This window comes from Coturnix japonica, chromosome 16 (genome assembly GCF_054131305.1).
Source record: "Coturnix japonica strain WE chromosome 16, WE-NBRP24, whole genome shotgun sequence".
Taxonomy (NCBI): Eukaryota; Metazoa; Chordata; class Aves; order Galliformes; family Phasianidae; genus Coturnix; species Coturnix japonica.
In genome coordinates, this window is record NC_140678.1 from 7,670,139 (window position 1) to 8,157,725 (window position 487,587).

Genomic DNA, 487,587 nt, shown 5'->3' on the forward strand with positions numbered 1-487,587 from the left:
GATGCTTCAGAGCCCAATGATGAGCTACAAACTGGGGTTTAACCAATGCAACACATGGAGGGAAAATCTGTCTTGAGCATAAAGAAGAAAGAGAAAGGTATCCAAAAGGACTAACCAAGAAATGCCCAAACTGCCCATGAAGCATTTCTTCCCGTGGTGCAAAATACCACAAGAGGATTTATTTGCTCTTTCAGTTAAACATAAAATGAACCTTTAGGGTAGCTGATGTCTTGTCTTAGGCTGCTCAGCATGTGGATGTTCCCTGATCTTCATATTCACACTTGTGAATAATGAGACTTCTCTTATTTCCCTGGGAAGTAATGCCCACTTTTTTACTTTGACAGAGCTCCTTCCCATCCTAGAAGGGAAAATATCAAGTCAGATCTCCATTAGTCCTTCCATCTCTGCACTCAGCAAAGGGAGCCTTCAGATCTATGCTTAATTCACCCACTCCCCTAGAATTAATGGAACTGTGCTTACTGGAACATATGCTGAAGCTTAAGCACAGTGCAGTGTTTTCAACATGAAGGAATGGCTATAGAACATGCATAAATTCTGGCTGACCTATGACAGCTTAAAGCACTGCGGAGGACTGTTAACAAGCCTGTTTGGACATCACCTTGAATAAATGACGTTATCCCCAAGTAAGGGAAGGAACAGCTGAGCACCAGGGAGGTACACAAAGTGCCAGAGCAAATTCTCACACTGTCAGGTGCAAAGAAAACTGAGATTTCACCCCAAAAACCCAGTTCACAACAAGGCTACAAAATCCCGGCTGAGAATTTCTGTGTTAGACTTGAAGCTCAAGACTGTACTGTAGTTCAACCAACAATATTTTGTGCAGCATGACCTAAAAAGTTCACAATAAAACCAAAACAAACTTCAATTTCAACTTGATAAATGAACTCAGGACATAATAACAAAGAGTGCTGATCTGGGCAAATAAAAGAGCATAAAGAAAAGAGAGCAGTGAAAAAGCTATCAAGGAAAAGCTCAGACTCGCATCCCTTGGAAGTGAAATTAAAGGCTCTCATTCATTTCCAGAGAAGTCAGAAAGGAAAATACCATTACATGCCATACCTTGAACCACTTGACGTCCATGTTGGGCCTGGACAGCTCACACTCAAATGTGACCTTGTCCTTCTCAATGACGCTACTGTCTGCCAATGGTTTGCTGATTTTCACAGGCAATTCTGAGAAGGAGAAAGAAGAATGTGGATTTAGTTGGGAACTTAGTTTTGTTCATAACCAGGTCCATGGGTGCTGTTAAATGGATCCTTCCAGATGGAAAAAACATTTCAGGTGGCCTCCTAGATTTTACCCCTTTTTGTGTTGCACGCAAGACTGAAAAAAAAAATTACTTCTGCAAAGTTCTTCTTGTCATAAGGAAACAAATATTTGGGGAATGGCAGAACCAGGTAAAATTTTCCTTCACGTCAAGAAAGTATAAATTTCACTCTCATGCTCTTGGTGTGGTTTCTGCTATGATTATTTGGACTAATTAAGCTTCTCCCTGATGAAAGCCTAGAAGTATATCACAAGAAGGACCAACTTACCCGTGACCTTTTATTTGTCTTACTCAAGCATCTCCTCCTGACCAAAACTGACAATAAAAGATTCAGCCAGACTGCAGGTTTGAGCAGCTGAGTTGTTTCTAGGATCTCCTGCAATCTCAAGCTTGGAACACACACTTGTCTTTTGACTAAGTGTCTCTTATAGTGCAGTAAAACAACAGGTTTTCACACAGCGATTCCTCATTTACCTTGATCTGAAATCATTCTCAAACCATGTGGGATCAGTCCAGGGAGAAGGGGAGGAGAGGGGAAGGGAAAGGGGAAGTCCACAGTCCTCTAAAATCAGGCTTCTTAGCCTAAAGCTCAACAGCAAATAGCAGTCCACTTCCCCACATTGCTAGACTCCGAGCATTTAAAGAACATCAGCTGACCTCATTATGAGCTCTAACATAGCCAAAGGAATTCATATATTCAAATATTCTCTTGAGTGATGAGAAATATGGAGCATAACTTCAGACTTCTGCTGTTAAACTCTCACTTCTATCATAAACCAGAGTAAGAGTTCAATGCTGTTTTAGATGGAGGACTCATATTTTAAATAACTCATCTCATTAAGGCTTGGATTCCCTACTACAATTAGTTAAATTCCAGTTTGGATCATGCTTCACCTTGGATCACTTAGGGCTTCAGCCACTTATTGGAACTAACTCAATTTGTCTACAGAGAAGCTGTTTTCTATAGCAACAATAAGCTGTGATTGCAACTGGATGTCGGGAGAGCACAAATCCCGCAGTTATCCTGTACCAACATCCTCTCCTTCCATCAGAACAGCAAGTTTTTAAACCAGACTCATGCAAGCTTGCATGACACACCTTGTGTAAAACTGTTGGCAGCCATCAGGACAGCCAGTTGCTTCCTGTATAGACACTGTTCCATCAGTTTTGGTTTTTTGTCTCGCTAGAACAACAGCCAGTGTCTGAAAACTCCCACAACTGAAGCAACCACGCTGATATACCGCAGTCACTGGAGGTGCTCAAGAGCCACGGGTATGTGGCACTGGGGACGTGGTTAGTAAGTCCAGTGAGGGTGGGCTGGGTTGGACTCAGCTATCTCAGTGGTCTTTTCCAGCCTTGGGTGCAACTTGTAAGAGGGAATGAAGCAGCAAACTGCCCAGCACTGAGCTGCATTCTTCTGACACATGGTATCAGTGAACTGCTGTATTTCCCTATCTTCTCTGGAGCTATTGATCTAACCTAACTGAAAAAGTAAGCCTGAACCTAGATATAAATCAGGATCATAGTCACCCATGGTTGCTTATATATTCAGAAAGACACTCCAGAGGGTAATTCAGCGCATCTAGAAATTAAAGTAGAAGTTCCTTAGTCAAAAATATTCCACAGCCAGATTTTCACCTCGCTACCACTACATTAAAAAGGAGAATCCAACTTGTGGTGTGGGTCATTGATGTTGTTCCGGGGGGAATTGTGGCTGTTCCATGCCCACAGGGTAGAAGACAGCCAGTCTTCCTCTAAGCCACATAAAAAGCTGCTTAGTGCTCCCAAAGCGAATGCTCACCAGTTGTTTCCAACTTGAAGGTCATCTTCTGGCCAGCAGCCTCGCAGATGTATTCTCCAGCATCTTTCTTCTCCAGCTGCTCCACAACCAGACGCCGTGTTTTGCCCACAGATTCCATTCTGAACTTTCTGGAGGAGGCAAGCAGTCTTCCATCCTTGTACCATTTTACTTCTGTTGGATCCTGTGCTACTTCACAGCTGAGGGAGGCACTTGCTGCCAGGGCAGCACTCACCTCTTTCTGCACCTGCTCCTGGTTTATAAACACAGGTTTTGGCTCTGAGGGAAGAAAAGAAAAAGTATTGACTGAGGGACCGAAATGAGACCAACTTGCAGGTTTGTATGTACAGGTTGGAACAGGTTTAGGTTACCACTTGTGCCCAAACTAATAGCCTTCACTAGAGAATATCAGCTCTTCTGTTGAAACAAAGTGTCAAATCTAGGCAAGAAAGAACCTAGGAACTGAAGGAACCAAGAGGGTCCTTGAACACCAGTCCCATGGTTGCAAGTCACTATGCAAACATATTGAACCCAAAAGAACATCTGTCCTGCAGGCAACCAAAACCTGAGTTCCTTTTACTTAAGACCCACTGTGAAACATCAAAACACATAAACATGTGATAGTCAAACCACTGGCTGCCTTTTCATGACCCAGAACAGTACTCCTGGCTTCCTGAACAGACTCCTCATGGCCTCTACCATTGCCACAACTGTGACTGTCAAAGGCACAAAGGAAATATGCTCACCAACGCAGTCCTTTCTTCTTTGTGTGTGATTTGCAGATATCTATCTTACTTTGAGCTCTGGCAATAGTCAGCTCTACCAGGTCTCTTACTGTGAGTAGCAGACTCACCTATCCAGATGCAGCCTCCAACATAAAGGCATAGTAAAAAGGCAGTGTACTACTAGGAGAAGTTCCTGCTTCTCCTGCCATGAAAGGCTGCACGTAGAACATGCACTCCAGCCTCACTGCACATACTTATCTTAGTCAAATGTTTAGGTGAACAAGAATTACAGTTTGGGATCTCAGGCACAGGAGAGATTTGAATAATATCTTGAATATTGCTTCCACTGTACATATATTACTAATTATTGCTCTACAGACAGACTGAAACAGGCCTTCGTGTCATACTGAAACCAAATACTTTCTACAAACCCAGGCAATCAAGTCTAGGGAAAAAACCTCAGCACAGACTACAGTGATCCAGGTGCAGTATAATAGAAACTAGATTTTACTTTACTGTTCTCTGCTGTATTTCATACAACACCTGTCTTACCTGTGACATGAATCTTGAAGGTGAGTTTCTGGCCAGCAGCCTCGCAGCTGTACTCCCCTGCATCTTTCTTCTCCACCTGGCTCACCACCAGCCGACGCTGTTTGCCCTCTGACTCTACCTTGAACTTCTTGCTCGAGGTGATCAGTTTCCCCTCCTTTTATCACTTGACCTCTGTGATAAAATGTTTGCTCATTAAGACCGGGATGTGGTAGCATTGTGGTGGAGTGCTTGTTCATTAGGACCGGGATATAATGGTGGAATATGGAGGCCACAAAGGTTGCAGAACACTCTAATTTTATGGGTAGATTGTGTACTCTGCGTAGTTACAGGCAAAGCGCGCCCCGATGGATACAAAGTTCCACGGAAGGACCAACCAAGGAACGACACACCAAGTCGCACGATCACAACCGACCAATTAAAGGACAATACGCTCGGGATGGACAATACAAAAGAAGTTGCAAGGGACGGGACGGCGTGGCAGTTGGAGGAACAATAATCCCCCTGTCGCCCAGCGCTGAATTGCCTTTTAGTTTTACCCGCTACAATTAATAAAAGTTTATAATTGGAACATTATTGGCTCATTGCTTATAAATTGATGACAACCTCCATCTTCTCCTGGGCCACCTCGCAGCTCAGCGTGGCATTTTTCTGTTGTTGCAGCCTTCACCACCTTCTGTACCTTCTCCTTGTTTGTAAATACAAATTCTGGCTCTGAAAAGAGAGAGATACATTAGTTTGGCCTCTTGAAAGAAGAGCAGGCTTTGGGGAAGGAGTCAGAAAAATGAATCAGTTCTCCCAGTCTGATGCCCCAAGAGAATGATGTGGAGAGAAGTTGTCCAATTTATGGATGCCCCATCCCTGAAAACATTCAAGTCTAGGCTGGATGGGTGTTAGAGCAACCTAGTCTCAAAGAATGTGTTCCTTTCCAGGACAGAGATTGGAACTGGATGATCCTCCAGGTCCCTTCCAACAAAAGGCATTCTGTGATGCTTCTTGTATGACTCTCATGACTCTTTCGTCCCCTAGCTGCCATTTACTTATGTCTTCAAAACATCAACTTATACAAAACATTCCTGTAGTATTCTCTCCCATGCTAAATGAGCCCTTCCAAGACAAAAACATGTTACATAGAGCACACCCCCTAGTGCTTGACACAAAGCCCCTGTTCTGAAACTTCCTGAGACGCAGCTGCATTGCAGAGTTGTTCTAGTGGTACAGGCACGTGGGAATGGAGAAGTGCAATCAGAACTTTCTTGTCTGTGGCCTCATTCCCACAGCAAAAGGAAATTCCTGAAGATTTTAAAAGATGGAGCTGCCTCACAACTGTATTTAGAATAATTTGTTCAATTTCCTCATCAGAAATTAACCACCCCAAAGTTCAGCTCCAAAAATTTTAAGCATAGCAGGGAAAACTTACAAACTAATGACCGTTTTCTAAAACATTCTAGAATGAAAGGCCAAAATGTGTTCTCTCTCACCTGTGACATGAATCTTGAAGGTGAGTTTCTGGCCAGCAGCCTCGCAGCTGTACTCCCCTGCATCTTTCTTCTCTACCTGGATCACCACCAGCCGACACTGTTTGCCCTCTGACTCCACCTTGAACTTCTTGCTCGAGGTGATCAGTTTCCCCTCCTTGTACCACTTCACCTCCATCTTCTCCTGGGCCACCTCGCAGCTCAGCGTGGCATTTTGAGTCAGTGCAGCCTTCACCTCCTTTTGTACCTTGTCCTTGTTTGTAAACACGTCTTCTTTCTCTGCAGGGACATCACAACAGTCACACCATTTTGCTGTAGTCTGCTGCAGAGCTTACTCCAGTTCCCCATTTTCATTATACTTGCCCTTCACAGGGACCATCATGATGCCTCATTAAGACAGGAAAATACTTTCCCCTCTATTTTGCCTTGGGAAATGAATAGGCATATCATTTCATATCATATCATAAATCTAAACATTTCGCAGTCTGATAGCAGATTTGGACATGAGATTTAGAACACCTGCATGCACTGCTGAACCTCCTCCCTTCTCTTTGTTTCTTCTGATGTCTCTCTACATTTCCAGTAAATCAGAAGGGAATGGCCCCCTAGAACAGGTTGCCCAAGGAGACTGTGGATGCTCCATCCCTGCAGGCATTCAAGGCCAGGCTGGATGTGGTTCTGGGCAGCCTGGGCTGCTGGATGGCAACCCTGCACATAGGAAGAAGGGGGTTGGAACTGGATGAGCACTGTGGGCCTTTGCAACCCAGGCCATTTATGAGTCTGATTAGTGGCACTTTCCACCTCATTGTGTCATTCAAATTTTGTAACCAGATCTCATCAAACACCTCCCCTTTTCTCACTCCTTGCATGCCTGGTGTGCTCTTGCACTGTAACCCTGCAGACACCAGCTGACTACAAGAGCTGCACAAGTTACCCTCCTTGCCTATTGTTTGTTGCAGTAATTCATTCCTGGATGGAAAAGCACATGTAGAAAAGTGTTGCTATGACACTAGATGACAAAGAAAGTCCTATAGCCAAAATGTTTTGCACCAGAGAGGCTGTAAGTTGATCCTCCAAATGCAAGACACACAAAATGAAGTGTTCCTTTATCTCTGGGATTCCAAGCATTTTCTCACCTCTGACTTTCACTTGGAATGTTGCTTTGTCATCTTTTGTTTCACAGCTGTAGCTCCCTTGGTCTTGCAGGGTCACATTTTTGACCATGAGCTTGCGGTGCGTCCCCTGGGAGATGATGGTTGTCCTCTGGTCCTGCTTCACCTCTATTTGATCTTTCTTCTATACGACAGCTCCGCTTGCAGCTGACACCTCACACACCAGCTCCAGGTCTTCAGAAGGACTGACTGATATTTCTGGAGTCGTTTTGGACTTGCTGACAAAATTAATGGCTTCATCTGAAGAAAAAAAGAGAAAGTGGTTTACATCCTGACTCAGGCTTATTCAGCACAGCATTAAGATACAGTTAGAACTGATTGTAATGTCTCTGCTCATTACATCTGGGGGATCAAGTTTCACCTCTGGAGGTACTCACATACAAACGTGTGCTTGATTCTCCTGTGTAAGGAAAGAGTAAGTTCTATGCAGACAGTTCTTATTTCTTTTAATCAATTCTGTATTCTGCACATGTTCTTCTGAAGCTAAAATGAAGGCAGCTAAGTAACCTGTTTGCAATACATGAACAAACCAATTCAACACCTTGTCTCTAAGCTAACAAGCAGCGTTTGATGAGCACATCAGTATTTCATGCCCTTCATTCCATCCAGACTGTATTGGCAATAACTATGCTGGTATTAACAAGGATAGCAATTACAAGCAAAATGGTAGAAATACAGAAGATATAAGGAAAAGGGAACTCACCAGAGCTGAGGCGATCCTCCCTGGTGAGCGATCTCCAAGAGATGCTGCCTCAGTGAGGGTCAGCCCTTAAATGAGGTCTCAGAGGAGGTGGAGTCGAACTCCACCCCTCCAGGGAGCACAGCTACATAACTTTCACCTGTGCTCCCACAGCTGACCCCACACTTGCCTCAGCTGATCAATCAGTGGTTCACATTGTGATCTCCCATACACTCCACCCCTTCACAACGTGAACCAATGATTAGGTGAGTTCCCCTTATTACAGAGACCCAATCACGACGCTGATACAATCTCCCGTCGCATTAGATGTTGATATTATTCAAATGATGATGATTGGATGGGTGTTTATGATCTTCCATGGGCCAGTGCTTGATAGATGTTACCGGAGACAAATCATCTTGAAGTGCAGGTCCGTCTGCGTTTCATCAGTCCAGAGTAATGGTCCTAGAGGCTTAGAATCAATCTTAAGGGGAGTAATATAGATGTTTCAAGGGTACTAGGAGGGGAAGATCCGCCCTCCAGGGCAAGATACAGGCCGTATTCTTATCTTGGGTCAATACTTCTGCTTGTACTGGATTATGTCCCGGCCTCCGATACCATACCCTCTGGCCAGATATCTGTGGCTGTATAACTATATCTGGCACCAGAGGAGGAGTCTTGATCTGCCATAGGGACATAATAGGTGTTCCTTTAGCAATAAAGGCCGGAGTATTGACCACGATGTCAGTAGGCCATTTACCTATCACCGAGGGGGTGACTGAACCTCCCACCTCCAATAATCTCCCCCAAGGTGCAAGTAGGCCACACCATTTGGGTCCTACCTGCACCTTCCAAGGCCAATTTATCTTATGGATTCCCGGTTCTAAATTCTCAGGGGCAGGGAGCAGAAGATTATTTTCAGTACCAACCTGCGGTTTTACCTTATTATCGGTGCCTGTAATTTGGATCCTAAGAGGGGAGGCCCATATAGTTTGTAACATTTTCAGGGCACTGGGTCTGCCATCCCGAGGTCTTTCATTCAGGTCCCGCACGGTTTCATATAATCTTTTTGTCCACCCCTGCAGGGACTGAGAGTCTGTTTTCAGGGCAGCCTTAAGGATACCATTATAACGTTCAATAAGGCCTGCCCCTCTTGGGTTATATGGCAGGTGGAATCGCCATTCAATGTTGTTTTCTTCTGCCCAGCGCTGTATCATCGCTCCAGTGAAGTGAGTCCCTTGGTCACTCTCGATAACTTGAGGTGTCCCGTATGCAGACATCAGTTTAGTAAGTGCCTTAATTGTGTATGCTTGATTTGCCTTTGGTACAGGATAGGCTTGCAGCAGTCCACTTACAGTGTCAACGCAGGTCAGGGCATATCTCGCCCCCTCAGACCGAGGGAGGGGCCCAATGTAGTCGACCTGCCATCTCTGAAGAGGACTATATCCTCTAGCAATGTGGGATGTTGTTTCAGGCAACGGTCTCGGTCTCATCTTTGAGCAAGCATCGCAATCCTGACATGCTTGAACGATATCAGATAGTTGTACAGGCAGCCCCCATGCTTTAGCAGCTGCCCACATTATCTTCTGTCCAGCATGCCGTAGCTTCTGATGTAACCAACGGGCAATATTTTCAGATTGTGAATTCTCAATCCATCGGATTCGGGCCAGTGTGTCAGCTTCATCATTTCCTGGTGACTGCAAGGGTTGATGACCAGAGACATGGTAGACACATACTGTCCTGTGTTTGACCGTATTCCAAATGTCTACCCACATGTCTTTACCCCAAATCGGTCGGGCGTGGATAGTCCATTCCTGGGTAGCCCATTGCGTAATCCACAGAGTGAGCCCCCGGTACACGCCCAACTATCTGTACAGATGTTCAGGACGCCGTCACCAGGTTCTTTAGTTATAACCATCCACACGGCTCGCAATTCTGCCCATTGGCTGCTTTGACCATCCCCCTCATCAAACCAGATGGTCTCAGTAGAGGGATGGTATGCTATTGCTCGCCACTTGCTCGGGTTGCCTCTGCTGGACCCATCCGTATACCAGGCATCTTCAGGAATAGGATATCTTCCTTCCTGAACGGGACTCTTCTCTGGTGGAGCAACCATCGGTTCTTTTGATGTATCACTGTGATACGTCACTGGGCCTAGGATCTTCTGTAGTTCTTCTTTAAGTGGAGATGAAGACAGACTGCTTCTCTGGCTTAGATAGGCGACCCATCGTGCCACCGTTTGTGCTTGGGCCACCCCCGTCTTAGGAAGGTGAGTCAAATCTCTCACCCACCCCTGGATTGGTAATGAAGTCTTAACTATGACCTCTGCTGTTTGCGTTATCGGCTCTACTGCTTGTAATGCCGAATAGGCAGCCAATAACTGTTTCTCAATCATGCTATATCGTTCTTCTGCTCCGTGCCAAACCTGAGACCAGAATCCAATGGGGGTTCGAACAGAACTCTGGCGTTGCCACAGGCCCCAGCCAAAACCATCTTGAGTAACATGAACATCTAGTTCAGCTGGGAGGGTCGGATCAAATATACCCAACGCCTGAGCTTGTTTAACTGCCAGTTTTGCCTGTTGGAAAGCATCCTGTTCTATCTTTCCCCAATTCCATGATTGACCCTTCTTTGTAAGCTTGTATAATGGCCTTAATAGCTGAGCTAAATGAGGTATAAAGGAGCGCCAATACCCCAATATACCCAAACATTCTTGCAATTGTTTTGATGTTGTAGGGACTGGAAACGCTTGGACTTTATCTACTACCGCACTGGGTAGTACTTTGGTTTTCCCGGACCAAATTACTCCCAGGAATTTTACAGATAGCCCCGGACCTTGCACCTTCTGTGGGTTTATAGCCCACCCTCTTTTCTGCAGGTAAGCTATCAACAAATCTGCTGCTTGTCTCACCGCCTCTAACGAATCAGATGTTAACAGGAGGTCATCAATATAATGATATAAATTGACATTATTTGGCTTTTCCCACTTAGCCAGATCACGTGCCACTAAATTATGACAAAAAGTGGGCGAATGTACGTACCCTTGGGGTAGGACCTGGAAAGTCCATTGCCTCCCTTCCCATGTAAATGCAAACTGATCTTGCGATTCTTCACTGATTGGAATACTGAAGAATGCATTCGCCAAATCCAAGACACAGTGATATGTTTTGATTTCCCTGCTTAGTGTGTCCATTAGGGAGGCAATATTGGGTACAGCCGCATGAACAGGTGGCGTGACCTTATTTAATTCCCTATAGTCTACTGTCATCCTCCATGTTCCATCCGGTTTTCGCACTGGCCATATTGGGGAGTTATATGGGCTATGTGCAGGCCTTATAATACCCACTCTTTCTAATTCCTGCACCGTCTTTGTTATTTCATCCTGCCCACCCGGGAGTCTGTACTGTTTCACATTAGTAATCCGGCGTGGCTTCGGCAAACAAATAGGCTCATGTTTTGCATGGCCTCTCAATATTGTCTGGATTGCCCGGATACTAATGCATCTCTGCCGCAATCGGAACTCTCCCACTGTTGTATGGAGAGCCAGACCCCACAGGATATCAATTCCTAATATATACTCTGGAATTGGGGCAATGGATACCTTGTACTCCCGTGGTGGAAGACGCCCGACCCCCAGTTTTACCCAGGTTTGGGTGACCGGAATGGTTTGTCCCCCAAAACCTCCAATCATCACTCTATTACCTTTAAATTTAGTTGGGTCTCCATATATTATAGATGTCTCTGCCCCGGTATCAACTAGGGCCATAACCTTCTGTATATTCTTTCGGGACCAGTATATCGTCAGTTCCACATAGGGCCTCCGGTCCCGTCTAGAGGCCCTAGGAGGACTGACATCCCTCGTCAAGCCATGAACTGAGCCAGATTCAAGTCTTTTACCTCCGATACCTCCGGTGTCATAACCCGAGGCACCTGAGGTGGCTTCTTTTTCCTATTTGGAACTATAAAATCTTCTAAATTCCATGTTGTTGTTGGTCGCCGCTCTATAAATCTTATCCCTGGCCTTTTGGGTTTATTCTGAAATTTTTGTTCATCCTTCAGTTGCTTCCACAACTGAAGGAGAACCTGATTGGGCTGCCCATCAATTTTTGAAAACTGAACGCCTGCCCGGAGCAGATCATTAAACATTTGTTTCCGGGATACCCTAACAGGTCCTGCCCGAGAAGTTCGCGGGGCCGATCTTCTGGCTCGCACTATTGGAAAAGCCTCGGCATCCTCAATCACCCTGATATTGCGCTTAGCTCGTAAACACTCAGTTTCTCCAAGGTCTGCTACCAATTGGGCGGCTTGTTGGACTACTGCCTCTGCGGATACTACTGGATTAAGTATGGAAACCAAGGTTCCATACATATGAGAGGGTGCTTACTGTAAAATTAGGTCCCTCATTCCCGCAGAAAATTTAACCATATCAGGGCTATCGAATGTGTCTTCGTGGATAGCCTCTCTCATATCTAATTCGCGTATATAATTTTGAAGGTCTTCCATAGAAGACCACATCCCTGTGTTTACTGGCATGTCAGTTTTATTTGTCCACACCATGCGGCAAGCAGCCATTATCCATTCTACAATTGAATGGTTTTCTTCAGGGAATTGAGTCCCAGCATACAGTCTCTGCCGAAGGGCAGGATGTACTGTTATTGTGGCCAACTTAGATACTTCGGGGCCACTAACCAGTACACTATCTGCCCCTGAATCCCATAACCGTAATAACCAAGCCGGAACACTTTCCCTTGGCCTTTGCCTAAATCGTTGCACTAGGTCCATGAGTTCAGTAGGCGTATATGGACGGGCTGTTACATGTAAAACAGATTCGGCAGGGGGCCATTGATCAGGAGGCACTCCTGCTGGTCGATCTTGAATTTTCTTTGTTTTTTGAGTTATTACTGGACGGACTTCTAGCGAGTCCGTCTCAGATGGTTTTTCTAGATCAGATTTAGTGATCTTATTTTGATTCATTTCTTCAGGATCTTGATCGTCATTAAATGAAATGTATCTAATTTGAGGGTTGGAGGAAGAAAATGACGGTTTTTTTCCTGTCAATAGATTGATCTCACCCTCCAATTTTTCAATACGGGCCTTTAACAATTCATTTTCATGTGCAATGTTGTTTGATTTTATCTCTGCCCGATTTAAAGCATTTAATAATGGCCAGGCTGCCATAGATGCAGCCATTCGCTTTTCTTTTGTAATTAAGATATCTTTTTGTAGTCCTAGAAAGTAATCAGTTAGACAATAGGCGTCCATGTTATTTGGTACTCTTAAAGGGCCCCATTGTTCAATAATTGTTGCTAATTGGTAATATGGGGACGCCTCAAAACCTGGAATTTGTCCAGGAAGGCATGTCCCTAAGGGGGTGGTCTTCTCCCCCTTGTACCAATTAAAGATTTTCCACACAAAGGACATTTTTTTTTTTCCTTATATTTCTAGATGCCAAGTCAGTGGCTCCTGCCTGGCTTGCCAAATGTATTGGCAATAACTATGCTGGTATTAACAAGGATAGCAATTACAAGTAAAATGGTAGAAATACAGAAGATATAAGGAAAAGGGAACTCACCAGAGCTGAGGTGATCCTCCCTGGTGAGCAATCTCCAAGAGATGCTGCCTCAGTGAGGGTCAGCCCTTAAATGAGGTCTCAGAGGAGGTGGAGTCGAACTCCACCCCTCCAGGGAGCACAGCTACATAACTTTCACCTGTGCTCCCACAGCTGACCCCACACTTGCCTCAGCTGATCAATCAGTGGTTCACATTGTGATCTCCCATACACAGACAGAACCTGCCTGAGGAGCAAGCTGATGGCTGTCAGCTACAGGCAGACCTAGCTTTGTACTGCATTTCTTAGAGCAACAACTGTTGCTTTCAGTCACTGAATATACCAAGGCCAATTACTATGCCAGGAACATTTATGGCATCAGTGAACAAAAAATGCGTTAAAAATTGTAATAGACAGGAGCCATTTATTCTTTTATAACTAGGTGACCAAAGAACAACAGTCCTTCTAGAGTCAAGCTGTTAAGAACTAATAGCATCAATCAGTATCACATAGATAGATTACTTCCCTGCCCTAAGACCATCTTGCGACCATTTGGTGCTCCTAATTAAGCCCTCTTGATGGCATTTTGTCTGAGCCATGCGACATTTTGTGATAGGAGTTACTGCTAGTGTTCCCTTAACCCTACACCAAAGTAGGAGGTATCCATTCTCAGGGAATCATGCAGGCTTCCTCTGTATTTGATGCTCAGAGACAGCCCCAGAACTTTTTAAATCTTAGCTTAGCTCTCATCCAATAATGTTCATCAAACAGTGCAACTTGTCCTTTGGGGATGCCTTTGTTCTGCATCAACCAGTTCCAATGGAGTCTTCTTGGCTTGTTTTAGATCAGTTTTTCAACAGATAAAGCCAGGGTCTTTGAATTACAAAGTGAAATTGCAGAATGCATGATTCTCAACCAAACAGAACAGCAGGTGGGATGCAGGGTGAATACCTGAACCAACACCACCTGCAAGCAATCCTTCAATATCTTAGGAATCTCTAGCCACCCCAAATCCAGTGTTGTGCTTGATCTATCATCTCTGCTGAGTTTTTAGCTAAGCTGATGGTGAGCATCACGGTGGTGATGGGTGAGCAGTCAGACTAGAGGGTCTTAATCAACCGTAAGGATCCTGTGATCAGAGGAACGTGAATGTGCTGTTAAAGGTCACAAGCGCTGCACTGCAGCATGAGCATACACAGCGAAAGGCTTTCAGTAGAGCTTCAGTTCATAAATGAGGACTGGGTTATGGAAAATAGGCTCAAGATATAAAACAGAAAACAGATCTTAACGCCAGGTTCTGTGAATGCAACCAGCTGAATTTCACAGATATTGAATTTCAATGACAATTTCTTGTGTTATTTTACCCTCCAGCTCCACCCTGAACAGGAACATGTCAGTGACAAGCATTACTCCTCCAGGCTTGACCTAACAGTGCTTTACTTGCACTATGAGCTAATGGCTGTGCTTACAGCACCTCAGGGAGACACCTCAGAGATCACAATGTCCTTCGGGTACAGCAGGAGACACTCAACTCTCCAAATGTGGAGTTTAATTTGTCCAAAGAGGAGACAGGATTCCCATGCTAATAACTTAGGACCATTTCAGTCATAGGTTTAAAGATGATGTAAGTGCTGAGGCAATACATGAACTAGATGAATGAAGCCCAGATGTCAGGGCTCAAGTCGTGACTCCAGCCCCAGCTGGAGCTAAGGCTGTCTTGAATTCATCACAACACAGTTACATTATTTGCTCATACTGTGGATTTGCATAGGGACAACAGGAAGGTCAGAATTGCTTCAATAGAGCTATGCAATCTTTGTCCTAAATACTGGAAACCCACAGCGTTGGACAAATAAAATGAATTAAGTCTGAAGTGCTTTACATGGATTGTGATCCTATGTTTGCCTCACAAACTTACCTGAGACTTTCCAATCAAAAATCAGAGTGTCATCTCCAATTGTGTAGATGTATGTTCCCTCGTCTTCTTTCGTTACAGCTGAAGCCACAAGCTTATGCAGTTTCCCTTTATCTTCCATTGTGAATTTCTTACTGGTCTTGATTTCTTTGCCATTTTTGTACCACTTCACCATGACATTGGCTTCAGAGGTCTCAGAAACAAATTCAGCTTGTTTTCCAGCAACGGCCCTGATTACTCCTCCACTTGTCTCTTTGATTACGAAGTTTGCCAGTGCTGAAACAAAATATGAAGACACAAAATACATATGATGGTAAAGAACTGCAGGGACATTGGTGACCATGAGGCATTCATTTATCATAAGATCAAACGTGCACGTTTAATCCTAGTTCTAATTGCTAGATTCTAATTCAGAAGCTGGCAAATTGGCAGCTTTTATAAACCACGTACCAGATTACCTTATCTCCACAAGTTGAAGGACGTACACTGTACAGGGGACAGAGCCAAAGGAAGAAGCCCAAGGCTTCAAGAAAATGTCTAAAATAGGAAAACTGAGGAAAGAATTGGAACAAGCAAACTAGAAGGAAATCAATGGAGGGGGTATCTATTACTGCACTGTAACCCCCTGGCAAACAAATCAAGCCTAAAAGATAGAGATATCACTTAGGACTGAAAAGAAAAAAGAAAAAAAAGAATTCCTTTATGGAAATTAATTGGAGTGCAAAAGTTAGATGATAAAACTGGCCCCTATTAACACACAGTGGAATAATTGACTTCAAAGATTCAAAATCTCACCACTGTCTTAGCCAAAAGTTTAAGCCTAAGGCCATGGTCCTATTTTACTGAGGGTAATTGAGCTTGTTTTCCAACTTCTTGTTAACATATCATTTCAAAACAGCGCACACAGCTGAGTTGGGTCTGTTGAGACAGCGCAGTCAGAGCTGCTAAAATCAAAGTCTGGATTATGCATGCATTTGTTCTGCAGTTCCAAGAACACGCATGTATAATACAAATTCAACAACGTTCTACAGAATGCCTGTATTTAGGAGCTCGAGAGCCAGCTGATGGACACTGGGATGACTGAGATCCTGTCAATACATTTAACTCCATCCTATCATACAGTCAAATTTCATTCATTTTTTCAGGAACTGTCTCTTATCATTGTAGTCCCATCACCACTGCAGGATGTGAGCCCAACCACACAAAAGCAGCTGCTGGTTTTCACTGCAGATACTGCAGTAAGGAGAAACAGCCTCCAGACTGGACCAGCTGAGCGTGGCCCTACCAGGATTTGCTCCAAAGGTCTTATTACCAGTAGTGCTTCCCGATGAAATACATGGGGGTCCTCCTTTGATTCCAACCCCAACCCACCCCACCATGCCCCCTGATAACATCCATCAGGGCCACATCTCGACAGCTCCTGAACACCTCCAGGGATCCCACCACCTACCTGGGCAGCCTGTGCCAGTTAATTCTATGGGCAGACCTGCCAGTATGAAATATTATGCTAACATGACAAAGAGAGAGAAGAAAAGCAAAATTAAGACTAGCTGACAAGCCTTGGCAGGAAGTTCTGCTCTCCATCAATTTAGTCCCTGTGACTCTTCACAGGTGTTTTCTACATTTGGGATCACTGCTACAAAAAGAGATGTTGACATCATCTCTTGTGGCCACCCTGACAGAAGAGCAGGAAGGCTGGGATGCTCTTTTTCCTGTCTTTCCCTTGATTTCCTCTATATCTTAGGGACGAATCACAGGACAGAACACAGAAATCAAATGGCTCTACAAAGCAGATTGGCCAGTTCAAGTCAAAACAGCCACTGAAAACACCCCAGATGCTGTCTGACAACAGCTGGACTGTCGGGGAGTCAGGTGAATGCAGTCTGCTGGCCCTGGGCAGGAAGAGGACAGCCCAGACTGTCACATACCTTTCACTGAAAGCTGATAGAGCATTTTATCCCCCTCACAGATGCACTGATAACTTGCAGCATCATCCATTGAGTCGTTGTGAATTTTCAGGGTGTGTTTCTTCCCCACAATTTGCAGTTCATAATTTTCACTGGCCTTGAGCTCCTTCCCATCCTTCATCCACTCCACAGTAGCGCCTGTGTCTGAAAGCTCAGCCTGCAGTTTGGCTTCCTCACGCAGCCAAGCGCAGATCTTTTCTACATCTTTGCTCTTCTTGGTAAATCTCACTGCAGCACCTGTCAGGAGCAAAGGCCGCGTTATTTCAATTTATATCAGGCTAACGTGGTCAATGTTTGCTGCAACATCTCTGAAAAAGTATCACCTTCTGTTCCTGCACTCATCATTGTGTCAGTGCTGAGCAATTCACGATATTTCATTTGGTCTTCTTGCTGGATTTACTAAGTAAAAATCAACCAAACATCTCCTTCTACTGATTAATAATGCTCTAAACATGCTTCTGCAGAGGTTTCCACCCAATGACAAACAGGTCCTCCCATCATGAATGTTTATTTGTTCTACTTTGTCATGCAAAGCTGATTGATAGAGATATTATTGGAATGATTGCTCCCCTACTTCTAAACTATTCCAGTGCAATCAGAAAGGCTGTCTGAACCTGCAGCTGAAAGTACTGCTCTATGGTCATGCAGTGGTAAACCTGGTGACTGAATGCACTGGCCAATAGCTGTGAACTGCAGACATTCATCAGCTGGCATGCTTGCACGTTGTTGTAAGGTCAATAGTAAACATGGCATCCCCTCCAGGTACAGCTTCACCAGTTGTTAGGGGGGATTTCACAGCCAGGACTGGGTCTGAGGAAGAACATGTATGTCTTAATGCTCTTTAGATGCAAGTCTGGTATCTCATTTAGAGATGGAAGATTAAATCATAGGTACATTTCTACTTCTCCCTTTGCATGAGTGCTAGAAGAAGCACTTCTGTGCTTAAGATCTGTTACAGAAAGTTCTGCCTCTTGCACATGTGAGATATCAAAAGATAAGGATATTCATGTCTCTGTCACAGAAACAACTCGTATCACTTTAGTGGTAGCTGGAGGTTGATAGGAGATAGGAGAACTAGGAATAAAGGAAAGCCTTTGGTGTGTTAATGCACTGCTAACCTTAAAGTCAAAGGAAGCATCTTTAGGGAACCAACACAGCTGCTCAGCACACACTGACCCATTTCCATTGGGGTTTTTGTGCTTACCAAGGTGCACGCTCCCTGGGAATTCCAGAGACGGGCTCTGTCCATGCGCATTGACTGCAGACACTCGGAACTGATCATCAGCCTCTTCAGACAGATTGCTCACCGTGAACTCTGGGACGGGGACATGAGACTCGTGGCACCTCACCCAGGTGAAGCCAGTTAGTTTCTTGCATTCCACAATGTAGCCATCGACTGGAATGGGGCGGTGCATCTTCGGAGGGGACCATGCCAGCGTCACTGAGGTTTCTGTTTTATTTTTCACCACGGGGTCAGTTGGGGGCTGGGTGGGAGGTTTTCTGGGAGCTGAACAGAAATAAATTTCAGAAATATTAGCATAAGGTCATGTAGGCTGGAAAAGACCTTCAAAAGACCTTCAAAATCAGCAGACTCAACTTTCAGCATGACATACTGAGTCCCACCATTAACTACTGTGGTACCTGAGGACATACATGACAAGCTTATTCCTGCAGGTATTTACATAGTGAATATATTCACCCTCTGGTTGCTTTGGAACATTTTAGAGGTTAAAATCCCATCAGACTTTTTCACTGTGTGCAGCCACTGATACAGGCAGGAGGCTGGGAATTACCTGATGGGCTCTAGTTACAGACTACTGACACAGTAAAGGATTGATTTCATTTAATTTTGGCCATCAGAAAGTTTGGTGTCTGGTTTCAGTCACCCATCTGGACTCCAATTATAATCATATGGAGAACAGCACATTCAGGAGAACTCATCTCAATAAACCTGAATGAAATCACAGAATCATAGGATCATGGGAGGGCTTGGGTTGGAAGAAACCTTCAAGATCATTAAGTGCTAGATGCCAAAGGTCCCACTAACACAGTATTAAGCCAAAAGCTAGATGCTGGAATCAGATCTCCTGACCTTACCATCAGAAACTGAGATGTCATATTTTGCTCAGAGGTGCCTGCTTGTAGGAGGGACAGCTTCCGAGCTTTTTCTGCTCCAGGAACCAGCTCGAGCTTCAGAATTTAAACAGCAGTCAGAAATTAAACTGAGCTTTGTCACCTCCATCAAATAGAAGGAGTGGTTGGGTGGTACAGCTTTCCAAATCGCTTAGAAACTGTCACAACAATCAGATGCCTACCTTTTCTTTTTTAACTTGTTAATACATAGAGCTTAATAGCATCAGAATGCCCCAAGCACTTCAGACAACAGGACAGCTGTAAACCCTTCTTTAAGGATTCCTTTGTTTAACCACTGAGTAACTGTAATTCAGTGGTGCTGGTAGGAGAAGGGAAGTCCTAATCTTCCCAGATGGTGAACAGAGTTGATGTTCACATGCAGACTGGTGCTGCAGCAGAGCCAGAAACCACTCATTTGGGAAACACAGCACCAAGAAAATAATGGGAATAGCTTCATAAAATCAGGAGCTTCACTCAAATTTCATGTCAGATCTATAATTCTTCCTATTTTCAGGAAGAAATGATTTCCCTTTTTCTTGTAGTTTTATTTTCTTTTCCTTTCCAGCAAGCAGCTTTGTAGCTTACAAATTGTTTTCTAATCACCTCCTGGTGTGGACAAATCACACAGGTCTGACTCCATGTTTTACATAGTTAGCATATTATATTTGTTCCACTATGGAACTGTACAGTCATAGAATGGCCTGGGTTGAAAAGGATCCCAAAAATCATCCAGTTCCAACCCCCTGCTATGTGCAGGGACGCCATCCACCAGACCAGGCTGCCCAGAGCCACATCCAGCCTGGCCTTGAATGCCTGCAGGGATGGGGCATCCACAGCCTCCTTGGGCAACCTGTTCCAGTGCGTCACCACCCTCTGAGTGAAAAACATCTTCCTAAGATCCAACCTGATCCACAACCCCTACACACCCTCAGAGCCCCCTAGAGCCCCTAGTCCTCCTATTGCCCACCACAGCCCCATATGCCCACTAGAGTCCCCCTCAACTCTCTTTACAGGCCCTGCACAGCTCTATATAACAGTCTTATAGAACTACCTCTAGTAGAAGCAATCTCCACACAGAGATCCTTTCCCAGCACACTGCGCCACGGGGGGAGCAAAACGGGGGGGGGGCACATACACACACAGCGCCGGGGGGGCCCGTAACCGACCCCCACCCATCCTTTAAAGGGGTGGGGGGTCCGTTTTAATGGGGGGGGGGGCGAGATCACCTTCACCCCCCACCCCCCCATCCCCACCCCATCCTTTAAAAGGGGGGTGTCCATTTTGGTGTTGGGGGGCAGTGACAATCCGCCCCCCCACCCCATCGTTTAAAGGAGGGGGGGTCCGAGACCACCCCCCCCACCCCATCTTTTAAGGGGGGGGGGTCAGGGGCTCATGGGGGGCAGCACACCGTGCACAACATTGTGGGGGGGGGGGGCTTTAAAAGGGGGGGGTTACAAAAAGCATAGCTCTCAACTATAGATGGGATTGGGGGGGGCTCAATCGATGGGGGGGGGCCCTTCATGCAGGGGGGGCACAGCGTAAGTCAGCGGCTTTGAGGGGGGGTGTTGGGGCTGTTTGGCCTTTGGGGGGGTTATTGTGTGCCCCACCCCCACCACCCCCACACACAATGGGGTGTTAATGTGGGGGGGGGGGGCTTAGATTAGTTGCGTTCCCTATAGCACTGCCCCCCCCCGTCATTAACCCCCCCGCTTTATCCTTACGGCTGAGCCCCCCCCCGACAGCGCCCCATTCATCTTGATGGGGTGGGGGGTTTGTCACACGACCCCGGCGCGGCTTACGGCACATCGTCGACCCCACCCCACCCCCCATAACCCCACCCGGGGGGGGAGGGGGCGATGTGGTGAGTGGGGGGGGGGTTCCGGAGGTGGGGGTGAGCAAAGCGCAATATGGGGGGGGGGGTCCTATAACTGGAGGGCAGCGGCTGCACAAAGAGCCCGCGGGGGTCGGAGAGCAGCCCTTTGGCTGGGGGGGGTCCACGGGGTCCGGGGGTAATGCTGCCCCACCCCCTCCCCCCCCCCCCACTGCCGACCCCCCCCCCGCGTTGCCCCCCCGCCCCAACGTCAGCTCCTGCGGCAGCTCCTCGTCGCTCTCCTCCTCCTCTTCCTCGTCTGGGGGGTCAATATGTGGGGGGGGGGTCCCATCGGGCAGCGGCAGCTCCGCCGGCTCCGATTGGCTGAGCCGCAGTGCGCGGGAGCGGCTGTTGTGTGCCGGTCGGTGGAGGGGAGGCTCTTCATGGAGCTGCCCCGCAGCCAACAACAGCCTGAATGAGATCCTGGAGTCCCAGACGCTGGAGGATGAGCTGGGAAAGAGCAGAGGCTCCCCACAGAAGGGCAAATCACGTCTGATAACGTGAGTGTGGAGCACAGCCAGCCCCTTCCTCACATGTGTGGGGCTTCCATGTTCCTCTGTGCCCATTGCAATGTGCCACCCCAATCCTGCTGCCCAGCCAGGAGTGGATGGGATGAGCAGGTTGGGATGCACAGAGCAGTGCTCAGACATTGCTGGGACATTTGTGCACTGCTGTTGAGCTTCCCTTTGTGCAGCAGGGGAGAGGATGGAGGTTTACAGGTGGATGGTTGTTATTTCTATGGCATTGCACAGGTGGTAGAACCATGTCCATTCCCAAACTTATTCCAGGGCATGCGGGAATTTGTGCAGTTGTAGTTCCTGAATTGTGCTATTTAAAACCCTCCTGTAAATGGGGATGTTTTGTAATGCCTGATGGGGCTGCAGGCAGCATTGCCTTCCTCCTTAGGGGGCAGGTTTAATCACAAGCCTCCCTATTTCCTATCACAAACGTCCTACAAACCATGTCTGGGCATTGCTGTCTCGGCCTGGATCTCAGCTCCTGAGACTGTCAGATGTGAAGCAGCAGCAGCTGGGACAGGGCTGGCTCTGTGTGCCCTCTCTGGGTCTGTGGGCACAGAGTGGGGCAGAGGGATGACTGTGAGAGGGAGGAATTGCCCAGCCACAAGAAAGAGGAAATCAGCTGAAAAGGGGAGATTTGAGAAGCACTGAGGCTGTGGCTGCTTTGACAGTAAGAAGAAACCAAGCTGTCACTGTGCAGATGGGAACTCCAGTAGGAGAGCTGTGGTGGCTTTACAGATGGCAGACAGCAGCTGGAGTGTAGAGCCAAGGGTAGGGGGGGGATCTTCCTCTTAGCAATGCCATGCAAAGAATGATGCAGACTCCTGCAGGGTCGGCTTTGCTGTGTGACCCTGGGTGGAAGCAGCTGGAAGGTCTCAGCCCTTCTGCATTATCCCAGGAACTGGGGCAGTGCTCGGTCTCATCCCACCTCTGCTAATAGCAAATGCAGAATCCCTTATCTGAGTGCCCTTTTCTCTCATGTAGAGTCACCAACCCTGGGAAGTTCACAAAAAGTTTGGGTGTTGTGTTGAGGGATGTGATTTAACTGGGAAGTATTGGTGATGGTTGGACTGGATGATCATAAGATCATCCAGATCATAAGATCTGAGATCATAAGATCATAAGATCATCCAGGTCTTTTCCAACCTTGAAAATTCTATGGAGTTGTAGCAGATTGTGGGGGTGTAGGTGTGGTATATATATGTACACAGATGGGAATATCCGTATGGAAAAGATAGATCCATGTGTGTTCTGGGCTGCACTGAAAAAGGGGTGGCCAGCAGGAGAGGGAGGTGATTGTCCACTCCTGCTCAGCTCTTGTGAGGCCATATTTGCAGCACTGTGTCCAGGCCTGGGAAGGATGTGGAGCTGTTGGGGGGGGTCCAGAGGAGGGCCACTGTGATGATCAGAGGGCTGGAGCAGCTCTCCTATGAGGAAAGGTGGAGGGATCTGGGCTTGTTTAGCCTGGAGAATGGAAGGCTGTGGGGAGACCTCATTGTGGCCTTTGAGTACTTGAAGGGAGCGTATAAACAGGAGGGGGAATGGCTGTTTATGAGGGTGGATAATGATAGGACAAGGGGGGATGGTTTAAAACTGAGACTGGGGAGGTATAGGTTGGATCTTAGGTAGATGTTTTTTGCTCAGAGGGTGGTGACACACTGGAACAGGTTGCCCAAGGAGGCTGTGGATGCCCCATTCAAGGCCTGCAGGCATTCAAGGCCAGGTTGGATGGGCTCTGTCCATGAGCATTGACTGCAGACACTTGGAACTGATCATCACCCTCTGCAGACAGATTTACAGCCCCTGCACAGCTCTATATAACAGTCTTATAGAACTACCTCTAGTAGAAGCAATCTCCACACAGAGATCTTTTCCCAGCGCCCCTTTGTGACATCATAATGCCCCTTTGTGACATCATAACACCCTCTGTGACATCATAATGCACCTTTCTGATGTCATAATGCCCCTTTCTGACGTCATAATGACCCATTGTGATGTCTTAATGCCCCTTTGTGACGTCATAATGCCCTTTGTGATGTCATAATGCCCTTTGTGACGTCTTAATTCCCCTTTGTGATGTCTTAATGCTCTTTTGTGATGTCACAATACCCCTTTGTGATGTCATAACACCCCTTTGTGACATCATAATGCCCCTTTCAGACGTCATAATGACCCTTTTTGATGTCATAATTCCCCTTTGTGATGTCATAATGCTTCTTTGTGGTGTCATAACGCCCTTTGTGACGTCATAATGCCCTTTGAGACGTCATAATGCTCCTTTGTGATGTCATAATGCTCCTTTGTGATTCATAATGCCCTTTGTGATGTCATAATGCCCTTTCTGACGTCATAATGCCCCTTTGTGGTGTCATAATGCTTCTTTGTGAGGTATCTGTGGTGCCATTGATAATGAAGTGTGATGAACTGGAAGGCTTTCAGTAGAATTGCAGCCCTAACATAAACAATGACTTGAACTCTGGAATTCTGTGTAAAATCATTAGCTAGCTTGTGGTCCGGGTCTTCAAACCAAAGGCTGTGAGGTGCTGCTCTTGTTGACGCAGGCTGTGAAAGATGACTTGAGCTCTAAGAGTCATTTCCCTTCTGCTCTTTATATGAACGTCAAATCCACAATTAGAATATTAAGAAGATAATATAAAATTTTGTGCTGCTGGACTGAGGACTTCCATTAGCTGTTAGCCATAGTTTGGAACTTGCAAAGCAATCATATTGGAGCCTTGCTGGGCAACCTGCTCCAGTGTCTCACCACACCCACAGTAAAGCATTTCTTCCTAATATCCAATCCTAATCTACCTTCTTCCCATGTAAAGCCATTTCCCCTCATTCTGTTGCTACCTGCCCTTATGAAAAGTCCCTCCCCAGCCTTCCCTGTAGGCCCTCTTCAGATACTGGAAGGCCACTCTAAGGTCTCCTTGGAGTCTTCTCCAGGCTGAAGAGCCCCATCTCTCTCAGCCTGTGCACATAGTAGAGGTGCTTTCAGCCCTCTCTGATCACCTTCATGGCCCTCCTCTGGACCTGCCTGAACATCTCCAAGTCCTTCTTGTGTTGAGGGCTCCAGAACTGCGTGCAGTGCTCCAGATGGGGTTTCAATGAGAGGAGTGTGGAGGGGCAGCACCACCTCCCTCGACCTGCTGGTCATGCTTCTGTGCTTTAAGCTTATGCTTTAAGGTCCTATATGCTTTAAGGTTTAGATAGTGCAGTCGCCTCACCTCTTCAGGTTTATCTGTGAAGGTCCCTTCCAAGTGAACCGTGCTGATCCAGACAGTTCGGATTGCTCATTAAAGTGTTTTAGTAAGTTGGGCTGGTCCTACGAAGCAGTATGACTGCAGTAAGCAGTGTACATGGTGCGCTGTGAGTACTGCACACATTCCTCTTGGCAGCTTGTGGAACAGAAACTGTGCATTGTTTGGATTGTGTAAGTATTCCTGTTGGTCTCTTGTGATGCTTACCTTCTTAGAGCACCTTTCCTCGTTTGGCTCTACATATTTTGGTACCTTACTTGTTCTGTTTGGCTTAGCAGGGAAGGTCTTCTTCTGAAGCATCCTCAGTCTTGGTCTGGGCAGCATACTTAGAAATGACATGGACGTTACATGAGTGGGTGGTCAAAGGGGGGAAGAACTCACCTTTCTGATCTGTTTCCTTTTAGAACACAGTCCTGGAGAGGATTTGCTTTCCTTGTTTCCTGGAGACTTGGATTCTTAGATGGTTTTGACTGCAGCTATTTCTGATGTTAATTCCTTTTTCTGTACTTTAGTAGCCAAGTGCAAGTGGAGTGCTTTGGGAATTGTCTGAAGTTGCCAGGTTGCGTGTGATCACATATGTAACGTGGAGTTATGTGTGGTGCCAGTGATAATTAAGTGTGATGAACTTGAAGGCTTTCAGTACAATTTCAGCCCTAATGTAAACAGTGACTTGAACTCTGGAATTCTGTGTAAAATCATTAGCTAGCTTGTGGTCCAGGTCTTGAAACCAAAGGCTATGAGGTGCTGCTCTTGTTGACGCAGGCTGTGAAAGATGACTTGAGCTCTAAGAGTAATTTCCCTTCTGCTCTTTATATGAACGTCATATCAACAATTAGAATATTAAGAACATAATATAAAAGTTGTTGCTGCTGGCCTGTGGACTTCCATTAGCTGTTAGCCATAGTTTGGAACTTGCAAACCAATCTTATTTAGACTTTAGTGGTGAAATCTTCTGATGAAATCTTCCTTCTAATTCTGCAAAAGAATCTCGGTGGAACATTTCTGTCTGAAAAGGCTCTGGCATATGAAGATGTGCCAGACTGCAGCCATGTGCCAGATGCGTTTGGATCCATGGAATTTTCTGATGTAGCTTCAGTGTTTGAAGAATCTCCACTCGATCTAAATACTCAGAAAACAAAGCAGGTGTGTGAAGATGTACAGCTAGTTTCTTACAGAAAAAATACAGCTCTTAATCTAGAAATCTGCTTCTCATTGTATCTAGTGCTTACTCCATATTTAAGTATCTAGTGGACCTTGACCAAAGGAAGATAAAGATAGAGCAAAGAAGTATGTTAAGCATAAATTTTGTTGCCTTCTACCTGTAGGCCATGGTTGGTTTGACGTGATCCCTAACTCCAGTGTTTGGTTTGCACAGAAACAGCAAGCAAGGGAACAAGTAAAGGAGTCAGTGAGGATTTTAAAACACAATGGGAAGCGATAAGGCACAGTTAATAAGATTCTGGAGTTAGGCTGGAGGTAGGCAGAGGTTGAAAGGTACCGAAAGAAATTCAATCTTACTGTGTTGGACAACAAAATCCACTGTGATATTATTCAAATTTTTAACTAAACCAAGTGATAATTCATATTTATGTTTAGATAAGCTGGTGAGGGTTAATCCTCAATGGAGAATTGAGATGAACAAATAAAAAAATGGTGTTTGACAGTCTATAAGAAACGAACTTATTCTAGGAGAGAATCAGAGTTTTCAACTGTTTTGTTCAATAGCCAAATAATGTATGATATTTTTATAAGCATTGTGTCTGACCTTCTCAGCTGTTAGAATTTCTTTGACAGTAACTTCTCCGGCTGTGATCAGAAAACCTTTTGTTCCGTCTCTGGCACCATTCGAGGCATGATACTCAACTGGGTGATATGGAATTCACACTGTCAACTCCAGTGACAAGAAAAGTGGCATCTAAGAAGCGTGCAAACACAGAGAATGTTGATGCAGAGTCAGTGTTAAGAAATGAGCTGCCCTTTGCATTTCCTGCTCCAAAGGCCTTCTTTTCGAAGAGCCAGACAGAGAAGCAAGTAGAAGGCATATCTTTTTAGGCGCCTACTTCCAAAGGTATGTTGTATCTAACAAATGGAAACCTAGAACATGTGTAGCTTAGGAATTTTTTACTTTTAATATGAATGCAGTACTTGTAGGTCCTTGTCATGGTTTTGTAATTTTGTAATTTTTCTATCAGTATTCCACATCATAACATCATGTCAAGTATGGATACTTCTGTTGAATGTGCAGTCCACAGAAGAAGACTACATATCCCAGAGAACAACAGGAGTAACAATAAGTCACGGGACCAGGACTCTATATAATCTCGTTCCCAGGCTGGAGTGCCCTCCTTCTTCTCTCGAACTTCTCGGGGAGTGGGAAGCGTTCCAGCCGTGTCGCCTAGAGTTCACAGTAGGCCTCTCGGTTTTCGGAGACTCTCTCTCTCTCTGTTTCGTTCGATTTTGTTAGCCTTAATTATATTATATTGTGTTATCTTGTATTTCGATATCATATTTAGTAAAATAAGTTTTTCCTCCTTAGATTGTCGCTGTTTTATCCCACTCCCCTTTTCCCCCTCCTTTCCGGGCCCCGGGGGGGGGGGCGTGGGGTGGCTTCCCCTGTCACGGGCATAGGTAAATCTAAGTAACCCGTGACAGTCCTAAAATTCTGAAAGGTTTCAGTGTGGGGTTTATTTGGTCACAGCACATACAGCTGCCATCCTGTACATCTGACAGTGCACTGCAAGCGGTTTAACCATATATCAGGGCATGGTACACGTCTGTTAATGATAGAAGTTCTCACAGTTTCACAAGGAGCATGCCTTGAGATGCATTCAGATAATGAGATAAGTGCTGTGTTCCTAAAACTAGCATGTGTCTCCACTCTCCATCGAGATTTAGTAGATAATTTCTTTAACAATTATGATGATAGTTTTGTTTTGTTTTTATTTTTTTCTGGGCTATTATTTTGAGTGAAAGAAAAGGGTATGCTTTTATTTAAGCGAGCTTTTGATTGCATCATGCTTCTAAATTAAATGTAACCTACTGAATTCCTCATGATAGCATACGAGTACTTGCGTGTATCTGTTCTCCCTAATAGAGGGAGAAGAGACTCAGTGAACCTGGACAGTGTTACCCAGGGTTGTGAGAACAGCTAAATGATTGTTGAGAACTGGTCAACTCGTGAGCCTGAGACCTGGGATCCTCCATCCTACGGTGGAACTTTACTGGAGCACGTGGGTGCCACAGCAACAAAAGGACTGTGTACAATAGACTGAGAGTTTGCTGAGTTTCTTGGTTTACAGAAAGCACAACTAACTCAGCAGCAAGTGACGTATTTGGGATAGGAGATGACAGCTGGACTTTGAACCTTAAGGACTGCCAAGAAAGAAGCCATCTGCTCAACCCCTGAGCTGCAAACTGCCAAGGAACTCCATACGTTGCCAGGAATGACAGGAGGGTGCCAACCATGGATACACAGCTACGGACTGATGGTAAACTTGAAACAGCTTGAAGTGAGTAAGGGATATCCAGGGTGCACTGGTGCTCAATATTCAAGAAGCCCATCAATCTACACTGGGCCAAAGGATACCAGTTTTAATATCTCATGCAGTGTTTACTGTATTGGAGGCAAAAGGGGGACATTGGCTTTCACCCTACAGAATCACAGAATCACAGAATTACCCGGGTTGGAAGGGACCTCAAGGATCATGTAGTTCCAACCCCCCTGCCTAGCAGGGCCACCAAACATACGCCTTTACTAGATCAGGTTGCCCAGGGCCCCGTCCAACCTGGTCTTGAACACCTCCAAGGACGGGGCATCCACAACCTCACTGGGCAGCCTGTTCCAGGACCTAACCACCCTTCTAGTAAAGAACTTTCCCCTAACATCCAACCTAAATCTTCCCTCCTTCAACTTAAAACCATTTCCCCTAGTCCTGCTATTATCAGCCCTTTCGAAGAGTTTACTCCCCTCCTGGGAGTAAGTTCCCTTCAGGTATTGAAAGGCTGCAATGAGGTCACCCCGCAACCTTCTCTTCTCCAGGCTGAACAAACCCAACTCCCTCAGCCTGTCCTCATAGGGGAGGTGCTCCAGCCCCCTGATCATCTTCCTGTCCCTCCTCTGGACCCTTTCCAAAATCTCCATATCTTTTTTGTACTGAGGGCTCCGCACCTGGACACAGTACTCCAGATGGGGCCTCACAAGAGCAGAGTAGAGAGGGACGATCACCTCCCTATCCCTGCTGACCACCCCTCTCCTGATGGAGCCCAGGATCCCATTTGCTTTCCGGGCTGCCAGAGCGCACTGCTGGCTCATGTTAAGTTTCTCATCTATCAGGACCCCTAGGTCTTTTTCAGCCGAGCTGCTCTCAAGGACAACTCCTCCCAGCCTGTACAGGTGCCTGGGGTTCTTCCGGCCCAAGTGCAAAACCTTGCACTTTGCTGTGTTGAACCTCATTAGGTTCACCCGAGCCCAGCTTTCCAGCCTGTCAAGGTCCCTCTGAATGGCATCTGTTCACCCCAAAGATTCCCGAAATACCAGGCCATCCTGGTAGAGCAGGGTGATATAGAAATAATTGTAACTACTATTGCCAACCCAGTATCTTTCCTTAGCGGAACTCCCCTGGTGGAGAACCAGGATGACATCACTGCTTTGAAACAACTGATGCTGCACATTACATCCAGTCGGTCGGAGCTGAAGGACGAACCCTTAGAAGATGCAGAAGACGCCTGGTTTACCAGCAGCTGCAGTTTTGTGAGACAAGGAGGCTGTAAGGCAGGACATGCAGTAACTGCTACTGAGCAGGGAATGGAAGCACAACCATCAGCCGTGGGGACTACCCCTCAGAAGGCTGAAATAACTGCCTTGACGAGAGCCTTAATGATATGGACAGATGCTAACTATGTGTTTGGGGTGTCACACGCTCATAGTACCATCTGAAAAGAGCAAGGATTGCTCACACACAAGGAAAAGAGCATGATGTAAATGTACCTATGTTGTAGGGCACAGTTCTCTATCCAGGCCCAAGTCTGTGTGGGTGTCTCCTCTATCCACAAAGCTGCTCACACTGCAGGAGGCACAGGCTGAGAGGAGAGGCCAGAGCAGCTCTCCCACTGTGACACGGAGCAGCAGGATACAAGTAAAGGAAGGCCCCGCAGCGGTACTGGGAAGGTTCCACACAGTCATCAATTTTTCATCTGAAAGGTAAAGAGGAATTCCCTTTTCTGCCCCTATCATCATTGGTCGGGTGAGTAGCAATGATGCCCGGTGTGCTTCCATCAATGGAGCAGAATAGGCGGAAGGCTGGGGTGCAGGCTTTCCTCTGCTGAGGTGAGTGGGGGCTCAGGGTGTTGCTCAGTGGTAGATTTGTTCACACTGAGTTCTAACAGGAAACTTGCTCAACATCGAAGGCCTTGCAAAAGTCTGGCTGAGTGATGTCAGTTGCTTTTCCTTTCCCTACTGATGCTGTCACTCCACTGTAGAAGGCCACCAAAGCGACCAGGCTGCATGTCTCCGTTTCCGCTGTTTCTCCATTTCCTTCTTGTTGCTCCCTGTAACCAGCAGGTTCAGCCATGCTGCTTTCCTGCCTCCTCTGCTGTGTTTCGTGTGGTCGGGATGGAGCTCAGAGCTCCAGCTCTGAGAAAGGTTTTCTGAGAAAGTTACCATCTCTTTTCCATTCCTTTACCCCTAAAAACAGTTTTCCAGTGTCTCTCATGCAAGAATTCTTTGAACAGCCTGCAGCTGACTCTCCTGAAGCTCAGGGTCCTGACTTTGCTTTTTGCCAGGCACACATTCCTTGAGATGAGGAACTCTAGGAGGGCATGGTCACTACAGCCCTGACCACCTCCAGTCTTAACCCCTGCTGTTCAGCATGTCCAGTAATGCTTCCCTTCTGCTTGGTGTGCTTAATGCTTGGCCCACAAAGTTATTGTCAGTGCACTCCAGCAGGCTCTCAGACAGTTTGCAGCAACTGGGATTGGTGCTGGGTGGTTGCTGGGAGGTGTCTCAGCAGAAAAGCTGGGCTGGGGTGGGCGTGCTGTGTCAGTCCTCATCGCAGCTGGCAGAGAGAGTTAGAGGAGGGTGATGGGTGCTGCCTGCTCTCAATGCTGCTGCACTGAATTTGGGGCACAGCAGCACACTGGTGAGTGAGCTGGGAGGGAGACGGACTGCTGCTGTGCATGGCTAGGCCAGAGCTGGAGGATTGTCAAACACGTGAGTCATGCTGGTGCAGCCATTGCAGCTGCAGCAGGAGTAGAAGACAAAGAGGTTTTGTAGAGGACAGAGGGTGGTGACTCATGGTTTGATGTCCAGGTGGAGGCCGATAACAAGTGGTGTCATCCAGGAGTCTGTCTTGGGACCAGTGCTTTTTTACATGGTTATCAGAGACACCAATGATGCAATGGAGTGCACCTTCTGCTGTTTGCTGAGTGGTGCGGCTGACGCAGTGGAAGGAAGGGATGCCATTCAGAGGGAGCTCAACCGAGAGGTTGGCCTACGTGAATCTAATGAGGTTCAACACAGCAAAGTGCAAGGTTTTGCACTTGGGCTGGAGGAATCCCAGGCATTTCTACAGACTGGGAGGAGCAGTCCTTAAGAGAAGCCCCGCAGAGAAGGACCTGGGGGTCCTGGTGGATGAAAAACAGAACGTGAGCCATCAGCGTGCTCTTGCAGCTCAGAGAGCAAATGGTCCCCTGGGCTCCATCAGAAGAGGGGATGGCCAGCAGGGACAGGGAGGTGATTGATCTTCATGATCCTTGAGGTCCCTTCCAACCCGGGCCATTCTATGATTCTGTGATTACACTCGCTGTCAGAAATAACGGCAGCTGTACAGATGTTGGATATATTTTGGGACAGTTCTTGTAACCAGCTGATTTTAAGACCTTGCCCAAGTCAAGAGTCTAAATTGAGTGTCAGAAGAAAGCTGGTAAAGTGGCTATTGCTCATTCTTTTTCATTTGCTGATTCTTTCATTCGGGTTCCTTTTCCAAAGGAGATTCTGGTGATGGAAGCAATTGAAGAAAGAACCAAAGCAGCTCTTGCCAAGAGTGCTTGAAGTCCCTGTGGAGAGAAGCAAAGAACTTGGGCTTCCTCTGGGATGCGCCCCACCATGTCTCAGGAAGGAGACAACTGCTGTTCCACTTTCTGCTTTGTGTGTGGAAAGGTACGTCTGGGTTTTCTTCTACTTGTTTTTCTTTCTTTTTCTGGCTTTGAAGGAGAAGGGGTGGAGCAAGGGGAGACCCACTGGTCATTTGTTAACTCAAGAGCAGGATGGATTCTGCATTGACTGTGAAAAACCTGGGCTAGTAGCATGGGCATGTTTCAGGCTGGACTTTTCCTTCTTGGTTTCCTTTTGGCTACAGGGAGACAGCTGTCTAAAGGTGTGTTTTCAAACCCACTCTCCAAAACCATGTTTCATTGTTGCAGGTGGTTCAGTGTGCTCTTGCAGGGTAGATGTGTTTGCTGTAGAATCTGAATGGTTTCTGTTCCTAGGGAAGGACAGGGAGGAGGTAGTGAGAAGAGAATTCAATGCCTGAGGTGTATCTTAGTGAGAAATGTTGGCATGAGGTGCTGAAAGTCTTGAGTTGTCAAAGGCCAGTGAGGCTCAGACTCCTTAACCTGCTGGAGCAGGGTGGAAGCAAGGAGTGGGCACTGCCGTCACACAAGCTGCACTTGGTTCTGGTCTGCCAGGTCTGTGCTGGCCTGGATTTCTTCTGAGAAGTTTGTTGGAGCTGCTTGGAGTAGTGAAGGGTGGGGAAGAAGTGCTGCTCCAGAGCTATGAGACGTGCAGCTCCTTCTGAAATGCTCCTGAGAAGGACGGAGCGCATTTGCTGCAGCTTTCTCTGCAGATGTGCTCCTCACCTTGAAATCCTCGTGGTTTGTCCTCAGCTCCTGACCACGGCCTGTTCTCTGTTTTGCAGGCTGATAACATGCAGAAGCCGCAGCTGGTGCGTGCTATGTCATCTTTAAACGTACCAGCATTTGCGGCAGCCCATGTTATTAAGAGCCACGTCGCCCAGGGGCCAGATGAGCTCTCTCTGGAGGTAAGCAGTTCCAGGCGTTCCGTGTTGTCGTGCATAGAAGAGGGCAGTCCTTTCTGCTTTGTTTTCCTACCAGATTTGCTGAATCTGGGATTGATGTTTCAATCTCTTTCAGGTCGGAGATCTGGTGAGCATTGTTGATATGAGGACATATCAACAGGCTGAGCCCCTGGTGGAGAGGCAAGCGTGGCTTTGAGGTAGGCACACGTTTTTGACTAGAGAGCACAACTTCAGTAGAGTTGGGAATCTCAGCTTGGAGCTGCTCTGCCTGCACAGGATGGCTGCTGGATGCAAACAGTTGCCCTGTGTCACTGTCAGTGGACCTTCCCTTTGGCTCTGGGCTCGGGCTAATGCTCACCTGTCTTTTTGTTCTAATTACAGGTTGGGCTTTTCCCTGGTGAGTGCATGGAACTCATCAGCGGAAAAGTTCCCGATTCCCTCCTCAATTCATTGCCAAAGCCAGGTGCGTAATTTACATTTGACAATGCGAGTTAGTCAAATAGGGTCAGAACGTTACTTTCAGGGGGTTTGTTTATGCCCAAGTTCAGCAAGCTTAGAAAGAGAACTACAGTAATCTCCTTGGGCACCTCCAGGGATGGGGAAAATCCATTCTTGCGTGTCCTTGTTGGGAATGTTCTTCCCGTTGTTACATGCTCTGTCGAATGCATTGCGCTCAGCTTCGTCCAACCGAGCCAGGCCTGAAATGAACTGGTTTCTTTGTTTTGTTGCGCAGAGCCAAAGAAATGGGGCAAGCTCATCAACCGCCTTTGTTCCCTGGTGAAGGTCAGCCCTGGGAGAGCAAAGCAGCCTGAGCCTCCGACATTCTCCGGATCCATGTCCTTGCTTGACATCGTTGAGAGGTATTTAGCCTTCAGGACTTGAGGGCTGAGCTGTAGGAATGGAAGCATCCTCTGCTGTTTGAAACAGAGGGCGTTTCTAAGCTGTGTTTCAGCAGAAAGCAGGCAGTGCCCAGAACAGGCAACTTTTGGCCAGGGCTCGGTGCAGCTCTTCCATCACCCTGCACCACGTCTGACAGCATGCTCTGTTTTCTCTGCAGAATGAGTTCTCCCAGGAAGAGGGCAGAGTCAGCAGCTGGCAGTTGGTGTTCCTGCTTCTGCCTGGGCAAACCATCCCCTGTGGCCAAACACCAACTGCAGAACAGTGCCAGGGAGCCCTCTGAAGCAGAAGTCTTGGTCCTGGCAGGTAAGGGTGCAAGTCCAGCTTACAAAACACTGCTTGTCAGCAACACAGGTAGAATTCATGCTTTCAGTGGGCTTGTACCTCCTTCTGGCGTTCAAGCCCGTGCCTGACATCTTCAGTTGATCCCTGTCTTTCCCAAATGAGTCTCTTGTCAACACAAGAGCTGGACCTGCACGTGGATCACTTTCAAGACAGTGACACTGTTGCTAGAAGCCTATTTGCTTCTGCCCACCACCACTACATAGCCAAATGTCAAGAATCTCCATGGTTCATCTTGCGAACGTTCGACACTAACTGCTGTACATCTGCTCCTTCCTAGGTGACCCGAGCCCTTGTATATCCCCAAGACGCAGGGCATGTTACGATGACGCATCTTCCATCAATGAAGAGTTGTTACTAAGCACAGAATGCTGCAGTTCAGATGAAAGCCTTCCGTATAACATCAGCTATCAAGAGAAGAAGGTCATCATCGTTGAAGCCTTCATTCATCCCATCCCTACTGAAGCTGCTGACCTGAGCCCACCAGACACCTCAGGCACCAGCCTGGACTCAATGTCTCTGCAGTGCAGCCCAGCCCAAGCACAGCCTGAGTGCCCCGACAGCAGCACCACCATGCAGGCTCAGGTCAGCATCACCGAGGAGAAGCTGAGCATCTCGCAGGGGGGCACAGAATCAGGACACGAGTCCCAGGCTCCGGGCAACAGCACGGTCTCTGAGCAGCTCTCATGATTACAAGAGAGGATGACTCCCATCTTTCCTCCAGACCTCACACCCCCTCCTTTCTCCTATTGAATAAAGGCACGCTCGTGCTCAATCAATGCCTTGACTGAATTCCGAGTTTTCATTCGCAGAGATTGGGATGAGTGCAAGAAACTGCAAGGCAGCTCAGCTTACAACACTCTGGCTGTGGGGTTTGTGCGGCCGAGCTCTGGGTGTGTTCCCATTTTGCCTGACTTTGGGATGCCTGCAGCGAGAGCTCTGCTGCCGTTGTGTATGGCAGCAAATAGTCTCTAGCATCCTGGATGCTGCTCATGAAAACCCCAAGCTTCCTGGCTGTGGCTGTGATGCTTTTCAGGGCCTTTTGATGCTCTTTGATGCCGTGGCTGCTCCCTAACACCTCTGTCCTCCCGCCGTGTCCATTCCTGGCTCCCACCTGTGAGCTGTCCCTGCAGATCATCTCTAGCCCTGCCATCATCGCGCTGCAGCAGGAGGAGCTCGCCCTGACCAACATCAGGCAGTGCTGCCTGCCTCTCTCACTCTCTAGACCAAGTGTAACTACGCTGTCATGGAGACAAATGCTTTCTGTCACATCCTCCATCCCTGCAGACATTTACCGGTAGGTGGCTCTTGCAGAAGAAGATTCAAGCAGCAGAACCTTTTGCTCAGCTACAGCACACAAATGCTACAAAAGCAGGAATAACCCGCAAGCTCTGGGTCTGTTTGTCTTGCACAGGCATGCACTAACTGCGTTTGATGGTACCCCCCATCCTTGATTTCCTTCCCTGCTTCTTGTCTGATGACGCTGCTGAGCCAGGAACAAGCTGCCCAGTGTGGCAGAGCATGGTGCAGGGCTGTGCTGGGACCTCCTCCCCTTCATCTGCTGCAGATCAGTGCCACACACGTGCCATCGAGATGCTCTGGCACGGGATGTGCCTCCAACCCAAAGCTCCTTCCCACCTCCCAAGGAAAAGCAAAGCAACCCAAGCATCTCCAGCAAAGCTGCCCAGCAGACAGCAGGGAATGCAAACAGCTTCTGGCTGCTCCCCTGCACTCCTGTCCTAAGTAATAGACCCCATGAGGACTGGCTGGGTAATCAGTGCATGACACATGTGAGTGTGCACAGGATTGTGCAAAGCAGTGGGGTTCCATGAGTTTGTGTGTGTGTGTATCTCGGCTGTTATGAAAGCATGGGAAGACTGCCTTACTGAGTCCCAGATAATTACTTATCCTCAAATGATTTTTCCTGGCCAAATTTAAAGCCTCTTACAGGTAATCGAGACCAACAGGCTGTTGTTGCACAATCAACAGGCACAAACTAGATGAATAGCTGAGGAAAATAAAGCATCATGCCAAGGGTACTAGATAAGTGAGCAGCTTGAGATCTGCACATTTATGTGATACTCATGGTCTTAGACAATATTTGCTTAGTGAGGTCACATAGAATGAAAGTAAAATAGAAGAAGTGCAATTGGTCTCAGTTCACACAGCTGGCTGGTTTGTCTCAGGCTAATCCTGAACTGCCTCAAGCGACTGCTTTGGTGCTCTACAGAACAGCAACTTCAGAGATCTCTTTCTATTACTAAGTTTTTGAAAGAGCAATTTGCTCTGTTAATTATCCATCATTTTTGTGCAGTCTGTTTTGTCAGACTTGTCTTTAGCTTCCAAGTTGTATGTGAAGAATTGTTTCCGTTGTAATGCACAATGTACTAAAAATTGAGAGATGAAAATGTGAAGAGTTTTTCCAGCTTTGATTTCATGTCTGGAATTTTGGAACCCACTACATGCAGTTGTTAATCTGTCCAAACTGGTCTGGTTTGGAATGCCCTCATCCTTCTTGAATCGCTGTTAAAGGCGGAGCAATTCCTACAAGTGCCATGGCCCCACTGTTGTTCTAATTCTTGTTTCTTTGTTTTCCACACGCTGCTTTTCAAGCCTCCTTTTTCTTTACAGTCAAAGTGAGAACTGCACTGTGAGGTGTCTGAACCTTGTTGTGCCTCTACATAAAGAGAACAGCAGCAAAGCCAGACAGGTGACTGTGCTGACAGCTCTCGTAGCCAGTAACACGTAACTGTGCTAAATCCCTTGTGACGGCTTTGATTTCATTTTTGCCAGTGAAATCCTTGTAAAAGGAACTGCAGCAGTGTGATGAGCTAAGGTGAAGATGCTGGTTTTAGTAGTGCTCTAAGCTGAGTGAAAGGGCAATTGAATGAGGGTTATATGCTTTCTCTGGGACGATAAGGTTTTTTTTCCTGAGGGAAAGAGCCAGCTTTTCATGGGCTATATGTGGGCTTTGGCAAGGGCAGACAATCCAGTCTGTCAGGAAGCCATTTGAGGTGCTTCAGGTTTGTAAGCTTGTCTTTTTGTTTTTCAGGCGGATATTTGGAGCATGGGTGTAGTGCTGTATGCTCTGCTGTGTGGGTTTTCCCTTTGGATGATGACAATATGATGGCACTCTACAGGAGGATACCAGTGGGTATCAGTGGTGCTAGAATACACTGAGAAGGGAAATAGCTGAGCTTGACAAGAGGCCTTGCTTTTCGGATGGCAGAACATGCTGAGCTGTGAGTAGAAAGGCCTGTCTGCTGAATATTGTCCCTGTTTTTGCTGCTTTGTCTACCAGTATTTAGTGGAATTGGTTCTACGCTTGGTTGGCCTATGTGGCACTGTAGCCTAATTCTGTACCATGATAGCATACAGAATTTAAGGAGAAGTATTTTCTTGCCAATGGTCTGGATTTTTTGTATCTGGTTCTTCAACTGGCTGCTCCCTATACTATCTGTAGTAAAAATACAGACACATCATTTGATTTCCCTGAAATGAATGTTCCTAAATGCCAGCTCTTCTCATGTCTACAAAGATCAAAGTTCTGCATTTGCTATTAGAATTTCCTCTTCCAGAATCAGGAGGTAATGTAGGACCCCACAGATTGCCTTCAGAATCCAGCAGTTAGTTCTGTTTCCTTTCGGAGTGCATAACAACCTGAGCAAATGAATTGAATGACGTGGCTTATTAGTCTGGTACAAACTCTGCTGTACACTGAAACTTGGTCCATTTGTAAGCAGGACTTTTTCCATCTCTGCAGGACAGCAGAAAACCCTTTGTGCTAATCATGATGCCAAGAAGCAGAATGCGGCAGATGATCCAACTGCTTCAGGTGTTCATTTCCTTAAAACTGAATAGTTTTGGACTGAGAGTTTGTAAGCAGAACGGAGCTCTTAAAGCTGTCAGAGACTATTTCTGCACTGTTCAATTCTATCTGCACAACATACACAGGATCTCAGAACTGCGTTGCTTGAATTGGTGGAACTTGTTGAAGTGAACTGGGATGAGCAAGTTTTAGAACTTAGTCAGAATGCAGTAAAAAATGGATAATCTCATGAGTATTAAGGTACAGGCTTGCTATTTCTGCACTGAATTTGTTTTTATTTTACATGGCTGTGATCTGAAAGTTGCTTGAAACGCAGGCACCTAGGCACTGTTGTGTAACTGAATTTCACACGATAGGTCCTGAAATATCCTGGAATCAAAAACTCTGACTTGTTTTAAGTCTGCTGCTTGAGTCTAATCAGGGTCATAGTGTCTGTGTGCAGTGTTTCTTTCCCTGTAATGCTCCACATCATTTCATTTTGGGAATATTGAAGGAAATGGACTATGTGCCATAACTGTTGTTAGAACAAAGTATGTCTGGTGTGATCTTATGCATAGGTTCTGTAACTGCTCTTCACAGTTCAGGTGTTTGACCTTCCTTTTGGTGAAGTGATGAAATACTGCTGGTTTCTATTTGTGCTTCTAGGCACCTTGAAGCTCTTAGGAATAGAACAATTGTCTCCAGTTCTTTTCAATGATATCAGTAACAGCTCGAGTGTTGCTGCCCACTAGGTAGACCCAAAGAAGCAGATTACAGTGAAACAACACACGAGCTGGACCTGAATGAGGATCACTTTCAAGACAGTGGCTATGCTGCTTCAAGCCTACTTGCTTCTTCCTGCCGCCACTCTATTACCAAGTATCAACAACCTTTCATGATTCAACTTGCAAATGTTTGAAACTAACCCTTGTGTTTCTATGCCTTCCTAGGTGATTCGAGCCCTTGTCAACCCCAAAGATCCAAACCAAGCAGTGTCTTTCCATCAATGGAGAGTTCTTATTAAGCATGAATCGCTGCAATTCGGATGACAGCCTTCCACATGGTAACAGTGATGGACACAAGGGGCTCATCCACGTTCATGCTCTCATATCTCCTGGCTCTGCTGAAGCTCCTGACCTGAGCCTGCCAGACACAGCAGTCACCTGCCTGGATTGTGACCCAGCGCCTTTGCAGTGCTGCCCATCCCAAGCACAGCCCGAGTGTCCCAGCAGCAGCACCACCATGCAGGAGCAGGTCAGCATCAGTGAGGTGAAGCTGAGCATCTTAGATGGGGACTTAGAGTCAGGCTGCCAGTCCCAGGCACCAGGCAGCAGCACCAGCTCTGAGCCACTCTCATCTTGACAAGAGGAGTCCCATCTTCACCCTTGACCTCTCAAGCCCTCCTGTCTTTTATTGAATAAAGTCACTCTCATGCTCAGTCATCGCCTCGACTGCATTCTGAGTCTTCAATCACAGGGATTGGGATGAATGCAACAAACAGCAAGGCAGCTCAGCTTGCAATGCTATGGCTGTGGGGTTCGTGCAGGCAGAGCTCTGGGTTCCCATTTTGCCTGGCTTTGGGATGTCTGCAGCAAGATCTCTACCATTTTGTATGGGAGCAAATAATCTCTAGCATCCAGGTTGCTGCTCATGATATATCCCAGTCTTCCTGGCTGTCACTTTGTGATACTTTTCAAAGCCTTTTGATACTCTTTGATGCCTTGGCTGCTCCCTAACACCTCTGTCCTCCTGCCATGTTGACTCACTTTTAAGCTGGCTTTGCAGATCATCTCCAGCCCTGTCATCATCACGCTGCAGCAGGAGGTGCTCACCTGGCCCAATGTCTGGCAGTACTGCTTGTTCTGCAGATGAGCAGCTGCCTCCTCATCTCTTCAGCTACAGTAGTTTTTCTCAGGGCAGTTAGATGCAGTCATGCTCCTCTGGATTTGGTGTGTTAAATCCATGCTGCATGGCAGCAGTCAGTGCAATACAAAGGTGTTCTGTGTGCCATAGCATTTCTCCAGGGGCTGCCAAAGGTAGAAGCACAACACAGCACCATCCTTCTGACAGTAATGTCTGTGAGTGTTAGACATGTGAGCACTGCATCATCCCCAGCGTGTCAGTGCTTTTCCACACCAACCTGACTCTCACACTCTGCACTGAATGTAACTCTGCTCTTGTGGAGACAAATGCTTTCTGTCACATCCTCCATCCCTGCAACCATTTGCCGGTAGGCAGCTCTTGCAGAAGAATCAAGCAGCAGAACCTTGTGCTCACCCTACAGCATGCAAATGCTATGAAAGCAGAAATAACCTGGCATGCTCTGGGTCTGCAAGGCTGCACAGATGGGAGAGGTAGATTGTGTTTTTGCAGTGGAAGTTTCCAGTATTTTCAGTACATAGTGTAGGCCCTACCTGAATGTATAACCCTCTTGTAAAACAGCTGTATAAGTAGTTTTTCCACCAAGAAAGTTGCTGAACAGAATTAAGTTCAGACTGGGGGCATTCTGACATGGGGAGAATTGAGACAAGCACAAGATAAATACAGGGTGGGTAGAGCCCAGCACAGGACAGAATGAATGTACTGACTTTTGGAAACATTGCCCTTCTCTGTCCGCAGAAAAGTACAAGGCAGACCTAAAAACAAGAGGTTGGTAATTGACCTTCTATGGAAATAAATCCTAGCCACAGTCTCGAGGAGTCTGTGAGCCTGAGATGCTCAACCAATGAGAGCCATGAGAGCATCACCTGCAGTGGGTTTAGGGCACAGAACAGAATTGATTTCACTGACTGGTGTGCAGTTTCTCCCTTGCCAATAGGGGATGTGCGCGCAGTATTGCAATAATGAATAAGCACTGCTGCTATCGCTGCCATCTTTGCCTAACTAGAAATCTTTGACTTTGAGAGTTTCTCACACAAGGGGAGAGGGTAAGAAAGTAAAGAGGCACAGAAAACTAAGGGAAACTGCTCTTCTTTATCTTATCTATAAAAATTGATAAGATGCTGTTGTGCATTTTTTTTAATTTTATTTTTAATTTTTTGCTAATGTCAGTTAGATTGTTTTAAAATATCCACACACCAAAATCTGACTACCAAGCAAATGTAATGAAAATGAAATGAAGGTGAGTTAGTGGAAAGCACAAGGCCATATTATATTAGGCTCCAGCAAATTTACAGGCAGTCACTGCATGAAGAGGTAGATCTGAGTTGCACATTATATGATTCCCACAAAGATTAAGGAAATCTGAAGCTTTCAATATATTTTTTTAATTCTTTTTTCATTTCATTTTTAAACACCTGACCCAGACCCCAACCCTCACAGGAGCTGTAAAGATAACAGCATTAACCAGCAATGTAACTCTAATCCTAACCCTTACCCTGAATCTAAAATCGTCCCTAACTCCAAATGCAACAACAAAAATGATGCTAGAAGTTTGTAGCAAAAGGAACCTTAACCCTGATCATAATCCAAAAAAAAAATCATTATGGTAACAATAATCTTTACCTTAAGAGTAATATTAATCAGAGCCCAGATGATGCCTGCATCCAATCAGAAGCATGCTTTGCATTATTTAAGAGTTGTATTTTTTCCAATGAACTCTCTCTATTATCACGTTTATAAAGTAACAGAGTCTGTTCTTTTTCTCCTGACACTGTGCCTTACTCCTGACATCCCCTGGAAATGACCCAGATAGGGCACCATCAAAGTAATGCTAATAGTAATGTCAATCCTAAGGGTATCTCTAGCCTCAGTGTTAATGGGACGCTAACAACAATCCCAACAGCCTTAAACATTCTGGTGGTGTGAAAGAGGTGCTGCCTTGCACATGCTGGGCAGACCCATTGCCTGTTAAATGCAGGCGGCAGCGTAGAAACATGATGCCCGTGGTCAGAATGCCCTGTGGCAGATCCTGGCACCGGAGAACTGACCGGAGAACCATGAGAGAACTGACAACAAATCACGCGACATCAGAACCGACCCAGTGGTTATTTACAAGCCTTGGGAGACCCAGACAGGATCTCAGAGTGGTGAATGTAGGTACAGAAGTTGTTACTACTCTGTTTTCTTCTAAAAGAAGTGTTTTTTTTTCATCTCAGAAGTTTGGGGGGGGGGGGGGGGGGGGGCGGGAAAGGGATATCACTTTAATTACTAATTAATTTATTGACAGACATTCACGTTTGCTACGTTTGGAGAAGTTTTTATTTGTTTGCTGTGGTTTGATTTTTTTTTTTTCTTTTTTTTTTCCCCCTTCCCTCCTCTTCCATCTTTGTGTTCTTCCCCTATAATCAAAAGAACGGATCCCCAGGGTCTGTCCCGCAGACGTTCTTTCCGTGGTCTCTGCTGCCACCTGCTGGCCAATAAGCAGAACTGCCACTGTTGGGCGTTTGGTGCCGCAGGAAGCACAACGCAGATCTGAGTTCTGACCGGTCTACGCAGCAAATCCGCCAATCTTTATTGCGATAAGCCCTCCAGACAAGAGCATAAAGTCATTGCCTGAGGGCAGGGTTAGTAGTAATGGATGTCAGTTTTGAAATTTCCAGTCCATTCACCATAGCACTTTCTGCCTCCATGTCCCATAACCAAAGCAGCTATGCTGGCATGCTCTCTTGGTTTCTGTCTAAACCACTGTACTATATCCATCAGTTCAGCTGCTGTATTATGGGCAGCAGGGTTTGGGGGGTGGACACTGGTCAGGGCACTCCCACCAGCCTATCCTGCATTTTTTTTTTTTTTTTTTTTCATTTTTGGGTTACAATCAGTCAGATCTCAAATAGATCTAGTCCAAATGGAACCTCAAAATCTGACCTTTTAGTGCCTTCATTTACAGAGTCCATTTTATACAGATTCCCTTGTACAGGGCCCCCATGGTCCTCCAGACAGTTGTTCCTGATCTTCCATAGGAGAATGATTGAATTAGGTTTTTTCCCATCAAAACTGCCACCTGTCTTTCCAATTTTTCAACACTATCATTCAATAGCTGATTTGCATCAGCCTGAGCCTCTTCAGTTATGTTCAGACAGTTCAAGGCCATTAAAAGTGGCCATGCCACCATGAACACAGCTAACTGTCATTCTCAAGTTGTAAGTATGTCTTTGCTAAGACCATGGAAATACTCAGTCAGGTGGGCCAGGGACTCATGGACCCTCCCTCCGTCCCACACAGGGCCCCATTTTTCAGTGACAGAAGCAGTGCTGCATTTTGAGGATCCTAGGAATCCCAGGACATGCCCTGACAAAAGGTCATTCAAAGGGGTAGTCTTTCCCCATCCAAACAACTCCATGATATTCACAGAATCACAGAATTGTAGGGGTTGGAAGGGACCTCCAGAGACCACTGAGTCCAGTCCCCCTGCCAAAGCAGGTTCCCTACACCACAAAAGAGGTACGAAGAGGTAGATCTGAGTTGCACATTATATGATTCCCACAAAGATTAAGGAAATCTGAAGCTTTCAATATATTTTTTTAATTCTTTTTTCATTTCATTTTTTAAACACCTGAACCAGACCCCAACCCTCACAGGAGCTGTAAAGATAACAGCATTAACCTGCAATGTAACTCTAATCCTAACCCTTACCCTGATTCTACAGGGGACTGTCTGAAACGGACATCAATTCAATTACTCATTTATTTATTGACAGACATTCAAGTTTGCTACGTTTGGAGAAGTTTTTATTTGTTTGCTGTGGTTTGGTTTTTTCTTTTTTTCTTTTTTTTTTCCCCCTTCCCTCCTCTTCCATCTTTGTGTTCTTCCCCTATAATCAAAAGTGAACGGATCCCCAGGGTCTGTCCCGCAGACGTTCTTTCCCTGGTCTCTGCTGCCACCTGCTGGCTAATACACGGAACTGCCACTGTTGGGCGTTTGGTGCCACAGGAAGTACAACGCAGATCTGAGTTCTGACCGGTCTACGCAGCAAATCCGCCAATCTTTATTGTGATAAGCCCTCCACATGGCATTGCGCATGCACTCGAACACGCAACAGGCATAGATTTCTCTTAACTCCTTGAGGAGCAGGCAAGCAGAACAACTGAGCGCACCACTGCTTGTGATTGGGCCACCCCCATCATAGAGATGTGTGTTAGATCTTTTACCCACCCCTGGACTGGCCTTGTTGTTTAACGATAACCTGTGAAATCTGAGCTACTGGTTCTACCACCTGTAGTGTAGAATAGGTAGCCAATAAATGCTTTTCAACTGTGATGTATCTTTATTCTGCTCCATGCCAAACCTGTGGCCAAAACCTCATAGGGGTTCACAAAGAACTCTGGCTCTGCCAGAGCCCCCATCCAGACCCTTCTTGAGTTACATTCACATCTAGTTTGGCTGAAAAGGTTGGACTATAAATACTCAGTGCTTGGGCCTGTTTAACAGATATTTTTTCCTGATTATGCTGTCCATCGATCTTTTTAAACTGAACTCCTGCTCTAATCTGGTCTTTAAACATTTGTTGTCTCAAGACCCTAATGGGTCCAGACTGGATTACCTTAGGGGCTGGACGCCTAAGTCATGGCAGCAGATGGTTCTCTGCCTTTCTCAGACCTTTCCACCACCATTCAGAGCCTGCATCTGGCCGTAGGCACTCTTGTCTCCCCATCAATTGGGCAGCCTGTTGTATTACAGCACCTGAGGGCCACTGGGGGGTTCAGTATGGATAACATAGACCCATACTGATGTAAAGGTGATGGCTGTAGGATGAGATCCCTCGTTCCTGATGAAAAATTTATTGACTGGGCTCTCAAAATCATCTTCATAGATTGCCTCTTTCATGCCTAATTCTCTAATATAATTTTGTTAGTCCTCCATAGAGGACCACAGGCTGATATTTAATGGTATGTCATTCTTATTTGGCCATGTTATATGACACACAGCCATAAATCATTCACTGATCAAATGGCTATCCTCATTATGTTGGACAGAGCATACAGTCTTTGCCTGAGGGCAGGGTGAGTAGTAATGGATGTCAGTTTTGAAATTTCCAGTCCATTCACCACAGCGCTTTCTGCCTCCATATCCCATAACCAGAGCAGCTATGCTGGCATGCTCTCTTGGTTTCTGTCTAAACCACTGTACTATATCCATCAGTTCAGCTGCTGTATTATGGGCAGCAGGGTTTGGGGGGTTGGATACTGGTCAGGGCACTCCCACCAGCCTATCCTGCATTTTTTTTTTTTTTTTTTTCATTTTTGGGTTACAATCAGTCAGATCTCAAATAGATCTAGTCCAAATGGAACCTCAAAATCTGACCTTTTAGTGCCTTCATTTACAGAGTCCATTTTATACAGATTCCCTTGTACAGGGTCCCCATGGTCTTCCAGAGAGATGTTCCTGATCTTCCATAGGAGAATGATTGAATTAGGTTTTTTCCCCATCAAAACTGCCACCTGTCTTTCCAGTTTTTCAACACTATCATTCAATAGCTGATTTGCATCAGCCTGAGCCTCTTCAGTTATGTTCAGACAGTTCAAGGCCATTAAAAGTGGCCATGCCACCATGAACACAGCTAACTGTCATTCTCAAGTTGTAAGTATGTCTTTGCTAAGACCATGGAAATACTCAGTCAGGTGGGCCAGGGACTCATGGACCCTCCCTCCGTCCCACACAGGGCCCCATTTTTCAGTGACAGAAGCAGTGCTGCATTTTGAGGATCCTAGGAATCCCAGGACATGCCCTGACAAAAGGTCATTCAAAGGGGTAGTCTTTCCCCATCCAAACAACTCCATGATATTCACAGAATCACAGAATTGTAGGGGTTGGAAGGGACCTCCAGAGACCACTGAGTCCAGCCCCCTGCCAAAGCAGGTTCCCTACACCACGTTGCACAGCTCAGCATCCAGGCAGGTCTTGAATATCTCCAGAGAAGGAGATTCCACAACCACCCTAGGCAGCCTGTTCCAGTGCTCTGTCACTCTCACCGTAAAGAAGTTATTGCACACATTAGTGCAGAACTTCCTATGGTGCAGTTTCTGTCTGTTTCCCCTTGTCCCGTCTCCACACACTGCTGAAAAGAGTCTGGCCTCAACACTTTGCCCCCCACACCTCAAATATTTATAGACCTGGATCCTGTCCCCTCTCAGCCTTCTTTTCTCAAGGCTAAACAGACCCAGTTCCCTAAGTCTCTCCTCATTGGGGAGATGCTCCAGGCCCTTCACCATCTTAGTGGCCCTCTGCTGGACTCTTTCTAAGAGATCCCTGTCTTTTTTTTACTGGGGAGCCCAGAACTGGACACAATATTCCAGATGAGGCCTCACCAGGGCAGAGTAGAGGGGGAGGATCACCTCCTTCGACCTGCTGGACACGCTCTTTTTAATGCACCCCAGGATGCCATTGGCTTTTTTGGCTACAAGGGCACACTGCTGGCTCATGGTTAATCTGTCGTCCACCAGGACGCCCAGATCCCTCTCAGCAGAGCTCCTCCCCAGCAGCTCTTCCCCCAGCCTGTACCGGTGCATGCAATTATTTCTCCCTAGGTGCAAGACTCTACACTTGCTTTTGTTAAACCTCATCCGGTTTCTTACTGCCCGGCTCTCCAGCCTGTCCAGGTCTCGCTGAATGGCAGCACAGCCTTCAGGTGTGTCAGCCAATCCTCCCAACTTCGTGTCATCAGCAAACTTGCTGAGGGTGGTCATTGATGAAGATGTTGAACAAGACCGGACTGAGCACAGACCCCTGGGGGATGCCGCTCGTTACAGGCCCTCAGCCAGACACTGCACCGCCAACGACAACACTCTGCACTCTGCCAGTCAGCCAATTCTCGACCCACTTCACTGTCCAATCACCTATCCCATACTTCCTCAGCTTTGTTATAAGGATGTCATGGGAGACTGTATCAGTTATAGAGGTTATAGAGTTAAATTCCTGTAGTCAATTTGGCGGCCCAGGTGGGACCAGCTCTGTTCGCTGCAGGACCAGCTGAGAGGGAGACACTTTTGGCGCACCCTGAGATTTCTCTGAAGGACTCCCTTCCTCACCTGATCACTGCAGGGACAGACAAGGACCACCCATAGGTGGACCAGGTATGTGTATGGTAAGTGGAGCCCATATGTCTTGAGGAGACATCCTACACAGTTTACAGCCATACGTGCTGCTCCCAGGGAGGTGAGCTCATGGCTTTGGTTGCCAGCTGGGGTAGGAAGACTCCTTGGGTGAGTTCCTATGAAAGGGAACTGTATGTCATATGAATGGAAACAAGAACAAGTACTCTCTCCCAGGTGGGTGACAATAGGAGGGACCTAGGTTGGTCTCTCCTACGGGTATGGGATATAGTGGATAGCCTGTCAAATGGTAGCCTGGGTTCTCCAAGTTGTAATCACGGGGGTTATAGGTTGTATGTTCAATATTATCATCTGCTTTAAGTGTTTGGTACCGTGTGTCAAGCCGACTCTGGGAAAAACATTAACGTTTGCAACTGGTCGACCAGAGTATGAGTGTTATTAAGATTCCAGCTAGAAAACGTTGTCAGCATTGTGTAGTATGAATAAACCATGGTTTTTGATCTAAATGTCAGAGTGAGTGTGGTGTGAGTGAGACACAGAACAGCTGCAGGGTGAGTGCCAAGTCCCGATCCATGTTTCCTTCCTCCTGTGAGGGAAATGGCCAGACACGGACAAAGTGAAAGACTGTGTTGTCTGTCCACTCATAAGTACTTTCTGCTTGTATGTAAGAAGACAGGAGTTTGTACTCTGTAGATTAGTAAGATTGTCCTGAGGAGAGGTGTACATTCCACCCGACCAATGAGTGTCAACCCATTTATGTAATACTATGTACTGCTTGCGAGGAAGTGTGTGAGGGAGGTGGTTCAATCAGTGCTGGTTCTGTGGCACAGTGTTTATAACTGAAGAATACAGACTGTATTAAGGGAGTTTATGTGAACTGAAGAACTGTACGTTTTGACAAACTGTTTTGATGGTATAAGAAAGTGTAATTGTTAATGACATATGAAAGTGTAGTTGAGGGAATGTGGAAGTGTATCTGAGCATAGAAATAGAGGAAGCATTTACAGAGGAAAAAGGATTAAAGTGAGTTTACCTGCATTGACATGAGAGCAACACCCTGCCAGACCGCTGCCCAGTGAGCTGAGCAGAGCAGAGCAGAGACACAGTCCCCATGTATCAGGTAGTGTTATTCTGCTTACCAAAAGAATGAGTTCACTACAGAAGAGGCAAATCTTCCCCTCTGCTCCATCTGTGGCATACTCTGGAGTTCAAGGCATTGCAAAGCTATGGCACATCTACTTTCTTTCAATGATGAAAACTTAGTGTGCTCTGGGCTCTCATTTCAATTGCATCTAAAGAAGTCTAGGGTCATGCCAGCTGACAGGAAGCTGGCAAATGTTGTCTCATTGTAAGGAAGAGCAAGAAAGATGACATGGGCAATTATGGACCTGTCAGTCCAGAGCCTGGTAAAATTATGGAGAAAATGATGGTGGGAGTTATGGAAAAACAGCTGAAGGACAATTCTGTCATTGGTCGCAGCCAACACAAGTTTGTGAGGCAAAAATCCTGTTTAATTTAAGCTCATTTTGTGACACAGTTATCCGTTTAGTTGACCAAGGGAAGCCAGTTGATGTAATCCTTGAGGATTTCAGTGGAGATTTTGATACTGTTTCTCACAACAACCTTCTGGACAGAATGTTCTGCATATGGCTAGACAGAAACACAATGTGGTGGGTGAGCAGTTGGCCAGTAGGTCAGTCCCAAAGGATTATAGTCAGTTTTTTCCATCAGGCTGGTAGATGGTCACTGTCGGGGTCCCCAGGGTTCCATTTTGGGGCCACTTTCCTTTCATGTTTATGCAGATGACTTGAATGCAGGACTAGAAGACGTTCTGAGCAAGTTTGCTGATGAGACCAGATGAGGAGGTGCTGTTGCCTCCACTGAGGGTGGAGAGGACTTGCAGAGAGATGTGGACAAGTCAGAGAAGTGGGTACCAGTTGGTACTAAGCACCAAGTGCATAACGTATAACAAGAACAAGTGCCTGATTGTGCACCTGGGTAGGGGCAATGCTGGACATACACACTGACTGGATATGGGACACTGGAGAGGATTCTGACTGGAAAGGGTTGGGGTGCTGGTCATCATACAAAATTCCAACACATTGCCCCAGGAAATGCCCAGAGCCAACATGACATACAGGACCTCTCTACCACTGGTCTTGCAATCAGGGCTTGACCTGTCTGCTTTGTAAGGCAAAGGAGAAGTTTCTTAGCATGCCAGTGCCTTTGCCTGCCTGTAGTCATGGCTTCCAGTTATCTTCTCTAACAAGTCCCTTGGGAAGCTTACTTGGTAATGTTCCTCAGTGGGCCCATTAATACTCCAAGAAACTTCACTGTTACTTCCGACTTTGTCTTGTTGAGCACTTTGTGCAAACTTCTCTCTGCACTAGAGGCTGATGAACTCAGCATCAAATGCACCCTGGGACCATTATAACCTAAAGAATCTCCTGTGCCTTATGCCATCTTGTTATCTTCTTCAGGTTATCAGAACTTGTTCAGCAAAAAGGAGGGATATCTGGAGAGAGCTTAAAGAATCCAGTATAAATTTATTGTCTATTTATTTATAGTTGGGTTTAAAGAAGACATTAAAGCAGCACTGTGCAACTGATACCAATCCAGGATGTCCCAATGAGTTCTGTACTGTTACTGTGTTGACAAAGGTCCTTCTCAACCTCCCCACCCAATTTCTGCTCACAATGGACCTATGGGACTTGCATCACTTTTCTTCACATCACTCTTCTCCTCTGCATTCATCCGCTCAGTGTTAAAACTGCTTTGCACCAACTCCCACTGGCTTTCCTCAGAGAACCAGCTACACATGGAAAAGGAAAGATTTCTCTTTTTTATCTGGCCAGCAAATGGAAAGAAAGGTGATGCAATTGAATGAACAGTAAAACACAGTGATCAACTGCATGCCATGTTCAAGCTGCATCTATTGAAGTTTGTCTTTCATATGGAATACTTTTAAAAGAAATGATTTATTCTGAGGTAGGATAGGATAGATTGAATCACAGTGAAGTAGTTGACAACAGAGGCCATCAGACTCTGGTAGATAGAGCAAATTCCAGTAATCTCCCTGGGATAGATCAGCCAGGTAGTTAAGAGGTATCAACTTAAAATTGATCAGGACTTGTGAGTATTTCACACATTGAGACGGGTTAACACATTCTCACTGATTCTCAGACTTTGGGGAGATGGAACAAATTCCAGTAATCCCCCTGAAAGTCAGAAATCAGACAGATAATTGGGAGGTATCTGACTGAACAAAGAGCAAGGGATGGAGAAATCTGGAGGGCAGTGGGAGTAGTTTGTGCCCAAATGGCCTGCTGAAAACATGCCCTTAACCATGGCCATTTATTTAGGAGAGCTGAAAAAACTTGGAGGATGAGACACATCAAATAGGCAGCAGGGAAGAGTAGTGCTGGGCACCGGGCTATAGTCACAGGGCATTGGCACTGGCACCACTGTCTGTGTCTCTGAATCTGAAGACATTTGTGTCCAGCGAACACAGTTCTGGAAAACATTGTAGTTTCAGTAAAAGAAAAAAAAAAAGACATCAAATCACCTCAAAGATTCATATTTACAACTTAAAATGGAACAAGACTCATGAGAATTTTTCATGTTGAGAAGGGTTAACACAATTTCAATGATTTCCATCTTTGTCTTCAATTATTTGTTTCAGTTTTATTGACATTTATGATCAACTATTAAGCTTACAGCCTCAAAATAAATAAAAAGAGATACATTTGCATCTTGCACGTGGCCTGATGCCCCTTTCACCTTCACAGTTCCCACAAGTCCTTCCATGCCGGAGAGTATGAGATCCAGCAGAGCACCTCTCCTCTTTGGTTCCTCCACTGCTTGGTCAAGAAGCTGCCATCTGTGCTCTCCAGAGATCTGCTGGATGCCACATGCCCTGCTGTGCTGTCCCTGCTGCAGATAATGGAGTGACAAAGGCCACCAAATGGGACAAGGGACAGACAACATCAGATTCCCATCTGTCTGCAGAGGGCACCTTCCATTTACTCTCCCTGATCAGGAAGACAGGAAAAGACACTGATGGTCTCCTCTGTTTGCCATTTCCATTAGCTCTGACCTGTCTGCTCTTCCATCCCCAGGCAGAGCTCAGTGCACTCTCACAGAGGGCATTCACCCTTCTTTATCTCCTCGCCCATCCATCCTAAAGACTCGGTATCCCCCTTGTGCTACAGTGCAGTTGTGGAAGCCATTAAACTGTGTCCCCATGGTCCAAACAGGAGCTCAGGCCTGCAGCTCTATCAAGATTTCTAGCTTCTTGTGTGTTGGTGTTTGCATTAGTGCAAAACCACAGAAGTAAACATCCTAATTGGAAAGCATCACTGGACATAGCCTGACTGGATAGCTAATCTATGGTATCAGTGTGCAGAAGGTGGCACACAAACATTAGACTGATCGTGGGCCTTGGAGTTGACACAGCAACATGGTCACACCATGGGCATGGCTTTCCTGAAGGCCCTGTGCTGCTCTTGCAGCTGTGAGTGAATTCACCGGACAGCCGGTGCTATCCCCTCTCTGGCCCTCGGCTGATGCCCAGGAAGGAGCTGTCTATCTCAGGGATTTCCCACATGGTTTACAAGCACTGGCACACATCAGGAGCAGCCCAGGCACCTTGGGCATCACCCAGTGTCTGTGTGTGAGCAGCTGCCTCCCAGCTGAAGGTCCGAGGACTCAGAGCAGGAGCTCACATGCAGGCAACTCCTTGTGCTCTTCTGAACTGAACCAGAGGAATACCAGCTCCTGTGGGTGTGTAGGGAGCTGAATCCCATTTCAGCTCCAGGATTTCTGTCAAGGGATGAGACTCCTGCACTGCCTCAGCTGGATCACTGCCCTGCACAGAGAAAGTCCAAACCTTGCCTTCCTTGTCTGGTTGCCCTTATTGTTTCATCAAACGATCTCTGGGAGCACTCCCCATATGTCTCCAATCAGTCACTGACCACTGGACATGTGGTGGTTAATTGAGCGAATTTCAAAGCACAGTCATGATGCTGTTGTCTTTCAGGAGCTGTTGGCCATGAGGACCCAGGGACATGTCAGGGGAGACAAGTCGGAAAGATAAAAATGACATAATCTGCTGCTTGCCTGTCCAGGCTCCTGGGACACAGGGAGCTCATAAAAGTGTGCAGGGCTGCAGAGAGACAGCTGTGCCCAGGAGCAGCTCTTGTGCACAGCACAGCCTGCAGGTGACAGAAGGAGAGGAGAGAAACTGAAGAGAGCTTGCAGGATGTGTGTGGTGTGAGCGGGCTGTGAGCTCACTGCAGGAGCATTGCTCACAGACCATGACAGGGTAAGTCTCACTGCAGACCATGAGCTGCTTTTCATAGAGGGTCAACTTAATTTGGGACATCCCATAGGAGATCTGGATGCAGGCACTGCATGTTTCTTTACTGTGGAAAAAGCCTTCTGCTCCAGCTGAGGGCTTCCATACTGCAGTATGAAATCACAGCCCTGAGGGCTGCATGTCCCAGCACGGCTGCAGGCTGTGCAGCCGGGGCTGCAGGCGGGTGCCCAGGGCTGTCCTGCAGAGCAGGGTCCCTGCTGTGCCCCAGGGGCTGTGTGCCGGGTATGGGACTCTGCCGCCTGCCAGGCTCAGCACTCAGCCTGCCCGGGGAGCTGCCCAGGGTGCTGCAGGGAGACGGGTGGGGGGAAGGAGCCCCCCGGCAGGGCTTGTGCTGCCACAGCTGCTGCCTGGGGCAGGGGATCACAACTCCACTGCACAACGGAATGTTTCTGAGGGCACTTTGCAAGAGGAGAGCCAAGGCAGGGGGTTTCCATTTCCTGTTCTGAGGCAAAGAGGTTTGGAGTCAGAAATCTAAAAGGGGCAATAAGAGTTCTGAGAATTTTTCATCAATCAATTGCTTGTTTTGTGAACACTCACACATGATGTGCTTTCAGTCTCCCCTTTCTCGAAGGATGGAATTATCATCATTTTCTGTAGGCATGAATAATTCACTTATCCTAGAAACAGGCAGCATTTTCTAACTGAAACTGAATGCCACAGAAGCTCGGGTAGGGGGCTCTAAGAGCACTTGGGGTAAAGATATGAGACATGAAACAGATGAAAATATCCAGGGAGAAGGCATAAGAAAATAAAAGGAAGGTTAGAGCTCCATATGCTGCTTCTGCTTAAGGAATGCTGAAATACATGAAATTAAATGCAAGTAATGGTGCTAAATGTACACTGTTGTAAGAGAATAAAAACATTTCATATTATAGCAGGAGGAGTGTGTCTGAGAATGGTCTGGACTTGTCATTATCTTCTGCACTCTGAGCAGGACTCCAAGCCCAACAACAGCAGATGTCCAACAGCAGCTCCATCAGTGAGTTCCTCCTGCTGCCGTTGGCAGACACGCGGCAGCTGCAGCTCCTGCACTTCTGGCTCTTCCTGGGCATCTACCTGGCTGCCCTCCTTGGCAACGGCCTCATCAGCACAGCCGTAGCCTGCGACCGGCGCCTGCACACCCCCATGTACTTCTTCCTCCTCAACCTGGCCCTCCTCGACCTGGGCTGCATCTCCACCACTCTCCCCAAAGCCATGGCCAACGCCCTCTGGGACACCAGGGCCATCTCCTACACAGGATGTGCTGCACAGCTCTTTTTCTTTTCCTTCTTCCTCTCAGCAGAGTATTCCCTTCTCACAATCATGTCCTATGACCGCTACGTTGCCATCTGCAAGCCCCTGCACTACGGGACCTTGATGGACAGCAGAGCTTGTGCCACCATGGCAGCAGCTGCCTGGGGCACTGGGGTTCTCTATTCCCTGCTGCACACTGCCAGTACGTTTTCACTGCCTCTCTGCCAAGGCAATGTTGTCAACCAGTTTTTCTGTGAAATCCCACAGATCCTCAAGCTCTCCTGCTCTGGCTCCTACCTCATGGAATTTGTATTTCTCTTTTTTGGTGTCAGTTTAGGCTTTGGTTGCTTTGTTTTCATAGTTGTGTCCTATGTGCACATCTTCATGGCTGTGCTGAGGATGCCCTCTGAGCAGGGACGGCACAAAGCCTTCTCCATGTGCCTCCCTCACCTGGCTGTGGTCTCCCTGTTTCTCAGCACTGGTGCTTTTGCCTACCTGAAGCCCCCGTCCATTTCCTCCCCACTCCTGGATCTGACAGTGGCACTTCTGTATGCAGTGGTTCCTCCAACACTAAACCCTATTATCTACAGCATGAGGAACAGGGAGATCAAGCACGCTTTCAGGAATGTGTTGCAATAAGCACTATTCCAGCTACAATAAAATGCACAACTTCCTCAATAGGATTCCCAGTGGTGGTCCTTTATGTTTTATGCATCTTTGTCTGTTTGATTATGTGAGATATAGGAATGTGCAAAAAAAAAATGTTATTGAACTTATAAATAAAAATGTATTTAAATTCTTTCCTACCTAATTTCCATTTTCTCACTCCAAGAACTCATGTAAACATGGAACCAGATTCCCTGAATATGTTATAAGATACCTAAAAAGCTTTCAAAATAGACTTACTTAGATTTTCTTTCTTCCTACTTTGCCTGGATTTGGGGAGGTACAGCCACAGACAGCAGCTCAACGTGCTCTTTTCATTCATGTGCTCTTACCAGTGCTGCAGTGCTCTTGAGTCCTCTCATTTGTGCAGTCCTGAAGGTCTTGTGTGTCTCACAACAGTCCTGTTGCCTCTACAGCAGCAATCCAGGGCTGCAGTCAGTAGCCGGCAATATGAACAGGTCTGTCAGAGCTGGTCTCCTTGCTGGCACTGCCATAACAAGAGGGCCCCTTTAGAGCAGGACCAGAGAACTGGAGGGAGGCCTCTTCCAAAGCTGGTGTAAGGAATATACCTCAGGAGCTGCTCCCTGAGAAAACCTTGAGATCTTCAGGTGCTCTTCACTGTGTGACCAGATCAGATTGAATAGTCCCAAGGAGATCCGTAAGCATCTCAAGGCAGTGCTGTGGTTTAAGGTTTATGGGTTGAGACAAAGAGAAAAAGAAAAGGATAATAATTATGACAAATGTATTTATACATATATAATATATTTAGTGTATTTTCACACATATACAACATAAGCAGTTGCAAACATATATGAACTAATCCCTATGCGCATCTGTCTGCAAGTCCAGGATTAGTTGCAGGGGTTTTAACAGCCACAGGGTTCACTGTAGGAGCTGAAGTGGCTGTTGGGCTGTTGCAGGAGTTGAAGTGACCTCAGAGTTCATTGCCAGAGCTGGAACCACCACAGGACCTGTGACTATGTTGGAGCAGCCACTGGGCTCATTGGAGGGGTTAGAGCCACCGCAGGGCTGTACTTCCTCCCTTGGGAGGAATTTGTACCATTTTCTTATTACCATACTTGGAACAGCTACAGGACCCGTAGCAGGAGTAACTGCAGAGCTCATTATGAGGGGTGGAGTGACAGAGGGATCTGCCCAGAGCTTGGAGCAACTGCAGGACGTGTAGCAAAACCTTGGAGCTGCTGCATGGTCTGTGCCAGGAGTTGCAGAGGCTGCAGCACTGTCAGCAGATCCAGCTCTCTGGATCTGGCACACTGCAGTCATTTGTGCCTCTTGGGGGTTACCAGTGCCACAGCAGACCTGCCCCCAATATTCTACCAGTTTATCAGGATCCTGCAGTTGCTCGGAGATGAAGTTCCAAAGCCCTGGGGGTGCCCACCACTCCAGGCAGCTGCCCAGACCGTCCCACACCCTCTGCCATGCAGAGCCTTCTCACCTTGGGGCAGATCTCTCACTGATATTCCTGAATAATTGTTTAACCTCAATCATAGATTCATAGAATCACCAAGGTTGGAAAAGGCCTGAAAGATCATCCAGTCCAACCGTTCACCTATTACCTATAGCTCCCACTAAACCATGTCCCTCAACACAATATCCAGTACACCCCCGGACTCACAGAGGCGACAATGTAAATTGTGTAATTCCTAATCATATGGACAATATTACTTCCAAAACCCAAAGATGACCGCAGAGCTGAATGTGCACAAAACTTCACTTTGTCAGCTGCCAATTTTATCGTGGTACAAACTGAGGTCAAACAGCATAGCAAAATAAATACCCTAATGCAGCATCCAAGCACCAAGTAAGGAGCTGTGCAGTGAAGCTTCATGAGAAGACTCAACAAGCTCCACACATAGGGAGCACATCCATACATATCAGCACCATGGCCTGCACTTCTCCAGCTCCCACAAAGCCCTGTCCGCACTGGACAGATGTGCTGCTATCTCAACCCTTGGAGCCTCACATCAGGCACCAAAATGACAGTGGTTGTTGAACCCAACATGTGGCTCAGCAGCACACAGTGCTTTGTGCACTGCCCAATTCCCAGTGGGATGGGGATGAGAACTGGGAAAAAGAGTACAACTTCTGGGATGTAACAAAGCAGTTTACTAAGAGAGATAAAAGAAGTGGAGTAATAGTTATCACTATATATCCGTTGATATGGAATTGTATGTAACAACTGATGCACAAGCACTTGCTCAGCACCACCAGACTGATGCTCAGCTGGACCCTGGGCAGTGAAGAGACTGAGATGAACTCCCACCCCTTTCAATACAATTTCTGCTTGCTGTCAGCTGATAGAGAACGTCCCTTTGGCCACTATCAGTCAGCTGTCCTCACTCTGTTCCCTCCCAGCTCCATGTGCCCTCCACTGACCATGGCCTTGGCTCTGTACAACACTGCTTAGCAGCAGCTGTAAACATCAGAGTGTTATCAATGGTTTTCTCCTAGAACCAAAACACTGCACCACAGCAGACAGTCTGAAGAAAACAATTCCATCCCAGCTGTAACTCAGATTCCTGCCTGTCCCCTCTTCTTGTTCTTCCTGATCAGGAAGCAAGGAACAGAATCTGCCGCTCTCCTCTCTGAGCCCTTTCCATCAGTTCTCAGCTGGCTCCTCTGCCATCCCCAGGCAGAGCTCAGTGCCCTCTCATGGATGGCAGCAGCCTTTTCTCTTCTTCCTTGCCCATCCGTCATGCAGAATCTGTACCCCATTTGCTACAGTACAGAGCTGAGAATCAACCCACCATGTCTCTGTGAACCAAACAAGACCCTAGGCCTGCAAAGGCACAGAGATTTGGAGTTCGCTGAGTGAATGTTTGTGGTCCTCTCATTAGTGTAACGACTCTTCAGAAAGGATCCCCTTCCAGAAGCATGTTTTGATTTTGCCTGGCTGGGCCTTGCATCTACACCGTGCTACTGGTGTTCAGAAGATGGCACACAGGTACGAGACCCATTGTGGGGCTCACAGTTGTCCAGTGAACATTGTCACTACCCAGGGCATGTCTTTCCTAAAGGTCCTCAGTGGCATTTGCCAGCTGGCTGGGGGTGTGCTGGAGACCCCAGGGAACTGCCATTCTGTTGTAATACAAGAAGAATTTTACAGAGCAGCAGCCATGGATCAAGATAAGCACTTTACAGAGCAGCAGCTGCAGAGCAGGATAAACAGCATGAGAACCAAGGACACCTCTAGCAAAAGAGTGAAAGGCTCGTGGCTTTGAAGCGGGGTTTTAGGGTTCTTATTGCAGAAGCTTTCTTCCAATTAGTACGTGTGATTTTTGAACACCCTTGTTTGTTTGCTATAAAAGTACGGCTCTTCAGGCAATAGATGGACACAGCTATATTTAACTATATTGGTGTGTGGTTGTTTGTCCTAGAACGCTGACTTTTGCCTTCAGGTTCGCCAACACATGGGGGCCCGCAATGTCATGGGATTTAACTCTTGAACACCTGTGGGATCCCGAGAAACTAAGCCAGTATTTGAGTCAGGGATGGCGCAGCCTAGATAGATCTAAGGGGGTATGACTTATTTGGGGCTTGGCTTGTGCTTACTGTGCTCTATATAACACTGTTCCGAAAAGAGAGAATTTCCGAGCTGAGGTTCTAGCCAAAAAGGGAAATCCCCAAGTCAATTTTGATCAGTCACAGGAGGCACCAGTAACAATATCAGTTGCCCTTGTGGAAGGCAAGAAATGGAAATGGGTGTCCTCACGTCTAGAACGGAAAAAAGAAGTGGAGGAGGAGGCAACAGAAGATCCAGGTGACAGGTCTGGATAAGTACCGAGAAAGGAAAAAGGAAAAGTGTCATGAAGAAGAGAGTGATGAGGAGGAAATCTCTGTTACTGTTTGTCGATCCCTGAAGATGACTGAAATCGAAGGCGTAAGAAAGGAGTTCACACGGCACCAGAATGAATCTCTTGTTACCTGGTTGCTTCGCTGTTGGGACAGCTGGGACGGTAGCTTGTTGTGATGTGACAGGCCCTTCCCCATATTCTGGAAGAATCTTAGTGTAATACAGTGGGTGTAGACAAAAAGGCGTAGGTTATATAAGGATGTGTCTGTTTCAATAAATCGCCATTTTGCCACTTCATCTCCTTGGTGTCACTTGGTAATTGGCCTAGCTGCTGCTTCAGTTGAAGGCGAGAGATCGTAAAGAAATTAACGACCATAAAGCCTTCATGTGTATCATTAAAATTCTCAGCTATTAGACACAAGCGCTTTCCAGATTGAGCAAGGAACAACAGTAAATTGCACTGTGTGTTTCCTTGTGGTGTTACCTACGTGACCACAGAGAAGACACGAGGAAGTGGCATGACCAGCCTACTCCTGTACTATGAGCACGGGTGAGGGAACTACAAAACAGTCCAACCACCAGTATGGCTGCTCCAGTTATCACAGGTAACCAATAGAGGGGCCCTGCCCTCATTCAAGGGAGTGGAAGGGATAATAGAGTTTATTGGACTGTGTGGATTTGATGGCCTAGCACATCAGAACCACAGAAATATAAGGCACTGGTGGATACTGGTGCACAGTGCACCCTAATGCCCTCCAGTCATGAAGGGACAGAATCAATCCATATTTCTGGATATCTCTCAAGAATTGACTGTGTTGGAGGCTGAAATAAGCCTCACTGGTAAAGACTGGAAAAAACATCCTATGTGAGTGGTCCAGGGTTTCCGTTCATACTTGGTATTGAGGATACCTCAGAAGAGGGCATTTCAAGGATACTAAGGGGTATCACTGGGCCTTTGGAATCGCTGCTGTAGATATGGACAACATTAAGCAGCTGTCTGTTTTGCCTGGCCTGTCAGAGGACCCGTCTGTTGTGAGGCTGCTACGAGTAAAAATAAAAGAGCAGCAGGTACCGATTGCTACAAAGACAGTGCACAGACGGCAGTATCGCACCAACAGGGATTCCTTGCTCCCCATTCATGATTTGATTCGCCAGTTGGAGAATCAGGGAGTGATCAGTAAAACTCACTCACCTTTTAACAGCTCCATATGGCCAGTGCGTAAAGCCAGTGGAGAATGGAGGCTGACAGTAGACTACCGTGGCCTGAATGAGGTCACACCCCCACTGAGTGCTGCTGTGCTGGAGAGCAAATAATTCAAATTCTTCTATGAGCCAGTTTTGCTATTAAGTGAAGCAAAGTAAAAGGGCCTGCCCAGGAAATTCAGTTCTTAGGTATAAAGTGGCAGGATGGATGTCATCACATCCCAACAGTGATTGACAAAATCACTGCCATGTCTCCACCAACTAGCAAGAAAGAGACACAATCTTTCCTGGGTGCAGTGGGCTTTTGGAGGATGCACATTCCAAACTACAGCCTCATTGTAAGCCCCCTTTATCAGGTGATGCAGAAGAAGAATGATTTTGCATAGGGCCCAGAGCAGCAGCAGGCTTTTGAACAGATTAAACAGGAGATAGCCTGTGCCATGGACCTGGGGCCAGTACGGACTGGACAGGATGTAAAGAACATCCTCTATACTGCTGCTGGAGAGAAAGGTCCCACTTGGAGTTTGTGGCAAAGAGCCTCAGGAGGGACCCAAGGCCGACCCCTGGGATTCTGGAGCTGAGCGTACAAGGGGTCTGAAGAGTGCTACACTCCAACTGAGAAGGAGATCTTAGCCGCGTATGAGGGGGCTCGGGCTGCTTCCGAAGTAGCTGGTACTGAAATGCAGCTCTTTCTGGCACCTCGACTGTCAATGATGAACCGGATGTTGAAAGGGGAGGTTCTCTCCACCCATCATGCTACCGATGCCACCTGGAGCAAGTGGATTGCACTGATTAGACAACAAGCGCGGATGGGGAACCTCAATCGTCCAGGAATTTTAGAAGTGATCATGAACTGGACTGAAGATAAAAAGTTTGGAACATCACCAGGAGAAGAGGTGTCATGTGCTAAAGCGGCCCCACCATACATCGAACTACCAGAAAATGAAAAGAAATATGCTCTTTTCACTGATGGATCATTTCATATTGTAGGGAAGCATCGGAGATGGAAAGCTGCTGTTTGGAGCCCCACACGACAGGTCGCAGAGGCCACTGAAGGTAAAGGAGAATCAAGTCAGTTTGCAGAGGTAAAAGCTGTCCAGCTGACCTTAGATGTGGCTGAACGGGAGAGGTGGCCAATGCTTTATCTTTATACTGACTCATGGATGGTGGCAAATGCCTTATGGGGGTTGTTACAGCAGTGGGAACAAAATAACTGGCAACGGAGGTGTAAACCTATTTGGGCTGCTGAACTGTAGAAAAACATAACTGCTCAAAAAAAAGATATGATTGTAAAGGTGTGTCACGTGGATGCACACTTGCCCAAGAGTCGGGCTATTGCAGAACAACAAAACAACCATCAGGTAGGTCGAGCTGCCAGAATTGAGGTGGCTCAAATAGACTTGGACTGGCAGAACAAGAGTGAATTATTTCAAGCTTGATGGTTCCATGAGACCTCAGGCCATCAAGGAATGGACATAACATATAATTGAGCTAGAGACTGAGGGGTGGACTTAACTATGGATGCTATTGCACTGGTTATTCATGACTGTGAATCATGTGCCATAATTAAACAAGCCAAGAATATGAAGCCTCTCTGGGGGGAAGGCCAAGGCAAAAGTATAAATATGGGGAGGAGTGACAGGTGAATGATGTCACCTTGCCAGGATCTCATAATGATAAGCGTTTTGTGCTTACCATGGTGGAAGCAACCACTGGGTGGCTTGAAACATACGCAGTACCCCATGCTACTGCCAGAAACACAATATTGGGTTGTTAGAAACAAGTCCTATAGAGACATGACACCTCAGAAAGAACTGAGTCTCATAATGGGACACATTTCAAAAATTCCCTTAATAAATACTTGGGCCAAAGTTCATGGCGTTGAGTGGATTTATCATATCCCCTACCATGCACCAGCTTCTGGTAAAATTAAAAGATACAATGGGGTGTTGAAAACTATGTTGAAAGCAATGGGTGGTGGAACACTGAAGCACTGGGAAAAGCATTTGCATGTGGTGCAAGGATGCTGTTAAAGTTCATATCCCACATGTGCCCTGTGTCTCATCACAGGATGTGGGGTGTGAGAAGGGCCCAGTCTGAACAAGCAGTCAATCCCAGTGAAACTCTGAACTTCAGATCTCTCAGTTCCAGTGCCCTCCTGTGCACACTCTCCCATAGTTTGATGTTCTTTATGTTCTGCATTGCCCAGAAGTGCACCCAGTGCTCCAGGTGAGGCAGTAGCAATGCAGAGCAAAGAGGGACAAACCTTTCTCCCACCCAGCTGGCAATAAATTGCTTGATGCACTTTAGGGGACTGTTGGCCTTCTTGGCTGGCTGGGCACACTGCTGACTCACTTAAAATTTTATGTTGAGCAGGACCCCCAATCCTTTTCAGTCAGACGTCTCTCATGTGTCCAATATACAGACAGTGTTTATGTCCAGGGTTGCCCATACCCAGGTGCACAATCAGGCACTTGTTCTTGTTATACTTTATGCACTTGGTGCTTAGTACCAACTGGTACCCACTTCTCTGACTTGTCCACATCTCTCTGCAAGTCCTCTCCACCCTAAGTGGAGGCAACAACACCTCCTCATCTGGTCTCATCAGCAAACTTGCTCAGAACATCTTCTAGTCCTGCATGCAAGTCATCTGCATAAACATGAAAGGAAAGTGGCCCTAAAATGGAACCCTGGGGAGCTCTGACAGTGACCATCTACCAGCCCAATGGAACCCACTGACTATAATCCTTTGGGACAGAACTACTGGCCAACTGCTCAACCACCACTGCTGGTGAACCTGAAAGGCAAAATGTCAGCGTGCTGGGTCAAACAGAGAAACACCAATATAGTTACATATAGCTGCATCAATTTATTGCCCGAAAGCCAGACTTTTATAGGAGACAGACAAGGGTGTCCAAAAATCACACACGCTAATTGGAGGAAAGCTACTGCAATAACAACCCTATAACCCCCCTTCAAAGCCACGAGCCATTCATTCTTTTCCTAGAGATGTCCTTTGTTCTCATGCTGTTTATCCTGCTCCGCAGCTGCTGCTCTGTGAACTCCTTATCTCAATCCATGGCTGCTGCTCTGTAAAATTCTTCTTGTATTACAACACACCACGTTCTGTTTCTGTCTAGCTGTATGCAGGAATTTCTGTCCAGAAGGGTGCTGGAGAAATAGTATCAAAAGCTCTACTGAAATCCTCAAGGATTACATCAACTGCCTTCCCTTGTTCAGCTCAATGGATAAAGGTGTCATAAAAAGACCTGAAATTAAATAGGACCTTCCCCTCTGTATCTTGTGTTGTCTGTGACCTGTCCTTCAGTTGTTTTTCCATAACTCCCACCATCATTTTCTCCATAATTTTACCAAGCACTGTAGTGAGACTGACAGGTCCATAGTTGCCCGTGTCATCTTTCTTGCTCTTCCTTACAATGAGACAACATTTGCCAGCTTCCTGTCAACAGGTATGACCCTAGATTTATTAGATGCCATTGAAATGCGAGCCCAGAGCATGCTAAAGTGTCATCAGTGCAAGAACGTAGATGTGCCATAGCTTTGCAATGCCTTGAAATCCAGACTATGCCACAGATGGAGCAGAGAGGAAGATCTGCCTCTTCTGTTCTGAGCTCATCCTTTTGATAAGCTGAATATCACTACATACTCCATGGGGTCAGGTGCAAAAGACACAATGGGTGCCCTAAGCACGTGGCTGAGGTGGTATTTAGGATGGCCAAGAATACCTCCCTTCTGGCCCTCAGCTGATGCTCCAGAAGGAGGTGTCTATCTCATAGATTTTCCGTCACAGTTTACAAGCACTAGCACAAAACTAGGATCACCCAAGGCACCTTGGGCATCACTGAGAGACTGTGTATGAGTAGTGCAGTCCCTGTGGAATAAAAACCAAGGATTCAGATGAGGGACTCACACACAGACACCTCACTGTGCACATCTGAACTCAGCTAGGTGAACTTGTAGCTCCTGTGGTTCTTTGAAAAACTGATCCCAATTCAGCCCCAGGGTTTCCATCTGAGGATGAGATGCCTAACGCTAGAATAAGGATGGGATGGTCTGTTGATAACAGGACAAATGGAAACGGATTTAAATTAAAAAGGGGAGACATAGGTTAGATGTGAGGAACCTATATTTTTACACAGCAACACTGGAAAAAGTTGCCCTCAGAGGCTGTGCATGCCCAATGGATGGGATCCTGGGTTTACTCTGGGTTTACCCTCACGTCAGTCCATGTTTCTACTCATACTTTTGTCTAGGTGAACTCTCACTTTACTCAAGGTTTTACTCACAGTTTACCATCAGGGAGTGTGATCGGGAGATGGGCTGGTGGAGTGACTTGCTGGCATCCCCGAGGGAAGGCTGCCAGGCAGATACCCCCAGAAAAGTGGTTGACTCCCTGCCCTGTCACAGTCAGACAGACCTGACTGATGAGAAGGGTTGGAAGAGAGTCCCAACTCAACATCACAGGAGCCCCCCCATGCCTGCCTAGCCCTCGACCCCTGATCCATCTAAGCAACAGGTTTGACACTCTGAAATCTGAAGGAGATAAGAATGGGGAGGCAATGGAGGATCTGCCTAGGAGGAAACCTAATGCAAGGCAGTCACTACCAAGCCTTGTGACTTCCTCTGCCATGAAAGAAAGAAGGGTGGCCGTGGTGGGTGACTCCCTTCTCAGAGGAATAGAGGGCCCCATTTGCAGACTGGACCCCAGTTGTCAGTAAGTCTGCTGCCTTCTTGGTTTCAGGTCAGGGACATAATGAGGAAACTCCCAATGCTGGTTAGGTCCACTGATTATTTTCCACTACTCATAGTTTAGGTGGGCAGTGATGAAATTTCTTAGATAAGACTACAAACTATAAAAAGAGATTTCAGGAATTTAGGCCATTTAGTTCACAAAGTGGGAGATCAAGTGATTTTTTGTTCTATACCTTCAGTGGCAGTGAGGGACACGGAGCAGGCTTGGAAAGCAAAGCAATGAACAATTGTCTCAGAGGTTGGTACTGAGCCAGAAACTTTGAGTTCTTTGATCACAGGACAGTTTACTTGGCCCATGGTCTGTTATCCATGAATGGAACCCAACTGTCTCAAAGGGGGAAGTGAATCCTAGCATAGACGGTAGCGGGGCTTATCGAAAGAGCTTTAAACTAGCTACGATGGGGGAGTGGACAAAACAGGGCTTACCAGAGATAAGCCTAGGGAAATGCTGTTTGAGCTGGGAGAGAGGCAGATGCCTCAGCTGAAGTGCGTCTACACCAACGCACGCAGCTTGGTCAACAAGCAAGAGGAGCTGGAAGCAACTGTGCATCTGACAAACCATGACCTAGTTGCTATTCCCGACCCATGGTGGGACCACTGCCATGACTGGAGTGCTGTGATGGATGGTTACAAGCTCTTCAGAAGGGATAGAGGAGGAAGGAAGGGTGGTGGTGTGGCCCTTTATATTAAAGAGAGTTTTGATGTTGAAGAGCTTGGGCTTCAGAATGAAGTGCATGTTTGTAAGGGAAAGGCCTGTAAGTGTGACATCTTGCTAAAGGTTTCTTATAGACCGCCTAATTGATGGGTGAGGCATTCTATGAGCAGCTTACTGAAGTCGCAAGATTGCCAGCACTCATTTTCTTGGGAGACTACAACTTCTCTGATATATGCTGGGAATATAATAAATAGCAGAGGAATCAGTCCAAGAGGTTTATAGATTGCATGCAAGACAGCTTCCTTACACAGCTGGTATGAAGTCCTACCAGGGGTGGTTCCTTGCTAGACCTGCTCTTCACTAACAGTGAAGGACTGGTAGGAGTTGAGAAGGTTGGGGACTGTCTTGGGCAGAGTGGCCATGAAATGGTAGAATTCTCTATTCTTGGAGATGTCAGAAGGGTGACTAGCAAAACTACTATCCTGAACTTCTAGAGGGCGGACTTTGACCTGTTCAGGACACTTGTAGCACAGGTCCCTTGGGAGTCGCTCCTTATGGGTAAAGGGGTCCAGGAAGCCTGGACACTCCTCAAGATGGAAATCTTAAAGGCACGAGATCAGGCTGTCCCTGAATGCCATAAGGTGAGCCATAGGGGAAGAAGACCAGTGCAGATGAACTGGGAAAAACTATTGAGACTCAGGAAGAAGAAGAGAATCTCCGTCCTCTGGAAGAAGGGGCTGGGTACTTGGGGAGATTACAAGGAAGTTGCTAAGGCATGCAGGGAGGAAGTTAGGAAGGCACATTAATTCCCTGTCCCTTAATCCATGCCCAGAGCTTCTCAGCCATGTCACTGCCAACTGTAAGCTCCATGCAGAGTTCAAGTGGGACACAGAGGGCACAGCCTTCTGCTGGGTGGATGCAAGTGTTGGTGGAACCAGATGGGACAAAGCCCTCCCACCATGCCCTCCTGGGAAAATGGCCACCCCAAGAATGGCAGTCTGCCTCCTCCATGACCCCATCTGAAATGCTCCTGCACTGATTGATTATAGGGCTTTAAACCAGGTCCAAATGGGGAAGGGTGGGGAATTGGATGTGACAGAGAAGGGCTGAGGGATATTGTTGCTGTTGGAGATTGAATGGAAAGCCTCTGAGTTGTTCTATAGGATTGTGTGAGGATTCCTCAGAGAAAGTCTTGTTGCCAATACCCCGTCCTAAATCTTACTGTGTACCCTCTGGGGGTAACCCCAACCTACTGCTGCCCTAAAGTGCCTGTAGACCAGTGCGGGTAGCATGGGAAATAAACGGGACAAATCAAGAGAAAACCACAGAGCTTTTCCTTTCATGCAGGCTGCTGATTCTGAGCAAGGCCCTGAACATCAGTACCACAGTGTAGATGCAAGACCCAGACAGGCTAAATCAAAGCATGCTTCTGGAAGGGGATGCTTTCTGAAGAATCCTTACACTAATGAGAGGACCACAAACATTCATTCAGCGAACTCCAAATCTCTGTGCCTTTGCAGGCCTAGGGTCTTGTTTGGTTCACAGAGACACGGTGGGTTGATTCTCAGCTCTGTACTGTAGCAAATGGGGTACAGATTCTGCATGACGGATGGGCAAGGAAGAAGAGAAAAGGCTGCTGCCATCCATGAGAGGGCACTGAGCTCTGCCTGGGGATGGCAGAGGAGCCAGCTGAGAACTGATGGAAAGGGCTCAGAGAGGAGAGCGGCAGATTCTGTTCCTTGCTTCCTGATCAGGAAGAACAAGAAGAGGGGACAGGCAGGAATCTGAGTTACAGCTGGGATGGAATTGTTTTCTTCAGACTGTCTGCTGTGGTGCAGTGTTTTGGTTCTAGGAGAAAACCATTGATAACACTCTGATGTTTACAGCTGCTGCTAAGCAGTGTTGTACAGAGCCAAGGCCATGGTCAGTGGAGGGCACATGGAGCTGGGAGGGAACAGAGTGAGGACAGCTGACTGATAGTGGCCAAAGGGACGTTCTCTATCAGCTGACAGCAAGCAGAAATTGTATTGAAAGGGGTGGGAGTTCATCTCAGTCTCTTCACTGCTCAGGGCCCAGCTGTGCATCAGTCTGGTGGTGCTGAGCAAGTGCTTGTGCATCAGTTGTTACATACGATTCTATATCAACGGATATATAGTGATTACTATTACTCCTCTCCTTTTATCTCTCTTAGTAAACTGCTTTGTTACATCCCAGAAGTTGTACTCTTTTTCCCAGTTCTCATCCCCATCCCACTGGGAATTGGGCAGTGCACAAAGCACTGTGAGCTGCTGAGCCACATGTTGGGTTCAACAACCACAGTCATTTTGGTGCCTGATGTGAGGCTCCAAGGGTTGTGGTAACAGCACATCTGTCCAGAGTGGACAGGGCTTTGTGGGAGTTGGAGATGTGCAGGCCATGGTGCTGATAGTTTCCCTATTTGTGAAGCTTGCTGAGTCTTCTCATGAAGCTGCATTTCACAGCTCCTTGCTTGCTGCTTGTTTTCCCTGCTGCATCATTTGTCAACTCTGGATGCTGGATTAGGGTATTTATTTTGCTATGCTGTTTGACCTTGGTTTGTACCACGATAAAATTGGCAAAGTGAAGTTTTGTGCACATTCAGCTCTTTGGACATCTTTGGGTTTTGGAAGTAATATTGTTGGTATGATTAGGAATTACACATTTTACACTGTCGTCTCTGGGAGACCAGGGGTATTCAAGGAGAGACTGGATATTGTGTTGAGGGACATGGTTAAGTGGGAGCTATTGGTAATAGGTGAACGGTTGGATTGGATGATCTTTCAGGCCTTTTCCAGCCTTGGTGATTCTATGATTCTAGGATTGAGGTTAAACAATTATTCAGGAATATCAGTGAGAGATCTGCCCCAAGGTGAGAAGGCTCTGCATGGCAGGGGGTGTGGGACAGTCTGGGCAGCTGCCTGGAGTGGTGGGCACCCCCAGGGCTTTGGAACTTCATCTCCGAGCAACTGCAGGATCCTGAGAAACTGGTAGAATATTGGGGGAAGGTCTGCTGTGACACTGGTAATCCTAAACAGGCACAAATGACTGCAGTGTGCCAGGGCCTGGCCCACACCTACTGAGCTGTGTTCAACACTATTCAGCATCTTCAAGGGGAAGAGAGCTGGATCTGCTGACATTGCTGCAGCCTCTGCAACTCCTGGCACAGTCCCTGCAATAGCTCCAAGTTTTTGCTACACATCCTGCAGTTGCTCCAAGCTCTGGACAGATCCCACTGTCACTCCACCCCTCATAAGGAGCTCTGCGGTCACTTATGCTACAGGTCCTGTAGCTGTTCCAAGTATTGAGATAAGAAAATTAAGCAAACCACTGAGTGCTGCTGTAGAGACGACGGGACTGCTGTGAGACACACAAGACCTTCAGGCCTGTAGAAATGAGAGGACTCGAATCCTCTGTGCACTGTATCAGTGTAAAGAGAGGAGGAATGAAAAGAACTAGTTGTGCTTCTATCTGTGGCTGTACCTTCCCCAAATCCAGACAAAGTTGGATAAGATAAGAGCTAAGGAAAAGCGTATTTTGAATGCTATTTATTTATCTCTTAACCTATTCGGGGAATCTGGTTCCATGTTTACATGAGCTCTTGGAGTGAGAATATGGATAGTAGGTGTGAAAGAAGTGAAACAAATTTTTATTTATAAGTTCAATAACATTTTTTTGCACGTTGCTATATCTCACATAATCAATCAATCAAAGATGCATAAAAGATGAAGAACCATCACTGGGAATCATGCGATGAAGATGTGCACTTTATTGAAGCGGGAATAGTGAGTATTGCAACACCTTCCTGAGAGCGTGCTTGATCTCCCTGTTCCTCATGCTGTAGATAATAGGGTTCAGTGTTGGAGGAACCACTGAGTACAGAAGTGCCACTGTCAGATCCAGGAGTGGGGAGGGAATGGAGGGGGGCTTCAGGTAGGCAAAAGCACCAGTGCTGAGAAACAGGGAGACCACGGCCAGGTGAGGGAGGCACGTGGAGAAGGCTTTGCGCCGTCCCTGCTCAGAGGGCATCCTCAGCACAGCCACGAAGATCTGCACATAGGACACAACTATGAAAACATAGCAGCCTACGTCTAAACTGATAGTAAAAATGAGAAACACAACTTCCCTGAGATTTGATTCTGAGCAGGAGAGCTTGAGGATCTGGGGAATTTCACAGAAAAACTGGTTGACAACATTGCCTTGGCAGAGAGGCAGTGAAAACGTACTGGCAGTGTGCAGCAGGGAATTGAGAACCCCAGTGCCCCAGGCAGCTGCTGCCATGGTGGCACAAGCTCTGCTGTCCATCAAGGTCCCGTAGTGCAGGGGCTTGCAGATGGCAACATAGCGGTCATAGGACATGATGGTGAGAAGGGAATACTCTGCTGAGAGGAAGAAGGTAAAGAAAAAGAGCTGTGCAGCACATCCTGTGTAGGAGATGGCCCTGTTGTCCCAGAGGGCGTTGGGCATGGCTTTGGGGAGAGTGGTGGAGATGCTGCCCAGGTCGAGGAGGGCCAGGTTGAGGAGGAAGAAGTACATGGGGGTGTGCAGGCGGCGGTCGCAGGCTACGGCTGTGCTGATGAGGCCGTTGCCCAGGAGGGCAGCCAGGTAGATGCCCAGGAAGAGCCAGAAGTGCAGGAGCTGCAGCTGCCGCGTGTCTGCCAACGGCAGCAGGAGGAACTCACTGATGGAGCTGCTGTTGGGCATCTGCTGTTGTTGGGCTTGGAGTCCTGCTCAGAGTGCAGAAGATAATGACAAGTCCAGACCATTCTCAGAGGCACTACTCCTGCTATACTATGAAATGTTTTAATTCTCCTACAACAGTGTACATTTAGCACCATTACTTGCATTTAATTTCATGTAGATCAGCATTCCTTAAGCAGAAGCAGCATATGGAGCTCTAACCTTCCTCTTATTTTCTTATCCCTTCTCCCTGGATATTTTCATCTGTTTCATGTCTCATATCTTTACCCCAAGTGCTCTTAGAGCCCCCTACCCGAGCTTCTGTGGCATTCAGTTTCAGTTAGAAAATGCTGCCTGTTAGTAGGATAAGTGAATTATTCATGCCTACAGAAAATGATGATAATTCCATCCTTCGAGAAAGGGGAGACTGAAAGCACATCATGTGTGAGTGTTCACAAAACAAGCAATTGATTGATGAAAAATTCTCAGAACTCTTATTGCCCCTTTTAGATTTCTGACTCCAAACCTCTTTGCCTCAGAACAGGAAATGGAAACCCCCTGCCTTGGCTCTCCTCTTGCAAAGTGCCCTCAGAAACATTCAGTTGTGCAGTGGAGCTGTGATCCCCTGCCCCAGGCAGCAGCTGTGGCAGCACAAACCCTGCCGGGGGCTCCTTACCCCACACGTCTCCCCGCAGCGCCCTGGGCAGCTCCCCGGGCAGGCTGAGTGCTGAGCCTGGCAGGCGGCAGAGTCCCATACCCGGCACACAGCCCCTGGGGCACAGCAGGGACCCTGCTCTGCAGGACAGCCCTGGGCACCCGTCTCAGCTGGAGCAGAAAGCTTTATCCACAGTAAAGAAACATGCAGTGCCTGCAGTCAGATCTCCTATGGGATGTCCCAAATTAAGTTGACCCTCTATGAAAAGCAGCTCATGGTCTGCAGTGAGACTTACCCTGTCATGGTCTGTGAGCAATGCTCCTGCAGTGAGCTCACAGCCCGCTCACACCACACACATCCTGCAAGCTCTCTTCAGTTTCTCTCCTCTCCTTCTGTCACCTGCAGGCTGTGCTGTGCACGAGATCTGCTCCTGGGCACAGCTGTCTCTCTGCAGCTCTGCCCACTTTTATGAGCTCCCTGTGTCCCAGGAGCCTGGACAGGCAAGCAGCAGATTATGTCATTTTTATCTTTCCGACTTGTCTCCCCTGACATGTCCCTGGGTCCTCATGGCCAACAGCTCCTGAAAGACAACAGCATCATTACTGTGCTTTGAAATCCACTCAATTAACCACCACATGTCCAGTGGTCAATGACTGATTGGAGACATATGGGGAGTGCTCCCAGAGATCGTTTGATGAAACAATAAGGGCAACCAGACAAGGAAGGCGAGGTTTGGACTTTCCCTGTGCAGGGCAGTGATCCAGCTGAGGCAGCGCAGGAGTCTCATCCCTTGACAGAAATCCTGGAGCTGAAATGGGATTCGGCTCCCCACAGAACCACAGGAGCTGGGATTTCTCTGGTTCAGTTCAGAAGTGCACAAGGAGTTGCCTGCATGTGAGCTCCTGCTCTGAGTCCTCGGTCCTTCAGCTGGGAGGCAGCAGCTCACACACAGACACTGGGTGATGCCCAAGGTGCCTGGGCTGCTCCTGATGTTTGCAAGTGCTTGTAAACCGTGTGGGAAATCCCTGAGATAGACAGCTCCTTCCTGGGCATCAGCTGAGGGCCAGAGAGGGGATAGCACCGGCTGTCCGGTGAATTCACTCACAGCTACAAGAGCAGCACAGGGCCTTCAGGAAAGCCATGCCCATGGTGTGTCCGTGCTGCTACGTCACCTCCAAGACCCACGATCGGTCTAATGTTTGTGTGCCACCTTCTGCACACTGATTCTATAGATGAGCTATCCAGTCAGGCAATGTCCAGTGATGCTTTTCAATTAGGATATTTACTTCTGTGCTTTTGCACTAATGCAAACACCAACACACAAGAAGCTAGAAATCTTGGTAGAGCTGCAGGCCTGAGCTCCTGTTTGGACCATGGGGACACAGTTTAATGGTTTCCACAACTGCACTGTAGCACAAGGGGGATACCGAGTCTTTAGGATGGATGGGCGAGGAGACAAAGAAGGGCGACTGCCCTCTGTGAGAGTGCACTGAGCTCTGCCTGGGGATGGAAGAGCAGACAGGTCAGAGCTAATGGAAATGGCAAACAGAGGAGACCATCAGTGTCTTTTCCTGTCTTCCTGATCAGGGAGAGTAAATGGAAGGTGCCCTCTGCAGACAGATGGGAATCTGATGTTGTCTGTCCCTTGTCCCATTTGGTGGCCTTTGTCACTCCATTATCTGTGGCAGGGACAGCACAGCAGGGCATGTGGCATCCAGCAGATCCATGGAGAGCACAGATGGCAGCTTCTTGACCAAGCAGTGGAGGAACCAAAGAGGAGAGGTGCTCTGCTGGATCTCATACTCTCCGGCATGGAAGGACTTGTGGGAACTGTGAAAGGTGAAAGGGGCATCAGGCCATGTGCAAGATGCAAATGTATCTCTTTTAATTTATTTATTTATTTTGAGGCTGTAAGCTTAATAGTTGATCATAAATGTCAATAAAACTGAAACAAATAATTGAAGACAAAGATGGATATCAATGAAAATGTGTTAACCCTTCTCAACATGAAAAATTCTCATGAGTCTTGTTCCATTTTAAGTTGTAAATATGAATCTTTGAGGTGATTTGATGTCTTTTTTTTTCTTTTACTGAAACTACAATGTTTTCCAGAACTGTGTTCGCTGGACACAAATGCCTTCAGGTTCAGAGACACAGACAGCAGTGCCAGTGCCAATGCCCTGTGACTGTAGCCTGGTGCCCAGCACTACTCTTCCCTGCTGCCTATTTGATGTGCCTCATCCTCCAAGTTTTTTCAGCTCTCCTAAAGAAAGTGCCATGGTTAAGGGCATGTTTTCAGCAGGCCATTTGGGCACACACTACTCCCACTGCCCTCCAGATTTCTCCATCCCTTGCTCTTTGTTCAGTCAGATACCTCCCAATTATCTGTCTGATTTCTGACTTTCAGGGGGATTACTGGAATTTGTTCCATCTCCCCAAAGTCTGATGGAATGTGTTGTCAACTCCTTCACTGTGATTTGATCTATCCCTTCCTATCTATTCTTTTTCTTTTTCTTCTTATACTTTTTCTTTTTCTCAATCACTGTCTCTTTTTTATTAAGGCACGAAGTCTGAAAGATGTTCATTAATGTCAGTAAAAGTGAAAAACAGAGTTGGAGACAAAGATATAAATCAATGAGAATGTGTTAACCCATCTCAATGTGTGAAATACTCACAAGTCCTGATCAGTTTTAAGTTGATACCTCTCAACTACCTGGCTGATCTATCCCAGGAAGATTACTGGAATTTGCTCCATCTCTCAGAGTCTGATGGCCTCTGTTGTCAACTACTTCACTGTGATTCAATCTATCCTATCCTACCTCAGAATAAATCATTTCTTTTAAACATATTCCATATGAAAGACAAACTTCAATAGATGCCGCTTGAACATGGCATGCAGTTGATCACTGTGTTTTACTGTTCATTCAATTGCATCACCTTTCTTTCCATTTGCTGGCCAGATAAAAAAGAGAAATCTTTCCTTTTCCATGTGTAGCTGGTTCTCTGAGGAAAGCCAGTGGGAGTTGGTGCAAAGCAGTTTTAACACTGAGCGGATGAATGCAGAGGAGAAGAGTGATGTGAAGAAAAGTGATGCAAGTCCCATAGGTCCATTGTGAGCAGAAATTGGGTGGGGAGGTTGAGAAGGACCTTTGTCAACACAGTAACAGTACAGAACTCATTGGGACATCCTGGATTGGTATCAGTTGCACAGTGCTGCTTTAATGTCTTCTTTAAACCCAACTATAAATAAATAGACAATAAATTTATACTGGATTCTTTAAGCTCTCTCCAGATATCCCTCCTTTTTGCTGAACAAGTTCTGATAACCTGAAGAAGATAACAAGATGGCATAAGGCACAGGAGATTCTTTAGGTTATAATGGGCCCCAGGGTGCATTTGATGCTGAGTTCATCAGCCTCTAGTGCAGAGAGAAGTTTGCACAAAGTGCTCAACAAGACAAAGTCAGAAGTAACAGTGAAGTTTCTTGGAGTATTAATGGGCCCGCTGAGGAACATTACCAAGTAAGCTTCCCAAGGGACTTGTTAGAGAAGATAACTGGAAGCCATGACTACAGGCAGGCAAAGGCACTGGCATGCTAAGAAACCTCTCCTTTGCCTTACGAAGCAGACAGGTCAAGCCCTGATTGCAAGACCAGTGGTAGAGAGATCCTGTCTCTCATGTTGGCTCCTGGCATTTCCTGGGGCAATGGGTTGGAGGTCCGTATGATGTTAAATGAAAGACATGGGGACAGAAGATCCCAGGCTCTACATGTGGTGCAAGGACGCTGTGAGGTTCATGTCCCATATGAGACCTATGTTTCATTGCAGGATGTGAGAAGGGATGTGAGAAGGGTCCAGTCTGAACAAGCAGTCAATCCCTGTGAAACTCTGAACTTCAGATCTCTCAGTTCCAGTGCCCTCGTTTGCACATTCTCCCAGAGTTTGAAGTCCTTTATGTTCTGCGGTGCACAATCAGGCACTTGTTCTTGTTATGCGTTATGCACTTGGTGCTTAGTACCAACTGGTACCCACTTCTCTGACTTGTCCACATCTCTCTGCAAGTCCTCTCCACCCTCAGTGGAGGCAACAGCACCTCCTCATCTGGTCTCATCAGCAAACTTGCTCAGAACGTCTTCTAGTCCTGCATTCAAGTCATCTGCATAAACATGAAAGGAAAGTGGCCCCAAAATGGAACCCTGGGGACCCCGGCAGTGACCATCTACCAGCCTGATGGAAAAAACTGACTATAATCCTTTGGGACTGACCTACTGGCCAACTGCTCACCCACCACATTGTGTTTCTGTCTAGCCATATGCAGAACATTCTGTCCAGAAGGTTGTTGTGAGAAACAGTATCAAAATCTCCACTGAAATCCTCAAGGATTACATCAACTGGCTTCCCTTGGTCAACTAAACGGATAACTGTGTCACAGAATGAGCTTAAATTAAACAGGACCTTCGCCTCACAAACTTGTGTTGGCTGCAACCAATGACAGAATTGTCCTTCAGCTGTTTTTCCATAACTCCCACCATCATTTTCTCCATAATTTTACCAGGCTCTGGACTGACAGGTCCATAATTGCCCATGTCATCTTTCTTGCTCTTCCTTACAATGAGACAACATTTGCCAGCTTCCTGTCAGCTGGCATGACCCTAGACTTCTTTAGATGCAATTGAAATGACAGCCCAGAGCATACTAAGGCGTCATCATTGAAAGAAAGTAGATGTGCCATAGCTTTGCAATGTCTTGAACTCCAGAGTATGCCACAAATGGAGCAGAGGGGAAGATTTGCCTCTTCTGTAGTGAACTCATTCATTTGGTAAGCAGAATAACACTACCTGATACATGAGGACTGTGTCTCTGCTCTGCTCTGCTCAGCTCACAGGGCAGAGGTTCAGGGTGTTGCTCTCATGTCAGTGCAGGTAAACTCACTTTAATCCTTTTTCCTCTGTAAATGCTTCCTCTATTTCTATGCTCAGATACACTTCCACATTCCCTCAAGTACACTTCCATATATCATTAACAATTACACTTTCTTATACCATCAAAACAGTTTGTCAAAACGTACAGTTCTTCAGTTCACATAAACTCCCTTAATACAGTCTGTATTCTTCAGTTATAAACACTGTGCCACAGAACCAGCACTGATCGAACCACCTCCCTCACACACTTCCTCGCAAGCAGTACATAGTATTACATAAATGGGTTGACACTCATTGGTCGGGTGGAATGTACACCTCTCCTCAGGACAATCTTACTAATCTACAGAGTACAAACTCCTGTCTTCTTACATACAAGCAGAAAGTACTTATGAGTGGACACACAACACAGTCTTTCACTTTGTCCGTGTCTGGCCATTTCCCTCACAGGAGGAAGGAAACATGGATCGGGACTCGGCACTCACCCTGCAGCTGTTCTGTGTCTCACTCACACCACACTCACTCTGACATTTAGATCAAAAACCATGGTTTATTCATACTACACAATGCTGACAACGTTTTCTAGCTGGAATCTTAATAACACTCATACTCTGGTCGACCAGTTGCAAACGTTAATGTTTTTCCCAGAGTCGGCTTGACACACGGTACCAAACACTTAAAGCAGATGATAATATTGAACATACAACCTATAACCCCCGTGATTACAACTTGGAGAACCCAGGCTACCATTTGACAGGCTATCCACTATATCCCATACCCGTAGGAGAGACCAACCTAGGTCCCTCCTATTGTCAACTACCTGGGAGAGAGTATTTGTTCTTGTTTCCATTCATATGACATACAGTTCCCTTTCATAGGAACTCACCCAAGGAGTCTTCCTACCCCAGCTGGCAACCAAAGCCATGAGCTCACCTCCCTGGGAGCAGCACGTATGGCTGTAAACTGTGTAGGATGTCTCCTCAAGACATATGGGCTCCACTTACCATACACATACCTGGTCCACCTATGGGTGGTCCTTGTCTGTCCCTGCAGTGATCAGGTGAGGAAGGGAGTCCTTCAGAGAAATCTCAGGGTGCGCCAAAAGTGTCTCCCTCTCAGCTGGTCCTGCAGCGAACAGAGCTGGTCCCACCTGGGCCGCCAAATTGACTACAGGAATTGAACTCTATAACCTCTATAACTGATACAGTCTCCCATGACATACTTATACCAAAGCTGAGGAAGTATGGGATAGGTGATTGGACAGTGAAGTGGGTCGAGAACTGGCTGACTGGCAGAGTGCAGAGGGTTGTCGTTGGCGGTGCAGTGTCTGGCTGCAGGGCTGTAACTAGCAGCGTCCCCCAGGGGTCTTGCTGGGTCCGGTCTTGTTCAACATCTTCATCAACGACCTTGATGAGGGGATAGTGACCACCCTCAGCAAGTTTGCTGATGACACGAAGTTGGGAGGATTGGCTGACACACCTGAAGGCTGTGCTGCCATTCAGCGAGACCTGGACAGGCTGGAGAGCTGGGCAGTAAGACACCGGATGAGGTTTAACAAAAGCAAGTGTAGAGTCTTGCACCTGGGTAGAAATAATTGCATGCACCAGTACAGGCTGGGGGAAGAGCTGCTGGAGAGGAGCTCTGCTGACAGGGATCTGGGCGTCCTGGTGGACGACAGATTGACCATGAGCCAGCAGTGTGCCCTTGTAGCCAAAAAAGCCAATGGCATCCTGGGGTGCATTAAAAAGAGCGTGTCCAGCAGGTCGAAGGAGGTGATCCTCCCCCTCTACTCTGCCCTGGTGAGGCCTCATCTGGAATATTGTGTCCAGTTCTGGGCTCCCCAGTACAAAAAAGACAGGGATCTCTTGGAAAGAGTCCAGTGGAGGACCACAAAGATGGTGAAGGGCCTGGAGCATCTCCCCTATGAGGAGAGACTTAGGGAACTGGGTCTGTTTAGCCTTGAGAAAAGAAGGCTGAGAGGGGACCTGATCCAGGTCTATAAATATTTGAGGTGTGGGGGGCAAAGAGGTGAGGCCAGACTCTTTTCAGCAGTGTGTGGAGGAGGGACAAGGGGAAACAGACAGAAACTGCACCATAGGAAATTCTGCACTAATGTGTGCAATAACTTCTTTATGGTGAGAGTGACAGAGCACTGGAACAGGCTGCCTAGGGTGGTTGTGGAATCTCCTTCTCTGGAGATATTCAAGACCTGCCTGGATGCTGAGCTGTGCAACGTGGTGTAGGGAACCTGCTTTGGCAGGGGGCTGGACTCAGTGGTCTCTGGAGGTCCCTTCCAACCCCTACAATTCTGTGATTCTGTGAATATCATGGAGTTGTTTGGATGGGGAAAGACTACCCCTTTGAATGACCTTTTGTCAGGGCATGTCCTGGGATTCCTAGGATCCTCAAAATGCAGCACTGCTTCTGTCACTGAAAAATGGGGCCCTGTGTGGGACGGAGGGAGGGTCCATGAGTCCCTTGCCCACCTGACTGAGTATTTCCATGGTCTTAGCAAAGACATACTTACAACTTGAGAATGACAGTTAGCTGTGTTCATGGTGGCATGGCCACTTTTAATGGCCTTGAACTGTCTGAACATAACTGAAGAGGCTCAGGCTGATGCAAATCAGCTATTGAATGATAGTGTTGAAAAATTGGAAAGACAGGTGGCAGTTTTGATGGGAAAAAACCTAATTCAATCATTCTCCTATGGAAGATCAGTAACAACTGTCTGGAGGACCATGGGGGCCCTGTACAAGGGAATCTGTATAAAATGGACTCTGTAAATGAAGGCACTAAAAGGTCAGATTTTGAGGTTCCATTTGGACTAGATCTATTTGAGATCTGACTGATTGTAACCCAAAAATGAAAAAAAAAAAAAAAAAAAAAATGCAGGATAGGCTGGTGGGAGTGCCCTGACCAGTGTCCACCCCCCAAACCCTGCTGCCCATAATACAGCAGCTGAACTGATGGATATAGTACAGTGGTTTAGACAGAAACCAAGAGAGCATGCCAGCATAGCTGCTCTGGTTATGGGACATGGAGGCAGAAAGTGCTATGGTGAATGGACTGGAAATTTCAAAACTGACATCCATTACTACTAACCCTGCCCTCAGGCAAAGATTTTATGCTCTTGTCTGGAGGGCTTATCGCAATAAAGACTGGCGGATTTGCTGCGTAGACCGGTCAGAACTCAGATCTGCGTTGTGCTTCCTGCGGCACCAAACGCCCAACAGTGGCAGTTCCGCTTATTGGCCAGCAGGTGGCAGCAGAGACCACGATAAGAACGTCTGCGGGACAGACCCTGGGGATCCGTTCTTTTGATTATAGGGGAAGAACACAAAGATGGAAGAGGAGGGAAGGGGGAAAAAAAAAAGAAAAAAAAAAAATCAAACCACAGCAAACAAATAAAAACTTCTCCAAACGTAGCAAACGTGAATGTCTGTCAATAAATTAATGAGTAATTAAATTGATATCCCTTTCCCACCCCCCCACCCCCCCACCCCCAACTTCTGAGATGAAAAAAAAACACTTCTTTTAGAAGAAAACAGAGTAGTAACAACTTCTGTACCTACATTCACCACTCTGAGATCCTGTCTGGGTCTCCCAAGGCTTGTAAATAACCACTGGGTCGGTTCTGATGTCGCGTGATTTGTTGTCAGTTCTCTCATGGTTCTCCGGTCAGTTCTCCGGTGCCAGGATCTGCCATAGGGCATTCTGACCACGGGCATCATGTTTCTACGCTGCCGCCTGCATTTAACAGGCAATGGGACTGCCCAGCATGTGCAAGGCAGCACCTCTTTCACACCACCAGAATGTTTAAGGCTGTTGGGATTGTTGTTAGCGTCCCATTAACACTGAGGCTAGAGATACCCTTAGGATTGACATTACTATTAGCATTACTTTGATGGTGCCCTATCTGGGTCATTTCCAGGGGATGTCAGGAGTAAGGCACAGTGTCAGGAGAAAAAGAACAGACTCTGTTACTTTATAAACGTGATAATAGAGAGAGTTCATTGGAAAAAATACAACTCTTAAATAATGCAAAGCATGCTTCTGATTGGATGCAGGCATCATCTGGGCTCTGATTAATATTACTCTTAAGGTAAAGATTATTGTTACCATAATGATTTTTTTTTTGGATTATGATCAGGGTTAAGGTTCCTTTTGCTACAAACTTCTAGCATCATTTTTGTTGTTGCATTTGGAGTTAGGGACGATTTTAGAATCAGGGTAAGGGTTAGGATTAGAGTTACATTGCTGGTTAATGCTGTTATCTTTACAGCTCCTGTGAGGGTTGGGGTCTGGGTCAGGTGTTTAAAAATGAAATGAAAAAAGAATTAAAAAAATATATTGAAAGCTTCAGATTTCCTTAATCTTTGTGGGAATCATATAATGTGCAACTCAGATCTACCTCTTCGTGCAGTGACTGCCTGTAAATTTGCTGGAGCCTAATATAATATGGCCTTGTGCTTTCCACTAACTCACCTTCATTTCATTTTCATTACATTTGCTTGGTAGTCAGATTTTGGTGTGTGGATATTTTAAAACAATGTAACTGACATTAGCAAAAAATTAAAAATAAAATTAAAAAAAATGCACAACAGCATCGTATCAATTTTTATAGATAAGATAAAGAAGAGCAGTTTCCCTTAGTTTTCTGTGCCTCTTTACTTTCTTACCCTCTCCCCTTGTGTGAGAAACTCTCAAAGTCAAAGATTTCTAGTTAGGCAAAGATGGCAGCGATAGCAGCAGTACTTATTCATTATTGCAATACTGCGCGCACATCCCCTATTGGCAAGGGAGAAACTGCACACCAGTCAGTGAAATCAATTCTGTTCTGTGCCCTAAACCCACTGCAGGTGATGCTCTCATGGCTCTCATTGGTTGAGCATCTCAGGCTCACAGACTCCTCGAGACTGTGGCTAGGATTCATTTCCATAGAAGGTCAATTACCAACCTCTTGTTTTTAGGTCTGCCTTGTACTTTTCTGCGGACAGAGAAGGGCAATGTTTCCAAAAGTCAGTACATTCATTCTGTCCTGTGCTGGGCTCTACCCACCCTGTATTTATCTTGTGCTTGTCTCAATTCTCCCCATGTCAGAATGCCCCCAGTCTGAACTTAATTCTGTTCAGCAACTTTCTTGGTGGAAAAACTACTTATACAGCTGTTTTACAAGAGGGTTATACATTCAGTTAGTGCCTACACTATGTACTGAAAATACTGGAAACTTCCACTGCAAAAACACAATCTACCTCTCCCATCTGTGCAGCCTTGCAGACCCAGAGCATGCCAGGTTATTTCTGCTTTCATAGCATTTGCATGCTGTAGGGTGAGCACAAGGTTCTGCTGCTTGATTCTTCTGCAAGAGCTGCCTACCGGCAAATGGTTGCAGGGATGGAGGATGTGACAGAAAGCATTTGTCTCCACAAGAGCAGAGTTACATTCAGTGCAGAGTGTGAGAGTCAGGTTGGTGTGGAAAAGCACTGACACGCTGGGGATGATGCAGTGCTCACATGTCTAACACTCACAGACATTACTGTCAGAAGGATGGTGCTGTGTTGTGCTTCTACCTTTGGCAGCCCCTGGAGAAATGCTATGGCACACAGAACACCTTTGTATTGCACTGACTGCTGCCATGCAGCATGGATTTAACACACCAAATCCAGAGGAGCATGACTGCATCTAACTGCCCTGAGAAAAACTACTGTAGCTGAAGAGATGAGGAGGCAGCTGCTCATCTGCAGAACAAGAAGTACTGCCAGACATTGGGCCAGGTGAGCACCTCCTGCTGCAGTGTGATGATGACAGGGCTGGAGATGATCTGCAAAGCCAGCTTAAAAGTGGGAGACGTGAGTCAACATGGCAGGAGGACAGAGGTGTTAGGGAGCAGCCAAGGCATCAAAGAGTATCAAAAGGCTTTGAAAAGTATCACAAAGTGACAGCCAGGAAGACTGGGATATATTATGAGCAGCAACCTGGATGCTAGAGATTATTTGCTCCCATACAAAATGGTAGAGATCTTGCTGCAGACATCCCAAAGCCAGGCAAAATGGGAACCCAGAGCTCTGCCTGCACGAACCCCACAGCCATAGCATTGCAAGCTGAGCTGCCTTGCTGTTTGTTGCATTCATCCCAATCCCTGTGATTGAAGACTCAGAATGCAGTCGAGGCGATGACTGAGCATGAGAGTGACTTTATTCAATAAAAGACAGGAGGGCTTGAGAGGTCAAGGGTGAAGATGGGACTCCTCTTGTCAAGATGAGAGTGGCTCAGAGCTGGTGCTGCTGCCTGGTGCCTGGGACTGGCAGCCTGACTCTAAGTCCCCATCTAAGATGCTCAGCTTCACCTCACTGATGCTGCCCTGCTCCTGCATGGTGGTGCTGCTGCTGGGACACTCGGGCTGTGCTTGGGATGGGCAGCACTGCAAAGGCGCTGGGTCACAATCCAGGCAGGTGACTGCTGTGTCTGGCAGGCTCAGGTCAGGAGCTTCAGCAGAGCCAGGAGATATGAGAGCATGAACGTGGATGAGCCCCTTGTGTCCATCACTGTTACCATGTGGAAGGCTGTCATCCGAATTGCAGCGATTCATGCTTAATAAGAACTCTCCATTGATGGAAAGACACTGCTTGGTTTGGATCTTTGGGGTTGACAAGGGCTCGAATCACCTAGGAAGGCATAGAAACACAAGGGTTAGTTTCAAACATTTGCAAGTTGAATCATGAAAGGTTGTTGATACTTGGTAATAGAGTGGCGGCAGGAAGAAGCAAGTAGGCTTGAAGCAGCATAGCCACTGTCTTGAAAGTGATCCTCATGCAGGTCCAGCTCGTGTGTTGTTTCACTGTAATCTGCTTCTTTGAGTCTACCTAGTGGGCAGCAACACTCGAGCTGTTACTGATATCATTGAAAAGAACTGGAGACAATTGTTCTATTCCTAAGAGCTTCAAGGTGCCTAGAAGCACAAATAGAAACCAGCAGTATTTCATCACTTCACCAAAAGGAAGGTCAAACACCTGAGCTGTGAAGAGCAGTTACAGAACCTATGCATAAGATCACACCAGACATACTTTGTTCTAACAACAGTTATGGCACATAGTCCATTTCCTTCAATATTCCCAAAATGAAATGATGTGGAGCATTACAGGGAAAGAAACACTGCACACAGACACTATGACCCTGATTAGACTCAAGCAGCAGACTTAAAACAAGTCAGAGTTTTTGATTCCAGGATATTTCAGGACCTATCGTGTGAAATTCAGTTACACAACAGTGCCTAGGTGCCTGCGTTTCAAGCAACTTTCAGATCACAGCCATGTAAAATAAAAACAAATTCAGTGCAGAAATAGCAAGCCTGTACCTTAATACTCATGAGATTATCCATTTTTTACTGCATTCTGACTAAGTTCTAAAACTTGCTCATCCCAGTTCACTTCAACAAGTTCCACCAATTCAAGCAACGCAGTTCTGAGATCCTGTGTATGTTGTGCAGATAGAATTGAACAGTGCAGAAATAGTCTCTGACAGCTTTAAGAGCTCCGTTCTGCTTACAAACTCTCAGTCCAAAACTATTCACAGTTTTAAGGAAATGAACACCTGAAGCAGTTGGATCATCTGCCATTTGCCGCATTCTGCTTCTTGGCATCATGATTAGCACAAAGGGTTTTCTGCTGTCCTGCAGAGATGGACAAAGTCCTGCTTACAAATGGACCAGGTTTCAGTGTACAGCAGAGTTTGTACCAGACTAACAAGCCACGTCATTCAATTCATGTGCTCAGGTTGTTATGCACTCCGAAAGGAAACAGAACTAACTGTTGGATTCTGAAGGCAATCTGTGGGGTCCTACATTACCTCCTGATTCTGGAAGAGGAAATTCTAATAGCAAATGCAGAACTTTGATCTTTGTAGACATGAGAAGAGCTGGCATTTAGGAACATTCATTTCAGGGAAATCAAATGATGTGTCTATATTTTTACTACAGATAGTATAGGGAGCAGCCAGTTGAAGAACCAGATACAAAAAAATCCAGCCCATTGGCAGGAAAATACTTCTCCTTAAATTCTGTATGCTATCATGGTACAGAATTAGGCTACAGTGCCACATAGGCCAACCAAGCGTAGAACCAAATCCACAAAATACTGGTAGACAAAGCAGCAAAAACAGGGACAATATTCAGCAGACTGTGCTGTGGCCTTTCTACCCACAGCTCAGCATGTTCTGCCATCCGAAAAGCAAGGCCTCTTGTCAAGCTCAGCTATTTCCCTTCTCAGTGTATTCTAGCACCACTGATACCCACTGGTATCCTCCTGTAGAGTGCCATCATATTGTCATCATCCAAAGGAAAAACCCACACAGCAGAGCATACAGCAGTACACCCATGCTCCAAATATCCGCCTGAAAAACAAAAAGACAAGCTTACAAACCTGAAGCACCTCAAATGGCTTCCTGACAGACTGGATTGTCTGCCCTTGCCAAAGCCCACATATAGCCCATGAAAAGCTGGCTCTTTCCCTCAGGAAATAAAACCTTATCGTCCCAGAGAAAGCATATAACCCTCATTCAATTGCCCTTTCACTCAGCTTAGAGCACTACTAAAACCAGCATCTTCACCTTAGCTCATCACACTGCTGCAGTTCCTTTTACAAGGATTTCACTGGCAAAAATGAAATCAAAGCCGTCACAAGGGATTTAGCACAGTTACGTGTTACTGGCTACGAGAGCTGTCAGCACAGTCACCTGTCTGGCTTTGCTGCTGTTCGGTTCTCTTTATGTAGAGGCACAACAAGGTTCAGACACCTCACAGTGCAGTTCTCACTTTGACTGTAAAGAAAAAGGAGGCTTGAAAAGCAGCGTGTGGAAAACAAAGAAACAAGAATTAGAACAACAGTGGGGCCATGGCACTTGTAGGAATTGCTCCGCCTTTAACAGCGATTCAAGAAGGATGAGGGCATCCCAAACCAGACCAGTTTGGACAGATTAACAACTGCAAGTAGTGGGTTCCAAAATTCCAGACATGAAATCAAAGCTGGAAAAACTCTTCACGTTTTCATCTCTCAATTTTTAGTTCATTGTGCATTACAACGGAAACAATTCTTCACATACAACTTGGAAGCTAAAGACAAGTCTGACAAAACAGACTGCACAGAAATGATGGATAATTAACAGAGCAAATTGCTCTTTCAAACACTTAGTAATAGAAAGAGATCTCTGAAGTTGCTGTTCTGTAGAGCCCCAAAGCAGTCGCTTGAGGCAGTTCAGGATTAGCCAGAGACAAACCAGCCAGCTGTGTGAACTGAGACCAATTGCACTTTTCTAGTCTGTGGCCACTGACAGCTTCTGAGAGCTACCAAGCGATGCAACCTAGCAGAATTCAGAAGGGAAACCAAGAGAGCCTACCTGAGCTCCACTGCCTTTAAATGCTCTGTGGAGAGGGAAGGGAAAGAGGGGAAAACAAACACCGCTCTACATCCCTCTGAGCCAATAGACACTTTGCCCTGGATTAGCTCTGGTGCTGCATAAGCTGGGCTTCCACAGCATGTGTTCAGGCGGTAATCAAGGCCTGCCTGGAATAACACAAAAAATAGAGAGAAACGTTTGCTTTAACAGAGTTTATGTCTTCTGGTCATAACACTTGAGAAGCCTCAGAGGCTTCTTCTCCTGTGCATATTTTCATTCATCTTAGAGTTTGCTTTCATTCAATGTGACCTCTCTAGGCAAATATTGTCTAAGACCATGAGCATCACATAAATGTGCAGATCTCAAGCTGCTCACTTATCTAGTACCCTTCGCATGATGCTTTATTTTCCTCAGCTGATCATCTAGATTGTGTCTGTTGATTGTGCAACAACAGCCTGTTGATCTCGATTACCTGTGAGAGGCTCTAACTTTGGCCAGGAAAAATCATTTGAGGATAAGTAATTATCTGGGACTCAGTAAGGCAGTCTTCCCATGCTTTCATAACAGCAGAGATACACACACACACAAACTCGTGGAACCCCACTGCTTTGCACAATCCTGTGCACACTCACGTGTGTCATGCACTGATTTCCCAGCCAGTCCTCATAGGGTCTCTTACTTAGGACGGGAGTGTAGGGGAGCAGCCAGAAGCTGTTTGCATTCCCTGCTGTCTGCTGGGCAGCTTTGCTGGAGATGCTTGGGTTGCTTTGTTTTTCCTTGGGAGGTGGGAAGGAGCTTTGGGTTGGAGGCACATCCCGTGCCAGAGCATCCCAATGGCACGTGTGGGGCACTGATCTGCAGCAGATGAAGGGGAGGAGGTCCCAGCACAGCTCTGCACCATGCTCTGCCACACTGGGCAGCTTGTTCCTGGCTCAGCAGCGTCATCAGACAAGAAGCAGGGAAGGAAATCAAGGATGGGGGGTACCATCAAACGCAGTTAGTGCATGCCTGTGCAAGACAAACAGACCCAGAGCTTGCAGGTTGTTCCTGCTTTTGTAGCATTTGTGTGCTGTAGCTGAGCAAAAGGTTCTGCTGCTTGAATCTTCTTCTGCAAGAGCCACCTACCGGTAAATGTCTGCGGGGATGTAGTCGGTGTGCACGTCTGAAGCCATTTGAGAACCTAGTCGTTCTTGCTGCAGGACCCCTGTCTTCTGTTAAAAGCTGAACGGTCCCCAGAGCACCTGTTTCCATCAGCTACCACCATCCAAAGCAGCCAGCCTTCTTACAGTCACCTGGCCCAAACATCCCTTTTGCTCTACACTTGATTCCTGCAAGAGATGGGAGCTCGGCACGCACACCATCCTTCCAACACCCCATCCCTGCAGCAAGGGATCACAGCGCTGGCACAGCTGAAACAAAAAGGGTGTGCGAGTTTCCTGTTAGCACTCAGTGTGAACCAATCTACCACTGAGCAACACCGTGAGTCCCCACTCACCTCAGCACAGGTCAACCTGTAACCCCAACCTTCCCCTATCCATGTGCACACGCACACCCATTCACCACCCTGCCTGCTTTGCACACCCCCATGCACACTCTGCATCGTGTGCCCTCCTTTGCATTCACAGACGTGTGCAAACCATCCCTGGGAACACCTACGTGCCTACACCTTCCACAAACACCCCTTTGTGTGCACCTGTGTGCAACCCAACTCCTCAGCACACGCACGCGTTTGTGCCACCCTGTCCACGCACTCACCACGTGCCCTCCAGCAACCAAGGATTGCAGAGATGCTCCAGACTGTGCCAGAGATGGAATCTCAGAGTGCTGGGACATTATTGATCACTAAGGAAAACACTTGGAAGCATATTCAATCTGCAGAAGCTGTAATTACTGGGCACAGTTAGCTTTCCTATGGCTCAGCTGGAGGAGGCGGGTGCTCTCATACATCTGAGACACTCGCACAATGTTGGGATCATTCTGATGGAAACTATGTCTTCAGATATCATGGTTAAAACCATCCAAGATGATCATGCAGAGCCTTAGCTCTTGAGCAGCACTTCCTCCCCACCCTTCACTACTCCAAGCAGCTCCAACAAACTTCTCAGAAGAAATCCAGGCCAGCACAGACCTGGCAGACCAGAACCAAGTGCAGCTTGTGGGACGGCAGTGCCCACTCCTTGCTTCCACCCTGCTCCAGCAGGTTAAGGAGTCTGAGCCTCACTGGCCTTTGACAACTCAAGACTTTCAGCACCTCATGCCAACATTTCTCACTAAGATACACCTAAGGCATTGAATTCTCTTCTCACTACCTCCTCCCAGTCCTCCCCTAGGAACAGAAACAATTCAGATTCTACAGCAAACTACAGCATCTGCACTGCAAGAGCACACTGAACCACCTGCAACAATGAAACATGGTTTTGGAGAGTGGGTATGAAAACACACCTTTAGACAGCTGTCTCCCTGTAGCCAAAAGGAAACCAAGAAGGAAAAGTCCAGCCTGAAACATGCCCATGCTACTAGCCCAGGTTTTTCACAGTCAATGCAGAATCCATCCTGTTCTTGAGGTAACAAACGACCAGTGAGTCTCCCGTTGCTCCACCCCTTCTCCTTCAAAGCCTGAAAAAGAAAGAATAAACAAGCAGAAGAAACCCAGACGTACCTTTCCACACACAGAGCAGAAAGTGGAACAGCAGTTGTCTCCTTCCTGAGACATGGTGGGGAGCATCCCAGAGGAAGCCCAAGTTCTTTGCTTCTCTCCACAGGGACTTCAAGCACTCTTGGCAAGAGCTGCTTTGGTTCTTTCTTCAATTGCTTCCATCACCAGAATCTCCTTTGGAAAAGGAACCCGAATGAAAGAATCAGCAAATGAGAAAGAATGAGCAATAGCCACTTTACCAGCTTTCTTCTGACACTCAATTTAGACTCTTGACTCGGGCAAGGTCTTAAAATCAACTGGTTACAAGAACTGTCCCAAAATATATCCAGCTTCCGTACAGCTGCCATTCTTTCTGACAGCGAGTGTAATCACAGAATCATAGAATGGCCCGGGTTGGAAGGGACCTCAAGGATCATGAAGATCAATCACCTCCCTGTCCCTGCTGGCCATCCCCTCTTCTGATGGAGCCCAGGGGACCATTTGCTCTCTGAGCTGCAAGAGCACGCTGATGGCTCACGTTCTGTTTTTCATCCACCAGGACCCCCAGGTCCTTCTCTGCGGGGCTTCTCTTAAGGACTGCTCCTCCCAGTCTGTAGAAATGCCTGGGATTCCTCCAGCCCAAGTGCAAAACCTTGCACTTTGCTGTGTTCAACCTCATTAGATTCACGTAGGCCAACCTCTCGGTTGAGCTCCCTCTGAATGGCATCCCTTCCTTCCACTGCGTCAGCCGCACCACTCAGCAAACAGCAGAAGGTGCACTCCATTGCATCATTGGTGTCTCTGATAACCATGTAAAAAAGCACTGGTCCCAAGACAGACTCCTGGATGACACCACTTGTTATCGGCCTCCACCTGGACATAGAACCATGAATCACCACCCTCTGTCTGTGGCCTTTCAACCAATCCCTTATCCACCAGGTGGTCCACCTGTCAAATCCACATCCCTCCAGTTTAGAGATAAGGATGTGGTGGAGGGCAATGTCAAAGATCTTGCTCAAGTCCAGGTCAATGACATCTGTTACCTTCCTTTTGTCCACAAATGCCGTCACTCCATCATAGAAGGCCACCAGACTGGTTAGGCATGGCCTTCCCCTGCTAAAGCCACGCTGCCTGTCTTGGATCACATGCTCATTTCTTATGTGATCAAGCATGTCTTTGAGGCAGATCTGTTCTTCACCATCTACATCAGTTACACATTTGAATCAAATAATTGGTGTTCCTGTCACCAAGAAAACCTCTTTGTCTTCTACTCCTGCTGCACTTCTGTGCTTTCATCAGAAGCAAAGGAAGAGACCACCTCCTAGATCCAAATTTTAAGAAACCAACACCCAATAGGTGTCATCTGAAGTAAAATAGCAGAGAAATTAAGATGACTCTTCTGCATCCAGCTTGGATCACTCCCTCACTCAGGCACACCACCATCAGATCAAGGAGATGCTGCCTTCAGCTTAGAGACTGTATGGGAAATCACAGCTTGAACCTCTGATTAATCAGCTGAGGCAAGTATTGGGTCAGCTGCGGGAGCACAGGTGAGAGTAATCTAGCTGTGCTCCCAGAAGGGGTGGACCTCGACTCAACCTCCTCTGAGACCTCATTTAAAGGCTGACCACCACTGAGACAGCATGTCTTAGAGATTGCTCCCTAGTTGAGGCTGCCTCAGCTTTCTAGTCAAGGTATCGATATTGGTGAGTTTCCCTTTGCTAATAACCTTAGGCTATTTACCACCATCTTGGTTAATATCTTTTTATTAACCACCCTTACAGAGACCATAAGGGTTTGGGCTTCCAAACTCTCAGCAAGCATTTGGATCAGCCAGCTTCCTGCCGAGGAGCCCCCTGCATCACTGCTGCCTATTCTGGTACCAGACCCGCAGATGCTTCAGAGCTCATTAGCATGGACTTCCTTCCTCCCCTCAGCAGCTGCTCCTGCACTCACCTTCATTCCTACTCAGATACCGGCCGCTTCCAGCACCAGCTGACCTGCAAGACACAGAAAGGAAAGGTGGGAGTCATGCAAACGCACAAGCCCAAGGCTGTGTCACCACCACACATGGCAGCCTCGGGAAGTCAGCTGAAACTACAGCCTTTGTCAGAATGGAAACAGGCACCGTCAATTAAGTGTGACCTCTGAACTCATTGCCACCATCAGAAATAGGCACTGAAATCGCTCACTTCACTGCAGCTGGTTAACTCCAAATTCTTTTGCTTTTGGGAAAATGCGGACACGGAATTGAAGGACACCAGAAAAACGACATCTACTTCATTGTAGGTGGTTAAGCTTGGAAGCAGGACTTGAGCAAGAAATGCTTCTCAGCTCCTTGAAAGGCACTAATCCTGACCTCTGCCACAGGTGGCTGAGTGACACAAAAGTTGAGCTGCCCATTCAGAAGCACATGGAGCAGGCCATCGAGCGGTTACATACCAACACATGAACAGGCACTTTCCCATTGGAAGGGAAATCCCTTCTCCCTGCCATGCCATGCCCACACCGCTCCTCAGGGCTGCACTGACAGCACAGACAGAATTGAAACATCTTTTGTCATCATTGTGGTTTTTCACAGACCCAGACAATGAGATACTGGGTTGCTGTGTGGGTTCCCAGGCGGCACTGCCATTTCCAAGCCATTGCTTCCTAGGGGCACAGAAAGGAAAACGCCTGAACAAAATTTCACCCAGAGATTGCTATTTTACCATTCTTCCATGCAAAACAGGAGGACAGTACAGCGGATTTGTGCAGCTGCATCAACACCCTGGGTGCTAAAGGAATGCAAAGACAGAAATATCAAAACTACAAGGAGGGAAGCTATGTTTAGTAATATCTTTTCTCATTTACAACAGGCAGTTGGCACTACTAAAGGAAAATCCCAGGCCTCAGGTTCTGACAGTGCGACAATCTGGCACGGACTCAGATGTGAGTGATCCAAATGGTTTATTCCAGGTTCTAATACCACTTCTGTGAATTCACACGTTTTCTCTCTTAACTTTCCCACAGCCTTCACATGTCCACAGAACATCCCACAAACTCTCCTTTACGGCGCACGTAGGCACTCATCCCACCAGAGCCATCAGTCATTCCTAGCCATGTGCTTCTCCTCCAGTCACGGACAGTATCACACGGCCATAATGCATCTTAAATGACTTAGTTTTTCTGTTCTTTCTGGAGGTGTCCTTGGTTCCTAGCCTTACCTTCTCATGCCGTTCATCTTCCTCTGCAGCTCCTGCTCTGAAGAGTCTTCTTATGTTCCCACATGACAGGAAGAAAATGAAGACACAACCCCTGCCACCAAGGTCAGCTCTGCAGCACACGTTACCTGAGGAGCACTTGGCTACTCATGCAAACTGCACAGTGCCAGGAAGATTGTTACATGTTGCACTTCTTCTTCTCCTGGCTCAGAAATTAAATTTTCTACCTAGAAAATGGAAAACAAACAAACAAGCAAACAAAAAACAACAACAACAAAAAACACCTCACCTGACATAAAGGAGACATGATTGTTACTATGGAATTCCGGAGGGCAAGGTATTTGCCCTCTCTATGAAGAAGCTGACTGCAAAGGACTAAGAACAGCCACGATCACGTTGAGAACTTGCGGGTAAAATTCGGGACTGAACCAATAATGGGCTTCTGGAGGTGAGGGTCTGCTCCAGGCCGCCTGGTCAAGGGAGCCTGTTGATGGGCCCTGCTTACTGCAGCTACCAGAAGCACCGCGCTCACTGACTCTCAACTTGATGGGGGATTCCAGTCAGGCTGGGAAATCAGCATGGCTGGCTGCAAGCTGTCTGAGAGACTGCTGGACTGCACTGGGAATAACTTTGTGGGCCAAGCATTAAGCACACCAAGCAGAAGGGAAGGTATTGGACAGACCGACCAGAGGTCAAGCGTTGCTGGACCTGCTGCTCACCAACGCTGAGGAGATCATCAAAGGCGTCAAGGTTGGAGGCTGCCTGGGCTCCAGCGATCATGCCCTGGTTGAGTTTGTGATCTCAAGCGATGTGGGCCTGGCAAAGAGCAGGACCAGGATGCTCAACTTTAGAAGAGCAGACTTCAAGCTACTCAATGGAATGCTGGCCAAGATCCCCTGGCGCGCTGCCCTCAAAGATAAGGACGTTGAGGAGAGCTGGCTACTGTTCAAGGATGCCCTCCTGGCAGCACAAGAGGTCTCCATTCCCCTGATTAAGAAAGTGGGCAGGAGAGGTAGAAAACCGGCATGGCTCAGCAAGGACCTGCTAAGAGAACTGAGGGTGAAGAAAGGGGTGTACAAGCTCTGGAAACAAGGCTGTGTCACCCGGGAAGAATACAGGGATGCCGTCCGAACTTGCAGATGTGGGATCAGGAAAGCCAAGGCTCAGGCAGAACTGAACTTGGCGAGGGATGTGAAAAACAACAAGAAAACCTTCTACAGGTACATTGGCCAGAAGAGACAGGCCAAAATGGGCGTGCCTACTCTGGTAAATTTAAAAGGAGAAATGGCTTCAACAGATGAAGAGAAAGCTGAGGTGCTGAATGAGTTCTTCACCTCGGTCTTCACTGGTGGCCAGGATTCTAGTCTTTTTCACGTCCCTAAGTCTTGCACCCCCATACCTCCATGTGGGGACCAAGGAGGTAAATCCCTCCCCACTGTAAGGGTAGAGCAAGTCCGAGAGTGCCTCCTTAGACTGAATGAGTATAAGTCTATGGGGCCAGATGGCGTGCATCCCAGGGTCCTGAAGGAGCTGGCTGAGGTGGTTGCTGAGCCGCTCTCCATCATATTTGAGAAGTCGTGGCTGTCAGGTGAGGTCCCGGATGATTGGAGGAAGGGTCACGTCACTCCCATTTACAAGAAGGGGAGCAGGGACGACCCGGGTAACTACAGGCCGGTGAGTCTCACCTCTGTGCCTGGGAAGATTATGGAACAGATCCTCCTGGACAACATGCTTGATCGCATAAAGAACAAGCATGTGACCCGAGACAGCCAGCATGGCTTCACCAGGGGAAGGTCATGCTTAACTAATCTTGTGGCCTTCTATGATGGAGTGACAGCGTTGGTGGATGAAGGGAAGGCGACCGATGTCATTTACCTGGACCTGAGCAAGGCCTTTGACATGGTCCCCCATCACATCCTCATCTCCAAATTGGAGGGAGGTGGATTTGATGGGTGGACAACTCGATGGATAAGCAATTGGTTGAAAGGCCGCAGACAGAGGGTGGTGGTCAATGGCTCTATGTCCAGGTGGAGGCCGGTAACGAGCGGCGTCCCTCAAGGGTCTGTCTTGGGACCGGTGCTCTTTAACATCTTTATTAATGACATCGATGAGGGAATGGAGTGCACCCTCAGCAAGTTTGCTGATGACACCAAGCTGAGTGGTGCAGTCGATACGGTGGAGGGAACAGATGCCATTCAGAGGGACCTTGACAGGCTGGAAAGCTGGGCTCGGGTGAACCTAATGAGGTTCAACACGGCAAAGTGCAAGGTTTTGCACTTGGGCCGGAAGAACCCCAGGCACCTGTACAGGCTGGGAGGAGTTGTCCTTGAGAGCAGCTCGGCTGAAAAAGACCTAGGGGTCCTGATAGATGAGAAACTTAACATGAGCCAGCAGTGCGCTCTGGCAGCCCGGAAAGCAAATGGGATCCGGGGCTCCATCAGGAGAGGGGTGGTCAGCAGGGATAGGGAGGTGATCGTCCCTCTCTACTCTGCTCTTGTGAGGCCCCATCTGGAGTACTGTGTCCAGGTGTGGAGCCCTCAGTACAAAAAAGATATGGAAATTTTGGAAAGGGTCCAGAGGAGGGCCACAAAGATGATCAGGGGGCTGGAGCACCTCCCCTATGAGGACAGGCTGAGGGAGTTGGGTTTGTTCAGCCTGGAGAAGAGAAGGTTGCGAGGTGACCTCATTGCAGCCTTTCAATACCTGAAGGGAACTTACTCCCAGGAGGGGAGTAAACTCTTCGAAAGGGCTGATAATAGCAGGACTAGGGGAAATGGTTTTAAGTTGAAGGAGGGAAGATTTAGGTTGGATGTTAGGGGAAAGTTCTTTACTAGAAGGGTGGTTAGGTCCTGGAACAGGCTGCCCAGTGAGGTTGTGGATGCCCCGTCCTTGGAGGTGTTCAAGACCAGGTTGGACAGGGCCCTGGGCAACCTGATCTAGTAAATGTGTATGTTTGGTGGCCCTGCTAGGCAGGGGGGTTGGAACTACATGATCCTTGAGGTCCCTTCCAACCCGGGTAATTCTGTGATTCTGTGAAGGGAAGCATTACTGGACATGCTGCACAGCAGGGGTTAAGACTGGAGGTGGTCAGGGCTGTAGTGACCATGCCCTCCTAGAGTTCCTCATCTCAAGGAATGCGGGCCTGGCAAAAAGCAAAGTCAGGACCCTGAGCTTCAGGAGAGTCAGCTGCAGGCTGTTCAAAGAATTCTTGGACGAGGGACACTGGAAAACTGTTCTTAGGGGCAAAGGGTTCAAACATCCCTTTGTGTGCACCTGTGTGCAGCCCAACTCCTCAGCACAGCCCTGTGCAAGCACACATTTGTGCCACCGCATCCACGCACTATCTATGTGCTCACACACACTCACACAACCACATCCCTTAGTGCAGCCCTGTGCGCACACACACTCACACATGTGTAACCCCTTCCTTTCACTCCCAAAGTGCACGCACACACCGGTACCACAATGTCCTTGTGCAGCTCCAACACTCTGCACACCCCTGTGCACGTACATATATGTGCATGCTCGTCCTTGCACACATACCCACAGACCTACACACACCTGAGCAACACCACTGGTTTGTACACTCATGGACACAAATGTGTGTACAACACCATCCATGCACAAATACACACACACACACACATGGATCCCCACTGCTTTGCACAATGCTGTGCACACTCACGTGTGTCATGCACTGATGTCCCATCCAGTCCTCGAGGGGTCACTTACTTAGGACAGGAGTGCAGGGGAGCAGCCAGAAGCTGTTTGCATTCCCTGCTGTCTGCTGGGCAGCTTTGCTGGAGATGCTTGAGTTGCTTTGCTTTTCCTTGGGAGGTGGGAAGGAGCTTTAAATTTGAGGCACATCCCGTGCCAGAGCATCCCGATGGCACAAGGGGGATCAGGGCCCCTCTATTGGTTACCTCGGTGGCTTGCAGCAACTGGAACTTTTTGCCTATTGAGAAAGCTAAAAAGTGTGAGTTCCTCCTGACCCATATCAACAAAAATCTCAACCATAAAAAAGAGACGTCTTCGTATTCAAGCAAATGACAACAGTAAGACCATGCATGTTGTTTTGTTGTATTTCCTCTGTAATCATGGGGAGGATATGAAGAAGTGGTATAATTCATCCACTTCTGCACTTCAGGCACAAGTTCCTTAGAATTGGAAGAGACCCTTAAAGGCCATCTAGCCCAGCTCCCCTGCAATAAAAAGGGACATTCACAGCTAGATCAGGTTGCTCACAGCCTGGTCATTAGTCATCCCAGAGGCAAAACACACACTGAATGATCTCTCCTTCAGTCATAAATCCTTGGAGACAACAGCATTGACACTGCATGTTACTGAAGCAGTAAAAGAAATTGCTCCTGTAACTCTCCTTGTGTTAAGTAAAATGATGATAAAAAGCAATGGAATGCTTTGGCAGGACACCAAAACCATCCTCCTTCCTTGATATCTGCTGCAATGGAACCTTCCACTGGAAGAAAGCCTCTGATGACTTGTCACCCCAGAGAGGTCAGCTTTAGAAGCAGGACTGCTGCACAATAGAATGAACTGGAGCTCCTTAGCATCTCTTACATCCAGGAGGGGTGTGATCAGACCCACCTATCACCTTCAGGTGCGCTTTCTGACACCTTGTCTGACTTCACTGTCACTGTGCCAGCATCCTCAGGCTTAACCTGCTTCATTGTCAGTGTGCAGCAATTGCCAACGTTCTTGATGTCATTGTAATTGTTGGTGTAAAGGAGGTTGCCATTCAGGAACCATTCCACGTCCTCGTCATTATGGGACAGCTCGCAGGAGAAGACAGCAGAGCTCTCTTCTTCAATTTCTACATCCTGCAGGTGCTTCGTTACTTCTACATTGCGGGCTGTGGGGAAACAAGGTGAACTGTTACCACTGTTACTATAAATCATACTGGGATGTGGTAGAATGGTTGGACTAGATGATCTTTGTGTAATCATCTATGTGAAGATAATACATGTATAAAGTTAGCAGGAGAGAACGGCAGAAGTCAACCTCAAGAAGAGAAATCTGAGGTGAAATAGGACATGGAAGAGGCCACCCTCCCTGCTCATACCTTCAGCTGTCAGCGTGGCCTCAGTCTCTGCAATTCCTGCCTTGCACTTGTACACACCAGCATCATCGGGCTTCAGCTTCAGAATTCTGAGCTCTACTGAATGCTTATCCCTCTTGATCTTGTACTTCTCAGAGGGCTCGATGGGTGTGCGGCCCTTGAACCATTTCACAACCTTTGGAGAAGGCCTGAAGTCACAGGACAGGATGACAGAATGACGTTCCAAAGCTGTCTTGTCCTCCAACTTCCTGGTGATTTCTATATGGTAATCTGCAAAGCAGGGGTGGAAGAGAAGAAAGGATGAGGACAATTGGAAGAAGAGGAAAGTCTCTTGCGTGTATTCCATTCCAATTAATGTCAAGTTCACAATGGTTCTTTGAACGACTCTAAAGATAAAACAAACGATTGTCTATAGGGAATGCCATTGACTACATTTCTATGAAGTAATACTGTACAGTATCTACCAAATGCAAGGTCCAGCTCTTGTTCTGTGCTTATTAAATTGCTCCCAATTGTTGAGGCTTTTATTCAAATAAGAGTGAGTTGAAAATATAACAAGTACTTTAGGATGTGAATGGATAATCTTACGCTGGGGACAACAGCAGATAAAAAGCCTGCAAGTTTCTTTCAGATGAAATCAATGACAAACCGCACCAAATTTAGGTGCTACCAAACTTAACCTTGTCTAGTTCAGAAATACAATTAATTTCACCTGATTTGACTTCTTTGCTATAGCCAAGGACAAAACCTCAGCTCTGTAAATCTGAATAGTAAGCACATCACAGCTATTCAAACACATCTTTTACTGAGATGCAGCTGTCTCATTTAGTGTCCAACGACTTTGAACTGGAAATGGAGCAGACCAAAGCAGAATCTAAACATGGCTTCTACAAGGACTGATCAAATGCGGCCACCGTCAAATTCAAAGTATCTGATACAGAAGGATCACACTCACAGTCAGACAAAACCTCTTTGGAGAGGTGAACTGACTGCCCTGTTCACCCCCACTTTGGAAATAACTGCACTCATTTCCTACCTGCTCCCAGCAGTGTGGGATGGTGGGATAGCATCACACTTCCCACACTAAGCATCCCACCATGTCACTTGTTCCACCTAAACCTCAGTCCCAAAACAAAAGGGGAACTCGCTTCTGAACCCTCTTCACTTCATTTCAGATGTCTTATATGCTTGATCTCCAACCCACCCCCCACTCAGGAGAAAGACCCCCCGCTTACACCCTACCATCTTGTTGCATTCTGATGTTGTCATCAGCCTTCAGCTTGTTGTCCTCTTTGTACCACTGGGTCTGAACCTCATCGTGTGAAATCTCACAGACAAAAGATGCACTCCCATATTCATTCACTTCCACATCTTCCAGTGCTTTAACAATCTTGATATCTCCAGCTGTGAAACAGTAGAGATATATTTGTCAGGGTATTTCCAGAACTGAGTGCAGCATCTTTTCCTTACACATATTTGCATAGAAAATAAGTAGGATTATGTTTTATTCTAAACCATCATCCATTCCTGAGTCATTTCTCTCTTCAACACAGTCAATGCATTATTGCCCTTGAACTTAAAGACAGACCTACTAGCTACAATGGAGCTCCCTGCAAACAGTTTTCATGGAAACCAGAATCTCATTTATTCTAAAACCTTTCAAGCAAAATTAAGGGTAGAAAAACAATAGAACTGACTGAATCTTTAAGGTCATTTAGTTCCAGTCCCCCTGCTATAGGCAGGGACACCTCCCTCCACACCAACTCTTCTCCTCAGGGTCAAGGCTTCTCTCAAATCATTCTCCTCTAAGCCTGTGCCTGTGCTTGGGATTGCCCTGACCCAGGTGCAGGGCCTTGTACTTGGCCATACTCAAGTTCATGAGGCTGCCAAGGGCCCACCTCTCCAGCCTGTCCAGGTCCCTCTGAGTAGCATCCCTTCCCTCTAGCACATCAACAGCACCGCTCAGCTTGGTGTCATCTGCAAACTTGCTGAGGCTGCATTTGATTCCACTCTCCATGTTGCCTACAAAAATGTTAAATAACACTGGTCCCAACACCACCCTCCACCTGGACACTGAGCTATTGACTGCAGCTCTCTGAGTGTGACCATCCAGACAGTTCCCTATCCTGCAACTGGTCCATCCATCAAAATCATTTTTCTCCAGTTTGGTGACCAGGATGTCATGCAGGACGGGATCAAATGCTCTGCACAAGTCCAAGTAGATGATGTCAGTTGCTCTCCCATTATCCACTGATGCTGTTACTCCATCATGAAAGGCCACCAAGTTTGTCAGACATGGCTTGACCTTGATGAAGCCATATTGGTTACCACCAATTACCTCATCTTTATTTTCCAAACTATGCCAAGGAGAACTAGACAGAACTCTACAGTGTTGTGTCACTACAAACCTGTCTGAACCATTGGCTTCTCTGCATGCTCATCACTAGTCTCTCCTTAGCTTGTGTGCCTACAAACAATGTATGGGGAATGTCAGCCACAAATCTTACCTAGGGGACATCTTTGCTTCAAAATCCTTTGAACATCACACAATCCCTTTTAACTCTCCAGGTCTGCATTTAGTTATGTCAGAATCAGACCATATTTCTGTGCTGCTATATCCCTTTCCTTCTGAAGGGCCTGGATACAACTTGGATTAACCTCAGGAGAAGAGTTCCTGCATAGAATCATAGATTTACCCAGGTTGGAAAAGACATTGAAGATCATCAAGTCCAACCGCAGCCTAACCAGTACCCTAACTCTAAAAACCCTACACTAAATCATATCCCTGAGTACCACATCCAAAAGGCTCTTAAACACAACCAGGGATGGTGATTCAACCACCTTTCTGGGGAGCCTATTCCAGTACCTAAAATCTCTAGTATCTAAATCTCTCTAAAAGAGCACAGGTATTAATCTGACCAGAAAGGTTCCTGTTTGTTCATAAAATGAGCCTTTTCCGCTCCATCTTGCATAGGCCACTGGGCACAGGGTAGCTGGGAGACCACAGAAAAAGTGGTTCTGTGAGCAATAGGGAAACTACTGCCTAATCCAACTCCTCCAATCTCTGCGCTCTGCCAGCATGTCTAAATAGGGTGGCAGATACACACAGGAGATAAATATTTCCACTTCCCTCAGCCAACACTGCTCTGAATTTCTATGGGACACACAGTTAGATGAAAAGGCATTTGACAAAGAAGGAAATGAAAGAGTTTAATCTGCTGTGTCATTCTCTCGGTAGCCAGAATAACTAACCCTCGCCAGTGTTAGTTCAAAGAATAGGCAGATTTTATCTCCTGACATGAGCAGTAATTCAAAGAAGCTGGTATATGATCCAGTATCCTGCATATTCACTGCAGGCAGGAAAAGACATTATGAGATAAGGGAGATCTACACATCACTTGTTATGAACACCTCATAAAGATAAAACCACACACAAGAGGAGAGTTTAGGAAGAGGACCACTCTTGGACTACTTTCCAAGAGGCATCAATTAGTAACTCTCTTCGCTCATTTTTCACACTACTCCACAGTGTCCTCCTGAGCCCCCTTACTCCTGTTGCCAACTGCTGATGCAGGGAATCCTGAGGAACCAAGGATTCATAGTTGTTCCATCAGTAGTCCTTGGTCAGCTCTCCCTCCCTGCCCCTTCTGTTTTGATCCCACTAACCAAATTTTAGTTAGTCTGAAAAGAGGATGGAAACCTCCGCAGCAATTAGTTTCTAAATATCTTGCAATGGGCAGCTTGTAGGAGCCCCATCTCAATGCCCACAGCACAGGAGGCAGGACTGCTTAGCCCATGCACTAGTGCATTTACCAGCACAGATGTAAGCCCAGATCTATGCACACCAAATACAGGCTCTCAGTTTGCACAAGGAGGCATCCATGGAGCTGAAGTATTAGGCAGATATTGTGGTGGGGCAGCAGTTATTGAGACGCCAGACAGAAAGGACACAGATAACGTGGCAACTCAGCTTTACCATTATGACTGATGATGGAACATCTAATTTCACTGCTCAAAAGAGAACTTCCGTATAACTGGAAAGAATGAAATTCACAGGGGAAACCACACACAGACACACACAAAAGCAATACAAAGGAGATGAAGGATGGTTCACATACTAGTGATTCACTCTGAGACGCAAGCAAATGAAAGAGTATCCCCAACCATTTGCCTCCTGAAATGCTAAGTATATAAACTCATTGCTGTGATAACTCTGCCAGACGTGAGTCATACACTGTAAAACCTTATGGGGTCAATCAGTTTAACTTCATAAATTCATTACACCAACAAAAACAGACCATCGTGTCCAGGCTGGTTCATTTCAGCTCTTCAAAGCTGTTGGTAAAACTGCCTGAGAGCTGAAATGCTTACCAGCAAAAGCTAAAAACTGTAAATCAAATGTAATAGGCTGGCTTTGTCTACTGTATAGAAATGATGCCTGAAAAAAAGAAAATAAAAAAGAACGTAAACCAGAACAAATGGAATGGCTACATAAAACAGCCAGTACTGAAACAGCAACCCAACCTGGTTGCAGAATGAGAGAGAAAATGAGAGTTCACCAAAGTCATGGGACAGGACACATGTTCATGTTCATGCTAACACTGAACCCAAGTGGCCACATGAGGACAGCATCTAGTAGGAAATCAGAAAAAAGCATCCTTTCATACGTCCCTTGGGAAGGTGGCATCTACCAGGGCACAGCAGACCCATGTGTTCAGTAACAAGTCTGATGCTTCAGAGCCCAATGATGAGCTACAAACTGGGGTTTAACCAATGCAACACATGGAGGGAAAATCTGTCTTGAGCATAAAGAAGAAAGAGAAAGGTATCCAAAAGGACTAACCAAGAAATGCCCAAACTGCCCATGAAGCATTTCTTCCCGTGGTGCAAAATACCACAAGAGGATTTATTTGCTCTTTCAGTTAAACATAAAATGAACCTTTAGGGTAGCTGATGTCTTGTCTTAGGCTGCTCAGCATGTGGATGTTCCCTGATCTTCATATTCACACTTGTGAATAATGAGACTTCTCTTATTTCCCTGGGAAGTAATGCCCACTTTTTTACTTTGACAGAGCTCCTTCCCATCCTAGAAGGGAAAATATCAAGTCAGATCTCCATTAGTCCTTCCATCTCTGCACTCAGCAAAGGGAGCCTTCAGATCTATGCTTAATTCACCCACTCCCCTAGAATTAATGGAACTGTGCTTACTGGAACATATGCTGAAGCTTAAGCACAGTGCAGTGTTTTCAACATGAAGGAATGGCTATAGAACATGCATAAATTCTGGCTGACCTATGACAGCTTAAAGCACTGCGGAGGACTGTTAACAAGCCTGTTTGGACATCACCTTGAATAAATGACGTTATCCCCAAGTAAGGGAAGGAACAGCTGAGCACCGGGGAGGTACACAAAGTGCCAGAGCAAATTCTCACACTGTCAGGTGCAAAGAAAACTGAGATTTCACCCCAAAAACCCAGTTCACAACAAGGCTACAAAATCCCGGCTGAGAATTTCTGTGTTAGACTTGAAGCTCAAGACTGTACTGTAGTTCAACCAACAATATTTTGTGCAGCATGACCTAAAAAGTTCACAATAAAACCAAAACAAACTTCAATTTCAACTTGATAAATGAACTCAGGACATAATAACAAAGAGTGCTGATCTGGGCAAATAAAAGAGCATAAAGAAAAGAGAGCAGTGAAAAAGCTATCAAGAAAAAGCTCAGACTCGCATCCCTTGGAAGTGAAATTAAAGGCTCTCATTCATTTCCAGAGAAGTCAGAAAGGAAAATACCATTACATGCCATACCTTGAACCACTTGACGTCCATGTTGGGCCTGGACAGCTCACACTCAAATGTGACCTTGTCCTTCTCAATGACGCTACTGTCTGCCAATGGTTTGCTGATTTTCACAGGCAATTCTGAGAAGGAGAAAGAAGAATGTGGATTTAGTTGGGAACTTAGTTTTGTTCATAACCAGGTCCATGGGTGCTGTTAAATGGATCCTTCCAGATGGAAAAAACATTTCAGGTGGCCTCCTAGATTTTACCCCTTTTTGTGTTGCACGCAAGACTGAAAAAAAAAATTACTTCTGCAAAGTTCTTCTTGTCATAAGGAAACAAATATTTGGGGAATGGCAGAACCAGGTAAAATTTTCCTTCACGTCAAGAAAGTATAAATTTCACTCTCATGCTCTTGGTGTGGTTTCTGCTATGATTATTTGGACTAATTAAGCTTCTCCCTGATGAAAGCCTAGAAGTATATCACAAGAAGGACCAACTTACCCGTGACCTTTTATTTGTCTTACTCAAGCATCTCCTCCTGACCAAAACTGACAATAAAAGATTCAGCCAGACTGCAGGTTTGAGCAGCTGAGTTGTTTCTAGGATCTCCTGCAATCTCAAGCTTGGAACACACACTTGTCTTTTGACTAAGTGTCTCTTATAGTGCAGTAAAACAACAGGTTTTCACACAGCGATTCCTCATTTACCTTGATCTGAAATCATTCTCAAACCATGTGGGATCAGTCCAGGGAGAAGGGGAGGAGAGGGGAAGGGAAAGGGGAAGTCCACAGTCCTCTAAAATCAGGCTTCTTAGCCTAAAGCTCAACAGCAAATAGCAGTCCACTTCCCCACATTGCTAGACTCCGAGCATTTAAAGAACATCAGCTGACCTCATTATGAGCTCTAACATAGCCAAAGGAATTCATATATTCAAATATTCTCTTGAGTGATGAGAAATATGGAGCATAACTTCAGACTTCTGCTGTTAAACTCTCACTTCTATCATAAACCAGAGTAAGAGTTCAATGCTGTTTTAGATGGAGGACTCATATTTTAAATAACTCATCTCATTAAGGCTTGGATTCCCTACTACAATTAGTTAAATTCCAGTTTGGATCATGCTTCACCTTGGATCACTTAGGGCTTCAGCCACTTATTGGAACTAACTCAATTTGTCTACAGAGAAGCTGTTTTCTATAGCAACAATAAGCTGTGATTGCAACTGGATGTCGGGAGAGCACAAATCCCGCAGTTATCCTGTACCAACATCCTCTCCTTCCATCAGAACAGCAAGTTTTTAAACCAGACTCATGCAAGCTTGCATGACACACCTTGTGTAAAACTGTTGGCAGCCATCAGGACAGCCAGTTGCTTCCTGTATAGACACTGTTCCATCAGTTTTGGTTTTTTGTCTCGCTAGAACAACAGCCAGTGTCTGAAAACTCCCACAACTGAAGCAACCACGCTGATATACCGCAGTCACTGGAGGTGCTCAAGAGCCACGGGTATGTGGCACTGGGGACGTGGTTAGTAAGTCCAGTGAGGGTGGGCTGGGTTGGACTCAGCTATCTCAGTGGTCTTTTCCAGCCTTGGGTGCAACTTGTAAGAGGGAATGAAGCAGCAAACTGCCCAGCACTGAGCTGCATTCTTCTGACACATGGTATCAGTGAACTGCTGTATTTCCCTATCTTCTCTGGAGCTATTGATCTAACCTAACTGAAAAAGTAAGCCTGAACCTAGATATAAATCAGGATCATAGTCACCCATGGTTGCTTATATACTCAGAAAGACACTCCAGAGGGTAATTCAGCGCATCTAGAAATTAAAGTAGAAGTTCCTTAGTCAAAAATATTCCACAGCCAGATTTTCACCTCGCTACCACTACATTAAAAAGGAGAATCCAACTTGTGGTGTGGGTCATTGATGTTGTTCCGGGGGGAATTGTGGCTGTTCCATGCCCACAGTGTGATAAAATGTTTGCTCATTAAGACCGGGATGTGGTAGCATTGTGGTGGAGTGCTTGTTCATTAGGACCGGGATGTGATGGTGGAATATGGAGGCCACAAGGGTTGCAGAGCACTCTAATTTTATGGGTAGATTGTGTACTCTGCATAGTTACAGGCAAAGCGCGCCCCGATGGATACAAAGTTTCACAGAAGGACCAACCAAGGAATGACACACCAAGTGGCACGATCACGACCGACCAATTAAAGGACAATACACTCGGGATGGACCTTACAAAAGAAGTTGCAAGGGACGGGAAGGTGCGGCAGTTGGAGGAACGAGGATTCCCCTGTCGCCCAGCGCTGAATTGCCTTTTTGTTTTACCCGCTACAATTAATAAAAGTTTCTAATTGGAACATTATCGGCTCATTGCTTATAAATTGATGACAATTTGGTGCCGTGACTCGGATGGGAATACTGGTGTAGGAATGAGCCTGAGGGGGCGCCCCGCCTAAATAGGCGGCCTCGGCTCCTATCCTCCCGCCCTACTCCCGCCGACGATCCGAAATTTAAAACACAAAGGCAAGGAAAAACCGGTTAACCCTTTAAATTTCGTGCACGAAAGTCCGGACGAAGACGCAGGACAGGTGAGTATAGTCCGGTCTGGGTTGGGAATCCGGCGTGTGTCGAGTGTTGTGTGCTTGTGAGGGGGGGCCGGCAGCCGGCACTAACCCAAGCGAGTGTGGACCCCACAGTAGTGCGGTTCCCATTGCCCGCGAGGGCGTGGGCCACGACCTGGGGGAAGCGAGTGAATGCAACACTGAGTGAGGGCACGCCGAAGGGTGGGTACAGGGTATAAGCGGGACCCTTTCACCACCACAACCCCTAGGGCTACGGGCTCTATGGAGGGTTATTCTTTGGTATTCCCCTAGAGCTACGGGCACTAGGGATGATTATTATTTAGGTGTTCCCCTAGAGCTACGGGCACTAGGGATGATTATTATTATTTAGGTGTTCCCCTAGAGCTACGGGCACTAGGGATGATTATTATTATTTAGGTGTTCCCCTAGAGCTACGGGCACTAGGGATGATTATTATTTAGGTGTTCCCCTAGAGCTACGGGCACTAGGGGGAGCTACAGACGTTGAATAAAACAAGAGAGCAAGAAGTAAAGAACGAGATGGGGCAGTGTAAAACTAAACCACCCACCCCTTCTAAACGACCATCCATTCCTAAGGACTCACCTCTAGGGTTCATGCTAATTGCCTGGACGCACTATCCAGGAACAAGAAATAAAGATAAAGCAAAGATGATTTATTATTGTATAGAAATTTGGAGCGGACAACAAATTGGCCCGGCAGTATGGTGGCCTAAGTATGGTTCTAATGAAGATTGGGTACAACAGCAATTAAATTTTTGGGTAAACTCCAAAACCCCTTTCAATCAAGAAGAAAGTGACTATGCAGCAGTATGGGTCACTCGCCCAGAGGGTTTAGGAGTCCCCATTTTTAATTTGACACGAAAAGAAAAAGATGTCGAAAAACGTAAACCTCGAAGGGAAGAGGAGGTTTTAGTGGGACCCCCACCATATGCTTTACCACCAGCAATTCCCCTACCTTCTCCTCCTCAGTTGGATCATGGGCAGATGGATTCGAGAGAGGGAGAAGTACAAAAGATAGAAGGGGGAGGGCCTGTGACACGGGCAAAGGCACGACAAAATAACCTCTACCCTTTAAGAGAAATGCCCATGGGAGGTCCACAACCTCAGATGGGGTTTATATCAGTGCCCTTAAATTCAGGGGATGTTAGAGATTTTAAGAAGGAAATGGGTAATATACTAGAAGATCCCCTGGGGGTGGCAGACAGAGTAGATCAGTTCTTAGGGCCAAATGTTTATACCTGGGAGGAACTACAATCTATTCTAAGTATACTGTTCACAGCAGAAGAGAGAGGTATGATTAGGCGTGCAGGGATGCGCATTTGGGATGCTCAACATGCCCACGGGCCCGCTGCGGATATTAAATGGCCCTTACAGAATCCGCAATGGGACCATCAAAATCAACATCATAGGACTCACATGCAGGACCTGCGAACTATCATTATCCAGGGCATTAGGGAGGCAGTCCCAAGAGGTCAGAATATAAATAAAGCTTTCAATGAAAGACAAAAGAAGGAGGAAACACCCACTGAATGGCTAGAAAGGTTACGCAAGAATTTACAACTATATTCAGGATTGGATCCCGATACACCGATAGGCCAGGCTCTGCTCAAAACACAGTTCGTAGCTAAGGCTTGGGAAGATATCCGCAAGAAACTAGAAAAGATAGAAAATTGGCAGGATCGGGGGCTTGATGAACTTTTGAGGGAAGCTCAGAAGGTATATGTAAGAAGGGAGGAAGAAAGACATAATAGGCAGGTTAGGATGATGGTAGCAGCGGTCAGAGAAAGTAGGGAATTGGAAAGGAAAATGGGGGGATGGACGCAAAATCGAATTCCAGGACAGCAAAAATTTAGGAAGCCTGAAAACAGGGAGGAGGAGAGAATATGCTATTATTGCAGGAAAAAGGGACACATGAAGAGGGACTGCAGGGTTAGAATGAGAGACGAAAAGTCCTTCCAAGAAGACTAGGGGTGTCAGGGGCTCTATATATTGGGGACCCAGAAACAACAGGAGCCCTTGATAAAATTGAAAATTGGTCCCCAAGCTGAGGAGGTAGAGTTTCTAGTAGATTCAGGAGCAGAAAGGTCTACTATACAACAGATCCCCCTCGGATGCAAACCTTCCCGGGAAACTACCAAAGTAATAGGAGCAAAGGGAGAACCTTTTACAGTAGGAATAGTTAAAAATGTAATGATAGAAGCAGAGTCCAAAGTGGGGTTGGGTGATTTCTTGATACTGCCTGAAGCGGAGTTCAATTTGTTAGGACGGGATCTGATTATTGCATTAGGCATAGGACTAGAAGTAGAGAATAAAGAATTGAGAATCAAACTCTGCCCTCTTAGGGTAGAGGATGAACAAGAGATCAATTCTGATGTCTGGTATACCCCCGAGAGTGTGGGACAACTAAAAATACCCCCTTTCACGGTAAAAATCAAGAATCCTGAAATCCCAGTAAAAATAAAACAATATCCTATTTCCCTGGAAGGAAGGAGGGGTCTCAAACCAGAAATAGATAGATTAGTGAGCAAAGGATTACTGGAACCCTGTATGTCCCCATTTAATACCCCTATATTACCGGTAAAGAAACCTGATGGAACATATCGGTTGGTTCATGATCTGAGGGAAATTAACAAGCGCACTGTATCTAGGTTCCCAGTTGTAGCTAATCCCTATACATTGCTAAGTAAATTAGGGCCCAACAACTTGTGGTATAGTGTCATAGACTTAAAAGATGCTTTTTGGGCTTGCCCTTTAGATGAGACATGCCGCGATTTTTTTGCATTTGAGTGGGAAGACCCAGATACTAACAGAAAACAGCAATTAAGGTGGACTGTACTCCCCCAAGGCTTCACAGAATCCCCTAATTTGTTTGGGCAAGCCCTAGAACAGATCCTGCAAGAGTATCAGCTAGATCCTGATACCAAATTAATACAGTATGTAGATGATCTATTAATTGCTGGAGAGGATGAGGGAAAGGTTCGGAAAGAAAGTATTAAATTGCTGAACTTTTTGGGACTGAAAGGACTTAAAGTATCAAAAAGGAAATTGCAATTTGTGGAAGAGGAGGTTAGATATCTAGGGCATTACCTGAGTAAAGGAGAAAAGAAGATAGATCCTGAAAGGATACAAGGAATATTGTCCCTGAAGTCGCCAAACAATAAGAGACAAATAAGACAATTGCTGGGATTAGTGGGATATTGTAGACAATGGATTGAAAATTATAGCAGTAAAGTAAAGTTTCTATATCAAAAGCTCAGTACCGATGGATTAATAAAGTGGGATAGACAAGATGAAGAGAATCTACAAAAGCTGAAGGAGGATCTCATCAATGCCCCTGTCTTGAGCCTGCCTGACTTAAAAAGACCCTTTTATTTATTCGTTAACATAGACAGTGGTACAGCGTATGGGGTTTTAACACAGGATTGGGCAGGGAAGAAGAAACCCGTTGGATATTTGTCAAAATTATTAGACCCTGTGAGCCGAGGATGGCCCACATGCTTACAAGCAATTGTTGGGTGTGCGTTATTGGTAGAAGAAGCCAGGAAAATTACCTTTAACAGCAATATAAAGGTACTATCTCCCCACAATATTAGAAATGTGCTCCAACAAAAAGCTGAAAAATGGATATCTGATTCTCGTCTTCTAAAGTATGAGGGTATCTTACTGGAAGCCCCTAACTTAACCCTGGAGACCACAAGTCTCCAGAATCCTGCAGAATTCTTATATGGAAAACCCGAAAATGTGGGACTCATTCATAACTGTTTACATACGATAGAAGAACAAACAAAAATCAGACCAGATTTAGAAGAAGAAGAATTAAGAGAAGGGGAAAAATTATTTGTGGATGGATCCTCTAGAGTAGTGGAGGGAAAGAGAAGATCAGGTTATGCAATAGTAGATGGAAAGACCCTCCGGGTATTGGAATCAGGACCCTTGAGTAACACTTGGTCAGCTCAAGCTTGCGAGCTGTATGCTGTTTTACAGGCACTAAAAAGATTACAGGGAAAAGAGGGCACTATCTATACCGATTCCAAATATAGTTATGGGGTAATACATACCTTTGGGAAGATTTGGGAAGAAAGGGGATTGATAAATTCCCAAGGAAAGGACTTAATACATCAAGAATTAATAAAGCAACTCTTAGTGGCCCTACGAAAACCAAAGAAGATAGCGGTGGTACACCTTAGAGGACACCAACAGGGGACCGATTACAAGACTAGAGGAAATAATGCAGCAGACCTAGAAGCTAAGCAAGCTGCCCTCAGGGAATTGGTCCTGAGGCAGGAGAGGCAGGAAGAATTGACACATGATGAGGCCCCTTCGTTTACACCGAAGGAAGAACAAAAACTGAATCAAATGGGAATAACTAAAAACACAGAAGGGAGGTGGTATCTAGCTGACGGGAGAGAGGTACTGCCTAAGTCAATAGCATCTCAGGTGCTGACCCAGTTGCACGAACGGACCCACTGGGGAAGCCAAGCTTTAATAGATCATTTTGCCACTAAGTACATGTGTATAGGCCTACATAATTTAGCTAGACATATTACTCAAGGATGTATTACGTGCTTAAAGATAAACAGAGCCGTACAAAGAAAACTGCCTATGGGGGGAAGACCCTTGGCCACTAGGCCATTTTCTAGAGTCCAAATTGACTTTACCGAATTTCCTAAAGTAGGAAGATATAAATATGTATTAGTCATAATAGACCACCTCACACATTATGTAGAGGCATTCCCCACAACTAAAGCAACAGCTCAGGTAGTAACAAAAATATTACTCGAGCAAATCATCCCTAGGTATGGGGTAACAGAAGTAATAGATTCAGATCAAGGACCACACTTTACATCAAGAATCACTAGAAATATAGCTGAAGCCTTGGGAATAAAATGGGAAGAACATACTCCCTGGCACCCACAGAGTTCAGGGCGAGTAGAGAGAATGAATGGGGAACTAAAAAAGCAATTGGCCAAATTAACACTAGAAACTAAGCTCTCATGGATAAAATGCATTCCCCTTGCCCTCTTAAACCTTAGGGCCCAGCCCCGGGCTGACATAGGAATATCTCCCTTCGAAATGTTATACGGAATGCCATATGATGCAGGAACCCCTAAAGATCACCCGGGGGTGGTAGATCAGAACATTCAAGCTTATATCACGGAATTAATGAAGTATAAACAGGAATTGTGGAAAAAGGGACAATTGACTCAAAGACCCCCTCTGGACATTACCCTCCATCGAATAAAGCCTGGAGATTGGGTTCTGATAAAGACCTGGAGAGAAACCACACTGCAGCCTCGCTGGGAAGGTCCCTATCTGGTGTTATTGACTACCAATACTGCCATCAGAACTGCTGAAAAAGGATGGACACATGCTAGTCGTGTTAAGGGTCCAGTACAAAATCACGAATGGAGAGTCACTAGTCCAGCGGGTGATTTGAAAGTAAAACTGTCACGAAACCCTCCGTCAAGGAAAATGAGAACATGAATTAACAATGATTGTATAAACGTATCAGTATAGAATTTAATGTAGAAGGGAATATTTTGACTATTGTGAATGCAACTGTTGGGATATGTTTTAGAAAGGTAGTGGACCCACTGCGGAAACAGGGATACACAAATTGGTTATTAGCCTTCAGAGTGGCCGTGGAAATTTTAATAGAAGGGGGTAAACCTGGGGGTGAATTTAGATCCTTACCAGCATCACTTAAGTGTATAACCAGTGGGAAAAAGAATAGGGTGCAGTACCCCAAAGACCCACTTAAAAGGGAAGCAAAACCAGCCCCTCCTGAAGAATACTCTTGCTGCCGAGAAGATTATACACCCCATGGCTCGAGGCAACCGAGTCGATGGGCGAGGCAGAGGAGATAAAACATGTGGAGGGGTCTGCTCCATTATGAATGAATCCAAAGATTTAGAATCCAGAAGATACCCCAAGACTGGAAATAACTCCCCCGAACAATTAAAGACTCACTACTGCAGTGGGAAAACTGCCTATCTAAAACTAGCTCAATTGATAATAATATTAAGTCTCATTAATGAGGGTTGGGGTACAGAGGTACAGACACATGAGCCATTTAAGTGGTCCCATCAGAAATAGTGTTACAAAATAGAAGGGGGTTGGATCTTCTCCTATTGCAGCAAGGGGGACTATGTGTGGCTCTTAAAGAACAATGTTGCACCTACGTTGATCAAACGGGGGTAGCAATAGATACAATGCCTGAACTAAGAAAACAGTTAGAACAAAGAAAAAGAGCCCAGGAGTCGACAAGAACTAAAACGGTTTAATGAGCAAAACAAAATAGTACAATAAAAGAAAAGGGGGGACTGTGATAAAATGTTTGCTCATTAAGACCGGGATGTGGTAGCATTGTGGTGGAGTGCTTGTTCATTAGGACCGGGATGTGATGGTGGAATATGGAGGCCACAAGGGTTGCAGAGCACTCTAATTTTATGGGTAGATTGTGTACTCTGCATAGTTACAGGCAAAGCGCGCCCCGATGGATACAAAGTTTCACAGAAGGACCAACCAAGGAATGACACACCAAGTGGCACGATCACGACCGACCAATTAAAGGACAATACACTCGGGATGGACCTTACAAAAGAAGTTGCAAGGGACGGGAAGGTGCGGCAGTTGGAGGAACGAGGATTCCCCTGTCGCCCAGCGCTGAATTGCCTTTTTGTTTTACCCGCTACAATTAATAAAAGTTTCTAATTGGAACATTATCGGCTCATTGCTTATAAATTGATGACACACAGGGTAGAAGACAGCCAGTCTTCCTCTAAGCCACATAAAAAGCTGCTTAGTGCTCCCAAAGCGAATGCTCACCAGTTCTTTCCAACTTGAAGGTCATCTTCTGGCCAGCAGCCTCGCAGATGTATTCTCCAGCATCTTTCTTCTCCAGCTGCTCCACAACCAGACGCCGTGTTTTGCCCACAGATTCCATTCTGAACTTTCTGGAGGAGGCAAGCAGTCTTCCATCCTTGTACCATTTTACTTCGGTTGGATCCTGTGCTACTTCACAGCTGAGGGAGGCACTTGCTGCCAGGGCAGCACGCACCTCTTTCTGCACCTGCTCCTGGTTTATAAACACAGGTTTTGGCTCTGAGGGAAGAAAAGAAAAAGTATTGACTGAGGGACCGAAATGAGACCAACTTGCAGGTTTGTATGTACAGGTTGGAACAGGTTTAGGTTACCACTTGTGCCCAAACTAATAGCCTTCACTAGAGAATATCAGCTCTTCTGTTGAAACAAAGTGTCAAATCTAGGCAAGAAAGAACCTAGGAACTGAAGGAACCAAGAGGGTCCTTGAACACCAGTCCCATGGTTGCAAGTCACTATGCAAACATATTGAACCCAAAAGAACATCTGTCCTGCAGGCAACCAAAACCTGAGTTCCTTTTACTTAAGACCCACTGTGAAACATCAAAACACATAAACATGTGATAGTCAAACCACTGGCTGCCTTTTCATGACCCAGAACAGTACTCCTGGCTTCCTGAACAGACTCCTCATGGCCTCTACCATTGCCACAACTGTGACTGTCAAAGGCACAAAGGAAATATGCTCACCAACGCAGTCCTTTCTTCTTTGTGTGTGATTTGCAGATATCTATCTTACTTTGAGCTCTGGCAATAGTCAGCTCTACCAGGTCTCTTACTGTGAGTAGCAGACTCACCTATCCAGATGCAGCCTCCAACATAAAGGCATAGTAAAAAGGCAGTGTACTACTAGGAGAAGTTCCTGCTTCTCCTGCCATGAAAGGCTGCACGTAGAACATGCACTCCAGCCTCACTGCACATACTTATCTTAGTCAAATGTTTAGGTGAACAAGAATTACAGTTTGGGATCTCAGGCACAGGAGAGATTTGAATAATATCTTGAATATTGCTTCCACTGTACATATATTACTAATTATTGCTCTACAGACAGACTGAAACAGGTCTTTGTGTCATACTGAAACCAAATACTTTCTACAAACCCAGGCAATCAAGTCTAGGGAAAAAACCTCAGCACAGACTACAGTGATCCAGGTGCAGTATAATAGAAACTAGATTTTACTTTACTGTTCTCTGCTGTATTTCATACAACACCTGTCTTACCTGTGACATGAATCTTGAAGGTGAGTTTCTGGCCAGCAGCCTCGCAGCTGTACTCCCCTGCATCTTTCTTCTCCACCTGGCTCACCACCAGCCGACGCTGTTTGCCCACTGACTCTACCTTGAACTTCTTGCTCGAGGTGATCAGTTTCCCCTCCTTTTATCACTTGACCTCTGTGATAAAATGTTTGCTCATTAAGACCGGGATGTGGTAGCATTGTGGTGGAGTGCTTGTTCATTAGGACCGGGATATAATGGTGGAATATGGAGGCCACAAAGGTTGCAGAACACTCTAATTTTATGGGTAGATTGTGTACTCTGCGTAGTTACAGGCAAAGCGCGCCCCGATGGATACAAAGTTCCACGGAAGGACCAACCAAGGAACGACACACCAAGTCGCACGATCACAACCGACCAATTAAAGGACAATACGCTCGGGATGGACAATACAAAAGAAGTTGCAAGGGACGGGACGGCGCGGCAGTTGGAGGAACAATAATCCCCCTGTCGCCCAGCGCTGAATTGCCTTTTAGTTTTACCCGCTACAATTAATAAAAGTTTATAATTGGAACATTATTGGCTCATTGCTTATAAATTGATGACAACCTCCATCTTCTCCTGGGCCACCTCGCAGCTCAGCGTGGCATTTTTCTGTTGTTGCAGCCTTCACCACCTTCTGTACCTTCTCCTTGTTTGTAAATACAAATTCTGGCTCTGAAAAGAGAGAGATACATTAGTTTGGCCTCTTGAAAGAAGAGCAGGCTTTGGGGAAGGAGTCAGAAAAATGAATCAGTTCTCCCAGTCTGATGCCCCAAGAGAATGATGTGGAGAGAAGTTGTCCAATTTATGGATGCCCCATCCCTGAAAACATTCAAGTCTAGGCTGGATGGGTGTTAGAGCAACCTAGTCTCAAAGAATGTGTTCCTTTCCAGGACAGAGATTGGAACTGGATGATCCTCCAGGTCCCTTCCAACAAAAGGCATTCTGTGATGCTTCTTGTATGACTCTCATGACTCTTTCGTCCCCTAGCTGCCATTTACTTATGTCTTCAAAACATCAACTTATACAAAACATTCCTGTAGTATTCTCTCCCATGCTAAATGAGCCCTTCCAAGACAAAAACATGTTACATAGAGCACACCCCCTAGTGCTTGACACAAAGCCCCTGTTCTGAAACTTCCTGAGACGCAGCTGCATTGCAGAGTTGTTCTAGTGGTACAGGCACGTGGGAATGGAGAAGTGCAATCAGAACTTTCTTGTCTGTGGCCTCATTCCCACAGCAAAAGGAAATTCCTGAAGATTTTAAAAGATGGAGCTGCCTCACAACTGTATTTAGAATAATTTGTTCAATTTCCTCATCAGAAATTAACCACCCCAAAGTTCAGCTCCAAAAATTTTAAGCATAGCAGGGAAAACTTACAAACTAATGACCGTTTTCTAAAACATTCTAGAATGAAAGGCCAAAATGTGTTCTCTCTCACCTGTGACATGAATCTTGAAGGTGAGTTTCTGGCCAGCAGCCTCGCAGCTGTACTCCCCTGCATCTTTCTTCTCTACCTGGATCACCACCAGCCGACACTGTTTGCCCTCTGACTCCACCTTGAACTTCTTGCTCGAGGTGATCAGTTTCCCCTCCTTGTACCACTTCACCTCCATCTTCTCCTGGGCCACCTCGCAGCTCAGCGTGGCATTTTGAGTCAGTGCAGCCTTCACCTCCTTTTGTACCTTGTCCTTGTTTGTAAACACGTCTTCTTTCTCTGCAGGGACATCACAACAGTCACACCATTTTGCTGTAGTCTGCTGCAGAGCTTACTCCAGTTCCCCATTTTCATTATACTTGCCCTTCACAGGGACCATCATGATGCCTCATTAAGACAGGAAAATACTTTCCCCTCTATTTTGCCTTGGGAAATGAATAGGCATATCATTTCATATCATATCATAAATCTAAACATTTCGCAGTCTGATAGCAGATTTGGACATGAGATTTAGAACACCTGCATGCACTGCTGAACCTCCTCCCTTCTCTTTGTTTCTTCTGATGTCTCTCTACATTTCCAGTAAATCAGAAGGGAATGGCCCTCTAGAACAGGTTGCCCAAGGAGACTGTGGATGCTCCATCCCTGCAGGCATTCAAGGCCAGGCTGGATGTGGTTCTGGGCAGCCTGGGCTGCTGCTTGGCAACCCTGCACATAGGAAGAAGGGGGTTGGAACTGGATGAGCACTGTGGGCCTTTGCAACCCAGGCCATTTATGAGTCTGATTAGTGGCATTTTCCACCTCATTGTGTCATTCAAATTTTGTAACCAGATCTCATCAAACACCTCCCCTTTTCTCACTCCTTGCATGCCTGGTGTGCTCTTGCACTGTAACCCTGCAGACACCAGCTGACTACAAGAGCTGCACAAGTTACCCTCCTTGCCTATTGTTTGTTGCAGTAATTCATTCCTGGATGGAAAAGCACATGTAGAAAAGTGTTGCTATGACACTAGATGACAAAGAAAGTCCTATAGCCAAAATGTTTTGCACCAGAGAGGCTGTAAGTTGATCCTCCAAATGCAAGACACACAAAATGAAGTGTTCCTTTATCTCTGGGATTCCAAGCATTTTCTCACCTCTGACTTTCACTTGGAATGTTGCTTTGTCATCTTTTGTTTCACAGCTGTAGCTCCCTTGGTCTTTCAGGGTCACATTTTTGACCATGAGCTTGCGGTGCGTCCCCTGGGAGATGATGGTTGTCCTCTGGTCCTGCTTCACCTCTATTTGATCTTTCTTCTATACGACAGCTCCGCTTGCAGCTGACACCTCACACACCAGCTCCAGGTCTTCAGAAGGACTGACTGATATTTCTGGAGTCGTTTTGGACTTGCTGACAAAATTAATGGCTTCATCTGAAGAAAAAAAGAGAAAGTGGTTTACATCCTGACTCAGGCTTATTCAGCACAGCATTAAGATACAGTTAGAACTGATTGTAATGTCTCTGCTCATTACATCTGGGGGATCAAGTTTCACCTCTGGAGGTACTCACATACAAACGTGTGCTTGATTCTCCTGTGTAAGGAAAGAGTAAGTTCTATGCAGACAGTTCTTATTTCTTCTAATCAGTTCTGTATTCTGCACATGTTCTTCTGAAGCTAAAATGAAGGCAGCTAAGTAACCTGTTTGCAATACATGAACAAACCAATTCAACACCTTGTCTCTAAGCTAACAAGCAGCGTTTGATGAGCACATCAGTATTTCATGCCCTTCATTCCATCCAGACTGTATTGGCAATAACTATGCTGGTATTAACAAGGATAGCAATTACAAGCAAAATGGTAGAAATACAGAAGATATAAGGAAAAGGGAACTCACCAGAGCTGAGGCGATCCTCCCTGGTGAGCGATCTCCAAGAGATGCTGCCTCAGTGAGGGTCAGCCCTTAAATGAGGTCTCAGAGGAGGTGGAGTCGAACTCCACCCCTCCAGGGAGCACAGCTACATAACTTTCACCTGTGCTCCCACAGCTGACCCCACACTTGCCTCAGCTGATCAATCAGTGGTTCACATTGTGATCTCCCATACACTCCACCCCTTCACAACGTGAACCAATGATTAGGTGAGTTCCCCTTATTACAGAGACCCAATCACGACGCTGATACAATCTCCCGTCGCATTAGATGTTGATATTATTCAAATGATGATGATTGGATGGGTGTTTATGATCTTCCATGGGCCAGTGCTTGATAGATGTTACCGGAGACAAATCATCTTGAAGTGCAGGTCCGTCTGCGTTTCATCAGTCCAGAGTAATGGTCCTAGAGGCTTAGAATCAATCTTAAGGGGAGTAATATAGATGTTTCAAGGGTACTAGGAGGGGAAGATCCGCCCTCCAGGGCAAGATACAGGCCGTATTCTTATCTTGGGTCAATACTTCTGCTTGTACTGGATTATGTCCCGGCCTCCGATACCATACCCTCTGGCCAGATATCTGTGGCTGTATAACTATATCTGGCACCAGAGGAGGAGTCTTGATCTGCCATAGGGACATAATAGGTGTTCCTTTAGCAATAAAGGCCGGAGTATTGACCACGATGTCAGTAGGCCATGTACCTATCACCGAGGGGGTGACTGAACCTCCCACCTCCAATAATCTCCCCCAAGGTGCAAGTAGGCCACACCATTTGGGTCCTACCTGCACCTTCCAAGGCCAATTTATCTTATGGATTCCCGGTTCTAAATTCTCAGGGGCAGGGAGCAGAAGATTATTTTCAGTACCAACCTGCGGTTTTACCTTATTATCGGTGCCTGTAATTTGGATCCTAAGAGGGGAGGCCCATATAGTTTGTAACATTTTCAGGGCACTGGGTCTGCCATCCCGAGGTCTTTCATTCAGGTCCCGCACGGTTTCATATAATCTTTTTGTCCACCCCTGCAGGGACTGAGAGTCTGTTTTCAGGGCAGCCTTAAGGATACCATTATAACGTTCAATAAGGCCTGCCCCTCTTGGGTTATATGGCAGGTGGAATCGCCATTCAATGTTGTTTTCTTCTGCCCAGCGCTGTATCATCGCTCCAGTGAAGTGAGTCCCTTGGTCACTCTCGATAACTTGAGGTGTCCTGTATGCAGACATCAGTTTAGTAAGTGCCTTAATTGTGTATGCTTGATTTGCCTTTGGTACAGGATAGGCTTGCAGCAGTCCACTTACAGTGTCAACGCAGGTCAGGGCATATCTCGCCCCCTCAGACCGAGGGAGGGGCCCAATGTAGTCGACCTGCCATCTCTGAAGAGGACTATATCCTCTAGCAATGTGGGATGTTGTTTCAGGCAACGGTCTCGGTCTCATCTTTGAGCAAGCATCGCAATCCTGACATGCTTGAACGATATCAGATAGTTGTACAGGCAGCCCCCATGCTTTAGCAGCTGCCCACATTATCTTCTGTCCAGCATGCCGTAGCTTCTGATGTAACCAACGGGCAATATTTTCAGATTGTGAATTCTCAATCCATCGGATTCGGGCCAGTGTGTCAGCTTCATCATTTCCTGGTGACTGCAAGGGTTGATGACCAGAGACATGGTAGACACATACTGTCCTGTGTTTGACCGTATTCCAAATGTCTACCCACATGTCTTTACCCCAAATCGGTCGGGCGTGGATAGTCCATTCCTGGGTAGCCCATTGCGTAATCCACAGAGTGAGCCCCCGGTACACAGCCCAACTATCTGTACAGATGTTCAGGACGCCGTCACCAGGTTCTTTAGTTATAACCATCCACACAGCTCGCAATTCTGCCCATTGGCTGCTTTGACCATCCCCCTCATCAAACCAGATGGTCTCAGTAGAGGGATGGTATGCTATTGCTCGCCACTTGCTCGGGTTGCCTCTGCTGGACCCATCCGTATACCAGGCATCTTCAGGAATAGGATATCTTCCTTCCTGAACGGGACTCTTCTCTGGTGGAGCAACCATCGGTTCTTTTGATGTATCACTGTGATACGTCACTGGGCCTAGGATCTTCTGTAGTTCTTCTTTAAGTGGAGATGAAGACAGACTGCTTCTCTGGCTTAGATAGGCGACCCATCGTGCCACCGTTTGTGCTTGGGCCACCCCCGTCTTAGGAAGGTGAGTCAAATCTCTCACCCACCCCTGGATTGGTAATGAAGTCTTAACTATGACCTCTGCTGTTTGCGTTATCGGCTCTACTGCTTGTAATGCCGAATAGGCAGCCAATAACTGTTTCTCAATCATGCTATATCGTTCTTCTGCTCCGTGCCAAACCTGAGACCAGAATCCAATGGGGGTTCGAACAGAACTCTGGCGTTGCCACAGGCCCCAGCCAAAACCATCTTGAGTAACATGAACATCTAGTTCAGCTGGGAGGGTCGGATCAAATATACCCAACGCCTGAGCTTGTTTAACTGCCAGTTTTGCCTGTTGGAAAGCATCCTGTTCTATCTTTCCCCAATTCCATGATTGACCCTTCTTTGTAAGCTTGTATAATGGCCTTAATAGCTGAGCTAAATGAGGTATAAAGGAGCGCCAATACCCCAATATACCCAAACATTCTTGCAATTGTTTTGATGTTGTAGGGACTGGAAACGCTTGGACTTTATCTACTACCGCACTGGGTAGTACTTTGGTTTTCCCGGACCAAATTACTCCCAGGAATTTTACAGATAGCCCCGGACCTTGCACCTTCTGTGGGTTTATAGCCCACCCTCTTTTCTGCAGGTAAGCTATCAACAAATCTGCTGCTTGTCTCACCGCCTCTAACGAATCGGATGTTAACAGGAGGTCATCAATATAATGATATAAATTGACATTATTTGGCTTTTCCCACTTAGCCAGATCACGTGCCACTAAATTATGACAAAAAGTGGGCGAATGTACGTACCCTTGGGGTAGGACCTGGAAAGTCCATTGCCTCCCTTCCCATGTAAATGCAAACTGATCTTGCGATTCTTCACTGATTGGAATACTGAAGAATGCATTCGCCAAATCCAAGACACAGTGATATGTTTTGATTTCCCTGCTTAGTGTGTCCATTAGGGAGGCAATATTGGGTACAGCCGCATGAACAGGTGGCGTGACCTTATTTAATTCCCTATAGTCTACTGTCATCCTCCATGTTCCATCCGGTTTTCGCACTGGCCATATTGGGGAGTTATATGGGCTATGTGCAGGCCTTATAATACCCACTCTTTCTAATTCCTGCACCGTCTTTGTTATTTCATCCTGCCCACCCGGGAGTCTGTACTGTTTCACATTAGTAATCCGGCGTGGCTTCGGCAAACAAATAGGCTCATGTTTTGCATGGCCTCTCAATATTGTCTGGATTGCCCGGATACTAATGCATCTCTGCCGCAATCGGAACTCTCCCACTGTTGTATGGAGAGCCAGACCCCACAGGATATCAATTCCTAATATATACTCTGGAATTGGGGCAATGGATACCTTGTACTCCCGTGGTGGAAGACGCCCGACCCCCAGTTTTACCCAGGTTTGGGTGACCGGAATGGTTTGTCCCCCAAAACCTCCAATCATCACTCTATTACCTTTAAATTTAGTTGGGTCTCCATATATTATAGATGTCTCTGCCCCGGTATCAACTAGGGCCATAACCTTCTGTATATTCTTTCGGGACCAGTATATCGTCAGTTCCACATAGGGCCTCCGGTCCCGTCTAGAGGCCCTAGGAGGACTGACATCCCTCGTCAAGCCATGAACTGAGCCAGATTCAAGTCTTTTACCTCCGATACCTCCGGTGTCATAACCCGAGGCACCTGAGGTGGCTTCTTTTTCCTATTTGGAACTATAAAATCTTCTAAATTCCATGTTGTTGTTGGTCGCCGCTCTATAAATCTTATCCCTGGCCTTTTGGGTTTATTCTGAAATTTTTGTTCATCCTTCAGTTGCTTCCACAACTGAAGGAGAACCTGATTGGGCTGCCCATCAATTTTTGAAAACTGAACACCTGCCCGGAGCAGATCATTAAACATTTGTTTCCGGGATACCCTAACAGGTCCTGCCCGAGAAGTTCGCGGGGCCGATCTTCTGGCTCGCACTATTGGAAAAGCCTCGGCATCCTCAATCACCCTGATATTGCGCTTAGCTCGTAAACGCTCAGTTTCTCCGAGGTCTGCTACCAATTGGGCGGCTTGTTGGACTACTGCCTCTGCGGATACTACTGGATTAAGTATGGAAACCAAGGTTCCATACATATGAGAGGGTGCTTACTGTAAAATTAGGTCCCTCATTCCCGCAGAAAATTTAACCATATCAGGGCTATCGAATGTGTCTTCGTAGATAGCCTCTCTCATACCTAATTCGCGTATATAATTTTGAAGGTCTTCCATAGAAGACCACATCCCTGTGTTTACTGGCATGTCAGTTTTATTTGTCCACACCATGCGGCAAGCAGCCGTTATCCATTCTACAATTGAATGGTTTTCTTCAGGGAACTGAGTCCCAGCATACAGTCTCTGCCGAAGGGCAGGATGTACTGTTATTGTGGCCAACTTAGATACTTCGGGGCCACTAACCAGTACACTATCTGCCCCTGAATCCCATAACCGTAATAACCAAGCCGGAACACTTTCCCTTGGCCTTTGCCTAAATCGTTGCACTAGGTCCATGAGTTCAGTAGGCGTATATGGACGGGCTGTTACATGTAAAACAGATTCGGCAGGGGGCCATTGATCAGGAGGCACTCCTGCTGGTCGATCTTGAATTTTCTTTGTTTTTTGAGTTATTACTGGACGGACTTCTAGTGAGTCCATCTCAGATGGTTTTTCTAGATCAGATTTAGTGATCTTATTTTGATTCATTTCTTCAGGATCTTGATCGTCATTAAATGAAATGTATCTAATTTGAGGGTTGGAGGAAGAAAATGACGGTTTTTTTCCTGTCAATAGATTGATCTCACCCTCCAATTTTTCAATACGGGCCTTTAACAATTCATTTTCATGTGCAATGTTGTTTGATTTTATCTCTGCCCGATTTAAAGCATTTAATAATGGCCAGGCTGCCATAGATGCAGCCATTCGCTTTTCTTTTGTAATTAAGATATCTTTTTGTAGTCCTAGAAAGTAATCAGTTAGACAATAGGCGTCCATGTTATTTGGTACTCTTAAAGGGCCCCATTGTTCAATAATTGTTGCTAATTGGTAATATGGGGACGCCTCAAAACCTGGAATTTGTCCAGGAAGGCATGTCCCTAAGGGGGTGGTCTTCTCCCCCTTGTACCAATTAAAGATTTTCCACACAAAGGACATTTTTTTTTTCCTTATATTTCTAGATGCCAAGTCAGTGGCTCCTGCCTGGCTTGCCAAATGTATTGGCAATAACTATGCTGGTATTAACAAGGATAGCAATTACAAGTAAAATGGTAGAAATACAGAAGATATAAGGAAAAGGGAACTCACCAGAGCTGAGGTGATCCTCCCTGGTGAGCAATCTCCAAGAGATGCTGCCTCAGTGAGGGTCAGCCCTTAAATGAGGTCTCAGAGGAGGTGGAGTCGAACTCCACCCCTCCAGGGAGCACAGCTACATAACTTTCACCTGTGCTCCCACAGCTGACCCCACACTTGCCTCAGCTGATCAATCAGTGGTTCACATTGTGATCTCCCATACACAGACAGAACCTGCCTGAGGAGCAAGCTGATGGCTGTCAGCTACAGGCAGACCTAGCTTTGTACTGCATTTCTTAGAGCAACAACTGTTGCTTTCAGTCACTGAATATACCAAGGCCAATTACTATGCCAGGAACATTTATGGCATCAGTGAACAAAAAATGCGTTAAAAATTGTAATAGACAGGAGCCATTTATTCTTTTATAACTAGGTGACCAAAGAACAACAGTCCTTCTAGAGTCAAGCTGTTAAGAACTAATAGCATCAATCAATATCACATAGATAGATTACTTCCCTGCCCTAAGACCATCTTGCGACCATTTGGTGCTCCTAATTAAGCCCTCTTGATGGCATTTTGTCTGAGCCATGCGACATTTTGTGATAGGAGTTACTGCTAGTGTTCCCTTAACCCTACACCAAAGTAGGAGGTATCCATTCTCAGGGAATCATGCAGGCTTCCTCTGTATTTGATGCTCAGAGACAGCCCCAGAACTTTTTAAATCTTAGCTTAGCTCTCATCCAATAATGTTCATCAAACAGTGCAACTTGTCCTTTGGGGATGCCTTTGTTCTGCATCAACCAGTTCCAACGGAGTCTTCTTGGCTTGTTTTAGATCAGTTTTTCAACAGATAAAGCCAGGGTCTTTGAATTACAAAGTGAAATTGCAGAATGCATGATTCTCAACCAAACAGAACAGCAGGTGGGATGCAGGGTGAATACCTGAACCAACACCACCTGCAAGCAATCCTTCAATATCTTAGGAATCTCTAGCCACCCCAAATCCAGTGTTGTGCTTGATCTATCATCTCTGCTGAGTTTTAAGCTAAGCTGATGGTGAGCATCACGGTGGTGATGGGTGAGCAGTCAGACTAGAGGGTCTTAATCAACCGTAAGGATCCTGTGATCAGAGGAACGTGAATGTGCTGTTAAAGGTCACAAGCGCTGCACTGCAGCATGAGCATACACAGCGAAAGGCTTTCAGTAGAGCTTCAGTTCATAAATGAGGACTGGGTTATGGAAAATAGGCTCAAGATATAAAACAGAAAACAGATCTTAACGCCAGGTTCTGTGAATGCAACCAGCTGAATTTCACAGATATTGAATTTCAATGACAATTTCTTGTGTTATTTTACCCTCCAGCTCCACCCTGAACAGGAACATGTCAGTGACAAGCATTACTCCTCCAGGCTTGACCTAACAGTGCTTTACTTGCACTATGAGCTAATGGCTGTGCTTACAGCACCTCAGGGAGACACCTCAGAGATCACAATGTCCTTCGGGTACAGCAGGAGACACTCAACTCTCCAAATGTGGAGTTTAATTTGTCCAAAGAGGAGACAGGATTCCCATGCTAATAACTTAGGACCATTTCAGTCATAGGTTTAAAGATGATGTAAGTGCTGAGGCAATACATGAACTAGATGAATGAAGCCCAGATGTCAGGGCTCAAGTCGTGACTCCAGCCCCAGCTGGAGCTAAGGCTGTCTTGAATTCATCACAACACAGTTACATTATTTGCTCATACTGTGGATTTGCATAGGGACAACAGGAAGGTCAGAATTGCTTCAATAGAGCTATGCAATCTTTGTCCTAAATACTGGAAACCCACAGCATTGGACAAATAAAATGAATTAAGTCTGAAGTGCTTTACATGGATTGTGATCCTATGTTTGCCTCACAAACTTACCTGAGACTTTCCAATCAAAAATCAGAGTGTCATCTCCAATTGTGTAGATGTATGTTCCCTCGTCTTCTTTCGTTACAGCTGAAGCCACAAGCTTATGCAGTTTCCCTTTATCTTCCATTGTGAATTTCTTACTGGTCTTGATTTCTTTGCCATTTTTGTACCACTTCACCATGACATTGGCTTCAGAGGTCTCAGAAACAAATTCAGCTTGTTTTCCAGCAACGGCCCTGATTACTCCTCCACTTGTCTCTTTGATTACGAAGTTTGCCAGTGCTGAAACAAAATATGAAGACACAAAATACATATGATGGTAAAGAACTGCAGGGACATTGGTGACCATGAGGCATTCATTTATCATAAGATCAAACGTGCACGTTTAATCCTAGTTCTAATTGCTAGATTCTAATTCAGAAGCTGGCAAATTGGCAGCTTTTATAAACCACGTGCCAGATTACCTTATCTCCACAAGTTGAAGGACATACACTGGACAGGGGACAGAGCCAAAGGAAGAAGCCCAAGGCTTCAAGAAAATGTCTAAAATAGGAAAACTGAGGAAAGAATTGGAACAAGCAAACTAGAAGGAAATCAATGGAGGGGGTATCTATTACTGCACTGTAACCCCCTTGCAAACAAATCAAGCCTAAAAGATAGAGATATCACTTAGGACTGAAAAGAAAAACAGAATTCCTTTATGGAAATTAATTGGAGTGCAAAAGTTAGATGATAAAACTGGCCCCTATTAACACACAGTGGAATAATTGACTTCAAAGATTCAAAATCTCACCACTGTCTTAGCCAAAAGTTTAAGCCTAAGGCCATGGTCCTATTTTACTGAGGGTAATTGAGCTTGTTTTCCAACTTCTTGTTAACATATCATTTCAAAACAGCGCACACAGCTGAGTTGGGTCTGTTGAGACAGCGCAGTCAGAGCTGCTAAAATCAAAGTCTGGATTATGCATGCATTTGTTCTGCAGTTCCAAGAACACGCATGTATAATACAAATTCAACAACGTTCTACAGAATGCCTGTATTTAGGAGCTCGAGAGCCAGCTGATGGACACTGGGATGACTGAGATCCTGTCAATACATTTAACTCCATCCTATCATACAGTCAAATTTCATTCATTTTTTCAGGAACTGTCTCTTATCATTGTAGTCCCATCACCACTGCAGGATGTGAGCCCAACCACACAAAAGCAGCTGCTGGTTTTCACTGCAGATACTGCAGTAAGGAGAAACAGCCTCCAGACTGGACCAGCTGAGCGTGGCCCTACCAGGATTTGCTCCAAAGGTCTTATTACCAGTAGTGCTTCCCGATGAAATACATGGGGGTCCTCCTTTGATTCCAACCCCAACCCACCCCACCATGCCCCCTGATAACATCCATCAGGGCCACATCTCGACAGCTCCTGAACACCTCCAGGGATCCCACCACCTACCTGGGCAGCCTGTGCCAGTTAATTCTATGGGCAGACCTGCCAGTATGAAATATTATGCTAACATGACAAAGAGAGAGAAGAAAAGCAAAATTAAGACTAGCTGACAAGCCTTGGCAGGAAGTTCTGCTCTCCATCAATTTAGTCCCTGTGACTCTTCACAGGTGTTTTCTACATTTGGGATCACTGCTACAAAAAGAGATGTTGACATCATCTCTTGTGGCCACCCTGACAGAAGAGCAGGAAGGCTGGGATGCTCTTTTTCCTGTCTTTCCCTTGATTTCCTCTATATCTTAGGGACGAATCACAGGACAGAACACAGAAATCAAATGGCTCTACAAAGCAGATTGGCCAGTTCAAGTCAAAACAGCCACTGAAAACACCCCAGATGCTGTCTGACAACAGCTGGACTGTCGGGGAGTCAGGTGAATGCAGTCTGCTGGCCCTGGGCAGGAAGAGCACAGCCCAGACTGTCACATACCTTTCACTGAAAGCTGATAGAGCATTTTATCCCCCTCACAGATGCACTGATAACTTGCAGCATCATCCATTGAGTCGTTGTGAATTTTCAGGGTGTGTTTCTTCCCCACAATTTGCAGTTCATAATTTTCACTGGCCTTGAGCTCCTTCCCATCCTTCATCCACTCCACAGTAGCGCCTGTGTCTGAAAGCTCAGCCTGCAGTTTGGCTTCCTCACGCAGCCAAGCGCAGATCTTTTCTACATCTTTGCTCTTCTTGGTAAATCTCACTGCAGCACCTGTCAGGAGCAAAGTCCTCGTTATTTCAATTTATATCAGGCTAACGTGGTCAATGTTTGCTGCAACATCTCTGAAAAAGTATCACCTTCTGTTCCTGCACTCATCATTGTGTCAGTGCTGAGCAATTCACGATATTTCATTTGGTCTTCTTGCTGGATTTACTAAGTAAAAATCAACCAAACATCTCCTTCTACTGATTAATAATGCTCTAAACATGCTTCTGCAGAGGTTTCCACCCAATGACAAACAGGTCCTCCCATCATGAATGTTTATTTGTTCTACTTTGTCATGCAAAGCTGATTGATAGAGATATTATTGGAATGATTGCTCCCCTACTTTTAAACTATTCCAGTGCAATCAGAAAGGCTGTCTGAACCTGCAGCTGAAAGTACTGCTCTATGGTCATGCAGTGGTAAACCTGGTGACTGAATGCACTGGCCAATAGCTGTGAACTGCAGACATTCATCAGCTGGCATGCTTGCACGTTGTTGTAAGGTCAATAGTAAACATGGCATCCCCTCCAGGTACAGCTTCACCAGTTGTTATGGGGGATTTCACAGCCAGGACTGGGTCTGAGGAAGAACATGTATGTCTTAATGCTCTTTAGATGCAAGTCTGGTATCTCATTTAGAGATGGAAGATTAAATCATAGGTACATTTCTACTTCTCCCTTTGCATGAGTGCTAGAAGAAGCACTTCTGTGCTTAAGATCTGTTACAGAAAGTTCTGCCTCTTGCACATGTGAGATATCAAAAGATAAGGATATTCATGTCTCTGTCACAGAAACAACTCGTATCACTTTAGTGGTAGCTGGAGGTTGATAGGAGATAGGAGAACTAGGAATAAAGGAAAGCCTTTGGTGTGTTAATGCACTGCTAACCTTAAAGTCAAAGGAAGCATCTTTAGGGAACCAACACAGCTGCTCAGCACACACTGACCCATTTCCATTGGGGTTTTTGTGCTTACCAAGGTGCACGCTCCCTGGGAATTCCAGAGACGGGCTCTGTCCATGCGCATTGACTGCAGACACTCGGAACTGATCATCAGCCTCTTCAGACAGATTGCTCACCGTGAACTCTGGGACGGGGACATGAGACTCGTGGCACCTCACCCAGGTGAAGCCAGTTAGTTTCTTGGGTTCCACAATGTAGCCATCGATTGGAATGGGGCGGTGCATCTTCAGAGGGGACCATGCCAGCATTACTGAGCTTTCTGTTTTATTTTTCACCACGGGGTCAACTGGGGGCTGGGTGGGAGGTTTTCTGGGAGCTGAACAGAAATAAATTTCAGAAATATTAGCATAAGGTCATGTAGGCTGGAAAAGACCTTCAAGATCAGCAGACTCAACTTTCAGCATGACCTACTGAGTCCCACCATTAACTACTGTGCTACCTGAGGACATACATGACAAGCTTATTCCTGCAGGTATTTGCATAGTGAATATATTCACCCTCTGGTTGCTTTGGAACATTTTAGAGGTTAAAATCCCATCAGACTTTTTCACTGTGTGCAGCCACTGATACAGGCAGGAGGCTGGGAATTACCTGATGGGCTCTAGTTACAGACTACTGACACAGTAAAGGATTGAGTTCATTTCATTTTGGCCATCAGAAAGTTTGGTGGCTGGTTTAAGTCACCCATCTAGACTCCAATTATAAGCATATAGAGAACAGCACATTTAGGAGAACTCATCTCAATAAACCTGAATGAAATCACAGAATCATAGGATCACGGGAGGGCTTGGGTTGGAAGAAACCTTCAAGATCATTAAGTGCTAGATGCCAAAGGTCCCACTAACACAGCATGAAGCCGAAAGTGAGAAAGTTTCATGCAAGCAGCTTTGTAGCTTACAAATTGTTTTCTAATCACCTCCTGGCGTGGACAAATCACACAGGTTTGACTCTATGTTTTACATAGTTAGCCTTTTATATTTGTTCCAGTATGGAACTGTACAGTCATAGAATGGCCTGGTTTGAAAAGGATCTCAAAGATCATCCAGTTCCAACCCCCTGCGATGTGCAGGGTCGCCAACCACCAGACCAGGCTGCCCAGAGCCACATGCAGCCTTTCCTCACAGGAGAGCTGCTCCAGCCCTCTGATCATCACAGTGGCCCTCCTCTGGACCCACCCCAACAGCTCCACATCCTTCCCTGGCCTGGACACAGTGCTGCAAATGGGGCCTCACAAGAGCTGAGCTGGAGGGGACAATCCCCCTCTGCCCCCCCACAGCCCCACACCCCCCTGTCCTCCCCGCACTACCCATCAGCCCATCCCACCTCAGTGCTGCCTCTGTCTCTTCTCTCCTCTCCCCGTCCCAGCGCCGGCCTCCCCCGGCCTCCCATTGGGCAGCGGCAGCTCTGCCGGCTCCGATTGGCTGAGCCGCAGTGCGCGGGAGTGGCCGTTGTGGGGGGGGCAGAGGGGGATGTGGGGCTGCAATGTGTCAGCGTCAGGAGCACAGGTGAAGGCAGCTGAGCTGTGTGAGCAGTTGTGTTTGAGTCTGGCTGCAGCTCTCTTAGACCCCACTGAAGGGCTGAGTGCCACTGGGAAAGGATCTCAGTGTGGAGATTGCTTCTACTAGAGGTAGTTCTATCCGACTGTTCTATAGAGCTGTGCAGGGGCTGTAAAGGGAGTTGAGGGGGAATCTAGGGGGCATATGGGGCTGTGGTGGGCCATAGGAGGACTAGGGGCTCTAGGGGGCTCTGAGGGTGTGTAGGGGTTGTGGGGAGCTATTGGAGGATATGGGCAGGTCTGGGGCTTTAAGGGGTGGTGTATGGAGAGATAGAGGGTTGTGGGGGCCTTAGGGTGATATGGGGCTACTGGGGGCTGTTGGGGGAAAAAATGGGAAGGAATATGGAGGAGTACTGCTGCCCTGCAGCCAACAATAGCCTGAATGAGATCCTGGAGTCCCAGACGCTGGAGGATGAGCTGGGAAAGAGCAGAGGCTCCCCACAGAAGGGCAAATCACGTCTGATAACGTGAGTGTGGAGCACAGCCAGCCCCTTCCTCACATGTGTGGGGCTTCCATGTTCCTCTGTGCCCATTGCAATGTGCCACCCCAATCCTGCTGCCCAGCCAGGAGTGGATGGGATGAGCAGGTTGGGATGCACAGAGCAGTGCTCAGACATTGCTGGGACATTTGTGCACTGCTGTTGAGCTTCCCTTTGTGCAGCAGGGGAGAGGATGGAGGTTTACAGGTGGATGGTTGTTCTTTCTATGGCATTGCACAGGTGGTAGAACCATGTCCATTCCCAAACTTATTCCAGGGCATGCAGGACTTTGTGCAGTTGTAGTTCCTGAATTGTGCTATTTAAAACCCTCCTGTAAATGGGGATGTTTTGTAATGCCTGCTGGGGCTGCAGGCAGCATTGCCTTCCTCCTTAGGGGGCAGGTTTAATCACAAACCTCCCTATTTCCTATCACAAACGTCCTACAAACCATGTCTGGGCATTGCTGTCTCGGCCTGGATCTCAGCTCCTGAGACTGTCAGATGTGAAGCAGCAGCAGCTGGGACAGGGCTGGCTCTGTGTGCCCTCTGTGGGTCTGTGGGCATAGAGTGGGGCAGAGGGAGGACTGTGAGAGGGAGGAATTGCCCAGCCACTAGAAAGAGGAAATCAGCTGAAAAGGGGAGATTTTAGAAGCACTGAGCCTGTGGCTGCTTTGACAGTAAGAAGAAACCAAGCTGTCACTGTGCAGATGGGAACTCCAGTAGGAGAGCTGTGGTGGCTTTACAGATGGCAGACAGCAGCTGGAGTGTAGAGCCAAGGGTAGGGGGGGGATCTTCCTCTTAGCAATGCCATGCAAAGAATGATGCAGACTCCTGCAGGGTCGGCTTTGCTGTGTGACCCTGGGTGGAAGCAGCTGGAAGGTCTCAGCCCTTCTGCGTTATCCCAGGAGCTGGGGCAGTGCTCGGTCTCATCCCACCTCTGCTAATAGCAAATGCAGAATCCCTTATCTGTGTGCCCTTTTCTCTCATGGAGAGTCACTGACCCTGGGAAGTTCAAGAAAAGTTTGGATGTTGTGTTGAGGGATATGATTTAACTGGGAAGTATTGGTGATGGTTGGACTGGATGATCTTATAGGTCTTTTCCAACCTTGATAATTCTATGGAGTTGTAGCAGATTGTGGGGGTGTAGGTGTGGTATATACATGTACATCTATGGGAATATACGTATGAAAAAGATAGATCCATGCACATAGCAGGGGGTTGGAACTGGATGATCTTTGAGATCCTTTTCAAACCAGGCCATTCTATGACTGTACAGTTCCATACTGGAACAAATATAAAAGGCTAACTATGTAAAACATGGAGTCAAACCTGTGTGATTTGTCCACACCAGGAGGTGATTAGAAAACAATTTGTAAGCTACAAAGCTGCTTGCATGAAAGGAAAAGAAAATGATACTACAAGAAAAAGGGAAAATATTTCTTCCTGAAAATAGGAAGAATAATGGACCTGCCATGAAATTTGGGTGAAGCTGCCTGATTTTATGAAGCTATTCCCATTATTTTCTTGGTGCTGTGTGTCCCAAATGAGTGGTTTCTGGCTCTGCTGCAGCACCAGTCTGCATGTGAACATCAACTCTATTCACCGTCTGGGAAGATTAGGACTTCCCTTCTCCCACCAGCACCACTGAATTACAGTTACTCAGTGGTTAAACAAAGGAATCCTTAAAGAAGGGTTTACAGCTGTCGTGTTATCTGAAGTACTTGGGGCATTCTGATGCTATTAAGCTCTATGTATTAACAAGTTCAAAAAGAAAAAGTAGGCATCTGATTGTTGTGCCAGTTTCTAAGTTATTTGGAAAGCTGTACCACCCAACCACCCCTTCTATTTGATGGAGGTGACAAAGCTCAGTTTAATTTCTGACTGCTGTTTAAATTCTGAAGCTCGAGCTGGTTCCTGGAGCAGAAAAAGCTCGGAAGCTGTCCCTCCTACAAGCAGGCACCTCTGAGCAAAATATGACATCTCAGTTTCTGATGGTAAGGTCAGGAGATCTGATTCCAGCGTCTCACTTTCGGCTTCATGCTATGTTAGTGGGACCTTTGGCATCTAGCACTTAATGATCTTGAAGGTTTCTTCCAACCCAAGCCCTCCCGTGATCCTATGATTCTGTGATTTCATTCAGGTTTATTAGGATGAGATGAGTTCTCCTAAATGTGCTGTTCTCCATATGCTTATAATTGGAGTCTAGATGGGTGACTCAAACCAGCCACCAAACTTTCTGATGGCCAAAATGAAATGAACTCAATCCTTTACTGTGTCAGTAGTCTGTAACTAGAGCCCATCAGGTAATTCCCAGCCTCCTGCCTGTATCAGTGGCTGCACACAGTGAAAAAGTCTGATGGGATTTTAACCTCTAAAATGTTCCAAAGCAACCAGAGGGTGAATATATTCACTATGCAAATACCTGCAGGAATAAGCTTGTCATGTATGTCCTCAGGTAGCACAGTAGTTAATGGTGGGACTCAGTAGGTCATGCTGAAAGTTGAGTCTGCTGATCTTGAAGGTCTTTTCCAGCCTACATGACCTTATGCTAATATTTCTGAAATTTATTTCTGTTCAGCTCCCAGAAAACCTCCCACCCAGCCCCCAGTTGACCCCGTGGTGAAAAATAAAACAGAAAGCTCAGTAATGCTGGCATGGTCCCCTCTGAAGATGCACCGCCCCATTCCAATCGATGGCTACATTGTGGAACCCAAGAAACTAACTGGCTTCACCTGGGTGAGGTGCCACGAGTCTCATGTCCCCGTCCCAGAGTTCACGGTGAGCAATCTGTCTGAAGAGGCTGATGATCAGTTCCGAGTGTCTGCAGTCAATGCGCATGGACAGAGCCCGTCTCTGGAATTCCCAGGGAGCGTGCACCTTGGTAAGCACAAAAACCCCAGTGGAAATGGGTCAGTGTGTGCTGAGCAGCTGTGTTGGTTCCCTAAAGATGCTTCCTTTGACTTTAAGGATAGTAGTGCATTAACACACCAAAGGCTTTCCTTTATTCCTAGTTCTCCTATCTCCTATCAACCTCCAGCTACCACTAAAGTGATACAAGTTATGTTTCTGTGACAGAGACATGAATATCCTTATCTTTTGATATCTCACATGTGCAAGAGGCAGAACTTTCTGTAACAGATCTTAAGCATAGAAGTGCTTCTTCCAGCACTCATGCAAAGGGAGAAGTAGAAATGTACCTATGATTTAATCTTCCATCTCTAAATGAGATACCAGACTTGCATCTAAAGAGCATTAAGACATCCATGTTGTTCTTCCTCAGAACCAGTCCTGGCTGTGAAATCCCCCCTAACAACTGGTGAAGCTGTACCTGGAGGGGATGCCATGTTTACTATTGACCTTACAACAACGTGATGCGGCATTTGGTACCTCAATGGTAAAGTCTTACAGGAAAGCGAGACCTGCATCATCAAGAGAACCCAAACTACTCACAGCCTAATGATAAAGAACGTCACCAAGGGCGATGATGGAGCAGAAGAAGTGAAATTTGTTGCCAAAAATGTTGATGTCAGCACCAAGATGAGAGTGCGAGGTATTTGCTTTGATCCTTCTCCTTTCCTCTTACAGTCAAGGCATAGTTGCTGTGATCTGATGGTTAGAAGTGGGGCTGTAGGCATTCACTGACTGTACCAAATACCTGAAATTGCATCCCATGGACTGACGTGAGTCCCGGTAATGACCTAAACATGATAGCACTGAGTGTAGGGTAAGCCAATCTACCCAGCTGCTTGGTATCTGAACCAGATTGCTCCATGCCAGCTGATGAATGTCTGCAGTTCACAGCTCTTGGCCAGTGCATTCAGTCACCAGGTTTACCACTGCATCACCATAGGGCAGTACTTTCAGCTCCAGGTTCAGACAGCCTTTCTGATTGCACTGGAATAGTTTAGAAGTAGGGGAGCAATCATTCCAATAATATCTCTATCAATCAGCTTAGCATGACAAAGTAGAACAAATAAACATTCATTATGGGAGGAGCTGTTTGTCATTGGGTGGAAACCTCTGCAGAAGCATGTTTAGAGCATTATTAATCAGTAGAAGGAGATGTTTGGTTGATTTTTACTTAGTAAATCCGGCAAGTAGACCAAATGAAATATCTTGAATTGCTCAGCACTGACACAATGATGAGTGCAGGAACAGAAGGTGATACTTTTTCAGAGATGTTGCAGCAAACATTGACCACGTTAGCCTGATCTAAATTGAAATAACGAGGCCTTTGCTCCTGACAGGTGCTGCAGTGAGATTTACCAAGAAGAGCAAAGATGTAGAAAAGATCTGTGCTCGGCTGCGTGAGGAAGCCAAACTGCAGGCTGAGCTTTCAGACGCAGGTGCTACTGTGGAGTGGATGAAGGATGGGAAGGAGCTCAAGGCCAGTGGAAAATATGAACTGCACATTGTGGGGAAGAAACACACCCTGAAAATTCACAGCGTCTCAATGGATGCTGCTGGAAGTTGTCAGTGCATCTGTGAGGGGGATAAAATGCTCTATCAGCTTTCAGTGAAAGGTATGTGACAGTCTGGGCTGTGCTCTTCCGGCCCAGGGCCAGCAGACTGCATTCACCTGACTCCCCGACAGTCCAGCTGTTGTCAGACAGCATCTGGGGTGTTTTCAGTGGCTGTTTTGACTTGAACTGGCCAATCTGCTTTGTAGAGCCATTTGATTTCTGTGCTCTGTCCTGTGATTCGTCCCTAAGATATAGAGGAAGTCAAGGGAAAGATAGGAAAAAGAGCATCCCAGCCTTCCTGCTCTTCTGTCAGGGTGGCCACGAGAGATGATGTCAACAGCTCTTTTTGTAGCAGTGATCCCAAATGTAGAAGAGACCTGTGAAGTGTATACACTTTGGCATTGGAGAGCTTACTTAATTGCCTCTTCTCAAAGAACAAACTCCAGAGAGGCATGGAGACAGCTCCCAACAGAATTGAATAATGGGACTAAATTGATGGAGAGCAGAACTTCCTGCCAAGGCTTGTCAGCTAGTCTTAATTTTGCTTTTCTTCTCTTTCTTTGTCATGTTAGCATAATATTTCATACTGGCTGGTCTGCCCACAGAATTAACTGGCACAGGCTGCCCAGGGAGGTGGTGGGATCCCTGGAGGTGTTCAGGAGCTGTCGAGATATGGCACTGATGGATGTTATCAGGGGGCATGGTGGGGTGGGTTGAGGTTGGAATCAAAGGAGGACCCCCATGTATTTCATCAGGAAGCACTACTGGTAATAAGACCTTTGCAGCAAATCCTGGTAGGGCCACGCTCAGCTGGTCCAGTCCGGAGGCTGTTTCTCCTTACTGCAGTATCTGCAGTGAAAACCAGCAGCTGCGTTTGTGTGGCTGGGCTCACATCCAGCAGTGGTGAGGGGACTACAATGATAAGAGACAGTTCCTGAAAAAATGAATGAAATTTGACAGTATGATAGGATGGAGTTAAATGTATTGACAGGATCTCAGTCATCCCAGTGTCCATCAGCTGGCTCTCGAGCTCCTAAATACAGGCATTCTGTAGAGCGTTGTTGAATTTGTATTATACATGCGTGTTCTTGGAACTGCAGAACAAATGCATGCATAATCCAGACTTTGATTTTAGCAGCTCTGACTGCGCTGTCTCAACAGACCCAACTCAGTTGTGTGCGCTGTTTTAAAATGATATGTTAACAAGAAGTTGGAAAACAAGCTCAATTACCCTCAGTAAAATAGGACCGTGGCCATAGGCTTATACTTTTGACTAAGACAGTGGTGAGATTTTGAATCTTTGAAGTCAATTATTCCACTGTGTGTTAATAGGGGCCAGTTTTATCATCTAACTTTTGTACTCCAATTAATTTCCATAAAGGAATTCTGTTTTTCTTTTCAGTCCTAAGTGACATCTCCATCTTTTAGGCTCGATTTGTTTGCCAGGGGGTTACAGTGCAGTAATAGATACCCCCTCTATTGATTTCCTTCTAGTTTGCTTGTTCCAATTCTTTCCTCAGTTTTCCTATTTTAGACATTTTCTTGAAGCCTTGGGCTTCTTCCTTTGGCTCTGTCCCCTGTCCAGTGTATGTCCTTCAACTTGTGGAGATAAGGTAATCTGGTACGTGGTTTATAAAAGCTGCCAATTTGCCAGCTTCTGAATTAGAATCTAGCAATTAGAACTAGGATTAAACGTGCACGTTTGATCTTATGATAAATGAATGCCTCATGGTCACCAATGTCCCTGCAGTTCTTTACCATCATATGTATTTTGAGTGTCCATGTTTTGTTTCAGCACTGGCAGACTTCATAATCAAAGAGACAACTGGAGGAGTTATCAGGGCAGTTGCTGGAAAACACGCTGAAATTGTTTCTGAGACCTCTGAAGCCAATGTCATGGTGAAGTGGTACAAAAATGGCAAAGAAATCATGACCAGTAAGAAATTCACAATGGAAGATAAAGGGAAACTGCATAAGCTTGTGGCTTCAGCTGTAACGAAAGAAGACGAGGGAACATACATCTGCAAAATTGGAGATGACACTCTGATTTTTGATTGGAAAGTCTCAGGTAAGTTTGTGAGGCAAACATGGGATCACAATCCATGTAAAGCACTTCAGACTTAATTCATTTTATTTGTCCAGCCCTGTGGGTTTCCAGTATTTAGGACAAAGATTGCATAGCTCTGTTGAAGCAATTCTGACCTTACTGTTGTCCCTATGCAAATCCACAGGATGAGCAAATAATGTAACTGTGTTGTGATGAATTCAGGACAGCCTTAGCTCCAACTGACGGTGGAGTCACGACTTGAGCCCTGACATCTGGGCTTCATTCTTCCAGTTCATGAATTGCCTCAGCCGCTTACATCATCTTTAAACCTCTGACTGAAATGGTCCTAAGTTCTTAACATTGGAAACCTGTCTCCTCTTTAGACAAATTAAACTCCATATTTGGAGAGTTCAGTGTCTCCTGCTGTACCCGAACGATGCTGTGATCTCTGAGGTGTCTCCCTGAGGTGCTGTAAGCACAGCCATTAGCTCATAGTACAAGTAAAGCACTGTCAGGTCAAGCCTGGAGGAGTAATGCTTGTCACTGACATGTTCCTGTTCAGGGTGGAGCTGGAGGGTAAAATAACACAAGAAATTGTCATTGAAATTCAATATCAGTGAAATTCAGCTGGCTGCAGTCACAGAACCTGGCATTGAGATCTGTTTTCTGGTGTATATCTTGAGCCTATTTTCCATAACCCAGTCCTCATTTATGAACTGAAGCTCTACTGAAAGCCTTTCGCTGTGTATGCTCATGCTGCAGCGCAGCGCTTGTGACCTTTAACAGCACATTCACATTCCTCTGATCACAGGATCCTTAAGGTTGATTAAGACCCTCTAGTCCGACTGCTCACCCATCACCACCATGATGCTCACCATCAGCTTAGCTAAAAACTCAGCAGAGATGATAGATCAAGCACAACACTGGATATGGGATGGCTAGAGAATCCTAAGATACTGAAGGATTGCTTGCAGGTGGTGTTGGCTCAGGTATTCACCCTGCATCCCACCTCCCGTTCTGTTTGGTTGAGAATCATGCATTCTGCAATTTCACTTTGTAATTCAAAGACCCTGGCTTTATCTGTTGAAAAACTGATCTAAAACAAGCCAAGAAGACTCCTTTGGAACTGGTGGATGCAGAACAAAGGCATCCCCAAAGGACAAGTTGCACTGTTTGATGAACATTATTGGATGAGAGCTAAGCTAAGATTTAAAAAGTTCTGGGGCTGTCTCTGAGCATCAAATACAGAGGAAGCCTGCATGATTCCCTGAGAATGGATACCTCCTACTTTGGTGTAGGGTTAAGGGAACACTGGCAGTAACTCCTATCACAAAATGTCACATGGCTCAGACAAAAAAGCCATCAAGAGGGCTTAATTAGGAGCACCAAATGGTCGCAAGATGGTCTTAGGGCAGGGAAGTAATCTATCTATGTAATATTGGTTGGTGCTATTAGTTCTTCACAGCTTGACTCTAGAGGGACTGTTCTTCTTTGGTCACCTAGTTTTAAAACAATAGATGTCTCCTGTCTATTACAATTTTTAATGAATTATTTGTTCACTGATGCCATAAATGTGCCTGGCATAGTAATTGGCCTTGTTATATTCAGCGACTGAAAGCAACAGTTGTTGCTCTAAGAAATGCAATACTAAGCTAGGTCTGCCTGTAGCTGACAGCCATCAGCTTGCTCCTCAGGCAGGTTCTGTCTGGATGGAATGAAGGGCATGAAATACTGATGTGCTCATCAAATGCTGCTTGTTAGCTTAGAGATAAAGTGTTCAATAGGTTTATTCATGTATTGCAAACACGTTACTTAGCTGCCTTCATTTTAGATTCAGAAGAACATGTGCAGAATACAGAATTGATTAAAAGAAATAAGAACTGTCTGCATAGAACTTACTCTTTCCTTACACAGGAGAATCAAGCACACATTTGTATGTGAGTACCTCCAGAGGTGAAACTCGATCACCCAAATGTAATGAGCAGAGACATTACAATCAGTTCTAACTGTATCTTCATGCTGTGCTGAATAAGCCTGAGTCAGGATGTAAACCACTTTCTCTTTTTTTCTTCAGATGAAGCCATTAATTCTGTCAACAAGCCCAAAACGACTCCAGAAATATCAGTCAGTCCTTCTGAAGGCCTGGAGCTGGTGTGTGAGGTGTCAGCTGCAAGCGAAGCTGTCGTATGGAAGAAAGATCAAACAGAGGTGAAGCAGGACCAGAGGACAACCATCATCTCCCAGGGGACGCACCGCAAGCTCATGGTCAAAAATGTGACCCTGAAAGACCAAGGGAGCTACAGCTGTGAAACAAAAGATGACAAAGCAACATTCCAAGTGAAAGTCAGAGGTGAGAAAATGCTTGAAATCCCAGAGATAAAGGAACGCTTCATTTGGTGTGTCTTGCATTGGGAGGATCAAATTACAGCCTCTCTGGTGCAAAACACTTTGGCTATAGGACTTTCTTTGTCATCTAGTGTCATAGCTACACTTTTCTACACGTGCTTTTCCATCGAGGAATGAATTACTGCAACAAACAATAGGCAAGGAGGGTAACTTGTGCAGCTCTTGTAGTCAGCTGGTGTCTGCAGGGTTACAGTGCAAGAGCACACCAGGCATGCAAGGAGTGAGAAAAGGGGAGGTGTATGAAGAGATCTGGTTACAAAATTTGAATGACACAATGAGGTGGAAAATGCAAATAATCAGACTCATAAATGGCCTGGGTTGCAAAGCCCCACAGTGCTCATCCAGTTCCAAACCCCTCCTATGTGCAGGGTTGCCAACCAGCTGCCCAGGCTGCCCAGAACCACATCCAGCCTGGCCTTGAATGCCTGCAGGGATGGAGCATCCACAGTCTCCTTGGGCAACCTGTTCTAGAGGGCCGTTCCCTTCTGATTTACTGGAAATGTAGAGAGACATGAGAAGAAAAAAAGATAAGGGAGGAGGTTCAGCAGTGCATGCAGGTGTTCTAAATCTCATGTCCAAATCTGCTATCAGACTGCAAAATGTTTAGCTTTGTGATATGATGTGATATGATATGAAATGAAATGATATGCTTATCATTTCCCAAGGCAAAATAGAGGGGAAAGTATTTTCCTGTCTTAATGAGGCATCACGATGCTCCCTGTGAAGGGCAAGTATAGTGAAAACGGGGAACTGGAGTAAGCTCTGCAGCAGACTACAGCAAAACGGTGTGACTGTTGTGATGTCCCTGCAGAGAAAGAAGACCTGTTTACAAACAAGGACAAGGTACAAAAGGAGGTGAAGGCTGTACTGACTCAAAATGCCACGCTGAGCTGCGAGGTGGCCCAGGAGAAGATGGAGGTGAAGTGGTACAAGGAGGGGAAACTGATCACCTCGAGCAAGAAGTTCAAGGTGCAGTCAGAGGGCAAACAGCGTCGGCTGGTGGTGAGCCAGGTGGAGAAGAAAGATGCAGGGGAGTACAGCTGCGAGGCTGCTGGCCAGAAACTCACCTTCAAGATTCATGTAACTGGTAGGAAACACATTTTGGTTGATATTCTTTGATTATTCCATAGTCTGGCTGTGGAAACGTCTGTGTGAATGTGTCTCGATTCTGCCATGAAACTGTTTTGGGGAGGATGAAAAGAAATGCTTACAAACGTGCAGCTAAAATGATTATTTGTTTTTAACAGTGTTTCATCCAGCTCTTCCCCTACAACTACTTTATCATCAGCTGTCCATGGATGTCCAACTGTGATTTGTACAATGTGCAACACTGCTCTACCAGTTGATATTTCAACAGTAGTAGTTACAGTTCTCTACTGTGGCTGCACTGAGAAGGTTTGGTTGTCGGTGTCCTAAGAACTTTTAGTCAGAGGCATTGCACTTGCCTTTGGTTTGTTGAATCCCACGTTGACAACCATTCGTTCCATGTTCTGTAAATGTAATGACCAGTCATGAATCCATTGATACCTTTCTAATTGTACGTTTCTCATTAGTCTGAGAGTTTAGAACAGAGGCAGATCTCTCACTCCAGCTGCAGTAGAGATTGCTCTGGTGTCAGTATATTTTGCACAAGATCCAGTAAATTTTAACTTAGACTCCAGATAGCCATGGGCACATCAGCTGCATTCTGAGTGACCATTAGTGAGCTGGCTGATGACGAGGGTTTGTCTTCTGTTTTATTTGTAGCTGCACTCTACTGGTTTTTGCTCATAAGTCAACTTGTTCTCTGTTAACTTTACAGTTCTCGTCTTGTATTCTGAGCTGATCAGGACAGGGAATCTGTTTTCTCCTCTTCTTTCTTTTGGCAGTGAACACATTGGAGCTTAATCCTGGTCAAGGTTTGGCATTTGATCAGCTATGTGGAGGAGCAACTGTACTGGGAGTCTACTGCCTTTCTGCTCACGCAGACCTGGTGTCCTTGCAGGGCATAGCTTGCGTTCTGTTCCCTTGTAAAGGTTGCAGTCTTTGCTCTCTCCATCTTGGGGCATTCTGCTCCTTCAGTCCCTGGTGTGCAATATATCTCTGCTCCTGTAGTAGACAGTTTTGCTGCTGCCTGTGGTGTAGACTCTAAACTATCAGCTTTTACGTTTCCCACACCACGTGGATGTGATTCTGGGGCCTTTGGATCTGTTCCGTGAGTTGTGTAGCTCATGCTTTTGGCTCAGGAAACTGGCAGTTTCAGCAAAGAGTGGATTACAGACAGGGTAGATTTGGGAGGTATCTGTCAGAGAAAATGAAATATGAACGATTACAGAAAGACTATGGCAACAGCTGGAATCAACCAAGTTAATCCTCAGCAGCCAAAGCCAGCCCACGTCTTATTGCAGAGGTGTAGGGAGAAAACACAGCAATGTAGTGCTTTTACACTTGAATTTTGCTAGCTGAGGGCTATTATTAGCTGTTTGCCTCAGAAACCAAAGGTTTTCTGTTCTCTTTCAGACCGGATGAGCTCATGGCTGCACAGGGTAATGTAATACCTCCTCCTCTGCCATACGTGGAGAGTGCTTGCCTAGCTACCGTTGCTGTATTTCTCATGTGTACCACTGTAACATGACGTGCAAGTCCAGCCCTCACTGCAAAATGATGTGGTGTGAAAGTCAGGAGGGATTATGAGTACTCTTGGAGTGGCTGGCTCTTTCACTACAGAAATCCTCATCTTACTAGCTTCTCCCAAAGTGCAATGGCTTCCTGAGTCTTAATTTGTCCTCTCACCATTGCACTCAGAAAGATTTTCAGGGTTCCTCTACCCCAGGGTTCCACTGGTAGCACAGAACAATCCCATTTTAAGGACATGTTGAATGTTAGGTGCTGAGTGTTGAGCATTACGGGATGCAGATTAGACCTTCTTGCTTAAAAGAAACAAGTGCTGTACACCTTGGAAACCTATAGAAAACTAGACTAAAAAGGGCTGATTCTGCCATCTCATTATCTCAGTATTTGTGGTGCACGCTGAAATCCTTATTTGAAGTGGGCCAAAGCTCCATTGCATTTGTGAGAAGTTTTGCATCACCTGTTTGGTCTAGGCCATGTTTGTTGTCTTGCTAATAAGCAAGCCTTCTGATCTTCATCAAATCATTGTGGTTGGAAAAGACAACAAAGATCCCCACATCCAGCCTCAACCCATCCCACCATGCACACTGCCCACGTCCCTCAGTGCCACATCTCCATGGTTATTGAACACTCCCAGGGATGGTGACCCCACCACCTCCCTGCAAAGCTGTGCCACCACATCACCACTCCTCTTCAGAAGAAGTTTTTCTTAACATCCAACTTGAACCTTCCCTGAAAATCATCAGTCAGAACAGGGGCTGTTGAAGATGGGTGGAGAGAATGATGCTTCTGCAGTCAATACAAGCAGGGAGGTCAAATGTAGAGTGTATCAACTGCATTCTTGCATTGGCTTGCTGCCCTGCTCCCTCGCCTTCAGTGGACTGCAGTGCTGGTGGTAGAGCTGTGGTGTGAATCCTGGGATTGCACATACTGCAACGGTTAGCAGCACAGGAACTTGAGCTGAACTTACCCTCCTGGGCAGCTGCTGCCACTCAGAATTCAGACAGCATGCAGAGGAGAAAGTCATGAAGGAAGGGAAAGGGATGGCAGCAGAAGGCTTCACAGAGTGACAGCGGGGAGGAAGGAGATAGGGGACAGGTCATGGAAGGGTTTGCCATGACTGCTGGGGAGCAGGAGCCTTCCCGGTCACCTGAGCTGGGTATGCCTGAATATGCTTGCATGAATGATCTGAATGAGTGGTCTTCCATTTCTCCACTGCAAATAAAAGGCAATGTCAATCCCCCTCACACCTGCTAGTCCTGCATTCATGCTTGGAGCCTCTGTCTTGGTATCAGCATCAGGACCCTGGGATCTTTCCTGGGACCCAAACAAGCATAGGAAGCTTATTCAAAATTGCTCTGCTGTTAGAAGCTGGCTAGCACTAGAGAAGTCCATGATGTAAGTGCGTCAGAAATATTCTGCACTTCTACAGCCTTTTGTAGGGCAAACCATGGAATAGAAATGGAAGCCCATTTATTTAGGGTTTATCTGTTCTCCCACGCCTCAAATAGGAACTAGCATGAACGCTCTCAGCAACCAGTTGTTGGTAAAAGGAGAATCAGATAAAACAGTGATTAAAGTAATCAATAAAAGATTCAATGTATCAATCGATCCCACTTAGCAAAGTGATTAACTGAATCCCCTTAACTGAAGTGTGTATGCCTAACTAATTACACTTGCTATCTTTCTGATGCTAACTCCATTTGTTGACACAAAGGGTAAGGTGGGCTTTAAACACTTTCTTCTATATGTGTTAGGTATTAAGAGGAGATGACCTCAGCCAGTTCTCTGAAGAATCAGGGGTTGCTGTGAGTACAAAACCATGATTTATGCATAAAACTGAGCTACAAAATCTAATGTAGGCCAAATATTCACCATATTAAGGGCTATATCATTACCAAAGGGTAGAGTCAAAAGATGGTTTTCTGCTCTTAAATTTCTATGGTTTCCTGATTTTGAGGTCTTCATAATTGAGCTGTACTTGGCTGATATCCAGTGCAGAGTGGAGCAATATCAAAAAGACAGACAGATGAAGATCATTGTCTTCATTAGAAGAAATCTGAAAATTAGGAGTCCAAGCTGATAGTAAAGACTACCCAGAGGGATGGGATGACCATAGGGACTGAGCTGAGATGCATTATAATGTGTGATAAACACTGTGAAGCAGAGTTGCTCCAGGAAATGGTCCAATACAACATAGAAGCAACTTTTAATGTCTTCCAGTCACAAGTTGCTCATATCTAATGTATATTTTACCCAATGTTTTCCAGTTCCAGAAGGAGAGGATGCCTTTATCAACAAGCAGAAGGTGCAGAAGGAGGTGAAGGCTGCACCAACAGAAAATGCCATGCTGAGCTGCGAGGTGACCCAGGAGAAGACGGAGGTGAAGTGGTACAAGGAGGGGAAACTGATCACCTCGAGCAAGAAGTTCAAGGTGGAGTCAGAGGGCAAACAGCGTCGGCTGGTGGTGAGCCAGGTGGAGAAGAAAGATGCAGGGGAGTACAGCTGCGAGGCTGCTGGCCAGAAACTCACCTTCAAGATTCATGTCACAGATGAGAGAAATTGTTTCGACTGTATTGAACCCCCCAACAAAGAAGGAGGGGAAAGTTAAGTGGTTTGACACATTTAACCCCAGCATTCAGTGATGTAGACGGTGCTTAAATTCTGTTTAATTTGTGTACATTCCTGTTTGCCTTCTGAAGCTATGAACACAGAGGACTTGGGTAGCCTCAGCTTAAGACAGGCTGGAAATAATTTGGGAATTTCCCTGGGGATCTCAAGTAGATGCAATGATAGCAAAATGAGAAGTCAATAATTTCAGGGGAAATTAAAGAATATTAAAGATATCTTCAGGGCACAAGCACACCCCTGCAAATGCTTCTTCCTAAATAGTCTCAGAGACAGCATTTGGTCACAATGCTAGACGGCGGCATTGGTGGTTTCTATTAAATTAAAGAAACCTGCAATTAAAAAGGTTTTCCAGTATTTTCTTTTGTTTTCTTCTCTATAGCAGGTACAAAAGAAATGCTTAAAAATAGAAAGGCTTCAAGCTGGTGCTTTTCATTCCAAAATGGAGGAAGACAGGCGTTCTATTTATGAAGAGAGTCTGATAAGAAAGTGGAAAAAGGCTTTTTACCAGGGTCTGTAGCAACATAAGAAGGGGCAATGGTTTCAGAAGTGAAGAGGGTAGACTCAGTTTGGACATGAGAAAAGTTCTTTATGATGAGGGTGGTGATACACTGGAACAGATTGTCCAGTGCAGGTTGTGGGTGACTCATCATTGTAGTGTCCAAGGGCAGGCTGGATGGGGACCCTGGGCAGCCTCATTTAGTGAATGATGTCCCTGACCACGGCAAGAGGTTGGACTGGATGATCTTTAAAGCTTCCTTCTATACCCAAACCGTTCTATGATTCCATATGGGAAACCATTTTATTACTGCCTCTGAAAACTCAGGAGATATTAGAATTGTTTTCAGAAATAAGTAGGTGAGAAAAATACATTTCCTCACTATGACTTAATCACAAACAGAATTTAACCTTGACCCCTCACCTGGCTTTTGCTGGCAAAGCAACTTACAACTGTCAGCTTGTTTGGACAATTTAATCCCTGTCCCCTTGTATGAAACAGACTTTTCAATGACTGCGTATGCTGGTGTGCTGCTGGACAGTGGGGAAAGGGGTGTTTTTTAATTTTTGAAGATTTTGGAACATGATACTGGTGGAAATGAAAACAAGTTTACGGCTATCTAAGCTGTTTTGGTCTGGCAGGGAGGAAGTTCTTCACTGGCAATTGATATAGTTCAGATGTTGGCATTCAGTTCATAGCACTGTCAGGAAATGTGAGTGGGAAAGCTGTCCTCAACGGTACAGTCCAAAGACTAATTTGGGCATTTGGGGAAGGCTGTGTAGAAAAGATTCATGTCTTAAATGTGCCCATTTGCCTTCAATTCCAGAAGCAGAAGATGTTTTTATCAACAAGGAGAAGGTGCAGAAGTAGGTGAAGGCTGCACCAACAGAAAATGCCACGCTGAGCTGCGAGGTGGCCCAGGAGAAGACGGAGGTGAAGTGGTACAAGGAGGGGAAACTGATCACCTGGAGCAAGAAGTTCAAGGCTGAGTCAGAGGGCAAACAGCGTCGGCTGGTGGTGAGCCAGGTGGAGAAGAAAGATGCAGGGGAGTACAGCTGCGAGGCTGCTGGCCAGAAACTCACCTTCAAGATTCGTGTCACAGGTAAGACAGGTGTTGTCTGAAATACAGCAGAGAACAGTAAAGTAAAATCTAGTTTCTATTATACAGTGATCCAATTGCAGTAGTCTGTGCTGAGGTTTTTCCCCTATACTTGATTGCCTGGGTTTGTAGCAAGTATTTGGATTTAGTATGGCACAAAGACCTGTTTCAGTCTGTCTGTAGAATAATAATTACTGATATATGTACAGTGGAAGCAATATTCAAGATATTATTCAAATCTCTCCAGTGCCTGAGATCCCAAACTGTAATTCTTGTTCACCGAAACATTTGACTAAGATAAGTATGTGCAGTGAGGCTGGAGTGCATGTTCTACGTGCAGCCTTTCATGGCAGGAGAAGCAGGAACTTCTCCTAGTAGTACACTGCCTTTTTACTATGCCTTTATGTTGGAGGCTGCATCTGGATAGGTGAGTCTGCTACTCACAGTAAGAGACCTGGTAGAGCTGACTATTGCCAGAGCTCAAAGTAAGATAGATATCTGCAAATCACACACAAAGAACAAAGGACTGCGTTGGTGAGCATATTTCCTTTGTGCCTTTGACAGTCACAGTTGTGGCAATGGTAGAGGCCATGAGGAGTCTGTTCAGGAAGCCAGGAGTACTGTTCTGGGTCATGAAAAGGCAGCCAGTGGTTTGACTATCACATGTTTATGTGTTTTGATGTTTCACAGTGGGTCTTAAGCAAAAGGAACTCAGGTTTTGGTTGCCTGCAGGTCAGATGTTCTTTTGGGTTCAATATGTTTGCATAGTGACTTGCAACCATGGGACTGGTGTTCAAGGACCCTCTTGGTTCCTTCAGTTCCTAGGTTCTTTCTTGCCTAGATTTGACACTTTGTGAAGAGTGAGCAAAGCCTCAAAATGGTGGTAAGGTAACACTTTGCTACAGAAAGGGAAAGGGGAACTTCACAGAAACCAAGTCAAAGGGTAACTGTACATTTAAAAGTGCAGGGAAAGGTGGAATTACAGACACTTAGTCAAAATAAAGCCAGAGAAGAGGGCAATAAAGATAAGAAGAAACTGTCCGGAGACCTCTGACAAGAAGGATTAGATCCCCCGCGGGCAAGATGATGCCGACATGGGAGAACAATAACAGCAGATAACTCAAAGAAGAAAACAGAAGAAGAATTTCACCCCAAAACATCGGCAAGGGTCGCGTACAGTCTCAGTACCAGGAACAGGGCACAAGTGGGCCTCATGGGAGAGGGCCTTCCAGGGCAACAACGGCAAATTGAGTTCACAGAACTCCCAAGAAAAGGGGGGTACCACTGTATGAAAATTTCTGTAACCTTAGAAACAATTGAGGATGCTGCTGCAGATGCTTGATGAACAATCCAAAAGGAGATATCCTGTTTATCCAAAGATGCATTGCAACATGGAGTAGGCAGGGATAACACCGATTGGGGAATAGTTTTCTCTGGATCATGGGATAAACTTACTAGTTGCCAAATTTAGGATGACTAAAACAGCTTTTCTTAGCCTGCATCACCTTGCTACTCTTGGTGTGTTTTACTTGTGTTGTTATAAGATGTCTTTTGTGTCTGTACCAAGGTACTGGAAGGGAATACGAGGTTTGGAAGAGACATGAGCTGAGACAAAAGGTAGAGAGCGGAGCCTATTTTGAGACCCATTAAGAATCTAGCAGGTAAAAGCCTGCTAGATTAAAGAAAAGGGGGGAATTGAAGAGTGAGCAAAGCCTCAAAATGGTGGTAAGGTAACACTTTGCTACAGAAAGGGAAAGGGGAACTTCACAGAAACCAAGACAAAGGGTAACTGTACATTTAAAAGTGCAGGGAAAGGGGGAATTACAGACACTTAGTCAAAATAAAGCCAGAGAAGAGGGCAATAAAGATAAGAAGAAACTGTCCGGAGACCTCTGACAAGAAGGATTAGATCCCCCGCGGGCAAGATGATGCCGACATGGGAGAACAATAACAGCAGATAACTCAAAGAAGAAAACAGAAGAAGAATTTCACCCCAAAACATCGGCAAGGGTCGCGGGGAATGGGGTCAGGGGGAATGAGGGAATGGGGTCGCGGGGAATGGGGCCATAGGGAATGTAATGAATATGTAATCAAACTGAGGAGGAGACTATTGATTATGTATTAGCTTAACCTATATCTGTAACACACTTTTCTCTTTAGGGTGTGCAAGTTTGGAGGAGCTATCCCCCTTGCACCCGGCACTGCGCAACGCTGGAATAAACATACCTGCTTTATAACCCATCTCTGGATTATAGAGTTTGATTCCGCAAGTCATTTGTTTCAACAGAAGAGCTGATATTCTCTATGAAGGCTATTAGTTTGGGCACAAGTGGTAACCTAAACCTGTTCCAACCTGTACATACAAACCTGCAAGATGGTCTCATTTCAGTCCTTCTGTTTTTCTTTTCTTCCCTCAGAGCCAAAACCTGTGTTTATAAACCAGGAGCAGGTGCAGAAAGAGGTGAGTGCTGCCCTAGCAGCAAGTGCCTCCCTCAGCTGTGAAGTAGCACAGGATCCAACTGGAGTAAAATGGTTCAAGGATGGAAGACTGCTTGCTTCCTCCAGAAAGTTCCAAATGGAATCTGTGGGCAAAACACGGCGTCTAGTTGTGGAGCAGCTGGAGAAGAAAGATGCTGGAGAATACATCTGCCATGCTGCTGGCCAGAAGATGACCTTCGAGCTGGAAACAACTGGTGAGCATTCAGAAATTCTCAGCCAGGATTTTGTAGCCTTGTTGTGAACTGGGTTTTAGGGTGAAATCTCAGTTTTCTTTGCACCTGACAGTGTGAGAATTTGCTCTGGCCCTTTGTGTACCTCCCCGGTGCTCAGCTGTTCCTTTCCTTACTTGAGGATAACGTCATTTATTCAAGGTGATGTCCAAACGGGCTTGTTAACAGTCCTCTGCAGTGCTTTAAGCTGTCATATGTCAGCCAGAATTTATGCATGTTCTATAGCCATTCCTACATGTTGAAAACACTGCACTGTGCTTAAGCTTCAGCATATGTTCCAGTAAGTACTGTTCCATTAATTCTAGGGAATTGGGTGAATTAAGCATAGATCTGAAGGCTGCCTTTGCCCAGTGCAGAGATGGAAGGACTAATGTAGATTTGACTTGATATTTTCCCTTCTAGGATGGGAAGGAGCTCTGTCAAAGTAAAAAAGTGGGCATTACTTCCCAGGGAAATAAGAGAAGTCTCATTATTCACAGGCGGTGAACTCTCATTTTCTCTCTCAGTCTGCAACCAGGCTGGGTTGCTGTTTCAGTACTGGCTGTTTTATGCAGGAACTCTGCTCCTGAGGTTAATCCAAGTTGTATCCAGGCCCTTCAGAAGGAAAGGGAAATAGCAGCACAGAAGTATGGTCTGATTCTGACATAAATAAGTGCAGACCTAGAGAGTTAAAAGGGATTGTGTGATGTTCAAGGGACTTTGAAGCAAAGATGTCCCCTAGGTAAGATTTGTGGCTGACATTCCCCATACATTGTGGGCACACAAGCTAAGGAGAGACTAGTGATGAGCATGCAGAGAAGCCAATGGTTCAGACAGGTTTGTAGTGACACGACATTGTAGAGTTCTGTCTAGTTCTCCTTGGCATAGTTTGGAAAATAAAGATGAGGTAATTGGTGGTAACCAATATGGCTTCCTCAAGGTCAAGCCATGCCTGACAAACTTGGTGGCCTTTCATGATGGAGTAACAGCATCAGTGGATAATGGGAGAGCAACTGACATCATCTACTTGGACTTGTGCAGAGCATTTGATCCCATCCTGCATGACATCCTGGTCACCAAACTGGAGAAAAATGGTTTTGATGGATGGACCAGTTGCAGGATAGGGAACTGTCTGGATGGTCACACTCAGAGAGCTGCAGTCAATAGCTCAGTGTCCAGATGGAGGGTGGTGTTGGGACCAGTGTTATTTAACATTTTTGTAGGCAACATGGACAGTGGAATCAAATGAACCCTCAGCAAGTTTGCAGATGACACCAAGCTGAGCGGTGCTGTTGATGTGCTAGAGGGAAGGGATGCTACTCAGAGGGACCTGGACAGGCTGGAGAGGTGGGCCCTTGGCAGCCTCATGAACTTGAGTGTGGCCAAGTACAAGGCCCTGCACCTGGGTCAGGGCAATCCCAAGCACAGGCACAGGCTTAGAGGAGAATGATTTGAGAGAAGCCTTGACCCTGAGGAGAAGAGTTGGTGTGGAGGGAGGTGTCCCTGCCTATAGCAGGGGGACTGGAACTAAATGACCTTAAAGATTCAGTCAGTTCTATTGTTTTTCTACCCTTAATTTTGCTTGAAAGGTTTTAGAATAAATGAGATTCTGGTTTCCATGAAAACTGTTTGCAGGGAGCTCCATTGTAGCTAGTAAGTCTATCTTTAAGTTCAAGGGCAATAATGCATTGACTGTGTTGAAAAGGGAAATGACTCAGGAATGGATGATGGTTTAGAATAAAACATAATCCTACTTATTTTCTATGCAAATATGTGTAAGGAAAAGATGCTGCACTCAGTTCTGGAAATACCCTGACAAATATATCTCTAGTATTTCACAGCTGGAGATATCAAGATTGTTAAAGCACTGGAAGATGTGGAAGTGAATGAATATGGGAGTGCATCTTTTGTCTGTGAGATTTCACACGATGAGGTTCAGACCCAGTGGTTCTAAGATGACAACAAGCTGAAGGCTGATGACAACATTAGAATGCAGCAAGATGGTAGGGTGTATAGAGGGGGATCTTTCTCCTGAGTGGGGGGTGGGTTGGAGATCAAGCATATAAGACATCTGAAATGAAGTGAAGAGGGTTCAGAAGCGAGTTCCCCTTTTGTTTTGGGACTGAGGTTTAGGTGGAACAAGTGACATGGTGGGATGCTTAGTGTGGGAAGTGTGATGCTATCCCACCATCCCACACTGCTGGGAGCAGGTAGGAAATGAGTGCAGTTATTTCCAACGTGGGGGTGAACAGGGCAGTCAGTTCACCTCTCCAAAGAGGTTTTGTCTGACAGTGAGTGTGATCCTTCTGTATCAGGTACTTTGAAGGTGACGGCGGCCACATTTGGTCAGTCCTTGTAGAAGCCATGTTTAGATTCCACTTTCGTGGGGATGTGGATGTGGGGGAATGGGTGGTTTCACTGACATGAGAGAACAGGCAGTGATGCTGTGAAACCAGATGGATGATGCTCAGCCTGGCCATGTGCCTCAGAGCTCTTTGCTCAAGGAAGCCAAGTGTAGTTGTGGGTTTGCTCTCAAGAGCACAGTTTGGTAGGGATGAGCTGGCGGTTGGACTAGATGACCTTAGTGGTCTTTTCCAGCCTTAGTGACTCTGTGGTTCTCTGCTTCAGGAAAGACCTACTCGCTGACTTACACACGTGTCCAAGTCAATGATGCAGAAGAAATAAAATCTGTAGCAGAAAAGGCAGAATCTCGTGAATCTTGTGCCCATCTTACAGTTAAAGGTAGTTATGCTTCTGATGACGATTTTGATTAAATTATCTTATGTTATAAACGAGCTAACATCCTTTGCTTTAATGTCAAGGAAGTTAAACACCACCAGGACCTTTCACAGAAATAAAAACTCCTACCTACCTACCTTTCTGCCCACAAAATATCCAGCTTCTCTTTTGGAATTTACTTTTGCTAAGTAAAACAGATTATTTTCTTAGGAGGTTGATTTTCTACGTTTAGACTTCAGATTTGTGTTTGAACGTTGACGGATAAAAAACATAGCTTGACTTTTTCTTCATTTTCTCTTGCTGTTTGAAAAGAACACAGGGTTGTTTTTGTTTTTTTTTTTAATATATACAGTGTTAGGGTATATATATGATGTTAAGTGTGATAAAGAAAAGGGAGACATTTGAGTTAGCACACTACTCAAGAGTTCAGTCCCCAGCTTTGCCACTGTTACAATTATAAGGGCAAGAACTTCCTGGAAAATGAATTTCTCCTAAGTAGAGTCATTACATTTGAGCTACAGAGACCTTTACTAGGTGAAAACTTGTTGTTCAGAGCTAAGTTGCTGTATTTAACCAAAGTAATTGTCAATGTCCGTGTTTCATTGAACCTCTTTTCCATTTCGTAATGCGAGGAGTTTGATATTGGGATGGGAAGGTCATGGTTTGATTTAGATGTTGGACTGGGAATCAGAAGATCTGGGCTCTCTTCTGATTGTCAATCTTATTGTCTGACTTCTTAACAACATTCCTTTCTTTCTATTATTTTTTAATGATGTTTCAAGGCATTCTGAGCTGATAGGTGTAGTGTTCTTTTGCAGTAATGCTGACGTGAGTAAGTAGGGTGATAATGTAAGGGTTTTTTACATTCCTTCTAAATCTCTGCTTTCTCTTGTTCCATCCTTCTTAAAGAGCAATCCATTAATCTAGTAAAGGAGCTGTGTGATGAGGATGTGACTGAGCCTGAAGAAGCCAAATTTGAATGCGAGATATCCATTCCTTCTGTGAAACCTCCCAAGTGGTATCTACGTGGGGAAGTCTAACAGGCTGGCAGAAACTTGATTATGCAGCAAGAAGGCACCATCCACCAGCTGACCATACCGAAAACCACCACTGCTATGACAAGCACCATTCAGTTCTCAATTGGCAAATCAAAATCCACAGCCAATCTGCTTGTCAGAGGTAACATATCCTGGCTTGGTTTACATCATGAAGATGAAGAATTAATTAACGTACAGTCTTCCTTCACTGGGGTCTTTGAAATATTGTGTGTGTGTCTGGAGGGTCTGCTCCATTTCCAGTTCAAAGTCGTTGGACACTAAATGGGACAGCTGCATCTCAGTAAAAGATCTGTTTGAATAGTTGTGATGTGCTTACTATTCAGATCTACAGAGCTGAGGTTTTGTCCTTGGCTATACCAAAGAAGTAAAATCAGGTGAAATTAATTGTATTTCTGAACTAGACAAGGTTAAGTTTGGTAGCACCTAAATTTTATGCAGTTTGTCATTGATTTCATCTGAAAGAAACTTGCAGGCTTTTTATCTGCTGTTGTCCCCAGCATAAGAGTCTCCATTCACATCCTGAAGTATTTGTTATATTTTCAACTCACTCTTATTTGAATAAAAGCCTCAACAATTGGGAGCAATTTAATAAGCACAGAACAAGAGCTGGACCTTGCATTTGGTAGATAATATACAGTATTACTTTATAGAAATGTAGTCAATGGCATTCCCTATAGACAATCGTTTGTTTTATCTTTAGAGTCGTTCAAAGAACCATTGTGAACTTGACATTAATTGGAATGGAATACATGCAAGAGACTTTCCTCTTCTTCCAATTGTCCTCATCCTTTCTTCTCTTCCAGCCCTGCTTTGCAGATTACCATATAGAAATCACCAGGAAGTTGGAGGACAAGACAGCTTTGGAACATCATTCTGTCATCCTGTCCTGTGACTTCAGGCCTTCTCCAAAGGTTGTGAAATGGTTCAAAGGCCACACACTCATCAAGCCCTCTGAGAAGTACAAGATCAAGAGGGATAAGCATTCAGCAGAGCTCATGATTCTGAAGCTGAAGCCCGATGATGCTGGTGTGTACAAGTGCAAGGCAGGAATTGCAGAGACTGAGGCCACGCTGACAGCTGAAGGTATGAGCAGGGAGGGTGGCCTCTTCCATGTCCTATTTCACCTCAGATTTTTCTTCTTGAGGTTGATTTCTGCCGTTCTCTCCTGCTAACTTTATAAATGTATAATCTTCACTGAGAAGATTACACAAAGATCATCTAGTCCAACCATTCTACCACATCCCAGTATGATTTATAGTAACAGTGGTAACAGTTCACCTTGTTTCCCCACAGCCCGCAATGTAGAAGTAACGAAGCACCTGCAGGATGTGGAAATTGAAGAAGAGAGCTCTGCTGTCTTCTCCTGCGAGCTGTCCCATGATGACGAGGACGTGGAATGGTTCCTGAATGGCAACCTCCTTTACACCAACAATTACAATGACATCAAGAACGTTGGCAATTGCTGCACACTGACAATGAAGCAGGTTAAGCCTGAGGATGCTGGCACAGTGACAGTGAAGTCAGACAAGGTGTCAGAAAGCGCACCTGAAGGTGATAGGTGGGTCTGATCACACCCCTCCTGGATGTAAGAGATGCTAAGGAGCTCCAGTTCATTCTATTGTGCAGCAGTCCTGCTTCTAAAGCTGACCTATCTTGATTGACAAGTCATCAGAGGCTTTCTTCCAGTGGAAGGTTCCATTGCAGCAGATATCAACGAAGGAGGATGGTTTTGGTGTCCTGCCAAAGCATTCCATTGCTTTTTATCATCATTTTATTTAGCACAAGGAGAGTTACAAGAGCAGTTTCTTTTACTGCTTCAGTAACATGCAGTGTCAATGCTGTTGTCTCCAAGGATTTATGACTGAAGGAGAGATCATTCAGTGTGTGTTTTGCCTCTGGGATGACTAATGACCAGGCTGTGAGCAACCTGATCTAGCTGTGAATGTCCCTTTTTATTGCAGGGGAGCTGGGCTAGATGGCCTTTAAGGGTCTCTTCCAATTCTAAGGGTACTGTGATTCTAATCTGCTCTCCCCAGCAATTAAGCTCTTTTACTCTATGCGCTCAGAGTTTGAAGGATTTCCTCTTTCTCCTTTCTTTTGCATTTGGTGGAAGTTTTTTCCCCAGTATAAACATCTGATGTGTGAAATAGAAGATAGATAAAAGGAGTCAATAAAACAGGAAAATCAAAAGTGTTCAGCAGCTTATCCTCTTAATCCTGTGGCCTGCTGTATGAGCTCTGCTCCATGTGAGGGCAATGCCAGCTCTCCAGCTTTAGAAGAGCTGCATCCCAATTACTTCATATGATATCAGTCCCACCCACAGCAATGCAGGCTGTCCCTCCTGTTCCCTGTATTCTCCTACTGATTAGTTCAGAATTCCATAAAGTGCATTCAGTCAACACACATGAAACCGCTTTATGTTCTATATTGGTGTTGTCAGTGCTGGTAAAGATTTATTTATCCCTCTTTAAAAATCTGAAAGCAACTGGAAATGTCTCAACTTCTGTATCACATTGTTCTGTTTTGCCCTTTTATATGCAGAGAAGCCTGCTGTCTTCGTGAAGTCCTTGGATGATGTTTTTGGTGAGGAGCGGGGTGTGATTAAATTGGAATGCGAAGTCTCTAAAGAGAAGGTCAAACCAGTGTGGAAGAAGGACGGTGTTGTGCTCACTTCTGGCAACAAGTATGAGCTGGTACAGTCTGGGAAGACCCTATATCCCCTTATCCATGACTTCGAGAAGTCAGATGCAGGTTTCTATACCTGTGATATTGGCACTGATGTTGCCAAATCAAAGGTCGGCATTCAGGGTAAGTACTGTGGAAAGTAAAGGAGTGCTGAAAGCACATTCAGTGTGGTCACTATGTCTTACACCTATTCCCCCATGAGCCTTAATAGTTTCTACAATAGAAGTGTATTACTGCAATTTAGCACAGTGATGTCTGGAAAATTCCCATTGCTTTTGATGTAAATGTATCTCATTTTGCCATGAAAATCACCAAACACATCAAGAATGTCCTGGAAATATTTCCTTTCTAAACATCCCTAAAATGGAGAAATGGTTTGAACACCAGTAGGGGTAGGATGGTAACAAATTAGCTAATAGAAACATTTAATTTCTTGTCATAGGCAAAACCCTTTTTCTCACGCAGCATCCTAGAGTTGTTCTCTCTGTTAGGTTGTTCCCTCTGTAGCTCATTGAATCTTCATTCTGCTCCATGGACTGAGCTGCTCTAATTGTAGTTCTTCCAGAGCAAAGACAAGAGATTCACGTCTCTTTTTTTTTATAGCTTTCTGGTAATTCTGAGTGGAGAATGTCTTAGAGAATACATCAGTAAGGAACGCAGCCATGTTCTGCAAATCCTGAGTTAAAACACCAGTACTGCTACTCATGTCAGTCACAAATGCCTTTTCTCCATATAAACCTCATACTAACCTATCTCTTACCTTCCAGAGCTGAATAGTGGCATTACCAAACGGCTGAAAACCACTGAAATCCAGGAGGGAGAAGATTGTACTTTTGAATGCATTCCGTCCCATGAAAGCATTGATGAGTTCAACTGGACACTGACTGGAAGCAGAGTGGAAAGTGGTGGGCGATTTAAAGCTTCTAACGTGAGTCGGAAATATACTCTCATTATCAAAAGTGTGACTCCTACTGACGCTGGGGAAGTCGTTTTTTACTGCCCGTGGTCTAACCTCAAAGCCTCTCTGTCTGTGAAAGGTAATGAGATGGGAGAGATTCTGGGGTCTGATTCCTTCAACTGTCTTCTGATAAGATTGTCGTGAGAGCTAACTCATAATATGGTTAAAGTGAATAGCAACCTTCTACTTGAACCTCGAAGCACTGAGAATTTCTCTTAAAAATAAGTAAAAGGACAAAACATTTTACACAAATGTGAGAACTACCCAAAGCACTGGGGTAGTGTTGGAAATGGGCATCTCACTACAGCTTGTTCCATTAACAGTAAATCAGGAATGCTCTGTTGAGGGAACTGTGGGAGCAAATATCCTCTAAGTATAAGCTGAAGGGATGGCCTTCACACCATCTAGCTGTACAACAAATTCCTATCTAGAGCATGTGCATCTGAGAGCATCATCCGAGGCTCCCAGTGTGATGAGTGGAGAGAAGAGAGAGGCAGTTTTCAGACATGGTTCATCATCCTCAATTGGGTAGATTTAAGAGAGAATAAATGCTGCCTGGAATTCTATTGTCTGTACTTTGCAGATTACTGCTGGCTGTAGGATGGCGTCTGTTGCAAGTGCCTCTCTAACTTATCTCCAGCATGTAGATGCATGTATTTTGAGAGAGGCATCCTACCCTAAGTGTATGTTACTCAAAAAGCAATGTTTTCTTCCAGGAAAACCTACTGAGGTTTCAAAACAGCTGGAGGATAAGACAGCAGCAGCAGGGCAGGACATCAGCCTGAGCTGTGAGCTGTCAAAACCGGATTTGAACATCAGGTGGTACAAGGATGGCAAAGCAATCAGAAAAAGCCAGAAGTACGACTTGCAGCAGGAGGGAACTGGGGCCATTCTGATCATCCATGACTCTACTGCCAAGGACAGTGGGGGTACCCCTGTGAGACAGAGGACTCCATAACAAAAGCCAGGGTCACTGTGCAAGGTGAGTTGAAAAGCACACTGGGGATGGCATGTAGAGAAGTCGAGGTAAATATCTGCAGCCTGTGGGTGATGTTTTTCTCTTCTGTTTCCTTGAGCAGGATCAATTCTTAGTTTTCAGAAAATACGATGGATTAAAATCTTTTCCTTAAAATAATCTGGAAACCGAATGATTCTCCAGTGTGATGTGGATCTGGGCAGCCTGGTCTGGTGGTTGGTGGCCCCTTGACAGGGGGTTTAAAACTAGATGCTCTTTGAGGTCCTTTCCTACTCAGGCCACTCTATGATTCTGTGATCATTCTATGGTTCTATGATCTTGGTTGTTAGTGAGCCAAGAAAAGATGGCAATCTGAATTAGTCTATATTGAATATGTGTAATCAAAACTATATGCAGTTTATCAGATGAGATCCTACCAGCGCATGTATAATGGTATTGAACTTTCCAAGCCAACCAGCCAAATAAACAACAACAGACCCCAAAAGCCCAACAACCAGAAAACAAGAAATGTTCATATCCCAGTGTTTTTGTTAAGTTCAGTGCTCAAGCAAGCAGGAGGGAAGAGCTCCTTCCCCTCTACTCCACACTGGTGAGGCCGTATCTGAAGTAGTCTGCTTATGTCTTCTACTCCCCAGTACAAGAGAGACACAGAGCTGCTGCAGAGTCCACTGCAGGGCCACCAAGAAGATACAGAAGTTAGAGCAACTCTGCTATCAGGAGAGGCTGAGGGAGATAGGGGTGTCCAGCTGGAGAAGGGGAGGAAAGTTCAGATTTTGGAAACCACCACATCAGCTTTAACGGAGTGAACCAGTTCCAAAAGCTGTGTTCCAAAAGCACTGCTAAATAGCCCCTGTGACTCCTCGAGCTTACTACAATAAAAGAACAACACATGGGGTTGTTTAAACGTTGAGGCCAATGCATCCCATTCCTATGGGAGGTAGTGATATGTGGAGGAACTCAGTACAACAGGGTACCTTTGGAAAAGCATGTATAAAACATTAATTGCATCAATCAACAAAATGTATAAGTGAATAACTGTTCAAATCCATTTAGTGCATTTCTTACTTCTATCACGTTTTTAATTCTCATTATAATACCAATAGAAAAGAAGAAAAGCACTTTTTCAGCAGTCAGTTTACTACAAAAAGAAAATACTTCATTTAAAGCTTTTGCAGCTCCATCTTATCTGTTTCTTTCTCAAGGATTTGATCATGAATTATACATTCCAGCACAACATGAAATATTTAACTGATGCTCTTCAATTCCTTTTCAGCTTCCGAAACAAAGAAATGAGTTTGAGCACAGGAAAATTTGGGTATACAGCTGTGAATCCACTAACGTCCACAGTAGCTTTCCCCTGTTTAGTGTCCAGATCAATGGGACAGGAGCCTCAAAAGACTTCAGGTTGTCAGCACTGCTCTGTGTGCTGTAATTACAGGAGAAATGTGGATGGATTTTGCAAGTATGAATTTAGGCTTGATGCTCTGAAAATATTCCTGTAGATTTCTAAAGGCTAGGAGGGAAATATATGAGGAAAAAGGAGTGTAATGACTATTACTAATGCAGTGAAGCTATTCTCTTGTTCCAGAATTTCTTCATGCTGTCAGGAAGGTCACAGCACTGTAGTGGGACACCAAGCAGTCAGGGAGGCTACACTCTCAATGTCCTGGACTCCTTGCCCATACTGTGCTTCTACAATGCTAGTTAATCCCTAGTGCTGTGCTGAAGAGGTCTGACGTGAAGCAGAGATAATTCAGGTCAGGAGTTGTAAGTGATTGCATTCAATTTAATTTTAATAAGTGCGCATAAGATTATAACTGGATAGAAATAGAAGGTTGATACTATGTAGCTATATACAATATCATTAGCTCTGGCTGTCCAAAGTGCGGAACAGTTATTGATCAGCTGGTATTGCCTTTGAGGAAAAGGACAGAGATCTCTCCTAGATTTCATTTAAGGGCTGACCACTAAGGCAGCATCTCTTTCTGGAGATCGCTCCTTTGTGGCAAGACTCAACCTTTTCCATCTTGTCTGAAGGCCTCAGAGTTGATGAGTTTTTCCCATAGATAACATCTGATTATTTATTTACAACTGTTCTTGTGTTATTCCAACTGTACATTACTGTTCTTGTATTATTCTAACCATACATAACTATTCTTGCCTTATTCCAACTGTACATCTGACTGCACAGGGTTCAGTGTAAGTAATGCCCAGAAACCTGAACTTGAGGTACACTTGGGAATTCTCACTGAAATCCCAGCTGATTATTTTTTCCTCTGCAAGATTTCTTGGTATGTTCTTCTTCTTTTCATTCAGAGCCAGGAAGACTGAAGGAGCAAGCTCTTACCTTAGCTTTTGTTGACTTCCACATTTCTCCTCAGGTGGACCAGATTACAGTTAATGAAGAAAGTGACATTAAAACTTCCTCATAGCTTTCTCTGAACTAAATCCAAAGTGTATCTTGTGCAACAGTTGGCTTTACTTGACCTCTTTCTTCCTAACTATAGATATATTAAGAATGTGTCTGTTTGCATCTGCTTTCCAGCACATTTGTTTGCCTGGCTGTCAATACATTGCAGTTTAGATGGCTTGGAAGACATAAATTACTTATTTTGCCAGAAATAACAAGAAAGAAAATAGAGTAGATGTTGGATTTCTAGAGTACTAGCAATAACATTTCAGGCAACATCTATCTGACACCTGAAAAATGGGGATGTACTAATAATTTGTGAAAGGCCATTAATCTGCTGTGCTTGCAGGCAGTGGATTTTTGTGGGTGCAGTGCAGCACATCCTCTATGTACCATCTGTTCCTCAGAACAGGTTCACTATAAAGTGAGATGAAGTTGTTCTGGCATGGTGTTTCAAATACAGATGCTCTCAGAGGCAGCTGGGTAAAGGAGGAGGTTCCTATCAGCAATTAATTGGTTACATTAATCTTAGAAGGTATTCTGTCTTTTATGTGTGGAAGGGGGGTGGGGGATCATGGACTACAGTCTATGAATATACTACTGAAGCAGTGCGTTTCTATATGAACTCGGAGGACATCAAGTCAGGCCTTGTTTTGAGTTATACTTGGATGAGGTGATTGGGATAGTGCCTGATGTTATGAGTGTGTCATTCTCTGCAAATCTGTGGGTTCATTTCCAGGGGAAAGCTGAAAATCAAATGTAGCACCTCCTGATTGTGTACAGTGTAATGCTGACTTGTGCTGCATCTGTGTTTTCAGTAAGATAAATGCAATAGTTTTGCTGTTTGCTAGCTAGCATTTTAAAGATAATTCTGGATTTGGATACACCTTTTTTCAGATGTTCCATACAGAAATGCGCTAACAAATTTATTGAGCCATATCCAGTATAATTTGTTCAAATCTACTGACATGAGTGTAGCCATTCTCTTTCACTATTTTACTTACCTTCTACAGCAATTCTTCTTCTGTTAAAGAAAACGTATTCTTGTTGTTCTGGCTGTCTGTATGCATGGCAATTGCACTTCCTTCTGTTTTGGTTTGTTTGTTTGTTTTGCCCGAATGTCGCACATCTGAGAGCCTAATTGCAACAGTAAATCCTCTAACTAATGTGTTGTTTTTGTAATAACTCGTAGGCTTTCTGGTTGTAAATCTTTCCATTCCAAGGCAGTAATATTCCACAATACTCTTGGAAGTCTGTGAAACAGAGACTACCAAAACAGGTTTTAGTTTCTTGGCATAACTAAAGCGATGAGATACTTTTCTAGGTTTCCTCTAGCCTTCTAAATTGTTTTCTTCTGCAGATAAAGGGTGGGGGCAGTAGAGAGTTGGTTTAAATTAAACTGGATGTGATTTCAGTGATTTGACAGTTACCTTTTGAATAACAGAATTACAGCCGGATGGCAAAATGCCTCTTGGTGGCATCGCAGCTGTGATTATCCAGCTAACATAGCTGTCTATCCGAGGGAGTTCACAACAATTTGCCCTTGAGCCGAGCCGGGGCCGCCCGGGCAATGCGCAGCAGTGCCAGCAGATGGCACTCGTGGAGAGCAGCAGCTCCGGAGCTTCTTGCAAAGGAGAAGAAAATTCCGTCGCTCTGTGCCGGGCTCAGGGCTGGGCTCGGTTCACCGCTGGGAGAGAGTCGGGGTTCCCAGACGGTGCCAATGGCGTTAGGCCGTGTATTTTAATATAGATCGTCTGGTTCTGGGCAGATCGTCTGCCCGAGCAATGCCTTATCAGGCCTTTCTGAGAGTTCATAACATAGTGTGAGCAACTGAACAGGCTGGTAGCCCTTCCAACCAGTGGTTTTATGGTTCTCTTTACTACCTTAAGGAAATAAGGAGAGAACTGTTAGACTTTCATAGGCTATAACTACAAATGCTTGGTTTTGTGTACTCTCTGCTTTGATCTCATTTTCTTAAAATTTGCTTAATTAATACAAGATTTGTAGAATTTAAGTTATGAAATATAATAGTATATGAAGTTTAAGAATATGATTTACCTACAATTTATTTTTTATTATGAGAATTTCTGTTCTTTTCTTCCTAGAATAAACTTCAGGAAAAAAAACATTTATATTAAATGTAGATTCATTACTAAGTAGAATGTTTACAAGCATTTAAGGTTCATGGAGGATACTGATGTGATGATCCACAATTTAAAACCTATGCACACAATGACACAGAAGCCAGTTATTCCTATAGATACGAAAATAAGGCATGTTCTCTGTATAATTCAGGCTCTGCTAAAATATGCACAGTGTTCCTGAGAATTTTCTATAAGTAATGCCTATGAGAGACAATTGATAATCCTCCAGAAACAGGCTCTAGCTGAAAATTACAGGACCATTAGGAGTGTAGAATCCTGTGTTGAAAGTAGACACATCGGTCTTGCTCTTTGTAGATTAGCATAGTGCCTTTTAAGTCAACCATTAATACCTTATTAAAATATTTACTACTGTTTTGCACACATACTTGAGAGCATTTGTGTCTTTCCAATAACCAGCATTGTTTCTTTATGGATTTCTGTGCACAACAGCATAGGTCTGTTTTAATCCTGTTTTATGGATACAGGAGTTCAAGCTCAGATAAATGGGGAAAACCACTTGGCAGAAATGGGGACTGTGGGTGGCCCTTCTGAACACCAGCTCAGTACCAGGTGCAGTGTAAGTGACCAAAGGCCAGTGAGCTTTAATCCAACAGTGCTATCATCAACCAAGCCACCTCTTTGCTGTGGGAGAACAACCATAAGGATGCAGTGTGACAGACACTCCCAAGCCTTTTGCAGGGGCTCTGGGAGTTAAAAGGGTCCTTTGAGCCCAGGAGATACTGTGCTATTCCCACTGTGCCCTTTCATAGACTTATAGAATCACAAGGTTGGAAAGGACCTATAAAATGATCTTTCCAGTGGGAAAAGCTGTCAAGTTGAAGGTTTAACTGGAGAGCTCTGTCTGTCTTGTAGTTACTGTCTCCAAGGAATGTTTCTTACACATCTCCAAGACAGCAAGGTGCTGGGGCAGCAAGGCAAGCAGGGAAGAGAATGATGAGCAACACTGTGGTAGTAGAAAGGTCTGAGTATACGGTGTGGGAGAACAGCTTGTCCACTCCAGCATGGTGAAATGCAATGTCCAGTTGTTCCCTGTCTGTGAATACAGAGTTGTAGTTGACTACATAAAGTCATTTAATTTCATGTCCCCGTCCCAGGAATGTAGCTGTTCTGTCTGTACAAAATGTCCTTAGGTATCAAGATGTATTTGTGTCCCCCAGCTTCTGTTTATGTTCAGAGCTCATTCCCTTTTGGTAATTTGATGTTGTCAACTGTGCTTTTATTTGTGAATAGCATGATTTTTGAGAACACCAAAGGTATTAAAGAACAAAGTTCATGTGGTTATTATATTATGCTCATTTTTAGGCTATGGCTATGTTGCAGAAAAAGTCACCCCCTTCCATAGACTTCAAAGCTGAGCACATGTTCTACAGTGAAGATGCAGGTGCCCAAGTAAAAACCATCTTGGAGGGATGGAAGGCTACCCTCAGGTGGGAGCCTGATGGCAGTGTGGATGTCTGCTGCCCAGGTCCTGACCTGCTTGTGCCAGTTGTTGCCCAGGGCAGAGCTGAGGGCAAGTGCAGTGCTGGTTGCCTGGGAAATACCACTGTTACTGGCAAATTTGCTGTAAGGTCACTCTTTCAAAGTACCCTTTTTTTCTTCCAAACATAAGCTCATGGATTATCAAGATATTTTGTTTAAGTATTCCTCTCTCTTTCTGTTTCTCCCTCAAAAAAACAAACAACAACAACAACAAAAAAACAGCCTTCCTAGAACCAAATTCAAAACAATCAAATGGAATTGTTGAGTAGAAGTATCTCTTCCTGATGCATTTTGATGATGTATTTGTAAGGGTTCAGATTTGTTAGCAACTTTCAGTGGTATCTTAAAACTCATTTCCTTCAAAATCATTGCTTCTCAGTTAGACATGGTCATTTGTGTTGGTTGATATTTTAATTATTTTTATTTTTTTGTTTGTTTGTTTAATCTTTCTCACAGATGCATGAGGCTAATACTAAATCTTGTAGAACAGAATATAGTAACAGCCATGGTATAGAGCAATGCAGATGGAGTCCTGTCTCATGTTGCTGAAAATTAATCATTTATGGCTACTACTACTTGAGACTTGCATGAGATTGCTGTGAGACAGGCCAAGAACATTGGTTCAGCAGCTTCTCTTGGCCTGTTAACCAGTGATAAGCATGACAGGCACACCAGAGGCAGCAGGTTTGGTTGCAGCCTGGAGCAGCTGGTGATCCGGCTGGTAGGAGCCCAGCTGTGCCAGGCAGGGGCTGGGTGGCATGGCCTGGGGCTGACTCCTCCTGACCTGTGCTGGGGTGGGAACAGGGACGGGAATAGTTCAAGGGAGAATTTTAATCTGCATAAAATAGGGACTATTTTAAGAATAAGAACCTGTGTTCATAATTTCATTCCCATGAGTGCCTCTTTGCTCATAAATATCTCCTATTTGCATGGAATTGTTTATTGTAATAGCTCTGGTGTTTAGAAGGTACAAATAACATTTCCACTGGGAATAAAGAAGTGTCTTCTCTGACATCTCTAATATCTGCCTTGTCTACTTTTGAACTAAGGAGAAGTATTTTGAGAGTAATTTTTAAATAGTTTTCAACAGCTAATGGGAATTCAGGCTTTGATGTATGAGGGATCATCTCAGTGGTCCATTTGCAATATCAGCTTAGAAAAGATGATTCCCAGCACAGCACCCACCTCTGCTGTGGTGCAGCCCAGTCCCTTCCTCACACTTCTGGGGGCTGTGGCCTCTCCACTGGCCACTGGACTGTACGTGCTCTGTGCCCCCAGTGAGGGATAACTGTACTGAAAGGGGGAGGACAGAAACTCTGAGCCTTTGCTCAGCTGAATGGAGACTGCAGCAGCCTGTGCACAAAGAAGGCAGTGTGCAGGAGTTGTATTTGTGTGCTGTGAGGTGGACCAGAAGTGTTGCTGGGCACTGTTCAGGGTTGATTTGCATCATGATACCAGCTATTTGGCAGTTAGCTTCAATGAACCATTTCTCTGCTGTTGTCTGTTGGTTTAAACTGCAATACTGAATGAAGAAATTGTCTAGTAAATTTATTTATTAGGCCTTTCAAAGCCTAATAACAAAATATGTCAGGCATTAATTTACCTGGAAAGATAATCAGAGACCTTTCATCTGGAGCAGGCAGTCTGGACAGTGTAAAGTTAATGGGTTATGAAACGAGAAGCTAAGAGGCTGCACAGCTTCAGTCTCTCTAAGGTCCTCTTTGCTGTGAGCAGCACAAGTATGCTGTGTGCCTCTAGAAACACTGCCCAGCCTTCCCCCCTCCTCCATCCCCCACAGCCAGTGACAACTTCGGTGGCAGCAGAACTTTTGCTGGCCTGTACAAAGCGGGGGAATTTCCTGAGGTGCCTTTTAATCCACATGGCTCTGACATTTCTTGTCCAGTTTCTGAGCTGTGGGTCCCAGCTGGAGGAACACAGTGCAGTGTGAAGAAGAATTCAGGAGCTGGAGAGATGGGGGCATGGGGTGGCTACTAGGAGGTCAGGGTTCTTACTTCAGACGGGTGGGTGCAGTGTCCATGCAGCCCCAAGCACATAGTGCCCATTGCACTGCATAGCCATGGGGTTCACTGACAGAGCACCAAGGAGCATAGCTGCTGAGATGCATGAAGGCATGCAGTCTCCTCACAGCAAGGTTAAGTGGCACTATGCTTTAACTTCTTAACTTTACAGTCAGATTAGTGGCTCAGAGGCCCTTAGTGTTTGCTAGACAGAAGCAGAGATTTTTCAGGGCTGCTGTGTACCACACTGTATCCCTTAATGAGCAAAAGCTGCCTGAATCGTTTTGTATATGGGTCCTATCAGTTTAAATGCCACAAGAGTATCTCTGATGTCAGGATCATTGGATCCAGGACTTCTCCCTACAGCAACCCCAACTGCTCCAGCAGTGATATGCACTGTGTAGCCCCTGTTCTCCTGCCACCCCTATGTGTGGTGTCAGCCCCATCCCTGATAGCACCTCATGAGCCCAGATTGGCCATCACCTCCTGCCTCATCTGGGGCCTGTCCTCAGGGGAAGTGCTCTCACCCAGTGCCTTGCTAGGGATGCTCAGTGGTGCCATGACAATGGCTCTGGGCTTCAGTGCCAGCCTATTTAAGGAATGTATTATCTACTTTGGTAATTGGAAGTGTAATGTATTCACTCCCTGCACAGCACAGCTGATGGCTTCATTTGTCACATTCCTTTCTGTGGTTTACGCGGCTGTCACAGTGCAAATAAACCGATTACATTTCTTCAACATTGCTTTCACAAGGCTAGGCTGTGTGATGTGTAAATCAGTAAACAGAGGATGTCTGACTGCTCTCTTATCTTCTGTGGAGCCTCTTTTGATTAGTCTGGATACAGGAGCTAAAACAGGTGTGGAGGCTGTGAGTTGCGTGTGCTTTCTCTTGGAGGAAAAATAGCTGTGTAATGCTGTGGGTGTGCAGCATATGGGAAGAAGTGAAATATGTTGTGTTAAATGAGCCCTACTTCAGCTAGAGGAGATAGCCCAGTTCCAGCTGCTTCTTATGCCAAATCTAAAGGACACAAACATGACATTTTAAAATATGGAATATCTTAAAGAAACAGGAGCAAGATAATATAAAGTGAGGTAAAATAACATATAGATCAGGAACAACAATCCACAGGCCAGATGCAGCCCATGGAACATAGTATAACTATGGAGTTAGAGAAAAATTTCTGCTTTGTTCTGTGTGCTTATACCTCAGGAATGAGAGAAACACTCTGCCCAAGCGTTTGTTAGAAGCAGTGTATGACTGTGATGGAGCCTTCCATTAAGAGTGTTTCTGAAAATGTATTACCATCAGACCATTCTCTGTATTAAATCAATATTTAAACATTCTTTCTCCCTTCTCCAGAGAGTTTTCTCTATTTAAAAAACAAGCAAACAAACAAAAACAAACAAACAAAAAAAAACAAAAAACACCAATGGGAAATTAGTTGATAGTGATCTTATTTTATATGTTCATTTTTCTGTATCTGCAGCACATCAGAGAGCATGTAATGGGCAGCTTTGCTTTCCATTAGCAGTCTGATGAACCGTGTTTGCCAGATGTGTTAGGTCTGGCCTGCAGGTGAGTCCTGCACCCAGTGGGACCAAGCAGTGAGTAGTGCGTGGGCCAGGAGCTGTGCTTCTGTATGAAGTGTCTGCTCAGCCTTTCGCTTTGGAGTTACACTTTCTTTGTGGACGTTATTTCACCTTCACTGAAAGGTACACTGAAAGTAGTGATAGCTCTGCAGATATCATTGGAGTTAAAGCTTGAGACAGCTCTGCTGAGTTCAGTAAAAGCTGATCTATAATATTGAGAGGGGTATGTCACTTTCCTGCACTGCTCACAGTGCTTTTCTTTGATTACTGCTAAGACTCCTGGCTCCATTGTCCATTAGCTGACATGTTTGTTTCCTCCCATTTGTACTCTCACTTTGCTGAAGTCTGATCACTTTCTGCAAGCAGATGAACTTCTGAATACAGAGGTCTGATGAGATTTGAGCAGAATGATCTCAGAAACTGTTGCAATCAGAAATGTAAAAATTCTTTCTGCTCAATAAAATCTCATGGATATTGCCTAAAATCCTATAAAACCTGTGAGATTAAAAATGGGACTTCTCTGGCCTCTTCCCCTCTCTTGTAACCAGACTGGTCTGGGTGTGCCAGATCTGACTGCTGGTTCTCATGAGGATCTCAGATACCCCAACTCAGTCTCTTTTCACAGAATCACGGAATGACCCGGGTTGGAAGGGACCTCAAGGTTCATGAAGCTCCAACCCCCCTGCCTGGCAGGGCCACCAAACTTCCACATTTACTAGATCAGGTTGCCCAGGACCCCGTCCAAGCTGGCCTTGAACACCTCCAGGGACGGGGCATCAACAACCTCCCTGGGCAGCCTGTTCCAGGACCTCACCACTCTCCTAGTAAAGAACTTCCCCCTAACATCCAACCTGAATCTTCCCTCTTTTTCAACTTAAAACCATTTTCCCTTGTCCTGCTATTAGTGGTCCTTTCAAAGAGTTTACTCCCCTCCTGGTTACAGGTTCCCTTCAGGTATTGAAAGGCTGCAATGAGGTCACCCCGTAACCTTCTCTTCTCCAGGCTGAACAAACCCAACTCCCTCAGCCTGTCCTCATAGGGGAGGTGCTCCAGCCCCCTGATCATCTTCGTGGCCCTCCTCTGGACCCTTTCCAAAATCTCCATGTCTTTCTTGTACTGAGGGCTCCACACCTGGACACAGTACTCCAGATGGGGCCTCACATGAGCAGAGTAGAGAGAGATAATCACCTCCCTATCCCTGCTGACCACCCTTCTCCTGATGGAGCCCAGGATCCCATTTGCTTTCCAAGCTGCCAGAGCGCACTGCTGGCTCATGTTGAGTCTCTTGTCCATCAGGACCCCCAGGTCCTTCTCTGCCGAGCTGCTCTCAAGGACCACTCCTCCCAGCCTGTACAGGTGCCTGGGGTTCTTCTGGCCCTAGTGCAAAACGTTGCACTTTGCTGTGTTGAACCTCATTAGGTTCACCTGGGCCCACCTTTCAAGTCTGTCAAGGTCCCTCCAAATGGCATCCCTTCCTTCCTCCATGTCAACCGTACCACTCAGCTTGGTGTCTTTTGTGCTAATCCTGTACAGTCCATCTTTTTCTACTTGACTACCTGCCTCTGCATCCTGCCTGCATAGAGCATTGCTCTTGAGCACACAGTTCACGCTATAGAAGAGAGCTAGGTTCAGCTTGTGGGATTTGATGAATGCAGTCTGGAGAGATGCTGCAGTGCTTTCACGTGGCTCCTTGTGACTCTCCTTCTCTTCTCCAGCTGCCAAGGAAGCAATGAGTGGAGAGAGGAGTCCTAGAGTGCCTTGGCCCCCTGCTGGGTGCGAATTCCAGAAGGTGGGGATTGTTCCTCTTCCTTGTGCTCTTTGGTTACTTGTACCTCAGCATTCAGAACTTGAAGTGCCCCTCCCAGCAGATGAGGGGCGGTGCTACTCTGGCTGTGGGACTGTCTGCAGGGTTAGCAGCCTCCAGTGAAGTGCTGGGGTGTGTGAAGTTCTCTCAGTGAAAAAAATCAGCCTTCTGCACTTTTGTGCTGAATATTAACCACGTTTCTGATCACCATAGTTCTGAATCCTACATCTTGTCTCAAAATAAGAAAGCAACAAGTTATTGTTTAAACCTAAGTAAGTAAATAAAATAGAAGCTCTTGCTATGGAAAGAACACTTTTGTTCATTCTCCATAATGCATCTTTTCCTGCTAAGATTAAAAGGTTTTTATGTATCTTCTTCACTTTTCCTTGTGAATTGCCTTTCTCAGGGTCACAAGCTATTTACATATGTATATATATGGGAGGAGGGAAGCACCACTTGTTCTCCAGACATTCACTCTCTTCTCTCATTCCAGGAAATCTTAGCCATGCTTTGCATTTTAGGAACAACACCAGATTTCCAGGAATATTGCAGTGAGTAAAGAGTTTCTTACCACCATAGACTTTGAGGGCACTGGGTTGCCTATGGTCCTGCTCAGCCAGTATCCCATGCACTGGGTTGTTTTCTGTGACTTGGTTCTCCTTTTTGGAATCATAGAATCCTTAGAGTTGGAAAGGATTTCTGAAGGCCATCTAGTTCAACCCCCCCTGCAGTGAATGAGGAAATCCACAGCTAGATCAGGTTTCCCAGGGCTGTCTTCAGGGATGGGACATTTCCTATCCAGATCCTCTCATTTCCAGCCCCGAGGATTACTGCTCTGAGGCTGCACATCCCACTCATCTACCCATGTGGTATTTCTTCTGGCACATCACTCTTTGGGTTTTCCCTGAACCTGTGTCCTAAGTATGGTTCTCCTACCCCATGGACTCTGGGCATTGCTCTGTGTGCTCACATCCCAAGTGCTGTGTCTGCACATGCCCCAGAGCCCCCACTGCTCCTGGGCTCCCCTCCAGTGACAGGACAGTGGGGACTTGACTTTGCCATGGATGTGACTGCATCTCACAGGAAGAAGTCCATTCATGCTCCTGTCATGTACAGTGCTAAATAAATTTGGGAGTTGCTCAATAGCTCAACAGAATGACAGCCTTTTTCCTTAAAGATAGATATTGCCTTTAATCAGGTGCTCACTTGCTTTGCTTGAGTAAGCCAAACTCATTCCAAGAACAAAAGGGCTGCCATTGCAATAGCCTGGCTTTTCAATTTCAAACTATCTGCAGATTACAGAATAAATGAAATATTCAGTATACACAAATACTATACAGAATGATATGATACAGACCATTTCATTTTCTTTCATCCTTTTCTAGCTTACTGGCTTTTATGTAATGGGTAGACCTACATCAAAAGCCACGCTCAAGTAAGAACAAACAAATACTTAAAGCACACATTACACATGGCATTCCTAAGCCTTCTGTAAATGATACAGAGTTATTCTTTGAAGAATAGAGAGGCAGTCTAATAAACTTCTCTATGAGACCAGACCATGACACGGTGACAGAGCGGCATTTTTGAGTGCTTGGCATATGTAAGATACCAGCTGCCCTTGGGGGAGAATGTGTATTTGATAACAGAAATAAGGGCAGTCTTTGCTGCTAGGACCCTAGGACACAGTGCAATGTGCATCTTCCAACTCTTTTTAACCGTATCTGTCACTCCTTCAGTAAGGAGATGTGAGCTCCATCTCAGGCAGCACCGCACTGCCAACTTGTCAAGCAATCTCTCATGGTCCTCTTTTAGTATCCCTTACACCTGGGACATGTATTCAGTCTCTGAGGGACTACTTCATTGACTGTCTGTCTCTGCCTGAACATCTTTTCTGCCTGTCAGGGTGCTGGCAGTCTGGGGTATTTCCTGCTGTGACCATGAGATCCTGCTCATCTCCAGGTGGGGGCATATCACTGCAGTCTGACTGCGACCCACTTGCTCTGTGGGTCAGGAGCCAGACATGTATTTAGAGCAGTGTTTGGGAAAGACAGAAGCTCTGGTCAGAAGTGCTATGGGGGACAATACCAGGCCGACTCTCTGAGTATGGGATATACCCTGCAGCTGGAAAACTGACATTCATCCAGAAGGAAAACATCTGAGCAGTTTGCCCAGCCTGTGACACTGGAGGAATGTACACTGCTCAGTGCCTTTGGGACTCAAATGTGATCCATACTGAGTCTGACCAGTGGCTCATCGTGTTGACGCAGAAGCTCTTCTGTTCATATCTTCTGGCTCATTAAGTCCAGACAGTCACTGACTGCAGCCGTAACCCTTCTCTACTTTCATTCCTGTGGGAATCTCTTAGTCAAACATAAAATTTCAGCATTATACAACCAAACTTCATTGTTAGTAAGGCCTGTACAGTAATGCTTATGTTTTCTTAAAATATATGTATGAGTTCTCCCTTATATACACTCATTCCAGTCATTCATAGTTACTATTAATGATTCAGCATTTTTCTGTGGTTTCAGGCTTTCCATGCCACCCATGCTATTTGCCAAACTAAAGTCACTGCTACTTTTTGCACCAGAGACTATGCTACATGTGGCCAGCCCGCACTGCCATTTAGACCACCTGTTCTCAGTCTGTTCTAGAAGTTTCCCACAATGTCACAATTGCCAATATGAGAAGGATCTCTCTTACAGCACAGCAAAAACTTCAGAGTTTTTATTACAATATTTCAAATGTGAAACAAATCTCTCCAAGTGGGAAGTGACCTCATCCCCTGATGTGAGTCCCCTCTCCCTTGGCACATGGTGGTTCCCTGGGGCATGTCCTTGCCACCAAAGTTCAGCCGATCTTTCTGTATCTCCAGAGACTGTCCCAAAACTACTCATTGCACATTAGTATCAGCTCTCCTTCCAGCATCAAAGTGCAGATGAATCAGCCGGGCTCTTCCTAGGAACTCCCATCTCTCTTCTCACTTCTTAACCAAGTTGAATTTTAGTTCTGATCATGCTTCAGTGTCCACAAAAACGTGATGAAATATCGTTAAGCTGTCTGAAATTGAGTTTTATTTTGCTTTCAGAGGGTACTTTGGAAAATTTTTCTTTATCTTTGTCAGCCTTTGTAAGTAGTTGAATGACAGCTTTACCTGTCTCCTGTGATGCCTTGCAATGTGACATGCTCCCTGTGAAGTGCTTTTCTCAGAACTATTATCCTGTATGGTACAAATCACACACTTTATGCCCAGCACCTCCTCCTACTCATGCCATTTTCTCTTAATGCTAGCAGGTCAGACTGTGTCCTGGATGTTATACCTTGTCTGTTGTGTTCCTTCCACCCAAGATATCTGTTCTCATCTCTGATTCCAGGACCTCAGGTCCATTCTCCCTTGTTCCTGATCATCTGTCCAAAGCACAGCCATTTCTGTGTTTCTTACAGCCTGCATCCCCTCTTTAAATGTTGGGCAACAATATCCATCATCCATTCAGCTGATGTCCTCAGGAAATAATCATACATCTGTGGCCACTTCACATCATTTACCTTCTAACTTTCTAGATATCATTGCTAAATTCTCACTAATTCATTTCTTCTACCTTTGTGTAAAAGTGAACATACATATTACGGCATCTCCCTGCTCTTTCCCTTCCTTACCCCACCATTAATTTCATTTCCCTCAAGCCCAGAGGGAAATGCTGGAAGGATGCACCTTCCTGTGAATGTGCCCATGACTCTCCTAAAGCTTGCCTTGTACCAGTCTCAAGTCCTTCATTTCTTTCCTTTTCTCATTGCATCCTTACATTACTCCCTTAAGAGGGTCCTGGTCACCCAAGTCTCCACATTACGTCTTCACATTTCATCAGTCTTCTTTGATCTGTGCTAGCTGGCATCTAGCATTGTCAGTCCTTTCTGGTTTACTTCTTGTAGTCAGTCCTCCTCTTTTTTGGCTATGACATCTAATGGGTCACCCAGTCTGCTCTGATTTATGGTATCTCTCTCCATAAAAGGTTGTGGAAGTGGCACATAACTCCATAAGTAATCCCATTCATCAGAGCAGAGTCAGAATAATCACCTATTTATCTCCTATTCAATAGACTTGCTACAGCACACATTATGAATTCATTTAAACTGATGCACAGTGTCCCATTATGCACTAATGGTGATGAGAAACATGACAAAACAAATGCCATTTTAAAATTGGGAAATGAATCTGTTCAGCAAGATGTATAACTATGGCTACTCATGAATTCTTACTCTTGCAGTCTTCTGCAGCACACACCTTGTTGTCTCCTCATACCTGAGCTGTACCCTGCTATGATGCTTCTGGCAGAATCAAATCCCCCCCTGCCATGGCTACCAACACATGTTGCAGCTGCATGACTCCTGCATTCCTACAGCCCACCCCTCAGCACAGCCCCTGTGCAGAGCTCCCACTGTTGCAGTGCTTCTCTCATGACTCTGTAGCACCAGCACAGCCTGAGTCCTTGGTGCTGGGGCTGGGAATTGCCCAATGACTGTGGCCATGCTGAGCGCCCTGACTGTGCTGCACTGCACCATGCAGTCCTGGTATGGCTCTGAATGTTCTTCAGGTCTCTCCCCTGTTCTTATCTTCAGGAGGATGGACTTTGTAGGGCTGTTAAATCTTCCTCTGGCACACCTTTGAAGCCATTACTTCTCATCCTATCACTAGTTAGCTGCTTCTGCTGAATAGTTTTCCTAAGGCAGTGGTTCGGCTCTGTAATGTAGTGCTGCAACCTTCTGTAGAAACAGCCCAAAGGATCCCAGCCATGTGTATGACTGCCCAAGAAGCTGATGTCTGGAGCGGTAGGATGAGTCCAGGAGCTTGTGGAAATCCTTGCCTTGCCATGGAGCCATATGTTTGAAGACTTTGATCACAGCTTTGCGGGGAAAAAAAAAGCACACTGGGAGATGATGGCTAAAAGATTTCTTCAGAAAAAGAAGCATGTGTAGAACAACCCCTCCTCTCGTTATGTTGCTGATGCTCTGGGTGCCCCTGTTCATGCCGAATTGTTCTGGAGGTCAGCCCTGGATAGGAGTGTGTCAGAGGCCAGCAGACCCAGCTCTGCAAAGGGGGTTCAAGCCTCTGCCAACCTGGTACAGATAGTGGGGCTGCTAGAATGTGTGATCCCCCTTTCCCCACCCTTCTCTCCCCCCCCCCCCCCAGCCATGTCTAGGCTGTAGGAACAGCAGTGGAGTTGTTGTTGTACCTGTAATGATAGTTCTGACCCTGGATGTCCCACCGCTCACTGGCTGCAGCATCTCCTCTTCAAACTTCTGACTTCTAAGGGCTTTGGTTCATGTGGAAACTTCTCTCAGAGGTCTTGATGAGGAGCAAGTTGGATCCAGTCCCAGAATAGCACCACTAACAAAAGCTCTCACAAACAGCCAACCAAAATGCATCCTGAAGTGAGATCACAGAAATGATGCAAAGCAATCAGATGAGAGACATGGCCATAAAGAGCTGTTAGATTTTTAGAACAGAGCTTCCCTTTGCCTCAGAATAGCAAGAGGATTGCTTTACATGTGCATGTGGCCTTGTAAAATTCCAGTATCTGGGAGTTGTGTGTGTTTAAAACTGCACGAGCAATACAAGGCGCAGTGCCAGCTTTCAGCTGCATTAAATCAACAGGTGGGTGTGCAGTGCAGGGCCTCCCCAACTGGAACCACCTCCTCAGAGCCTGTCCTGAGCTGCTGTGTCTCCACCTGGAGCCCAGGGCAGGATCCTGTGCTCAGCCCTGCTCAGGAGGACTGTCCCCTTTGTTCACAGTACTTTGTCACAAAGCCCAGTGACCCATCCAAGCCCTCGTCCTCCAGCCCAGCACACTGTCTGTGTGATACAGACGTGCTCCTCGTGGCCATTCACAGAGGTTTGCTCCAAGTCCTCAGCTCCAAATGCAAATAAACAATTATAAGTCATCAATATGTCTGATATCATGGAATTCTTGGCTGGCAACAGCTATCCTGTGTTGTATAATTGAAAGAAATGCAATGGAGTGTTATTTAATAGGTAATCAATCAGTGCTGTACTTGTACACCTGAGCTAATCAATTACTGCAGGAATGCCAGTGCTGGCCACCTGCTGGGAAACCACCTGTGTACATCAGGGCACCAAAATGCTCCCCTGCTTGTTGTGGGTTCATTAACAAAATTTCATGAAGAAATCTTATGTTCATAGATGCCAGTCATCTAATAAATGTTGTAGAGTTGTTTCTCAATCTAAGCTTTTTAATTTTTATTATTCCATAGAAAGTCTGAAAATGTAATAAAAACAGTTTAATAATTCTAAACAAACAAATGAACAAACAAACAAACAAACAAAAAACCTAAAATGGTAATTCAATGTTCCTGACTTGCTTTAAAAAGATCCCAGATTTAAGAAGTAATTAAAAAGTGCAGGAGAAAAAAATACATCCTAGAAAGCCCATCTGTGCTTTGCAAAGTGGCCTCGTTGGTTCTGGGCTGTGTCCTTCAGCCCTGTGCTTTGGGTGCTGGGTGCCTGCCCAGAAGGTGTTCTACAGTCCACTACCTGCATCTCATCATGTGCATCCCACCTGAGCACTGGGATTCTACAGCCCTCTGTATTGCTATTTTATTTATAAAATGTTACCAATAAAGCCAGAAGCTTCAAACAGATTAGATTCATTCATCCAGCCTTCACACAACGTTGAATTACTCACACAAACCAGGCTGTCTGAGGCAACGACAACAATGTTTTCACAAATTGTTTAATTAGACAACTTCTGGGCAATTTCTTCCAATGGTTTCACTTCCCCTGCCCACAGATATTCTGGTGCTCACCACATCTGTCATAACAACCCTTCCTGGATGCTGGAGTTTTGGGGCCAAGCCCAAATTTTTTATTTATTTTTATTTTTATTTTTTGCTTTGAAGGACAAAAAGAAGCATAAACAGCAAAGAACCTTCTTTATTTTTTCCTTTTTTTTTCCCCCTTTTTCTTTTTCTTTTCCTTTTCTTTTTTTTCTTTTCCTTTTTTTTTCTTTTTCTTTTTTTCCTTTTTTCTTTTTCTTTTTCCTTTTCTTTTTCTTTTTCTTTTTCTTTTTCTTTTTCTTTTTCTTTTTCTTTTTCTTTTTCTTTTTCTTTTTCTTTTTCTTTTTCTTTTTTTTCCTTTTTTCTTTTTCTTTTTCTTTTTCTTTTTCTTTTTCTTTTTCTTTTTCTTTTTCTTTTTCTTTTTCTTTTTCTTTTTCTTTTTCTTCTTCTTTTTCTTTTTCCTTTTCTTTTTCTTTTTCTTTTTCTTTTTCTTTTTCTTTTTCTTTTTCTTTTTCTTTTTCTTTTTCTTTTTCTTTTTCCTTTTTTTTTCTTTTCCTTTTTTTTTCTTTTCCTTTTTTTTTTCTTTTCCTTTTTTTCCTTTTCTTTTTCTTTTCTTCTTCTTTTTTTAAGGAACAAATTATCATCATTTTGTTTGCTTAGCTGAGAACTCAACCAAGGTCTGGCGGGCAGCTCTGAGGGCACTGCAGGGGACTCCAGGCTCAGCTTCATCACCCCAGGCTCAACCAGAAATCCAAGGTCCCTCCTGCAGCCACAGCCATGAGTCACTGATGTCTTATGCAAGAAAATTCCTCTTCCCATTTTAAACTATGGATGAGAATTTCATCAGAGGGAAGCAGCTTTGGAACAGACGTTCTCACAAACTCATTCTTTGGCTCTATCTGTCTCCAATGAGGCTTTACAATCTGCCCTTCCAATAGTATTCCCATCTTGTTTGGTGGCTTTTATCCAAGTTGGTTAATAATTTCTGTTATCGTCCTTCGAGCCTGAACAATTTTAGCTCCTCCAAATCCCTTGTTGTTCCTTATTAAGACACTAGCTACTACTGGAGAAAGATGACTGATTGCAATAGCTGTAGGCAGAACTCATGCTGATTAACAAATCACTTGAAAATAATATGCTTTTTAGCCATTAGAGTTATTAATAGTATGTTTGCTCCCTTTCTTGGGGCATTTAATGCTCAAGGAATTAGCCAATCTGGAGAGTAAATCTTTTAGTTCATAGTGGACACCAAACTCAATCTGTCTAGCTGGAATGGGACTATACACTCATTTTCTTTTCAAGACTCCACAGAATTTGACATTTTAGTAGAAACTTAATAGCTTGCAGTAATTTTTTTTACTACCTGCAGCAAGATTAGCTGCTAAGATAAGGAGCTGATGGAGCTGGTGAGTGACAGGGCACGTTCACCTCATTTAAAATATGCATAGGGGAAGGGAAACACTTTGGTACAGAAGTGCTGCTGCTGCTTCCCAGGCATCCAACGACCCTCAAAAGACACTGCCGTCACACTGAACCTTGCCTATGGGAGCCTAGTCAGAGAGACAGCAGGTGTTTCTAAATGAAATCTCCATGCTGCCTGATTTTAATGGGTCCTTTACTTTGTAAAACCAAGAATTATTAATTAATATTTATACTTTGTTTACAAGTTAATGGGTAACTGGCTTGGGTAAGATCCCTGGATGATCTATCAGTTCACACTGGGAGTAACTGTCATGCAGAACAAGCAATGCTATTAATCAACACAAAGCAGAAGATCACATGGAGGATATTCTTTCTTGCTCTCTTTTTCAGTTTTTTGTCTCCCTCTTTGTTCTCTCCCTCTGTGCACTGTATCATAGAGTGATGGGTAAGACTGTATTTCAGCCTCTCTTGAGGAATGGTTTTGTGGTAAGGAGCCCAACAGCCTCTGGTGTCAATGCTGCTCAACAACCAAAGTTAGTTAATGTGTAGGAAGAAAACAAGTACTTCTGGCATAGATGTGGTCTCGCAGTGCAGAGCAATGTTCACAATAAAATGGCTGTCTGGGATAGAATGGGACTGTTCCCATATGATGAAACAAATATAGGTCTAACCTGGCATAAAAGTCTACAGCAATTAAACAAGTGGCTGTTCATTTTGGTCTTTTAAAGAATTTCATCGTATCCTGACGCTGTAAGCCTTACCAGGAAACTCAGTATGTGAAAACGGAGGAGTAATGCTTGATTTGATTTGATTTGACTTGATTTGATTTTTTTTTTATACTGATTACTGTGAATATCACTATGCATTTGAAATACCTATATTTGAATTGCATTAATCTGCAGAGTGTTTCTGAATCTTTTTAAAAATCTAGCAGTAAAATAATGTCTGCTTGGCATTTAATAATGGCAGATACAACAATAAATATTCACTTAGGATGACTGTTTTTTGCACTGTTCTGTCCATCAAAATATGAACAGAAAATGTGTCCCATTAGTGCAGAAAATGTCTGGAAAAGATACTCCCTGATTAAGGCAGATGTGTCTGCTGATGGTTTGATTTGGAACATGGATTGCTACAAATGAGTCACATTCCTGGGAAGGGGATTTAACGCTCAACAGGTTCAGGCTCCAGGCTTTCCTCTGGCTCAGTCTCACTGCTCTCTTTCTGCTTCACACTTCTTTCGTACACAACAATTCAGTTGTCCCTTATTAAGAGTGCTCCCTCTGTCAGTTCTTCCTCAAGTGCATAACCTTGCTACGCCCAATCATATTAAAGAGTGACTGAAATGGCTTTGCTTTCCATCACAAAAACAGCTGCTACATCAGTTGTAAAATCCTGTCATTTATCTTTTCCCATTTCTATCATCTTATTCAATGCATGAGACAGACACAAATGCTCTGTATTATAGATATTAATAAACCTCCAAATTCTGTGCTATTTCCATGCTGGTTAAACATGGAGTAATCCTTAAATGGAAAAATGAAGCAAGATAAATGCAACCAAAACTCAGAAAGCCAAGGTATACAGCTTTTGTCTATGTACAAGCAAATCTTCATCCAAATGGCTTAAAGGAAATAATGGTGATATGCACATTCCATGCAATCATCATAAAAAAGAAACTGTACAACAGAGCATTTGTCAGAAATCACTGTGAGTAAATGACGACTTTCAGGAAAATCAGAAACATTCTTTGCTATAGTCACTGTCTAAAACTGAGGAATAGAATGAGATGAAATGAAGCAAACCAAGAGATCTCCAATGGAAGTTTTAAAACATTACAGCTAAAAGCAGAAGCTGAAATAATAAAATGAAACTGGTCAAACCCTAGAATTAGAGATTATGTGATAGAAACACGTTTTGTTAGATTGTGGGTGACATGCAAGCCTGATTTCTTTTAGTTCTATTATAAGAAACATCACTGGATTCAAAATATCTTGGTGTGGTTTTCAATCATACTTCCATTTTACAGATAGATTTTCAGTTCAATACTCATGGTGTCCTTTGAGAAACGAGCAACTACATAGCTGATGTATACATATTTAGTATGCACATGGCAATCAATTCTGGAGGGGCTGGAATTACATGATCTTGAAAGGTCCCTCCAGACAACTGTTCTGTGATTCTATGATATATTCTAAGTATACAAATACACAATAATTAAATGTTTATATAACATGTGTAATATATACGTATATTTAAGAACAGCAAATCACACACAAAAAAAATGTTAGACAAATTTTGGAAGAATGCAATTCCAGTCCTCTGCTCAGATGTGGCCAGCCTGGAGGTTTGCTTCCACTGCAGACCTGGGCCAGTCCAGCTCCGACTCTGACTGGGGATGGAGAACCCACAGCTTCCTTGGTCTCCAGCAGAGTGCCTGGCCATCCTCTCGCCAATAGCGTCATCTTGTGCCTGCTCAAAATGTACCTCACTTCAGCTGTGCCCTCTGTCTCTTCTATGTCCTTCCATGTCCATCTGCCAAGGGCCTGGCATCCCAGAGGGCAACTGGATAGAGGAATAAAATACCCATTCTACACCTCTCACCCAGCTGCCAATACTCATTCACGCAGCATTGCTTCACTCCACCCATTGCCCATCATGCCTTGGTCTCTAAGTGCTACAAATTAGGAGGTTTTTGAAAATGCACAAGGGCATAGATGTTGAAAATATGTACCATCGCTTGGCTAGCAGAGCTCCAGTTAAGCCTTTTGTGTGTTTCTGTAATACACAGATTTTGTAAGGTAAAGGACGATTTGCACTTTCCCTAATAGCTTACTGGTAGTTTGTGTTCATGGCTAACACACACCACAAAGATCTCTCCAGCTGCTTGTCATATCTTTGCAGGCATTGTTTAAAGGATGAACTGTACTGAATAAGTTTCATTCTGCATACATTATTCATCAAAAAAATATTACTTCCATGAACTGCGATTAGTACAGTTGCTGTCCATAGACTTCAGTGTATTTTGCCATGAATTTTTCTATAGCTTTTCAAAGAATACACAGTTCCAGGGTTCTTTTTCTCTGTGCCTTTTTTAAACTTCCTTCAACAATCACTTGTAGCTGGTGATATGTTTCCATTGAAAACCATATTGTGATACAAAGCAGTGTGACAGCTGCAATTTTACACAACATGAAATATCAGCTGAGGAAATTACAAAGAGCATTTCCCTGAAACCACGATTTCAAGAACAAATCAATTACCTCAGTGAAGCTGCTGCTCAGAAATTAAACAACCCTGATTATCCTCAAGTAAAGTTCAGATCTGAGGAACTCACGCTGAGGCCCACTTGGAGTTAGCAGAAAATCGTTATTCTAGGGTAATTGCAAGGAAGGAAGGTTGCGATCCCACACATGTTGATAAGGAAAACCATTATTTATTACAGCTGTTTGTCTTGCTCCAATTCATAGGAAGGAGAGGAGGTTCTTTGATATATGTATACCTGACATGAGATTAAGAAACAAAGAGTTCAAATGGTGGTCCAACCAGCTTATTACAAATCTTAATCAGGGAGATGGGGAAGGGGAGGACTGGCAACTATTATGAATTAGGGTGATGGGGAAGGGAAAGTGGGCAATAGGAAATATAGGAAAGAAGCAAAAATTGCATAAAGCAGGGATAGTCACCACCAAGACCTAGCAGTGTTCTGTTGCATGCCATTGCAATGGCCCAAGGCAAAAGTGCAGGGAAGAGCGGCAGCAGAGTGGCCGGCCTTAGGCAGCAAGCAGGTAGAGACAGAGCAGGCCCAAGAGGAAGGGGCAAGTTTCAGGTAGCAGGCCCAGGAGAGTCTATCAGCATGCAGGAATCATGTTGTGAAGCACCTGATGTCATGTTTATTGGTCCCTTTTTTATCCTTCTTCTGCCAATGTGGCATTCCTGGGTACTTGGGTAAGAGCCATGTGCAGAACCCCCGAGATGGCATCTCCCTTGAGAAAAGACTGCTTCCCAGCCACTAAGCTGTGGCTTATCTCTTTCTCTATCGTTGCCCTTGGACTGCAAATCTTCAGACAAAATATTTCATCAACTCTGACTGTGATTTGCCTGGACTTGTCCATATGTGTCCCTAGGTTGGATATTAGGAAACATTTCTTTACAGAAAGGTTGTTAAATACTGGAATAGGCTCCCCAGGGAGGTGGTTGAATCGCCATCCCTGGATGTGTTTAAGAGCCATTTGGATGTGGTGCTCAGGGATATGATTTAGCAAAGGGTTGTTAGTGTTAGGATACTATTGTTAGGCTGCTGTTGGACTTGATCTTCAAGATCTTTTCCAACCTGGGTAATTCTATGATTCTATGATTTAGACAAAGGATTTCTCAACCCTTGACCAGGACTTGTCCATCTGTGTCCTCAGCAAACTTTGAGACAATGGTGTGAAAGAATAATCTCTTACACTGTTTTATAGAGGTCCTCAGATGAAACAATAACAGAAATGTATTAGTAGTCTTTGTGTTTAGTTATCCCTCAAGGCAGCCCTATGACTCCCTCATAGCAGCTCCTCATGTCAGAATGCAGCTCCATGGCAGCCTAAAGCTCCCCATGGCATCCCTACAGCTCCTCATGGCACCCTGCAGCTCCTCACAGAGAGTGGAGGGGTAGCACTGAGCTCTGCTCTCTGACAGCCACAGGGTCTGAGGGAACACATGGAGCTGTGTCAGGGGAGGGCAGGTGGGGGTGAGGGAAAGGCTGTGCCCCAGAGGGTGGTGGGCATGGCACAGCTTCCAGGGCAGCAGGCACAGCCCCGAGCTGCCGGAGCTCAGGGAGTGTTGGGACACCACTCTGACACCAGGTCTGGGTGGTGCTGTGTGATCCCTGTGGGTCCCTTCCAACTTGGAACCTTCTATGTCCTATGGTGACCCCACCACGCAGCTCCCCACGGTCCTGGCACAGTGGCTCTCTGTAGCACCTGCCCCTCAAAAAAGCTTTTCCAAATCTCTGATATTTTCATGGAAAGAAACCCACGCAGTTCTCAAGCACCTCTGTAACACGTTCCTCCTTATGCTGTTCTATCAGCCAGCTGCAGAAATCCCAGCTGCTGCGGATGCCTGTGCCAAACGATGACCATGCCAGTGATTGTAATCTGGAGTTTGGGCTGTGTTCTAGTCTTGCTTATTTTGCACTGAATACATGAAGGTATAGTCTGCTTCTGTCTTAATTAACATCAGAAAATTTACACTGTTCCCTTTTCACAAAAGGAGAAAGAGAATCACTTTTACCTAAGGTAAATTAGCATGACTTCAGTGAAGCTAATTAAGTTATCCCTAAATTATGTGCAGAAATCAAGGGAAGCGCTTTGTTCTCCCTAGAAGGCTGTCTGTAAAAACACACTGCTTTTTCTCTTTTCTTAGGCTTTCTGCAAAATTACTCCTGGGGAGCCCAAATGGCTCCAACTGCCAGGAGACAACCAGCACTGACAGCTCCTGCAGCACTGAAGGCAGCCATGCAGCCATGCAGAAATGCAGCCATGCAGAAATGCAGCACTGCTCCTTGGCCACTTTGTGTGAAGTGCTCAGGCACTGCCCCCGTCAAACACAGCTCTGTCTATGAGCTCAGCAGCCAGTGATGAAACTCTGGGAAGAGAAGCTGCCTAAGATCCCTTTTATATTCTTGGCAATCATATTTTGAATGTATGAATTTTCACTCAGTCAAAAGCACCGATACACGCTGCAGGTGTGTATCACAAACAGGTTGCTGTTTGTCTCCCAAACAGAAGGTTGTGTTGAGTTATGGAAGTAAAAAATACGTATATGGTACTGTATCCGGTTCTTGAGTACTGTATCCAGTTCTGGGCTGCCAGTACAAAACAGACAGGGATCGTCTGGAAAGAGTCCAGCTGAGGGCCACAAACATGATAAAGGGCCTGGAACATCTCTCCTATGAGGAAATGGGTGACCTGGGTCTGTGCAGCCTTGAGAAAAGAAGACTCAGAGGGGATCTGATTAATGTTTATAAGCATTTAAGTGTGGGAGATAAAGGCACATGGCCACCATCTTTTCATTTGTCTGTGTGGACAGGACAAGGGGAAATGGCCACAAACTGGAGCATAGGAAGTTCCACACCAATATACAAAGGAACTTCTTCACAGTGAGGGTGATGGAGCACTGGAACAGGCTGCCCAGGGGAGTTGTGGAGTCTCATTCTCTGGAGATATTCAAGACCCATCTGGATGCCAACCTGTGCAGCCTGCTGTAGAGTGCCTGCTTTGCAGGGGAGCTGGATTCGATGAGCTCTGCAGGTCCCTTCCAACCCCTACAATTCTGTCATTCTGTGACATCTGAAAATGGGGAAGGGGCTTACAAAAATGAAATAACGATTGCATCTTAGGGATGTAGTTGCTGGCTGATACAGCTAGAACACTGGTCATGATAATTCTACACACAATTCTACAAGTTAATTTTGTTCGTTGCTGTTCAGCATAAGTCTGGGAAGCTACCCATTTAAAAAAGATTCTGTGCCAAATGAAATAATCCTCCTTGGAATTGCAGCTGCTCTTTGAGAGTGTGACGTGAGTGGCATGGTGAGGGCTGCAGCAGGGCCGGAGCTGCTCTTGCAGGACCTGGGGCTGCCCCTGGGGGGTGTTGGAACCCTGGGTCCATTCACCTTAATTACTCCATCCCAACCACAATACAGTAAGACACAAACCAATGGCATACGGCTGTGTGTGATAGAGTTGTGCTGGATGATGTAGCACAACCAGTGACATCCCATAAATCCTAACAGTATTAAGCAGCCATGTATAATTTTGTACCTAAATTCTTTTTAAAATTTGGCTGTATGTTTGAACTAGGTAACTGTTCATCTTACTGATAAGACATGGGGATGCTGGGTGAGGGTGCTGCTTGCCTTCTGCACTTCTTATCTGAGCACTCACAGGAACAATACTAGGCCACAGACACTGTTCCTTACCTTGTTTGTTCTGGGTACGTATAATGACAGGACAATACAAAGGGAAAGTCAGTTAAAAAATGAGGGAACAGAGTAAGAAGAAGTGGCACAGTGGCACTAGAAGTGACACTGCAATGGGAAGAAATCTTTACAATAAGCAGTTTAAAAGGACATGAAAATAAAAAAAAATGTCCCCATCAGCAGAGTATAAATCACAAGTCAACCACTTTAACTCCAGGAACTGCTTAAATTGAAGTATATGTTTGAAAAGAGTTGTGAATCCTTGAAAGAAATTAGTTTACTGAGAGTACATACATTAAATAGTTGGCAAGAGACTGCTTAATGTGTTACACTTATAACCATAATTGCACATAATTCTGTAATTAATTTCATTGCGCGTGTGACACTATACATGCCAAACATAAGTGCTTTTGTGCAGATGCACACTGCTTATAACGTGGTCATTAATTCCCCCACTGTTGACAATCAGCTCATGGAAATAAACTGCCAAATCACAGTAGGACTCCAATGTGTCAGATGTGTTCCTTTCTTACTGCAGATCATATCCTGTGCTGAGTGCTGTGCTTCTGAGCAAGCAGAAAACAAAATTCTCATGAATTGAATGGTGTCACTTACTTCACAGCTAATTACACGTGGTTTTGTTCTGCTCTGGGTTAAGTGATCTGTTTGCAAAATTTATAATAGGAAGAAAAAAAGAAAGAAGAACATGGCTATTCCATAGAAGTCTGTAGTCCTGTGAACAGGATCCTGGCTCATCTAAGCCAGGGCTTGGTGACTTGTATTTACAAATGAGGGTGGTACCGCCTGTTGGTTTAGGACCCTTCACCAGTCTCTGGGTGTCTGTTGTTTCCTGCATTTGGCGGAGCCTTGCAGCCGGAGCTCCAGGCTGGTGCCTTCCAGTGCCAAGCAGTGCAACTACAATGGGGGGCAAGTGGGAAGCCAGTCATCATGGTAACACTGGAGCACTTCTGACATCCTCCTCTCCAGATCCTCCTCTCAGGCATGTTAAACTTGACTCTGTGCTTATCTCAGGTCACTGTGCTTAGCGAAGGCCTTTACCAAAACAGTGTTGGAAATGTCAGTGAAGCAGCTCCTCAAACTGTTTGTATCCTGTTCCCCTTCTGCAATCTGGTCAGCCTCCACATGTGAGGCTTTGCTGCTGCTGCTCAGAGAATCACCAATGTGGGTTCCTCTGTAGGCAAACCAGTCAAAGCCCCTTGCATTATGCATCTATCCAGTGCACCCTCAATAATTTTGCACATGACAGCAAGTTGTTAGGAAGTGCTGATCTGCCTTAGGGTAAACAGGCCCCACAGAGAGACCAGGACAGGCTGATCAATAGGCTGGGGCCAATGGGATGAGGTTCAACAAGAGCAAGTGCTGGGGTCACCACCCCTGAGTGAAAAATCTTACATGCTTGGAAGAGGCAGAACACAGCAAAGACCCATTCCATCTTTATTCTTGCAATCTGAGCTGTATTTTTCCTTATTGAAGAATCCACCTTTGCTGGATTAGGACTTTTCCTGAAGTCATTCTCTGAACTGCATAAAGGATGAGCCAATGTCTAAATCCATACTGCTAGCACAGGAAAAGCAGCAGTGCTAAATAAACACGGGAATATATTTCCACAGGTTGGAAATTCTGGGCAAAATCAGTGGATAGAAAACTAAAAAAGGTGAGACTAAAAAGGAAGGGAAATAAAAACATTCCATCCAAAAATGACATTTCACTGTCACCATTACTAGAGATATATTCTTGGGTGCTCTGCTTTATATATGAATCTTACTTTGATGTTAAAAGAATATCATAAAGGCAAGTATGAGACTCGGCTACCAACTAAGAGATTTCTTTGGCATTCGCCCACCAGGATCCGGCTCTGTCTGCATTCAGAGGCTGCAAGGCAGAGAACATGCAATGGTCCAGCCAGGGAAATCCCCCCGAGCACAGTGCCTCATGGACAGCCTCCCGTTCCACTCCTGCACGCTCCAGGCCCTGCAGGCACCCCCCAGAGTAAATGAATGAGCTCAGGAAGCCAGTGTGATGGTGGCAAGGCTGGGTGGTTGGTTACAAGTGCAGGCAGAAACTGGCAGCACTGCCCACTGACTCTGTCAGTGTCTCTTTGCTAAGTCCTTTGTTGTCAGTTTCTCTCATCCGCTTGTGGATGGACTCCTGTTCTGGGATTAAGAGGTATGAAGCCAAGCGGCATGTTGCATTTCATTCTTAAGGAGCATTTGTTGGGGTGAAAGCAGCAGAAGCAGAGATCCAGGCACCCTCTGTGCAGCCAGAACTGAGCTCCAAACCTGTAGGGCCATCCCCAACCTTGGGACTCTGGAAGCACTCAGCTGGCCACTGTCTTCTCCCCTCCCCATCCACATTAATGACTCCAGCAAGAAGCTGCTCCTCCCTGATCTCGCTAAACATCAAGTCATGACTCGGGGAACAAAAGAACCACAAGGAACACTTCAAAACTTCGAACAAAAGATGAAAGCTCCAACAATGTCAACCCAACCAGGTGTTGCTGTTTACCATGATGGCCTCATAATCCTCCAGATGAAAGGGGCCCTTTGCCACCCTTCAGGCAGTGAGACAGGGAGAGCAGCCGACATGATAAAAATGCTGTGATACATCCCTTTCATCAGCACTCCAAACAGTAAGTACGCAAAAATTATGGTTTGCATACAGCAATTTCTCTTTGCTTACACCATGCATTTCACTTAACTACAACCTATCCCACCGGGCAAACACATACAGAAATCCAGGAGCGCATTCACTGACTCCCATTTAAAGCTTGATTCAAACCAAAGAATGATCATTTAAAAGAGAGATGAAGGTTTCCAGCAAATGAAACTCACCATAGCAAATAAGGGGCCAAATACTGTCGTGAACACAACACAAAATCATGGGTGCTCTGATCTATTATTTTGGTGTTTCCTTGCTTGAAACCCTATAGGCAATCAGCACTGCATGGCAATGCTCCTATAACACAAAGCCTCTTCCTTTCATCTTTGCGGTGCCACCAGCGATGGAATTAGATGATCATTGTGGTACTGTTCAGCCCCAGCCATCCTATGAGTCTATGATGATGATTCTGTGATTCTCTAACTGCTCCTCAGTGATGCTACAGCAATGCAGCATCCCAAAGATCAGCATGGAAAGGAGCAGTGAGAGCACAGCAAAAAGCCTCCAGGTAACAGCAGGGACAGGAAATGCTGAATGGGACTCTCTCTTCTAAATGGTCCGAGACAATAGCTGTTAGAAGGCTTAGCACCAGGTCAGGTTTGATAGGAGGAACTGCAGCTCACTATCATATGAAATTTCTCCTCGTTCTGGTTGCAAATTGCTGGAAGGCAATTCATCTTATCTACCACCTGCTTTCAGCTATACCTTGGCAAGTCCCTGTCCATGTGGGATTGCTCTGTCCTTGCTACCTGCAGGCAGAACCCAGAGATATGTTCCATCTGCACAGGTAATAATCAGGTGGCAGGAGATGTGCAAGCCTCATCCACCTTTAGCACAAGGATTTACAAATCCTTCAGGAGCCCATGGACACAGAAGGGCAGAAAGTGCCATTTTTAACAGCAAACCTGTGCCAACCTCCCACTGATCACAGAGTTCTGTAGTATGTTGGGGTGCTAAGTTGTCTTTGCGAGGATTTATGAGTGCATACAGTAGTTCTGAGTAGATGGAGTGTTCTAGAATAGCTGAGTTAGGCCTGTAGGTTAAGAGTTAGTGGGCTGCGGGTTTAGGTAGGTGTGTGTATAGGTTCTCTTGCATGCATCGGGTTTTGCGTAGCGAGTGTACGTGTCTGCGCGGGATTTAGGATGGCATATAAGGTGTGTGACAGAGCAATATATTGAGAGAAGACATGATGGCATCCATGTTTGTGTCTCTCTCCCCGGGACAGTTGAAGTCCTGGGATAAGTCAGGTTAATTGGCGAATACGTCAGTAGTACCTCTCAGATTACTTTCAAGAAGCTGAATTTTTTACCTAATCCTCTCTCTAAAGTGGATTTTTCATCTCTCTTATTTACTGATAAACTTCCAGGGCTAAGCATCTACAGCACAAAACAGACCTGTGTAGTTCATCACCACGCTATATTTTTGGTCCAACATGATGAAAAAATGGAGCAGACATTTAGAAAGATGACAAGAAGATCCAGAGCAGAGCAGTTATAGTCATTGATGATTATATCAAAATATTGTTGAAGGAATATTAAAACCCCTGCTTCAGGGTATAAAATAATATATACATTTTTGTCAAACAGGTGGACAGAGTAATATATGTTTGTCCACTGTGCTGCATTTATATACCCTTCTGAAAGGTCTATCATTTTTATATATGTAAAGGTATATTATTTCTATATAATACTGCTATCGATGGACATGAGATCTGGTCCTAATGAACTATACAGGCCTTTATGCACCATTTGTATTCGTAAAGCATCTACCAGGATACGACCCCAAACAGGACACCCAGGGCAACACCAGCAGTATTTGGTTAAGAGCACATGAAAAGAAGCATATTGCAACAATAATCAGACAGCGATTTATGTCACCCATCATACAATCATGAAATGGCCGGGGTTGCAAAGGTCCACAGTGCTCATCCAGTCCCAACCCCCTGCTGTGTGCAGGGTCACCAACCAGCAGCCCAGGCTGCCCAGAGCCACATCCAGCCTGGCCTTGAATGCCTGCAGGGATGGGGCATCCACAGCCTCCTTGGGCAACCCGTTCCAGTGCGTCACCAGCCTCTGAGTGAAAAACTTCCTCCTAAGATCCAACCTAAACTTTCCCTGTCTGAATTTAAAGCCATTCCCCCTTGTCCTATCACTGCCCACCCTCACAATGTCATGGTTTTGTACATTTTTCTATTGGTATTCCACATCATAACATCATATAGAGCACAGAGAACAAGTACATGTCCCAGAGGGTCTCACAGTCAGAGAGGGAAACACATCACGGAAGTGATGCTGTCTCTCTCTCAAACTGCCTGGTAGCGAGTCTGGGTGTGCTTCCAAGCCGTGGCACCTTCAGTTTCAAAGTAGGCTTCTCGGTCTTCGGAAAACCTCTCTCTCTCTTTCCCTTTTATTTTACTTGGCTTATTAGCCTCAATTTCCATTAGATTGTAATTAGTAAAATAATAAGTTTTCCTCCTTAGATCGTTGCCACTTCTCTGTTTGTTTCCTTGAGTCCAGCTCCCATCTCCCTACCCCTTTCTTATTTTCCCTTCCTATACGCTGGGAGCCAGGGGGAACAGGAGCCTACTGCCCCTCCCCGTCACAGACATAGATTGATCTAGATAACACCGTGACACAGCAATTCCTCCTCTGTATACGCTCCCTTCAAGTACTGCAAGGCCACAACGAGATCTCCCCAGAGCCTTCTCTAAGCTAAACAAGCCCAGTTCCCTCAACCATTTCTCACAGGAGAGCTGCTCCAGCACCCTGACCATCTTAGTGGCCTCTATATTCTTTCAATATACGTACACACGACGGCGAGATTGAGACACAACAGGATATATAGTTTATAAGAGTTTATTAAAAGTTGTTGTTGTTTAGGGAAATGGGGAATGGAAGTCGGGTGATAGAAAAGAGATAGGAAATAAAAGCAAAGAGTCTTTGTAGAAAGCAAGAGAGAATTAGTCACCACTGGGTTTCCAGCATGACTCGTAGTTCAGATGTTGATCTTCAGTAGAGATGGTCGTCAGAGGGAGCAGGGAAGCATCTGTTTGCATCTTGCCTTCACAAGATACAATGGTTCCATCCCCAGATCTCCCATACCAAGATGGAGTCATTTGGTCACAGGCCGGATCTTCCACTGGTAAGCTCTCTCCAACGTGACACTGACTGCCACAAGGAAACAGCCACCTCTGGCCTCCTAAATAGGTCTCAGAGTCTTATTGCTCACAGGATGTGAGCTTGCAGCCAAAACAAGAGAAGGGTTCGGACAAAGGTCTCTCTCAGCGTCCGAACAGCAGCAGTCTGATGTAGCGATCTCTCAGCTCCCTGAACTCACGCAGCGCTATGGAGTGGGCGTCCGGGTCCTCCTCCAGGTGCTGGAAGAGGTTGAGCGGCTTGGCGGATCGGAAGGACTGCGGCAGGACAATCGTGCTGTGCACCGACTTGCTGCCAAGGAAGAAGTGGTTCAGGCATTTCTCATCCAGGCAGAAGCGCAGGTACCGCAGGAGATTCTCCATCCGATTCAGGAAATACTTCCTGCGCCACTTCTTCAAAGGGATGATGACCAAACTGTGGAGGACAAGAGTCTTGATGACATAGGTGGAAAAGCCCATGCCCACTAAGATGCTGGCAAGCAACGTCAGGCAGTGCAGGTGGGAGCTGTCCTGTCCGGTACTCCTGGCCGTGTGCTGGAAGAACTTCTTTTCTGCCACAGCACAGCTCTGTGGCCATGTTGTGCTGGGCGTAAAGCCGGCGTCTGTGTTCTGGCTGGTCAGGTAGATGTCCGAGTATTCTTGCTGCACCCCGAACAGCAGCTCGACGAGGACTTTTTCCCCGCTGTAGGCTTCTGTCAGCTGGAGCTTGCAGGAGCGTCTGGAAGGCAGCACCTTCAGGCTGTAGGCGTGCGCGTGGTGGGTGGTCTTCCAGATTGCTGCCACCTGTACGGTGAACCAGGTGACAGTTCTCTCCACATCCAGGTAGGAGTCAGTGCAGAGAGTCTGTAGCAGGCTGGGGTCCTGATTTTGGCTCAGCTCTTCCTCGTGGTGGTGGAGGAAGCACAGCACATTCCCCAGCTGCTTCTCCCTTTGGCACATGCACTGAAGCTCCACGCGGACGCGGGAGTTCCTTGCCAGCCCGTGCCCTTCATCTCCCAGCTCCAGGAGGAAGGTGTGCCCGGGGGGAGGCTCTATGGGCACGAGCAGGCAGTACACATTGTCCCACTCCTGGGGACTCCAGCCTTCAAAGGCACTGCCCACCCCAATGGCAGGCTGCAGCACCGGGAAGAAGCTGTTGGACCAGATGAATCTGAAGGTCTGCACGAGCTCGTTCATCAGCTCCTCCACTATAGGGCACCTGGTGGCCCTTCCTTCCACCTTTTCCAGGGCACGCCTTGTGAGAAATTTTGTCAGTGCTGAATCTTTGAAGTCTTCTTCCTCGTCATCCTCCTCTTCTTCCTGTTCCTCCTTTTCCACCAATTCCACCTGCTCCTGCTGTTCTACCTGCTCCTGCTGTCCGCCCTGTTCCACCTGCTCCTCCTGCACCTGCTGTTCCTCCTGTTCCACCTGTTCCTCCTGCACCCGTTCCTGTTCCTCCTGCACCTGCTGTTCCTCCTGTTCCACCTGTTCCTCTTCCTCCTGCACCTGCTGTTCCACCTGTTCCTCCTGATGTTCCTCCTGTTCCTCCTTTTCCACCTCTTCCTCTTCCTCTTCCTTCACTCCCGATGCCTCCTCCTTGCCACTGGAGCTGTCATTTTCACTGCTGCTTTCATCACGCTTTTTCATTTTTAGGGACTGCACCATGTTCCAAAAGAGCAACAGAATCAGTCCCATACTGAAACAGATCTTCCAGTGCTGCAGCAGAGCAAAGAGCAGAGATGACATGTCCACCCAGCTCTGCTGCTCATTCCTCTGCTCAATCTCGTGCTGCGGAGGTATCATGTGCTTTTGCAGATCAACCTCGCGCCGCTGCACGTTCTCGAGCATGAGCACATCAGTACTGACACTGACACTTAGCGCCCGCACCAACAATGCGAGAACAAACACCAAAGCCATGATCTGCAAGAGATGGGAGAGAGGGGCTCAGTGGGGCTGGGAGGGAGCGGGGCCAGGAGCCACATGGCCCTGTGCTCAGGTAGGAGCAGTGGGTACGAGGGAGCTGGGTGGCAGCAGGGACCGAGGCCAGCGCTGGCAGGGACAGTTCCAAGCACTGCCCGTGGTGCTCCCACAGGGGCCGCTGTTTGCACCACATCCCTCGTCCAGCCCGACCTTCCCCTGCTGCTGCACTCACCATTGGCCCAGGTCAAAAATGCAGCAGCGCTGCCTGCCTGTGGCCCTAAACCCATCCCCTGCATTGTGATGCAATGCATTCCTGCTGATGTCACAAATGGGCTGCCCGACTCCACCCTTCTCAGCTGCCCAGGGTGGGCACATGGCCACTGAGCCACGGCACTGCCTCAATTTGGAGGCATATCTCTGGACAGAGCTCCTGGGGACGCTCTTTACTAAGCAGGTGGGAGCTGCCCGGGCCTTTCTTTAAAATAAAATGGGGTGGTATTTCCCATGGATGCTGTGCTCCTCATGTGCCACCCCACAGGTTATGTTCCAAACACACTGTCCCTGGAAAATCATTTGGACAGAAATGGAAAATCAAAACTACTGCTCCTGAGGAAACATAAGAATTTGCAGCATATGCAGAAACTCATTTTAGTGCTGAAATGCCACAGAGGGAACAAAGCTGAAGATCAGTGCCGGTCATGTCAAAGTCTCAGCACCTGACATCACACAGCCCTTTGCTGATTGCTCCCTCAGCCACCGGTGGTCTGAACGTCCTCTGAGCAAAAGGCCAGATGGCTCGATCCAAGCAGCTCAAAGGGGCTCTAACAATGATGATTAGGATGCCCACATGTGCAGCAGCCTCTTCAGCTGCATGGGCTCTGGCTCCTTTGGGTGAGCTTATGCTGTAGAGAAAACAGCAGGAGCAACTGCTGTCTACCCCATGTTGCAAAATCACATGTGCACGAGGCAGGAATATTTCTCAAAGGCCAACAGAGAAAGGCTTGGCTGGGAGCCTGTGGGTGTTGAACCAAGGCAGCCCTGCAGGCACAGAGTGGTCTGGTAGGTAAGGAGACAGCCCTGTAGGACAGGAGCGTGATGGCAGCTGTCAGACCAGCTGTGCTTCACCTGCATACCTTGCTGCCTGCAGCACAAGGCTCCCAGCCATGGCTGTATTGACTTCTGGGAGGTAAGGCCAGAGTCACCTCCTGAAGCCAGGGGAGATCCCAGATCAACAGGGTTGGAAGTCATTTGAACCTCACGAGATCCCCTAGACCAAATCCCCTGCTACAGCAGGTTCCCTAGTGTAGGTTTCTCCACAGAAGATAATCGCTCTTCTTCTCTGTTTCCGGTAACAAGGATATCAATAAATATTATTAACCAACAGAAGCTGTGTAACCCAGTGAAACAGGACCTATTCTTTCCTGAATCTGAATTCAGCATTCAGATTTCTGTACTTCACCAGTCTCTGGGTGTCTGTTGTTTCCTGCATTTGGCGGAGCCTTGCAGCCGGAGCTCCAGGCTGGTGCCTTCCAGTGCCAAGCAGTGCAACTACAATGGGGGGCAAGTGGGAAGCCAGTCATCATGGTAACACTGGAGCACTTCTGACATCCTCCTCTCCAGATCCTCCTCTCAGGCATGTTAAACTTGACTCTGTGCTTATCTCAGGTCACTGTGCTTAGCGAAGGCCTTTACCAAAACAGTGTTGGAAATGTCAGTGAAGCAGCTCCTCAAACTGTTTGTATCCTGTTCCCCTTCTGCAATCTGGTCAGCCTCCACATGTGAGGCTTTGCTGCTGCTGCTCAGAGAATCACCAATGTGGGTTCCTCTGTAGGCAAACCAGTCAAAGCCCCTTGCATTATGCATCTATCCAGTGCACCCTCAATAATTTTGCACATGACAGCAAGTTGTTAGGAAGTGCTGATCTGCCTTAGGGTAAACAGGCCCCACAGAGAGACCAGGACAGGCTGATCAATAGGCTGGGGCCAATGGGATGAGGTTCAACAAGAGCAAGTGCTGGGGTCACCACCCCTGAGTGAAAAATCTTACATGCTTGGAAGAGGCAGAACACAGCAAAGACCCATTCCATCTTTATTCTTGCAATCTGAGCTGTATTTTTCCTTATTGAAGAATCCACCTTTGCTGGATTAGGACTTTTCCTGAAGTCATTCTCTGAACTGCATAAAGGATGAGCCAATGTCTAAATCCATACTGCTAGCACAGGAAAAGCAGCAGTGCTAAATAAACACGGGAATATATTTCCACAGGTTGGAAATTCTGGGCAAAATCAGTGGATAGAAAACTAAAAAAGGTGAGACTAAAAAGGAAGGGAAATAAAAACATTCCATCCAAAAATGACATTTCACTGTCACCATTACTAGAGATATATTCTTGGGTGCTCTGCTTTATATATGAATCTTACTTTGATGTTAAAAGAATATCATAAAGGCAAGTATGAGACTCGGCTACCAACTAAGAGATTTCTTTGGCATTCGCCCACCAGGATCCGGCTCTGTCTGCATTCAGAGGCTGCAAGGCAGAGAACATGCAATGGTCCAGCCAGGGAAATCCCCCCGAGCACAGTGCCTCATGGACAGCCTCCCGTTCCACTCCTGCACGCTCCAGGCCCTGCAGGCACCCCCCAGAGTAAATGAATGAGCTCAGGAAGCCAGTGTGATGGTGGCAAGGCTGGGTGGTTGGTTACAAGTGCAGGCAGAAACTGGCAGCACTGCCCACTGACTCTGTCAGTGTCTCTTTGCTAAGTCCTTTGTTGTCAGTTTCTCTCATCCGCTTGTGGATGGACTCCTGTTCTGGGATTAAGAGGTATGAAGCCAAGCGGCATGTTGCATTTCATTCTTAAGGAGCATTTGTTGGGGTGAAAGCAGCAGAAGCAGAGATCCAGGCACCCTCTGTGCAGCCAGAACTGAGCTCCAAACCTGTAGGGCCATCCCCAACCTTGGGACTCTGGAAGCACTCAGCTGGCCACTGTCTTCTCCCCTCCCCATCCACATTAATGACTCCAGCAAGAAGCTGCTCCTCCCTGATCTCGCTAAACATCAAGTCATGACTCGGGGAACAAAAGAACCACAAGGAACACTTCAAAACTTCGAACAAAAGATGAAAGCTCCAACAATGTCAACCCAACCAGGTGTTGCTGTTTACCATGATGGCCTCATAATCCTCCAGATGAAAGGGGCCCTTTGCCACCCTTCAGGCAGTGAGACAGGGAGAGCAGCCGACATGATAAAAATGCTGTGATACATCCCTTTCATCAGCACTCCAAACAGTAAGTACGCAAAAATTATGGTTTGCATACAGCAATTTCTCTTTGCTTACACCATGCATTTCACTTAACTACAACCTATCCCACCGGGCAAACACATACAGAAATCCAGGAGCGCATTCACTGACTCCCATTTAAAGCTTGATTCAAACCAAAGAATGATCATTTAAAAGAGAGATGAAGGTTTCCAGCAAATGAAACTCACCATAGCAAATAAGGGGCCAAATACTGTCGTGAACACAACACAAAATCATGGGTGCTCTGATCTATTATTTTGGTGTTTCCTTGCTTGAAACCCTATAGGCAATCAGCACTGCATGGCAATGCTCCTATAACACAAAGCCTCTTCCTTTCATCTTTGCGGTGCCACCAGCGATGGAATTAGATGATCATTGTGGTACTGTTCAGCCCCAGCCATCCTATGAGTCTATGATGATGATTCTGTGATTCTCTAACTGCTCCTCAGTGATGCTACAGCAATGCAGCATCCCAAAGATCAGCATGGAAAGGAGCAGTGAGAGCACAGCAAAAAGCCTCCAGGTAACAGCAGGGACAGGAAATGCTGAATGGGACTCTCTCTTCTAAATGGTCCGAGACAATAGCTGTTAGAAGGCTTAGCACCAGGTCAGGTTTGATAGGAGGAACTGCAGCTCACTATCATATGAAATTTCTCCTCGTTCTGGTTGCAAATTGCTGGAAGGCAATTCATCTTATCTACCACCTGCTTTCAGCTATACCTTGGCAAGTCCCTGTCCATGTGGGATTGCTCTGTCCTTGCTACCTGCAGGCAGAACCCAGAGATATGTTCCATCTGCACAGGTAATAATCAGGTGGCAGGAGATGTGCAAGCCTCATCCACCTTTAGCACAAGGATTTACAAATCCTTCAGGAGCCCATGGACACAGAAGGGCAGAAAGTGCCATTTTTAACAGCAAACCTGTGCCAACCTCCCACTGATCACAGAGTTCTGTAGTATGTTGGGGTGCTAAGTTGTCTTTGCGAGGATTTATGAGTGCATACAGTAGTTCTGAGTAGATGGAGTGTTCTAGAATAGCTGAGTTAGGCCTGTAGGTTAAGAGTTAGTGGGCTGCGGGTTTAGGTAGGTGTGTGTATAGGTTCTCTTGCATGCATCGGGTTTTGCGTAGCGAGTGTACGTGTCTGCGCGGGATTTAGGATGGCATATAAGGTGTGTGACAGAGCAATATATTGAGAGAAGACATGATGGCATCCATGTTTGTGTCTCTCTCCCCGGGACAGTTGAAGTCCTGGGATAAGTCAGGTTAATTGGCGAATACGTCAGTAGTACCTCTCAGATTACTTTCAAGAAGCTGAATTTTTTACCTAATCCTCTCTCTAAAGTGGATTTTTCATCTCTCTTATTTACTGATAAACTTCCAGGGCTAAGCATCTACAGCACAAAACAGACCTGTGTAGTTCATCACCACGCTATATTTTTGGTCCAACATGATGAAAAAATGGAGCAGACATTTAGAAAGATGACAAGAAGATCCAGAGCAGAGCAGTTATAGTCATTGATGATTATATCAAAATATTGTTGAAGGAATATTAAAACCCCTGCTTCAGGGTATAAAATAATATATACATTTTTGTCAAACAGGTGGACAGAGTAATATATGTTTGTCCACTGTGCTGCATTTATATACCCTTCTGAAAGGTCTATCATTTTTATATATGTAAAGGTATATTATTTCTATATAATACTGCTATCGATGGACATGAGATCTGGTCCTAATGAACTATACAGGCCTTTATGCACCATTTGTATTCGTAAAGCATCTACCAGGATACGACCCCAAACAGGACACCCAGGGCAACACCAGCAGTATTTGGTTAAGAGCACATGAAAAGAAGCATATTGCAACAATAATCAGACAGCGATTTATGTCACCCATCATACAATCATGAAATGGCCGGGGTTGCAAAGGTCCACAGTGCTCATCCAGTCCCAACCCCCTGCTGTGTGCAGGGTCACCAACCAGCAGCCCAGGCTGCCCAGAGCCACATCCAGCCTGGCCTTGAATGCCTGCAGGGATGGGGCATCCACAGCCTCCTTGGGCAACCCGTTCCAGTGCGTCACCAGCCTCTGAGTGAAAAACTTCCTCCTAAGATCCAACCTAAACTTTCCCTGTCTGAATTTAAAGCCATTCCCCCTTGTCCTATCACTGCCCACCCTCACAATGTCATGGTTTTGTACATTTTTCTATTGGTATTCCACATCATAACATCATATAGAGCACAGAGAACAAGTACATGTCCCAGAGGGTCTCACAGTCAGAGAGGGAAACACATCACGGAAGTGATGCTGTCTCTCTCTCAAACTGCCTGGTAGCGAGTCTGGGTGTGCTTCCAAGCCGTGGCACCTTCAGTTTCAAAGTAGGCTTCTCGGTCTTCGGAAAACCTCTCTCTCTCTTTCCCTTTTATTTTACTTGGCTTATTAGCCTCAATTTCCATTAGATTGTAATTAGTAAAATAATAAGTTTTCCTCCTTAGATCGTTGCCACTTCTCTGTTTGTTTCCTTGAGTCCAGCTCCCATCTCCCTACCCCTTTCTTATTTTCCCTTCCTATACGCTGGGAGCCAGGGGGAACAGGAGCCTACTGCCCCTCCCCGTCACAGACATAGATTGATCTAGATAACACCGTGACACAGCAATTCCTCCTCTGTATACGCTCCCTTCAAGTACTGCAAGGCCACAACGAGATCTCCCCAGAGCCTTCTCTAAGCTAAACAAGCCCAGTTCCCTCAACCATTTCTCACAGGAGAGCTGCTCCAGCACCCTGACCATCTTAGTGGCCTCTATATTCTTTCAATATACGTACACACGACGGCGAGATTGAGACACAACAGGATATATAGTTTATAAGAGTTTATTAAAAGTTGTTGTTGTTTAGGGAAATGGGGAAGGGAAGTCGGGTGATAGAAAAGAGATAGGAAATAAAAGCAAAGAGTCTTTGTAGAAAGCAAGAGAGAATTAGTCACCACTGGGTTTCCAGCATGACTCGTAGTTCAGATGTTGATCTTCAGTAGAGATGGTCGTCAGAGGGAGCAGGGAAGCATCTGTTTGCATCTTGCCTTCACAAGATACAATGGTTCCATCCCCAGATCTCCCATACCAAGATGGAGTCATTTGGTCACAGGCCGGATCTTCCACTGGTAAGCTCTCTCCAACGTGACACTGACTGCCACAAGGAAACAGCCACCTCTGGCCTCCTAAATAGGTCTCAGAGTCTTATTGCTCACAGGATGTGAGCTTGCAGCCAAAACAAGAGAAGGGTTCGGACAAAGGTCTCTCTCAGCGTCCGAACAGCAGCAGTCTGATGTAGCGATCTCTCAGCTCCCTGAACTCACGCAGCGCTATGGAGTGGGCGTCCGGGTCCTCCTCCAGGTGCTGGAAGAGGTTGAGCGGCTTGGCGGATCGGAAGGACTGCGGCAGGACAATCGTGCTGTGCACCGACTTGCTGCCAAGGAAGAAGTGGTTCAGGCATTTCTCATCCAGGCAGAAGCGCAGGTACCGCAGGAGATTCTCCATCCGATTCAGGAAATACTTCCTGCGCCACTTCTTCAAAGGGATGATGACCAAACTGTGGAGGACAAGAGTCTTGATGACATAGGTGGAAAAGCCCATGCCCACTAAGATGCTGGCAAGCAACGTCAGGCAGTGCAGGTGGGAGCTGTCCTGTCCGGTACTCCTGGCCGTGTGCTGGAAGAACTTCTTTTCTGCCAAAACACAGCTCTGTGGCCATGTTGTGCTGGGCGTAAAGCCGGCGTCTGTGTTCTGGCTGGTCAGGTAGATGTCCGAGTATTCTTGCTGCACCCCGAACAGCAGCTCGACGAGGACTTTTTCCCCGCTGTAGGCTTCTGTCAGCTGGAGCTTGCAGGAGCGTCTGGAAGGCAGCACCTTCAGGCTGTAGGCGTGCGCGTGGTGGGTGGTCTTCCAGATTGCTGCCACCTGTACGGTGAACCAGGTGACAGTTCTCTCCACATCCAGGTAGGAGTCAGTGCAGAGAGTCTGTAGCAGGCTGGGGTCCTGATTTTGGCTCAGCTCTTCCTCGTGGTGGTGGAGGAAGCACAGCACATTCCCCAGCTGCTTCTCCCTTTGGCACATGCACTGAAGCTCCACGCGGACGCGGGAGTTCCTTGCCAGCCCGTGCCCTTCATCTCCCAGCTCCAGGAGGAAGGTGTGCCCGGGGGGAGGCTCTATGGGCACGAGCAGGCAGTACACATTGTCCCACTCCTGGGGACTCCAGCCTTCAAAGGCACTGCCCACCCCAATGGCAGGCTGCAGCACCGGGAAGAAGCTGTTGGACCAGATGAATCTGAAGGTCTGCACGAGCTCGTTCATCAGCTCCTCCACTATAGGGCACCTGGTGGCCCTTCCTTCCACCTTTTCCAGGGCACGCCTTGTGAGAAATTTTGTCAGTGCTGAATCTTTGAAGTCTTCTTCCTCGTCATCCTCCTCTTCTTCCTGTTCCTCCTTTTCCACCAATTCCACCTGCTCCTGCTGTTCTACCTGCTCCTGCTGTCCGCCCTGTTCCACCTGCTCCTCCTGCACCTGCTGTTCCTCCTGTTCCACCTGTTCCTCCTGCACCCGTTCCTGTTCCTCCTGCACCTGCTGTTCCTCCTGTTCCACCTGTTCCTCTTCCTCCTGCACCTGCTGTTCCACCTGTTCCTCCTGATGTTCCTCCTGTTCCTCCTTTTCCACCTCTTCCTCTTCCTCTTCCTTCACTCCCGATGCCTCCTCCTTGCCACTGGAGCTGTCATTTTCACTGCTGCTTTCATCACGCTTTTTCATTTTTAGGGACTGCACCATGTTCCAAAAGAGCAACAGAATCAGTCCCATACTGAAACAGATCTTCCAGTGCTGCAGCAGAGCAAAGAGCAGAGATGACATGTCCACCCAGCTCTGCTGCTCATTCCTCTGCTCAATCTCGTGCTGCGGAGGTATCATGTGCTTTTGCAGATCAACCTCGCGCCGCTGCACGTTCTCGAGCATGAGCACATCAGTATTGACACTGACACTTAGCGCCCGCACCAACAATGCGAGAACAAACACCAAAGCCATGATCTGCAAGAGATGGGAGAGAGGGGCTCAGTGGGGCTGGGAGGGAGCGGGGCCAGGAGCCGCATGGCCCTGTGCTCAGGTAGGAGCAGTGGGTACGAGGGAGCTGGGTGGCAGCAGGGACCGAGGCCAGCGCTGGCAGGGACAGTTCCAAGCACTGCCCGTGGTGCTCCCACAGGGGCCGCTGTTTGAACCACATCCCTCGTCCAGCCCGACCTTCCCCTGCTGCTGCACTCACCATTGGCCCAGGTCAAAAATGCAGCAGCGCTGCCTGCCTGTGGCCCTAAACCCATCCCCTGCATTGTGATGCAATGCATTCCTGCTGATGTCACAAATGGGCTGCCCGACTCCACCCTTCTCAGCTGCCCAGGGTGGGCACATGGCCACTGAGCCACGGCACTGCCTCAATTTGGAGGCATATCTCTGGACAGAGCTCCTGGGGACGCTCTTTACTAAGCAGGTGGGAGCTGCCCGGGCCTTTCTTTAAAATAAAATGGGGTGGTATTTCCCATGGATGCTGTGCTCCTCATGTGCCACCCCACAGGTTATGTTCCAAACACACTGTCCCTGGAAAATCATTTGGACAGAAATGGAAAATCAAAACTACTGCTCCTGAGGAAACATAAGAATTTGCAGCATATGCAGAAACTCATTTTAGTGCTGAAATGCCACAGAGGGAACAAAGCTGAAGATCAGTGCCGGTCATGTCAAAGTCTCAGCACCTGACATCACACAGCCCTTTGCTGATTGCTCCCTCAGCCACCGGTGGTCTGAACGTCCTCTGAGCAAAAGGCCAGATGGCTCGATCCAAGCAGCTCAAAGGGGCTCTAACAATGATGATTAGGATGCCCACATGTGCAGCAGCCTCTTCAGCTGCATGGGCTCTGGCTCCTTTGGGTGAGCTTATGCTGTAGAGAAAACAGCAGGAGCAACTGCTGTCTACCCCATGTTGCAAAATCACATGTGCACGAGGCAGGAATATTTCTCAAAGGCCAACAGAGAAAGGCTTGGCTGGGAGCCTGTGGGTGTTGAACCAAGGCAGCCCTGCAGGCACAGAGTGGTCTGGTAGGTAAGGAGACAGCCCTGTAGGACAGGAGCGTGATGGCAGCTGTCAGACCAGCTGTGCTTCACCTGCATACCTTGCTGCCTGCAGCACAAGGCTCCCAGCCATGGCTGTATTGACTTCTGGGAGGTAAGGCCAGAGTCACCTCCTGAAGCCAGGGGAGATCCCAGATCAACAGGGTTGGAAGTCATTTGAACCTCACGAGATCCCCTAGACCAAATCCCCTGCTACAGCAGGTTCCCTAGTGTAGGTTTCTCCACAGAAGATAATCGCTCTTCTTCTCTGTTTCCGGTAACAAGGATATCAATAAATATTATTAACCAACAGAAGCTGTGTAACCCAGTGAAACAGGACCTATTCTTTCCTGAATCTGAATTCAGCATTCAGATTTCTGTACTTCACCAGTCTCTGGGTGTCTGTTGTTTCCTGCATTTGGCGGAGCCTTGCAGCCGGAGCTCCAGGCTGGTGCCTTCCAGTGCCAAGCAGTGCAACTACAATGGGGGGCAAGTGGGAAGCCAGTCATCATGGTAACACTGGAGCACTTCTGACATCCTCCTCTCCAGATCCTCCTCTCAGGCATGTTAAACTTGACTCTGTGCTTATCTCAGGTCACTGTGCTTAGCGAAGGCCTTTACCAAAACAGTGTTGGAAATGTCAGTGAAGCAGCTCCTCAAACTGTTTGTATCCTGTTCCCCTTCTGCAATCTGGTCAGCCTCCACATGTGAGGCTTTGCTGCTGCTGCTCAGAGAATCACCAATGTGGGTTCCTCTGTAGGCAAACCAGTCAAAGCCCCTTGCATTATGCATCTATCCAGTGCACCCTCAATAATTTTGCACATGACAATAAACTTCCAATCTCTACTTTTTGCATTTCAGGTAAACAACTAAACTGAATACTCATTAACAACCAAGAAATAAATCCGGACAAGCACTTGAACTGCACACTCACAGGTGAGCACTCACCACAGTGTGAATGCAGACTGTGTGCACAACTGAGACAAATGTAGTTTGCAGCCCTGGAAGGAGGATGCTCTCCACTGGTTCCCATCATTTATTGCTCAATTTCCCTCAAGTGAGACAACGGAGAGAAAATCAGCTCTGTATGCAGAAACCAGGAGCTGTCTATTAATGTGCTTGATTTTCACTAACCTGAAAATCATGCTTATCTTGTTCAAGTTTTTATGCAGGTCTTACTTCATATTTTTGAAAGAAATCTTTCTATGAAGTCACAAAAAACCTGTGATTTTTTGTCAGAAGTACTTTTCTAAACAAAACAGTGATGACGTATTTCCAGTTCTTCTCCAGTCAGTTCACACATGGCCTAGTGCATCCCCTCCAGTGGTGCACTCCCCATGTGAGACAGAAATGCGATGAGAAATGTCATTAAGTGTCATTGTGTTGTTATAAACTGTGAGGTCTGGAGGCTGCCACGTGGAAGCACCTCTGATTGGGAGTGAGACACTGAAGGAAGCTCTCATTTTGAAGGGCTTTTATCCAGTTACAGTGGGCTCATAGTTTCTCTGATGATGAAAATATAATTGAGGAAGGTGCTCCTGTCAGCAAGACTGATGCTAAAGTGCTCCCAAGCTTGGAAAGTGTTTTATTGTTTTTCTGTTGTTATTGTAGCTTTAAAAGACAAGAACGGGAGAGATGGCCAGCAATTCTTTTTGTTGAGTTTGAACTTGTTCTTGGTTGTGGCTGAGGCTCCTTCTTAACAGTTCGGGTTTAGTTCTAACAATGAAACTTTTAAATAATAGACATTTTTCAAACCATTCACAGCGCAGGCTGAGTTCAACTCCCTGGGAAGCCGTCTGTGCAAAATCATGTGTGAAGGAATACTAAAAGTAAGTTTGCTTTTCCAGGCAGAATGTACTGCATAAAGCAGTCTTTAAAGCAGCCCATGCCTATGAGATCACACAAGTCATCTCAGCCTCATGCAGAAAGCACACAGTGAGGGCACGGGGCAGTCTGACCTCTACGCCTTTGGAAATTGAAAGGATTCACTGAACTTCTCCTCCAAAGAAAAGAGAGCTGTTGTTCCTTTTAAAGACCTATTTTATTTCTGAACCACAACACATCAGACCACGACCCAGCATCTGCCTTAAGATATCAAAAATAGTTTTCTTTTCAATGCTGTGTGAAATTTCAGGTTTTCCTTTTCTCATTCTAAGTGTGTAAATGCAGCACTGGCTGCTGACTGCCCGTGCTATGCTAACTTGTTTCAGAGATAATAGAGGTTTCTTCCATGAACACTGAATCTTATTTGCTGACTATTTCCAGTGGAGCACTCAGGAATATTTCTTTTAGTTTTCTTAAAAAGATAATCAAGAATATACAGATGTGCTCACAGTCTAAGTTGAGTTTGTCTCTATACTGACATCTTAATGCCCTTTTTTCCTGAAATCATGTTTCTTTTGACACCTGTCTGAGAACTGATCAGGGATGAGGGGAAGTCAGAGTTGCACCATGGTGATGCCACAGTTTTCCCTCACATTAACGCTGCACGGGAGAGTTGGTGGAGACAACTGCGGGGTGCTGAGCTGGGAGGAGGAGGAGGGGGAAACGGCACCTGCTGAGCCTTCTGTGCGCCGGCTGTGCTGTGCTGGGGCTGCATGGACTGCAGGCACTGGCTGCTGCCTGCCTGCACGGGCTGCTGGGGGAGCATGGAGCTGAGCCCAGGCAGTGCCCCATCAGAGCAGCCAGCCCATCCCTGTGGGATCGGATGAACCTTTACTGCTTTGCAGTCTCTATGGGCTGAAAACAATCCTGATATAAATAATTTATATGAGAATGTTGTGGAGACAGATTTTCAGTTGTTTTCATTCATTCTCAAAACATGAAATGGTAAATGAGATAGATTTGCTCATCTACACAACACTGCTCTCCTTCACTCTCAAGCCCAGACCAGAGAGGCAGGATGACCTTCTAAGAATCACTGTGGCCCCCCAGGACCAGCAGAGGGAATCCCTCCCAGTGCTGCCTTCTTTTATCACAACCAGAGCAATGTAATCACCGAGGTCTGCTCCTCAATCTGCATGTGGTGCTCATCTCAGTCAAAGAATGTCTGTGGAAGGTTGGCTTTGATTTTTTGTGTGGATTGCATCAATGACAGGTTGGACTCCAGACTCAGTGGGATCATTTTTCATTGCGCTCCTTTCTCTGCAAATCTTCCAAAAATGTTGGTTTCTGCTGAGCTAGAGGAAGGAAGGAGTTCAGGCCTCCTTTACTTTGAACTAATTCTGAATTATTCTTCCATGAAAGTGGGTGATGAAATAAAACCTTCAGTATATGCAAAAACAAAACAAACAAAGCAACAAATGCTTCACAGTCTTTGCATCCTCTAGTTGTATATAGCTGCATCTTGAGAAAGATGAAAGGAACCCAGTGCCTGAATACCACAGTAAACACAGCAAACATTCCCTTCAGTTTGAAAATAAATTCCAAACTCATGGGAGCGGAGCATTTTTCTCAGCACGTTCCTAATTTATCGAGAGCACTAAAATCAATAAAACTATTTCTCTTCAACTTGGAAGCAGACCCAGAGCTCATGAGCATTTGTCTAATTTTAAATAAAAAAGCAAGATCACTTTTCACGTGCTTAGTTTACCCAGAAAATACTGTGTTAGCTCGATTCAATACATCTTTAGGACACTGAAGCAGTCTTCATGTGTCTGTTTTCTAGTGGAGAAGAATGGAAATTCTTTGATCAAGAAAAAAGACCAAAGTTGCAAAAACTGACCAATAAAACCATTCCAACGTAAATCACATCATTGGATGCACTGGTAACATACATGTAAAAATCTGGGAAAGCACCATGTGAGGATCACTTTTAGGTAACATTTGTGTAATTCATAGGATGAGTTTTGCATGTATCAGCTTTCTATAAGTATTCAGTTAATTCAGGTATTCATGAGGCTTCCTACTGAAGCACGGAATTTTAAGTTAATATTGCAGGGTATTTTGAGACAGGATATTCAGAACTGAAAATCTCAAATATTTGTATCTGGGAATGGGTCCTGAAAGTCCTATATAGATTGAAACAAAAACAAATTGAAGACTGGTACATGTTTCTTTCATAAAGACACATAGTGAAATCATAGAAATAGGACTCCTCTATTCCAGACAAGACTGATTCTGTAATGGCAGAAGTTATTCAAGCCAGAGAAATATCAAGAAGAAGAATGCTAGCAGCATTTAACCAGCAGTATATAACCAGAAATCCGAGAGCAAGGAATATGGAAGTAAAGATGTGCAATATAAAGGTCTCCATCAGACTAACTCATTTAAAAATCTCACATTATTATACTTGATCTACATTAGAAGATACATAGAAGGTGTCTTAGGACACATTGTTCCTGTAAGTTTTTTGTGTATCATCTTTGCATCATTCTGAGAAGTCTGTTCCCAGGCCTGCCTGCTTATTTGCTTTGCTCGTTCTTCACTCTGGAATAGATGTAACCCTAATTGAAGTCTTGGGTCACCCTCTCCTAAACCTGAAGCAAATGAAGAATAGAAATATTTATTTTCTTTCAAGCTGTTGGTTCTTATACAGCATTTTGAACTCAGCGTCACAAAGAAACACAAGTATTTCATCAGGCAGTTGTTTTTTAGAACTGCCCTTGGCCTACACTGTCTGCGGTCAAGTGAGCTTCACATTCATCATTCACAGCACACAGTCATTGGTTTTCCTGGTACTTTGCAAGTGCATGGGGAGACACTGTTCCTGATCTGAGTTCGCAGCCTAATGAAAGACAAAATAACAGAGACACTTGTGGCATTCAGAGTACAGGATTGAATTATGGGAGAATAACACACATCACATTCAAAAGTGTTTTCCTGGCAATGTCTGTTCAGAGGAGAATGTGAAAATTTGCTTTCACTGAATCTGAGAAGAAGAGGAAATACCATAATATATTTTCTGCAGATGAAAATGATTTTACAGTGGTTTGCAGATTTTGTGTAATTAATCTGGAAATGGGTTTAGAGTTACAGTATGTCCAGTCTGGCAAATTATGGGGCTCAGCCCTCACATGAGCCAGAATTCTTGCCTCCCCAGTGTTATAGGCTCTGTTTAGGGTTCCCACTTTGTTGTGAGAAGACCTACTGAAATTTTTGTCTCTGATCTCATTCATAAGAAGCTTCTGACAGTGGGGTAGAACTGCCTGCACAGGCTAACCATGGTGTTGCCTAATTTGGCAAGGCTACAGGCAACAGATGAGTTCAAAAGAATTCAGGCAGGCAAACTCTTTGATCGCAAACCTTTCCCTCACAACAAGGGAACCCCTCATGCCAATGGGAGACCTGCTGTGCCTATCAGAGACATTTCACTGCCTTCATCTTCACATGGAGTCAATAGAAGCCAAAACTGGAGCACAGGACTTCACCACCTCTTGTAAAAGTCTCATTTTGTTATGACCCTCAGTAAATTTCTCATCTACTTTCCTCCCTTCCATCTACTCGGCCACATCTGTATGTACCCTCTATGATCTTGGTTTGCTTTCACTGCTCCTCTGCCATTCCCCCTTTGCTCCTCACATTTGTCTGGTTCATTATTTTGCATCAAAATTACATGCATTAATCCCTCTTATTCTAAATATAATCCTATAACTGATCCTATTTGCCTTTCCTATCATAATTCATACTTCCACCAGCTGGAAAATTACTTTACAAGCAATACAGACTGACTTTCATCTGTTTTATACCAATGACCAAACACTTGAAAACTTTGTCCCAGCTGTTCCCAGTTAGTTTGATTCCCCAAAAACACAGCACAGTGGAGAGCGATGGATTCCTCTCACAAAAGCCCACTGAGTAATCAGCTCATCAGCATAAGGAATGAATGGGCAATTGATTCCCTGCCAGCCCATCTCTTCCATGTATTTCTCAACTAATAATCAAGCTTGGCACTGTTTATGCCATCAGCTATTTACATCTCCCTATTTCCGTACTCACCTCTGCACTCTGTCATTGCCTGAATGTGTTTAGATCCAGCTACTGCCTTGAATTTTCATCTTACAACTGTCTACCTGAGCAAGTTAATTCCCATTTGCCCTATGGTCTCTGCTCAACTTTCACACTTCGATTTTTTATAATGCCTACACTAACCAAGTCCTAAATGTACTGTTAGTAACTCCATTAGCCACAGAAACTGCTCATATGAAAATCTCTGAAAAACTCCCCTTGGAATCCACACTTAATCTCCTATCCATCTTCTGTTATATCGACTGTGAATCTAAAAGCCAAATAAGTAAATTAACTTCTGTTTTTCAAAAATAAAAAACAAAGCAACAACAAAGAATTAACATAGGATCCACTGTCTGAAATATGGCTGGTGCTTTCTATTTCTGATTTCAGCTAGATCTGTTATTCCAAAATGAATCTGATGAAACTGACAGTTATGAGGGAAAAGTTGGGCTCATATGTCTGTTTCCCAAGTCAGAAGGAAAATAATTCTGCTTTAGAAGAAGAATTAACAGGTGCCTCCCATCATTTGCTTATTGAAGCACTTACTAAATCTCAGCAGTATTTGACAGTATAAATGGTTACTCCAGTGTGCTAACAGGAGACCAGGGGCTATTTCCTTTGTCCCTTCCAGTTTCAACATCCATCTGCTCCTCGTGCCTACAAGATCCCCTGGCACTGGGCAAAGCCCATCGCAGTTAAACTGTGCCAGGTGCTTTGGGCAGGACCTGAGGAAACTGGGAATTCCTGTGTTTTGGAAGAAGTACAAGAGAATGACCAGCAAGGTTTTTTGGTGGACTTGACAATAACTGGGCCTGACAGCAAGGGATTCCATCTGTACAAGCTTCAGTCCGTGACAGCCTGGTAGGTCACATTAGATTCACAGAACAAGAAAGTCAACACATACATGTCTGACATTTTCAGTAGGATGAAGGGCTAACATCTTTTTTATAACTAAAGATACAAACTGTTTCTGAAACTGTCTACTGCTACTGCTTGTGGACAGTCACTGCAATTTTCACTTTAAAACAGTTGTTGTGAGTAACTTCCTTGCTGAGCCAGATGGCACAATACTTGCATCATTTCATTCAACAATGCGGTGATTTATTCATTCATTTTTTAAGCTATCAAGCCCAAGAAAAAAATACCTCAGTGCTTTAGCTCCTGTGTTTTTGTTTCACTGCTCTATATGCAAACCTATGGAGCAATATGATGTGAGTTGCTCTCAGGCCACTGATTCCTTCCAGCTCCATATGTGTTGTGCCAAGAATGTTAAAACTGCTGAAAGGTGTATGTTATGGTAGTAAGGGGCACTGGATAAATGTTTCTCTTCTCACACTCATTAATTAGGCTAATATTGTATCTAAAGAAATCATATGTAGTATTTAAAGAAACAACAAAAGAAAACTATAAAACTGATTTTGGCATGAAAGGATGCACATCCTGAGACCATTCTTAACAAAGTGCAGTTTGTAGCACACTGCAGGACTGAAGATGCAGCAGACCCTCATAGGCAAAGCTATGTGTAATGGTCACTGCTGGAAGGGCAGCAGGAGAAAAGGAAGATGAAGACATTACTGGACAAGAACAGGCTGTTACTTGGTGAGACACAAGGAAGTTGCATTGAGTGGAAGTGGTAGTGGGTGTGTGTGTCAGTACAAAATCATACAGCCCATCTTGTGCCAGACACCAGCGCTGCTAAGTGCAGCATCTGAGTGCTTTCTACTTCAGTGTTTATAAAACCAAATAATGTGATCTGCCAAGGAATAGCAGAGAACTTACAGCCACAGGCCTTCTGTGGAAGGCTGGAAATTTGCTTTTGACCATCTGCTTCTGGGCTTTAGGGAGGTGCAGACAAGGTAATCAAAGGACAGAAAGACAAAGCTTGGCTTTGGGCACATACCCAAACTTTCACAATATTCCTGGGTAAATTAAAGGGAAAATACACTCCTAAGGTAAGGGCTTGTGAACTGTTCTGCACCCAAAATTACTTTCTCAGAGAGGAGTCCAACCCTGCAAACATAGTGCAGAATTAAAATGCTTAAACAACTGTTGCCTTGTGTAAGGTAACCATTACAGCAGAGATGTGAATATGCTCCTGTAATTATATAGCTGTTTGTTCATTAAAGGAGAAATTTAATGCAATTAAAATATTTACAATCCTGCACACTAAAATCCAAAACAAAATTAGTTTGTACCAGAGATGCAGGCTGTGTTGCCTCCCCTCCAAACTGGCCTTTAGATACCAGAGCTTACAATGGAGAACTTTCCCCCTTCAGATGATGTAACCCAGAGTTAAGAACTGAGCTGGTGACTGAAGGGTCCCTAATAATCTTTAAGATATCAGATTCATGCCAGGAATGCCATGTAAAGTTCTTGGGATCAGAAACCAAAGGAGAAAGGACCCTGGGACAGCCACACAGAAGGGTCACTGGAGCTGCACTGCTTGCTGTGTCTGTGTTCTTTCAGACTGGCACATGGCTATGTGGGATGGGAAGACATGCTGCTCAAACTCTTGCCCTTTTGCGCGCTCCCTGAGGGCTGGATCTCTGAGATTAAACATTTTCACTTCTCTCTTCAAATGAAAACGTAACAGAACAGCCCAAAGGCCATCCCTACCAAGAGTGCAAAGTGCAGACACAGAGGCACAGAACCACAGCAGACAGATGTGAATGCAAGCTGCGAGCAGCACATTTCAGATCCAGCTGCAAGGAGAATAGAGAAGCACTGCAAGAGCACGCTCCTCTCCCATACAGATAGCTCACTGCTATATTGGACCTGAATTTACATGCCATTTCACTGCACCTCAGCCTTCTCCTTGCCTGTTGTTACCAGCTTGCCTGTGTCACTCACTACTTGGGGGGGGGGGAGGGGGGGAAAGGGGGAGAGGGGGGAGGTGGGGGGGGGGGGTGGTACACCCTTGTGGACTTTCCTTTTCTTATTGAGGTACCTGTAGAAGACTTCCTTGTTCTTCTCATCAAGTTTAGTTCAAGCTGGGCCTTGGCTTTCCTGACTACATCCCTACACAAGCATCCTCATACTCCTCCTACAGGACCTGTCCCAGTTTTTACTGCCTGTGCATTTTCTTCTTGTTCTCCAGTTTGACAAGCAGGTCCCAGTACAGCTATGCTGGTCTCTTACCTTCCTTTCCTGACTTGCTATACTTGGGGATGGAGAGGTCTTGTGCTCTGAGGAAAGCATCTGTAGAGCTTTCTCTCATTCTTCAGCCATCAGAAATCATCCAGTGAGTGCAAGTAATGAGGATGACATGGTGCATGTAGAAAATGTAATTGGTAAAGCTGAGGGGACAGAGAAATGTGAATGAACCTTCAGTACTTTCCAGCAAGAGTGGCTTGGTGTAAGATCTGCTCTTAGCCAAAGAATGCAGGGCAAGCTGAGGAAAAGCTGGAACGACAGCTTGGACAGTTATAGTATTTAACTTTATTCTAACACTCATTACTAATGGAAAACTTAAATGAATAGCACACTGAAGGCTGCACTTGACTTAGATGAAGTGGATGTAACTAAAACATCTCAGCTACATCATTCAGACTGAATGTATGGTAACAGGAAATCAATTAATCTCCACCAATATTTGTTCTTTTTAGTGTGAAACTGCTTTAATGAACTCATTGTGAGTGGTCAGTCACCACTCACTCTGGAAGAGCCTCACACATTTGATAAAGCACCGTACTTTTTAAAATTCATGTTGGAAAAGTGACAAATGTTGAAGATGAATTGCTTGGCATATGTGATCAGCTAATGAAATATCTTCCTCATCCCTATTATTTAATTCATTTTCTGCTGTTTTTCCCAATTAGGCAGTAGTCTTCTGCCTTTGGCTCTGAGTCCAGAAGCAAGCCTGCCATTATCACTTGTCAATATTTAATTTGTATGCAAAAAACTGCTTTAGTGGAGGTGGCAGTCACCTAATTTTTACCTGGTACTTTCTGTAGTCATTAAAGTGTTTGAAATGAATAAAAGCCACCAGCAGCCCAGGGTAGGTCCTTCACTGCAAACAACGTGGGATAAGGGAGCCCATTGCTTGATGGAGCAGCTACAAAGGTGTGTAAGGGAGTCCCTGTCAGCTGCATGAGGCACACCTACACTGCTCCAGGCAGAAGTCAGTGTATAGAAGGGAGAACTGAAATGCATGGAGTCTCTAATAAGATAATAATTAAAAAGAAAAAAACAACCAAGCAACCAAACAAAAGAAAGAAAACCACTGAAAAACTGAAAAACACCACAATCTTGGGCCCACGTCACTGTCTGAAGCTTCATACCAGCTGGAACATTTGCAGCCAGATAGGCAAAGGGAAGCTCCGTGATTGCACTTGTTTTCTTTGGTGTCAATTTTCTCAGTTTTGCACACCACTGAATTTTTTGACTGCACACAGGCAGGTTTTGGTACATAAGGCGAAGGTAAGTGTAGCTTCTGCTTGTTGCAACACAGACCACGATAGAACAGATGTGAAAGAGATTAGAAGGGGGAAGAGTGGGTGAGCTTGTGCTCCTGCCTTGCAAACAGAAGATGCCAGCAAAGCCCCACTGCTCTGCTGGGCAGCAGGGCTGCCAGATGTACCCACACCAGTGGTTGTCTGGCTGACACACCCCCAGGGTTGGTAGGAGGGTCATCGGTAATGTAGAGAGCAGAGAAGAGGGGATTACTTTGGAGCAGATGTTTACACCTTTCCATCTTACCTCTTCTCATTGCTTTCATTTGCATCACCTGCAGGAGCTGCCTCATCCCCACTGGAGCCAGTTTCACCACTGGGGATGATTATAGGGCTCTTATCAAGTACATGCAAGCCACTTCTCCAAAGCAGGCATAGAGAGTGCTGATGACACCCTGATGAGAGACAAGGAGTATGGGTCATGACTATTGTCTGTGGGCAGCTCTGGCTGCACCTTCCTGAAGAAGGAGCAGAGGTTACCCACAAGTACTAACTGGAGGCGAGAGCTACAACAGATAAAACCTGGAATGCCTCACCTGGTAATCAGGTGGCTTTTCTAAGCAGGAGGTCAGGTGTTGCATGATTATGGTGATGGATGTAAGAGTGCTGCACAGCACCCCAGCTCAGGGAGCAGCAGCATGGCAGAAGCTCATTTACGTCCTCTCAGTCATAAAGCTTTGTTGTTGTTGTTGTTATTGTTGGTGGTGGTGGTGGTTTATTTCCCCCTCAGAAAAAATGTAGTAATCCAAGCTTGCCTTGACAAAGTCCTTCAGCCTTATCTTCCACACGTTATCACTGTTTGGAGGTCTGTGCTGGGAGAACAATGTCCTGAACTACTTAGCAGCAGGGAGGCACCCACTGGCTCTCACCTGGCCTGCCCCAGAGGAGGACTTGTTTCCTGGTGTTTCTCATTTAGAGCCAAGGGAAGAGATCTGAGTCCCTCAGGCAAGAGATGGCTATAAGAGATGGGAGGCGCTGCAGCAAGACAGGACAAAGTGCACTAAGCTTCCCAACAGCGAACTTAGTGGTGGCAGAAGTCACCAGTGTAGGAGTACTTTGAGGAAAAGTCAGTGCTGTTTTCCAGCAGTGGTTGTTCTGAGGACATCCCCACGTGTTTTTTCCTCTCTTCATGCAAGTGACAGGAAAGGAAATAGGTAGTCAAACACCTTATGAAGATAGCCTAAGATTGGGAGAAAAAGATGATTAATATATATATACATATATATAATAAATGTTAATTAAAATATTAATAAGGAAAGACTTCAGTCATTCATGTATAAATGAAAAGATAGTACTGTGGGCATGACATGGGAGCAAAGCAGAGCTCTGACCCCCAGCATGTACCTCACACACATCCTTCTCTGAGCACACAGCAGCAATCTTTGCAATTTGTGTGGCCATAATTATATTCTCAGTATCTCTCCTTAAGCTGTCTTTGACAAGTCATTTATATTTTGCCTGCTTCCATGAGCTTTTATAGAAAAAAATGTTGGCAGGCAGCTCTCTGCTATCCTGCCTGTCTCTTGTCTGTCTGATGACTGATTTCCAGTGAGAGTCAGTTTTGATACTTGAAAGGATCCAGACTGTTATTACTGCACCTGTGAGTGGTGCGATGGAGGTGTCTGACAAACGCAGACGGGTATTTGAGTGAAGGGTTCAAAGGCTGAGGGAAGTTCTGGATCATGTGTAAACCACTGTCCAGTGCCTTGTGTCTCTGCATCAGACAGATAATGGAGCAAAGGCAGCACCAGAGGAGCACAATCAAGTGAAGGGAAAACAGCACAAACTGAATATTTCAAACAAGCCAGCAGAAATAGTAAATTCTCTGAGGACTGAAAAATACAACACACGATGGGACAAAAAGAACTGATCCTGATGTATGTATCTAGGCAAAAACCTCTCCAACGGGGAAAGAGTGTGCCCCTGATCTGCACTAGTATCAAGACTTTGGGCAGACAAAATTGGGTGGATACTACAGAAAAGGGAAAAAAATCACACCTGGTCCAATAAACAGTCCAAAGCCAATGTGAGGGTTGTTGGCAGCTTGATGTGTGCTCAGACTGGGCTTAAGATGAAGTTTGTAGGTGGGTAAACAGAACCACCCTCAGCTGAGGACCAGGCACTGGTGAGAGTTTAGAGATGAGCTCTGCCAGGACAAACACCACGCATGGAGCCGGGCAGTGTCAGCTGGTTACAGGGCATGCCCACGTTGCACTGCTCAGGGCCCAGTTCCAGCTCAGAGCATCGTGTGCAGATCTTGCACAGGACAGCTGTTTTTTCTGGAAAACACACAAAGGTTACGCAGTTTGCACCCTCAGCCGTGGCCCCCCCTGTATCTCATTGCTTATGTCAAGCACACAGCTGGGCTGATACAGCACTCACATTATTGCTCACAAACTGCTGAGGGGAAGGCACGTCAGATGTGAGGCAGTGCTGTGCCCTCAGCAGCCAACAGCTGTGAGCCATGAAGGAACTCACCTCTTGTAGCCAGGTGGGCAAACACATTTCAGGGAGCCGGGGGAAGGAGAACAGCCATGTCTTGAGGCACTGAATGCACAGGGAAATGCCACTCATATGTGCAAGGAGTCATCATCACAGTGATGTGCTTCCTCACCACAAAACCAGTCCTGAAGCCTGACTCTGCTGTGACAGTGGTGGTGCATGGTGTGATCCTGGCATTGAGTGGGCAGAGCAGTGAGTGGGGATGGCACTGTGCAGGAGCGACCCAAGGAGCTGTGCCCTACAGCAGAGCTGTGCAGGCAGTGCTCTGCAGGTTGGGGAGAGGTCTGTCTTGGCCTTTTTGTCATCAGTCCCAAGCAGGTACTTCCTTTGTTGGGCTTGTTACAGCAGGTGAATTATTTCTGGGGGTAACTACTCATTGTCATGTTCTAGTACATCTTGTCAATTGACTTAATTGATTTATCAACTAACTTAGTTGATTCAGGTGAGGGTTGGCCTCTTCTCCCACATAACTAGCAATAGGACAAGAGGGGCTGGCCTCAAGTTGCACCAGGGCAGGTTCAGGTTGGATGTCAGGAAAAAAAATATTCTCTGAATGAGTGGCACTGGAATTGACTGCCACGGTCATGGAGTTACCTTTCCTGGAGGCAACATGTAGTGCATCACTAAGGGACATAGTTCGGTGGGGAAATATTGGTGGTGGATGGATGTTTGGGCTGGATGATCTTGGAGGTCTTTTCCAGCCTTGGTGGTTCCATGATTCTATGACTTTAACTTTTTAATTTTTTTTTTCTCACAGTTGGATTTGTTTACCAGTTTTATCAGTGCAAGCTGTTTCCAGGGTGCTCATGGATCACACATGCAGCCATCCCACCCAATCCTCCCAAACTGTCCCAAATCCACTCTGCTCCAGAACCATAAAGCAGAACAGGATTCCCTTAAACTGTTCCATGTTTTGATCTGCAGAAGTCTTTCGGGCTGCTCATAACATCTTTCCACTGTTCTTCAAACAAAGAGAAGAAAATTTTCCTAAGATCAGGAAGTCCATAAGAGTTAAACAGCCTTGCAGAAGAGACACATCATCCCATCCTAACACAGAGACAAATGCTGTCAGAGCCTTCATTAGCACTCTGCTTTGTTTTTCACTAATCAAGTCAGTGTGAATGATGCTGCTCATGATTGTGCTTGATTGTATTAGTGTTACAGATTGAACAGTCCATTTTTTAATCTGCAGAAAGCAGCAGCATTATTGCTGAACTATATTTAGAGATTTTATAGATAGCATGCTCTGTTCTCTTACTGCTTCCTTGTAATAGGATATTACATGTAGAGCCCCAGGGAAAAGGAAATGTGCCCTACACAGGTGGCTGCGAGGTAATTTTGCATGATGAGCATGTACATTTCTGAGTCATCAGTCATTTCACATCTTCCTGTCTGACCAAAGACCATGATGGTTCCATACAAAAACACTGTCACCTCAGATGTTGGTACAGATCCTGCACAGTGGTGAGGGTTGAGGCAGATGCTAAAGCCCAGAACCCTCTTCTGGAGATTGGTAAAGCCAGGTCAATAACGCAAAGGAGAAGGGAAATTTTATGATTTCTGGTGTAACTTCTAATAGTTTTATTAAACTGGAGGCAGTTTCAATGTCAGAAGGACGGAAGATTCTATATGCTCTCAACTCCTACATCCCCCACAAAGGTGATGAGAAGATTCTCTTAGTCCCACCTTTGTCAGGTGTCAGCAAGAAATAAGATCAGTAACTGTGAAGAGAATAACCCTACTCTCATTTTAAAACTACTGTTATTTCTAATGGTACTTTCAGTTTGGTATTTTTGGATTCCTAAAATAAAATTAGGTAAGGTTGATAAGGAATGCACTCATAGGCTGCACAATCGCCGATAGAGGAAAAGATAATGCTCACCTCCATCACACTCTGACTTCAGTGCTGCTAAATAAAACCCAGAGGTGACACTGTAGTTTTAAACCTCATAGACAAAATCACATTTTGTAAATCACATCCGCCTTGCCTGCACTTATACTATATCAAAATTAATGGAGACATTTTCTGCTCCAGCAGTAAAAAGTAATTTATACGTCAGGCCTGAAGTTATAATTGCAGGCAAAAAATACGTGAGCACGGGAAGCAGATTTCTATGTAGCTTTAATCACCAGCCACGGTCCTTCGAGGCCACAGAGGCTTGAAGGTGATGGTGCAGCACCATTGCAGCCATAGCAGGATTTATGGGCAGCTCCACATGGTTTCCGAGAGTGGGGAGCAGAGCCCTGGCAGCCCCCTGGGGCACAACTGGAGCATCGGGGCCCCCACCCCATTCTGGCCCAGAGCTCTGGCCAGGGCTGCAGTGTCCCATGGGGAGGGCCTGGAGTGGAGGCACTTCTTTGTGGGAGGGATGGCTCTGACATCTCTCCTCCACTGATGGCTCTTTGGGGGGCTGCCAGGACAAGAACCCCACTGACATGGCTCTGTGGGACCCCCTGCACTGACCACCAAGCACCTGCACCACATCTGTATCACATCCTGCCCTAACACCAACAGTGTGTAGAGGTACAGGTGCCATGGGACGCAGAGCCATACCTAATGCAGCCATGAAGAGAGGGAAATGGAGCGTTTGCCTCACTTTTACAAGGCTCCAGCTGATCCCTTTACACTGAGTAAATTGGTATGTTTGATTCCTCCACAGGAAGGAGCAGATAAGGAGACAAACAAAATCAAAACAAATATGCACAGCCAGAGCAGTAGATTTGTTTGCTTTAAAGAATGGAGACCATGGTTAAGATTCTAGACTATGAAGCTACAGGATGCTTGCAATGACATTAGTTGAATGGTTCATACATTTGCTCCAGTGAGAGGTGGGTACTGACATGTGTGACTCCGGAAGGATGAAGGAAGATCTGGATCCTGCAGCTCAGCAGTGGAGTGGGGGGGGACAGACCCTCCTCAGCAGAACCTGCACACCCACCCACTGCCACTCTGCTCTGCTCAGGCTGTGGCACTTCTCAGCCAAAAAGGGCCATGCAACCATTCTCTAAACATCTTTGTACTCATTTACTAATCCATTTCTGTCAAATATTCTTGCCTGATGTCAAAAGCACAGTTTCTATTACTCTGCTCCTCACATTCACTTTACCTTAATGCTGTCTGTAAATACAGAATTTGCATAATGAATGGTATTTATGAAAACCAATTGCACTCTGTGCGGGTGACTCTGTGACTTCATCACCTCTGAACGCAGAGGTCTGCAGTTACACAACAGTGGAAGGGAGTAAGTGCTGCCAGCACACAGATGGAGCTGCGAGGTGGTGGGGAGGGTGTGACAGACACTAACGGGCTGTGGGAGCTGAATGCACAAAGCCAGTGCCGAAAGAACACACAGCTGATGGGATGGGAAAGCACAGTCAGAGACCCACTTCTCAGTGACAGGCAGTTTGTTGCATTGCTACAGCAATTGAAAAGCCATTATTAGAGGATGATGCTTACAGACTTGTGTAACATTCAAGTATTAATGATGCCACACAGAGAAAAGTCATCCAATTTTGCCTCTTTTTCAGGAAAAATGAATTTAGTTGCAAACCGCATTCTGGGCCTAAGACTTTATTCATGCATTCTCTAATTATCTCAAAGTTTGTGAAATCAAGCTTTCTCCATTCACACGCTCCTATTTCCTATTACCCACATTTCTTTCTGTCTTTGTCATGCTACAAAAGCCTCAGTCCATCTTTATGAAGTCTCTGAAATAGAAAAAAAAAATGAAAACACCAATGGAGAGTGACTGCACTGGAGTTGGGGATCAGCACTGAACCAGAGGGTCATTTGAGGGGTGGGAAATGGGAGCCAGGACCAGGCCAGGGGCTGAGGTCCCATTGCCTGAAGGCAGTTAATCACAGGGAAATCATCGTATTCTCAGCCCAGGCTCAGTCTTTCAGTGAGAAAGATGTGAGATAAAAATAAATTAAAAACAAAACAAAAAACTAACCAACCAAATAAAATGGCAGGTTTGGGTTCCTAGTAACTGCTTAGTGGTACCTGCCAAGAGCAACATGCATCTCCTTCATTAAGCTGATCACCTGTGGACTGCACCACAGAACGCTCACAGAGAAGCAGTGGGAGGTGGCAGGAAGGGCAGCCCCCAGCACTGCCCAGACCCAACCCCCTACAAGGTCTAGGAGAAGGAACAAGGCAGCTCAGGGAAGGCAGAGGTCTACCCCCAGTCCCCCCGCTTGTGCCACAGGACCCCAACTCAGTCTTCCCCCCCTCCCCCCATTGCCTCTGCAGAAAAGTTCCACAGGAGTCCTTGGGTTGCCCCGCCAGGTGTTTCGGATGAGTTTTGCAAGGCTGGGGGCTGCTGTCCTGGAGTGACATCGGGACATGCTCAGCCAACAGGCCTCTATGCGCTGTGCTGCTGCACAACGTCCTTTCCATTTTAAATGCAATAAACATCTTGCTCTCCCAGTGAAGCAAGAGGGAAGTACAAAGGAAACAGTAAATGTGCACTACTCGTGACACATAAATCACTGAACAATCCTGCAATTATTGTTCTTTCAGATAAGTCATAAATAATATAGCAGAAGGAACGAGGCCTAATGAGAGAAAAGGAATCCGCACTGAGATTGTTTATCAGCCCAGCCCAGAAGAGGAGCAATCTGTATTTCTAACAGTGAATTTCCAGGCAAGCAGCAGAGACTGCTTCAAGAAGTGCTGCTGCTGGTCTGCTTTGTTCATGTGCTGCAAGATGCAGTGCAGAATGTTTCTCAATTGTTTTCCTTCCCTCTTCCCATACCTTATCTTTTGCATAGACACCTCTTCCTTGTGCTGAAGAACTCCATTACATTTGGTTATGTTATTTGTGAAGTTCACCACCACATTTTCCAGCTTGGCAGGATCATGGCTGCACAGAGCAGGGCAGAGGCCAAACCAGACAGCGCTGCCTCAAACTCTGAGTATTCAATTTGCCTCTTGCTGTCTCCAAGACCTGATTCAGTATCAAATATTTGCAGTGATGACATTTCATTTGCTTGCTGCAGAAATACCAGATACCTAGTTATGCACTGTGTACAGTTCACTATAAACCTCTGCCTTTTGTTTCAGCAGTATAAACTTCATCAGTGATTTTATACCTGATTATTTAAAGCCGACACCAAAGGCATGAAAGAAGGACCTCACACAACTAAGTATCAAGAGAGAAAGTGATGAAGTCCACTAGCAATGGAAGTTTTTCAGCATAGGCTGAATCATCTGCAGGCTTTGTGTTCCCACTATGTACTGAGTTTTCCAGGTTATCTATTGAAGGAGAAACAAGAATGAAGTGTCCTTGCAAAATAAAATTTGGGAAGGATATGGGGTCCCCTCAAAACAAGACATAGAAAAAGCTGAAAAGAAGAATTTCAGCCCCAAGGATCTGGTTAAGCAATCTTATCTTGTAAATATATGGCAGGAGATGCTAGCTTAGCACCTGCAAGTAAATCTTGTTTGCAAAAGCGAGACTTTACAGGATACAAACATGGTTCTAGTTGGGCAAAGCAACAAACTGGTGAATCAAGGAGATCGTGAACCCTGAGTAGCTCAGCCAATGGAGAAAGGGGAAGGGCTCATTAGTGTCGGGGCTCAGGGGACTGTGCTCCCCAGAATCTTGAGGCCCCACAGGGATACAAATACAGAAAGATGAAGGCTCTCTTCAGTCTCTTTCTGGGATTAAAAGACAACTGAGCAAAATGTTTGGAGCTGAAATTTTCCCAACATCTATGAACAATATATACTAAATATATTACGTAGAAACAAAAGACAACAAATGCTCTCTCCACACATCCCACAGCACTGTTACTTTGCAGAGAACATTTGGTGAGGACTTTATAAAAAACTTCTGGAAATCCAAATATGCTGCAGGAACCAGGCATCCCTGGGAACATTTTTTATTATTATTATTTTTTTAATCAGTAAAGGTAAGAGACAGCAGTGCTGCTTCCTGCAGCTCCCAACACACCTCACCCACAGCAAAACACTGACTGTGCTACAGGGCACAGCCTAGGGGAAGGAGTGATGCTAGGACACTGCTAGGACACCACTGGGAGCAAGCAGCACCGTTTGCTACAAACAGACCGCAGGGAAGAACCCAGACCCAAAGCACAGGACAATGAAGAGTGGAGAGCAGAAAGTACACAGATCCCGAAGCACCAGCTAAGGAGAGAGGAGAGTAACAATTAAGGTAACATTATAATATAACATAATTAAGTAACAGCAACAATTAAGGGTTTTATAGCTGCAACTTGCAGGAGCAGGTGTTGTCCATGGGGTCAGGGGATGGCATTAGATTGGGTGGGATCCCAAGCAACAAGGGTTTCCCTGGGCAGCAGCAGCACAGGGTGGGGGAAGCACCACGTGGAAATGGGCAACATTTCTGTGGGGAACTGCATCACAACGATCAGAACTGTGTAAAGTCCATTAAGTGTTACACTTAAAAACTGAGTTTAATTGCCACCTTTCAAAATGAAGAACACTCCACATGTGAGTACCAACTTCAGAGGAGAAAATCATGGTTTGTGTTACAACAGAAACACGATAGACAGTGCAGTAATAACAGCATTGTAGGCTGTAACAAAGAGAGACATGCTCAAACAGAGCAGCTGTGTACACAGAAAAAAAAGAAAAGATAAGAATCTGCCTACTCTTTCAAAGCCTCAACTACACAGCGATCTCCAACAAGAAATACCTCCACTGCCAACCCGTTAATGAGGTCTGGGAAGGGGAGGATCCTAGTTCCACCTCTTTCAGTCAGAGCTCCCCTGGGTTGGCTCTGCATTCCCACCATGTGCTCCATCATTGCTTCAGGCCACGACAGCATTTCCACTACAGCAACAAGTATTATTGAAGTAATACAACTTGTGTATGAGATAATGTTATTTGTTTGCTGTAGTCTTATGGTTCCCAGCAATGTTTTTGCACATGTAGCTGCAGTGGGCATCCTGCCTTTTCCCATGAGTAGTGGGAATGAGCAGGTGAGCACCTGCTGCAGCCATGAGATCTGGATTATCAGGAATCTGATTCCTAAGATTTCAATAATGCTCGGTAATGCCATGGTTTTGGTTATATATGAGGTGTGCCCATGTAAGTACAGCGCACAGCTGGGCTCCAGTAACTTGTGTGACCCTAAGAGCCCTGGCAAGAGCAGCCTTGCCCCAGGGATGGCTCAGGCTACGTACACTTACTGCACTTAGTACTCAGGAAACATCATATCTAAATCCCACAAAACTCAGGGGTGAAAACATCATGCCATCTTTGTGTCTTTCTGTTTCAGCAATGATGAACAGTTTCTCAGTTCAGTTAGTGCCTTAATTCTGACAGGACACAGAACTATAATGCTCTTTTGCTCTTTTACTAATGGAGGACAGCTCACTAGCAATTTCTGTCTGATCAGCTGTCTACCTTTACTGCTTTCATGACAGCTGTAAGAAAGTGCTCTTAAATGACAATCAACAGATGATGATTCCCACCTGACAATGCAGCATAATGAAAGGAAATAATTCTTTTCAGTTTTACTCAGGGCAGTTACACTGTAAAACAGACACCCATGCTATCTTTGGGCCAGACCCTTCTGTCCTAAAAAAGGCAGAAATGGAGAGATGGTGACACTCGGTGAAGCTAGTGTAACTTCTGTGAGGTCAGGGAGAGAGGAAATGGGTTATGGTCCAGGGGATTGGGTGATGATGGGAAGGGGCATCAGCACACAGGGGTTCATCCAGATGGACGGCAGTGGCAGAACCAGCTTGAGATAGCCATCATCAGGACATTATGTTGTATAAAAAATAGACGCACAGAATCATTAAGGTTGGAAAAGACCTTTAAGGTCATCAAATCAACTGTCAACCCATCACACCATGCCCACTACACCACATTCCTACGATAAATACTAAGAAAAGAAAAAGAGAGAGAGAAGAGAAGAGAAGAGAAGAGAAGAGAAGAGAAGAGAAGAGAAGAGAAGAGAAGAGAAGAGAAGAGAAGAGAAGAGAAGAGAAGAGAAGAGGAAGAGAAAGTTGGAGGAAGGGATTCCTCAGTGAGTTTCCACTTCTAGTAAAAGAAAGCTTAAATTAATCAATATTTTTGTTCTGTGTTCTGTTCCTTCCATTTTCTTTTCATCCCTTTTCCATTATGGAAAGATGGAAATGAACTGGGAGAAGCAGGAAATGGTGACCTGAAATTGCAGATGAGAAGGGGATTAGAACTGAAACATTTTCCAAAAAAAGAGAAAATTCTTCCCAAACTCTTGATTCTTATTTAAGCAAAATTTGAGGGAAAAAAAAAAAAAAAAGAAATATGTTATGCTTCATTTTGCTGAATTATTTATTTATCCTGCAGGAAAAAAAATAGTGTGTATTTCTGAGTGGCCGTGGTGGCTTAGGACTTTCAAGGCAACCATGAGACAAATGGGGCCTCCAGACTGCTCAGTGCTGCCAAGCAGAGTTCATGGCATGTGGAGCAGTGATAAATAGTAACTGCTATACAGTGCAGACTGAATAAATGCATACAAATTGGGGAAATAAATAAAGCACAAAGGGGACACCCGAATGGAAAAAACACACAACTTGGAGGCTCATAAAGTGGATTGTGAGCCTTGGGAAAATATGGAGGACAAGTTTTCAGTAATAGTTTATGCGATGTCTGTAATACATCAGATCTTCTTTGATGCATTATTAACTGTACCCACAACCGAAAGCTTGAATTAACACCTGTGCAGCAGTAAGTGTTGGTTCCTGGGCCATGATGCTCCCTGAGCTTCACCCACAGCCACTCTGCCATTCTGTGTGCAATGTGCTGCTGTTTTCATTTGGCACACCCTATGTTAGAGCACAGCAAAGCTCTGCTTACGGAGCTGTTCTGAAAATCACAGGAACATTTTGTATTTTTGGCCTTTTTACTTTTCATTCTGGCTTGCAATTAAAATGAAGCACGTAATTAGCCAGAGCAATCCCTTACATGTTTAAGGCTTAGATGCATTATCAGCAGCTCAGCTCAGGGTGAAAGGAACTTCTTCCTGGATGCATTGTTTTGCAATTCTAAAGCAAGAGAACACAAATGTTTCTGTCTTACAAAGGATTTTTATTATTATTATATTTTTTAATCAAATTGACACTTGCAGAAGAGTCAGCTTTGTGAGGCAGTTGTAGAAACCACTGACTGGGATTCCCCACTGGCTGTGCCCTTCCTCAGGACAGAAGCACCGCTGCCCATGTGAAGCACAGCACTGGGGCTGTGGTGCTATGAGGACAGAGGCGCTGAATGTTCACAGCAGAGGCAGGATCCTGTGCTTTGCTGCCTAATGCACTGGAAGAACACTGGCAATGTTTCAGAAACAAAAGCTCTTCAGATCTGAAACTTCACCAACCGTATCAGTGGTTCTATTAAGAAATAAAATCTATCAACACATCCTTTACCATCTTTAGTGTTTAGATGAGGGCTGCCATTGCTTTACCTCTGCAACATGGAAAACTAATCACATTTTATGTGTTGCGAGATGCAGCAGATGATGCAATTGGTTCTAATCAAAAGCCCACTAACATCTATCCACTGTGAGCTGAGTCTGAATCGTAGAATAACAAAGTCACAGAAAGGCCTAGGTTTGAAAGGACCATAATGATTATCTAGTTTCAATCCCCCCACCACATGCAGAGCCGCCAGCCTCTAAACCAGGCTGCCCAGAGCCACATCCAGGGATGGGGCATCCACGACCTCCATGGGCAACCTGTTCCAGTGCATCACCACCCTCTGGGTGAAAAACTTTCTCCTAATCTCTAATCTAAACCTCCCCTGTCTTAGTTTAAAAACATTCCCTCTTGCCCTATCCCTATTCATCCTCATAAACAGGCATTCCCCCTCCTAAGTGCTCCCTTCTAGTACTGGAAGACTGCAATGAGGTCTCCCTGGAGCCTTCTCTTCTCTAAGCTAAACAAGCCCAGTTCCCCCAGCCTTTCCTCATAGAAGAGGTGCTCCAGCCCTTTGACTATCTTAGTGGCCTCCTCTGGACCTGCTCCAAGAGCTCCATGTCCTTCCTGTATTGAGGGCCCCAGGCCTGGACTCAGCACTCCAGATGGGGCCTCACAAGTGCCAAGCAGAGGGGGGACAATCACCTCCCTCTCCCTGCTGGCCACCCCTTTTATAATGCATCCCAAAATACAGCTGGCCTTCTGGGCTGCAAGTGCACACTGATGGCTCATATCCAGCTTCTCATCCACCTCCTGGTGGGACCCCCAGGTCCCTCTCCGCAGGGCTGCTCTCAAGGAGATTTTACCTCAGTTTGTATAAATACCTGGGGCTGCCCTGACCCAAGTGCAGCACCCTGCACTTGGCCTTATTGAACTTCATTAATTTTACACAGGCCCACTTCTCCAGCCTGTCCAGGTCCTTCTGGATGGCTTCCTTTCCTTCCAATGTATCGATGGCACCACTCAGCTTGGTATCATCTGCAAACTTGCTGAGGTTGCACTTGATGCCACCGTCTGTCATTGAGGTGTTGAAGAGCACCAGTCCCAGGACTGACCCCTGAGGGATGCCACTTGTGACCGGCTTTTTCAACCTTGAAGATTTTTCAAACTGTATCTGAGAAAACAACCAGAAAATGACTTCAGGTGTTCTCACCACCTCCCAGAATGTGGGTGCCACACTCAGCAAGCAGTGCCAGCTCTGTCTGGGAATTGGGTGCTGGGGACTATGGAAAGGGGCACATTCCCCTCATATGAGTCAGACGGAGAGCAGGGAGGATAGGAAACTCCTGAGGCTGCTTGTTTTCTGCAGCATCTCCCCACATCCCTCCCCTACAGAAGGACATCCTATCCTCCTGGCCGTACTCAGGTACCAGAGACTCACACAGCTTCCCCTTTGCCCCCACTCTCACAGCTGCAGCTGGAGCTGCTGTTTCCTGGACTTTACCTGCTTGGCCCTTGGGCTGGGCAGAGGGACCAACGCTGTCCAAACAACCTGGTTGCTGATGGCAGGCTGGTGTGCAGCCTGTGCTTAGAGAGCAGACATGATCCTTCCAGGAGGAATCCAAGCACTTGAGAGCTATTGCACAAGCCTTAAATTCATTATTAACAATGTAGAATTGCTAATTGTAGAATTGTGATGTAGAATTTGGTAATTGCTTACTATACAAACACTTGAGCAATTTAAAGAACACATCTAATTACTGGCTTTCAACATAATGCAGGCTTGTAATAACACCAGAGCTGCGGAAGAGCACGGCTCAGCATCCCAGCGGACTCTGCAGGTGAAGTCAAGATGAAGTGGATCCGTGCTGAACTAAGAAGCCTTCCTCACCCTCCTCTTTCTCAGCCCACTCACACACAGTCTGTGCTGCACAGCAGGATGGGGCAGCCGCATGTCTCCCAGCAGGGCACCTGTACATGTTTTGTGTGAAATCCATGTTTGGTATGGACCTATATCAGAAATGAGACCAGGTGTTTTGTGTGGGTTCTCTTTTGTGTGTTTTGGTGCCCATCATGTTTGAAGATAAAACCAGGAATGTCAAAACTCTCCTCTGCTTTTCTGCTGGAAATATACACAGACTTACTGAGTTGCAATGGTAAATTTATTTTTTAAAAATGATTCTAAAATCAGATAGAGCTAATAAAATCTCTCGGAATGTGGTTAAAGATACTTCTTTCTTCTCTTGTTGTTGTTTGTTTTTGAGAAAGCAAACAGCTGTGTGGATCAGTCCCTGGGTGATGTGTGGCTCTGCAGCGGGGAGCAGGAAAGGCTTTGCCTGCAGTGAGTGGGGCCCACATGCACAGAGCCTTGGGGATGGGCTCTGAACCAACTACACAGGACACACATTTTTGGGTGTGCTGACTGAGAACATCTTGTCCATGAGTATCTGCACTTCTCCAGGAGGTGAAAAGCTTTTCTGGCAGCACACCCTTTTGCTATCCAGCCTGAAATCTGAGAGCGGAGTCATAAGAGAATGGACTAAATGGAGACAGTAGTACTTATTTCTTTACTGTACATAGACAGCCCCACTTTGATTTTAAAAAAATCCCTTCCTACTAACATGTAGCTGTGTGCAGCGCATTTAGGCTCCTCCACAAAAGGGAAAATTTGAGTGATGGTGCCTCAAATGGATGAATGTTTTAAAGAGGCCATAAGAAATGAGAAAACTTGCAAGAACTGGGGAAAAAAGCTTATTGACCATAGAGAAATGCATCCAGGATTCAATAAAAATCACAGAGGAAACAAAGGTTTCTAAAAGAAAAGTAAGAAGAGGTTTTGATGGAGCGTGTGAAGTACTATGAGAGAAGTGGAACAGCAAAGCAGGAGTGGAAGAGGGCTAGGGAACATGTTTCAGGTCAGCACCAAAGGGCTGGTGCTGCTACAGCAGAAAAAAGTGAATTTCTGATGTCCACTTTTAACAATAAAAATAATAAAGTCACCTGGGTTTTAGCAAGAGGGTGGGCTGAGGGAGCTTCACACGTCCCTTTCCACCCCTGTGGTTCTGATTTTGTGACATACGTATTCCCCATAGACTGCCCCATGGCACCATGAGTAGAAAATAGTTCCAAATGGGCTTTAAAATGTGCTTGCTGCCTGACTACGTGGGAGTGAATCCTCCATTGGAAACACTGCCACAGCTAAACTCAGTAATTCAAGAGTGTTCAGAAATTGCATAGTATCATCTTTATTAGATTTATCTCACAGCTCTTCCTTCCTCCTCTGTAGGGTCCTTTATTCAGAATTTGCTCAAATATTTTTCTTCAGAAGATTTAATATCTCAAAGTGCAAATATCCAAACCTTGTATCATTTTGTAATTTCATACTCCATGGTTCTTTCATATGCATATCACTCATTTGCTATCCCTTTGAAGAATGCAGCTTGAGTAATGGAAGTGAAAGAAAACCCATTCAGTGTTGATTTTAATTGAACAAGCTTGGAAGCTATGGGGATCCATGCCAGATTCCAGCTCCCTCTCTTTTGAAGAATTATTACAAGACTTCTTTTGCCCATGTGCCTCTGCATTATTTTTTTTTCCCCATTGGCAAATTCCTGACAATATTAGTTACCCCAGCATCTTTCCATTTCTACTTGTTTGGGATGTTTCTGCCTAAGTCATTCTATCTAACTCCTTTTCCTGCCCAGTGGAATATTCCTTCTCTGGTCAGAAAATCATCAGACAGAATTAGACCCTGCCAGTACCTGTGAGTAAAATTTTGGAGTAACAATTGATTTGCTTTGATGCAACTTTGTCACTGAAGTGTGGTTATGCCAGTGATGAAATTCTGTAATGAAATTCTGCTTTAAGCTGTGACCACAAAGACTGTAAACCGAGTGATTATTATTTATTTTTTTTAAACTTGTGTGCATAAATGGTTCTTCATCCTCCCACTCATCAGCTAATTGAGAGCCTTCAGCTGATTGGGTGGGTATAATAGATAGGACATGCAGAAGGAAGATGGAGCAAGCGGCTCAAATTACTCTTCTCCACTTAAGTCTTGGCCTAAGGTAAATACTTGAATCAGCAGCTGGGAGACAAGCAAACCATTTTCAGTTCATGCTGTAAACCAGCCCTTCACCTGGCTGCTTCAGAAGCAGCAAGGATGCTCAGGCAATTCATGCAGGCTGATGATGCTGACTTTGCTACTTCCTATAGAGATGTCATCTCCACAAGGATAAGTCACATAAGGAATAATGTGAATAAGAAAGCATTAAAAAAATAAAAACAACCAAGCAAACAGCAACATGAAAAGAGTGCAAGTGTTAAGGGAGCTCATTAATAACTGCCAAGGGCACACCTAAGTACTGCCAGAAGAAGGGAAAAGGAGATGGGCAATGGAGCACATCCTTAACCCAGATGCTTGGTTTTATTTCATGAGCACAGGGGTGGCTGCAGTGTGTGGGACAGAGGCACTTCACTACAGCTGGGTGCAGCCCGTCCCATCCCATGCACTCCTCACCCAGCAGCTCTGCCTGCCTGAATGCAGTGGGAGTGCACTGACCCTGTGGTGAGCAGGCTGGAAAGATGGACAGTGATGATGGAGGCACTTGGAGTGGTGCTCTGTGTTCCTCCCCATCCTCCCTGTCCCCCATGCAGCCTGGTGCTGGGGCCACGCTGCTGTCCAACAGGCCTTGTGCTGGTAGTGATCTGCTGGGTGGCATTTGTTAGATAAAAGAGAGATATAAACCACCATTTTGAAAGTCGGGTGCCAATTGGTAGAAATCATTTTATCGCAGACGAGATTTAGAAATCAACCCAAAAGGTGTCAGTGCTTTGTTTTACTTCTTTCTCAGAAAGCGAGGCTGTTAGAGAACAAACAGTATAATACTGTAATCATGAATGTAAATCTAGGCTGAAAAGATTTGTAAAAGATTAAAAAACAAAACAAAACAACAACAAAAAAGCCCAAAACAACCCACAATCAAACAAACCAACAAACCCATAAACTAAGAATCCCAAGGTGCACATCAGCAACCAAGCATCTATTTCACCTGGCTTAGTTTCAGCCAGGGAACCAAGCTGACCTGAGGACCAGCCTGCTTCACCATCACCCAGCAGTGAAGCACATCCAGGGGCAATAAATGAGTCCGTGCTGCTGCTCGCGAACACGTGCACTGTGGGCTTCAATGCAACGCCAGTCCACTTTACATAGCGTTAGAGCTATTAAAGTAAGGAAGAGGCTTATCCAGCAATCCCTTCCGTGGGCCAGGCTCCCGCGGAGCCATCGCTGGTGATGGATCGGGTGAGCCCGGCCCGGGAGGCTCTCACCGCGTGGAACCGGGAGGAGCAGCCTGCGCGGTTCTTGTGCAATGCAACAGCTCCCCCATCTTACAGACCGCAGAACTTTAACTAAAATAATTTAAACCGTGGGAAACCAACAGCGATGAACCTGACGTACCGCGCTGCTGCCTCCGGACAGAGCGTCCCCTGTGCCCGATAACCGCAGTGCTCCCATTGCCCGGCCCTCAGGGGAGGACACACTGCATGCAGCGCTGCCCCGACATTTCCGTCACTGAGGCATTGAGCTTCTTGTAAAAATGAGTAAAAACCGCAGTTCCCAAACGCTTCTTGATTAGCCACAACAGACTACCATAAAAAGAAGCATTTACTCCCTCTTGCTTCAGAGTTCCAACAGGGATGCTAAACCTTGCAGCCACCCATCCATTGCTGTTCTACCTCCCTGCACTGCTGTTGGTCTCCTTTAGGGTGTGTACATAGCACACTGCATTAGCACTCAGAGGTGGTTTTGGTTTGTTTTTAAGCATTTTGCTCAATCCGGACTGTCTCCCTAATCTGTCACTTCCCCAGGTTTGCACAGAACACCTTAGGAAAGTATTTCTCCTTCCTTTCCCCAAGAAAAACGCCTGCGTGCCCAGCTGCTGGGCAGCACTTCTAACTGATGGCATCTTCCCCAGCTGCAAGGACAGCAAGGGGTTATGGTGTGAAGCAGGTGGGGACAAGCAGCCACTGTGCCTAGGGCTGAGTGGGGCACATGGCTCTGGGGGGCAGGAAGCACTTGGGCAGCATGACAGGTACAGCACGTAGCTGCAGCCTTCCAGCTTTATTTCAGCCAAAAGAGACCAAAGTGATGTCCGTGAGCCAGTAATGTGCCCTCACAGCCCAGAAAGACAACTGTATCACAGAATCACAGAACTGTAGGGGTTGGAAGGGACCTCTAGAGATCACTGAGTCCAACTGTACCCTGGGCTGCACAAAAAACAGGGTGGTCAGAGACTGAGGGAGGTGATCCCACCCCTCTGCTCTGCTCTGCGAGACCTCACCTGTAGCACTGCTCCATATGTGGAGTCCTCAGTTCAGGGGAGACACAGACCTGATGGTGTGTTCATCCAGAGGAAAATGGTTAAATGGTTTCAAACTGAAAGATGGGATATTTAAATTGGACGTAAGTTTTTACAATAAGGGTGGTGTTGGCACTGCACAATTTGCCCAAAGAGGTGGTGGTGCCCCATCCCTGCAGGCCCTTAAGGTCAGGAAATGGGTTCTGAGCTCCTGACGGAGCTGTGGGTGTCTCTGTGCATTGTAGGGGAGGTGGATGGGATGACTTTCAATGGTTCCTTTCAACTCAAGCCACTCAGTGATTCTATCAAATAATTCTTGAATGATACCTACGAAAGGAGAATATAGGGTAACAAGTGGTCTTCTGTCAGAAATAAGGCATTTATCCTGTTCCTGAAGGCTGCAGTAAGACAAAGCTCCCTCAAGGGCTCGTGGGGAAGGGTGGAAGTGCAGGTACAGTGGCTGAGCTGTGGCACAGCGGGTGCTCCCCATGGCCACCTGCCTCTCAGCGCTCTCAGACCCTCTGGAAAAGAGCATTTTTCCCTGGGGATGTTGCCAAAGCAGCAGGGCCATTTCAGGCCCATGCCCAGCATGAATTTTGAGCTGGCAGTAGCCCCTGCACAGCCCTGAGAGCAGAGGGTGCAGGATGTTCCTGAACCTGCCTGTGAGGAGGCAGCTGCTGGGAGGTGCTGTCACAGTACCTGTTCAGAGTGATTCTGACCCAGTCCTGGTGTTTGTGTTGGATGGTAGCAAAGCAGAGCAGCCTCCACTATGAGCCTGACTTGGAACAAGCTTCTCCTGTCACCAAGAAAGTCATACCCAAACATTTGCTTCCTTTCCTCGCACCAGAACACAGCTGGCACCGCTGCTGTGCCCGCCCTGCTGCTCCTGGGCCAGAACGGAGTGCCAAGGCAGCAAATGCTGGGAATGAGAGGCCTGAGGAGGCTGCTCCATGTGGCAGAGGTCAGCCAAGACTGCAGATGCATTACCACAGAGCGCCTTCCTGTCTGTCTGCTCCCTCCAGGGAGCACACTGCTAATGCTGAGCAGGGCCAAGCATGGGACTGAGGAGCACCAAACACACTCCCTCCAGTTCTAAAAGACAGCAGTGATAGAACTGAAAATTAGGGATGCACAAGAAAACCCCGGCAAAGCCAACTTTCTGATGTGGCTTTTCTCTTAGGGGAGCAGAGGAATCAGTCTCTCCCTTCCTTCATCACTTGGGCCTCTCTGCCCTTGTAACAGCCTGATCCTGATCCATGGAGCAGAGGGCTTGAAAATGGATAGAGGAGAGCTGCCCTCAGTGCCAATCCTCAGTTCCCAGCCCCAGGCAGCAGTTGCTGATAGGGCAGAGGTGGCCACTGCTCTGGGAAGGGCAGTTTTGATGGTCCACAGGCACAAGCTGTGGTGCTGATCTCAAAACAATGCTCCTTTTCCCCCTTAGAGGTTGCAAGAACTGTGTCCTCAGGCTGCACAGAGATGGGTCTGGGAGCAAAGCCGCATTCCCTTTCCTTGCTCACACTGACCCCAGGCGCTGGATCCCAGGGCAGGAAGGTTTCCAGGAGGAAGGTGTGAGGTGCAGCGCTGCAGCTTTCTTCTTCTTCTGGGGCTGTGCCCCCCCCACGTGCGCACCCAGCACAACGCCCAGCACAAGGTATCCAGAAGCATTGCATCCATCCCGGCACAACGATGGGCTGTACCCACATGCTCCACAGTAACCCTGGCCCCGCGCTCCTCCAGCTGCAGGCAGCATGAGAGTGGGGACAGCCCCAGCCAAGCGGCACCACTGCTGTCCCCACGGGAGGGTGGCCGAGGGGCCAGGGTTCATGGCCAGTGGTGGGGGCCTCTTTCCAGGCGCAGGGTTGCTGCATGTTGGCAAGGTACGGCGGCTCCTCTCCGGGCAGGCAGTGTTTGTCGCGGTGCTCTGCTCGCCGTGCTGTAACATCGCTGTCATTTTCTGAGAAAACCGGACCAAGGTTTCAAAATGTCAGAGCTGCACACTGCTAGGAGTCCTGGAGACAGGTAACAACCTCTAAAACCCTGACGCCTACAGAATTTATTGACCCCGGAGACAACGTAACCTCTCATTTCCGCGCCGGGCTCATCTCCTCCACCCAGCCGCGTGTCGGGGCCGGGGCCGGGCCGGCAGGAGACGGTTCCGCTCCGCGCAGCTCCGCGTTCGGCTTCCAACGCCGCCTCGAATCCGTGCGTGGCTCCTCCTGGCGCCGCAGCCGTTTCTGCCGGTTCCCTCAGCGGAAAAGCCGCTCGAAAGCCGAAAACGCTCCTGAGCGGTGGCAGCAGCATTCCTCTCCGCTCCGCTCCGCTCCGCTCCTCACGCACCCGCCTCCCCACGGGGCCCGGGGTCCCGCGTCCCTCCCGCATCCCGACCCGAGCGTTGGTCAGACTCGTGGCTCCGTGCTCCCTGTCGGCGCTGCCCCGCCCGGTGCGCGGCTGCCCGGCCCGCGACACGTCTGCGCGCGGTCGGGCGGCTGCGGCTCAGCCGTGCGTGCGGGGCGGGGAGCGCCCGCATCCCGTGCCCGCCCCGGCGCGGCGGCGCGGCGCGGGGGAGGCGGCGGCCGCCGTGCTGCATCGCGCGGCGCCGCTGGCGGGGGCCGGGGCCGGGCGGCAGCGCTCGGTGCGGAGGATGGGCGCAGCGAAGGGCCGGGCCGAGCACCCCGCCCTGCCCCACCGCACCGCGCGGCGCCGCGGCTGCTCCGCCTGAGCGCGGAGCCGCATGGCCCTGCCGCCCGCCGCGCCGTAGGTGCCCCCGGGGAGGCTCCGCGCCCCCCCCCCCCCTTCCAAGCTCCGTCGTTCCGCAGCGAAGCGCGGACACGCAGCGCTCGGCGAGGATTCACCCGGCTCGGCTCCACCGCGAGGTCGGCGGGCGCGGAGCGGAGCGGCGCGGGCTGCCCGCGGCGGGGCGATGCGAGCGGGCTCGGAGGGCTGCGCCGCTGCGTGCCCCGCGCCCGCGCCGTCCCCCCGCCTCCCGCCCGCCCGGCGCGGTGTGTGCGTGTGTGCATGTGCGCTGCCGCTGCCCGCGCCGGAGCCGGAGCCGGAGCCGGAGCCGGAGCCGAGCCGCCGCGCTCCATGGGGCCGTCCGTGCGGGCTGCCCTTCCCTCCGCGGCCGCCGGCAGCCGCCACCGCGGAGCCGGTCTAGGATGCGGCTGCTGAGCCATGGCACAGGGCAGAGAGGCGGCCAGCCTGCCTGCTGCGAGAGTCTGAAGCCCCGCCGGAGCCCGGCCGCGGCCGCTGCTGCAGGGGAAGCGCTCCGGACGCCGTCTTTCCCCGAGAGGCACCAGGTAATCGCGGAGCTGGCGGCCGTCGCCCGGCTCCCGCCGCATTGCAGCCGCCGTTACTTATTCATGGGGGAAGGGGCGCGGGAGGGCGCCAGCGGCGGGGTCCCGCCCGGCTCCGTGCAGGGCTCGCCCCGCATCGCACCGGGACGGGACGGGACGGGGTGTCCGCCGGCGCCTGGGACTCCCCTCCCGGGGGGGCGGCGGCCGCGGGGCCGCGCGGGGCGAGGGTGGGGTGGGCGCCACGAGCCGGGCCGGGCCGGGCCGCGCTCCCATCGCTGCCCGCGGGACGGCGCCGGCGGCCGCCCGCGGCTGGGGGTGCTGCAGGGCCGCGGATACCGCGGCGGCCGCCGCCCCCTCCGCTCCTTGGCGCGGTGCTGCCGCCGTCTGGGGAGCGCCGGCACCGCCGGGCCGGGCCGGGGCTGCGCGGTGCCGCCCGAGCCCTGCGCTGCCGGGGTCGCGGCCGTGCCCGCGGTCCTGCCGGGCGCTCGCTGGGGGGCACGGCTCGGCTCCTCCGGCTGCGGGGGGTTCCTGAGCTCCTCCGCAGGGAACGCACCGGGTGTGCGGAGATGCGGCTCCCGGCTCCCTCCTGCCGCCTGCCCTCACCGCGGGAGGCTCCCGTCAGCCGCGCCGTCCCGCTGCCCTCGCCCGGCACACGCCTCTCATTGCACCTCTGTCCTGGGAGGCTGTCGCTTGTCCCCGGGATCCCAGGATTTGTGTTAAGTGCCGTCCCTTCCCCTCCCCTCCTTTTTGTGTGTAGTGAGCGCTCCTCGTCTGCGGGAAAGCAAATGTAGGACACAATCAACCTTTTTTTTTTTTTTTTTTCTGATGGAAGGTTCCCGTTAGGGGAGACAGCACGGCAGTTGTTGAGGAGCCAGCCGAAACCTTGCAGCCATGTTGATGTCAGGAACAAACAAACCTCCCTGCAGGGATCGGCTGCAGCTGAGGAGGGGGCCACGGAGGGCGGCTACACGGAGGGGCAGTTCAGTGCTGCCACACCTGGGGAGCACGGGCAGAGGTGGGCGAGGAGCTGTCACAGCCCTTCGTGCTGTTGCTGCTTGCCAGGCGCTGGCTTGGCATCAGCATGGCATCTGCAGATCACGGCCACTGCCCTCTGTCATTTTCTTCTGTGATACAGGGCAGCAGTATTTCCTCTCCTGTGCTGTTGTCTTCTCTCTCTGGCCTGGTCTGTCGTGTCTCCAGGGCAGGCAGTTTTCATTGCATTGAGCAACTGGAACAGGAGGGTGTGTTGGCCTTAGCTGCTGGTGTGAACATCATCTGACCAGCCGCCAAACCAAGGAGGGGAAAGCTGGGAGCCTTTAGCTGGGGCTGTCCCTGCACGGTCTCTGACTGTCTCCTACAGAGCTTGACAGCCCAGGATACCAATGCCTTTCTCATCATGTTGCTGGTTACTGATCTTTCCCATTCACGTTTACATGTCCCCAGAGTAAGGTGGTGTCTGCTCATTCCTTCTGAGAATCCTTGTCTGAATGCTGCATGTCCAGCCCTTTTCAAGTGAAGGTCGACAGACAACAAAGCAGTGGGATGGATGGATCCTCCCTGGGTTTTTGGAGCCTTTTGGTGATAACTGTGTGTCAAAGGGTTTCTACTTCCTTGGGAGGGCTGGGCTGGTTCTGGCAGCACCCATCCTAGCTGCAGCCATCGGCAGGAGCACAGTGCCCAGGGCTGTTGGGGCAGTGTGTGCCTCGTGGTGTGGTGGGGCCTCTGCCTGGTTCCATTAGCTTGGAGTCATCCCCTGGAGCCGTGGGCTGTGTGTGGGTCTCCCCTTGGTGTCAGCCCACTGCTGTGTTTTACTGCTGGAATCTGTCCTGGTGGGGTGGAGCCGCTGTGCTCCAAAACGTGGAGCAGCGATTCCTCTCTGTTGGTCTGAGAGTCAGGTTCAATTCTGCAGGAAGAACCATACCAGAAACTGAATGCTCTCAGTGCCCAAACACCTTTCTGATCTACATTTCTAAATATAAGCTGTTCTCAAGGGATTATGCATTTGTTTAAATGCATAATAAATGCATTTTAATGCATTAAGGCTGTATCAAAATGCACACCCAAGCTTGCCAGCTAGGCCTCCAGTCACAAAGCTTACTAAGAAGCTTCCCATGGTATATTAGCTTGCATTTCTTCTTTCAGAAAAAGCAGTTACCAGTTTTCTCATGGCAATGCAGTCAGTGGAAATAAATCCTGGCTATTTGAAGAGTCTCGCATGAGTTAGAAGCTGAGCTGGTCTACCAGTTTTGTGGCTTACTAAAACCTACACAAGTCCAGGAATGGACTCCTTGCACTCATCAATCTCATCTTTGGTTTATGCTCAAGGAGGTGCAGTGTTATTCAGATGGTTTCTTGGGTGCTGTCTTTGAATTTGTTGTACAAATCTTTTGCCTGAAGAGATTTGTATTTGGCTGCATCATTATGAACATTGGTAGATGTTGACCATGAGGTAGAGGAAGAAGGTAAGGTGTTGTCCAACCTAAGAATGGGACTGATGAGGTATGTGGGGCAAAACAGGTGGGAACCCAAAAACAAATGTGTCAGAACAGCACAGAAAGAGGGAAACGGAGCTTCCCCAGGCCAATCTGTAACTGAGCTCCCCACGCAGCTGCCTTGGTGTACATTTTTTTCCAAAAATTTCAGAAGATGGGGATGGTGTTCCCGCTGGTGTGGTCTGGGCAAGCAAAGGTGCCTGCAAGCAGTGGGGAGATGGAGCGTCCGAAGGTACCTGGAGAGCTTGTCGGTCTGTTGGGGCGCATGGGGATATGTTAAATGCTGAAAGGCTAATGGCTTTCCATTGTTGATCAATATTTCCTATGCTTTCAGATGTGGGAACGGGTTTAGTTTATTAGAACAATCTTTGAATATTCTCTAAGCAAGCAACCCATCCAGAAAATCATGCTAATAGCTTTGTTATTAACAGGCCTGGCAGAATTTGAGCCAAGTAGAAAAGGCTTGTCTAAGTGCTGTTGCAGTGTTTGGGGCCAGGCAAATTCCATGCATTAGGAAAGATTTGTACTCCTTTGACCAGACATTACCGACTGTTGTCTATTTATATGCATCTAAATATATCCTCTGCAGACTTCAGACTCTTAGATAGTAGTAAAATTACTTTTCGATATTATGCTATTAAAATGTGCTTGCTGACACTACTTGATGAGTTTTATGCTAAGAGATGTGTGTGTATGTTTAAAATAAAAATTGTTCTTCAAGTTGTTACCTGAAATGCTTTGGAAGTGAAAGCGTGTTATGGTGCAGATGGAGAGCAAAAAGAAATATGATTGAATTGAAGCAGTACTGGAGACATACTCAAGCCTCTAAGGCCAAATCCAAACAACTACAGGCTTTTGTTGCTTAAAAGTGAGCCATTCCCTCCATAAATATATATAAAATAATTGTTTACTTTGTGATACAATGGGAAGATTTGCTTCTGATTAGTCAGATATACCTTCTGACTACATGGTTCCTGCATGCTGAGTACTGTGAAGTTTGAGACATCATTTTGGAAACAAATCCTGGAAGAAGCACCTTCTTGTCTGTTGTAGGTGTGCATGAGGCCCAGGCAGCCAGCCAATGTTCTTCAGTGGTGCTCCTGCTGGGGCCACCCCTCATCCACAACAGCGCTAATGTGGGTACCCACCTGTGCTTGGCAGCAGGGGAGCTGACAGAGAGGAGCATGAGGTTCTCCTGACCAGGTTAACTGATCTGTCAGCTCCTGAGCTCTGGGTGAGTGGGAGCTGTGCTGTATGCTGCCCCAAAGGGACACACCAGGAAGTAATTGCAGGTGGAGGGGCTGATCTCACTGCATGCTGTGGTGCAATAGTAATTGCTGTCCAGGTAGTGTTTTGGAACTGGCAGTACAGATCCAGGGGTAAAAGATGATACTCTAGTTCCAAGCTTTCATAAATGTTCCCAGTTAACCCTGCTGCAAAAGTGGTTGCGTTGGTGATTCTGTGTCTGACTGGCCTTCAGACTATGATGGAATGGTAATAATAGTAATTTTCTGTGGCATCTCTTGCTTATGGTTCTTGAAGTAAGAAAACCTGTAGAGGAATTGAGAGCAATTGGTATCTGTAGGATGTTGAGACGGGCCACAGAGAAGTTAAATGTATGGTTCTCAGAAAAGGTCTCAAGTCTGGTATTTGGTCCCCTGATGCTCAGGGACAGGTACTGTGCCATCTTCAGCTCCTTGAATCATAGGATGGTATGGGTTGGAAAAGCTCTTAGTCATCATCTAGTTCTAATGCTTACATCTTTCTCTAGATCAGGTTACCCAAAGCCCCATCCAGCCTGGCCTTGAACAACTCCAGGGATGGGGCATCCATAGCTTCTCTGAACACCCTGTGCAGTGCCCTTACTACAATCATAGGTGGACAATCTGAGATCCAGACTGTTAGTCAGAGGAGTCCATTGCCCTGCCATGAACTGGGGTCATGGATTTCAGTGACAGCTGTCCTAGCTGCCAAATAGTCCTGTCATTTAGAAGGGTGTAGTGAAGTCTGTGATGCCTAAAGGGAGTAAGACCTAGGGGAAGGTCTGTGTCTGAGTGCACATTGACGTAGTGCCTGGTGCAGAGGAGGGTGGCAGCGCTGGCCACAGGGCTCCATTCCCCCGTGCCTGCCTTGCTGGCTGCCTGCTGCCTGTGGCTTGGGGCTGGAGCTGTTCTGCTGGCCTAAGCCAGTGTAGCAGTTCTCATGTTCTTGTGGGTTAAATCACTCTACAGATAATGTTTGTCCTGAGCAGGCTGAATAATGCAAAAGGTGATTTGTCAAATGGCTAATTCAGTGGCTAATGGGAAGCCTCAGTAAAGGCCTCTTTAATTGCATAGCATGGGACTGGCAAACTGAGTGCTTGTATCTGGTTCCCAGTGCTGCAAAACCATGTCTCATGCTCTATTTTTGAGGTTGCTCTTCCTGCTGAGTTTCTCAACAAGAACTCCTATAAGATCATTTCCATGAGAACACACGATTAGCTGACTTGAAAGTTGAATGCCTGTTTTTTCCCTTGAAGTTTTTTGTTGTTGTTGTTCAAGTTTCTCTGTCAATGTCATGTTGGATTGTTGTTTTTGTTTTGGTTTGGTTTGGTTTATTACAGAGATGAATAAAGCTGTTTTCATTGCCAAAGCATTGTTACGTTGCCAGGTATCTGGTATTCCAGTTTATAATTCCTCATTGTCACGGAGTTCTCTCTAGAGCTCACTCCGGGACAGTGGGCACAACCCGGGGCAGCAGGAACAAAAGCCCCCCCCCCTTTTCTTTAGCGGCAATGCAGCGCGGCCCGGCCACGTGCGTTTAGGGAGACGGGGAAGGGAAGGGAGATTGCGATTAGGTCTAACAAAAAGTAAGGGAGAAAAAAAAGGTGATCTGAGAACGAATGGCAGTTTAATAACCCAATAATGCTAAACAGCAACAAGAGAGTTTCAACAAAGAGAGTACCAAGTCCCAGATCTCACCTATGGAGCTGTGGAAGGCAGGAAGCTTTGACCACGTTGTCTCCTCGCAGGGAGCCGGTCCAGCAACGCCGTCCCCTTCCTCACTTCCCTTCCGGTGCCCCACCCCACATGCTCATTAAGGCAGTTCACAGAAAAAAAAACTTGTCCCCTTTACTCCCATTATTAGCATGGTGTTCTGATGTGGAATACCAACACCAACCAAATTGCAAAACCATAACATTCCACCCCTTATTACACATCATCACATCATGCCTAACTTTTATCAACATATAAACAGAACAGTAGTTAACATGCATTACATATGTACATACAGATATATATATATATATATACACACATGGAATCACAGGCTGCACTCCCCCAGCATCAGATTTCCCTGTGGCACACACTGAACATCCCCATCCTTCTGCATCACCCACCAGGTGCACCCAGGTCCCTGTGCAAAGACAGTTCCACGGAGGGGCCTCCCCTTTTCCAGAGGCTGGAAGGACCCAAACTGCTTTTCCCAGCATATTCTTTACATGCACCACAGGAACCTTGTCTCCCTCCACGGTACGCAGGGAGTTGGACTGTGTAGGGCTGTCTCAGTTGGCTGATCCTCGGGTGTTTACCAGCCAGGTGGCTTCTACTAGATGTTTCTCCCAGTTCTTAAATGTTCCACCACCCATCGCTTTCAGCGTGGTTTTCAGCAAACCGTTGTGGCGCTCGATCTTACCAGCGGCTGGTGCGTGATAGGGGATGTGATAGATCCACTCGATGCCATGTTCTTTGGCCCAAGTGCTCACCAGTGAATTTTTGAAATGAGTCCCATTGTCTGATTCGATCCTCTCTGGGGTGCCATGTCGCCACAGGATTTGTGTCTCTAGGCCTAATATGGTGTTTCTGGCAGTGGCATGGGGTACCGCATATGTCTCAAGCCACCCGGTGGTTACCTCCACCATGGTGAGTACATAATGCTTACCATTACGAGTCTTTGGCAGGGTGATATAATCAATCTGCCATGCCTCCCCATATTTATACTTTTCCCATCGCCCTTCCCCCCAGAGAGGTCTCATCCTCTTGGCCTGTTTGATCATGGCACAGGTGTCACAATCATGGATGATCTGCGCAATAGCATCCATAGTTATGTCCACCCCTCGGTCTCTAGCCCACTTATGTGTTCCATCTCTGCCTTGATGGCCTGAGGCCCACCGAGCTAGGAATAACTCTCCCTTATTCTGCCAATCCAGGTCTATCTCAGCCACCTCAATTCTGGCAGCTCGATCTACCTGGTGGTTATTTTGTTGCTCCTCTGTTGCTCGACTCTTGGGCACGTGGGCATCTACGTGACGCACCTTTAGGACCATGTTCTTTATTCGGGCAGCAATGTTCTTCCATAGTTCAGCGGCCCAAATAGGTTTACCTTTCCGCTGCCAGTTGTTTTGTTCCCATTGCTGCAACCACCCCCATAAGGCATTGGCCACCATCCATGAGTCAGTATAGAGGTAAAGCACTGGCCATTTCTCCCGCTCAGCAATGTCTAGGGCCAGCTGGACAGCCTTTACCTCCGCAAATTGACTTGATTCTCCTCTTCCTTCCGTGGCCTCTGCAACTTGTCGTGTGGGGCTCCACACTGCAGCCTTCCATCTGCGATGTTTCCCAACAATGCGGCACGATCCATCAGTGAACAGGGCGAACTTCTTTTCATTTTCCAGAAGTTCATTGTACAGGGGAGCCTCTTTGGCGCGTGACACCTCTTCTGCTGGTGGTGCTTCAAACTTTTTACCTTCGGGCCAGTCCATGATCACTTCTAGGATCCCTGGACGGCTGAGGTTCCCCATCCGGGCCCGCTGTGTGATTAGTGCAACCCACTTACTCCATGTGGCATCTGTGGCATGGTGAGTGGAGGGAACCTGCCCTTTAAACATCCAATTCAGCACTGGAAGTCGAGGTGCCAGGAGAAGCTGCGTTTCGGTGCCAATTACCTCAGAGGCAGCCCGGACCCCTTCATATGCGGCTAAGATCTCCTTCTCAGTTGGAGTGTAGCCCTCTTCCGACCCCCTATATGCTCTACTCCAGAATCCTAGGGGTCGGCCTCGGGTCTCATCTGAGGTTCTCTGCCACAAGCTCCAAGTGGGACCTTTCTCCCCAGCAGCCGTGTAAAGGATGTTCTTCACATCCTGTCCCATCCGTACTGGCCCCAGGGCCACAGCACGGGCTATCTCTTGCTTGATTTGCTCAAAGGCCTGCTGCTGTTCAGGGCCCCACGCGAAGCTATTCTTCTTTCGGGTCACCTGATAGAGGGGGCTCACAATGAGGCTATAATTTGGGATGTGCATCCTCCAGAAGCCTACCACACCCAGGAAGGACTGTGTCTCTTTTTTGTCAGTGGGCGCAGACATTGCAGTAATTTTGTTGATCACGTCTATTGGGATGTGGCGACGCCCATCTTGCCATTTCACCCCAAGAAACTGGATTTCTTGGGCAGGGCCCTTCACTTTGTCTCGCTTAATAGCGAAACCAGCAGACAGGAGGATCTGGATTATCCGTTCTCCTTTTTTAAAAACCTCCGTCGCTGTATCACCCCACACAACGATATCATCTATATACTGCAGGTGCTCTGGAGCACCGCCCTGTTCCAATGTGGCTTGGATCAGCCCATGGCAGATGGTTGGGCTGTGTTTCCACCCCTGGGGCAAACGATTCCAAGTGTACTGAACACCCCTCCAAGTAAAAGCAAACTGTGGCCTACACTCTGTGGCCAAAGGGACAGAGAAGAATGCATTGGCAATATCAATGGTGGCATACCATTTTGCCTCTTTTGATTCCAGTTCATACTGGAGTTCCAACATGTCTGGCACTGCAGCACTCAATGGGGGTGTGACCTCATTAAGGCCACGATAGTCTACTGTCAGCCTCCATTCTCCACTGGCTTTGCGCACTGGCCATATGGGGCTATTGAAGGGTGAATGGGTCTTACTAATTACTCTCTGACTTTCTAGTTGTTGAATGAGCTTATGGATAGGGAGCAAGGAATCCCTATTAGTACGGTACTGTCGTCTGTGTACTGTTCTCGTGGCAATTGGCACCCGTTGTTCTTCCACCCGCAGTAACCCCACAGCAGACGGGTCCTCTGATAGGCCAGGCAAATCAGACAGCTGCTTAATATTGTCTGTTTCTATAGCAGCTATTCCAAAAGCCCATCTGTATCCTTTGGGGTCCTTGAAATGTCCCCTTCTTAGGTAATCTATTCCAAGTATGCAAGGAGCCCCCTGGCCAGTCACTATGCGATGTTTCTGCCAGTCTCTACCAGTGAGGCTTATCTCGGCCTCCAATACAGACAGTTCCTGCGAACCCCCAGTCACCCCATGTATATGTATCCGTTCTGTCCCTTTGAAACCTGAGGGTATCAGAGTGCACTGTGCACCGGTATCCACCAGTGCTTTATATTTTTGTGGTTCTGATGTGCCAGGCCACCGAATCCACACAGTCCAATACACTCTATTATCCCTTTCCCCCCCCTGGCTGAGGGCAGGGCCCCTCTATTGGTTGTCTACAGCGGTAGAGGCAACCTCAGTAGTGGCTGACCTCTTTTGTAATTTTCTTACCCGAGCTCGCAGTACAAAATTGGGTTCGTCATGCCACTTCTTCATATCCTCTCCATGGTCACGCAGGTAGTTCCACATGGCACCACGTGACATAGGCTCACTGCGGTCCTTCACTCGGACAGGTGTGCGTTTGCGTCTGACAGCTGAGACTGCCACAGGTTCACTGTGGTTCCTTGCCGCAGACCAGCTCTTCTGCATGTTGTCCTGTCTTCTCTCCATTTGGTCCATTCTATCCACCATTTTACAGATGGCTGCGATGGTGGTATGGTGTGGCAGTAGTGAGTATTCGATATTTTGCAGTGAAAGGATGAGCTCAAAAATTTCAGGTCTCCTATCCAGCTCATCATACCTGTTAGAGTTCGTTAATAGTACACTGGAATACTTCACTGGTGCTGACCGTATGAGTTTCTTGCATATTTCCGGAGTACCGCTCACCTTTTCTGGGTCATGGTAATCCTCTGGGTCCCCAGGGACAAACGTGGGATCGAACAGCATTTCTGCCACAGCCATTTCTCTCAGGTACTGGATACCTTCCTCAGCTGTACTCCATTTTTCCAGTACAGGCTCCAAATCACTTTTGAGAAGACAGGTTGCCTTTACAGCTGATAGAATCCTCTCCCAGAGATTGGCGACTCCATCGAGACATCTGCTGATCCCTCTATCAATAGATGAGTCTCGAGCAATGTTTCCTAATTGACGAGCCTCATCGCAGCTTAGAGACATGCAGGAGGCCCCATTGTCCCAACACCGGAGCAGCCAAGTGACAAGGCGTTCACCTGGGAGTCGGGCAAACTCCTTTCTCGCACTTTGGATTTCAGTAATTTTCAGAGGTTTACGAGTAGAGGAAGCAGTGACTTTTCCCTCATCATCACTATCTTCTCCGCGTCTGTTAGTCTTCTGGGTTGCCTTTCTCAGTGGTTTTGGGGAGGGTCCCTCACCAGGATCTTCCTCTACTTCCTCCATCCGTTCCAGACGTGAGGGCACACGCTCCCATCTCTGGCCTTCATCGTCACTATCTTCTCCATGTCTGTTAGTCTTCTGAGTTGCCTTCCTTGGTGGTTTTGGGGAGGGTCCCTCGCCCGGATCTTCCTCTACTTCCTCCATCCGTTCCAGATGTGAGGACACACGTCCCAACTCTGGCCTTCCACTGGGGCGACTGACACTGATGCTGGTGCTTCCTGTGGTCGGCTGGGATTAACTTGTTGCCTTCCCCTTAGTATTTGGATCTCATTCTCGAGACTCTCTATCTTTTTCATAAGCCATTCGTTCTGAGATCCCCCTGATCTCCCACACTCACTCAGGGGTTCTATTAATTTCCCAAGGTCCCTCTGGTGTTCAGGGGTGAGATTACCTGATACTGGGGGTCCCGATGCTTCTGGCCCTTTTCCTGAGTCTCTCTGCACTATTCTTTGCAAGTCTCTCTGCAATTTATAGTAAACTACTACAATTAGAGAGACTAACAACACAGTATTCCAATTGACACCCCAGTCATACTTAAGGAATTCAGAGCATTCGTGAGCCAGTTCAAGCACGGTGCCTGTGATGTTCGTTAGTCTGGAAGGGAGCCAGGCAGATATCTCTATCCCTGCCAGCCATCGGCTTAATAAATCTACCCCTACCCCCAACATCAGGAAGTCCTTAAGCCAGGACCACAGGAACCTAGGGACTATCAGTCCTACATACAGGGCTGCTGAAAAAGACCACCTAATTACTGCCCAAAACATTGCCCTGAGCTGTGCCCGCATTCTCCACCAAAAATGTCACGGAGTTCTCTCTAGAGCTCACTCCGGGACAGTGGGCACAACCCGGGGCAGCAGGAACAAAAGCCCTCCCCCTTTTCTCTAGCGGCAATGCGGGGCGGCCCGGCGCGGCCTGGCCACGTGCGTTTAGGGAGACGGGGAAGGGAAGGGAGATTGCGATTAGGTCTAACCAAAAATGAGGGAGGAAAAAGGTGATCTGAGAACGAATGGCAGTTTAATAACCTAATAATGCTAAACAAACAACAAGAGAGTCTCAACAAAGAGAATACCAAGTCCCAAATCTCACCGATGGAGCTGTGGAAGGCAGGAAGCTCTGACCACGTTGTCTCCTCGCAGGGAGCCGGTCCAGCAACCCCGTCCCCTTCCTCACTTCCCTTCCGGTGCCCCACCCCACATGCTCATTAAGGCAGTTCACAGGAAAAAAACTTGTCCCCTTTACTCCCATTATTAGCATGGTGTTCTGATGTGGAATACCAACACCAACCAAATTGCAAAACCATAACAAGTGCCTTTGCAGTGCTGCCCATCCCAAGCACAGCCCGAGTGCCCCAGCAGCAGCACCACCATGCAGGAGCAGGTCAGCATCAGTGAGGTGAAGCTGAGCATCTTAGATGGGGACTTAGAGTCAGGCTGCCAGTCCCAGGCACCAGGCAGCAGCACCAGCTCTGAGCCACTCTCATCTTGACAAGAGGGGTCCCATCTTCACCCCTGACCTCTCAAGCCCTCCTGTCTTTTATTGAATAAAGTCACTCATGCTCAATCATCGCCTTGGCTGCATTCTGAGTATTCATTCACAGTGATTGCGATGAATGCAACAAACAGCAAGGCAGCTCAGCTTGCAATGCTATGGCTGTGGGGTTCGTGCAGGCAGAGCTCTGGGTTCCCATTTTGCCTGGCTTTGGGATGTCTGCAGCAAGATCTCTACCATTTTGTATGGGAGCAAATAATCTCTAGCATCCAGGTTGCTGCTCATGATAATCCCAGTCTTCCTGGCTGTCACTTTGTGATACTTTTCAAAGCCTTTTGATACTCTTTGATGCCTTGGCTGCTCCCTAACACCTCTGTCCTCCTGCCATGTTGACTCATGTCTCCCACTTTTAAGCTGGCTTTGCAGATCATCTCCAGCCCTGTCATCATCACGCTGCAGCAGGAGGTGCTCACCTGGCCCAATGTCTGGCAGTACTGCTTGTTCTGCAGATGAGCAGCTGCCTCCTCATCTCTTCAGCTACAGTAGTTTTTCTCAGGGCAAATAGATGCAGTCATGCTCCTCTGGATTTGGTGTGTTAAATCCATGCTGCATGGCAGCAGTCAGTGCAATACAAAGGTGTTCTGTGTGCCATAGCATTTCTCCAGGGGCTGCCAAAGGTAGAAGCACAACACAGCACCATCCTTCTGACAGTAATGTCTGTGAGTGTTAGACATGTGAGCACTGCATCATCCCCAGCGTGTCAGTGCTTTTCCACACCAACCTGACTCTCACACTCTGCACTGAATGTAACTCTGCTCTTGTGGAGACAAATGCTTTCTGTCACATCCTCCATCCCTGCAACCATTTGCCGGTAGGCAGCTCTTGCAGAAGAATCAAGCAGCAGAACCTTGTGCTCACCCTACAGCATGCAAATGCTATGAAAGCAGAAATAACCTGGCATGCTCTGGGTCTGCAAGGCTGCACAGATGGGAGAGGTAGATTGTGTTTTTGCAGTGGAAGTTTCCAGTATTTTCAGTACATAGTGTAGGCCCTAACTGAATGTATAACCCTCTTGTAAAACAGCTGTATAAGTAGTTTTTCCACCAAGAAAGTTGCTGAACAGAGTTAAGTTCAGACTGGGGGCATTCTGACATGGGGAGAATTGAGACAAGCACAAGATAAATACAGGGTGGGTAGAGCCCAGCACAGGACAGAATGAATGTACTGACTTTTGGAAACATTGCCCTTCTCTCTCTGCAGAAAAGTACAAGGCAGACCTAAAAACAAGAGGTTGGTAATTGACCTTATATGGAAATGAAACCTAGCAACAGTCTGGAGGAGTCTGTGAGCCTGAGATGCTCAACCAATGAGAGCCATGAGAGCATCACCTGCATTGGGTTTAGGGCACAGAACAGAATTGATTTCACTGACTGGTGTGCAGTTTCTCCCTTGCCAACAGGGGATGTGCGCGCAGTATTGCAATAATGAATAAGCACTGCTGCTATCGCTGCCATCTTTGCCTAACTAGAAATCTTTGACTTTGAGAGTTTCTCACACAAGGGGAGAGGGTAAGAAAGTAAAGAGGCACAGAAAACTAAGGGAAACTGCTCTTCTTTATCTTATCTATAAAAATTGATACGATGCTGTCGTGCATTTTTTAATTTATTTTTAATTTTTTGCCAATGTCAGTTAGATTGTTTTAAAATATCCACACACCAAAATCTGACTACCAAGCAAATGTAATGAAAATGAAATGAAGGTGAGTTAGCGGAAAGCACAAGGCCATATTATATTAGGCTCCAGCAAATTTACAGGCAGTCACTGCACGAAGAGGTAGATCTGAGTTGCACATTATATGATTCCCACAAAGATTAAGGAAATCTGAAGCTTTCAATATATTTTTTTAATTCTTTTTTCATTTCATTTTTTAAACACCTGACCCAGACCCCAACCCTCACAGGAGCTGTAAAGATAACAGCATTAACCAGCAATGTAACTCTAATCCTAACCCTTACCCTGATTCTAAAATCGTCTCTAACTCCAAATGTAACAACAAAAATGATGCTAGAAGTTTGTAGCAAAAGGAACCTTTAACCTGATCATAATCCAAAAAACAATCATTAAGGTAACAATAATCTTTACCTTAAAAGTAATATTAATCAGAGCCCAGATGATGCCTGCATCCAATCAGAAGCATGCTTTGTATTATTTAAGAGTTGTATTTTTTCCAATGAACTCTCTCTATTATCACTTTTATAAAGTAACAGAGTCTGTTCTTTTTCTCCTGACACTGTGCCTTACTCCTGACATCCCCTGGAAATGACCCAGATAGGGCACCATTAAAGTAATGCTAATAGTAATGTCAATCCTAAGGGTATCTCTAGCCTCAGTGTTAATGGGACGCTAACAACAATCCCAACAGCCTTAAACATTCTGGTGGTGTGAAAGAGGTGCTGCCTTGCACATGCTGGGCAGTCCCATTGCCTGTTAAATGCAGGCGGCAGCATAGAAACATGATGCCCGTGGTCAGAATGCCCTGTGGCAGATCCTGGCACCGGAGAACTGACCGGAGAACCATGAGAGAACTGACAACAAATCACTCGACATCAGAACCGACCCAGTGGTTATTTACAAGCCTTGGGAGACCCAGACAGGATCTCAGAGTGGTGAATGTAGGTACAGAAGTTGTTACTACTCTGTTTTCTTCTAAAAGCTGCTCAGCTGCTTTGCGTTTCAGACCATCCCTGGCTTCACTGTGTGCATCTGTCCAATTGATACCAGGTGTTTCTTCATCTCGGAAGTTGAGGGGGGCGGGGGAGAGTGGAAACAGAAATCAATTCAATTACTCATTTATTTATTGACAGACATTCACGTTTGCTACGTTTGGAGAAGTTTTTATTTGTTTGCTGTGGTTTGTTTTTTTCTTTTTTTCTTTTTTTTTTTACCCCCCTTCCCTCCTCTTCCATCTTTGTGTTCTTCCCCTATAATCAAAAGAACGGATCCCCAGGGTCTGTCCCGCAGACGTTCTTTCCGTGGTCTCTGCTGCCACCTGCTGGCCAATACACGGAACTGCCACTGTTGGGCGTTTGGTGCCACAGGAAGCACAACGCAGATCTGAGTTCTGACCGGTCTATGCAGCAAATCCGCCAATCTTTATTGTGATAAGCCCTCCACATGGCATTGCGCATGCACTCGAACACGCAACAGGCATAGATTTCTCCTAACTCTGTGAGGAGCAGGCAAGCAGAACAACTGAGCGCACCACTGCTTGTGATTGGGCCACCCCCATCATAGAGATGTGTGTTAGATCTTTTACCCACCCCTGGACTGGCCTTGTTGTTTAATGATAACCTCTGAAATCTGAGTTACTGGTTCTACCACCTGTAGTGTAGAATAGGTAGCCAATAAATGCTTTTCAACTGTGATGTATCTTTATTCTGCTCCATGCCAAACCTGTGACCAAAACCTCATAGGGGTTCACAAAGAACTCTGGCTCTGCCAGAGCCCCCATCCAGACCCTTCTTGAGTTACATTCATATCTAGTTTGGCTGAAAAGGTTGGACTATAAATACTCAGTGCTTGGGCCTGTTTAACAGATATTTTTTCCTGATTATGCTGTCCATCGATCTTTTTAAACTGAACTCCTGCTCTAATCTGGTCTTTAAACATTGGTTGTCTCAAGACCCTAATGGGTCCAGACTGGATTACCTTAGGGGCTGGACGCCTAAGTCATGGCAGCAGATGGTTCTCTGACCTTTCCACCACCATTCAGAGACTGCATCTGGCTGCAGGCACTCTTGTCTCCCCATCAATTGGGCAGCCTGTTGTATTACAGCACCTGAGGGCCACTGGGGGGTTCAGTATGGATAACATAGACCCATCCTGATGTAAAGGTGATGGCTGTAGGATGAGATCCCTCGTTCCTGATGAAAAATTTATTGACTGGGCTCTCAAAATCATCTTCATAGATTGCCTCTTTCATGCCTAATTCTCTAATATAATTTTGTTAGTCCTCCATAGAGGACCACAGGCTGATATTTAATGGTATGTCATTCTTATTTGGCCATGTTATATGACACACAGCCATAAATCATTCACTGATCAAATGGCTATCCTCATTATGTTGGACAGAACATACAGTCTTTGCCTGAGGGCAGGGTGAGTAGTAATGGATGTCAGTTTTGAAATTTCCAGTCCGTTCACCACAGCGCTTTCTGCCTCCATGTCCCATAACCAGAGCAGCTATGCTGGCATGCTCTCTTGGTTTCTGTCTAAACCACTGTACTATATCCATCAGTTCAGCTGCTGTATTATGGGCAGCAGGGTTTGGGGGGTTGGACACTGGTCAGGGCACTCCCACCAGCCTATCCTGCATTTTTTTTTTTTCATTTTAGGGTTACAATCAGTCAGATCTCAAATAGATCTAGTCCAAATGGAACCTCAAAATCTGACCTTTTAGTGCCTTCATTTACAGAGTCCATTTTATACAGATTCCCTTGTACAGGTTCCCCATGGTCTTCCAGAAAGATGTTCCTGATCTTCCATAGGAGAATGATTGAATTAGGTTTTTTCCCCATCAAAACTGCCACCTGTCTTTCCAGTTTTTCAACACTGTCATTCAATAGCTGATTTGCATCAGCCTGAGCCTCTTCAGTTATGTTCAGACAGTTCAAGGCCATCAGCAGTGGCCATGCCACCATGAACGCAGCTAACTGTCATTCTCAAGTTGTACGTATGTCTTTGCTAAGACCATGGAAATACTCAGTCAGGTGGGCCAGGGACTCATGGACCCTCCCTCCGTCCCACACAGGGCCCCATTTTTCAGTGACAGAAGCAGTGCTGCATTTTGAGGATCCTAGGAATCCCAGGACATGCCCTGACAAAAGGTCATTCAAAGGGGTCGTCTTTCCTCATCCAAACCACCCCATGATATTCACAGAATCACAGAATTGTAGGGGTTGGAAGGGACCTCCAGAGACCATTGAGTCCAACCCCCTGCCAAAGCAGGTTCCCTACACCACGTCGCACAGCTCGGCATCCAGGCAGGTCTTGAATATCTCCAGAGATTCCACAACCACCCTGGGCAGCTTGTTCCAGTGCTCTGTCACTCTCACCATAAAGAAGTTATTGCACACATTAGTGCAGAATTTCCTATGGTCCAGTTTCTGTCTGTTTCCCCTTGTCCCGTCTCCACACACTGCTGACAAGAGTCTGGCCTCACCACTTTGCCCCTCACACCTCAAATATTTATAGACCTGGATCAGGTCCCCTCTCAGCCTTCTTTTCTCAAGGCTAAACAGACCCAGTTCCCTCAGTCTCTCCTCATTGGGGAGATGCTCTAGGCCCTTCACCATCTTTGTGGCCCTCCGCTGGACTCTTTCCAAGAGATCCCTGTCTTTTTTGTACTGGGGAGCCCAGAACTGGACACAATATTCCAGATGAGGCCTCACCAGGGCAGAGTAGAGGGGGAGGATCACCTCCTTCGACCTGCTGGACACGCTCTTTTTAATGCACCCCAGTATGCCATTGGCTTTTTTGGCTACAAGGGCACACTGCTGGCTCATGGTTAATCTGTCGTCCACCAGGACGCCCAGGTCCCTCTCAGCAGAGCTCCTCTCCAGCAGCTCTTCCCCCAGCCTGTACTGGTGCATGCAATTATTTCTACCCAGGTGCAAGACTCTACACTTGCTTTTGTTAAACCTCATCCGGTTTCTTACTGCCCAGCTCTCCAGCCTGTCCAGGTCTCGCTGAATGGCAGCACAGCCTTCAGGTGTGTCAGCCAATCCTCCCAACTTCGTGTCATCAGCAAACTTGCTGAGGGTGGTCATTGATGAAGATGTTGAACAAGACCGGACCCAGCACAGACCCCTGGGGGATGCCGCTCGTTACAGGCCCTCAGACAGACACTGCACCGCCAACGACAACACTCTGCACTCTGCCAGTCAGCCAATTCTCGACCCACTTCACTGTCCACTCACCTATCCCATACTTCCTTAACTTTGGTATAAGTATGTCATGGGAGACTGTATCAGTTATAGAGGTTATAGAGTTCAATTCCTGTAGTCAATTTGGCGGCCCAGGTGGGACCAGCTCTGTTCGCTGCAGGACCAGCTGAGAGGGAGACACTTTTGGCGCACCCTGAGATTTCTCTGAAGGACTCCCTTCCTCACCTGATCACTGCAGGGACAGACAAGGACCACCCATAGGTGGACCAGGTATGTGTATGGTAAGTGGAGCCCATATGTCTTGAGGAGACATCCTACACAGTTTACAGCCATACGTGCTGCTCCCAGGGAGGTGAGCTCATGGCTTTGGTTGCCAGCTGGGGTAGGAAGACTCCTTGGGTGAGTTCCTATGAAAGGGAACTGTATGTCATATGAATGGAAACAAGAACAAATACTCTCTCCCAGGTAGTTGACAATAGGAGGGGCCTAGGTTGGTCTCTCCTACAGGTATGGGATATAGTGGATAGCCTGTCAAATGGTAGCCTGGGTTCTCCAAGTTGTAATCACGGGGCTTATAGGTTGTATGTTCAATATTATCATCTGCTTTAAGTGTTTGGTACCGTGTGTCAAGCCGACTCTGGGAAAAACATTAACGTTTGCAACTGGTCGACCAGAGTATGAGTGTTATTAAGATTCCAGCTAGAAAACGTTGTCAGCATTGTGTAGTATGAATTAACCATGGTTTTTGATCTAAATGTCAGAGTGAGTGTGGTGTGAGTGAGACACAGAACAGCTGCAGGGTGAGTGCCGAGTCCCGATCCATGTTTCCTTCCTCCTGTGAGGGAAATGGCCAGACACGGACAAAGTGAAAGACTGTGTTGTGTGTCCACTCATATGTACTTTCTGCTTGTATGTAAGAAGACAGGAGTTTGTACTCTGTAGATTAGTAAGATTGTCCTGAGGAGAGGTGTACATTCCACCTGACCAATGAATGTCAACCCATTTATGTAATACTATGTACTGCTTGCGAGGAAGTGTGTGAGGGAGGTGGTTCAATCAGTGCTGGTTCTGTGGCACAGTGTTTATAACTGAAGAATACAGACTGTATTAAGGGAGTTTATGTGAACTGAAGAACTGTACTGTTTGACAAACTGTTTTGATGGTATAAGAAAGTGTAATTGTTAATGATGTTTGCCTTTTGGTACCATGGCAATCACCTAACAGACTATAACTAGTGATTGAAGGGAAAATGAAGGAAAAAGGGTTGATGGATAGGATGGCAGAAAGTCCTTAAATACACTGTCGGTCAGGTTGCACCTTCAGGAAATAAAAATGCAGAGAGGCTTTTATTGTAAAAGTGAGGCTGTAGGGATAATATAACAGAAACTATCAGTGCCTTGATTTGTTTCCTTTGTACTTGCTGTGCTGGAGTCATTTCTGAAAAAAAAAAAATGATGTCTTTTATTTTTATAGCATTCCCTTCCCTTGTAGCCTGGTGTAAAAGGTGCAGCCAACACCAAGGTCATCCCTTCCCCTTCTTGACCAGCAGGAGACAGGGTAGACTGTAACAAGATTAGTGTCTCAGCTGCTCTGTCATTTTGTAGTGTTGCAGGTCACCCCATCGGAGCTGGGGAATTTGTATTGCGGCAGAGTAGGAGTGTGTTTGGTAGAGCAGGCGTTGAAGACCGTTCTTGAAACGCAGTCCTGTAAATCCTGGCCTCTGGCAGCCCAAGCTGTTTAGTTATGTTTTATGAATCAGGTCATATCGTGTCTGTCACAGCTTCCAGATGCCGAACTCCTTCTGTGACAGCTTTGTCAAGTGTTTTGAAAGGGCAAAAAAAAAAAAAACAGCTCGAGGGTCACCGTGGAGGGTAATGCAACGTGCAGGAATTGTTTTTCACAAAGAGCGACTGGCCAGGGGCAAAAGAAGAGTGAGAAATATGAAGAAAGAGGGGGCCTCGGTGGCTGTGGTGCCCTCACTATCCATCATCTCCCGTGTTTAGCACTAACAGACTGTGAATGAGCAATCCACGTAGTGACGTGGAGTCTCTGTACTAACATAGGTGGCGGGCCTGCAAGCAATGCAGAATGTGGATAGACTTGAAACAGCATCCCTGCTCTTAAGTGGTGACTTGCTGCTTAATTTCCTTTACATCTTCCCCTTGCAATCAGTACGCTCTCTGGGCCCACCTTCAAGCTTGTCAAGTGTCTTTCCCACCAGTTGGGATATTACTTGCAATGCAGATACTGTGACCTTATTTGTTAGCTTGTCAAGATATAACTTGAAATTGGGCTCAGCTAAGATACAATAATTGCTGTTTGCACAGGGGGTGATGCTGGCGAGATGCTCCCCATGAGGCCATCTGCTAACCTGTCTCAAATGTAATTTAATAGAAGTCAAATAAAATAAATCAAATTAAAGCATGCAGCTAATGCATGCAAGCTCTGAAATGAATTTGGATTACAAGCAGGCAGTGAGACTAAATAGTTGGTTTCTTCATCCATGAAGAAGGCATGCTGGATAAGACAGTAAACAGAAATAATTGAAGGAGACTCTCAGATTTTGAGGTTGATGGGATATTAGATGACAGGGAGAGATTACTGATATAAGAAGGTTTTTGTTACTAGTATATTCTTGTAGTTAGAAATCGTGAGTTAGAAGTCTTTACAAACAATGTGTTGATGTGCGAAGCTTTGTTAGATGTAGCAGGAAGATAAATCATCTTTGCAGTGCTTGCTGTTAGCTTGTCACGACTGTGATTTACAGGGATTTTCTTTTATTTAAATAAGTGTTTCCTTTAAAAGCATTCCGATAGTTTACAGAGCGGAAGATGAAGTGGCAGCGAATGCTCTGAAATAGAACTGTTTCATTGCAAGTGCTTCATTTCAAGTAAGGATTTGTTCAGACTGTGAAGAATGGCTGAGCTGCAGTGGAAGGATTCCTTGGCAACATAAATTGGAAGAGTTCTGCTAGGAAAATGTTGGGTTGAATATACAAGGAGGCACCAGAATTGGAGAAACATATCAGGCAGTATCAGCTTCACAAACATATAGTGTAAGTCTGCATTGTTTGTAGTAGGCATCAGAAATTCAAACTGATCAGCAGCCATCATTCATGCTGTTAAATTATTTGACAAAAAAGAACCTTCTGGAGATTGTATTCAAAACAGAATATCACTTATGAAGATAGGAATTAAAGAACAAACTGATCTCTTGTGTGAAAACTCCCACTTTAATGATACATAGCGTGTTATTAAGGAAAAGCAATTGGGTGCTGGACATTGTGTTCACTTCTGTTAGTTTTCCTTCTGGAGCTGATAAGACTGTTTCACAACCTGACTCCTTTATTCAGGTATACCTTTATTCCATGCTTTGTAGCAACTTCTGGGGCAAAAAATTATATATATATATATATATATTTCATTTGTCCAACCTTCCTACTAGTAGACCTAAGAGGAGACAGTTTTCCTCTGCCCAGTAGTCTTCCTGGCTTGATGTTCCACTCCCAATAGTGATTGATGTAGAAAGGTGTGATTCATCAGAAATCTCTTCACTGAATGGAAGATCTTCCTGATCTCATGGTGGCTGCACAGTGTCTTGGCATACACACACTGGTTGAAATTTCCTCATGCTATCTACTTTATTGCAATGGCGAATCTTGCTTTATCTATCTTTCTGCCAAGTATGCTGAGATTCTGATTATGCCATAGGATCTCAGTTGCCTGATCATCTTGATGATATGTAAGTATTGCTTAGTTCTGAGCTTGCCTGTGAGCTCCAAGGTTCATCCGTGTTCTCTTGGAAAACTGATGTTCTGTCCATGATCTAAACAGCTACTGAGGAGCCTTTGATTTGAGGGTTTGAACACAAGCTGTTAAAACACTGCAGTGTTTCCAAGTCGCTCTTTAGCCAGGGGAATACAGATTAGGAGCAGCCACTAACATTGAATTGACAGTTCTCCTAAACACTTTTTTTTTTTACGTGCGTGATCAAGTTCCATTAATCATGTTTTAGACACAAACACTGGCTCATTCCACTTAATTCTTTATCAAGACAACACTGTATATCTAGAAGTAAGCTTGTCCAGGCTGAAGGATACATCAGTCCTCACCATTGGAGGGTGGGCAGCAGGACTCCCTGAAAGACCTTCTACGTTATTCCCCTACTTTCAATTTCTTACTCAATTCTCTGAGTTCATCTGAGCTCTTGCTGTCAAGATAAGATTAATTGTTATGAACTGGGAGACAGTTCTTGCTTATTAGTCTCTTTATATGGGAAGAGAGAATTGCTTTTGGGATATTCTACAATATGGGGTAGGTAGACTTGGACAGCAGTGATTCCCCAATTGAGGTCCTTTATTGAGAAGCTCTTGGTGAAATGAAGTGTTAGAAGGTGTATTTTCTAGACTTTGTTTTCTTTCCTTTTTCTCTTTTCCTATGAGTTTTTTAGGTGTAACAAGACACACAAGTTCATACTCTCCCAGCTTGCTAACTGAGGAGAAATGCAGGATAATATTTTAAGAAACATTCCCTGTCAGAATATTTCTAGAGCGGTGGAGTGATAAATATCAAATCAACTGAAGACCAAGAATTTAATTTTTCCCATCTGAGCCAATCTACGATGCTTTTTATCTTGACAAAAAATTGATATTTTATCCCTTTGATAATGGGAGGCTCTGATTTCACTTCCTTTTAATATATCTCATTTCTTATGAGCCATTCCCTGAGGAAGACCTCAAGTCAGAGGCAGAGATGGATCTGTACCTCTTAAAGACACAACCCATGTTTAAGAATGAGCACTGCTTTATGCTGCTGGTGGGATTAGGTGGGTTTAAATTCTTCTCTTTACTACAGAATGTGTCTCACGTAGAGCAGAAGAGCTCGAGGGACTACACAACACAGCTTGTTTCCCTGTTAAATTTGGCTGGTAGTCCCAATGGTGAAAGAAATAGTGACAGGTGCTCTGTTTTCCACGCCCATCGTAGGGCCAACAGGTATCATTTCATGTCCCACGCTGATCTTAGCTTCATGGAGTAAAGAAACACTGGGCAAAACATTGAATCATTTGCACACCGTTCCTCACCTGCCCAGATTCCCACAAGGTGCTTTTCCAGAAAAAAATAAGGGCTTCAGGGGTAGATCCATAGGAATGAGTAAGAAAACAAATGCCTGTCGGGTTATCTCTGTCTCCAGCCTCTGTGAGGCTGTTATGTACAGAATGGCTTCTAGTGCTCAGGGCAATGTATATTTAATGTTAACTTCTACTTCTCCACGGGGGAAACTCTTCCATATAATTCACTGATATTCAACTTCTGCAAAGTTTCGTCCTGTTAACCCTGGCTTCGCCATAGTTGAGTGTTCTAAGCAACTACTTTTGGTACTGTGCCTGTTCTCTGAGTGATAGCAATGAAGGGCAGGGGAATGCTGCACTGGGGTGAAGGCTGTCTCTCATAAGGAGAAGAAATGGGTTGAGGTGTAAGTCAGCGTGAGAGACGTTTACTCCTGGAGTGTGCCCTGGGTGCATCCTATTGTTTGTGATCGCTACTGCAGACTGTCCATCTGCTACCCTTGATTTCTACAGAGAAGCTATTAATGACATCCACAGAGCTGGGGATGTGGCCCATGGGCAGCTTATGGCTCAGAATTCAAAGCTCTGCTGCTCTGCCCTGAAGATGCAAAGTCAGCTTGATCCCTTTAGGGATCTCAGATAGGCAGAGGTTTCTCTAGCTGAGAATGTCACCAGAAAGTGCAGAGGAGTTGTTGTTCTCACAATATAGAAATATGCCCTGCAAATGAGATAGATGGGCTATGAGTGAGCAGTGTATGTGTAGGATAAAATGCAAAATAAAGGGTGAAAATATTGCTGTTTTGAGGCTGAAACCTTATTAAAGTCCTGTCTGTCCGATTTGGGCAAATTCTTTCTAAAGTATCATGTGTCACAAAAATCCCATTAAACTGTCACATAAATTATCAGTTTCCTTTTCCCATCAGCGTGGATTACCCAGGGAGATATTTTTATGACAATGGAAACTTTCTCAGTCTGCTTCTCCTGCCTGATTTCATTTCAGATGAAATCCTTCTCTCAGAAAATAGCCAGTGGATTTCATAGCTCTGTGGATTTCTTTGCTTTGCCTTTGCAGCACTTATCCTGCAGGTCTCTGCTGCTCTCGTGTCCTGCCTATACTTCATTTTACGTATGGGACAGTTTAGGGCAATGGTTCCACTGCTTTGCTCATCCTGAATGAGCATATTGTTGCAGTCTGTTTTATGGATCTCCAGTGTCTTCTGCATCTGCTGACTGCATCTTCTACTGTTTCTACAAGGCAATCTATGTTTTTCTCACATAGACTGAAAAACATATGGACTGATGATTAGTAGTAGAAAATACATGCTAGTAGGAAATACTTGGATACCTGAAATTACCTGGTGCTGCAGGAAAAAAAATAATCTCAAGCCAATCTCAGGATCCAAGAGTTGGTTTCAGTGGTATAGAGGGCATTCTTGGACCTAATTTCTAAACCTGTAGCTAGGATGACCTATGTGATAATAGACTTAGGACTGATTCTACTCTGAGCTCTGTGGTGGAGTATCTTCATACAGAACTTTTATAGACAAAGACTAGCGGGAGGGTAGTGTAAATATGGAGGCACACATGAATGCAGTCAAGTTACTGTAGATAGGTTTAGCAGATAGACAATAACACTGTTGTTTCTTCTCTGTTCATCTTTCCTTTTCTAGCTTAAAATCCATTTTCCCTAATTTTCTTAATACATTGTTAACACCAAACATGTTATCGTTCCTTAATGGCTTTTTCACCAGTTTAAATTTTTAAACTTTGGTGGCCAGCAGTAGACACCATACTTAAGCAAGTTGTTTTTGTTCATTGGGTTGAACAAGGTGGGGAAAAAAAGACCAATAGAACAGCATTACTTGTGTTAGCTGAGACATTGATGTTAGTGTGTCCCAGAAGGAGAAATGTCATTTTTGGGAATTTATTTACATCATCAGCTCATCCAGTATAATCCCCAGTTGTTTTTGGCAGTAATCCTTGCTAGCCAGCTGTCCTCCGTCTTAATTTGATTCCGATGGAATTTGTCTCAATACTCTGTCTCTGGATATTGCCGCCAGGCTAGACTGAGAATGTGTGGCATACAATCGTGGATGGGAACGTTCTTACCCTACAGTAAATGCAAGGTTAGTTTGTGATGAGTACCTGTGAAGCTAACATTAGCAGCAATATAATAGGTATGCAGTTTAAATTTTGAAACTCAGTTGTATATGCATAGCTCAGAGGACTGGCAGAGTGAGATAAAGAATGCCAATGAATGTTGAGTTGCATATCTGGTTCAAAATGCAGTGGTTGTAATATCATGCTATACTAATGCAGATGCAACTGCTTAGATGGAGATGTTAGTTAAAAACTTAAACAGTATTCAAAGCATTGAGGACTTTAAGCACTGTGGTTTCTCAGCAATGAGGTTCCTAAGCATTGAGGTTTCTAACCAATGAGGATTCTAAGCTAAGCATTGAGGATTCTACGCATTGTGGTTTCTAAGCATTGAGGATTCTAAGTTAAGCATTGAGTATGCTGAGCATTGAGTATGCTAAGCATTGAGGATTCTAAGTATTGAGGTTTCTAAGTGTTGAGTATTCTAAGCTAAACATTGAGGAATCTAAGTACTGAGTATTCTAATCATTAAGGATTCTAAACATTGAGGATTCTAAGCTAAGCATAGAGAATGCTAAGCGTTGAGGTTTCTAAGCATTGAGGATTTGAAGCTAAGCATTGAGGATGCTAAGCATTGAGGATGCAAAGCACTGAAGATTCTAAGCTAAGCACTGAGGATTCTAAGTATTCTGTATTCTAATCATTAAGGTTTCTAACCATTGAGGATTTTAACCACATAGGTTTCTAAGCAATGAGGTTCCTAAGCATTGAGAATTCTAAGCAAAGCATTGAAGATTTTAAGCATTGAGGTTTCTAAGCAATGAGGATTCTAAGCATTGAGGTTTCTAAGAATTAAGGTTTCTAAGCAAGGAGGATGCTAAGCATTAATGTTTGTAAGCATTGAGGATGCAAATCATTGAGGATGCAAAGCATTGCGGTTTCTAAGCAGGGAAGTTTCTAAGCATTGAGGTTTTTTAGCTAAGAAAACAGGATGCTAAGCATTGAGCTTTCTAAGCATTAAGGATTCTAAGCATTGAGGATTCTAAGCTAAGCATTGAGGATGTTAAGCATTGAGGTTTCTAAACTTTGAGTATGCTAAGCATTGAGGATTCTAAGCACTGAGTAAGCAAGGAGATTTCTAAGCATGGAGGAATCTGAGCATTGTGGATTCTGAGCTAAGCAATGACGATTCTAGGCATTGAGGTTTCTAAGCATTGAGGAATCTAAGCATTCAGGTTTCTAAGCATTGAGGTTTCTAAGCTTTAAGGACTTTATGCATTGAGATTTCTAAACATTAAGGACGCTAAGCATTGAGGATTCTATTCATCAAAGGTTTCTAAGCATTGATGTTTCTAAGCATTGAGGATGCTAAGCATTGAGGATTCTAAGCATTGAGGATGATAAGCAATAAGGACTCTATGCATTGAGGATTCTAAGCGTTCAGGTTTCTAAGCATTGAGGTTTCTAAAAATAAAGGACTATAAGCATTGAGGTTTCTATGCTTTAAGGGCTCTACGCCTTGAGGATTCTACGCCCTGAGGATTCTACGCCCTGAGGATTCTACGCCTTGGGGATTCTACGTCTTGGGGATTCTACGCCTTGAGGATTCTACGCCTTGGGGATTCTACGTCTTGGGGATTCTACGCCTTGAGGATTCTACGCCCTGAGGATTCTACGCCTTGGGGATTCTACGCCTTGAGGATTCTACGCCTTGGGGATTCTACGCCTTGGAGATTCTACGCCTTGGGGATTCTACGCCTTGAGGATTCTACGCCTTGGGGATTCTACGCCTTGGGGATTCTACGCCTTGGGGATTCTACGCCCTGAGGATTCTACGCCCTGAGGATTCTACGCCTTGAGGATTCTACGCTAAGCATTGAGGACTCTAAGCATTGACGTTTCCAATCATTAAGGATACTAAGCATTGAGGTATCTAAGCCATGAGGATTCTAAGCATTGATGATTCTAATCTAAGCATTGAGGATGCTAAGTTTTGAGGTTTCTAAGTTTTAAGGACTCTGTGCATTGAGGTTGCTAAGCACCGAGGATTCTAAGCATTGAGTATTCTAAGCTAAGCATTGAGGATGCTAAGCATTGAGGATGCTAAGGATTGAGTTGTTTAAGCATTGAGGATTGTAAGCAAAGCATTGAGGATTCAAAGCTTTAAGGTTTCTAAGCATTGAGGATTCTACCCAAAGCATTGAGGATGCTAAACATTGAGGATGCTAAGGATTAAGGATTCTAAGCATTGAGGTTTCTAAGCATTGAGGATTCTAATCTAAGCATTGTGGATGCTAAGCATTGAGGATGCTAAGCATTGCGGATTCTAAGCATTGAGGATGCTAAGTATTGAGGCTGCTGAGCTTTGAGAATGGAAAGCAATGAAGATTCTAAGCATTGAGGGTTCTAAGCATTGATGATTCTATGCTATGCATTGAGCATGCTATGCCATGAGGTTTCTAAGCATTGAGGTTTCTAAGCTGAGCATTGAGGATTCTAAGCATTGAGGTTTCTATGCATTAACGACTCTATGCATTGAGCTTTCTAAGCAGTGAGGTTTCTAAGCATTGAGGATTCTAAACATTGACGTTTCTATGCTTTAAGTTTTCTATGCATTGAGGTTGCTAAGCATTAAGGACTCTATGCATTGTGGTTTCTAAGCTTTGTGGTTTCTATGCAATAAGGTTTCTCATCGTTGAGGATTCTAAGCAATGAGGTTTCTAAGCATTGAGGTTTCTAAGCTTTGAGGTTTGTAAGCATTGAGGATGGTACACATTGAGGATTCTAAGCTAAGCACTGAGGACTCTATGCATTGAAGTTTCTAAGCATTGAGTTTTCTAAGCATTGAGGATTCTAAGCATTGAGGGTTCTAAGCATTGAGGGTTCTAAGCATTGAGGACTCTATGCATTGACGTTTCTAAGCATTGAGCTTTCTAAGCATTAAGGACTCTTTTCATTGAGGATTCTAAGCATTGGGGATTCTATGCATTGAGGATACTAAGCATTCAAGATGCTAAGCATTGAGGATTCTAAGGTAAACATTGAGGGTTCTAAGCATTGACGATTCTAAGCACTGAGGATACTAGGTTAAGCATTGTGGGTTCTATGAATTGAGGTTTCTAAGCATAAATGTTTCAAGCATTAAGGACTCTGTGCATTGAGGTTTCTAATCATTAAGGATGCTGAGCATTGAGGATGCTAAGCATTACGGATTCTAAGACATAAAGATTCTATGCATTGAGGATTGCAAGGTTTGAGAATGCTAAGCACTGAGGATTCTAAGCATTGAGGTTTCTAAGCATTAAGGACTCTAATCTTTGGGGATTCTAAGCATTGAGGATTTTAGGCATTGAGGATTCTGAGCATAGCATTGTGGATTCCAAGTATTGAGGATTCTAAGCATTAACGACTCAATGCATTGAGGTTTCAAAGCATTGAGGGTGCTGAGCAATGAGGATGCTAAGCAATGAGGATTCTAAGCTTTGAGGTTTCTAAGCCTTAAGAAGTCTAAGTACTGAGCTTTCTAAGCATTGAGGATTCTAAGCATTAAGGACGCTATGCAGTGAGGTTTCTTAGCATTAAGGATGCTAAGGATTGAGGTTTCAAAGCAAGAAAGTTTCTCAGCGTTGAGGATTCTAAGGAATGCGGATTCTACGCATTGAGAATTCTATGCATTGAGGTTTATAAGCTAAGCATTGAGGATGCTGTGCATTGAGGATTCTAAGCATTGAGGATTCTAAGCTATGCACTGAGGTTTCTAAGCATTAGGGATGCTAAGCATTGAGGTTTCAAAGCAATAAGTTTTCTCAGCGTTGAGGATTCTACGCATTGAGGATTCTATGGAATGAGGTTTCAAAGAAAAGAATGGAGGATGCTAAGCAATGAGGTTTCTAATCATTGAGTATTCTAAGCTAAGCATTGAGCATACTAAGGATTGAGGATGCTAAGCATTACGGTTTCTAAGCATTGAGGATTCTAAGCTATGCAGTGACGATGCTAAGTATTGAGGTTTCTAAGCTTTAAGGGCTCTAATCATTGGGGGGATTCTAAGCATTGAGGATTCTAGGCATTGAAGGTTCTAAGTTGAGCATTGAGGATGCTAAGCGTTGAGGATTCTAAGCATTGAGGATTCGAAGATTAAGGATTCTAAGCATTGAGGATTCTATGCATTGAGGATTCTAAGGTATGAATTGAGGATGCTATGCATTGAGGTTTCTAAGCATTAAGGACTGTACGCATTGAGGTTTGTAAGCATTAGGGATGCTAAGCATTGAGGTTTCCAAGCAATAAAATTTCTCAGCGTAGAGGATTCTAAGGTATGAGGATTCTACGCATTGAGATTTCTAAGCAATGCATGGAGGATGCTAAGCACTGAGGATTCTAAGCATTGAGGATTCTAAGCTAAGCATAGAGCATACTAAGGATTGAGGATGCTAAGTATTGAGGTTTCTAAGCATTAAGGACTCTGTGCATTGAGGATTCTAAGCATTGAGGATTCTAAGCATTGAGGATTCTAAGCTAAGCATAGAGCATACTAAGGATTGAGGATGCTAAGCATTGAGGTTTCTAAGCATTGGGTATTCTACGCATTGAGGATGCTAAGCACTGAGGATTCTAAGCATTGAGGTTTCTAAGCAGTGAGGATTCTAAGCTAAGCACTGAGGATGCTAAGTATTGAGGTTTCTAAGCATTAAGGACTCTGTGCATTGAGGTTTCTAAGCATTGAGGATCCTGAGCTTTGAGGATTCTAAGCTAAGCATTGAGGATGCTAAGCATTGAGGACGCTAAGCATTGAGGATGCTAAGCATTGAGTATTCTAAGCATTGAGGATTGTAAGCTATGCATTGAGGATTCTAAACATTGAGGATGATAAGCATTGAGGATTCTAAGCATTCAGGTTTCTAAGCTATGCATTGAGGATTCTAAGCATTGTGGATTCTAAGCATTCAGGTTTCGAAGCAGTGAGGATTCTAAGCTAAGCACTGAGGATGCTAAGTATTGAGGTTTCTAAGCATGAAGGACTCTGTGCATTGAGGATTCTAAGCATTGAGGATTCTAAGCATTGAGGATTCTAAGCATTGAGGATTCTAAGCTAGGCATTGAGGATGCTAAGCATTGAGGATTCTAAGCATTGAGGATTCTAAGCATTGAAGATTCTAAGCATTGAGTATTCTAAGCCAAGCATAGAGTTTTTTAATCTTTGAGGTTTCTAAACATTAAGGCCTCTATGCATTGAGGTTTGTAAGCATTAGGGATGCTAAGCATTGAGGTTTCAGAGCAATAAAATTTCTAAGCAATGAGGATTCTGCGCATTGAGGTTTCTAAGCAATGCATGGAGGATGCTAAGCATTGAGGTTCCTAAGCAGTGAGGATTCTGAGCTTTGAGTATTCTAAGCTATGCAATGAGGATGCTAAGCATTGAGGATGCGAAGCAATGAGGATTCTAAGCATTGAGGATTCTAAGCTATGTAATGAGGATGCTAAGCATTGAGGATGCTAAGCATTGAGGATGCTAAGCAATGAGGATGCTAAGCATTGAGGATTCTAAGCATTGAGGATTCTAAGCACTGAGGATTCTAAGCATTGAGGATTCTAAGCTATGCATGGAGGATTCTAAGCATTGAGGATTCTAAGCTAAGCAATGATGATGCTAAGTATTGAGGTTTCTAAGCATTAAGGACTCTGTGCATTGAGGTTTCTAAGCATTGAGGATTCTAACCATTGAGGATTCTAAGCATTGAGGATTCTAAGCATTGAGGATTCTATGCCAAGCATTGAGTTTTCTAATCTTTGAGGTTTCTAAGCATTAAGGCCTCTATGCATTGAGGTTTGTAAGCATTTGGGATGCTAAGCAATGAGGTTTCAAACAATAAAATTTCTCAGCATTGACGTTTGTAACCATTGAGGATTCTAAGCATTGAGGATTCTAAGCTAAGCATAGAGCATACTAAGGATTGAGGATGCTAAGCATTGAGGTTTCTAAGTATTGGGGATTCTACGCATTGAGGATGCTAAGCACTGAGGATTATAAGCATTGAGGTTTTTAAGCAGTGAGGATTCTAAGCTAAGCACTGAGGATGCTAAGTATTGAGGTTTCTAAGCATTAAGGACTGTGTGCATTGAGGTTTCTAAGCATTGAGGATTCTAGGCATTGAGGATTCTAGGCATTGAGGATTCTAAGCATTGAGGATTCTAAGCCAGACATTGAGGATTCTAAGCATTGAGGATTCTAAGCATTGAGGATTATAAGCACTGAGGTTTTTAAGCAGTGAGGATTCTAAGCTAAGCACTGAGGATGCTAAGTATTGAGGTTTCTAAGCATTAAGGACTCTGTGCATTGAGGTTTCTAAGCATTGAGGTTTCTAAGCATTGAGGATTCTAGGCATTGAGGATTCTAAGCATTGAGGATTCTAAGCATTGAGGATTCTAAGCATTGAGGATGCTAAGCATTGAGGATGCTAAGCATTGAGGATGCTAAGCATTGAGGATTCTAAGCATTGAGGATTCTAAGCATAGAGGATTCTAAGCCAAGCATTGAGTTTTCTAATCTTTGAGGTTTCTAAACATTAAGGCCTCTATGCACTCAGGTTTGTAAGCATTAGGGATGCTAAGCATTGAGGATTCAAAGCAATAAAATTTCTAAGCAATGAGGATTCTACGCATTGAGGTTTCTAAGCAATGCATGGAGGATGCTAAGCATTGAGGTTCCTAAGCTGTGAGGATTCTGAGCTTTGAGGATTCGAAGCTAAGCAATGAGGATGCTAAGCAATGAGGATGCTAAGCATTGAGGATTCTAAGCTATGTAATGGGGATGCTAAGCATTGAGGATTCTAAGCATTGAGGATTCTAATCTAAGCATAGAGCATACGAAGGATTGAGGATGCTAAGCATTGAGGTTTCTAAGCATTGGGGATTCTAATCATTGAGGATGCTAAGCACTGAGGATTATAAGCTTTCTGGTTTTTAAGCAGTGAGGATTCTATGGTAAGCACTGAGGATGCTAAGTATTGAGGTTTCTAAGCATTAAGGATTCTGTGCATTGAGGTTTCTAAGCATTGAGGATCCTGAGCTTTGAGGATTCTAAGATATGCATTGAGGATGCTAAGCATTGAGGCTGTTAAGCATTGAGGATGCTAAGCATTGAGTTTTGTAAGCTAAGCATTGAGGATGCTAAGCATTGAGGATTCTAAGCATTGAGGATTCTAAGCATTGAGGATTCTAAGCATTGAGGATTCTAATCTAGGCATTGAGGATTCTAAGCATTGAGGATTGTAAGCTAGGCATTGAGGATTCTAAGCATTGAGGATTCTAAGCATTGAGGTTTCTAAGCAAAGCATTGAGGATTCTAAACATTGAGGATGCTAAGCATTGAGGATGCTTAGCATTGAGGCTGCTAAGCATTGAGGATTCTAAGCATTGAGGATTCTAGGCATTGAGGATGCTAAGCATTGAGGATGGTAAGCATTGAGGATTCTAAGCCAAGCAATGAGTTTTCTAATCTTTGTTGTTTCTAAACATTAAGGCCTCTATGCAATGAGGTTTGTAAGCATTAGGGTTGCTGAGCATTGAGGTTTCAGAGCAATAAAATTTCTAAGCAATGAGGATTCTGCGCATTGAGGTTTCTAAGCAATGCATGGAGGATGCTAAGCATTGAGGTTCCTATGCAGTGAGGATTCTGAGCTTTGAGGATTCTAAGCTAAGCAATGAGGATGCTAAGCAATGAGGATGCTAAGCAATGAGGATGCTAAGCATTGAGGATGGTAAGCATTGAGGATTCTAAGCATTGAGGTTTCTAAGCTAAGCATTGAGGATGCGAAGCATTGAGGATTCTAACTATTGAGGATTCTAAGCTATGCATGGAGGATTCTAAGCATTGAGGATTCTAAGCATTGAGGATTCTAAGCCAAGCATTGAGTTTTCTAATCTTTGAGGTTTCTAAGCATTAAGGCCTCTATGCATTGAGGTTTGCAAGCATTTGGGTTGCTAAGCAATGAGGTTTCAAACAATAAAATTTCTCAGCATTGAGGTTTGTAAGCATTGAGGATTCTAAGCATTGAGGATTCTAAGCTAAGCATAGAGCATACTAAGGATTGAGGATGCTAAGCATTGAGGTTTCTAAGGATTGGCGATTCTACGCATTGAGGATGCTAAGCACTGAGGATTATAAGCATTGAGGTTTCTAAGCAGTTAGGATTCTAAGCTAAGCACTGAGGATACTAAGTATTGAGGTTTCTAAGCATTAAGGACTCTGTGCATTGAGGTTTCTAAGCATTGAGGATCCTGAGCTTTGAGGATTCTAAGATATGCATTGAGGATGCTAAGCATTGAGGCTGTTAAGCATTGAGGATGCTAAGCATTGAGTTTTGTAAGCTAAGCATTGAGGATGCTAAGCATTGAGGATTCTAAGCATTGAGGATTCTAAGCATTGAGGATTCTAAGCATTGAGGATTCTAAGCTATGCATTGAGGATTCTAAGCATTGAGGATTGTAAGCTAGGCATTGAGGATTCTAAGCATTGAGGATTCTAAGCATTGAGGTTTCTTAGCAAAGCTTTGAGGATTCTAAGCATTGAGGATTCTAAGCATTGAGGATGCTAAGCATTGAGGATGCTAAGCATTGAGGATGCTAAGCTATGAGGATTCTAAGCCATGCATTGAATTTTCTAATCTTTGAGGTTTCTAAGCATTAAGGCCTCTATGCATTGAGGTTTCTAAGCATTTGGGATGCTAAGCAATGAGGTTTCAAACAATAAAATTTCTCAGCATTGAGGTTTGTAAGCATTGAGGATTCTAAGCATTGAGGATTCTAAGCTAAGCATAGAGCATACTAAGGATTGAGGATGCTAAGCATTGAGGATTCTAAGCATTGAGGATTCTAAGCTATGCATTGAGGATTCTAAACATTGAGGATGTTAAGCATTGAGGATTCTAAGCATTGAGTTTTCGAAGCTAAGCACTGAGGATGCTAAGCATTGAGGATTCTAAGCATTGAGGATTCTAAGCATTGAGGATTCTAAGCATTTAGGATTCTAATCTAGGCATTGAGGATTCTAAGCATTGAGGATTCTAAGCCTTGAGGATTCTAAGCATTGAGTTTTCTAAGCTGAGCATGGAGGATTCTAAGTATTGAGGATGCTAAGCATTGAGGAAGCTAAGCATTGAGGATGCTAAGCATTGAGGATGCTAAGCATTGAGGATGCTAAGCATTGAGGATTCTAAGCATTGAGGATTCTAAGTATTGAGGATTCTAAGCTAGGCATTGAGGATTCTAAGCATTGAGGTTTCTAAGCAAAGCATTCAGGTTTCTAAGCATTGAGGATGCTAAGCATTGAGGATGGTAAGCATTGAGGATGCTAAGCATTGAGGATGCTAAGCAATGAGGATGCTAAGCATTGAGGATTCTAAGCATTGAGGATTCTAAGCTATGCATGGAGGATTCTAAGCATTGAGGATTCTAAGCATAGAGGATTCTAAGCCAAGCATTGAGTTTTCTAATCTTTGAGGTTTCTAAGCATTGAGGCCTCTATGCATTGAGGTTTGTAAGCATTTGGGATGCTAAGCAATGAGGTTTCAAACAATAAAATTTCTCAGCATTGAGGTTTGTAAGCATTGAGGATTCTAAGCATTGAGGATTCTAAGCTAAGCATAGAGCATACTAGGGATTGAGGATGCTAAGCATTGAGTATTCTAAGCATTGAGGATTCTAAGCTATGCATTGAGGATTCTAAACATTGAGGATGTTAAGCATTGAGGATTCTTATCATTGAGTTTTCTAAGCTAAGCATGGAGGATTCTAAGCATTGAGGATGCTAAGTATTGAGGATGCTAAGCATTGAGCATTCTAAGCATTGAGGATTCTAAGCGTTGAGGATTCTAAGCATTGAGGTTTCTAAGCAAAGCATTGAGGTTTCTAAGCATTGAGGATACTAAGCATTGAGGATTCTAAGTATTGAGGATGCTAAGCATTGAGGATTCTAAGCATTGGGGATTCTAAGTATTGAAGATGCTAAGCATTGAGGATGCTAAGCATTGAGGATACTAAGCATTGAGGATTCTAAGCCAAGCATTGAGTTTTCTAATCTTTGTTGTTTCTAAACTTTAAGGCCTCTATGCAATGAGGTTTGTAAGCATTAGGGTTGCTAAGCATTGAGGTTTCAGAGCAATAAAATTTCTAAGCAATGCGGATTCTGCGCATTGAGGTTTCTAAGCAATGCATGGAGGATGCTAAGCATTGAGGTTCCAAAGCAGTGAGGATTCTGAGCTTTGAGGATTCTAAGCTAAGCAATGAGGATGCTAAGCAATGAGGATGCTAAGCAATGAGGATGATAAGCAATGAGGATGCTAAGCATTGAGGATGCTAAGCATTGAGGATTCTAAGCATTGAGGTTTCTAAGCTAAGCATTGAGGATGCGAAGCATTGAGGATTCTAACTATTGAGGATTCTAAGCAATGCATGGAGGATGCTAAGCATTGAGGATTCTAAGCATTGAGGATTCTAAGCTATGCATGGAGGATTCTAAGCATTGAGGATTCTAAGCATTGAGGATTCTAAGCCAAGCATTGAGTTTTCTAATCTTTGAGGTTTCTAAGCATTAAGGCCTCTATGCATTGAGGTTTGCAAGCATTTGGGATGCTAAGCAATGAGGTTTCAAACAATAAAATTTCTCAGCATTGAGGTTTGTAAGCATTGAGGATTCTAAGCATTGAGGATTCTAAGCTAAACATAGAGCATACTAAGGATTGAGGATGCTAAGCATTGCGGATTCTAAGCATTGAGGATTCTAAGCTATGCATTGAGGATTCTAAGCATTGAGGATTCTAAGCATTGAGGATTCTAAGCATTGAGGATTCTAATCTAGGCATTGAGGATTCTAAGCTCTGAGGATTCTAAGCATTGAGGATTCTAAGCATTGAGGATTCTAAGCATTGAGGTTTCTAAGCTAAGCATGGAGGATTCTAAGCATTGAGGATGCTAAGTATTGAGGATTCTAAGCATTGAGGATGCTAAGCATTGAGGATGCTAAGCATTGAGGATTCTAAACATTGAGGATTCTAAGCATTGAGGATTCTAAGCTAGGCATTGAGGATTCTAAGCATTGAGGATTCTAAGCATTGAGGTTTCTAAGCAAAGCATTGAGGTTTCTAAGCATTGAGGATGCTAAGCATTGAGGATGCTAAGTATTGAGGATGCTAAGCATTGAGGATGCTAAGCATTGAGTATTCTAAGCTTTGAGGATGCTAAGCATTGAGGATGCTAAGCATTGAGGATGCTAAGCATTGAGGATTCTAAGCATTGAGGATTCTAAGCTATGTAATGAGGCTGCTGAGCATTGAGGATTCTAAGTATTGAGGTTTCTATGCTAAGCATTGAGGATGGTAAGCATTGAGGATTCTAACTATTGAGGATTCTAAGCTATGCATTGAGGATTCTAAGCATTGAGGATTCTAAGCATTGAGGATTCTAAGCATTGAGGATGCTAAGCATTGAGGATGCTAAGCATTGAGGATGCTAAGCATTGAGGATTCTAAGCATAGAGCATACTAAGAATTGAGGATGCTAAGAATTGAGGATGCTAAGCATTGAGGATTCTAAGATTTGAGGATGCTAAGCATTGAGGATGCTAAGCATTGAGGATTCTAACTATTGAGGATTCTATGCAATGCAAGGACGATTCTAAGCATTGAGGATTCTAAGCATTGAGGATTCTAAGCATTGAGGATTCTAAGCTATGCATGGAGGATGCTAAGCATTGAGGATTCTAAGCCAAGCATTGAGTTTTCTAATCTTTGAGGTTTCTAAGCATTAAGGCCTCTATGCATTGAGGTTTGTAAGCATTTGGGATGCTAAGCAATGAGGTTTCAAACAATAAAATTTCTCAGCATTGAGGTCTGTAAGCATTGAGGATTCTAAGCATTGAGGATTCTAAGCTAAGCATAGAGCATACTAAGGATTAAGGATGCTAAGCATTGAGGATTCTAAGCATTGAGGATTCTAAGCTATGCATTGAGGATTCTAAACATTGAGGATGTTAAGCATTGAGGATTCTAAGCATTGAGTTTTGTAAGCTAAGCATTGAGGATGCTAAGCATTGAGGATGCTAAGCATTGAGGATTCTAAGCATTGAGGATTCTAAGCATTGAGGATTCTAAGCATTGAGGATTCTAAGCATTTAGGATTCTAATCTAGGCATTGAGGATTCTAAGCATTGAGGATTCTAAGCCTTGAGGATTCTAAGCATTGAGGTTTCCAAGCTGAGCATGGAGGATTCTAAGTATTGAGGATGCTAAGCATTGAGGATGCTAAGCATTGAGGATTCTAAGCATTGAGGATTCTAAGCATTGAGGATTCTAAGTATTAAGGATTCTAAGCTAGGCATTGAGGATTCTAAGCATTGAGGTTTCTAAGCAAAGCATTCAGGTTTCTAAGCATTGGGGATGCTAAGCATTGAGGATGCTAAGGATTGAGGATGCTAAGCATTGAGGATGCTAAGCATTGAGGATTCTAAGCATTGAGGATTCTAAGCATTGAGGATTCTAATCTAGGCATTGAGGATTCTAAGCATTGAGGATTCTAAGCATTGAGGATTCTAAGCATTGTGGTTTCTAAGCTAAGCATGGAGGATTCTAAGCACTGAGGATGCTAAGTATTGAGGATGCTAAGCATTGAGGATGCTAAGCATTGAGGATGCTAAGCATTGAGGATTCTAAGCATTGAGGATTCTAAGCATTGAGGATTCTAAGCATTGAGGTTTCTAAGCAAAGCATTGAGGATGCTAAGCATTGAGGATGCTAAGCATTGAGGATGCTAAACATTGATGATTCTAAGCATTGAGGATGCTAAGCATTGAGGATGCTAAGCATTGAGGATGGTAAGCATTGAGGATTCTAAGCTTTGAGGATGCTAAGCATTCAGGATGCTAAGCATTGAGGATGCTAAGCATTGAGGATGCTAAGCATTGAGGATTCTAAGCATTGAGGATTCTAAGCTATGTAATGAGGATGCTAAGCATTGAGGATTCTAAGTATTGAGGTTTCTATGCTAAGCATTGAGGATGCGAAGCATTGAGGATTCTAACTATTGAGGATTCTAAGCAATGCATGGAGGATTCTAAGCATTGAGGATTCTAAGCATTGAGGATTCTAAGTATTGAGGATGCTAAGCATTGAGGATGCTAAGCATTGAGGATGCTAAGCATTGAGGATGGTAAGCATTGAGGATGCTAAGCATTGAGGATGCTAAGCATTGAGGATTCTAAGATTTGAGGATGCTAAGCATTGAGGATTCTAAGCATTGAGGATGCTAAGCATTGAGGATTCTAAGCATTGAGGATTCTAAGCATTGAGGATTCTAAGCTATGCATTGAGGATTCTAAACATTGAGGATGTTAAGCATTGAGAATTCTAAGCATTGAGGTTTCTAAGCTAAGCATTGAGGATTCTAAGCATTGAGGATTCTAAGCATTCAGGTTTCTAAGCAGTGAGGATTCTAAGCTAAGCACTTAGGATGCTAAGTATTGAGGTTTCTAAGCATTAAGGATTCTGTGCATTGAGGTTTCTAAGTTTGAGGATTCTAAGCATTGAGTTTTCTTAGCTAAGCATTGAGGATGCTAAGCATTGAGGATTCTAAGCATTGAGGATTCTAAGCTATGAGGATTCTAAGCAAAGAATTGAATTTTCTAATCTTTGACGTTTCTAAGCATTAAGGCCTCTATGCATTGAGGTTTCTAAGCATTTGGGATGCTAAGCAATGAGGTTTCAAACAATAAAATTTCTCAGCATTGAGGTTTGTAAGCATTGAGGATTCTAAGCATTGAGGATGCTAAGCATTGAGGATGGTAAGCATTGAGGATGGTAAGCATTGAGGATTCTAAGCATAGAGCATACTAAGCATTGAGGATGCTAAGCATTGAGGATGCTAAGCATTGAGGATTTTAAGCATTGAGGATTCTAAGCATTGAGGATTCTAAGCTATGCATTGAGGATTCTAAACATTGAGGATGTTAAGCATTGAGAATTCTAAGTATTGAGGTTTCTAAGCTAAGCATTGAGGATTCTAAGCATTGAGGATTCTAAGGTATGCATTGAGGATTCTAAACATTGAGGATGTTAAGCATTGAGAATTCTAAGTATTGAGGTTTCTAAGCTAAGCATTGAGGATTCTAAGCATTGAGGATTCTAAGCATTCAGGTTTCTAAGCAGTGAGGATTCTAAGCTAAGCACTTAGGATGCTAAGTATTGAGGTTTCTAAGCATTAAGGATTCTGTGCATTGAGGTTTCTAAGCATTGAGGATTCTAAACATTGAGTTTTCTAAGCTAAGCATTGAGGATGCTAAGCATTGAGGATTCTAAGCATGGAGGATTCTAAGCATTGAGGATTCTAAGCTATGAGGATTCTAAGCCATGCATTGAATTTTCTAATCTTTGAGGTTTCTAAGCATTAAGGCCTCTATGCATTGAGGTTTCTAAGCATTTGGGATGCTAAGCAATGAGGTTTCAAACAATAAAATTTCTCAGCATTGAGGATTCTAAGCATTGAGGATTCTAAGCATTGTGGATGCTAAGCATTGAGGATTCTAAGCATTGAGGATTCTAATCTAGGCATTGAGGATTCTAAGCATTGAGGATTCTAAGCATTGAGTTTTCTAAGCAAAGCATTGAGGATTCTAAGCATTGAGGATGCTAAGCATTGAGGATGCTAAGCATTGAGGATGCTAAGCATTGAGGATTCTAAGCATTGAGGCTTCTAGGCATTGAGGATGCTAAGCATTGAGGATGCTAAGCAGTGAGGATGCTAAGCATTGAGGATTCTAAGCCAAGCATTGAGTTTTCTAATCTTTGTTGTTTCTAAACATTAAGGCCTCTTTGCAATGAGGTTTGTAAGCATTAGGGTTGCTAAGCATTGAGGTTTCAGAGCAATAAAATTTCTAAGCAATGAGGATTCTGCGCATTGAGGTTTCTAAGCAATGCATGGAGGATGCTAAGCATTGAGGTTCCTATGCAGTGAGGATTCTGAGCTTTGAGGATTCTCAGCTAAGCAATGAGGATGCTAAGCAATGAGGATGATAAGCAATGAGGATGATAAGCATTGAGGATGCTAAGCATTGAGGATTCTAAGCATTGAGGTTTCTAAGCTAAGCATTGAGGATGCGAAGCATTGAGGATTCTAACAATTGAGGATTCTAAGCTATGCATGGAGGATTCTAAGCATTGTGGATTCTAAGCATTGAGGATTCTAAGCTATGCATGGAAGATTCTAAGCATTGAGGATTCTAAGCATAGAGGATTCTAAGCCAAGCATTGAGTTTTCTAATCTTTGAGGTTTCTAAGCATTAAGGCCTCTATGCATTGAGGTTTGCAAGCATTTGGGATGCTAAGCAATGAGGTTTCAAACAATAAAATTTCTCAGCATTGAGGTTTGTAAGGATTGAGGATTCTAAGCATTGAGGATTCTAAGCTAAGCATAGAGCATACTAAGGATTCAGGATGCTAAGCATTGAGGATTCTAAGCATTGAGGATTCTAAGCTATGCATTGAGGATTCTAAACATTGAGGATGTTAAGCATTGAGGATTCTAAGCATTGAGTTTTCTAAGCTAAGCATTGAGGATGCTAAGCATTGAGGATTCTAAGCATTGAGGATTCTAAGCATTGAGGATTCTAAGCATTGAGGATGCTAAGCATTGAGGATGCTAAGCATTGAGGATGGTAAGCATTGAGGATGGTAAGCATTGAGGATTCTAAGCATAGAGCATACTAAGCATTGAGGATGCTAAGCATTGAGGATGCTAAGCATTGAGGATTCTAAGCAGTGAGGATTCTAAGCATTGAGGATTCTAAGCTATGCATTGAGGATTCTAAAAAATTAAGGATGTTAAGCATTGAGAATTCTAAGTATTGAGGTTTCTAAGCTAAGCATTGAGGATTCTAAGCATTGAGGATTCTAAGCATTCAGGTTTCTAAGCAGTGAGGATTCTATGCTAAGCACTTAGGATGCTAAGTATTGAGGTTTCTAAGCATTAAGGATTCTGTGCATTGAGGTTTCTAAGCATTGAGGATTCTAAACATTGAGTTTTCTAAGCTAAGCATTGAGGATGCTAAGCATTGAGGATTCTAAGCATGGAGGATTCTAAGCATTGAGGATTCTAAGCTATGAGGATTCTAAGCCATGCATTGAATTTTCTAATCTTTGAGGTTTCTAAGCATTAAGGCCTCTATGCATTGAGGTTTCTAAGCATTTGGGATGCTAAGCAATGAGGTTTCAAACAATAAAATTTCTCAGCATTGAGGTTTGTAAGCATTGAGGATTCTAAGCATTGAGGATTCTAAGCTAAGCATAGAGCATACTAAGGATTGAGGATGCTAAGCATTGAGGATTCTAAGCATTGAGGATTCTAAGCTATGCATTGAGGATTCTAAACATTGAGGATGTTAAGCATTGAGGATTCTAAGCATTTAGTTTTCTAAGCTAAGCATTGAGGATGCTAAGCATTGAGGATTCTAAGCATTGAGGATTCTAAGCATTTAGGATTCTAATCTAGGCATTGAGGATTCTAAGCATTGAGGATTCTAAGCCTTGAGGATTCTAAGCATTGAGTTTTCTAAGCTGAGCATGGAGGATTCTAAGTATTGAGGATGCTAAGCATTGAGGAAGCTAAGCATTGAGGATGCTAAGCATTGAGGATGCTAAGCATTGAGGATTCTAAGCATTGAGGATTCTAAGTATTGAGGATTCTAAGCTAGGCATTGAGGATTCTAAGCATTGAGGTTTCTAAGCAAAGCATTCAGGTTTCTAAGCATTGAGGATGCTAAGCATTGAGGATGGTAAGCATTGAGGATGCTAAGCATTGAGGATGCTAAGCAATGAGGATGCTAAGCATTGAGGATTCTAAGCATTGAGGATTCTAAGCTATGCATGGAGGATTCTAAGCATTGAGGATTCTAAGCATAGAGGATTCTAAGCCAAGCATTGAGTTTTCTAATCTTTGAGGTTTCTAAGCATTGAGGCCTCTATGCATTGAGGTTGGTAAGCATTTGGGATGCTAAGCAATGAGGTTTCAAACAATAAAATTTCTCAGCATTGAGGTTTGTAAGCATTGAGGATTCTAAGCATTGAGGATTCTAAGCTAAGCATAGAGCATACTAGGGATTGAGGATGCTAAGCATTGAGGATTCTAAGCATTGAGGATTCTAAGCTATGCATTGAGGATTCTAAGCATTGAGGATGCTAAGTATTGAGGATGCTAAGCATTGAGCATTCTAAGCATTGAGGATTCTAAGCGTTGAGGATTCTAAGCATTGAGGTTTCTAAGGAAAGCATTGAGGTTTCTAAGCATTGAGGATACTAAGCATTGAGGATGCTAAGCATTGAGGATGCTAAGCATTGAGGATTCTAAGCATTGGGGATTCTAAGTATTGAAGATGCTAAGCATTGAGGATGCTAAGCATTGAGGATACTAAGCATTGAGGATTCTAAGCCAAGCATTGAGTTTTCTAATCTTTGTTGTTTCTAAACTTTAAGGCCTCTATGCAATGAGGTTTGTAAGCATTAGGGTTGCTAAGCGTTGAGGTTTCAGAGCAATAAAATTTCTAAGCAATGAGGATTCTGCGCATTGAGGTTTCTAAGCAATGCATGGAGGATGCTAAGCATTGAGGTTCCAAAGCAGTGAGGATTCTGAGCTTTGAGGATTCTAAGCTAAGCAATGAGGATGCTAAGCAATGAGGATGCTAAGCATTGAGGATGCTAAGCATTGAGGATTCTAAGCATTGAGGTTTCTAAGCTAAGCATTGAGGATGCGAAGCATTGAGGATTCTAACTATTGAGGATTCTAAGCAATGCATGGAGGATGCTAAGCATTGAGGATTCTAAGCATTGAGGATTCTAAGCTATGCATGGAGGATTCTAAGCATTGAGGATTCTAAGCATTGAGGATTCTAAGCCAAGCATTGAGTTTTCTAATCTTTGAGGTTTCTAAGCATTAAGGCCTCTATGCATTGAGGTTTGCAAGCATTTGGGACGCTAAGCAATGAGGTTTCAAACAATAAAATTTCTCAGCATTGAGGTTTGTAAGCATTGAGGATTCTAAGCATTGAGGATTCTAAGCTAAGCATAGAGCATACTAGGGATTGAGGATGCTAAGCATTGAGGATTCTAAGCATTGAGGATTCTAAGCTATGCATTGAGGATTCTAAGCATTGAGGATTCTAAGCATTGAGGATTCTAAGCATTGAGGATTCTAATCTAGGCATTGAGGATTCTAAGCACTGAGGATTCTAAGCATTGAGGATTCTAAGCATTGAGGATTCTAAGCATTGAGGTTTCTAAGCTAAGCATGGAGGATTCTAAGCATTGAGGATGCTAAGTATTGAGGATTCTAAGCATTGAGGATGCTAAGCATTGAGGATGCTAAGCATTGGGGATTCTAAGCATTGAGGATTCTAAGCATTGAGGATTCTAAGCTAGGCATTGAGGATTCTAAGCATTGAGGATTCTAAGCATTGAGGTTTCTAAGCAAAGCATTGAGGTTTCTAAGCATTGAGGATGCTAAGCATTGAGGATGCTAAGCATTGAGGATGCTAAGTATTGAGTATTCTAAGCTTTGAGGATGCTAAGCATTGAGGATGCTAAGCATTGAGGATGCTAAGCATTGAGGATTCTAAGCATTGAGGATTCTAAGCTATGTAATGAGGATGCTAAGCATTGAGGATTCTAAGTATTGAGGTTTCTATGCTAAGCATTGAGGATGATAAGCATTGAGGATTCTAACTATTGAGGATTCTAAGCTATGCATTGAGGATTCTAAGCATTGAGGATTCTAAGCATTGGGGATTCTAAGCATTGAGGATGCTAAGCATTGAGGATGCTAAGCATTGAGGATGGTAAGCATTGAGGATTCTAAGCATAGAGCATACTAAGAATTGAGGATGCTAAGCATTGAGGATGCTAAGCATTGAGGATTCTAAGATTTGAGGATGCTAAGCATTGAGGATGCTAAGCATTGAGGATGCTAAGCATTGAGGATTCTAACTATTGAGGATTCTATGCAATGCAAGGACGATTCTAAGCATTGAGGATTCTAAGCATTGAGGATTCTAAGCATTGAGGATTCTAAGCTATGCATGGAGGATGCTAAGCATTGAGGATTCTAAGCCAAGCATTGAGTTTTCTAATCTTTGAGGTTTCTAAGCATTAAGGCCTCTATGCATTGAGGTTTGTAAGCATTTGGGATGCTAAGCAATGAGGTTTCAAACAATAAAATTTCTCAGCATTGAGGTTTGTAAGCATTGAGGATGCTAAGCATTGAGGATTCTAAGCATTGAGGATTTTAAGCATTGAGGATTCTAAGCATTGAGGATTCTAAGCATTTAGGATTCTAATCTAGGCATTGAGGATTCTAAGCATTGAGGATTCTAAGCCTTGAGGATTCTAAGCATTGAGGTTTCTAAGCTGAGCATGGAGGATTCTAAGTATTGAGGATGCTAAGCATTGAGGAAGCTAAGCATTGAGGATTCTAAGCATTGAGGATTCTATGCATTGAGGATTCTAAGCATTGAGGTTTCTAAGCAAAGCATTCAGGTTTCTAAGCATTGAGGATGCTAAGCATTGAGGATGCTAAGCATTGAGGATGCTAAGCATTGAGGATGCTAAGAAATGAGGATGCTAAGCATTGAGGATTCTAAGCATTGAGGATTCTAAGCATTGAGGATTCTAAGCTATGCATGGAGGATTCTAAGCATTGAGGATTCTAAGCATCGAGGATTCTAAGCCAAGGATTGAGTTTTCTAATCTTTGAGGTTTCTAAGCATTAAGGCCTCTATGCATTGAGGTTTGTAAGCATTAGGGATGCTAAGAAATGAGGTTTCAAACAATAAAATTTCTCAGCATTGAGGTTTGTAAGCATTGAGAATTCTAAGCATTGAGGATTCTAACCTAAGCATAGAGCATACTAGGGATTGAGGATGCTAAGCATTGAGGATTGTAAGCATTGAGGATTCTAAGCTATGCATTGAGGATTCTAAACATTGAGGATGTTAAGCATTGAGGATTCTAAGCATTGAGTTTTCTAAGCTAAGCATTGAGGATGCTAAGCATTGAGGATTCTAAGCATTGAGGATTCTAAGCATTGAGGATTCTAAGCATTGAGGATTCTAATCTAGGCATTGAGGATTCTAAGCATTGAGGATTCTAAGCATTGAGGATTCTAAGCATTGAGGTTTCTAAGCTAAGCATGGAGGATTCTAAGCATTGAGGATGCTAAGTATTGAGGATGCAAAGCATTGAGGATGCTAAGAATTGAGGATGCTAAGCATTGAGGATTCTAAGCATTGAGGATTCTAAGCATTGAGGTTTCTAAGCAAAGCATTGAGGTTTCTAAGCATTGAGGATGCTAAGCATTGAGGATGCTAAGCATTGAGGATTCTAAGCATTGAGGATTCTAGGCATTGAAGATGCTAAGCATTGAGGATGCTAAGCATTGAGGATGCTAAGCATTGAGGATTCTAAGCCAAGCATTGAGTTTTCTAATCTTTGTTGTTTCTAAAATTAAGGCCTCTATGCAATGAGGTTTGTAAGCATTAGGGTTGCTAAGCATTGAGGTTTCAGAGCAATAAAATTTCTAAGCAATGAGGATTCTGCGCATTGAGGTTTCTAAGCAATGCATGGAGGATGCTAAGCATTGAGGTTCCTAAGCAGTGTGGATTCTGAGCTTTGAGGATTCTAAGCTAAGCAATGAGGATGCTAAGCAATGAGGATGCTAAGCAATGAGGATGCTAAGCATTGAGGATGCTAAGCATTGAGGATTCTAAGCATTGAGGTTTCTAAGCTAAGCATTGAGGATGCGAAGCATTGAGGATTCTAACTATTGAGGATTCTAAGCAATGCATGGAGGATGCTAAGCATTGAAGATTCTAAGCTATGAATGGAGGATTCTAAGCCAAGCATTGAGTTTTCTAATCTTTGTTGTTTCTAAACATTAAGGCCTCTATGCAATGAGGTTTGTAAGCATTAGGGTTGCTAAGCATTGAGGTTTCAGAGCAATAAAATTTCTAAGCAATGAGGATTCTGCGCATTGAGGTTTCTAAGCAATGCATGGAGGATGCTAAGCATTGAGGTACCTAAGCAGTGAGGATTCTGAACTTTGAGGATTCTAAGCTAAGCAATGAGGATGCTAATCAATGAGGATGCTAAGCAATGAGGATTCTAAGCATTGAGAATTCTAAGCATTGAGAATTCTAAGCATTGAGGTTTCTAAGCTGAGCATGTAGTATTCTAAGTATTGAGGATGCTAAGCATTGAGGATGCTAAGCATTGAGGATTCTAAGCATTGAGGATTCTAAGCATTGAGGATTCTAAGTATTGAGGATTCTAAGCTAGGCATTGAGGATTCTAAGCATTGAGGTTTCTAAGCAAAGCATTCAGGTTTCTAAGCATTGAGGATGCTAAGCATTGAGGATGCTAAGCATTGAGGATGCTAAGCATTGAGGATTCTAAGCATTGAGGTTCTAAGCTAAGCATTGAGGATGCGAGGCATTGAGGATTCTAACTATTGAGGATTCTAAGCAATGCATGGAGGATGCTAAGCATTGAGGATTCTAAGCATTGAGGATTCTAAGCTATGCATGGAAGATTCTAAGCATTGAGGATTCTAAGCATAGAGGATTCTAAGCCAAGCATTGAGTTTTCTAATCTTTGAGGTTTCTAAGCATTAAGGCCTCTATGTATTGAGGTTTGTAAGCATTTGGGATGCTAAGCAATGACGTTTCAAACAATAAAATTTCTCAGCATTGAGGTTTGTAAGCATTGAGGATTCTAAGCATTGAGGATTCTAAGCTAAGCATAGAGGATGCTAAGCATTGAGGATGTTAAGCATTGAGGATTCTAAGCATTGAGTTTCTAAGCTAAGCATTGAGGATGCTAAGCATTGAGGATTCTAAGCATTGAGGATTCTAAGCATTGAGGATTCTAAGCATTGAGGATTCTAATCTAGGCATTGAGGATTCTAAGCATTGAGGATTCTAAGGATTGAGGATTCTAAGCATTGTGGTTTCTAAGCTAAGCATGGAGGATTCTAAGCATTTAGGATGCTAAGTATTGAGGATGCTAAGCATTGAGGATGCTAATTATTGAGGATGCTAAGCATTGAGGATTCTAAGCATTGAGGATTCTAAGCATTGAGGATTCTAAGCATTGAGGATTCTAAGCATTGAGGATGCTAAGCATTGAGGATGCTAAACATTGAGGAGTCTAAGCATTGAGGATGCTAAGCATTGAGGATGGTAAGCATTGATGATTCTATGCTTTGAGGATGCTAAGCATTCAGGATGCTAAGCATTGAGGATGCTAAGCATTGAGGATGTTAACCATTGAGGATTCTAAGCATTGAGGATTCTAAGCTATGTAATGAGGATGCTAAGCATTGAGGATTCTAAGTATTGAGGTTTCTATGCTAAGCATTGAGGATGCGAAGCATTGAGTATTCTAACTATTGAGGATTCTAAGCAATGCATGGAGGATTCTAAGCATTGAGGATTCTAAGCATTGAGGATTCTAAGCATTGAGGATGCTAAGCATTGAGGATGCTAAGCATTGAGGATGGTAAGCATTGAGGATGCTAAGCATTGAGGATTCTAAGCATAGAGCATACTAAGCATTGAGGATGCTAAGCATTGAGGATGCTAAGCATTGAGGATGCTAAGCATTGAGGATTCTAAGATTTGAGGATGCTAAGCATTGAGGATTCTAAGCATTGAGGATGCTAAGCATTGAGGATGCTAAGCATTGAGGATTCTAAGCATTGAGGATTCTAAGCTATGCATTGAGGATTCTAAACATTGAGGATGTTAAGCATTGAGAATTCTAAGCATTGAGGTTTCTAAGCTAAGCATTGAGGATTCTAAGCATTGAGGATTCTAAGCATTCAGGTTTCTAAGCAGTGAGGATTCTACGCTAAGCACTTAGGATGCTAAGTATTGAGGTTTCTAAGCATTAAGGATTCTGTGCATTGAGGTTTCTAAGTTTGAGGACTCTAAGCATTGAGTTTCCTAAGCTAAGCATTGAGGATGCTAAGCATTGAGGATTCTAAGCATTGAGGATTCTAAGCTATGTGGATTCTAAGCCAAGCATTGAATTTTCTAATCTTTGAGGTTTCTAAGCATTAAGGCCTCTATGCATTGAGGTTTCTAAGCATTTGGGATGCTAAGCAATGAGGTTTCAAACAATAAAATTTCTCAGCATTCAGGTTTGTAAGCATTGAGGATTCTAAGCATTGAGGATTCTAAGCTAAGCATAGAGCATATTAAGTATTGAGGATGCTAAGCATTGAGGATTCTAAGCATTGAGGACTCTAAGCAATGCATTGAGGATTCTAAACATTGAGGATGTTAAGCATTGAGGATTCTAAGCATTGAGTTTTCTAAGCTAAGTATTGAGGATGCTAAGCATTGAGGATTCTAAGCATTGAGGATTTTAAGCATTGAGGATTCTAAGCATTTAGGACTCTAATCTAGGCATTGAGGATTCTAAGCATTGAGGATTCTAAGCCTTGAGGATTCTAAGCATTGAGGTTTCTAAGCTGAGCATGGAGGATTCTAAGTATTGAGGATGCTAAGCATTGAGGAAGCTAAGCATTGAGGATTCTAAGCATTGAGGATTCTAAGCATTGAGGATTCTAAGCATTGAGGTTTCTAAGCAAAGCATTCAGGTTTCTAAGCATTGAGGATGCTAAGCATTGAGGATGCTAAGCATTGAGGATGCTAAGAAATGAGGATGCTAAGCATTGAGGATTCTAAGCATTGAGGATTCTAAGCTATGCATGGAGGATTCTAAGCATTGAGGATTCTAAGCATAGAGGATTCTAAGCCAAGCATTGAGTTTTCTAATCTTTGAGGTTTCTAAGCATTAAGGCCTCTATGCATTGAGGTTTGTAAGCATTTGGGATGCTAAGCAATGAGGTTTCAAACAATAAAATTTCTCAGCATTGAGGTTTGTAAGCATTGATGATTCTAAGCATTGAGGATTCTAAGCTAAGCATAGAGCATACTAGGGATTGAGGATGCTAAGCATTGAGGATTCTAAGCATAGAGCATACTAAGCATTGAGGATGCTAAGCATTGAGGATGCTAAGCATTGAGGATGCTAAGCATTGAGGATGCTAAGCATTGAGGATTCTAAGATTTGAGGATGCTAAGCATTGAGGATTCTAAGCATTGAGGATTCTAAGCATTGAGGATTCTAAGCATTGAGGATTCTAAGCATTGAGGATTCTAAGCTATGCATTGAGGATTCTAAACATTGAGGATGTTAAGCATTGAGAATTCTAAGCATTGAGGTTTCTAAGCTAAGCATTGAGGATTCTAAGCATTGAGGATTCTAAGCATTCAGGTTTCTAAGCAGTGAGGATTCTAAGCTAAGCACTTAGGATGCTAAGTATTGAGGTTTCTAAGCATTAAGGATTCTGTGCATTGAGGTTTCTAAGTTTGAGGATTCTAAGCATTGAGTTTTCTAAGCTAAGCATTGAGGATGCTAAGCATTGAGGATTCTAAGCATTGAGGATTCTAAGCTATGTGGATTCTAAGCCAAGCATTGAATTTTCTAATCTTTGAGGTTTCTAAGCATTAAGGCCTCTATGCATTGAGGTTTCTAAGCATTTGGGATGCTAAGCAATGAGGTTTCAAACAATAAAATTTCTCAGCATTGAGGTTTGTAAGCATTGAGGATTCTAAGCATTGAGGATTCTAAGCTAAGCATATAGCATACTAAGGATTGAGGATGCTAAGCATTGAGGATTCTAAGCATTGAGGACTCTAAGCAATGCGTTGAGGATTCTAAACATTGAGGATGTTAAGCATTGAGGATTCTAAGCATTGAGTTTTGTAAGCTAAGTATTGAGGATGCTAAGCATTGAGGATTCTAAGCATTGAGGATTTTAAGCATTGAGGATTCTAAGCATTGAGGATTCTAAGCATTTAAGATTCTAATCTAGGCATTGAGGATTCTAAGCATTGAGGATTCTAAGCCTTGAGGATTCTAAGCATTGAGGTTTCTAAGCTGAGCATGGAGGATTCTAAGTATTGAGGATGCTAAGCATTGAGGAAGCTAAGCATTGAGGATTCTAAGCATTGAGGATTCTAAGCATTGAGGAAGCTAAGCATTGAGGATTCTAAGCATTGAGGATGCTAAGCATTGAGGATGCTAAGCATTGAGGATGCTAAGCATTGAGGATGCTAAGAAATGAGGATGCTAAGCATTGAGGATTCTAAGCACTGAGGATTCTAAGCTATGCATGGAGGATTCTAAGCATTGAGGATTCTAAGCATAGAGGATTCTAAGCCAAGCATTGAGTTTTCTAATCTTTGAGGTTTCTAAGCATTAAGGCCTCTATGCATTGAGGTTTCTAAGCATTTGGGATGCTAAGCAATGAGGTTTCAAACAATAAAATTTCTCAGCATTGAGGTTTGTAAGCATTGATGATTCTAAGCATTGAGGATTCTAAGCTAAGCATAGAGCATACTAGGGATTGAGGATGCTAAGCATTGAGGATTCTAAGCATTGAGGATTCTAAGTTATGCATTGAGGATTCTAAACATTGAGGATGTTAAGCATTGAGGATTCTAAGCATTGAGTTTTCTAAGCTAAGCATTGAGGATGCTAAGCATTGAGGATTCTAAGCATTGAGGATTCTAAGCATTGAGGATTCTAAGCATTGATGATTCTAATCTAGGCATTGAGGATTCTAAGCATTGAGGATTGTAAGCTAGGCATTGAGGATTCTAAGCATTGAGGATGCTAAGCATTGAGGATGCTAAGAAATGAGGATGCTAAGCATTGAGGATTCTAAGCATTGAGGATTCTAAGCTATGCATGGAGGATTCTAAGCATTGAGGATTCTAAGCATAGAGGATTCTAAGCCAAGCATTGAGTTTTCTAATCTTTGAGGTTTCTAAGCATTAAGGCCTCTATGCATTGAGGTTTGTAAGCATTTGGGATGCTAAGCAATGAGGTTTCAAACAATAAAATTTCTCAGCATTGAGGTTTGTAAGCATTGATGATTCTAAGCATTGAGGATTCTAAGCTAAGCATAGAGCATACTAGGGATTGAGGATGCTAAGCATTGAGGATTCTAAGCATAGAGCATACTAAGCATTGAGGATGCTAAGCATTGAGGATGCTAAGCATTGAGGATGCTAAGCATTGAGGATGCTAAGCATTGAGGATTCTAAGATTTGAGGATGCTAAGCATTGAGGATTCTAAGCATTGAGGATTCTAAGCATTGAGGATTCTAAGCATTGAGGATTCTAAGCATTGAGGATTCTAAGCTATGCATTGAGGATTCTAAACATTGAGGATGTTAAGCATTGAGAATTCTAAGCATTGAGGTTTCTAAGCTAAGCATTGAGGATTCTAAGCATTGAGGATTCTAAGCATTCAGGTTTCTAAGCAGTGAGGATTCTAAGCTAAGCACTTAGGATGCTAAGTATTGAGGTTTCTAAGCATTAAGGATTCTGTGCATTGAGGTTTCTAAGTTTGAGGATTCTAAGCATTGAGTTTTCTAAGCTAAGCATTGAGGATGCTAAGCATTGAGGATTCTAAGCATTGAGGATTCTAAGCTATGTGGATTCTAAGCCAAGCATTGAATTTTCTAATCTTTGAGGTTTCTAAGCATTAAGGCCTCTATGCATTGAGGTTTCTAAGCATTTGGGATGCTAAGCAATGAGGTTTCAAACAATAAAATTTCTCAGCATTGAGGTTTGTAAGCATTGAGGATTCTAAGCATTGAGGATTCTAAGCTAAGCATATAGCATACTAAGGATTGAGGATGCTAAGCATTGAGGATTCTAAGCATTGAGGACTCTAAGCAATGCGTTGAGGATTCTAAACATTGAGGATGTTAAGCATTGAGGATTCTAAGCATTGAGTTTTGTAAGCTAAGTATTGAGGATGCTAAGCATTGAGGATTCTAAGCATTGAGGATTTTAAGCATTGAGGATTCTAAGCATTGAGGATTCTAAGCATTTAAGATTCTAATCTAGGCATTGAGGATTCTAAGCATTGAGGATTCTAAGCCTTGAGGATTCTAAGCATTGAGGTTTCTAAGCTGAGCATGGAGGATTCTAAGTATTGAGGATGCTAAGCATTGAGGAAGCTAAGCATTGAGGATTCTAAGCATTGAGGATTCTAAGCATTGAGGAAGCTAAGCATTGAGGATTCTAAGCATTGAGGATGCTAAGCATTGAGGATGCTAAGCATTGAGGATGCTAAGCATTGAGGATGCTAAGAAATGAGGATGCTAAGCATTGAGGATTCTAAGCACTGAGGATTCTAAGCTATGCATGGAGGATTCTAAGCATTGAGGATTCTAAGCATAGAGGATTCTAAGCCAAGCATTGAGTTTTCTAATCTTTGAGGTTTCTAAGCATTAAGGCCTCTATGCATTGAGGTTTCTAAGCATTTGGGATGCTAAGCAATGAGGTTTCAAACAATAAAATTTCTCAGCATTGAGGTTTGTAAGCATTGATGATTCTAAGCATTGAGGATTCTAAGCTAAGCATAGAGCATACTAGGGATTGAGGATGCTAAGCATTGAGGATTCTAAGCATTGAGGATTCTAAGTTATGCATTGAGGATTCTAAACATTGAGGATGTTAAGCATTGAGGATTCTAAGCATTGAGTTTTCTAAGCTAAGCATTGAGGATGCTAAGCATTGAGGATTCTAAGCATTGAGGATTCTAAGCATTGAGGATTCTAAGCATTGATGATTCTAATCTAGGCATTGAGGATTCTAAGCATTGAGGATTCTAAGCATTGAGGATTCTAAGCATTGAGGTTTCTAAGCTAAGCATTGAGGATTCTAAGCATTGAGGATGCTAAGTATTGAGGATGCAAAGCATTGAGGATGCTAAGCATTGAGGATGCTAAGCATTGAGGATTCTAAGCATTGAGGATTCTAAGCATTGAGGTTTCTAAGCAAAGCATTGAGGTTTCTAAGCATTGAGGATGCTAAGCATTGAGGATGCTAAGCATTGAGGATTCTACGCATTGAAGATGCTAAGCATTGAGGATGCTAAGCATTGAGGATGCTAAGCATTCAGGATGCTAAGCATTGAGGATTCTAAGCCAAGCATTGAGTTTTCTAATCTTTGTTGTTTCTAAACATTAAGGCCTCTATGCAATGAGGTTTGTAAGCATTAGGGTTGCTAAGCATTGAGGTTTCAGAGCAATAAAATTTCTAAGCAATGAGGATTCTGCGCATTGAGGTTTCTAAGCAATGCATGGAGGATGCTAAGCATTGAGGTTCCTAAGCAGTGTGGATTCTGAGCTTTGAGGATTCTAAGCTAAGCAATGAGGATGCTAAGCAATGAGGATGCTAAGCAATGAGGATGCTAAGCATTGAGGATGCTAAGCATTGAGGATTCTAAGCATTGAGGTTTCTAAGCTGAGCATGGAGGATTCTAAGTATTGAGGATGCTAAGCATTGAGGAAGCTAAGCATTGAGGATTCTAAGCATTGAGGATTCTAAGCATTGAGGATTCTAAGCATTGAGGTTTCTAAGCAAAGCATTCAGGTTTCTAAGCATTGAGGATGCTAAGCATTGAGGATGCTAAGCATTGAGGATGCTAAGAAATGAGGATGCTAAGCATTGAGGATTCTAAGCATTGAGGATTCTAAGCTATGCATGGAGGATTCTAAGCATTGAGGATTCTAAGCATAGAGGATTCTAAGCCAAGCATTGAGTTTTCTAATCTTTGAGGTTTCTAAGCATTAAGGCCTCTATGCATTGAGGTTTGTAAGCATTTGGGATGCTAAGCAATGAGGTTTCAAACAATAAAATTTCTCAGCATTGAGGTTTGTAAGCATTGATGATTCTAAGCATTGAGGATTCTAAGCTAAGCATAGAGCATACTAGGGATTGAGGATGCTAAGCATTGAGGATTCTAAGCATAGAGCATACTAAGCATTGAGGATGCTAAGCATTGAGGATGCTAAGCATTGAGGATGCTAAGCATTGAGGATGCTAAGCATTGAGGATTCTAAGATTTGAGGATGCTAAGCATTGAGGATTCTAAGCATTGAGGATTCTAAGCATTGAGGATTCTAAGCATTGAGGATTCTAAGCATTGAGGATTCTAAGCTATGCATTGAGGATTCTAAACATTGAGGATGTTAAGCATTGAGAATTCTAAGCATTGAGGTTTCTAAGCTAAGCATTGAGGATTCTAAGCATTGAGGATTCTAAGCATTGAGGTTTCTAAGCAGTGAGGATTCTAAGCTAAGCACTTAGGATGCTAAGTATTGAGGTTTCTAAGCATTAAGGATTCTGTGCATTGAGGTTTCTAAGTTTGAGGATTCTAAGCATTGAGTTTTCTAAGCTAAGCATTGAGGATGCTAAGCATTGAGGATTCTAAGCATTGAGGATTCTAAGCTATGTGGATTCTAAGCCAAGCATTGAATTTTCTAATCTTTGAGGTTTCTAAGCATTAAGGCCTCTATGCATTGAGGTTTCTAAGCATTTGGGATGCTAAGCAATGAGGTTTCAAACAATAAAATTTCTCAGCATTGAGGTTTGTAAGCATTGATGATTCTAAGCATTGAGGATTCTAAGCTAAGCATAGAGCATACTAGGGATTGAGGATGCTAAGCATTGAGGATTCTAAGCATAGAGCATACTAAGCATTGAGGATGCTAAGCATTGAGGATGCTAAGCATTGAGGATGCTAAGCATTGAGGATGCTAAGCATTGAGGATTCTAAGATTTGAGGATGCTAAGCATTGAGGATTCTAAGCATTGAGGATTCTAAGCATTGAGGATTCTAAGCATTGAGGATTCTAAGCATTGAGGATTCTAAGCTATGCATTGAGGATTCTAAACATTGAGGATGTTAAGCATTGAGAATTCTAAGCATTGAGGTTTCTAAGCTAAGCATTGAGGATTCTAAGCATTGAGGATTCTAAGCATTCAGGTTTCTAAGCAGTGAGGATTCTAAGCTAAGCACTTAGGATGCTAAGTATTGAGGTTTCTAAGCATTAAGGATTCTGTGCATTGAGGTTTCTAAGTTTGAGGATTCTAAGTATTGAGTTTTCTAAGCTAAGCATTGAGGATGCTAAGCATTGAGGATTCTAAGCATTGAGGATTCTAAGCTATGTGGATTCTAAGCCAAGCATTGAATTTTCTAATCTTTGAGGTTTCTAAGCATTAAGGCCTCTATGCATTGAGGTTTCTAAGCATTTGGGATGCTAAGCAATGAGGTTTCAAACAATAAAATTTCTCAGCATTGAGGTTTGTAAGCATTGAGGATTCTAAGCATTGAGGATTCTAAGCTAAGCATATAGCATACTAAGGATTGAGGATGCTAAGCATTGAGGATTCTAAGCATTGAGGACTCTAAGCAATGCGTTGAGGATTCTAAACATTGAGGATGTTAAGCATTGAGGATTCTAAGCATTGAGTTTTGTAAGCTAAGTATTGAGGATGCTAAGCATTGAGGATTCTAAGCATTGAGGATTTTAAGCATTGAGGATTCTAAGCATTGAGGATTCTAAGCATTTAGGATTCTAATCTAGGCATTGAGGATTCTAAGCATTGAGGATTCTAAGCCTTGAGGATTCTAAGCATTGAGGTTTCTAAGCTGAGCATGGAGGATTCTAAGTATTGAGGATGCTAAGCATTGAGGAAGCTAAGCATTGAGGATTCTAAGCATTGAGGATTCTAAGCATTGAGGAAGCTAAGCATTGAGGATTCTAAGCATTGAGGATTCTAAGCATTGAGGATGCTAAGCATTGAGGATGCTAAGCATTGAGGATGCTAAGCATTGAGGATGCTAAGAAATGAGGATGCTAAGCATTGAGGATTCTAAGCACTGAGGATTCTAAGCTATGCATGGAGGATTCTAAGCATTGAGGATTCTAAGCATAGAGGATTCTAAGCCAAGCATTGAGTTTTCTAATCTTTGAGGTTTCTAAGCATTAAGGCCTCTATGGATTGAGGTTTCTAAGCATTTGGGATGCTAAGCAATGAGGTTTCAAACAATAAAATTTCTCAGCATTGAGGTTTGTAAGCATTGATGATTCTAAGCATTGAGGATTCTAAGCTAAGCATAGAGCATACTAGGGATTGAGGATGCTAAGCATTGAGGATTCTAAGCATTGAGGATTCTAAGTTATGCATTGAGGATTCTAAACATTGAGGATGTTAAGCATTGAGGATTCTAAGCATTGAGTTTTCTAAGCTAAGCATTGAGGATGCTAAGCATTGAGGATTCTAAGCATTGAGGATTCTAAGCATTGAGGATTCTAAGCATTGATGATTCTAATCTAGGCATTGAGGATTCTAAGCATTGAGGATTCTAAGCATTGAGGATTCTAAGCATTGAGGTTTCTAAGCTAAGCATTGAGGATTCTAAGCATTGAGGATGCTAAGTATTGAGGATGCAAAGCATTGAGGATGCTAAGCATTGAGGATGCTAAGCATTGAGGATTCTAAGCATTGAGGATTCTAAGCATTGAGGATTCTAAGCATTGAGGTTTCTAAGCAAAGCATTGAGGTTTCTAAGCATTGAGGATGCTAAGCATTGAGGATGCTAAGCATTGAGGATTCTACGCATTGAAGATGCTAAGCATTGAGGATGCTAAGCATTGAGGATGCTAAGCATTCAGGATGCTAAGCATTGAGGATTCTAAGCCAAGCATTGAGTTTTCTAATCTTTGTTGTTTCTAAACATTAAGGCCTCTATGCAATGAGGTTTGTAAGCATTAGGGTTGCTAAGCATTGAGGTTTCAGAGCAATAAAATTTCTAAGCAATGAGGATTCTGCGCATTGAGGTTTCTAAGCAATGCATGGAGGATGCTAAGCATTGAGGTTCCTAAGCAGTGTGGATTCTGAGCTTTGAGGATTCTAAGCTAAGCAATGAGGATGCTAAGCAATGAGGATGCTAAGCAATGAGGATGCTAAGCATTGAGGATGCTAAGCATTGAGGATTCTAAGCATTGAGGTTTCTAAGCTAAGCATTGAGGATGCGAAGCATTGAGGATTCTAACTATTGAGGATTCTAAGCAATGCATGGAGATTGCTAAGCATTGAGGATTCTAAGCATTGAGGATTCTAAGCTATGCATGGAGGATTCTAAGCCAAGCATTGAGTTTTCTAATCTTTGTTGTTTCTAAACATTAAGGCCTCTATGCAATGAGGTTTGTAAGCATTAGGGTTGCTAAGCATTGAGGTTTCAGAGCAATAAAATTTCTAAGCAATGAGGATTCTGCGCATTGAGGTTTCTAAGCAATGCATGGAGGATGCTAAGCATTGAGGTTCCTAAGCAGTGAGGATTCTGAGCTTTGAGGATTCTAAGCTAAGCAATGAGGATGCTAAGCAATGAGGATGCTAAGCAATGAGGATGCTAAGCATTGAGGATGCTAAGCATTGAGGATTCTAAGCATTGTGGTTTCTAAGCTAAGCATTGAGGATGCGAAGCATTGAGGATTCTAAGCATTGAGGATTCTAAGCTATGCATGGAGGATTCTAAGCATTGAGGATTCTAAGCATTGAGGATTCTAAGCCAAGCATTGAGTTTTCTAATTTTGAGGTTTCTAAGCATTAAGGCCTCTATGCATTGAGGTTTGCAAGCATTTGGGATGCTAAGCAATGAGGTTTCAAACAATAAAATTTCTCAGCATTGAGGTTTGTATGCATTGAGGATTCTAAGCATTGAGGATTCTAAGCTAAGCATAGAGCATACTAAGGATTGAGGATGCTAAGCATTGAGGATTCTAAGCATTGAGGATTCTAATCTAGGCATTGAGGATTCTAAGCACTGAGGATTCTAAGCATTGAGGATTCTAAGCATTGAGGATTCTAAACATTGAGGTTTCTAAGCTAAGCATGGAGGATTCTAAGCATTGAGGATGCTAAGTATTGAGGATGCTAAGCATTGAGGATGCTAAGCATTGAGGATGCTAAGCATTGAGGATGCTAAGCATTGAGGATTCTAAGCATTGAGGATTCTATGCATTGAGGATTCTAAGCATTGAGGATTCTAAGCTAGGCATTGAGGATTCTAAGCATTGAGGATTCTAAGCATTGAGGTTTCTAAGCTAAGCATGGAGGATTCTAAGCATTGAGGATGCTAAGTATTGAGGATGCTAAGCATTGAGGATGCTAAGCATTGAGGATTCTAAGCATTGAGGATTCTAAGCATTGTGGATTCTAAGCATTCAGGATTCTAAGCATTTAGGATTCTAATCTAGGCATTGAGGATTCTAAGCATTGAGGATTCTAAGCATTGAGGATTCTAAGCATTGAGGTTTGTAAGCTAAGCATGGAGGATACTAAGCATTGAGGATGCTAAGTATTGAGGATGCTAAGCATTGAGGATGCTAAGCATTGAGGATGCTAAGCATTGAGGATTCTAAGCATTGAGGATTCTAAGCATTGAGGATTCTAAGCTAGGCATTGAGGATTCTAAGCATTGAGGATTCTAAGCATTGAGGTTTCTAAGCAAAGTATTGAGGTTTCTAAGCATTGAGGATGCTAAGCATTGAGGATTCTAAGCATTGAGGATTCTAAACATTGAGGATTCTAATCTAGGCATTGAGGATTCTAAGCATTGAGGATTCTAAGCATTGAGGATTCTAAGCATTGAGGTTTCTAAGCTAAGCATGGAGGATTCTAAGCATTGAGGATGCTAAGTATTGAGGATGCAAAGCATTGAGGATGCTAAGCATTGAGGATGCTAAGCATTGAGGATGCTAAGCATTGAGGATTCTAAGCATTGAGGATTCTAAGCATTGAGGTTTCTAAGCAAAGCATTGAGGTTTCTAAGCATTGAGGATGCTAAGCATTGAGGATGCTAAGCATTGAGGATTCTAAGCATTGAGGATGCTAAGCATTGAGGATGCTAAGCATTGAGGATTCTAAGCATTGAGGATTCTAGGCATTGAAGATGCTAAGCATTGAGGATGCTAAGCATTGAGGATGCTAAGCATTGAGGATTCTAAGCCAAGCATTGAGTTTTCTAATCTTTGTTGTTTCTAAACATTAAGGCCTCTATGCAATGAGGCTTGTAAGCATTAGGGTTGCTAAGCATTGAGGTTTCAGAGCAATAAAATTTCTAAGCAATGAGGATTCTGCGCATTGAGGTTTCTAAGCAATGCATGGAGGATGCTAAGCATTGAGGTTCCTAAGCAGTGAGGATTCTGAGCTTTGAGGATTCTAAGCTAAGCAATGAGGATGCTAAGCAATGAGGATGCTAAGCAATGAGGATGCTAAGCATTGAGGATGCTAAGCATTGAGGATTCTAAGCATTGAGGTTTCTAAGCTAAGCATTGAGGATGCGAAGCATTGAGGATTCTAACTATTGAGGATTCTAAGCAATGCATGGAGGATGCTAAGCATTGAGGATTCTAAGCATTGAGGATTCTAAGCTATGCATGGAGGATTCTAAGCATTGAGGATTCTAAGCATTGAGGATTCTAAGCCAAGCAATGAGTTTTCTAATCTTTGAGGTTTCTAAGCATTAAGGTTTCTATGCATTGAGGTTTGTAAGCATTTGGGATGCTAAGCAATGAGGTTTCAAACAATAAAATTTCTCAGCATTGAGGTTTGTAAGCATTGAGGATTCTAAGCATTGAGGATTCTAAGCTAAGCATAGAGCATACTAGGGATTGAGGATGCTAAGCATTGAAAATTCTAAGCATTGAGGATTCTAAGCTATGCATTGAGGATTCTAAACATTGAGGATGTTAAGCATTGAGGATTCTAAGCATTGAGTTTTCTAAGCTAAGCATTGAGGATGCTAAGCATTGAGGATTCTAAGCAGTGAGGATTCTAAGCTATGCATTGAGGATTCTAAACATTGAGGATGTTAAGCATTGAGGATTCTAAGCATTGAGTTTTCTAAGCTAAGCATTGAGGATGCTAAGCATTGAGGATTCTAAGCATTGAGGATTCTAAGCATTGAGGATTCTAATCTAGGCATTGAGGATTCTAAGCATTGAAGATTCTAAGCATTGAGGATTCTAAGCATTGAGGTTTCTAAGCTAAGCATGGAGGATTCTAAGCATTGAGGATGCTAAGTATTGAGGATGCAAAGCATTGAGGATGCTAAGCATTGAGGATTCTAAGCAGTGAGGATTCTAAGCTAAGCACTTAGGATGCTAAGTATTGAGGTTTCTAAGCATTAAGGATTCTGTGCATTGAGGTTTCTAAGCATTGAGGATTCTAAGCATTGAGTTTTCTAAGCTAAGCATTGAGGATGCTAAGCATTGAGGATTCTAAGCATGGAGGATTCTAAGCATTGAGGATTCTAAGCTATGAGGATTCTAAGCCAAGCATTGAATTTTCTAATCTTTGAGGTTTCTAAGCATTAAGGCCTCTATGCATTGAGGTTTCTAAGCATTTGGGATGCTAAGCATTCAGGTTTCAAACAATAAAATTTCTCAGCATTGAGGTTTGTAAGCATTGAGGATTCTAAGCATTGAGGATTCTAAGCATTGAGGATTCTACGCTACGCATTGAGGATTCTAAACATTGAGGATGTTAAGCATTGAGGATTCTAAGCATTGAGTTTTCTAAGCTAAGCGTAGAGGATGCTAAGCATTGAGGATTCTAAGCATTGAGGATTCTAAGCATTGAGGATTCTAAGCATTTAGGATTCTAATCTAGGCATTGAGGATTCTAAGCTATGCATGGAGGATTCTAAGCCTTGAGAATTCTAAGCATGGAGGATTCTAAGCTGAGCATGGAGGATTCTAAGTATTGAGGATGCTAAGCATTGAGGAAGCTAAGCATTGAGGATGCTAAGCATTGAGGATGCTAAGCATTGAGGATTCTAAGCATTGAGGATTCTAAGTATTGAGGATTCTAAGCTAGGCATTGAGGATTCTAAGCATTCAGGTTTCTAAGCAAAGCATTCAGGTTTCTAAGCATTGAGGATGCTAAGCATTGAGGATGCTAAGCATTGAGGATGCTAAGCAATGAGGATGCTAAGCATTGAGGATGCTAAGCAGTGAGGATTCTAAGCATTGAGGATTCTAAGCTATGCATGGAGGATTCTAAGCATTGAGGATTCTAAGCATAGAGGATTCTAAGCCAAGCAATGAGTTTTCTAATCTTTGAGGTTTCTAAGCATTAAGGCCTCTATGCATTGAGGTTTGTAAGCATTCGGGATGCTAAGCAATGAGGTTTCAAACAATAAAATTTCTCAGCATTGAGGTTTGTAAGCATTGATGATTCTAAGCATTGAGGATTCTAAGCTAAGCATAGAGCATACTAGGGATTGAGGATGCTAAGCATTGAGGATTCTAAGCATTGAGGATTCTAAGCTATGCATTGAGGATTCTAAACATTGAGGATGTTAAGCATTGAGGATTCTAAGCATTGAGTTTTCTAAGCTAAGCAATGAGGATGCTAACCATTGAGGATTCTAAGCAGTGAGGATTCTAAGCTATGCATTGAGGATTCTAAACATTGAGGATGTTAAGCATTGAGGATTCTAAGCATTGAGTTTTCTAAGCTAAGCATTGAGGATGCTAAGCATTGAGGATTCTAAGCATTGAGGATTTTAAACATTGAGGATTCTAATCTAGGCATTGAGGATTCTAAGCATTGAGGATTCTAAGCATTGAGGATTCTAAGCATTGAGGTTTCTAAGCTAAGCATGGAGGATTCTAAGCATTGAGGATGCTAAGTATTGAGGATGCAAAGCATTGAGGATGCTAAGCATTGAGGATGCTAAGCATTGAGGATGCTAAGCATTGAGGATTCTAAGCATTGAGGATTCTAAGCATTGAGGATTCTAAGCATTGAGGTTTCTAAGCAAAGCATTGAGGTTTCTAAGCATTGAGGATGCTAAGCATTGAGGATGCTAAGCATTGAGGATTCTAAGCATTGAGGATTCTAGGCATTGAAGATGCTAAGCATTGAGGATGCTAAGCATTGAGGATGCTAAGCATTGAGGATTCTAAGCCAAGCATTGAGTTTTCTAATCTTTGTTGTTTCTAAACATTAAGGCCTCTATGCAATGAGGTTTGTAAGCATTAGGGTTGCTAAGCATTGAGGTTTCAGAGCAATAAAATTTCTAAGCAATGAGGATTCTGCGCATTGAGGTTTCTAAGCAATGCATGGAGGATGCTAAGCATTGAGGTTCCTAAGCAGTGAGGATTCTGAGCTTTGAGGATTCTAAGCTAAGCAATGAGGATGCTAAGCAATGAGGATGCTAAGCAATGAGGATGCTAAGCATTGAGGATGCTAAGCATTGAGGATTCTAAGCATTGAGGTTTCTAAGCTAAGCATTGAGGATGCGAAGCATTGAGGATTCTAACTATTGAGGATTCTAAGCAATGCATGGAGGATGCTAAGCATTGAGGATTCTAAGCATTGAGGATTCTAAGCTATGCATGGAGGATTCTAAGCATTGAGGATTCTAAGCATTGAGGATTCTAAGCCAAGCATTGAGTTTTCTAATCTTTGTTGTTTCTAAACATTAAGGCCTCTATGCAATGAGGTTTGTAAGCATTAGGGTTGCTAAGCATTGAGGTTTCAGAGCAATAAAATTTCTAAGCAATGAGGATTCTGCGTATTGAGGTTTCTAAGCAATGCATGGAGGATGCTAAGCATTGAGGTTCCTAAGCAGTGAGGATTCTGAGCTTTGAGGATTCTAAGCTAAGCAATGAGGATGCTAAGCAATGAGGATGCTAAGCAATTAGGATGCTAAGCATTGAGGATGCTAAGCATTGAGGATTCTAAGCATTGAGGTTTCTAAGCTAAGCATTGAGGATGCGAAGCATTGAGGATTCTAACTATTGAGGATTCTAAGCAATGCATGGAGGATGCTAAGCATTGAGGATTCTAAGCATTGAGGATTCTAAGCTATGCATGGAGGATTCTAAGCATTGAGGATGCTAAGCATTGAGGATTCTAAGCCAAGCATTGAGTTTTCTAATCTTTGTTGTTTCTAAACATTAAGGCCTCTATGCAATGAGGTTTGTAAGCATTAGGGTTGCTAAGCATTGAGGTTTCAGAGCAATAAAATTTCTAAGCAATGAGGATTCTGCGCATTGAGGTTTCTAAGCAATGCATGGAGGATGCTAAGCATTGAGGTTCCTAAGCAGTGAGGATTCTGAGCTTTGAGGATTCTAAGCTAAGCAATGAGGATGCTAAGCAATGAGGATGCTAAGCAATGAGGATGCTAAGCATTGAGGATGCTAAGCATTGAGGATTCTAAGCATTGAGGTTTCTAAGCTAAGCATTGAGGATGCGAAGCATTGAGGATTCTAACTATTGAGGATTCTAAGCAATGCATGGAGGATGCTAAGCATTGAGGATTCTAAGCATTGTGGATTCTAAGCTATGCATGGAGGATTCTAAGCATTGAGGATTCTAAGCATTGAGGATTCTAAGCCAAGCATTGAGTTTTCTAATCTTTGAGGTTTCTAAGCATTAAGGCCTCTATGCATTGAGGTTTGCAAGCATTTGGGATGCTAAGCAATGAGGTTTCAAACAATAAAATTTCTCAGCATTGAGGTTTGTAAGCATTGAGGATTCTAAGCATTGAGGATTCTAAGCTAAGCATAGAGCATACTAAGGATTGAGGATCCTAAGCATTGCGTATTCTAAGCATTGAGGATTCTAAGCTATGCATTGAGGATTCTAAGCATTGAGGATTCTAAGCATTGAGGATTCTAATCTAGGCAATGATGATTCTAAGCACTGAGGATTCTAAGCATTGAGGATTCTAAGCATTGAGGATTCTAAGCATTGAGGTTTCTAAGCTAAGCATGGAGGATTCTAAGCATTGAGGATGCTAAGTATTGAGGATGCTAAGCATTGAGGATGCTAAGCATTGAGGATGCTAAGCATTGAGGATTCTAAGCATTGAGGATTCTAAGCATTGAGGATGCTAAGCATTGAGGATTCTAAGCATTGAGGATTCTAAGCTAGGCATTGAGGATTCTAAGCATTGAGGATTCTAAGCATTGAGGTTTCTAAGCAAAGCATTGAGGTTTCTAAGCATTGAGGATGCTAAGCATTGATGATGCTAAGCATTGAGGATGCTAAGCATTGAGGATGCTAAGCATTGAGGATGCTAAGCATTGAGGATGGTAAGCATTGAGTATTCTAAGCTTTGAGGATGCTAAGAATTGAGGATGCTAAGCATTGAGGATGCTAAGCATTGAGGATGCTAAGCATTGAGGATTCTAAGCATTGAGGATTCTAAGCTATGTAATGAGGATGCTAATCATTGAGGATTGTAATTATTGAGATTTCTATGCTAAGCATTGAGGATGGTAAGCATTGAGGATTCTAACTATTGTAGATTCTAAGCAATGCATGGAGGATTCTAAGCATTGAGGATTCTAAGCATTGAGGATGCTAATCATTGAGGATGCTAAGCATTGAGGATGGTAAGCATTGAGTATTCTAAGCTTTGAGGATGCTAAGCATTGAGGATGCTAAGCATTGAGGATGCTAAGCATTGAGGATTCTAAGTATTGAGGTTTCTATGCTAAGCATTGAGGAAGGTAAGCATTGAGGATTCTAACTATTGTAGATTCTAAGCAATGCATGGAGGATTCTAAGCATTGAGGATTCTAAGCATTGAGGATGCTAAGCATTGAGGATGGTAAGCATTGAGGATTCTAAGCATAGAGCATACTAAGCATTGAGGATGCTAAGCATTGAGGATGCTAAGCATTGAGTATTCTAAGATTTGAGGATGCTAAGCATTGAGGATTCTAAGCATTGAGGATGCTAAGCATTGAGGATTCTAAGTATTGAGGTTTCTATGCTAAGCATTGAGGATGCAAAGCATTGAGGATTCTAACTATTGAGGATTCTAAGCAATGCAAGGAGGATTCTAAGCATTGAGGATTCTAAGCATTGAGGATTCTAAGCATTGAGGATTCTAAGATATGCATGGAGGATTCTAAGCATTGAGGATTCTAAGCATTGAGGATTCTAAGCTAAGTATTGAGTTTTCTAATCGTTGAGGTTTCTAAGCATTAAGGCCTCTATGCACTGAGGTTTGTAAGCATTTGGGATGCTAAGCAATGAGGTTTCAAACAATAAAATTTCTCAGCATTGAGGTCTGTAAGCATTGAGGATTCTAAGCATTGAGGATTCTAAGCTAAGCATAGAGCATACTAAGGATTTAGGATGCTAAGCATTGAGGATTCTAAGCATTGAGGATTCTAAGCTATGCATTGAGGATTCTAAACATTGAGGATGTTAAGCATTGAGGAAGCTAAGCATTGAGTTTTCTAAGCTAAGCATTGAGGATGCTAAGAATTGAGGATGCTAAGCATTGAGGATTCTAAGCATTGAGGATTCTAAGCATTGAGGATTCTAAGCATTTAGGATTCTAATCTAGGCATTGAGTATTCTAAGCATTGAGGATTCTAAGCCTTGAGGATTCTAAGCATTGAGGTTTCTAAGCTGAGCATGGAGGATTCTAAGTATTGAGGATGCTAAGCATTGAGGATGCTAAGCATTGAGGATGCTAAGCATTGAGGATTCTAAGCGTTGAGGATTCTAAGCATTGAGGATTCTAAGTATTGAGGATTCTATGCTAGGCATTGAGGATTCTAAGCATTGAGGTTTCTAAGCAAAGCATTCAGGTTTCTAAGCATTGAGGATGCTAAGCATTGAGGATGCTAAGCATTGAGGATGCTAAGCATTGAGGATGCTAAGCAATGAGGATGCTAAGCATTGAGGATTCTAAGCATTGAGGTTTCTAAGCTATGCATGGAAGATTCTAAGCATTGAGGATTCTAAGCATAGAGGATTCTAAGCTATGCATGGAGGATTCTAAGCATTGAGGATTCTAAGCATTGAGGATTCTAAGCCAAGCATTGAGTTTTCTAATCTTTGAGGTTTCTAAGCATTAAGGCCTCTATGTATTGAGGTTTGTAAGCATTTGGGATGCTTAGCAATGACGTTTCAAACAATAAAATTTCTCAGCATTGAGGTTTCTAAGCATTGAGGATTCTAAGCATTGAGGATTCTAAGCATTGAGGTTTCTAAGCAAAGCATTGAGGTTTCTAAGCATTGAGGATGCTAAGCATTGAGGATGCTAAGCATTGAGGATGCTAAGCATTGAGGATTCTACGCATTGTGGATGCTAAGCATTGAGGATGCTAAGCATTGAGGATGGTAAGCATTGAGTATTCTAAGCTTTGAGGATGCTAAGAATTGAGGATGCTAAGCATTGAGGATTCTAAGCTATGTAATGAGGATGCTAAGCATTGAGGATTCTAAGTATTGAGGTTTCTATGCTAAGCATTGAGGATGGTAAGCATTGAGGATTCTAACTATTGAGGATTCTAAGCAATGCATGGAGGATTCTAAGCATTGAGGATTCTAAGCATTGAGGATTCTAAGCATTGAGGATGCTAAGCATTGAGGATGCTAAGCATTGAGGATGGTAAGCATTGAGGATTCTAAGCATAGAGCATACTAAGCATTGAGGATGCTAAGCATTGAGGATGCTAAGCATTGAGGATGCTAAGCATTGAGTATTCTAAGATTTGAGGATGCTAAGCATTGAGGATTCTAAGCATTGTGGATGCTAAGCATTGAGGATTCTAAGTATTGAGGTTTCTATGCTAAGCATTGAGGATGCGAAGCATTGAGGATTCTAACTATTGAGGATTCTAAGCAATGCAAGCAGGATTCTAAGCATTGAGGATTCTAAGCATTGAGGATTCTAAGCATTGAGGATTCTAAGCTATGCATGGAGGATTCTAAGCATTGAGGATTCTAAGCATTGAGGATTCTAAGCCAAGCATTGAGTTTTCTAATCTTTGAGGTTTCTAAGCATTAAGGCCTCTATGCATTGAGGTTTGTAAGCATTTGGGATGCTAAGCAATGAGGTTTCAAACAATAAAATTTCTCAGCATTGAGGTCTGTAAGCATTGAGGATTCTAAGCATTGAGGATTCTAAGCTAAGCATAGAGCATACTAAGGATTTAGGATGCTAAGCATTGAGGATTCTAAGCATTGAGGATTCTAAGCTATGCATTGAGGATTCTAAACATTGAGGTTGTTAAGCATTGAGGATTCTAAGCATTGAGTTTTCTAAGCTAAGCATTGAGGATGCTAAGCATTGAGGATTCTAAGCATTGAGGATTCTAGGCATTGAGGATTCTAATCTAGGCATTGAGGATTCTAAGCATTGAAGATTCTAAGCATTGAGGATTCTAAGCATTGAGGTTTCTAAGCTAAGCATGGAGGATTCTAAGCATTCAGGATGCTAAGTATTGAGGATGCAAAGCATTGAGGATGCTAAGCATTGAGGATGCTAAGCATTGAGGATGCTAAGCATTGAGGATTCTAAGCATTGAGGATTCTAAGCATTGAGGATTCTAAGCATTGAGGTTTCTAAGCAAAGCATTGAGGTTTCTAAGCATTGAGGATGCTAAGCATTGAGGATGCTAAGCATTGAGGATGCTAAGCATTGAGGATTCTAAGCATTGAGGATTCTAGGCATTGAAGATGCTAAGCATTGAGGATGCTAAGCATTGAGGATGCTAAGCATTGAGGATTCTAAGCCAAGCATTGAGTTTTCTAATCTTTGTTGTTTCTAAACATTAAGGCCTCTATGCAATGAGGTTTGTAAGCATTAGGGTTGCTAAGCATTGAGGTTTCAGAGCAATAAAATTTCTAAGCAATGAGGATTCTGCGCATTGAGGTTTCTAAGCAATGCATGGAGGATGCTAAGCACTGAGGTTCCTAAGCAGTGAGGATTCTGAGCTTTGAGGATTCTAAGCTAAGCAATGAGGATGCTAAGCAATGAGGATGCTAAGCAATGAGGATGCTAAGCATTGAGGATGCTAAGCATTGAGGATTCTAAGCATTGAGGTTTCTAAGCTAAGCATTGAGGATGCGAAGCATTGAGGATTCTAACTATTGAGCATTCTAAGCAATGCGTGGAGGATGCTAAGCATTGAGGATTCTAAGCATTGAGGATTCTAAGCTATGCATGGAGGATTCTAAGCATTGAGGATTCTAAGCATTGAGGATTCTAAGCATTGAGGATTCTAAGCTTGGCATTGAGGATTCTAAGCATTGTGGATTCTAAACATTGAGGTTTCTAAGCAAAGCATTGAGGATGCTAAGCAGTGAGGATGCTAAGCATTGAGGATGCTAAGCATTGAGGATGCTAAGCATTGAGGATTCTAAGCATTGAGGATGCTAAGCATTGAGGATGCTAAGCATTGAGGATGGTAAGCATTGAGGATTCTAATCTTTGAGGATGCTAAGCATTCAGGATGCTAAGCATTGAGGATGCTAAGCATTGAGGATTCTAAGCATTGAGGATTCTAAGCTATGTAATGAGGATGCTAAGCATTGAGGATTCTAAGTATTGAGGTTTCTATGCTAAGCATTGAGGATGCGAAGCATTGAGGATTCTAACTATTGAGGATTCTAAGCAATGCATGGAGGATTCTAAGCATTGAGTTTTCTAAGCATTGAGAATTCTAAGCATTGAGGATGCTAAGCATTGAGGATGCTAAGCATTGAGGATGCTAAGCATTGAGGATTCTAAGATTTGAGGATGCTAAGCATTGAGGATTCTAAGCATTGAGGATTCAAAGCATTGAGGATTCTAAGCTATGCATTGAGGATTCTAAACATTGAGGATGTTAAGCATTGAGAATTCTAAGTATTTAGGTTCCTAAGCTAAGCATTGAGGATTCTAAGCATTGAGGATTCTAAGCATTCAGGTTTCTAAGCAGTGAGGATTCTAAGCTAAGCACTTAGGATGCTAAGTATTGAGGTTTCTAAGCATTGAGGATTCTAAGCATGGAGGATTCTAAGCATTGAGGATTCTAAGCTATGAGGATTCTAAGCCAAGCATTGAATTTTCTAATCTTTGAGGTTTCTAAGCATTAAGGCCTCTATGCATTGAGGTTTGTAAGCATTTGGGATGCTAAGCAATGAGGTTTCAAACAATAAAATTTCTCAGCATTGAGGTTTGTAAGCATTGAGGATTCTAAGCATTGAGGATTCTAAGCTAAGCATAGAGCATACTAAGGACTGAGGATGCTAAGCATTGCGGATTCTAAGCATTGAGGATTCTAAGCTATGCATGGAGGATTCTAAGCATTGAGGATTCTAAGCATTGAGGATTCTAAGCCAAGCATTGAGTTTTCTAATCATTAAAGGTTTCTAAGCATTAAGGCCTCTATGCTTTGAGGTTTGTAAGCATTTGGGATGCTAAGCAATGAGGTTTCAAACAATAAAATTTCTCAGCATTAAGGTTTGTAAGCATTGAGGATTCTAAGCATTGAGGATTCTAAGCTAAGAATAGAGCATACTAAGGATTGAGGATGCTAAGCTTTGAGGTTTCTAAGCATTGGGGATTCTACGCGTTGAGGATGCTAAGCACTGAGGATTCTAAGCATTGAGGTTTCTAAGCAGTGGGGATTGTAAGCTAAGCACTGAGGATGCTAAGTATTGAGGTTTCTAAGCATTAAGGACTCTGTGCATTGAGGTTTCTAAGCATTGGGGATCTGTAGCTTTGAGGATTCTAAGCTAAGCATTGAGGATTCTAAGCATTGAGGATTCTAAGCATTGAGGATTCTAAGCATTGAGGATGCTAAGTATTGAGGATGCTAAGCATTGAGGATTCTAAGCATTGAGGATTCTAAGCATTGAGGATTCTAAGCTAGGCATTGATGATTCAAAGCATTGAGGATTCTAAGCATTGAGGTTTCTAAGCAAAGTATTGAGGTTTCTAAGCATTGAGGATGCTAAGCATTGAGGATGCTAAGCATTGAGGATGCAAAGCATTGAGGATGCTAAGCATTGAGGATTCTAAGCTATGTACTGGGGATACAAAGCATTGAGGATGCTAAGCATTGAGGATTCTAAGCATTGAGGATTCTAAGCTAAGCATAGAGCATACTAAGGATTGAGGATGCTAAGCATTGAGGTTTCTAAGCATTGGGGATTCTACGCATTGAGGATGCTAAGCACTGAGGATTATAAGCATTGAGTTTTCTAAGCAGTGAGGATTCTAAGCATTGAAGTTTCTAAGCAGTGAGGATTCTATTCTAAGCACTGAGGATGCTAAGTATTGAGGTTTCTAAGCATTAAGGACTCTGTGCATTGAGGTTCCTAAGCATTGAGGATTCTAAGCATTGAGGATTCTAAGCATTGAGGATTCTAAGCATAGAGGATTCTAAGCCAAGCATTGAGTTTTCTAATCTTTGAGGTTTTTAAGCATTAAGGCCTCTATGCATTGAGGTTTGTAAGCATGTGGGATGCTAAGCAATGAGGTTTCAAACAATAAAATTTCTCAGCATTGAGGTTTGTAAGCATTGAGGATTCTAAGCATTGAGGATTCTAAGCTAAGCATAGAGCATACTAAGGATTGAGGATGCTAAGCATTGAGGATTCTAAGCATTGAGGATTCTAAGCTATGCATTGAGGATTCTAAACATTGAGGATGTTAAGCATTGAGGATTCTAAGCATTGAGTTTTCTAAGCTAAGCATTGAGGATGCTAAGCATTGAGGATTCTAAGCATTGAGGATTCTAAGCATTGAGGATTCTAAGCATTGAGGTTTCTAAGCTAAGCATGGAGGATTCTAAGCATTGAGGATGCTAAGTATTGAGGATGCTAAGCATTGAGGATTCTAAGCATTGAGGATTCTAAGCTAAGCATAGAGCATACTAAGGATTGAGGATGCTAAGCATTGAGGATTCTAAGCATTGAGGATTCTAAGCTATGCATTGAGGATTCTAAACATTGAGGATGTTAAGCATTGAGGATTCTAAGCATTGAGTTTTCTAAGCTAAGCATTGAGGATGCTAAGCATTGAGGTTTCTAAGGTAAGCATTTAGGATTCTAAGCATTGACGATTCTAAGCATTGAGGTTTCTAAGCTAAGCATTGAGGTTGCGAAGCATTGAGGATTCTATTGAGGATTCTATGAAATGCATGGAGGATGCTAAGCATTGAAGATTCTAAGCATTGAGGATTCTTAGCATTGAGGATTCTAAGCCAAGCATTGAGTTTTCTAATCATTTAGGTTTCTAAGCATTAAGGCCTCTATGCATTGAGGTTTGTAAGCATTTGGGATGCTAAGCAATGAGGTTTCAAACAATAAAATTTCTCAGCATCGAGGTTTGTAAGCATTGAGGATTCTAAGCATTGAGGATTCTAACCTAAGCATAGAGCATACTAAGGATTGAGGATGCTAAGCATTGAGGTTTCTAAGCATTGGGGATTCTACGCGTTGAGGATGCTAAGCACTGAGGATTCTAAGTATTGAGGTTTCTAAGCTAAGCATTGAGGATTCTAAGCATTGAGGATTCTAAGCATTGAGGTTTCTAAGCAGTGAGGATTCTAAGCTAAGCAATGAGGATGCTAAGTATTGAGGTTTCTAAGCATTAAGAACTCTGTGCATTGAGGTTTCTAAGCATTGAGGATCCTGAGCTTTGAGGATTCTAAGATATGCATTGAGGATGCTAAGCATTGAGGATGCTAAGCATTGAGGATTCTAAGCCAAGCATTGAGTTTTCTTATCTTTGAGGTTTCTAAACATTAAGGCCTCTATGCTCTGAGGTTTGTAAGCATTAGGGATGCTAAGAATTGAGGTTTCAGAGCAATAAAATTTCTAAGCAATGAGGATTCTACGCATTGAGGTTTCTAAACAATGCATGGAGGATGCTGAGCATTGAGGTTCCTAAGCAGTGAGGATTCTGAGCTTTGAGGATTCGAAGTTCAGCAATGAGGATGCTAAGCAATGAGGATGCTAAGCATTGAGGACTCTAAGCATTGAGGATTCTAAGCTATGCATGGAGGATGCTAAGGATTGAGGATTCTAAGCATTGAGGATGCTAAGCATTGAGGATTCTAAGCATTGAGGATTCTAAGCTATGCATGGAGGATGCTAAGCATTGAGGATTCTAAGCATTGGGGATTCTAAGCATTGAAAATTCTAAGCCAAGCATTGATTTTTCTAATCTTTGAGGTTTCTAAGCATTAAGACATTCATGCATTTAGGTTTGCAAGCATTTGGGATGCTAAGCAATGAGGTTTCAAATAATAATATTTCTCAGCATTGAGGTTTGTATGCATTGAGGATTCTAAGCATTGAGGATTCTAAGCTAAGCATAGAGCATACTAAGGATTGAGGATGCTAAACATTGAGGTGTCTAAGCATTGGGCATTCTACGCGTTGAGGATGCTAAGCACTGCGGATTCTAAGCATTGAGGTTTCTAAGCAAAGGAGTCTAAGCTGAGCACTGAGGATGCTAAGTATTGAGGATTCTAAGCATTAAGGACTCTGTGCATTGAGGTTTCTAAGAATTGAGCATCCTAAGCTTTGAGGATTCTAAGCTATGCATTGAGGATTCTAAGCACTGAGGATGCTAAGCATTGAGGATTCTAAGCTATGTAATGGGGATGCTAAGCATTGAGGATGCTAAGCATTGAGGATTCTAAGCATTGAGGATTCTAAGCTAAGCATAGAGCATACTAAGGATTGAGGATGCTAAGCATTGAGGTTTGGAAGCATTGGGGATTGTACGCGTTGACGATGCTAAGCACTGAGGATTCTAAGCATTGAGGATTCTAAGCAGTGAGGATTCTAAGATAAGCACTGAGGATGCTAAGTATTGAGGTTTCTAAGCATTAAGGACTCTGTGCATTGAGGTTTCTAAGCAATGAGGATGCTAAGCATTGAGGATGCTAAGCATTGAGGATGCTAAGCATTGAGGCTGTTAAGCATTGAGGATGCTAAGTATTGAGTTTTCTAAGCTAAGCATTGAGGATGCTAAGCATTGAGGATTCTAAGCATTGAGGATTCTTAGCATTGAGGATTCTAAGCATTGAGGATTCTAAGCATTGAGGTTTCTAAGCTAAGCATTGAGGATTCTAGGCATTGAGGATGCTAAGCATTGAGGATGCTAAGCATTGAGGATTCTAAGCATTGAGGATTCTATGCTATGCATTGCGGATTCTAAACATTGAGGATGTTAAGCATTGAGAATTATAAGCATTGAGGTTTCTAAGCTAAGCATTGAGGATTCTAAGCATTGAGGATTCTAAGCATTCAGGTTTCTAAGCAGTGAGGATTCTAAGCTAAGCATTGAGGATGCTAAGTATTGAGGTTTCTAAGCATTAAGGACTCTGTGCATTGAGGTTTCTAAGCATTGAGGATTCTAAGCATTGAGTTTTCTAAGCTAAGCATTGAAGATGCTAAGCATTGAGGATTCTAAGCATTGAGGATTCTAAGCATTGAGGACTCTAAGCATTGAGGTTGCTAAGCATTGAGGATGCTAAGCTTTGAGGATGCTAAGCATTGAGGATTCTAAGCATTGAGGATTCTAAGCATTGAGGATGCTAAGCATTGAGGATTCTAAGCATTGAGGTTTCTAAGCTAAGCATTGAGGATTCTAAGCATCGAGGAATCTAAACATTGAGGATTCTAAGCATTCAGGTTTCTAAGCAGTGAGGATTCTACGCTAAGCACTGAGGATGCTAAGTATTGAGGTTTCTAAGCATTAAGGACTCTGTGCATTGAGGTTTCTAAGCATTGAGGATTCTAAGCATTGAGGATTCTCAGCATTGAGGATTCTAAGCATTGAGGATTCTAAGCATTGAGGATTCTAAGCATTCAGGTTTCTAAGCAGTGAGGATTCTAAGCTAAGCACTGAGTATGCTAAGTATTGAGGTTTCTAAGCATTAAGGACTCTGTGCATTGAGGTATCTAAGTATTGAGGATTCTAAGCATTGAGGATTCTAAGCATTGAGGATTCTATGCATTGAGGATGTTAAGCATTGAGGATTCTAAGCATTGAGGTTTCTAAGCTAAGCATTGAGGATTCTAAGCATCGAGTAATCTAAGCATTGAGGATTCTAAGCATTCAGGTTTCTAAGCAGTGGGGATTCGACGCTAAGCACTGAGGATGCTAAGTATTGAGGTTTCTTAGCATTAAGGACTCTGTGCATTGAGGTTTCTAAGCATTGAGGATTCTAAGCATTGAGGATTCTAAGCATTGAGGATGCTAAGCATTGAGGATTCTAAGCATTGAGGATTCTCAGCATTCAGGATTCTAAGCTAGGCATTGTGGATTCCAAGCATTGAGGATGCTAAGCATTTGGATGCTAAGCAATGAGGTTTCAAACAATAAAATTTCTCAGCATTGAGGTTTGTAATCATTGAGGATTCTAAGCATTGAAGATTCTAAGCTAAGCATAGAGCATACTAAGGATTGAGGATGCTAAACATTGACGGTTCTAAGGATTGGGTATTCTACGCACTGAGGATTGTAAGCATTGAGGTTTCTAAGCAGTGAGGATTCTAAGCTGAGCACTGAGGATGCGAAGTATTGAGGTTTCTAAGCATTAAGGACTCTGTGCATTGAGGTTTCTAAGCATTGAGGATCCTGAGCTTTGAGGATTCTAAGCTATGCATTGAGGATGCTAAGCATTGAGGATGCTAAGCATTGAGGATTCTAAGCATTGAGGATGTTAAGCATTGAGGATGTTAAGCATTGAGGATTCTAAGCATTGAGGATTCTAAGCATCGAGGAATCTAAGCATTGAGGATTCTAAGCATTCAGGTTTCTAAGCAGTGAGGATTCTACGCTAAGCACTGAGGATGCTAAGTATTGAGGTTTCAAAGCATTAAGGACTCTGTGCATTGAGGATTCTAAGAATTGAGGATTCTAAGCATTGAGGATTCTAAGCTAGGCAATGAGGATTCTAAGCATTGAGGATTCTAAGAATTGAGGATTCTAAGCATTGAGGATTCTAAGCATTGAGGATGCTAAGCATTGAGGATGCTAAGCATTGAGGATTCTAAGCATTGAGGATTCTAAGCATTGAGGATTCTACGCCAAGCATTGAGTTTTCTAATCTTTGAGGTTTCTAAACATTAAGGCCTCTATGCACTGAGGTTTGTAAGCATTAGGGATGCTAAGCATCGAGGTTTCAGAGCAATAAGATTTCTAAGCAATTAGGATTCTACGCATTGAGGTTTCTAAGCAATGCATGGAGGATGCTAAGCATTGAGGTTCCTAAGCAGTGAGGATTCTGAGCTTTGAGGATTCGAAGCTAAGCAATGAGGATGCTAAGCATTGAGGAATCTAAGCTATGCATGGAGGATGCTAAGCATTGAGAATTCTACGCGTTGAGGATGCTAAACACTGAGGATTCTAAGCATTGAGGTTTCTAAGCAGTGAGGATTCTAAGCTAAGCAATGAGGATGCTAAGTATTGAGGTTTCTAAGCATTAAGAACTCTGTGCATTGAGGTTTCTAAGCATTGAGGATACTGAGCTTTGAGGATTCTAAGATATGCATTGAGGATGCTAAGCATTGAGGATGCTAAGCATTGAGGATGCTAAGCATTGAGGATTCTAAGCATTGAGGATTCTAAGCATTGAGGATTCTAAGCTATGCATTGAGGATTCTAAACATTGAGGATGTTAAGCATTGAGGATTCTAAGCTAAGCACTGAAGATGCTAAGTATTGAGGTTTCTAAGAATTAAGGACTCTGTGCATTGAGGTTTCTAAGCATTGAGGATGCTAAGCATTGAGGTTTCTAAGCATTGAGGATACTAAGCATTGAGGATTCTAAGCATTGAGGATTCCAAGCATTGAGGATGCTAAGCATTGAGGATTCTAAGCATTGAGGATTCTAAGCTATGTAATGAGGATGCTAAGCATTGAGTATGCTAAGCATTGAGGATTCTATGCATTGAGGATTCTAAACATTGAGGATTCTAAGCCAAGCATTGAGTTTTCTAATCTTTGCTGTTTCTAAACATTAAGGCCTCTATGCACTGAGGTTTGTAAGCATTAGGGATGCTAAGCATTGAGGTTTCAGAGCAATAAAATTTCTAAGCAATGAGGATTCTACGCATTGAGGTTTCTAAGCAATGCATGGAGGATGCTAAGCATTGAGGTTCCTAAGCAGTGAGGATTCTGAGCTTTGAGGATTCGAAGCTAAGCAATGAGGATGCTAAGCATTGAGGATGCTAAGCATTGAGGATTCTAAGCTATGTAATTGGGATACAAAGCATTGAGGATGCTAAGCATTGAGGATTCTAAGCATTGAGGATTCTAAGCTAAGCATAGAGCATACTAAGGATTGAGGATGCTAAGCATTGAGGTTTCTAAGCATTGGGGATTCTACGCATTGTGGATGCTAAGCACTGAGGATTATAAGCATTGAGGTTTCTAAGCAGTGAGGATTCTATGCTAAGCACTGAGAATGCTAAGTATTGAGGTTTCTAAGCATTAAGGACTCTGTGCATTGAGGTTTCTAAGCATTGAGGATCCTGAGCTTTGGAGATTCTAAGCTATGCATTGAGGATGCTAAGCATTGAGGATTCTAAGCATTGAGGATTCTAAGCAGTGAGGATTCTAAGCATTGAGGATGTTAAGCATTGAGGATTCTAAGCATTGAGGTTTCTAAGCTAAGCATTGAGGATTCTAAGCATCGAGGAATCTAAGCATTGAGGATTCTAAGCATTCAGGTTTCTAAGCAGTGAGGATTCTACGCTAAGCACTGAGGTTGCTAAGTATTGAGGTTTCTAAGCATTAAGGACTCTGTGCATTGAGGTTTCTAAGCATTGAGGATTCTAAGCTATGCATGGAGGATGCTAAGCATTGAGGATTCTACGCGTTGAGGATGCTAAGCACTGAGGATTCTAAGCATTGAGGTTTATAAGCAGTGAGGATTCTAAGCTAAGCACTGAGAATGCTAAGTATTGAGTTTTCTAAGCATTAAGGACTCTGTGCATTGAGGTTTCTAAGCATTGAGGATCCTGAGCTTTGGGGATTCTAAGCTATGCATTGAGGATGCTAAGCATTGAGGATTCTAAGCATTGAGGATTCTAAGCATTGAGGATTCTAAGCACTCAGGTTTCTAAGCAGTGAGGATTCTAAGCTAAGCACTGAGGATGCTAAGTATTGAGGTTTCTAAGCATTAAGGACTCTGTGCATTGAGGTTTCTAAGCATTGAGGATACTGAGCTTTGAGGATTCTAAGATATGCATTGAGGATGCTAAGCATTGAGGATACTAAGCATTGAGGATGTTAAGCATTGAGGATGTTAAGCATTGAGGATTCTAAGCATTGAGGTTTCTAAGCTAAGCATTGAGGATTCTAAGCATCGAGGAATCTAAGCATTGAGGATTCTAAGCATTCAGGTTTCTAAGCAGTGAGGATTCTACGCTAAGCACTGAGGATGCTAAGTATTGAGGTTTCTAAGCATTAATGACTCTGTGCATTGAGGTTTCTAAGCATTGAGGATTCTAAGCATTGAGGATTCTAAGCATTGAGGATTCTAAGCTAGGCATTGAGGATTCTAAGCTAGGCATTGAGGATTCTAAGCATTGAGGATTCTAAGCATTGAGGATTCTAAGCATTGAGGATGCTAAGCATTGAGGATGCTAAGCATTGAGGATTCTAAGCATTGAGGATTCTAAGCATTGAGGATTCTACGCCAAGCATTGAGTTTTCTAATCTTTGAGGTTTCTAAACATTAAGGCCTCTATGCACTGAGGTTTGTACGCATTAGGGATGCTAAGAATTGAGGATTCAGAGCAATAAAATTTCTAAGCAATGAGGATTCTACGCATTGAGGTTTCTAAACAATGCATGGAGGATGCTGAGCTTTGAGGTTCCTAAGCAGTGAGGATTCTGAGCTTTGAGGATTCGAAGCTCAGCAATGAGGATGTTAAGCAATGAGGATGCTAAGCATTGAAGACTCTAAGCATTGAGGATTCTAAGCTATGCATGGAGGATGCTAAGCATTGAGCATTCAAAGCATTGAGGATGCTAAGCATTGAGGATTCTAAGCATTGAGGATTCTAAGCTATGCATGGAGGATGCTAAGCATTGAGGATTCTAAGCGTTGAGGATGCTAAGCACTGAGGATTCTAAGCATTGAGGTTTCTAAGCAGTGAGGATTCTAAGCTAAGCAATGAGGATGCTAAGTATTGAGGTTTCTAAGGATTAAGAACTCTGTGCATTGAGGTTTCTAAGCATTGAGGATACTGAGCTTTGAGGATTCTAAGATATGCATTGAGGATGCTAAGCATTGAGGATTCTAAGCATTGAGGATGTTAAGCATTGAGGATGTTAAGCATTGAGGATTCTAAGCATTGAGGTTTCTAAGCTAAGCATTGAGGATTCTAAGCATCGAGGAATCTAAGCATTGAGGATTCTAAGCATTCAGGTTTCTAAGCAGTGAGGATTCTACGCTAAGCACTGAGGATGCTAAGTATTGAGGTTTCTAAGCATTAATGACTCTGTGCATTGAGGTTTCTAAGCATTGAGGATTCTAAACATTGAGGATTCTAAGCATTGAGGATTCTAAGCATTGAGGATTCTAAGCTAGGCATTGAGGATTCTAAGCTAGGCATTGAGGATTCTAAGCATTGAGGATGCTAAGCATTGAGGATGCTAAGCATTGAGGATGCTAAGCATTGAGGATTCTAAGCATTGAGGATTCTAAGCATTGAGGATTCTACGCCAAGCATTGAGTTTTCTAATCTTTGAGGTTTCTAAACATTAAGGCCTCTAAGCACTGAGGTTTGTAAGCAGTAGGGATGCTAAGAATTGAGGTTTCAGAGCAATAAAATTTCTAAGCAATGAGGATTCTACGCATTGAGGTTTCTAAACAATGCATGGAGGTTGCTAAGCATTGAGGTTCCTAAGCAGTGAGGATTCTGAGCTTTGAGGATTCGAAGCTCAGCAATGAGGATGCTAAGCAATGAGGATGCTAAGCAATGAGGACTCTAAGCACTGAGGATTCTAAGCTATGCCTGGAGGATGCTAAGCATTGAGGATTCTAAGCATTGAGGATGCTAAGCATTGAGGATTCTAAGCATTGAGGATTCTAAGCTATGCATGGAGGATGCTAAGCATTGAGGATTCTACGCGTTGAGGATGCTAAGCACTGAGGATTCTAAGCATTGAGGTTTCTAAGCAGTGAGGATTCTAAGCTAAGCAATGAGGATGCTAATTATTGAGGTTTCTAAGCATTAAGAACTCTGTGCATTGAGGTTTCTAAGCATTGAGGATACTGAGCTTTGAGGATTCTAAGATATGCATTGAGGATGCTAAGCATTGAGGATGCTAAGCATTGAGGATGCTAAGCATTGAGAATGCTAAGCATTGAGGATTCTAAGCATTGAGGATTCTAAGCTATGCATTGAGGATTCTAAACATTGAGGATGTTAAGCATTGAGGATTCTAAGCTAAGCACTGAAGATGCTAAGTATTGAGGTTTCTAAGAATTAAGGACTCTGTGCATTGAGGTTTCTAAGCATTGAGGATGCTAAGCATTGAAGTTTCTAAGCATTGAGGATACTAAGCATTGAGGATTCTAAGCATTGAGGATTCCAAGCATTGAGGATGCTAAGCATTGAGGATTCTAAGCATTGAGGATTCTAAGCTATGTAATGAGGATGCTAAGCATTGAGGATGCTAAGCATTGAGGATTCTATGCATTGAGGATTCTAAACATTGAGGATTCTAAGCCAAGCATTGAGTTTTCTAATCTTTGCTGTTTCTAAACATTAAGGCCTCTATGCACTGAGGTTTGTAAGCATTAGGGATGCTAAGCATTGAGGTTTCAGAGCAATAAAATTTCTAAGCAATGAGGATTCTACGCATTGAGGTTTCTAAGCAATGCATGGAGGATGCTAAGCATTGAGGTTCCTAAGCAGTGAGGATTCTGAGCTTTGAGGATTCGAAGCTAAGCAATGAGGATGCTAAGCATTGAGGATGCTAAGCATTGAGGATTCTAAGCTATGTAATGGGGATACAAAGCATTGAGGATGCTAAGCATTGAGGATTCTAAGCATTGAGGATTCTAAGCTAAGCATAGAGCATACTAAGGATTGAGGATGCTAAGCATTGAGGTTTCTAAGCATTGGGGATTCTACGCATTGTGGATGCTAAGCACTGAGGATTATAAGCATTGAGGTTTCTAAGCAGTGAGGATTCTATGCTAAGCACTGAGAATGCTAAGTATTGAGGTTTCTAAGCATTAAGGACTCTGTGCATTGAGGTTTCTAAGCATTGAGGATCCTGAGCTTTGGAGATTCTAAGCTATGCATTGAGGATGCTAAGCATTGAGGATTCTAAGCATTGAGGATTCTAAGCAGTGAGGATTCTAAGCATTGAGGATGTTAAGCATTGAGGATTCTAAGCATTGAGGTTTCTAAGCTAAGCATTGAGGATTCTAAGCATCGAGGAATCTAAGCATTGAGGATTCTAAGCATTCAGGTTTCTAAGCAGTGAGGATTCTACGCTAAGCACTGAGGTTGCTAAGTATTGAGGTTTCTAAGCATTAAGGACTCTGTGCATTGAGGTTTCTAAGCATTGAGGATTCTAAGCATTGAGGATTCTCAGCATTGAGGATTCTCAGCATTGAGGATTCTAAGCTAGGCATTGTGGATTCTAAGCATTGAGGTTTCTAAGCATTGAGGATGCTAAGCATTGAGGATTCTAAGCATTGAGGATTCTAAGCATTGAGGATTCTAAGCATAGAGGATTCTAAGCATTGAGGTTTCTAAGCATTGAGGATTCTAAGCATTGAGGATGCTAAGCATTGAGGATTCTAAGCAATGCATGGAGGATGCTAAGCATTGAGGATTCTAAGTATTGGGGATTCTAAGCATTGAGGATTCTAAGCCAAGCATTGATTTTTCTAATCTTTGAGGTTTCTAAGCATTAAGACATCTATGCATTTAGGTTTGTAAGCATTTGGGATGCTAAGCAATGAGGTTTCAAATAATAAAATTTCTCAGCATTGAGGTTTGTATGCATTGAGGATTCTAAGCATTGAGGATTCTAAGCTAAGCATAGAGCATACTAAGGATTGAGGATGCTAAGCATTGAGGATTCTAAGCATTGAGGATTCTAAGCATTCAGGTTTCTTAGCAGTGAGGATTCTAAGCTAAGCACTGAGGATGCTAAGTATTGAGGTTTCTAAGCATTAAGGACTCTGTGCATTGAGGTTTCTAAGCATTAAGGACTCTGTGCATTGCGGTTTCTAAGCTAAGCATTGAGGATGCTAAGCATTGAGGATTCTAAGCATTGAGGATTCTTAGCATTGAGGATTCTAAGCATTGAGGATGCCAAGCATTGAGGATGCTAATCATTGAGGATGCTAAGCATTGAGGATTCTAAGCATTGAGGATTCTAAGCATTGAGGATTCTAAGCATTGAGGTTTCTAAGCTAAGCATTGAGGATTCTAAGCATTGAGGATTCTAAGCATTCAGGTTTCTAAGCAGTGAGGATTCTAAGCAAAGCACTGAGGATGCTATGTATTGAGGTTTCTAAGCATTAAGGACTCTGTGCATTGAGGTTTCTAAGCATTGAGGATCCTGAGCTTTGAGGATTCTAAGATATGCATTGAGGATGCTAAGGATTGAGGTTTCTGAGCTTAGCATTGAGGATTCTAATCATTGAGGATTCTAAGCATTGAGGATTCTAAGCATTGAGGATGCTAAGTATTGAGGTTTCTAAGCATTAAGGACTCTGTGCACTGAGGATTCTAAGCATTGAGGATTCTAAGCAGTGAGGATTCTAAGCATTGAGGTTTCTAAGGTAAGCATTGAGGATTCTAAGCATTGAGGATTCTAAGCATTGAGGTTTCTAAGCTAAGCATTGATGATACGAAGCATTGAGGATTCTAACTATTGCGGATTCTAAGCAATGCATGGAGGATGCTAAGCATTGAAGATTCTAAGCATTGAGGATTCTAAGCATTGAGGATTCTAAGACAAGCATTGATTTTTCTAATCTTTGAGGTTTCTAAGCATTAAGACATCTATGCATTTAGGTTTGTAAGCATTTGGGATGCTAAGCAATGAGGTTTCAAATAATAAAATTTCTCAGCATTGAGGTTTGTATGCATTGAGGATTCTAAGCATTGAGGATTCTAAGCATAGAGGATTCTAAGCATTGAGGTTTCTAAGCATTGAGGATTCTAAGCATTGAGGATGCTAAGCATTGAGGATTCTAAGCAATGCATGGAGGATGCTAAGCATTGAGGATTCTAAGCATTGGGGATTCTAAGCATTGAGGATTCTAAGCCAAGCATTGATTTTTCTAATCTTTGAGGTTTCTAAGCATTAAGACATCTATGCATTTAGGTTTGTAAGCATTTGGGATGCTAAGCAATGAGGTTTCAAATAATAAAATTTCTCAGCATTGAGGTTTGTATGCATTGAGGATTCTAAGCATTGAGGATTCTAAGCTAAGCATAGAGCATACTAAGGATTGAGGATGCTAAGCATTGAGGATTCTAAGCATTGAGGATTCTAAGCATTCAGGTTTCTTAGCAGTGAGGATTCTAAGCTAAGCACTGAGGATGCTAAGTATTGAGGTTTCTAAGCATTAAGGACTCTGTGCATTGAGGTTTCTAAGCATTAAGGACTCTGTGCATTGCGGTTTCTAAGCTAAGCATTGAGGATGCTAAGCATTGAGGATTCTAAGCATTGAGGATTCTTAGCATTGAGGATTCTAAGCATTGAGGATGCCAAGCATTGAGGATGCTAATCATTGAGGATGCTAAGCATTGAGGATTCTAAGCATTGAGGATTCTAAGCATTGAGGATTCTAAGCATTGAGGTTTCTAAGCTAAGCATTGAGGATTCTAAGCATTGAGGATTCTAAGCATTCAGGTTTCTAAGCAGTGAGGATTCTAAGCAAAGCACTGAGGATGCTATGTATTGAGGTTTCTAAGCATTAAGGACTCTGTGCATTGAGGTTTCTAAGCATTGAGGATCCTGAGCTTTGAGGATTCTAAGATATGCATTGAGGATGCTAAGGATTGAGGTTTCTGAGCTTAGCATTGAGGATTCTAATCATTGAGGATTCTAAGCATTGAGGATTCTAAGCATTGAGGATGCTAAGTATTGAGGTTTCTAAGCATTAAGGACTCTGTGCACTGAGGATTCTAAGCATTGAGGATTCTAAGCAGTGAGGATTCTAAGCATTGAGGTTTCTAAGGTAAGCATTGAGGATTCTAAGCATTGAGGATTCTAAGAATTGAGGTTTCTAAGCTAAGCATTGATGATACGAAGCATTGAGGATTCTAACTATTGCGGATTCTAAGCAATGCATGGAGGATGCTAAGCATTGAAGATTCTAAGCATTGAGGATTCTAAGCATTGAGGATTCTAAGACAAGCATTGATTTTTCTAATCTTTGAGGTTTCTAAGCATTAAGACATCTATGCATTTAGGTTTGTAAGCATTTGGGATGCTAAGCAATGAGGTTTCAAATAATAAAATTTCTCAGCATTGAGGTTTGTATGCATTGAGGATTCTAAGCATTGAGGATTCTAAGCTAAGCATAGAGCATACTAAGGATTGAGGATGCTAAGCATTGAGGATTCTAAGCATTGAGGATTCTAAGCATTCAGGTTTCTAAGCAGTGAGGATTCTAAGCTAAGCACTGAGGATGCTAAGTATTGAGGTTTCTAAGCATTAAGGACTCTGTGCATTGAGGTTTCTAAGCATTAAGGACTCTGTGCATTGCGGTTTCTAAGCTAAGCATTGAGGATGCTAAGCATTGAGGATTCTAAGCATTGAGGATTCTAAGCATTGAGGATTCTAAGCATTGAGGATGCCAAGCATTGAGGATGCTAATCATTGAGGATGCTAAGCTTTGAGTATTCTAAGCATTGAGGATTCTAAGCATTGAGGATTCTAAGCATTGAGGTTTCTAAGCTAAGCATTGAGGATTCTAAGCATTGAGGATTCTAAGCATTCAGGTTTCTAAGCAGTGAGGATTCTAAGCAAAGCACTGAGGATGCTATGTATTGAGGTTTCTAAGCATTAAGGACTCTGTGCATTGAGGTTTCTAAGCATTGAGGATCCTGAGCTTTGAGGATTCTAAGATATGCATTGAGGATGCTAAGGATTGAGGTTTCTGAGCTTAGCATTGAGGATTCTAATCATTGAGGATTCTAAGCATTGAGGATTCTAAGCATTGAGGATGCTAAGTATTGAGGTTTCTAAGCATTAAGGACTCTGTGCACTGAGGATTCTAAGCATTGAGGATTCTAAGCAGTGAGGATTCTAAGCATTGAGTTTTCTAAGCTAAGCATTGAGGATGCTAAGCATTGAGGATTCTAAGCATTGAGGATTCTAAGCAGTGATGATTCTAAGCATTGAGGATTCTAAGCATTGAGGATTCTAATCTAGGCATTGAGGATTCTAAGCATTGAGGATTCTAAGCATTGAGGATTCTAAGCATTGAGGTTTCTAAGCTAAGCATTGAGGATTCTAAGCATTGAGGATGCTAAGCATTGAGGATGCTAAGCATTGAGGATTCTAAGCATTGAGGATTCTAAGCATTGACGATTCTAAGCATTGACGATTCTAAGCATTGAGGTTTCTAAGCAAAGCATTGAGGTTTCTAAGCATTGAGGATGCTAAGCATTGAGGCTGCTAAGCATTGAGGATGCTAAGCTTTGAGGATGCTAAGCATTGAGGATTCTAAGCAGTGAGGATGCTAAGCATTGAGGATGCTAAGCATTGAGGATTCTAAGCTATGTAATGAGGATGCTAAGCATTGAGGATTCTAAGTATTGAGGTTTCTATGCTAAGCATTGAGGACGCGAAGCATTGAGGATTCTAACTATTGAGGATTCTAAGCAACGCATGGAGGATTCTAAGCATTGGGGATTCTAAGCGTTGAGGATTCTAAGCATTGAGGTTTCTAAGCAAAGCATTGAGGATTCTAAGCATTGAGGATTCTAAGCATTGAGGATGCTAAGCATTGAGGATTCTAAGATTTGAGGACTCTAACCATTGAGGTTTCTAAGCTATGCATGGAGGATGCGAAGCATTGAGGATTCTAACTAGTGAGGATTCTAAGCAATGCATGGAGGATGCTAAGCATTGAGGATTCTAAGCATTGAGGATTCTAAGCATTGAGGATTCTAAGCCAAGCATTGAGTTTTATAATCTTTGAGTTTTCTAAGCATTAATGCCACTATGCATTGAGGTTTGTAAGCATTGAGGATTCTAAGCATTGAGGATTCTAAGCTAAGCATAGAGCATACTAAGGATTGAGGATGCTAAGCATTGAGGTTTCGAAGCATTGGGGATTCTACGCGTTGAGGATGCTAAGCACTGAGGATTCTAAACATTGAGATTTCTAAGCAGTGAGGATTCTAAGATAAGCACTGAGGATGCTAAGTATTGAGGTTTCTAAGCATTAAGGACTCTGTGCATTGAGGTTTCTAAGCAATGAGGATGCTAAGCATTGAGGATGCTAAGCATTGAGGATGCTAAGCATTGAGGCTGTTAAGCATTGAGGATGCTAAGCATTGAGTTTTCTAAGCTAAGCATTGAGGATGCTAAGCATTGAGGATTCTAAGCAGTGAGGATTCTAAGCATTGAGGATTCTAAGCATTGAGGATTCTAAGCATTGAGGTTTCTAAGCTAAGCATTGAGGATTCTAGGCATTGAGGATGCTAAGCATTGAGGATGCTAAGCATTGAGGATTCTAAGCATTGAGGATTCTATGCTATGCATTGAGGATTCTAAACATTGAGGATGTTAAACATTGAGAATTCTAAGCATTGAGGTTTCTAAGCTAAGCATTGAGGATTCTAAGCATTGAGGATTCTAAGCATTCAGGTTTCTAAGCAGTGAGGATTCTAAGCTAAGCATTGAGGATGCTAAGTATTGAGGTTTCTAAGCATTAAGGACTCTTTTCATTGAGGATTCTAAGCATTGAGGATTCTAAGCATTGAGTTTTCTAAGCTAAGCATTGAGGATGCTAAGCATTGAGGATTCTAAGCATTGAGGATTCTAAGCAGTGATGATTCTAAGCATTGAGGATTCTAAGCATTGAGGATTCTAATCTAGGCATTGAGGATTCTAAGCATTGAGGATTCTAAGCATTGAGGATTCTAAGCATTGAGGTTTCTAAGCTAAGCATTGAGGATTCTAAGCATTGAGGATGCTAAGCATTGAGGATGCTAAGCATTGAGGATTCTAAGCATTGAGGATTCTAAGCATTGACGATTCTAAGCATTGACGATTCTAAGCATTGAGGTTTCTAAGCAAAGCATTGAGGTTTCTAAGCATTGAGGATGCTAAGCATTGAGGATGCTAAGCATTGAGGATGCTAAGCTTTGAGGATGCTAAGCATTGAGGATTCTAAGCATTGAGGATGCTAAGCATTGAGGATGCTAAGCATTGAGGATTCTAAGCTATGTAATGAAGATGCTAAGCATTGAGGATTCTAAGTATTGAGGTTTCTAAGCTAAGCATTGAGGACGCGAAGCATTGAGGATTCTAACTATTGAGGATTCTAAGCAACGCATGGAGGATTCTAAGCATTGAGGATTCTAAGCGTTGAGGATTCAAAGCATTGAGGTTTCTAAGCAAAGCATTGAGGATTCTAAGCATTGAGGATTCTAAGCATTGAGGATGCTAAGCATTGAGGATTCTAAGATTTGAGGACGCTAACCATTGAGGATTCTAAGCATTGAGGATGCTAAGCATTGAGGATACTAAGCATTGAGGATTCTAAGCATTGAGTATGCTAAGCATTGAGGATTCTAAGCATTGAGGATTCTAAGCATTGAGGATTCTAAGCCAAGCATTGAGTTTTCTAATCTTTGTTGTTTCTAAACATTAAGGCCTCTATGCAATGAGGTTTGTAAGCATTAGGGTTGCTAAGCATTGAGGTTTCAGAGCAATAAAATTTCTAAGCAATGAGGATTCTGCGCATTGAGGTTTCTAAGCAATGCATGGAGGATGCTAAGCATTGAGGTTCCTAAGCAGTGAGGATTCTGAGCTTTGAGGATTCTAAGCTAAGCAATGAGGATGCTAAGCAATGAGGATGCTAAGCATTGAGGATGCTAAGCATTGAGGATGCCAGGCATTGAGGATTCTAAGCATTGAGGTTTCTAAGCTAAGCATTGAGGATGCGAAGCATTGAGGATTCTAACTAGTGAGGATTCTAAGCAATGCATGGAGGATGCTAAGCATTGAGGATTCTAAGCATTGAGGATTCTAAGCATTGAGGATTCTAAGCATTGAGGATTCTAAGCCAAACGTTGAGTTTACTAATTTTTGAGGTTTCTAAGCATTAAGGTCTCTATGCATTGAGGTTTGTAAGCATTTGGGATGCTAAGCAATGAGGTTTCAAACAATAAAATTTCTCAGCATTGAGGTTTGTAAGCATTGAGGATTCTAAGCATTGAGGATTCTAAGCTAAGCATAGAGCATACTAAGGATTGAGGATGCTAAGAATTGAGGTTTCTAAGCATTGGGGATTCTACGCGTTGAGGATGCTAAGCACTGAGGATTCTAAGCATTGAGGTTTCTAAGCAGTGAGGATTCTAAGCTAAGCACTGAGGATGCTACGTATTGAGGTTTCTAAGCATTAAGGACTCTGTGCATTGAGGTTTCTAAGCATTGAGGATCCTGAGCTTTGAGGATTCTAAGATATGCATTGAGGATGCTAAGCATTGAGGCTGTTAAGCATTGAGGATTCTAAGTATTGAGTTTTCTAAGCTAAGCATTGAGGATGCTAAGCATTGAGGATTCTAAGCATTGAGGATTCTAAGCATTGAGGATTCTAAGCATTGAGGATGCTAAGCATTGAGGATTCTAAGCATTGAGGATTCTAAGCATTGGGGATGCTAAGGATTGAGGATTCTAAGCATTGAGGAATCTAAGCATTGAGGATTCTAATCTAGGCATTGAGGATTCTAAGCATTGAGGATTTTAAGCATTGAGGTTTCTAAGCAAAGCATTGAGGATTCTAAGCATTGAGGATTCTACGCATTGAGGATGCTAAGCATTGAGGATTCTAAGCATTGAGGATGCTAAGCATTGATGCTAAGCATTGAGGATGCTAAGCATTGAGGATTCTAAGCCAAGCATTGAGTTTTCTAATCTTTGTTGTTTCTAAACATTAAGCCCTCTATGCATTGTGGTTTGTAAGCATTAGGGTTGCTAAGCATTGAGTTTTCAGAGCAATAAAATTTCTAAGCAATGAGGATTCTGCGCATTGAGGTTTCTAAGCAATGCATGGAGGATGCTAAGCATTGAGGTTCCTAAGCAGTGAGGATTCTGAGCTTTGAGGATTCTAAGCTAAGCAATGAGGATGCTAAGCAATGAGGATGCTAAGCATTGAGGATGCTAAGCATTGAGGATTCTAAGCATTGAGGTTTCTAAACTAAGCACTGAGGATGCGAAGCATTGAGGATTCTAACTATTGAGGATTCTAAGCAATGCATGGAGGATGCTAAGCATTGAGGATTCTAAGCATTGAGGATTCTAAGCTATGCATGGAGGATTCTAAGCATTGAGGATTCTAAGCAATGAGGATTCTAAGCATAGAGGATTCTAAGCCAAGCATTGAGTTTTCTAATCTTTGAGGTTTCTAAGCATTAAGGACTTTATGCATTGAGGTTTGTAAGCATTTGGGATGCTAAACAATGAGGTTTCAAACAATAAAATTTCTCAGCATTGAGGTTTGTAAGCATTGAGGATTCTAAGCATTGAGGATTCTAAGCTAAGCAAAGAGCATACTAAGGATTGAGAATGCTAAGCATTGAGGATTCTAAGCATTGAGGATTCTAAGCTATGCATTGAGGATTCTAAACATTGAGGATGTTAAGCATTGAGGATTCTAAGCATTGAGTTTTCTAAGCTATGCATTGAAGATGCTATGCATTGAGGATGCTATGCATTGAGGATGCTAAGCATTGAGGATTCTAAGCATTGAGGATTCTAAGCACTGAGGATTCTAAGCATGGAGGATTCTAAGCATTGAGGATTCTAATCTAGGCATTGAGGATTCTAAGCATTGAGGATTCTAAGCATTGAGGATTCTAAGCATTGAGGTTTCTAAGCTATGCATGGGGATTCTAAGCATGGAGGATGCTAAGCATTGAGGATGCTAAGCATTGAGGATGCTAAGCATTGAGGATTCTAAGTATTGAGGATTCTAAGCTAGGCATTGAGGATTCTAAACATTGAGGATTCTACGCATTGAGGATGCTAAGCATTGAGGATTCTAGGCATTGAGGATGCTAAGCATTGAGGATGCTAAGCATTGAGGATTCTAAGCCAAGCATTGAGTTTTCGAATCTTTGTTGTTTCTAGACATTAAGCCCTCTATGCACTGAGGTTTGTAAGCATTAGGGTTGCTAAGCATTGAGGTTTCAGAGCAGTAAAATTTCTAAGCAATGAGGATTCTGCGCATTGAGGTTTCTAAGCAATGCATGGAGGATGCTAAACATTGAGGTTCCTAAGCAGTGAGGATTCTGAGCTTTGAGGATTCTAAGCTAAGCAATGAGGATGCTAAGCAATGAGGATACAAAGCATTGAGGATGCTAAGCATTGAGGATGCTAAGCATTGAGGTTTCTAAGCTAAGCATTGAGGATGCGAAGCATTGAGGATTCTAACTATTGAGGATACTAAGCAATGCATGGAGGATGCTAAGCATTGAAGATTCTAAGCATTGAGGATTCTAAGCATTGAGGATTCTAAGCCAAGCATTGAGTTTTCTAATCTTTGAGGTTTCTAAGCATTAAGGCCTCTATGCATTGAGGTTTGTAAGCATTTGGTATGCTAAACAATGAGGTTTCAAACAATAAAATTTCTCAGCATTGAGGTTTGTAAGCATTGAGGATTCTAAGCATTGAGGATTCTAAGCTAAGCAAAGAGCATACTAAGGATTGAGGATGCTAAGCATTGAGGTTTCTAAGCATTGGGGATTCTACGCGTTGAGGATGCTAAGCACTGAGGATTCTAAGTATTGAGGTTTCTAAGCATTATGGACTCTGTGCATTGAGGTTTCTAAGCATTGAGGATCCTGAGCTTTGAGGATTCTAAGATATGCATTGAGGTTGCTAAGGATTGAGGATGCTAAGCATTGAGGATGCTAAGCATTGAGGTTTCTAAGCGTAGCATTGAGGATTCTAAGCATTCAGGTTTCTAAGCAGTGAGGATTCTAAGCTAAGCACTGAGGATGCTAAGTATTGAGGTTTCTAAGCATTAAGGACTCTGTGCATTGAGCTTTATAAGCATTGAGGATTCTAAGCATTGAGGATTCTAAGCTAGGCATTGAGGATTCTAAGCATTGAGGATTCTAAGCATTGAGGATTCTAAGCATTGAGGTTTCTAAGCATTGAGGATGCTAAGCATTGAGGTTTCTAAGCTTAGTATTGAGGATTCTAAGCATTGAGGATTCTAAGCATTCAGGTTTCTAAGCAGTGAGGATTCTAAGCTAAGCACTGAGGATGCTAAGTATTGAGGTTTCTAAGCATTAAGGACTCTGTGCATTGAGCTTTCTAAGCATTGAGGATTCTAAGCATTGAGGATTCTATGCTAGGCATTGAGGATTCTAAGCATTGAGGATTCTAAGCATTGAGGATTCTAAGCATTGAGGATTCTAAGCTATGCATGGAGGATACTAAGCATTGAGGATTCTAAGCATTGAGGATTCTAAGCCAAGCATTGAGTTTTCTAATCTTTGAGGTTTCTAAGCATTAAGACCTCTATGCATTGAGGTTTGTAAGCATTTGGGATGCTAAGCAATGAGGTTTCAAACAATAAAATTTCTCAGCATTGAGGTTTGTAAGCATTGAGGATTCTAAGCATTGAGGATTCTAAGCTAAGCATAGAGCATACTAAGGATTGAGGATGCTAAGCATTGAGGTTTCTAAGCATTGGGGATTCTACGCGTTGAGGATGCTAAGCACTGAGGATTCTGAGCATTGAGGTTTCTAAGCAGTGAGGATTCTAAGCTAAGCACTGAGGATGCTATGTATTGAGGTTTCTAAGCATTAAGGACTCTGTGCATTGAGGTTTCTAAGCATTGGGGATCTGTAGCTTTGAGGATTCTAAGCTAATCATTGAGGATTCTAAGCATTGAGGATTCTAAGCATTGAGGATGCTAAGCATTGAGGATTCTAAGCATTGAGGATTCTAAGCATTGAGGATTCTAAGCATTGAGTTTTCTAAGCTTAGCATTGAGGATTCTAATCATTGAGTATTCTAAGCATTCAGGTTTCTAAGCAGTGAGGATTCTAAGCTAAGCACTGAGGATGCTAAGTATTGAGGTTTCTAAGCATTAAGGACTCTGTGCATTGAGTATTCTAAGCATTGAGGATTCTAAGCATTGAGGATTCTAAGCATTGAGGATTCTAAGCATTGAGGATTATAAGCAGTGAGGATTCTAAGCATTGAGGTTTCTAAGGTAAGCATTGAGGATTCTAAGCATTGAGGATGCTAAGCATTGAGGTTTCTAAGCTAAGCATTGAGGATGCGAAGCATTGAGGATTCTAACTATTGAGGATGCGAAGCATTGAGGATTCTAACTATTGAGGATTCTAAGCAATGCATGGAGGATGCTAAGCATTGAAGATTCTAAGCATTGAGGATCCTAAGCATTGAGGATTCTAAGCCAAGCATTGAGTTTTCTAATCTTTGAGGTTTCTAAGCATTAAGGCCTCTATGCATTGAGGTTTGTAAGCATTTGGGATGCTAAGGAATGAGGTTTCAAACAATAAAATTTCTCAGCATTGAGGTTTGTAAGCATTGAGGATTCTAAACATTGAGGATTCTAAGCTAAGCATAGAGCATACTAAGGATTGAGGATGCTAAGCATTGAGGATTCTAAGCATTGAGGATTCTAAGCTATGCATTGAGGATTCTAAACATTGAGGATGTTAAGCATTGAGCATTCTAAGCATTGAGTTTTCTAAGCTAAGCATTGAGGATGCTAAGCATTGAGGATTCTAAGCATTGAGGATTCTAAGCTTTGAGGATTCTAAGCATTGAGGTTTCTAAGCATTGAGGATTCTAATCTAGGCATTGAGGATTCTAAGCATTGAGGATTCTAAGCATTGAGGATTCTAAGCATTGAGGTTTCTAAGCTAAGCATGGAGGATTCTAAGCATTGAGGATGCTAAGTATTGAGGATGCTAAGCATTGAGGATGCTAAGCATTGAGGATGCTAAGCATTGAGGATTCTAAGCATTGAGGATTCTAAGCATTGAGGATTCTAAGCTAGGCATTGAGGATTCTAAGAATTGAGGATTCTAAGCATTGAGGTTTCTAAGCAAAGTATTGAGGTTTCTAAGCTAAGCATTGAGGATTCTAAGCATTGAGGATTCTAAGCATTCAGGTTTCTAAGCAGTGACGATTCTATGCTAAGCACTTAGGATGCTAAGTATTGAGGTTTCTAAGCATTAAGGATTCTGTGCATTGAGGTTTCTAAGCATTGAGGATTCTAAGCACTGAGTTTTCTAAGCTAAGCATTGAGGATGCTAAGCATTGAGGATTCTAAGCATTGAGGATTCTAAGCATTGAGGATTCTAAGCCAAGCATTGAGTTTTCTAATCTTTGAGGTTTCTAAGCATTAAGGCCTCTATGCATTGAGGTTTGTAAGCATTTGGGATGCTAAACAATGAGGTTTCAAACAATAAAAATTCTCAGCATTGAGGTTTGTAAGCATTGAGGATTCTAAGCATTGAGGATTCTAAGCTAAGCAAAGAGCATACTAAGGATTGAGGATGCTAAGCATTGAGGATTCTAAGCATTGAGGATTCTAAGCTATGCATTGAGGATTCTAAACATTGAGGATGTTAAGCATTGAGCATTCTAAGCATTGAGTTTTCTAAGCTAAGCATTGAGGATGCTAAGCATTGAGGATTCTAAGCATTGAGGATTCTAAGCTTTGAGGATTCTAAGCATTGAGGTTTCTAAGCATTGAGGATTCTAATCTAGGCATTGAGGATTCTAAGCATTGAGGATTCTAAGCATTGAGGATTCTAAGCATTGAGGTTTCTAAGCTAAGCATGGAGGATTCTAAGCATTGAGGATGCTAAGTATTGAGGATGCTAAGCATTGAGGATGCTAAGCATTGAGGATGCTAAGCATTGAGGATTCTAAGCATTGAGGATTCTAAGCATTGAGGATTCTAAGCTAGGCATTGAGGATTCTAAGAATTGAGGATTCTAAGCATTGAGGTTTCTAAGCAAAGTATTGAGGTTTCTAAGCTAAGCATTGAGGATTCTAAGCATTCAGGTTTCTAAGCAGTGACGATTCTATGCTAAGCACTTAGGATGCTAAGTATTGAGGTTTCTAAGCATTAAGGATTCTGTGCATTGAGGTTTCTAAGCATTGAGGATTCTAAGCACTGAGTTTTCTAAGATAAGCATTGAGGATGCTAAGCATTGAGGATTCTAAGCATTGAGGATTCTAAGCATTGAGGATTCTAAGCCAAGCATTGAGTTTTCTAATCTTTGAGGTTTCTAAGCATTAAGGCCTCTATGCATTGAGGTTTGTAAGCATTTGGGATGCTAAACAATGAGGTTTCAAACAATAAAAATTCTCAGCATTGAGGTTTGTAAGCATTGAGGATTCTAAGCATTGAGGATTCTAAGCTAAGCAAAGAGCATACTAAGGATTGAGGATGCTAAGCATTGAGGATTCTAAGCATTGAGGATTCTAAGCTATGCATTGAGGATTCTAAACATTGAGGATGTTAAGCATTGAGGATTCTAAGCATTGAGTTTTCTAAGCTATGCATTGAAGATGCTATGCATTGAGGATGCTATGCATTGAGGATGCTAAGCATTGAGGATTCTAAGCATTGAGGATTCTAAGCACTGAGGATTCTAAGCATTGAGGATTCTAAGCATTGAGGATTCTAATCTAGGCATTGACATTCTAAGCATTGAGGATTCTAAGCATTGAGGATTCTAAGCATTGAGGTTTCTAAGCTAAGCATGGAGGATTCTAAGCATTGAGGATGCTAAGCATTGAGGATGCTAAGCATTGAGGATTCTAAGCATTGAGGATTCTAAGTATTGAGGATTCTAAGCTAGGCATTGAGGATTCTAAGCATTGAGGATTCTAAGCATTGAGGTTTCTAAGCAAAGCACTGAGGATGCTAAGCATTTAGGATGCTAAGCATTGAGGATGGTAAGCATTGAGGATGGTAAGCATTGAGGATGGTAAGCATTGAGGATGGTAAGCACTGAGGATGCTAATCATTGAGGATGCTAAGCATTGAGGATGCTATGCATTGAGGATGCTAAGCATGGAGGATTCTAAGCATTGAGGATTTTAAGCATTGAGGATGCTAAGCATTGAGGATTCTAAGCATTAAGGATTCTAAGCTATGTAATGAGGATGCTAAGCATTGAGGATTCTAAGTATTGAGGTTTATAAGCTAAGCATTGAGGATGCGAAGCATTGAGTATTCTAACTATTGAGGATTCTAAGCTAGGCATTGACGATTCTAAACATTGAGGATTCTACGCATTGAGGATGCTAAGCATTGAGGATTCTGGGCATTGAGGATGCTAAGCATTGAGGATGCTAAGCATTGAGGATTCTAAACCAAGCATTGAGTTTTCTAATCTTTGTTGTTTCTAGACATTAAGCCCTCTATGCACTGAGGTTTGTAAGCATTAGGGTTGCTAAGCATTGAGGTTTCAGAGCAGTAAAATTTCTAAGCAATGAGGATTCTGCGCATTGAGGTTTCTAAGCAATGCATGGAGGATGCTAAGCATTGAGGTTCCTAAGCAGTGAGGATTCTGAGCTTTGAGGATTCTAAGCTAAGCAATGAGGATGCTAAGCAATGAGGATACAAAGCATTGAGGATGCTAAGCATTGAGGATTCTAAGCATTGAGGTTTCTAAGCAAAGCATTGATGATGCGAAGCATTGAGGATTCTAAATATTGAGGATACTAAGCAATGCATGGAGGATGCTAAGCATTGAAGATTCTAAGCATGGAGGATTCTAAGCATTGAGGATTCTAAGCCAAGCATTGAGTTTTCTAATCTTTGAGGTTTCTAAGCATTAAGGCCTCTATGCATTGAGGTTTGTAAGCATTTGGTATGCTAAACAATGAGGTTTCAAACAATAAAATTTCTCAGCATTGAGGTTTGTAAGCATTGAGGATTCTAAGCATTGAGGATTCTAAGCTAAGCAAAGAGCATACTAAGGATTGAGGATGCTAAGCATTGAGGTTTCTAAGCATTGGGGATTCTACGCGTTGAGGATGCTAAGCACTGAGGATTCTAAGTATTGAGGTTTCTAAGCATTATGGACTCTGTGCATTGAGGTTTCTAAGCATTGAGGATCCTGAGCTTTGAGGATTCTAAGATATGCATTGAGGTTGCTAAGGATTGAGGTTGCTAAGCATTGAGGATGCTAAGCATTGAGGTTTCTAAGCGTAGCATTGAGGATTCTAAGCATTCAGGTTTCTAAGCAGTGAGGATTCTAAGCTAAGCACTGAGGATGCTAAGTATTGAGGTTTCTAAGCATTAAGGACTCTGTGCATTGAGCTTTATAAGCATTGAGGATTCTAAGCATTGAGGATTCTAAGCTAGGCATTGAGGATTCTAAGCATTGAGGATTCTAAGCATTGAGGATTCTAAGCATTGAGGTTTCTAAGCATTGAGGATGCTAAGCATTGAGGTTTCTAAGCTTAGTATTGAGGATTCTAAGCATTGAGGATTCTAAGCATTCAGGTTTCTAAGCAGTGAGGATTCTAAGCTAAGCACTGAGGATGCTAAGTATTGAGGTTTCTAAGCATTAAGGATTCTGTGCATAGAGCATTCTAAGCATTGAGGATTCTAAGCATTGAGGATTCTAAGCTAGGCATTGAGGATTCTAAGCATTGAGGATGCTAAGCATTGAGGATTCTAAGCATTGAGGTTTCTAAGCTAAGCATTGAGGATTCTAAGCATTGAGGATGCTAAGCATTGAGGATGCTAAGCATTGAGGATGCTAAGCTTTGAGGATTCTAAGCATTGAGGATTCTAAGCATTGAGGATTCTAAGCATTGAGGATGCTAAGCATTGAGGATTCTAAGCATTGAGGATGCTAAGCATTGTGGATGCTAAGCATTGAGGATGCTAAGCATTGAGGATTCTAAGCATTGAGGATTCTAAGCCAAGCATTGAGTTTTCTAATCTTTGTTGTTTCTAAACATTAAGGCCTCTATGCAATGAGGTTTGTAAGCATTAGGGTTGCTAAGCATTGAGGTTTCAGAGCAATAAAATTTCTAAGCAATGAGGATTCTGCGCATTGAGGTTTCTAAGCAATGAGGATTCTGAGCTTTGAGGATTCTAAGCAAAGCATGTAGATTGCTAAGCTTTGAGGATTCTAAGCATTGAGGATTCTAAGCATTGAGGATTCTAAGCATTGAGGATTCTAAGCTATGCATGGAGGATTCTAAGCATTGAGGATTCTAAGCATTGAGGATTCTAAGCCAAGCATTGAGTTTTCTAATCTTTGAGGTTTCTAAGCATTAAGACCTCTATGCATTGAGGTTTGTAAGCATTTGGGATGCTAAGCAATGAGGTTTCAAACAATAAAATTTCTCAGCATTGAGGTTTGTAAGCATTGAGGATTCTAAGCATTGAGGATTCTAAGCTAAGCATAGAGCATACTAAGGATTGAGGATGCTAAGCATTGAGGTTTCTAAGCATTGGGGATTCTACGCGTTGAGGATGCTAAGCACTGAGGATTCTGAGCATTGAGGTTTCTAAGCAGTGAGGATTCTAAGCTAAGCACGGAGGATGCTATGTATTGAGGTTTCTAAGCATTAAGGACTCTGTGCATTGAGGTTTCTAAGCATTGGGGATCTGTAGCTTTGAGGATTCTAAGCTAATCATTGAGGATTCTAAGCATTGAGGATTCTAAGCATTGAGGATGCTAAGCATTGAGGATTCTAAGCATTGAGGATTCTAAGCATTGAGGATTCTAAGCATTGAGTTTTCTAAGCTTAGCATTGAGGATTCTAATCATTGAGTATTCTAAGCATTCAGGTTTCTAAGCAGTGAGGATTCTAAGCTAAGCACTGAGGATGCTAAGTATTGAGGTTTCTAAGCATTAAGGACTCTGTGCATTGAGTATTCTAAGCATTGAGGATTCTAAGCATTGAGGATTCTAAGCATTGAGGATTCTAAGCATTGAGGATTCTAAGCAGTGAGGATTCTAAGCATTGAGGTTTCTAAGGTAAGCATTGAGGATTCTAAGCATTGAGGATGCTAAGCATTGAGGTTTCTAAGCTAAGCATTGAGGATGCGAAGCATTGAGGATTCTAACTATTGAGGATGCGAAGCATTGAGGATTCTAACTATTGAGGATTCTAAGCAATGCATGGAGGATGCTAAGCATTGAAGATTCTAAGCATTGAGGATTCTAAGCATTGAGGATTCTAAGCCAAGCATTGAGTTTTCTAATCTTTGAGGTTTCTAAGCATTAAGGCCTCTATGCATTGAGGTTTGTAAGCATTTGGGATGCTAAGGAATGAGGTTTCAAACAATAAAATTTCTCAGCATTGAGGTTTGTAAGCATTGAGGATTCTAAACATTGAGGATTCTAAGCTAAGCATAGAGCATACTAAGGATTGAGGATGCTAAGCATTGAGGATTCTAAGCATTGAGGATTCTAAGCTATGCATTGAGGATTCTAAACATTGAGGATGTTAAGCATTGAGCATTCTAAGCATTGAGTTTTCTAAGCTAAGCATTGAGGATGCTAAGCATTGAGGATTCTAAGCATTGAGGATTCTAAGCTTTGAGGATTCTAAGCATTGAGGTTTCTAAGCATTGAGGATTCTAATCTAGGCATTGAGGATTCTAAGCATTGAGGATTCTAAGCATTGAGGATTCTAAGCATTGAGGTTTCTAAGCTAAGCATGGAGGATTCTAAGCATTGAGGATGCTAAGTATTGAGGATGCTAAGCATTGAGGATGCTAAGCATTGAGGATGCTAAGCATTGAGGATTCTAAGCATTGAGGATTCTAAGCATTGAGGATTCTAAGCTAGGCATTGAGGATTCTAAGAATTGAGGATTCTAAGCATTGAGGTTTCTAAGCAAAGTATTGAGGTTTCTAAGCTAAGCATTGAGGATTCTAAGCATTGAGGATTCTAAGCATTCAGGTTTCTAAGCAGTGACGATTCTATGCTAAGCACTTAGGATGCTAAGTATTGAGGTTTCTAAGCATTAAGGATTCTGTGCATTGAGGTTTCTAAGCATTGAGGATTCTAAGCACTGAGTTTTCTAAGCTAAGCATTGAGGATGCTAAGCATTGAGGATTCTAAGCATTGAGGATTCTAAGCATTGAGGATTCTAAGCATTGAGGATTCTAAACATTGAGGATTCTAATCTAGGCATTGAGGATTCTAAGCATTGAGGATTCTAAGCAGTGAGGATTCTAAGCATTGAGTTTTCTAAGGTAAGCATTGAGGATGCGAAGCATTGAGGATTCTAACTATTGAGGATTCTAATCAATGCATGGAGGATGCTAAGCATTGAAGATTCTAAGCATTGAGGATTCTAAGCATTGAGGATTCTAAGCCAAGCATTGAGTTTTCTAATCTTTGAGGTTTCCAAGCATTAAGGCCTCTATGCATTGAGGTTTGTAAGCATTTGGGATGCTCAGCAATGAGGTTTCAAACAATAAAATTTCTCAGCATTGAGGATTCTAAGCATTGAGGATTCTAGCTAAGCATAGAGCATACTAAGGATTGAGTATGCTAAGCATTGAGGTTTCTAAGAATTGGGCATTCTACGCGTTGAGGATGCTAAGCACTGAGGATTCTAAGTATTGAGGTTTCTAAGCATTAAGGACTCTGTGCATTGAGGTTTCTAAGCATTGAGGATCCTGAGCTTTGAGGATTCTAAGATATGCATTGAGGATGCTAAGGATTGAGGATGCTAAGCATTGAGGATGCTAAGCATTGAGGTTTCTAAGCTTAGCATTGAGGATTCTGAGCATTGAGGATTCTAAGCATTCAGGTTTCTAAGCAGTGAGGATTCTAAGCTAAGCACTGAGGATGCTAAGTATTGAGGTTTCTAAGCATTAAGGACTCTGTGCATTGAGGTTTCTAAGCATTGAGGATCCTGAGCTTTGAGGATTCTAAGATATGCATTGAGGATGCTAAGGATTGAGGATGCTAAGCATTGAGGATGCTAAGCATTGAGGTTTCTAAGCTTAGCATTGAGGATTCTGAGCATTGAGGATTCTAAGCATTCAGGTTTCTAAGCAGTGAGGATTCTAAGCTAAGCACTGAGGATGCTAAGCATTGAGGTTTCTAAGCATTGAGGATTCTAAGCATTGAGGATTCTATGCTAGGCATTGAGGATTCTAAGCATTGAGGATTCTAAGCATTGAGGTTTCTAAGCTAAGCATTGAGGATTCTAAGCATTGAGGATGCTAAGCATTGAGGATGCTAAGCATTGAGGATTCTAAGCATTGAGGATTCTAAGCCAAGCATTGAGTTTTCAAATCTTTGTTGTTTCTAAACATTAAGGCCTCTATGCAATGAGGTTTGTAAGCATTAGGGTTGCTAAGCATTGAGGTTTCCGAGCAATAAAATTTCTAAGCAATGAGGATTCTGCGCATTGAGGTTTCTAAGCAATGCATGGAGGATGCTAAGCATTGAGGTTCCTAAGCAGTGAGGATTCTGAGCTTTGAGGATTCTAAGCTAAGCAAAGAGGATGCTAAGCAATGAGGATGCTAAGCAATGAGGATGCTAAGCATTGAGGATGCTAAGCATTGAGGATTCTTAGCATTGAGGTTTCTAAGCTAAGCATTGAGGATGCGAAGCATTGAGGATTCTATCTATTGAGGATTCTAAGCAATGCATGTAGATTGCTAAGCATTGAGGATTCTAAGCATTGAGGATTCTAAGCATTGAGGATTCTAAGCACTGAGGATTCTAAGCCAAGCATTGAGTTTTCTAATCTTTGAGGTTTCTAAGCATTAAGGCCTCTATGCATTGAGGTTTGTAAGCATTTGTGATGCTAAGCGATGAGGTTTCAAACAAAAAAATTTCTCAGCATTGAGGTTTGTAAGCATTGAGGATTCTAAGCATTGAGGATTCCAAGCTAAGCATAGTGCATACTAAGGATTGAGGATGCTAAGCATTGAGGTTTCTAAGCATTGGGGATTCTACGCGTTGAGGATGCTAAGCACTGATGATTCTAAGCATTGAGGTTTCTAAGCAGTGAGGATTCTAAGCTAAGCACTGAGGATGCTAAGTATTGAGGTTTCTAAGCATTAAGGACTCTGTGCATTGAGGTTTCTAAGCATTGGGGATCTGTAGCTTTGAGGATTCTAAGCTAAGCATTGAGGATTCTAAGCATTGAGGATTCTAAGCATTGAGGATTCTAAGCATTGAGGATGCTAAGCATTGAGGATTCTAAGCATTGAGAATTCTAAGCATTGAGGATTCTAAGCATTGAGGATTCTAAGCATTGAGGTTTCTAAGCTTAGCAGTGAGGATTCTAATCATTGAGGATTCTAAGCATTCAGGTTTCTAAGCAGTGAGTATTCTAAGCTAAGCACTGAGGATGCTAAGTATTGAGGTTTCTAAGCATTAAGGACTCTGTGCATTGAGGATTCTAAGCATTGAGGATTCTAAGCATTGAGGATTCTAAGCATTGAGGATTCTAAGCAGTGAGGATTCTAAGCATTGAGGTTTCTAAGGTAAGCATTGAGGATTCTAAGCATTGAGGATTCTAAGCATTGTGGTTTCTAAGCTAAGCATTGAGGATGCTAATCTTTGAGGATTCTAAGCATTGAGGATTCTAAGCATTGAGCATGCTAAGCATTGAGGATTCTATGCATTGAGGATTCTAAGCATTGAGGATTCTAAGCATTGAGGATTCTAAGCATTGAGGATTCTAAGCCAAGCATTGAGTTTTCTAATATTTGAGGTTTCTAAGCATTAAGGCCTCTATGCATTGAGGTTTGTAAGCATGTGTGATGCTAAGCAATGAGGTTTCAAACAATAAAATTTCTCAGCATTGAGGTTTGTAAGCATTGAGGATTCTAAGCATTGAGGATTCTAAGCTAAGCATAGAGCATACTAAGGATTGAGGATGCTAAGCATTGAGGATTCTGAGTATTGAGGATTCTAAGCTATGCATTGAGGATTCTAAACATTGAGGATGTTAAGCATTGAGGATTCTAAGCATTGAGTTTTCTAAGCTAAGCATTGAGGATGCTAAGCATTGAGGATTCTAAGCATTGAGGATTCTAAGCTTTGAGGATTCTAAGCATTGAGGATTCTAAGCATTGAGGATTCTAATCTAGGCATTGAGGATTCTAAGTATTGAGGATTCTAAGCATTGAGGATTCTAAGCACTGAGGTTTCTAAGCTAAGCATGGAGGATTCTAAGCATTGAGGATGCTAAGTATTGAGGATGCTAAGCATTGAGGATGCTAAGCATTGAGGATTCTAAGCATTGAGGATTCTACGCGTTGAGGATGCTAAGCACTGAGGATTCTAAGCATTGAGGTTTCTAAGCAGTGAGGATTCTAAGCTAAGCACTGAGGATGCTAAGTATTGAGGTTTCTAAGCATTAAGGACTCTGTGCATTGAGGTTTCTAAGCATTGGGGATCTGTAGCTTTGAGGATTCTAAGCTAAGCATTGAGGATTCTTAGCATTGAGGATTCTAAGCATTGAGGATTCTAAGCATTGAGGATTCTAAGCATTGAGGTTTCTAAGCTTAGCATTGAGGATTCTAATCATTGAGGATTCTAAGCATTCAGGTTTCTAAACAGTGAGGATTCTAAGCTAAGCACTGAGGATGCTAAGTATTGAGGTTTCTAAGCATTAAGGACTCTGTGCATTGAGGATTCTATGCATTGAGGATTCTAAGCATTGAGGATTCTAAGCATTGAGGATTCTAAGCAGTGAGGATTCTAAGCATTGAGGTTTCTAAGGTAAGCATTGAGGATTCTAAGCATTGAGGATTCTAAGCATTGTGGTTTCTAAGCTAAGCATTGAGGATGCGAAGCATTGAGAATTCTAACTATTGAGGATTCTAAGCAATGCATGGAGGATGCTAAGCATTGAAGATTCTAAGCATTGAGGATTCTAAGCATTGAGGATTCTAAGCCAAGCATTGAGTTTTCTAATCTTTGAGGTTTCTAAGCATTAAGGCCTCTATGCATTGAGGTTTGTAAGCATTTGGGATGCTAAGCAATGAGGTTTCAAACAATAAAATTTCTCAGCATTGAGGTTTGTAAGCATTGAGGATTCTAAGAATTGAGGATTCTAAGCTAAGCATAGAGCATACTAAGGATTGAGGATGCTAAGCATTGAGGATTCTAAGCATTGAGGATTCTAAGCCAAGCATTGAGTTTTCTAATCTTTGAGGTTTCTAAGCATTAAGGCCTCTATGCATTGAGGTTTGTAAGCATTTGGGATGCTAAGCAATGAGGTTTCAAACAATAAAATTTCTCAGCATTGAGGTTTGTAAGCATTGAGGATTCTAAGAATTGAGGATTCTAAGCTAAGCATAGAGCATACTAAGGATTGAGGATGCTAAGCATTGAGGATTCTGAGCATTGAGGATTCTAAGCTATGCATTGAGGATTCTAAACATTGAGGATGTTAAGCATTGAGGATTCTAAGCATTGAGTTTTCTAAGCTAAGCATTGAGGATGCTAAGCATTGAGGATTCTAAGCATTGAGGATTCTAAGCTTTGAGGATTCTAAGCATTGAGGATTCTAAGCATTGAGGATTCTAATCTAGGCATTGAGGATTCTAAGCATTGAGGATTCTAAGCATTGAGGATTCTAAGCATTGAGGTTTCTAAGCTAAGCATTGAGGATTCTAAGCATTGAGGATGCTAAATATTGAGGATGCTAAGCATTGAGGATGCTAAGCATTGAGGATGCTAAGCATTGAGGATTCTAAGCATTGAGGATTCTAAGCATTGAGGATTCTAAGCATTGAGGATTCTAAGCTAGGCATTGAGGATTCTAAGCATTGAGGATTCTAAGCATTGAGGTTTCTAAGCAAAGTATTGAGGTTTCTAAGCTAAGCATTGAGGATTCTAAGCATTGAGGATTCTAAGCATTCAGGTTTCTAAGCAGTGAGGATTCTATGCTAAGCAATTAGGATGCTAAGTATTGAGGTTTCTAAGCATTAAGGATTCTGTGCATTGAGGTTTCTAAGCATTGAGCATTCTAAGCACTGAGTTTTCTAAGCTAAGCATTGAGGATGCTAAGCATTGAGGATTCTAAGAATTGAGGATTCTAAGCATTGAGGATTCTAAGCATTGAGGATTCTAAACATTGAGGATTCTAATCTAGGCACTGAGGATTCTAAGCATTGAGGATTCTAAGCTTTGAGGATTCTAAGCAGTGAGGATTCTAAGCATTGAGGTTTCTAAGGTAAGCATTGAGGATGTGAAGCATTGAGGATTCTAACTATTGAGGATTCTAATCAATGCATGGAGGATGCTAAGCATTGAAGATTCTAAGCATTGAGGATTCTAAGCATTGAGGATTCTAAGCCAAGCATTGAGTTTTCTAATCTTTGAGGTTTCTAAGCATTAAGGCCTCTATGCATTGAGGTTTGTAAGCATTTGGGATGCTCAGCAATGAGGTTTCAAACATTAAAATTTCTCAGCATTAAGGATTCTAAGCATTGAGGATTCTAAGCTAAGCATAGAGCATACTAAGGATTGAGGATGCTAAGCATTTAGGTTTCTAAGAATTGGGCATTCTACGCGTTGAGGATGCTAAGCACTGAGGATTCTAAGTATTGAGGTTTCTAAGCATTAAGGACTCTGTGCATTGAGGTTTCTAAGCATTGAGGATCCTGAGCTTTGAGGATTCTAAGATATGCATTGAGGATGCTAAGGATTGAGGATGCTAAGCATTGAGGATGCTAAGCATTGAGGTTTCTAAGCTTAGCATTGAGGATTCTGAGCATTGAGGATTCTAAGCATTCAGGTTTCTAAGCAGTGAGGATTCTAAGCTAAGCACTGAGGATGCTAAGTATTGAGGTTTCTAAGCATTAAGGACTCTGTGCATTGAGGTTTCTAAGCATTGAGGATTCTAAGCATTGAGGATTCTATGCTCGGCATTGAGGATTCTAAGCATTGAGGATTCTAAGCATTGAGGTTTCTAAGCTAAGCATTGAGGATTCTAAGCATTCAGGTTTCTAAGCAGTGAGGATTCTATGCTAAGCAATTAGGATGCTAAGTATTGAGGTTTCTAAGCATTAAGGATTCTGTGCATTGAGGTTTCTAAGCATTGAGCATTCTAAGCACTGAGTTTTCTAAGCTAAGCATTGAGGATGCTAAGCATTGAGGATTCTAAGAATTGAGGATTCTAAGCATTGAGGATTCTAAGCATTGAGGATTCTAAACATTGAGGATTCTAATCTAGGCACTGAGGATTCTAAGCATTGAGGATTCTAAGCTTTGAGGATTCTAAGCAGTGAGGATTCTAAGCATTGAGGTTTCTAAGGTAAGCATTGAGGATGTGAAGCATTGAGGATTCTAACTATTGAGGATTCTAATCAATGCATGGAGGATGCTAAGCATTGAAGATTCTAAGCATTGAGGATTCTAAGCATTGAGGATTCTAAGCCAAGCATTGAGTTTTCTAATCTTTGAGGTTTCTAAGCATTAAGGCCTCTATGCATTGAGGTTTGTAAGCATTTGGGATGCTCAGCAATGAGGTTTCAAACATTAAAATTTCTCAGCATTAAGGATTCTAAGCATTGAGGATTCTAAGCTAAGCATAGAGCATACTAAGGATTGAGGATGCTAAGCATTTAGGTTTCTAAGAATTGGGCATTCTACGCGTTGAGGATGCTAAGCACTGAGGATTCTAAGTATTGAGGTTTCTAAGCATTAAGGACTCTGTGCATTGAGGTTTCTAAGCATTGAGGATCCTGAGCTTTGAGGATTCTAAGATATGCATTGAGGATGCTAAGGATTGAGGATGCTAAGCATTGAGGATGCTAAGCATTGAGGTTTCTAAGCTTAGCATTGAGGATTCTGAGCATTGAGGATTCTAAGCATTCAGGTTTCTAAGCAGTGAGGATTCTAAGCTAAGCACTGAGGATGCTAAGTATTGAGGTTTCTAAGCATTAAGGACTCTGTGCATTGAGGTTTCTAAGCATTGAGGATTCTAAGCATTGAGGATTCTATGCTCGGCATTGAGGATTCTAAGCATTGAGGATTCTAAGCATTGAGGTTTCTAAGCTAAGCATTGAGGATTCTAAGCATTGAGGATGCTAAGCATTGAGGATGCTAAGCATTGAGGATGCTAATCTTTGAGGATTCTAAGCATTGAGGATTCTAAGCATTGAGCATGCTAAGCATTGAGGATTCTATGCATTGAGGATTCTAAGCATTGAGGATGCTAAGCATTGAGGATGCTAAGCATTGAGGATTCTAAGCATTGAGGATTCTAAGCCAAGCATTGAGTTTTCTAATCTTTGTTGTTTCTAAGCATTAAGGCCTCTATGCAATGAGGTTTGTAAGCATTAGTGTTGCTAAGCATTGAGGTTTCCGAGCAATAAAATTTCTAAGCAATGAGGATTCTGCGCATTGAGGTTTCTAAGCAATGCATGGAGGATGCTAAGCATTGAGGTTCCTAAGCAGTGAGGATTCTGAGCTTTGAGGATTCTAAGCTAAGCAAAGAGGATGCTAAGCAATGAGGATGCTAAGCAATGAGGATGCTAAGCATTGAGGATGCTAAGCATTGAGGATTCTATGCATTGAGGTTTCTAAGCTAAGCATTGAGGATGCGAAGCATTGAGGATTCTATCTATTGAGGATTCTAAGCAATGCATGTAGATTGCTAAGCATTGAGGATTCTAAGCATTGAGGATTCTAAGCATTGAGGATTCTAAGCATTGAGGATTCTAAGCCAAGCATTGAGTTTTCTAATCTTTGAGGTTTCTAAGCATTAAGGCCTCTATGCATTGAGGTTTGTAAGCATTTGGGATGCTCAGCAATGAGGTTTCAAACAATAAAATTTCTGAGCATTGAGGTTTGTAAGCATTGAGGATTCTAAGCATTGAGGATTCTAAGCTAAGCATAGAGCATACTAAGGATTGAGGATGCTAAGCATTGAGGTTTCTAAGCATTGGGGATTCTACGCGTTGAGGATGCTAAGCACTGAGGATTCTAAGCATTGAGGTTTCTAAGCAGTGAGGATTCTAAGCTAAGCACTGAGGATGCTAAGTATTGAGGTTTCTAAGCATTAAGGACTCTGTGCATTGAGGTTTCTAAGCATTGGGGATCTGTAGCTTTGAGGATTCTAAGCTAAGCATTGAGGATTCTAAGCATTGAGGATTCTAAGCATTGAGGTTTCTAAGCTAAGCATTGAGGATGCGAAGCATTAAGGATTCTAACTATTGAGGATTCTAAGCAATGCATGGAGGATGCTAAGCATTGAGGATTCTAAGCATTGAGGATTCTAAGCTATGCATTGAGGATTCTAAGCATTGAGGATTCTAAGCATTGAGGATTCTAAGCATTGAGGATTCTAATCTAGGCATTGAGGATTCTAAGCACTGAGGATTCTAAGCATTGAGGATTCTAAGCATTGAGGATTCTCAGCATTGAGGTGTCTAAGCTAAGCATGGAGGATTCTAAGCATTGAGGATGCTAAGCATTGAGGATGCTAAGCATTGAGGATGCTAAGCATTGAGGATTCTAAGCATTGAGGATTCTAAGCATTGAGGATTCTAAGCTAGGCACTGAGGATTCTAAGCATTGAGGATTCTAAGCATTGAGGTTTCTAAGCAAAGCATTGAGGTTTCTAAGCATTGAGGATGCTAAGCATTGAGGATGCTAAGCATTGAGGATTCTAAGCATTGAGGATGCTAAGCATTGAGGATGGTAAGCATTGAGGATTCTAAGCTTTGAGGACGCTAAGCATTGAGGATGCTAAGCATTGAGGATGCTGAGCATTGAGGATTCTAAGCATTGAGGATTTTAAGCTATGTAATGAGGATGCTAAGCATTGAGGATTCTAAGTATTCAGGTTTCTATGCTAAGCATTGAGGATGGTAAGCATTGAGGATTCTAACTATTGAGGATTCTAAGCAATGCATGGAGGATTCTAAGCATTGAGGATTCTAAGCATTGACGATTCTAAGCAATGAGGATTCTAAGCATTGAGGATGCTAAGGATTGAGGATGCTAAGCATTGAGGATGCTAAGCATTGAGGATGGTAAGCATTGAGGATTCTAAGTATTGAGGTTTCTAAGCATAGAGCATACTAAGCATTGAGGATGCTAAACATGGAGGATGCTAAGCATTGAGGATTCTAAGATTTGAGGATGCTAAGCATTGAGGATTCTAAGCATTGAGGATGCTAAGCATTGAGGATTCTAAGTATTGAGGTTTCTATGCTAAGTATTGAGGATGCTAAGCATTGAGGATTCTAAGTATTGAGGTTTCTATGCTAAGCATTGAGGATGCGAAGCATTGAGGATTCTAACTATTGAGGATTCTAAGCAATGCAAGGAGGATTCTAAGCATTGAGGATTCTAAGCATTGAGGATTCTAAGCTATGCATTGAGGATTCTAAACATTGAGGATTTTAAGCACTGAGAATTCTAAGCATTGAGGTTTCTAAGCATTGAGGATTCTAAGCATTGAGTTTTCTAAGCTAAGCATTGAGGATGCTAAGCATTGAGGATTCTAAGCATTGAGGATTCTAAGCATTGAGGATTCTAAACATTGAGGATTCTAATCTAGGCATTGAGGATTCTAAGCATTGAGGATTCAAAGCATTGAGGATTCTAAGCATTGAGAATGCTAAGCATTGAGCATGCTAAGCATTGAGGATTCTAAGCATTGAGGATTCTAAGCCAAGCATTGAGTTTTCTAATCTTTGAGGTTTCTAAGCATTGAGGCCTCTATGCATTGAGGTTTGTAAGCATTTGGGATGCTAAGCAATGAGGTTTCAAACAATAAAATTTCTCAGCATTGAGGTTTGTAAGCATTGAGGTTTCTAAGCAGTGAGGATTCTAAGCTAAGCACTGAGGATGCTAAGTATTGAGGTTTCTAAGCATTAAGGACTCTGTGCATTGAGGTTTCTAAGCATTGGGGATCTGTAGCTTTGAGGATTCTAAGCTAAGCATTGAGGATTCTAAGCATTGAGGATTCTAAGCATTGAGGATTCTAAACATTGAGGATTCTAAGCATTGAGGATTCTAAGTATTGAGGTTTCTAAACATTCAGGGTTCAAAGCATTGAGGATGCCAAGCATTGAGGATGCCAAGCATTGAGGATGCTAAGCATTGAGGATGCTAATCATTGAGGATTCTAAGCATTGAGGATTCTAAGCATTGAGGTTTCTAAGCTTAGCACTGAGGATTCTAATCATTGAGGATTCTAAGCATTGAGGTTTCTAAGCAGTGAGGATTCTAAGCTAAGCACTGAGGATGCTAAGTATTGAGGTTTCTAAGCATTAAGGACTCTGTGCATTGAGGATTCTAAGCATTGAGGATTCTAAGCAGTGAGGATTCTAAGCATTGAGGTTTCTAAGGTAAGCATTTAGGATTCTAAGCATTGAGGATTCTAAGCATTGAGGTTTCTAAGCTAAGCATTGATGTTGAGAAGCATTGAGGATTCTATTGAGGATTCTAAGCAATGCATGGAGGATGCTAAGCATTGAAGATTCTAAGCATTGAGGATTCTAAGCATTGAGGAATCTAAGCATTGAGGATTCTAAGCATTGAGGTTTCTAAGCATTGAGGATTCTAAGCCAAGCATGGAGTTTTCTAATCTTTGAGGTTTCTAAGCATTAAGGCTTCTATGCATTGAGGTTTGTAAGCATTTGGGATGCTAAGCAATGAGGTTTCAAACAATAAAATTTCTCAGCATTGAGGTTTGTAAGCATTGAGGATTCTAAGCATTGAGGATTCTAACCTAAGCATAGAGCATACTAAGGATTGAGGATGCTAAGCATTGAGGTTTCTAAGCATTGGGGATTCTACGCGTTGAGGATGCTAAGCACTGAGGATTCTAAGTATTGAGGTTTCTAAGCATTAAGGACTCTGTGCATTGAGGTTTCTGAGCATTGAGGATCCTGAGCTTTGAGGATTCTAAGCTATGCATTGAGGATGCTAAGCTTTGAGGATGCTAAGCATTGAGGATTCTAAGCATTGAGGATGTTAAGCATTGAGGAAGTTATGCATTGAGGATTCTAAGCATTGAGGTTCCTAAGCTAAGCATTGAGGATTCTAAGCATCGAGGAATCTAAGCATTGAGGATTCTAAGCATTCAGGTTTCTAAGCAGTGAGGATTCTTCGCTAAGCACTGAGGATGCTAAGTATTGAGGTTTCTAATCATTAAGGACTCTGTGCATGAGGTTTCTAAGCATTGAGGATTCTAAGCATTGAGGATTCTAAGCATTGTGGATTCTAAGCTAGGCATTGAGGATTCTAAGCTAGGCATTGACGATTCTAAGCATTGAGGATTCTAAGCATTGAGGATTCTAAGCATTGAGGATTCTAAGCATTGAGGATGCTAAGCATTGAGGATTCTAAGCATTGAGGATTCTACGCCAAGCATTGAGTTTTCTAATCTTTGAGGTTTCTAAACATTAAGGCCTCTATGCACTGAGGTTTGTAAGCATTAGGGATGCTAAGAATTGAGGTTTCAGAGCAATAAAATTTCTAACCAATGAGGATTCTACGCATTGAGGTTTCTAAACAATGCATGGAGGATGCTAAGCATTGAGGTTTCTAAACAATGCATGGAGGATGCTAAGCATTGAGGTTCCTAAGCAGTGAGGATTCTGAGCTTTGAGGATTCGAAGCTCAGCAATGAGGATGCTAAGCAATGAGGATGCTAAGCAATGAGGACTCTAAGCATTGAGGATTCTAAGCTATGCATGGAGGATGCTAAGCATTGAGGATTCTAAGCATTGAGGATGCTAAGCATTGAGGATTCTAAGCAGTGAGGATTCTATGCTAAGCACTGAGAATGCTAAGTATTGAGGTTTCTAAGCATTAAGGACTCTGTGCATTGAGGTTTCTAAGCATTCAGGATCCTGAGCTTTGGGGATTCTAAGCTATGCATTGAGGATGCTAAGCATTGAGGATTCTAAGCATTGAGGTTTCTAAGCTAAGCATTGAGGATTCTAAGCATCGAGGAATCTCAGCATTGAGGATTCTAAGCATTCAGGTTTCTAAGCAGTGAGGATTCTACGCTAAGCACTGAGGTTGCTAAGTATTGAGGTTTCTAAGCATTAAGGACTCTGTGCATTGAGGTTTCTAAGCATTGAGGATTCTAAGCATTGAGGATTCTCAGCATTGAGGATTCTAAGCTAGGCATTGTGGATTCTAAGCATTGAGGTTTCTAAGCATTGAGGATTCTAAGCATTGAGGATTCTAAGCATTGAGGATTCTAAGCATTGAGAATTCTAAGCATAGAGGATTCTAAGCATTGAGGTTTCTAAGCATTGAGGATTCTAAGCATTGAGGATGCTAAGCATTGAGGATTCTAAGCTATGTAATGAGGATGCTAAGCATTGAGGATTCTAACTATTGAGGATTCTAAGCAATGCATGGAGGATGCTAAGCATTGAGGATTCTAAGCATTGGGGATTCTAAGCATTGAGGATTCTAAGCCAAGCATTGATTTTTCTAATCTTTGAGGTTTCTAAGCATTAAGACATCTATGCATTTAGGTTTGTAAGCATTTGGGATGCTACGCAATGAGGTTTCAAGTAATAAAATTTCTCAGCATTGAGGTTTGTATGCATTGAGGATTCTAAGCATTGAGGATTCTAAGCTATGCATTGAGGATTCTAAACATTGAGGATTTTAAGCACTGAGAATTCTAAGCATTGAGGTTTCTAAGCTAAGCATTGAAGATTCTAAGCATTGAAGGATTCTAAGCATTCAGGTTTCTAAGCAGTGAGGATTCTAAGCTAAGCACTTAGGATGCTAAGTATTGAGGTTTCTAAGCATTAAGGATTCTGTGCATTGAGGTTTCTAAGCATTGAGGATTCTAAGCATTGAGTTTTCTAAGCTAAGCATTGAGGATGCTAAGCATTGAGGATTCTAAGCATTGAGGATTCTAAGCATTGAGGATTCTAAACATTGAGGATTCTAATCTAGGCATTGAGGATTCTAAGCATTGAGGATTCAAAGCATTGAGGATTCTAAGCATTGAGGATGCTAAGCATTGAGCATGCTAAGCATTGAGGATTCTAAGCATTGAGGATTCTAAGCCAAGCATTGAGTTTTCTAATCTTTGTTTTTTCTAAACATTAAGGCCTCTATGCAATGAGGTTTCTAAGCATTAGGGTTGCTAAGCATTGAGGTTTCCGAGCAATAAAATTTCTAAGCAATGAGGATTCTGCGCATTGAGGTTTCTAAGCAATGCATGGAGGATGCTAAGCATTGAGGTTCCTAAGCAGTGAGGATTCTAAGCTTTGAGGATTCTAAGCTAAGCAATGAGGATGCTAAGCAATGAGGATGCTAAGCATTGAGGATGCTAAGCATTGAGGATTCTAAGCATTGAGGTTTCTAAGCTAAGCATTGAGGATGCGAAGCATTGAGGATTCTAACTATTGAGGATTCTAAGAAATGCATGGAGATTGCTAAGCATTGAGGATTCTAAGCATTGAGGATTCTAAGCATTGAGGATTCTAAGCTATGCATGGAGGATTCTAAGCATTGAGGATTATAAGCATTGAGGATTTTAAGCCAAGCACTGAGTTTTCTAATCTTTGAGGTTTCTAAGCATTGAGGCCTCTATGCATTGAGGTTTGTAAGCATTTGGGATGCTAAGCAATGAGGTTTCAAACAATAAAATTTCTCAGCATTGAGGTTTGTAAGCATTGAGGTTTCTAAGCAGTGAGGATTCTAAGCTAAGCACTGAGGATGCTAAGTATTGAGGTTTCTAAGCATTAAGGACTCTGTGCATTGAGGTTTCTAAGCATTGGGGATCTGTAGCTTTGAGGATTCTAAGCTAAGCATTGAGGATTCTAAGCATTGAGGATTCTAAGCATTGAGGATTCTAAACATTGAGGATTCTAAGCATTGAGGATTCTAAGTATTGAGGTTTCTAAACATTCAGGGTTCAAAGCATTGAGGATGCCAAGCATTGAGGATGCCAAGCATTGAGGATGCTAAGCATTGAGGATGCTAAGCATTGAGGATTCTAAGCATTGAGGATTCTAAGCATTGAGGTTTCTAAGCTTAGCACTGAGGATTCTAATCATTGAGGATTCTAAGCATTGAGGTTTGTAAGCAGTGAGGATTCTAAGCTAAGCACTGAGGATGCTAAGTATTGAGGTTTCTAAGCATTAAGGACTCTGTGCATTGAGGATTCTAAGCATTGAGGATTCTAAGCAGTGAGGATTCTAAGCCTTGAGGTTTCTAAGGTAAGCATTTAGGATTCTAAGCATTGAGGATTCTAAGCATTGAGGTTTCTAAGCTAAGCATTGATGTTGAGAAGCATTGAGGATTCTATTGAGGATTCTAAGCAATGCATGGAGGATGCTAAGCATTGAAGATTCTAAGCATTGAGGATTCTAAGCATTGAGGAATCTAAGCATTGAGGATTCTAAGCATTGAGGTTTCTAAGCATTGAGGATTCTAAGCCAAGCATGGAGTTTTCTAATCTTTGAGGTTTCTAAGCATTAAGGCTTCTATGCATTGAGGTTTGTAAGCATTTGGGATGCTAAGCAATGAGGTTTCAAACAATAAAATTTCTCAGCATTGAGGTTTGTAAGCATTGAGGATTCTAAGCATTGAGGATTCTAAGCTAAGCATAGAGCATACTAAGGATTGAGGATGCTAAGCATTGAGGTTTCTAAGCATTGGGGATTCTACGCGTTGAGGATGCTAAGCACTGAGGATTCTAAGTATTGAGGTTTCTAAGCATTAAGGACTCTGTGCATTGAGGTTTCTAAGCATTGAGGATCCTGAGCTTTGAGGATTCTAAGCTATGCATTGAGGATGCTAAGCTTTGAGGATGCTAAGCATTGAGGATTCTAAGCATTGAGGATGTTAAGCATTGAGGAAGTTATGCATTGAGGATTCTAAGCATTGAGGTTTCTAAGCTAAGCATTGAGGATTATAAGCATTGAGGATTTTAAGCCAAGCACTGAGTTTTCTAATCTTTGAGGTTTCTAAGCATTGAGGGCTCTATGCATTGAGGTTTGTAAGCATTTGGGATGCTAAGCAATGAGGTTTCAAACAATAAAATTTCTCAGCATTGAGGTTTGTAAGCATTGAGGTTTCTAAGCAGTGAGGATTCTAAGCTAAGCACTGAGGATGCTAAGTATTGAGGTTTCTAAGCATTAAGGACTCTGTGCATTGAGGTTTCTAAGCATTGGGGATCTGTAGCTTTGAGGATTCTAAGCTAAGCATTGAGGATTCTAAGCATTGAGGATTCTAAGCATTGAGGATTCTAAACATTGAGGATTCTAAGCATTGAGGATTCTAAGTATTGAGGTTTCTAAACATTCAGGGTTCAAAGCATTGAGGATGCCAAGCATTGAGGATGCCAAGCATTGAGGATGCTAAGCATTGAGGATGCTAAGCATTGAGGATTCTAAGCATTGAGGATTCTAAGCATTGAGGTTTCTAAGCTTAGCACTGAGGATTCTAATCATTGAGGATTCTAAGCATTGAGGTTTCTAAGCAGTGAGGATTCTAAGCTAAGCACTGAGGATGCTAAGTATTGAGGTTTCTAAGCATTAAGGACTCTGTGCATTGAGGATTCTAAGCATTGAGGATTCTAAGCAGTGAGGATTCTAAGCATTGAGGTTTCTAAGGTAAGCATTTAGGATTCTAAGCATTGAGGATTCTAAGCATTGAGGTTTCTAAGCTAAGCATTGATGTTGAGAAGCATTGAGGATTCTATTGAGGATTCTAAGCAATGCATGGAGGATGCTAAGCATTGAAGATTCTAAGCATTGAGGATTCTAAGCATTGAGGAATCTAAGCATTGAGGATTCTAAGCATTGAGGTTTCTAAGCATTGAGGATTCTAAGCCAAGCATGGAGTTTTCTAATCTTTGAGGTTTCTAAGCATTAAGGCTTCTATGCATTGAGGTTTGTAAGCATTTGGGATGCTAAGCAATGAGGTTTCAAACAATAAAATTTCTCAGCATTGAGGTTTGTAAGCATTGAGGATTCTAAGCATTGAGGATTCTAACCTAAGCATAGAGCATACTAAGGATTGAGGATGCTAAGCATTGAGGTTTCTAAGCATTGGGGATTCTACGAGTTGAGGATACTAAGCACTGAGGATTCTAAGTATTGAGGTTTCTAAGCATTAAGGACTCTGTGCATTGAGGTTTCTAAGCATTGAGGATCCTGAGCTTTGAGGATTCTAAGATATGCATTGAGGATGCTAAGCTTTGAGGATGCTAAGCATTGAGGATTCTAAGCATTGAGGATGTTAAGCATTGAGGAAGTTATGCATTGAGGATTCTAAGCATTGAGGTTTCTAAGCTAAGCATTGAGGATTATAAGCATCGAGGAATCTAAGCATTGAGGATTCTAAGCATTCAGGTTTCTAAGCAGTGAGGATTCTACGCTAAGCACTGAGGATGCTAAGTATTGAGGTTTCTAATCATTAAGGACTCTGTGCATGAGGTTTCTAAGCATTGAGGATTCTAAGCATTGAGGATTCTAAGCATTGTGGATTCTAAGCTAGCCATTGAGGATTCTAAGCTAGGCATTGACGATTCTAAGCATTGAGGATTCTAAGCATTGAGGATTCTAAGCATTGAGGATTCTAAGCATTGAGGATGCTAAGCATTGAGGATTCTACGCCAAGCATTGAGTTTTCTAATCTTTGAGGTTTCTATACATTAAGGCCCCTATGCACTGAGGTTTGTAAGCATTAGGGATGCTAAGAATTGAGGTTTCAGAGCAATAAAATTTCTAACCAATGAGGATTCTACGCATTGAGGTTTCTAAACAATGCATGGAGGATGCTAAGCATTGAGGTTCCTAAGCAGTGAGGATTCTGAGCTTTGAGGATTCGAAGCTCAGCAATGAGGATGCTAAGCAATGAGGATGCTAAGCAATGAGGACTCTAAGCATTGAGGATTCTAAGCTATGCATGGAGGATGCTAAGCATTGAGGATTCTAAGCATTGAGGATGCTAAGCATTGAGGATTCTAAGCAGTGAGGATTCTATGCTAAGCACTGAGAATGCTAAGTATTGAGGTTTCTTAGCATTAAGGACTCTGTGCATTGAGGTTACTAAGCATTCAGGATCCTGAGCTTTGGGGATTCTAAGCTATGCATTGAGGATGCTAAGCATTGAGGATTCTAAGCATTGAGGATTCTAAGCAGTGAGGATTCTAAGCATTGAGGATGTTAAGCATTGAGGATTCTAAGCATTGAGGTTTCTAAGCTAAGCATTGAGGATTCTAAGCATCGAGGAATCTCAGCATTGAGGATTCTAAGCATTCAGGTTTCTAAGCAGTGAGGATTCTACGCTAAGCACTGAGGTTGCTAAGTATTGAGGTTTCTAAGCATTAAGGACTCTGTGCATTGAGGTTTCTAAGCATTGAGGATTCTAAGCATTGAGGATTCTCAGCATTGAGGATTCTAAGCTAGGCATTGTGGATTCTAAGCATTGAGGTTTCTAAGCATTGAGGATGCTAAGCATTGAGGATTCTAAGCATTGAGGATTCTAAGCATTGAGAATTCTAAGCATAGAGGATTCTAAGCATTGAGGTTTCTAAGCATTGAGGATTCTAAGCATTGAGGATGCTAAGCATTGAGGATTCTAAGCTATGTAATGAGGATGCTAAGCATTGAGGATTCTAACTATTGAGGATTCTAAGCAATGCATGGAGGATGCTAAGCATTGAGGATTCTAAGCATTGGGGATTCTAAGCATTGAGGATTCTAAGCCAAGCATTGATTTTTCTAATCTTTGAGGTTTCTAAGCATTAAGACATCTATGCATTTAGGTTTGTAAGCATTTGGGATGCTACGCAATGAGGTTTCAAATAATAAAATTTCTCAGCATTGAGGTTTGTATGCATTGAGGATTCTAAGCATTGAGGATTCTAAGCTAAGCATAGAGCATACTAAGGATTGAGGATGCTAAACATTGAGGTTTCTAAGCATTGGTCATTCTACGCGTTGAGGATGCTAAGCACTGAGGATTCTAAGCATTGAGGTTTCTAAGCAAAGGATTCTAAGCTAAGCAATGAGGATGCTAAGTATTGAGGTTTCTAAGCATTAAGGACTCTGTGCAATGAGGTTTCTAAGCATTGAGGATCCTGAGCTTTGAGGATTCTAAGCTATGCATTGAGGATGCTAAGGATTGAGGTTTCTGAGCTTAGCATTGAGGATTCTAATCATTGAGGATTCTAATCACTGAGGATGCTAAGCATTGAGGATTCTAAGCATTGAGGATTCTAAGCATTGAGGATGCCAAGCATTGAGGATGCTAATCACTGAGGATGCTAAGCATTGAGGATTCTAAGCATTGAGGATTCTAAGCATTGAGGATTCTAAGCATTGAGGTTTCTAAGCTAAGCATTGAGGATTCTAAGCATTGAGGATTCTAAGCATTCAAGTTTCTAAGCAGTGAGGATTCTAAGCAAAGCACTGAGGATGCTACGTATTGAGGTTTCTAAGCATTAAGGACTCTGTGCATTGAGGTTTCTAAGCATTGAGGATCCTGAGCTTTGAGGATTCTAAGATATGCATTGAGGATGCTAAGCATTGAGGCTGTTAAGCATTGAGGATTCTAAGTATTGAGTTTTCTAAGCTAAGCATTGATGATGCTAAGCATTGAGGATGCTAAGCATTGAGGATTCTAAGCATTGAGGATGCTAAGCATTGAGGATGCTAAGCATTGAGGATGCTAATCATTGAGGATTCTAAGCATTGAGGATTCTAAGCATTGAGGATTCTAAGCATAGAGGATTCTAAGCATTGAGGTTTCTAAGCATTGAGGATTCTAAGCATTGAGGATGCTAAGCATTGAGGATTTTAAGCATTCAGGTTTCTAAGCAAAGCATTGAGGATTCTAAGCATTGAGGATTCTAAGCATTGAGGATGCTAAGCATTGAGGATGCTAAGCATTGAGGATTCTAAGCCAAGCATTGAGTTTTCTAATCTTTGTTGTTTCTAAACATTAAGCCCTCTATGCAATGAGGTTTGTAAGCTTTAGGGTTGCTAAGCATTGAGGTTTCAGAGCAATAAAATTTCTAAGCAATGAGGATTCTGCGCATTGAGGTTTCTAAGCAATGCATGGAGGATGCTAAGCAATGAGGTTACTAAGCAGTAAGGATTCTGAGCTTTGAGGATTCTAAGCTAAGCAATGAGGATGCTAAGCAATGAGGATGCTAAGCAATGAGGTTGCTAAGCATTGAGGATGCTAAGCATTGAGGATTCTAAGCATTGAGGATGCTAAGCATTGAGGATGCTAAGCAATGAGGATTCTAAGCATTGAGGATTCTAAGCCAAGCATTGAGTTTTCTAATCTTTGTTGATTCTAAACATTAAGGCCTCTATGCAATGAGGTTTGTAAGCATTAGGGTTGCTAAGCATTGAGGGTTAAGAGCAATAAAATTTCTAAGCAATGAGGATTCTGCCCATTGAGGTTTCTAAGCAATGCATGGAGGATGCTAAGCATTGAGGTTCCTAAGCAGTGAGGATTCTGAGCTTTGAGGATTCTAAGCTAAGCAATGAGGATGCTAAGCAATGAGGATGCTAAGCAATGAGGATGCTAAGCATTGAGGATGCGAAGCATTGAGGATTCTAACTATTGAGGATTCTAAGCAATGCATGGATGATGCTAAGCATTGAGGATTCTAAGCATTGAGGATTCTAAGCATTGAGGATTCTAAGCATTGAGGATTCTAAGCTATGCATGGAGGATTCTAAGCATTGAGGATTCTAAGCATTGAGGATTCTAAGCCAAGCATTGAGTTTTCTAATCTTTGAGGTTTCTAAGCATTAAGGCCTCTATGCATTGAGGTTTGTAAGCATTTGGGATGCCAAGCAATGAGGTTGCAAACAATAAAATTTCTCAGCATTGAGGTTTGTAAGCATTGAGGATTCTAAGCATTGAGGATTCTAAGCTAAGCATAGAGCATACTAAGGATTGAGGATGCTAAGCATTGTGGTTTCTAAGTATTGGGGATTCTACGCGATGAGGATGCTAAGCACTGAGGATTCTAAGCATTGAGGTTTCTAAGCAGTGAGGATTCTAAGCTAAGCACTGAGGATGCTAAGTATTGAGGTTTCTAAGCATTAAGGACTCTGTGCATTGAGGTTTCTAAGCATTGAGGATTCTAAGCATTGAGGATTCTAAGCATTGAGGATGTTAAGCATTGAGGATTCTAAGCATTGAGGTTTCTAAGCTAAGCATTGAGGATTCTAAGCATCGAGGAATCTAAGCATTGAGGATTCTAAGCATTCAGGTTTCTAAGCAGTGAGGATTCTACGCATTGAGGAGTCTAAGCTATGCATAGAGGATTCTAAGCATTGAGGATTCTAAGCATTGAGGATTCTAAGCCAAGCATTGAGTTTTCTAATCTTTGAGGTTTCTAAGCATTAAGGCCTCTATGCATTGAGGTTTGTAAGCATTTGGGATGCTAAGCAATGAGGTTGCAAACAATAAAATTTCTCAGCATTGAGGTTTGTAAGCATTGAGGATTCTAAGCATTGAGGATTCTAAGCTAAGCATAGAGCATACTAAGGATTGAGGATGCTAAGCATTGAGGATTCTAAGCACTGAGGATTCTAAGCTATGCATTGAGGATTCTAAACATTGAGGATGTTAAGCATTGAGGATTCTAAGCATTGAGTTTTCTAAGCTAAGCATTGAGGATGCTAAGCATTGAGGATTCTAAGCATTGAGGATTCTATGCATTGAGGATGCTAAGTATTGAGGTTTCTAAGCATTAAGGACTCTGTGCATTGAGGTTCCTAAGCATTGAGGATTCTAAGCATTGGGGATTCTAAGCATTGAGGATTCTAAGCTAGGCATTGTGGATGCTAAGCATTGAGGATGCTAAGCATTGAGGATTCTAAGCATTGAGGATTATAAGCATTGAGGATTCTAAGCTAAGCATAGAGCATAATAAGGATTGAGGTGTCTAAGTATTGGGGATTCTACGCATTCAGGATGCTAAGCTTTGAGGATTCTAAGCATTGAGGATGCTAAGCATTGGGGATGCTAAGTATTGAGGATGCTAAGCATTGAGGATTCTAAGCATTGAGGATTCTAAGCATTGAGGATGCTAAGCGTTGAGGATGCTAAGCGTTGAGGATTCTAAGCATTGAGGATTCTAAGCATTGAGGATGCTAAGCATTGAGGATGCTAAGCATTGAGGATTCTAAGCATTGAGGATTCTAAGCAATGAGGATGCTACGCTAAGCATAGAGCATACTAAGGATTGAGGATGCTAAGCATTGAGGTTTCTAAGCATTGGGGATTCTACGCGTTGAGGATGCTAAGCACTGAGGATTATAAGCATTGAGGTTTCTAAGCAGTGAGGATTCTATGCTAAGCACTGAGAATGCTAAGTATTGAGTTTTCTAAGCATTAAGGACTCTGTGCATTGAGGTTTCTAAGCATTGAGGATCCTGAGCTTTGGGGATTCTACGCTATGCATTGAGGATGCTAAGCATTGAGGATTCTAAGCATTGAGGATCCTAAGCATTGAGGATTCTAAGCACTCAGGTTTCTAAGCAGTGAGGATTCTAAGCTAAGCACTGAGGATGCTAAGTATTGAGGTTTCTAAGCATTAAGGACTCTGTGCATTGAGGTTTCTAAGCATTGAGGATTCTAAGCATTGAGGATTCTAAGCATTGAGGATGTTAAGCATTGAGGATTCTAAGCATTGAGGTTTCTAAGCTAAGCATTGAGGATTCTAAGCATCGAGGAATCTAAGCATTGAGGATTCTAAGCATTCAGGTTTCTAAGCAGTGAGGATTCTACGCTAAGCACTGAGGATGCTAAGTATTGAGGTTTCTAAGCATTAAGGACTCTGTGCATTGAGGTTTCTAAGCATTGAGGATTCTAAGCATTGAGGATTCTAAGCATTGAGGATTCTAAGCATTGAGGATTCTCAGCATTGAGGATTCTAAGCTAGGCATTGTGGATTCTAAGCATTGAGGTTTCTAAGCATTGAGGATGCTAAGCATTGAGGATTCTAAGCATTGAGGATTCTAAGCATTGAGGTTTCTAAGCATTGAGGATTCTAAGCATTGAGGATGCTATGCATTGAGGATTCTAAGCTATGTAATGAGGATGCTAAGCATTGAGGATTCTAACTATTGAGGATTCTAAGCAATGCATGGAGGATGCTAAGCATTGAGGATTCTAAGCATTGGGGATTCTAAGAATTGAGGATTCTAACCCAAGCATTGATTATTCTAATCTTTGAAGATTCTAAGCATTAAGGCCTCTATGTATTTAGGTTTGTAAGCATTTGGGATGCTAAGTAATGAGGTTTCTAAGCATTGGGGATTCTATGCATTGAGGATGCTAAGCACTGAGGATTCTAAGCATTGATGTTTCTAAGCAGTGAGGATTCTAAGCTAAGCACTGAGGATGCTAAGTATTGAGGTTTCTAAGCATTAAGGACTCTGTGCATTGACGTTTCTAAACATTGAGGATGTTAAGCATTGAGGATTCTAAGCATTGAGGATTTTAAGCATTGAGGATTCTAAGACAAGCATTGAGTTTTCTAATCTTTGTTGTTTCTAAACATTAAGGCCTCTATACAATGAGGTTTGTAAGCATTAGGGTTGCTAAGCATAGAGGTTTCAGAGCAATAAAATTTCTAAGCAATGAGGATTCTGCGCATTGAGGTTTCTAAGCAATGCATGGAGGATGCTAAGCATTGATGTTCCTAAGCAGTGAGGATTCTGAGCTTTGAGGATTCTAAGCTAAGCAATGAGGATGCTAAGCAATGAGGATGCTAAGCATTGAGGATGCTAAGCATTGAGGATGCTAAGCATTGAGGTTTCAAAGCTAAGCATTGAGGATGCGAAGCATTGAGGATTCTAACTATTGAGGATTCTAAGCAATGCATGGAGGATGCTAAGCATTGAGGATTCTAAGCATTGAGGATTCTAAGCATGGAGGATTCTTAGCATTGAGGATTCTAAGCATTGAGGATTCTAAGCCAAGCACTGAGTTTTCTAATCTTTGAGTTTTCTAAGTATTAGGGCCTCTATGCATTGAGGTTTGTAAGCATTTGGGATGCTAAGCAATGAGGTTTCAAACAATAAAATTTCTCAGCATTGAGGTTTGTAAGCATTGAGGATTCTAAGCATTGAGGATTCTAAGCTAAGCAGAGAGCATACTAAGGATTGAGGATGCTAAGCATTGAGGTTTCGAAGCATTGGGGATTCTACGCGTTGAGGATGCTAAGCACTGAGGATTCTAAGCATTGAGGTTTCTAAGCAGTGAGGATTCTAAGATAAGCACTGAGGATGCTAAGTATTGATGTTTCTAAGCATTAAGGACTCTGTGCATTGAGGTTTCTAAGCAATTTGGATTCTAAGCATTGAGGATGCTAAGCATTGAGTTTTCTAAGCTAAGCATTGAGGATTCTAAGCATTGAGGATTCTAAGCATTGAGGATTCTAAGCATTGTGCATTCTAAGCATTGAGGATTCTAAGCATTGAGGTTTCTAAGCTAAGCATTGAGGATTCTAGGCATTGATGATGGTAAGCATTGAGGATGCTAAGCATTGAGGATTCTAAGCATTGAGGATTCTAAGCATTGAGGATTCTAAGCTAAGCATTGAGGATGCTAAGTATTGAGGTTTCTAAGCATTAAGGACTCTGTGCATTGAGGTTTCTAAGCATTGAGGATTCTAAGCTAAGCATTGAGGATTCTAAGCATTCAGGTTTCTAAGCAGTGAGGATTCTAAGCTAAGCATTGAGGATGCTAAGTATTGAGGTTTCTAAGCATTAAGGACTCTGTGCATTGAGGTTTCTAAGCATTGAGGATTCTAAGCATTGAGTTTTCTAAGCTAAGCATTGAGGATGCTAAGCATTGAGGATTCTAAGCATTGAGGATTCTAAGCATTGAGGATTCTAAGCATTGAGGATTCTAAGCATTGAGGATTCTAATCTAGGCATTGAGGATTCTAAGCATTGAGGATTCTAAGCACTGAGGATGCTAAGCATTGAGGATGCTAAGCATTGAGGATTCTAAGCATTGAGGATTCTAAGCATTGAGGTTTCTAAGCAAAGCATTGAGGTTTCTAAGCATTGAGGATGCTAAGCATTGAGGATTCTAAGCATTGAGGATGCTAAGCATTGAGGATGCTAAGCATTGAGGATGCTAAGCTTTGAGGATGCTAAGCATTGAGGATTCTAAGCATTGAGGATGCTAAGCATTGAGGATTCTAAGCATTGAGGATGCTAAGCATTGAGGATGCTAAGCATTGAGGATTCTAAGCATTGAAGATTCTAAGCTATGTAATGAGGATGCTAAGCACTGAGGATTCTAAGTATTGAGGTTTCTAAGCAATGCATGGAGGATTCTAAGCATTGAGGATTCTAAGCGTTGAGGATTCTAAGCATTGAGGTTTCTAAGCAAAGCATTGAGGATTCTAAGCATTGAGGATTCTAAGCATTGAGGATGCTAAGAATTGGGGATGCTAAGCATTGAGGATTCTATGATTTGAGGATGCTAAGCATTGAGGATTCTAGGCATTGAGGATTCTAAGCATTGAGGTTGCTAAGCATTGAGGATTCTAAGCATTGAGGATGCTAAGCTTTGAGGATTCTAAGAATTAAGGATTCTAAGCATTGCGGATTCTAAGCATTGAGGATTCTAAGCCAAGCATTGAGTTTTCTAATCTTTGTTGTTTCTAAATATTAAGGCCTCTATGCAATGAGGTTTGTAAGCATTAGGGTTGCTAAGCATTGAGGTTTCAGAGCAATAAAATTTCTAAGCAATGAGGATTCTAAGCATTGAGGTTTCTAAGCAATGCATGGAGGATGCTAAGCATTGATGTTCCTAAGCAGTGAGGATTCTGAGCTTTGAGGATTCTAAGCTAAGTAATGAGGATGCTAAGCAATGAGTATGCTAAGCATTGAGGATGCTAAGCATTGAGGATTCTAATCATTGAGGATTGTAAGCATTGAGGTTTCTAAGCAAAGCATTGAGGATGCTATGCATTGAGGATGCTAAGCACTGAGGATGCTAAGCACTGAGGATGCTAAGCATTGAGGATGCTAAGCATTGAGGATTCTAAGCATTGAGTATGCTAAGCATTGAGGATTCTAAGCATTGAGGATGCTAAGCATTGAGGATGCTAAGAATTTAGGATTCTAAGCATTGAGGATTCTAAGCTATGTAATGAGGATGCTAAGCATTGAGGATTCTAAGTATTGAGGTTTCTAAGCTAAGCATTGAGGACACGAAGCATTGAGGATTCTAACTATTGAGGATTCTAAGCAATGCATGGAGGATTCTAAGCATTGAGGATTCTAAGCGTTGAGGATTCTAAGCATTGAGGTTTCTAAACAAAGCATTGAGGATTCTAAGCTTTGAGGATTCTAAGCATTGAGGATGCTAAGCATTGAGGATGCAAATAATTGAGGATTCTAAGATTTGAGGATGCTAAGCATTGAGGATTCTAAGCATTGAGGATGCTAACCATTGAGGATTCTAAGCATTGAGGATTCTAAGCATTGAGGATTGTAAGCATTGAGGATTCTAAGCATTCAGGTTTCTAAGCTTAGCATTGAGGATTCTAATCATTGAGGATTCTAAGCATTCAGGTTTCTAAGCAGTGAGGATTCTAAGCTAAGCACTGAGGATGCTATGTGTTGAGGTTTCTAAGCATTAAGGACTCTGTGCTTTGAGGATTCTAAGCACTGATGATTCTAAGCATTGAGGATTCTAAGCTATGCATTGAGGATTCTAAACATTGAGGATGTTAAGCATTGAGAATTCTAAGCATTGAGGATTCTAAGCTAAGCATTGATGATTCTAAGCATTGAGGATTCTAAGAATTCAGGTTTCTAAGCAGTGAGGATTCTAAGCTAAGCACTTAGGATGCTAAGTATCGAGGTTTCTAAGCATTAAGGATTCTGTGCATTGAGGTTTCTAAGCATTGAGGATTCTAAGCATTGAGTTTTCTAAGCTAAGCATTGAGGATGCTAAGCATTGAGGATTCTAAGCATTGAGGATTCTAAGCATTGAGGATTCTAAGCACTGAGGATTCTAAACATTGAGGATTCTAATCTAGGCATTGAGGATTATAAGCATTGAGGATTCTAAGCATTGAGGATTCTAAGCATTGAGGTTTCTAAGCTAAGCATTGAGGATGCTAAGCTTTGAGGATGCTAAGCATTGAGGATGCTAAGCATTGAGGATTCTAAGCATTGAGGATGCTAAGCATTGAGGATGCTAAGCATTGAGGATGCTAAGTTTTGAAAATGCTAAGCATTGAGGATTCTAAGCATTGAGGATGCTAAGCATTGAGGATGCTAAGCATTGAGGATTCTAAGCATTGAGGATTCTAAGCTATGTAATGGGGATGCTACGCATTGAGGATTCTAAGTATTGCGGTTTCTAAGCTAAGCATTGAGGATGCGAAGCATTGAGGATTCTAACTATTGAGGATTCTAAGCAATGCATAGAGGATTCTAAGCATTGAGGATTCTAAGCATTGAGGATTCTAAGCATTGAGGTTTCTAAGCTTAGCTTTGAGGATTCTAATCATTGAGGATTCTAAGCATTCAGGTTTCTAAGCAGTGAGGATTCTAAGCTAAGCACTGAGGATGCTAAGTATTGAGGTTTCTAAGCATTGAAAACTCTGTGCATTGAGGATTCTAAGCATTGAGGATTCTAAGCATTGAGGATTCTAAGCATTGAGGATTCTAAGCAGTGAGGATTCTAAGCATTGAGGTTTCTAAAATAAGCATTGAGGATTCTAAGCATTGAGGATTCTAAGCATTGAGGTTTCTAAGCAAGGCATTGAGGATGCGAAGCATTGAGGATTCTAACTATTGAGGATTCTAAGCGATGCATGGAGGATTCTAAGCATTGAGGATTCTAAGCGTTGAGGATTCTAAGCATTGAGGTTTCTAAACAAAGCATTGAGGATTCTAAGTTTTGAGGATTCTAAGCATTGAGGATGCTAAGCATTGAGGATGCAAATAATTGAGGATTCTAAGATTTGAGGATGCTAAGCATTGAGGATTCTAAGCATTGAGGATGCTAACCATTGAGGATGCTAAGCATTGAGGATGCTAAGCATTGAGGATTCTAAGCATTGAGGATTCTAAGCATTGAGGATTGTAAGCATTGAGGATTCTAAGCATTCAGGTTTCTAAGCTTAGCATTGAGGATTCTAATCATTGAGGATTCTAAGCATTCAGGTTTCTAAGCAGTGAGGATTCTAAGCTAAGCACTGAGGATGCTATGTGTTGAGGTTTCTAAGCATTAAGGACTCTGTGCTTTGAGGATTCTAAGCACTGATGATTCTAAGCATTGAGGATTCTAAGCTATGCATTGAGGATTCTAAACATTGAGGATGTTAAGCATTGAGAATTCTAAGCATTGAGGATTCTAAGCTAAGCATTGATGATTCTAAGCATTTAGGATTCTAAGAATTCAGGTTTCTAAGCAGTGAGGATTCTAAGCTAAGCACTTAGGATGCTAAGTATCGAGGTTTCTAAGCATTAAGGATTCTGTGCATTGAGGTTTCTAAGCATTGAGGATTCTAAGCATTGAGTTTTCTAAGCTAAGCATTGAGGATGCTAAGCATTGAGGATTCTAAGCATTGAGGATTCTAAGCATTGAGGATTCTAAGCACTGAGGATTCTAAACATTGAGGATTCTAATCTAGGCATTGAGGATTATAAGCATTGAGGATTCTAAGCATTGAGGATTCTAAGCATTGAGGTTTCTAAGCTAAGCATTGAGGATGCTAAGCTTTGAGGATGCTAAGCATTGAGGATGCTAAGCATTGAGGATTCTAAGCATTGAGGATGCTAAGCATTGAGGATGCTAAGCATTGAGGATGCTAAGTTTTGAAAATGCTAAGCATTGAGGATTCTAAGCATTGAGGATGCTAAGCATTGAGGATGCTAAGCATTGAGGATTCTAAGCATTGAGGATTCTAAGCTATGTAATGGGGATGCTACGCATTGAGGATTCTAAGTATTGCGGTTTCTAAGCTAAGCATTGAGGATGCGAAGCATTGAGGATTCTAACTATTGAGGATTCTAAGCAATGCATAGAGGATTCTAAGCATTGAGGATTCTAAGCATTGAGGATTCTAAGCATTGAGGTTTCTAAGCTTAGCTTTGAGGATTCTAATCATTGAGGATTCTAAGCATTCAGGTTTCTAAGCAGTGAGGATTCTAAGCTAAGCACTGAGGATGCTAAGTATTGAGGTTTCTAAGCATTGAAAACTCTGTGCATTGAGGATTCTAAGCATTGAGGATTCTAAGCATTGAGGATTCTAAGCATTGAGGATTCTAAGCAGTGAGGATTCTAAGCATTGAGGTTTCTAAAATAAGCATTGAGGATTCTAAGCATTGAGGATTCTAAGCATTGAGGTTTCTAAGCAAGGCATTGAGGATGCGAAGCATTGAGGATTCTAACTATTGAGGATTCTAAGCGATGCATGGAGGATGCTAAGCATTGAAGATTCTAAGCATTGAGGATTCTAAGCATTGAGGATTCTAAGCCAAGCATTGAGTTTTCTAATCTTTGTGGTTTCTAAGCATTAAGGCCTCTATGCATTGAGGTTTGTAAGCATTCGGGATGCTAAGCAATGAGGTTTCAAACAATAAAATTTCTCAGCATTGAGGTTTGTAAGCATTGAGGATTCTAAGCATGGAGGATTCTAACCTAAGCATAGAGCATACTAAGGATTGAGGATGCTAAGCATTGAGGTTTCTAAGCATTGGGGATTCTACGCGTTGAGGATGCTAAGCACTGAGGATTCTAAGTATTGAGGTTTCTAAGCATTAAGGACTCTGTGCATTGAGGTTTCTAAGCATTGAGGATCCTGAGCTTTGAGGATTCTAAGATATGCATTGAGGATGCTAAGGATTGAGGATGCTAAGCACTGAGGATGCTAAGCATTGAGGTTTCTAAGCGTAGCATTGAGGATTCTATGCATACAGGTTTCTAAGCAGTGAGAATTCTAAGCTAAGCACTAAGGATGCTAAGTATTGAGGTTTCTAAACATAAAGGACTCTGTGCATTGAGCTTTCTAAGCATTGAGGATTCTAAGCTAGGCATTGAGGATTCTAAGCATTGAGGATTCTAAGCATTGAGGATTCTAAGCATTGAGGTTTCTAAGCTAAGCATTGAGGATTCTAAGCATTGAGGATGCTAAGCATTGAGGATGCTAAGCATTGAGGATGCTAAGCTTTGAGGATTCTAAGCATTGAGGATTCTAAGCATTGAGGATTCTAAGCATTGAGGATGCTAAGCATTGAGGATTCTAAGCATTGAGGATTCTAAGCATTGAGGATGCTAAGCATTGAGGATGCTAAGCATTGAGGATTCTAAGCACTGAGGATTCTAAGCATTGAGGATTCTAAGCCAAGCATTGAGTTTTCTAATCTTTGTTGTTTCTAAAAATTAAGGCCTCTATGCAGTGAGGTTTGTAAGCATTAGGGTTGCTAAGCATTGAGGTTTCAGAGCAATAAAATTTCTAAGCAATGAGGATTCTGCGCATTGAGGTTTCTAAGCAATGCATGGAGGATGCTAAGCATTGAGGTTCCTAAGCAGTGAGGATTCTGAGCTTTGAGGATTCTAAGCTAAGCAATGAGGATGCTAAGCAATGAGGATGCTAAGCAATGAGGATGCTAAGCATTGAGGATGCTAAGCATTGAGGATGCTAAGCATTGAGGATTCTAAGCATTGAGGTTTCTAAGCTAAGCATTGAGGATGCGAAGCATTGAGGATTCTAACTATTGAGGATTCTAAGCAATGTATGGAGGATGCTAAGCATTGAGGATTCTAAGCATTGAGGATTCTAAGCATTGAGGATTCTAAGCATTGAGGATTCTAAGCTATGCATGGAGGATTCTAAGCACTGAGGATTCTAAGCATTGAGAATTCTAAGCCAAGCATTGAGTTTTCTAATCTTTGAGGTTTCTAAGCATTAGGGCCTCTATGCATTGAGGTTTGTAAGCATTTGGGATGCTAAGCAATGAGGTTGCAAACAATAAAATTTCTCAGCATTGAGGTTTGTAAGCATTGAGGATTCTAAGCATTGAGGATTCTAAGCTAAGCATAGAGCATACTAAGGATTGAGGATGCTAAGCATTGAGGTTTCTAAGTATTGGGGATTCTACGCGTTGAGGATGCTAAGCACTGAGGATTCTAAGCATTGAGGTTTCTAAGCAGTAAGGATTCTAATCTAAGCACTGAGGATGCTAAGTATTGAGGTTTCTAAGCATTATGGACTCTGTGCATTGAGGTTTCTAAGCATTGAGGATTCTAAGCATTGAGGATTCTAAGCATTGAGGATTCTAAGCATTGAGGATGCTAAGCATTGAGGATGCTAAGCATTGAGTATTCTAAGCATTGAGGATTCTAAGCACTGAGGATTCTAAGCCAAGCATTGAGTTTTCTTATCTTTGAGGTTCCTAAACATTAAGGCCTCTATGCACTGAGGTTTGTAAGCATTCGGGATGCTAAGCATTGAGGTTACAGAGCAATAAAATTTCTAAGCAATGAGGATTCTACGCATTGAGGTTTCTAAGCAATGCACTGAGGATGCTAAGCATTGAGGTTCCTAAGCAGTGAGGATTCTGAGCTTTGAGGATTCGAAGCTAAGCAATGAGGATGCTAAGCAATGAGGATGCTAAGCATTGAGGATTCTAAGCTATGTAATGGGGATGCTAAGCATTGAGGATGCTAAGCATTGAGGATTCTAAGCATTGAGGATTCTAAGCTAAGCATAGAGCATACTAAGGATTGAGGATGCTAAGCATTGAGGTTTCTAAGCATTGGGGATTCTACGCATTGAGGATGCTAAGCACTGAGGATTATAAGCATTGAGGTTTCTAAGCAGTGAGGATTCTAAGCAGTGAAGTTTCTAAGCAGTGAGGATTCTAAGCTAAGCACTGAGGATGCTAAGTATTGAGGTTTCTAAGCATTAAGGACTCTGTGCATTGAGGTTCCTAAGCATTGAGGATTCTAAGCATTGAGGATTCTAAGCATTGAGGATGCTAAGCATTGAGGATTCTAAGCATTGAGGATTCTAAGCTAGGCATTGTGGATGCTAAGCATTGAGGATGCTAAGCATTGAGGATGCTAAGCATTGAGGATTCTAAGCATTGAGGATTCTAAGCTAAGCATAGAGCATACTAAGGATTGAGGTTTCTAAGTATTGGGGATTCTACGCATTGAGGATGCTAAGCATTTTGGATTCTAAGCATTGAGGTTTCTAAGTAGTGAGAATTCTAACCTAAGCACTGAGGATGCTAAGTATTGAGTTTTCTAAGCATTAAGGACTCTGTGCATTGAGGATTCTAAGCATTGAGGATTCTAAGCATTGAGCATTCTATGCATTGAGAATGTTAAGCATTGAGGATTCTAAGCATTGAGGTTTCTAAGCTAAGCATTGAGGATTCTAAGCATCGAGGAATCTAAGCATTGAGGATTCTAAGTATTCAGGTTTCTAAGCAGTGAGGATTCTACGCTAAGCACTGAGGATGCTAAGTATTGAGGTTTCTAAGCATTAAGGACTCTGTGCATTGAGGTTTCTAAGCATTGAGGATTCTAAGCATTGAGGATTCTCAGCATTGAGGATTCTAAGCTAGGCATTGTGGATTCTAAGCATTGAGGATTCTAAGCGTTGAGGATGCTAAGCGTTGAGGATTCTAAGCATTGAGGATGCTAAGCAATGGGGATGCTAAGTATTGAGGATGCTAAGCATTGAGGATTCTAAGCATTGAGGATTCTAAGCATTGAGGATGCTAAGCGTTGAGGATGCTAATCGTTGAGGATTCTAAGCATTGAGGATTCTAAGCATTGAGGATGCTAAGCATTGAGGATGCTAAGTATTGAGGATTCTAAGCATTGAGGATTCTAATCAATGAGGATGATAAGCTAAGCATAGAGCATACTAAGGATTGAGGATGCTAAGCACTGAGGTTTCTAAGCATTGGGGATTCTACGCGTTGAGGATGCTAAGCACTGAGGATTATAAGCATTGAGGTTTCTAAGCAGTGAGGATTCTATGCTAAGCACTGAGAATGCTAAGTATTGAGTTTTCTAAGCATTAAGGACTCTGTGCATTGAGGTTTCTAAGCATTGAGGATCCTGAGCCTTGGGGATTCTAAGCTATGCATTGAGGATGCTAAGCATTGAGGATTCTAAGCATTGAGGATTCTAAGCATTGAGGATTCTAAGCACTCAGGTTTCTAAGCAGTGAGGATTCTAAGCTAAGCACTGAGGATGCTAAGTATTGAGTTTTCTAAGCATTAAGGACTCTGTGCATTGAGGATTCTAAGCATTGAGGATTCTAAGCATTGAGGATTCTAAGCAATGTAATGAGGATGCTAACCATTGAGGATGCTAAGTATTGAGGTTTCTAAGCATTAAGGACTCTGTGCATTGAGGATTCTAAGCATTGAGGATTCTAAGCATTGAGCATTCTATGCATTGAGGATGTTAAGCACTGAGGATTCTAAGCATTGAGGTTTCTAAGCTAAGCATTGAGGATTCTAAGCATCGAGGAATCTAAGCATTGAGGATTCTAAGAATTCAGGTTTCTAAGCAGTGAGGATTCTACGCTAAGCACTGAGGATGCTAAGTATTGAGGTTTCTAAGCATTAAGGACTCTGTGCATTGAGGTTTCTAAGCATTGAGGATTCTAAGCATTGAGGATTCTCAGCATTGAGGATTCTAAGCTAGGCATTGTGGATTCTAAGCATTGAGGATTCTAAGCGTTGAGGATGCTAAGCGTTGAGGATTCTAAGCATTGAGGATGCTAAGCATTGGGGATGCTAAGTATTGAGGATGCTAAGCATTGAGGATTCTAAGCATTGAGGAATCTAAGCATTGAGGATGCTAAGCGTTGAGGATGCTAAGCGTTGAGGATTCTAAGCATTGAGGATTCTAAGCATTGAGGATGCTAAGCATTGAGGATGCTAAGTATTGAGGATTCTAAGCATTGAGGATTCTAAGCAATGAGGATGATAAGCTAAGCATAGAGCATACTAAGGATTGAGGATGCTAAGCACTGAGGTTTCTAAGTATTGGGGATTCTATGCGTTGAGGATGCTAAGCATTGAGGATGCTAAGCATTGAGGATTCTAAGCAGTGAGGATTCTATGCTAAGCACTGAGAATGCTAAGTATTGAGTTTTCTAAGCATTAAGGACTCTGTGCATTGAGGTTTCTAAGCATTGAGGATCCTGAGCTTTGGGGATTCTAAGCTATGCATTGAGGATGCTAAGCATTGAGGATTCTAAGCATTGAGGATTCTAAGCATTGAGGATTCTAAGCACTCAGGTTTCTAAGCAGTGAGGATTCTAAGCTAAGCACTGAGGATGCTAGGTATTGAGGTTTCTAAGCATTAAGGACTCTGTGCATTGAGGTTTCTAAGCATTGAGGATTCTAAGCATTGAGGATTCTAAGCATTGAGGATTCTAAGCATTGAGGATTCTAAGCATTGAGGATGTTAAGCATTGAGGATTCAAAGCATTGAGGTTTCTAAGCTAAGCACTGAGGATTCTAAGCATCGAGGAATCTAAGCATTGAGGATTCTAAGCATTCAGGTTTCTAAGCAGTGAGGATTCTACGCTAAGCACTGAGGATGCTAAGTATTGAGGTTTCTAAGCATTAAGGTCTCTGTGCATTTAGGTTTCTAAGCATTGAGGATTCTAAGCATTGAGGATTCTAAGCATTGAGGATTCTAAGCATTGAGGATTCTCAGCATTGAGGATTCTAAGCTAGGCATTGTGGATTCTAAGCATTGAGGTTTCTAAGCATTGAGGATGCTAAGCATTGAGGATTCTAAGCATTGAGGATTCTAAGCATTGAGTTTTCTAAGCATTGAGGATTCTAAGCATTGAGGTTTCTAAGCATTGAGGATGCTAAGCATTGAGGATGCTAAGCATTGAGGATTCTAAGCTATGTAATGAGGATGCTAAGCATTGAGGATTCTAACTATTGAGGATTCTAAGCAATGCATGGAGGATGCTAAGCATTGAGGATTCTAAGCATTGAGGATTCTAAGCATTGAGGACTCTAAGCATTGAGGATTCTAATCTAGGCATTGAGGATTCTAAGCATTGAGGATTCTAAGCATTGAGGATTCTAAGCATTGAGGTTTCTAAGCTAAGCATTGAGGATTCTAAGCATTGAGGATGCTAAATATTGAGGATGCTAAGCATTGAGGATGCTAAGCATTGAGGATTCTAAGCATTGAGGATTCTAAGCATTGAGGTTTCTAAGCAAAGCATTGAGGTTTCTAAGCATTGAGGATGCTAAGCATTGAGGATGCTAAGCATTGAGGATGCTAATCATTGAGGATGCTAAGCATTGAGGTTGCTAAGCATTGAGGATGCTAAGCATTGAGGATTCTAAGCATTGAGGATTCTAAGCTATGTAATGAGGATGCTAAGCATTGAGGATTCTAAGTATTGAGGTTTCTAAGCTAAGCATTGAGGACGCGAAGCATTGAGGATTCTAACTATTGAGGATTCTAAGCAATGCATGGAGGATTCTAAGCATTGAGGATTCTAAGCGTTGAGGATTCTAAGCATTGAGGTTTCTAAGCAAAGCATTGAGGTTTCTAAGCATTGAGGATTCTAAGCATTGAGGATGCTAAGCATTGAGGATTCTAAGCATTGAGGATGCTAAGCATTGAGGATGCTAAGCATTGATGATGCTAAGCCAAGCATTGAGTTTTCTAATCTTTGTTGTTTCTGAACATTAAGCCCTCTATGCAATGAGGTTTGTAAGCATTAGGGTTGCTAAGCATTGAGGTTTCAGAGCAATAAAATTTCTAAGCAATGAGGATTCTGCGCATTGAGGTTTCTAAGCAATGCATGGAGGATGCTAAGCATTGAGGTTCCTAAGCAGTGAGGATTCTGAGCTTTGAGGATTCTAAGCTAAGCAATGAGGATGCTAAGCAATGAGGATGCTAAGCATTGAGGATGCTAAGCGTTGAGGATGCTAAGCGTTGAGGATTCTAAGCATTGAGGATGCTAAGCATTGGGGATGCTAAGTATTGAGGATGCTAAGCATTGAGGATTCTAAGCATTGAGGATTCTAAGCATTGAGGATGCTAACCGTTGAGGATGCTAAGCGTTGAGGATTCTAAGCATTGAGGATTCTAAGCATTGAGGATGCTAAGCATTGAGGATGCTAAGTATTGAGGATTCTAAGCATTGAGGATTCTAAGCAATGAGGATGATAAGCTAAGCATAGAGCATACTAAGGATTGAGGATGCTAAGCACTGAGGTTTCTAAGCATTGAGGATTCTAGGCATTGAGGATGCTAAGCATTGAGGATGCTAAGCATTGATGATGCTAAGCCAAGCATTGAGTTTTCTAATCTTTGTTGTTTCTGAACATTAAGCCCTCTATGCAATGAGGTTTGTAAGCATTAGGGTTGCTAAGCATTGAGGTTTCAGAGCAATAAAATTTCTAAGCAATGAGGATTCTGCGCATTGAGGTTTCTAAGCAATGCATGGAGGATGCTAAGCATTGAGGTTCCTAAGCAGTGAGGATTCTGAGCTTTGAGGATTCTAAGCTAAGCAATGAGGATGCTAAGCAATGAGGATGCTAAGCATTGAGGATGCTAAGCATTGAGGATTCTAAGCATTGAGGTTTCTAAGCTAAGCATTGAGGATGCGAAGCATTGAGGATTCTAACTATTGAGGATTCTAAGCAATGCATGGAGGATGCTAAGCATTGAGGATTCTAAGCATTGAGGATTCTAAGCATTGAGGATTCTAAGCCAAGCATTGAGTTTTCTAATCTTTGAGGTTTCTAAACATTAAGGCCTCTATGCATTGAGGTTTGTAAGCATTTGGGATGCTAAACAATGAGGTTTCAAACAATAAAATTTCTCAGCATTGAGGTTTGTAAGCATTGAGGATTCTAAGCATTGAGGATTCTAAGCACTGAGGATTCTAAGCATTGAGGATTCTAAGCATTGAGGATTCTAATCTTGGCATTGAGGATTCTAAGCATTGAGGATGCTAAGCATTGAGGATTCTAAGCATTGAGGATTCTAAGCATTGAGGTTTCTAAGCTAAGCATGGAGGATTCTAAGCATTGAGGATGCTAAGCATTGAGGATGCTAAGCATTGAGGATGCTAAGCATTGAGGATTCTAAGCTAAGCATAGAGCATACTAAGGATTGAGGATGCTAAGCATTGAGGTTTCGAAGCATTGGGGATTCTACGCGTTGAGGATGCTAAGCACTGAGGATTCTAAGCATTGAGGTTTCTAAGCAGTGAGGATTCTAAGATAAGCATTGAGGATGCTAAGTATTGAGGTTTCTAAGCATTAAGGACTCTGTGCATTGAGGTTTCTAAGCAATGAGGATGCTAAGCATTGAGGATGCTAAGCATTGAGGATGCTAAGCATTGAGGCTGTTAAGCATTGAGGATCCTAAGCATTGAGGCTGTTAAGCATTGAGGATGCTAAGCATTGAGTTTTCTAAGCTAAGCATTGAGGATGCTAAGCATTGAGGATTCTAAGCATTGAGGATTCTAAGCATTGAGGATTCTAAGCATTGAGGTTTCTAAGCTAAGCATTGAGGATTCTAGGCATTGAGGATGCTAAGCATTGAGGTTGCTAAGCATTGAGGATTCTAAGCATTGAGGATTCTAAGCATTGAGGATTCTAAGCTATGCATTGAGGATTCTAAACATTGAGGATGTTAAGCATTGAGAATTCTAAGCATTGAGGTTTCTAAGCTAAGCATTGAGGATGCTAAGTATTGAGGTTTCTAAGCATTAAGGACCCTGTGCATTGAGGTTTCTAAGCATTGAGGATTCTAAGCATTGAGTTTTCTAAGCTAAGCATTGAGGATGCTAAGCATTGAGGATTCTAAGCATTGAGGATTCTAAGCATTGAGGTTTCTAAGCATTGAGGATGCTAAGCATTGAGGATGCTAAGCATTGAGGATTCTAAGCAATGAGGATGCTAATCATTGAGGATGCTAAGCATTGAGGTTTCTATGCACCGAGGATTCTGAGCTTTGAGGATTCTAAGCTAAGCAATGAGGATGCTAAGCAATGAGGATGCTAAGCATTGAGGATGCTAAGCATTGAGGATTCTAAGCATTGAGGATTCTAAGCATTGAGGATTCTAAGCTATGTAATGAGGATGCTAACCATTGAGGATTCTAAGTATTGAGGTTTCTAAGCTAAGCATTGAGGACGCGAAGCATTGAGGATTCTAACTATTGAGGATTCTAAGCAATGCATGGAGGATTCTAAGCATTGAGGATTCTAAGCGTTGAGGATTCTAAGCATTGAGGTTTCTAAGCAAAGCATTGAGGATTCTAAGCATTGAGGATTCTAAGCATTGAGGATGCTAAGCATTGAGGATTCTAGGCATTGAGGATGCTAAGCATTGAGGATGCTAAGCATTGATGATGCTAAGCCAAGCATTGAGTTTTCTAATCTTTGTTATTTCTGAACATTAAGCCCTCTATGCAATGAGGTTTGTAAGCATTAGGGTTGCTAAGCATTGAGGTTTCAGAGCAATAAAATTTCTAAGCAATGAGGATTCTGCGCATTGAGGTTTCTAAGCAATGCATGGAGGATGCTAAGCATTGAGGTTCCTAAGCAGTGAGGATTCTGAGCTTTGAGGATTCTAAGCTAAGCAATGAGGATGCTAAGCAATGAGGATGCTAAGCATTGAGGATGCTAAGCATTGAGGATTCTAAGCATTGAGGTTTCTAAGCTAAGCATTGAGGATGCGAAGCATTGAGGATTCTAACTATTGAGGATACTAAGCAATGCATGGAGGATGCTAAGCATTGAGGATTCTAAGCATTGAGGATTCTAAGCATTGAGGATTCTAAGCCAAGCATTGAGTTTTCTAATCTTTGAGGTTTCTAAACATTAAGGCCTCTATGCATTGAGGTTTGTAAGCATTTGGGATGCTAAACAATGAGGTTTCAAACAATAAAATTTCTCAGCATTGAGGTTTGTAAGCATTGAGGATTCTAAGCATTGAGGATTCTAAGCATTGAGGATGCTAAGCATTGAGGATGCTAAGCATTGAGGATTCTAAGCAATGAGGATGCTAATCATTGAGGATGCTAAGCATTGAGGTTTCTATGCACCGAGGATTCTGAGCTTTGAGGATTCTAAGCTAAGCAATGAGGATACTAAGCAATGAGGATGCTAAGCATTGAGGATGCTAAGCATTGAGGATGCTAAGCATTGAGGATTCTAAGCATTGAGGATTCTAAGCTATGTAATGAGGATGCTAACCATTGAGGATTCTAAGTATTGAGGTTTCTAAGCTAAGCATTGAGGATGCGAAGCATTGAGGATTGTAAGCATTGAGGATTCTAAGCCAAGCATTCAGTTTTCTAATCTTTGAGGTTTCTAAGCATTAAGGCCTCTATGCATTGAGGTTTGTAAGCATTGAGGATCCTGAGGTTTGAGGATTCTAAGCAATGCATGGAGGATTCTAAGCATTGAGGATTCTAAGCATTGAGGATTCTAAGCATTGAGGATTCTAAGCATTGAGGTTTCTAAGCAAAGCATTGAGGATTCTAAGCATTGAGGATGCTAAGCATTGAGGATGCTAAGCATTGAGGATGCTAAGCTTTTAGGATGCTAAGCATTGAGGATGCTAAGCATTGAGGATTCTAAGATTTGAGGATGCTAAGCATTGAGGATTCTAAGCATTGAGGATGCAAAGCATTGAGGATTCTAGGCATTGAGGATTCTAAGCTATGTAATGAGGATGCTAAACATTGAGGATTCTAAGTATTGAGGTTTCTAAGGTAAGCATTGAGGATGCGAAGCATTGAGGATTCTAAGCATTGAGGATTCTAAGCCAAGCATTCAGTTTTCTAATCTTTGAGGTTTCTAAGCATTAAGGCCTCTATGCTTTGAGGTTTGTAAGCATTGAGGATCCTGAGCTTTGAGGATTCAAAGCTAAGCATTGAGGATGTTAAGCATTGAGGATTCTAAGCATTGAGGATTCTAAGCATTGAGGATTCTAAGCTATGCATTGAGGATTCTAATCATTGAGGATGTTAAGCATTGAGGATTCTAAGCATTGAGGTTTCTAAGCTAAGCATTGATGATTCTAAGCATTGAGGATTCTAAGCATTCAGGTTTCTATGCAGTGAGGATTCTAAGCTAAGCACTGAGGATGCTAAGTATTGAGGTTTCTAAGCATTAAGGACTCTGTGCATTGAGGTTTCTAAGCATTGAGGATTCTAAGCATTGAGGATGCTAAGCATTGAGGATTCTTAGCTAGGCATTGAGGATTCTAAGCATTGAGGATTCTACGCCAAGCATTGACTTTTCTAGTCTTTGAGGTTTCTAAACATTAAGGCCTCTATGCACTGAGGTTTGAAAGCATTAGGGATGCTAAGCATTGAGGTTTCAGAGCAATAAAATTTCTAAGCAATGGGGATTCTACGCATTGAGGTTTCTAAGCAATGCATGGAGGATGCTAAGCATTGAGGTTCCTAAGCAGTGAGGATTCTGAGCGTTGAGGATTCTAAGCTAAGCAATGAGGATGCTAAGCAATGAGGATGCTAAGCATTGAGGATTCTAAGAGAGGCATGGAGGATGCTAAGCATTGAGGATTCTAAGCATTGAGGATTCTAAGCAAAGCATTCAGGATGCTAAGTATTGAGGATGCTAAGCATTGAGGATGCTAACCATTAAGGATTCTAAGCATTGAGGATGCTAAGCATTGAGGATTCTAAGCATTGAGGATGCTAAGCATTGAGGATGCTAGGCATTGAGGATGCTAAGCATTGAGGATGCTAAGCATTGAGGATTATAAGCATTGAGGATTATAAGCTTTGAGGATGCTAAGCACTGAGGATTCTAAGCATTGAGGATGCTAAGCATTGAGGATGCTAAGCATTGAGGATTCTAAGCATTGAGGATGCTAAGCATTGAGGATGCTAAGCATTGAGGTTTCTAAGCATTGAGGATTCTAAGCTAAGCAATGAGGATGCTAAGCACTGAGGATTCTAAGCATTGAGGATGCTAAGCATTGAGGATGCTAAGCATTGAGGATGCTAAGCATTGAGGATTCTAAGCATTGAGGATTCTAACTATTGAGGATTCTAAGCAATGCATGGAGGATTCTAAGCATTGAGGATTCTAAGCATTGAGGATGCTAAGCACTGATGATGCTAAGCATTGAGAATTCTAAGCATTGAGGATGCTAAGCATTGATGATGCTAAGCATTGAGGATGCTAAGCATTGAGGATGCTAAGCATTGAGGATTCTAAGCATTGAGGATTCTAAGCTATGTAATGAGGATGCTAAGCATTGAGGATTCTAAATATTGAGGTTTCTAAGCTAAGCACTGAGGATGCGAAGCGTTGAGGATTCTAAGCTATGTAATGAGGATGCTAAGCATTGAGGATTCTAAGTATTGAGGTTTCTAAGCTAAGCATTGAGGATGCGAAGCATTGAAAATTCTAACTATTGAGGATTCTAAGCAATGCATGGTGGATTCTAAGCATTGAGGATTCTAAGCTATGAGGATTCTAAGCCAAGCATTGAATTTTCTAATCTTTGAGGTTTCTAAGCATTCAGGCCTCTATGCATTGAGGTTTGTAAGCATTGAGGATTCTAAGCAATGAGGTTTCAAACAATAAAATTTCTCAGCATTGAGGTTTGTAAGCATTGAGGATTCTAAGCATTGAGGATTCTAAGCTAAGCATAGAGCATACTAAGGATTGAGGATGCTAAGCAGTGAGGTTTCTAAGCATTGAGGATTCTACGCGTTGAGGATGCTAAGCACTGAGGATTCTAAGCACTGAGGTTTCTAAGCAGTGAGGATTCTAAGCTAAGCACTGAGGATGCTAAGTATTGAGGTTTCTAAGCATTAAGGACTCTGTGCATTGAGGTTTCTAAGCATCGAGGATTCTAAGCATTGAAAATTCTAAGCAGTGAGGATTCTGAGCTTTGAGGATTCTAAGCTAAGCAATGAGGATGCTAAGCAATGAGGATGCTAAGCATTGAGGATTCTAAGAGAGGCATGGAGGATGCTAAGCATTGAGGATTCTAAGCATTGAGGATTCTAAGCAAAGCATTCAGGATGCTAAGTATTGAGGATGCTAAGCATTGAGGATGCTAACCATTAAGGATTCTAAGCATTGAGGATGCTAAGCATTGAGGATTCTAAGCATTGAGGATGCTAAGCATTGAGGATGCTAGGCATTGAGGATGCTAAGCATTGAGGATGCTAAGCATTGAGGATTATAAGCATTGAGGATTATAAGCTTTGAGGATGCTAAGCACTGAGGATTCTAAGCATTGAGGATGCTAAGCATTGAGGATGCTAAGCATTGAGGATTCTAAGCATTGAGGATGCTAAGCATTGAGGATGCTAAGCATTGAGGATTCTAAGCACCGAGGATTCTAAGCTAAGCAATGAGGATGCTAAGCATTGAGGATGCTAAGCATTGAGGATTCTAAGCATTGAGGATTCTAACTATTGAGGATTCTAAGCAATGCATGGAGGATTCTAAGCATTGAGGATTCTAAGCATTGAGGATGCTAAGCACTGATGATGCTAAGCATTGAGAATTCTAAGCATTGAGGATGCTAAGCATTGAGGATGCTAAGCATTGAGGTTTCTAAGCACCGAGGATTCTAAGCTAAGCATTGAGGATGCTAAGCATTGAGGATGCTAAGCATTGAGGATGCTAAGCATTGAGGATTCTAAGCATTGAGGATTCTAAGCTATGTAATGAGGATGCTAAGCATTGAGGATTCTAAGTATTGAGGTTTCTAAGCTAAGCACTGAGGATGCGAAGCGTTGAGGATTCTAAGCTATGTAATGAGGATGCTAAGCATTGAGGATTCTAAGTATTGAGGTTTCTAAGCTAAGCATTGAGGATGCGAAGCATTGAGGATTCTAACTATTGAGGATTCTAAGCAATGCATGGAGGATTCTAAGCATTGAGGATTCTAAGCTATGAGGATTCTAAGCCAAGCATTGAATTTTCTAATCATTGAGGTTTCTAAGCATTCAGGCCTCTATGCATTGAGGTTTGTTAGCATTGAGGATTCTAAGCAATGAGGTTTCAAACAATAAAATTTCTCAGCATTGAGGTTTGTAAGCATTGAGGATTCTAAGCATTGAGGATTCTAAGCTAAGCATAGAGCATACTAAGGATTGTGGATGCTAAGCAGTGAGGTTTCTAAGCATTGGGGATTCTACGCGTTGAGGATGCTAAGCACTGAGGATTCTAAGCACTGAGGTTTCTAAGCAGTGAGGATTCTAAGCTAAGCACTGAGGATGCTAAGTATTGAGGTTTCTAAGCATTAAGGACTCTGTGCATTGAGGTTTCTAAGCATCGAGGATTCTAAGCATTGAAAATTCTAAGCATTGAGGATTCTAAGCATTGAGGATTCTAAGCTAGGCATTGACAATTCTAAGCATTGAGGATGCTAAGCATTGAAGATGCTAAGCATTGAGGATGCTAAGCATTGAGGATGCTAAGCATTGAGGATTCTAAGCATTGAGGATGCTAAGCATTGAGGATTCTAAGCTTTGAGGATGCTAAGCATTGAAGATGCTAAGCACTGAGGTTTCTATGCACCGAGGATTCTGAGCATTGAGGAGTCTAAGCTAAGCAATGAGGATGCTAAGCATTGAGGATGCTAAGCATTGAGAATTCTAAGCATTGAGGATTCTAAGTTATGTAATGAGGATGCTAACCATTGAGGATTCGAAGTATTGAGGTTTCTAAGGTAAGCATTGAGGATGCGAAGCATTGAGGTTTCTAAGCATTGAGGATTCTAAGCCAAGCATTCAATTTTCTAATCTTTGAGGTTTCTAAGCATTAAGGCCTCTATGCATTGAGGTTTGTAAGCATTGAGGATCCTGAGCTTTGAGGATTCTAAGCTAAGCATTGAGGATGCTAAGCATTGAGGATTCTAAGCATTGAGGATTCTAAGCATTGAGGATTCTAAGCTATGCATTGAGGATTCTAAACATTGAGGATGTTAAGCATTGAGGATTCTAAGCATTGAGGATTCTATGCATTCAGGTTTCTATGCAGTGAGGATTCTAAGCTAAGCACTGAGGATGCTAAGTATTGAGGTTTCTAAGCATTAGGGACTCTGTGCATTGAGGTTTCTAAGCATTGAGGATTCTAAGCATTGAGGATTCTAAGCATTGAGGATTCTTAGCTAGGCATTGAGGATTCTAAGCATTGAGGATTCTAAGCCAAGCATTGAGTTTTCTAATCTTTGAGGTTTCTAAACATTAAGGCCTCTATGCACTGAGGTTTGTAAGCATTGAGGATGCTAAGCATTGAGGATGCTAAGCATTGAGGATTATAAGCTTTGAGGATGCTAAGCATTGAGGTTTCTAAGCACCGAGGATTCTAAGCTAAGCAATGAGGATGCTAAGCATTGAGGATGCTAAGCATTGAGGATGCTAAGCATTGAGGATTCTAAGCATTGAGGATTCTAAGATATGTAATGAGGATGCTAAGCATTGAGGATTCTAAGCATTGAGGATGCTAAGCATTGAGGATGCTAAGCACCAAGGATTCTAATCTAAGCAATGAGGATGCTAAGCATTGAGGATTCTAACTATTGAGGATTCTAATCTAGGCATTGAGGATTCTAAGCATTGAGGATTCTAAGCATTGAGGATTCTAAGCCAAGCATTGAATTTTCTAATCTTTGAGGTTAATAAGCATTAAGGACTCTATGCATTGAGGTTTGTAAGCATTGAGGATTCTAAGCAATGAGGTTTTACAAAATGAAATTTCTCAGCATTGAGGTTTGTAAGCATTGAGGATTCTAAGCATTGAGGATTCTTATCTAAGCATAGAGCATACTAAGGATTGAGTATGCTAAGCATTGAGGTTTCTAAGCATTGGGGATTCTACGCGTTGAGGATGCTAAGCAATGAGGATTCTAAGCATTGAGGTTTCTAAGCAGTGAGGATTCTAAGCTAAGCACTGAGGATTCTAAGCATTGATGATGCTAAGCATTGAGGATGCTAAGCATTGAGGATTCTAAGCATTGAGGATTCTAAGCATTGAGGATTCTAAGCATTGAGGATTCTAAGCTATGCATTGAGGATTCTAAACATTGAGGATGTTAAGCATTGAGGATTCTAAGCATTGAGGTTTCTAAGCATTCAGGTTTCTAAGCAGTGAGGATTCTAAGCAAAGCACTGAGGATACTAAGTATTAAGGTTTCTAAGCATTAAGGACTCTGTGCATTGAGGATTCTAAGCATTGAGGATTCTAAGCATTGAGGATTCTAAGCATTGAGGATTCTAAGCGTTGAGGATTCTAAGCATTGAGCATTCTAATCATTGAGGATGCTAAGCATTGAGGTTTCTATGCACCGAGGATTCTGAGCTTTGAGGATTCTAAGCTAAGCAATGAGGATTCTAAGCAATGAGGATGCTAAGCATTGAGGATGGTAAGCATTGAGGATTCTAAGCATTGAGGATTCTAAGCAATGTAATGAGGATGCTAACTATTGAGGATGCTAAGTATTGAGGTTTCTCAGCATTAAGGACTCTGTGCATTGAGGTTTCTAAGCATTGAGGATTCTAAGCATTGAGGATTCTAAGCATTGAGGATTCTAAGCCAAGCATAGAGTTTCCTAATCTTTGAGGTTTCTAAACATTAAGGCCTCTATGCACTGAGGTTTGTAAGCTTTAGGGATGCTAAGCATTGAGGTTTCAGAGCAATAAAATTTCTAAGCAATGGGGATTCTACGCATTGAGGTTTCTAAGCAATGCATGGAGGATGCTAAGCATTGAGGTTCCTAAGCAGTGAGGATTCTGAGCTTTGAGGATTCTAAGCTAAGTATTGAGGATGCTAAGCAATGAGTATGCTAAGCATTGAGGATGCTAAGCATTGAGGATTCTAAGCATTGAGGATTCTAAGCATTGAGGATTCTAAGCATTGAGGATTCTAAACTAGGCATTGAGGATTCTAAGCATTTAGGATTCTAAGCATTGAGGATTCTAAGCATTGAGGTTACTAAGCAAAGCATTGAGGATGCTAAGTATTGAGGATGCTAAGCATTGAGGATGCTAAGCATTGAGGATTCTAAGCATTGAGGACGCTAAGCATTGAGGACGCTAAGCATTGAGGACGCTAAGCATTGAGGACGCTAAGCATTGAGGATGCTAAGCATTGAGGATTCTAAGCATTGAGGATTCTAAGCATTGAGGATTCTAAGCTAAGCAATGAGCGTGCTAAGCAATGAGGATGCTAAGCAATGAGGATGCTAAGCATTGAGGATGCTAAGCATTGGGGATTCTAAGCAATGCATGGAGGATGCTAAGCATTGAGGTTCCTCAGCAGTGAGGATTCTGAGCTTTGAGGATTCTAAGCTAAGCAATGAGGATGCTAAGCATTGAGGATGCTAAGCATTGAGGATTCTAAGCATTGAGGATTCTAAGCATTGAGGATTCTAAGCTAGGCATTGAGGATTCTAAGCATTGAGGATTCTAAGCATTGAGGATTCTAAGCAAAGCAATGAGGATGCTAAGCATTGAGGATGCTAAGCATTGAGGATGCTAAGCATTGAGGATTCTAAGCATTGAGGATTCTAAGATATGTAATGAGGATGCTAAGCATTGAGGATGCTAAGCATTGAGGAATCTAAGCATTGAGGATGCTAAGCATTGAGGATGCTTAGCATTGAGGTTTCTAAGCACCGTGGATTCTAAGCTAAGCAATGAGGATGCTAAGCATTGAGGATGCTAAGCATTGAGGATGCTAAGCATTGAGGATTCTAAGCATTGAGGATTCTAAGCTATGCTTGAGTATTCTGAGCATTCAGGTTTCTAAGCATTGAGGCCTCTATGCATTGAGTTTTGTAAGCATTTGGGATGCTAAACAATGAGGTTTCAAACAATTGAATTTCTCAGCATTGAGGTTTCTAAGCACTGAGGACTCTAAGCATTGAGGATTCTAAACATTGAGGATTCTACGCATTGAGGATTCTAAGCTATGAATTGAGGATGTGAAGCATTGAGGATTCTAACTATTGAGGATTCTGTTTTAAGCATTGAGGATTCGAAGCATTAAGGATTCTAAGCACTGAGGATTATAAGCATTGAGGTTTCAAAGCAGTGAGTATTCTAAGCTAAGCACTGAGGATGCTAAGTATTGATGTTTCTAAGCATTAAGGACTCTGTGCATTGAGGTTTCTAAGCATTGAGGATTCTAAGCATTGAGGATTCTAAGCACTGAGGATTCTAAGCTGGGCGTTGAGGATTCTAAGCATTGAGAATTCTAAGCCAAGCACTGAGTTTTCTAATCTTTGAGGTTTCTAAGCATTAAGGCCTCTATTCATTGAGGTTTGTAAGCATTTGGGATGCTAAGCATTGTGGTTTCAAAGCAATGAAATTTCACAGCATTGAGGATTCTAAGGAATGAGGATTCTAGGCATTGAGGTTTCTAAGAAATGCATGGAGGATGCTAAGCATTGAGGATTCTAAGCATTGATGATTCTAAGCTAAGCATAGAGCATACTAAGGATTGAGGATGCTAAGCATTGAGGTTTCTAAGCATTGGGGATTCTACGCGTTGAGGATGCTAAGCACTGAGGGTTTTAAGCATTGAGGTTTCTAAGTAGTGAGGATTCTAAGCTAAGCACTGAGGATGCTAACTATTGAGGTTTCTAAGCATTAAGGACTCTATGCATTGAGGTTTCTAAGCATTCAGGATCCTGAGCTTTGAGGATTCTAAGCTAAGCATTGAGGATTCTAAGCATTGAGGATTCTAAGCATTGAGGATTCTAAGCATTGAGGATTCTAAGCATTGAGGATTCTAAGCTATGCATTGAGGATTCTAAGCATTTAGGACTTTAAGCATTGAAGTTTCTAAGCAATAATGTTTCTCTGCATTGAGGATTCTAGGAAATGACCATTCTACACATTGAAGATTTTACGCCTTGAGGTTTCTAAGCTAAGCATTGAGGATGTGAAGCATTGAGGATTCTAACTATTGAGGATTCTATTTTAAGCATTGAGGAGTCTAAGCATTGAGGATTCTAAGCTATGCATTGAGGATTCTAAGCATTTAGTACTTTAAGCATTCAGGTTTCTACGCAATAATGTTTCTCAGCATTGATGATTCTAAGAAATGAGCATTCTACACATTGAAGATTTTACGCGTTGAGGTTTCTAAGCATTGAGGATTCTAAGTTATGCATTGAGGATGCTAAGCAATGAGGATGCTAAATATTGTGGTTTCTATGTATTGAGGATTCTAAGCATTAAAGACTCTATGCATTGAGGTTTCTAAGCATTGAGGATTCTAAGCCAAGCATTGTGTTTTCTAATCTTTGAGGTTTCTAAGCATTAAGGCCTCTATGCATTGAGGTTTGTAAGCATCAGGGATGCTAAGCATTGAGGTTTCAAAGGAATAAAATTTCTCAGCGTTGAGGATTCTAAGCTATGAGGATTCTAGGCATTGAGGTTTCTAAGCAGTGCATGGAGGAAGATAAGCATCGAGGATTCTAAGCATTGAGGATTCTAAGCTAAGCATAGTGCATACTAAGGATTGAGGATGCTAAGCATTGAGGTTTCTAAGCATTGGGGATTCTACGCATTGAGGATGCTAAGCACTGAGGATTATAAGCGTTGAGGTTTCTAAGAAGTGAGGATTCTAAGCTAAGCTCTGAGGATGCTAAGTATTGAGGTTTCTAAGCAATAAGGACTCTGTGCATTGAGGTTTTTAAGCATTGAGGATTCTAAGCATTGAGGATTCTAAGCTAAGCATAGAGCATACTAAGGATTGAGGATTCTAAGCATTCAGGATTCTAAGCTATGCATTGAAGATTCTAAGCAATGAGGATTCTAAGTATTGACGATTTTAAGCTCTGCTGTGAGGATGCAACACGTTGAGGTTTCTAAGCATTAAGGGCTCTAATCATTGGTTATTCTAATCATTGAGGATTCTAACCATTGAGGATTCTAAGCAGTGAGGATTCTAAGCATCGAGGATTCTAAGTATCGAGGATTCTAAGCATTGAGGATTCTAAGCTTTGAGGATGCTAAGCATTGAGGATTCTAAGCATTGAGGATTCTAAGCATTGAGGATTCTAAGCTAGGCATAGAGGATTCTAAGCATTGAGGATTCTAAGCATTGAGGATTCTACGCATTGAGGATTCTAAGCATTGAGGATGCCAAGCACTGAGGATGCCAAGCATTGAGGATGCTAAGCATTGAGGATGCTAAGCATTGAGGATTCTAAGCATTGAGGATGCTAAGCATTGAGGATGCTAAGCATTGAGGATTCTAAGCATTGAGGATTCTAAGCCAAGCATTGAGTTTTCTAATCTTTGAAGTTTCTAAACATTAAGGCCTCTATGCTTTGAGGTTAGTAAGCATTAGGGATGCTAAGCATTGAGCTTTCAGAGCAATAAAATTTCTAAGCAATGAGGATTCTGCGCATTGAGGTTTCTAAGCAATGCATGGAGGATGCTAAGCATTGAGGTTCCTAAGCAGTGAGGATTCTGAGCTTTGAGGATTCGAAGCTAAGCAATGAGGATGCTAAGCATTGAGGATGCTAAGCATTGAGAATGCTAAGCATTGAGGATCCTAAGCATTGAGGATTCTAAGCTATGTAATGAGGATGCTAAGCATTGAGGATTCTAAGTATTGAGGTTTCTAAGCTAAGCATTGAGGATGCGAAGCATTGAGGATTCTAACTATTGAGGATTCTAAGCAATGCATGGAGGATTCTAAGCATTGAGGATTCTAAGCATTGAGGATGCCAAGCATTGAGGATGCTAAGCATTGAGGATGCTAAGCATTGAGGATTCTAAGCATTGAGGATTCTAAGCCTAGCATTGAGTTTTCTAATCTTTTTTTCTAAACATTAAGGCCTCTATGCATTGAGGTATGTAAGCATTAGGGTTGCTAAGCATTGAGGTTTCAGAGCAATAAAATTTTTAAGCAATGAGGATTCTGCGCATTGAGGTTTCTAAGCAATGCATGGAGGATGCTAAGCATTGAGGTTCCTAAGCAGTGAGGATTCTGAGCTTTGAGGATTCTAAGCTAAGTTATGAGGATGCTAAGCAATGAGGATGCTAAGCATTGAGGATGCTAAGCATTGAGGATTCTAAGCATTGAGGATTCTAAGCTAGGCATTGAGGATTCTAAGCATTGAGGATTCTAAGCAGTGAGGATTCTAAGCATTGAGGATTGTAAGCATTGACGATTCTAAGCATTGAGGTTGCTAAGCTTTGAGGATGCTAAGCATTGAGGTTTCTGAGCACCGAGGATTCTGAGCTTTGAGGATTCTAAACTAAGCAATGAGGATGCTAAGCATTGAGGATGCTAAGCATTGAGGATTCTAAGCATTGAGGATGCTAAGCATTGAGGATTCTAAGTACTGTGGTTTCTAAGCTGTGCATTGAGGATGCGAAGTATTGAGGATTCTAACTATTGAGGATTCTAAGCAATGCATTGAGGATTCTAAGCATTGAGGATTCTAAGCATTGAGGATTCTAAGCCAAGCATTGAGTTTTCTAATCTTTGAGGTTTCTAAGCATTAAGGCCTCTATGCATTGAGGTTTGTAAGCATTGAGGATTCTAAGCAATGAGGTTTCAAACAATAAAATTTCTCAGCATTGAGGTTTGTAAGCATTGAGGATTCTAAGCATTGAGGATTCTAAGCTAAGCATAGAGCATACTAAGGATTGAGGATGCTAAGCATTGAGGTTTCTAAGCACTGGGGATTCTACGCATTGAGGATGCTAAGCACTGAGGATTCTAAGCATTGAGGTTTCTAAGCAGTGAGGATTCTAAGATAAGCACTGAGGATGCTAAGTATTGAGGTTTCTAAGCATTAAGGACTCTGTGCATTGAGGTTTCTAAGCAATGAGGATCCTGAGTTTTGAGGATTCTAAGCATTGAGGATGCTAAGCATTGAGGATTCTAAGCATTGAGGATTCTAAGCATTGAGGATTCTAAGCATTTAAAACTTTAAGCATTGAGGTTTCTAAGCAATAAGGTTTCTCAGCATTGAGGATTCTAAGAAATGAGCATTCTACACATTGAAGATTTTACGCGTTGAGGTTTCTAAGCATTGAGGATTCTAAGGTATGCATTGAGGATGCTAAACAATGAGGATGCTAAGCATTGTGGATTCTATGTATTGAGGATTCTAAGCATTAAGTACTCTAAGCATTGAGGTTTCTAAGCATTAAGGCCTCTAAGCATTGAGGTTTCAAAGGAATAAAATTTCTCAGCGTTGAGGATTCTAAGCTGTCAGGATTCTAGGCATTGAGGTTTCTAAGCAGTGCATGGAGGATGCTAAGCATTGAGGATTTTATGCATTGAGGATTCTAAGCTACGCATAGTGCATACTAAGGTTTGAGGATGCTAAGCATTGAGGTTTCTAAGCATTGGGGATTCTACGCATTGAGGATGCTAAGCACTGAGGATTATAAGCGTTGAGGTTTCTATGCAGTGAGGATTCTAAGCTAAGCTCTGAGGATGCTAAGTATTGAGGTTTCTAAGTATTAAGGACTCTGTGCAATGAGGTTTTTAAGCATTGAGGATCCTGAGCTTTGAGGATTCTAAGCTAAGCATTGAGGATGCTAATCATTGAGGATGCTAAGCATTGAGGATTCTAAGCTATGCATGGAGGATTCTAAGCATTGAGCATTGTAAGCATTGAGGATTCTAAGCCAAGCATTGAGTTTTCTAATTATTAAGGTTTCTAAGTATTAAGGCCTCTATGCATTGAGGTTTGTAAGCATTTGGGATGCTAAGCAATGAGGTTTCAAACAATAAAATTTCTCAGCATTGAGGTTTGTAAGCATTGTGGATTGTAAGCATTGAGGATTCTAAGCTAAGCATAGAGCATACTAAAGATTGAGGATGCTAAGCATTGAGGTTTCTAAGCAGTGAGGATTCTAAGCTAAGCACTGAGGATGCCTAGTATTGAGGTTTCTAAGCATTAAGGACTCTGTGCATTGAGGTTTCTAAGCATTGAGGATTCTAAGCATTGAGGATTCTAAGCACTGAGGATTCTAAGCATTGAGGATTCTAAGCATTGAGGTTTCTAAGCTAAGCATTGAGGATTCTAAGCATTGAGGATTCTAAGCATTGAGGATTTTAAACATTGAGGATGCTAAGCATTGACGATGCTAAGAATTTACGATGCTAAGCATTGACGATGCTAAGCATTGAGGATTCTAAGCATTGAGGAGTCTAAGCATTGAGGATGCTAAGCATTGAGAATGCTAAGCATTGAGGATGCTAAGCATTGACGATTCTAAGCATTGAGGATTCTAAGCATTGAGGATGCTAAGAAATGAGGATGCTAAGCATTGAGGATGCTAAGCATTAAGGACTCTGTGCATTGAGGATTCTAAGCATTGAGGATTCTAAGCATTGAGGATTCTAAGCATTGAGGATTCTAAGCTAAGCATTGAGGATTCTAAGCATTGAGGATTCTAAGCATTGAGGATTCTAAGCTAGGCATTGAGGATTCTAAGCATTGAGGATTCTAAGCATTGAGGATTCTAAGCATTGAGGATTCTAGGCATTGAGGATTCTAAGCATTGAGGATTCTAAGCTAAGCATTGAGGATTCTAAGCATTGAGGATTGTTAGCATTGAGGATTCTAAGAATTGAGGATTCTAAGCATTGAGGATTCTAAGCATTGAGGATTCTAAGCATTGAGGATTCTAAGCATTGAGGAATCTAAGCTAGGCATTGTGGATTCTAAGCATTGAGGATGCTAAGCATTGAGGATTCTAAGCATTGAGGATTCTAAGCATTGAGGTTTCTAGGCATTGAGGATTCTAAGCATTGAGGATTCTAAGCTAAGCATTGAGGATTCTAAGCATTGAGGATTGTAAGCATTGAGGATTCTAAGCCAAGCATTGAGTTTTCTAATTATTAAGGTTTCTAAGTATTAAGGCCTCTATGCATTGAGGTTTGTAAGCATTTGGGATGCTAAGCAATGAGGTTTCAAACAATAAAATTTCTCAGCATTGAGGTTTGTAAGCATTGTGGATTGTAAGCATTGAGGATTCTAAGCTAAGCATAGAGCATACTAAAGATTGAGGATGCTAAGCATTGAGGTTTCTAAGCAGTGAGGATTCTAAGCTAAGCACTTAGGATGCCTAGTATTGAGGTTTCTAAGCATTAAGGACTCTGTGCATTGAGGTTTCTAAGCATTGAGGATTCTAAGCATTGAGGATTCTAAGCACTGAGGATTCTAAGCATTGAGGATTCTAAGCATTGAGGTTTCTAAGCTAAGCATTGAGGATTCTAAGCATTGAGGATTCTAAGCATTGAGGATTCTAAGCATTGAGGATTTTAAGCATTGAGGATGCTAAGCATTGACGATGCTAAGAATTTACGATGCTAAGCATTGACGATGCTAAGCATTGAGGATTCTAAGCATTGAGGAGTCTAAGCATTGAGGATGCTAAGCATTGAGAATGCTAAGCATTGAGGATGCTAAGCATTGACGATTCTAAGCATTGAGGATTCTAAGCATTGAGGATTCTAAGCTAAGCATTGAGGATTCTAAGCATTGAGGATTGTTAGCATTGAGGATTCTAAGAATTGAGGATTCTAAGCATTGAGGATTCTAAGCATTGAGGATTCTAAGCATTGAGGATTCTAAGCTAAGCATTGAGGATTCAAAGCATTGAGGATTCTAAGCATTGAGGATTCTAAGCATTGAGGATTCTAAGCAAGGCATTGAGGATTCTTAGCTAGGCATTGAGGATTCTAAGCATTGAGGATTTTAAGCATTGAGGATTCTAAGCATTGAGGTTTCTAAGGTAAGCATTGAGGATTCTAAGCATTGAGGATTCTTAGCATTGAGGATTCTAAGCATTGAGGATTCTAAGCATTGAGGATTCTAAGCATTGAGGATTCTAAGCTAAGCATTGAGGATTCTAAGCATTGAGGATTCTAAGCATTGAGGATTCTAAGCTAAGCATTGAGGATTCTAAGCATTGAGGATTGTTAGCATTGAGGATTCTAAGAATTGAGGATTCTAAGCATTGAGGATTCTAAGCATTGAGGATTCTATGCATTGAGGATTCTAAGCATTGAGGATTCTAAGCTAGGCATTGAGGATTCTAAGCATTGAGGTTTCTAAGCTAAGCATTGAGGATGCTAAGCATTGAGGATGCTAAGCATTGACGATTCTAAGCATTGAGGATGCTAAGCATTGAGGATTCTAAGCATTGAGGATTCTAAGCAATGAGGATTCTAAGCATTGAGGTTTCTAAGCTAAGCTTTTAGGATGCTAAGCATTGAGGATACTTAGCATTGAGGATTCTAAGCATTGCGGATTCTAAGCATTGAGGATTCTAAGCATTGAGGATTCTAAGCATTGAGGATGCTAAGCATTGAGGATGCTAAGCACTGAGGATTCTAAGCATTGCGGATTCTAAGCATTGCGGATTCTAAGCATTGAGGATTCTAAGCATTGAGGATTCTAAGCATTGAGGATGCTAAGCATTGAGGATGCTAAACATTGAGGATGCTAAGCATTGAGGATTCTAAGCTATGTAATGAGGATGATAAGCATTGAGGATGCTAAGCGTTGAGGATTCTATGCATTGGGGATTCTAAGCATTGATGATTCTAAGCATTGACGTTTCTAAGCATTGAGGATTCTAAGCATTGAGGATTCTAAGCATTGAGGATTCTAAGCATTGAGGATTCTAAGCTAAGCATTGAGGATTCTAAGCATTGAGGATTCTAAGCTAAGCCTGGAGTATTCTAAGCATTGAGGATTCTAAGCATTGAGGATTCTAAGCATTGAGGATTCTAAGCAAGGCATTGAGGATTCTTAGCTAGGCATTGAGGATTCTAAGCATTGAGGATTTTAAGCATTGAGGATTCTAAGCATTGAGGTTTCTAAGGTAAGCATTGAGGATTCTAAGCATTGAGGATTCTTAGCATTGAGGATTCTAAGCATTGAGGATTCTAAGCATTGAGGAGTCTAAGCATTCAGGATTCTAAGCATTGAGGATTCTAATCATTGAGGATTCTAAGCTAGGCATTGAGGATTCTAAGCATTGAGGATGCTAAGCATTGAGGATTCTAAGCATTGAGGTTTCTGAGCTAAGCATTGAGGATTCTAAGCATTGAGGATTCTAAGCATTGAGGATTCTAAGCATTGAGGATGCTAAGCATTGAGGATGCTAAGCATTGAGGATGCTTTAGCATTGAGGATTCTCATCATTGAGGATTCTAAGCATTGAGGAGTCTAAGCATTGAGGATGCTAAGCATTGAGAATGCTAAGCATTGAGGATGCTAAGCATTGACGATTCTAAGCATTGAGGATTCTAAGCATTGAGGATGATAAGAAATGAGGATGCTAAGCATTGAGGATGGTAAGCATTGAGGATGCTAAGCATTGAGGATTCTAAGCATTGATGTTTCTAAGCTAAGCATTGAGGATGCGAAGCATTTAGGATTCTAACTATTGAGGATTCTAAGCAATGCATGGAGGATGCTAAGCATTGAGGATTCTAAGCACTGAGGATTCTAAGCTATGCTGGAGGATTCTAAGCATTGAGGATTCTAAGCTTTGAGGATTCTAAGCCAAGCATTGAGTTTTCTAATCTTTGAGGTTTCTAAGCATTAAGGCCTCTATGCATTGAGGTTTTTTAGCATTTGGGATGCAAATCAATGACGTTTCAAAAGATAAAATTTCTCAGCATTGAGGTTTGTAAGCGTTGAGGATTCTAAGCATTGAGGATTCTAAGCTAAGCATAGAGCATACTAAATATTGAGGATGCTAAGCATTGAGGTTTCTAAGCATTGGGGATTCTACGCGTTGAGGATGCTAAGCACCTAGGATTCTAAGCATTGAGGTTTCTAAGCAGTGAGGATTCTAACCATTGAGGATTCTAAGCATTGAGGATTCTAAGCATTGAGGTTTCTAAGCATTGAGGTTTCTAAGAATTGAGGATTCTAAGCATTGAGGATTCTAAGCATTGAGGATTCTAAGCCAAGCATAGAGTTTTTTAATCTTTGAGGTTTCTAAACATTAAGGCCTCTATGCATTGAGGTTTGTAAGCATTAGGGATGGTAAGCATTGAGGTTTTAGAGCAATAAAATTTCTAAGCAATGAGGATTCTACGCATTGAGGTTTCTATGCAATGCATGGAGGATGCTAAGCATTGAGCTTCCTATGCTGTGAGGATTCTGTGCTTTGAGGATTCTAAGCTAAGCAATGAGGATGCTAAGCAATGAGGATGCTAAGCATTGACGATTCTAAGCATTGAGGATTCTAAGCTATGTAATGAGAATGCTAAGCATTGAGGATGCTAAGCATTGAGGATTCTATGCATTGAGGTTTCTAAGCTAAGCATTGAGGATGCGAAGCATTGAGGATTCTAACTATTGAGGATTCTAAGCAATGCATGGAGGATTCTAAGAATTGAGGGTTCTATGCATTGAGGATTCTAAGCCAAGCATTGAGTTTTCTAATCTTTGAGGTTTCTAAGTATTAAGGCCTCTATGCATTGAGGTTTGTAAGCATTTGGGATGCTAAGCAATGAGGTTTCAAAAAATAAAATTTCTCAGCATTGAGGATTGTAAGCATTGAGGATTCTAAGCTAAGCATAGAGCATACTAAGGATTGAGGATGCTAAGCATTGAGGTTTCTAAGCATTGGGGATTTTACGCTTTGAGGATGGTAAGCACTGAGGATTATAAGCGTTGAGGTTTCTATGCAGTGAGGATTCTAAGCTAAGCTCTGAGGATGCTAAGTATTGAGGTTTCTAAGTATTAAGGACTCTGTGCATTGAGGATTCTAAGCATTGAGGTTTCTAAGCATTGAGGATTCTAAGCATTGAGGATTCTAAGCTAGGCATTGAGGATTCTAAGCATTGAGGTTTCTAAGCTAAGCACTGAGGATTCTAAGCATTGAGGATTCTAAGCATTGAGGATGCTAAGCATTGAGGGTGCTAAGCATTGAGGATTCTAAGCCAAGCACTGAGTTTTCTAATCTTTGAGGTTTCTAAACTTTAAGGCCTCTATGCACTGAGGTTTGTAAGCATTAGGGATGCTAAGCATTGAGGTTTCAGAGCAATATAATTTCTAAGCAATGAGGATTCTACGCATTGAGGTTTCTATGCATGCATGGAGGATGCTAAGCATTGAGCTTCCTAAGCAGTGGGGATTCTGAGCTTTCAGGATTCGAAGCTAAGCAATGAGGATGCTAAGCATTGAGGATTCTAAGCATTGAGGATTCTAAGCTAAGCATAGAGCATACTATGGATTGAGGATGCTAAGTATTGAGGTTTCTAAGCATTAAGGACTCTGTGCATTGAGGTTTCTAAGCATTGAGGATCCTGAGCTTTGAGGATTCTAAGCTAAGCATTGAGGATGCTAAGCATTGAGGATTCTAAGCATTGAGGATTCTAAGCATTGAGGATTCTAAGCTATGCATTGAGAATGCTAAGCATTGAGGATGCGAAGCATTGAGGTTTCTAAGCTAAGCATTGAGGATGCGAAGCATTGAGGATTCTAAGCTCAGCATTGAGGATTCTAAGCATTGAGGATTCTAATCATTCAGGTTTCTATGCAGTGAGGATTCTAAGCTAAGCACTGAGGATGCTAAGTATTGAGGTTTCTAAGCATTAAGGACTCTGTGCATTGAGGTTTCTAAGCATTGAGGATTCTAAGCATTGAGGATTCTAAGCATGGCATTGAGGATGCTAAGCATTGAGGGTTTTATGCATTGAGGATTCTAAGCATTGAGGTTTCTAAGCTAAGCATTGAGGATTGTAAGCATTGAGGATTTTAAGCCTGGAGTATTCTAAGCATGGAGGATGCTAAGCATTGAGGATTCTAAGCCTGGAGTATTCTAATCTATGCATTGAGGATTCTAAGCATTGAGAATTCTAAGCTATGCATTGAGTCTTCTAAGCATTGAGGATTCTAAGCCAAGCATTGAGTTTTCTAATCTTTGAGTTTTCTAAGCATTAAGGCCTCTATGCATTGAGGTTTGTAAGCATTTGGGATGCTAAGCAATGAGGTTTCAAACAATAAAATTTCTCAGCATTGAGGTTTGTAAGCATTGTGGATTGTAAGCATTGAGGATTCTAAGCTAAGCATAGAGCATACTAAGGATTGAGGATGCTAAGCATTGAGGTTTCTAAGCATTAAGGACTCTGTGCATTGAGGTTTCTAAGCATTGAGGATTCTAAGCATTGAGGATTCTAAGCATTGAGGATTCTAAGCATTGAGGACTCTAAGCATTGAGGTTTCTAAGCCTTAAGGTCTCTATGCATTGAGGTTTCTAAGCATTGAGGATTCTAAGCCGAGCATTGAGTTTTCTAATCTTTGAGGTTTCTAAGCATTAAGGCCTTTATGCATTGAGGTTTGTAAGCATTAGTGATGCTAAGCATTGAGGTTTCAATGCAATAAAATTTCTCAGCGTTGAGGATTCTAATCAATGAGGATTCTAAGCATTGAGGTTTCTAAGCATTGCATGGAAGATGCTAAGCATTGAGGATTCTAAGCATTGAGGATTCTAAGCTAAACATAGAGCATACTAAGGATTGAGGATGCTAAGCATTGAGGTTTCTAAGCATTGCGGATTCTATGCATTGAGGATGCTAAGCACTGAGTATTCTAAGCATTGAGGTTTCTAAGCAGTGAGGATTCCAAGCTAAGCACTGAGGATGCTAAGTATTGAGGTTTCTAAGCATTAAGGACTCTGTGCATTGAGGTTTCTAAGCATTGAGGATCCTGAGCTTTGAGGATTCTATGCATTGAGAATGCTAAGCATTGAGGATTCTAAGCATTGAGGATTCTGAGCATTGAGGATTCTAAGCATTGAAGATTCTAAGCTATGCATTGAGGATTCTAAGCATTGAGAATGCTAAGCATTGAGGATTCTAAGCATTGAGGATTCTAAGCTAAACATAGAGCATACTAAGGATTGAGGATGCTAAGCATTGAGGTTTCTAAGCATTGCGGATTCTATGCATTGAGGATGCTAAGCACTGAGGATTCTAAGCATTGAGGTTTCTAAGCAGTGAGGATTCTAAGCTAAGCACTGAGGATGCTAAGTATTGAGGTTTCTAAGCATTAAGGACTCTGTGCATTGAGGTTTCTAAGCATTGAGGATCCTGAGCTTTGAGGATTCTATGCATTGAAGATTCTAAGCTATGCATTGAGGATTCTAAGCATTGAGAATACTAAGCATTGAGGATTCTAAGCATTGAGGATTCTAAGTATTGAGGATTCTAAGCTAGGCATTGAGGATTCTAAGCATTGAGGATTCTAAGCATTGAGGATTCTAAGCATTAAGGTTTCTAAGCTAAGCATTGAGGATTGTAAGCATTGAGGATTGTAAGCATTTATGATTTTTAGCATTGAGGATTGTAAGCATTGAGGATTCTAAGCATTCAGGTTTCTAAGCAGTGAGGATGCTAAGCATAGAGGATGCTAAGCATTGAGGATGCTAAGCATTGAGGATTCTACGCCAAGCATTGAGTTTTCTAATCTTTGAGGTTTCTAAACATTAAGGACTCTATGCCTTGAGATTTGAAAGCATTAGGGATGCTAAGCATTGAGGTTTCAGAGCAATAAAATTTCTAAGCAATGAGGATTCTGCGCATTGAGGTTTCTAAGCAATGCATGGAGGATGCTAAGCATTGAGGTTCCTAAGCAGTGAGGATTCTGAGTTTTGAGGATTCTAAGCTAAGAAGAGAGGATTCTAAGCATTGAGGATGTTAAGCATTGAGGATTCTAAGCATTGTGGTTTCTAAGCTAAGCATTGCGGATTCTAAGCATTGAGGATTCTAAGCATTCAGGTTACTAAGCAGTGAGGATTCTAAGCAGTGAGGATTCTAAGCATTGAGGATTCTAAGCATTGAGGATTCTAAGCATTGAGGATTCTAAGTATTGATTCTAAATATTGCTATGCCAAGCATTGAGTATTCTAATTTTTGAGGTTTCTAAACATTAAGGCCTCTATGCACTGAGGATTCTAAGCATTGGGGATGCTAAGCATTGAGGTTTCAGAGCAATAAAATTTCTAAGCAATGAGGATTCTGCGCATTGAGGTTTCTAAGCAATGCATGGAGGATGCTAAGCATTGAGGAATCTAAGCAGTGAGGATTCTGAGCTTTGAGGATTCGAAGCTAAGCAATGAGGATGCTAAGCAATGAGGATGCTAAGCAATGAGGATGCTAAGAATTGAGGATGCTAAGCATTGAGGATTCTAAGCATTGAGGATTCTATGCTATGTAATTAGGATGCTAAGCATTGAGGATGCTAAGCATTGAGGATGCGAAGCATTGAGGATTCTAACCATTGAGGATTCTAAGCTATGCATTGAGGATTCTAAGCATTGAGGATGCTAAGCATTGAGGACTCTAAGCATTGAGGATTCTAAGCATTGAGGATTCTAAGCATTGAGGATTCTATGTATTGAGGATTCTAAGCATTAAGGACTCTAAGCATTGAGGTTTCTAAGCCTTAAGGTCTCTATGCATTGAGGTTCCTAAGCATTGAGGATTCTAAGCCTAGCATCGAGTTTTCTAATCTTTGACATTTCTAAGCATTAAGGCCTTTATGCATTGAGGTTTGTAAGCATTAGGGATGCTAAGCAATGAGGTTTCTAAGCTTTGGGGATTCTATGCATTGAGGATGCTAAGCACTGAGGATTCTAAGCATTGATGTTTCTAAGCAGTGAGGATTCTAAGCTAAGCACTGAGGATGCTAAGTATTGAGGTTTCTAAGCATTAAGGACTCTGTGCATTGACGTTTCTAAACATTGAGATTGTTAAGCATTGAGGATTCTAAGCATTGAGGATTCTAAGCATTGAGGATTCTAAGCATTGAGCATTCTAAGCATTCATGTTTCTAATGAGTTAGGATTCTAAGCTAAGAACTGAGGATGCTAAGTATTGAAGTTTCTAAGCATTAAGGACTCTGTGCATTGACGTTTCTAAACATTGAGATTGTTAAGCATTGAGGATTCTAAGCATTGAGGATTCTAAGCATTGAGCATTCTAAGCATTCATGTTTCTAATGAGTTAGGATTCTAAGCTAAGAACTGAGGATGCTAAGTATTGAGGTTTCTAAGCATTAAGGACTCTGTGCATTGACGTTTCTAAACATTGAGGATGTTAAGCATTGAGGATTCTAAGCATTGACGATTCTAAGCATTGAGGATGCTAAGAACTGAGGATGCTAAGCATTGAGGATTCTAAGCATTGAGGATTCTAAGCATTGAGGATGCTAAGCATTGAGGATTCTAAGCATTGAGGATTCTAAGCATTGAGGATTCTAAGCATTGAGTATTATAAGCATTGAGGATGCTAAGCATTGAGGATTCTAAGCATTGAGGATTCTAAGCTAAGCATAGAGCATACTAAGGATTGAGGATGCTAAGCATTGAGGTTTCTAAGCATTGGGGATTCTACGCTTTGAGGATGCTAAGCACTGAGGATTCTAAGCATTCAGGTTTCTAAGCAGTGAGGATTCTAAGCTAAGCACTCAGGATGCTATGTATTGAGGTTTCTAAGCATTGGGGATTCTACACTTTGAGGATGCTAAGCACTGAGGATTCTAAGCATTGAGGATTCTAAGCATTGAGGTTTCTAAGCATTGAGGATTCTAAGCATTGAGGATTCTAAGCTAGGCATTGAGGATTCTAAGCATTGAGTGTTTTATGCATTGAGGAATCTAAGCATGGAGGATTCTAAGCTATGTAATGAGGATGCTAAGCATTGAGGATTCTATGTATTGAGGATTCTAAGCATTAAGGACTCTAAGCATTGAGGTTTCTAAGCTATAAGGTCTCTATGCATTGAGGTTTCTAAGCATTGAGGATTCTAAGCCAAGCATTCAGTTTTCTAATCTTTGAGGTTTCTAAGCATTAAGGCCTTTATGCATTGAGGTTTGTAAGCATTAGGGATGCTAAGCATTGAGGTTTCAATGCAATAAAATTTCTCAGCGTTGAGGATTCTAAGCAATGAGGATTCTACGCATTGAGGTTTTCTAAGCAATGCATGGAGGATGCTAAGCATTGTGGATTCTAAGAATTGAGGATTCTAAGCTAAGCATAGAGCATACTAAGGAGTGAGGATTCTAAGCATTGAGGTTTCTAAGCAGTGAGGATTCTAAGCTAAGCACTGAGGATGCTAAGTATTGAGGTTTCTAAGCATTAAGGACTCTGTGCATTGAGGTTTCTAAGCATTGAGGATTCTAAGCATTGAGGATTCTAAGCATTGAGGATTCTAAGCTAGGCATTGAGGATTCTAAGCATTGAGGATTCTAAGCATTGAGGATTCTAAGCATTGAGGTTTCTAAGCTAAGCATTAAGGATTCTAAGCATTGAGGATTCTAAGCATTGAGGATTCTAAGCATTGAGGATGCTAAGCATTTAGGATTCTAAGCATTGAGGATTCTGAGCTTTGAGGATTCTAAGCTAAGCATTGAGGATGCTAAGCATTGAGGATTCTAAGCATTGAGGATTCTAAGCATTGAGGATTCTAAGCATTGAGGTTTCTAACCAGTGAGGATTCTAAGCTAAGCACTGAGGATGCTAAGTGTTGAGGTTTCTAAGCAATAAGGACTCTGTGCATTGAGGTTTCTAAGCATTGAGGATCATGAGCTTTGAGGATTCTAAGCTAAGCATTGAGGATGCTAAGCATTGAGGATTCTAAGCAATGAGGATTCTAAGCATTGAGGATTCTATGCATTGAGGATCATGAGCTTTGAGGATTCTAAGCTAAGCATTGAGGATGCTAAGCATTGAGGATTCTAAGCATTGGGGATTCTAAGCATTGAGGATTCTAAGCATTGAGGATTCTAAGCTTTGCATTGAGGATCCTAATCATTGAGGATGCTAAGCATTGAGGATTGTAAGCATTGAGGATTCTAAGCTATGCATTGAGGATTCTAAACATTGAGGATCTTAAGCATTGAGGATTCTAAGCATTGAGGTTTCTAAGCTATGCATTGAGGATTCTAAGCATTGAGGTTTCTAAGCAGTGAGGATTCTAAGGAATGAGGATTCTAAGCATTGAGGATTCTAAGCATCGAGGATTCTAAGCTAGGCATTGAGGATTCTAAGCATTGAGGATTCTAAGCATTGAGGATTCTAAGCATTGAGGTTTGTAAGCTAAGCATTGAGGATGCTAAGCATTGAGGATGCTAAGCATTGAGGATTCTAAGCATTGAGGATTCTGAGTATTGAGGATTCTAAGCATTGAGGATTCTATGCATTGAGGATGCTAAGCATTGAGGATGCTAAGCATTGAGGATTCTAAGCATTGAGGATTCTAAGCCAAGCATTGAGTTTTCTAATATTTGAGGTTTCTAAACATTAAGGCCTCTATGCACTGATGTTTGTAAGCATTAGGGATGCTAAGCATTGAGGTTTCAGATCAATAAAATTTCTGATCAATGAGGATTCTGCACATTGAGGTTTCTAAGCAATGCATGGAGGATGCTAAGCATTGATGTTCCTAAGCAGTGAGGATTCTGAGCTTTGAGGATTCTAAGCTAAGCAATGAGGATGCTAAGCAATGAGGATGCTAAGCATTGAGGATTCTAAGCATTGAGGATTCTAAGCTATGTAATGAGGATGCTAAGCATTGAGGATTCTAAGCATTGAGGATTCTAAGCTATGCATGGTGGATTCTAAGCACTGAGGATTCTAAGCATTGAGGATTCTAAGCATTGAGGATTCTAAGCCAAGCATTGAGTTTTCTAATCTTTGAGGTTTCTAAGCATTTAGGCCTCTATGCATTGAGGTTTGTAAGCATTTGGGATGCTAAGCAATGAGGTTTCAAATAATAAAATTTCTCAGCATTGAGGTTTGTAACCATTGAGGATTCTAAGCATTGAGGATTCTAAGCTAAGCATAGAGCATACTAAGGATTGAGGATGCTATGCATTGAGGTTTCTAAGCATTGGGGATTCTACGCGTTGAGGATGCTAAGCACTGAGGATTCTAAGCACTGAGGTTTCTAAGCAGTGAGGATTCTAAGCTAAGCACTGAGGATGCTAAGTATTGAGGTTTCTAAGCATTAAGGACTCTGTGCATTGAGGTTTCTAAGCATTGAGGATCCTGAGCTTTGAGGATTCTAAGCTAAGCATTGAGGATGCTAAGCATTGAGGATTCTAAGCATTGAGGATTCTAAGCACTGAGGATTCTAAGCATTGAGGATTCTAAGCATCGAGGATTCTAAGCATCGAGGATTCTAAGCTAGGCATTGAGGATTCTAAGCATTGAGGATTCTAAGCATTGAGGATTCTAAGCAATGAGGATTCTAAGCATTGAGGATTCTATGCATCGAGGATTCTAAGCTAGGCATTGAGGATTCTAAGCATTGAGGATTCTAAGCATTGAGGATTCTAAGCATCGAGGATTCTAAGCATTGAGGATTCTAAGCATTGAGGATTCTATGCATTGAGGATGCTAAGCATTGAGGATGCTAAGCATTGAGGATGCTAAGCTATGTAATGAGGATTCTAAGCATTGAGGATTCTAAGCATTGAGGATTCTAAGCATTGAGGATTCTAAGCCAAGCATTGAGTTTTCTAATCTTTGAGGTTTCTAAGCATTAAGGCCTCTATGCATTGAGGTTTGTAAGCATTTGGGATGCTAAGCAATGAGGTTTCAAACAATAAAATTTCTCAGCATTGATGTTTGTAAGCATTGAGGATTCTAAGCATTGAGGATTCTAAGCTAAGCATAGAGCATGCTAAGGATTGAGGATGCTAAGCATTGAGGTTTCTAAGCATTGGGGATTCTACGCGTTGAGGATGCTAAGCACTGAAGATTACAAGCGTTGAGGTTTCTAATCAGTGAGGATTCTAAGCTAAGCACTGAGGATTCTAAGTATTGAGGTTTCTCAGCATTAAGGACTCTGTGCATTGAGGTTTCTAAGCATTGAGGATCCTGAGCTTTTAGGATTCTAAGCTAAGCATTGAGGATTCTAAGCATTGAGGATTCTAAGCATTGATGATTCTAAGCTGAGCGTTGAGGATTCTAAGCATTTAGGTTTCTAAGCCAAGCACTGAGTTTTCTAATCTTTGAGGTTTCTAAGCATTAAGGCCTCTATGCATTGAGGTTTGTAAGCATTTAGGATGCTAAGCATTGAGGTTTCAAAGCAATGAAATTTCTCAGCGTTGAGGATTCTAAGGAATGAGGATTCTAGGCATTGAGGGTTCTAAGAAATGCATGGATGATGCTAAGCATTGTGGATTCTAAGCATTGAGGATTCTAAGCTAAGCATAGAGCATATTAAGGATTGTGGATGCTAATCATTGAGGTTTCTAAGCATTGGGGATTCTACGCGTTGAGGATGCTATGCACTGAGGATTCTAAGCATTGAGGTTTCTAAGCATTGAGGATTCTAAGCTAAGCACTGAGGATGCTAAGTATTGAGGTTTCTAAGCATTAAGGACTCTGTGCATTGAGGTTTCTAAGCATTGTGGTTTCTAAGCATTGAGGATTCTAATCATTGAGGATTCTAAGCTATGCATTGAGGATTCTAAGCATTTAGGACTTTAAGCATTGAAGTTTCTATGCAATAAGGTTTCTCAGCATTGAGGATTCTAAGAAATGACCATTCTACACATTGAAGATTTTACGCGTTGAGGCATCTAAGCTAAGCATTGAGGATGTGAAGCATTGAGGATTCTAACTATTGAGGATTCTATTTTAAGCATTGAGGATTCTATGCATTGAGGATTCTAAGCATTGAGGAGTCTTAGCATTGAGGATTCTAAGGTATGCATTGAGGATTCTTAGCATTTAGTACTTTAAGCATTGAGGTTTCTAAGCAATAAGGTTTCTCAGCATTGAGGATTCTAAGAAATGAGCATTCTACACATTGAAGATTTTACGCGTTTAGGTTTCTAAGCATTGAGGATTCTAAGGTATGCATTGAGGATGCTAAGCAATGAGGATGCTAAGCATTGTGGATTCTATGTATTGAGGATTCTATGCATTAAGGACTCTAAGCATTGAGGTTTCTAAGCTTTAAGGTCTCTATGCATTGAGGTTTCTAAGCATTGAGGATTCTAAGCCAAGCATTGAGTTTTCTAATCTTTGAGGTTTCTAAGCATTAAGGCCTCTATGCATTGAGGTTTCTAAGCATTAGGGATGCTAAGTATTGAGGTTTCCAAGCAATAAAATTTCTCAGCGTTGAGGATTCTAAGCTATGAGGATTCTAGGCATTGAGGTTTCTAAGCAGTGCATGGAGGATGCTAAGCATTGAGGATTCTAAGCATTGAGGATTCTAAGCTAAGCATAGAGCATACTAAGGATTGAGGATGCTAAGCATTGAGGTTTCTAAGCATTGGGGATTCTACGCATTGAGGATGCTAAGCACTGAGGATTATAAGCGTTGAGGTTTCTAAGCAGTGAGGATTCTAAGCTAAGCTCTGAGGATGCTTAGTATTGAGGTTTCTAAGCATTAAGGACTCTGTGCATTGAGGTTTTTAAGCATTGAGGATCCTGAGCTTTGAGGATTCTAAGCTAAGCATTGAGGATGCTAAGCGTTGAGGATGCTAAGCATTCAGGATTCTAAGCTATGCATTGAGGATTCTAAGCAATGAGGATTCTAAGTATTGACGATTCTAAGCTCTGATGTGAGGATGCAACACGTTGAGGTTTCTAAGCATTTAGGGCTCTTATCATTGAGGATTCTAAGCATTGAAGATTCTACGTTGAGCATTTAGGTTTCTAAGCAATGAGGTTTCTAAGCATCGAGGATTCCAAGCATTGAGGTTTCTAAGCTTGGCATTGAGTATTCTAAGTATTGAGGTTTCTCAGTGTTGAGGATTCTAAGCAATGAGGATTGTATGCATTGAGGATTTTATGCATTTAGGGTTATAAACTAAGCACTGAGGATACTGAGCATTGAGGGTGCAAAGCGTTGAGGTTTGTAAGCATTGAGGTTACTAAAAATTAAGGTCTCTAAGCTATAAAGTTTCTAATCATTGAGGATACTAAGCATTGAGGTTACTAAAAATTAAGGACTCTATGCATTGAGTTTTTTATGCATTGTGGATGCTAAGCATTGAGGATTCTAAGCTTTGAGTATTATAAGCATTGTGGATTCTAAGCATCGAGGAATCTAAGCTAAGCATTGAGGATGCTAAGGATTGAGGTTTCTAAGCATTGAGTGTTCTAAGGTTTGAGGATTTCAAGCTAAGCATTGCGGTTGGTAAGCATTGAGGTTTCTAGGCATTGAGGATTCTTAGCATTGAGGATGCTAAGCATTGAGGATTCTAAGCATTGAGGATTCTAAGCATTGAGGATTCTAAGCTAGGCATTGAGGATTCTAAGCATTGAGGATGCTAATCATTGAGGATTCCCAGCATTGAGGATTCTAAGCTAAGCATGTAGGATTCTAAGTATTGAGGTTTCTCAGTGTTGAGGATTCTAAGCAATGAGGATTCTATGCATTGAGGATTTTATGCATTGAGGGTTCTAAACTAAGCACTGAGGATGTTGAGCATTGAGAGTGCAAAGCACTGAGGTTTCTAAGCATTTAGGTTACTAAAAATTAAGGTCTCTAAGCTATGAGGTTTCTAATCATTGTGGATACTAAGCATTGAGGTTTCTACGCATTAAGGACTCCATGCATTGAGTATTTTATGCATTGAGGATGCTAAGGATTGAGGTTTCTAAGCATTGAGTGTTCTAAGCTTTGAGGACTTTAAGCTAAGCATTGCGGTTGGTAAGCATTGAGGTTTCTAGGCATTGAGGATTCTATGCTTTGAGGATTCTTAGCATTGAGGATGCTATGCATTGAGGTTTCTGAGTATTTCAGATTCTGAGCATTGAGGATTCTAAGCTAAGCATTGAGGGTGCTAAGCAATGAGGATTCTCAGCATTGAGGATGCTAAGCACTGAGGATTCTCATCATTGAGGATTCTCAGCATTGAAGTTTCTAAGCATTAAGAACTTTAAGCATTGAGGATTCTAAGCATTGATCATTCTAAGCATTAAGGACTCTATGCATTGAGGTTTCTAAGCTTTAAGGGTGCTAAGCATTGAGGTTTCAAAGCAATAAGGTTTCTCAGCATTGAGGATTCTAAGCAATGAGGATTCTAAGCATTGAGGATTCTGCGCATTGAGGTTTCTAAGCTAAACATTGAGGATGCTGAGCATTGAGGATGCAAAGCATTGAGGATTCTAAGCATTGAAGTTTCTAAGCACTGAGGACTCTATGCTTTGAGGTTTCTAAGCATCGAGGTTTCTAAGCATTGAGGATTCTAAGCATTAAGGACTCTATGCACTGAGGTTTCTAAGCACTAAGGACTCTATGCTTTGAGGTTTCTAAGCATTTAGGTTTCTAAGCATTGAGGATTCTAATCATTGAGGATGCTAAGCTAAGCATTGAGGATGCTAAGCATTGAGGATTCTAGGCACTGAGGATTCTAAGCATTGGGGATACGAAGCTACGCAGTGAGGGTGATAAGCATTGAGGTTTCTAAGCATTAAGGACTCTATGCATTGAGATTTTTAAGCATTGATGATGCTAAGCATTGAGGATTTTATGCTTTGAGAATGCAAAGCAATGAGCTCTCTAAGCATTGAGGATTCTAAGCATTGACGATTCTAAGCACTGAGGATTCTAAGCATTGAAGATTCTAAACTAAGCATTGAGGTTTCTAAGCAATGAGAATTCTAAGCAATGAGAATTCTAAGCTAAGCATTGAGGTTGCTTAACATTGAGTAAGCTAAGCATTGGGGTGTCTAAGCATTAAGGACTCTATGCATAGAGTTTTCTAAGCATTGAGGATTCTAAGCTGTGCATTGAGGATGCTAAGCATTGATGTTTCTAAGCATTGAGGTTTCTAAGCATTGAGGTTTCTAAGCATTGAGGATTCTCTGTTAAGCATTGGAATTCTAAGCATTGAGGATTCTATGCATTGATTGTTCTAAGCCATTGAGGGATCTAAACATTGAGTGTTCTAAGCATTGAGGATTCTAAGTAAAGCATTGAGGCTTCTCATCATTGAGGATTCTTTGCAGACTTGTTTCCCTATCCTTCGCTATAGGTATGCTTTTGTTTCATCAGGTATTAGTTCACTTGGTTGTTTTTTAGTTGCATCATATGGAATATTAGTCAAATGTGTGTAGAATTTCCATCTGCCTTCAGAATTTGGGATTTTGGGATCTGCCCCAAAATGATTTATAGAACCTGACATTCTAATTTCTTGGAGTTAAGGGGCTGGGGGAATAACCCAGAAAAAGAATAACGAGAATATCCATCTTTAGTAGGATGTTAAACTGTACTATGTCTGGATGCTTTGTACATGTATTGGTCTCTGCAGTCATTTCTAATCATTCTGATTCATTGGTGAGTGAATTCATAAAACTCATCCACTAAGGGATGTTTCCAAGCAACTTGGAGCCTGGAATACCTTCACCCAGCTTTGATGGTAGAAAGCAGTTAACCAAGGTGATTTGTAACATTCACTTCTTTGCCATGAGGACCATTGATAACGCATATAAGGGAGGGTTATCTCTCTGATAATTCTGGAAAACAGCAGTGGGCCCTGTCAGACTAGGTAAGCTGCCTCTGCATTAAGATGTGTCTCTTTGAGTAGGATTTTGCCAAATGCAGGGTCAGGAAATAAGGAGGAGGTGGGGTAAATGGAGGAGCATAGTATTACATCGTGGAGTAACTGAAAATGTGACAACTTGGGGAAAGATTTTGGGTGGGGAGCGGAGGAAAGTGACCAACACAGGTTCTGCCTCAGAGCAGTCTCAAGTTTTCTGTGATCTCAGTATTTGAAGTTGTTTTTTTTTTTCCTTCTCCTTGAATATATTTGATGTACATCACACCATATCCTGTCTTTGTCAGACTTTGTTTAACTAGGCAGCCTTGGGCAGTTCAGATGTATCCAAGGCAGGATGCAGCCGTGATACACGCAGCAGAACTGCGTTTGATGCTCTTTTTTACACATCATTTGACTCTCAGAATATGCTGTAGAGGTCACACATAATGAAGTTGGGTGGGAATGTTGGCTTTCTTTGTTTATCTCTTATGTCCAGGGGGTAAACTTGAACCTTTGATCTGTGCAGCTCTCATGATAAAGTCATGTTGTATTTAGGAATAAGGGGGAGTGGAGGGAAGGCCTATGTTTTGTGGGCTCTGGCTTGGGGCTGATAGGATGAGAGGTATGCAGAGGCACAGCCAGAATCATTCCAGTCAAGACCTGGATCTAGGTTGAATTTGTCACACGCTCTTTATGATTCCCTTTGACTCCTAATGAAATCCCAGTCTTGTGTCATTTCAAAACCTTGTTCCCTTTCAAACGCTGTGGCCCAAATAGCAGCTTGACAATGCATAGAATTTTAACCCATGTCAGGGCATCTGGAAGTGCACTTCATTTCCCTTCTGTGCCTCTTTTTATGAGGCGAGACATTGATTTGTTAACGGGGTTTCATTCTTTTATTTCAGATTGATCTTTCCCCAACTGATGTCATGATTTCTAACTTCCAAATCAGATAAAATCAAGAGGAAGATCCCTGCAATAGGCAGGAGATTAAGCAACAAGTTAGCAGTACTGTAGGAACAAAGCTCTTATTTTCATGCATATATCCACAGTTAAAATGAATAAAGAGAAGGGAAGGTGGGAGGTGGTTGATACGTTAGATTTATTACTCAAAGGGTTTTTGCTCCATGTTTTGCAAGAGGCATCAGTGCCTTTAATCTCTCATCTCTGGTTTTGTTAGTGGCACGTTATATCCTGGCCATGTCAGAATGTAGCACAGAGTAATGAGACAAGATCTGTTGGATGGGGCTTTATGTAGCACGAAAAGGTTCCTCTGCTCACTCTTTTTATTATTTACATTCCCAGTGAAGGTTACGTGTCATGTGGGCTTTGCAGAGATAAATGGGTAACCTGAGCTTTCTGGCAGCTTCCCCAGGACTTGGGGAGGATTCAGTGTAAGGACTGACTTGGGGATTTTGAAGCATCAAACTCAGTTCTGGGCCCTGAAGGAAACATAGAAGAACATGTGTCTCGGTGTCCTGAGGAGGTGCAGTGTAGCACAAGGTGGTATCAAGGGGCTCTGGACCAAAATTACACTTCAGAACAGTAGGTGTGTCCCAGAGCAGATCAGCAGCACTGGGGTGGCTTCATCAGCACTGCTGTTATGGGGCATAGTGAATCAAGAATGAAGTGTAGCAGCTCAGCTAAGTGCAGAAATCTTGACTATTGCCGGCCAGTTGGTGCCCGGAGATGTGATTTTGGCATTGCAAATATACCTGTCAGGAGGGGAGTGAAGCTTAGAAAGGGAGTTTTAAGTGGAATAGAGATGTTTCCCCACCTGGATCCTATGGATCCACTATTTCCTGGGGTTTAAAATCAGGACTCTCTAGAAGCTTTTGTCACGTTGAATGTTAGACAGAGGTTTATCAGTCTTGAGGAGAGCAGAATTCACATCTCTGCCAGTCTCACAGTATCCTCAATTAGCTGAATTGTGGCAAACCTTCCATTTCTGAGATGTGAAGACCCTTTCTTGTGGTTTCGTTTTCTCATAGAGTAACTGAAGAAAGAATCGCTCAATTAACATGCTGCATGCTTTCCCAATGTATAGAAGAGACAGGAGTTAAAGCCGTTTTCATCAGTTGCAAGGGAGCATGTTTTATTTTGCTTTGTGCTATTTACAGCTGTTGTCCATTAGGAGTCCTCAAGAGCCTCATTCTCAACTACAACAACACAGTCCCATAAGTTTAGCTCAGCAATGAGCCTGCAAAACAGCACTAAATCATGATGATGGGAGAAAGAAGAAAATGTTTGGAAATAGCAAAATGCAACTGATGCCTTTGTGAAAAGTAGTTTTTGCTTGTTGCTGTTTTAAAGCATTACTAAGGTAGACTGTAATGCACAGCATCTAGCTGGAGCTGAATAGAGGTTGTTTTCTAATATATATATGTTTTTGTAATAAAAAGTAAGCAGAACTCCTAGTATGTCTCTATTGGCTGAAGGGATCTTTTACAGTCCATTAGCGCCTTGGGCACTAATGTATACACAGCAGTGAAAATATACTAATCTCAGGGTAAGGTGCAAGAATGATAAAGGAAAAATAAAGATTAGTACACGGCTATTGAATAGCAGAGTTCTGGTTGCTTTACTGGACCACAGTATGATTGCTCTGTATGAATTCGAGTGGAGACTCTGGTCATGCCCATCAAATGCCTATGAACGGGAAGGGGTGAATGTGGGATTGTTTCCAGACCTGTCTACATCCTTGCAGAGGAGTTGGACCAAGTGACCTTTAAGGATCCTTTCCAACTCAAAAGGTTCTGTGATTCCACCTCTGTGTTTCACATTAATTGAGTAATGATTTGTAAAGCTGTTAGAAAACTGAAGGACTTTAGTACAGCTTTGGGAGCTGAGGACATAGAAGCATAACTTGCTAAATCAGCGTTTGCTTACAAGGATGCTCAGATGATACCTTTGATTGTTTTCTGTCCCTTTACTAGAGAGCCTGTGCTCTGACAGAGCTGCAAAAAACATCATGGCATCGTTGTGATTCCCTGTCAGATAGTGGCTTCCACTAAAGCAAATGTGTCAGGTTGATTTGTGACAGCAGCCTGAGATTGTGAACATTCACAGAAGGATAATTTTAAGACACATCATTGCTTTGTCCTTTTCTTTTATTCTCTATGCTTGGCAGGTGTCTACCTCTGTCTTCTTCCCTTGGCCCATCTGTGGATTTTGCTCAACACAGATGGGATTTTCAAACAATCTGCTGTCAAATTTGGTCTCTTCTGAGCATGTGTATACAGAGAGCTTTTGGAGACGTGTAACTAGGCCAAATGAGGGTGCTTTTTCATGGGAATGGCAAATAACGTATCTGATAGCAAGACAATTTTCTCTGCCAAATTGCTAGTCTGCTTTGCAACAGGGGTTCATTAGGCTCTGTCCATGAACTGTTTAGTAAGATTCTCTCTTAAAAAAAAAAGTTGGCATCGTATCTCTGCAGCTTCTGTGCATAACATCTCCATGCCTTTGCTTTGTTTTACAGACAGTCGTCCTTATGTCTTTCTGATGGCCCGTGTTCATCCTGGTGAAAGCAACGCCAGCTGGGTGATGAAGGGGACCCTGGAGTTCCTTGTGAGCAGTGATCCCATTGCTGATCTCCTGAGGAAATGTTTCATTTTCAAGATTGTCCCCATGCTCAACCCTGATGGAGTCATCAATGGCAAGTGCGTTGTAGTAACATACTTATTGTGAATTTTCACTGGGTTTACCTGCAGGCTTTACTGCTGTATACTTAGCAGGCCTAGTCTTCAGTGTTTTGGGCCAGAATTCCTGTTGCCTTTTGCCTTGTGTTTTATTCATCCTGTGATCAGTCCTGTAAGGAGAATGTAAGTCCTGGATACAGCCCAGTGTGCTGTCTTGTGTGCATCAGATATTCATGGTTCTGTACTGTGTGGGGCCGTAAGGTGTCCCAACTGACTGGGTGAAGTATTAGCAATAGCAGACAAACTGAATCTTACTTGCTGAATGGAAAGTTATCTATTCTGCCAAATCAGCAGGGCAAACTTTATCTGCAAGCTGATATATCTGGGAATAACTGGCTTTAATTAATGCTTTATATAACCTGAATGGGGGAAAGATGTAAGGATCTATTAAATGCTCGTATCTTTATGGAAATGTTTCCGTATAATGAAACTCCCTCCTTCTCCTATCTCCTTTACTCTGTTTCCTCCCACATGCTTCTGAAGAGATTCCAAGTCTTTCTGAGCTTATGAATATACCAGTTTCTTTTTGCATTCTTCAGAGCTGCCTTTACATTGCTCCTACCCACATCATCACTACAACCATTCATCTGGTTTCAGGTCAGGTTGTGCTGATCCGGTGCTGAAGAAACAGGGTAAAGACCTTAAGCAAATCTTGAGCTTATTTGGTCCTAATCTAATTCCTTTCTGTTGTGGTCTGGGCTTCAGCAGAGGGCAGCTTGGAGTGTTCTTAGCCTCTGGTCTGCGACTATGAGCATATTTTTTTGTGTTCCTGTTCTCCCCAGGACATGAGTGTGTTGTAGTTTAGGCTGTTCAGGGGAGCTGGATGCTGCCCCCGAGTATTGGAAGCTTCTGCTGGCACCAAATGTTTCCTTGATTCTTCCAGACAGCAGAAGCAAAAATGAAAGATTGTGGCTTTCTGTTTTTCCTTTCACTCTGCTTAATTAAAGTTTCCAGCAGATGGAGGGCTGGAGGGAATGTCTGACCTTTTTTCTCCAGCTGTCAGGAGTGAGCATAGCAGAGGAAGGGTCCTCAGGAGGGACAGTGTGGCTTTTGGTGACACCTGGAATGAAGGGTACTGTCTGAGCTCATATCACACAGGAACGTGTGGAGCTTCCACTGTAGTTCAACCTGGTGATGAGTAGGAAAGTTTGGTGTGGGATAGGAGCAGAGGTCCAAGGACTTGGCTATGGCTCTGTAGCTAAGCATGAAGCCTGGGGAAGGGAGAGAACCATTCCATCATGCTCCAATTTAAATGCTGTGCTGTGGGGCCTCCCATGGCTCTGTTGCTCTTGCTTCTTCCCATGTGCTTTTTCAGTGGACTGAGGTGTTCCTGCACAGAAAGAAAAGCTTCTTTTCTTGGCCTAGAGTTTATTGGCAGCTTTTTGGAGATGACTTTTAGTCCCTTGCTGCATGTGGAAGCACATGCAGGTTTCTTTGTCCATTAATGTTCTACTTCATCTAGGTTTAAGTGCTGTATTAAACTCTGTTGTCATTCAAATCACTGCCACAAAGGGAAGCTCTTTTTCCAGGAAAAGGGTCTGTAGGCCATTATTGACTGAGTAGCTGTAAACAGGTCCATACTACTTACTTTTAGGTCTCTGTAGCACATTTCAGGAAGCCACTTATTTGCCTTAAGATTTACAATCACGACTGAATGTGTCAAATCCACTGTTTATTTTGAATCATCACTCATTTCGAATCTTCATGCTTTGAAAGTGCATCTTCTGTACTACCCATCCATCCTTCTGTTATCTGGTATTAATCCTGCTCTAGTCTCGTTACCTCGGTATCTTTATATTTAAAAAAGGGTTGAATTCTTTTCTGTTGGCAGTTCTTTTGAAGCTCCTCACTCTCTCCCTCCTCCCCAGTCCTGTGTGCTGGGGTGTGCATAATGCTTCCCTGCCCGTCACAAAGATGAATGCCATTGCACGGTTACAAAGGATTTCTTCCAGCAGCCCAGCTGTGCCCCTTCCCCAGCTGACTCCCTGCTGCAGGCACAGCTCAGTGGAAGAGTGCTCATCCCAGCAGGATACCGTGCAATCACACTTCGAGAGCCTTGTGCAGCAACAAGACGATCAGGGCCTTGGTATTTGCTTTGGTTAATGTGATCTGAAAGTTGCATGCAGAGAATGTTCCTCTGTCACAGATATGATGGCAGTAATGTGATTATGCTCTGACTGTGTGTGGCTGAGCTAGGAAACAGCCTTCCCTTTCACTCCCTTTCACATCAGTCAGTACTATGAGGATTTATTCCTGTCTGTCAGTGATGGAGAGAGTTGAGTCCTGTTGCTGATGCTAAATGAAGGTAGTGGTGATGCAAGCATGTCTGTATGAGTAAGGCTGTCATCACATAAAAATAAAAATCACTACCCAATATCACATATAATTTGAGTTTGTTCAATCCAGAGAGTACTGATGAGCAGTTGTGTTCTGTGCGACTGTTCTCATGGAATCATTAAGGTTGGAAAAGAAGTCTGTCATCTGGTCCAACCGTCCGCCTACAACCAGTATTGCCCAGTAAACCGTGTCCTGAAGTACCACATCTCCATGTTTCTTTAAGGTCTCCAATGGATGGTGACTCCACCTCCCTGGGCAGCCTTTGCTCTGTCCTGAATAGCAGTCAGATGTAGGGTTTGTCAAATAAATTTCAGCTGATCTGGTAGTGGCTATATATTTTAATGTTAGACACTACTTTTTATTAAGTGCATCCTGTGTGTTGTCACACAGTAGTGTTTGACCACTGCTGGAAATGGGATGCTGCCTCTGATAGATGTATGGTCTGACCTGATATAGTTATTTGTGTGTTTTTTTTCTTCTTTACAAGTAAAAGTAGTCTTAATCTCCAAGAACGGTGCTATAAGATGGTCCAAAGTGACAGGCATTAAATTACTAAAGGGAAAGTGTCCTTGTAGGCTGATTATCTTGCGAAGGCTGTTCTGTGAAAACCCAAGGTATTGGTTGGTGTTCAGCTGACTGTTTTCTCTCATCCCTTTATCGTCTTTTTAAATTAAATCACGGATTAACAGGAAAGCTAGAGAAGGAATTCCATTCTACACAGCGGTGGAGAATCCATGAAGGAGCACAGCACTTTGATTAGGAAACTGCTGAGTTATACTGGGTGAGTGAGAGACCCGTGCTTTGTTCCTGGCTCTGCTGTTGATGAAGTATGTGACCTTGAGCATTTCCCCCTCCTTTTTTTTTCTTTCCCCTGAGTTTTCTTCCTGGGAGGATGAAATAATGACACACCACAACCTTCACACAGCTTGAAATGAGTGAAATATGTGTACCAGGAGCATTTTCTCTTCAATCTAGTTCTTCTGATTCATCCACTAAAACCAGGGTCAGGAAAGGAACTTGTAAAAGCTTATGACAGCACAAACAGTTCTGTTACAAAGAAATACCCAGCACTGTTGGCTGTTCACACTGTTCCACATAAGCTCATTACCACACAGTGGAGCAACAAGTTGCCTGTGCACCAACACTTCTCCATGCAGTTGTGTACCATCTTGTGACCTGCTTTTAGGCTGTCTTCTCTGTGCACATGCTACATACCCTTCTGTCAACAGCTTGTGTATGCAGCCATTCCTCAGTGTCTGCTCACACCTGCATATCTTCTGCACCCACGTACCTGGTGCTCCCATGTGTATGTTAGCAGTCACGACGTGGTAGTCAGCATTTTGTGGGGATTTTTTTGGCTGGACTTCTTCAGAGTCTGCAGTTTCATATAAATATTGCTATTTATTACCCCTGAATTTAGGGTTATTAATTATATCAGTATAACCTAATTTATATCACCATAAACAGCAATAATAAATAGTGCCAAATGCTAACGTGCAGTGCTTGCCAACCGTGCCCGTGTTTAATGAGTGCTTCCCCCCCACTTCCCAGAAGTATTAAATTAAAAATGATTCGGCCTTGCGATATGATTGATCAAACAAGAGGTGGAACTCCTAGATAAGTGCTTTTGTTTTAAAGAATATTTCATCTTCAGACTGCCCATGCACTGTCTATTATGAGCATCCACAGGTCTTGAACTGCCCAATCTCTCTCTTCCAAGTTCATGTCTCTCTCCTCCATTGCCACCTTCTTCCTTTTTCTTTACTCCCTTTCATGTTTCCTCTTTCTTCCCTTCTGTCTGCCCTTTTCTCGCTTTCCTTTCCCTACTGTTGAATCAAAGAAGCTTTTCAATGAGAGGAACTTGATGTGTTTTTGTAAATGAATTGAACCAATCAGTGGAGATGGGAGCCGGTGAGTCTATTTTGGTAAAGGAAGATTAATTTTTTTGGAAGCAGTGTGACTTCTTCGAAGGCATGGGGTAACCATAGTAGCTGTTAGGAAGAGGAAATCCTGATTTGCATTTTGGATTATAGCCATGGACTATTCTTTATCTGGTTTAAAAACACCCTGTTCCCTTCTGCACCTGCCTTCCCACAACACAGGCTGAGTAAGCTTTGCTGCTGCTTATAGGTAAGGCAGGTGAGCTGGGCTTTTTGTTTGTTTCTCTTTATTGATATTCACTCTCACTTTAGTCAGGCTGTTTGTTCCATCCTGTTTTACTTACAGGGCTTTGTTTATTGCGCCCTGGAATCCAGCAGAGAAAAGCTTTAACTCTGACAATTACAGAAATGGAGAGATAGAAACGTCCTCTGAAAGCCCTTTCAGAACACATTTCTATTGCATGCTCTCAGAAGGGAAACTATTAACTATTAATGTTTCCCACTTACTTTTTGAAACAAAAAAGTTTTTTTGAAGGATACTTGTAGGAAGAACAGAAGCAAGCTAGTTCTTCTACCCAAAAGCATTATCTGTGTATATAACTTCTATTTCCTCCTATATTATTGTGCACTCTCCTGCACTGAGACATTTTGTTCTCCACGTAGTCAGAGGCAGAGCTGGACATAGACAGCAAACAAGCTAAGGGCCGCACTTGAGGACTCACTTGATGACCCAGAACTGCATCCTTGAGGATTAAATCTTGAAGTAGAGGCACACAAAGCCATGTGGCTGTAGACATCCCTCCTACTCTCCCTTCCCTTCTCTTGTTTGCTTCTCTCTGATCAGAGGGTTAAAGAGGAGTTGAATTCTCAGAATCTAGTCTTGCATATCTAAATGGATGCCATGCACTTTGCAAGCACAATTTAAGGGGTCTCTCCAGACTAGCTGATGTGTGATGCGTGCATTTCTTTAAGGATAGTGCCAACGGTAGTTGGGTAGATGCGTGTGGAAGAACATTTTTGCATAAGATTCAGTCCTTACTCATTTAGAATGGCTGTGCTCTGAGCTCTGTGTTATAAGGTGGTCTATTTGCAAGCGCTGACTCGGGACCTCAGAGCAGATGAAAATGCCATGTCTGAGGAATGCTTGTACTGCATCTGGAATGTGGCTCAGGGAAGTGCTATGAACTGTGGGTGAACTTTCTTTGAGTGCAGTAGATGGTTCTTATCTAAGTGCTGCTCTCTTGCCTCTGGTGTTGCCTCAGCTGTCCCCATAAAGAGGACAGTGATCTTGCACTGGTGGTGAGGCATAACTGGTGAAAATGTGCTTCTTGTTGGCCATCACGGTCTTCTCAGCAGGCCGTCCTGAGAATTTTGGGTGCTTGTTCTTTAGTTCTAGTGAAGAGGGTCTAAGACCACTTATACTTCTTCAAGGCAAGCAGCCTTATTGTTCCTGATAGTCTCAGCAGATTCCCTATAGCAGAAGCCCATGATTTGGAAGGTTAGATCTATAGGATGTGAGGTAATGGCCTCAATTTGCACCAGGGTAGGTTCAGGTTGGATATTAGGCAAAATTTCTTTTTAGAAGGAATGGTGGTGTGTTGGAACAGCTGCCCAGGGAGGTGGTGGAGTCACTGTCCCTTGAGGTGTGCAGGAACCGTGGAGATGTGGCGCTGAGGGATGTCACTGGGCATGGTGGGGATGGGCTGATAGCTTGGCTAAATGGTCTTTCCAACCTTAATGAGTCTATGATGCTATGAAATCTGGCTAGTACATGAACAACATAAGATAAAATATGGGTATGTGATTCTTTAAGTCTTTGCAGCTTCTCCCTTGGTGGACCCAGAACCAGAGTCTGATCCTCCACCAAACTCTTCTCAGTACATCAGTATGCTGTGGGAGATGACCCTATTTCAGACAAAGCCTTTGCCCTGTGCTAACATGGCAGTCCATCCTTGGCTCTCCTATGGTAAACCTCTGTTGGCACGCAGCTACACCCCAGGACTCCTGACAACACTTCTAATGCAGTATTGTTTATTCCTTCCTTTATCAGCTGGAGCTGTTGGGCTCCCCTGAGTTATTAGATCTATTCGCTCATTGTCAGTGTTTCCTCCTTTGTAAATATGTCCCCATATGTCTCTGCTCCTGAGGAATATGCTTTCTTTTCTATTTACTGCTTTTCCCAGGCACCCACCTCCTCATTGCTCTATCCACCCAGTGGCCCAATAACAGCCACAGAGATAAATAAGCAACATAACTCTTCCTAGCTATTGTTGTTATTGTTGTTGTTGCCGCCCTGCATAGTAATACATATAATAACAAGGAAACAAATCTTATTACTAAAGTAATTACAATAAATAAAAAGCTGAGAAGGGAGATGAAGGAAGGGTCTGTCAGGGGAGTGATTGCAGTAGGGGTTTTTAAAATTTAATTTACTCGAGATGTTCTTTGCTGCTTTATTGATACCCTGCTGAGGGGGCTGCGACTAATTAGCAACCAGCTGTTGTTCTAACACACCCTCACCTAATTTATTGTTTCGTCAAGTCTCTAAAATAGGAGTCTGTCTGCTATCGTTGTCTGTGGGACTCGGCACCAGTCTCATGTCAGCAGTTGGTTTTATTGCTTGGTGCTTCTGTTTTCTGAAAGCTGAGTAGCTGAGACTTTGGGTGCTTTGCTGCCTTTCCTTTTATTTTCCAGCACTTTCCATGCGCTTTCAGGAGGTCGGGCAGGAGAATACGCTCAGTCTCTTGAATTATAAGAGCTTGTCCCAGAGTCCAGAGACCTGTTATTATAACAGGCCAACACAATGCTAGATTCTGGTAAATTGCCCAGAGGGCTGTGCCACTGTCTGTATGCCTTGGTAGAGACCAAAAAAGACCTCACAGAGGAGGTCTGGCATAGATAGGGCCAAGGGTTTCTTAATATGTAATGTCTATGATCTTGTTCTCTTGCTTGTCAATATCCTATGGAAGTGCTGTACTATTGTTTGCCTTTGGAGAAAACAGTATCATGTCTAAACATCCACAAAAACGAATTAGTTAATGGTCATTTTAAGAACAGGGGGGACCAAATGCATTGTCTCTTGTTTCTTTGGTCTTCCAGTCCCAAAAGCACGCACAGTGTTTGCTCTGAAACAGTAAAGGTTCCCCCCATGAGGTGCCTGCAGCTCCCTTGATGCTTTCATACCCAATCTGTTCAGATTAGTCAAGGTCACTTGGGAATTTCACTGCACTTGAAGATTACTTGATATGAGCTCAGTGATATTAATGTCTTGGACTACTAAACAATTCAGCTTTAAGCCTCAGAAATTATTCCATTTTATATGGCTACTACCTTGTATTTTCAAGGTAGCATGAATATTAGATATGAACACGATGTTCCGTGGGCTCAGAAAGGAATTATTTTTGTTCAGCATTCATGTCTAGTCTCCTGACTGACAACGGGAGTTCATAATCAGATGTCTGCGCTCCTTTGACAGTTCTAAGAGCCAGGAGGCTGATGTACAAAGCTAGCTTTTAGTAAAGTTAATGAGTTGATTGAATTATATTCTTATTTGCATTAGTTTGAGTGTGTATGATTATCTTTTGTTTGTTATTACGCTCATTTAAGTCCATTTGGTAATATATTATTCCCATAGCAATTGTGCCTGTGCTAGGCTCTGTGCAGACAGGCAAGGACCAGCTTGTCTCTTGTTAGGAGCTGATCCAATACTGGCACAGCGTGCTTTAGAATTGGCAAGAACAAAGAGGATACTGGGGTGCTGGCTAATGGATCTGTTGTGAAGGCTAATCCATTTTCTCATGATGTACTTTATGGAGGTGGAAGCTTTTGTAGTTACTGCTTTCCTTCACTGTTTCTTCTTAGGATGGGGGGGAGAATCTCACTGCCGTGACTTCTTCAGCCACCCAGGGAAGATTTGTGAGGTTCAGTATCATCAGTGAAGGGACTGGAGAACGCTGTAAGATGAGGGATTTCTTTATGCTTTCTTGAAATTGTCAGGATGCACCTGCAAACCCTGAACCCAGTTCACCCCATAGTTAAACACTACAATGAGATGTCACACAGATACTAACGAACTTGGATTTTGCATCTGATTCCTGGTTGTTGTAGGCATGGAGTACCGACATAAATGCTGAATGTACTGGGTAGAAGCTCATGTCATGAGTGCAAGGGCTAGTTTTGATCACTAATCTCAAGACCAACTCATCTTACCCAAGTTAATGCCTTTTGGAAGCTACAGATTCAGACTTGGAGTTGTTATTCATGGGATGGGAAAAAAGTCCACAAAATGAAATTGTAAAAACTTCACTTTTATAGATGCAATGAAGAATGTCCAATACTTTACTGCAATATCCACACTACCTGGAAAGCTGAAATTGCCTGGGAATGAAGGTTATTGTCTCTCATAATATACCTTCATATATTACTGTGTAATAAATCGAGCAGTATTTCTTTCACCCTGCAAACTGGACATCCCTGGAGTTCCAAGTGACATTTCAAATTTTATACGACCATTCAGTCCCTTTTAAGTATTAAAACACATCATTTTTTGTGATATATGCACAGAAGTTCTTTCTAAAAGCATATGAATAAAAAAACTTGGAGCTTAGTTATGCAAAGGTAGAGCTGCCTTACTGCGTGTTGGCTTTTAAATGTCTCTGTTTAGTTAGCTCGGTATTTTAGCTACTACTGTTCTTTAACATCTCTGTTTCTGTGTTTCTTTTCCACTCTTCCCTGCCCTCTGTTTCATTTGAATAACAGATTCAATTGAATAACAGCTGGCAAAGTACAGTGGTAGGAGAGCAGATATTTGACTGCCTTGGGTTGGAGAAATGGGCTGGCAATTGGAAAATGGTGTTTTAAAAAATGGGACAAAGAGGCATAACAACAAAAATAAGCTTCATCTGGAAGCCTGTATTTTCAAAATTGCTTGTTCAAAAATGCACCCACAGAGGACCAGCTGAGGTTGAATAGTTCACCTGTGTACATGGTTCATATGATTGCACATGCAATTAGGGTAATTACACGGGCAAATTTTACCCCAGTAGTTTGAGCAAATTGTCACCTTAATTTCTGAAACCAGCTGCATGGAAGCAGCAAGAGAATGAAAAACAGAAAATTAAGTTGATGCTGGAATGACAAAGAGTGGGAAATCAAAACCTCTCCTGTGACCTGAAAGACAGCACTGCTGGGAGTCAGGGAAAAAAAAGTCAGCCACACTTCTAATGCTGTAAAGCGTTGGAGTCTTAAAGGGATAGAAAAATGAAGAGCTTTTTGAAGTCATCTGGCCCAGAATTTGAGCTGGAGGAAACAATATGAAACAAAAAGAAGAGGGTGAGATGGGCAGCAAAGGGGGCTTCAGTAATGATGACCTTGTGTCTGTATGCACTGTAGAACTACGAAGTTGGTATTTGAACACACCCCAGCTCGGTGATGTTGTGATCCTGTTAGGAACCTTCAGATTAGCATGGTGATACTTCATTGCATGGGAATAGTGATTATTTTGGCATTAAGTTGCTGTAGAGATCTTGCTGTGTTCAGAGCTCAGCCACTCTTCCTTGTACTGTTAGAACTGGCTTGTAAATTCCACAGGTGGATGTGTCCCTGTACGAGGTGCTTAAATATTCCATTACATTCGATAGAGCCTCTTCTGCGTTGTTTGCTTGAGGAAGTAGAGCACAGTGAGGAAGTGGTAGTGGACAATACAGTCTAGATCCTAAACCACCTTTTGGGTCGCTTTGATTTGTCTCCAAAAATGATAAGTACTTAAGGTATAGTTATTATAGTTGAAGAAGTCCTATTACTCCTACTCCTGTAAAGTTATTATGCAGTGACAACGTTCTGGGTGAGTACAGGGGTTCTTTCTATGTATATCACATGGCATCTCAGATGGTAATGTTTCTTTATCTCCCATATCTCTAATTTTTCTCCCCTACATGTTCAGAAGCTCAGCTTTTGATTAAAAAAAATCTATCCTCCATTTAAGGGGCACCTGGTCCCACTGAGCACCATCTAAAGCAAAACTTGCTTCCCAGGTCTATCTCTGGTCTGTGACGTTTCTACCAGTAGATAACAATGATAACAGTAATGTAAACTTTGAGGAACATTTTGCATATTCATTGTCTGGTAGTTTAAAGGCTTTTGTATTTTTTTTTAATGTAATTTAAAATATACATTAAAATTTTAAATTATATTAAAAAAAAAAAAAAAAGATTTAAAAAAAAGTGTCTATTTTTCTGTCATCCCCCAAATGGTTATGACACATAAGAGGTTGTAAAGTGCAGAGCAGCTGAACAATCATAAACTATTTTAATACCACTTAAAAATGAGAAGAAGCAGGAAAAGAGGTCTGGGTATTAATGAAGTTTATTGCACTCGTCTGTCACTTCTACAGAGCATGATTGGGGTTTTAAATCCTTGCTCCAGTGACGTGGAAAAAAACGTGGTGGTCTTTCATCCAAGTCCCTTATAGATGTTATTCTGTCACAGAAATCTCTAGTACCACATTTGAGCTCACGGTGAATTCTATGCTCCAGTGGATGTAATGTTAAGCAAAGCAGTTCTGGATTATATTTGTGGTAGCAGAGCTGTAAAGCAGAGCCTGAAAGTGAAGTCAAGAGTTATAGGAGATTATGGCTGTTACATTTTATTTGAACTTTTTTAGGTGATTCAAGGTAAGCTCCTTGGATTTAGGCTGAGATATCTGGGGAGTCAAGGCTGGAAAGACAGGCCATACTCTGTGGGTTAAACCATTTGCAAGGAATACCCAAACCTCTTTCTAGTTGACCTGTTTAGTGTCTCACTATAAACATATATTAACATTCAGTGTAGAAAGCTCACTGCTGAAGGCAGCAGAGGGGTGACTGTTCCCCACCCCCTCCAAAACATGTCAGGGAAGAAAGCTTGTTTGGAAGACCTCCATGCCTGGGTGATGCATTGCATGTTTTTGTGTGTGTGCTAGTTTTCAAGTGAAGAGCACCAAAGAACTGCACTAACTGAATTAGCTGTAATTTGTCTCTTTCTGTGATGTGCAGGTGAGGGCACCCTTGAACTGTTCTAGTTCTCTGTCTATCTTTAGACTGATTCGAGCAGCACAGGATCTCATCAAGCATGTAGTCTGTTCAGAGGCAGTGGCTTTGAGCCTCCCAACTCATAATACTAATACAACTGGGAATCTAAATAAAAAGGAGAATGTTAAGAAAAAGTCTCTGTTGCTGTAAGCAGAAATAATCAGAATCAAGTCTATCTTTCCATTATGTGGTTTCTTACAGAAACAAAAGCCCAGCTCGGGGCTGTTACTTATAATGAACTGGTTTGGCCAGTGTTCGTGCCTTTCCCTTTTTTTTGTTGCCATGTGTCAATTCTGACTGTGTGTACTGCTATGACAGCAATTTATTTCTTATATCTTTTGTCCCAAAGGGTGTCAAAGAGCCATAACAAAACTGTATGTACTTTAATGTCAGGCATTGCTTAGTGTGCTACCTTTGGGCTGCTACAGAGTAGTTCTTTATAACCTCTGAACCTGTTGCCTATGAATACAGGACGTTGCTGGATTTAAGCCATCGGGCAAAAGTCACAGCAACTGGGTGTGCAGCAGTTATTGTGAGCTACAGAGTGACTGAAAGAAATCCCTTAGATGCAATCAGACAGTGTCCGTATTCTGTTTTTGTTTTCCCCCAGCATTTTATCCATCTTTGAGAAACACCTGGCAGCTCTGAAACCACAATTGTACTTGCATGATCTCAAGTGGAATGGCTGGTCCCTAAACAGCATGTGTCTACCAAGCACTATGTCTCCACAAACTACCTGCAGGGCATGGTTTCTTGCTTAAGCCTGATGTGAGCTTAAATAAGGAGTTTGCTTTGAGGTTTGCCAAGAAGCGTTCTTTGTGTGTAAATGTGTATGCAGCCATAGAGTAATGGAGACCATTTTGACACAGGCTATCAGGATTGAAAGGCTGCAGTTTTGCTTGGAGGTTACGTATACGTTTTTATATGCAATTAGTTAAGTTGGGGTTTAGGCATTTAAATGGCCATTTGTGCTCTCACTTTTGAATATTATGCTCATCCTTTGGGAATGAGCTTGTGCAAATTAGGCATGAAAATAAGCATACGTTTTGTGTGCTGTACTGTCAGCATTTTGCTGTATTTGGTAATAAACTCGTATTGATTTATCAGGTTTTTTTTTCCCTCTCTTGATATTTCTGCTGTAATCTGAAGAATGTGAGCTGGTGGCTACAAAGCAGCAGTACAGCAGTGTTTTCCTTTTCCTAGTGACTGACTCCTTTAATTGTTCCTGTAGCATAAGCTCGTATTTCCATCTAACTCTTATTTAGGATACTCTCATGGTGAGTTGGAATTTATCCCTGCTTTGCCTTGTGGTTGAGTAGTGACCAAGACTTGCCCCTAGCTGATTTATCCTTCTTTTATCTTCTTTCCCTTCATACCCACACAAAAAAAGTCTGTCTGTGTACCGAACTGTGAAATACATGGGAATACAGAATTGATATTGTTGGTTCAGAGCTCCATCCTGGAAGCTTCAGAGAAAAAACTGCTTACAGGGGGATGAAGGCCTTTGAAGGGCTTATTAGTGACTTGGCCTATGGGCTTCCTGGGGGCTTGCTAGACTCTGCTGTATCACAACTTTAATGTCTCCACATAAAGTTATCTACTGTGAATACTTAATAAGGGGGATGAAAAGATCAGATCAGTTGATGAAAAGAACAGTTCGAGCTGATGCTAAGTTGCTGCCCCAAAACCTTGAGGATACTGAAATTTGCAATGAAATTTGGAACCTTTGAGTCAGCTGACTTATGATCCATTGTAGCATAATAATATACACTGTTGTTTAATATACCTTCCATGATTCTACTGTTAGAGTAGGCATCAAGACATGAGAGCAGCATTGTGAGTGCCACAAAGGGTAAGAATTTTGTCAGTTAATGTTCATTGAGGAAGAAATTAATCTTTGGTTCTTTCACATTAATAATCCTATTAAGGGTTGGCTTAATGAAGTTTTACTGACTAATTTTTGAGCTGTAATTTGCCTGTGATTCTTTTGAAAATTTTTTAATGAAATGGAAATTTACATAGACTGCACAACAATAACCTAATGAAGTGGCAAATCATATTTTAAAATCACTTGTGATTCCAAATGGCATCTTAATTCTTGGAATTGAAGACCATTCACACTGAGAGGTTCTGAATCATTGAAAGTAAGATGGAGCTTTTTCTAACCCAGGAAATGCTAACGAGTACAAAATGAGTCTGTGAAATGGTTCATGCAAGCTTGGACCAGTTCTGTGTGTTGCTGAAAGAAAATGAAATAGAGAAGATCTGAAAGGAAGCCCTCATCTTCTTGAATGAATGCTATGGAGAGTCTGTGCTTGGGTAGCACAAACATGATACTGTCAGCGAATGCAGCCAGTACCGAGATGGGGCTGCATTCCTACAGACTAATGGCAAAAGAGCCTGGATGGATCATGGTCTGATTGTCATCTCTTAACACTTGAGAGGGAGCGCAAAGAGTGATGAATGTATGTGAGTGTTACAGAGAGCAGAGCTGAGGCCCCAGCAGTGGCTCCAGTCTCCTCTTATGTTTTCACAAATCACCTGGGAACTGACTCAGTGAAATTTTTCATTATAGAGTGATTTCTGATTACTGTAGGTAGCCCAAAACAGGGCCTACTGGGTAATCTCTAGAGGCTTTCCTGGGTGTTTTAACTCCATTCCTTGCCCTTGAAGAGCTGAGATATGCCTCCATTAAGCAGCCGAGTTCAGGAGCTTATCTGCATTGCTTTAAGCTTTCTAGTTTCGCATCAGCCCATTAGAGAACCTCTTTCCTGGGTTGGAAAGGAGAAGGAATTCTTTAGATCTGCCAGTATTTTTCTAATACCTGATGCTCATAGGCTGCTCTTTTTACACTTTAAAATGTCACATTGGATTCCTGATGGAACTGGAGATTTTTATCTTCCTCTTTTCTGCCAGACCTGACATTTTTCTGGTTTTCTTCTACACTGAAGGCTTAATTTCTCACATGTGTGAGACAGAGTGAAAATTAAACAAACAAGCTGGCAGATAGATAGAATGGTTCTTCATGTCTGGAAAGCTGCAATGAGCTGTGACTTAGGAATTACAATGCTTCATATTCAAACTTTTCTTTTTGATGCATTGGGGTGGCACAAGAGCTGACAGTGACATATGGAGAAGGCCCTGTTAGGAGGATTGAGGCTGTTATGTGATAAATGACACAGTATGTCAAAGGACTTCTATTATCCATCATGCTGGCTTCCTCTGAACACGGTCTCATTGAAAAGAGAAGTAGCTGCACGTACAACTGGGGGATGCTGTAATAGGGTCAGTGGTATGCTCCAGAGAAAATAAGAAAGCTGGCAAGTACATGTTTGCGTGGGAATTGATGACTCTGGAGCTTTGAGTTCAGAATTTTCAAGTCAAATTTAATTCAAATATCTGAGGTATCCCCACTGTACATTTGTGTCAAGGATGAGCCCTACCTTCAAAAGAAGCTTTCTCAAAGCTCGCTCACGTATTCAGAAGGCTTCAAAAACCCACCAAGTTTTCAGTGTTGAGAAGCTAAGCTTTCTTAGGAAAAAAAAAGAAAGCTATTTATTATCAAGTTCTGGACTGATGGCATGATTCTGGCTGCTAATAAATCCCCAGAGTTCTCTTATTGCGTTTTTTTAACCTCTGTTGACTGCTTTGACTCTGAAATGCAGTGGAGTAAAAGTTGTGATCTGCGCTTTCCTATATGCAGGAGACATGTAAGTACTGTTGCCCTTATAAATACAAGGGATAAAAAGTACTGCTGACGGAACAAGACTTTGTCTCTCGTGACCTGATACAGAAATATCCTCTGTAAGGCGCCTTCCACCCTTCTTGACCATACAAGTTAAGAATCAGAGCAGGCTTTCACAGCTCTGTGCCTCACACTGGTGGAGAGTCTGTCAACATTTTCCTCTCTCTCATCACCCTTAACCCAACAGTGCCTCCTTGTTTGTATAATCTATGTCAGAATGACGCACGAACTGGGGGCTGTTCAAGAGAAGCGAGGAATGTATGGCACGGCACAGGCACTCATCCTTTTCAACCTCCTTTAGACCATCTCTTTTTGCAGTACCCATAATAGCTGTTTTTTTCCCTGCTTGATTAATGGACCCTCAATAGCTATGTAGTCTATAAACCCAGACAAGACAAGTAGCCTGTCTCTTTTGATCCCTGCACCCTAATAGCCTGATTTTGACTCCGCTTAAGTGGTGTTTATGTGCCCACATGAGCGGTAGTAATTGGTGCAGAATATCAAATGTCACTATTTGACATTTCATTCGTAACAGTAGTATTTAAAGTAAAGGCTTTAACTTGATGATTCATCAGTAGCCAGTGTCAAATGATCTGGGACGGTTGGTATTTTAAAAGTGTCAATCAACAGATGGATCACTCTGGAGATAATTTAATCAGAGCCCATCAGTGAACTGGCCTTAAAAAACAATCCTTCAGGATTATTGTCACAGCCGTATTGTTTAGAAGATGAGAGCGGTGCTTCCTTGGGAGCAGGCTTGGTAGCAGAGTGGCTCCTTCCATAGCTCCTCTAACAAGCCTGTTTCCTGAGAGGATGGAGTTGCAACTTCCTCAGTTGACTCTGCCCTGTAGTTAAATACAGGACTTCAGGCTCTGTTGCTGTTGAGCTGAAAGCTCTGCTTCTTCAGAACAAAATCTGCAAAACACAAACCAGCCTAAATATATAGATAACTTCACCCCCTCCAACTCCTAGCACTGCTGTGCTCTGTTTTATTTGACAGTACAGCTTTTTCTTCACCAACTCTTCATGTGATGAGACGCTTATTTCAGCTGTTGACCCCTATCAGTGACCCCTCACTGGGAGATCAGGTGTAGAGAACCGGGCTATTATCTACCTTCCACTCCTGTGTTTCTAATCAAAGCAGCCGATTTTGCTAATGCATACAGCTGAAGTCACAGTGAGGAAGACCTGGCTGAGTACAGAGAAAAGAAGTGCTTGGAACGGTAGAGCAAGGGGTAAGAAATCCTAAGAGTAAGAAAAATCAAGCTGGGAGAAAAGATGAACAAGCAAAGCAGGGAGAAATGTTAAATTCAGTTTCATATAGAATGTACAGCCATGGCAATCAGTTCGTGGAGTGAGGCAGAGCATCACCCTCCATGCACCTGTCCATCCATGTTCCTTTAGCTTTCATACTCACTGAGGTGTCAGCAGCACGCAAGCGTTGTATTAGATTTTCAGTTTATATATTTAAGATAAAGCAGGTTAAAAAATGAAATCCAGAGCGGATCTGAGAGGGTTTAGTCCAGGTGAAACACATACTGTGCTCTTCTGACCCAGGCATTGAATTCTTTGACATCTCAGATGCACAGAGTTCTGAGCCCCAATGCATTGGGTTCACAGAAGAGGAGATGGCAGGACTGTCACTTAGCATCTTCTGTTTCAGAACTTACGGTCCGTGCTACTACTGGCAATCACTGTTTACGGTTATTACCTGTAACCAGGTAAACCTTGTTAGAAAGGGCAGTGATGCTTGATAATGTATCAGGCATTGCTGCTGTTCCCTTCCTTGCAGTATTAGCATTGGTTCAATCATTTGAAACTCAGTTCCTTTTCACCATGATGTAGAGCTGTTACTGTTGTCACGTTTGAATGTTTTAACTGCACTTCAGTAATAGGCGAGTGATCCCAGTATCTTATAACCTGGCAGAGCAGGTTGTCAATGGTTTACAATCAGAAATGATTGGCTGGCAGCCCAGGCTGGAAACTGACACTGCCTTTATCTGCCATGGTCTTTGATTTTCATTTTTTTTTTTCTGGTTTAAAGGTCCTGTAGTCTGTAATTGCTTTTTTTGGGCTGATAAGGTTGTATTGTTAGCCATGAATTTGAGACCAGCTGTTGTCTTCAGTAGTTGGATGTTTCACTGCCTGAGTTATAATTATAGTCCATAAATTGTGTTAGAATACTTGGTAGCAAGGAGCATACTGAAAATGAGATTCTTTTCAATATTTGTGTCACTTTGCAGAAGACAGAGAAAGAAGTATTGTCAAAGGACAAGTGTGTGCTGTTTTTCTTATCTTTCTGGGGCTTTGAGGTGAACGAGAGTTTGTCTGGCATTTTCTCTTGGATTGTACTCGGATAAGCATGTGGCACTACTTGGATTTACAGCATGAACTTTAAGCCAGAACCACCATGCTGCAGAAACTTCACAGCCATAGGAGTGCAGTGTGAATATCTTTTCCACTGAAAGACCCGATTCCTTGTTTGTAACCCTGCAGTGAAGCTGATGGAAGAAGCTCTAAGCAAAGTGCTGGCTCTCTATGTGTAAACAAAACAGCACTGAGAAATCCCCCAAGGTCCAAGCTGTTGGTTTTTCTTATGATTTATACCTTCTCAGTTATGTGAATAGAAACGTAAATATTTACCCTATCTTTGATTGTTTTCTTCACTATCTCAGCATACATTTTCTTTCCTTGAGGTGCCCCCAAAGGGAGTGAAATCCCAATTTCTTTGCAGTTCAGAGTCTCTTTTATTTTTGTCTTTTATTTCTTAGCAGAAGTCTTTCTTTCTGTTTGCACTTCAGCTTCTGCCCTTTGTGTGCTGCTTTCCTGCTCTTCCTTTTTTACTCATTTTTTGTTTTGCTAATCCACTGAGATTATTGAAGCATCACATGTCGTTACTGGTAGGTACTGTCCAGAACTCTTTCCAACCCTTTACTTTGTTCTTTGCCAAATATAGCTCGATATTGGCCTATGGTCACAGTTTTATCTCTATGGAATCCATCCATGCTGTCAACTATAGAATCTCTGTCCTAGTAGTTCTTTAATATTTGGAAAATAATTCATCTTCATTCCTATTCAATGCAATGGACTGTATCGTATTTCTTGAGTAGCTTTGTTCCCCATTGGCCTATTCTGTTACAATATTTTCCCTATTACTTATGTAGGACTGTTTTATATTAAATAATAGAGAGCGTTAAGTGGTTTTGTTATTAGTGTTCAGAAATCGTTAGTGTAGCTTATGCTCTCCTCAGACCCGAGTTTAGAAGATATAATCTGTAGTTTTCATTGCTGTGGCAGTTTCCCTTCATCAGCAAGGAAAAAACAAGTGGTGCTTGTAAATTCTCTGTCTAATAATTCAGTGATTACAATATTAGTAACATGTTGTGCAAAACAGGTGGTGGTGGGAGGAAGAACTAGAAGAGAAGAGAAACTGTCAGTCTTGAAAACGGCAGTAGATTTCTTTGTTTTTCCTCCTTGAAACTCATTTGGTTAAGTGAAGTGGGATTGGGTTTGATCGCTTGTTTGAAAAATCACGTTAAATAATCCATTTATCTGCGGGATGTGTGGAAAGGCCTCTGGATTCCATGACTTACTGTAAAGAGCTGTGGGGTTTCACTCTTGGCAACTGCATTTGATGCCACTCATCCCAAATAGGTAAAACGTACCTCAGTGGGGTAGGAAAAGATCTTGATATCATTTAAAAGCCACACTGTGGGGTTTATTTAGATAAAATTAACCAGTATATGCCTTTTTTTTTTCCCCTCTTTCTTTCTATTTTTTCTTCCAGTCGTGCGATATGAATAAAACATTTGCCTGTGTGGAGCTGATTGTAACGCAGTGTTCCTATTGCTTCCAGTAGGGATTTGAGAAGGAAGTTGCTTTTCATATACAGTCCTATCTGGTGGTTAAAAAGATAAACGTCTGGTAGGGAAGATGAATTGTTTCCATATATTTTTCGGTTATATTTCTTAATGGGGCACATTTAAGAAAGAGATGATTGTGTTTATGTAGAATGATGTGTGTCCTATCTGTGGTACATCCAGGTGTTTGAAGGTCATTGATGGATCAACCCCCTAAATGTGAGGCTTCTCTTTGAGCAATACTTTTCACAGTCCATAAGCGTTTCTTCACTGTGGCTTTGAAGTGTACTGAAGATGGTTATTGTTGTTGGAAAGAAGGCATCTTTTCTTTAAAAACGTACAATGTAATGGAAGTTGAAAGGAAGGTAGAAAAGCACAGTGAGGAATTGACAGGCAGCTCTATCTATCACATGACAGTTGTACTCTAACAGGACAAAAGTTGACATTTGCTACAGTCATATTCAATAGGCGACACTGAGTGTCAATATGGAGCTCTGGGCAGTCGTTATAATGGCTACGAGTGGTAAGGGAGAATGACATTTTTGATCTGTTTACTGAGATCATCTTATATCCAGAAACTGAAGGAATAAGAAATCTCTACGACTTGGCTCTAAGTAATTTATTTTCATTTGCTCCTCTTATTAATAGAAATCACTTCTTTTAACATGCACCATAATGCATTGAATGACAACAGTGATATCTTTGGCAGATTCTGAGCCTACAAATGTACTGGAAATGCGTGTTCTGCTGGAAAATCAGACAAAATAGGAAGATACTGAGTTGGTGAACTTTCTTGTTTGCGTTGTTACAGGAAATGATTAAGGAAAACCAACTGATGGCCTTTTGAGTCGCATTCTGTGAAGCATCTCTAGTGCCATCAGCATGATGGGGAAATTGGTCAATAAAGGGGCAGTGGCTTATGGTTGCATTCTGCTTCCCCTGCATTCTGCTGTAGATCTACCATTGCTCTGCTGTAGTAAGTGAAATTAGTTTGCAGGCTGGTAGCGTTACTGGTAGTGTAACCCAATTGTGGTGTGTAAATTCCCCCATTTCCTTTTTTATCTTCCTTAAGAAACTGTAAACTTTGTCAACCAGTCAGAATCTCTCAGTGAAACATCTGGCTGAAACAACTACTAGCAGATAAAACAAAAACTTCATCACTGCTAAAAACAAGTAGCAAATGTGTATGTGAGGATAGTGATGATAAGGGACCATTTCCTTTGGGAACAACAGAAATGAGGGATGTACCGATGCTTTCTTGCCATTCCAACTTTTGCTAGGACCTGATGTGTACACAAGTGTGCTCTGTTAGAGGATATTAGAGGATATATATTTGCTGTTCAGGAAACCTTCTCTGATAATCTGGCTTAGCCCAAGCCTGGGGTGAGTTTCCCTGCTCCATTTTTTGTTTGTGCTGATGCTTTTTTGACTCAGGGTAAATGGCAGATGAACTGACCCTTCCACTCTATGGCACTATGGTTTTGGTTGTGCATGAGTCATCTACTGGTATTCAGTACTTGGTGGGATGTGACCAGAGTCCTTCCTTACAGTGCTAGCTGATTTTTAGCCCAGGTTAAGTATCCATTAAAATGTAGCCCATGATCTCATGCATAAATGCAAGGCACATCTTCTCCAAATGTAGTGTGGATATTTTCTGTGTGGACATTCTGAGTGTAGTTTGAAACATAGATAAGTGATCAGGTTAATGGAGCAGCAAAGGGATATTTGCAGTTGCAAGCAGAGAGCTAGATAATAATAATAAATCAGTAAGAAACTAAAATTCAAACATCTCTCTTCTTTGATTGCCATTAAGGGATTGTGGCCATTCAATCAGTGGATATACTTTGCATTTGATGAAATCCTGGGATGTGCGTGTAAATAATACTTTGAAAACGTAGTTGACTAAACTACAACTTAAAAGACACATGATTTGACTGTACTGATTTCTATTATTCCTTTGTTCAAATGGCATCTCCCATATTACTGCTGCAGCAAAGCTCTCTCTTCAGAGAGCTTGTCAGTGGTATCATTGCTTCGAGTGCCTCAAGGGTTCTTCTCCTTGCTCTTCCCTTTGCCAACTTTCAGTCACATCTATGACCTCAGCAGGAATGTTATTTGAAGCAATGGCAGTGCTTCAGTTCTTCTAACAACCCTCTGCTAAATCATTTCCCTGAACTCAAAATGGCAATGCATCTGAACCACCGATGGACTTAGTGAAGGGAAAGTATGGGAGAGTTGGGAAGGGCTCAGCCAGATGCCACAGTGAAGCAAAGCTATTGAATATGTGATCATGCAAAAGTATCTTAGCTTCTTCCACCTTTGCCAGCATCTTCAGATGGAATTATCTTAGACGTAAGCTAGATGAAGGAGGTGCATGCACCCTAAAGGGTATATTCAGAAGTATTTCTCATCAAGTATGACATAATATTGAGGAAGAAGACATAAGTCTGTACTTTTGCATGTAACTGTCAGGCTGTTAATTTGTCCCTAGTATCTGTGAACCATCCAACACAGCTACTCTTTTAGACAGCAATCAGTACTCAATGCCACATAGACAGGAAAACCCTAACAGATAAACAAGAGAAAAAGGCACCTGCTTGTTCTGTAATCATTGGAAACTTGCTCAAAGTTGGAGTCATGAGGATTTCCTCTGAGATGTGTCTACTCTGAAATTCAGCTATTATCTTTCTGTTTGAAACCATTATGCTTAGGAGGTCACCTCATCACCTCTTCCAGTGGCGTAAAACCACGTTCTTGTGATATCTTCCAAGCAAGTCCTATTCACCTGACTGAGCTGGGAAGCGCTAGAATGAAATAATGCTCAGCAATTTTGAACCATTCCAACACCCACAAAATTTGTGTTTTCCTAACGTTTGCACACAATTGCAGTTACTGCCTTTTTTGCGAGGCAGCAGCTGGGGGCTGAGAGCAGGCAGCTGCAGCCTGCCACAGCCACCGCTGGAGTGCCTGCACATATAAAAATGATGGAACATCCAGCCCCGCAGTTCCTTAATTGCAGCTGGGATTTTGCAGCTGTGGAGTCATACCATGAGAAATACATTCAGTGCTGCCATTCAATGAGCATAATTTTGGGGCCAACAGATTTGCTGTGTGAGAAACGAGCTCTATAAGGCCTAGTTCTTCCTCTTTCTTTTTACCTTGTTGCTATCTCTGTTAGCTTTCTGTTCCTGGTATTTTGCAGCACTCAGGGCTAGAGATAAGCGTCTATCACGCTATCCACCACTAAGGAACTGCTGCTCAGACTGTGAGGAGGTTAAAAAAGTGTTACACCTTAAGAAGAATTAAAGATATTTAGCATTTCACAGCACTATATAGCACTATTAATTATATATATTTGGAATTAAGTTGTTCAAGAAAGGTGGAAGGCTGAAGTTTTTTTCTAGGTCTTCTGCTTCAGGCAATCAATGACTTTGCTTACAAATACACTATAAAGATAAGAAGCTGAGAAAGCACTAATTTACCTAAATTCAAACAGTAACAGCTGAACTACGTTGTTTATATATATAGGAGAAAGATAACTTAGATCTTAAGGTCTTTCCTTTGTTGGTGTTTATTCCTCAGTGTTTTTACAGCCACGGTCAAAATAATTTGCAACATTTATTCCAGTTGATCAGAATGGCCTACTTGAATTTGCACATTGATTTTTGTAGAGGATATTTCTATGAGCTTATCGGTATTGAATAAATGTTATGCAGCTGAGTCTTTAATCTCTCCTGGGTCTGAGAGGGGCGGGATAGCTCAAAGTACAAGGAGTCCTGGAGAAATTCAGAAAAGAAAAACACTATCAGATAACATCAGAAATATTCCAGAGCCTCGTTAGCCTTCCTGCCTCTATTTATGATTCTAAGCACATGGTGTGTTTCTGTTTCAAATCCATCTTCAAACAGAGAATTTTATTCCCCTGTACTTCCCTTCCATGTCATTCTGTGGATAGAAATGCTATGGATGCCCTCCACTGAAAAATATGGTTGGAAGTTGCGTCTAAGGTTGTTTCTTTGCAGTGATGAAATATTGGTCTTTAGAAGGCAGTTTTGAAGCTCTTTTGGTTTAAAGTTGGTGCTTAGCACAATTTCTCCTTCGTGGCATAAGTAGTATTGCCCTGTATGATGCACTTAGCAATAAATCAGTACTGTTATTCACCTGTTAGGTCTGGAAGGTCCATCAAGAATTAAAACATAGAATCATGGGCAAACCCTGCTTTACCCATGAGGTGATGAAAACTGTTTCTCGTATTAGAGAGAAGAAAACTGTAGTGCTCGGTCGTTAACTTAAGTAAAGGTAGACAGTATGGTCCTACTCCTTGTTTAGTGACTGAGCATGTAGAGCAGCCAGCAGACACATGTTGTTTAGTGGCACTGTATCAGCTTTTAAACATGGACCTTTGAAGTAGAAGAGCTATAATGATTCAGTGGTCCTATTAGTGTTCTTATCTTGTACCCTTTTCTCCATGTCTAAATGAGAGAGCTTACTGTGCTGCCCTTTGCTATGTCGTGAGTTATTTCAGCTTTTGATCAGAACCTGAGGTTTTGACTCACTGACGCAGGACAGTGCTTCTAATCTGAAAGTTTTTTAAGTGCTTTATTACCAGAATTGGATGCCGATCATTGATTTTCTTCATAAGTGTCTTCAAACCCATTGATGCCCAAATATCCTTAATTCATTACCCTTCAAGAGATTTTTCCTCTACTTCAATACATTAAAAACAAGGGAAGGGAAGGAAGAGCTATGCAGAAACTCACCAAAATACTTGGAAAAGTTCTGTGTCCTCCATTCTAGAATATTGCTGATATATTCTGATACGTAAAGCTTCCTGATTCAATTGAAGAACAGAGATAAAAACGAATAGTAAGGACCATAAATTAGTTGCCCTGATCCAATATGTTTTAGGAAGCTAGTTAAGAATTTCCTGACTTTGGAAGATGCTGAGTGCTTGCAATTCTATTGAACTTCAATAGGCAGTGATGAGTAGCTCCATATTTTGAAAAATCAGGTCATTTATTTCAGAATTCAAGTAACTTCACTTTACAAATCTGTTTCAAGAGGGATTTTTTTTTGATCGTACGAGCCCCCAATTAAAATTTGCCAATTGCTATGGAAAAAAAAAAAACAGCTTAGATTTCTGCTCACATAAGTATATAAGAACCGCTTACATTTGTTCCTATCTACTGTCCTAGTTTTTCTTTGACTTTTGTTTTTTTCCACTAGAATCTTCCAGCAAAACTGCTGCACTTAATGTGTTTGCCCTGGTTTCTAAGGCAGATCTCCCCTCAAATTCAAATCCTTTTTCTTAGGAGTCTTCATTTTTCTCTATGCGCCCTCACTTTTCTGTGCCAGCTTTACTTACCACTTGCGTGGCATCTCTTAAACACTTGGCCCAATCTCACCATTATGTGAGTTTCCCTGGAGAATTGGGTCTGTTTTGTTTTGTTTTATAGCGATTTTATCAGTTACTGCATTTTATATGGATATTTTAATTTATTTTTTTTTTTCCTGAATGTTTTGCAGACATTTACAAGCCCATCAGGTTTCTCCAGTGAATACTTTATTTTAATAAGTGGGTATTGAATGCTTCGTTTAACTTTACTATTGTGCAGTGCCCAGAGACACTGTGCTTGGATGAGCAGTTACGTAAGTGCAATTTGTTTTAGTGCATCTTTTCGTATCAGAATTAGCATTCAGTTGAGCTTTGAAGTCATGTAGTGCATAAGCATAGGGGGAAAGTAAATAAAACAACTTAGTGCATCTGCAGATATAACCCCAAACTGATTTACTTATCTGTGCCTGCTCACTCTGCTCTGTGACAGATCAGTCCCTCAGATGCTTTTCTAGTGATGGTAGAGCAGCGGTTGCCTGATCTCTGAGGATGCATGGAATGCGTGTCTAGTTCAATAGAAGACATGCATTTCCCTTCAGAGTCAGGTGGAATGCATAACTTGAAAATAAGTCTTTTGTTGTTTTTTCAGTGTTTTGCTCTGGCTTTTTTTCCTATTTTGACATGGAAACTGTATTGCAAACAGACCTGATCTGTAACTATTGCTTATCTCTACAGAAAGGAACACTTATTGCAAAGAAATCAAATTGTTTCATAGGAATTCGTGACTGTTCAGTGGACTAGGCAGGCAGAGCTGGAAATTCTGTGTTCAGAAAGGGGAAAAGCTTGCATTCATGTATATGATTGCTGAGTAACCTGTGAGGAATTATTACTTCATTGCGGGGAGATTGTATTTGTCATGCAAGTAGCCTGTGAAGTTAGTAGGCATCGTCACACAACAGTGTATATATCCTGTTATAGCGGGCATTTCCAGTGGAGCTGTAGGCATCAGTAGCAATATGATCACAATCATATTGGTTTTAAGGCGTGACTGTAAAAAGAAAGGGAGAAAAGTAGGAAGAAAGAAGGGAAAGCTCCTCCAATGTGAGTGATTAGCAAAGTCTAGTGTTACTTTCTTTAACTGTGCCTGCCATGGAGAGGGTGGTTGACAAACTGTGTTCTTGGGTTTGTGTTATTTCATAAGCTACCGCTCAGCATATTTCTGGTAATGGTGCTTTGTCAGTACTCTAATTTACTGACGGAGGAAGTATAGTATGTCTTCATATATGTCAACCTGCAGTCAGTTCCAGCATAAATCACATCACAGTCTCATGTACTGAGATCTCTGCTCGTGCTGCTGTCAGTTTGCTGAAACAAGTCTGATACACAGATCTTTGCAGGCCCCAAACTGAAAAGGGACTCTAGGTTTCCAAAATTGGTTTGTCTTCTGAGGTAGGCGCACAATGTCCTGATCAATGACTAGCAGGAAGCGGGATGTTACAAGCTGGACAAAACCTTTTAGATGATGCTGAACATGATTAGACCAGGATGATGTTAGTGATGGTCCAGAAGGGAACTGTATCATAATATCTTGGACCACAGTCCTTGTGCAGTGTTTGTTTCATTACTCTCATTACTAAAACAAACGTGCAACGGTTCTTCAGCACTCACTGACAATGTTTTTGGATTACTCCAATTATTCTATAACTTATTAGCAGAATATTTCTGATTCGTAGCATCTGTTCTGAGGTCTTTTCCTCCCATTCTAATTAACATCTTCAGTTCGCTCTTGCCTGTAGGAATGAGTGCTACCTACTGGACTTTGGGGCTGCATAAGGATCCTAGGAAAATTGAACAGATCTGAAGGTATCTCTGCACATTCTATTTATTTTTTATTCTTGGCCTCTACGCAAGGCTCTGCTTGTAGTTCTTATTATTGATCTATGATGCCACACTTTGCTCTTATGTGTCACTTAGTTGGGTTTAAATTTTAGAACAGTCATCTGGAAAATGTATTTCTTAGTGTTCATTTGTATATGGAGATTGCACTGATATAACTACCCGATATTTAAATCAACTCAATTAATGCAATCCATATGTGAGCAATTAGCTTAAGTCAGTTAAGAACCTTTCTTCAGGTATATGAATGTAAACCATATTTAAATTAAGAAAGTGAACAATGCAAGACTTAGAAGCAGGCTGAAGGACATTACTTCAAAAGTAAAATGTTAGTTATTCAGTCCTTTGTCTTGAAACCTCTGGTTCTGGTCTTAATTTTTCACTGATTTGCTACCTTGTTGCATGAGTGTCTTCACTTTTCAATATTTGTGCCTGCAAAATTAGGATCTGCTGAAAGAGTTTGTAGGAGGATGAGGCTGTCTTAAAGAACTGTTTTCTCCCCATGGTAAACTTAAGCTTTTCAATGAGTAATAGTCAAAATTGGAGCCAAATCTTCCCATTTAAAAACATCATTTCCATTTGGAAATGTCATTGCAGTGCCATTTGGGAGTTGCTTAGCTGTCCCGTTGTCCTGGCTTCACCTGCCTCCCCTGCTGCATCTTAATTTGTGCATCTTACTGAATTAGTGTTGTCAGCGCTTTAAGTTGTGTTGTAGGACACGTGGCCCAGACAAAGAGGCGCTTTGGCAGAGAAGAATGAGTACCTTAGAATCCTTAAGTGCACATATTCTGCCATATGCTGAGGGCATCTCTTAAACAGTTTAACATTCTGAACTGGCCAATTTGAAGTTTTGATGGAAAACTCCAAGTTTTGAAGAGAATGAGCTGAGGAAAAGCTATGATTTCCAGCAGGAAGCAGGTACTTGTTAAAAGAAAAATCTTGAGTTGAAAATTACTTTTTCCAGTCAGAACTAGTGACTAAAAATTCTGTTTTGGGCTTTCTTACCAGTGAGAAAGTATTTGAAGTTGTTGCAAAAAGGGTCTAAAGATGACTCAATCTCATGGTAGGTGTCAAGAAACTTTCAGTTTTTAGGTGCTTCCTGAATCCTTATTTACTCCTCCACAAAATAGTACAGATCATCATAACTTGCATTTTCCTCATAAATGACAGTGCAAAGTGTCACCAACTGCAGGTGAATTTGTTCTCATATTTGATAGTTACTGTTGTTGCAGCTAAAATAGTAGAAATCTGATGAGCGTCCTTTCATGTGGAACTGAGGAGGTAGTTTAGCTGTGATAAGGCTGTTAACTCACCTTTTCAGTAGGTCATGTGAACTTCTTGTCTCATTTGATTATGACATTGACAGTGTTAGCTGGGAATGATGCAGATCTCATTCTGTGTCTAACTGGTTTGTGACAAAGTGCGGCTTAATGAAATGTGTCCGCTGAGAGAAAAGGAACTCTCCTATCAGAACAAGGACAGAGACACAGTTACACGGACCAAAAGGAGAAAGCACAGACTAAATCATTTATCTTGGGAAGGAAGAATTGTCCACTGTAAAAAAAATCAGTCAGATGTAGAAGGTGAAACTCTGAAGGCTCGTTATGCTAATTAGCATCAATGCTCTGATGTGGGTAGGCAAGAAGAAGCTGATGGAGTGGTGCTTTAGAACACCATTTGCTCAAGAGGAAGTACAACGCATCATGGATTCATTAATCTGTGCTGAAATGGAAAAGTCTTTGAGCAGCAGTGGTCTAAAGTGGTCAGGATCTTTCCAGTGGCCTTGTTCAGTTGGTTGGCAGCCAGATAGTACGAGTGTCATCTAAGAGATAAGCTATGATCAGTAGTGAATTGTTAGCTGCAGTAATGTGGATGAAAACTGCTTTGGTCATTGGTGCCTGTATATATGCCTTGCAGATATTCACCTATATTTCACTGTGAACAAATGAAAATCTGGTAACTTCAATCCCTGAACAAAGAAAGAACATTGCCCCCTTTGTTTCTTGAAGTAAATGGGGAAGGGATCACATTTCTTCAGTGAAACCCCGTGGCTTGCCAAGATGCCCAAGTGAGGTATCCCAGAGGGAACTTTAAGCAGCTCACTTAAATGATGGGAAAGAAGTTTCACTATGAAATTAATGATGCAGCCCAGAGCACAGTAGGAAAACACCTTGCCCTCTTTTTCCCCATCTTTGATTCCAGCTGTAGAGTCCTGTAGTGCTTATCTGTATATTTATCTGCTATAAAATGAAATGGATTATATGAAGAGCTCTACGAAGCAGTACTCAGTACTTCAACATTTCTCTAATGCAATTAAGGCAGATATTTCAGAAAATGGAAGACTGTTAGTTGCCATAAGCTGGTGTTTCATTGGATTGCACACAGTTTAAAGCCTCCAATATTGCTGTTGTTGTGGGGGCTTCCTGTTTCTAGAATGACCATAGACATCGCAGGGCAATGCTGTAATGCAACGACTAGATGGCATTGGATGAGCATCTCCATGGAATAAATGTATGGTGAATGTAGTCAGTTCCAGCGCATGGACTTCAGGCTGTAAAAAAATAATTCTATTTCTGTCACATCTTCCTTTTAATTATGAGGGAGGGCTTTACTGGTTCTGCTGCTTTCCAACATCACTGCCTTGTTCTCTGAAAAGGTTAACAATCAAGAAAATTCACGATTCCACCTGCCCTCTCCACATGTACTCACATCTCAGGTTGATCTGAGCTTTCTTAATTGCAAGACCAAAACACCTTAATGCAAATATTCCTCTTGCTTCCATCCTGGGTAAGCAGTAGTTATTTATAAGTCCAGCATGCTGTGTCTGTCTGAGGCTGCCACACGCTGTTCAACGGCATCCTGATGTTTACTTGTGCCTACTTTCCTTTATAGATATTCTTATCCTGTGCTGGTACTGCTGTCTGCTTTTAAGATGCACAGTGAATGGTGATGTTGCTCTCTACATATCAAACACAATGCATCCCTTTAGATTTCATAGTTCACTGTGCCCCAGGTGCTGTTATTATCAGTCCTGACATCATTCATTTGATATGATGGGCCCTGTCTTTCCATTTATCTGTAATGGACAGGAGATTTTGAATCATTTTATCTTCCAAGCACAGCAACATCTTTTCTTTAAAAAGTGACTTTCCTCTCTTTCCACTTCTCGCTTTCTTCCTGGTCTAATATCTTGTGCATTACATTTATCCCCCCCATGTCTTTATTTCATATTTCCTTTTCCCTTTTGTTTTAGTGGTTTTTTTTTTTTTGTTTTGGTTTGTTTTGTTTTTTGGTGTTTGTTTTCTTTTTTCCCCTCTCCTCCCCATGTGTTCCCTTCTCTCTTTTTCCCCTCTCATTTTTCTTTCCATGCAGGGCATCGAACCAGTCTTACAGCAGCCAACTGAAGGGTTCTGTTGACAATATCAGCCTTGGGTTAGGACTAGTTCATGTCTCCCAGTCCAAAGACATTTCAGAATTCAGTACAGTTGGAAGCTGAGGCGCTCAGGGATCTTTTGCTTTGCTCTTAAACCAAGCAGACCTAAGGGTGAGAGAAAAAAAGAGGATGAATCTTCATTAAAACTTGATGTCAGACTTCGAGGTACAAGATTAAAAGCAAGGTCTTAAAATTGCAAACAGACTTAAAATATCATTCTGTTTTTAACTGAATAGGTCCGTGCTTTAGCAACTTAACCTCTTTCTCATTAACTCTCTGTGAGGTGTCCCTGCCTTCAGAGCAAGGTCTAATGCTTCTCTTAGAAGTGCATTTACTGCCTGTGTATTCAGAAGAGAAAACTCAACCTCATCTTTATGACTGTGGTGTATCAATTTGAGATGTTAAGGATCTGGCTTTTTTAGAGTAGTTCTCCCATTTGCAGTTCAGAATGACTACCTGCCTTTATACATCTTTAGAGGTGCGGCTTGCAGAGGTGCAGGAGTATTACTGATGATGTGTACTGATATTTGAAACCAACAATCATCAACAAATTCACCTGTGGTTGAGTTTTCTTTGCTCACAGCCAGTCACAGGAGAGCTGAGCGTGTTCCATCAAATCTTTGCTTCAGGGTGTGGGCTTGACTACTTTCTGTTCATTTTCCAGGGCTGCATGGCACTAGTATATCTGAAAGGCAGACAACCCAAGCGTTTCTTTCCTCAGACAGTTGTGAGTGCTGGGTGCTTTGCTGTGGATCACTGTGGCAGTGTTTTCTGGCTACGTACGTTTTTAGAACACCTTAGTTATGCTTTGAGGGTCCCATCTTCTACCAGCTCTGTGGCTTTTCCTGAGTTATTCTAGAACTACTTACAGAAACGTTACAGCCCCAGAGTCTGCTTGGAGGAGAAGGTCAAAAGTGTTTGGTCTTGATTGGTGGGAGAGATGTGTGATATTTGCACAAACTACTTCAAATTGTGGAACTGATCCTTTCTACATTAGCACTAATGGATCGTGTATCTCAAAGGTTGTGGCCGAACGTTTAATGGAGCCACTTCAGTTCTTATGTAGAACAAAGGAGCAAATAGTTTCCTTTTTTCTGTGCTCTGGTAGTCAAGCAGTACCCCAGGAGGCAGCTAACAGCTGTCCCACATGCTGACCCCCGTCAAAGAACTGTTTAAAGGTAGAAAAGGAGGTAGAGCTATAACAGAAGTTCAATCCAAAGCATCAGACTTGTGAGCAAGAGAAATACAATTTAATTACGGGTAATCTGTTTAGAGGTAGAGGTGGGGTTTCCTTTACTCTATTGGAATTCCTTGTGGCAAACATTTTCATCACTTGGTTTGAGCTGCTGGGAGTCCCATCCAGGCTGTCACGTAGTCTCACTAATGCTGCAAAGGAGAGAAGACATAAAGCACTTAAAGCAAATACAGTAGCTTGGAACTACGTTGTGAGAAATGCCTTTGGTTTGAGAAGTGAATTTCATTAAATCTTGCCAAATGTAGAAAGCCAGTCTCAGCTTTCCAGTCTCTTTATTTGCTATCAGCACTTGAGATCAGCTTAATATTTTACCTTCACCCTTGGATGCAGAGCATAACGGACAAAACCATTATCTGCGAATGTCATCGCTATTAGGAGAGGAAGAGAAGGAGGAAAGGAGCAAGGGAACAGAGCTGGTGGGGATCTCCAAAAATAAACAGCCTATAACAGTATGGTCAGAGGGAGTGAGCGAGGTTGGAAAAATCAGTGTCTCATAATTTAATTAAAGTTCTGCATCTCCTTCAGAGCTATGGCTACAGGCTGCCAGGCAGAGGGCTAATATCTAAAGGTCATTCGAATGAGCGAAGATACTAATCACTGGAGGACAAAACTGAACTCTGCCTCCCAGTTCTTGCCTTCTTGGTGAGATTTTACCTTCCTTCCATTATAAATTAGTCTGTGAATGTCATGGGGCAATTGAACTGTCATAGAGTCTCCTCTAGGAAGAACCTCCTTTTGTATCAGAATGATGGAATTGGTAAATTGCAACATGGGCAGAGTAAAGACTGAAGAGTGAGGGTACTGTGACCTATGAACATGTCAGCATGCTGTGTACAAGATGTGCTTGTGAACCAGCCCTACATTCCAGACCACAGTCCATAGCAGAATCTAATGCTGCAATGAGAAACACTGCAATGCAACAGGATCGATTAGTTTTTCTTGCCTCCTTTTCTAAGAGAACATCTAATTTCTTCTTGTGTTCAGAAAGAAAAATAATTTATATATATATTTACAAACTGGCTTTTTGTTTAGTGACTTTTAGAATGGAGTTACGCCTGCTGGAAGGAAACTGTGTATGCACACAAGTTCTTGGCAGAAATACACTTGTAAATCTCAGCTGAGCATCTGTTCTCTTGCAGGTCAGGAAAGGTGAGCCTGCAGGTAACTTTGCCTGAAGGGCTATTAAGAAACATAACAGAAACGGTCATGTTTTTACATAGAATATTTGGTAGAAGCATTCAGTGACTTCTCATGCTTTTGTTACTGGCAATATTTTTCAGCTTTCAGAATGAGCAATGTAGCAGCTGTGGGTTATGAGGAAAAAAGGGAATTCAGGTAACACTGAAACTAGAGTAAAGTCAGAATGAGTCTTGTGATGTTGCCAGAAACCCCAAGTTGGCAGCAGAGACCTTGTTTTTCTCCATTAGAAACGTATGACATTTTTAGTGGATTTTATTGTTTCTTTGTTTTCCTTTCTTAACCAGTTCTCCATTGTATCTAGTATTTTTTGAAGTATTCCAGCCTTAAGACCTTTTTTCTGCAAGCATTATTTGCAAGGCTCACTGATAACGCTGGATGCAATGCACCCCAGTTGCAATGCGAGATTCTATCTTCAGACCGCCAGATTGTGTCCCCAGGAATACATCTGTACTTATTCTGTGACTAGGAGGCTGGAACAGCAAAGCTGGATGTAACTCTGTAGCTAGAAATTTGTCCAGTACTTACAATAATTAGGCTCTGCAGTGCACACAATCACTAATGAGGGAAATTAGTCAGATTCTGCAAAATTGTACAATGATGTGCTGCTCCTTACAATCAAATATCCTGCAGATTTTTTCACTGATCACTGAGTCAGGAGCAGAATATTTTCAATCCAACTAATGAAAACACTTTCTCAGTGCAAATCTAGGATCCTTATTTAGCTTTTTATCCAGTCTTTGCAGTGAATCTAGGTAATTGTTCCACACAATGATGTAGCATGCATCAAGATCTTCTTGATGTGCTTCAGATAGCTACATTTCTCATGAGCAGAGGAGCTTAAATGAGATATCCAGCTCATCTCATTTAAGTGCATACATATTTCAGGCTGGTCGAAGAGATTCAAGCACCTGTCTTCAATTAGAATGAGTAGGAGTTGGATGTACTTATTTGCTGTGGAGGTTTTGAGAAGCCTTTGCTGTGCACGTAAGCTGGGTGAGTTTTGTAGATAGCGCAGAATTTAGAGCGTTTCCGAAGGTAATTTTGTTTGTAAGTGGTCCTGATTGTGTATGTACTTAAGTAAAGGAAAATCTGCATTTATTTTCAGGGCTGTAACTGTCTGAATTCTGGAAGGAAAGGGGATGATAAAATCTGCATGGTGGTACGCACCTCTGAAATGTACCGACTGTTGATTCATTCCAACCCAGTGTTAAAAGTCTTTGATCTGTGTTTTAATTGGCATTCCCCATCTTTGTGCCAGGTCTTGCCAGAATCAGGAACTCTTTGGAATCAACTTTTGTTTGTGATGTGTTGCTTTGTGATTTCAGCCACCGTTGTTCCTTGAGTGGAGATGATCTGAACAGGCAGTGGCTGACTCCCAGTTCTCAGCTCCATCCAACAATTTACCACACCAAAGGTCTTCTGTATTATCTGCGCAGCATCAACCGGGCCCCTGTGGTGAGTAACTCCCTTTATCTTCTATGGGTTATTGCACGCAGATGGATTATTGCAGTTGTGTCAACAGCCCTGTTTTATGGTTAGAGATGTGGAAAGCATACTATACCGCTATACTTTCATCATTGTGGGGTGTTTTTGAAAGTCTTGGGTTATCTACTGAATCTTCTAACCAACTCCAAACTTCAGAGTCTTCGTGCACCTGCAGAGTGAATACAAATTCCTTACAGCTCCTTAGTATCCTCAAAGTACTTCAGCTAAACTAGATATTGTTAGTAAGTTATTGTTATCTTTCTGGCAATGACAGGAGAAATTCTGTGAAGACATAGTCTGAATGGATCATGCAAAAGCCCAAACTGGAGCAATCTGTGCAATCAGAGAAACACAAGTTAGCTTTCAAAATGGTTGAACTTTTCTGCTGCTTCAGTGAGAAGAAAATGACTTTTTGGGGGAACTACCGGAAGTTCATGAGGGGTGATACTACTGGCATATGTCTGGGATCTGTCCCCATCTGTTCGGTCTTGATGCCCAACAGAATGAATAGTTCTGAGACCTCAGGATAAAAAAAAAACACTGATGGTTTCAAATGTTGATGAACAGAATGGAAGTGGATGGAACAGCAAGTTGGCTTCTTATAGCCCCAGTTAGGCAGGAAATGTCCTAAGATGCACTGTTCACTCTGGTCTTGATGAGAAAATCCTCAGACAAGGTGAAAATGTCTGTGAGTTTCTTTAAGTGAATATTTGTGGAAATATGCTATTTTTGGCCTAAATGACAGCCCTGACATCGAGCTCTGCACTCCAAGGAATCTACTGGAAGTTCAGCTTGTATCTGAGAGTTTATTCCATTTACATTTTCTTTGGGTTTTGAGCTACATCTGATCAGTTTTGTTTTATTGTGCTAATCGTATTGGGCCTTTTTAATTTAAATTTATCATAACCATCCCTGTCACATCCAGATGCATGAAGCTGAACATGCGCCCAGTGGAAGTTTTCATCTTGCTGAGTGAAGTAAGACTATTGATCGTATCATGTCTCTCACTCACAGGCAGTATGTCAGACGTGGTAAACTGATTTTTTCTTTGCCTTTGAAGAGTACATTGATTTTGGTTTATACATGCTCGCAAATGTCTTTTCCCAACTCCAGAAGAAGCTGGATTTCTTCTGCCCTGCACTCACTGCCAAGATGCCATGAAGGCAATTTCACTGATAGCCAAATGATTTCTGTGGAGTGAATTAGTTTAATTTATCTTGGGGATGCGCAAGCAGTTTCTTCAAAGGAAAGGAAAGCTTCTTGAAAGTGAAAAGGAAATAACTTTAAAGTTAGCGGCCTTTCAAACCAAACCCATTTTAATTGGTAACTTCAGCCATAGAAAACAGCCATCTAAGTGCTTTATTTGTTTATTTATTTTTGCTTCTCTTGTTGGTTTTGGAAACCCTAGTAAAAGAAGGGGCTGGATACGCTGTAGTATTGCAACTCTCCACTGAGGGTGGTTTCTTTTCAACTGAGAGCAGCGGGAGTATCAGAGAGCTAAGCTTGGGAGCAGCTAGGACTGAAGGGGAAAGAGATGTTGCTTTTTCCCCTTGAGCATTCGTGGTGAGGAAATGTGCAGTTTGTGAATTACAGTTGACAGTGCACTTGCAGGATGCAACAGGAAAAGTGTAGCTCTTACAGAGGGATCAAGCTGCAGCAAAGAGCAAGTTACTTTTGGAGGGGACAGGAAGATGCTGTTAGGGACCAGGAGACACAAAGCGGTGTTTGCTTTTTGAGATATTCTATCAAGGTTGGAAACAGAATCTGACTGCAAGTACATAGCTTTTTGTGAGCAAAGCATCCTAAACGTGTCTACCTCAGCAGTCTGAGATTGGGTCCTCTCACGAAGCTACTAAGGAAAAAAAAGAGTATTTGCATCCATTTTCTGTCTTGCTTTTCCTTTGTTTTAAAAGCTTCCTGATTCTGTGAGTCATGAGGGGGATTGTTTTTGAGTTTGAAAGCAGTCCTTACCTTTGTGGTGCTCAGTGCTGGCACATTACTTTAAATAGATAAAAATTTGCATGTGTGTCTTGAGTCATACCCCAGTGAACACCAGACTTGGAATTTGACTGTGTGTTGGTGTCACAGCTGTACAAGAAGGATAGAGAGAAAAAAGGGGTGGGTAGGTCTCAAGTTTACCTTGTGGTTGCCCAGGCTTAACCCAAGGAAAGTTCTTCATTGGGTGCTGCAACTATAAAATACAGTTTTGTCTTGGCTGAGTGGTGAGGCTTGAGCTACTCTGTAGAATAAAAATAGAGCAGAAGAATGCATTGTAAAAACAAAAACAAAACGATTTGTCATAAACATTGAGAATAACTGCAGTGCTCAGTAAAATTAATTAAAATGTAGGTATATATGATACACAAATGGAATGGAAACATTTCCAGTAGTGTTGACTTCTCTGCTGTGGAGGTGGGTGGCAGTCAAGGATTCATCCCATGGCATGAAATAGTGGTGTTACAGAGCCTGGCTTTTACAATGCTTTACTAATATGGAAGGCTTGTTCCAGACTTGTCACTTAAGGATTCACTCTTGAGATGCAGAATTATGGACCTCCTGCTTATCAGGCAGCACAGCTATCTGAGCAGCTGATCATCCCTGTGTGGTTTCTGATAAGTAATCTTTTAGGTAATAATATATGCATCTTGCATGTTAGTAATTCTGTAAATTGGCAGGTAATTGATACCTGGTTGAGCTGGGATCTCTGCCTCAAAATAGAACCACAGCTATAAAACCTTCTTTGATATTCATAGGAGTAAATTCTAGTTGGTACCTGTGGTTAAACTAATCTATGACTGTATTGCTGGAAGCATAGATGGAACGCTAACTGGAAAAATGCCTGTCATTAAAAGAACCAATAAATGCAGCTGTTTAGAAGGGGGCTTTATGGGATAATTCCCTGTTTTTCAGGCAGTTGCTTGAAGTGTAGGACTGCATAAGCCCCATGTGTTGGACTGGGTGATCCTTTTACAGGTCCTGTCCAACTCAGGATGTTCTGTGGCTATAGCAGTCCTGTTAACTAGGACTTGTGGGATGAATCTGCGTGTGAGTGTCTTAGCATCTCCAATCAACGTGCAGCTTGTCAGAGCAGCTGGAGGAATTTAAATGCTCAGTTCCTTAGGTAATTAAACTTCCTGACTGGCTGCAGCTAAACTGAGTTACTGTATAACTACTAAACAAGCATACTAGGGTAAAACTTGCCTTAACAGTTGGTGGAAGAAGTTGATCTATTCCATCTGTTTCTCTCCTCCTGTCTATGTTTAAATAAGAATATGTATCTTTCTTCCTCATCTTTTTAATTGATCCACAGTGCTTCCCTACCTTATGACACCTGTCCCTTTGTCTCTGATAGATGCCTCAGAAAACTATTTAAATGATATCACGATGTTCCTTTCTAATCGGCAATGAATATTGCCTTAAAACAAACCAATTTCTTCTCTTTAGAAATCCTTGTCTTTTCACTGCTGGATTTCTGAATGTTTCTGATAAAGACATGGAGAATATATGTAACAGCAGTGTCTATATTGACTTCATATTCCGGAGGGCAATGAGATTGATTATTATTTAACACTTGGGTCAATATTTTCCTCTTGGGTCATTAAATCGTGATTTTCATTTTTATCAAAGTTGATATGTGCCTATGAAGGCAATCAAAACTTACATTAAAACCTGGAATGTACCTTGTACCTAGTTTATATGATAGCTGACATGAGAGATGGATTAAATAGATACATTACGTTGTGTGGAATCAGATTATTTGTCTGACAAAGATAATGTCCCGTGCTTTATGTCCAGGAATTCATGTAAGTATCTGACCACATACAATACATTTTTACACAACTGCACAATTACATTTTCCTAAACATTGTGTAGCACAGTTTTTGTGTTTAAAGAAGCCAAGGTGATTAATTGCTGGCAAAAGGTGCAGTTTTAAAATCTCCTGAGGCTAATGCTAGAGTTGAGAAGTCAGAGGAGCCCAACAAATTGCTCCGTTGTATCATAAGTTACCATGAACTCTCAGGTTCCTCGGTTGGCATGGAATCTTGCACAGATGTCATGTTTATTTCTGCTGTGGACAGAAATGCACCGGTGTTGACACTGGATTCATGAGATCATGTCAGTTCCAATAGGTAAAACGAGGTACGACTGACTAACAAAGTTTGACACTGATTATAGGCTTGGCCCAGAGCTCTGCTCTGAGTTTGTCTGAAGAGCACTGACAAAGGTGTAATTCCTCACATACAATCCTCTAGTATTTATAGTGTCTGTTGTGAAGAACCACAAAGCTTACTTCAGTATTACAGATTTTGCCTTTCTTTCCTCCCTAAGTGTTCTGTGACTACCATGGACACTCCCAGAAAAAGAATGTGTTCCTCTATGGTTGCAGTATCAAAGAGACCTTGTGGCAAGCAGGTTGCGTGGTCGACACAGCAGTTATCACAGAAGATGTTGGCTACAGGGTAGGTCTGCTTTGTTCCTTTCTACAGTTGTTGGCATATATGTGCACCTACATCCCTCTTTAAGATGAGGTCAGATCACAAGTTCTGTTGTTGGTGCAAACTTGTCTTGCAGCAGAGGAGTAGAGATCCAGAAAAGTTTAAATGATTCCTACTATCTTCATGCACCAGATATCTGCGAGAATATTGTCTATAGGTGGATCTCTAATTCATTTCATTAAGATGCTGTTTTGTTGTCACTGCCGCTGACTAATAGAAATGTTGTATTTTTGTGTTTTATAAGTTCCAAGTATACATGTGCTTCTCTCACCCTCAACTCACGAGAAGTCCCTGTGGAAACACTTGTTTCACAAGGAAAAGCAGGAAGGGTGCTTACAGTCAGAACATCGCTTGTTGTATTTGAAATCAGTGGGCTTGAAAAGGCTGAGGATAGTTCACTGTTACACAAACAGAATTCAAATGCTGCTTTCAGCATCTGGTGCCTGTCTTGAATCTGCAATGAAGAAACCAAGAGCAAGCCTCCAAGGGTGTCCAAGAATCTGCAGTGGCCTAGATGAAAGGCTTTGTGATTGCAAAATATGGGAAGTTTCTCTCCTTCCTCCCATGAGTAATTGGGGACGATCCTGCTCTCCATGTATTTACTTCCCAAAAACATGAGCAAAATACCTCAAGAAAATTGTGATTTTTGAACAGCCTTTGCTGTAGCCCTTGATTCGTGGGAGAAAGAGGCATTGTTACTTCCTAATACTTGGCCTCAGATGACATGCGTAGCATTGACATTGGAAAACCCAACTTCAGGATTTCTCCTTTTAATCACCATTCCAGGCCCCTTTGACAGTAATCTCTGAAGGGACCTCAGTAAAGAATCCTAATTCCATTCTGACCAAATGGGAACGGAGGTTTATGGACATGGGCAGCACCCCCGTTTTTGTGCATGCTAAATCCAGCTGTATGAGAGACAGGGAGCATGGTTAAAGTAATGTGTTGTCATAAAAGAATCCTTTGAAAAGATGCGTTTTCACCCTCCCAGAAATACAATTGAAAGGTAATTAATGAGAAAAGCAGAGGGGAAAGAACTATTAGTGTGAAATCCAGTGAAAGCTGGTAAAATGAAAGGAATATTAAATTCAGATTTGATAATGCTTCTAAATGAGTCCTGACTACAGAGACATTACTGTTACCTGCCAGCGTTTTTATTTAATCAAATATAGAAGACTGATTATGCATATAATTTCAATTGTTTTAAAAACTAAACTGGATTAGAGATCTGATTATGGTACTTCATAGCATATATTTACAAAAATCTGTGTGCTGTTTCAGATAAGGACAGAATGAAAACTATCTGAACCTTCACACGCAGTTTAGCTGGATCTCATGATTGTGTTCAGGATTATAATTGTTTGGGTGACTGTGCTTTATTTTTAACCCAGCTCCAGGAAAACCTGGATGTGTTGCTCGGAATCATAATATTTTGCAGCAAATTGTACTTTGAGGGCAATTCAGAAGCAGTGGATGTTTAGTTCAGAGCAAGTAATCAATTTTAAAGATTCCTCTGTTCGGTATTCTCCCAGGAAAAGGAATGCTGTAGTTCTTAATAGCACACTGTAGATCTTGACTTAAGAGTTAGGCTCATGCTGGTCTCAGGTTTGAAATGTAATCTCTCACTTTGTTCCAGTTATCTGTTCACAAGGTTTTTTTCTGCTGATGAATGGACCTTATAGATCTTTATGTCTGTACCTTACAGAACTGGTAGGGTCCATTCATAGCTATAGATTGGATATGCTGAAAATAACATTTACTTTCTTATTACAGAGGTATGTATGATTATGATGTTTGCAGTGGATATTGCAGAACAGTTTAGGCCAAAGATTTTATCTTCTGCGTCAGTCATCCTTTAAGAGAAGACCAGCTATTAAATGTTATTTTCTCAATTTTGATGAAACCAAGCAGTCCTGTACAGAACTGTGATGTAAAGCTCAACAGAGTGGAACTAGAATTGCTTAGAATCAATCAGTTTCACTGATTGTTATTGGAAAGTGAAATTAGCTGGTTGGCTTTCACTGCCCAAACTGAATGAAATTTGAGGGTCAATGCCATTAGCAATGAGCAGAAACTCCTTCTGTATGATTCCATTCCATTCAGAAGTTTAAGAAAGCTGTCATCAAAGAAATAATGAACGTTCTTATTTTACAAGCTCTTCACTGGATGGTCTTTGGGCATGTACTGGGATGCAAGCACAAAGGTTTATATGCACATATGTGCTTTTGTATGTAAATGCCCAATTTCTACACCGAGTACACCTAGTGTTAAGGTATCTAGTATATACTTTTACAGTTAGCATGAAGAAGTGTTGCATCCACACTGATAGAAATATTTGATAGCGCTGTGTATTAGCAGTGTTTATAGGCTGCTGTTGAGAAAAATGATTTCTAGAATAAGAAAATCACTCAGAGCTAAGAGGTAATTTTACTGAATTTTCATATTTACTCTTTATTGCCGCTTTCTATACAGAGTGCATTCAATGTACCATTTGATCCCAGATGAGAATAGTTTGGTTTATTTCACAATGCAAGATAGTTAAATGCTAAGCTCTATTTTCCTATAATTATCTGTGACCTTCAGTGGGATTATGCATTCCCCTTCTTTGCTGTGTGCTGTGTTCAAACAAAATTCCTCCTATAGCTGAATCCCTTGTCAAATTGTGAGGAGGAGCTGGAAAGGAAAGAATGGAAACATTGTGCGCTGAGCTATGACTGCAGCCCTCTAGGCAGAACAGGAAAATGTAGTTAATGTTGAAGCAGCTTAAAAAATAAAGCTTCATAAGTGACTTCAGCAGTCCAAAACTATAGGATGTGCAAAGACATCATTTTGGATGGGATGTACCAAATGTACTTACAGCATTTTTGTCTGTGACTGGGGACAAAAAAACAAACAAACACAACAAAACATTAGAATATGAAGATTTCACTTGGGATGAAGATGAGTCCAGTTTGGCACTAACTGGAACTATCACAGTGACAGTTTCTACAGGTAGCTTTGGTGATACGCGCTTTAAACAGCATAGGCCTCTTGTAGATGTATTTGTGATATAAATGCATGTACATCTGTTTGATTCATTTTCTCATTGCTGATACTTTCTTATAGACTCTTCCTAAAATCCTGGACAAAGTGGCCCCTGCATTTGTCATGAACAGCTGCAGCTTCCTTGTAGAAAAGTCCCGCGAGTCAACAGCCCGGGTGGTGGTATGGCAAGAAATGGGTGTGCTGAGGAGCTACACCATGGAGAGCACGTACTGCGGCTGCAGCCATGGTCTCTACAAAGTAAGTACCTCTTCCAAAGAACTACATGGCACACTCCTTCTAATGTGTGTCTAATGAGCTTGGGAGAATAGAGAGTGCTGTTTTTATGCTGTTTGGTATTGCCAGCTTCCTTCTATAATATAAGTGTAGCCATTCTACTGAGTTTCTTCTCAGTTAAATCCTTCCACGATCCTTCACTTTTAATCTTCCATGCCAGGGAAGTAGGTTCCTTGCTACGAGGTTTCATTTGACAGTGAAATAAAAAGAAATTCCAGTCTAATGCCAAAAATATTGAGCTGAATGAAGGAGTGTTTTTGAGATGATACAGACTGTGTCTTTATAATGGTATTCACAGTAGATCTGAGGTAATTAACATGAATATTAGGAGTCGTACACTTCCTGTTGCAGTCTATCTGGGCATTTGCTTGGCTAAACTTAAGAGCCTGCACTGAGAATTCTGCACTTGGAGTTTGTTACTGACAGCCAAAGGTAGCTCATCTATGAGCTGAAGCCACAGCTTTAACTGTGAACTAAATGGAGCTAAATTTCTTACCAAATGATGTTCCAGATTCTGTGGGAAGGGCTGTACTTGTGCTGAGTGCATCAGAGACAGGAGCCTCTTGGCACTTTTTAAGTACATGGTTTGAGCTCTGGTAATTGTATTTAGCTGTACATAATTCTCCACTTGCTCAGTTGGTGAATTCTTTTTGTTCCTTTCCCAAACCTGTTGCTTTCCATGGAAGGGATTTTGTGCTCCACCTTATTTCTCCCACTAGGGAGCAATCCTTATCTATACAGCATTAATATGTGGTTAAGGATCCGAAAAGACCCTTAAGGAAAAAGCCATTGTTACAAATAACAATTAATAAGACGTTCAAATTATTCTTTGCAAGTTCTATGTTAATCCTTTTACATTCCATAGAATGTGGCCAGCAAGTACTCAGCTACTGTTTTAACAGTGCTCTACTATACTCACATCATTTCTTAGATAGAAAAGGCAGAAGAAATATCTGAAGATGGTTTAAAGAAAGAGAATATAACTGCCCTGAGCATTACACCTAGTGCTCCCTACTCTGAGAAGTGCTGATGGGGTGCAATAGGTACCACAGGTTGTGGTGGGGTTTTAAATTTCCTTCAGACAGTGGGGAGAAATTCTACCTTGACTAATGTCAGTGGCAAAACTCCTAGTGATCTCCATGGAGAATTTAACTCATTTCCTAGATAATCTGAGTAACATCTAAAAGCAGTTGGACATCAGGTTATATCAGTGTCTAATGATTTGTTCTCTACTTCCTTCAGTATTTTCAACCCAAGTTTGCATAAGTTGTGCCAGCAGATCTAAAATGTTTTATGCAACGTTCTCCCAAGTGCACCACCACTCAGTAAGCTGGTGGTCAGGCTTCTAATGGTGTTGGTAGCAGTTCTGGATCCTGATCTTTGACTTTCTTCCTTCTTGAAAATGGTGAAAATAATGGTGAATGTAGCTGCTTTGCTGACTGTAAACTGAGATACAAACTTCTTGTGCTTGAAGTTGCACATATCTGATAGGGAGTTTGCAAAGGATTTAGGAAAAAACAGAGGAAGGCTTTGTAGAGACTGTAAGAAGCTTAAATATTAAATACACAGGGCTGTCAGGTAAGCCCCCTCTCACCACAGAGCAATGTTGTAGGAGGGCTGAGGTAACCTGTCTGATAGAGAGGCCCAGAAAAGAAGTTCCTAAAGTTTTTCGATTGCACGGTGTGTGGCATATCATGTATAGAAATGTGACTTTCATTTCTAAAGCAGTTTAGTGAGTGAAAAATAAGGCATGAATTTGTTACTAGTGATATGTAAATGAGAAACAGTTGTGACCCCAGCCTCGATTAAAAGTCATTTGATTTCAAATGGGTATGGGGGGAGGGCAGAAATGAGAGCAAAAGAAAAGATGACTTGTCTCTGTTGAATCTCCCTGTCTGTGTGATCAATGGAAATGCAATAAGCCATCTACCCTTAAGGAAGAGAAACATAAAACTAAAGAAACTATTGATCTTATCTAAGGTTTTATTCAACATAAAGAAGAAGAAAAGAAGGGGAAAAAAAATCCAGACTCTCTTTGATTTTGTCTGGATTGTCCAATTGAGTCTTAGAACAGCAGTGTCTCCATTTGAAAGCTGCCTAAAACAAAGCAGTCCATTTCAACAAGGAATTCTCCTTCCTACTTCTACCAGTTTACAATCTCACAATCAAAAAGTAATCAGAAACTGCCTATCATTTCTCTCCCAGTGTGAATGCAGTCTGTATTAACTCCCTCACTGGACCTATTGCCCTCCAGGTTTGTATTACTGTCCTCCTTTTGCAGGATTTTGTTGAGCCATCTTGTCTTATTTGGTTTGCAGAATACTGAATATAAGGCTGTGCCATAGAAAGCTCTATTCAGTACAATCGGGAGCAAATATTGGCCCAAAAGAATCAAATCTGCACTGACGCATATGGATATTCTCCTAAGTTTCTTCAGTGTGATTCATTTTTAAACTGGCATAGCTCTTTGTTTTACCATATCCTATTGTACTACACTTTATTCTTCTTGATTCTTGGCTGACTAGTTAAGACGCCTGTAGTAACGTACTGCACTGGGATGTTCAGATTACTAACTGTATTCACCATCCTACGAGTTTGATGTATTTTGAGCCATGTATACATTTGCGTTCCAAAACAGATATAGTAGAAACATGGCAAATCTCAAAACTCAGCTCCGTGCTCTCTCAGTACATGTGGTGTTGGAAAGGCATTTTCCTTGACATGTTGTGCCTGGTAGAGGAGATGAAGTACTGATGTAAATAGACTTCAGCTTCTTGCTTCAAAGGGATACACGCAACAAGGAGTAACAAATGAGTTTTTAAATTATTCCAGATATTTTGACAGTACCCTTTGAAGGAGATTTTACTGGTGACGTGGATCCCTTTTTGAAGAAAGTCTTTGGGAGAGTCAAGAGAAAAAATTAATTCTGTCCAGTCTAATGCTTCTGAATGAGGGGAATTGAATGCCCCAACTTTTATTATCCGACTTGATAAGAGGGAAAAGCCATCCATTTGCAGAGATGATGGAATCAGGGAGAGCAGCACCGAGCAGAGTGGCCATACGTTCATAAGAAATTGTTGATAGTTGTTCAAAACACCTTTGAAAGGAGGATTTGGGGAATTTCAGGAACGCTCTTCCATAGAACCCATCTTCATGTTGGAAAAGTTTTTCTTCTTTTGAGTCCAACTACTCAATTCACTGAACTGGTAAAGCAAGCTAGAGGTGAGGAAAAACTGATGTTGTTTTGTTGGTTGGTTGGTTGGTTTGATTTGATTTTGCTTGCATTCTCTCCAGTCATTTACAGTAGGAGAAATTAGAGGTAAAATTGTGCCTGATGTAACGGCAGCAATTGGCAGGTGGAGCCTGGCCAGAGTAACTGTCAAAAGTCATGGCCTGTCTAACAATTAGAAGCCCCCATCTCTACAAAACTCACCCCAGATAAATTGTGAGAGTGAATGTCCCTGAAGGTTCTGTGAGCCATCTTCGTGTGAGCGAGGATGTGACATTAGTCATGTAACGTGTGTTCCACAAATCATGTGCCATCTTGCTGAAGTCTGTCTCGTTCTGTTTAGAAGGTTAATAAATTGCATTTTTTTGTTTTTCCTATGCTATACTGGCATAAAACCAAGATAACTTTCTTGTTAGATAAGAGCCAATAGTTTGTATTTCGGAGATGGAAGTACTTAAATGCTGAGGGATAAAAGGACGGAGCTGCTGATAAACGGGTAGCAGAACTGGATGAAAAGCTCTGCATCCTGGCCCCTTATACAGTAACTGCAGAGATGAGAGTCTAATAAATGGGAAGAGCTGCCATTATCCATCCCCTGTAACCTGGCTAGCATTTACTGAATTATTTTATACAAGTAATGAACCAGTGAATTGCCGTGAAAGTGAGGCAGAAATAAAGCAGTATGCCAAGATGAAAGCCTTTCCTCTTGCTACTCTTTCAGAGGTGGACTGCTCTGGTTTGACCCATTTCTGTCCAAAATAACCAAATTGTTACTAATACATCATTTGTCCCTGAAATTGCAGTTCTGTTTCTTTATAGTTATCTATAGGCAATGAAAGATTTTCTTTATCTTCCTTATTATTGCGTATCACATATTATATTTCTGTGGAATTTTTATGTATGCCTTATTCATAAGCAGTTTATTACAGTCGATAGTCAGAAATTGGGTTGTTTTGAGGGAGTTTGCAGTCGCATAACGTTGTCTTACTGGCATACAGAAGCAATGATATTCTTGTATATCATTCTTGTAATTGGATGCCTAGTGCACAAACTTGCAAATAATTTTAATTTGGACTCATGCCAGTATTCAGGCACCAACAGAAATGGTTGCAGCAATGTTCTTGCCACAGAGCGTATTTGATAAGTACTTGCAGAAGGGAAATGAAAAGAGATGGAGTTTATTCTGGGCTTTCTGATGAGCATTCCAGTAAATTGTTTACATCATCTTTGAAATCTGAGGCTTTTCCTATTTCTGGTTTCCATTGTCTCCCACGTTTTACACTTTTCCTAAGTATGAGTAAGTTTCACAAGCATCCAGAAGTTTCTATCCAAAAAATCATCTCTAAAACGTGCATCTAGTGAACCCTCTGAGGCCTGGGCACGTCATTCAAAAGCAGATGCTAAGAAATATAGAAGAATGTTTTTTTGTTTTTTTTTTTTCTAAATAGTTCTGCTTCCAGTTCTGGTCCAAAGTGATTCAAATTGGAAGCAGCTGTAATTGTAAGAGAAGTATAAGAGAAAAACAAATAGTTATCTTGTAGTAATCTAAGGAGTGAAGGATTAAATTAAGGTTTTCTGCTCATTGTGTTTTCTTTAGTTGTTGCCCATTGCAAACGTTTGCATCCTGTTTTCCGTATTTTCATGCTCCTTTTGTGCCCACCAATCCTTTTCAGTAAATTGTGATTCAGTTTTCAAGATATTCTAATGGTACCTTTTAGTCTTGATGATTTCACTTAATGCAACGATATAAAGGTTAATGGCATTTAGGAAATGAGCAAAGGCACATGGGAAAGAGCAAACCAACCAGGAGACGGTGAGCATTCATCTTCCTTGGATGGCCAGAGCAACATAATGATTAGTCTGCAAGCACAGCACCAGGGCTTGTGGCTTGCAGCCACAAACCTGTATTTTCTGGTCCTCTTAGGCTGGATTGAGTCAGATGAGCAAAGTCTTGGATGAGAACTCTCCACGGACTTGGCAGAAAAAATGAGTGTTATATCCTAACTCGGATTTTGTTGATATAAACAAAAGGAGAAATGTATATGGCCTTGAACTACAGAGAAATGAAAAATCAGCTGACTTCTCAGCCTTTTGGAACCAATTTCAAAGCTGATCAAATAGGATCTCGACTTCTCCAACTCCTAAATAAACAGAGTAGCACAATCTGAGCCCTTTGGAAGTAATAGCATCTTAAATCAGTTCCTTTGTCTCTGTTGTTGATAGATTATCGAGGGCTGTCTGTCAGTGTAACTGGAGAACAGGTTCCCTCCCTTGTTGTGGTTTGTAATTGCTTTGTGTTTTGTTGTTAGTGGTGTTTTTTAGGTTTTGTTTTTTTTTTTTTTCTTCAGCACAACAGAAAGTAATGATGGGATGAGGTCATTGTAGATCTGACTTTGCAGAGTTGGAAGCATCTAGTTCTGTGGAGGTACACTAGACATGGATGTATTTGGAACAGCAAAGCAGAGCCATCATGTGCTCCCCTCTTTCTCTCAACTCTTTTCCACTACTGTATATAATCGATCAGTTGCTGTAGCTCTGATGTTTACCACTTCTGTTTGGGGCTTAGTCTTAAAGGGCTTGTTCCAACAAATCCCTGCGTTTCTTTCCTTTTACTTGCAAATGATGTGAGCATCTCCTAGTTAGCAGCTGGTTTATTTGTTAAACCAAGGAACACAGCAGATTCTGTGGGACCCAGGAAAGGAAAACAGATGTTACCTTGATTCTGTACATTTCTGAATGCTGATATTTCTCTTTTTTCCCCTTCCAATATACCATAAACAGCTGATACCTGTTTTGTTTGTTTGTTTTCTCCCTCAACTACTTCTAAACCTTTCTAGATGCTTGGTTGCAGCCCAGTCTTCCCATACTCTTGGGAAGAAAGGTGGTAGTAGGTACAGATTGGAAAGAGTTATCGAGCTGCTTCCCTAGAAGCTTTTTTTTTTATTTCCCTAGGAAATAAAAAGCCAGACTACATGGAATCAGAAATGCAAGTATTCAGTCATACCCATTTTCTGGGAGTTGTGGATGGGATTAGATCGAAGATTCCCAGGTGCTGACATTGCAAACCCAGACAACTTAGATGTTAGAATCAAAAAATTCATTTGCAATTAATTAATTTATGGTTGCATGGAAAAGATGCTGCACTTTGGATGAAATGTTACTCTTTCTGAAGCCCACTGAACAGTTCTGAACGGTGCAGCCTTGAATATAAGTGGGATTTAAGTCTGCTAATGAAAAGAACTCTTGGGAAGGATGTGAGACAGAAAAGCAAAATTCCTAATGAAAACTAGCTGTAGTATTCTGGCAGTGTCTCTTTAAAAGTCTAAATATCATTGCACATCATCCTTTCAAGTTTTCAGTGGAATTACAGCGGCTAGGTTTTTGATTTCTGATGTCTCTCTTGCTTGTTAATCTGGTCCCATGTGGATTTATTGTACAAATCTATTTGGCAGCTGAAAATTGCCCTTTGATGAAGCTCATAGTCTAATCATGAACTACTCAGGCATGGCAAATAAGAATGGGAGGTTGCAAAAGCACAGGCTAGAGGAGCCACGTTTGTCTTTTACTCTGCATGGATTTTAGAAGCATCTAAATTTCAAAGTCTTTTATACACAGGATTTTCTGCGAAGATTGATTTTTACCCCTCTTAGCATCATAACATTTGCCATGCTGGATCAGACCATTGGTCCATATGATCAGGTATCCTGTCTCATACAGTGTTTGGTTCCTCGTGGCTCCTAAGAGAACAAAACCAGGCTGTAGTGCAACTGATTCAATTACACTAAGACATGGAAAAGAAGAAATAATCCTACCGGCCCACCTGACCTGCCTCCTTTCTGCTTCATATGCTGCAGCATGAGGCCTGATTATTTCGAGGGTGTGGTAATGATAATGAGCAACTTTCTCTGTTGATAATTATGGCACTTTTCTGTCCCCTTTCGTAATATTTTCCCACACGGGATTTCCTGCAGCAGTGAACTCCACTAGTTCATACTAGTGATATTAGTGGTATTGGATATGCTGTCCAATATTGAATGTAAACTATATATTGAAATTTAATCTCACTTCCTCCTCCATTCTGTCCCTCCACTGATTTCTGCACTGTACTTCTCACAGCTGCTGTAGCTCCCAGGTTCTTTAATCTGCTGTTCTCTGCCACATCCACTGTTGTCTTTATTCATGGATGATCCAATCGTAGGTCCCTTGGTCTTGTCAAAAAGAAATCAAACTAACTCTATTCATTCTTGCCAACTTTGAAATCTGTAGGTGCATCCTTTCTTCTTCTTTTTTTTTCTCATCCAGTTCTTGTCTCTTTGGTCTTTCCTTTTTTATGTTCCCAATTGAGATTTATATTTTTTTTTCATATGTGCTAAGCTCCTGTACTGATAGCATTGTCTTTCCTCTTTCCCTTCTTCCACAACACTTATTTCAGCTTATGGTCCCAGAAAGAACCATCAGCTCTTCTGGTTTTGACCTCCTATACTACATAGGCAGCTTTGTACCAAACCCTCGTGTTTGTGTAAGATTTTTCATAGAAGAAAGAATTCAGACTGGATTTGAGAGCATCACATGATTGGAAATCCATCTGGTCCCCTGATATTTTGTTCCAGGGATCAGAAAGTGCTAAATATTATTTCCTTGTACGAATTTGAATTCGTCTGCCTGCTATTTTCAGATGTACTCTAGTTTTTTCTCTGTTGGTTTAAAGAGAGATTTAGTAACTTGCAGGTTCTTCTCTTAAAAATACTTACAATGCAACCAAGTTACCTTTCTGTTTTGATAATTAATTAAAACAGGCTGAATTCTATAATAGTTTGTATGAGAATGTGCAGGTAAGTACCTCTGAATTAGCTAAAGGAGCAAGTGGAAAGTCCTGTGCTAAACCACATTAAGCCACATGTCAACACTCTGAAGCAGAATTAAGGTGGCCTTAATTAAATTTGGCTTAACTCATTTCCAAATTAAATTAAACCAAACTGAATTGCAAACACTTTAATTCTGAATAACGGAGGAGAAATATGTGTTTCTGAATGTGATAAACTTACAGATGAAAGAGGTTGCTTGTGCTGGGTAATCTATGAGGCAGAGAAGGCAATATGTTTAGACATGATATTTCTGGAGCTTCATGGCTTATCTTTAGGTAAGAGGCTCTGTTGTATACCACATATGGATGACAAAGAGAAACCTGCTATATTCTAATTTTTGTCCAAGGAAGAAATTTTTGATGCATGTGATGCCAGATGGTGGCTATCTGCAAGTGAAGATGCATGGTCAGAAAAGAGAAATTACAGCACACAGCCTATGGAAATGCAGACATTAGGGACAATTAAAAAGTGATTCACATACATACTATAAGTGGGGACAGATGAGAGGTGAACGAGCTGAAGACAGTAGAGATCAAAGAAGTTGTTGGCTACTCATAGTTGTGAGAGAAGGAGAATTTGGAGACATCCAAGTGCTGATGTTTTGCAGTATTTCTTTTACTCTCAGACACTCAAGACAGGCAGCTTCTGGAGTATAGAATATTAATCTTTGATGAATAGCTGCTGAAGTGAGACAAGGAATCGTTAAAATATTTTCAACCAAGTAATTATCATAAGCGAGTTCCACTTAGAAAAATGGACAAAGGAATAAACAAGTGTAAGTGTGATTTGGCGTCACACTTTCTTCTTAAAGCAAACAAATATGATACCAAGAGGAGCTTAGATGATGCATGTGGAAATGAGTGCAGTTGTGTGTCATGGGATACGTACGGTTCTTGGTGAAAAGGAAAGATGTATTATTGTTATTATCTAACAACTTTTTAGAGCTGAAATTGAGAGAAGGAAGAAAAGATGGAAAGGTAATGGTTGTGTAAATGATGGATAAACCGAACTGCTTTCCAGTGGTCATAGAGGAGAGTGGTCATAGAGACTTCTGTCTAGGTGTTATGTACCTGAGATTTTGTGTAGGCAGCAGTAAATTCTATTACAGATTCCGAACATTACAGATGATTATTTTCTAGTACAAAAGATGTTGTATCCAATATAGCTCTATTCTGGACCACACTATGATAGGAAAGGGTGAAATAATCTTCGGTGTGAGAGTTGGTGGTTACCTAGACACCAGTGATCATGACCCAATTACGTTTAATAAGGGCAGAGCGCATCATTTCTATTAACATGTGTTCATGTATGTTTTTCCCTTAATATGGGATAATAGTCCAGGACTGAGGATGTATTATAAATAAAGCAGACCACAAGAGGAAGAAAAAAAAGATTACGGAGGTATTATAAATTTTAAAACCAATGTTTTTAAAATAGATTCTGTTACATATCCCAAAAAAAGCTTAATCAAGAATTGAGAACACATTTAGTTAAAACCCATCTTGGTATAATAGTAAAGAGAAGGTGATAATTAGAGCATAGAGGACAGTGAATCATAACACTGATGAAGAATCTATGTAATAGATGGATTGTCAAGAGGTGGATTTCACTTCTTTTAGTCTGTTTCCTTTTTGCCAGTACTAATTGTTTACTAGAGATTCTGACAGATACGAGTAAACAGTGGTAGAGGCTATTTACCTAATCATGATCAAGATATTCTGAGGTGAAAAATGCATAGGTTAATTCTCTGTGAACAAAAGAAAAAGGGGAAAAAGGGTATCAGCCAAAGTAATGTAGGAATTAGATGTGGGAAGCTAAGAAAGTAACTGAAAATTCATGGCAATTGCTACTAAAGACAGTAAAAAAGAATTCAATGCAATGACTGGAAAAGAAAAAGCTATTCTTCTTATGACGTCTGATCAGAAATGTAACCTAAAACCCAAGGAGTTCTTTCTGAGAAGAGCCGCCTGAAGCCTGGTGTACTTCACAATTAAGTTCTGCCTTGGATTAAATAAGTTTTTCCCAAAGTATTCCTAACCAAATCTCTTACTGCGTGCCACCTCTTCTTGGCTATTGCGAAAAGTTTCCTTTGGTGGTGCTGGAAGTAGCAGGTGAACTTACACAAGAATACTGAATCAGAGATTCACTCAGAAACAAAATGAGAAAGGCGATTTTCAATGAGTTTGAAAACGATATTGCAAATGAGTCTGTGAGAGGAGTACAGCTACATACAATGGGAATAAAAAGCCCTGAAACACTGTCCATTTTGCAGTAGCTTATTCCTGGTAGAGATGACTTCTTTTACTAAGTAGGGTTTTAAGTATGTGTATGTTTTTGCCACATGATCAGAAGGACGGTTAGCATCTCAGTGGGAAGTATTCCTTTAAAAGCTGATGGCCAGCAGGCTACAAGTGGAAAGACTTGTTCTGACTTGGAGATAAATATAAAATGCTGTTAGCTTGTGAGGGAGCTGAGAATTGAATTAAGTAGTTTATTTGATTTGAAATGCTAATTCTGTGTGAAAACAATGGAGGACCAGCACTTGTTAAGATATTTCCTCTGCCGCTTTCTTTTTCTGTTATATTATGCCTTCAATTCCATTGTATTATTGTCTGTCTTGTGTTCTTTTTCCCAGCATTGAGAAGTAATAGAGTTGGATCTGACTTGTCATCTGGGTTGGGGAGAATGGGCTGTACAGCCATGTTGTGATGGCCCAGGGCATGCATGCATGCATCTCCAATTGGCAGTGATGGGAAAAAGGGAGACAGCTCTGTAACGCAGCATAAACACGCTTGAGCAACACAATACCTTGCTCACAACCTTCAGATGTCCTGCACCTGGGTGAACAGGCACCTAAAGTCAACACCGTGGCCAATACTACTGCTTTCCACCAAAGATGAAAGCACTGGATGAGCTATGTGATGGGCTTTATGTTCCCTGCAGTCTGATGGCGCATAGGAAGTTTGCAGCAGGCAGCTGGACACCATTTTCCCAGTGACCTTTTGCGAGCAGCCCTCTTGTCTTTTCTAGTGAGGGAGAATGAAGTAAATGGAGTCTGAAAACAGCTCAGACTGGCTCTGAAATAGTGACCGAAAGGTCGCTTTTCTGATCAAGCCATTGTCTTTGGTGATTGGAAGGGCTTCCAGAGGTCAAAGTGCTGAAGTTTTTCTAAATCAGGAATGCTTTCATGAGCCCCCGTGTGCACTGAAATGGCTGGAATTTCTGCTGGTTCATCAGTTGTAGGTAAATGTATTACATAGGCTGAATATCTGCAGCAAGCTACAGCACTGGTTCTGTGGTTTCATGTATTTGATCATCCCTCGCTCACATCAAATCCTTTAATTTGTGAAGCCTGATGTATGATTATGCTGGGGAGTGATATTAAATGTCAGCTTTGAAAATGGGCCTTGTCACGACTAATACGAAATTCACTCCTGTTGTTAATTTAATGAGATAGAGTGACATGCATCATACATTTATTAAATGACCATAATTATATTTATATTAATGCCAATCTCTGCCCAGGAGAGATTCAGGCCTGGCGTAATGGGACGTGTTCATAATGCAGAAGATCTCTGAATATAGATACAGTGAGAAACTCAGGACTGTAAAACCAAGGCCATGTTGTAGGCTGAGACCGAGTAGCTCTGAGATGCTTGGACAGCATTTTGGGTGGGTGAGGCTGTGAGCTTTGATGGAGGTACATGATTAGAGCTCGTGTCAGACCAACAGCTTTTTGGTTATTCCACATGCTGCAGGATTGGTTGAAATTCATTGAGGTATTGACTTGCTCTTAAATGTAATGCATTTGTATGTTCATTCCCTTTAAAAGGTCAACGAAGCAACTTGACAATTTTTAAAGGTAGCCTGCTGTGTCTGAAGTATATTTAGTTTCATGCTGTCTTCTCTGCAGGATATGATATCGAGTTGTTCTGGTGTTATACCGAGCATGTTGTGCATCGTTATGTAGACAAGATCATTGCTCAGACCTAGGAAACAAATAAGAATTGAATTTTTTTTCCGAATCTTTTTTTTTGTACAATTATGTTGTTTTAGGAAAATGGCCCTCGGTTATTGCTCTGGTTTCTTCTATCTGGTTGCATCAATTTCCTGGGAATAAACCAGATTTCTGGGACAGTGGCAGCTCTGCTTGTTGCAGGAGGCAAGAGCAGCCACTACTGAATTCAGTAGCTCCTGTCTGTTGCTTATGCTGATAGTGTCCACTTCTCCTACGCTGCATACTGATGTGTCCCCTGTCTTCACTCTTCTTGTCTGTCACTATAAACAGAGGGGAACAAAGTTGACAGTGTTGGATTGAAGGGCTGTAAGTGGTTATTGATTCCCAGCCTTCTCGCATGCATAGAGGTAGGGTATGTGTTAGAATACAGACACGAGCACACAAGTGGCAATGGCATGTTACTGCCACTGAGTTATGGGATGTGCATAATTGTTCTTTTCAATGCAGTAGCTAGGGGAACATCTGTATGCACACTAGAGGATGTGTTTGTGTGCTGCACTTGGAAGAAGTTGTGCCCAAAGATGTTTGTATGCATGCATTTATTTCTGGTTTTAGGCAGAACACAAAAGGTGTGCAACTGACATGCATATTTATTGCTTTAAATACATGTCTGTATTTTGTGCATCTATGCATAGCACATGTGGCTACCTTAAGGTCTATATTTTCTACGTACAGCTAGAATTATGCTGTGCTGTGTGTCATTCCTCTGTCGTATGACACTGTTTCATGGCTGTCAGTGGAAAGAGAAAAAGGAAGGGATGCATAACTCACCCTTTTGGCCAAACCATTCTTGCAAAGCACTTGTGGGAGCCTGGATTATCTCGTGAAGGGGAAAGGAAGTTCATTTCTAAATGAAAACTGAAAAGAAAAGGTACACAGCAATGATGAAGTTCAGGTTTCATTAGCTTTTGATGTCTGTTCACAGGAAAAAAATCATGTTTCCTTGGTGACCTTTTAATAAATGCAAAGCTAGGTGGTAAATCTGTCCTTCAGTTCCTTTGCATTTGTAACTAATTAAAGGTGTGGAGTGTGGTGTATAGGATTGCAATGAAGCCTGATGTCAGGCAGCACACTCGCAGTGCTGGGGTCTATGGATGTGTGCCTTGCTGTCCTGTGGGCTTCCACGTGCAGAGGAGATGGATGTCTTCTAAGGCTGTTTCGCATCTCCTCTTCTAGCTGAGATTGGAGCAGAAGGGTAAGGTGGGCTCCTCACACTGCGCAGCTCAGTTCTTACATGTATTGACACAAAGGGTGCTAAGGTGGTGGAAAGCAAAACAAAGCAGGCAATTGCTGTCAGTACAGGCTGTCTAAGCTGGTGTGACCTACTGCATTGTAAAGTGAGGGGAAGTGCCTTATTCCTTGTAAAGTATTTTCACTTCTGTTCATCCAGTGTTCATCAAGGTGTTGGAAGGAACGCAGCACATGTTCCTTGACTCTTCTACAGCTTTTTAGTAATATCTTTCTCAACGTAGGTGTTGCAGAAATTAAACCAATCTGGTTACGTTTTGTGGCATAGGAAGACAGGATAAGCAAGGTTTGCCACAGCAGTGGGTGTTAGAGAAGCTGCTGACAGAAAGCAGAAAAGATAACAGACAGAAGTCAAGTCAGCTTCCATTTAAATACCTTCAACCTCTTGATTCAGAGATACAGTGTGTAAATGGTGAATTGTTTGTCATGTTTTTGATACTCACTGCTTCTGGACAGACATTTGATCTCAGGGTATTCAGGTAACGTTTTAGTGTCTGCCCTTAGTTGGTGAAGCATGAATGATGTCTTCTGTGAATTCATTGGTAGAGAGGAGGAGGAATATTAGCAGAATTTTCTGTGTCTTTTTGGAATAATCTTTAGTGATGCTCTCTGGAAGAGAAAACCTTAGATTTCTGAGTCTGTGTGAAAACATTCAGAGATGAGGGACAGCCCAAAGAGGTGTTGGTTTCATACTGATAAGATCTGGTGTGTTACATGCTGACATGCATCATAAGAATGAGTAGCACCTGACACTTCTGGGCTCACTCCAGATATATAAATGCAGTCCACTTAAGGCCAGGTTGCCTTTGCTTGAGATTCTGACTGGTTGGAATAAATGGGAGTGAAATTTTGTTTATTTCATGTACATTTAATAACACACATTTCAATCCCCAAGGTGCTTCATCAAGTACCCTACTCTTCTCAGTCAGTTCCCCTGATTTCACATGAGGATGTACAGCTGTGATAAGCTGAACTGAATGTGAGGTCTCATAACTCTACAATTTAAACAGTAAGAAGCTTCCAGAAAGGCCAAATCAGTCACTGAAGACCTTCTTTTTAAGACAACCAGAGCAGTCCCAATACAAATCATGTTTTACCCATATTATTTCTGTGTCCGTGTTACAGAGACTTGGCACAAGCCCCAAATACATCTCATTTATATATACACGCTTGACATTAACTGGAAGGGGGAGACTGTGGAAGTGGAGAAAAGACTCATAAAACCTTTAATTCTTGCAATGGCACGTTGGCACTTTTGTGTGCCACAGCTCAGCTACTTGTTGTATAGAGAGAACTCAGCCTATAGGACTGTGTAGGATTTGCATCCTGTTTAGAGGGGAAAGCCAGCAGCAGAGTGCATGGAGAGTACATGCCTATGGTTTTTGAATTACACATTAAATGAGTGTTTGTTCCGCTGGGCTGGGTTTGTGCAGTTAGTATTCGTGGGTGCAAACTACAGACTGTGGAAGACTACAATATAAACATGAATGTGGATACACGTGGGTGTGGAAGACAGTCCAATGCATGTTCAAGTGTGCACCAGTGTGTCTGATGAACGTGTAACTTTAATTGTGTCTTTATGGATGGTTGTTGTTTGTTGTAATGCTAGAGTCTTAGAAATGTGTCCCTGTACATCTGTGATCATGTAAATGTGTGTGTATGCACAGATCTATATAAATGCCTGATGAGAAGTGCTCAGGGTTTCCAAGTAGGAGATAACACAGTGTACCAAAATCAGCGGGAAACTCCAGTGCATTCACATTCAGCCATCATTTTGTTCTAAGAAAATGGGGATTTTCCTTCATGAAAGAAGAGGCACAAGTGCAAAAGGGCTTTTGTGGCACTGACTGTGCAGCTGATTGTCAATCTGAGACGGAGGACTTTCCATACGTGCCTTTTTCTTTCACTTACCCTCACAGATGTGACCTCTGGAAAGAAAAGCTAATAAAGCCTTTTTCCCCCCACAGAGAAACACACATAAGAGCTTGGCAGAAACTGCCATTTCTTCAAAGTCATGTCTAACAATTTTTCCACCAGCACCAGCTCTTCCTTTTAGTCTCTGAAAAGAAGGCTTGCCAGTAAAAATCCAGAAATAACTTCTCTCACTAGAACCCGTGTTTGCCAACAATAGCTAAGGAAAGGGAATCTATTTTTGTATCTGGATTGTAGTGTGAGATAGTTCTGGTGGCCTAATCTAATTGTGGTTTAGGATGTTGTAATCTCTGTATTGAGGTATATGGGAGAAAAATAGTATGTGTGCCTCTTCTGAGAAAAGAATTAGGGTCAGTGCTAGCAGTAGGAGAAATTGAGATAATACCAGATAGTCTCTGTTTGGCAGCCAAGGCCAAGTCTCACTGTCTCCAAGCAAGGTAAGCAGACCAGGCTTCTGAAGAGTACTTGGATTCAGCCACGAGTCCACATTATTAGGCAAGTCCATGGTAGTGTAGCAGATCCAAAGTGAAAACACACGTTAGGGTGATGTTTGTGGGATCAAACAGCTCAGAAACCACTTGGCAGGTCCACAGTGACAAGGTGATGCTGGGAAGTCAGTTCTGTGAGTCAGAGTCTCACCATAGGGTACACCATATACACACCATAGGGTGTGCTCAGGTAAAAGCATGTAAGCGTTGCTACAGGAGCTACAGACCTGCAGTTTTACAGCAGAGCCCTAAGCTGAAGTGGGGCTCTTAGAATAGGTAGAGGGTATGGGTAAAGGCCCCAGGCGGGTCTGGCTGAGGACCTTTATGGCCTGTTAGTGCTTTCAGAGCTCTGAAAGAATGATTCATTTCACCATCAGAGTATCATGTCTGGGTTGTCTCTGTTCTGTATCAGAACTGTGGAACAGCTGCTAAAAATAAACCTTAGAAAATCTATTCCAGACTTTATACGAGACCCTGTCTGTGTTGAGCAGGAGATCTGGGGTTCATTCAGACAAGTATCTGAAAACCTCACAACCAGCTGGGTGTACTCAACATGTGTGTTAGCTGTTCTGAGTTTTGTAACTTAAGCTATTAATTTAAGGCTTCTGTTCACTCTGACTAGCTAAGATCCTGACAGGGACTTTAATTCACAGGCATAAAGCTCTGACAGTCTCTGCTTCTAACTGCCATAATGGACAAACTTGATGGGCAAATGCGTTTGTTATTTTTCTTAGGAGACAAAAACTGATTCAGGTATTCAGTTGCTGTGATAATAGCTATTCTAATAGAAGCAGACGTCTCCTAGTGTTGTTTCTATCTCTTGCCAATCTTGAGCTTCACCACTCTCCTGAATGTGTAGCTTTTTAGTCCTTCTATTTACTGAAGGTCTGTAGTTGTACACTGCCTTTCTGAGAGAGCTCAGATTCCACTTGTCTGTCCCTAGTGGGCAGGATAGAAGGTACTCCCCTCCCATATGTTCAGGGGCACAACTGCATCTGCAGAGCTTTGAGGTTCTTTGTCAGAGAGTAGTGCTTGCTAGTTACTCTAGAAGCTGCAGGTGACCCAAAACACTGAGCAAGGGACTCCACACTCTCTACGAGTGTGGGATTGGCAGCACATCTGCCTGATAGAAGGTCTTTATCTCACAAGAAAAGAGAGAAGAGGGAAGCAACTGCTGCCGTGATCTCTGCAGCTGCCTGTCATCCTGCCTGAGTGAGTTTGATGTGGTGCTGTTGCTTCTTTACAGAAAAAGACGCAAGTTATTTTAAGACACTCTTATTATTTTTCTTATTTTTTGGAAATCTTAATCTTTTAAAATATGGCAGGATCTCGAATTAGATGCTTCAAACAATTTTGCTTCCAGCAGTGAGGGGTGAAGTGTAGGAGGTAAAGAGAACTGTGGGTTACCTCCCCATCTCTGCTGATGTCCTTCACTAGGTGCCCTTCACTAGGTCACTCCTCCTCTGATTCAGCATCCCTGTTGGCAGCTTGCAGTACTGCTCTCCTATCTCCCAGAGGATATCCTGCGATTAATTGAGGGATGTATCTAAATCGCTTTAGCATGCAAGCCAAAAGTCATCGGGGACAAAGCTGTTACTAGGGCAGGAATAAAGGTCAGACCCTTGCTGACATGGTTGTCTTGATTAATTACTACACTAATCTCTATAACTCCTCTTCAGCAATATAATTTGGCCTCATCCCTTGCTTGTTTGTTGGTTGTTGTGGTTTTTTTTCCTTCCATTTTCTGCAACTTAGTGGTGAGAGAATTACTGAATAAACCCACATGGAAAATGCTACTTCTCTCTTTCCCACCTCTTGGCCAAACCTATGCCTCATTCCCCCTTAGTGTCCTGGGGGAATGTGTCTTAGTGTCCTGGGCAGCCTTAGCTGGTGGGGGCAACCAGCCCATGGCAGACAGTTGGAACTCTGTGATCTTTAAGGACCCTTCCAACCTAAGCTAAGAATCTATAATTCCACGATTCTTAGGGATTTGAGGAGTGATAGACAATTACTTGAATTACTAGGAACATGATGCATGGAACTGGCAAAATCAGTTCATTTGATACTATTTTCCTGCAGCTTTTTTTATGTAGGAAAGTACGAGGTCGGTGCAAGAAATCCTTAGCGTCCCTGTTCTCTGGGTGAAGTGTATTGAAGGGCTGAGCAGCCAACCATGGCTGAGGGCAGGAGGTGCTGGTAGTTTGGATTCTGCGACTAATACAGCTCTGGGGCTCATTGTTTTGGGACAAACACTTTTGAACACAGAGACTGTGCAGAGTCCATTAAGGATCACCAGCAGCATCAGAAGAAGATACAGAGGGGCTTGGAGAGGAGCAGAAGGCAGACTGAGTGAACGTGTGTAGTGAAGGGTAGTGAACCGAACCTGCTTTGGGTGAACAAGAGGGAAGATTCCCTCCAGGTTACTGCCCAGTGGGAAATCAAAGAAATGAAGAAAATCACTCCGTGTTTCCTATTCAGCTCCTCATTCGGATCTGTTGTATTTTCCACTCCTCTGTGATTACGTCCGTGTCTCAGTCAGGTATTGTTTTCTGCTTGAGTTGGGAATGTTCCCTAAAGCTGTTCCGAGTGCGCAATACTCTCTCATTCTTTTTCCCAGGCCAATTTTGGAGTGAATTTTGGCAGATTACACAAGTGCAGAGTGTTTACTGTCCTGTCTTACATCATCATTTTCCCGTATCGTTTATTTTTCCTTTGACAGATTTTTAACACTGCCAGTCTAATATGCATCAGAGATTGTCGAGTATTACCATAATGCAGTGTATTGTGGGTAATCCCATGCAAATTGTTCTGTGGAAAGTCATGCTAAATTATCTTCTTGGGGGGAGAAAGAAAAAGGCTTTTGCTTTCATTTATTTTAACCGTTTGTTCTTTGGATTTCAGAGCAGCTGCCAGTGGCAATGATTTAGAACAGTTGTTTGACACTCGGCACCATGTGAGGCGATGCTCCTCCTCAAAAGACATGGTGCTAAATGCATGGCGTTGTGTACTGTGCTAGGTTTATTGTATACGTGTCTCCAGTGTTCACATTTAAAACGTTGGTAGGTTGTCTAAGGAAAAATCTGAGTGTATGTTGGGTTGGCACAGTGAAGGTAGGCATTGCCAATTTTTCCAGCTCCATTGTATGAACATATTGAGGAAATACCAGTTCTTGTGAGCCTGAAGTGCATCAGATGTCTCTTGGAAGAGGCAGATCTGATCATACACGCTCTTGTTTTCTTTTTTTCTTTATTATCAAGGTCATTTGCTTGTAAACTGGCTGCTTTGTTCTTTCTGAGGTCCATATTACTTCCCCAAACCGAGACAGTAATCCTCCTTCTGGATGGAACACTTGATTGTAGTAGAAATGATTGCAGTGTCACAAACAGAGGATTATCGTTTTAAGTGGAAATCATAAAAACAGGTTGAAAAAGACTTCTAAGAAAGAGGCAGCTTGTTCTTATGCAAATTTTCTCAGGTAGTACAGCTGCAAGATAAGAAGTCTTGAAAGCCTATAATCTGGAGTCAGCATCTTCTCTGTTAATACAGGTTTGCCTGCGTCACACTGTGAACGGTCAGTAGGTCTCCAAAGACTCAGAGAAACTTAGTTTATTCTTCTGAGGCCTACATGTCTTTCTCTTTTTGCATGATGCTCTGGAGGTTGAGGCATTACTCAGCTGCTGTGCATTTGCTTCTGGCTGGTCTCCTCTGAAAAAGACAAAGTGGAAATATTCATTGCAGAACAAGAGGAAATATAAGCTGCTTTTGTGTGAGTCACATCAGTTATCCCACTTGATAGAGATAGTTGCCTCCCCCTCACCCTACTTCTGTCTCTCTGATCTTGTTTCCCTTTCTTCAGTCTGTTCCTTACAGCCTTCAAACACCTGATTTCTTTTTCTCTTTCTTTCCAAAAGCACAGTAAGTGGAGAAGTTAAAGTAAGCCTTTGCTGGTGGGATTATAAGAGCAGTAAAGGCTTATAGGTGGTTTGAAGAAGTTTGTGTCTAATTGACACTCATCCTTGGTAAACAAGTCCAAACGTCTGAGCTCATGCTGCTGGTAGGTTCCTTGTGGGCAAGCAACAGGGGCTCATATCTGCTGTAATAATGTAGAATATTCAGTTTTGATCTCTGTTGTTTTTGTTTGCTGGTTCCTTTCTTTTGATACTAATCATATTCTCAGCCAAAAGAGTGGTTTAAAAAAACCCCATCAGCCATCAGACTACTTGTACCAGCGGACATCTGGGTTGGCAATAAAGTGAGCCTTTGGACTCCGCAGACCTATAAATCCTGGTTAGCAGCTGGTGGCAACTGTTTCACCTGGAGGAACTTATCTTGATGTCTGGCATCTGGTTGTGTGGTCTGTATTCCCAAGACCCTTCACAGGATGTCCCTCCTAACCCAACCTTCTTGTAAAAAGATCATTCTTTCTCCCTGGGCCTTTTGGTAAAATACGTCTGTTAAGGTAACTTTCTGACATATTCAAGCTGCAAGAAGCATCCTGTATCAGAATAATTATGCTAACACCCATTAGAACACAGCCAACAAGCCCCTTCTTTGTACTCCCATCCTTCACCTTCAAAGGGAGCAGTTACCAGGCTGGATTCCTCACCAAACAGTGTGTCTCTTTCCTCTCTGATCTGAACTGGGCACGTATGCCTTTTGTGCTTTCCTGTGTATCCTTGGCTTGGGAAATCAATGGTTCCTTTGTTGCTTTAGAAGTGCTAATACAATGAATTCTGGAATTGTAGTTGCTTACTGTCACTGATCACTTGGAAGTGTGTTAGGTGGGGAAACCAGCTTTGGCAGCTGGCTGAAGATAACCAAAGAGAACTTGTGAAATGAAAAAAGATAGAAAATTGACATGAGGAATCCTTCATAATATAGGGGAAAAGGCGCAGTGTAAGGGGACAGCCATACAATATATGTGAAATTTGAGAAACGAGAAAGGAAGGCTCAGAGCTGCAGATGGCTCTGTGCCCTTACCTCTCACTCATGAGTCTCTTTATGAAGACGTGTTTAAAGTAAATGTTTAAGGAGACCAACAAAGAGAAGGTCTTGGGCTGATCTGTGAATATGTGCATGGCAATTTAACTGCAGGAGCTGGCGTGTGGCGTGGCCCAGGCAAGGGGACTGCCATCGGGTAGAAGTTTTGCTCTGGTGCCAATGGAAGCAGGAGTCAGAGGAAATGAGGGATTTAGTATAGAACAGACTTAGATCTGGAAAAAAGAAGCATGCTCCAAGGCATAATCAAAAGGCTCTGGAAGGAAACAGTGGACCCTCAGGACTGGAATAATAAGGAATTGTGAAGGCTGAGATTTGGATGCATGCTGGAGCTATTTATGCTGTCCTGGGGCCACAGGCATGTTGGCAGAGCTGGTAGGCAGCCAGGACAGGCACAGAGCAGAATGCTGTGGGACCACTCTGGCTGTTTTATGCAGGAAGACAATGTCTGCACGTTATCTGTCGGTGTTATTTTATATTCAACCAAGGCTACAACACACAGAATCAGGTAAACCTCAGGTTTTATTGCTGTAAGAGTTATAAGGGAACAAAGGAACTGAAGATTCAAACTGGTAAAATCATTAATAATGGCCAGTGGGGTAGATAGCAGACATCTCAAACATGCTAAACAATGTGCTCATTCTGATTCCTTATGTTTTAAAATTTACTCCAGAGGTTGAGAACCACCAAAAAAAGAAAAAACCTACGAGAAACACAAGGGCAGGGAAGCACAGTGACTGAGTTAATTGCCTTGATGGCATGAGTGAAGGGAGATGCAGTATACAAAGTTTGTCATTTGTTAAGACTCATATTTAAGTGAGCAGCATTGGTGGACATCCTAGTTAAGTCAGAACTAAGGAGAAGAGAGTTTCCCTCACCCAAAAGAAATCCCAAAGGGATTGGAGTTTTGGGGTGAGGCACAAAAGGGTCATTTGTATAGTGAAAATCTACTTAAAAGTCTGGAAAAATAGGTGGGATGTATTAATCATCACTGGGGTGGGAAGAAATGGATAGTAAGGTGACTCCAGCTACCACTCTGTTTTGGTCTGTATTTCTTTAATGACTGAGAAATGAGGAGAACAGTAAAATGCTAAGATTTACTGTTTGCAGCTGATATGAATTATACAGTAGGAAGGAGGACAGCAAGACTGTGGTTACGGGAATGGAAGATAAAATACAGACGGTGGCGGGGTAAAGCATGTTTGAAGGAATAGTTTAAAGCATTCAAACACATGGTTGGGTTCTGAATTAGCTCTGACTGTTCAGGAAAACATAAGTAGCGATTAGAAAGACAGCTCAATAAAGATATCTGTGCCATGTGCAGCAGCAACAATAAAGAAGAAAGTGAGTAAGATGCTTGTGTATGTGAGAAAATGTAGGCTTGGAAGATGCTATAATATCCCTATAGACGTGAATGGTAGTACCTCCTTTGGACTGCTTTGTCTGTTATGAGTTATTTTCTTTGTAAGGCAAAAGAGATAATGAAAGGGGGGGCTAGAGGAAGCACACAGTGGCCTGGAAGGCAGATTCGATATGGGAGAGTATTAGAGATACTTGAGCTATTGAGAGAGAAAGGGAAAGAGTGCAGAGAGCTCAGCAGTAACACTCAGCACTGTGCTGGGGAGAGGCTTCACAGTGATGTGGATATTTGGTGGCAGCATAGCAGGAAGCAAACTCGCCACCCCATTAAATTCCACTCCATGTAACGTTGCTATCAGGCCAACATGCAGCTTTGCCGGTCTGCTTGTGTCTGTAATGTGCTAGCATGGGAACAGAGCACCAGAGATCCTGTGGGGCAGACAGCTATCAGGCTGGAGCATGCTGTGATGTCTGGGTCATGCTGTGCTGGCTTCTTTCTAAATGCACTCTAGTGCCTAAATCATTATGTTGGTGCAAAAGTGATACCATGATCCATCATGGGGTCTTATTTTGTATGGGGAAGAAAAGCGTACTAGTGTTGCTGTGTCATTTTGGTCAATACATATTTTCATCACCTCTGGGATGGGCAGAATGGCATATGTTTTATCAGAGTAAGAGGGAAAGGCTTCAAAGCTTTCTATATTGCAGATTATAGTATAGTGAATTTCAAAATAAAATCTACTTTGTAATTTCCCAGTAACTATAAATACTTGCTCTGCTTTAAAGCCACACAGAAAAATAACAAGGTGTTGTGTAACATAGAACAATATGGAGGGCATTTCATGAAAAGATACAATTGGTTCTTTATATAACACATAATTAACCAGGAGAACCTGATAGTGAATGACATTATGGAGACAAATACTGTACTAAGAATGTTCAAAACAGGTTAGACGCTTTCTGAATAGCATCTGTATTTACGTTAGCCAGAATAAACATCATAAATCCTTTTGTTGCCAAGCATGTGGTGATCACCAGCCAGGATTAGGAAGTTATTTAACTCCCACGGTGAAATATGACCAAATGAGTTAAACTCATAGCTGAAAATGCTTGGGTGGGCCTGGAGTCTGCTCACTTTTCTGTATGCTGAAGTTATTCATACAAGCAGAGAAGTGGAAGTAGAGAGGGAGGAAAAGTGATCCAGGGATTAAACTGCCAATTTAGGACTTGCAAAAATTCAACTTCTTGCTTTCCCAGACTGCTTTTATGAGCTAATTCATTTGACACAGACTCTCAGATGTACTTAGAGCTCCACCTCACATTTAATCTTCAGGCACCTCAGGCTATAACCTGGCTGTGACTTGTTCCAGGTTCCATAGAGTTCACACAGCAGAAGGTGTACGAGTGAGAGAAAGCCGTGGGTAGACTACAGATGAATGTTGAAGGCACAGTCAGATGGGGTAACAGCAGTTAACCTGTTGCCAGTACTGGAACCTGCATTAAAGACAGAAATGTTCTTGAACAAAGCACTTGGTTGTCACCAGTGTAAAGTAGTTTTCTTTTCTTACACTGCCCCAGAATCACTGTATGACCTTGAACAGTTTCCCCATTTCTTCTTCTTGTCTGCCAAGTAGGAGAGTTAATTATCTGGAGCACTATTTGTTTTCTTTCAAGAATTAGCACTTATTTTTTCTATTTATTTTCTGTTTTGTTGTTGTTGTTGTTTTTCCTGACAAACAAACAATGACAACAACAAAAACATACTGACAATTCCCACTACTTTTGTTCTTTGCCCTCTGGACCTTCTTTATGGCTCATCTACGTTGGTTTTGCTTTCTATTTTTGTCCATCTTTTATTCCTGATTCAGCCACTTTTCACAGTTATGCCCCACATAAATGTATGCATTGGTCCCAGTGATACCCAAGAAGTGATCTGGCAAAACTGGACCTTCTGGTACCATGTACTACCTTCCATCTCAGGAAGCAATGCGAAAGAGGTGCACCAGCATCCAGCAAGTATGGAAGCATTCCATACCCAACCACTACTGCTCTGTGTGAGTGTGCAGTCTCTGGGGGAGGGTGATGAGAATATATCCCCATCTTTATGCTTACTTTGGTTGGCTATCTATGCTATCTGAATAAGTAGAACTTGACAACCAGTTTTACCATTTGCTAAATCCTCAGTTCTCTTACAAACAGGCCTTTCAGGCCTCTTTCTGCTCTCTGATCTGCTTTCCTCCATCCCTTGAACAATCTAGCCTGTAGCATCTTTAGCCAGGGAAAGAGTCCGTTTGAATGACAAATCAATAACCCATCTTGTGACGAAACAAAGAAGTTTGCTCAGTCCCAGCTGAATCAGAGCATCAGCTAAATTCAGCAGATTTTCAGGGAGGGTTGACAGCAAGCTGGGCCTTGTTTCCTCACCTAGTAGCCAAAGTACTGAGGAAAGCGAGGATGGGCATTCATAACGAAGCACACCTCTCCAACAGTGAGATGGGGATTGAGGTTTCCATTAGTTTTCCTCGTTATCATTCCTCCACATCAGCATCCACTGACCTCAACCACCCCTCCCTCTTTCTCATCCTTTTATCTCTCCAGTCCTTTTATCTTCTGTCTTTAACTCAACCCCTCTCATCTTTCTAGAAATTCAAGCTACCCAATTTTTTTTCTCCATCTTCAGCCTTTTCTGCTTGCTTAATCCCTTTGAAATCTTTTGGCCCAAATTTCTATCCCCTAAACTTTGTCTGTTTAGAATGTCATACCTACTGCTTAGGGATCTCTGGGCCATGAGAAAAACTGGCTTGTTCCCTACTGTCCTCATCTCAATAGCTGGTTCCCCATTGTGCATCAGCATGTTTTCTTTCACAGGGGTTTAAAGGACACTATCTTTTGGGGCTGGCCCAGGCTAAAATTTCATCTGCAGGCACCAAATGTTTCATTCAGCTGTGTGGTTTGTCCTGTGCAGCCTCGAAGTAGTTTCTATTAGTATTCCAATGGAGAGCTCACTGATGGAATTAGTGGGAAACCAGACTGCCAATTTATTTATACCCAGCCTTAGGGCATAACCATTGTGCATGTGTAAAGCTGTTGAGATGCAGAGTATACTCTGCATGTGTGTGTGTATGTGTTGACTGGAAGTAAGTTTGCAGGGAAAAATATTGCCTCAAGGATTGAACAGTGCCCAAAAGTGACCGTACTGTGTGCCAAAGATCCCTTTTCTCTGAACGCAAGAGAAAAATGATGGCTCTGAAATCTGTTGTCTACTTGTGTTTATTAATATCTTTCAACTCCAGTTTAACTGCAGCTCTTGTTACCCTGGTGGAGAGAGAAAATTCTAATTTAACTTCTGGAGTCCTTCCACCTTCAACAATATCTGTGTTATGAAACTATCGCTGCCTTTGGCTTGTGGGGTTGTTTAAAGCATATGAGTAATGAATAACGAAGTTTTCCCATTACATTGTCTCTTAGCCTGTGATGTGTTTTTAGGTAAATTGAGAGACGTTGGAAGCATTTAGTTGTGAATATATAGTTGATGCATCAGTGCTGAATGCGAATGAACTCTTTTTCCGGTATAATTTCATCAACTTTCATTAGGAGAATTTTTATTGCCATTATCTTGGCCAAATGATAAATCACGGAATAGCTTTCTTATTTTTCCCCCTCTTTCCGTGTTTCCTATTACTGTGACACAGTGTCATTTAGGAGATGCAGATGAACACCTCACTGCCCTGTTATGATAAAAACAGTTTGGGCAGAGAACAAATGTACTGGTTTAACTAGACCAAGAGCTAATAGGTTGTGTTCATTTAATTCATCTGATTAGCCATGTTGAGTTCCTCTGGAATGTTTCTTCCCACCAAATCATATATACAGATACATCCAGATATTAGAGCATGGTGATGTCTCTTACCATACTGTCTGCTGTGGTATGAAAAAATGAGAAGAGATTAGCAAATAATGTCTAGTTCCATTATTCTTTATAACAGCCAGGAAACTATAAACCTGTTATCCTTTAACATTATGTCTTCAAAAGACATGCATGAGGGGGCCCAGGGGACCAGTGGGCATATTTGTATTGCGCAGCAATGTGTGTATTGAGCCAATGCTGATCCAGACTGGCACTTTCATGTTATGAAGAGCAGAAACTATGCAAAGATATGAGCTGATCATCAAAGAAGAATACCTTTGTTAGCATATCCATGAGGCTAAACTAATTAAGACTGATGATCTTGTCTGCAGCTTTCTGGTACAGTTTTCTGATTCAGACTTTGCTTAGATTTTGCTGGCTTGGAAGACTGCACTGCACTCCGCTTCTCATACAGATGCCTCCAGAGGAGGATGGAGCCATGTAGGATTGTGATGGGGAAAGATAGGGTCTCTGAGAGTTCAGGACATTGCAGAGGACCTGATGGCAGGTAGAACAGCTTCCTCCTGCATGGTAGTGGCAAACGGGTTATATATTGTCACTGTGAGTAGAAACAATCCAGCTTGACTGCTGTGGAGCTTCTTAACCAAAATCAAAAGTTCACCACTTCTCTTTCTTTATCTCTTGTAGAATTTCAAGAATTTCAAGCAAGGCAGGAGGGGCTGGTTTCTACCCAGAGCACCAGCTCTTGGCACTGCTGGCAGATATCATTAATGCTGTTAGTTTGATGCATCAGTTCTGTCAGCATCTTCACTTTAATGGTAGTCACCAATGCAGCTCCAGCTCCTGCCTCTGCTGAGAGCTGAGGAAGAAGAGGGAGAGCATTGTCTGAGTTGGAAAATAAAAGACTGCCTGTGTTTGAAGTGAATTAAATGTGTTAACTTGTAATGTTCTAGCTGAGGTTTCCAGCTGTTATTCCCGAGCTGTCTGTTCTCGAAGCAATATGGGTCCATCATAAAGCAGCTAACTTCAGAGCATGAGCACTTACTGTCTGAGGCTTCTCAGGTGTATTATACTTTTATTATTATTATTTCTCTGTTCATAGTTTCCTAAGGCCTCTTCATATCCTGAATAAAACCCTGGGGAATTGTAAGCCCACAGGCTGAGTTTTAGCACTGTCACTATTCGCATCTCCTGGATTGATAGGTATTTAGTGTGCTGCCTGGATCCTGGAAACAGGACCCTAAGATACACCCCAGGGAAAGCCCCAAGATGTTCCTTGTATTTTTTACCCCTGAGAGAATAATTCCTTTGCTGTGGAAGTGACTTATTTTTGCTCAGAAATGTCACCATTTCCACCTGCCAATTGTAACTGCCACACTAAAATGTCTTCTGAAGTAAAATAATGGAAGTGAGGAATCTATGTAGAGCTGCTAGGCCCTCGTTGTTTTGTATTAATGACCATTGGTTCCTCTAAGCCTCTTCATCTATTTTCTTCCCATTATTAATAATTACTATAGTTCATTGCACCTGGCTCTTACTTAGCAAAGCTTGCAGTGATTAGGATGGGAGAAGAAATGGTGTTAGAGATTTGCTGACTGCTTTAAAGATATTTAAGAGACTTTCTGAGAGCAGAAGTCAGATCTCCAGAGTCCTTTGTCTACGCCTGGCAGGGAGGCTCTGTTTTCTCATATTGTTTGTGTGCTCTTCTAGGCGTGTCCTCTGCTTATCTAGCTGTCCAACCACTCAGTATATGTACAAGCTCAAAATAATGCATTATTTGTTCATTATTCATTATTATAATTACCTATTCATATTTATTCATATAGTTTGAGAAAACAAGCAGAATTTCAATGTGGTTACTATAGGAAAATGTGTTTGTTATCAGATAGGGCTGCTTTAATGTTAGATTTTATTTGTACATGCTGGACTTGCTGGAGTTGAAGTGAAGGCATTCGCCTTGTAAGACATTTTGTGGCCTCTAACAAACATGAACCAAAAAAAAGCATTACAAGGGAGCTGTAGATGGTCACTTGGGAAGCCTCTTTTTTCCATCCACCTCCATGCTGTTGGCTCCCAATTTCTCTCAGCTGTGCAGAAGATCCTAGAGAAATTATAAGTGCAACCTTACATAGGAAACATAAACAAATTAAAGAAGGCAAAACAAAACTAACTACTAAGAAACAGGAGACTGGAGCTCAGCCCCCTGTTATCAGTTACTGGTATATTATATATATATAATATATAATATATATAATATATGGGCTCTGTTACCTGTAAGATGTGCAGTAACAAACACCGAGTGAAGGGTCAAGAGCAGGCCATGCTGGTGTGGAGCACACACTGTGCTTGTGGCTGGTGCCAGGGCTGTGAGCACGGACTTATGGCAGTTGCTAAGGAAACAGTCTTGGAAATGGGATTGGAGTTCTTGTCAGAAGGTTGGCTGCAGAAATGGTTTGTGCTTCAAAAGCACACGGGGCTGATACTGACAAAGGCTGCAATTGTTCAGCAATTGATTCAACCCCTGGTGTGATAGCATTAAGGAGTAACACATGATGTGATCACTAAATGCCAAAGATGAGGGATTTTGCAGTTTCTTTGGGTTATTTTCGGTGACTCTTTTGTGGTTTTGGAGGTTTTTTTTGGTCTCTTGCCATCTCACTGCTTGTGAGAAACTACCAGTAATTACACCGGATTACTCCTATGTAGGCCCTTGATGTGTTACTTTTTTGTTGGGTCTTTATTTTTTTAAGTAGTGAAAAAGCATGCACAGACAATTCAAAGTCAGGGCTCTTCCATGTGAGGATCCACAGCTTGAAGGAGTCCTCTTGGAAAGGTGATGTTGATAATCCCAGTCCTGTTTTTGCATTTCTTTGCCTGCACGTCCCTACTAGAGACATAGGCTTTTAATACACTGAGAAATTCCTCAGAGTTATTTGTTATTTTGCAATTACTTTGCAATTGATTTTCTTAAAAAGCAATTCATAACTTGTTGAAGATGTTCCCTCCTTCCCCTCTTCACTGTTTTTTCTCTAATCTCTGCCACTGTCCAGTATTTACAGTCATAAAACCTATTTGTTTCCCATTGCTTAGGGAGATGACGCTTCTAGAGAGAGAAAAAAGATGAGACCTAATGATTTGTAAGAGTGTATTTAGTCAGATCCTCTTGGGGTATGAGTCTAATTTGTACAGTGACAACTTCAGTGTAAGTAACCAGAGCAGTTACACTACTTGCCTCTGTTGCCTCTGTAAAATAGAAGCTATTTTAGAATAGATCCTGTAGAACAAATGCTATCATTGAATTCATGATTGACTGTATGGGAACCTGAATGAGGTGATACTGTAATACTAAGAGCTGTCCTTCTGAAAAACAGTCTCCCAACACCTGCGCTTTGTACACTCAGCAATGAAACTTCCTCCTTTTTTCCACCAGGGCCTGCAGCTGGGAACTCAAGAGCTGGAGGAGATGGGAAGCAAGTTTTGCCTTGCTCTGCTCATTCTGCACCTCAAATCCTTGCCCTGCAGCAAGAAGGTGATGGCTCAGGCAGCGCTACTCCTAGATCTGGAGGAAGAGATAACAATAACAGACCGGGCACTAAGGTCAGTGACAGTTTCCTTACAAATTTCATTTTCCTCTCAAAATATTACTTGAGCATATGGATGGCACTGTCTCAGTGAATTCATCAACAGGAAACTGAAGTTTCAGGTGATACTCTGTCCACCTCAGATCTCCTCTGTGGAGTCAATCTCCTACAGGGAAGATGTTCTCTAGGTGAAGGACTTTGATGGTATGATTTAGAAACAGTATGCCTGATTCTGCAAGGATTCGCACAGTCATTCCTCTTTTCCTCACAGCATTGTATCCTACAGACATATGAAGCATAGGTTTGTGATTTTTGGTGCGTGTGATGAAGTCATTATCCAAACAACCATATGGGAGGTGTTTTTTCCTAATTGCAAAATTCATTTCTTAGCTTCCTGTGTTCAATGGGATGTATGCAAGTGAGGTTGCCTCATATGTGGGGAATTTGGCCTGGGTAAAGGTCAGAATATGGGATGCTTCAGCTGTGATGAAGCAGAAATGTATGTGCTCTTTCTAAACCATGCTATTCCTAGTTCTACATGCAAGCACTTACTCTTGCAATATTGTTTTTCCAAGACAAATGGAGGAAAAAATAACTGAGTGATGTGATATGATTTGAAGTTCCCAGTGGGTTTGTTATCAAAGAGTGCTTCCAGCTTCATCAATGAAAAGCCAATTTTTTCTGTTGCAGAAATGCCCCCATAATTTACAGCAAACTTCCAGTCTTCCCCCTGCAGGAATACTTAACTGACATTCGCACCACCTGTTCCTCATGCCTGAAACCATTCTTACAAGCTTGTTCGTGGTTTTTAATGTTTATGGGGAACAATGAAAAAAAGAGAACTAAAATATAGAGACATTCCTTTTGTATAGCTGTGCTCACTTGTACATATGAACACATAAATGAAGCAATTAACATGTATCCTAAATGGTTTCAGTACTGGGGACAGCCATCCGAGAAATCGTTGGTGTCTCATTAGAGAGAGCTACTGAAGCCTGGCCAGGTGGATGAATTTGAGATATAAATCAGATTTTCCAATTCTGAATTAGAGCTGGAGGAGTTTTTGCATGAAAGTAACTTCAGGGAAGGAAAATATTGAACTCTGACTTGTCCCAGACACTGAAAATAAGTTGGTCATACCAACTCCATGAGCACTTTCTCTCATTTGTGTGGTTTTCCATTACCTTTTTCTTTGGTTGGTTTCATGTTAGTGAGCATTCATTTCATTTTTCCTGATGTTGTGTGGGCGATGAACCTTTACCAATATAGCAGCTTTCTAATGACAAATACTTTTAAAGAAGTTAAGAATTAAAGAAAAATCCCTTACCTTGTACAGCTCCCATGCCATTCCATATCTGTTTGTGGTGGTCAAAAGCAAAGCGCTCTGTCCCTTCAAGGTTCTGTGTCATCTGGGGATGGGATGTCACTGCTGAAGGCAGTGTGATGGTTACTTGTTCATTTTCACTCCAGTGGGTGGAATTGCAGATTTATGGAGTTCTGATGGGTTAGGTGCAATTAGTTGGCATTTGTAGTACAAGTAAACATTACATTGTTTGCTCCTGTCTAAAGATTTGCCATATTACAGGAGCTTTTTGCAAAAGATCAGGAAAAGGGAGATGTGGGGACCAAGGGGCTTGGCTTGTAAGTGTATTCTATTTTATGATAAATAATTCATTGAAAAGGATTGTGCAGCTTATTGATTCTGATTCAGAAAATTAATATTTTGCTTCTGGGTTTCTTTGAGTCTCGCCAAGAGAACTGCATAATTTGATTTTAGAGGGAATAAGAGGCCTAAAGCAACCAAAGGAAGAATGCAGAATAAAGAGAGCACACTGCTATGGGCAGGAGAGCAGCTGTATCCAGGCCTCTCCCCCAGCTCAGACTTTGAAATAAAATAATGCATAGACTATGAAATAAAAAACTGATTATCCATCAGAACTGGAGGTTGCAGTGTGGGGTTCCACTCGGTTTAATCTTACTCTGTAAAGATGAAATCCAGTCTTTCTCCATTTAGGTAGCACAGGGAGCTCAGCAGAGTCTTTCTGCTTACTGGTGGTGTGTCACTACATCAATGGTAATTATAGTCTACTTTTGCCAAGACTAGAGCTGTCTTTCATGGTTTAAGGAGCAGGAAGTGTTTATAGCTTAGAACCAGTGCTGTTGTCTTCTGTAGTTACCACAAAAAACACTTGAACACTTTCTATGCTTTCCTCTTGTGAGGATGGAAATAACCCAAATTATTTTTGTACCTTTGCCAAAGCAGAGTTGAACTCGGGGCCTGCAGGTGCTACACAGGAGCGACCTAAATGGTTACACTGTGGGATGTCTTTCTTGTGTGCTTTACACTGTGAGCAGAGGTGGTTTAAACACCTTGCAGGCAATCCCTTTTCCAGACCTCTGTACTGTGTAATGAATAGTGGGTGTTTAAGTGGGAGCCAATGGGTCTGACTGCAGCTTAAGTTTGTTTTTGGTAGAGCGTGTTGCAGAAGACTGTCTTGACTGACTTTCTCACCTAGAGAAAGATACACATATGGATGTTTCCTATCAGAGCAGGATTAACAGTGTCAGAAGAAAACGATGACTGTCACTCGACCTTGATGAAAATACGATCTTTATTTAGTTGATAAGGTTCTATTTTGCAGAAAACATGCTGAAATTGCTCTGACCACTCCAGCTGTGATCAGTGAGATTAATTGCACAGTGCTTATGTTCAATACATCTATCTAATTTTCTAAATGTGCATTTCTGAGTGCCCGTCTCTATAGTACTCCGGGTGACAGGTCAAGCCATGGAAAGAGAAGTTAATCCAGTACTGGACAGATCTGACTTCCAGGTGATATGTCTCATGGCAAAGGTACATAGATCACAAGCCAGAGGTCTTTTATGTTACGAAACTCCTACGGTTCATGTTCTGCGTTTGTGTCTTTTTTTTTGTCATGGTGTCTGGTGTGCGTGGCATTGACTTGGCATCTCAGCATCTCCCTCCAACAGCGAACATTTTCACCTGTCAACGTTTATAACTGGATGTGTCTTTTAATTTTCCTCTTAGAGCTCTCTCTGCTCAGGGCATTTTGCAGCCTTACTTTTCCGCTACTGCTGTGAGGAGGATGAAGGAGCAGGCTGGACACTGGCTACTTCTCTAGAATAAACTATTTGCTCTGTCAGAGTCAGTGAGCGGTAGATCGAAGCAAGGTAATAGCTACTGGGGAAATGACTGGTCTAATGGAGGCATCTTGTGTGAATGGGGGATTTCTCCCACCTGATTTCATAGTGTTCAGTGTACAGTCTCCAGTGAGCCGAAGAAAGGTGTGCTAAACCTTTAGTGGTCCTAACAAAATGTATTTTGGAACACAGGCAAGAATTCCTTCTTGACCTCAGTCTAGCACATACAGTATATGAAGTCATTCAGGAGCATTAACTGTGTAGTAAGTTCCCAGCAGAGGCAGGGTAACAAAGTAGCTATATCTGAAAATAAGCAAAAAGGGAGTTGAATTTTTGTCTCTGGGGCTACATTACTAATAGAACAGTAGAGTATTTCCCCCAGAACCTGGAAATCCTTGGAGAACATGAAATTCACATAACAACTCTTCATCTCTGGTTCTCTAAGGGCAGCTGTCTTAAAGACCAACAGGTAACTACTGAGATTATTGCCATGAGATGCAGTGAGATCATAGGATTCTGGATTACCTGAAAGTGCTTGACTGTGTGGAAATAGTTTAACTCTGAAATCTCTACAGTACACTGCAAGTTCCTTACTCAGATATTCTCTCTCCACAAAAACCTCCTATTTACTTCCTACTCAATGCTCTACTCAATGCTGTACCTTTCTAAAACTGGGGAAAGTCTAGTAAGGGGACTTTTGTTTTAGCTCTGTTTAAATGGTATGTAAATGATGTGCTAGCAGAGTCCTGGAACCAGTACTCCAAAGGTTGTTGGTACCTAATATATTGCTTCCCATGATTATTAGTTGAAGACAAAAACAAGTGATTCTTTAAATGTTTCCAAAAAGAATATCATCCAGAGAACATCCTGCAAACTTCAGAAGCATAGATGCATCTGGGGATGGAACAAACTCTTGATCATCCTAATACAATTCTCATAACTGCCTGTCTAGTGGTTAAATTGTTCAAGGTATCAGCCAGCTTTTAGTTAGCATCCTGTGCCCCTGGGGCATTTCTCCTTAACTCTCACACTTGTTTAGGTGCCGTCACCCTCATATTGCACAAGACCTACTAAAGAACTTAGTAGTTTGTGGGTTTTTCTTTTCAGAAACTTTTTATAGGTGTTTTTCTGCATCAAAAGGCTATTCCTCTACCAGCAGGCCAGTTTTAAGGACCATTCTGCCAAGTCAAATGTCAAATATGTGGAGGGTTAACTGCATTTTGCAGCCATCTTCTGAAAAACAAGGTAATGTATCAGTTGATTGTAGAGGCATTTTACTCTCTTATCTCACAAAGATACAGTGCTGTAGATGTTGGCTTCACAACTCTGCTTTTGCTCAAGAAGAGCCACTAATTCTTGTATTTCCAGCCATGTCTTGCAGTCAGTTCAGGCATTCGGAAGCTGTCTTCTGGGAAAACAAAATGACAGCATGTACTTCAGACATCATGTTTTTTGATAATAAGTTTCATGCCTCATTTGCTATGAAACAATTGGGTTTTAAGTCAGTGCTGCCCAGGTAACTTCACATTTTTCATGACCACAAAGAGGATGAGAAGTGACTGCTCACTAAGAGCAGGTTTCAGAAAGCATTACCTTGTTAAGGGTGTTTTCCCCTTTTTCCTCATGTTTTGAACGGATGGCACTTCTGTTCATTCTCTTTTTGCATTTGTGCCTTTGAGTGTTTTGCAAACACTGCAGCAGTTGTAGCCCTTTGTTTGGGAGGTGTTTCTTACATACTGAGGCAGACCCTTGCAAAGTCATTAAGTGTTTTCTGCTGACTCAGATATTATTCATCTCTTGTGTTTCTTTATCATTTTCTTATGTTTCTTGAACAGAGATAAATTTCTCTCCTCCCCAGATGGTAAATATACCTTACTGTGATATTAATCAGAAGCAGAATGTTTAATCACTACCATGGCCCTTTGTCCAGGTGCAATCTATTCATCTTCCATACAGTGAGCAGTTAAAATGGTCAGTGAGTGGATGGCAAATCCAATAATATACAAGAAGGATTTGTAGATCATTTGGAACTGTGCTTGCTCTTCTCCTATACTTCATTGATGCACCATCACAATCCTAGATAGTATTGAACTGTTGGATTTCCCATCTCTTCTCTGTAATGCATCCTCGCCTGATTATGGCTGTGCAAGCAATTCTGCTCATCTTTTAAGCTATGTGGCCAAAATGCCATTCAGATCAAAATAGAGTGAAGCAGACCCAAAGGTGGGAAGTTCAAAGAGCAAAAGAACAAAGAAGGAACGAGGCGTGTTGGTTTCAATTCATGCATCTTTAACACATATTTAAACAGCAGAATTACGACATGATAGTTCTGTGCAGTGATGGCAAATGGCTCCCTTGCTTCCTGGTTTGTGTCTTCCTCTGCTTACAGGTGAATGTGGGTTTCATTTGTTGTTACAGTTTTTTGTTTGTTCGTTTAAATTATATGAACTGGAACTAATTTTGGCTGAAGTGTTTGAGTGCAAGACAGTGCTTCACCCTCCCAAATGCCCCATCTCCTCATGGTTCCAACAGGCTGAGTACCTGATCCACTGGGGCAGTCTGTACGGTTGGACTCTGGGGAGTCCTCTGACACATGCATGGAGATGAAAGGGCTCTTTCATCATTTTGTGAATCTAATTCCCTGGAAAACATCAGCAGGAATCATCTGGTAGTTTTGATTCAGATTTCTGTTTGATTGAACGTTCATTTTTCTTTAAGTAAAGATTTGGAACATTTTTAACCTTGATCATCTGTAGACATTAAATATCTTGGGGCAGCTTTCAGAAGGAGAGGTTATTTATTGATTCCATTTTTTAGCTTGGTCACAGGTTATGTAGCTGTTAGAGGAATTTGAAGTTTCTACTGCTTTGTGAACATCTATGAATGTGATATTCCTGTGTTTGGATGCCTGAGCAAAAAGGGCATGGTGATGGTGATAGCTTATTAGGTAAATCCAAGTTTCGTGTTTGCCATACTGTGTCATGTTAGTGGTGTAGAACATGGAGCAAAAGGAGCTGCTAATGTATTTCATATAACTCTTCAAGGGCACCGCCTAACTTTTAACAGTAAAGGAGTGTGTCAGCTATGAGAGCAGCTGCAGAGTTCTGGGGTAGACTCACATTACTGTAAGGAGTCAGAATCAGTTTATGACTACCAGGAGGTATTGCTTAAATACATATATACTCTACAGTGCTCTTTCATACAGATGCTGCAAAAGGGGAGTATCTTCTTTCTGTCCAGGGTCTGACGTAAAACCTTGATGTGCCTGCTCATGAGAGGAAACACCTCCAACTTTGGATTTAGATCTATTACTGGATTCAGATTTTACTCTCAGTACATATATATTGATAATTGTGTTTTGTAAATAAGAACATGAACTTTCTTCCATCCCTCCCTCCCTTCATCCTTCTCATCCAGCACTCTTCAGCGTCTCTCCTTTGTTAGTGTGAGAATACAAGCCCAATGAATTCTGTGGAGGTTCAGCCGAGCAATGCAGTCTATAATTAATGTATTTGGTATTCAGAAGGCTTTTATGTAGCTGTGCACAGGTGAGCCACTGTAATTCAGCAACTTTTCATTAACACTTTCTGGAGCTGTCCCTGTTTTCTTCCTATTGATTTTTATTATTATTATGAAATAACCTTGGGAGCCACACAGATCTTGTTGACTGTTACCAAATACCAGTCCAAGCCTATCTCAGGCTGGGAACAATTATTCATGCTTACTTCAGAGGTAATTCATTTATCATTTAATAGCTAATAATAGCAATTTAAACAGCAGTAGGAAGGGATGAGATGAAAAGAGCAAATGGCAGAAAAAGGAATCACAGAAGGACTGCATGCTATCATATCGAAGGTTATTCAAATTACTGTACACGTACAGATCTGACTGGAGTACCGATAATGAACTTGTATATATCCAGCAGAACAAATGGGCTCTGCATTGCCCTTTCTGTGAGGCACATTGCTACTGCCTGGTATTAGACATTTTCGTATTGATTAGGAGCATCTGTATTTCTGTGGTACAGTCCTTTTCCCTTAAAATCGTACTTGAAATGTGGAAGTCATTGGGTCCCTTCACATGCTGGGATAAAAATTTACTTCTAAAGCAATCAACATTAATTTATGAAGTTATGAAATATCTCCCAAAAGACTGGATTATGAGGGATATGCACTTCCGTCTGAGGTGATCTTTATAGACCAGGATAGTGCTGACACTGGAACGGGATAGAGTCTTTCCTAGAAGTCACAAAGGATAATGAGAGGATTGATATGTTTAGACTTACAGTCATTTTGAATGCAGCCAGATGCGACAATTTTGGGTTGACCATGGATCAGGTGTTTAAGAGGCAGTGTTAGGACACTCCATATAACATTATTGCAGAGCTAGGTGGTGAAGGCTTTACCACACATCAGTCCTGCACAGCATTGATGGCGGCAGGGTTACGTGTGCTGCTACTGTTTAAAACATTAGTGTTTAAAATGGATGTCTTCTGTCGTGGGCAAAATATGATAGAAGGAGCTGCATCCTCAGTGAAACCATCAGTGGGATCCACGTTTTCCTCAGGTCAGAATTTTATATGTATTTAAGTTTCTCAGGCAATAAGAGCAAAGGAAAGCATTGTGGTTCTGATACAGTGATGCTCATCAGCACACTGTGTCCCCATCTCTCTGTTCTTTCTCTGCAGAGGGAACACATGAGATTTGTGCTTTCGAGGCAAACAGCTTATTGCAGGTTTTGGTCTGATGCCCAGCCTGCAAATGAGAGTCTGACCAGGCCACTTGTACTGTGGTGACAGTATACAGCTGCTATCTAGGAGCATATCAAAAATCTTAGCAAGACAAATGAGAGACTGAACAGTTATAGGGATAGAAAAAGACAGATAAATTCATAATTAAAGCTGTCGAGTTGCAGTAAAAGGAACATTTAACTTGGAACGAAAGTGGGTGGGCGAACAAAGTGTCGTATTTGGAGGTGAAAGTTGGCACTTGAACAGCATTTTTAAAGTACTCCAAAGCCACCTCCACTGACATCTCAGCTCTATTGTATATTCTGTCAGAGGCTCTGGCTGTGCAGTGTATTGTGGCTGTGACTCATGCGCAGCCCCTGCTGCTTGCTGCCATATGAGATATTAGAGAGACAGACATGGCAGGAGTATTGTGTGAGACTGAGGTAAATACGTGCAGGTTGGTGTTTTTAGACCCAGCACACACATGTACATGGACATATATGCATAGAGGCATAAACATGTAAGCCAGCTGCTGTAGCCTGTGGCGATTCATTATATCGTCTCAGAAACAGTGGGGGTTTATTAAGATGTATAAGCTAAATGAGATATTAGCAGGAAGAATTTGTGAGAATTTGGCTGGAGCTGGGCCTGCAAAGATGTGATGATAAGATCATGTGATGTTAATACTTCATACGGATCTTCACAGAGGGTTGGAACTTGATGATCCTTGAGGTCCCTTTCAACCTGAGTATGGTTCTGTGAATACTTAACATCTGAAGAACACACACACACAAAAATAAAGCCTAAAATCTCAAATCCAATTCCCATGAATACTGGGGGAGTTCACTCACAAGATGAAGACCTGTGCCATTTTGGCCACGGCCAGTCTGTAGATAACAGTAGTTCAGGCTGAGCAAAGACAACATGCCAAGCACTGGCCACCACCAGAGCAGGAAGGAGAAGCAGGGTCTGTACACTGTAAGAGGATAGAAGAAAAAACAGCTGTTTCCAGCTATTAGAGCGTGTTCTTTCCATGTTTCTCCCCTGATGCAGTCGGAGTCCCTTGCTGAATATGTCTCTCAATCCTGCATCCATTTCTTCTTGGTAAAACTTGTGTTTTTCGGATGGATGTGAAGCTAATTTCTGGAAGGATGAGTTTCATTTTTAAAGTAACAGAAGCAGGCTTTGTGTGGTTACGCTTTCAAGTACATCCTTAACCATTTAAAAGTGCATTACCAGCAGTGTTATTTATGGTATCTTATTACCTGTTAAACTATAATGGCTTCCTATTAAGCATTAACAATTAGTTACTACCTTAAATCCCTCTTTCAAAAAAGAGTTAGAGGAATTGGAGCTTGGAGGGAGAGTAAGCAATGGAAGAAACTAAATTCAAGAAGAGCTATCAGGGCAGTATCATTAGAAATAAGGAATAAAGGGAGGAATAGAAAGCATCTATTCCTGTCTATTCTGTCTATTCCTGTGTAATCTGTTTGTTCTGTCTGGGCTGCTCAACAAGTTTTTACATTACACTGTGTACTTCAGAATTGTTTCTGAAGATGCCATTCTACAGTATCTTCCATAAAGCATCAGCATCTCATTAAAAGATAAAAGTCCAAGGTATTCAAATAGCAAGCAAACTCCCAGTATCAAACAACAAAACAGTGTTTGATCTCCTTTGAACTGCAGGGGGCAGCCAAGAATTTGGGTATTGCTACCTGGATTTGTCTTGTCAGGCTTTCCATCGCATTAATACTTATTTTTCATTGTAACACACAACCTGTATTTTCATCTGTGAAGATGTGAATCATGAGACAGGATCCATTGTACGATGTTCAGCCAGTCAGGAGTCCTTCCTGACAGTGCCCAGCATTAGAGATTTCAGAGAGATGCAAGAAATTGCCATCGTGGACAATTACAAACTATTCCCACCATATGGGGGAATGCCTTTCTATCTTCAGACAGTTATTTATTTATACTTGGAAATGTGAGAAATTATAGCCTTTCCAAGTAATTATAATAACAATAATCCTTTCTAATGAAATGTTCCAATGTTCTTATTTTCTGTACGAGTGGTTAATGCTTTTTGAGTCTATCAGTTGAGTTTCATAGATCAGCTGTGTGTTGCTCAGAAAATGTTTCCTCTCTTCAGCTGCGCTTTCACCTTTGCAAATGCATTTTTGTCCTCTGCTGTAAGAGAGAATAATTGGGAGTGCCCAAATTGCCAGTTATTTTGTAAACAATGATTGTCTCTCTTGTGCATCTGGTCACGAAAGACACTCATATTTTTTAGCCTTCCTATTGCTCTAATGACTTTAATCACCTTCTCTGGAACCGTCCTTATTTATCTACTCAGACATACAATCTGATTTTTGGGTGGTCCAGTATGGACTCAGTAATCTCTATGGGTCCCTTCCAAATTGGGTTGTTCTGTGATTCTATGTGTTATCCTTTAACATGTAGGAAGACAGGAATTCAGGATGGCTTCGATAGAGAAAGCAGAGCATTTCTTAAAATAAGTTTTGTAATATTTTCCATCCTGTTGTCTGTAGGCCTTGCAGTTTATTGTTTTCAGGAAGGATGGAGGTTCCTGGATTAATCAGCCTTATCATCACCTGATTTGATGAATGTGTTGGAGAAACCATTTTATCTTTAAGTAATAATCTTGGAAGATTGCTGGCCACAAAGAGGGGTTGTGAAGGAAACCAGAGTCTCTCAGGTGGGAATGCATGCCCGTAAGAAATGATGTCACTTTTTATATTTAGATCTTTTAGATTTCAGCATTATGTCTGACTTGAAGACGGTTCTCACCTAATTAGTCCAGAAAGGATGAAATGGAAAAGAGAGAGTTGAGTGGATGAGGATGTCATGCTGGCAGCTTGTGGGCAGCACAGGAGCAGTGAATAAGATAGAGGGTCCCCATAAGAAGCTGGGACCTAAGATCCCTCCCTGCTTTCATGGAAGTGAAAAACTGCCTTAATTTCAAGAATTTTCTGTATATACATATATATATATATTATTTTTTCATGGAGATACAAAGAATGGATTAGGCTGAAAAATTAGTTGGGTCCTTTGACAATATGTCTGAGATGTCTTTGCCATTTTCAAGGAGCAGATTGGAGACATAAGATGCAGAAGCAAAGCTTGTGTTCACTTTTCTCTCTCTCTCTCTTTAAAATCATACCCAGGTTCTTTTTGTGCAAATGTACTACTCAGGATCAAAGCCTCTGCTCCAAGTGGAGGAAGTCCCTGGAGAGCAAGGCCTGAAAGCTAAGCCTCTAATACTGCTGCTGCTGGCCATACACCAGGTACTGCTTGGGAAATCTAGTCATGCATGACCCAGCACCTGGAGATAGAGAGAAACTGGGAGCAGTGTACTCAGCATCCCTGCATAACTTCTGATCTTTGTTCTCTTTGCTAGCTCATGTCCTTCTTTTGGTCGTGGTCCATCAGGAGTTTATTCCCAGCAGTGTCAGATATCTGAAAGACTCTTCTGTAATGCAGCATCCACTGATTCCTTAGGCTTCTCAGAAGTGTAGTTTCTGTCATATGGACTGGGGTTTATCAGAAAGTGGATAATGGATAGGCTCACTACAGGTCTCTGCTTATTTTGGTGTATTTTTCCTCATTTCTGGCATTTCCATCTCCTTACTGAGTGGCTCTAAGTTAACGGCTGTTGGGGAAGGATCAATAGAAAGATGCTCTCTGCAACATCTGAGATTATTTCCCCTGCAGGTATGACAGGAACAGCCTTGCAAGCAGGATACTTCTTTGCCTTGTGGTGCTTTCCTGCCTCTCTTGTGAGGTGCTGGGTTTGCATGCTAAGAAAGCCACAGTTAGCACAGCTTAAACAAGATGACTCTCAAGAAGCAGTGTCCTTGATCCCTCATTAAAAATGTCCTTGACACGTTGTGCCATCAGAAGGAAGGTTTGCGATGCTGATCACCGGCAGCGTTTCTTCTCCTATGGATGTTATACAGCCTCAGAACATTTTGTTTAATTCATGGGAGAAGGAAGCTCTTTGGGTTTTGCTTCTCTTTACTTTTCTTTTTCTTTTTTTAATGCTTCCCTGAAGGCTGCATGAGAGCTATGGGGGTAGGAACGCAATTGCGGGAAGGTAACCTTTCCCATCCCTCAGCCTCTCAAGAGATGCATGCAACAGCAAGATACATGTAAATCCATCAGAGCTGATAGTGTGGTTTAATGCTAACAGATGTAAAGCATTAAAGGAAATAAACAGCCTGGCCCTGAATGGGATCCAGAGGTATAAAGCTGCAGCCTTGTGCTCACTCCCCGTGTTATTCCAGGTAGTTATTAGTCGTTTAGCTTAACTAAGAAAATGTCAGCCTTACTGCTGCTTTCTGTCATGTCTGTACGCTGCTAACAGTAATGCAGGTTGATTTTGGTTTGTTGTTCTTTTATTAGTTTAAACAGCAGATTATGTTCGTTTTTCAGCAAAGAGGACTTCATTCTAAGACTTAGATGCTGAAAGAGTAACTGTTACCTCAGCAGACAGGTAAACAGGCCAAATTTCCTTCTATTTCCCAAGAGTGCTGGAGGCAGAGGTAGACAGAGAAGTCTGTGCATTCTCCAGTTAAGATCTTCTCTTCCACACCAGTAAAATATCTTTGGAAATATATGAGGGAGCCGTGGAACTTCAGGAATAACAAAACCCAGATCCCTGCTATGTTTCCCTCAACAGATTTTATCTTCTTGGTGTTTGGGCTTGGCTATTTATCTGATCCTTTACATCCGAATGACATTCCTATGCAGTGTGTAGCCTTGGTGTTCTTTCCTCTCTGTTAGATGTGTGGTTGATGTAACTGGGCAGAATTTTCAATTAATCGACAGCCTTTATTCCACCTTTTCTTACAGTAGTGGCATGATGTGCCTGCAGAATTTCCCTACTTCCTTCCACCTTACGTTGCTAGAAATCACTTGGCTCAGAAAATAAAAGCATGGAGCCATTTACCCTTGTTTAGTCCCCTACTGATGGGTCAGAAGTGGAGATTAATAGGGTAGGAAGTGTGTTTCTACTCTGCAGTCAGTAAAGGAAATTCACTGGAACTAAATTAATCATGAAACGGACACAAAGAGGAGAATAGATTAGCAGGGAATTAACTCATTAATTAGATTCATGCCGAAGTTCAGAAGAGGCTTTCCTTCAAGATAACAGCCGAGTTCAAAGATCAGCAAGGGCTGATCATGAGAGGCAGGCACACCGTTTTCCTTCTGAACTCTGTCAGGCTTTACCTTAGCCCAACATCTGGCTGGTTATTATAGGATATCAGACATATGGCTGGCAGGAATTCAGCAGCTGGCAAAGCCTAACCACTTAGTGCCCAGCGATGGAGGCTATTATCAGCCCTTTCAGCTCCCTGGGCTCTGGATCCTGGTGTTGGCGTGAATGCAGGAGCTCTCTCTGTTGTGCCACTTGGCTATTTTTAGAGCTCCATCACAAGTCCTTGTGTGAGCAGCAACAGCTTGTTGGAGAATGGGTTTATTTCCAGCGTTAGGGTGAGCAGAAACCAATACAAGCTTAAGATAGGTAAAGTGCTAAAGCACTTCATTGTGGTAGGGTAGAATAGGTAAATCATTGCATGTTTCTAAGGAGATGGGGTTTGGTTGCCGTCTTCTTACTGTTCTAATGGGACACTTCTCTACAGGGAAACTTATGAGAGAAGCAAAGAACTGTCTCTGCAGTTACTTCTGTGCTGCACAAAGCCCCTGCCAGCTCCCTTCAGGCTCTGTATGACCCCTTGCTGCTCACATGCCAGAAGGCCCCATTACTGAGTAGTGCATTGTAATAAATGCCACGCTGTTGCACGATGGAGCTGGTGAGAAGCATGGAGAGACTGATTTCTAACACACTCTTAATGAACTAACAAACCAGTGCTAAACACCGAGAGCAGATCCATGTGAGAAGGGCCCCCTGCCTTCTGACTTAAGCTTTCCCTCCCTTTGCTTTTGCTGCCTCACAGCATGGATGCAATCAAACCATATTCAGGAACATCTGAGCTGTGTATTTGCCACTTAGGACTTTCTGGGTAGTGAAGTTTCCACATTGTTTATTTAGAGTTAAGTGTTCTGCTGGGTCTCTTATCACTTTCAGTAAATAACAACTGTCCTCTAAATTCTTCAGGCTGATTACTGAGACTGACAATCTGTGTGTTTTGAGTTGCTGAGCTGTATTAATCTCTAATATACCCTGGTCTGTGGATGGAAAGGGTAATGTATTGAGGATGTCACAAGAGGTATAAGCCAAAGGACTTGGTCTTCTTGGGAATGTGAAGTGCTTTGGTTGTGACATGAATAAATCTCCCAGCAGTAGCAGTGCTATTTCTGTTGGGAATAAAGATGTAAGAGGAGTCTGTCTTTTAATCCAACTTGTTAGAGATTTTATAGCACCAGAGCTAATTCATTTCTAGAAAAGAGATTGCAGACGTTATTTTTACCTGCCTGTAGTTTGCCCTGATATAGTTTATTCCACTTGCTTAATGGTGGAGTTGATAAGAATCCCAACCCCAAAAGAAAAATCGTACTGCAATTATAAGTTAAATAAGGTATCATACTGGGGAGTGGAGATGAGGGTGGAAGAGAAGGCATAGTTTATGGCTGTAATCTGTTCTTTGTATTGTAGAGTCTAACCTTCCTATCAGTATGAGACCTGGAAACGTGTCTATTGAAACCCTACTGAATGACACCTACCTGCAGCCTTTGCTAAAATGCAGGTAGGAAAGTGAAAGGAGATATCAGGTCCATGGACTATATAAAATGCAATCCAGAATTTATGCTGAGATAATTCAGTCCTCTGTAATCCATACCAGACTGATGAAATATTGACTTGTACTGTGAATGTGACCCAAGGCAACTGAAGACTTTACTGTGCTTTGGATCAGAACAGTTAAGAATGCAGAGTGCACATTCAGTCAACAAAACATTCCATCTTTGTGCTTTTAATACAGCAAAATGCTTTCCTGCTTCTTTTGTTTCCTTCCTTCAGTCACAACAAAGGAGTGTTATAAGTGGCCCCAGAGAAACAAAGCCTGGAATAGAAAAGGGATTTAGAGAGAAGAGATCAGATGAAATTGGTAAGAGAAAGAATTCCCAATACGATGTTCCCAGCTCAGCCTTCTGAAGGGAAGCCCTGTGCTCCTGATCTGTTATGATTCACTTGGCAGCTCTGCCCAGATGGCCTCTCCCCTTCATCTATACCTCTATAAACTAAGACCCAGCGATAACAGCCCTGCCAAACCTGGTTGCTGCTGATAAAATGTACACAGCTTTCAGTAATCTATTTGTTCCTAACGGCTCATCAATGATAGCTCATTCTAATTCTGTTCATTTTGATCTTCTCTGGAGTTTCTGTGAGGAGGAGTGAGGTTGCAAGGAGTGACCTGTAATCCTCCTAGGTTTAACAGTACCATAGGCAAGTTTTATTCAAGCTTTCATTTTATACTGCCTGATTCCATTGGTGCATATTGATACAGGATTATACTTTCTCATCTTTTTGTTTTCTGACCTTACAGTGATTTGGTTTTAAATACTGCTGTGTCCAATAGCGATTGATTTTCCAGTCTTGGGTATCTTACCAACACATCTCATTCCCAATCAAAGTTGTCCTGTGCTGTTCTAGCAGAAGTGTCCTCTAAATGTCCTGTTACTCCTTTGCCTTTTCTCTGCCAGTTAATGTTGGAATTATTGTTCCTACATATTAGTTGTGGTTGCATAAAATTAATGAAGCTAATGGCTGGCGGTGACCTCCACCAGCCATCTTTTTTCTTCAACTTAGCTGCATCATTTCTGATAGGTTAGTCTAAGTTTTCTGTAGAGATCTCTAATATTGGGATTACCAGACTCTGTAAGTAATCTGTTCCAGCTCATACAACTCTCATGTTTAGAACTGTCTGTCTGTCTTAAGTCCTATCTTGCCATAGGAAGTCCTTGCCATATATATTCTTTGTCTTACCTAGACTAGCCATAGGAAGAAGCTTATTTGCTTTTCAGTGATGTCCTCTGGACCTTTTTCAGTTGTGCCAAGTCTCCCTGTGAATTGCTTCCTGAGTCTGGAAACAGAATTCTAACAGAGAGATTAACAGTGCAGAGAGAACAGATTAATTTGTGTGTCCTGCCAGCGTACAGGTTTTTTAATACCCAGCCAGAATTGTATCTGCACTTTGGTACATGAGTGGCTGGCTCACATGCAGCTTGCAGTCTTCAGCAGTGCAGAATGTTGTCGTTTTCCAGTAGAAATGCTACCTTGTCATTGCTCCTCGTTCATGTGTCTGTAGCATTGATTATTCCTGCCTGACTGTAGTAGCTTGTAGTTGACCCTATTGAATTGCAGTTGTTTACTTCAGGCTGCTTTTCCAGTTTGTCAAAATGATTTTGAATTCCAATGCAAACTTGTCTTACATTGGTTTCATCCACAAATCAAATTAACATACTTTCTATTTCATCTAAATCTTTAATAAAAATATTGGATTGTACCAATTCTGTGACCAGGTCCTGCAGAAGATCATTTAGAACAGCTATGCATTTTGACAGCGAGACTGAGAGCTACTTTCAGAGTACTTTTTCTAAGCAATTTTTATAAGAGCTGCTCTGAAAGTAAAGCCTCCTATTTTATTATGTTGGTTGAGGATGTCAGAGGCAGATGTTGGTGGTATGGCAGTAGAGTTTGAACCTTCCCACCAGGATCCCCT

At 43.1% G+C, this 487,587-nt stretch overlaps 3 protein-coding genes and 3 long non-coding RNA genes across 6 annotated transcripts; 4 read left to right on the forward strand and 2 right to left on the reverse strand.

Annotated features, from left to right (window-relative positions):
* Positions 1–107,142: 107,142 nt before the first annotated feature.
* On the forward strand, positions 107,143–110,380 carry LOC116652546 (uncharacterized). Its single transcript, XR_014934946.1, has 2 exons — positions 107,143–108,160; positions 108,284–110,380. It is a non-coding gene; the product is annotated as an uncharacterized LOC116652546 (long non-coding RNA).
* A 76,813-nt stretch (positions 110,381–187,193) lies between these two features.
* On the reverse strand, positions 187,194–188,874 carry LOC146758232 (inositol 1,4,5-trisphosphate receptor-interacting protein-like 1). The gene has a single exon (XM_085517259.1). The coding sequence runs from the start codon at positions 188,865–188,867 to the stop codon at positions 187,212–187,214; it is 1,656 nt and encodes a 551-aa protein (XP_085373385.1). The 5' UTR covers positions 188,868–188,874; the 3' UTR covers positions 187,194–187,211.
* Positions 188,875–197,737: 8,863 nt separating this feature from the next.
* LOC146758233 (uncharacterized) lies at positions 197,738–200,413 on the forward strand. The gene is made up of 3 exons (XR_014934904.1): positions 197,738–197,803; positions 199,282–199,356; positions 200,268–200,413. It is a non-coding gene; the product is annotated as an uncharacterized LOC146758233 (long non-coding RNA).
* A 27,302-nt stretch (positions 200,414–227,715) lies between these two features.
* LOC146758234 (uncharacterized) lies at positions 227,716–433,561 on the forward strand. Its single transcript, XM_085517282.1, has 6 exons — positions 227,716–227,815; positions 228,784–228,948; positions 229,187–229,273; positions 229,367–230,367; positions 399,882–400,062; positions 433,435–433,561. Exons 1-5 carry the CDS (start codon positions 227,716–227,718, stop codon positions 399,903–399,905), a joined length of 1,377 nt encoding a protein of 458 aa, XP_085373408.1. The 3' UTR covers positions 399,906–400,062; positions 433,435–433,561.
* On the forward strand, positions 399,947–472,639 carry LOC146758235 (cytosolic carboxypeptidase 4-like). Its single transcript, XM_085517283.1, has 6 exons — positions 399,947–400,058; positions 400,641–400,733; positions 437,924–438,054; positions 441,196–441,372; positions 470,844–471,010; positions 472,564–472,639. The coding sequence occupies exons 1-6, from the start codon at positions 399,947–399,949 to the stop codon at positions 472,637–472,639; spliced, it is 756 nt and encodes a 251-aa protein (XP_085373409.1).
* On the reverse strand, positions 467,421–470,073 carry LOC146758236 (uncharacterized). Its single transcript, XR_014934949.1, has 3 exons — positions 469,685–470,073; positions 469,423–469,514; positions 467,421–468,272 (listed from the first exon to the last, which is right to left on the reverse strand). It is a non-coding gene; the product is annotated as an uncharacterized LOC146758236 (long non-coding RNA).
* Positions 472,640–487,587: the final 14,948 nt, after the last annotated feature.

Coding starts and splice junctions, on each gene's coding strand:
- LOC146758232 (XM_085517259.1), bottom strand. CDS start 188,867: ATGATACCTCCGCAGCACGAGATTGAGCAGAGGAATGAGCAGCAGAGC.
- LOC146758235 (XM_085517283.1), top strand. CDS start 399,947: ATGAAGGGGACCCTGGAGTTCCTTGTGAGCAGTGATCCCATTGCTGAT. Junction 400,059..400,640: donor CCCTGATGGAGTCATCAATG/GCAAGTGCGTTG, acceptor TGCATTCTTCAG/AGCTGCCTTTACATTGCTCC. Junction 441,373..470,843: donor GCAGCCATGGTCTCTACAAA/GTAAGTACCTCT, acceptor TTTTTCCACCAG/GGCCTGCAGCTGGGAACTCA.
- LOC146758234 (XM_085517282.1), top strand. CDS start 227,716: ATGTTCCTGAACCTGCCTGTGAGGAGGCAGCTGCTGGGAGGTGCTGTC. Junction 228,949..229,186: donor GGTTGCTGCATGTTGGCAAG/GTACGGCGGCTC, acceptor TCCTCCACCCAG/CCGCGTGTCGGGGCCGGGGC. Junction 230,368..399,881: donor CTTTCCCCGAGAGGCACCAG/GTAATCGCGGAG, acceptor TTTGTTTTACAG/ACAGTCGTCCTTATGTCTTT.